This window comes from Rattus norvegicus, chromosome 19, assembly GCF_021556685.1.
Source record: "Rattus norvegicus strain SHRSP/BbbUtx chromosome 19, alternate assembly SHRSP_T2T, whole genome shotgun sequence".
NCBI lineage: Eukaryota > Metazoa > Chordata > Mammalia > Rodentia > Muridae > Rattus > Rattus norvegicus.
The window spans coordinates 35,472,455-36,049,170 of NC_141552.1; the positions used below are offsets into that span (position 1 = coordinate 35,472,455).

The following is a 576,716-nucleotide window of genomic DNA, read 5'->3' on the forward strand; positions in this document are numbered from 1 at the left end:
CTCTAGGCCCCTAAACACTAGAATTATTTGTCATATCATCAATGACTACAACATACTTCGAGCTTTTTAAAATGTGGAAACAAATCTTAGACGCCCACATGTTGTGACCTCGGCATATGCTGATGACCCCACCCCCCCCCCCCCCGCCCCGTGTGTGTGTGTGTGTGTGTGTGTGTGTGTGTGTGTGTGCTTGTTTCTCCACTGAGCAACGCGGGAGTGGACCGTTCTTTACCCGCATCTACTCAGAAATGTCAGACTTGAAGAATTAGACTCCTGAGACAAAAGAGAATTGAAGTTATTTTTGGTATCATTAACCTGATTATGTTTCAGAAGAAGACATATTTGTCTCCTTCCCCCAGCCCCCCCCCCCCCAGGATCTCTGGAGAGATTCTCCTCCACATTTTTTATGAGCCCTTTTGTAATCCCAGACAAGCTGCGGTGGTTAGAGTAATTTAATTTCTACCATTCTCTTACTATATCTGATAAATTGCTTGTTTATGAAGAGTAAGTCATTCAAAACACTGGGCCTGGAAGTCCATGCCTGGAACCTAAGCACTTAGAACTTGAGGCGGGAGGATCTTGGTGACAAGACCATCCTGTAGTTTATTGTAACCCTATTTAGTGCAATCCTGTCTCAAAGCAAAACTCTTCAAATCAAAACACAAAAACTAAACAACAAAAAATCATATTTGTTTTATAACACGGTTATAAATGCATATATTCTACGACTTTATATAGCAAAAGCAAGACTATGTATTATTATACATGGCATCATACAGAATAATTTATGCTCCATCGTATTATATTTTATAATATAATACTATATTTTATGCATAAGTATATTAAATTGAGTGCCTTGCTATTCACCAGTGTGTCCTTGCCTCCTTCTTAGTCCTTGAACTTCTTATGTCATATGCCTTGCTTTAAGGGAAAGAGAAGGAGCGTCCATTTCTGAGGAGAAATCTGGGTTTGTATGATCCAGTCCGATCCCCCACCCCGCACCTCCCTGTGGCAACAGCCGTGAAAACACCTCAGCAGGGAGATTCCGTAAACCCCAAATGGAACCTTTAGCCAGCTCAGTGATCCCATTTGCCCAGGAAGTCTCCCAGATCCTCACACTTCGCATGCCCAAGAAGTGATTTTTTTAATATTAATATTGAGACATGAGGTAGCTTATGAATAGAGTAATCTCACCCTAAGCTTCTTAAGCTCTTCTCACTTACGACCCTTTTCCGTCTGGAAAATCTTTACATGATCTCAGACACACAGGCACACATATTACTGATAACATTCCACAAAAATTGATTGTAAGACAATTATTTGATATATACATCATTTTAGCCTTTATTAGAAACAAAAACAAATTTGCCTGCTAAAAAGGTAGACCTGTTTATTTTTTATGAAAAAGCATTAAATCTCAGCTTAATCTTTGAAGCTATAGGATGCTGAGCAGATTCTGGGTTTCAGTGGTTGATCATTGTTTGGGGAAATGGCTGGGGCACCCTGCACAGAAATACACAGAAATATGTTTAGGTCGTTTCAGAAACGGCAGAAAATTCTGTCTTAACCTCAAGCCAGAATTCATCGTTTGTTTGTTTTTTTTAATAGAATAAGCAACTACATTGCAGTTTTGTTTTTCAAATATGCAAATATGTGCTAGGGGCTGCTTTGATTCGTACAGGCTGAGAAATGACATCAGGGAAATATTAAAAGCATTTTTCCATAATTAAACTATTAGATATCTGAAAGAGCGGGATCGTTGTCCATACTTTAAAGCCATTGACATTCTTAACATAATACTAGTCTGGAATCCGAGCCAAATCCAGCAAGGTTCTTCCTGCTTCCCTCGGAATGGCGACAATGCCTGCAGGGTGTTCATGGTGTGTGCTCAGCACCAAGGCTGCCACGCGCTCCCTGGAGGGAACATAGACTCATAAGCGCTTGATTTTAAGTTCATCGTGTCACACACCCACAGCTGTGTGCTGGGACCCAACTGCCTCAGTGCAATGCTTGTGTGAACAGAGACAAGCTTTTCCAATTAGAATGTTCTCGCTGCGTGGCTGGTCCGCTTGTTTGGGTCCACACGTGATCATCAACGCTGATGACGTGGCCGCCTTCAGAGAAGGGTTAAAACCTTGGTCCCAGCTTTCTGTGTTTTGCCTTCATGCTCATACTGACAGAAGATTAGAAATGTGTGCGTGTGCTTTGATTTTACTTCGTTTTATAAAAACAAATAGACTGTTTTACATCCTGACGTCGTACTCCACAATAAGTGGCAGACAAAACCACCCACTGTAGCTGTAAATCATTCACTTTACTGATGGCTCATCGGAACGTGCATGTGTGCAGAAGAATTCACTAGGTATTTGCCTGTTGATGGACACCCACGGTGATCTGGTTTTCTGCTGTTAGACACAGCACAGCAATAAACACTTTATTGTGTCAGTATGCCTATTTTGATTTCCGTTGGCATTCTCAGTAGGGACCTAGTAAGGTTAAATGATACATACTGTGTGATTTTATTTTTCATTGATGTTAGATTACTTCTGCCAAAGACCATGACATAGAACATTTCTATCAGGGTGTGTGTGTGTGTGTGTGGTTTTTCTTCTAGTCCTAGCAATAAGAAATGCTACGGGTTTTCCTAATAAGTGTAAACGGCCCTTTGAACATGTATTTTTCTGGCATCTTTTCGAATGCCTTTAGCTTTCTGAATTTGCATGAGACCTCCTTAGCTAGTTTTTAAATGGTTTGGGGTTTTGTTTTTTGTTGTTGTTGTTTGGTTGTTTGGCTGGTTGGTTTCTGTTGTTGATTTTTGTTTTTTGGTTTTTTTTTTGTTTTGTTTTGTTTTTTTGGTTTGTTTGGGTTTTTTTTTTGTTGTTGTTGTTGTTGTTTGGTTGGGGTTTTTTTGGTTTTTTTTGTTTTTTTGTTTTTCCAGTTTGGACAAGTATTTTTGAATATATGGATTACTTACCTCTCTCTGTTGTTCATTCTACATGATTTCTTTTCTTGCTGTTCTCATGTTTTAACTTTAATTGCTTTTAGTCATATACAAATCATTATCATTTCTTCCACTGTGCTCTCCCCAATTCCCCATACTGGAGGCTGAGCCTAAGGCATGTGCAGTGAGGCATTTATCCCTAAGCTATATCCTCAACCCTCCCTCTCCACTTCCTGAGACAGGTTGTCACAAAGTTGCCCCAACAGACCTTGAACTCACAAGTAGTTGGAATTAGAATAAAAACACCGTATTCTTATTTTAGCTAAGAACTTACTCCTGACTCTTAAATTGCACGATTTTCTTGAGTTTGTTTGGTTTTTCAAAACTAGAGTACTTTGGTAATATGAAGTTAAGTTTCCCCTTTAAAATTAAGGTATTAATTTTATAAAATCAACTGTCCCTATTTTACGTGTACTGTGTGATAACCTGTGATTATTTCGTAAGACCAATCAGGTAATCACAGTCACTTCGAAACAGCTCTAAATCAAATGTTTTTCCTGCCTTTGTCCCTCCAACGCTCAATCTGGGTGATCACCACTTGGCATTCTGCTGCTACTATTTCTTGATTTTCTAGAGCTTCATATAAATGGATCACTCAGCATGGATGTGCATGTTGAATTTTTCACATAACATTCTTGAGATTCAAACATAATGTAGAATGCATTCGTATTCTTTGCTTCTTGCTAAAGCCTAGAACCCCACGGAACGAATAAATAGTGCACATTTAGTGCACCCACTGGTGCACTGCTTCACTGGTGCAAACTTTTGTGTGGATATCTTTCTGCAACTAATTTTATTTCTCTTGGGTAAGTACCTAGGAATGGAATTTTCTGGATCACGAGGTAAAAGACTCTATTATAATTTCTTTTTTAGTATTATTTTAAAAATTAAAATTAATTTGTTCTTTGATGGTATCATGAACACGCTGTAAAAACAACTATAATACATCACCCCTAGTCTCTAGTTTTTCCTCGGCCATGGATCATTGAACAGATGCACACAGCATTAAACATAAGCTCCCCTCACACATAGCAGGCCTTAGATCCAACAATCGAACAGCTGGTTACCCCTATAACAAGCGTGCCACTGTTACACCAATAAGAAGGTTGGTAGCATAGTGTGCAAGATTTAAAGCAAAGTCAACTCATTACTGACTCGTCTTCCAGCTTCCAGCACAGAAAGTAACTTGGTACTATGAAAGCTAGCCATGTTCGTGTTCTGCAAACAAGTTAAATGGTACAACATAGTCTTACTCTCCAGTGGTGGTTGGTAACCCATATAAATGGCCTCAGCCTTTAAATGAGGCTTCTTGGAGCCTTCCTGGCCAACAACAACTATGGAGGTGTCCTACACCCGGCATAGAGATTTCTGAGTAATAACCCTTGGCTTCTGGAACTGGCATTATCTAAGCATATATAGTATCTTGGTTCCAAGTCTTTAGTACCTTTTATTAGCTTATAAAATAGTGGACTTCACGGAACTTCTTTACCATTCCTCCTGTACTCAGTATTTTCCAGTACTCCTGTTTAAAGCATGCCAGCTCAGTATTCCCGCCCTCTATTCTCACAGCACATGTTCTATAAGCTCTGTACTCATTAGGACCTGTGCCACCCCCATGATCCCATACTCACTTCCAGGTCTCCACAGCCATTCCAATTTAAACAAACAAACCCAAAAAGTCATAAAATATATTCCCATACGAAGGTATGACTGTTTGGCTTTCTGGGACTGAGGTAATCTCACGGGGTAATTTTTATACTTCTATCCATTCCCCTGCAAGTTTTACCAGGTCAGTTTTCTTTACAGGTGAATAAAATGCCATTGTGTAGATGGACCACATTTTCGTTATCTGGTCCTCTGTAGATGGGCGTGGTCTGTTCCCCAGCTATTGTGAGCTGTTGCTGTAAAATTATAAAAACAAAATGCTGTCTTTCATCCCCCACTGGATCCTGCACCGCAGTGCCTCAAGATATCTGCTAGATATCTTGGCAGAAACACATCCCAACTCCGTGACTGCTCAGCGTCCCAGCCGCCACGTACTTTCTTAAACTTAAATCGCCTCAAGAAAGAACATACAACACAATAACCTCTGACCCAATTAATAAGATATAATTGCCGACATAAACATACAAAGCCCTGTACACTTTCATCCCTTAGGAACATTCATAACAACCTGTGAGGGTACAGCATGAAATCTTAACATCAGCTTCCATGTTGTCTCCCGGCAGCTTCTCTGTTGTCTTCTCCTCTCTCCTCCCCTGCCCTCAAACCTCCTTCCTGCCCATCCTTCCTTCCTTGTCCAATGACAGGCCTCATTCTATCCTGTACCTGCCTTCACCTGCATGATGACATCATCCCACAGTGAGTAGGACGGCAATGAATCAGGATGTGCAAATACCTCGAGCTGATAAAGAGCTGGGCAGAGTCCTTTGAGCATGCTCAGTGCTGTCGGGTATTGCCAACTCTTCTCAATGGAATAGGATGTGGATTTATCAGCTGTTTCTGTGGTAAATAGTGAGGTAGAGAATCCTTCCATGATCCTTTAGATTATCTTTACATACCTTCATTTGTACAATATCTGTTTATGAATCTAACCCTTGTTTTACAAAGCACATTCTGGTTTTGTTATTGAATAATTATTTTATTTTTCAGTTATAGTTCTTCGTGTTTTCTAGGTTCAAGTCTGCTTTCCAAAGTTTTTCACCTACTCTACAGATTGCCTATTTATACGCCTCATCTTTTTTAAATTCAAAAGCATTTAACCCATACAAAGTCCATAGTTTTCCATTTTAATTTACATCTTACTTTTTTGTATCCTATTCATGAGATTTTCATCTATGTTTTTCTCCTCTAGTTTTACAATTAAGTCTTTACATTGTGATTCACCTGGAGTTAATTTTGTATAGTGTGGGCAAGGATGTTAGTTCATAGTTTTACATGTGATTATACAACTGCTCTACCATCGTTTGAAAAGATTATCCCTTCTCATCTGTCTTGATACTCAGCTGACCACACGAAGAAATGTGGACTGTCCTGAATTTTCCATTCTGGTCATATGACCATCTTTATCACAATCTTGATTGCCATGTTTTATAATAAGTCTTTTAATCAGATAGTATGGCTTTTCCAAGATTACTCTTGCTTGTCAAGATTATATTAGCTACTAAGTCCGTTTCAACATTAGGTTTTAACTCTGCTTAATAACTGTTTTAAAACCTATTAGTTTGCAAAAGACAGAAACTGAGCTCTCACATACAGTACCTAGATGGCAGACCTCGGAAGTAGGGGCATGTATGAGTGGAGGAGTGGCAGGGAACAGATTTGCCTCCTTGCCTGAAACAACTAACAACTGGACAAAACACCATGGAATGTCAGCCACTAGGTTAAGGATAGTGATCTCTGGAAGACAGGCTACATGCGGAGGGGTGATATGGCTGTCCTGGGTATGGTCTGGGGAGATGTTTTCACTAAACATGCAGGGGTCAGCCAGGAAGGGTACAATTTTCTCTCTCTGCTGCATAAATTGGAATGGATGGTGGGGATCGGGATTGGATTCACCAGATAAGGTGCTAAACGGGAGAGAGCTGTGTAGCAAAGGAAGTCCAGAGAATGGCCAGAGACTCAGCACTGCTAAGCACACTTAGCAAGAGCCTTCAAAGAATTGTAAATAAGACGCTTACAGAGAGTCAATTCTCTGTTCTCACTCTCTGAAGTACAAACCCTCATAACCCTAAGGATTTTTGCCGCATAGAGAAGAAACCTTTGCCCTAAACCCAGTGTTGCTGTCATGCTTCTCCTACCAAATCTACGTCAGACCTGGTAGGATCAAACTGTTTTCAAGTAACAGAACTGTATCCTCAAATGCGGCTCAAGTATATGTGAAAATATAATAATAATGTAAAGGACCCAAGAAGGAAAATTTGACAAAGCTTGGCAAATAGTTAAAAATTAAGAAGTGAGCAAAGTAGGACACGTATAACCCATAATGAGGAAAGTCAATCAAACTGACCCAGAAACGACACTGACAATAAAACCCTAGGACTGCATTCCTCCGAGTAGGCCAAGAAGATTGACCACAATGTGGTGCATGAACGGTATCTAAAAATAAAACATACAGGTCAGCTCAGCAGGTAAAGACACTTGTCCCCAAGCTTGATGGCCTGAGTTCTGTTCCTGGAACTCACATGGTGGAAACAGAGGACTGACTCTCACTCACAAGTTGTCCTCTGATTTCCAAACACGTTCTCTCTCTCTCCTCTCTCTCTTTCTCTCTCTCTCTCTCTCTCTCTCTCTCTCTCTCTCTCTCTCTCTCTCTCTCTCTCTCTCTCTCATACACACACACACACACAAAACACACACACCAAAGAAGTACAAGTGAAAAAGTGAAACATATCAGTTTGCTTTCTTCCAATCTTTTTATTCCCAAATTTTATCACTCAAGTTGATCACTCTGTCTTGTTTTATTTAATTCCCTTCTACCTTATCTGTTTAGATTTTAAACCTAACCATTGAACTCTAAATAGTTCACTTTTTTAATCCTAGAAATTTCCCAATTTTATATTTCCTTGTCTGCCTGAGACCTTCATTCATTGACACTCTTTTGTCTTATTTCATTGAAGGCAAAATTAGCATAGAATAGTCACAGTTTCTTTAGATTATGATCTGTTGTCTTACTTCTTCTGTGATTGTTTGGAGGTTGATTGATTGATTGATTGATTGATTGATGTTTTTGGGTAAAGATCTTCCTGTAGTGATGGTGGCCATGCTGGCCTTGAATTTTCTCTTAGCTAGACTGTTCTTGAGTGTGTGATCTCCTGGACTCAGACTCCAATGCAGGACTCACAGGCTTATATCACCACCAGTCATCTTCTCAGTTCTTTTCATGTTAGGTAATTTTTGGATTTAATTTTAGGTAAATTATTAAAGTTATAGTAACAATTTTAGTATGAGCATTATAGAAGCAGTTCTAGATTCTGGTTTTTTTCCCGCTTTGTTCTTGCAGATTCTTCTTTGACTGTTTTTAAAGTCCAACTTCTGGTCCTAGCGAGTCAGTCTTAGACTCACTAAATCCAGATCTCAGTCTCCACTGGAGCTACTTTGAGTCTTCTGTGTGCTCATGATTTGGAAGCCGATCACAGCTACACACCCAGATCCTCGAGTTAGCCCAGATTCAATTTTCTAGCTCCCTGGGCCAGAAGGAAGCAGATTTGGCCTCATGTACTGCCCTTGTGTCACTTTCCCTTCCTCCAAGTGAGTGGCTGCTTCCCACTAGAGTCTCACTCTCTGCTGCCTCAACCTTTAAGGCCTTACGTTTGCTTTCTTCAGTAGAGGGCCACCACTCTTGTCAGTTGTCTCCTGTAAAATCCCCAAGGCTAGATACTTTATAAAGAAAAGAGGTTTACTTAGCTCTGTTTGGGGATCATCAGTCCTACGGCTTGCACAGCCTCTCTGCTTGTATCTGATTGACCACAATGTGGTGCATGAATGGTATCTCAGCAGGTAAAGACACTTGTCCCCAAGCCTGGAAGATGGTATCATTACAGAAGGGTTTGTATATAGAGATCAGACACCAAGAATGGAAGCTGGAGCAACTTGGGGGTTAAGCTCACTCTTTATAACATCCTCCTTTGTGGGAACTTCCTGGGGAACCAGAACCATAATAATACCCTTTAAAAGTAGTGCCTCCAGTGGCTTAATCATCTTGCACCAAAGCCCATCTCTTAAAGGTCTCACAACTCGACCCAGTACAGACCAGGACATGAAGCACTCAATGACATATTAAATCATAGTAATGTGAGGTCTATCATGACTCTATCTCATTATAACTAGAAGCTTGGAAGAGCTGCGAGAAACTTATTTTTAAAGAGTATAAGAATTGATACAAATAAATGTACAAGTACTGAAGCACACTTATCAAAAAGGCCATCTTCCTTGTTTCCACAGAACTAACCATTTTTGTCCTATGTCAGGTTTTCAAACACTAAAACATACTTAGAAGTCTCATTTCCTTTTAATTGTCTACAAGCACTGATCTATAGTGATTTCACTGCATAATAATTTGTTACTTATTCGTGTGTGTGTGTGTGTGTGTGTGTGTGTGTGTGTTCATGCATATTCCACAAGGCTCATGGGAAGATCAGAGGACAACCTGCCAGAGTCAGTCTCCCACCATGTAGATTCTGGAGGTGAAACTCAAGCCACTAGGACGAGAGGCATCAGGACCTTGACCTGGTGAGCCATCTGCTCTACCCACACGAACATAATCCTGAAAGAAAAATTCTCCACCATGATTATTCTTTACAGTTTTCTAGGTTATTCCTAGAGACTTATTCTTTAACATATATTCTGAGATGCTTTTTAAGGTTTCACAAAATATCTGTATTTAGAAATTGCATAATATCCATATATTCATTTCGAGAGAGCTGACTTAAAATGAGTTCCCATTTAAGGATGAGTTTCTCTGAAAGATAGTTCTAATAACGGTACAGTTTTATACTTGTCATCAAATAGCTCCTGTAGCTTTAAATGTATACTTTATTCGAAGCATTGTATAATTTTCTTTTTTAAAATAATTTCTGCATGTTTTGATGGACTGCTTTCTAGAGTAGTCTAATTCATTTTTCTATACCTTTCCAATTTTTTGTTTTTTAAATAATAATTTTTAATTGCTTCACGGTTTACAAATAACTTTTAGCAATACAATTGTTAATTTTCCCTTCAACATTCACATGTTTTATTTCATGCTTTGTATTGTTGACTCTATTTTATTTTATTTTAAGATAGAGTCTCATGCTGCCTTCAAACATGTTATATAGCCAAAGATGGCCTTGAACTCTGTACTCCAAGTACAGGAATTCCAAGCATGTGCCTTCCAGCCCCGTTTGTAAGCTCACTCAAAATTATGCCCTGGCCATAATGCTCGTTCTTTCTCATTAGATTGACTGAAATATGTTTATTTGCTGTTTAAATTCATTTTTTAATGTTTATACCTTTGAACTATTATTTGTAGTCACAATTATTTTCTCTTGTTGCTATTTTATTTATAAGTTTAACAGCTACTAAATTGTATCAAATATTTTTATATATACTGCTCTGACTTTCTTCTTCGACTATTTGATTATTATTAATAAATTATACTGATGGGTGACAACATCAGTCTTTCTTTGAACAAATCATTGCTTTGATGTAAAATTCTAAACAAATTGTCAAAAGTCTAAAAAATGCTTCTGTATTCAATAGTAAAATTTTTAAAGCAAATTTTATGCAAAATAACCATGAACCAGTGTTAAAGTTGCACTGACTTTATAAACTGAATGTGAAAGTTTGCATGTTCCATGGCCTGAAATGTCTAACAAGCTCCATGATAATTTATTCTTGGGGCTAGAGAGATGGCTTTAATAGTTAAGATTTGGATCCCAGAAGGCAAGGAACATGATGAATGTCTTAAACATCCTTGTAACTTCTGATCCAAAGGCCGCAGAGACAAGAGACTCACTGAGACTTGTTAGCCTTAAGGCTGACTGAGAGAATGTGAGCTCCACGCTCAGGGAGAGATTCTGCCTACAAGGAATAGTGATAGAAGACCTCCTCTGGCTAGCGTGGGCACAGGCACCCTCACACATGTGCAAGCACATACTCACAGACACATACACACAAAATGAATAAATGATTTTTTAAGAGAGGAATTTATTCTCTAGGAAGTAAACTCATTTCAACCATGCTAAGCTTACCAGGATAGAATATGAAATAAAATTTTACATTCTCCTACAGTCTTTGTTCAACCAACCATTCCAACTCCTGAGTTATATTTAGTACTATTTTTCTAAAAATTCTCTGTTTCCTTGAGGCTCTAAATCTAAATGTCATGGAGTTACACACAATTCTTATTTGCAATTTTTCAAATGGATAGAGCCTCTTGCTCATGGCAAATGTTGCCCATCTTTGTTCTTTATTGCCTTAATTAGGCTCGAAAGCTACAGTGTTTTTTCAAAGGAGCCAATTGCTCCAATTACCTTTTTTTGCTTTCTGTTTCACTATTTCAATTTTCATCCCATTAATTCCCTCTTCTTAGTTACTCAGTTTATGTGGTTACTTTTCTTAATTTTAAATGCTGACTGCTTTGCTTCTGAAGTGTTTTCATCTTTTTTTTTTTACTTTAACAATTAACGATTTTCTCCATGACTAACTTCGGTTTTTATGAAAACACAGAAAAAGAAATGTCTTTTACAACTGAATGCCATAAACAGTTGATTGCAGTTACCAGATCAAGCACATGTGATTAAATTCCTTCTCACATTTCTGTGTTTTAAAAAAGGCTATAGCAGTGACCTGGACGCCTAGCTTAAAGTTTCCAGAGATCCCAGGAGCTGCAGGTGCTCTGAAGGGGGTTCTGCAAGCCAGCCAGACGCAGAGCTGAGGTTGCAATCATACACTAGAAATTACAAAGTCCATGTCATGTGTCCACTTGACACACACCTTCTGTGATAGGTATTCCTGGTTGTCAACTTTATTACATCTAGAATGAACTGCAATCCAGAAATGGAGGCCACACCTGTGATCCAGATCTTGAGGCTAGAAGACAGGTTTCTGACCTGGATCTTGACATGAAAATCTTAGACCCAGGCAAGGTTACTACCTAGCTTTAATTCCAGGAGACTGAGACAAGCAGATCTCTGAGTTCAAGGTCAGCCTGGGACAGAGCAAATTTTAGATACGGGCATGGTGGTACACACCTTTAATCTGGACTACACCTTCTTCGGAGGCCTATGTACGGACACTGAAAGAAAGAAGATTCACTCTTCTTTGACTGCTTGCATTTACTTGCCAGCACATGTGTTGGAGCCTACTTCTACAGCTTAAACAACTAACCTCGTGGTACTGAGCAACTATTAGATCCTTGGACTTCCCATTCACAGCTGCCCATTGTTGGGTTGGTTGGACTACAGATTGGTTCAGATGATGAAGAAGGACAGAAAGCTTCTCCACACCCAGAGACACCCACACCTCCAGACCAAGTCCTCCGTCCCCAGAGACACCTATACCTCCAGAAGAAGAAGTCAAAATATCATTATTTGCAGATGATCTGATAATATACTTAAGTGACCCCAAAGTTTCCACCAGAGAACTACTAAGCCTGATAAATAACTTCAGCAAAGAGGCTGGGTATAAAATTAATTCAAATCAGTAGCCCACCTCTGCTCAGAGCATAAACAGGCTGAGAAAGAAATTAGAGAAACAACACCCTTCACAAGTCACGGATAATATAAAATACTTTGGGGTAACTCTAACCAAGCAAGTGAAAGATCTGTATGACAAAAACTTCAAGTCTCTGAAGAAAGAAATTAAAGAAGATCTCAGAAGATGGAAAGACCTCCCATGCTCATGGATTGGCAGGATTAATATGGTAAAAATGGCCATTTTGCCAAAAGCAATCTACAGATTCAATGCAATCTGATCAAAATTCATACTCAATTCTTCATAGAGTTAAAAAGAACAATTTGCAAATTCATTTGGAATAACAAAATACCCAGGATAGCAAAAACTATTTTCAACAATAAAAGAACTTCTGGGGGAATCACCATCCCTGACCTCAAGCAATATTACAGAGCAATAGTGATTTTTTAAAAAAAAGTATGGTATTGGTACAAAGATAGGCAGGTAGATCAATGGACTAGAACTGAAGACCCAGATATGAGCCCACACACCTATGGTCACTTGATCTTTGACAAAGGAGCTAAAACCCTCCATTGGAAAAAAGGTAGCATTTTCAACAAATAGAGGCCAGCATGCAGATGAATGCAAATCGATCCATTCTTATCACCCTGTACAAAGATCAAGTCCAATTGGATTAAAGATCTCCACATCAAACCAGATACACTCAAACTAATAGAAAAAAAAAGTAGGGAAGATCCTCGAACACATGAGCTTTGGGGAAGATTTCCTGGCACAGGACACTGTCATTAGGACAAAATGGCAACCAAAAGATTGGGAAAAGATTTTTACCAATCCTTCATCCAATAGAGGGCTAATATCCAATATATACAAAGAACTCAAGGAGTTAGACTCCAGAAAGTCAAATAACCCTATTAAAAATGGGGTACAAAGCTAAACAAAGAATTTCCAGCTGAGGAATATCAAATGGCTGAGAAGTACCTAAAGAAATGTTCAACATCGGGGAAATGTAAATCAAAACAGCCCTAAGATTCCACCTCACACCAGTCAGCATGACTAAGATAAAATACTCAGGTGACAACAGATGCTGGTGAGGATGTGGAGAAAGAGGAACACTCCTCCATTGTTGGTGGGATTTCAAGCTGGTACAACCACTCTAAAAATCAGTATGGAGGTTCCTCAGAAAATTGAACATAGTACTACCTGAGAACCCAGCTACACCACTCCTGGGCATATACCCAAAAGATGCTCCAACCTATAACAAGGACACCAGCTCCACTATGTTCATAGCAGTCTTATTTATAATAGTCAGAAGCTTGAAAGAACCCAGATGTCCTTTAACAGAGGAATGGATACAGAAAATGTGGTACATCTACACAATGGAATATTACTCAGCTATCAGAAACAATGACTTCATGAAATTCATAGGCAAATGGATTGAACTAGAAAATATCATCCTGAGTGAGGTAACCCAATCACAAAAAAAAATCATACATGGTATGCACTCACTGATAAGTAGATATTAGCCCAATACCTTGGATTACCCAAGATACAATCCACAGACCACATGAAGCTCAAGAAGAAGGATGACCAAAGTGCGGATGCTTCACTCTGTCTTAAAAGGGGGAACAAAAATATTCATAGGAGGAGATATGGAGACAAAGTTTGGAGCATAGACTGAAGGAATGGCCATTCAGAGACTGCCCAACCTGGGGATCCAGCCCACATACATACATCCAATTAACCCAGTCACTATTGGGGATTCTAAGAGGTGCATGCTGACAGGAGCTTGATATAACTGTCTCCTGATAGGCTGTGCCAGAGCATGACAAACCCAGAGGTGAATACTAACAGCAAACCATTGAAATGAGAACAAGATTCCCATTAGAAGAATTAGAGAAAGGATTCAAGGACTCGAAGGGGTTTGCAACCCCATAAGAAAAACAATACCAACCAACCAGAGTTCCCAGGAACTAAACTACCATCGAAAGAGTACACATGGACAGACCCATGGCTTCAGCTGCATATGTAGCAGAGGATGGCCTTGTTGGGCACCAATGAAAGGAGAAGCCCTTGGTCCTGCCAAGGCACACCCTTATAGAAGGGGGATGGGCTAGGGAGTTTATGGACGGGAAACCAGGAAAGGTAATAACATTTGAAATGTAAATAAAAGGGGTTGGGGATTTAGCTCAGCGGTAGAGCACTTGCCTAGTGAGTGCAAGGCCCTGGGTTCGGTCCCCAGCTCCGAAAAAAAAGAAAAAAAAAAGAAATGTAAATAAAAAATATCCAATAAAAAATGAAAATGATTGAGTTATGAATCAAAGTCAGAGAGAGAGAGAGAATCAAATAGTGTTAGAGGTGAAAGGGTCAAAGAGTGTTGTTAGTGAAAATTATACTATCTACTAAATGCATAAATGAATTCACAGCATGCTGTATCATGAATGAGACCTCTGTGCCGTCCCTCCAAGCACCAGGAAATTTCATGGAAGAAGAGACAGAATATGAACCATAAGGTTTCTCTAGGAGAATTTTTGGGGTCATTTATTTATACTATCATATCATCTGTGAATAGTGATTCTTTGACTTCTTCCTTTCCAATTTGTATCCCCCTGATCTCGTTTAGTCGACTTGTTGCTGTAACTAGAACTTCAAATACTTGAATAGGGATGAAGAGAGTGACAAGCCTTGTCTTGTCTCTGATTTTAGTGGAAGTGCTTTAAGTTTCTCTCCATTTAATTTGATGTTGTGTATTGGCTTGCTGTGTCATGCTTACACCTCTATTGTGCATAAGTATGCACATTGTATCTCTGGTCTCTCCAAGACTTTTAACACAAAGGAGTGTTGGATTTTGTCAAAGGCTTTTTAGCTTCTAATGAGATGATTATATGTTTTTTCTTTCAGTTTGTTTATATGCTGGATTACATTGATGAATTTTTTTATATTGAACTATCCGTATATTCCTGGAATAAAGCCTACTTGATCATGGTGAATGTTGTTTTTGATGTGTTCTTGGATTTGGATTATGAATATTTTGTTATTTTTGCATCAATGTTCATAAGAGAAATTGGCCTAAAATTCTCTTTGTGGAGTTTAGGTATCAGGGTAATTGTGGCCTCATAAAACAAGTTTGGCAACATTCCTTCTGTTTCTATTTTGTGGAATAGTTTGAGGAGCATTGGTTTTGTTGTTGTTTGTTTGTTTTTGGTTGGGAAACTTTTAATGACTTTTTCTTTTTCCTTAGGGGATCTAGGACTATTTAAATTGTTTGAGTGATTTTGATTTGACTTTGGTAAGTGGTATCTATCAAGACAATTATCCGTTTCATTTAGATTTTCCAATTTTGTGGAGTACAGGCTTTTGATTCTTTGTATTTCCTCAGTGTCTGTTGTTATGTCCCCCCTTTTCATTTCTGATTTTATTGATTTGGATACTGTCTCTCACCTTTATTTAGTTTGGCTAAGGGTTTGTCTCTTGTTGATTTTCTCAAAGAACCAGCTCTTGGTTTTGTTGATTCTTTGCATTGTTCTCTTTGATTCTAACTTTTTTATTTTAACCCTGAACTTGATTACTCACTGCCATCTACTCCTCTTGGATGTGTTTGCTTCTTCTTGTTCTAGAGCTTTAAGTTGTGCTTTTAAATGACAAGAACTTCAGGTCTTGGAAGAAAGAAATTGAAGATAAAGGAACATGGAAAGATCTCCCATGCTCATGAATCAGTGGGATTAACATAGTAAAAATGGCAATATACAGATTCAGTACAATTCCCATCAAAATTCCAACACAATTCTTTACAGACCTTGAAAGAACACTAAATCCAATAGAAGAGAAAGTGGGAGAATAGCTTTAAATGCACTGGCACAGGAGACAACTTCCTGAACAGAACACCCACAGCTCAGGCACTAAGATCAACAATTAATAAATGGGACCTCATGAAACTGAAAATCTTCTGTAAGGCAAAGGGTACCATCAATAGGACAAAACAGCAGCCTACAGAATGGGAAAAGAGCTTCATCTGACAGAGGGCTAATATCCAAAATATATAAAGAACTCAAGAAATTAAACTCCAGAAACCCAAATAACCCATTTTAAAAAATGGGGTACAGAGCTCAACAGAGAAGTTTGAACAGAGGAATCTCTAATGGCTAAGATGCAGTTAAATACATATTTATCCTCCTGAGTCATGGGGAAATGCAAATTAAAACTCTGAGATCCCAACTTATACCTGTCAAAATGACTTAAGACCCAAAACTCAAGTGACAGAATATGCTGGCAAGGATGTTGAGCAAAGGGAACACCCCTCCATTGCTGATGGGAGTATAAACTTGTACAGCCACTCTGGAAATGAATCTGAGTTTCTCAGAAAACTGAGAATACTTTTACCTTAAGAACCAGCTATCCCACTCCTAGACATTTACCTAAGGTGCCCCACAAGGACATTCACTCAACTGTGTTCGTAGCAGCTTTATTTGTAGTAGCCAGAAACTGGAAGCAGCCTCAGTGGCTCTCAACTGAAACTGGATAAAGAAAATGTGGTGCATTTACACAATGGGACACTTCTCAGCTATTAAAAACCAAGACACCATGAAATTTGCAGGCAAATGGATGGAAGAACTAGAAAATATTATCTTGAGTGAGACAGACACATGATATGTACTCACTTATGAGTGGATATTAGCCATAAAGTACAGACCCAGAGAAGCCAAATAACAAGGAGGGCCCAAGGGAGGATTCTTGAATCTCACTCAGAAAGGGAAATAAAATAGATACTGGAGGTGCATTTGAAGAAGGAAAGGGAAATGGGGTGGGAGGGGAACAGGAGCAGGGATCAGATTTGGGACAACAGGGTTGGGAGAGAGCTGGGAGAGAACAGAAATTGGTGGGTGACATCTCTGGGATGGGAGAGGCTCCCAAGGATAATTTGTACATGGGAGTGACCTTAACTGAAACTCCTAGAAGCAAAGTTAAAGGTAGATTTGGAAGGTGTTTAGCCAGGAGTATGGAGGGAAGGGCACACTAGCCATGGGAGGTTTGGAAGTGCCTAGCCACTGAGCCAATAAGGCATATTAAAAATAAGCTAATGTGTATTTGTCCTTCATCCACTGATCCAAAGTGACACAGGGCAGGTGGCTGGTAGCACAGCCTACTCAGGAGCATAAAGCAGGGTGGAGATAACTATACTCAACAAGACTGGGTCCATCGATTCTGAATGATGTGGGAGGGAGAGATTATTTTTCAGTGGCGTAGCCCCTAATAAGGCACCTACACTCTTGCAAACAAGTCCTCTCTGGTGCTCCTGATGAACAACTGTAATGAGACTCATTAGGCCACCAGGGATAGAGAGAGGCGGGGATGAAGGAGCACAAGCTCACTGGGAAGAGGGAGGGGACTACAGGGAGTGGGAAAGGGACAGGATTGAGTACGGGAGGCAAATGTTATGGAGATGCACTATATACATGTGTGAGAATGTCATAATGGAATCAGTTTATATAATTAATAAATATAATAACAAAAGAAGCAAGTTTACAGCAATCTGCTATAAATTCTCTCCTTCCGAAAGAGTAGAGAACATTTTTATTACCCTGATTCAAAAGTCAAGCAAAGGTTTAATGAAATAAAATGGCAATATAGCCAAAGTCTTTAAGTGCTGAAAAGTGAATCCTATTGCATATAAAAAATAAAAATCCAAAGGGACCTTCATGGCCAGGTCAGATTAACTCAGGTATACATGGCTTGCTTAGCATTGGAAAATTAATCGATGTAATGTACTATATGCAATGTGTCATATAACATAAGCTTAGACCACGGTTGCCTCAACGGATGCAGAAAAAGGTTTTACAAAAATTTCAGAGCAAACTAGAAATAGAAGGAGTTTCCCTCAACTTAGTAAATGAAAAACCACAGCCAATACAAGACTGGAAGATTTCCCCAAAGATCAGAAGCAGGACATCAATTCTTGTTTTCACCCTAGCCACACAATTTTGTTCCAGAAGTTCTAGCTAGGGCAAACTAGTCTAGAAAAAGAAATACATCCAGACCGAGAAAGAACTAAAACTTTAAATAACTACCGTGCATTCAAAATTATTAGAGTGAGTACACCAGAGTTACAAGATATAAAGTCATGGTAATATTTGAATATGAAGTGTCCCCCAGAAGGCTTGTGTGCTAAAGGCCTGAACCTAGTATGCTACTGTGTAACCCATTGATGTGCTTATCAATGAATGGGGTATCTGAAGGTAGGGCCTAGTTGGAGGAAGTAAGTCTCTGGGGGAGGCATGACGTTGGAGAATATATGTAGTTAAATTCATGTGTAACCTTGTGTTTTTCTACCTGACCACTTTGTTCCCAGAAATAACGACTCTCAGACTTCTTATATATGAATAAGTGACTAGACTAATAGCTCTGGCTTGTTACCCAACTAGTTTATAACTTAGCTACCCATTTATTCTATTCTAAGTCATGCCATTGGCTAGCTACCCGGTTCTTATGTTTCTGCAACCAAACATCCTCCTCCATGTCTGGGGCAAATCTGCCGTGCCTTCTAATCTTGCCATTGGTCAAGGCTTTTTTATTGACAAGTGAATGTTCCCGCACTTTGCGCACAAGATTCCCTCTACAAATGTATCCTGCCCCTGGGCCACCTCCTGTCCACTGTGAAGTGAGCTACTTTGCCCCATCACATGTCATCCACATGGGTCCAGGAGCAAGTTTAGTGACAATGGACAGATGCTTCTGAAAGTGTGGTCTGAAGTAAGTCTGATAATTTTCAAGGTCATCAAAAACAGGGAAACCAGGAGAAACTGTTTCAGCTAAGAGGGACATGTTGACGAAATGTAATGTGGTATCTCAGAGGGGACTCTGAAATAGAAAAGAACACTGAGAACAAACTAATGAAAAAAGAATAAAATGTGTATTTAGTTACTATTAATTTATCAGTGTTGGTCCATTACTAATAACAAAAGTACCACACCATTGTATTATAAGATGTTAACAGGGTTCATAGGAATGATATACAACCTTTGCACTTTTTCTTTTATCTATAACTATTCTGAAATTATGGATATGAGCTAGAGAGATAGCTCAGTGGTTAAGAGCACTTGTTACTCTTATAGAAGATGTGGGTTTGCTTGGCTTACAACTATCTATAGTTCCAGTTTCAGGGAATCCAATGTTCTCTTCTGACCTCCATGCACACCAAGCACATATGTGGTGCACAGGTAAAGCACTCGTACACATAAAAGAATAAATATATCTTTTTAAAAATTAATTTAGAAACAGGGTCCAGCGCTTATCTCAGGCATTTCTTCAACTCAGGGTGGGTGCTATTGTCTCCCTCCCAAATGTCGTGGGGCATGTGTGCAGTAAAAACCCTTCATTGTCTAACTTCAGACCAGCCAACAGAATCACTATTCTCATGAGAGAAACAGGTCAAAAACGACACACTTTTGGAGACTCACAGGATTCTAGAGGTAGAAAGGTTCCAATCGTCCTTTTTAGAAATAACCAAAATGGTCACCAAGAGACATGTCACATAGCCAACCTCCCCTCTCCTCTAATCCCAAGTGGCTTTTCAATAGTGGAACAGAAACTAGAACCTGGGCTCTCTGCTTCCTAAGGTGGGCCTCTTTGCAGAAATTCTGATGATTCATGGACTCACCATGTCATGGCTACCACAAATATATCTTCTTAAAAATTAAAAATAAAATAAAATTATAGGACTATAAAAATATAGTCATGTTCTGAGTTTGGTTTCTATTGCTGTGATAAAACACCATAATCAAAAGTAGTGTAGAGAGGAAAGGAATTTATTTCAGCTCACAGTTTTAGTCCATCGTTAAGGGAAGTCAGAGCATGAACTCAAGGCAGGAATCCAGAGGCAAGAACTAAAGCAGAGGCCATGGAGGGATGCTTTGTGCTGGCTTGCTCCCCCTGGCTTGCTCAGCTTGCTTTCTTATACCATCTGGGACCACTTGCCCAGGTGTGGCACCACTCCCAGTGACCTGGCTCCTCCTGCATCAATCATTAGTCAAAAAAGTGCCTCCCACAGACTGGCCTACAGGCAATCTGATGGAGGCACTTTTCTCAATGGAAGTTCATCTTCCCAAATAACTCCAGCTTGTGCCAAGTTACAGAAAACAAACAAACAAACAAACATCAGCAGCACCAACAACTAATCCAACCAGGTCAGATTGTTTATTGATTATCTTTGTTGTTTGAGACAGGGTCTTTGTAACACAGGCTGGCCGCAAACTCATAATCCTCCTCCCCTCAGCTGGGAGTGTGGGAATTAAATGGGTACACACAACCAAGGCCATTTCTGAAGGATACTTGAGATGTCCCCTCAATTATCAATTACTGTTGATCAGTTCTCTCTGTCTCACGTGTTCAGCCTTCTGAGCTCAGTTCCACACAGATGTGATTTGTGTTACTTGCACATTGTGGTTTTTTATTGTTTCTTCTTTACCCTATTGAGTGCCTTTGTCCTAAACTCCACACTAACTCTGTTAGAGATAAACCTGAAGGGCGTTAAACTGACGAACGACCAAGGAAGAAGATCATTGAACAGCATTCCCGAAGGAAGTTGATTTATAATGTCCCATCCTACCATATGTGCAAACTATATATAGCCAATGGAAAAAAAAGTGGCATACAGAAATAACCTTATTGGCTGCGTATTTGCCTTATATGGTCATAAGGAATGTCAATTAAGAAAATTATCCTGGGCTAGGGTTCTAAAAAAAAAGAAAAAAGAAAAAAAAAAGCAGGCTGAGCAAGCCACAGGGAACCAGTAAGCAGCAACTCTCCCAGGCCTCTCTGCATCAGCTCCTGTCTCCAGGTTCCTGTCCTGTTTCATTTCCTGTCCTGAATTCATTCAATGATGAACAGTGACCTGGACATGTGAGCCAAACAAACCCTTTCCTCCCCAACTTGATTTGGTGACAGTTTCATTACAGTAATGGTCATCCATTGTGGCAGACGTGTGGCAATCGTTAGTCTGGATTGGCGGGAGGTGTGGCTGAAGTCGTGTCTACTGTGATTGGTAGAGCATCAACTACTTGGTGATTTGAGCACTCACTTAGATTAGGTTACAACTTGCCTGCAAGTCAAGGTAGGTTGCTGCTCATTATATATGGAGGCAACTTTAATCCAACATGTATTGCTTAATTCTAGAAAAAAACGAGGCCAAATTAGGCAACAATTTTAACTGCTTCTGTGGGTCGTGTCACATGGCCCATTAGCACAGCAAAAGAATCCTGGAAAACTTTGAGGGCTGTCCTCACTCCCTCATGACTTCATGGTCACGACAACTTTAATAGCTCTGCTATTAAATATTTAATAGTTCGCCTCTGTCATTCCCACTCTGCTCTAAAAACTTTGGGCATGTTCTCTTTTGTTTCACAATGTCTACTTACTTGTATATATCTATAGACATTTTGTTATTAAACTCCTTTTTTGGCTTTCCTCAGCTTGAGTGTGTGTGTGTGTGTGTGTGTGTGTGTGTGTGTGTATGTGTTTGTGTGTGTGTATGCATGTATGTATGTGCATGTCTATATGCATGTATATATGTGTGCATATATGTGTGCATATATGTGTAAGTTTATGTGCACGTGTATGTCTGTATGTGCAAGCACATGCATGTGTGTGTGTGTCTGTGTGTGTGTGTCTGTGTGTGTGTGTCTGTGTGTGTGTGTCTGTGTGTGTGTCTCTGTGTGTGTGTGTGTGTGTGTGTGTGTATGTGTGTGTGTGTTCACTATTTTCTTAGTGTTTTCTTAAAGGAGTATTCTGGGGATATCCTTGAACTTTTTCATGAAAATAAACCTGTTGAGATCCATTTTTAAAACATTAACTACTTTATGAATCAAAAGGACTCTGAGGTTCATACATTTAAGAGCTCTCTTCACTCTCTTTTCCCACAGACCCTTCAGCTCTGCAGCAGAATGCCTGTGGCCATCTTCCCTGTTCCCTTGCTCTCATCCCCTATAGGGTGGGATCTCCAGAGGTCTTCACCTGTACCTCCCTCCCCCACCTTTTCATCACTGTATCCCAGTTCCCGATTCTAGATTCTAGCAGGCACACACCAGCTAACCCACAGGCACTGTCTGGCAAAAACCCAGTAGGCTGCCTGCCTCTCTTCTTCCTCTGTTCCCTAGATCCAATCTCCCGGTCTCAGCCCTCATTCCACAACAGAACATCTGCTGTGCAGCCTTCCTCCCGCTTCTGCCCACATCTCCTGTGGATTTCACAGACCTTCCCCTCCTCATGTCCCTCTCCCCACTTGCTGCTTTATCCCAGGCCCCAACTCCAGCAGGCCCTCTTCACTGACCCACAGACCACTCCTGCCAAGAAAGCAGGTAGACTGACTGTAGATCTTCGCATCTCACTGTTCCTCTTGATCTAAACCAAGAGTCTCGTCCCAAGCTCTAGCAGACTCTCTTCGCTGACTAACCCCAATTCCACCACAGCAGGGCCTGGGTGTTTCAACATATCTGAAGTGCATGCACACACATGTACAAAGACAGACCTTAAAACTGCCTTATGACGATGACAGAGATCCTTAAAGAGAAAATTAAGAAGTCCCTAAAGAAATTCAGGAAAACACAGTGTAAAGAAATGAATAAAACTATTCAAGATCTGAAAATGGAAAGAGAATTAATAAATAAAACTCAAACTGTGGGAATCCTAGAAATGAAAAATTTAGGAACAGGAACAGCAAGCACAGAAGCAAGCTTCATGAGCAGAATACAAAAGTTGGAAGAGAGAATCTCAGGCATTCAAGATATGATAGTAGAAATATATAATCTGTCAAAGAAAAGAAAATGTTAAATCCAAAAAAAAAACCCCAAAACATAACAAAACAAAAGAACAACACAAAACATCCAGGAAATACAGGACACTTATGAAAAGAACAAACCTAAGAATTATAGGAATAGAAAAAGAACACAGCTCAAAGGCCTGGAAATGTTTTCAACAGAATGAGAGAAGAAAATTTTCTTAACTTAAAGAAGGAAATACCTGTAATGGTACAAGAAGCAAACAGAACACCAAACATTTAGGCCAGAAAAGAAATCCCCCCTCAGTTCATAACAATAAAAGCATTAAATGTACAGAACAAAGAAAAAATATTAAAAGATGCAAGGGTATGAGTGAGGCTGTGTGCCTCAGTGAGGTAGGAATACACAGGTCTGACTCTCCTCAAGACTATTCTGGCGTGAACTATGAGTTGAAAATTGCTGAATGTGGATCCCAGCCGAGGCTACACGGTGCCACATGTCAGGATGTGTATCAGGAAATAATAAAAAAGAACACCATTTCACACTAGTGCTGGCACTGGTGGGCCACATGACACCAGCAGGGTGTTCTCATCTCAGTCAGCCAAACTTCAGACGCTCTGTCCCAGAGCTCCCAAAACATCTCCACCCAACTCACTAAGTTCCCTTGGCAGGTCGCTGCCACACAGCCCCATGCAGCCATCCGCCCCTTGTGGTTATAGTCACAATTCCCAGTAACCCCACAAAATCAAAACTGTTGAGGCTTGTAATTTATCAATCAGATTTATATCAGTAAATTCTCGCCCACAAAACATTCACACAATAAACTCAGCCAATTAGTATTGAAATAAACTGCCCACCTAGATAAGGCAAATTGTCCTGTAATAATCCATCCCTTATAAGATATCCATAGCTCCCTGTAGCTAATTAAAGCCACACGGATCCAGGTCGTCCTTCTCTTCCTCCATCTTGGTTCTTCTTCCCTCTTCTCCTATCTCTCCCACCTTTCGCTCACCTTTCTTTTTCACTGCCCAACCACAGGTCTTGCTTTATCTTGTGCCTACCCTCACTTGCATATAAACATCAACCCAGAAGGGTGCTCTTGGGTCTTACTTCTGTGACCGTGCACCTTTCTCAGAGACTACTGTGAACTCAACTCTGATAAACGCACCAGTCAGCCATATCTCTATGGAGGCCTGTGTGTGGATGGAGGAAAGAACTACTACTGTGACTGCACAGGTGGTCGATTCTCAAGGAATCACTCTGAGACCTTGATGCCTCTTTGTTGCTCAAATCCTTGTCACAATGATACATGTGAAGACACTGTTGACAGTTACATTTGTCACCACTGCCCTGGATAAACGGGTGCCCTATGTGATATGGACATAAATAAATAGAATAGCAACTCCTGCCAATTTGAGGTAGGGTGGAGGAGGGGAAATGCACCAAGCTGTCCTTAGAGGATCAATAGAGACACACTGTAGGCCTGCCTTCTTCTTGACTACCTTCGAGCCTCGGGTTATGTTTGTATCTGTCAACCTGGATGGATAACCTTACAGGAGCCTAGCATAACTGTCCCCTGAAAGGCTCCACCTAGCAGCAGACCAAAACAGAAGTAAAGACCCACAGCTAAATACTAGACCCAGCTTAGAAAGCCTTATGAAAGAATTAGAGGACAGATGGAGAAACCTAGGGGGCCAACAAAGTCAACTAACCTTGGGGCTCCCAGAAACTGAACCACTGACCAAAGAACATACAAGGGCTGGACCTAGGTCCCCCTCATATATATAGCAGATGTGCAGCTTAGTCTTCATGCAGGTCCCCTCCAACAACTGGAGTGGCATTTTACTCTGTTGTCTGCCTATGACTCCTGTTCCCCTTACTGGGCTGCCTGTCTGGCCCTAGTGAAGGAAGATGCACCTAGTTCTACAGTGACTTGAGGTGCAAGGGGGGTTGATAACCAGAGGATACTACCCCCCTTTCTCAGAGGTGAAGGGAGAGTGGGAGAGGGACCATGTGAGGGGAAACTGGGAAGCAAGGAGCTGCAATCTGGATGTAAAGTGAGTAAATTCATTAATTAATAGAAAAAAAAGATACAAGGGGAAAAGACCAAATAACATATAAAGGCAGGTCAATTTTAATTATACCTGATTTCTCATCAAAGATTCTAAAAGCCAAAGGGTCATGGACAGTTGTGCTGCAGACAATAAAAGACCATGGATGACAGCCCAGGCTATTATATCCAGCAAAACTTTCACTCACTATAGATGAATAAAATAAAGTATTCCATAATAAATAAATAAATAAATAAATAAATAAATAAATAAATAAATAAAGCCAAATCTGTCTACAAATTCAGCCCTATAGAAGGTGCTGGAAGGAAAACTCCAACCTAAGGAGGTTAACTACATCTATGAAAACACAGGAAACAATCTCACACTAGCAAAATCAAAAGAAGGGAAACACACACACCACCACCACCACCATTACTACCAACAAAATAACAGGAATCAACAACCATTGGTCATTGATATCTCTCAATATCAATGGTCTCAATTCCCCAATAGAAAAGATACAAAGAGAATGGATTCAAAAACAGGATCCATTCTTCCGATGCATCCAAAAAAATGTACCTCAACATCAAAGATAGACACTACCTCAGTGTAATGGGTTGGAAAAAATATTCCAGGCAAATGGACCTAAGAAGCAAACTAATGTAGCTCGTTTAATATCTAATCAAATATGCCTTAAACAAAAACTAATCAAAAGAGACAGGGAAGGGCACTACAAACTCATCAAAGAAAAAGCTACCAAGATGACATTTTAATTATTTAACATCTATGCCCCAAACACAGGGCACCCAAATTTGTAGAAGAAACACGACTACAGCTTAAATCCCATACTGATAGTAGGAGACTTCAATACCCCACTCTTACCATTGAACAAGTCATCTACATAAAAACTAAACAGAGAAATGCTAGACCTAACATGTTATAAAACAACTTGACCTAACAGATATTTACAGAACATTTTACCCAAACACAAAAGAACATACTTTCTACTCTGCACCTCATGGAACTTTCCACAATCTTTACCACATATTCAGACACAAAGCAAATCTCAGCAGATGTAAGAAAACTGAAGTAACTCCCTGCATCTTATCAGGCCCCCACAGCTGGATATCACCAACAATACAAACAACAAAACGCCTACAAACTCTTAGACACTGAACAATGTTCTACTCAGTGAAAAATGTGTCATAACAAAAAGAAAGAAATTAATAATAAGTAATAAAGAAAGGCTCTGTACAATTCAATGAGAATGAATACACAGCACACCCACACTTGTGGGACACAATGGAAGCCGATCTAAGGGGCACTAAGTACAAGTGCCTACATTTAAAAACTGGAGAAATCTCATACTAACAACTTAACAGCACAACTGAAAGCTCTAGAGCAAAAAGAAGTAATCACATCCAAGAGGAGTAAATGTCAAGAAATAGCCAGACTCAGAGCTGAAATCAATAAAATAGAAACAATGAGAACAATGCAAAGAACCAATGAGACAAAAGGAATGGATAAAGAAAATGTGATACACTTACACAGCGGAGTATTGCTCAACTGTTTTTTAAAAAATGGCATTGTGAAATTTTACAGGTAAATGGATGGAACTAGAACAAAATCATTCTGAGTGAGGTGATCCTGGTCCATAAAGATAAATATGGTATACATTGACTTATCGGTGGCTATTAGTAATAACCGATCTCTAATCTGTAGACCCAGAGAGGTTATGTGTAGAGGAATGGACTGGGGGAGCACATCGATTTCCCTGGGAGGGGGAAATCGAGTTGATTTCGGGGTGGACTGGAATGTGAGTGAGAGGACAAGGTGGGGAGAGGAAGGGGACATATGATTGAGGAAATGCCGGGAGAGACAGCTAAAATTGAGGAGACCGTGAAGGAGGGTATAGAAACCAAGAGCAGTGTAAATTCCCTAAAATATATGAAGATGACCCTAATGAAGTCCCTCAATATGAGGGTCACTGAGTCACTCCTGGCCCTCTCTTATCACCAAGTGAGTCTTCCAGTACCAGGACTGGGTTGCATTCAAGGGGTGTCCCATGGAAATCCCCAAACAGCCTAGTCTGTTGCTAAGACAATGAGTTGCTCTCCACAAAGTTGACTGTGGGGCCCCATTGTTGAGGATAACACCCACTGTACGATTAAATTTGTCTATAGATATTGTTTAAATTTAGCTTTATTATGGAATACTTTATTTTATTCATCTATGGTGAGTGAAAGTTTTGCTGGATATAATAGCCTGAGCTGGCATCCATGCCCATGACCTTCTGGCTTTTAGAGTCTCTGGTGAGAAATAAGGTATAATTCTAATTCGTCTGCCTTTATATATTACACATAACTCATTAAATATGGAGAAGCCAGTCTGGTGCTTACATGGAGCCCTCAGCCCAACACTCTAGTGTCTTTTGTGCAGGAAGGTATTCCGCAGGATACCAAAAGAGAAACATAAACACCAACCGAGCCACAAAACCTTTGAACTACAGTAAGTGCTGCCTACAAGATGTGCTAGGACAATGGTGGCACAGAATTGATGGAAGTTGTCAACCAATGTCTGATTTGATTTAAGGTCTACTCGGCAAAATGGAACCCATAGCTGACACTGTTTGGGTGACCAAGATCCAGAGAGTAGATAGCCCAGCAACACAGGGTAAAAAACAAACACTCTTCTGTCTTTTTTTTAAGTAACAATGAAATGACCCCTAATGATATTCTGCTATACCCGTGTATCTGTGCTTCATTCAGCCATCATTAGGGAGTCTTCCTCCTGCAGCAGTTGGGAGTACAGAGACCGACAGTCATATTTTATACAGAAAGAAAGACCTTGGAACACACAGCTCTAAATGTCTGCATCAAATCTCTCCTCTCAGAGCTCAGGGAACCCCACTGAGGAAGAGATAGAAAGAGTGTAAGAGTCAAAGGGAAGGCTCCACCAGGAGAACAAGGCCTTCTGATTCAAATGAGAAAAGCTCATATGAACTCACAGAGACCAAAGCAGCAAAACCAGAGCTTATGCAAGTCCATACCAAGTCCTCTGAGTAGGTATAGCTTTCAGCTTGGTATTCTTCCGGGACTCCTAGGTGGGTGAACAAGGGGCTCTCTGATTTTTCTGTCTGCTCTTGGGGGCTCTTTTCCTACTGCGGGGTTGCCTTGTCCAGCCTTGATGTGATAGTTTTTGTTTTCTTTTATTATATCTTTTTCTCCTGTTTCATGTTATCTACCAGAAGCCTGTTCTTTTCCGATGAGAGATATAAAAGGAGTGAATCCAGAGGAGATGGGAAGTAGGGCAGGATCGAGAGGAGTAGAGGGAAGAGAAACTGTAGCCAAGATATATTGTATAAAGAGTAGAATCTGTTTTAAATAAATGAGGAAAATAAACATTGTAAGAAGTCAATAATTAAAATTCAGAGTGACTCAGCTGTCTTTACTGTCACCTTGATCTCTGCAGAAGGATATTCCTTTCTTATTCCTTACTTAATTCCTGGGGAAAGGTGGAATTGTTCTCTTCCAAGAGAGATTTTTCATGTGAAAGGAGAAACTGGAGGCTCTCATGTGTGTCTGCCTGGAGCAGTCAGGAAAAAAAATATGCAGAAAAACATAAGGAGTCTTGGAAAGTTTAGCCAAAAGATTTTACCTCAGAACAAGTAGGTTATTCCGTCCCTATGTGTGATATTCACTCTCTTGATCCCACATTCTGGCGCTGCTTGTCTGGGTCTCAAGGACTCATTATAATTTTAGTACAATCACACTTTCTCAGATCTCAAGGAAAAGCCCTAGAGGATATTTTTAATTATACAAGTAGACGCAGCATTTGGGCCTGTGTGGTATGAAACATCTTGGTCAAAGTCAGACAGATGAGTCCTGGGACCAGGTGGGAGCGTTCACACAGTCTACGGATGGCACTTCAGCTCCTCTTATCCTCAGATGCGCCCTCACCTCATCATCTGGATATGTAATGTCTGCACCACTGTCCTCAATTGCATCCTTTGATAGTAAGCTGTAGAAGGCGATCTCTTGGACAGTATAGCTGTTGCATCAGGATTATCATTTCGAACAAATAAAAGCACACGCCAGGGTACCACATATTAGACACTTTATCTCTTCTCTTTAAAACAGTAAAAGCTTTTTTTTTTTTTTTTTTTGTTTTTTTTTTTGGAGCTGGGGACCGAACCCAGGGCCTTGCGCTTCCTAGGTAAGCGCTCTACCACTGAGCTAAATCCCCAGCCCCATAAACAGTAAAAGCTAAATGTTTTTTTTTCACTATTTATTTATTTATTTATTTATTTATTTATTTATTTATTTAGTATATGAGTACACTGTAGCTGTCTTCAGACACACCAGAAGAGGGCATCGGATCCCATTACAGATGGTTGTGAGCCACCATGTGGTTGCTGGGATTTGAACTCAGGACCTCTGGAAGAGCAGTCAGTGCTCTTAACCGCTGAGCCACCTCTCCAGCCCCCTAAATGTTTTTACAGGTAATCCAAGGTCTGTGCACTGTGCATGCTCCTTCTGAGTAACCTGCTTATTAACACTTAGTTCTTCATGTGTCTCATTTACCTCATTTTCTTACTCACTGAAACACACGGAGCACTTCTGTTTGATGGAGCAGCGACTGTGTCCCCTGACCCTAAATCCAGAGAGCTATTTACTAATGCTACCCATCCAGATTCATTCACACCATGGAAGCTTCCTTTTAGGCTTGTCTTATGTAATTCCCACAAGTTGCTTTGAATTTTGAAGAGGGAAGCAATCAACATATCTAGTCTTTGCTACCCTTGCCCTAACTTGAAGTATTATTATTACTGAGATTCTGTTGAGTCTGTAATCACTTTCTTTCTTATTGTATTTATTTTTATATTTATTTAATGTATGTAATTGCCTTTTCCTGCATGTATGTTTATGTACCACGTATGTGGAAGAGTTACAGATGGCTGTTACAGATAATTGTGAGCCTTCATGTAGATGTGGGAGCAGATCCCAGGTTCTTTGTAGGAAAAACAATTGCTCTGAGCTGCTAAGTCATCTCTCTAACCCATACATTTTCTTTGGAAGATGAGTAGTCCAGGGAACTTGTCTCTTCCTTCCTACCTCTGAGGTAGCCTTGGGTTCAAGTGCCGTGCTTCTTAGAACAGACCTAGGGTTTTAGGTCATCCTTAGTGTCCTCACAACATTGCATGGTAACCATGGGACCCTCTGAAAATCATTAGCCTTTCTACCAGACTAGCGGGTGTGATTTTTGTCCTTGAGACTATGGTTGGGGAAATTAGGGCAAGACCCTTGGCATGTGTCTTAGGTGGTGTTCTATTGTTGTGAGAAGCCATCATGACGATGGCAACTGTTATAAAGGAAAACATTTAATTGGGGCTAGCTTACAGTTTCAGAGGTTTAGCCCATTTTCAGCATGGTAGTAAGCATGGTGTTATGCAAGCAGACATGGTGCTGAAGAAAGAGCCGAGATTTCTACGTCCAGATCCACAGGCAATAAGAAGAAGAGAACCACTTGGGCTTGTGAAACCTCAAAGACCAACCCCAGTGACACACTTCCCCCAACAAGGCCATACCTCCTAATCCTTTCAAATAGTGCCACTCCCTAAGCATTTAAATAAATGATCCTATAGGAGAGGAGGACATTCTTATTCAAACCACCACAGCATGGAAACCCAACTATTGCTGCTGACATGTTCTGGAGAACAGAAGGAACAAGGGATAATGTGCTCAGAGCAGCTGAGAGGAAGACAAAGACATGTCCACTTTTGCCAACATGCATCCCTGGAGTTGTCATGGGCCCATGAGCCATTCCTACACATTTATATTAACTCTCCCCTCATTTATTTTTCCCTTCAAATAGCTCAGGTGGGCTTCTTGATAACCAATAGAGTCCTTAATAAAACACAAGTCTAGGGTTTAAGTCTGTGCCTCTCCGTCTGTGGCATGTTGAATGTAGACATGGCAGAGTACACAGGAAATCAGAGAGGCCTGCATCTTATGCCTAAACAAGAGGAGAGAACGCACTTCAGAGCAGGTCTCCCCGGTGAGCGCTTTGCACCCAGCATAGGTGGAGTCACTCTCCAGCTCTAGTCTCTGTAAAATGCAGGGCTCTGATTGTTGAATCTTTTATGTTTTTCCCAAAGGAAACCAGACATAAAATTTTAAAGCACTCTTGAATTACTGACTCAAGTCATGCTTTTAAATGTTGAAGGAATTTGGATACCCTAGTGGGACATCTCTGTAACCCTTAGTATTCAGTGTGCTGAGGCAGAAGGATCAGGACTTCAAGCCAATCCTCAGCAGCATAACTAATTTGAGGCCAGCCTGGGCTACATGAAACCCTATCTAAATAACAGGGTGGAGGTAGGAATATAGGCTCATAGGGAGTGGCTGTCATAGGGAGGTGAGTCCCTGTTGGAGTAGGTATGGCCTTGTTGGAGGAAGTGTGCCACTGGGTAGAAGCGGGAGGGAGGGCTTTGAGAGAGAGGGGTTTTAAGTGCTCAAACCAGGCCCAGGATCTCTCTCTTCCTGCTGCTGCCTGCCCAGATGTAAAGTTCTCGGCATCTTCTCCAGCACCATGGCTGCCTGCCTGCTACCATGCTTCCCACCATGATGATAGCAAACTGAACCTCTGAACCTGTAAAGCAGTCCCAGTTAAATGCTTCCCTTTATAAGAGTTACTGAGGAAACGGTGTCTCTTCACAGCAATAGAAACTCTAACTAACACACCACCTGTCCTAGTCAGGGCTATTATTGCTTTGATAAAACACTATGACCAAAAGCAACTTGGAGAGGAAAGGGTTTATTTAGCTTACACTTCCACACCGTAGTCCATCATTGAAAGAAGTCAGGATAGGAACACAAAAGAGCACAGGACTTAGCGGCTATGGAGGAGCGCTGCACACTGGCTTGCTTTCATGGTTTGCTAAGCCTGCTTTCTTATAGAACCCAGGACCTCCAGCCCAGGGGTGGTGCCATCCATAATGGACAGGTTCTCCCCATCAATCACTAGTTAAGAAATGGTGTATAGCAAGATCTTACAGAGGCATTTTCTCCATCGAGGTTCCCTCCTTTCAGATGATTGTAGCTTGTGTCTAGTTGACACAAAACTAGCCAGGATATCACCCCTGCTGCCTCTTCACACCACATAAAAATCCTGTTTCTACTCTGCTACTTGGCTCCACCCCAGCCTGAAAGCCCCACCGTTACTTCTTGCTCTTTAAAAAGGAAAAGTATTCAGCTGAGAATCTCAGTCCCACACCAGACACAAGGAACCTGGATCTATATTCCAACAGTGTCCCCAGATTATTTGTTAACATACTCAAAATTTAAAGTTCTGGATTAATTTACTTGTTACAAATTTGTCTTGTACCTCGAAGTTACCTGGGGAGCTTTTAAAACCATCAATGCCCGGACCCTGCTCCCAGAGATTTTGAATATGTGTAAAATGCAGCCACAATTCATCCTTTGGTTTTTTAATTTGCCAAGTGATCTAAATATGTGTTCATGAAGAACTACTGATCTACCTGTGTTTGCATGGAGCATCAAGGACTACTGGTCTACCCCAGAATCCACTCCTTCCTATTGCCTCCCAGTCAAGACACACCCAGGAGGTCACTCAGATCTTCACTTCTGGCTAAACAAGAGCTTCATCTGAAATGATCTCAGGCATTGGACTTGCCTCTCATTTGCAAATATGGCTACATGAGAAGAAAGTAATGATAGAAAAAGCACTGGACTTGAATCCTGAGGCAAGGAACACCTAAAATCCCAGTGCAGAACAATTCTGGCGCTCTCGCACAAGTCTGGTGCACACACACGCAAATAAATTAGACACATAAAAATAATCTTAAAATGTCGATGCTTGCTCTTGTCTCTTTGATCACGAGCCCTGTTTAGTTTAGAAATTAAAACAAGCATCTTATCAGTGTGTTCTCTGGGTGAACACAATGTTCTCTGGGTGCGATAAGCCTTGTTAGGAAGAGGACTAGGGCAGCGAAGAAGACGATGGAGGGCAATGGGAGTAAACAGGGTGAGCTCACACTGCTCAGTTTGAGATCATGTCATCTTGTCAGTTGGGTTCTCCTATCAGGGCGCCTTGGCACTCCTCAGTTAAGTCACAGGGCCAAGCAAAAATGCAGAGACCTAGCTGAGAGTGGTGCATATTTAGGTAGTAGACCTAGTGACATCAGCTCTCTGCCCCTCCTCGGCATCTCCACCATTCCTTCCCTACTTCTGGCCCAGGGGCATGAGCATCTTAACCTAAGAAGAGAATTTAAATGCGAATCATGTTAAATCCCCCCACCCCCCACCCAGCTGAGGACTGATCCCAGGGCCTTGCGCTTGCTAGGTAAGCACTCTACCACTGAGCTAAATCCCCAACCCCATTAAATTCTCAATAGCACTAAGTAATACAGTTTTTCCCTAATCATCTCCTAAAGCCAATGTGTTAAAGAATTGGTCCCAGTCTACAGTACTGTTTAGAAGTGCAGGACTTTGGGGGAAGTCTAGGGGAAGGGAGTTAAATTGCTGGGAGTGTGACCTTGAAAAGACATTGGTACCCTGGTACCCTTCCCTTCTATGCTCACTTTCTGTCCACTGGGCACGTTTGCTCCACAACGGGCTGTCACCATATGTTCCGCACCACATGACCAAAGTGGCAGAGCCAATGGGAATGAGGCATTTAATTCCAGGAGTCAAAATAAACTTTCCTTCTTCTTAATTGTTCGTCTCGGTATTTTTTTGTCACTGTGATGGGAAGTGAACACACAGAACACAGGCGTTCCTCATAGAATAATTACTATCATCTCATAATTCTGTGAGAGAAAGGAATATTACATACCCCAGGATTTTCTGAAAACTTCTTGAGAATATTGAACCAATTTAGAAGAAACTCTTTTCATTAATGTTGGGATTTCTGGAAATCCAACCAGGACCTTAATATGTAGTTCAAATGACAAAAGAAAATAAAAATTATATTATCATTGAAAGCAGTGGTTCTCAACTTTCCTAATGTTGTGACCCTTTAATACAGCTCCTTATGTTGCAGTGATTCCCCAACCATAAAATTATTTTTGCTGCTACTTCATAACTGTAATTTTGCTATTGTTATGAATCATAATGTAAATATTTTTGGAGTTAGAGGCTTGCCAAGGGGGTCGAAAGCCACAGATTGAGAACCACTGACTTAAAAGCTACCACAGACATCACAGACTCAGGCCTGTTTTCTTTCTGATAAGTGGGTTCCACAGAAGGAGAGGAACTTGTCATACAGCTCCCTATCAACAAGCTGAAGGCTACACTTGGGAAAACTCCTCCTTGCCTTCATGGCTGACTTGAGTTTGCCCAAGAGAATAAAACCAACTTCATAATCCCATACCAAAGCCAGGAGGGTTGGTAACTGTACAAGACAAAAAAGCTCCCCAAAGACTAGCAAAATTGTAGAGAAATCTCCTCCCACATAGACAGAATTTTCATTTCCAGGTAAGTAAAATGGCTAATAAGGGAAGTTGCCAACCAGCTAAGTCCATGGCTCTTCTTTAAAAAAAAAAAAAAAAAAAGTATTGCAAATGTTATCCCCCTTCCCAGTTTTCCCTCTGCAAGCCCCCTATCCCACACCCCCTCCCCTGCTTCTATGAGGGTGCTCCCCACCCACCCACTCCCCACCTTACTGCCCTAGCATTCCCCTATGCTGGACCAGAGGCCTCCCCTCCCATTGATAACAGACAAGGCCGTCCTCTGCTACATATGCAGCTGGAGCTGTGGGGACTTCCCTCCATGTGTACTCTTTGGTTGGTGGCTTAGTCCCTGGGAGCTCTGGGGGATCTGGTTGGTTGATATTGCTGTTCTTCCAATGGAGTTGCAAACCCCCTTGGCTCCTTCAGTCTTTCCCCTAATTCCTCCACTGGGGTCCCGTGCTCAGCCTGATAGTTGGCACGCATGGCTCTTTGTACCATACATGATTAGGAGTAAAGAAACCATCTCCTGATGGCTAGTGCTCTTCAGGAGCTGGCCATGTAAGGCAAGCATTTCTGAGGACAACAAAGCAGGGATCAGAACTTTTGAGAGCTGGACTTTACATAGTCAGTGGTCCAGGGCCACTACAGCTGTTTTGCTATGATCTGGATAAGTTAAAGAAGGTCATGAAGAAGTCAGGGAACCAGAAGAAAGATTGAGATATCATTTACTGGATAATTAGATACACTTTTAGAAGTATGAACTGACTGGATGACTTTATATACATGCTCTGTATGTATGTAAACACACACACACACATACACATGCACGCACGTACACACGCGCACACTATTGTACTTGCCTCAGTGAACTGCCCTTGTCTTTTGGAAATCTCTGGGGAGACAGCATTGTAGCCATTGTCATTTCCTCATGTTACCTTGAGCTAGAATCCACCTGGGACACATCGACTCCTAGAGAAAGAAATGGCCCCACCTGTTACCGTTGAGACAAGAGCATCCTATGCATGGGAATGAGTCACAAAATGGGAATGGGGAAAAGTCACAAAAGCACCTTAAAGTCTTGTGACTTGTCCCTGTGAATAGAAGTTCTTAGAAAGCTCTGTATGAGATGCCATCTGGGTACATAGCCATCACAGTGATAAAATAACTTTTCCTCTGCCTCTGTGATTATATCTCGAAATTGTCTATGCTTCCAAGTAATCTGAACCACTGTTTTTAAAAATTAAAGAACTTTGCATACAGTTGGTTTGCAATCCAATTGTAATCCATTTCCCCAAATTCCAAGAAAAGTATAAGTAATTTGCATCTGAGTTAGGAATGTGTGAAGTTTTAAGGGTATTTTTCCTCTTGCTTCCTCAACTATGCTCTCACTAATCAGATAGTGAAATTAGATTAGCTCTGTGTTCAAATAGGCATGAGCTGAATGTGCAGAGAGGAGAGCTGGGAAACCTGGAAGGAAGCCACATGATTCAAAATTTATCATCAGATCTTTTAATTCCACACTCGAGTATTTCTACCCTCCTAAAGACTTGGTCGCTATCATCCAATGAGACATAAGGCTCATGCATGGAATGAGGAGTTGGTCCCTGACAATTCTCAGTGAAAGTTAAGTAAAAACGCCACACTCTCAGAATAACAGCACAGTCCAACCTAGAGATGACGCTTGCCCCTTGCATGATATTAAAATGAGCCTCTCTCTCCCCCTCCCTTTACTGAATAGACCACTGCCTGCCTAACCATGCCACAATCAACCTGAACCCTGGAGCATGTGGCATCTAGCTGCCTCCATTAAAGTATATCAATTATGCAACTACACTGCACTCTTTCTCACGGCCCTTATAAATTTATAATTTGACCGTAGAAAAACAGGAGAAAGATCAAATTGAAAGGAGGACTTGAACAGGCTTCAATTTGCTCTCAGGTAGACAATGAGCAGCAAGGCTGTCACTCCTGTGGGACTTCCCAGGCAGGGGCTACACCTCAGCTGGAATGCTGCTCCACACCACCGCAGTGCTGTGTCATAATCAGCTTCTCCACTCTTCTATTTCCTATAGGTTGGCCCAGAGCCCTGACCTTGGCTACCAAATTCTAAAATTTTGAGTGTCTACAGTGCTTATCGTTGACCAGGTCGTTCACCTGGTCATTCTTTATGCTTCATTACATGATCTTTTGCAGTTGTGCATGCAAATGTCTCTTTATTTAAAAAAAAAGTGCCTGTGAGATAGCTTATCAGATAAAGGTGTATTCTGTTTCTGACAAGCCCAACCCCCTTTATTTGATCCCAGAAACCCATATGGTATAAGGAAAGGATCAATTTCTACAGCTGACTTTACACACAAGCACCCATGTGTGCACACACATGCGTGCACACACACACACACACAGTTAGATAAATAAAATGTAATAAGTGATTTGGTGGAGGATACAGGGGCTAAAGAGACACTCATCAGTTAAGAGTATTTGCTGCTCTTCCAGAGGACAAATGTTTGGTTCCCGGAGCCTACATGGCAACTCACAACTACCTGTAACTCCATCTTCAAGGGACTTGGCACTTCCTTTCGGTCTTGGCACTTGCATGCATTTGGCATATATACACACATAAATAAAAATAGAAACAAATCTTTAGAAACAGAAATGTAAGTGAAACATTCTGATACCACTGAGATCACTCTGACAGCATCCAGATCACTCAGAAACACGATCTCATTCTGTTTTGATCTCTTCACCCTAAGACTTTGAAGTTTCAAGTCAATAATAAATGTATAAGATAATCAGAAATTCCAGGTCATCCTTGACATAGAGAGTTTGAGACCAGCCTTGGCTGAATAAAAGAAGTGTTATCTTTAAAAAAAGGGGGGGGGGAGCTGAGCAAGGTGGCTGCACTTTTCATGCTCGTACGTGAGAGAGGAAGCTGGATAGATCTCCAAGAGCTCAAAGCCAGTTTGATCTATGTAGCATGTTTTAGTCTGGCTGGGACTATACAGTAAGACTGTGTTTCAGAGAGAAAGAAAGACAAACAGATAGGAAGGAAGGAAGGAAGGAAGGAAGGAAGGAAGGAAGGAAGGAAGGAAGGAGGAATTAGGGGTATGGCTCAATGAGTAAAACATTTGTCATGGAAATATGAAGACCTGAGTTCAGATCCCCAGAATTCCATATAAAGCTAGAGCTAGTAGCACATGCCTTTTGTCCCAATATCCCTATGACAAGATGGAAGGCCAAGACAAGAGACTTCCTGAGGTTCACAAGCCAGGTAGTCTAGCATATGCAGCATCGAACAATAAGAGACCTTGCTTCAAACAAGGTTGAAGGCAAATACTACACTTGTCTTAGGATTTTTATTGCCATGAAGAGACACCATAACCATGCAGCTCTCCAAGAATAGCATTTAATTGGGGCTGGCTTACAGGTTCAGAGGCTCAATCCATTATCATCATGGTAAGAAGCAAGGCAGCATTCAGGCAGACATGGGGCTGGAGAGGGGCTGAGAGTTCTACATCTTGATCCCAAGGCAACCAGAAGACTGGCTTTTGCAGGCAGCCAGGTGGGGGCTTTCTCTTCCACACTGGGGAGAGCTTGAGCATAGGACCTCAAAGTCCACAGTGACACCCTTCCTCCAACAAGGCCACACCTACCCCAACATTGCCATGCCTACTAGTGCCACTTCCCATGGGCCAAGCGTATTGAAACCACCACAAATACATATGGTTTGTCTTTTAATTTCCACACTAGTGTGCCATGTGTATGCTGAGCATGTACACACACACACACACACACACACACACACACACACACACACCCCATACATACAAAAAAGAAAGATTGGTTAATTAAGGAAAGAAATCTAGATTCCATCCACTTCTTACCAAAAGACTGGATGAGGTATGGTTAGGTCCACAGATCAGCTGACAATGCTTTCTAGCTCTCTGACCTCAACAAAGTTATTTCAACCCTGCTGAGCCATGATTTCTTCATCTCTAGGGTACAAATTAGATGACGGAAGAATGCATAGATCGTATCAGACACAATGAAAATACCCGGCCAGTGCTTGCTCTTATTTCGTATACTGTTTCCTTAGTTTAATCTCCTTTCAGTCTCCCAAGAGCATTAGGCAAGCGGTTTAAGACTAATTCGAGATCATTTTTCCATGGCGGTGATGTAGAGTTAATTAAATTGGAATTAGCACCTAACCTCAACCAGGCAGGAGGGATCTGGTAGAAATTCTGGTCTAGCAGAAGAAGAGCTGTGTTCATGGTGAAGCTGGAGCTGGAAGCCAAGGGATGTGGAGTTAGCGGGGGGGTGGGGAACCTCGTCAGTTACAGCTTCCATTTATTTCATGGCTGCTTTTCCCACCGCACCCTTGAATAAGATGAACCTTGTAAGTGGGGTGTGTTGCAGGAGACCCTGTTTCCATCTGCTGGCTCCCAAAACCAGCCATCTGCCACATCTGACGGGAGAGTAGAGACAAAATTGAATTGCCCCAGCATAACTCCCTGCCTCACTAAGAAATCCAAAGCTGGCAGGCCAGCCTGCTAGGAACAGGACAGACAATCCTATTTATGGAGTAGAACCAGGCAGAGCCTCAGAAGTGGGAGACGTATTACCTCCCTCCCACAGCAAAGTGCACAAAAGAAACTGCTTTCCTGCTGGTCTGCTACATCTCTGTACTGACAAGGCTTTCCAGACCACACGTGTGCACAGTTTTTGGTTTGTACCTGAGGAGCATCTAGGAGTACACGAAATGACTTAAATACGAACCAGTTGCCGAGAAATTTCTAGTCTGTTGCCAGCATGACACAGCCAGGGTGGAAGGGAAGGGGTCCAGGATCTGAAAGCCTCCACAGAACATAGACAGTTAGACCAGGAGCAACAAAACTTTCCTTTCTATCTGGAGCACAATGGAACTAGTGGGGTTCAGAGAAAGACTGGGCATGTTCTGAAAAGGTGGTACTTTTGCACTCCATTCTGCACTCTGTTGACATAGAAGAAAAGGAGATTGCAAAGCAAGACCACCTGATGCTCAGAGAAAGACGTGTGCTGGCTAAAGCTCCTGCCTCAAATACAGCCAGGTCAGTGTCTGCTTAACCATCCATGGCCCTTAAGTTCATTTTCATCTGCCAGCTGTGGCATTGCTGCCATTCTGCCCCACCCTCACCCCGGAAGGGTTCTGAAGTTATCATCTGGGGCCGTTACTGGAAGAGCATTGTGGGTGTGTTGGTCATCTCCATGGAAGCATGAACAGAGGAACAAGCTCAGAAAACAAGATTGGGAGCCACTCGTTCTCTCTCCCTGTTGTTTGGTAAGAGACAGCCACGGCTCTGGAAGGTTAGCTGATTCCTATTCGATTCTCATAAAGCAGGATCCACACAGATTTAGGTGAATACGTCATTTTACCGTTAGGAAAGTTAATTGCTGGAGCGTGCCCATGTGAGGTTTTTCTTTAAACCAAGGTCATGGAAAACAGGACTGGCTTTCTCATGACTGTGGCAGCTCACACGAATCTTTCAAAGTCCTTCCAATCTGAGTCTTCAAACTTCGAAAGGAGAATGTCAACTAGTCAGGTGACTCCCGTGTCAGCAGACACAAGTGAGGTAGGAGGGCAAGTCCTTGGAGAGTCCGGTTGGGCTGAAAGTTTATTTCAGTTTGGCCTCAATCGGAGAAATAAGAGTTTCAGGTGCACAAAGAACCCTTATGGGTACTGCTGTGTAGATAGACGTAGACTTTGGAATGCCACCAGAAGGGTAAGGAGAAAGATGAGGTGGCCAGCAGAGACCAGTCTGCACAGAGCCACTGCTGTATTAGCTCATATTGAGACAGTAAACTGAGTATTGTTGTTCCTATATTACAGAGAGCTACATAGACAGCATCAAGAAAGAGAGAAAGAAAGAAAGAAAGAAAGGAAGAAAGAAAGGGAGAGAGAGAGAGAGGAAGGAAGGGAGGGAGGGAGAAAGGAAGGGAGAAAGGAAGAAAGGAAGAAAGGAAGAAAGAAAGAAAGAAAGAAGGGAAGGAAGGAAGGAAGAAAGGAAGGAAAGAAGAAAGGAAGGATGAAAAGAAAGAAGGGAAGAGCTGGTGCAGTGAGCCTGTACATTTGCTCCCTGTCCTTTCCACAAGCCAGTGAGAAGTGGTTTAATATGAAAATCTTGCTATGCGTGTTAAAGCAGGTCTTTCAATGAGTCTGAGCTGATCTATGGGAAAAGGAGGCAAATCCTCTGCATCTGCAACCTCACCAGCCCCACACGCTCCAAAGTGCTCTGCCTCTACAGCACCCTGACTCAGCCCTGGGCCAGCCGGACAGTGGGACTCCCCCACCCCACCTCTTCCTCTTCACAGCAGACAATCGGTGACACACAGAGTGCAAGTTTCCTCAAGACACGGTTGGAGGAGTCTAGACTTCATTTTTTTTTTATTTAGAGAATACTTTATTAGTTTTTGTAATCAAACCCACGTATATAAGACCTTACATATTTAATACAGTGTGTTACCCCTGTACAAATGGAAAAAACTTAAGTTCAACATTTCTAGACCAATATGGCTGTTAATTTCTGTACAGTGCCAACTCAACACAGTAAACGGGGATACTTTTTTCGAAAGTTGACAGCACAGGTAAAGTTTCAAAAAATTCAAATTATATATCTGTATATATATATTTATATTTATATAAAAAGACCAATAATAGCAGTGTGTTATGCATCAACAGCAGCAACAGCTTTTCCAGGTTCTGCAGTCATCTGAACAAAACTGTAGAGACATCCAGCACACTCCATTAAAAAAAAAAAAAGTAAAAAAACAAAACCCGAGAAAACAGCACAGTTCTGTTACTCTTGTGGTACCTGGCACCATTTTTTTTTAAATTAGCTTCTCAATCATCATCTGGAAAGAAAACATTCTGAGCAACATCATTAAAAACAGCTCTGATAAAGCACGGTCACTACTACGTATCATAAAGCAGGTACAAGCTATTTTACATCCACAGAGGTATGATACAGTACTGTCCTACATCTTTAATACTAGAGGATACAATTTAAAAGGCATTATTTGAGACTTGATTCTACTTTTCCAGCAGAGGGCCCAAAGGATGGTGTGACACAGCTTTGTAAAGAAACATACTCTAGACAGGATTTCCTTTCACTAGTGGCACACTTCTAAGGATTCATTCTCTCCATGAATGTCAGCTAAAACCGTTATTAAAAAAATGAAATATCCCTAGAACAAAACCGTATAACCACCGGATTCACATGAAGATGACCTAGTGGAGACAAGCTGGACCTCACCTTACCAACAAGCTATCAAATCTGTTATGTTTAAACAGTGAGACCTCCAAGGAAGGAGATGCCAAGTAGTGCTTCAAAGCTTCGGACCACAATCAAACACAGCATCCTTTTCAACAGAAGCAGAAGCTCATCTGAATATGCTCATGGATGCTGACATCAACATTTAATCATCTCCTCACTCATCCAGGAAGAGGGGGAGATCAGTTACTACTGTACTTTAATGTGTTCAACCAAATCACCATATTACAAAAATAGCAAGCTGCCATAATAAAAAATAAGGCTCCTCTATCCAGCACCAGATAGCATCATTTTACTTTCAAGCCTAGAAATTGCACACTTGTATATAAACCAATCGAAGATGAGGATTGAGAGTTCATCTTGGTGGATTTTTCCTTTGATGAATATGAAGTGTCCTTCCTTATCTTTTTTGATGACTTTTAATTGAAAATTGATTTTATTTGATATTAGAATGGCTACTCCAGCTTGCTTCTTCTGACCATTTGCTTGGAAAGTTGTTTTCCAGCCTTTCACTCTGAGGTAGTGTCTGTCTTTGTCTCTGAGGTGTGTTTCCTGTAGGCAGCAGAATGCAGGGTCCTCATTGCGTATCCAGTTTGTTAATCTATGTCTTTTTATTGGGGAGTTGAGGCCATTGATATTGAGAGATATTAAGGAATAGTGATTATTGCTTCCTGTTATATTCATATTTGGATGTGAGGTTATGTTTGTGTGCTTTCATTCTCCTTGTTTTGTTGCCAAGACGATTAGTTTCTTGCTTCTTCTAGGGTATAGCTTGCCTCCTTATGTTGGGCTTTACCCTTTATTATCCTTTGTAGTGCTGGATTTGTAGAAAGATATTGTGTAAATTTGGTTTTGTCATGGAATATCTTGGTTTCTCCATCTATGTTAATTGAGAGTTTTGCAGGATACAGTAACCTGGGCTGGCATTTGTGTTCTCTTAGGGTCTGTATGACATCTGTCCAGGATCTTCTGGCCTTCATAGTTTCTGGCGAAAAGTCTGGTGTGATTCTGATAGGTCTGCCTTTATATGTTACTTGACCTTTTTCCCTTACTGCTTTTAATATTCTTTCTTTATTTTGTGCGTTTGGTGTTTTGACAATTATGTGACGGGAGGTGTTTCTTTTCTGGTCCAATCTATTTGGAGTTCTGTAGGCTTCTTGTATGCCTATGGGTATCTCTTTTTTTAGGTTAGGGAAGTTTTCTTCTATGATTTTGTTGAAGATATTTACTGGTCCTTTGAGCTGGGAGTCTTCACTCTCTTCTATACCTATTATCCTTAGGTTTGATCTTCTCATTGAGTCCTGGATTTCCTGTATGTTTTGGACCAGTAGCTTTTTCCGCTTTACATTATCTTTGACAGTTGAGTCAATGATTTCTATGGAATCTTCTGCTCCCGAGATTCTCTCTTCCATCTCTTGTATTCTGTTGGTGAAGCTTGTATCTACAGCTCCTTGTCTTTTCTTTTGATTTTCTATGTCCAGGGTTGTTTCCATGTGTTCTTTCTTGATTGCTTCTATTTCCATTTTTAATTCCTTCAACTGTTTGATTGTGTTTTCCTGGAATTCTTTCAGGGATTTTTGCGATTCCTCTCTGTAGGCTTCTACTTGTTCTCTAAGGGAGTTCTTCATGTCTTTCTTGAAGTCCTCCAGCATCATGATCAAATATGATTTTGAAACTAGATCTTGCTTTTCTGGTGTGTTTGGATATTCCGTGTTTGCTTTGGTGGGAGAATTGGGCTCCGAGGATGGCATGCAGTCTTGGTTTCTGTTGCTTGGGTTCCTGCGCTTGCCTCTCGCCATCAGATTATCTCTAGTGTTACTTTGTTCTGCTATTTCTGACCGTGGCTAGACTGTCCTATAAGCCTGTGTGTCAGGAGTGCTGTAGACCTGTTTTCCTGTTTTCTTTCAGCCAGTTATGGGGACAGAGTGTTCTGCTTTCGGGCGTGTAGTTTTTCCTCTCTACAGGTCTTCAGCTGTTCCTGTGGGCCTGTGTCTTGAGTTCACCAGGCAGGTTTCTTGCAGGGGAAAAGTTGGTCCTACCTGTGGTTCCAAGGCTCAAGTTTGCTCGTGGGGTACTGCCTAAGTCCTCTCCGCGGCGGCAGCAACCGGGAAGATCTGCGCCGCTCTTTCCGGGAGCCTCCGTGCACCAGGGTTCCAGATGGCGTTTGGTGTTTTCCTCTGGCGTCTGGATGTGCACAGAGTGCAGTCTCTTCTGGTTTCCCAGGCGTGTCCGCCTCTCTGAAGGTTTAGCTCTCCCTCCCACGGGATTTGGGTGCAGAGAACTGTTTATCCGGTCTGTTTCCTTCAGGTTCTGGCGGTGTCTCAGGCGCAGGGATCCTGCCGCTCCTGGGCCCTCCCCTACGGGAACCCAGAGGCCTTATACAGTTGCCTCTTGGGCCAGGGATGTGGGCAGGGGTGGGCAGTGTTGGTGGTCTCCTCCGCTCTGCAGCCTCAGGAGTGCCCACCTGATCAGGCGGTGAGGTCTCTCTCCCGCGGGGTTTGGGAGCAGAGAGCTGCTGCGGGCCGGGATCCGCGGGTGTCTAGACTTCATTTTTATAAACTGTGGGAAACCAATAAAGTTCCTGGGCAGACGAGGAACCCAGGCTGGAGAAATGGCTCAGCAGTCAAGAGTATGTACACAAGCTTTGCAGAGGACCAACGCTCAGCTCCCAGCATCTATGTCGAGCATCTCACAATCACCCAGTGTCAGGGGGATTCAACACTTTAAGATGTCACAGGAATCACACTCATTTGCACACACCCACCCATACCTACTCATAATTAAAAATAAAATAAATGCTAAAAAAAAGGAAGAGGAGGAGTTTAGTTGGCTATAATGCTGGAGCATCAGGGGCTAGCATGGAAAGAGAAAGCTCAGGCTTGAAAAGCTGACAGGATGATGCACTTGTGAAGAGAGGTGGTAAAGAGGAAGGGAGGAAAAGGAGCGAACTACCTTCAGTCCCCCTCTGGCTAGCTGTACTGTCAACCTGATGTAACATAGGCTCATGGGGAAAGGGAATCTCAACAGAAGGATTGTCTGAATCAGACTGGCCTATGGGCATGTCTGTGAGGGATTGTTTTGAAGCCTAACGTAGAAGGGCCCAGCTCACTGTGGGCAGCACTATCCCTTAGAAAGGTGGTCTGGCCTGTATAAAACGGCAGTTGAATATAAGCCTGCCTGCCGGCAAACAGCATCCTGCCACACTTCTCTGATCCTTCGTAAGAGTGCTCTGTGGGACAACAAGCAGGTCCACTGTCAAGTTCCTGCCTTGGCTTCCCTCAGTGACTCACTGTAACCTGAAATTGTAAGCCAAATAAAACTCCCCTCCTCCTAACGTTGCTTTTGTTCATGGTATTGTTTTCCCCACAGAAACAGTAGAACAGGCCCTACCATATATGGCGCCATTAGCAATGTTCATGAATTTATCAAAAATCCAGAGGTAATGGCTTCAGAGTAAAAGGGCTGCTATTGTGTAGAACAGGCACCGGTATTGGGGGCAGAGTCTTTCTGGGTGTACTAGTTTGCTTCTCTGTTGCTGTGGTAGACACCATGGCCAAAAGCAACTTAAAGAGGTATTTAGCTTTGTTACAGTTTAGAGTCCATTGCTAAGGGAAAGCAAGGCAGGAACCTGGAAGCAGGAACTGAAGGGGGACAGGCGGGAGAACTGCCTACTGGATTGCTGTCTATGACTTGCTCTGTTTGCTTTCTTCTATAATCCATGACCATGAGCACCTGTAGGAATTTTCTAAGCCATCTATCTTTCCAGAAGACTCCAGCTTGTGTCAAGTTGACACAAAACAAAACAAAACAAAACAAAAAACAAACAAACAAAACAAAACAAAAAAACCCAAACCCTAACCAGCACACAGCACACCAGGAAAAGAGGAATTAGAAGCTCTCAAACCCTAGCCCAAGTGTTTCTTACTCTCCTTTGGTAGAAGACTCAGCACCCTTATCAATTGTATCAATCAAAGTCCCCATTTCTTTCCCCTCATGCCAATACCCTAATCCAGAGGTAGTAGTTAGCCTCCAAAGCTACCTTGCTGACTCCAGGAAAAGCTCCTGTGGGGTTATCATGAAAGCCTTTTATGATTAACACTTTATAATGTGTAGAATAGACTTTAAAGTCAGACCTATTATCTAGCCCTAGGTGTCACTCAGAGCTAACCCTGTGCCCTGCTTTCTCTATCTGCTACAAAAACACGAGCTGTTTAAAGATCTGTTTCCTCTCCCTGCCCCCATTATTATCGCTTTAACTCTTGCTGTCAAAATGCTACTGAGGAAAAACATGCTGTAATTCATTAGCAGCTTGGCAGGGCTGCTTCTGGGAGTCTGTCACGAGGCAGCAAAGAGTAGTCAGCATTGAGATTCATCCTAAAGCTGCACACCCCTTGTGCACCTTGACCCAGATGGTGACCCTTACTTATGAAGGACACGGAGGTTTGCGTCTGCACGTCACAGGGAAATAGTACGGTGGGTGCTGTTATTTTTAAGTGTTGAAATTTTCACCTCTCCTTGCAAAAAGAACGGTGCACTTTAGAAATGATCTGACTTCTTATCTATCATCAGCAGAAAACAAAACATAATTGAGTTTACTTTCAGTAAATGGTATTTGGACCGGATTCCCAAAGTGGAGGAGGTGGCTAATGGACAATTCCCTGCCTCTGAGGACTTTGACAAGTGCTGCAGAAGAGCCTTGCCTGGCGTTTGAAAACGCCTCTTGAAGCCATTAGTGTCCTGACAGGGAGGCAGGGAGGAGTGGCCTTTTAGAAGAGATTAGGTGGCTCCAGGAGCCTGGTGATCTGATGACAGTGGTTTTAAAGGCAGAAAGCTCACTCTGCAAATGTGGCCAAATAATTTTAATTAAGGCCAGAACCTCTTCATTAAAAGGAAATAGAACCTGGGTTCAGAAATCCAATATAAGTTGCCACAACAAAATCGAAAGGTCACTGGCTAAATATGGAAATGCAAGTGCGGGAGACTTAGGGTGCTTTTTCTCACAGCTTGTCTCAAATGAAAAGTCAAGGGTCGAACTGGGAGCACAGGGGGCAGCTTGCTAAGAAGCAGTGAGTCTGGAAAGTGGTTCAGATGCTGTCCTTGGTGTGGGATGGACTTGCCCCTCTGTTTGGAACCCTGGCATTAATCCCCCACACTCCTTTTGTGCTCTCAGGCATTTGGTCCTACCCCAGACTCTTAAATCCTCCAAATGCTTTCTCTTGCTTCTCCAGCTAAGAGATCACTAGCTAAGGCCTCGCCCTCTGAACACACACCTCCCAATCTCTGTCCACTCCACTGTCGCATCCACCCATTCTTTTCTGTTCATGAACACAGCTAATCTGCTCCTGCCTGAGAAGCTTTGCACTATAATCCTCTACTGCTGGATTGGTTAGCATTTTCTCAAGAGCATGGTTAGGTCCTTCCCATTGTTCAGTTCAAATATGTCCTGCTCATAGATTCCCTGGCTTCTTCTTGCCCCTCACCAAGTACCAATCAGGCCTCCACTCTGGTTTCAGTCCCTGTCATCATTCTGTTAATTTGCTCGCCTGTAACAGGGCTGCCACTACATCCTTTATACCTATAACACGGCTCGGTGGATATTTTGCAATGAATGAGTTTGTTAAGAGACTCATTGTCACAATTTTGAATTTTTTATTTATGCATACATGTCCCCACCTGACATGTGCTTCATGTCTGTCCACATGCCCACTAGGAACAGAGATTGTCTGAGCCCCTAGAAATAGTCACAGATGGTTGTGAGCTCCCTGACGTGGGTGCCGGGAACCAAACTCTGGACCCCAGTTTCACAGCCAGTGTTCTTAACTACTGAGTGGTCTCTCCAACTGTTGTCATGGATGATTTAAACTCTAGAAATAAGTCACTAATGTCTCCCAGCAATCAGTTGAGCACATTCGAGGTTATGCCGGCTGGCCATGTCATCAAGAAAACCGTACCATTTGAACCATAGCCATCCCTGAAGCCCCAGGAGCATTCTTCTCCCTGCTGGCTCTTACAGAAGTACAGTGGACTGGGTATTCACTAGCTGGTGAATGAATTCACTCCTCAGACTAGAACAGGAAAATGGCTCATTGAATACACCACAAAAGAACGACAGGCTGTCGAGGAGAGATCTAAGTGGAAAGAGCTTTCCATTTGGGAGAAGCACTTTTTGTCGTCAGTATAAGATTCTTTGTGGGGTTTTCTGCCCATGTAATTCATGCCATGTGAAGGTGCAGTCCCACTTGTTGGTGTGTAGTCCTGGGAGATTAGAGTGAGAAACTGTACACTTAGTTATGTGCCGTACGAATCAGGGTCATACAAATAAGAGCAGTTCTGATCAAAGCAGGAGTCGGAGCACAGAGGCCATGGTGGCTCTGCGGCATCAGACAATAGAATCCATAGGCTGGCACCTGGGCTGTGCCTGTGAAGGTCCCCAGTGGGAGACTGGCTCCTCTTTCTGGCCTTGCATTACTAGTTTTCCTCAACAAGGATCTCTAAGTAGTCATTTAGAGAAAACAATCAAAGGGCTTCTCATTCTCACTGCTCAGAGCTATTAGCACGAGTTCTCCAGTGTTTGTGCCCAAAGATGCATCCTGTAGCCGACTCTTTTGTTAGAAGTTGTTAGAAGGTCTCCAAATAGATCCTCTGTGAGGTTTTGTTGTTATTTGAGACTGGGTAGCCCCAGCTGGCCTGGACCTTGCTATATAGACCAGGGTGATCTCAAACTCACAGAGATCCTTCTGCCTCTGCCTCCTCTGTTGTTTTGTTTTATTTTCAACAAAGTTATTAAGCTTTACAAACAGAGTTAGCAAAAATAAATAATTAAAGAAAACTAATTTGAGAAGATTAGGTACTGGTCTAATACTTACTAATTTTCAGAAAGCTTCTATAATATCAGAGGTGTGCATGCATATAGGAGAGTCGGAGATGACTAACATCATTACACAGAATTATATAGAAGCCCTTTATGTGTTAACTTAGCCTCTAAATATAAAGTAAAATTTTAAATCTTTAATCTGTATCATTGCCAATCAGAATTTTAGAATATTTATAGACTCACGGGTCAAAGATAATTACTACAAACAAATAATGTGTGTATATCTCACACTTACAAGACACGCAAGGCAAACAGACAGCATTTTAAATAGCAAGACTGTCAGAGTGGCAGGTTTATCATTTGGATATACTGAAAACAGTACTTATTGATCACTTCTCAATAGTAAATTTTTCTACTTTAACCCTACAAACTTTCATGTTATGTAAAGTTGAGATTCACGATTACTCCTATTTCTAGTCACAGACGCATAGGACATTCAATGTACCAAAATCACTTGAAAATGGTGATTTACAAGATGTCAGGTAAAAGACACAGATATTTAAATAAACATTGACTTTAACACAGAGTCCTAAACTGCCACTCATCCTTAGTAAGTAAAAGGCACATTAATAGAGAAAAGCAGAGGGAGATTTATTCAATATGGCCACAGTGGGAAGAGTTGCAGGGAACTTCGTTGACCCTTCAAGCTTGGGTTTAAGTGGAGGGCCAGAGTTTCCCATAGCTGAGCAGTCTAGGTCTAGCCTTGGTGCCTCACTGACTCAGCTCCAGTCTCCCCTGCAAGGTCCCATGACCAGTTACAGGCCTCTTCCCAGAGACAGTCCCTCCTTCTGGCTGGCCCTTTGCTTCTCTGAGCATGGCATTCCTGGGGTAATCCCGATTTCCTGAGATCTATTGTTTCTTTAGTCTGCTGGCCAAGTGAGGGACAGGGTATCTTGTAAGATAACCTCATTTTTTAAAAGACAAGGTTAGTGATGATCTGATTCTGTCACATTGGAAGTAGGGGCATCCTCACTGAGTCTCAGTAACTGATTAGGACAGGAGGCAGAAAATGATGAGAACCATTAGGGCAGGAGCCCCAAATGGAACAGATCTAATCCTTTTCCCTGGGGAGAAGCTAGAAACATCCTTGTTCCTGTTGGTGGTTCTGTCCCTGCCAGAGGCCAGCAACGCCCAAGGGAGGTCTGGTTTGTTTTCTCTTTCCCTAAATGAGAATGCTACCTACAAACTTCATGTAGGATATCACCAAAACTGGAGGCTCTTGGACAGCTTATGGGCGGGTTACTTGGACTGACCATCACCCCACACTTCAGCCTAGTTTCTGTCAAAAGTCCTGGAAAAGAAAACCTCTAAACTAACAACTCCCCCACCACCACCATTTTCTGTGATCTACTCATGCTGTATAGGAGTTTCTCTTTCTCTCTCTTTCTCTCTCTAGTTTTTCTTTTCTTTCTCAAAAGCGCACCATAATAACATTTCTTTCTGAACAGTGTTATGAAATACTTCGAATTCATGAGACAAGAATGGAAACCACTGGCTCCGTGGATGTTGTCTGTGGCCATGAGCTCTTGGCATCTGAGATGAGAAAGTCTTCATTGCTTTCCAAGATCCTTACCTCTTCCTGCTTTGCCCTGTACCACTAGGGGTGGCTCAAAGTCCCTGTCCTGGTTCCTTCTCTGCCTGTCTGTCATGTCTATGTGTCTGCTTGTCTCATTAAACACAGATTTGGGAGAATCAGTCAGAGGCAAGCACAATCATCAGAGAGGGTGACACTATATTTCCTGCTCCTTTGTAAGTGATGTGCGTCATTATCCCACACCCCAGCAACGGACTGAAGATTTAGTTGTGCTGCCCCTAGGATTCCCTTGGTGGGAACTGCTGCTTCTCCTGGACTCCCAAGGAGTTCAGCCTTCTGTGACTAACTGCTCTCCCAAGTCTCTGGTCTTCACTCTGGGAAGAAGAACACCAACAGCAGTGTTCATGCAGTCCACACCACCGCTTTCTTTGGGACAGAGTTAAGTTGACTAAGTAGTGGCCTGACAGCAGCCCCGAATTTATGATCCTAACCAGGACTTGGCTCCTCTATCTTCTTTATCACACACACTGTGTGGAACAGGAGCACATCATGTGAAACTTCCCACCAGCCTCCCCAAACTTACAAAAGAAAATAAAAGAAAACAAAACAAAACTTTTTCTGGGGATTTCTCTCAGAAGGCTTATCAGGCAAGTCTCTGAAGACGCTTTCTTGCCCCCCTCCCACACCCTCACAATCTGTCCCAGGGCAGATCTCTCCTCTCTCTCTCTCTCTCTCTCTCTCTCTCTCTCTCTCTCTCTCTCTCTCCCCCTCTCCCCCTCCCTCTCCCTCTTCCTCTCCCTCCCCCTCCCCCCTCTCTCTCCTTCCTCTCTCTCCCCCAACCCCCATATCTCTTATTAGTTTTCACTCTTAGTGAAGTTCTTTTTCAGGTCTTAAAGGGAAGGTTTTGTTCTCCCCTTTAAGTTCCCATTCTGTTTGTTCCCCCATACATTGTACATTTCCTGTCTAAGGCTTTCTGTTCTGGTTGCTTTTGGTTGTGATAAATACCATATCCGAAAGCAACTCGTGGGGGAGAGGGCTTATTGGTTTTACTTCTAGATCATAGCCTGTCGCTGAGGGAAGTCAGGGCAGGCAGGAATTCAAGTCAGGAACCTGGAATGAGGAACTGGTTCCCAAACAGACAAGTGCTGCTCAGCTGCCTTCTTTCCAGTACAGCCCAAGACTACCAGAGACAGCACTACCCACATCAACCGTCAATCACGACGGCACTACCCACATCAACCGTCAATCACGACGGCACTACCCACATCAACCGTCAATCACGACAATTCTCACAGACATAGCCACAGGCCAATCTGATCTGGGCCCTCCCCTCCAACTGAGATTCCCCCAGCTAACTATGGACTGTACCAAGCTGACTGATGCCAACCAGAGCCCTCCCTTCCACCTTAAGGATTCTTGGCTGCTTCTCTCTGAATTTGCTTCTGAAGGGTAGTAATGTGGCTCCTTCCTCTCCTAGACTGCTGCTCCTTTGGAATTACTTTACCGTTATACATAACACCAGGGTGATTGTGATGGGGGTGTGGGGACATATAGGGGTACCCTTGAAGTCTATATTGTATGTGCATGTAATAAAGAGAGAGAATCGTCAGCATCATGGATCCAAGGCTGACCACCCGACTCAGAGGGCAGGACTGCCCCTGTTTCTATTTCCTAGATTCTGGGAATAAAAGCGATGCCAGAAGAAGCAGCTGCCTCCCTGCCCATTCTGCCCTGTAGGTCTCAGGAAGCCGCAGGCCTAGATCTATCATTCCCCTCCCACTCACCTGGGTCTGCTGTAGTGTAGGGAGCCATTCTGAGCTATGCAGTCACAGGGTGCTCAGCCCTAAGGTGGCTGCTGTAAGATTATGAGATTGTTGGACAAAAGCCTCTTCCAGGAAGATTCCGGGAGCAATCACAGGATGTTCCAGCCTGAACAAACACCAGACGTCCCTGAGCAGATTCCTGAGAAGGGTTCGACCTTTTCAAAGAACATGTCCCCGGAAGACTGTGCCTCTTTGTTTAAGGAGAATTATCTTGCAGTTTAGTGATTCACCTTATATCCTTGGGCATTTCCCACTACTCCCCCACCCTAAGCTTCAGTTCCTGCTTCAATTCCTGCCTCAGAGCTTTAAATGCTCTCAATAAACAAGACTTGACAACAGAACCTTGCTTGGTCTCCTTCTCCCTCCCCCCCACTTGACGCTCAGGTAGCGCCTCTTCGGAACACTGAATAACTGGACCTGCTGGACAGGTCACTGTAGCTCAGCCCTAACCAGTGTACAAGTACAACGTCAGTCGATCTGCATCTCCACATAGTCAGGGGAGGTGAGGACTGAGCTGGGCTGAGCTGGGCACTACACCTCCCCTTCAGCAGGAAGAGAGTTTGGGTTCTGAGGCTAACGGGATAAAGTCTGTGAAAGGGTGTCAGCGGGTAACTAATACGGGGGTGAATTGTTAGTGTAGGGAAGATGGAGCCAACCAGGAGGAACAGAGATTTCTGCTGAGAGATATGAGGTGGCTCGAACTTGAGAGGTCACATGATGGAAAAAGGCTCGTGTTGGACAGAAGTAAAGTCACCATGCTTAGCTTACATTCCAGCTACTTGGAAAAGACCAGCTTGGGCTGACTCATTTTCTGCTTCTGGAAATGTGTTTGCTGCAGAAACCCCCACAATGCCGTGCTTACTAATCTCCACCCTCCCTAGTCACACAGTCCTTTCCCTTGCTGAGGAACCTGGAGTTAAACAGATTCTCTGATAGGCAGATTATGTTTCTTTAACATTCCAAAGTACTATAGTGCTCAGATATTATATATAACCAAATGAGAAGTTATTTGAACAACTATTTCTCACTAATGGTTCTCCTCTTGAGATTATATGTGTATATGTATATGTATGTGTGTATGTATATGTGTATGTGTATGCATGTGAGTATATGTCTATGTCTATGTTAATTATATAATACTTAACATATATATTAAGTATATTTATACAAATTATACAATATTTTATTATAATATGTATATTATACATGACTATATAATATATAACATATATAAATATTATATACTTAATATGTATATATTTATAGATATAGATATATAGATCCCAGATATAGGACAAGCCTTGGATTAATTCAGAATGTAGTGTCTATCTATAGGTGAGATAAACAAACCTAGCTTCGTAAATGCTGAAGCCAAATCTAAAGACCAAAAGCCAAAACCCAAACCATATTTACCAACTGTGGAACACTCTTTCTGAAGGAATTCTTCTCACAGCTGCAATGTTTCCCTCTTCACCCTAACATCCCATGCTCCCCAACTAAAGGAGGCTGTTGTTATACTCATAGGTTTAAGGAAAATATTCAAGATATAGGAGCAGAATATGCCTGATGATCCTATATGAAAGAAAGAAAGAAAGAAAGAAAGAAAGAAAGAAAGAAAGAAAGAAAGAAAGAAAGGAAGAGAGGAAGAAAGAAAGAAAGGAAGAAAGAAAGAAAGAAATTTCTCTTTCAGATTGTCAATTAGATGCTGATGTCCGCTTGTGACCTCCACAAATAGAGTCTGGATTTTTCTCAGGTTTGGAGCATAGTTTCCACTCCCTCTGGCCATGACACCTGGTAGACACACAGGCAGAGGCATCGAATACTGGGGGAAGGCACTGCTAATGGCACAACTACGTTAACTGACTTCTCTTATAAAGTTTCTTGTCATTTTCTCCTCATGCCTGTCATATCAAACAGCTGACTGTACAGTTACACTTTGATCTGTGAAATAAAACTTACATCAGTCTAGATACAGAGAAGACTACTGCTCTGATGTTACCCTTCTACGGGGCTCTTGTACAGTCTACCCAGCTGCACGATTATGCTTTACCTTACTAAGCCTTGAGTTAATCACAATGTCAAAGCATTTTCCTCATTAACTTTGCCTTGATGTTCTCCACAAGGTTGTAATAGAGGGGACTTTCTGAGCTTGGTAAAAGATATCTCGAGTTCTCGATCCTCCTTTAGGAGTTACATCTTCTAATGGACATGTTCTCTTCCTCTAATAAAGGCAAAGCATCCATAGCTATTTCCCACCTATGCTTGTGGTAGGAATTATAGTAGTACTGATAGTTTCACACTCTGTGGGTTACAGGTGCTACCTCACACGCATAGCACGCTCAGATGCACCTAGCACCAAATGTTCGTCTCGTGCTCTGAATTCTTATGTTCATGTTCTTATAGCATGGCACATTAGATAGGCCCTCTCCTGAGACATTTCGAATGCTACCCCCCCCCACATCGCTCCTTCTCTCAAAGAAGCTAAAGTGGTCATCACCCCCAAGCTCCTAGAAACAGTTAGGGGAATATGGGGGAATAAAAGACTACGAGTTAGACAGATTTCCTGGTATGCAGACAGACAGGGAGAAGGTCCCTGAGTAGAAAATAGAGATGGTAAACCTCCAAGATGGTCAGCTTCTTCCTCACACTCCTGACCTGAGACCAAATCCTGGCAGCTTACAATTAAGGCTTGATGGGTTCTCTCTCTTACCAGTAGGGTCCTGTGTTCATGGGCTGTCTAGACAAGTTCAAGACTCCATTAGGACATGTTTACACACAGTTGTAGGCTAATAAAGCATCTTGTCTTTCTTCAAATTGACCAACCCTAAATTAGGGGACAATCCTTCAAAGACTTTAGCCAAGCCCCCAAGGAGAGGCTAGGTTCCTACTTCCTCGGTGCCCCTCTGCTTTGAAGGTTTTTTTTTTCTCTGTGTGTCTTCAGTAGGCATGATCCCTCAGCCCTAATAAAAGGGGTATTTTGTCAGCTGGTTCTCTCTGCACTTGTCTGCTGTGTTTGACATTTTCCCTGTTTGAAATTTTTCCTGCCCTCTAATTCTTTAATTCTAAATAAACCTGACCAAGAACCTTAGATGTGCTGGTTAGTTTTATGTCAAGGTGGAGTCATTTAAAAGGAGGAAACCTCAATTAAGAACAGGCCTCCATAAGATCTGATTGTAAGGCAGCTTCTCAATTAGTGATTAACTAATCACTAATTAATGGTGAGGGCCCTGTGCATTGTAGGTGGTGCCATTCCTGGGCTGGTGGTCCTGGGTTCTGTTAGAAAGTAGGCTAAGGGAGCCATGGAAAGCAAGCCAGTAAGCAGCACCCCTCCATGGCCTCTGCATCAGCTCCTGCATCCAGGTTCCTGCCCTATTTGTGTTCCTGTCCTGACTTCCTCCAATGATGGACAGTGATCTGGAAGTGTAAGCCAAGTAAACCCTTTCCTCTCCACCATGCTGTTTGTTCTTGGTCATGTTTCATCATAGCAATAGACACACCCTATCTAAGTCAGATGTTAGCATTGTTATGTAGGCTAAAACTTGAATTCACCAATGATGAAAAAAAGCAGAGATCGATGCTGTACCACTTATAAATATCCCGAGGGACTAGAGCTGGGAATCAGCTTTTAGTAGGTTGCTTCCATAAATCCGCTGGTGTGAATATGCTCTTTCAATTCTCCACTCAGACTCCAGTGCTTGTTCTGAGAGCAGTGTTTCCTGTTTCCCCATGACAGTCACTATTATTAACATAGCAGACATTCACATACTCACATTCATACCACAATGCCTGTTTGTGTGTATGTGGAAAACTTGATTTCATATACTATTTAACATCTGAGCAAACATATCTGATGCCAAGAAAAGCTCAATAATTGTATGGCAATGTGCCAATTAGTTGTTTTGTAATATAGTTCTCCATTTTCATCAGAGCAGCTTCGCCTCTTTGCAAGAGTCCATTGCCATCGGGCAACTTGACTCTGGGTAGACATTTCCACACAGAAGTGGGTAGGGAAGTTCATTAGAGTCCAGCAGCTCCTCCTAGCCATTTGTAGAAATTCTGCCTTCATTGAGCCCAATGTGACCCCAAGGAGTCTTGGGAAGGGCATGGGTGTGTAGAATGGGAAAGACTAACGAAGGGAGTTCCAATCATTGGGAAACCATCGGTCCATGCTAGGTGAAGACTTTTCAGTGAAGCTTGGTTGTGGTCATCCATAAATCCTCACCCATGCTCGGTAAGTAAGCCCACACACTCATTGATAGTCTCAAAGTACTCTTGGTTTGTTATTGGGACCCTAGGAGTAGGGGATAGTCCTTGTTTACATTTTCCCAGAGGAGGAATTCTTGAAGCATTAGCAAAATACTTTCAGTGTATTTTCTCATTTGTTTCCTACATTTTGCTGTACTCTGCTGGGGATAGCAGTTTCTCTTGAGGGAAGAGTACGTATATTCTTTCCAATTTGTAGTAAAACAAGTTGCCAACATAAATGCATACTGTGCACTGCAAGCCTGGGTTTCTTCTTAGCTAACAAGTCTAAGGAATTTATCACTGGTACAATGAGTATACATCAAATGGCTACCAGCTACCACCCTATTGAAGCTAGGGAACAAAAGATGATGAACTACATTGGTACCACCCTATACATCCCTGACAGAAAATGAATGGCCTGGTATTTGATGCAGCTAGAACTATCCTTGCTACCCCTTCTAAGGTTTAGGGGGTATTGCAAGAGAGATTGCAAGGAGCAGGGGATGGGGGTGAATGTAAGAACCAGAGGATAGGGAGTTTGAAACACAATCTTTAGGGCATAGTACAGCCACTGAAAATATTATCCCACAGTAGCTGTGGTTGCCTGCACTTGACCAGCATGCTCTAAGCCTGTTGACAGCCACTCACTGACAAAGGAGGAGCTCATGAGCCCTGCCCTCTCCTCAATAAACCTTTGGCAACTGACAAATCCTAAAAGAGTCACTGCTTTCAGCTGGGTACCAAGTGTGAGCCCATCAGGCTCCCAGGGATCATTCCACAACTATGGTCGCATGGGTCGTCTTGGATAAAATAAGATGGTCACAAAACAAACACAAAGCACAATAGTGTGGTCGTGGACACGACCCATAGTGAGGGATCTGGAATAAAATGGGTAGGAGGGAGATTAGAGTGTGGGAGTGAGCTTAAACAGAAAGCAGTATAAACATGCACGGAACTGTCAAAGAACAATTTTAAACAATGAAAAAAGAGCGACTTCCTAGCTGCTGAATCTGCTGGATCTAGTCATTTACTTCCCAGTTCAATGGAAGTTGAAAAATCACCTGTGGTATTCATTTGTGTAAAACCTCCCAACTTCAGATGTGATTCAAAAGCTATTTTTATGAAGCAAAGTTGGAATCCTCAGCTTTTTGCTTTCAAATGACTAAAGCCATTCATCAGCTGTTCTCATAAATGCCAAGTTTACATTTTTTCCCTAGATGAGATAAATAAGTACAGGTTTGCTCAATTCCTCTAACTGTGCAGTCACATATAAGACTCGGAAAACCGCCACTAGTCACTTTCCTGCTTCTAGATGTGGTTTTCAATCATATCTCCTCTTAGACAAGCCTCCATTCATTTTATTTATTGTTTTCTCACTTTAAAAAAATGCAATCAGCAAACATATATTCAGCTTCTGCTCTATGTTCAGCATGAACTGCAAGGTGCTGGATGCTGATACCCAGTTTACTTAACCTTTGTTGAGTTCTGGCCTCAGAATTCTTACATGTTCTATAAAGGGAAGTGACTTTATGGAATAAAGCCTGGAGTAGTGAATCCCTGAGGCTACAATTGTGGGAACGACTTGACATTTCAGGCATTTCAGGATAGAAAGATATACAACCTCAAGAGTCTAGAGGACAAGAGGACTTAACAATGTCTCTTCAATAAAATCAAAGACAGTAACACATTTGAGATATGGGACCACAGCTGGAAGATTGTGACTAGCCTGAGCTGAATCACAGAGACATTTGTTAAAGACCATGGTTCATTTACAGACTGAACAAAGTGTTTACAGACATTCCATTCTGCTTCAATGAGTGGAAGGAAATAGAGACTTGAGCCTAACCATGGATGGGCAGAGGGTAACATTTAGCAGTAGGATATATTTTCTCAGTGACAAAAAGTGACCAGCTCAGTCTTTGTCTCATTCTCCTGGGAGACCAAAGAATCCTAAAAGGATAGGCTATGAGAGGAAAGGGGAATGAGCATAATAATTCCCAGTAGTACCAATAGGGGAGCCACTCTACTGTTTTGATTACAATTAACATCTGGATCCCAGGTTCCCCATGAGAGCTTCATTTTCTCTCCTATAGTAGCGCAAAAAAAAAAAAAAAAAAAAAAAAAAAAAAGCCTTTACAACTTCTCTAGATCACTGTTCTTTTTTATGGTGTCTGAGAAGTGGTGTGTATCTAATTGGAAAAATAAGAAGTGACTTCCACACTGAACTTCTGGGTTGAAAGGAACCATTTAAAATAAACACTACCATTGGTCCATCTGCCTACCTTCCGTGCTGCTTCCCTCCCTCAACCCTCAGAGCTTTTGATCTATTTTCCTCCTCTCTAGAATTAGGACAAGATCATCATTTAGAAAGCCCCAGATATTGTTTGAATGAGAACATTGTTCAGAGGCTCATATGTTTGAATACTTGGTCTCCAGTTGGTGGCTGTTAGGGGATGATTAGGAGGATTAGGGGCCTTGCTGGAAAAAGTACTGGGGTTGGACTTTGCAGTTTCAAAAGATTCATGCCATTATTGTTACTTCTTTCTGCCTCCTGCTTCTGGATCCACATGCTGGTTCTTAGCTATTTCTGCTACTGTGCCTTTGCTCTGGCCATCATGGACTCTACTCCCATAAAACCATAAGCTAAATTAAATGCTTTATTTTATTAGTTGCCTTAGTTATGTTTTGACAGCAATGGAAAAGTAATTAGGACAGAAACTGGTACCAGGTTGTAGGTATTGTTATGATAAACGTGACTGTGAAAAGAGTTTGGTATTTTGAATGAGGAAAGCAATGAAATGATGACATAAACAGAACTTAATGGGTTATTCCATTAAGAGTTTGGAAGACAGGAGTGCTGAGAGCTATGCACTAGCTGGGGAGATCCAACTCAAGAGGTTTCAGAAGAAAACAACATTAGCATCTGGGCCAGAGACCAGTATTATGATATCTTGGCAAAGAATGCAACTGCTTTCTTTTTGTGTCCTAAGAGTTTGCCGGAGACTAAATTTAAAGCAATGGACTAATTTATTTTGAAGGAGGATATTTCAAGGTAGTGTAATATTGACTTTGTTGCATGGACATTGATAATCACTCTTATAAAGGAATACAAAGAAAAAGAGCAAGCTAGGAAGCCCCACTCTTCCACAGCCTCTGCTTCCAGGTTCCGCCTTCCCTTCATGATGAACTGTGACCTGAGAATTGTAAGCCGGAATAAACCCTCTCCTTCTCAGGTTGCTCGAGGTCATGGTCTTTATCACAGCAATGAAAAAAACTAAGACAATCTTTATCATATATACTCTTGATCATGGCATATGGATGAACCAAATCCAAGAATCCCCTATGCAGCCCAGGCTAGCCTTGAACTATGAACTTCCTGCCTCTAATTCCTGAGTATGATGATTACAGGTATGCACCAGCATGCCGGGTTAAGACCAGGAATAATAATGAGCTTCTAGATAGGGAATAATATCTACAAGCCCTGCTGTCCCTATCAGTCAAATGTACCAAGCACATGAAAACTGTGGCTTTGGAATCAAACCCAAGACAACACCCAAAATGCAAGACAACCAAATGTCCTGTTTCTAGGTGAGAATGTTCTTAGTTGTGCTGAGGAATGCCACTAAGGGCAAAGGAGGTCTGGAGATGCAATGGAAATGAAACTTTGGAGATATCATCCAGAACATAACTTCAGGATCACTTTCTATAGCCGTTATGTAATTTTCAAAAAGGAATGTAGATGGTACAAAAATAAACCCAAACTAGATAGCTTAAAAAGTTAAGCCAGTTAGTGAAGTTCAGAGTCCAGATACAGAATCCTACAGACTTGATTCCAACCAAGTCTGCCCCTGCCCTGTCACCACACAGTTTCTTTTGTAGAAAGGAAGCAATACCATTGTGTTCATCATAGCATTGGTGATGTCTTATTGAGATACATCGTGTAAAGAGTTTGGTGGTGGTGGTGGTGGTGGTGGTGGTGGTGGTGGTGGTGGTGGTGGTGGTAGTGGGTAGCTCAAACTCCTAGTGTTCTTGACAAGGAGTCCCAGGTCTGTGTGTAGCCAGGCTCTGATGAAATACCTGAAAGACACAAGAGGGGAAAGATGTGGTTCATGGTTTCAGTCTCTCAGCTCACAGCGGAAGTCTGTTGGTGAGGGTTGTTTACATCGGAACCGACCATAAATCAGACAGCATGGCAGCAAACAGAAAGTAGATACAACCTGCACAGGGCTGTTCCTAGTAAGTTACTGCTGCCAGCAGGACCCGCTACCTCCCTACACAGTGCCACGAGCTGGGGAAGAAGTCTTCCACGTGTGAGACGGTGGAGAACATTTTTGATTGAAACCATGACACTAGGCCTCCTTTCTCTAGGCTGGCAGCTGATTCCTACACTACCTTCTTTGCCTCATTTGTGACGGCATCGTATGTATAATTGGGTAGAAGAGATGACTCCCTACTTTCCTCAGAAGTGAAATGGGCAGTTACAGACAAACATGACAGTGTGGGTCTGGGTAGTGGGACAAGAAGGAGATGGAGAAAGTGGGAAGTTGATGGGGCTTGGCAACTCCAGAAGAGGCTAAGGCTATTAAACAGAGTTGTAGGTCACAGAACAATGTGTTGCCACTGAAAAGACCTCGAAGTCAGAAGGCAGAATGTCTGCCAGGAAGAAACAAGTGCTACAATTTAAGAAAGTTACAACAGTAATAGACAGGCAAACACGGAAGAGGGAAGAGTTTATACATTCTTATGTTTACTGTGGGCTCAGAAAGAATCAAACAAGAGTGCTGTGTGCTTCTGTGCTTATTTGGTACTATTTGGTGCTCTTTGGCATTTGAGCAAGATGGAACCATGCCTCAGTTTTCCTATCAGATAGATTTCTACTCAGCTTTTTCCAAAAAGAACTGAGTTATCCTCCAGAGCCACTGTACTTGGGTCAGATTTGCAAGATTTCCACCAGTTAGCTCCTTCAGGGAAAATGTCCACACTCACTCTGCTCTCTTCAAGGAACCTCATGTTACAATACGACAATGCTCTCATGAAGTAACTGAAGGGAGATGACAGCAGGATCTTCTAACCCTATTCCAGTTTCTAGAGCAGTGGCTCTCATCCAGTCCTAATGCTGTGACTTTTTAATATAGTTTCTCATGTTGTGGTGACCCCAACCATAAAATCATTTTCATTGCTATTTTATAACTGTAATTTTGCTAATTATGAATTATAATGTAAATATATAATATGCAGGATATCTGATGTGACCCCTGTGCAGGGGTTGTTTGACTCCTGCAGGAGTCATGACTCACAGGTTGAGATCCACTGTTCTAGAGAAACAGATAAACTTACTTCTTCAGGAAGCCTTTTTGCTCCAATCGTATTACAATTTTAAGAATTATTTAATGTTAATGCATATTACTTATATTTAAATTTGTCTCTTCCTCTGATGGCATTTTCTGAGTTATGATTTTATAATCTGGAATCTTACTGTTAAGAGATTTACTAATTGTGGGAATTTGGGAAAGATTCTTAACTCTGTCCTGATTTCCTCAAATATAAAAAGATTAGTAGTTCTTAGCTCAAAAGTAGAGCTAAGTACTGGTATGGTGGCCTATGTCAGAAATCCTAGCACTAAGTAGATGGAGGCAGGGGGATCAGGAGTTCAAGGTCATCCTTAGTTACAATAACCAGTTCAAGTCCATGAATCTCACAAGCCCTATCCTATCTCAAAGCAAACACACAATAGAGCTTCAGAGCCCAGTGTGTTGTATAAATGTAAACTTATACATTAATGTAAGCTATTATTAGTCATTTTTTTTTACCCCTCCACCCCACCGCCCACCTTATTAGTCATTTTTAATACACTGGACTATTATCATAGTTATCTCATATTTTCTTCAAGACACAGTGACTATAATTAATGATGAATTGCACATGTATTTGGAAATTGATAAGGGAAAACATCTTAAATGTTCTCACCACAAATATGGGTATTATCTCAACTTGACAACACATGCATATCAAACACCATGTTAGCCTGTGGGTGAGGGGGAGTTGGACCTTGGATTTATTTTTCTGCTTATTCCATCACATTCATTCTAGGATTTCCTCATGTTCATTATAACCGTTACCTTTAGTGAGAATAGTCCTTAATTCATTATTTTTGTTCTATTTTGTTGTTAATGTTTAAAAAGCTACTACTTTTCCTTATGAGTCTTATTTTAGTCATCTTATGTGTAATAATCTGATTATAGTTCAGATATTCTGAAAATTTGGTTTTGATTTCCATTCAGAAATGACTTTTTATGCTGTTACGGGTCAGTAATCCTGACACGCAAAAGTTAGAGACAGTAGCTGGTCGATTTAAGGCAAATTTGGGGTACACAACAAGAATGAGGACAGCTCAAAAGAAATTACAAACATTTTTAAATTCCCAAAAGTGGGCTCCTGTTTATTTTGGTCTGGTTATTAGTTGCTGGCTCTGCTCTTGTCTCAAACTATGTGGAGGACTGCCTTAGCACCTGAGTTCAGCTTCAAGAAAACAAAAATGTTTCAAGAAAATAAAAGGAATTCTGTTTATATGAGGACAAGATATTCATGATTAATGATAAGATTATCCCTACCCCTTGCCCATGGCTGTAGATTTACTCACTGTAGTTAAATTAGGAGAAGTCTGGTGGTTTGTTTTTCCACTCATTTCCAGACTTGCTTTGCTTGATACTCACAAGTGCTGGAAAACCAAAACCTTTCCTGCTTCTGTGCAAGTATAACATTTCATACCACCTTTCAGTTTCCTAACTTAAAGGCTCCTAGTTAAAATGTTCTTTAAAATTTAGAATTTAGAAGATTCCTAGACACAAGTGAAAGGATGCTTTGCTAAAGCAGACACTCAAAGGAGCATTTCACTAAAGCAAACACAAGTGAAAAGCTAAGGCAGACTTGTGAAGGAACGTTTGGCTGAAGCAGACACAGGAGAAAAGTTGTGAAAAGGCATACAATGAAGGACTCTTCACTAGCAACACTCTGCCTTACATTGTGTAGTTGAACTCATTTTGTCAAGACTCCATAAGTGAAACATACACCAAAAAATAAAAAAATAAAATACAAACAAACAAATAAAAAAAAAAAAACTTCTGCTGGTGTGCTCAAGGATTCTTGCTGTTTCCATATACTTGGACTGATTGACAGACTGATGTCAGCTGAGACAGACTCACATGCTAAGACAAGACACATGGTGAGGTGAGACCCATGGAGGACCGGTGATGTTTGGAAGGAGTATAAATAAGACTCGACCAACAGTAAAGAAGGTGGGCTTTGCTTGCAGGTACAGCTAGCTGTACAATGCTTGTTGGTCTTGTGTCTTCGCTGATCTTTGCTTTGCTGAGAGAGGCCCAGTTGAAAACTTCTACTGGCATCCCTCCTGGTCCCTCCTATTGACTAGTGCTGAAGAGGAGGTCTGGCTGTCTCTGCTTGGTCATGCCACCACTGCTCATTTGTGCTTACTATCCCGACTCTACTGAACTGGACTGCTGATATATCTGTGAAGTGTTTTTGAGAATTGAGCTGCTGCTGAACTGTTCACATTGACCTCTGAACTGAACTGTTGATTTCCCAACAAGGCAGATGGGGTCTGCTTTAAAGAAACATGTTCATGGGGTTGGGGATTTAGCTCAGTGGTAGAGCGCTTGCCTAGGAAGCGCAAGGCCCTGGGTTCGGTCCCCAGCTCCAAAAAAAAAAAAAAAAAAAAAGAAACATGTTCACTTCCCCCATATCCTTTCTTTTCCATGCCTCTGGTAGATGGTGGGATAGAAGGGAGGTTAAAGCATTTAAGAACCATCATTAAAAGTAGGGTTTGAAAAAAATTAAAGCTATAGGGCAGTTTCTGTTGACTGAACACCAGCTCATCCCCAGGGTGTGAGGCAAGGTCTAGAGCAGTTACAGACTCTCCTCCAGCTGGACAGAGATGAAAATGGTTTGGCCATCTTCAAGCTCTTCATTGTGCTGTCATTCCAGGCTGCAGGCATGGGGAAGAAAGAGCAGGGATCAAGCACTGGGGGTTTGACAGGACTAGGGAGTCACTTAGATTTCTGTTCCCATTTCACAGAATGTAGGCTAGCTGAGCAGTCAATGCCCAGCTGCAGTCCTGGTATACAGAAACAGTATATATTATGGCACTAGCAGTTTCTAAAACAGTGTTGTTCTGTATATAGATCGTCACGTCTATTCTAGTTACAGGTTACTGTATCTTTTTTTTATATATATTAACTTGAGTATTTCTTATTTACATTTCGAATGTTATTCCCTTTCCCGGTTTCCGGGCCAACATCCCCCTCCCCCCTCCCCTTCTGTATGGGTGTTCCCCTCCCCATCCTCCCCCCATTACCACCCTCCCCCCAACAATCACATTCACTGGGGGTTCAGTCTTGGCAGGACCCAGGGCTTCCCCTTACACTGGTGATCTTACTAGGCTATTCATTGCTACCTATGAGGTCAGAGTCCAGGGTCAGTCCATGTATAGTCTTTGGGTAGTGGCTTAGTCCCTGGAAGCTCTGGTTGCTTGGCATTGTTGTTCATATGGGGTCTTGAGCCCCTTCAAGCTCTTCCAGGTTACTGTATCTTTAATGCAATGTCTGCTATTGAGCTACAGACTGCATTGGGTTTGGAGACTGTCATTTTTCTTTTATGTATCTTGAGCCTCTGCCTCCATGTACATTCCTGGTAATTTAAATTTTTCGATGGTGGTTTTTCTTTTTATTGAAAACTTTACATGACCATATCTATGCCTTTCCACTTTCAATTTCTTTCAAGTTCCCCTAACAAATCTCCCTTCATAATTCATGTCCTTTGGTTATGTTAACCCAGAAAATCTAGTCAGTGCTGACCATGAGTATGGAGACCTCCACAGAAGCATGTGAACCCTACCAGTGTCCAACACATTCAAGACAAAATGATTCTCCCTTCCCAGCAACTATCACCTACTGATAGTTCCTCAGGAAGGGATGGGACCTGGAGAGCACTTGTCATTTACGCCAGAATTCTGGCTAGATCAATGGCCAGTTCTGTACAGGGGACTGTTACTATAAGTAGATGAGTACGATAGCTTTGTCAAGTCCATTAGACTGTATTTTACAGCACTCCTCTCCGCCCTTCATATGTTCTCTTTATTTCTTCTTTAAGATAGTCTCTGAGCTGTGGTGGTAGCGTTTGTGATGTGTGTGCATGTGCATGCATGTGTGTGCATATGTGTATGCATATGCATCCACACTAGTATGAGTTCTTGTGTGAGTTGTTAAGGACATCCCAATAGATGAGCACTCAGTCTCTTACCCTCAGCACTGTGAAGAGTTCTGTATCTCTGCACTAACTGCTGTCCACCACAGAAAGAAGCTGGGAGCAGTGACAACTTATGGGTGTCAATGTGAATCTTCATGAGGTATCTGATTTTGCTTTTTCTGCTGCTGTGTGTCTTTGTTACATTTCTACTGCTGTAATAAACACCATGACCAAAAGCAACTGGGGAAGAAAGGGTTAAACTCCTCTTACAGCTGGCAGTCATCACTGAAGGAGGTCAGAGCAGGATCCTGGAAGCAGAAGCTGAAGCAGAGGCTGTGGAGGGATGCTGCTCACTGACTTGTTCCCCATGGCTTGCTCAGCCTGCTTGCTTATAGAACCTAGGACTACCTGCCCAGAAGTGGAACCACCCACAATAGGCTGGGCACTTCCACATCGAGCACTAATTAAGGAAATGCATATAAGCTTGCCCACAGGCCAGTCTGGTAGGGGGCATTTCCTTAATTATGGTTTCCTCTTCCCAAATGATTCTAGCTTGTACATAAAACTAGCCAGCACATGGCGATTAACATCATGACCAAATATAACTTGGGGGAAGAAAAGGATTTGTTTTAGGTTACCGGTGACAATATATCATTAAAGGAAGTAGAGCAGGTACTTAAGACAGGAACCTGCGGGCAGGAATTGATGCACAGACATGAAGGAAAGTTTCTTCATGCCTTGCTCATCTACCTTCTTTATACAGTCCAGTCTCACCTGCCCAGGATGACAGTACCCACAGTGATGTGGCCCTCCAACATTAATCAGAAATCAAGACAATGCCCCACAGATATACATACCTACAGCTGATAGGCAGAGCTCCTTAATAGAGATTCCCTCTGTCTGTCTAGGTTTGTGTCAAATTGACCAAAACTGTGACAGAAGGCAATTTGATAACATGACCATTTAGCAAAAAGAAAAAACCATGTGCTTCTAACCAGGATTAGAGTAGCAGACATGATTCCCTTGTGTGGAGTAGGCCTCAAGTTCAACCAGAATGTTGTCAGTTAGTCCCCAACAGCCGTGCTACTATTACAGCAGCAGGTCATCTTACCCGGTGGATCAGTGTGATAATATGGAGGTCCAGAGCTGGAAGACCACTGATGTCTTCCTCAGCAGCCTGTCTAGCACCTTAAAGCACTGTGGAAGTTAGCCAGCAAGGAGGCCTGGTCAGTTCAAGATTGATTTTTCTTGGCTTTTAGCCAATGTGAGATGTTTGTAGCACTAGGGTCTTACTATGCAGCTATGGTAGATGCCCAAGAGCAATGGCAATAGCCTGTATTATTGTGGAAACTTCCAAGGCCAAAATGGAGACACACTTGTGTGGAATTTTTGCTTAATTTGAAGTAGGAAGATCCACTTCTAACCCAGGTCTTTGAGGTAAGGACGCTTTTAATCCAGATCATTTGAGCTGGGAAAACCCACCTCTAATCTGGACCACACCTTCTGCTGGGAGCTGATACAAGGATGTGGAAGAAGAATGCTTTTACTCTTTGCCTGTTTGCTCTGGTCTTGCTAACAAGTCCATTCCTTCACTGGCATTAGAGCCTACTTCTTCAGGATTCCAGGGTATACTGAAGATCAGGGAGACATTCAGCCTTGTGGACTAAGCCACTACTGGATTTGTAGACATTTTACTGATAGCTAGTCACTGTTAGATTAACTAGACCACAGCCTGTGTTACTCTAATAAATCTGTTTCTACACACAGATTCACTTTCTAAGTTCTACTCTAGAGAATCCTGACAAATACATGACCCTTAGATAAGTCTTTTTGTAATGTGTTGACTACTTACTTTCCATCACCCCAAAGGTGAAGACTGTGAACCACATAGGACCTGAGGCTTGTGAAAGAGTGGACAGTGGATGGGTTTCATGAAAGTAATTTTATTGTTATTTTGTTTCATTACTATAGAAACCAGGAAATAATTGCCACAGTGAATCATAGTATTTGGGGTAATCTGGCTTGCCATGGACACTCATGCTTGGCTCCATTATAAACTCTCTTGAAAAATCTCCAGGATACAAATGTTGTTCAGTTTTCTCTCTTTTCTAGAACATTTTGGGTTTTCTTTCTCAGACTTAGAAGGAGTATATGTATGTTTTGCCTGCATGTATGTATTTATGTTTGTATGCATGTGTATGTATACATAAATGTACCATGTGTTTGCAGTACATGGGACATGGAGAGGTTAGAAGAGGGTGTAGGATATTGTGGATCTAGAGTAATAGACAGTTGTGAGCCACCAGGTGGGTGCTGGGAACTCAATCTGGTTCTCTGCAGAGCAACAAGTGCTTTTAACTGCTGAACATTCTAGCCCATACTTGTTTATTCTTTGGAGAAAGGCTTATAGTATCCTCAACTGTGTGTGAGTGTGTGTGTGTGTGTGTGTGTGTGTGTGTGTGTGTGTGTGTGTGTGTGTGTGCGTGCGTGCGTGCATGTGTTGGTGAGTTTTCTCTATCCAGAATGTTTTTTGTTGAATCAAATATGTCCAATCTACTCTACCTTTTCCTTCCTGTGTTCATTGTGATGCACTTGCTGTTTAGACAGCCCTTACCAGAGGCTTCTCACAGACAAAAAACTTCAATGCCTTGTAAATTGGAGTCACACAAAGCATGAACTCAAAGAGAGACCCCTCAGGTGCTTGGCCACGTGAAATTCTCTCTAAGGGGAAAGGCAAGTGTGGCTCTGGGCCCTTTTAGAGAGGGGAGTATAAAGAAGGAATTATAGCTGGGGCCGAGTTCACCAGGGCTGGATGTGGAGTCAGCTCCGCTTTTTCCTCTGTGGAGTTGCCCTGGAAGACTCTGCCCTAGGTAGACGTCCCATCTTACTGGGAGGAAATAGGGCAGGGCAGTGGAAGCGCAGACAGCCATGGTCCCACTGTAATTCTAAGCACTTGGCATGCCAATGTGTCATACTTTGGGGTATGTTTTTCTGAGCCCCGATACCCTCTTCCCACCTGATTTTTCTTGGTAGAATGTATCAATCCTTACCTCGTGTCTTTAAACCCAGGTAGAGCACAAGCTCCACAGAGAACTGATGCAAGGGTCTGAAAATCACTGAAGGAAGACCCCAGACTCAGACAGTACACAAAGACAAAGAGCATTTATTCTGCAGAAACAACCAGCATGCAGGGGTCAACCATTTTTTGACAAAGGTACTCAGGTCTTCTTATAGGGAACCTGGGGAACTCTCTAGAAGGATTAGGTAATCTACAATTTCATTGGTGGGTGCTAGGGGGTCACAGATTGTCAGTGGTCAGCATTCCTATGTCATGAACTTAAGTTTAACCACAGGATGAGGTAGGGCTGCCCAGCGCAGATGGCCCATCCTGATAGATTTTTTCCCCCATTTTTGTGGTTATCCCCAGGCTGGTTTTTGGGAGGGGTTTTTATGACCTTGTTTCTGGATTTTATGGTCTGTTCCTGGAGCTGGTGCCTTACGACCACCCTTTTTGAAATCAGGCCCGGTCCTTAAATGGAGACAAATGGGGTTTATGATGTCCTTTTACTGCTCTGCCTTTTCTTTGAGTCTCTGTACAGAACAGAGTCTGGTGGATGCTCAGCAAGCTGAATTAGCTCATGCTCTATTTCAGATGAAGCTATGACCTTCTGAACCTCATCCTACCCTGTCTGAACCTGTGTTCTTTCCTAGTGGCTATCAGCCCAGTCCTGACATCTCTGCCATATGACAATTAGGAGAATGCAGCCCTCAGGAAGAAAGGTCCAGAATAGTGGTTGGTGCTGCTGGAGACCAGGTATAGATTAACTCTTACCTACTCTTTCAAAGAGGGCATCCTGTCTCTCAACGCGTGGGAGGGGAGGTCCAGGCTACTGCCTCTCTTCACTGTTGTGATGGGGGATGTGTGCACCTCTCACTGAGTGGCTGCTAAACCAATAAGGATCAGGAAGAAGCCTCCCATTCGATTTATGAGATGAAAAGGAAGTTCAGTTTCAGATGGAATAAGGGAAAATGGTGACCATAGAATGTCTTCAGAGAGACTTTCTGGATGGAAATACACCCAAGCAGCCCCATCTGTGTCGATGCACACTCGGCACTCTCATTAATGACTCAAGTTACAGGAAGCGGAAGGTAATCCTGCAGTTGCTCGAAGCACACTTCGTTGGAATATGCTCAGGACAATCAAGGGCAGTTGGGGGAGCCACTGACCTCTTAACTCTACAGCACCCACAACCAGTACCACCTCAGGTGACCCTCTGACAGCAGGGCTCTGACAAGGAGGAAAAAGACAAAAATACCAGCGTCCTAACACACAGATATGTAAGATGAAACGCGCACAAGAAGGCTTTCCCGAACGAGACCTGGGTTAGTGTCAGGAAGTTAACTGTCTCCAGAGACAGAGGAAAGCAGCTGGAGGCTGAACCAACCAAAGACTACAAAGGAAGCTGGGCTCAGCATCTTTCACTGCTGTTCTTTTCTGGTATGGAGGTAGCTTTTTATAAGATGTTTCTTCTGCGTGATTCTTAAATAAAATCGTCAGTGGAGAGCTCCCGAGGGGCTCTGGTTCGATCATGTCATTTCTACAAACTTGCCTTAAAAGTTTGTTGGTGTTGTCTAAAAACCTGTTTTTTCTAAACGGTTTAACTGTTTAGAATACTTTATGGATCTTGTTGGACTTTGTAACTGGACAAATGAGGGATAGTAATGCTTGACACGGTAGTCTTATTCTAGTGGATGTGGAGATTTGGAAGGGTGTGTGGAGTCCCTTTCAATCTGCCATCCAAACAGACAAAATACCAAGCCTGCAGTACGCCACAGTGCAGCCCATGAAGAGGCTTCTCATCCACACAGGCCTATCCCATTTTAATAACTAAGGAAGGAATCACACCAAATACACTGGCATTTCAGCTTTCTAGGGTTTCTCTTGGAGTTCCCAATGCTTTTCAACAGTGAGCTCTTTTCCTTTTGATACATCGATGCCCCCTTTGAAAAGAAAGAGCACCAGGGGAAGAAAGGGAAGGTAGCTCAGGGGTACAGTGCTTTCCCAGGATGCACAGCTTCCCTAGGTTTGGTTCCCAGCATTGCACAAAACAATACAACACAACTGAGTTGGGGGAAACTCATAGAATGCCTACCAGAAAGTCCACAGTGACACTGAGGAGCAGGGCACATTTTTTTTTTTTTTTTTTTTTTAACTAGCTGGGAGGAGAGAGGTAACTTCTGGGAAAATAGGAGTGAAGGGATAAGATATTTATCTGTAAGGGTGACCATGTGTTACTACTAAAAAGCCAGTTAGTCAGACAACATTTTAAACTGCTCCCTATTCATAGCAACAAGATCTATGCCCTTGACGAAGCAAAGCAAATGCAGAGCCAACAGTTTTCAAAGAACATTACAGGAAGGGAAGGAAGGGCAGGGAGAGTGCCATCACAGATGTAAGCACATCTGCTCGTAAGTCTCACCTGCAGGTAACAGACACGGTGGGAGGTGCCACTTCTCAGACTGTCTACTGTCTGATGTGACAACTCTGGAAGGTTCCTGGTCACCCTGCTCATCCGCCTCCTCAGACGAAATGCAAAAATGCCCACTCGCCCTAGTCTCCCCTTCTTGGGTGGAAAAACTGTGGTAGTCACTGGGCAGAAACCCAGTTTCTTCTGAGCTATATGTCCTAGTATGAGTCGTACCTGTTCAAAATGCCATGTATTTGGGGCCTATATGTTTGGGTGAGACTAGATGAGCTCTTTTCCAACCCAGAGGCTGCTGCTTGGGAATAAGTGGGTGCTAGAACACAGGCTGCGGGAAGAGCTCTCACTGTGTAACTCCTCCTCCGCTCTTCCCTCCTGCAGTGAGCTGACGCCACGTTTGCCCGACTCTCTAAATGAGTCAGGCTTTTTCGTATCTTACCCATGGACCTGTTCTCATTCCTGTTCTGCTTCTGGGAGGCCAGAACATGAGGGTCATAGACAAATTCCGGCAAGTCTCTTGCTGCTTTTCTATGTTTCTGTGAGGCCTGGCTCCTTGTGTGAAGGTTTCTGCTGCTTTGTGAGTCCAGATTCCCTTGCTTCTCATTCACACAGTAGTTTCTGACACGGGCTCTTGTTCTCCAGCTGTATGCCACCATGCTGCTTCCAGACGCCTTAGTTTAACTGGGTGCATCTCTGCTGTAAGGGCTGTCCCCACACTGTGTGGCTCTCAGACTTTTATGAGGAAAGCTGAGTTTATTCAGGTAGTCAACCAATGTTTGTTGGTACCCATAAAGCATTGCAAGCTCACTGAAGATGACAGCAAGATGATCTCACATTTTGAGTTTTAAAGGCTGAAATATGATTTTTTAAAAAATCTTAAATAAAATGAAAGGAAGTCTGGAAGACATCATGTTTCTAAGAGTACTCTGGAAAAGCAGTTGAATTTGATATTCAGTCAGGAGTTTCCGACAGACGCTGATTGTACTATAAACTTAGCACAGAGAGCCTGGCAGTGTGACGGAGGAGGCTTTAGATCAGGTTTAAGGCTTGCCTTGCCTCAGTATATGTGTTAATATTTTCAGTCAGTCTCCAGTGCAGCTGTGAAAACATGTGGGCTTTGTAGAACAAATGGGGCTTCTAAATTTCATGGGTGCTGTATCCTGATTCATAGAATTATTTTTTTCTAATTGGAAAGCAGACATTGCTTCTGAAGGAGGAACATCAAGATTTATTGATCATCCCAAAATATCTTGCAGAACAATAAATTTTGCATTTTGCAATTCAAAAAGCTGACACACAGTTGCTGATTTCAAATGCTTTCAAGCAGCAGAAGAAAGTGCCCAAACTTTGCATATGTAACAGGAAGCTAACTGCTCATTCAGAAAACAGACTTGCAAGTGATGTCTATTTTAACTAAGACAGCATTTTTCTTGCAACTTTGCTCAGCTAATCAAAAAATTTAATTCTTAAGTATACAAGTGTTTACTTTCTTCTGAATTTTAACAAGTTTTAAATATTTCAAGGGTTTTCCTCCCTCCCCCTCTTTAGTTTCTCTTCTCTGCCCATCAACCACCAGAACTTACTCTTTCTGCATGGGCTTCGTGACTATTTGTTTTCAGGCTGAAGTTTTATAGATGGCTACATCAGGACCATCTTTTCATAACTCCTCTTCATGTACTAAGACAGGTAATCGACTTCTTTCCTTTGTCTAACTTTTAAGGCTGGATTGTACCATGATTCCCAGCTCTGCTGACTGGCAGTGTCTCAGGTATGATTTAGGAGCCAGCCACACCTGGAACTGGTGAGAGACGTGTTGCTTGTGTGCCTTCGTGTTCACATGTCCATTTATCTGTATCAGTTGACTTGTAGCCTGGAAAAGCCACCTATCCCTTCTCAGGCGGCAAGCCTGATTTCTTAGGTGAGCTCAGTAAGACTGGCCAGAAAACTGATACTTTGATGAGAGCAGGGCAACTGGCCACATCTAGGAAGGAAACGCACTGATAAGACCTAAATGTCCAACCTACATTGCTTAAGTAAATTTCGCAGCAAATTCTGTGTACAAATTAGTTAAATGAAAACATTCAGGATTATTAACTTCAGTACCGTGAGCTCAAACAAAGAATGTCTCCAGATAACTTCATTAGTTCAGAAACGAATGTCTTAACTTCAACTTTGCTTTTCCAAGGTTAATGTTCTTGAATTTAACTACTTAATTTTTCATATTTATTGTTTATTATTTGTAATTATGTGTGTAGGTGTGTGTGCCTGCATGTGGCATGTGCATGTGAGTGTGCTTACTACACATCTGTAATCCTGTATTTAACAAATGCTCAGAAAATCTTTGATATGTTATAGTTTAGTCCAACCCTTATATGCAGTTCAATACAAAACCAGTCATGTTTACAAGGTAAAAACTGTCTAAGAGTTCTGTACAACATAGTATTGTTAATAATGCATCTTCTGAAGTTAAATACCAGGGGCTAATTTTGTTTTGTTTTTTGATGTGTGTTACATGGTTTTGTGGTATAACAGAGGCACAGACATCACCATCCTCTAAGCCTTATGAGTCCCAGTAAAGCGTCACCCCTTGCCAGGCTTGTTCTAATAGCAGGGAGGTGAAAATAAAGTCTAAAGAAGCAAAGACTTGGAATTTTGATGGAATATTTGATCACAAAACATGCAGTGGTTAATTTTCAATCCATAAACTACTTCTATGGTTCAGTGAAGATTATAGTTGCTGGTACAAATCATGGAAATGGGTTCCACTTGATTTCAATCACTGTTTACCTGTTCGAATGCCATCGGCATGCAAAGGTCCAATAATGACAAACGGAGTGCAGCACCCACCTCACTAACACATCTATCCATCCACTAACAGCGGCCCAGATTAACGTGAACACAAAAGGCACGGCTGGGAGACTATCTCCTATGCTCCCTACAGGGCCTCACTAGCTAACCAGGCACGAGTCCTCATTGGTGGGCTTGACTTCTCCCTCCAGCAGGGAGTTCATCACCACCTTTGTCAAGTAGCTGCAGGTTCCTCTTTGTCCCAGTGGGGGCGTGTTGTAGAAGGAAGTCATACCGTCCTACAAAGGAAGAGAGTAGACAAGTCCTTGGAACTGACAGGTGACATCAGCAGCAGGAAGATTTCCTTGTGGAAATTACGAGCTTCCTGCACTTCACTTGCATTTTCTGGAGGCACCGTCTCAGCATATAAAACAAAAGCAGACATTTTTAGCAGCCTTCTCTTTGCTAGTCAATTTTATTTATGTAGGGAGCCCTTTTACAGATGGGCATACAATATTAAGCAGAGAGCCCAGAAGGGACTACATCAGACAGTACACAGCCCCTGTGATGCCTGTTCTACACTCCCATCGTCTTCTGAATTTATTTTACAGCCTTCTGGGATCAGTGGATCCTCCCTGGCAAACACATTTTAATTGTCAACCACATTAAAAAAATATTTCATCTTAGATTTCATTTATTTTTTTTTTTGACCAGAACTTCCTAGCTCAATCGACCAGTAATTAGCTAAAAAGCAATATTAATTCCTCAGTAAGCCTGACTGCTTGTAGAGCATCCTCTTTTGTGCTCTGTCCATCTGTCTGGAAAGTGGGAAGATTAGAGAGGATTTCAACAGTGGAAACAATGAAAGCGTTCTGTGGGACACGGGCCTCTCCACTTACTTGCTTTTCGATTTCTTTTAGCCGGCTCTCATCTTTTTGAAACTCATGAAACGCTTCTTTGACCAGTTTGTCCAGATCCACTTTGTCTTGAAATTCTAGCTCAGGATTTCTTTCCAGCACAATGGATACAACCATTAGTAACTAGAAGAGATGGATATCAAAGCCACTGACGTGAATCACAACAGCAACATAGTCTGGCCGGGTTTCATCAACGAATGTGATGGGCAGTGGATTATGGATAGAATCCAAATTTGGAAAATTGGCAGCACACATTCTATTTGGAAAATGCATGTTTACCACAGTATCCCTATAGCCATAGACCATTTGGTCACTGAAATAAAACTCCTAACATAGAAAATGATTTTGGGGATAAGGAGGAAGCTCAGTTGGTCAAGTGTTTGTCTTCATCAACCTATTATTTGGCTGTACCATAATTTATCCCCAGAAGCAATGCTTGTTTTGTTTTAAGATATTATTTGGTTATGTATATGTATGTGTGTGTGTATGTATGTGGGGGGAAGTATGTGCACGTGAGTTTAGTGCCCACGGAGGCCAGAAAGGAAGATGGCACTGGATCCCCTAAAGCTGCAGTTACCAGCAATTATGAGCCACCTAATGTGAATGCTGGGGACCAAATCTGGGCCCTAGGGAAGGGCAGCAAGTGCTTTTAAACACTGAGCCATCTGCCATGTCCTTATGATGTTCATTTGTAAAAATTATTAGTTTCTTTCTTTTTTATTTTTTTGAGACAGGGTTTCTTTACATAGCCCTGGCTGTCCTAGAACTTACTATGTAAACCAGGTTGTCCTGGAACTCACAGAGCTTCATCTGTCTCTGCCTCCCAAATCCTGGGATTAAAGGCCCGAGCCACTACAAGTGGCTTATAAGGCTCATTCTAGATGACAAATGTCCATGTATAGACTATGTACATGTATGTGGTATGTGGCTCTGAATGTGGTAATTGGTAGGGGCCTTCGGGGCCTTCTGAAGAACCTTATACTTTGTACACTGACCAGGAAACAGATTTCCTGGTTCTACATTTAGAAATCTTACAGGGTGCATGTTATCTAAATACTCCAAGGCAGAACCTGAAGATACAACAGTAAAGTTCAGGGGTCACAATGTGGCAGGCCCTTGGGTAGGTCAGTCTTTAGACAGGAGAGTATGAAAGTTACAAAAGCCACCAGAAGTCAGCAAGAAGAAGCTCTAAGTCCACTATCTGTCCTGGACACTGGACACTAGGCATGAGAAGCCAAGGACAGGACACAAGGAAAGCCTCCTTCTGACAACCCTGTCCTTCCAAAGCCCTTCTCTACATCCCTCCTCACACCTGCTGAGTGACTGGACCATACTATTCCACATGTTGGGACATCAGAGATGAGACTGAATGCCACCCAGGTTTAGCCGTAGTTCCAGAAATAATGGGCTGATCAGGAGCCAAATCTAGCTTCTTTGTCAATAAGACCTAATTTACTTGCAAGAATAGAATGTCCGATAGAGAAACTGGCAGAGAAAGAGGCAGTGGGAGGACTGGCCATACACTGGATTCTCCATTGGATTCATTGTACAGCATTTTATGGGACAGAAGGGCGCACAGGTGCATGGGCCTTAGTATTCTGCACAATGTCTTCCCTTCATAGGCTGATGTTTTCAAAGATGTCATTCAAAAATCTAGCAGCAATGATCCCTTGCTCCCTGTATTTCTCTCAACTGTTGCCCCATTCTACATTCTTAGGGTATTACTTCTGTAATTAGGAGAACCTAACACTAAAAACCCCCTCTGCTATTGTGGCATTGCTGAACACCCTGGCCACCTAGGAGGAGTGCAGCTGGGTGGCTGGTCTGTTCGGTTTTGCCACCTGAAGGAGCTTAAGGTACTTGAATGGTAGGTATGCCTGACCCGGGTCAAGAATGTCTGACTTCCTGAGGACTCTGTTGGAGGGGCTGACAGGTGACGGACCAAATTCTTGGTCTCAGGAGGAAAGGGTAGTTTTCCTATGCTGTTCTTCAGTGAGCAGACAGAAAGTAAGTAAGTTAGGTGACTTACATTTTTTTTTTTTTAAATACAAACCTCTACAATGATCTGTCTATACTTTGGCTGGTCAATGTTTCCCAACATATCTTCAACAAGGAGAGAAAAATTCATCTCATACATGGTCATATCTGACAAGGTTGGTTGCTGAAAAAGAAGAAAAAGCCTCCACATTAACATGCCGAGTGTTACCCTCTGCGTCCCATTTGATAGAGGAAATTCATTTTCTAATCAATAATCTTTCCAGTTTCTATAAAACCGGAGAGAGCATTTTCACCTCTGTGATTAGGTTTTATATATGTCAAACTACTGAAGCCAGCCAGCTGACTATTGTGATAAATTAAGCCTCACTCTTTTAGTAATCTTCATTACACTAATAATTTTAGGGGAAAGGATTGTATTAAAAGTTCATTCCATATATAAAGTAACAGCCAAAAACTGAGACAATGAACCGAGTACATATTGCAGAATTAACGTAAGGTGTTATGCTTGCTGTTGACTTTAAGATCTAAGTCACTGTGATTGCATTTTTATCACTTTTCTGTTAGTCTTCTCCAAGCAGCCAACAGAAAAATGCTACAAATAAGAAAAAACTATGTGCAGAAATGGTAGGAAACAGGAAAAAAAAAGGCAAAACTAAAAGAACTTTTCTCTTTGCCTTTTGTTCACTGATGAACAGTCAATTCTATCCAAATCAAGGCATGGAGACCACGGTGGCCAACTCTAATTGTTAACTTGTTTGGGTTAAGCACACAAACATCAATGAGGTACACTTCTGCTTGTGTCTATGAGGATGTTTCTAGAAAACTGTGAGTGGGGAAGACCAACCCTAAGTAGGCAGCTTGAGCTGAGTCTGACTGAAAGGGAAAAGGCCTTTTGTGCAAGGCATTCCTCCCTTCCTGCTTCTCAGTCACCACCTTGAACCCAACTGTTCCCACTGTCATGTTTCCCGTGCCAGGATGGACTGTATTCCTCTGAACCATGAGCTACAATGTATTGTTTTGCACCAGGTATTTGGTGATAGTAATGAGAAATGTAAATGTAATATAGAGTAGCACTCAAGGACAGAAGGGGAGACTCCATATGCCAGTCTTGTGTGCCAGAAAGCAGAGACGGTCAGGAGAATTATTCTAAGAGGTGCAGAGAGAACAGGGCACACTAGCTTTTGTTTCAGTAATTCACAGTGAACTTAGCTGTAGCCTTAAAACAAAGTACATCTATTTGCTACTTAGAATAGTATTGAGGGAGTTCTCGCTTGTCTTCTTGACATAAGTGACAGAAAGGTGTTTAGTCCTATGTTCAGTACAACTATCTTATCCCACACTCAGTACCTGACTCAGGAAACCTGAAGCCTGGCTACCAAGACAGGTGCCTATTGTTAGTGTTTAGATGTTTAACAATGGGATTAATGTGGTCACAGAAGGAAAGAAAGTCTGTCTGTCTGTCTGTCTGTCTGTCTGTCTCTCTCTCTCTCTCTTTCGGGTTCATGTTAACATTTTCTTAAATATCTTATTAGAAGAGAAGCCTAGCTCCTAAGCATTGCTGATCATCACAGAGAACAGATAGAGAGTTTGAATTTTCTCCACTCTTCTGAAAGGACCTAGAGTCCTGAGAGTACAGCAGACAGGTAAATAAAGCCTTTTGTCAGGTGTCATTTACTTACTGAGAATGAACCTTGGGGAAATCATTCCATGTTTTGGTATCCTCATCCTGAATACCATGGTAATAATAAAGTACCTTTATTGAAGTAGAGGGAAGATGGAGAGCTAGACATGCCTCTGTGAGATCTGGTGAAAGGCAGTGAGAATCATGACAGCTAAATAAAGAATTGATTTGATGGAAGGAACAGATGAGCAAATAAGAGCTAGGAAAGAGACAACTGACATAACCAAGTAGAAAACACACCAACAGCACTGCAGGAGTTACACAGGAATCGCTATAATAACCTTCGCTGAAAAGAGTCTCAACTTACTAATAAGGAGACACAGCTGGATGATTGCATTTAAAAATTGGACATAATTATTTGTTGTCCCAAAGAAACACACCTCACTGGTAAAGACACCCACAAACTGAGAGTAAATGAATGGAGTCCATCTACTAGATGAGCAGCAGCTGAGGATGAGCTGATATACCTATCATTATAGTTGATAAATTAGGCTCAAATAAAAATCAGAGGAGATCAATAAGGTCATATAGCAATACTAATAAAGGGAACATTCCACTATAAGACCATACAGCTGTAAATGTGTGTGCACCAAATGTCGGGACTCCCAGCTCCACACATAAACACTAGCAGACATCAAAGGTAACACAGTGCTAATACAGTAGTGAGCATCCTTAACACCCGATGCTTATCTTCAGACAGGTCATCCATGCACTTATTTCTGATGGCTAGTTTTGCCTGTCAACTTGACATAATCTAAGAAAGAACCACTTGGAAGTCTCAATGAAGGACTTTCTAGACTAAGTCAGCCTAGGGGCATGTCTGTGGGGGATTATCTTGACTAATGGGAAGACTTGTCCACTATGGGTAACATCTTTCCCTGGACTACGAATTCTGGAATGTATATGAAACGGAGAAAGAACTGAACACTTGCATGCACACATTAGTTCACTGCTATGGATATAATATATGATTATCTGCCTCAAGTCCTGTCCCCTGACTTCCCTGCAATGATGGGCTATAGTAAACCCTTCTCTCTTGAGTTGCTTTTGTCAGGGTATTTCATCACAACAGAAGGACATGAAACCAAGACATAGTTAAACTATAACACAGATCAGTAACTTAATAGATACGTCAGAACATTCCATCCAACAGACATAGAATACATGGTTTTCTGAGCTGCTTATAGAACTTACTTTAAAATAGATCATATGTATGTATGTATGTATGTATGTATGTATGTATGTATGTATGTATGCATGCATGTTCTGTTACTCTGTAGAACCCTGAGTAATACAATATTAGCTAGTTAAAATAATTTAAATAAGTAAATGAATAAAATATTTTAAATAAACTAATAAAGGCCTTAGAAAAAAAGAACATTCTGAGTCCCCAACAATAGATGTCAGTAAGTAATAGGGAACAAGGAAGAAATTAGTGAGATGGAGAGTAAAGAACTGATGTCTGTAACAATGACACTGAAGCAGTAAAGTCCCTGCACAGGAACGGACAGACTCACTTCCCAGTTCTCCTAAGCCTTTAAGGAAGACCTAACACCAGTGCTTCCCAAACTGCTTCATAAAATATATTTGTCTATTTTCAAATTCATTCTAGGAAACTATCATTACCCTCATAGCAAAACTAGATAAAGATAAAATAAAAAAACATAAAAGGAACTGTCATAACATTTATAGCAAACTCATTAAAACTAGAAATGATTTTGTTAAGCAAGACTCAGAAGGACAAATTCTGAATAATTTCTCTAGTATATAGAAACTAGACTTAAAAGTGGAATAAAACAGAACTGAAAGGGGATCAGAAGAGGGGAGAGAGATTAAGAGGCAGGGAAGCAGAGAGGGTGACGTAACACACGTACTAAAGAGCAGAAGGAGGAAGGAGAGGGGAACAGCCTGAGGGTTGCACAGTGAGGAGAGGGACTAAGAACAAAGTTTAACAACACACGCCTGAAGATGTGAGGAAACCATTACTTGATATAGTAACCTAAAAATAAAACAAAATGAAACCATGACACGTACAGGAAAACAAATAAGAAATGAGTATGTTAAGAGGTGTAAGGCTGACTTCCACCTCGTGTGTACGTGTGCATATGTGCACTCTCACATATAATTAAACTAGACAGTGGATCACGAGAGAGGAGAAAGAAATTCTAAACATGTGGGGGAAAGAGGGAAGTGTAACAGATCATGCGTGACATAGGAGCAGAGGAGGGGACTACCTGGGAGAAGGGAGGGGATTAACCAGAGGGAACAGAGGGCATGGAAGAGGGCAGAGGAAAGGGGAGCGAATGCAAACCAAGTGTGCTGACGCATATGCATGAAAATCTAATAGTGAAACTCATGACTCCGTATCCTACCCTAAATAATTAATGCAAAACAATAAAGGTTTTCACAGAGTTGTTATCAGAACTAAATGGCACTTCAGGAGTTTTAAAATGAAACAATAAACACTGTGCCTATACATAATTTATAATATCTATCTATCTATCTATCTATCTATCTATCTATCTATCTATCTATCTATCTATCTATCTCAAAGCAAGGGGAGGTTATAAACGTAGTTGAGGCTATCATAGGATCAAATGGAGCCCGGTAGGTAGTTGGTGGGTGAGGTGGCGGTAAACTGAGACAACTGTCAACGGTGTCCACAGTGCACTGCCCAGGCTGACGGAAGAGGCCTGGGAGGAGCACGAGGGCCAACAGAAGAGCGGTCATGGTTTTCGGGCGATGGGTTGGCTGGAGTAGGGGATCTGAAGAAGGCTGAAGTACCGACACAGGCCACTGAAGCTACTCCTGTGAATACTAAGTGCTGTGAGTACTCCTGTATTGTTTTAAACTTCTGAGTCAGGTTTTGAGTAGGAAATAGACCCATCACATAATTCTAACTGAATGGCTAGGAGGGTTTCAATGAAGAGCTCACAACAGATCCTTGGACACCTCCTTCTGAGGAAAAGCACACTGCCAATTTGTGTGAGCTGCTCCACAGATGTCCTTCTGTTTACATAAGCAAAACACATATGGGTACATCTGAGCCTACTTGTTTTTTCACATAAGAGCTACGTCAACATGGATGTAAAGTTTCAATACTAGAAGCAGACATAGTATTCTATTTCTTCTTTTGTATAAGCAGCTGAATACTAGGACTAAATAAATGATCATCACATCAAAGAAGCAGGCCAATTTATATCATCAAGAAAACCATCTCACACAGGAGAGTCAACGGTTCATCTGTACCATCAACGAGTCACACCACAAGGAACCTGAAAGACAGCAGCTCTGCTTACAGTGCTTCTCCTGGTCCTCACATCACAGGCTGCTCTACATTGCTAGGCCGGATCTACACATGGTTTTCAAGGCGTTGTTCATGTTTGTGAGGCCCTAGTACCAGCCCACCATTGCTCGGTGGGAAGTTCCACTACTTGAGGCAAAGCTAATAAATCTGTGGGTTAGTTTTGGTCAATTTGGCACAGCCAGGGTAATCTGGGGAGAGGGGAACATCAACTGAGGAACTGTCTCCATCAGATTGGCCTGTAGGCAGCGCGTTCTCTCTCTCTTTCTCTGTCTCTGTCTCTGTCTCTCTCTCTCTCTCTCTCTCTCTCTCTCTCTCTGTATGTATGTATGTATGTATGTATGTATGTATGTATTTTCCTGAGTAATAATTGATGTGGCTGGGTCCAGCTCACTGCAGGCGATGCCATCTCTGGATTGGTATTCCTAAGTTATGTAAGAAAGCAGGCTGAGCAAGCTATGGGGAACAAGGCAGTAAGCATCCTTCCTCCATGTTTCTGTTTTGGTTTCTGCCTCCAGGTTCCTGCCTTGAGCTCCTGCCCTGACTTCCTTCATGATGAACCACAAACCAAAGACCTTTTGGTTATGGTGTTTATCACAGCAACAGAAGGCAAATTAGTACATGAAAGACGCCCTGAATTTGCAAATAAGTGAACGGAAGGGACAGCTTGCTCAATAAGAGGTTTCGGCACATGGGATCCAGAGAGGGCTCTGGGAGCATCAGAAATGCTCCAGTTCAAGGATGTAGATACAACTTCTCAGCAATGATACACGTGGCAAAGCCTTTTCTATCTACATGGACATGAAACCTGGAAATAAAAGACACGTACACTGGATAAAAATCAATTCTAAAACAAATGGCAACTTATTTTCTGACATTTTATCCTGTCTTGAACACACCATCTTTGAACATTCTTAGAACACAGGGAAGAAGAAACGCTGTTGGCAGTGCAGAGGGAAAAAGAATGCCTTTCCTCCCATTGGTCCCTTCTCCCAACATAAGTGTATTATACCTGTGGCAAATGCTTGCCAGCTACAACGATACCATTAGGTGTGCGCTCCAGGATCTGCCACACGCGGTCGTAGAATCCTGGGGGTGTTCTATTCAGTGACCCATCAATCTGACGTCTATTCAGCCAACATCTGTAGACCAAGGGGAAAGTCTCAGTGCCGAGGAACAGGTTTGGAGGAGGCATGAGCAGCAGGGAGACTGGCGTCAGCAGGCACAATGGCACTCTCTACGAAGTCATGAGTTGTTGACTACACCATCGGATGGCTTCCCCACATCAGAAATGGCACAACCAATTTCACAGTTATTTTATATTGTTCTCACATTAATAAAATGTAAGCATCAGAAAGGCATCAATAAACTTTGGTAAGAAATGAACAAGCTAATGTTCAGAAAATATTATATATCTAATATATATTAAAGTGACCTTATTCTAAATCTTACAAAAGCTGGTTATTTAAATAAGGCTGAAATCTTCGACCAAAAAACTAGACATAAAACTTTCACTGTCGACCATATGTAGAACCTTACTTATAAGAGTTATGGCAGAACCATAATAATAAATCAAAATTCTAGGTTTGATATTGCCCTAATATACTATCCACAATTGTCAAAGGTACAGAACTTGCTTTATTTTTAAAGATCACACAGTGACAAAATGTAATTTTGCAAAAGCTGAAAACTGCGTGTGTGTTTCTCTGTCTCTGTTTCCACTTGGTACTTAAAAAGAAGACAGATTGAAAAACACACTCATCACATGTGGGGCGTGTCAGGACCAACTGACAATATGCTAAGCAGGAACATGCTTGTTTCTGTGGTAGAAAACCAGTGCAACCTGATACATTTAGTAATTAAGAAGGGTCTTTTCTGGATGGCTGAAGTTCTGCTAACAGACCCAAACTCACACTGCCACCTTCTGTGTTTGCCAAAAGGCAACAAGGCCAACGATGTGCTGAAGTTTCTCTTTGGTCAATGAATACCCTCTGCATTTGATTTTTATCCACATCCCTTAAACGTGACAACAGCTCAAATACATTTCAGAGCACTCCGAGGTTATGGCTAAGCACTGTAAAGGGAGCCTTTGCTTAGAACATGAAAAGAATATGAAAGTACAACAGAGATGGGAAATCATTTTAGATCATCACCATCATTAATCTGTATGGCTGTCTTGTCTGACTGTCTGTCTGTATGTCTGTGAATTATGTGCATGTCTTGTGCTTGTGGAAGCCAGAAGAGGGCACTGAATCCCCTGAAACTGGAGTTACAGGTAGTTGTGAGCCACCACATGGGTGCTGGAAATTGATGTCAGGTCCTCTGTACTTAAAATTTTGTCATTCTACTTTGAAAAACTTTACACTTAGAGAAATCACAGAATAATGTAAATTTCGGGGTTGGAGATTTAGCTCAGGGGTAGAAAGTGCAAGGCCCTGGGTTCGGTCCCCAGCTCCAAAAAAAAAAAAAAAAAAAAAAAAAAAAAAAAAAAAAAAAAAAAAAGAAAGAAAGAAAGAAAGAGAGAAAGAGAGAAAGAGAGAAAGAAAAAAAAGAATAATGCAAATTTCTTATGCCCTCTTCACTCAAATCCTCTCCCACTCTTACTACCTTATATAATCACAGTTTAATTACTGATACCAACAATCAAAATAATATTAATTTATCTGCTAGGCTCCAATTCAGGATGGCATGTGTCATTTAGTTTCCATTTCCTGGAGGCTCTGAATCCGTGGTATTTCTTCACGTTTCTTCCTTCTCTTTTTCTCTTTCTTTCTCTGTCTCTTTCCTTCCTTTTCTCCTCCTCTTCCTTCTTATCTTCTGCTTCTTTTCTTCCTCCTCTGCCTTTTTCTTATTATTAGCTCTATTATTTAAGTTTTCACATTTTAGTAACATTTGCTGTTTCATAGGATTTTTCTATTTGGGTTTTATGTTTTGTTTTTTTTTTAATGCATTTGGCCAAGAAAATTCAGACGTGATAGCTGTCAGTATCAATGGTACATGAAATTAAAGTCGTATTACTGGTGAAGCTAATCTTCATCGTCTGGGTGATGGGAGTCTGAGAGGTTTGTCCACTACAGCACGGTTACTTGTTTTTCTGTTGCTATGACTAATTACGTTGAGCAGAAACACCCGGAGACTGTGCCAGCTTTCCGTCCACGCTGCTTCAAACCAGCCTCTGCTGCACTCGCTCAGTGACCCTTCTCCGCTCCCACCACTCTATCCATACTTTTTAATCACATTCTGCCTTGAGAATGAGTCCCTTCCCTCGCAGTCACTGACCTCTATCAGCGTGGACTCTCTTACTCTTATTTGTGTATTTCTTCTACACAAATGAGCAGACACACATTGGAAAAACAAAACCCCATCTCAGTTGGAGTCCCAGGGGTCTGCTCCAGTTTCTCCAGTGTCCACTCCTCTGTCATATTTAGATTTTTTTTTTCTTCCTGGCACAAAGACGCTCCTGGTTTACCTTGCATTTTTTTCCTTTTTTCTTTTCTTCTCTTTTCTTTCTTTCCTGCCTTCTTCTGAAACCAACCATTTCTTTAAGAAAAGCTGACTTTCATTTCAGTGTTTAGAATGCATCTGCTTCAGGTTTGCTCATCACTCCCACAGTTTCACTGCTTCTAGGACATCTCGGTAGACAGAAGCAGGAAACACATAGATGCATATGCACAAGCACAGATCCATGCTCATTTCTGTATCTATCAGTGTAAACCCACGACTTCATATTGGCTCAGCAGTTTCAATCAACCAACCTCTGTTCCCTTAATAGGAATGGCCTTTAACTGTGAGAAATCTGCTTTTCAGTCATAATACATTTATTAATCTCTCTGGAGACATGCAGTTCAGACTGCTGATGACTGTGTGCTGGCCAGAAGCATGCTTTCACTAGAGGCAGCATTTAGGTGTGGTTGGTGTCTGTAAAGGGGGCTTTCCCAGTCTCCCCTGTGTAGCAGTACTCATTTGTGTGAGCTGGGTTCATATGGGTTCATCCGTTGGTTTCCACTCCACTCTGGGCTGCTCCTCCATATATACACTTGCTTTAATACCTCACGTAAACCTGCAGTACCCAATACTCCCACTACTTAGGAGTTGGGTGCAGGTGACACCCACTACTTTTAAGGAAGAGGCATTCCATGCATGGTGGCCAGCTTGGGGAAGGCTTGCTCTGTGCCCAACTCTGTTATGCTGCATCTCCTTCCCCATTTCCCAGCCATTTGTATCCTCTCTGATCAGCATACATCATATTAGTTTCTGATTTATCCCTCCTGGATTTCTTCTACACAAGTGAATGCATACATTTTAAAAATATGAATTGCATCTAATAGACACTGTCTTGCTTTTTACTGTTTCATTTGACGATGTATCTTAGAAAGAATTCCTTTCTTCAAAGACACACAGTACTCTGCTGTGTGGGCATATCACATTTAGGTTATAGAAATACCCAAATTTTCAATTACAAGCAATAATTTAATCAGTGATCTTACGCATACACATTTCCATGTTGTTAGAAACATATTTTCAAAGTAGATTATTAAAAGGACCTGGCCAAAAGGAAAGGGTTCTTAGATGTCAAATCCCACCAGAAAGGGCTGTACCCCTCAGTTATAGATGCAGTCCCTTCTCCTCACAGCCTTGGCAAATCCTTAAACACAGTCTAACTTAAGCTACGAGAAAGGTAAGCAGTGTCTCGATGTCCGTGATGGCTATTCCTAGTTGTCAACTTGACTACATCTGGAATGAACTACAGTCCAGAACTGGAGGGCACATCTCTGATCCAGATCATGAGGCTGGAAGACCTGGTTCTTGGCATGGAGATCTTGAGGCATAGTGGCCATGAAAAGCTTAGGCCCAGGCAGGTAATGGATGACTTTAACCCCTCCCAGGAGACTGATCTGGGCGTGGTGGCACACACTCTTAATCTGGGCCACACCTGCAGGAGGCCTACCTAAGGACACTGGAAGCAGGAAGAGCCACTCCTCTCCACCGGCCTGCACTTACTTGGTAGCACATCTGATGGAATCTACTTCTACAGAAGCAGCTCAAACAACCGGCTTCCTGGGACCGAGCAACTACTAGGTTCATGGACTTCCCACTCGCAGCTGCCCGTTGTTGGGTTAGTTGGAGGACAGACTGTACGTTATCACAATAAACCCCCTCAGTATAGAGAGACAGTCCATAAGTTCTGTGACTCCTGAGAACCCTGACTAACACAATGCCCATGCACAGCTTTCATTATAGATTAATATGAACGTCTTTTAAAATATCCAAAGGACATTTTTAATGAGAGGCTCAGATTGTTCATGCTCCAGGTATCTCCTGGTCTTGGGCAGTTATCTCTCAGTTCTTAAGAACGCTTGGATACTAACTCTTCAGAGAATGTATGGGTCTGGGTTCCTGGTTTTCTCTTGACATCTTTGCCGTGAAAAAAGGTTATTTAAAACCTGATAGGCTTTATTAGTTGTTCCTTATCTTATCCCTGGGTTGAATCATACTAAAGGCCTTTCCCATTCCAAGGTCAAAGAGAAATTTAATCAATGTCTTCTGTGTCCCACATACTTTACATGCAGATCTATAATCTATTTGGAACTGGTTTTTATATGTCAGAATGAGTGTCTGATTTTACCTTTTGCAAATAGCAGTCAGGTTGTCAAAAGTATTTATTTTATTTTATTTTATTTTATTTTTTTTTGGTTCTTTTTTTTTTTTGGAGCTGGGGACCGAACCCAGGGCCTTGCGCTTCCTAGGCAAGCGCTTTACCACTGAGCTAAATCCCCAACCCAAAAGTATTTATTTTAAAAGTCCATTCTTGACCCACTGACTTGTGATGGTAATATTATCATGTAGCAAATTCTTTTTTTATATATATATTTTTTAATATGTTGAACATGTTTTTTTACTCTTACATCATACCATTCCTTTTCTCTCATGTTCTCCTTTCTGTTGATCTCCATTCTGACCTAGACAGTTTTAAAGTTCTGCAGGTACATGTGCTGTGATGTGTGTGTGTGTGTGTGTGTGTGTGTGTGTGTGTTAGTGTATGTAAGTGCACCAATTGACTCAATTTTCTTTTCTTTTTTTTTTTTTATTAACTTGAGTATTTCTTATTTACATTTCTTATTTACATTTCGGAAACCCTTTCCCGGTTTCCGGGCAATCATCCCCCTAATCCCTCCGCCTCCCCTTCTTTATGGGTGTTCCCCTCCCCATCAATGTGTATTTATTGAGAGTCATCTCTTGACTCTTTTCTCCAATGGGCCTCTCTGTTAATGTGCCACACTGTTTTAGTCACAGACGCCATACAGTATGCTTTAAAACCATCTGGGAAAGGTTTTCTTATGTCCGTTCTCTCATGTTAAGTTTTTCCATAAGAATCTCAGTATTAACTCGTCTGGCTCCAGAAAACATCATTTCAGATGTCACTGGGACACTGCAACTGACATGTTATAATGTTAACTGTTGTATAACAAGGAGACTTGTAAGGCACATATTTGTCATCACGGATATATGTATATAAAATATAAATATTCATCACGCTGGGGATGCTAGACACATATACACTAAATAAGCTCTTGTGTAAGTAATATACATATGTGTGTATTAAACATATACATGCATACACACATATGTACAGAGTCATGCTTTTATAGACAACCTCTCTAGAAGATTCCACTTTGTCATCACACTAAATAAGTACTTGCCTAAATAATTACACTACTGACTGCTCACCCTGGAATTAAAAAAATAAAAAACAAACTTAAAGGCGAGCAACAAACACTTGTTTTGTTGCTATTCTCTCCTAAGTTAAGTATATGGAAGGGTTTAGCTGAGGCTGACAGTCCACAGAGGCAGAGTCAGGCAGCAATCTACATGTTACCAGACCCAATTTCTTCTGCCGACGTGTTGGGAGGAAATGCCATACGCTATAAGTTTCCAGAAAGGAGGTTTAGTCAAAATTGTATGAAATGTTTCATACTGCACAGAATAATAAAAGTGGGAAAGTGTTACGAACTATACCTGGAAAGTATAAAACTCAAATCAACACAGATGCGTAAACCTGGACATTTCAACTTGCTGTGCCATCGCTGTTCCCACATGGGAAGGCGGCCCCATGCTCTGCTGGCTCTCCCTCTGGCCTGGTACTTACTCTGGAGCTCAGACAGCTTTTTGTCTCGGTCTCGGAAGTGCTGGGGTTGTAGGTATAAGCCACCATGTGGGACTCCTGAATTTTCCTGTTAATAGTGTACTAAGGTCTAATCTAGTAGTTAAGAAGAGCAGATGCTTCTGAGTGCCCTGCAGCTGACGGAAGGGTCCGCTTACCTCCCACTCTGCTGAGGCTGCAGGATGTCGAGCAGCAGCTGCTTAACCTCACTGGGCGAGAGCTGGTACAAGTCCACGGCTGGCTTATCCCCGCCACGGATCTGCAGTTCGTACTCCATGGCATGGATGATCCACCTGAACAAAGCAAGAACAAAGCTCTCTTCAGCGCAATCATCTCGTGCCTGGAGACACCCTTCACAGGACTGATGCATCCTGGGTGAAATGAAGGAAAGGTCATTAAACTTCCTGGACCACTGCTATTTCTTCCATCCAGACTGAAACCTGATCAGAATCTAAAGGCTGCTCTTGAACAGGGAGTTAGTTAGAAAACACAGTGAAAGCTAAGTATGTACGGTTCTTTCCAGGTCAGATTCACTATTCCTGCATGAGAGTACATGTATGCATATACATATACTATACTGTAATATACACAGACATACTACAGCTGCTGTAAGACACACACCAAGATCAAATGGCACATGAATGATGTGTCTTGAGAAAGGGGCTGAGACGTGCCATCACATACATGTTCTCTTCCTGGGAACGATGAGATGATGAGTCTTAAAAAACTTCTTTTTACCTTGTAAGTCACTGACTTGGCACTGGTCAGAACCATAGGTGCCCATGTTTGAAATACAAGGGCAGTTAGCTGCACGTTAGCCACAGTGCTGTGTTAGAGAAGGGTTGCTGCAGCTAGACAGAGGACTGTCTTTCTCTGGATATACTCCCTCGAAGAACAACCCACCAGGCTACTGTATGAACAGAGGTGAAAACTTAAGGCAAACACAGTCCAGAGATTCAAGCTGCTTTGCAAAACAACAGTCATGTTCCCCTCTTGGGAAAACTTTAATGTCTCAGTGCAAAAGATGGGAGAAAAACCTTAAGTCAACCAGAGGTGGGGTCAACAAGGCATAGGATCCTTTGTTCTGGGCCAGGCCACAGGCCACAGATCGAGTCTCAGTGACTTCCAATCTCTGTGATCACAGATGAAGATCTCAGTTTTCCTCTCCTACTGTTGTTATTTCTGGATGTCAGGGATTTGAGTACATGCTTTAAAATGCTCAGTTTGAGAGAAACAGAACCGGTTGCTTGGATCTAAATGCCTCCCACCCCTCATCCCTACCCCACTGACAAGCTTGGTATGACTAAAAGATAGTTGAAACATTAAGGGAGGGCCTTAGAGTGGGCTTTCTGGTCACAGGGAGATGCCCTCGATGGGGCCTTCCCCGTTCTGCCTGCTCTCTTGAGTGCCAGGATTTTGCTCTGCCAGGTGACGCAGCTATGTTGTGCTGCTCACCGCAGGCGGAACAGCAATGGAGTCAACTGACCATGGACGAAAATCTCCAACACTAAAAGGATGTTGGTTTTCGCAAGTTGATTCTATCAGATATTTTGTTACAGTGAGAGTAATGCACTAACACAAGGACAGGATGTTAACAATGTATCAAAAACTGTTACAAGGCTTGATTGAATCCACCCCAACTGTCCCTCAGCATCCCTAGCAACATCCCCATCCCCAGGGAAGTCCATTCCAGTTTTTTCTGGAACCTTGCTGCCTGTTGCAAGACCAACTGACCTGTGCTCTGGTCCAGGGCCTGTGCACAGCTGCACTGAGATCACTGACTGAGTCACACCCAGAAGAGGGAGTTTCATAGCCGCTTTCTCACCCTTCAGCTCTTGCTCCTTCCTTCTCCCTCTTCCCTGAAGTTCCCTAAGCCTTGGGCTATTTCTTCAAATCAGCTGAAAACTGAAATAGGCTTATGTTTCTGGCAAAAAGTAGATTTTTTGACATGTTCACCTTCTGTGCTAGAGACTATATTTGCCAAAATGGTATAAAAAACAGCAGCCACAAGAACTCAGTTACTTTTGGATGCTTTGATGTTAAAATTCCTTATTAGTTGTTACAAACACTTTGGTTTAAAAAAATGTACTCAATGGACCTTTTTCTTAAATAAAAATCTTGATTTTTTTTTTAATCTTACAGTCTGCATAGGTTTAACTTAAAGTTACTTATAATTCTACTTTATTTCCCTCTCGTTTTAATGCTACATTTTATATGTGTAGTAGCTTAGAGTAAGGCCCATTATTGAGCCATGCAGCGGAAAATCTGTCCTCTGGATGCTTAGAAAGCCAATGGGATGAAAAGAAGCATGGAGTGGAAGGCTCTCTCCTAGACTACAGGACTGCAGAGATGCACAACGTACGGAGGTAAGAAGCCACTTGGGGTGTTCATTTGTTATCGTGATAACAGCACCGTGATCCGGACACTGTGCTAGCTGAGCAGCGGCATATAATAGAAAGTACTTTTGGTGCTTAGACGGTGGAGGCAGGGGGATCCTAACTCAGGAACGTCTGGGCTATATAGTAAGACTATGTCTCAAACCCAACCAAAAGTCAAACCACAACTGAACAATGACAACAAAATCAGAATGCCCCCACTTTTTTATTTACATTTTTTAAAAAAATGAATATTTGGGAATTTCACATCATGTACTGCAATCATACTTCCTAGTTCTCCCAGGTCCATCCCCATCCTTGTGACCTCCCACCCAAAAGAAGAAAATGAAGAGGAAGAGCAGGAGGAAGAGGAAGAGGAGGAGGAGGAAGAGGAGGAGGAGGAAGAGGAGGAGGAGGAGGAGGAGGAGGAGGAGGAGGAGGAGGAGGAGGAGCTCACAAGTCTAATTTATTTTGTTCTTATACCCGCTGGATTATGATCCGTCTCCACCTGCACCCCAGCGAGAAGCCATCAACTGTGGAGAGCTACACTTCAGCACTCTTACCACAGTCCTTTAGAGTTCTCTTTGATGGTTTCCTGTCTAGGCTGTTACTTTTGGGGAAGGGGGTAGGTGGGAAATGGGGTGGAAGTAGGAGTTGTCACAGAAGCCTTCTAGGATCCTTTTTTTTTTTTTTAAATCAATTGTGAGTCTGCAGTCACAGATACAAATAAATAGTAACTTCCCGGATCATTAAGTTCCTCATGGTCTCCAGCATCACCACATACCACGGACCTCTGCCTGTTCTCTGGTGGAGAACATGAACATCAACACAGCCCTTGGCAGCAGCACAGGACAAGGACATCAACATGGTCTCAGGTGGCTGCACAGACCACAGGCATCCATAGAGCCTTCGGTGGCAGCACAGGACATAAACACATCCCCCAGCTGCAGTAGGACCACAGACCCAGACATGGCCCTTGGTGGGCAGCCTGGCCCATAGACATCAACATGGTCTCAGGTGGCTGCACAGGTCACGAACATCTGAGTGCCTTCAGTGGTTACAAACATCACCACAGCCCTGGCTGCAGTAGGACCATGGACCTAAACAGGGTCCTCTGTGGCAACATGGATCACAGACATCAATGTCACCAGCTGCAGCAGAACCATGGACCCCAACACAGCCTCAGTGCAGTACAGGCCACTCATATCCACACGGTCTCTGGCAATCTGGACCATGAACACTATTATGGCCTCCTGCAGTAGCACAGCTTATGGACATCGACATGGGCCTCAGACATGGCAGTCCAGACCACAGACATCCACTTCTACCTTGGGCTTCAGTGTGGCCTGGGCAGTGAACTATGGAATTCAACATGGCCTCCGGGGGCAGCATGAGGTCTTGCAGGGAGGTCTAATCTAGAAAATACTCAGACCTGCTATTGTTGCTCAGAGCCAAGGCGATTGTGCACCTGGGCAGCTTGTTTGGGGGTTGAGTCTATGAAAGCTGCTGCCCTCCACCCTGTCAGCAATGGCATTTCCCATCCACTGCACTTTCTCTCACACCTGTCACCACCTTCATATCTCTAGTTCCCGCTCTCTCCACTGCTCACTCACCACCCCATTCCTTCACCTTTCCCGCATCCACCACACATTTGTTCACCACGGCTGCACTGCAAACTGCAGTGCCTCACAGTGAGTCAGGGGATGTGTGTAGCTAGGCAGGGTGTCTGGGAGCTGCCTCCTGGCTGTCACACTTCCCCACCTAAACCACCTCTGTACTTACAGCCTGTGGGCAGTCCCAGTGCCCACGGCTTCTGTGTCCCAGCTCCATGCTGGGTGCTGGCCCATGGCCCAGGCCCAGCCCTCCTCAGTATTGACCTGATTTAACAGGAGCTCCACGCTGCTGCACATCTCCCTGTCTTTGGTATCAGCCTCCCATGGCTCATAGGCACAATCTTCATGTCTTCAGCCTGATGGCTGAGAAGTAGCAGCGAAGGGTATAGGTTTGTCATTCTCTGTCATCTTTCTAACTTTGTGAGTCATCCTTTCCATTGTCACCCTTTGGAGCCTCCATGGGTCTCCCAGACTCCTCAGAGCCCCATGGTGGGTGGGTGCTGGCAGCCACTGCAATCTTTGTGTTCTCTCTCTCTCTCTCTCTCTCTCTCTCTCTCTCTCTCTCTCTCTCTCGTGGAGATCCTTCGCATTCTTGCTTGTACCTGGATTACAGGTGTGAGCCACCATGCCCGGCTACAAACATTTTCTAAAACATTGCATCTACTCTCTTAAGATACCCAGGACTGAAAGTCCGAACACTTAGCACTTGCTCTATGCCTGGGACAAGAGACTTTCACAGGGTGGCAGATGTGATGACTGCCACATGCACATGCATACGTGGCACACTGCATTTTACTCAGGCACAAAGGAAAATGGCATCTGACATTCTGAGGAAAACAGAAAGTGCCAGCAAATATGCCAAGCACAGTAGGCTCAGGCTCAGAGAGACGAATGTCGTCCGGCCATTCTCATCTTCAGACCCTGTGTTTGAACTCCAAGACCAGCATGCTTAATTCAAATGTGTGTAGAGACCAGGAAGCTAAGAAGGGTTACTACAGAGGAAGTCTTAAGGCAGGGAACATAGGACACACAGAATATGGAAGCTGGGGAATGGAGAGAAGGGGTCTGGGGAGAGGGGAGAGGGGAGAGGGGAGGCTGACAGGAAGGGTTAACCTAAACTAAGCACATATGAAAATGCCCTTATGTGAGCCTATTTTAGAGGTAAGCTGATTAAAAGAATATAGTTTAAAATCCTGGTGCCAGGTGTGGCTTTCCTCCCTACAAGTTGTTGGTCTGGATGCCCTGGAGGCTTCCAAAATAACACAGGCTCACAGGCTATTGTCACTGTGCCTGGTTGCCCACTAGAGCTAGACGGTGGGACACTGTTGCTAAAGACGTCACACACTTCAGAGCAGAGAGAAATCAGACTGCGGCTGAGCTCCCAGGCTCCACTCTGCTGGCTGGCTTTCATGATGCCTGGAGTGCTGTGGAGGCTCTGGGGGAAGAGGCATCAACAATCCCCACACAGCTGGGGCCTCTGTGCTGTGGCATGATGACTGAGGGGATCGCAGCAGGTCACTTTTGGATTGCCTATGAGGAGAGGAGCACCATGCCTGCTACTGTGAACCTGGTCACAGCTGCGTGATCACAACCCTCAGGCAGAGCTCACTGCTGCTGCTTTGTCAATGGACATGCCGAACCCTCTGCTGAGCACTTACATTTGCCCACAGATTAGTGCTGTTCACAGCCTTTGTCAGAGAAACTCTGTAGCAGGCAGAGACTCACATGTGACCAAACTGTTGAGAAAAAATGATGATTCGGCCCTAAAACAGAAGCCAATATCACCCAGCCTACGACTTGGGGACACTGCAGTAGAGGAGTCTGACCTAACCTAGGAGCTGGAGGGTGGGGAGGAGTGCCAGGAAATGCTGTTCCAGACACAGTGGCACAGCTGTAGAGATGCAGAACTTACTGTAGGCATGGTTTCCTACGCTTCATCACAACTGGGAGAGCAGCTCTTGAGGTCCCATGTCTCCAGGGGGACCACTAACAGTTAATGGGTGCTGCTAGGTTGTACTGTTTTTTTCTTTGCTGTTTTTGTTTTGTTTTGCTTTGTTCTAAGACAGGGTCTCACTAGGTAGACTAGGCTAGCCTCAAATTCAGAGACCCGCCTGCTTCTGTGAGCTTTGCCTATGAATGTCAGTACTAAAGGTGTGTAACAGCCAGCAAGGGGGTGTCACTGTCTTAGTGTTGCTGTTGCTAAGTTGCCTGTGACTCAGCAAATCCCCCACCAATGCTTGCAGAGGCTCCCTGACTAAACTCAGCGGAGGAAAAAGAGGAGGAGGAAGACAGGAAAGTAGCACTGTGGAGAAGAAGGCGTCAGCCGGGGAGGTGGGGCTGTGGGCGGGGAAATGACCAAAATCCATTACATACATGTGTGAAATTGTCAAAGAATCAAGTAAGTTGTGAAAACACAACTGCAGTTGCACAGTGAAGAACCAAAGCCATCCTTATTGGTTGCGCCCCACTGCCAAGTTACTTTTGAAATGGGGACATGACTATTTCTAACATACTACACTGAAGAAGAAATACAGCCATATATATTGTTAAAGGTCCTTTAAAGTCTAGAGACTCACAGAATTGTTAGAAAAAGCTAATTTTCTTACATTGTGAAACATTTGCAAAGACCAAACTAAAACAAAAGCGCATCCTTATGTATGAAGTACTAAAGAAGGTGTCAGAGACTCAGAGAAGCAGACTGTCCTATGACCCAGACCCAGGTGATAATCATATGCCTACGGGAAGAGAGAAGAATAAAGGAGCTTGGTAAGGAAGAGAAAACAAGCCACTCATCCAGGACTAACCCTTCAGAAGTCCGCTGGCCAACTGTGACTTCTCACCTTCGTTCTGACTGCCAAGGCCACAGACTTGATGTGACAACTTCAACATAAAGGCATTTAATTCCCAAAATGGGGAAAGAGGGGAAAAGAAGAGAAAGGAAGAAAGGTGAGAGGACAGGAGAATGGTGACTATCTTAGACCCAAGGCTGAAGAACAAGAAGAGTGAAGAGACTCAGGCTCCCAGTAAGCAAGGGAGAAAGTGGCCAATACATGGGAGTAACTGATCAATGTGCAGAGAGCTCAGTCTGTGGCTATAGGACAATGCCCTCCCTCAGGACAGCTGGAGGATTGCCCAGAAGAGTCAGATAACACCTCTGCCCCCTGAGAACACCGTGCCGAGTGCCAGCATTTTATCTCACAACATGCCCCTGTCAAGGAGGGACAGAGAGGAAGTACAGGTCACTGACATCACTCAAGACGTACAGCTGACACTGGATGAGAACACTGTCATAAGCAGCAGTCCTGATCCTGGGCAGGAAAACAATCCTAGCGATTATTTCCACATTACTTCAAGAGAACAAACACTGAGATTTGTAGTTAAACAACTTAATAAATGACTATCTGTATAACCAGCTGTTCACTAAGCTGTAACACTACACTTTCCAAATTCCCGTCTTGAAGCCCTGGCCCCATGAGAAGCAGGGCCTTTGGAAAGTACTAGGGTAAGCTGAGGTCACAGTAACCTTAGTGAGAGAACAGCTGTCCACAGGGAAGACTTCCCCAGAGCCAAATCAGCTGATACCAGGACCTTGAACTTGCAGACTCAGAAAATAAAGTTGGATTATTTAAGTTGGCTCTCTATGAGACTTCACTACAGCAGCCCAAGACGTCTAAGCACCACATAACAGGAAGTGGGGAAGCTACAAGGGAGGACTTTTGCTCTGATAAACATTAACACAGAAAGTGTGACAGTTTGATGGGACAACTGAACTTTGAGTTATGAAACTGGAGCACTGTGCCTCACCCCCTTTCTCTCAGACCTAATCAACAGAGGTTAAGACAGATAAGGACACTTCACTTCCTCATCTCCCAGCAAACACTCTTCAAAACAATGATTTTGGAGTATGCCAAGATGATGCTAATGAACCTGGGGTTGCACTCACCAACTCTCCTGCATTGCCCTAGCCTGTACTTATAACACCAGTGACCTTCTCTGAGTACCAAATATACGTATCCATATACATATCTACACACACCTCTAAATATGATAAATCCATGGAGGCCATCTTGGGCATCAGAAGACAGGATTCATCTGAGTCATGGTTGCTCAGAGAATGCCAAAGCAACATTGAAGGCAGAGCCGAGGAAGGCCTGATAGCACACTTTCCCAAGGGTTTTCTCCTATTAAAGCCTGACTGACAGGCCTACAGAAGAAAGCAGTTGATTGCAGGTCTTTACAGTAATGGCCTGTCAGGAACTTGATCTATTTCAACATGAAAGCTGGCACACAGATCAATAATGAGACAGCAAATCAAATCATTATAAGGCTAGGATAGCACTCCTGTAGCAGGCTGACTTCGCAGTGAGGTTGAAGATGCGCACTGGCAGGCTTAGCCTTGGAGAGAAGAGAAGACACAGTGCTGCTGGTTTAGAGAAGCAGCTGGAGCAACGAGTGATGCAAATCAAGAAACCTTGAAGAAGACTCAGGAAGGTTAAAGCACAGATAAACGTGTAGGCAGCAAGTGGGAACTGAGATGCTCTGTGATTAAAGCACGTGCATTCAGCCTGCCCTACTGAATGCTGGCATTTCAAGAAGAATATGACATGAAATTCTGACCAGTTAATGTTTAATCTTGATTAGCACTAAAAGAAAACAATAATTGAAAGAATTCAGATAAGAATAACCACCTGCCATGTTGGCATCATCTAAAGAAGCAAGCAAACAAACACGTACGTTCTCTAAATCTTCCAACTTAAAAAAATGCAGTGAGTATCTTAGAAGCAGCTACAGGTTCAACAAATTATAAAGAATTTGTCCTTTAAAAACTGTATTGGATAATTAAAAATGTTCCAGGGACTAATTCAAGGCAACCTTGTTTTATAAGGAAACATAATGAGTATATGTTTGCTCCTGCCAGTAGCCAGCCATTAATAAAGGTGTGCATACATGGGGGAGGGGATCACCTAAAGGATCTTAGTGAAAACTGACTAAGCATTCGGTAAATAAGAATATGTAAAAAGAGACAAAAGTGTGGAACTGGAGTCCCAGGGAGGAAAAGCCACGCTGTGCTGAGATTCTCCCGGGCTGATTGATCAGAACTTCCTGATGTGGCACTTTGCAGTAGACTTTGCAAACCCAGAGCCACAGGATGCTGGTTCATTTATTCACTGTCCACAGCGGTCCCTGACTTAACAGCCCTCGTTAACATCCATTCTGTTTGTTGTTTTGTTTTGAGAATAGGCTTTACAGTGCAGCTCTGGCTGTCCTGGAACTCACAAAGATGGTCCTGCCTTTGCCTCCTGCATGTGGAGATTAAAGGCAAATGGCAGCACAGGGCCGCAGCATCCATTCTTGACAGACCAACAGCTTCCACCAATCCACAGGGTAAAAGCACCATCAGCTGCTGCCTGACACCCGCAGCAGAGGGTTCCAAACCTGTCTACCTTGTGCCTGCCTCAAGGTTTAGAGCCTTGTGCTTTCACTGAGGAAAATACAGGTTTTGGCTGTATTTGGAACTATATTGACTTATGACTTTGTTTTGTTCTAAAGAAAGCTAATATACTTCCTTCCATGGTGCTGTTCCGGGCAATCTGAACCCATGTTCTTGGACCACAGTCACACTTATTTTGGCTTAGAATAAACTCTTGTTTTGGGGTTGAGAGCTGTGCTGTGCCTCACCTATAGTCTTTTCCTCCTCAGAGGGGGTTTCACAAGGTCCACAGACTGAGTATTACTTATGCCTGTTCCTGCCTGCTACAGAAATAGCATTCTAAAACCTTTGTAGGAATGCCATGAACAATCACTGTGGGCACAGGCTTGGGGGAGGTTTCAGGATTTGACATATGTTTCATAAGATTCAATTAAGAGACAGGAGGTGAAATCATGCCAAATCAGATAACCACGTTGGGATTCTGAGTTTTTTCTGTATGTAGTACTTTGGGGGTCATTCCAGTGGACCCTAAAGGAGGACCAGTGTAGGCTGAAAAGGACTGCTCTTCCAGGATGTGTCTCCATCGAGAGCATAAGGCTTCTCTGAAGCTAGATCAGGAGGACCTGTGTGTACAATGTGTTTGAGGTAGAGGTGTTTGAGATGTTTTGCCTTTGAATTCTTGAGATTTTTGGTGCCTAAAAGGAATTCCTCAGAAGAACCTGTTTTCTAAATGCCACAAGGAGGGTACCTCACATAGCAAACATTAGTCATGATGCTGCAAACTAGACTCAACCTCCTTTTCCAGACTGAGCAGGCCAAGCAGTGACTGAGCGATCCTGAATCTTGAGTCCGTGACCATGGGCATATTAATTTCACCACTCTCTGCTGGCTTGTCTATAAGCTGGAGGTTTGCAAAGGATTGCTTATCTATCCCCGGGGCTCAGAGGGTGGTGAGCTCTAGTGTGCACTGTTCTGTTCTCTAAGAACAAGGAAGAGTACATACATGTCCAAGGCAGTCTCATGACACGGTTGCAGACCTAGGACTCAAGTTCAAGTCTTCCTGTGTGACACTGAGTTGCTATCTAGAGAGGTGAAGCAGAGGGTAGGAAGAGCCTCACTGCAGGGGATGCAAACTGGCAGCTTACGATGTGCACTCATAGCTTACAGTGTCGGGGCTCCTTAGGGGAGATGAACAGCAGCTCTACTCACTTATACCCCACCATTTCCCCTTGCTGACTTACTGAATGGCCCCATGCACCCAGTATGTATCCACTAATCAGGATTTGAGCATCTACCCTAGGTGTACAAAGAAAAAAAGACAAAGTGTGGTTTTCTGAAAATTACTGCTTCAAACTGCAAATAGTGACCTTGAAAGTATGGCCAGTTAATCATTTAGGCTCTTGTTATACCTTGACTAGCCAGACTGATCTATCAATGAGTAGAAAGATTTAGAGCTTCTTAATGTGTAGTTAACACGACGAAACTCTCCATGTCAGAGATAATTTCTAGTATTACAAGGAATGGACGGACAGCTTGCTCTAAGACCCTTACTCCATCTCCTGGAGTACAGAAGAGACTGAGAAATAGTTTGAACTCATACCATTTCTTGTCACATAGTAAGTAAAGGTGTGAAATCTCATTTTGTATGTTTCCATATAACCTTGGACATTCTCGGTTTATAGCTTCATGATGGTGTGAAATTAACATGAGTTTAATGGCAGCCATATTTCAAATTTTGAATTTTGATTGTTGTCTGGACTAGTGATGTACGAAATCAAACTTTCTTGTGGTTCTGGGTAGCAGGGGTGAACTATGGATCCCAGCCAGCAACATAACCACAGGCCAAAACTGATAGCTTACAGTGCACACTCACGGCTTACAGTGCACACTCACGGCTTATAGTGCACACTCAGGGCTTACAGTGTACACTCACGGCTTACAGTGCACACTCACGGCTTACAGTGCACACTCACAGCTTATAGTGCACACTCAGGGCTTACAGTGTGCACTCAGGGCTTACAGTGCACACTCATGGCTTACAGTGCACACTCATGGCTTACAGTGTACACTCAGGGCTTACAGTGCATACTCAGGACTTATAGTGTACACTCAGGGCTTATAGTGCACACTCACGGCTTACAGTGTGCATTCAGAGCTTACAGTGCACACTCAGGGCTTACAGTGTGCACTCAGGGCTTACAGTGTGCACTCATGGCTTAGAGTGTGCACTCACGACTTACAGTGCACACTCACAGTTTACAGTGTACACTCATTGCTTAGACTGTGCACTAACAACTTATAGTGTATACTCATCTCTTACAGTGTGCACTCACGGCTTACAGTGCACACTCACAGCTTACAGCGTGCACTCATAGTGCAGCAGAGAGTATGGACAAGTTACTATTATCACATTAATATCTGAAATAAAAATTAAAATGTTGGAAAGCAACAAATGACACAAAGGAACATATATTACTATATTAATAAAGGTACTTGCCCCCATGTCTGACAACCTCAGCTCAGTCCCTGAGACTCACACGGTGGAAACTAACTCCCATAGTTGTCCTTTGCCCTCCACACGTGTGCTGTAATGTAAGCCAGTGTCAGTAGTGCCTTCTGTTACCACGCCTGCTCTCCGTCTCTGAGCACTGCTTTTGCAGTGCCCTCTCACTTGGAAGTATGCAGTTACGTACACTCTCTCTCTAAGGGTAAAACAAAACAATTGCTTAAACCCAGAAGAACTGATCTGGGAAATGTAAAGTTTTTGAATCAACTGTCCAGCGGCCAGCAGAGCAGAAAGCATACTCATTCATACCTACATCCCCACTCATTCACACCCACATCCCCACTCACTCATTCACACCCACATCCCCACTCATTCACACCTACATCCCCACTCATTCACACCTACATCCCCACTCATTCACACCCACATCCCCACTCATTCACACCCACATCCCCACTCATTCACACCCACATCCCCACTCATTCACACCCACATCCCCACTCATTCACACCCACATCCCCACTCATTCACACCCACATCCCCACTCATTCACACCCACATCCCCACTCATTCACACCCACATCCCCACTCATTCACACCCACATCCCCACTCATTCACACCCACATCCCCACTCATTCACACCCACATCCCCACTCATTCACACCCACATCCCCACTCATTCACACCCACATCCCCACTCATTCACACCCACATCCCCACTCATTCACACCCACATCACCATGCACCTGCAGCCATAAACAGTAACTGTAAATTCTTCCCCCAGTTCATGACTTTATTTGCTCAGACGTCAAGCAGAGGGCTGTGGATCATGGCGTGTTTATACACCGCCTGCACATGCTTCATGGGTTGCTTTAGCCTCTGAAGTATTTCTGTCTCGCATGGAGCACTGAGGCAGCTGTGGGGCAAAGCAGGAGAGGACCAACACCCACTCAGGGCTCAGAGCTTTTCCCCCTCCTTGTGCTTCTCCCTGAAACCCAGGGTTGGGGATGTTTGGACCACGGGCGCCTTCTTTCAGTTTTTCACCAGAACTTGAAATAGTGACAATTCTATGCTAGGATTGGTACAAAACGGATGTAGAATATTCTTAAAATGTCAATTTCTAATTGAACTGTGTCTCCTGACAACAGTTTTGCTAAAAAATCATTTTTGCCATGGCTCATCCATTTTATTTTTAAGAATTTTGATTTCGCTGCTATGCCTCAAGTGGGAAGTAAATACAGGTGTGGATGCCTTTCGGCCACTGGCATTCATTTCTTCACACCAGCAGATGGTGCTTCCTTCCAGAGCATGGAAGGAAGAGGCACCCCTCCCTGAACACCCAGACACGGCTTTACCCTGAAGTAGGTGTCTGCTGAGGATCCCTTGAACACATCCCCACTCGGACTGAAGCACTTACCCAATTCTGATTTTCAGCATGCCACTGAACAGCTCGGGGTTGTTGGAGATGATCCAGCCAATATGGATGACCAGCTCTTGCTGAATGACAGCCTCCCTCTCATCATGGGTGTTACACTTATAATAGATGATGTTCTTAATCACTCTTGGAGATAGTGGATTAGAGATGACCTCCTCTTCGTGTCCAAAGGCACCTAGGGTTACCTACAAGTGCCAGAATTTGACTGTTAAAAAATCTCCTAGCTACAAAAAAAGGCTCAGGATGACTGGCAGGCTGAAATTGCTCTCTGTAAGCTAGGGAGTTAGTCAGAACTCCTGATACTTATTAAAATGGCTTTCAAAGTATGACTCCCACTGGAGTCCATGATGGGTCAGAGTCTGGTCTAAAATGTAAGGGAAGTGAAGGTGAGTAGACATAAATAACTATTATTTGGGGGCGGGGGTTAGTGCTAGAAAGTCCCTAGAGGAACCAGAATGCATTCAATGATTGTATTTTACTATACTGTTCAGCATTTGGGATCTTCTGCTCCTTAATAACATTGTAACCTTTCCAAAGTCAGGAGGAAGGCCATGTCGTTCCTGCACTGCCCTCACTTATCCTGATCACGTTAGGCGCACATGGAGGGTCGTGATCCATGATACTAGATGGTTCACCTACGGAATGAGTGGGACGGCTGGCTGCCCACAAGCCTGCGAAAGGAAAGAGCTCAAAGGGGAATGGTACAGAAAACTCAAAGCAGGAAGTGTGGATAGAGCTGGCAAGAGAATGTCTAATCTCCCCTCCCTGCCTGCAGCTGCTCCTCAGAGTCAGCTATTCTTGCGTCCTCCTCAGCACCTCCCATCTCCTCTGTACACAGCTCATAACTGTTGGAGGCAGGAAAGACAGCACCTCAAAGATGTGCTTTTCCAGAGCTGAGGGATAAGGACTCAAACAGTCTTTCCAGTGTTGTAATGGGCTCGAGTAAGAACAGGCTTGGTATAGTAGCAAACTTCTAGAACCAGTTCTATTGTGTTGGAAGCTGAGGCAAGAGGATTAGGAGTCTTGGCCAGCCTGGGTTTTAGAGAGAGAGTGTGTGTGTGTGTGTGTGTGTGTGTGTGTGTGTGTGTGTGTGTGTGTTAGATAATTACTGGTTTATTGTACATTGACACCAACCAGTAAGTATGAGCAGGATTACTTTGATTAAAATACCACTGTGAAGAAAACAGAAGGCACATAATTAGCTCCTAGAGGTAATGGCTACTAAACTACTTTATTCTAGAAAGCTTGAGACAGTTTACAAGTCTGAGCAAACCACACCACTTCAGGCTGGAGCAGATCTTCTAAAAGAGCAAATGCACACTTTGGTCTATTTCCATTTCTTGGTCTGTGAAGGGATGAGAACCAGTCAGTGAAGAAACTCCCACATCTGGTCATTAGGCTGAAATGTTGGCATTTTCCCTGGGAGATGTAGTAGCCTGGTGGACAACAGTCCAGCCAGAGCTGGAGGGCAGGCTCTGAGGCGTCTGCAATGGGGAACAGGGTGGCTACAGCCTCCTATGGATATAGTCAGGAATGGATAAGATGAACCCAAGCCCACAATTCTAGTGTCAGGCCAGTGACCCTCACGCTCTAAACCTATGACCACCAGTAGTGGAATTGGCTATACTTCAGTGCTGTGGGGACTCAAACCAAGGAGAAACACATTTTCCAAAGTCCGGCTAGCTTTCACAGTTGTAATGGCCGTGGACGACTCTAGCTACAGATAAAAGATTCTGGTAATAAAAGGTACTGGTTAAATGACTTCCTGTTCTTTGAGACAGTGGTTTAAAGCTTACCTCCCAATATGGAGCATGGGGAAACTCTATGGAAAGTAACTTTTTCTCAGTAATTTCTTATGGGTATAATTATCTTTAATTGTTAAACAACATCATAAGAGAAGGTAAATAACATTATTCTAACATCCCCATAGCTGGGTGTCTGGATGAAATTACTTTAATCTTAATTAAAATCCATGAAATATGAGCAATTAGTTGATGGTATTGAGGAAGGTTAAAAACTCCATTATTACTAAAGCATACTGTATTCCTAGATTAGCTGTCAGGAACACACAATAAACACAGACATTTCCAAAGTACAGACAGAAAGCAAACAGATTTTCACTCTAATCAAACAATAAATCAGCCACATGATTAAAGATCACAGAGAAAGAGCAGCAGCCAACACCACATGCACAGCTCAGCCCAACCCATTTCCCATCAAGGCCTGTGGAAAGGGGCACAGGACAGGAGAGAAGAGGAAGGGGGAGGGAGGGGGAAGGAAGGAGGGAGGGAGAGAGAACAGAGAAAGGGGTGGGTTGCGAGAGCTAACTGTGGATGGCCCTGCCCACAGCAGTGACAGACTGACTCTGGTGGGTAGAAGCAGCTCTGGAAAGAGAAGGCCTGATGGGTGAGGGCAGTGAGGGATGTAAATTCTGCCTTTTCTTGAACATTAATGAGTTTCTTAGGAGTGCGAAGGGAGCGATCAGGTGGAGTGGAAGCAAAATGTCTTCTGTGCTCTGCACCTAGCTTTGCCCTGCCCATTGCAAGCCTGTCTGGGTGCCCCAGGAGGCACATTTTCTACACTACAATCTGCACTGAGCTCAAGTAAACATGGGGGTTGAAGTTATAGCCCCAAGGTGCGGGACAAATGTGAGATGGCCCACTAAGCGCTCTGTGGCGTTCAGACTATGTGTGCTATCTTTTTTGCTGGAGGAAAGAGACTTGGAGAAACTCCCAAACCATTCACTGGTAATCAATCTCTTTGTGAGCAGTCTCTGACACTGACCTAAGCAGATGTGAGTGTCCTAACTAGAAACTTGTGTCTTCGAGTGTGAAAAGCAGATACTTACCTGTTTGCCCTGCACTAAAACATTAGTAATGGATGGGGCCAGGCTGTCCACTACTTTATTTAAAAGACTTGCTGCACGGCGTACAACCGACCTGAGGGCAGAGAAGAAAGCAGGCCAGATCTTCACAAACAGAAAAGAAGGTGAATAAATGGTGCCCTTGACTGGGAAACCTTAAAATGTATACAGTTGGGTCCTCACATGATAGAGAAGGAGCTGTCATTAGACATGACCCTTGAAAGAAGACCATCCAGGGAAGGCCATGTCTCACACTCACCTCAGCCACCAAACTGTGGCAAAGGGCATCACTGATGCCAAGATCAATTTCAAAAAAAAAAAAAAAATAAGGGAAAGAAAAAGCAAGAGGCCCAAACTATTCTTTTAATGAAGATGGAGAGGAAGCCATTAGGGGGTATTCTGCTTCATGTTAAAAAAAAAACTCACAAAAAGCTTCATGTGCCTGTGACTATGTTTCTCTCGGCAATATTTTTTAACTATGTATGTAAGTGACTGTGTGTGTGTGTGTGTGTGTGTGTACACATGTGAGTGCTGGCGCCTGTGCAGACTGCAGCCAGATTTACCAGCGTTGTGACTGTTAGCTGCTAGATGCGAGGAACTGAACCTGGTCCTCCGGAAGGGTGGTGTGTGCTCTTAACTGCTGGGCCATCTCTGAAGCCTTGAGTGTCTTTGGTACCTGAGTGATTGGGGACTCAGCACTGAGTTTCAGAGATGAATCCCCCTCGCTTTCTTTCTTGATAAAGACAGAATGTTGGGGGAAGGAATTCACACTTCTATTTTTACATTTCTGAAAAAGTCTTAGAATGTAGAGAGAACAGATTTATACCCCCCAAATTACACCACATGCAATATATAAGACATTTCCCCTCAAAAGTAAAAATTTATGTGAACATTTAGAGAGAATAAAATCAAAATGAAGGTTTGAAAGTACCGTTTTTTAAATTTCAGCTTAACCACAGAAATTGACCTATAACAAGCATTTATATTTCTTAATTACAACATGAAAGGGCTAGTAGAAAATCAAGCTGATAGCTGACCAAGTTAGTGAAACAAATACTTCCCATTTCTAGAGAGACACTTTTATCTAATACTTGAACACCAAAAGACGCAGATAACCCTTGGAACGCAGATAAACCCACACATATCAAGCAACTCGAGTTTCCCAAATTCTGTGCATGTTACCTGTTTCCCATGTACCAGAAAGGTGGTAATGTGCGGGGCTATAGAGGAGGAAAATTTCTGGGTAAATGCAGCCCCGTACCGCACAGCCAGCCTGGGGGCAGTGGAGAGCCATAAAAGGGAGAATAGAATGAATAAAGCTTCCAGGACTTTATTTGCTTAAATATAACAGTCAGCATTTCTAAGTTTGCTACTCAGTGGTTTATCAAAGACATAAGTATTATGCAGAAGCAAGAACTGGTTTTGCTTAGCCCGAACAATACTATAGGTACAGTGAAACACACTATAAAATTATCTACTGACTGCCCGTATCACTGCACTGAGAACTTACAGTGGAAATTTGAGATATCTAAACTGGGTGTTTACTGTTTCTCTAGTCAGCAAGAGTGATTTGCCATAGAGTAGAGATGAGGCACTATTTAGAAAATGTGTGCAGTCCCTTACTTCAGGGAATAGAATCTCGAGGTCTACCACGATGGGTTTCGTAAGAAACTGCTCGAGATGTAGCTGCATCAGAATGCAGAGCTGCACGCTTAGGCACACTCTCCTCACTGTGAGTTTAAACAACTTGATTCATGACTCCTTCAACTTAAGTGATGAGATAGTCGCCTTTCATTATTTTTGCTTAGAATTAGATGGTCTTTCAGGACCTTCTAAAGGTTTGCTAAACAAGATGAAACTTCAACGATCCGCCTTCTATTTTTGATTATGATCCTAGCCTTTAACGGCTAAGCCATCTCTTCCCCCAGTGGAGGAGTTAGAGAAAGGACTGAAGGAGCTGAAGGGGTTTGCAACCCTAGAGGAAGAACAACAATATCAACCAACCAGACACCCCAGAGCTCCCAGGGACTAAACCACCAACCAGCAGCATATGTAGCAGGGAATGGCATTGTCTGGCATCAATAGGAGAAGTCCTTGGTCCTGTAAAGGCTCATTTCCCCATGTAGGGGGATGCCAAGGTGTTGAGGTGGGAGTGGGAGGGTGGGAGGGGTGGTACTCAAATGTAGCAGGGGGAGAGGGCATAGGAGAGGGGGGAGCAGGGAAAGGGGATAACATTTGAAATGTAAATACATAAAATATTCAATTAAAAAAAAAAGATCCTCCTTGGGACAATGTGGCATATCAGAGTCATAGTTCTGTCATCCCAGTAAGGGCTTTCTAGGCTCAATCCCTGGGGAGGTTTTTATTTCCAGTTATTTTTCTTTAGTATCCTGTGACATAGGAATACTTTTTCTTCAAAAGTAAGAAGTTAGGCTGCCATAACTTTAGAGTGTAAACATAAAAATTATGATGAGTAACATCTGTAAGAATCAAATGTTATCTTTAAGCTACTGAACATAACAATACAGGAATTAAAACTAACAGGGAAATTCATACAAACCAAAGCTTTTTGCTGCCAGCTCTTCTGTACACCCTCTCAATGTGATCAGACACAGTTCCTAGACAGAGAAGAAGTCTTCACTGAAGAGAGCTCTTAACTAAATGGACAACTTTCATTTTAAAAAAAGAGAAAACATTCTTGTTTTGAACTGACTACTTTAAATCTGTAACTCAAGTAAGAAGTGTGTATTCCTAGCACCTTTACTACATGGTATGGTTTTGAAAATTCTATTTTTTTTAACTGATATGTAGCCTAAACTTTTAAACAAATACAAGTATTATTTTACTTTTCAACAGGAAACAACACATTGAAATTAGTCAACTGAGTAAAAGCCTACTTTTTAAATGGAGGCGCCTACGGCCCAGTGCCTCTGTGAGGCTACAACCATTCCAACACTCTGGTCAGCACAGCCTCTGGCTCAGTCCCACTTTGGCCATGACTCACATGGGCTCTGCACTCTTGACTGGTTTTCTCAGGAAGAAGCAATATGCCATAACTGAGCATCAAGAATAAGGATAAGGAAAAGATCTTTAAACATTTTCTCTGTTATTTCTACAGTCTTAATTCAGAATAGTTACATCCTGGTTCTATAGGTGCCTGCAGAGTATGTCCTGGTTCCACAGATGCCCGCAGAGAAGCTGGGCCTGGGGTGCGTGCTGTGTTCCGGGCTACGCAGCAGGACAGGAGTGCTACAAATGCAGGACTTGCCTGGCCCACAGACTGGGTCAGAGGCTCGTGCGGGCAACTTAAGGCGACCTCAAAACAAAGAGCACTAGCGGAGATGCAGCTCAGTGCACAGCATTTCTGCTCCGAGCAAGCACTACTGGAAGGTGCGTGGTTAGCGCATCTCCACTTCAACCAAAGCACGTACCGCTGGACAGGGTTCTCAGATAAGCCAAAAAGTCTGATGACTCGAATTAGGTTTCAACATATCCTATATTGCTCTTTACTACAAAATGCCAGAAACAGATCACGATGTAGAACTTTAGGATTCCCCGAAGCAATGACTGCATACGAATGTGGGTTTCAAGGACCACTGGCCTTCCGCAGGGCAGTGTGGACACAGACACACTTAGAGATGACTTACTTTATAGATCACTTTCAGAGCAAAAGTCTGTTCCAAATGGCTACTGCACATCATGAAGAAGCCAGCTTTGATAAATATAGCTATTCAATACTATTCTTGAGAAATCACAGGAAGTAAAGCAGGAAACAGCAATGTCAACAGCAACTATGGAGTAATTAGAAGTTCAGGTCACAGGCAGAAGCCAGGCTCTAAGAACAGCCGAGCAGAGAGAAGCAAGGTACTGCGTGAGGGAGGCAAGGCTGAGGGAGGCAAGGCTGAGGGGGGCAAGGCTGAGGGGGGCAAGGCTGAGGAGGGCAAGGCTGAGGGAGGCAAGGCTGAGGGGGGCAAGGCTGAGGGGGGCAAGGCTGAGGAGGGCAAGGCTGAGGAGGGCAAGGCTGAGGGGGGCAAGGCTGAGGGGGCAAGGCTGAGGGGGGCAAGGCTGAGGGGGGCAAGGCTGAAGGGGGCAAGGCTGAGGAGGGCAAGGCTGAGGAGGGCAAGGCTGAGGAGGGCAAGGCTGAGGGGGGCAAGGCTGAAGGGGGCAAGGCTGAGGAGGGCAAGGCTGAGGGGGGCAAGGCTGAGGGGGGCAAGGCTGAAGGGGGCAAGGCTGAGGGAGACAAGGCTGAGGAGGGCAAGGCTGAGGGAGTCTTTCCATGTGAGAGGGAGAGTTAATGGAAGAGGAAATCACTCACAACAGTGGGCGCTGTTATGTGTCTGACAGATATTCACATCACAGAGGTCCTTTTATAGATATGTCCCGCCCCTGCTCGTTTACTCGTACCTTCCATCGTGATGAAGTTAGGGCCCTCTCTTTTGAGCAGTATACCCAGCAGGATGGTTTGGCCAGCCAGACAACCGCAGTCCTGAAACAGCAATTGGCATAAGGATCTAGGATGAAATGGCCATCGATGGCCACAGGACTCAAGTGAGAGCAAAGCACAGGATGCAGAGGGGGAACAGTCTGACAGGAATGGAAGGAAGATAGGATGCCACTGAGACAGTGAATGAGATGGCTTTACAGACCTATGGGTCTGAGATGCTTGAAGGCAGAGGGTGCACAAATCAGTTTCTGGACATAGCAGGATTTAATGATCAAATGTTCCAATAAGCAAATAACTGAAGAACAGACTCCATAGTGTGTATGAGTATTAATGCATCACCATCTGAGACTTGGCCAAGTCACTCTCCTCTTGATTTTACTTATTTACAAATGAGAGACCATGCTACTATCAGTAGAGATGGAGAGACATGTGACAGGAAGGGACACATATAGAACATATTTTGGGACACTGTGTATGTGCTTTGTGACTGCTATGTGACATTATCGTTTATATGGACTAATAAGTTAGCCATGACTGCAAAGAAAGTATCTAGTTGACATGCTCAAATCTCTATGGCCAAACATGACCCAGTGTTTACAGCTCTACCAGTAAGGTTTCATTTCTTTTTATAAATCTGAATAATGAATAATCTGGACCGAGTAATACATTGCTAAAACAGTCATGTAGGTACAGTAAGAGGACTGTGTTCCTCAGTGACAGGAAAGACAGAGCAGTTAATGGAGCTAACCTCAGCTAACCTCTTTCTACATCCATACTGACTTTGGCCCACGAGGACACCTTTTCACTGCCTGCCCTGGCCATAGACCAGCCACCCATTTCTCTCAGAGGACACAAAGGCACACGGCCTGAATGAGAGGCCCTGTTCTGGCAGCCTCTCAGGGCTGGGTGTGATTATATCTTGCTTACATTAAGCTTCTGAAGGATTTCGTGGGTGGATTTGTTTTTCCACTCTGTGATGGTGATGTCTGGCTCCTGTCGCAGTTCAGGAGCATCTGCAGTACTGCTCTGTCGTTTGACTTTTGAATGCTTGGGAAATTCTAGTTCTTCAAAGCTCTTAAACTCTGGAAGCCTGGAAATCAAAATAAGACATTTCAGATTTCCCGCTTTCCTAATGTAGTTCCAAGAAATGCAAAAACGAAGTAATCCAAGGGGACTTACTTTTCTGTGTCGCTAATCCGCAGAAAGTCAAGCTGTTCTACTACAGCTCCAGATATCAATGTCTGCAATGTGATGATTCAAGATGTTTATGTCTGTCAAGCTACACCCTCTGCTCATACTTTCTGTAAGTTCACTTACATACAATTTTGAAGTAATTTCCTAAATGAGCATTCTAAAATCAGAGATCTCTAAATGTAACAAATTAAAACAGAATGCAAACACCTATTAATAGGCTGGATATAACAAGCAACAAATTCACGAGTCACATTAATCGGAAAACCACATGAGATGGTCTCTGATCTCTGAGTTACGGGCACGTATTTATTTATTACAGTGCTGGGGATTGGTCCAAAGTCTCCACTGATCGTTTAAACCTCCAACCATGTCTTTATTTTAAAGAGGGTTCTAAAATGTTTTAGTGTTTATTAAGCTTTTAGAAAATGAAATATTAAATTGTTTTTTGGGAAAGGCAATAGAAACTTAAACCTTAGATCATAATGCTGTAATATTAATGTATTTCAGAGCCATCCAGAGATGAAATAACCAACCCTCTTACAAGATCATGAGGTTAGAATTGTTGAGGTTTGGTGTTTTGTTACCAGAACTTGGTTATCCCAGAGACTGAGTACCTAGACCTTGCCCCCAAGTTATTTCAGAAGAGTAAATAAAGATGCCAACAGCCAATAGGTGGGGTTTAGGTTTCCCAGGCATGGGGTCAGAGGAGAACCATGAGGAGAAGAAGGTGCAGGAGAAGGAAGGAGAAGCCACCATGGGTTAGGTGAGCCATAAAAATATGGCCCTGAGGGCTAGCAGACTGGCGTTAAGAGCTGCCCGAATGAAACAGGAAGTAACAACACGGGTTTGTTGATAGGAAAGTAGATTCTAACAGCATGGATGGTAGGTATCTGCCCGCTCTTGTGCTATTTAAGGCTTATTGTAAATATAAGGGCTGTGTGTGTCTTTTATCCAGGAACTAAAGGGCCAAAGGCAGGGTAGAAACCCAAGGTTGGGATTAAATAATTTCTACAACAATAAATATCTAAGCTATTGCCTCTCTGCATTCTGGCATGTGGCAGCCCACATTTGGTCACCACATTCTATTACTTCTCAACGATAAGATCAGCAAACTAAATGAGTCTAAACTCAAACACCTTTTTTGCTTGTCAGTGGTTTGTGGTGAGCAGTGTGAATGGGTGAGAATAGACAACGGCTTTTACCTATCACTTCTAGTTACCCAGAGAACTGTCAGACACAAGCTGTAAGTCATTCCACATTAGGTGTTCTTATTAAAATTAGCTTATACATATCATTTTCTCTCAGTTTGTTTCAAATATGAAGACGCTGTGGGTAGGAGACACTGATTTTCGTGGCAAATGAATCCATCATTTCTCTAGTAGAGACGAGAGAGGAATAACCACAAATGTGGACACCAGATACAGGAAGGACACACAACACCAGCACACCAATCTTCCCTGTAGAGCGTGGATAGGAAAGCCAAGTGTGCAACCCCTGTGCACAGCCCAGTGAGTCTGGGCTCTTAGACTACGAACCTCCTGAGGGCAGGGTCTTTTTCTGGATTTGCTGAATGGTGTTTCTAACATATGAGTTTATATCTATACAATTTGTTGTTTGAAAAAAATAATTTAGATAAATTCAGATAAGTATTTATTGATCATTTGCTACATATAAGCATCATACTAGGTGCTAAGGGTTAGCATAAAAATATATGAAATATTTGGTCCCTTGACATTGATCTCATGGCTATGTATATGAGATGGATAATATAAAGTTAATACACGTCCTATGATGGTAAGTGCACTGTAAAAAGATAAATGCTAAGTAGAAATGGGCACAGTAGGGAAGGAGTGCTAGGGCAGAGTTACAGGAGGAGGTGCAGAACCTATGGCTCACCTCACACACCATCTCTGGGACCCTGGTCTCCACTTTTAGGTGTGTGAGAAGTCACTGGGGATTACAATCAGTGTAATGTCCAGGAACAAGTGAGTATGAGAAGGCTAAGTGTTGATAATAGAATACAGGAGACACAGAAAAATCTAGTGAGGGAACAACGGTAGCCTGCGTCATGGTGTGAGTCTCTCCACTCTGAAGGAGTGACCATCATGTAGGGTATGAGAAAGAGTCGAAAATAACTAAATTCTTAAAGCTGATAACACACTGAAAACATGCAAATAACTGTTATTTAGCATACCATATTTATATAGTCTACTCGCCCTTATTGGCTATTTCTGATCATAAAGTAAATGTTTAGCTTAAGTTCACTGGCTACTGCCAAATACTATCAGTACTCTACAGATTTCAATTTTAAAACATCACTTGGGATTAGAGAGGATTAAACTAGTTACAAATATGTGATTTTTCTGGAAGAGGTGTTAAGGGGCACCAGTGCTCTCCCTGGGGACCAATGGATGCTTCCATTTAGGAGCTGTGCTGGTAATGCTGTAGTGCTTGGATGGGACAAAGCTCTCTCCTGGTTGGACAGTACAGTTCAGTAAGCAAAACCCCATATGACCAAGAGATAACCAAAATGCCTGTAGAAACCCAAGATTATAGGCAAGTCATTAGTCTACTGATAGACCTGTTTCTACAAATACCAAAGTGAAGCTGAGCTACCAAAGTCTGAAATTCTCTTAAGAAGCAGCCACTGTTCAAGCACCTGATGGGTACAGAGGGACAAACTGAGTCGGGGACAACAGGAGTGGGACGGTAAGCACAGAATGAAACTTGTAAAACACATTGAGAAGCATAGCAGATGAATTGTCCTAAACCAGAAGTAGTGAAGTTTAGAAGGCTACCTGTAAACGGTCAACATGAACTTTGACTCCTCCAATTATCCCCTTTTTAAAGGCTGCCAGCATGTCTAATATGGGGTTGAATCTGCTACCTCTAGAATAAAGAAGATAAACAAAACAACCTTATTAACAATAGGAAGCAAAATGAACAAAGAAACATTTGCTATATATGCAAAAGAGCTCGCAGCATGCTAAGAATAGAGAAATACCAGGAGGCTCAGCTTTCTAACTTTCTGTGTTAATGGCATAAAGCAAGTGCAACTTTATGTGTGTGCGCATGTGAATGCAGTCCCCATAGGGGGCAGATGAGCATGAGATCCCTGGAGCTGGAGTTAGAGGCTGTTGTAAGTACTGGCTCGAGTACTGGCAAGTGAACTCAGGTCCCCTGCAAGAGTGAGCTCAGGTCCCCTGCAAGACCTATGTAGGCCCTTAAGCGTGGAGCCATTTCTTCAGTCCTGTGGCTGGCTTTTTCATCAACCTACCTTATGTTGTCTTCCCGGATGAGAACAAGAAAAAGTGGGCGTCCATGCATTTTCCAATACTGCTTAATGAACTGTAGTGCATTCTATCAAAAAATTAGATTGAGGTAGGATGTCATGGAATAGTGTCTGAGATTGCTGGGATCCCTAACTGAGAGGCAAAGGGCCCAGAACGGTTATAATAGTTTATAATCAAACCCGGGATACTTTAGGCTACTTAGAAGCAAAGACTCCTTCTTACTTTAAACCTGCACTCTGTTCTGAAGCTCGTGTTTATTCTTGCCTTTCTTTTCTCCCTCCCGTCATGTTTCTTTCTCACCTTAACAAAGTGCAGCTCATAAGTGAATTGAAAAACAGTCACTCCCCTGCTCCATCACTCAGAAGACTGTCACTACTCTTCACTATGGATTAGTACCAAGAAGCAGAAGAAAATGAACCACATCTGTAGAAACCATCCGTGATGTGTGGACAGTGCTTTGATTGGCTATGGAGTCCCATCACCATCACAAACTTTCCATGTACCTGACTGTTTTACAAATTAATTCATTGATCACTCAGAACGGCCCTTTGATTGTCTGGTTTTACAGATGAAAAATCAGAGTATACAGGAGCTGAATAACATCTGAGAACACACAGCTGGTAAATAGAGTCAGGAATTGACAGACACAGTCTGGCTCCAGGTATTGTGGCCACGGTTCTCTCTTCTCTCCACACAGAGTAGAGTGGAACAGATCCTAACCATACAGTTATGGGTTAGTCAAGATCCTACTGGACAGTCTTCACAAGTAAAATTACTCTAATTTTTCTCTCAAAGGGAGATGAACTACTAGTATCACACAAGCATAGTTTTAAACATTATCACTTATAGAAGAGTGGGATTTCATTTAGTGTGGCTAGAATTCCAAACTCTGCAAAGGCACTGTTTTATTTGCATGTTTTACTTGATGAAGCCCAGCGTCATGGACACCCAGGAATCCTCTGTCTGAGACACCTGTCAGAAACCAGTGTGAACAAGGTCACCTCTGCCCAGAGCTACCTTTATGTCATCTATGAGCAGGAGAACGTCCTGAGACATGTAGAAATCACTGAGGTCGAAGATGATAGGGTAACAAACCACGGTCCTTCCTAGGATGCGGTAAATCTGAAAGAGGAAACAGAAAGCACACGTGCAAAACACAAGGCACGGCGCCCCGAGTCTCAACGATAATTAACACAGATGCTTATTTCTGAAGGGGCAAATGATAGCTCACGAAGTCCATAAAGAGTTAACTTTAAAGTTTTTGCTTGAGTCACTGTGACAGTAAATAGGCTGAAACCCCTATGCCTGAGTACATATTGTTACAAATGCTTTACAAGGCTCAGCAAAGGCACAGCAGTGAGATGTTCATTTATCCCAGGAAGCTTCAATAATACGACACACAGTAAGTAAGATTGATGTGCAGAAAACTGTAACTCACATAACTGCCTCAAGTCCATAATGGAATGTGACAGGGATGGCCAGAGGCCAAGCATGACTTCCCCATGCAGAATTACTACCCAACAGCACTCCATGTGGAAAGCACTCTCTCACCTTTGAAGTACCAAGGCAGCCAATGGGCCTATCTGGCCTTCCAGACAGACCCAACTTTTCATTGATACCCAGGTGGAAATAAGCCTGCAAGACATAAGATACTTGGCTTAGCAATGGCAACTGTAGAGAAATGCTGCCAGGGAGGCCCAGCTAGGACCAACACACAGCCAAACAACTCTGGGTTGGGGGCGGGCACTGAGCTTTTCAAAGCAAAACTTTTAGATTCAATTAACAACATTCTAGACTGTAACACTGTTATAATACTTGTTGACCAGAACAACCTGCTAGGCTTTGATTCATAAAGCAATTCAAGAGACAGATGCTTCCCTTCTCTCTCTCTCTCTCTCTCTCTCTCTCTCTCTCCATATATATATATATATATATATATGTATATGTGTGTGTGTATATCCACTTAAAGTTATTAAAAATATTTTATCAAAATGAAATTATTTTACTAATTTGTTTTCTGATTACCTGAATTTCAAAGTATTCCAACCAAAAATGTTGGTCTTGCTTATTCTCATACCTTATACAACAATTATTTGACTCTGGTATATTTTGAAAGGGGTGTGTAAGTTACTGTGTAAACCTAAAGAAGCATCAAAAGATTCTTAAAGGACACAGATTAAATATACGCTCGCAATATACAGAAGGATCAATGAGTGCACATTTACATAAATGTGTATTCATAATATATAATCTTTTTGTTTCCTAGTTATCAAGTTTATTACGGAGGTGTCCAGACAAGACGTACAAACAGATACATTAGAGGGCAGGAAGGGTGCCACAGTAGAATAGCAGTAACTGGGTCTGCAAGAGCTGAAAACCTCCAACCAGGAAGCCCTTTACCTATATAGCCCCCACCTCCTGATGAAATTGTTATTAAAAAAAATTCAAGTGCTATCTTTGGATATGCAAATGGACTTGCTTGACCAAAGAGACTGCCCTTTCTTTCTGAAATGTAACACCTAGCTTTCTACCTTCTCCCTCTCCCTGCCCCTCTCTTTCTCTGTTATGTTATATATGTGTTTATCTCTCTCTATAGATACAGATGTAAAATTTACATAGGTTTTTACGTCAGTCTTTTGGGTTGAAAAGATATTTCATTTTACTTTCATCCTCATATATTCAAATATTTTTTGGCATTTTTTTTCCAGTGTAGGGTCTTGATTTTTCGTGTTTCCCTGTCTGCTGAGTATTTGTCCTTCTTTTTTGTAAGATAGAGAGCTTTACCCTTTGAAGTAAATGTGTTTATTCAGGTTTCAATGTGAGAAAATCGGAGAATTACACTGTAGAGAGAATCTCTTAGAAGCATCACCTGTTAATAAAAAAGCCTGATGGCCAATGAGCTGAGGCAAGAAATAGGAGGTGGGACACTGGCAGGAAGAGAGGATTCTGGGAAATAGCATGAGAGTAAGAAGAGCTGCAGGGAGAGACCAGGGAGAGATGGGAAAAGACAGAGCAAGGAGGCCTGATGAGACGCGGAGGTGTGCCAGGACTGAAGGAGCTGCAACTAACCAAACGGTAGACACAGAGTGGTTTGAATGGGTTAGATACGTTTACAAGCTACAGCTTGTGGCCCACGCATTTAATAATAAATGATTAGTCTTGGAGTGGTTGCTTTGGGAACTAAGTAGCAGGGAGAAAAAACGAAATTATAAAAAATACTTTTTACATTACACAGTGTTCCAATAATAACATATTTTTGACTAGAAAATGCCACAATCAGGCTTGATATCATAGGTTTATATGCTTTATTTAGTGACATTTGCCAGTCATCTTCTAAACTGCTTTTTTGGCATCGTAAGTGTGGCCTTTCTGCCCTGGTAAGCTAGGAAAGTACGCTCCTCTATCTTTTCTTCTAATTGATTTTATACTTGTCACTTTAAAAAGACTTAAATGGGATTGGCCAAACGGCTCAGTAGGTGAGGGTACCTGCCTCCAAGCCTAAGTAAGGCTTTGATTTCCTGGGTAAAAGGAGCGAACTGACAGCTACGGGTTGCTCTATGACTGGCACGTGTGTTCGGTGGAAGGTAAGTAACTGATGCTGTAATAGGTTCTCTCACACCACTGAGCTCTTGTGCTATTTCTCCTTTGGAACCGTGCGTTCTTCAGAAGTATGGTCTGACTGGCACAGTGCCTGGCACATGGCTGGTCCTCAGGAAATATTGGATGGATGGCCAGGTGAGCAAGTGATTAGGGATGACCTCCCATAGCCAAAATTGTGCAGGTATCAGGGACTCTAAAGCAAGATTACAGCACATGACAGAAGGTTTGATAGACCTTCCCACAAACACTTTTACATTTTCTTAAATAAGAGCATGACTAAATTATGTGATATTTTTTGGGGGCCAGAAGTAAAATTAACCAATAAGGATGCACAAGTTGAACTCCGCTTACTTAGGTAGGAAAGCTACTCCTTATTACGTGAAAGGATTCTCCGTTGTTCTGAACTATGACATGGGAGCTTTGACAGTCGAGTAGGTGGTGCCTGGTAAGTAAGGCGGCCTCCATGTATATAAACCCATATAACGAGGGTGCCGAAATCCGTGGGAGTGCGCGAACCACTTGGAAATACAGACATGCTTCACCCTAAGTTCCTAGTCAGATCACCGAGATGCAGTCATCAGCCACATTACAAGCTTCAAGCGTACAAGGCAGAAGCCCTGCTCCCAGCTGCCTGTCCTTATGCCTTGTTAGTGTGCTGAAATAGGATGCAGCTTCTCAGAAGGGGCAGCAACTGCCATCAAGACGTGTGCCTCAAAATAAAGTTAGTGAGAAGACTTTTTTTCTTTTAAAGGGCAGACTTAAAACAGGTGGTTTTAACAACATCTTAGGGGAGGAAGCCCACACAGCAGCTGGATTGGAAGGCAGGATGTAGCCACGATCGGTCAATCTTCCATCTTCACACCAGCATAGGGAGGCCGGCCTCTTGCTCTTAAGTCTGTCGTAAGTCATATTCCACCACCAAAGTATGCATCGTTTGCTAACATGTTTAAGACAGTGAAGTGTAGTCGGACATGCCTGATTCAGATACTGCACAACTGTGCTTTCTACTGTCTAGTGTTGAGGTTTGCCCTGGAGTTATCTGTATTTTGATGCTAATTCCACTGCCCCAGGACAGCTGCCTAGTCAAGGACTCAGAACTCAGGTGACTTCACCAGAACCACCTCCCCATTGAATTTGTAAAGTACTGGTGAGGGGCAGGTACAGGATAGAAGGAGGCCTGTCATTGCAGGAGAAGGAAGGATGGGCTGGAGAGAAGTTTGAAGGAAGAGGAGGAGACTAAGGGAGAGAGGGAGAGAGGATAGACGGAGAGGGGGGAGAAGCCATGGCAGGTGATGTTAAGATTCTGCTCTGTGTATTTACAGGTTGTTATTAATGTTCTCAAGGGATGGATAGTATCGGGCTTTGTATGTTTAAGTGGGCAATTATATCTTACCAATTGGGTCAAAGATTATTGTGTTGTGTGTTCTTTTATGTGAGGGTTTGAGTGTAGGAAAGTGTGTGGCTGGGCTGTGTTTCCACCAGATATCTAGCAGATATCTTGGAGCACCGCGGTGTGGACCTAGCAGGGTAAAAGACAATCCTTACTTTTTATTTTTATATTTTTACAACAGTCTGGGATCACACCGCAGTTGGTACGAACACCTACTGTAGCTCTTCTCAGAGGGGACTGTAATAAGTGGTTTTTGTTGTTGCTTTCTATGCCATAAGCATCACTCGACTCGGAGGTCACTTAGGTGGTCCTCGGTGCTTTGCACATGCAGCTGGTCGCTGGTGAATGAATGCCTGGCCTTTCATGTAAGAGCTGCATGTCATGTGGTAGGAGGCCGCCCACCTACCATTAGAAACGTACTCCACTTTAACCAGACCTGAGGAATGAGATTTGGTTAATTTGCTCTAAGGCCAACCTTACCAGGACTAACCTTCCTTTCTACTCTGTAGCACTTTCAGTGAGAGCCCATGACGTATCTCAGCTGAAGCAGCCTGTAGCCAGCAATGAGACACGAAGCTTTGGATTCTCGTACTCCTTTCTCCCACTTTAGGTCACCTTTTCTCCTTGCAGCAACTCAGCTCCTGGTCTTGTTTATCATAAAACAAACCAACACAAACCTCTATCCCTCATAGGGTTTTCCACTCAAAGTAATTCTAAGTGTTACCTATTTTAAGAATCCTTATCTTTCTACTGCGTGGATGGGAAGAGAAGGGATGCACATAAAATTTTAATATATTTAAACTTAATTGATTGTGTGGGTACACGTGCCGTGGCATAGCACAGCACAGCACAGCATAGCAAGGTGCAGATCAGAAGACACCTTGTCTTGCCCAGTGTGGGTCTGGGGGTGTAGGTCATGGGGTGAGTTATCCTTAGGCCCATCTCAGTGGCCCAAAGGCCGATGCATTTTAAAGAATAGTGATTCTCTAAGAGCTAGTACCCTTGGTGCCCTGAAACCTAGGTTTCCGTTCATGCTATCTTTTTGGCAAGTCCAGTCCGATGACCACGGACTATGGGCCACTGCACCTCCCTGTTTAACCCACAGCTTCATTCTTAAATCACATTCATGGCTATGAACACTGTCTTCTATATCAATTTAACCTTAATTACTTGAGATGTATTATTATAAAAACTTCCTTTCTGGACTTCTGAAACAAATTACTAATTAAAATGAGGTTATAAATAACTAGTGGGGTTGATAATTCCATTTCCAAAAATCAGGAGCGTCCACAAACATAGGGGCCTCGGCCATCTTCAGACCAGTGCACTTGAAAGGTTCCAAACAGGCATGCAACCACATCGAAGCCAGACATTCTCGTTTAATCTCTTTAGACTCAACAAACCAAACCCACATGTAAGATTGATTTCATCTTCCAAAAAGTAAAGCAGGGGAGTGGGGGCAGTGATTATCAGAAAAAAAATATTTAAAAAACTGAGGTTTTAAGGTAGCATGAGGGAAAATAAACTATAAATGATAATTTTATACATGACAACTAAAATTGAAACTGATTTGTTATTTAAAGGGCTTAGCCAAGGTCAGTAACTGACTTTAACAGGAAAAGAGATCAACAGGACCCATGAATACAATGTACAAATACACACAAGGAAGGATTTTGTTCATTTTGTTTTTAAGTTAATGTCTGATAAAGTGGACTGGTCACCTTAATTACCAACTTTAAGACTTCACGATTTAAACTTAACTACGCATTTTGCCTTTGAATTAAGGCCAACCATTTTGTTCCACGCCCAGCCAGGGGAAGTCTCAGAATCACTTACTTTCACGAGCTCCTGCTGAGGCCAGATCTGAATAGGCTCCACCTGCTGGGGCGTTTGAGTCTGAATCCCGTAAGTATTGAGGAAGACCTGAAGGCTAGAGAGGTCAGAGGTGAAGGGGACAGGGAAGAAGAGAGAGCTACTTTTAGACAATGCATTTATAGTTCAGGAACTATGAATGAAGGAGGTAAAAGGGACAGACAGGGCTGGCTTGGAACATATGATAACTCTGTCACTATCTGCAATACACCATGTATCCCAGAATCCAAAGACCTCAAGGGCTTCTTCCCCAAGTTACTGGGAGACTGAGGGGCAGTCAGAAAGGCAGGCAATGATTTTGGTAATCTCTGTAATCTATGGTCACTAATTTCTCAAGTTAATGTCCATGCTTAAACATGAAAAGTATACTTCATCACATGTAAGGTCACACTGATGATATCCTAGAAACGACCAAGGTTTATTTCTACTGCCACCCTCAATATGGTAAACATGAGGCAGCACCCCCTTCCCCTCACAGCACCCCCACCCTCACAGTACCCCCATCCTCATAGCACCCCCCTCACAACACCCATTCCCCCTCACAGCACCTCCCCCACCCTCAATATGATAAACATGAAGCAGCACCCCCCCAGTCACAGCACCCCTTACCCTCACAGCACCCCTCCCCCTCACAACACCCCCACCCTCACAGCATCCCCCCACCCTCACAGCACCCCCCCAGTCACAGCATCCCCCCACCCTCACAGCACCCCCCACCCTCACAGCACCCCCCACCCTCACAGCACCCCTCCCCCTCACAACACCCCCACCCTCACAGCATCCCCCCACCCTCATAGCACCCCCCACCCTCACAGCACCCCCACCCTCAAGCATCCCCCCACCCCCAATATGATAAACATGAAGCAGCACCCCCTCCCTTTCCCACAGAAGGACACAGCACTCATCTGCATCTCACCGTTGGCTTTCTGCTACAAGTGCCACATGAACCACCAAGTCATTTTCCAGTGGGCCCTGCAAGGCAGAAACAGGAAAGAGAAACAATGAAAAAAGATGTGGCCATGCCAGCTATAATGAGAATCAAGGACAATATTAACTATCTCTGAGGTTCATTAAAGTGACGGACAGCAGCTGGATCTAAGCATTGCCTTTCTTTTCTCGCCCACCACTGCCTACTAATCAATTTGATGGCATAGACAGAGTAACGGAAGACCGAGGAGGTAAAGTCATAAATCTCATCACCGCTGGAGAGGCCAGCCTGTCAGGGCTTTTTTGAATGATGCATAAGAGTAGTTTGGGGACCGAGAGTAATTTTCCATCATTTAACTCTGAAGGGAAGATGAGGAACTAAAAATAAAAAGTTCAATTTATGTGCTCTCCATAAAAAAATGACAGAGTAAAAACTGTTCATTTGACATCTTAACCATATATAAGATTATTCCCTTTGCTGTTAGCCAATTTTCCTTTGGTATTTGTATGTATGTATATAATATTTGATATATATCAAATAGCTTTTTTCTAATATATAGTTCCTACACATTCAGCTATATGACATGATCACTAAATATCAGCCATTGCATTTGTAGTTATAACTAAAGATCGTACTGGGAATTTGTTACTCGTGTGGGAAGAGTCGCTATAATACATATTACACACATATGATTAAATATATGCTAAGATGAACCCAGTTTCAAGCCTGTGTGAATTAATAGTGTTAGGGAGCTCTGGACGTACTGATCAAATACAACCACTTCCCAGTTGCAAGTCCAGCATCCCGACAGTATGCTGTTAGACGGTATGCTGAAACTCAAGCACACCTAACTAAGGTTACCTTAGTAACCTTACCTAAGGTTACTAAGACCTTAGTAAGACCTTGTAAATGACTGTTTCTCAAAACAGAGAGAAAAGTAAAGTATTCCAAGTGAAGATTTCCAACAACAAATGCAGGCCTTAAGCTGATGAGAACTGGGAGTCACTGTCTCTGGGATGAAGATGCTTGGGTCTCAGCAAACAGCAAGTCAAAACATACAGCTCACCAAACAATGAAGCAGCCACAGACTGAGGGGTCAGCTGCCATCTTCCTTCTGAATCACACGTGTTTGTGTTAACACTGTTGCCACTGGGATGGCTGAGTGTTGAGAGCTAAAACAGCCTTTGTACCTTAAATCACAGTGAGGACTTGGTTAGGACTGAAGAGATCGTAACAGTACTGAAAGCCAGCATATGAGGAGTTGGAATTCATGTCATCATGAATTCCAGAAAGCATTCGGCAGGGGTAGCACCACTACAAGTCCATTCCTTTCACTATCCAAGTCAGAACCATTTTCTTTAAAAACCAATTGCTATTTAAAGATTGCAATTTTGCTGTGTCAATTGCTTTAATTAGAAGAGAAGGTAATTAGTCCCTTCTGAGTGATAGTTTCTCTAATGTAATATTTTCAACTTCTAAAAGTCTCTTTCTCTCCCTCTCCTTCCAGCAGCACTATGGTACCATTATTTTCTGTTTCCCTCATTTATTCACAAACTCACTTGACCAGCACATTACAGTGATTCTCATACTGATGAGAAAGCTGAGGCAGAGACTGTTAAAAAAACAAAAACAAAAACATATCAGGGGCTGGGAGCATAGCTTTGGGCAGAGCACACGCCTTGAATGAGTGAGGCCCCTGTGTTTGATCCCAGCAGCACAAAACCAATATTTATACAGCCAAATCAAAGTCAGTAAGTGGCAAGGTGGGGATTCAACCCCGTCTAGCCTACTTCTTATACCACTACAGTGTGGTGCATGGCTTCTTAACGCTTGTTCACCCCACACGCCCTAAACACATTCCATCTCTCCATCCCGCCTCTAAGGCTCCATGGTCCTCCACTTAGTAGTCAACTAACTCTTCTATCTGCTCCAACCTCAACTCTGTCTGCTCATAACCGCCATCCTACAGACAGGTCTGTAAAAACCAGAGAAGATCCCTGAAAGTCTAGTCTTCAGACAGTATTCAAAAAGTGTAAGCCCATCATTTGTCACTGATTCCCCACCTCACCCCACATGCGTACCGCACAGACGCCCCAGTGCTCTCCTGTCACCGGTGGGACAAGAACTAAACTGCTTTCCATGGCTTTACGGTCCTGCTCTAGCTCCTGCCCACCTCATCTTCCTCTTATTCCCTACCATGTTCTCGTGACACTGAGCTCTCTCTGCCCTTTCACAGCTGAGCTCCCATCACAGGGCTTTGGCAATGGCTGTACTTACTTAGTATGCTTTCTTTACAGATGACTGAATGAACGTCTTCTCATCACATGGGTCTCAACCCTGATCCCTTCCTCTGGGGTCTTCTCTTTCCTACTATGGAATTGCTTTCCCTGGGTCTCTCCTGCTCCATTGTTGCATTTTACCTCGAGGTTTACCTTATAGATCATGCCAGCTCCAGAAATTTTGTTATTTTATTTATTGTTATTCAATCAATAGAAAGTAACTCATAAAAATGTTAAATCCATTTTTCTTTCCAGCCCCTGCTCCCAGAATGACAATTCTAAGATTATTTATTAATGAATGCCAAGTCCAAAGGCTTTGGCTCATTTCCTCATTAGTTTTAAATTTATTTAAAAGATTTTCTCTACATTTCTCCCTTTTAGTCCATTAAAAGGCTCTGTCTCCTTCTATCACTAAATTACATACAATGCAAACACTATGAAAACCATGAGGTCAGAATGACACTCACAGTGTCCAGTCCATTTGTATCTGGCAACTTGGAGAAAGCACTCCACCATCTATCTTGTCTTAGTGACTTAGTTTTATACATAAATCACTTTCCATCATAATTTGTATTTTTAAACATAAGAATATTTTCTTAGACCTTAAAATGTTTTCTTAAATCCTGATTTGGATTGTAACAGGTAGCATGATTTGCTGGTTTCTCCACATAGGAACAGGCCTGTAACTGGCTTAGACGTAAAAATACCTTAAGCTAAATCTTCAGCTAAAATCAGACAATAAATCTTATTGGTTATGGGATTTTTAAGATTCATCATGTCATCCTTCACATGGAATGCTTGAAGAATAATTATAATTGATTATTGATCAAATTAACTCATAAAAAGAGTTGTCTTTTATCTGCTCGAACAAGGAGCAAAAATTCATCCTTAACTGATCTGTGTGCCTTGCACAATCCATGAGTATCTTAATACTAAAATTCTGGTTAAAAGACTCATATATTACAGAATGTGCAACTCTGACAAGAATCATCCTCAGGAATGCTAAAATGATCTACTGTTCTAGCTTCCAGCCTCCTGAAGCTGTTTCCAGATACTTGCTCCCAGAACAGCTTCAGGAATAGCTGGTGGTTCCTGGTGACCTTGGTTCATCCATATCCAGTTCAGACATATCCAGTCAGAGAGCTTCAGTCAAGCCCTGATCCTTTCAAATATATAGAGACTGGATAACAGATTCAAAATCAAGCTTTCTTAAGTCTAACCAATTTATCCAATTTTCCTACCTCTCCCTACCCCTTTAAACACACACACACACACACACACACACACACACACACACACACACACACACACACATTCATTGCACCTATTTAACAGGAAGAAGTCACATAAAATCGTCATCCCTATTCCTTAGGTTTGACTGTCTGGTTATGGTTATTCTATAAATTATAGATATGTTGTCATTTTAAGGGGTGATTTGGAAATGGTCATAATTTTGAAAATGGAGGAAACTAAATAGAGAGCTTAGACTTGGAGATATCTGCCTTTCTTTTGCTCTTCTCTATCCTTTCTTTCCTAGGTAAAAAGAAGGAGGTTAAGGGAAAAAGGGGGGATAGAGTAAACATTATAAAAAATTAGATATATGGAATAGATTACTAAATTTATTCTTAAGTAAAACATTGTATAACCATAAACTTACATTGGTAGAAATCTTTATAATTGATGCAAAATTGAAATTATAATCTTACATTGGTACAAAATTTATATATTGATACAGGATTGAGGTTTTCATTGGTTTAAATCTTTATATATTGATACAAAATTTAAAATTAATTTTGTTAGTCTTGGACAGGCATTGTGCCTATGCAACTCATTTAAAAATGCAAGGCTTAGAAGGAGTCCTTCTAATAGCTGCCATTACAAACTGCTTAGGATGATTAAGTAATGCAAGTTAGGGGCCAAGTAGTAAACTCGTGGTTATATTAGATTCTGATTTAATTATAATAAAGTGCTTTCAATATTATTCAAATAGAAATAGCTAGGAGTAGTCAAGGTTTAACAGTTCACATATACTATAAGTACATAGTCTTCAGAAGCATCGGAAATCTGTAGAATATAACATTTAAATTCACTTCATTATTAATATATTTTTTTGACTAGAAGACATGTCTACTCCTGACAGTACCCCTTCACAGTTCAAAAAGATATTGAGCATCATAACATCTATTTTACTCAGAATTTCTATTCCTGCACATCATGACCAAGAAGCAAGTTGGGGAGGAACTTACACTTCCACATTGCTGATTTTCACCAAAGGAAGTCAGGACTGGAACTCAAGCAGGTCAGGAAGCAGGAGCTGACACACAGCCATGGAGGGATGTTATTTATTTATTGGTTTCACCTGGCTTGCTCAGCTTGCTCTCTTATAGAACCCAAGACTACCAGTCCAGAGATGGCACCACCCACAGTGGGCTGTGTCCTCCCCCTTGATCACTAGTTGAAAAAATGCCTTACAGCTGGGTCTCATGGAGGCATTTCCTTAACTGAGGCTCCTTTCTCTGTGATAACTTTAGCTTGTGTCAAGTTGACACATAAAAACAGCTAGTACAAACCTCCATATAGAGTTGCTCCAATTGTGGCAAAGTAGGTAGCCCCTGGACAAGAATTGCCCTAATTCAGGGTGGAGAAATGGCTCAGTGGTTAAGAGCACTGACTGCTCTTCCGGCGGCCCTGAGTTCAATTCCCAGTAACCATACGGTGGTTCGCAACCATCTGTAGTGAGATCTGATGCCCTCTTCTGGTGTGTCTGAAGACAGCTACAGTGTACTTATATATAATAAATAAGTAAATCTTAAAAAAATTGCCCTAATTCATCTACAGGAAAAAAAAAAACTGTCCAAAAAAGGACACATAATACGAGATAGTCAAAAGCTCAGCTCTGCCAAGAATGGGTGAGACAGTCCTTCATAATTCCTGCTTCACTTAAGGTCTGTCAGATGGTTCTGGGCCAGAAGGCTGAAGACTGATGCTTCAACGTTTTGAGGAATAGGGGAACTGTCTAGATAGTCAGCTGTCGCTTCAATAGTTTAAGTTTTAGAAGTTATGTTTTTGTGCTTCCTATACATTTAGGTAATTAATTCATTCTTGGATCTCTGATGGGGTTGAAGACTAGTTATAGTCTAATGAATCAAACTTAAATTGTTTAACATTAATAAAGATAACCTAGATTTGATGGGATGGTTTTCAAGTGGACATATAAGTTAAAATCAAAACATAATTCAGACATAGAATTGTAAACTCTTTAAGTTAAAATAGATATTAGAGTAATGTGCCTAATTTGACAAAATTGATGGACTTGATGTTGTAAGTGTATGTCATACCTTATAGTTTACATAAGCGCTATAACTATGGTCAATGTATATTTGAGATAAAAGGCCTTTTTAATGGATGAGAAGGGGTAAATGTTGCAGAGTTGATCTAATACTATTTATTTTATGTTAATTTAGTCCCCAATATTACATGAAAATCCACAATGTCCACACATAAGATGCTGAGGGACCCTGCCGCCAACTGGGTTTGATTGGTAAAAAAAAAAAAAAAAAAAAAAGTTGCTGGTAGCCAAGGGCTGGGCAGGGAGACATAGGCGGCACTTTTAGGAGCTCCACACTGAGGACAGAGGAAGGTGGGGAAATATAGATTTAGCTGCCATGATGAGAAAGAAGTTGCTGTCACAGCTGAGAAGTAAAGGGCAGAGAGACAGCCAACATATAAAGCTGGGGAAGAGGCCCCAGCCCTCTCCACCCCTGACTGGGTCTAAGGCAACAACAATAGAAAATAGACTTTAGTAAGCAATAACTCAGGAATATTGCAGGAGAGGTGTTATCCATGTGGAGGTTTAGCAGTAGCCCAGCCATTGAGCTGTTTAAGACATATTAAAATATAAAGCTATATGTGTGTATCTTTCATTCAGGAACCCAGAACATTGAGGCAGAGAGTGAGGAACTCACACCACTGCCACTGGGGCGATTTGAGAGGATTAATTGATAACTGCAACATGTTTCCTCAAGCCACCTTTATCTCAGGCAACCTTTGCTTACCAATCTAAACACTGGAAATAATGAAAGTCTACGATCGGGGATATAGCCCATTAGTACAGCACCTGCTTGTCCAGTATACACATGACCATAGACTCAATCTCCAGTGCTAGGAAGGAAAAAAAAAGAAAAAGAAAAAAACCTAAAGCAAAATATCTACTGTATTAATTATGATGGCCACACACATTTAACACTAGAATTAAAGACCACCAATTCCACCACACTTCTGGCATTGCTCCAACAGCTTCCTTGGTTTTCTTCTTCACACTGGCCTCTGACAGTCTTCTGTGTTTATAGCCAAGTTAATCTTCTTATGTCACTGACTTGCATGAAGGTGGTTACCAAAAATCTTTGTTGAATAAATGAAAAGAAGAATAATGGATAGGAGAATGGACATTCCTATGAAGTGTTTAGGATGTCTGCCCTCTTCTCCAAATTAGTGTCTTCCAAATAAAGCCAAAACTTCGAAAGGACTTTTACAAACTAGGTGTAACCTTCTCCTCCCTGTTTATGTTAGAACTCTTCACTACAAAATGCTGTCACTCTCATCCAGCTCAAGTTTCTGCCTGCTGTCCATCACGTTAAGACTGCAATCCTTCTGTTTATTCACATCTGACTCTTTTGAGTTGATCTCTTCTAAATATAGCTCCAAACACCAGAATGTTTGAATATCTTTCAATTCTTCCAGCAAGAGCAGGTTCCTCTCAGTCACTGGGTGTTGGGGGTTAGATTTGTGCTTACCTGGGAGTGTACACACCTGCAGCAGGAGCCTGCCTGGCTGGGCAGGGGGGAGGGCAGGACTTTTAGGATTCACAGGTAAGAAACACAGACAGGAGGAGGGAGTAAGGAGATGGGTGGAGGATGGGCCACACCATCAAGGAGCAGGAGGCTGATATGGCTGAAATGTAGGTTCAAAGAGAAAGCAGCCCCATGGGAGGGCTGCCCAGAAGGAAACAAGCAGCAAAGATAAGATACAGATTTAGAAAATGTTAACCCAAGAACAGCAGAGGGGAATGTGTGCTAGCTGCGGGGAGGTTTAGAAGTGCCCAGCCACTGAGCTAGTTATGGCAGCTTAGATAGGATGGTTCCATGTGCACACCTTCTATTTGTGGAAGCTCCAGAGCTCTTGGGTGGGGCATGGGGGATGCAGAGCTATGTGTGTGTCAGCCGGGAGCATAGAGCGGAGTCTGAAACACTTACAGCGACAATGGCCACTCATACATTACTTTACGACATTTTGGGGGGAAATGTTTATGAATGATCTATATACTGACAGACTGGAAGGACCGTTTTTACACTAGGAATGGACATGGTACCTTGGTAATCATTCAATAGTTTGTAAGGAAAACACGTTTTAGTATTCCAGGTTACAATATATAAATCCTAAACATACACAGAAAATGTTTGCAAATATGGTTGTTTTTAACAATAGGACATAATCATACTAAATTTCTATAAACAATGTAACACATGTTAATCATGATTAATGTTAAACCATGGTTGAAAATATTTTCATTAAAATTTTTCATGCCTATAAATAAAATCAGGCTGCTTTTTTTATATTTCCCACTATGATAACAAACACATTTAACATTAATTTACAATATTAACCATTTCTAAGTAGATAGAAGAACATTTACAGGATGCCTTTTCTATCAGCTGGGTAGTACCTAGATTAAAATTGCAATTCATCTTACTCAGAATGTGAGACGATAATTAAGGCATTGCATGCACATCTGTCTAGATTTAAGTTTTTAAATTACTCAAATCAGGCCAAAGTAGTAGCAGGAGAAGATCTGCACCTGGGAACTATAAATAAGCAGTGTAATAAAGTTTCAAGGGTGTTCAGAAAAACCTTAATGCGGGTGTTTCCTTAGAGTTTTCTCTTTCTTGTTCTTTCATTTAATCTAATGCCTTTCAATAGGCAATTCACCATAAGACACAAGTTTTAATTACATAACATTTTCAGTAGATGTCTCCCAATCACAACTTCATTCACCCAGTTTTCCATCATCTCACAAACTGAAAATTGCAAAGATTATTCAGTCCTCTTTCTAGAGTTGCCCCATGCATCCATGCATGCATGCATGCATGCATGCATCCATCCATCCATCCATCCATCCTCATCTCTCACATAGCTATGGAAAGCACAGCATACTCCTGGCGCTGTCTTCCTCTTAATGACTATAATTCATGGTGTTCTTTTCACATGTAGTACATAGAATATAGGCTATATCTTCATATTTATTTCATAGCTGTCTCATGATGATTAACACTTTCTCACACTTTTAAGCATTTAAGAAAAGCCAACTTACTGAACCAAAATCAATGAAAGAATTGTGCTTACACAGGGACACTATTAAATATCAGGTGTTTAATTTTATTTTTGAGAGCTAAACGTCCCACTAGTCATTCAAGGCATTACTACCACTGGATTACGAATCCTGAGAAAACTATTGTGAAAAGAGATCAATAGGCCAGACTTTGAGGCACAGGCAAAGGGAGAGGTGTGGCTCTTATTTCAAGACGATGGTATGGAAAGATACACAGATGTTCTGCAATGAATGCAGAGGAAGTAATGCTTCCTGGAAGATTCGTCTCCTTGTTTTATGGCTTATATTTGTCATCTACTCTGGTGTTAGTATGTCTTGGGAGCCTGCTACATGCCATGTGTTATTCAGCACTCTTATACATGTGTTACTAAAATATTAGTATGTGTTGTACATGTATTATTAGACTGTTAGTATGTCTCAAGAGCCTGCTACATGCTGTGTGTTATTCAGCACTCTGGTGTACATTCTCATGACGATCGTTGCTTTAAAAATGAGGAAAATAGCATTGAGAGAGACAGATTATGGAATTTCTCCAAGGTCACACATCACAGCAGCAGAACAGCACTTGGCCGAATTTGTAAAAGGGCTGAGGTCAAAACAGTGTTGGTTATAGTGTATGCTTCACAAGTTACATGCTGGTGTTGCTGCTGCTGTATTTTATCCTAAGCAGAGTTCTCCAGAGATTCAGAACTCACATGCATTCATATGGAGAGGAGCACGACAAAGAACACAGGTGGGGAGAGTGTTCATTATAAGGAAGTAGATTACGTATTATGAAATGGGATGAATTCCAAGATGTAAGGAGTTGGTGGTAAGCTGGATGGCTTTTCATCAACGACACAAGCTACAGTGATTTGGGAAGAAACTTTCTCAGTTGTGAAAATGCATCTGTAAGATTGGCCTATGGGCAAATGTGTCAGGCACTTTATTGATTAATGACTGATGTGGGCCAGGCTCACTATAAAAGTAACCACTGTAAAAAAAAGTGCCACTGTAAAAGTAACTTTTATTCTGTGGGTGCAACTGTCATCTGGGAGGTTTACTCCTTCCTAGCCCTAGTCTTGGAAGCTTCTAGCCTCCATAAAATCTAATCTAAGCCAAGAATGTTTTGAGCCCCTGAGACTTTCGCTGAATAAACTCACCCTTTCTAGTTCTTTCTGATCTCTGGCTGACTGATTCAACTCAGTTTTTCTGGCTCAAACTGTTCTCCCAGCTGACTTATTAAATCTGGCTTTTCTCTTGGCCTCTGAATTGCTGTGCTTGGCCTCAAACGTTAGCAATCTCTTCTAATCTTCTGGCTCATTCTCATCCTCTTGCTCATTCTGTCTTTACCTGTGTTTTGTTCTCTCTTCAGTCTGTCTCTGTGAAACTCTTCTGGTAAAACCGGTTCCTTCTCCCTCTCTGCTGCTCTGCTCTCCCTCTCGACTCTACTGTGCTGCTCTTCATGAACTCTATGGGACTCTGCACTGTACCCTCTCTGCTTCCTGTGCTGTCTGTCCCTCCCTTAAGTAGCTTCCCTTTCCTCTCTCTTGTGAGCGTTGGGCATATCCTATTCTGTCAAACTTTTCTCTGATTTATCACTTTTTTGCTACTCAATTAGATATCACTTTCAAACATGGGCGCTTCCTTCTACAAACTAACTTTACCTTCATTTGGGATTAAAGCTACGTGCTAAGGACATGTCTGTGTCCCAACAGGAGGGATTAAAAGTGTGTGCTAAGGGGTGAGTCACACCCTATCTGGAAACAGATTCGAATATCCTGTAACAGGCCATTCCTGGGAAGGTAGTCCTGAGTTGTATGAGAAGCAGGCTGAGCGAGTCAGCAGGAGCAATCCAGTAAGCAGTGTGCCTCCATCTCTGCATCAGTTTCCTGATCTAGGTTCTTGCTCTGATTCCCCTCCGTGTTTACCACAGCAAAGAAAACCTAATGAGACAGCAGGAGCAGGAGACCGTATCTGCAGTTCTAATCTGAATCTGATGACAAAATTATTTCCAACCCAAAAGGAAGAAGACCCAGTAATCAGAAAGAGCCCAGGGGCAAGAAAAAAGCCTGTCCAGGTAGCTCTACTAGGAGAGCCCTCCTCTTACTCAGGTTAGCTTCTTCTTTGAGGTCTTCAACAGATTGGATGTGGTCTAGCCACCACAGGAGAAACAATCAAGTTTACTTAGTGTTTGGGCTTAAATATTAATATCACTCAGAAACACCTCACAAAATCACTCAGAATAATTATCCAAATATCTGAGCAGTGTGTTCTAGTCACACTGACACACAGATAACCATCACATGGTTATAGGGAAACCAACGTTGGTGGAGAGAGATGGACTGCTGTCAAGTCCCACCAACAGCTACGTGGGACAACTTCAAGTACTGCCTGTAAAACACACTCTTAAAAAATCTGCTTTTGAGAGAAAATAATTTAGAAATTGAATTAAAGATCAGTTCTACTAAATAATCTATATAGTACGGAAAACTCGATTCAGATTTCTGCAACACTGCCCTGAGCTGTGCTCTAATTTGCTTCATTTTTTGTTTCATTTTACTATGTAAAATGATCTGGGGCTGGCCTTTTACTAAAAGACAAGGTGGGAGAGAGGTGGAAAAAAATCCAACAAGTAAGTCCAAGCCAGTTTTGTCTCAAGGGCAGTGTGTGTAAAGCTGCCCTGTTCCTCTGGGGCTGCGGACGCCCATCCGTGCTTGTTGGCCTTCATCAGCAGAGTTTGCCAGCCTTCAGCACAGACTCATTAGCCTTAGAAACCAAGTGGATGCTTTGTCCATGTCACCTCCACAGGAGACACTGAACCACAGTGTTTACCCTCAGGAGGTAAGGAGCTAAGGACCACAGCAAAGCGGCACACCCAGCCTGCGATGATGGGCAGCTTGCTCTGCCATTTCCAGGTAGGCCAGGAAACAACATGGAACAACCCATAGAAAGAAAAACCCTCCAGCATGCTTGAAAGGCTAGAACTGGCTCGGGAGTAGAGTTAGACAGGTAGAAATAGCCCAAAGGGTGCATATATTAATATATTAGATTAGTGGTTCTGTATTTCATTTAAAAGCATTGGTGAGTCTCAGCTGCAGTTTCCAATGTCCACATGAACGGAGCAGGCAAAGCTTTTCTGACACTTCCTCCAGTGACTGCAATTAACTTACAGAAGAATGCCAGGAACCTTGACACACAAAAAAAATGATTTTTAAACAGGTTTTACCTCTTTCACAAGCACTTACTGTCACTTGTTGCTTCCATACACTTATCTTAGAGAAATGACAGAGCTAAAGGTCTTGCTTCCCTCCCAGAAACAATAAAGCAGCTACAAGGGCCCAGCCATGGTCCTCAGAGCTTTGATTAAACCTAAGGGAAGGGCAAATATTGTGAAACCAGTAGATAACAATGGGAAGGGCCATCCTCAGGAGACATCCATAGATGGGAGATGGGCAGGGGCAGTGGACAGGGGAGGTGCCAGCTCCTAAAGCTCATCCTTTCACTCGTGGGTTTCTGTGTCATTGAAAAGGACTTCATGTTGTGGGTCACACCAAAGAAAGATCTGTAACGGTAGGCAGGGAACCAGAGGTTGGGCACATGAGGTAGAAAAGCAGCAAATACAACAGGCAGGCTTCTTGTGAGGGTTTCTCCTTTGGGTGCTTGTACTGACTAGATTAGTTCTCTGGTGCCTATTTTAAAAATGATGAGTCCTCTAGTAGCAGAAGGGGAAGAGGTGAGAGAAGTCTTTGTGACATACAGGATGGCAGGCCTCCATCTCAGCCAAAATCCCACCTTTAACATGTTGAAATCCTACGTCAGTGTTATCTGAAATAGGTATTTCCATGATAAATCATCAGTCAACCTGATGGAGGAAGAAACTGAGTCCTAGAAATGAGAAATGGCTCAGCATCCATTAACACTGAAGGTAGAAAGACCCAGAGGCAGAAGAGCTCAGGGCTCTGTCCTGACCTGTCCTGGAGTTTTTACTGAGTCAGATTACTGTTTGGTCAGAAGTAAACTCATGTGCTTATGTGCATGCATGTGCATGTGTGCATGTATGTGGGTGCATGTATGCATGCTATAATGTGACACAGGCAAGGACTGAACACTAACATGCTATAATGTGACACAGGAAACATGCTATAATGTGATAAGGCAATGAGCCTAAGGACACTGCATGACCTGAATTTTCCGAATGAAGGAAGAATAACTGCACATCTATCTGTTAGAGAAATGAGTGGTTTAAAGGCTTACACAGGCATCAAAAGAGAGAACCAAACCAAACCACATCTCCAGCCGTAGATCTGAGACAGTACATTCTAGGAACGTTTCCCAAGAGTGACTTTCATTTTACACTTTTTATATAATTATACCTTTTAATTGTTTTATAATCTCTTGCCTTGTTTTCATTAGCTATATATTATAAAATATTTTATTTAGGGATAGCAAAGTATTAGGTAAATAGAAATCATCTAATGAAAAGCAAGTCAACTTAGCAGATTCAAATGTGATAGTAGCGTTCTTTTTTTTTTTTTTGGTTCTTTTTTTCCGGAGCTGGGGACCGAACCCAGGGCCTTGCGCTTCCTAGGCAAGCACTCTACCACTGAGCTAAATCCCCAGCCCCGATAGTAGCGTTCTTATAGCAACAAACATCAGAGTGTGGTTGGCTGCTATCAGGACCAACTTTAGAGTGAAAAGGATTAGCGGTGTCTGGTAGAGTAAACCTTATGCTGACCACGTGTGTCCAGGGAGGTTTAGGTAAGGAGGGAAGATCCAGCCTGGCTGTGGGCAGCACCATCGATGGGCTGGAGGAAAATGGCAATTGGCTTCCATCTGTCTCCCCCACACGAGTATGAATGGGATAGGCCGGGTCTGACAGGATGCCCCCACAGCTAGAGAGGTCGCTCTGCCACACTCCCTCTCTGGATGGACAGTCCTCTCACTCTGTGAGCTAAGATAAACTTTCTTTCCTTAAGCTTCTTTTTCTGCTAAAGATCAAGTGAAGAGGTATTACACAGACACTTTAAGAATTTTATAAAAATAATGTGATAAGCAATTGAGTATTAAGAATGCATCACTGAATATAAAACTTGACTACCAATAAGGCTATCACACAGGACAAGAAGGCTTACATATGTCGACATACTTGTAAAGTGTTGCAGGACATGTGATCTCACTGTGAATCCTGACATTGTGCTGTTTACCGGAAAAACCTGTCTGAGTTGTGCTGTGGCTCAGTCCTGGCACACACCTTTAATCCAAGAGCTTTTGCTTATTGTAAACAGGATTAAATAAAGTCACCCATAGGTAGAGGCAGAGTAAGCAACCAACTAACAGGGAAGAGACATAAGGAAACATCAGAGAGAGTAAGAGGAAGTCAGGAGGGTGGACAGAGAGACGCACAGGAAGTAGAAGGGAGGGACATTTAGTTTGAGGGCCTTCTGAGATGCTATAAAGAGCTTCTTCGTGGGACATCAGCTATGGAGGACGTTCAGCTGGGCGCTTTCTCTACCACGGTGAGTTAGCAGACTTCCACCTCAGAATCTGGCTCCCTAATATTCTTTGGTAAAATCAAACTATTACAATTTTGTTAAAAACAACGGTAACTGTATCATTTACTTCTAGACTGATCAAGATTTTTCTCATCTTCTAAATATGCAATTTAAAATAAAATTAAAATTAATACTTATTTAGCTCTTACAATGTATGACACATTTTCTTAAATTTACCTATTACCGTCATTTATGACACTGTACTCAGAAGTTGCCATTTCTTTATAACAGATAAGGAAAGGCTTAAACTGATTAAATTGTGCAAGGCCATAGTTGAAGTAAAAGAGGTAGGCTAGGCTTTTATGATGCAAAGACCATGCACTGTATCACTCACACGCACGCACTCACATGCACGTGCACACACAGACACACACAGACACACACAGCCAGACTTAATCTTCAGGAAGGAAATTCATAAAAAATGGATTTTTATTTTTTGAAACAAGATTATAGTCAGTTTGCGCATATCAGGGGCTAACTCCAGAAGTAATAGAAAACGACAGACAGACAGACAGATAAAGAGAAAGAACAGACAGAAAAAAAGAAAGCCAGCCAGCCTGCCTGCCCTTCCCTTTGGTTTCACTTAACAAAGAGCAAGTCCAGATGTGAGTTCTCCACTTCATGCTCCCCATGTCTTCTGTCCTCTGTATGTGTAGGGTATGAGTCTGTGCCTGCCTGGGGCTGCCTTGTGAATCCCTGGCTTGTGTGTGTGTGTGTGTGTGTGTGTGTGTGTGTGTGTGTGTGTGTGTGTGTGTGTGTGTCCCTAACAAAGGGCTTTATCCTGTCTTTATGAACGGCACAGAATCATATGAGGAAGGATTAAGAGACTTTACAGAAGCCTTTAACAGAGTTTTATGAGGTATTAAGTCACTGACTCCCAAGGACCCAGATAACAAATAGTATTACAAGAATCATTGTTTATCAAACTATTCAATGTGTTCAACATTATCCATTTATGGTAGATATTCAGTCATTTGGGAAAGTTGCTTTGAATTTCTGTTCTTTCTGCTTTTGACAAACGATACCCATTCATTTGAACGTGTCAGGGGCATGGGAGAGTGGGTGGTTTAAGGTTACAGCTGTGCGTTAGCTTAGGCTGATGAAGGGGAAAACCAAGGCAAGTAAGGTTGATTGTTGCACTGCCCCCTAGAGGCAGGATAAGGAATAGGGTGAGGCTGGGCATGCTGGGCGCACTCCTTTAATCCCAGCAATCTGGAGGCAGAGGGAGGCAGCGCTCGAGTTAGAAGCCCGCCTGGTCTACAGAGTAAGTTTCAGGACAGCCAGGGATATTTAGATCCTATCTCAAAAACCTAACAAAACCAAAGAAAAAAAAACTGGTTGAACACACAGTAGGACAGTAATCTTAAATCATGACTCCACGTTCTGTTATTAACTCTGGCTGTGACATCCAGTGAAAGTTTTAGTCTGTTCTAAAGTAGGAGATAGTTTTTTAATATTGAATCACCACATAAGGTCTCACTATGTAGTCCTGGCTGGCCAGAACTTGACAGGTAGACCAGGGTCATCTTGAACTACTGAGCTCTGCCTACCTCTCTGCCTCTGCCTTTACTGGGATTAAAGGCATGTGCCACCATGTCTGTCCTCATACAGAATTTTATATATTTATATTTTAAGGAAACAAAACAGGAATCGCCCTTCCCCCTGTAAATATGAAAAAATGAACGAGTATATATTTTGCACGCAGACTATGGAAATATGTGTGTGGTCTAGTTAAGTAGGTCTGACCCTCCTCCCTCAAACATGAATTTAGAGCCTGAAAATTAGCTCACATGACTGAAATGTACGTTTTGAGTGCTGGTCTTCTTCACAAGATCATCAGAGCAGATTGGCTCCCCTTACCAGTCACACAAACTGTGCTAACTCGCCTCTCAGATTGAGAGCTGAGGTGACAGGGCACTAGAAATTGAATTCTCTTGAGGATCTCTCAGCATTTGAGGTCTGCTCCACCATAACTATGCCACAGTGATGAAATAATGCCTCAAAGAACTCATCACAAATACATTTTATTAATCAAAATAGTGGCGGCCCAAAACACCTTGAAGCAGAAGACTGCATAAAAGAGAAATTACTGCCTGGGGGAGCAGAGGTTCCCCACTCCCGGGTACTGCAGTGGACAATGCCACACTCAATGTATGCAGTAAACTAAGGTGCGTACAAAGTGTGGTTTGCTGGGTTTGCTGGGTTTGCTGGTGCACACCAAGAGTGGCAGCGTTTGGGACTCTGGGAGAGAGAGGCAAGCTGGTCAGACCTTCTGTTACAGATACAGTATAAGGCAACCCAGATACCTGAGACCCTATCTCTTAATAAAGAAAAAGAGAAAATGAAAAGAAAAGAAAGGGAAGGGAAGAAAGAAAGAAAGACAGACAGACAGACAGACAAGACAAGACAAAAATAAAGGGGATCTGGGGGAGGAAGCTTCCACATAAAGCTAATACAGTTACAAGGAAATTCACTGGTTTCCTTCCACAGAGTTAGATGTCAGGAATGACTATTAACACAGTAGCAGGCCCCACTATTCACTGAATACCTTTATTTTAGACCATAAATTTTACTGCCTAGTTGGATCTATTTAACCTCTTTTATATTTCATCTATGAGTAACAAATCTCCATCTTACAGATGAAAATATTTTATTATATATCATGCTTATTACTGAGACTTAATCCTAATAAGTTCAGCAGGTTAATCAGAATGATGTTATTAAAAGCTCTTTTTAAACAGGCAATTCAACTTTCTTAGTTCTGAAGTTTTTGATCAAGGTATTTAATTTTTTAATAGTCTCTGGTACAATCGGTGTTGGTAAGAGATTCACATGTCCTTTGAGACTACAGAGAGAATTACCTGAGACCAACGTCTGCATAAGTTTGACACAGTTAGCCGAGGTTTTCAGAAACACTCTGGATGCCTTAACTACTTCAATCTGTTTTATTATAATAATCATGAGAATTAATGTGCTTGATTAAACTTTACAACCCCACACACAGGTAAATAAATTTAGCTTCTTCATCCCATATGAACAACTTAGCTTTTGTCAAACTGAGTTAGTTTTTCTTTGAAGTAGAAATTATATCTAAAACTGGTTAGCTGTTGAGGCCCATGTTGATAAACCAACCCCCAAAAAAGTGAGCCACGTGCAAATGTCCTTAAAGCATTCAAGATTAATAAGCCTTTAATACTGACTAGACTTTATAGAGGACTTCAGAGGAGGGAAGGGGTTATAAATCTAGTTGGAGAAGTGCTATTTAATTTACACAGTAAACTATGAGGCCCCATAACCCTTTTTGCAGTAAACTCAACTTCCTGCACAGAAGGTCTTCAGCCTCGAGGCTGCTCCATGACACCCCACTTTGCAAATTTACTCCATTCACCGAGGACCCAGACCATAGAGGGCAGCACAGAAGTGCTAGAAGGGGAATTCTCATGTCAAATCTTGCAAACTATCTGGATCTGAGGGTGACACTCCTGTGATGCTGGCCCGAGAGCTGACCCCCACCTAAGTGGCCTAGAGAGGCACTTTGCAGGTACAACAGGGTGCAGGTGGAAGGAGGTGAGACTGGCCCAGAAGGACGAGAAGAGGGTGGGGTAGCAGCTCTACAGGGAACAACAGCTGTTCAGCAGGGTTTGGCTACACTGCCCACTGCAGACAGAAGCCCCATCATGGTGCCCTTCACGTTCTAGCACTTGTCAAGAGCAGAGTGATGTGCATTGGAATTGCTGCTTACTAGAGACTTGGCTCGTGACTGAGGCTTGCCAGGAAAAAAAATCTCCCAATCATATTTTCTGCTTCTTACTGGGGAGGAGACTACTTAATGCTCTGAGAATAATAAACACATTTATTATCCATTTATTATATTATAAACAATCAGATAATGAATCACTTGAGGCACACGGCAAAATAACTGCCAGGAAGAAATGGGACCAGCACATTAATACAAAATTTCAGAATTATTCTGGAAATTAAGCTTAGTGAAATGATCAAGATGCAGAGGGATGACTATGTGATTCTGCCTACATTATCTGCAAACTCTGAGACAGGAGGTGTAACAGTGTTTATCAGGGGTGGAGGGAGGAGTAAGCAGTCATTAAATGAGTTTGGTTTTTGTTGGAGATTATTATTTTAGTATGGACTACGGTGATGGCTAGAAAATATTGTCAACATATTTAAAACCAACAATTTGCTTTGTGAATGGCTAAAATAATAAATATTGTATCTAATTACTCTATTTAGCAACATGTTAGAAATCCCTGTTCAGACTCAGCAGTGATGACAACAGCAGACAAACATGTAAGGAGTTGGGTTCCCACCGCACACCTGGTGTGAAGACTGAGGAAACACGGACCCCACACCTAGACTCCAGGACAAATGGTGCAGAACTCTTGGTTCAAACAGTAGGCGTAAGTCACAAGCTTACAATACTGGTCTAGGCAATGGCTTTTAGACATGACTAAAAGCAAAAGTAGTTGAAGAAAAATCAGGCCTCCTCAAAACTTAAAACCTCTGTGCTTCGAACATCACAAAGGAAGTGGGATGACGCTGGAAAGTTCCCCAAATGGGAGAAAGTGTCTGTGTCACACAAGGGAGCCATCCAGTACACATGCAGGATTTCTGGAACTCACCTGCCAGCAATCTGTGTTTGTAACTAAGGAATGAGAACCAAACCCAGTTAGACACGACTTCACCACAACAACACCCTAGAGTCCAGGAAAGAGGTGCCAGTAGGAAAGCAGAAAAATGGAAAGTGGAAACCCTAGTGCACTGGAGGAAATGCAAAACAGTGTCGTCACGGGGAAGAAAGTCTGGCAGCTCCTCAGAGTTCACCTAGAGCTTAGTGCATGATCCAGCAATTTCACTCTGAGATAGAGATCCTAGGAAAATAGAAACACATGTAGCATGATGACTGCAATTGGAGGCTGGCAGCAGCAGCACTCATAATGGCCAAAGCTTTGAGACAACCCACGTGATCGCAAGCAAAATAAGCCACAGACCTAAAATGACATGCTGCTCTACCATAAAATGAATGAGTGCTGTACTAAGTGATGTCACAGGATGACCCTTGAAAACCTAACGCTGACTGAGAGGGAGGGTACACATGAGACACTACAGTTATACAAGCAGGCAAAGCCATACAGACAAAGTTGTTAAGAGCAAATAGAGGACAGCACTGAGAAAGAAGAGTAACTGAAATAGAGTTTCTTTTTCTGAGAGATAAAAAAAGTAGAATTGACTTTAGAAAACAGTGTAAAAACTGTTGAATTGTGCCATTTAAATTAGGGAATTGTATAACGTACAAATTATAAATAAGCTATTGCAAAAATGCTTAAATCCTAATTAAGTCAAGAGACACAAAACCCATTTTACTCATTAAAAGACATAAATTATTCATTTAAAAAAATCCTGGAAGTAGGAACAAGAGGGTCCTAGACAGGTACTTCTAAAGGGCTCTGAAATGAGCAGGTAGCAGGCTGGACAGCCTAGGCGTCTCTGTGACTTATACTTAACACCTGGGTTTCCTCGGAGGGACCAGCTCATATCTACAAGATTGACACTCAGTAAGAATCACGGATGACCATGCTGTACACTGCTGTGTTACTAAGCACATCTCTGTGTCTCCACAGAAATAGGTGCCCAGCTTGCATTCCACAGAACTTGCTCAAGGTGCGACTCCATTTAATGGTCATACTCAGCATGTTTTCCCACACTGAACTCTACCTGTGTGTTGTAATGACAGTTTCAGAGTTTTGGTTTCTTTAAAAAACACAAATAAAATGGGAATATGTTTTCATTTTGATCCCAGATGTGGGATATGGGACTGCTTCAGACTGTCCACAACAGCTGACTCTGATTTGCCTCATGCTCTAGTCGGAGCGTGATTTTGCCAGGTGTAGACAGTTTTCTGTGGCTGTGTGGTGTTTGGAATTCTGTGTGCTTCTCAGAGGGTCTATAAATGCCAGGGCCCCGAGAGGCAGGGTGGGATGTTGGTTGGCTGTTGGTGATTGTTACAGTCCCAGTTAGCCGTAAGCAAAGAAGAAAGAAGAAGAAATTACATGTCCTGATGGCAAAAATCAAACTTGCCCCAAGGAATTTGAAACCTGTAGTCAGCAGGAAGTAATCTAACCATAATTTTGTCCCCTTTCTGACCCCTGATTTTATTCAGAGATTTCTTTCACTTCACCTCTATCCTTTTCTATCCTTTTTTCTCTCTTATCTAGGATTAGGGGGTTGAACTGGTGGAAGAAAAAGAATCGACAAAGTAGCCAAAAAGATTGGCTACAGTTTGTCTAGCAAGTTTCCAAGTTTTGTGGCCTCTAGTGACCTTGAAGGCCAGAAGTGGACCTGAGGCCTCCTGAGACAACTTCCTTTGAAGGTAAATTTCTCCTTTCATGCATCATTAACATTTAAGTACTCTGTTTGCTTTTGCAACACCTGGCAGACTCTAGAGCACTTGGACTGCCCCAAGAGACCCTTTATGTACAAAGTTCAACATGGCCAGTCACAGCCCGGCCGCAAAGCCAACACTGCAGCCAGAGAATGGGCTGCATACTTGGTGTTATTTCTCACTTATATTTCACCAGCTTGCTGTGCTCAGCAATGGCTTTAGGGATGTCAAGCACGTTTAATAAGGCTGAGAACGTATCAAGAGGACCTTATTTACAGCCAGGCTGCGGGGAATCCCAGTTCCCAGCAGTTTTCTGTTGGGATCCTCATCCTCCCTCTCGGCTCTCTGTTTAGGACATACCCTGTTCACACTGCTGGAGAGGAACAGTCTTCTGCCTACAGCACTTCTCTTAGCTGAGAAGGGATGCTTCTATAGAAGGCTTGCCATCCATAGCCCTCTAGCAACATCAGAAGATAATTCTGAGGGGAACAGTTAGCAGTAGGCTCTCTCTATAGTTTACTCTTACTGTTCCAAAGAAACTTTCTTTTGAGTAGGAGAGAAAGAGCTGTGAGTCCGATGAATCACAGATAACCTACAACTTGACTCGCGTATGTCAAGCAGGAAAAAAAATGAGAAATTTTGCTAGCCATGCGGCTATGGCGTACTTTGTAGCTCTTTCTTCTGCTCCTATACCTCGGCCTAAGAAAAGGCTTCATATGTCCTCTAGGACCCTAGAGAACAAGGTGAAGCACATAAACTACCATGTAAATGACAGGCTGAACGTACATAGAGTCAGAACACAGCTGAGTCCTGGCGCGGGGTAATAGAGTTGATAGACTCTGCATTTTACACTGCTCACTAAACCCGATCACTGCACGTTGGTACAGGTACACATTGGCATAATACACTGCCCTAAGAAAAAGGCCATGTCCTTATCTCATGGAGGCTGATAGGCCAGCAAAAATTTCTTATCTCAGATTAACACGTTTTTGTCCTTTTTAAAAATTTAATATTCATTCATTCATTCATTATGTGTGTGCAAGCCTGCGGGTGCTTGTGTGCATTTTTTAAGATGAAGGAAATGTTTAGCTCTGCAAGCGCATCAACTGCAAGTGCTGATGCCACTTGTATTAAATGCAGTCTAACTGCTTGGAAACCCAGGCACACGCAGGCTCATTTCCTTTCTCCTCAGGCAGGTTCCACAATTGACAACATTTTCATTTTAACAGTCCTCATTACTGGTATCATTTAATAGTTGAGGGTTTGCTCACGTCAACATCAATCTTGCTGATACTGCAAACACTTCAGAGTGTGTTGACACAACACAGTCTAAATCCATAGCTAGTAAACATAAGAATCTAAAAGCCATTCCCTACCACAACATGTCCAAATGTGCTAAGAACAACTCTTTCCAGTTATACAGTTCTGTGAGGGAGACTCAGGAGGAGACGGGCATGTCGAGCACAGGGTTCTTAACCATGACCTCCTATTCCCTCCCACAACATGGCATCTGTCCTCCTGCAAATCATATGCATGGCATCCATGACATCTGAACTCACCTAAATCTGGAAGTGTTGACCCTGAAGATGCTTTTCTACTTCCTTATCAACAAATAGCCCTTTATCACAACCTAATCGTAAGTAAAAAGTCTTTTCCACAGAAGGAGCAAGAAAAACACATTGTGAATAAAAATTCTCCTCTAATGAACTTTTAAATGTCTTTGGTTAAATCTAAATTAATAATGAAAGCATCTCTTTACCTGATTAGAGAATCTCATGCTCACGTTACGTTGATTCTGAAGTGGGACAAAGCGATGGACGGGGTCAATGTCTTTAGGACTGATTAACTCATCAGCTGAAAAGAAAGAAATCAAGTGATGTTTCAGCAAACATACACACCGCTGTGCGCCAGAAGAGAGAACTGTAGGGCATTTCACTCAACAAGAGAAAAATACCCATTTTTCTCCCAGCACATTCTCTGAGAAACAAGCTAAGCTAGGACATAAGATGAATGCAAGAACTGAAACAGCAGGAACTGTACCTTTCACTACAATGCAATGAAACAAGAAGCTCCTGACAAAGGAATTTCAAAAATTCACAAATATAAGGAAATTCAGTGACATCCTCATAAATAACCAATGGTCAAATGGAAAAATCAAAGGAAAACCAGAAAGTTCTTGTAGGCCAGGTGACAGAGCTTCTGCTAGTACCTGGTTCCCGTCCCAGTACCACCCAGGCCCAGAGAGGAGGAGAAGACGTAGAGCAAGCACTGCTCCTGGGGAAATATTGCCATTTGTGTACTTATTAAATAGAGTCAAATATGAAAGCAGTACCCTAGCTTCCCATCTTCAGATAGTGAGAGAAAATTAAATAAAAAGAAGCAGAACGGAAATGATAAAGCTTGAAATTAATGAACTAAAAGCAAAAAAGAAAAAAAAGAGAGAGAGAGAGAGAGAGAATATTGAATCAAAACCAGACTTATAAAAAGCTAAAAAGGGGCTGGAGAGATGGCTCAGTGGTTAAGAGCACTGACTGTTCTTCCGGAGGTCCTGAGTTCAAATCCCAGCAACCACATGGTGGCTCACAACCATCTGTAATGAGACCTGATGCCCTCTTCTGGTGTGTCTGACGACAGCTACAGTGTACTTATATATAATAATTTAAAAAAAAAAAAGCTAAAAAAAATACCGAGGAATGGCTAAACTGATCTGAAGATGCAAAAAAGAGGAACCAAGAGAAAACATGGAAAGATCGAGGTGGGAACACTATGTCCACCCTACGTATGATCAATACAGAGTGTACAACCACAAGCCAGGCAGCCTGGGTGACACAGCAAATCCTGGAAAGACCCACACTCTGGAAAGTAGCTCGAGAGGCACACGCAGAGAACTGATGCATTTGTAAAAAGTAAAATGATTGAGACTTTAAACACTCACATACCTTCATACACATCCTCCTTCATACACACACACACACACACACACACACACACGTGTACATATACACACACACTCACATATTCAAAGATGACCGGTTTAAGGTTTCATTGGTGATGTGAACCAACAGGTAAAGAGAAATTAAAATCAGTCTTTCACGAACTTTTGCACAGATAAAAGGGTAAGCATTTTCTAGTTCACAATTGCCAAGGAAACTATAAACCCAAAATCCCTATGAATATACACACACAAATTCCTTTTTTTTTTTTTATTTTAGCAACAAAGGTTTTTCTGTGTAGGCTTGGCTAACCTGGAACTCACTCTGGACACTAGGCTGGAATAGAGAGAGATCCACCTGCCTCTGCCTCCAAGAGCTACATACAAATACTTAACAAAACGTTAGCAAACTAATTAACACACAAAAGGAATTCTATACCAAGGTCACATCGGATTTACCAAACAAATGCAAAGACAGTTTAATAATAAAATATCAATTATTATAATATATCAATATAAAAAGGCACACATGAGCACTAAACTATAGGTGCTAGACTGTAAGTCTGGTAGAAGCTTTTTTGACTTATATTTCATAAATGTTATATCCTTTTGTTCTTCAAAGGACACTATCAATAAAGTGAAATGATAGTCCGGAAAATGGCAGAAAGTAATTATGTTCCTGAAGTGACTTATATCAAGAATATATAATGAGTTCTTATAAGTCAGCAATGATAAAAACTCAATTTAAAAGTAGCCACATAACTGGGTTCCTCCAAAGAAATTACCAATAAACATATGAAAACTTGCTTAGAAACATTGATAGTTTGGGAATGTTAAGAAATACCCACGTGAGGAACTAACTCACACTTGTGAGGATAGCCGTAATACTGATAACAGCACTTAAAACCGTTAAGAACAGAACTGGGTGAGGATGCAGAGCATGTAGGACCTCGGCCGCTGTTGCAGGGAAGCAGAAGCCACCATGTTGGAAGGAATCTAGAAAAGTTGCTCAAAATGTGAAGGCATCAAAGCAAGCATATGACTAAAAATAATCCTTTACTACATACCCATCTCATAGAAATGAGAATGTCAATTTACATGTGAAAGTTGAGAGCAGCATTATTTATGATAGTTTCCAAATGGAAACACCCCACATGTTGAAGCAGGGCAGATGTGACTGGTGGCCATGCCTTTAATCCAGCAGGGAAGTCTCTGTTGAGTTTAAGGCCCACCTGACCTGGTCTACACAGCAAGTTCCAGGCTAGCCAGGGTTAATATAATGAGAACCCATCTCCCCAACAAACAGCAGAGAGGTTGGTGGGGACATGATGGCTTATCCTCGGGTCAGACCATAGCACTGTGTGAGTAACATCATGAAAATGTTGCTGTGTGTAAAATGTCAGCATTAGTCATAATTCAAGACGGTTTTAAAAATCCAAATTATTATCCAATCAATTAAATGAGGTTGTATTTATAGGAAGAGATATTCTCTGCCATAAAAAATAAAGTGCTGATACAGGTTTCAAAATCTTAATAACAATATGCTAAGCGGGGGAAGTCAGACATAAAAGGACACAAATGTGACTGAGCTTACGGGATGTTCCGAATAGGCAACAGCAAGATTAGTGATGGCCAAGCACAGGCAGGTCTGCCTAACAGGTCAGTGGTCAGAGGAAATTGTGTGATGACAATGTTCTGAAACAGAACATAATGACAGCCACACAACGGTGGGAATAGAGTAACTAAGTTCCCGGTAGGTAACGCACAGCACAAGAATTACACTGTAGTAATGGCATTCTAGAATGTGCTCAGGCTACCACAGGAGAAGCACCTTTGAACCACACGGTCACACAGACATTACCCAGATACAGAACTGTAGAGGCAGGTCAGGAAATGGCATTTGCAAGGAGCACTGGTGAGCAGGTGTCCCCAACCTCAATCACAGTGCACCTGGAAGCCTGCCATTCCATCTGTCTGTCAGTCCCTGTGGGTACTTGTGCTAAAGTCTAAAGCCAGGCAGGCAGTGTCTAGATGGAAGGGCTACGGCCAGGAGTGTGGGGAAGAAGGCCGGTGTCAGTATTCCTCTGGTGTTTTGTAGACCACACCTGGATGATGGCCACCTGCACTGAGGCACACTGGAGCTGGGCTTCTGCATGAGCTTGGAAGGCACTGTGTTGAGGTCACACTAGGTAAACACCTCTGAAATAAGATTCTGCTTAAGTTCTGGAATTGAAGCTGCAAGATACTATGCAAACTTGTAGTGAGCACAACGTCCCAACTAGACATGCTTACATTTCACAGTATCTTACATGTGTGCATTTGTGTATCATACATGTTTATATTTGTGCGTTATCTTACATGTTTACATGTGCACATTATCTCACTTATGTCCACACACCTAGACAGGATTAGTTAACTGTAAAAGTGAAATTAACTTCTACTGAAACGCACTGGTACACCTGTGCTACACTCGGCCTACAGAGCATGCTCACTTCACTGTCCTGAATGCTACCATGATCATATACAACACCTGCCGAGTTTGCTATCGGTGTGTTTATAGCCACAGATCCTTTCTTATTTCTTCATTTTCCACAATGCTTTAGGTACTATGCTTTTAGGTAACGGATACTTCTGAAAAACAGACCAGGGAGGGAATGACTGTAAAATCCTCTGCAGCTTTGGAAATATTCTTCCATTACAGTTTATTTTGTGATGACTCTCAAGCAACTGTAAAGTTGTCCAAGAAACAAAATCACCAAAGGATATTTTAGTAACTCCTGGAAGTTCTTGATAATAATATGAAAATATTCCTAACAGCAGAAAAACCAGCAAGGGTGAGAACCCTAAAAGGCAAGTACTAAGGTCTAAGTATTAGCTAAACACTAAGGTTCTATTAATTCCAAAAACCTGTTCATCTTACGGAACACAAGTACTTACGCAAATTGTTCACAGCTAACATAACAGATGCACTTTTATTTAGAAGGAAAAAAATTTGTTTTCAAAATCAAAAGCAAACAAACCCAGGCTTCACTGCAGCAGACATTCACATGTTAAGAATTTATTGATTTCAGTTTGGCTTATGATGCAGGGGTGATTTGTATACTGATCGTCTAAAAGAGCGGGCCATCCACTTATTAATATCATCACCAGGTGAAAACCTTCCCACAACTGACAAGTACTTTATAATGTCTCACTGCTATCCTATAGAAATGAAGTGCTTTTACTTTTTTATTTGTAAATGGTGATAGATCAGTTAAGAAAAGCTATCTCCTTAGGAAACTTGGATGCTAACCCACTAAAATAGGAACTAAATCATCTGGTTAGCTAAGTCCCTAAGAGACTTATCTGCATTTCTTCAGGCACTACTTCTGTGTGTATCTGTACATTCCAGTTCATTCCATGTGCATCCCGAACACCACAGGCTGTGTACTTTCTCCTTCATGCCTATGTCCCCAGTACTGGGCACAGTGCCTTAACCCCCAAAGTGCAACCTCCCTCGAATGACTCACTAAACAAAACAAACTGGTCGCATGAGCCTGCATTGAAACACTAATGGTTGTCATTGCATTAATTTCCATAGTGGTAAAAGTGACAAATATCCTTAGAGGATCAATACATGCACACATGCACAATAGTGATTTTTGTCACTCGGGAGACAAAGGTACAGGTCCTTATGGTACCAGTTCAATGGCATACATTTTCTCAAGAACAAAGATGAGCAAAAAGAAAATATAAATGGTCAATGACTGAATAATTAGCATTACAGTGATCAACGGACAAGAGAGGAATGGCTTTCTACAGTAACAACCTCAAAGGTCCTACAGTGTCCAACCTCAGGTGGACACCTACAGTGTCCAACCTCAAAGGTCACAGAAATTAGCAAAATGATCAATAGATGGAAAATCATAATTTTAATGAAAAATTTCTAGCCCTAGTAGCAATTAAACAAAATGTTTTAGTTTTAAGAAAACCACTAATCAGTACAACAATCTGCCTGCTGTGCACTTCAGGTAACTGCAGCCTCGCAGATACCCCTTAGAATGACTACCATTAAGAAAACAGAAACCAGCAAGGACGTGGGAAGAGTGACCTGTTCATGGGAAGGTAAACTGGTGCGACCACTGTAGACATCAGTGCGCGTCCTGGAGAGAGAAAGACCATGTGGCATCTGTGCCACTCCTGGGCGTACATGCAAAGGACCCTACACACTGCATAGACACCTGCTCACCCACACTCCATGCTGCTCTGTCACAGTAGCTCTGAAACAATCACCCACGATGCCCAATAACTGATGGACACACGGTGAAAATGGTGTGTGTGTGTGTATGTGTGTCTCTGTGTGTGTGTGTATGTATGTATGTTCGAATATATATATATATATATATGTGTGTGTGTGTGTGTGTGTGTGTATGTATATGAAATTTTATTCAACTATAGAAAATGAAACTTGCAAGGGAGTAGATGGAACTGGAGATTCCGCTGAGTAACCCAGGCCCAGAAAGACAAACACTGACGTCCTCTCACAGGCAAACCCTAGCTGTGAGTCTTCAGGTTCGTATGCTCAACCTGCAGTGTCTGTAGAGGCTAGGAAGTCAGAAGGGTGCAAGGGAGGGTGATGGGGAAGAAACCACAGAAGGGCAAGTAATAGAGCATATGTGATAAGAATGTATGGAGGAACACGGCATAGAGAGGTCTACGCCCAGATGGCGGTAAGAGGGAAGCTTAATCCAAACTAAGAATATATGAAAAAGCTTTATGGAAACAATCTATTGTATGAGCTATGTTTAAAAATATAATTAAAAATTAAGACTGGGTGTGGCACATGCCTTTAATACCAGCATTTGAGAAGCAGAGGCAGGCAGATCTCAATGAGTTCAAGGGTAGCAATGGCCTCCATAGCAAGTTCCAATCCAGCCAGAGCTACAAAGTGACATCCTGCCTCAAAAAACTAAGCCAAACCAAACCAGCGAATAAAAACCAATTAAGTCTTTACACAGATGGGTAATGAGCCTGGGTAACCCTGCTACCATAAGCCACAAATCATTAAACAGAACTCCTGTTCTATGAATTGGTCAGTGTAGTCCCAGAGGCTCCCAGAGGCCATTGCCATTGCTATCAGCTGCCCCCAGAGCCAGGAATTACTAAAGACACCTACTACTGTCACTAAAGACCCTGCTTATTATAAATGGCACCACACATATCGTTTAACAGAGAAAACAAGCTGGAACTGACCTGAAAACCTCTCCCTTCTGACAAATTTGGTAGTACTTGGAGGTGCTATCCAGATTGGTTGGGGAAAAAAAATCGTCACCAAGTTTACCCAATGTTACCTGTGTTCTACACTACCAACCTGCCAGGTAAGCTGTATCTAGGGAAACAGGGGCATGGCTATCCTGGGGGTAACAAATAGCTTGCTGACTTAATCTGAGGCTTGATCTTGAAGACAGAATTCATGCCTAGTGTGATAAATCTGGTCAAGAGCCCATGACTGGGGACTTCCTTCAAGCACCTGTGTGGTGGAGGAACGGTAGACATGAAACTGTGAGCAGCATTAGAGCAGAGGTTGAGGTCATGAGGCCCCAAGGTATTTACATTTGAAGAAATGATACCACATAGAAAACACTTGAAAGGAGCACACAGTAAACTTACTTCTTAAAGATAAAAGAGGAAAAGCTATTGGGCGAGGATAGTTCCTCATTAACAGTTAATTAATAGTTCCTCAATGCAGCTTGACAAGGAGGTTTGGGGGTAGAAATGTGCAGTTTGTGGAGGAAACAGCCATGATAGAAACACAAAAACTGGTCAAGGCTGTGTCACAATTTCAGCCATCTTAAACACGTTGGATTCAGCTTTTCTAGGGGTTAGACATGAGAATGTGGAAATGTACTTGTATCCAATAGCAATGAATATTGTAACCTTCTTCTATTTGTGATGGTGACTGGGTATGACCCCATAAGACTAAACTTTGATTACAAACTAACTTTGGAGCTGGACATGTTGGCACACGCCCTCAACCTAGCACCAGAGGCAGAGGCAGGCAGAATCTTGGAGTTCCAGGCTAGCCTAGTCTATATAGTGAACTCTAGGCTGGCCATGGCTACACAGAGAAACTCTATCTAAAGAGCAACAAACCCTTACTTGGACTAATGCTCATAATGCAATAACTCTGACCGCTGGTGTTTTGTCTGTGTTATTATTTAAAGAGACCGTGACTGGAGAGGACCTACTACTATGGTTGTCTTGGTAACTGGACACGCTGCCAGTGCCTCCTCCTTAGTGTTTATACGTATACCCATAGATTACTGTTGCTTCCAACCTCAATCAGCAAAGCTGCTGTCTGTAGTGGGCAGTGGTTAAAACAGTGACCTATAACCAGTCACAATCAGTGACTCAGTCAGAAAAAGGGGGCCTCTCTACCATTCTCCTACCTGCCACCTCAGTGCTCAAGGGGGTATGTAAAGAGGGGACAGAAAGAGCTGGAGGAAGTGAGGAGTATTATAAATGTCATCTGGGTATGTCAGGGCCATTACACTCAGGACACCCAGGATTCCTGCCCAAGCTGAGTATGAGGTTAGAGCTGTCAGCACTTCCATGAGGACAGGAGTGAGGGATCACACGGGGTTATTGGCGATTAATAATCACAGGGAGGGGCAGGCGTTTTTCATGAGTCGTATAACCTCTGTAAAGTTGTCTATGCATCAGGAAATGAACCCTGGCCCATGCCAACCACTGGGAAGACGAGAAAGTAACGGGAGTAAATATAATCAAAATAAATTATATATTGTATGGAATTATCAAAGAATAAATAAAATATCAGGAGAAGGCTTGACTAAAACTAAGGAAGTATGAAAAAGCCTCACAGAAACCCATTACTTCATTAGCTGTCTAATAAAAGTACTCTCTATTCTATAGCAATCTTAGCCAATTAGTGCCAAAGTTTCCAATTGAAACAAGAACTGAAACTATTACAGATGCCAAGTCAAATAGACCTTAAAACGTGTCGTGTGATTTAAAATACACGTTTATAATTTACTTATTAAATAGAAACTCTCACTTTCTAAAAGTTCATTTTCTAAGAAAAAGGATATATTGTAAAAAATGAATCAATTTCAGAAAACTGAATTCGGAAAACAGCAAACATATTATCTTGCTTGATCACTATAAAAGGCACATAGTTCTGTTGCATAAAACTCACTTAGGGACACACACAGCCTAGTGTCTTCAGTAGACTTCAGTAGGATAAAAACTGACCTGAATTAGCGAAAGTCAGCACCTTTCTAAAGATTTACTTTGTTATTATTCTCATGTAAAAACACTAACTCCAGTTAACTGCCTATAAAATGTCATTGTGAGGATATGAAACCGAGGTCCCTTTAATGAATAAATACAACTTTATTAGTAAATATGATATCTAGAATCTTATGGCCATCCATGAACATTGGGAGGGTTATAAAGAATTCAGGGCGGCAGCTAAATAGCCCAGCCTGTAAATGCTTGCCCTGCACATGCAGCAGGGTGATACAGCTAGGCCAACATGGTGGGGTACAACACAGCTTTTCCTCTTCCCAGAGGAAAATGAGCATATGGCTTCATGAAGTGTGCCCCCTGCGTGCTCTCTAATACATTTCAGAACGTAGGCAGAAAAGAAAGAGTTGTCTTCTAAGGCAGTGCAGAGCATGTTCCGGCCACTGAATAGAGACGAAAGCATGGTTGTCACATTCCTGCCCACAGGAAAACGCTTCCCGTGCTAACGACCTGCAAACACCCAGCACGTTGATTTGGAGTGAGAGTGAACAGGATTTTTCTGCTGAGGGAGAGCTGGAGAGCGTTCTTAACTTCCTCTTTTCTAAAGGTCAGTTTGGGATGACCATGGGGAATGCAGCCAATACTGCTTCCTGGTTCAACAGCTTCCCCAGGGCCTTTGTGAGGTCACCGCTCTTTCCAATGGCAGCAACTTCAACCTGGATATTTACTCAACACCAGGCAGAAAAGGTTTATGGCTTCAAGTCTCAGGTTTGAGGACTCTGTTTTCAGACCAGAATCACAGAAACGATTTCCCACATCCTTTATGGTCTCCAGGTACAAAGAAGCTTACAGCTGCAAAGCAGTTCTTGGTCTACCTCAGGTAACTGCTCCTAGACTAAAACGTGTGTAATTAGCACACAGTCTCAAAAACCTTCCTATTCACACCAATTAGACAGACATAAGCATTCCAGTCACTAACAGTCTGTCTTTTCTACAAACCTGGAAGGAACAACTGTATAAATAATATTTACCGAGACAAAACAAAGCAAAAACCCCTTCCCTTTAATGAAAGCAAACTTTCCTAATGCTGTTAATTAGGGTCAATGCACACGACTTGGAAAACCACTGGAAAGAAGAGAACTGGAGAGAGTATCGGTTTGAGTTCTTTCCCTCGTTTTCTTGTCTGCTCTTGTGTCATGTATACGAAAGCCTCAAGCTGAACTCTGGGAGTCTGGCCTCTGAAGTCTTCTCCCCTCACAGATAATGAAAACAAGCCAACGATGATCCCTCTTCTAGCACAAACACACGTTTAAATGTAAATTCTCAAAACCACAAGGACAATAGTATTTTATACAGTGAGACGTTTTGTTTTTTTAGTTAGTTCAGTTCATACTCTGTCATACATGGATTGTGATTCTACAATGACAGCCTTTTTGATTAAAATGTTATTAATATTAGACATCTTGTAGAAGTATGGGATAGGAAGCTGCAAAGTAAGTCTTTTGTCTTTGTTAAATTTGCTCATGCGTATTCTGATTCAGTTGTAGAAATAGCTAAAAAAAATTCAAGTAATTGTAAATAAAGTTTTATTAAGCCACTAGGAGAGAAAGCAACATATATTTACTGGAGAGAAAGAGACCTTTCAGAGACGACCATATGGCTGACGAGGCAAAGTTCACACGTGCCTGCTGGAGTGAGGGAGTCAGAAACGGCCTCATCCCAGAGAAAGCAACTGCAGTTTTCCCAGCCTCCTGCTAGAAGCTCCGAGCTCAAGGTGGACACAGTCACACACGGTCACAATGTGCTTTACTTTATGGAACTGTTGGACACCACTGTTACCTTTCCGATCCAGAAACTCACCAAAGAACTAATGGTGTGAAGTTCCGCCCAAATCCAATTCCACCCAAAGGGAAAACATCACCCGAGATACATTTATTCCTAACAACTTGATAACAGAGAAAGGAAATAGGTTCCCTGTCTTCTCCACTTACCTAGGAGTTTTGCAATGATATAAAGAGCTTGTCCCCAAAGAAACAATTTCCCATCACGGCCACAGTTACTAGGAAACCGCTTCTGACTACCAGGGTTTCTTTTTTCATATTCTACAAAGTCAGCTGGCACATAATAGTACTTTGGTACAACAGGATATCCTAGAGGTAAAAACAAAACAAAAAAAAAACCAAAATTACAACAAAGCAGTGCTCTCCCCAAATTTCTCCTTGAAGAATCCCTGAGGACAGGACAGCAGGGACAGAGGTGGCTTGTAAAGGAGCATATCCAGTGAGCTACAAAAGTATGACACTCTGATCCTCTAAGATACTGTTAGGAAAACTATATGGAGAAGACTTTCTTGACTTTAGAATGAATCCAATAGTATGTTAGGCTTTAGTCAGTTATGTATGTGTGTCTCCTCTAACAGCAAACAACTTTAGTGTCTCTCTCTCTCTCTCTCTCTCTCTCTCTCTCTCTCTCTCTCTCCCCAAATATATATATCCAAAAATTTCAAGTATTTCATTATTGCAAAATTTCTCCATAAGACATATTGAAAACGTAACTCTTTAAAATTTAGTACTGATTTTTAATTTAAAATTCTTTATCAATAAAGATACCAGAACTTTTAACATTTACAAGCATTGAAAGGGTAAAACAAAATATGAAAGTATTTAATTGAGGTATCTGGAACCAGGTGTGCGTGTGTGCGTGTGTGTGTGTGTGCACAAAGTTCATGTGCAACAGGAATGGGGCCCAGTGCTGTGAATGACAGTTCATACATTATGTCCATAAGACTTTGTATATGTTTTGACAAGCACATCAATATTTAACTTACATACAATTTTCAAAGCTCACAAGACTATAATTCTATTAATATTTCCAAATCCCAAAGATATCTACACTACTATCCTTGAATTCCTTTGGGTATTATACAATTTTGCCTTTTTATGGGCCTTGCTGTGCCTTGCATTTTGACTATTTCTAAAACATTAAAGCCATCTTCTAAGAGTGCCATCTCAGTACAAGGGCAAACATCAAAACATAATGCTAAAAGCCCCAGACTCGTCTCTGAAGAGGAGTCTAGATGCCCAGTTCCTGCCTTAGCTAAGAAAGGTCTGTTCAGGAAGCCCTCTCCATAGCTTCAGTTGCTGTGTGGCTAGTCCTCTGTCAACGAGACTCCCAAACTAGAGTCATGGAAAGAAGGCAATCTCGCTTTAGAAACTGCCTCCTCCATAAGATATGACTGTAAGGCACTTTCTTGGTTAGATGGGAAAGGACCCAGTCCACTGTTCTGTCCCTGGGCTGGCTGCCCTATATTCCATTAGAGAGCTGAGCATGCGAGGGAGGTGAGACACCCCTCTGAGGCCTCAGCTTAAGCTCCTGCCCGGACAGCAATACGGAAGTGTAAGTCAAATAAACCTTTTCCTCCCCAACTTGCTTTTTTGGTCATGATGTTTCGCTACAGTAATAGAAACTAAAACACAAACATAGCCATGCAATTTTGATGACCTGGCTAAAACCTAGGAGCTTTACAGGACTGTAACACTACAGAGAGTAATGGAACCATACTGTAAACATCACAGTTGTCTGTGTGCAAGCCACCTCACTCTCACTACAGTCAGGGCCACCCACAGTCATGACCATCCCTGTCGTGCCTAAGGAACTGCTTTTGTAAAACACACTTGTTAAACTAAACAGGGATTATTCTAATTTCAATTGAGGTCTCATATATTTCAATCTAATTTAGATGAATCTTATGAAGGGCTCATGCACACATTTCAAATGAGCAAGGAAACACTGGTGGGAAGAATTCTTTTTTTTTTTTTTCCTATTTTTTTCGGAGCTGGGGACCGAACCCAGGGCCTTGCGCTTGCTAGGCAAGCGCTCTACCACTGAGCCAAATCCCCAACCCCAGAAGAATTCTTGATAAAAGAACTGTACCTTCTGTGGTCTGGTGAAGCAAAGGTGTCAACAGGTCCTGATATTCCTTGACTTGTTCAAGATTGCCTCTAAAAACACCTAAAACATAAAATATAAACCCCAACACCAGCTGCACTTAATAATCAGACAAAGATTTCCCCTTATTAAAAACTCCTAAGCCCTTTAAAAATCATTGTGCCAAAGTACATGTAAATGAAAACAGAAGACTAAAGAGAAATGCAAACATCTATGACGTTTATATAGCAACTGATTTTCGAAAGTCATGCTAGCACTTAGAATTAAATCTTGAATTAATTGAAATTTCACTATACTTAAGCATAAGTGGCACAGATATTCAATATCATAGCACAGAATCATGACTTCTAAGACAAGCTTTTCTTTGTGTATGAGCAAGATACCGGCATCAAGATGGATGACTTCCTAGGTGGTTTCAAACATTCTTTAAGCATGCGGAAGGTAAGGACAGACGTCTAAGGCTGTCCTCTGACTCCCCATCCTGGGCTGTGGCATGCGTGCCCCCGTTCTTACAAGAATTCATGCGTGTCATAAACACATACACATACATCATACGCACATACACACAGTTTTAAGAATGCTATAAAGATCTGACATTCGCTCAAAAAGCAAAACAACATAAAAAGAGTTTGTTGCCATCACTGAAGTTCTAATTTGTTGCTAGATGAGTGGAACCGTTCATTTCAGTTGTCTTCATTGTTTTTATTTAGTGTGTTTGTGTGTGCCTGTGTTCATGGGAACATTCAGATGAATATGTATGTGTGTGCATGTGTGTGGAAGCTAGAGATTGACCCTGGGCGTCTTCCTTAATCCCTGTCCGACACTGTGAGGTAGGCTCTCTGAACTGAGCCTGACGCTCACTCATGGTTGACTCGTGGCTTTCAAGGATCCACCTATTTCTGCCCCAGCACTGAAATTACAGCCGCGTGCTTTCCAGGCAGGTGCTGGCAATAGACACAGGTTCCCGTGCTTGCGTGACAAGCGCTTTACCCGCGGGGCCATCTGCCCAACCCTCGGCTATTCTTCAAGCCACTCGTATTCTGCATCTTAAATTTTAGGAAGACGTTCACTTACCATCGATCATCAGGTAAAGGAAGAATATGGGAAATTCACATTCGATGCCATCAAACAGCTAAAAGAGAAAGTGAAACATTAAGATGTCTTTTAACGAAGCACAGCAACTACATTTTAGGTTACATGCAAGGGACTTATTCACAGTAGTGAGTTCAGTTTGAGACCAGTTGTTCTCTGTGTACTTTTCAGAACTTTTATTCGGAAGCGCATTCATTCACCTCAGTAACTATCGGTCACTAAATGAGTATGTGCTAACTCCTCACTAACACCCAGTACTAACTACAGCAGTGGTTCTCCACCTTCCTAACGCTGCAGCCCTTCAGCACAGTTCCTCATGGCGTGGTGACCTCCAACCATAAAATTATTTCACTGTTCATAACTGTAACTTTGAGACTGTTCTGAATTGTAATGTAAATATTCAGAATATTTGATAATGTGGATCCCAAAGGGATCATGACCCACAAGTTGAGAAACACTGAGCCAGACAGAATACTGGAGACAAATGTTAGACATTTTGCCCCAAGAGGCTCACAGCTCAGTGGGGAGGCTGGGAAATTTATAAATAACCACTGCACAGTCTACACTGTCCATACACAGCACACCGGGAACACAGATTAAGAAAAAATATCTGATTCTGTCTTGAGCATCAGGGAAGGGTCATATGCCGAGAAAGCAGCTACAGTGACACATGGGACAAAGAGTGGATATGACAGTCTCACGGGAGATGCAGCACGTTAGAGAAGCCACCACAATTCACTAACTCTACAGTGCACACACGGGAGCAGGAGGCCAGCGAACCAGAGGACACTGAGAAGGGTCAGCGTCTTTCTTATGCTGATTCCCAGGCTGGGCAGTTGGCAGAACTTAGGAGACATGGAGCAAGAAATAAGGAAATCAACTCAAAGCCAAAAGAACAATTCAAAGAGAAAAAATGACAGCCAAACCTCGGTGTCTCAATTTGGGCAAAGTAACTCATATACAACATAGGCTATGTTGTACCATACCCAGCTAACCTGATGGCAACTCAAAGAGATAATCCTGTCCAGTGTCAAGTTGGGTGACAAGATTGTCCCATGTTATCAACTTCTAGGTTAAGCCAAGGAATAATGCAGAAGAGTGGGGGGAAAAAGGGATTTCTAAAGGGGATAAGTCAGTCACGTTTTGTGAATGATAAGTGGTTAAGTGGTTGGGGCTAGCAAGATGGTTCTATGAGAGAGATTGACACTTGCTGTTAAGCGTGAGGACCTTAATTCCACCCCTGGGATCCACATGGTGGAAGGAGAGAACTAATTCACAGGAGACTGTCCTCTGATCTCCATATGCTCACCATGGCACATGGGCATGTGTGTGCACATGCATACCACACACACACTCACACACACACACTCACATACACACACTCACACACACACACTCACATACACACACTCACACACACATACATACACTCACACATACACTCACACACTCACACACACATGCACACACACTCACACACACATACACACACTCACATACACACACATTCACACACACTCACATACACACACTCACACACTCACACACATTCACACTCACACACATTCACACTCACACACACATTCACACTCACACATACACACACACATACACACACACTCACACATACACTCTCACACACATACACTCACATAGACACACATTCACACACACACACACACACCCTCACACACACGTAACATGTTTAATTTCAAGAAGAGGTGTTAGGTGGTAAGGAGATGGGCAGAGGAGGAGCTAGATGCTGGCAGACTGAACTGACGACACGCGTCTAGCAGCAGGGGCACACACACTGTGCATCTGGGAGAGAGTTCATTACTAGCTGCAATAGCTGTCAGAGCTTGGTAGGAAGCAGCACAGTGAGGATGGATCACAGAAGTAGAAGGAGATGGAGGCTGACAGAGAGTAGAGATGGAGGGGAAAATGTGGCCACCAGAAACAGAACACTCCAAAAAGAGAACATAGTTAATAGATACAGACACCAAGAGATTCAATAAAATATAGTGAGCAAAGCATCCACTCTAACTCAGCCACTGAAACTGCCTGAAACCAGCCCAGAGCCTGCAGGAGGTGAATAAGGTGTTCCCTGTCAGTGCTGCTATTTTGAAAGCCTGTGAGAACTTTTTGAAGTGAGGCTGGGCTGGCAGCTGACAGAGCAAGGCACTCAAGGTCGGCTATGGCTTCCAGCTGACTGCCCACAAGATACACAGTTCATGCTGTGAGAGATGTCAGCCCCCCATAAAGACACTCTCCCTGCCTTGGTGGACTGCATCCCTGGGCTACGAGCCAGACACGAAAAGTAAGCACTACGCTCAGTTTACACACAAACACAGACATGCTGTTCAGGGTCACGGCTGCAGACAGAAGACAGGCGCTGAACAGGACCAAAGAGTGAGGAGGGTTTTATTAGCTCTTTAGTAATGGGCACTAATGTGTTTATGACAAAGGGAAAAAATAGGTTGGGGGAAGCAAAAGGGAGGCAGGGAGGGTAGAAGAACAGAGACTCGTGTCCTATCAGAGAAGCAAATGCTTAGTGGGATTCCCAAAAGAATGAGTAAAAACAGAGGATCTACATACACACAGAGATATATATGTGCATATTTACATCCTTAGATTTCTCCATGCGGAATACCTCGAGAAAGAGAGGCAGCATGTTCCATGAGCTAAGACACTGGGGTAAGTATCACTAAAAGGGAAAGGTGCAGTGGAGGCCATCACACAGAAACGAAAGGTTCCTAGCAGGAACAGAGCTGAGAAGCTATGTCCAAGGTTGTTTGTAAGGGAAGTTCCCACAGGATCACACAGCAGAAATGACAAGAAGGGAGAACAGTGACAGTCACTGACCGACAAGGGCATACAAGAGTTTAGATGGCATGAGTTCAGTCTGTGGCTTTCTCTAGCATTCCTCGGCAGGTGAAGGAGTGGGGGAAGGACCACCAGGTATTTTTGCTTTGTGGTAGAGTCTCCCTGTTACAGCTCTAGCTGGCCTGGAACTCACTATAGACCAGGTTGACTTCAAACTCACAGAGTTCGGCGTGTCTCTGCCCCGGCGCCTAAGTGCTGACCTTAAATGCAGGAACCACTACCTCCAGCTCAGGATATTGGTTTTCATGGAGTCATTTGCTTAAAACCATAAACACATACGACAAATAGAAACAGAGCAATGTCAGAGAAACAGGCAAAAGGCTAAAAATGCTAAAAATACTGTTTAACCAATAAATCTACGTGGCAACTGTGGTAAGAAGAGTTAATACTTATTGATCAGTTACTGTCTATCAAGCACAGTCCTAAACATTGATACATAATAGCAGTCAATCTCCAGAAAAAGCTTATGGTACAGGAACTATATTAACGCGGGCACGTGGGGCAGGATGTGAAGTCAGGTCAGCCTCCTCTCCTGGGCCAACGCCTGCACGTGCTCTCTGCGCAGATGGACGCTCAGTACCTTAATCTCCGCTGGTTTGTAGTAGCGTCTGTTGGGGTCTTCCAGGGGCGTTCTGTACCCATCTCGCAAGAAACGCTTAAATCCATATTTCCCTTTTAATTTTCTTATCACTTTATCGAGTGTCTGGCTGAACAGAGCTTCATCGTCCAGGGCAAAGGCGGGGTAGGTGATGCACGGGAGCAGGGCAGCATCTGTGTTCTGGGATCGTCATAACAACAAGACTGAATGTCTGCAGTGACACAACCACCACAGCCCAAACAGTTCATGTCACATTAGAGACAGGAAGCTTATCAGCAGACAAGGATCACAAGACAGATGGTCCTACGGTGTGGTGTGTAAACTTGATAAAACAGGCAACGCTTTACTCATTAAAATTAATGGAATTTTCAAACTTTAATATCAGGCTAGAACTTAAAATTATAGCTAAACAGAATGTAAAAAATTAATACTTGCTGCCACGACTTAGTTAACAGAGCAATTTGCCCACAATAATGAAAAGGAGAAAACAAAAGGCCCCATAGCTAACTGAGTAATTAGTACCCATTGGAATTTGTATTGTAGAAGCAATTAGAATTTATACTATAGAAATCTGTTTATTGATTGGAAACAAGCTTGTTCATAGAAAAACACTATTCTAGTTCTTAAAACAAAAAGTCATGTTCACTAAAATACGTGGAAACCTATGTCAGGATATGGCCAAACATTTAAGTAGTAGACCAAATGGATGGAACATCACTTAAGACAAACAGAGAATGCTTTCCCATTGGTTTGCAGTTACCACAATCTGGGATTACTCATGCAGAAGAGCTAAGCATTCTATTTGGGGGAGTTTCTGGAGGATAAAACCATAAACAGTTCCTGGGAAAAGTGCAGTGAGGAATAGTAAATCTACAGAAGGAAATCAGACAAAGTAAAGGAGTCAGGTGTGCTCCACTTCTGTGCCAAGAGGAAATGGATTTTTCTAAGCACTCATTTTAAAAACAGTATTCCCTTTGTTTAGGCTACTTTCGCTAATTTCTCCAAAAGAGAAATAATATCTATTTTTCTGTTGTCTGACAAAAGGCTTAAAGGACTGGACAGCTTTGCCTACGGCTGTTTACTTCCTGCTTCAACCTCAGAGGCTAGAGGACAAAGACACGTCTATATCACGTCTTCATATTCTGCAAGAACTCCACACTGCAGTGTGCTGTCTGGAAGAGTGGGTCACTGAGAAACTGTTTCAGGTTGCTGGAACATCATCTCACATGAGAGCGTGATTCTCTGGGTAACAGTGAACACAACGTCTGCCTGTTGCGGTTGTGAGCATCGAGATCCACGAATATAACTGACCAAGAACAGCCCTGGAAACAGGAAGAGAAACACGTTTCAGAGAATTTTAAACCATGTGGCACTCTTTCTGTGAGACAGGGCAATCCACAAACTCTACCACTGAACGCAATGTGTAAGAGATTAATTTTTTTATATATTTTTAAAGATTTATTTGTTTACTATATATAAGTACACTCTAGCTGTCTTCAGACACACCAGAAATGGGCATCAGGTTCCATTACAGATGGTTGTGAGCCACCATGTGGTTGCTGGGATTTGAACTCAGGACCTCTGGAAAAGCAGTCAATGCTCTTGACCACTGAGCCATCTCTCCAGCCCAAGAGATTATTAAAGATCTTAATTTTCACTATTTATTTTATACATAAATGGATTCATGTTTGTGCACCACACGCATACCTGGTGTTCATAGAGGCCAGAAGAGGCCATCCAATTCCCTGGAACTGGAGGTAGAGACAGTTGAGGACCTCTATGGCTGCTGAGAACTGGACTTGAGTTCCCTGGAAGAGCAGCCAGTGCTCTTGAGCGCTGAGCCCTCTCCAAGCACCTTACTTTCCTTTCTTTATGCTCTCAGTATTTCCTGAATTTCTTGAGACAATCTTATAATCATTAGATAATATTTTTATATTTTCCTCTTTTCTTATAAAATCATGTTTTGATTTTATTAGATGTCTAATAAATTACATCCATTTTAATGAAGAAATAGTTTAGCTGTATAAGATAAAGCAAGAAAAACAGTATCAACCAACCAGACCCCCCAGAGCTCCCAGGGTCTAAACCACCAATCAAAGAGAACACGTGGATGGACCTATGGCTCCAGCCACATATGAAGCAGAGGATGGCCTTGTTGGGCATCAATGGGAGGAGAGGCCCTCGGCCCTGGGAAGGCTCGATGCCCTAGTATAGAGAAATGCCAGGGCTGGGAGGCAGGAGTGCGTGGGTGGGTGGGGGAGCACCTTCACAGAAGCAGGGGGAGGGAGAATGGGATGGGGGCTTCAGAGGGGAAACCAGGAAAGGGGATAACATTTAAAATGTAAATAAATAAAATATCCAATAAAGGAGAAAAGATTTTGATTCATAAACCTTGAGTTGTAAACCCTTCTAAATAATTTTAATTACATGATAAAACTAAACAAATTTAGGTGGCCATCTAGAATTGGGTTGAATAATTATCTAGAATAATTCTTCATTAATATTACCTAGTAAAACAGAACGATTCCTCATTCAAAACACCATCCTTAACAAATCTTTTTTTTTTCTTTTTCTTTTTTTCTGAGCTGGGGACCGAACCCAGGGCCTTGTGCTTGCTAGGCAAGCGCTCTACCACTGAGCTAAATCCCCAACCCCAACAAATCTTGAGCAAGTAACTTGGTAACAGGGAATGAGTGAGGCTCTCTCGGAAGCTATCCTGGTGTGAAACAGAGAATTCTGGGATCCCTACATTAGAGTATCTCTCCCATCAGAGTACAACATACTTCGCTGTGAGGAAAGACAAGAATGAATTTGAACACTGCTCTGGAACACATTGCTGACCCAGATGTGAGGTGTGTAGCAATGTCCGAGAGCCTCACGGCTGGCTCAGATGGACAGTGGCACTAAGTCCAGGGCAGCTGGGAAGGAGAAGATGAAAGTCAGAGCCCGGACTCTGGTGGAAGCAGCAGCAAGCAGACTGTTAGAAAAAAGTGGCAGGAAAGTAAGTGGGTCAGGAGCCTGTGAATACACAAGGGGACAAGAGCTATAATATATCTGTAGGCCAATAACTGTCTGAATTTGCACCTTCAAAATATATAATACATAAAAAGATAATTTGTAACTAAAAAGGCAAATTTGGCAACTCTCTACATCATGTGATGAAAAATAGTAAAACTACTATTTTCTAGCCAGAAATAAATAACTTAGTTACTTAAACTCCTCAAGCATTTGTTGAGCTGCCAGCCTTTAAGATGTATGCCTAACAGAAAATGATTCCTTCTTTTTTTTTTTTAAATTCATCTTTATTAACTTGAGTATTTCTTATTTATATTTCGATTGTTATTCCCCTTCCTGGTTTCCGGGCCAACATCCTCCTAACCCCTTCCCCCCTTCTCCATGGGTGTTCCCCTCCCCATCCTCCCCCCATTACCGCCCTCCCCTCAACAATCACGTTCACTGGGGGTTCAGTCTTGGCAGGACGAAGGGCTTCCCCTTCCACTGGTGATCTTACTAGGATATTCATTGCTATCTATGAGGTTGGAGCCCAGGGTCAGTCCATGTATAGTCTTTAGGTAGTGGCTTAGTCCCTGGAAGCTCTGGTTGGTTGGCATTGCTGTACATATGGGGTCTCGAGCCCCTTCAAGCTCTTCCAGTCCCTTCTCTGATTCCTTCAATGGGGGTCCCGTTCTCAGTTCAGTGGTTTGCTGCTGGCATTCGCCTCAGTATTTGCTGTATTCTGGCTGTGTCTCTCAGGAGAGATCTACATCCAGTTCCTGTCGGCCTGCACTTCTTTGCTTCATCCATCTTATCTAGTTTGGTGGCTGTATATGTATGGGCCACATGTGAGGCAGGCTCTGAATAGGTGTTCCTTCTGCCTCTGTTCTAAACTTTGCCTCCCTATTTCCTCCCAAGGGTATTCTTGTTCCCCTTTTAAAGAAGGAGTGAAGCATTCGCATTTTGGTCATCCTTCTTGAGTTTCATGTGAGAAAATAACTTCTTAAGGTGACTTCCTCCTATCCCTGAGGTAGAACACTTTCCTCTGTATAAAAACATATGCTATGCTATGGTCATTATAACTCAGGCTTCCAGAGGGGAAAAAACAAAAACTCAAAGCCATACAAGGACACAAACAGCCATTGCCCATTAAGAAGCAAGTCTGTAATATCACTGAGGAAGGCCCGCACAGAATTAACACCTGCTTGAAATCTTTTTGGAACCTGCTTGAATGCACTTTTCAGCCTGCAGATTTCAAAGGACGGCAGCTGTCTGCTCTGTTCTGATCACTTTGCAGAACACAAGCAGTGTGTCATCACCAATTACAGACTCTGACCTCACTGAGTTTGTCAGTCCCTTGCCTTCCTCATTAAAGGTAAAGAAAGGAAAGGTGTTATAGGAATTACTTGAGAGAGCCTAACTTTGGCTGTTTGATATTTATTGTATAATTGTTTTATATATGTATGTATGTATGTGCCTCACGTGGGTGCCTGGTACCCATGGAACCCAGAATAGGACGTCCAATCTCTTTTGACTGGAGTAGTAGATGGCTGGGAGCTGCCATGTGGGTGCTGGGAACCCAGGACCTCTGGAAGGGCTCTTACCCAGCAGCCAGCTTTCCATCCCCACATTGATTTTTATCTTCCACTCTAAAACCACACCCCTGTATAATATGCTGACTATACCCAGAGCCACCTTACAGCTAAGAGCTCAAACTGTCCCGCCCAACTTAGTATCTGTCATTGCTTGTTCTAATGGATGCACAAAATGACTCTCCTTGACCTTCACCATAAGGACAGGAGTTTTACTAGTACAGAAGGGCTGTCCTCTCCCCTTTAGTCTCATGACCAGAACAAATACTTCTGACACAGTCTCAAAGGCCAAAGGAATATCTTTGACCCTTATATACTGCTAATTTCAACAGTCTGTATCAGCGAGATGAGGCCGGGCGGGGCCAGTGTCAGCACGTGTGTTGGTACACATGTCACTGATGCTATTATTATCTCATGGGCATCCTCCATGCCTCTGGAGAGTGGGTAGACACTGCACAGTGTCTTCTGACCTTCTGAATGCCACTGGGAGCTCTCACATGCTATGAACAGCTTTGACAGATGTTCTTAGAAAGGTGGTTCCCCTGGCCAGTCCTGGGCTAGTTGAATTTGGAGAGAAACAAGTGCTTCTTCTAAAGATGGCAGATTAGAAGCTACATCAGTCATCAAGCCATCAAGGAAAAGAATGGGGTAAAGTTGGATAGACTCATTCCTGGGAGAGAAACAGTTGAAGAGAAGCAGAACATAAAAAACAATGAAAAGGATAGCAGAAAGGTATGAAAAGTGAACAAACCCAGGGGAGATCTATGAGGACTCCTAGACAGAAGCTCACAGGGTCACCAGCTGGTGCTCCCCTGCCACGCACACCAGAACAGCAAAAGCAGGAGGTGCAGGAGCTGCTAGGGAGGAGCGGCCTCCTCTTGAACACGTGGTGAACTGAAAAGAGGCTGACCTGGATACACTGAAGGTGGAGTGATGGGCAGGGCAGGGCTAGCCACAGAAACTGTGACAGAAGTGTACAGTAGAACCCAAAGCTGTGATTCTCCAGGAAAACGTGACTAGTCAGAGGACTGTAGGAAGCATTAGTGCAGCCTTGTTTTGACTGAGCACAGCATGCAAATAAGACATTTGTGAGGAACCCTGTACAAAAGTTAGAGTATTCCTGACAAGATGTGTGGGAAATAACCACAAACCAAACAAAACCCAACCAAGATGGAGACAGGTGGGACTACCCAATGATCCGTAACGGCTGAGGGAAACAGGCACTCAGGTGCCTTCCACCATCCCTGGGCCTGTGCTCCAGAAGGCTAGCACAGACATGTGTACAGGACAGTAAATTGAGGAATTCTTACACAGTGGAATCCCACCCAGATGTCTCACCCAGGAGAGCACAACAATCAGTGTGCCTAAATTTATGATATTGGACTCCTCCATTTACCATGCAACTGCTAAAAAAACAACCCTGAGTAAGAGATCACACTGCCCTAACCAGTAAGAAATATTGTTGATATTGTTGACCTGGTAGTGTGTCTGTTTGCCTGTCTGTCTGTCTGTCTGTATCTCTCTCTCTCTCTCTCTCTCTCTCTCTCTCTCTCTCTCTCTCTCTCTCTCTCCCTCTGTCTGTCTGTCTCTCTCTCCCTCCCTCCCTCCCTCCCTTCCTTTCTTTTTCTTTCTTTTTTACTTTTCCATGTACACTTTGGTATATCAACTGGTTGGTTGGTTGGCTGGCTATTGTAGGTTGTGTCTCATATGAATTGGCATTTGTGAATATCCTTTTTCCATAGCTATTCCTATTACTACTATGTGGCTAAAGGAAAAAACAAATTTCTTTCATTTCTACCTGAACTAATAAATCAATTGCCCATTTAGTAATATTTAGAAAACAGTTATGTTAAAAACAGCTATGTTGCTGGCTGCACTTCAGAATTTCTGAGCATTAAACTCTAAGGGTTCTAAACAGCATCCTTTATACTGGGTCAGGAAGGCACTCAAGTGCCATGAATGATGGAGTTCAGAATTCCTGAATCTAATGAACATGTAAGATTGAAAGGCATGCTAAGAAATAATATTGGCAGAACATTTATACCTAAGATTCAAATGCCTGGTTGGGCAGTCAGATTGCAGAAAAGTAAAGTGTGGACAACCAGCAGGGACAGCAGCCATGGTGGACGGTGAGTGTGCTCTATGGAGTGTGCCTGGAGAGAAGGCTTAGGTGTTAAGCAGCAACCATGGCTTCAGGTACTTCAAGGAGGTAACAGCATGACAAAAGCCAAGCCAATCACTACCAGAGCCACAGCAGACCTGGATGGTCAGCCCCACACAGCTTTCTCCTTTGCAGTCTAGCTAGATCTAACCTTTCCAAACTGTTGCTATATTAAACCTAGGAAGACCTAACTGTTCCCAACGGCTGCAGTATTAAACCTTCTGCTTTAATCCAAGATGCCTGGCAGTCTTCTTGAGGAAAGCTAGAAGACTTACAATCACCCCAATTTGTTAGCTTCCTTATTGGGCCTCCTTTGTTGTGTTCTTACATTCTGGCAGAGCCTACTGTCCCTGCACCATACCTCTGTGACTAAGTACACTAGTAACCAGCTGTCAACACAATCACATACAATGTCACATTGCTCTGCCATTTCGAGAACCTTCAAACTTTCCTGAAGAAAACAAGTCCAGTGCTTGGCCCAGAATACTGAGCTTTCTCTTACTCATTCTCTCAACAACTGAATCCACTGTCAGCTGCTAGACTCTCTGTAAAAAGTGCTTAATGATCTCATGAAAATCTAAGATGATTTTTCTGGGCTCCAATTTATCTAGGGGAGTGGGGAGGGAGGAAGAGAGAAGGAGAGAGAGAGAGAGAGAGAGAGAGAGAGAGAGAGAGAGAGAGAGAACAAACTTTACTAGGCCCACAACTTCCCATCCTTACTATAGACATTACAAAACTTCTCTCTCTGCATGGAATGAATAAACTGAAAGCAGCATGAACCCTGACATGGAACTGTATGGTGCACAATGCCAGGAACACATCAAAAATGTGAAACTCCTCAGAAACGGCTTGGAGAGTAGAGAGTTTACCCAACAACTGTGATGTTGAGAGCTTTTGGTGGCACTCTTAGGAATTTGGCATTTGTCCCTGGGCTCGGACACAGACGTAGGCTCAGATAAGAATGTCAGGAACAGTGACCACGGGGCTTTGTTTACTGCTTTACTTAATCACTATCTGATGTGCTCTTGTTTATTACTTCACTTGATGACTTTGTCTTTGATCTAAGAACTGACCGTGGTTTTTGGATGTACTTAGAATGATATAAAAGCAGACTAGGGAAGAATAAAGCTGCTTCAGCCTCGGTACGGGCTGGAGTCCTGTTATAATTTTGGCTAGCTGTTACTCTTTTTCAACCCTCACTCCCTTGCTTGAGACCCTGCTGACTGATGGAGCTGGCTTGGTCACCTATCAGGACCCCGCCACCAAACGAAAGGTGAACTTCAGGGTTAATCATTTGCAAGCAAAGTGACTCAAGCATGGGCTGCAACAAACAGTTCAGGTGTCACAGGCTTTAAGGAAAGTACTTTCATAACAATAATAAAATTACTTAGATATGCAAATAATTAGCTGATTCTTTTAATTACCTGGTTTCCAAAGAGGTTAAATCCATTAATCGCTTCTAAGGCTGCTTTTGCCAAACCAACAGAGCTAGAGAGAACGGAAGACATTAGTAATGATGTCCAATGGGCAAATTTCTTTCTTTCTTTCTTTTTTTTTCTTTTCTCTTTTTCAGAGCTGGGGACCGGGCAAATTTCTTAATGAACATTGATATCGATCTACACAGGAGAAAGGCAACACCCCGCATTCCATTATTTTACTTTCATACTAATCACCCACAAAACTATTTCTAGGTTCACCTTGGCCTGGATTCTACCAGTGACTGGAGCAGTTTTATTTCTGTTCATGAACTCAAGAAAGAACAAGCTTGGGGGTGAGCCCTATGCAGTTACTGCCTGCTTGGGCATCATTACTTAGATCAATGAAACAGGCTTTTCTGGTGTCAATTTGGAGCCTTAAAGAAGACTGTGTGTCATGTACTTGGTACGGAATGTAATTTCGTGTAGCCACTCAATTCTGGTCTTCCTAGGATCCAATAAAATTGGCATTACTCTATGCTCACAGCACTCCTGATCACCACATCTCTCAATGCGGGTTACGTTCTCTGTAATAAGATGACTGTTATTTCTGTCAGTGTCCCACTCTTTGGCCTCTTAGATGCCAAATAGAACAGTGCTGAAAATGACTTATTTCAGTAAAAATGCAACGTTCTGCACAAGTGCTCCGAGCAGAGTGACCTTTTGTCTTGGGTAAACCATGCTTGTTTCTGCTCTAACTGAAGCTCTCCCATCCAGCTTGTTTCACTCACTGCACATCAGTACTTTTTACTCATTCCGACTGCGCACATCGCTCATGTATATCACTGAAACTCAACAAACTGTCATCATGTCAGTCTGTCTCTAGTGCAGTCAAAGCAGCACTAGGAACATGGTAAGAATTCCAGTTCTCACTCTTCTCTGGGAGGAGGACCCAATAAACAAGTGTGCATGAACGCTAAATTTCAGAACAATGGACGGGATGTGTAGCTCTGTTGTAGGATCCGTCCTCAGGGTATAGCATGACAGTTATTGTCTTAACCACAGCAGGTTCGAGGTGGGTCCTGATACTCCCTCAGAAAAGGAGGGATGAGGAGGGCCATTGTACCCTCATTTGAAATTCCAGCTACTCTCCCAGATCTTGTTCTAATCGACTGCATATGGTTTGTGGAGGTGCTCAAGTATGAGGTGAGATGCTTCTGACCACGAATAATGCCCTGGATGCCGTGAGGACCCATCAGAAACTGAACAAATGAAGGAATGAATCAGAACCACCACACGAAGCTATTAATTACTGCCTCACAAACACTTTTAGAGGTTCATACAAACTGTTCTCAGTAATTTACCATAGGATAGTAAGGTAAGACACTTTAAAATCTATGTGGCTGGGACAGTGAAATGGGGATGGTATTCCTTGTTTTCATTACATACAACTAAAAACCTCAGATGTTACATATGAAGCACATGTATTCAGGCCCACAAAGAAAAAGAGAAGGCAGACAGGCCATCATCTTCAGAACACTAGGAGCAATACTGTAGTGACCTCCGTCTGTCCTTCTTTGCCATACAGATTGACAGCTACTGAAAAGGCAAGCATCATGTGCCAAGGTAGCACTGACAAATGTCTGCTGCGTCTGTCCATCCGGAAGACCTGCCGAAAGCTCATGGCTGCCCATTCAGTACAGTAGCAATGCATACGGTATGGTGGCAGAGGCAAGGACAAGGTAGACAAGGGACTGTAGCCTAAAAAGCTATACTGTGACCCACACCACTTCCCAATTCCTACTTTCTCTCTCTCTCTCTCTCTCTCTCTCTCTCTCTCTCTCTCTCTCTCTCTCTCAGAAACACACACACACACACACTCTGTCTCTGTCTGTCTCTGTCTCTTTCTCTATCTGTCTCTCTCTCTCAAAATGGACTGCTCTCTCCAATTCTAAGGATCAGGAAATAGCAATCACTTAGACAATAGCCACTCAGATAAAACTGTGCTGGTTCCATCCACTCCAGTTCATGGTCAGTTTTAACATCCTCAGCTTCTGTGATGCCAAGGAAGTAAACAGAGAAAGCCAAGGCTGCTACTCTAGAAGGACACCGAGAGACACACCCCTCCCAGTCCACCTTGCTATCAACAGAGACTCTGGACTCTCATACCACCCTATAATTGAATTAAAGAAGTGACTGTTTCTTTCCTATTAAGATGGTGTCAGAGGTTACCTAGGAGGGAGTCATGATTTTTTGCCAATCACACAATCATAAACACAAGTCAAATGCAACACTGGTATTCTCTGGGGGAGGGGATATCAATGTAGGCAGCATAGGAAATGCATATCTCAGAGACAATGAATCCTCCATCATTGGTGTACGACCTTGACCGTGTTTACTCATGCAGCATGAGATTATGCATCTTCTGTCCCTTGCAAATTCTGTGTCAAAAGCACTGTTAAAAAGGTTTATGAGCATATTATGACATAAATGAAAATATAACTTAAAAAAGTTGAGTGGGCAGGGTTCAATGGCAGGAAGAACAGAAAGACTTACTAGAGAAAAAATACTCAGTAACCAATATTTCCCAATACTAACAGAAGAGAAAAATAGCTACAACAAAAACAACAACAAAAACGGAGCTTAAGAAATCTGTGAAAATAATGAGGCCAGCAAGTTGCCGCAGTGGGTAAAGGTGAGGCTACTCAAGCCGAGTAACCTGAGGTCGAGCCCCGGAACCCAGGGAAAGGGAGAAGGAGAGAACCAACTACACCGAGTGTCCCCTGCCTTCACGTGTCCTGTGGTGCATATGCACCTGTCCCTCCCCTCCATGCCAGTACAAATGACACACTTTACAAAACAAAGACATGCCACTGGCTTAATGCCATTAACAATGGGAGATGGCTTTTAGAATGATCTATACAATAAGGCAAAACACAAATATTTTATACTACTTATTGGGATGCGTGTGTGTGTGTGTGTGTGTGTGTGTGTGTGTGTGTGTGTGTTGCATGTGTGTGCGTGTGCTATTGCCTGAACCATCATGGTTCATGCGTGGAGGCAGAAGTCAACTTTCTGAGTTGTTTTCCTATGTGCCCTTATGTGGGTTCGGGGATCAAATTCAGATTGCCATGCTTTCAAGGCAAGCCTTTTTTTACCCACTGAAGTCATCACATTGGCCCAAAATATAAATCTTCTAAAAGTGCATGCTAAGACAGACCAAACCCTGATCATAAATGGAACCCTCGAAGGTGTAAAATAATTTAGGTCACAGCGTTTTCTGTGTCAAAAATGTAATAAAAGAGAAACCGGCAGCAGGAAAACAACCATACTTGTCTGTTTTCTCACAATACACACAGGCATGCCTTCCCTGTCACTTCAGGGGTCACAGGGGACTCCTCCAGTGACATAAGTAAGAAAATGGTGGACAGAGTTAATGTGGGACATGTCAAAATGTGTCTGGGGAAACTAAAGCAAAATTAGGAGAGAAACTTTATAGCATATATTTAGAAAAGAATAAAATCAATTATCTAAGCCTTCACCTTAATTAAGCCTTCACCAGAAAAAAAATTAAACAGAAGAACAGAAATCAATGAAATTCAAGGAAGGGGAGAACCCAGAAAATTTATAAAATAATAAGATGATTTTTTTAAAAAAGAATTATCACTAAATAAAAGTGACATGTGTGTGTGTGTGTAAACAAAAAGACATTGCCCTGTATCAAACTCACTATCAAATGGATACACATACATAAATTTGACAACTTAGAAACTCCCCAGTTCCCAGAAAAGCAAGAAAACACAAACTACCACTGTTTTCTCCATCAATAATAGGTTGGGAGAGGGACAATATGAAGGAGAAAGAAGAAATAAATAACATTAAGAATGTTTGAAATAGTCATAGGAAATTATTTAATGTTAACCTAAAATTACATGTAATGTGTGTGTGTGTGTGTGTGTGTGTGTGTGTGTGTGTGTATACATATATATATATATGTATATATGTGTGTGTGGTCACAGAAATCACTGTGTGCCACACATGTGTACATATGTACTGTGCACCACAGCGCTGTGTGGAGGGAGAACAACGTTTATTAGTGAGTTCTTTCTTTGTACTGTAGGCTCCAGAAATAGACCGGAGGCCATCAGGTGACATGGCTAGCACATTTAGTTGCTGGGCCATCCTGCTAGGCCAATGCCCATGCTGTCAAGCAAGTAATTATGGGAGCTCAATGTTTAGACAAGCAAATAAAGAAAAACAAAGTCTCTCAATCACAACCCAAGCTTCACACTTTATATCAAATTACCTGAAAGTGGACCATGAATGCAAACCTATGAAACTGTGTACGTGTGTGGTGGGGTGGAGGAAATCTTCAGTAGAGAATAGACAGTGAGCTATCAAACATGAATAAATCATAAAATAAAGAATGGCAGAACTGCACTTCACTGGAGTTAAAGATGTCGCCTTTAGAAATGCCTGTTAGTGTAGGAGAAACAGGGTGGAAAGAGGACTCAGCAGCACTGACTGCTCTTCCAGAACCTCTGGTTCCTAGAACACACACACGGCAACCCCAATAATCCGTAACTCCAGTTCCATGGGACCCAAAGCCTTGTGTGACCTCCACAGGCTCTCATATGCAGGTGGTGCACAAACACATACATACAAAATACAACATTATTAAAGGCTAGGATTTGGAGCTGTGAGTATGACTCCGTGCAGAGCACTTGCCTAATATGCATGAGGTGCTAGGTTCCATCCCAATTGCCTCGATAAATAAACAAATAAATAAGGGTTGGCATATAGACTATATACAAAAGACTCAAAAATCAGCAAATTTTTTTTAAAAATCCAACTAGAACATTGACAACAATATATAAATATTTTTACCAAAAAGGATATATAGACCACAAATAAACACATAAAGGATGTCAAAGCCAATGAACCCCCCCCAAAAAAATTAGGCATCGTTATAAGCCAGCCAGAGAAGCTAAAATAAAAATTATTGATGACACCAAGACAGAGACACACTACACCATTCCACTGGTGGAAATGCAAGTTCATATTGGCATTCTAGGAAAATTTGGAGTTTTCTGTACAAAACCCAACCATGTAACTATGATATGCATGCATTATATATAATGCATAAAGTAACTATGCAAACAATGCCCAGTACTATGCATTAAGCCCAGAAAAATTTCACTACACACAAAAACCTATATGAAACATTGCCTCCTCCTGTGATGCTTGTGTCTCAGGCCCCAGATCTAAGAACTGCCATGTAATCCTAGATCACAGTGCTGCACCTAGCTTCTTCTTAACCATCTATAGTAGCTCCTATTCAATAAAGTCCCTGGGCTACATGGAGTTTATTTCTGTACATGGTGTGAGGTAAGATCCAGATCTATAAGTTTAAATGTGGATATTCATTGGTCCCATGACTCCACACTGAAAAGACTTTGTAATGGGGTCACTGTACTATCAAAATAAACTGACCCCCATATGAATGGATTTGTTTCTGGACTGTTAATTCTATTGATCTCTATGTTTATTTGAATGGGCAAATCATAAATCTTAAATCACTGTGGCTTTGTAATTAGTCTTGTTTTAGTGTGGAGTAGGGGAGATATTTTATCTTTTTATTTTTTGACTTAGGGTCTAATTTGGCCCAAGCTGGCCTTAAATTGACTATGCAGCTATGAACTTGAACTTCTAATCATTCTGCCTTTGCCTCCACCTTCCAAATGCTGATTCTGTATCAGTGACCAGGCCTGCCTTTCTACTCAGTACTAAAATTGGAAACTGGGAATCTTCTAACTTTTCTTTGTTTCACAGTTGTTTTGCTTAGCATGGGTTTCAAATACGCAGGAGGCTAAGTCAGAAGCATAATTTAAGTCTAAAAGCTGGGACTTGTACAGCTCTATCAGTAAACATAGAAAAGGTAACCTCTAAAAGGCAGTGAGGCTGGGGAGGAGGGCGAATGAATGGCTGTACAACAAATTTACAAAAGAAGCAAACACTGCACCTTGATTAAAATACACATTCACTGATTATTTATATTTTAACCTCCTTCCCAAATATATTAAGTAATTAGAAATGCTATAAATTGACAAATACACTAATTTTTTATTCACTTTTTATTCAAATCTCTGGCAATAGCAACTTATTTCTATTGTGAGCTTACATTGTTCTAGCAAATAGTATGTGCTGTTAAAAGAATTAAGAAGTCCTTCAATGGCACAAGGAATTAATTAATGATTCTATTATTAGTTGTTGACTAAATTAAGTGATTGTTCAATAGAACATATGCTGATAAGATACTTGCAAACTAATACCACATTTTTTTGTTCTAGCATTCATTTAAGAGAGGTAAGATGTTTGTGATAAAGTAATTTATTATCAAAAGCAAATAATTTTTAGAGAAGATGACAGAATTGGAGCTAGGTAATTTAAAATACACCAGAAAACCTACATACTGTCAGGCGTAACACCAGGCTCACAAGCTCCGATTCAGACCACTTGGCCTTAACGCCTCACGCTCCTCCATCATATTTATGGGACAAGGCCTTTACAGTACTGCAAATGTGCTGATGGCCATGCACAGTTCAGTATGGAAAATGTAGCAGAATGGATGGAGAGAGCGTCCATAACCAAATTCTAAAACAAAAGACTACATACCAATTACTAACCAGGCCAGGCACAGTGGTATACCCATTAGCACTTAGCAGGCAGATGCCAGCCTCCAGAAGACAGATCTGTTGTGAGTTGTCAACCAGACATACCTGTGAGATACTGTCTCAAAAGACAGCAGCAGCAGCAGCAGCAGCAGCAGCAGCAGCAACAACAACAACAACAACAACAACAAATCATCCTGAGGGAGGAAACCTGGACCCAGAAAAGAGACGAACAACAACAACAACAACAACAACAACAACAACAACAACAACAACAACAAATCATCCTGAGGGAGGAAACCTGGACCCAGAAAAGAGACGAACAACAACAACAACAACAACAACAACAACAACAACAACAAATCATCCTGAGGGAGGAAACCTGGACCCAGAAAAGAGACGAACAACAACAACAACAACAACAACAACAACAACAACAACAACAAATCATCCTGAGGGAGGAAACCTGGACCCAGAAAAGAGACGCGGTGTAGCATGTTCTCCACTCTAAGTGGACAGCAGCTGTAAAGGACGATCATGCTACAACCCATAGACCCAGAGACTACAGAACAAGGAGGGCTCAATGGGGGATGTGAATCTCCCTAGAGAAGAGGAAAGAGAATAGATATCACAGGTAGACTGGGGTGGGTAGAGACAGGAACAGAAGGGATCAAGTCTGGGGAGAATGGAGAAAAAGTTATACTGGGAGAGACTACTGGAATTGGTGATCTCAAGAACAAGCTAGAAGCCTAGTGTAATGAAAACTCCCAGGAATCTCTAAAGGTAACTTCAGCTAAGACTCCTAGCCATAGGTGGAAACCTTCAAGCACAAAACCTTCAACCTACAATTTGTCCTGCCTATAAGATGTGCTGGGGAAAAGGTGGTGCAGACATTGTGGAAGTGGCCAACAATGACTGGTCTAGCTTGAGATCCATGCCGTGAGAGGGAGCTCACCCCAGACATTGCCTGGAGGATCAGAACCCAGAGGTGGGATAGCTCAATTGTTATCAAGGAGGCTCCACCCAGCAACAGATGGAAACAGAGGCAAAGACTTACAGTCAAACATTAGGCAGAGCACAGGGAGTCCTGCGGAAGAGGGGAAAGAAGGGCTGTAGGAGTCAAAGAGATCAAGGACACCACAGGAAACCCACAGAATCAACCAACCTCGAATCTTATGGGCTGAGACTGAACTAACAACCAGGAAGCCTCGTGAGTCTGTCTAGACTTTCTGAACATTCATCACAGTTGTGCAGCTTGTCTTCTTGTGGGACTCCTAACATGGGAGCAAGGACTGTTTCTGACACTTTTCCTCCTACCGGGGAGGAGCCAACTCTTCCTGCAATTCCACATGCCATGTTTGGTTGATCTCCATGGGAGGCCTGCCCTTACTGAAGAGAAATGCAGGAAGAGTGGATGGGGGAAGGAAGTGGGATGGAGGAACTGGGAGGAGAGGAAGAAGGGGAAACTGCAGTCAGGGTATAACACCTGAGAGAAGAATTAAAAAACAATAATAAAAAGAGGGAAAAAATATCAAGCAATTGCCTTAAACAATGAATAACATAGAAATAAAGTGGTCACTAAAGGAATATTAAACTGCTACATATCTAATATTTTAGTTTTTTACTTTACTAAAAAATAAGAACACAATATAAAACTTAAAAAAAAATACCAATTTTAATTGTTTAACTTTTAAGGTTATCTTTAATCTTAAAAACCAGAGTAACTGACGAAGCAAGATGATGTGGTTGAACATAAGAGTCTATTTATGAGTTAATGCTTAGAAAACTTTTCCCCGAGGTTAGGCCTTAGAATTCAATGGATACTTTATAAGTAAACCTTGAATCTTCACCAAAATGAAGAAGTTAAAGGTTTAAATGCAGCCCCAGAGGCAATGTGAGATTGGCTGGCTATGCAACTGGGAGTTGAGAACTGCAGCTGCTATAAATAGATCCCCAAAGTGCTCTTTGAGCATTTAATACAGGCCTTGGAGAATGGTCACGAGAGAGAGAGAGAGAGAGAGAGAGAGAGAGAGAGAGAGAGAGAGAGAGAGAGAGAGGAAGAACACGGTCTGGCATCATCCCAGTTGTCCCAGGAGACGCTGAAGGATGCTCAGGCCTAGAAAAAGCCCAATCAGTGAAGAAGCAGGGGAATAGCATGGGTCCAGGCAACGGTTACTTAGGAAACACTTGAAGAGACGTGGTGAATTGGAGTGATTAATAGAGCCTTCTGCAGCAGCCCTGGAAGGGCAAGACCGTGCTTAGACTAAGTTCAAATAAATGGATGACAAATCCCATTTAAAGAAAACGACAATCTGGGCTTTATCTACAGAATATGAAGTGCGTTTAGCCTACAGAGGAGGTGAAGGCCGAGACAGAAGTGAAGATAACAGCAGAGCCAGGCCAGTGGGGTTTACTTGTCACCCTGATGTCCTTAATTGGAACCTAGTTCTGCTTCTGCCACTTAGGTTAAAGGGGAAAAAAAAATCACACACCCCTCCAAATTTTATTGTTTCCCTTTGTAAAGGAACTGATGCTTCTGGGTGATTCAAATATATATTCTAGAGCTCTTCAGTACCACAGACTGCAACTATTAAAGCACTAATTAAGTGTAGATGTCAAATGTAGGTTCTGACCATCAGAAACGTGTGTTTTAGTGGTTCAGGGACAGCAACCTTACTGCATACAAAGTATAGCTCACAGGAATGTCACCCAGGGTGCCCAAAGAAAGGAGAGCCAGAGCCAAGGCAAAGGTCATGCTCCCCATTCCCACTCCTCCTTCTGCTACAGACAACTAATGGCAGAATCAAAAAATATGCAAAGTATGAATACCACATGTCCTAAAGAGAGACCCCTGACAAGAGAATCACAGTGACCAGGAATTGAGAGCAATGGTTTTTGGTTTTGTTCGTTGGTTGGTTGGTTGGTGGGTGGGTGGGTTGGTTGGTTGGTTGGTGGATGGGTGGGTTGGTTGGTTGGTTGGTTGGTTGGTGGGTGGGTGGGTTGGTTGGTTGGTTGTTGGGTGGGTGGGTGGGTTGGGTGGCTGGTGGGTTGGTTGGTGGGTGGGTTGGTGGGTTGGTGGGTGGCTGGTGGGTTGGTTGGTGGGTGGGTTGGTGGGTTGGTTGGGTGGCTGGTGGGTTGGTTGGTGGGTGGGTTGGTTGGTGGGTGGGTTGGTTGGGTGGCTGGTGGGTTGGTTGGTGGGTGGGTTGGTTGGTGGGTGGGTTGGTTGGTTGGGTGGCTGGTGGGTGGGTGGGTGGGTTGGTTGGTTGGTGGGTTGGTCGGTTGGTCTCAGAGACAGACCCTCTCACTGGCCTGAGCCTTGCCAAGTCTGCAGGCTATTGAACAGCAAGCCCCAAGGACACACACACCTCTGCCTCACCGGTGTACTACCACATCCTAGATTTTAATATGAGATGTAGTTATAAAAACAGGTTCAAATAATTCTAAGGCAAAGGGGCAATCTCCCAAAGCCCAGCAATAGATCTTTTTACTGAAGCCCTACCTAGGAAAGCTAAGGATGCTATTTCAATGGGATTTGGGTAAATCGCTAAAGCTTCCTGTAGAACCTGAGCAGTTGTGGCGGTTTGAATGAGAATATTTCCCTGGGCTCCTTGGTTTAAATGCTCAGTCAGATGTTTGGGAAGGCTTATGAGGTGTGGCCTCCTTGGAGGACTTCTGTCATTCTGGTGGGCTTTGAAGTTTCAAAAGCTAAGCCAGGACCCTCACTCTCCCTTCCTGACCACCCTGCTGCCCAAGTAGCAGGAGGTAAAGGTCTCAGCTACTGCTCCAGAGCAAGCTTCCCACCAAACGGACAGGATTAAAGCTCCGACACTGTAGGCAAGCCCCAATTAAATGCTTTCCTTTAGACTTTCCTCGGTCACAGTGTCTCTTCACAGCAATAGAACAGTGACTAACACAACAGTATGATTTTTTACAATGATATAAAAGGAATAGCAATTCAGTAGAAAACATACTTAAAATTTTTATCCTTTCTCAAGCTAGAAATATGTGGTGCAATTATATTCTTGTGGCGCTAAACAGCTCCCAGTCAGCAATGTCATTTTATGAGGATAAACAGCTGATAATCCACCAAGTACTATAATGCAAAACTATGACATTCAGTAGGGAAAGTATACTAAACACATTTTCTCCTTATGGTCTGTTTAATCTATGATATTTTTATCCAGAAGTGTCCCCGGAATCCAGAAACAGAAGAGTGCATGCATTGAGGAAGGCAAAGCAATCTAACATCATGAGGAAAGCTGAGGATGCAGAGAGGCCGGTGAGTTTGGAGGTACTGAACAGATCTAAGCAGGCTCACATCATCTGGAGGTGTCCCATTACAGAAATCACTGAGGGGTCAGGTTGTGACCCCTAGCTGGAATCAGCTCTGTATTTTACAACACAGGACAGAAGATTCTGGTGGCCTCCACTAATACCATCACTGTGTCCAGGAACACCACGGGATACAGTTGCCTTATATTTCAAAATGTATTCTTTCAGCATGAGAGATGGCACACCAAACACAGGCACACGTGGATAATAGTTCTGAACCACCGTAAAGTTGGAGGGTGTGCAAGAAAACATAAAATTCTCCGGGCAGATTATAAATTAGTATACAACAGTAAGGTTAATGTTAAATGTATAAAACCTAACATACAACATCAAATGGCAAACTTCATTACTTATCTGGTTGAATAAAACTGGCTGACTGCAGTTTAATTTTTCATGGCAAGAATAGCAGAGAGTATTGTGTGATAATTTTCTAATCTTGAATTAAAGTCTGGCATTTGAGCTACAAGAAAACCAGTTGAAGTCACTATGTGTTCATTAGTGACATCTTAAAATGTCCAATTTTAATAGAGATTTTCACCTGGAGTTCTTTCAGAGTTTAAGATAGATTTGCATATAGAAAAGAAGTTTAGTTCTAATATTTCGGGATGAAAATAATACAGAAAAATCAGACTGGCATGTTCTTACGTAGTTACTGAAAAGCACGGAAGAGACAAATACACTGAAAGAAAAATGATAACTAACACACTATCAAGCAGATCCATCCTCTCCCATGGGATTTAACTGCTCTCTGGATGCTGGAGATTTAATGTAGAGGATGGCCGAAATAAAACACATTACTACGTGTAGTATTTGCCAGGTTTGATATCTAGATGGGGCTTTCCCACAAAATTTCTCTCCTTCACTAAGTTCAATGCCTGCCACTCTTCTGGTCTACAGTTAATAACATTTCATGAGCATAAAAGTCTACAGAGAATGCTCAGTGCATCAGCTTTCCAGGACTCGTCTGACAGCGCTGATTATCTCAGTCTTTTGTACCGAAATGTTCTTAAATAAGAGACACACCAGCATTCCAGTTCACACTTCCGCCAGGCAATCACGGTGCAATCACGGTGCGTGGAAGCTGAAATTACTGTGGTGACTCTGTAAAGTCACTGCTGTCCGCTTCATATCAAGATGAAACAGAGGCACACAAAGATGACATCACTTATTCAAGTTTACACAGCTAGGATCCAGAGGGAGTTTTAAAATAAGTATGTTACATTAGATTATCAGTCATTGATCAAAACATACAAAGTTGCAGATACTTTATGTTTATTTTACTATTTTAATTATATCTATGTGCCTAATTGGGTTCATGTGTACATGAGTGCAGGCACCATGAGGGTATCAGATCCTGGAGCTGGAAATAGAAGATGCTGTGAGCCCCAGGCAATGGACGCTGGGAAGGGGTCTCAAGTGCTTTCTGCAGACTAGTGTGCATGCTCTTAACTGCTGGGCCATATCTCCAGGCCCAGAGATGCAGATTCCTTTACCAGTATTTTCTAAACTTGTTTCTTCTTCATCTAAGCCTCAGCAATTCAAACTGACCTCCAGTGGAAATTTTTGCTTAGATTCTTTCAATGTACCACCTACCTTTCAGAAACAGAGCAGAGCCCTGGGACTCAGACTCTTTTTTAATCAGTTAAAGGATAACCTCCAGGGCATTATGTTAGGAAAAATGTCATCAGTTAAAGCTATTTCCTCAACAACAACAAATACAGAGACTTTATAAATTACCAACCTCAGGCATTAGCTACCATTGCTAATTCAAACACACGTTACAGCTCAACATGGCGATGACAGACCAACCAAAGAATGCTAACCTTTACTGATAAGTGTAATGAAAGAATAAAAAATGCAGCCAAGAAGTCAGAAGTTTAAAAATGCCCTAAATACCTGAAATTCCAGACCCTGCCCTCTCCCTGTAAGTAAGTAAAAGGTCACATTTCCTGAGCCTGCTCTCCCAGGAACTAGATAAAAGGACTTAAGATAAGGCCTTTAGATATGCGATTCCCAACCTAGTAAAGATAGCAGAAAGCTTCACCCAGGAACTAGCTGACCATAAAGTTAACCATAAAGTTGAGAGACAGGAAGCTTCTCCTTGTGATTTCCCAAGGACGCCATCCCTGCCCCCTGGGGTTGTGGCTTCTTCCTTTAAATACCCCTTCTCCCAGCTACTGGTCGTCGAACTCCTGTGCCCCTGCGTGGGATATGAGTCTCAACCCCAGTGCACTGGTTCCTATCGATAAATCTCATGTGATTACAGCAAGGATGGTCTGTGTGAGTTCTTGGGGGGGTCGTGTCATCCCGAGACTTGAGTGAGGGTCTCCCCATACTGGGTGTCTTTCAGTGAGAGCCTGTGGATCAGGTAGAGATGATTTCTGTAACACGGAAAGGAATCTCACAGGCATGCGTGTATAGCTGATGTTTGGACATTCTGACATACTTGACATTTTAAATAATGCAATTACAGAGGAAAAGACAGAACATGGTTGACTAGAAAAGCCAAGCTATGACTAAAAGAGAACTGAAATGTGTGAGAAAGACCTTGCTCCTTTCAGACATTAGTTTATGTTCCCAAGAACACTGCTTTTGTTTTAAGTGAATCCTACTTGGACTACAAACAGGAAAACAAGCTGTACTGGAATCAACACAGAGACAATGATCCAATCTAATGCTTTGGATTTTCAGTTTCCTATTTAAATCTCCACCTGTAAACAACACTAGGACCATCCTCAAAGCTGGGCAGATACCTCGAGTGCAGTTCTGTGCTGCCGTTGTTATATTTGCTTCCTCTTTCCCAGACACCGAAGTCGGGAACACGGTAAACTCTCTCTACACAAAACACAAGGTTTTGAATAAAAGAGACCTAGAAAGAAAGAAATAGGATGTAAGAAATCATGCAACAGTGAGAAAAATAATTGCAGACCACTTGAAATCACAATATGAACTTATTGACCAGAGAATACTACCTTCCTTTCTTTTTCCTAAGACTCAGACTTTTACTCCAGGCTGACCTCTAACTTTATACAACAAAGGATGACCTTGAACTTTTGTTTTTCCTTCCTAAGTGCTGAGATTACAGGCATGTGCCACACCTAGTCTAGTTAGAGATAGAAATCAGGGCTCTGTGCATTTTAAGGATCCCAACTAAGCTATACTCCAGACGCCAAATACTTTATCAACATGTTGAATTCTCGTCATTATTACATTACTGTGGGTCCTCTGTCATACTTAATTTTCCAAATATAATTCTTACTTTTGGTGAGAATCTAATTAGTATTATACACTACAGAAATAAAATTTAAATCCTTTCAATGTTCCAACTATAACTCTTCAATGAGGTAATATTGTTTATGAGGGTTATGCATCATAAGAACTGAGTAAAACATAGGACATACTTTATACTGGGTAATATATAGAAAGTAAATGACTACATAAAATACAGGCACATATTAACTATAAAGATTTAAAGAGTAAAAGAAAATAACCTTTTAAAAAGTAAAAAGGCTCTTCCTTTTCTGCAAAATTCTGGTCCTATGTTCATTAACCTGGGAAGTTTTGAGTCCACCCTTCTGGAAAGTTAATTTTCCTTCCTGTCATTTCTGTAACTATAGATCCTGATTATGAACACAGCCTATAGTTGGAAGCTGTGCAGGGCAAGGGAGACTAAAGAGAGCTGCACCAAGATGAAGGAAGCCATCTGGGCATGCAATGATCTCTCCACTACATTCTCACAAAGACAGTGACCTGGGGACAGTCAGTCTCACTTTTGTTCCCTTTCTCTTTTCTTCAATCCTTTTCTGACAATAAAGCCAAATTCTTCTTCTGCACAGGTCCGAAGTGGTACTTTCAAAACAGTTGGAGGTGATATTATCTCATTCTCCACCCACTAATGACAGCAGTCAGATGTTAGCCACATCTGGTATATGTTAATAGTGCTCTGCCTTCTTTCTCTTCTTGTCCTTCTTCTAAAACCATGGTCATCCATTTTTCATATCATTTAGTCAAAACTGTTTTGTGAATCCTGACAGTGTCATGATTTCACGGTAGACATTCAAGCCCTTCTTTATCTACCAATGCTCCTCACCGTGCTCTGTGTATTAAACTAACCTCTGATTGGTACCTTGGGTCCCAAGTGGTTCAATCATGTTAGCTTTGCTCATTTCCAACTGAAATGCTTTTTTAAAAAATGAATGTTCCATCAACCTCAATTCAAAAGGATGCAGTAGCTAATAGTTCTAATTGTTCTTAAAGCCATAACCACAGCAATTATCTTTTTGTTTCTTACGTTGCCCTCCTACCACTGCTAATTAATATACATGTCTGTCTTCTCTTGTCTGCAGTTCTAAAGTACTACCAGCTCTCAAAACGGGTTATTTCTTAACTCATTCTTCAGCAAAACCAGAAACTGAGATGAAATTTCTGGCTTTATGTTCCATTTTATGTGAATATCCATGTTATTAGAAAAATACTGTGATCATTATGAAGCTGTCTTAAGCCCTGCTAGAGTTATTATACATCTGAACAGTATTGCTTTTAAAATTACATTGATTTATTTTGTGTATATGTATGTGTGGATGTATGAGTACATACGTATTATGAGTATGTGTACACGTGTATGAGTGTTTATGTATGTATGTGTGTGACAAAAAGAAGCAAATATTTCTCTTCTGCTTTCAATTAACCTTTCAGCTTATCATCTTTTTTTGTAAAATAAGCTTGGGATAAAAAAGCAAAAAAAAAAAAAAAAAAATACCAACTCTCCTCAGTCACCTTATTATATGGCAAAAGTAAATAGCTGTTTATTTAAGATATGGAAGTCATATGAAAAACATGAGTTAATCCAGGACATCAAGCTTCAGCATAATTCACAAGCTGGGATGAAATGCAAATTACTAGCAGGCTTCTAAAAATATGATAAAACTAACATATCCACCAAAAATTACAAAAGTAATGTTTTAAAGTCTGAACTCAGCTTTTTAAAAAAAATCAAAGATATTGATTTGAATTAATCATAAATTCATTGTCTGATCATAAAATTAACAAAATGACAGCAATGTCAAGATAAGAGTTTAACTTTAAAAACTCAAGTACCCCACTAAAAACAGGAATAAATATTCATCAGAAGACCATTCATAGCAGCATTAATATATACACACATACATGCATACATATATATGTATATATATGCAGTCACAGAAAGCTGAAAAGTTACACAATCAGGCTGTCACGTCCAGAGTCCCTGACTCTTGAGGATTACTACCCAGTAGACATTCGTGTGCAGAGTTCCGACAGGTGGTACAGTCTCAGCCATTCATGCATGTAGTGAAAACGCAGCCATGTGCTCCCTATGAGAGCTTCCAAATTATGCCCCCCCACCCCCCCCCAAAAAAAGACAGAGGACTTCTGCAAAGGTGAGGAGACGGACAGACAGGAAGACGGGAACATTATGGTGACGGAGGAAAGAGCTCATGAATTCTGGCACACTGAGCATTGAGGGCCAGCGAGATGACTAAGCAAATAAAGGTGCTCACTGCCAAACCTGAAAACCTGAGTCTATCCCTGTACGCAAATGGTGGAGCTCAATTCCCACTTGTTGTCCTTTGACCTCTAAAGGGGTATCATGGCACTCACATGCTGCCCATGAATGCAAAACAATTGTACTCAGAGTTACCATTTCTTTCCTGGCTAGATTTTTTATGTCGAAGTAGCAATGACCCAGGTTTAAAGTCTGAATGCATATGACCTTCAGTAGAGACTCATTCCTTTCCCAAGACATTGCCTAAGAATTCTAACAGAACTGTGGATATTGAAGACACCCTAACTTCCAGGGTCCCTGTGGTACGGATGTTAACCTGATCTATTCCAAACCTCCAAAGTATGCCTCAGGAATCACCCAGAGATCAAAGAGTAATGTCAAACTCCACCATGGTTCCACATCTGGCTGCTGTAAAAACACTAAGCCACAGACCTCCCGTGAGGACCGTTCCCCATGTTTAGCTATGCTTCACGTTCTTCTGAGTGCCCACTTCTCTGCTGATTCTCGTGCCCAGTAAAATCTGCAAACCTGCTTCATAAACTGGCTATTCCTGAATTTGGCCTGACCCTAAATAACTGGACTTTAGGTGTCCTCAGGCTGCTGAGAACAGCATCAGGGAGGGTGGGCTTGGACCTGGAACAACCCACAAGTTCAGTCACTAATTAATATCAATTAACACAGTGACACCATCAAGGGCATAGATTACAAACAACACAGACTGCAGAGAAAGAAGGAAAGGGACAAACAAACTGCACCACAGATGTCAGCACCAGCACTTGTGTGAGGAGAGACCTGATACCTGGATGACTGAATACACTAGGTAAATCGTCCACTTCCTCTATCTTTGTCTCAATGAAAACCAAAAATGAAACCAAAATACAAAAACAAAACAAAACCTTGAAACAAGACCAGGCATTAAAAAAATCATAGATGCCACAAATGATCAGGTTCAAGAAACAAAAAAGGAAAGCCATTAGAGAACATGTGAGTGTGAAATGACGAGGACTATTTTGGAGAAGTTTATGCTAAATAGTTAAGGCTTGCGAGTGGAAGACAGCATTCCTTGTAAAAGGTGAACTCCTAAATCTATCAAAGAACACGGTCAGCACAGTCAGGAGGGCTTGCAATAAGGAAAATGGACCTTTGCTTCCATTCGGAAGTCTGTATTTTGCATATTAACCATAAGATGTGACTTAATATTTGGAACAGGACAGAAAAGAGCAGTCACACGGTAGATGAATTTATATTTTTAAAGATTTTTTTCTATTATATGTGCTTAAGTGTTTTGCCTGCTCAGACACCATCACAGGTGTGAAGATCAAGAGAAGGGCCAGATCCCCTCACCTGTCCTGACAGGCAGTTGTGGTTGCCATGTGGTGGGGAGAGAACATAACCACTGAGCCATCCGTCTAGTCACAATTATTTATTTTTAGATGTATAAAATTATGCAAGATTGTAACTCTGAAACTGAATAAAACATTTGAAGACCCTAAGATGCCAAGATGACTTAGATGTATTAATTTTCTTTAAAAAATGCAAAAACAAAAAAACCCTCAGGAAAACTTCATCGTCTCACAGTAAAGTGACATCATTTTTATTGCCTATTGAGATACAAGAACGTTGCTGTAGTCCCAAATTCCTGGAGCTTCTCATACATTAGGAGTTAACATATAATATTCCCTTTGAGGTTAGAAGAAACAAAATGTGCTAGCACTTTCTCTTATTAGGGACTCTTATGTTTTCTGATTAGCCTATTTCAAAAGCTCAAAGAATGATGCTAAAATATTTTATCATGTATGTACATAAGCTATAAAAACCCTGTAATTAAGATGACTAATACACGATATTCTTTCACTCAGAGGACTATGGCATAATTTACTAGGCCGCACTGGTGTCTAACATCCCTAAACTGCTTATGCAAACAATGTGATGGCATAAATAGGTGTTAGAATGACCAACTTCCTTCCTTCAGGGATGTTGAAATTAGAACGTAACTAAGCCGAGGACAGTGTATGGTCAGCCTCAAAGAAACTCCAGCAATGGGGCTTCAGACAACTGGGCAGATAACTTCCCCACGCTTTCAGGTCGATGCTAGAGGAAGCAAGCGGGTTTCTGATGACCTCTGCGTGCTGATTCTGTAGTTCCTATCTACACAAAACCTTGTGTCTTCTTGTTGCACTCCTCTGCCTGGTCTCTTGTTGTCGTCTCTGCCTTCACAGTGAAGCATAGCCGTGACTCAACATGTTGACTCCTCTAAGTTCTCCCAGACAAGCACTGAGACGCTGCACACAGTGCTACTCATTTATTTGATGGTCCAGGAAAGTAAAAAATAATGTATGGACCTGACTGAAAGAAGGTGTGAAAATTGCTTTTAACTAAATTTAAGAGGAATATAGTAAATGATGGATTCCTTCTAGAGCAGAAGCCATTCACTTGAGACAAATGATTTTTGTTTTGGTTTGTGACTTAAATTCCAAATTATTAATTAAATCCAAACAATGAATAATGTAATTACATGATGAAAATTAGTTATTGAAAATGGCCCTTGGAATTCGTTCTCAAGAGAATCATAACTGTGACTTAGTCATCCCTTCTGCAATGTCTTGTGGCCCAGAGGGTTTCCTGCCCAACGGACATCTCTGTTTGCTATTTTATAAACAAAATAAGGTCAGACAAGGCTCAATCTTTGAATTTACAACTTTACAGTTTGAACCATTAGATTTACAAATGAAAAATGATCTCTCCATCTATGCAGTGTACCTCATCTGACCCAAGCTAATCAAAAACTTGTTCATTCAGTTCCAAATGAACACAGTTTTATATCTGCAGGGGATCTTTCCTGTTACATCATCTCCTGTTTCTTTCAGGTATGTCAGCAAGGAGTGTCTTAGGCCCCCAAGAGAGGGAGGCAAGCACTGGCCATCAAGACCTGCATCCCCAACCCACACTGTCACACTGCTATGGTCCTTGTCAGGAATTCTTCTGAAAGAATTCTTCATTTCTGTCTTGTCCCCGAGTCTTCTTCCTGCCCCAAAAAACATTGGTCCCACTGAAATCCCTCCCACCAATCTGAAGGATGTCTTCAGTCATACACAATCTTGATTTGTCTATTATCCTCAAATAAATAAATAGTGCCCCCCTTCACTCTTAGAAGTATTCTGACAGGCAGATGAAGTACACGATTATCACTCTGGACAATGTGCAGAACCCTCATCTCGTGCTCGGACTGCAGAGGTGACTGCTCCTTCTTTTACAATTACTTTCTTCCTTAGCTTATGCTTTGTTCCCCTTCACTAACTCGTCCTCTTTACCATTCTATGAGAGGATGAGGACTCAGCTCTTTCCCAGTTACATTCATGCTTCAGGTGACATGCAGTCCCATGATTTCAATGTCCTATGTAATGAACAGCAGAACTCTCATCACCAGTCCAGCCATCTCTCCTAAACTTCCAACAAGCACCTGTGTGGCCCAATCTCAGCTTAAAATGTGCAGAGCTGACCTCTTCTCTTAACGTTATCAACATGCCAGTTAACAATCCTGGACAGCTATGCCTGATTACAAAGGTGGTGTTATCCACTACTCATCCATCCATAAATTAAATGTACTGACTCTTATCTGTTATTATATCTTAAATAAAAAATCTTCTGCTAAAACACGAATCTGAGCTACAGTTTTTCTCCCTTGGTGATTAAAACAACTGGTTTCTCCAATTCCAAATCCAACCTGTTGCAATTGAGTCTTTACTCAATGACTTAAGACATGTGGTTCCTCAAACTTCCCTGGCTACTCACCACACTAAGAATAAAACTGCAGATCCTTGGCATGGCTTCTGACCTTCAGAAGTGATGTACCAGGCTCTGACCATCTACCACAATCCAGGTGTGAATGCATAGCAGGAGCACACAGTGCAGCAAACTTTATACTTTCTGTCACTCTGTCTGGAGCCTTCTCCAGAAGTTTGGGTAATTTGTTTAGTTCATCTAGGATTTTGAATAAGTCCTTCTTCAACAACTGGCTGTTCTAATGGACTCCACTTATAGTCGTTATCTATTTAATCTCTTTACCCAGTTCTCCAATATCACAACAAATTCTCCACAATATTTATTAAATAATTATATATAACCATTCATATATAAATAAACCTGAACATATTGGGTCTCATTGGCAGAGTTCAAGGCTCAAACAGTGCATTCTCATATGAAATATGTATCTCATATCTGTGCAAATGAAATAAGGACATAACACTAAAATATAAATATAAAATATATTCTCTATAAAATATAGAGAATAAAACCTTTAGCCAGACCATTCAGTTCCAGTTTTAGCATCACCACTACATGTGCAACTTTGAGCCACCTAGTAACACTGTACATAACTTTCATCATTTAGAATGTAAATAATTCTGTCTGAGGATTCTAAATATTGAATAAGTCGAGAATATGAAAACCATTTGAACAGTGATAGCTGCAAGAGGAAAGGACTCAGACATGTGTAAAGGCAAGGCCCATCTTCTGATGCCAGTCTGATTTAGAGAATGGATTTCAGCTTCTGAAAGACCAGATTAGCTGACCTTGATTATTCTACCTAGCAAAACTGTCCATGAAAAAAACAGACCAAAGCAACTCTTAAATAAAAACCAACTCTACAAAGGATATTGGGAACTAAGGAAACACACACACTCACACACACACACACACACACACACACACACACACAAAAAACTACAAGGGAAAAATAAATAACAAAACATCTAATCAAAGCAGTCTAGGGAAACATAAAATGAAGAAAAGAGAACAGACACATCTGTTAAAACAACTCTTCAGTATTAATGTCTCAGGTACATTCTAAAAGGAAAGATTAACAAATAGGACACACTTTTGCTGCCTCTCAGACACCACCTTACCATCATGTATGGCACCACCTTAGGGTATAAGTTATTACAGACAAATGAAAATAGGAAAGACCTAACTTTTTTTTTAACTTAAAAAAATATTTTAGAAACATATATTTATGTTAAAAACCCTATTTATTTAGCGTGAGTATGTGATATGGGATGGCCAGAGTGCACATGTGAAGGACATAAGACAGCCTATGGAAGTCACTTGTCTCCTTCTGCCACCTGGGCCCTGGGGATCAAACCCAGGTCACAGCAGGAGGTGTTTTTACCCACAGAAGCATTCCCTGAGCCTTGACGAGCTACTCTGGTATTTGACATTTGAAAGCACATCATAACTAAGGCAGCAATCAATCAAAAGCATATTGCTAAATACATATTTACCAAGTGTAGGTGCACTCAATTTCATAAAGCAAGCACAAGAAGATCTAAAGCTACCGAGGATCTCTAATATAATTATGTCAGAAAACTTCAACATCACACACTTACCAATAGAAAGGTTATCCCAACAAAAACCAAAGAGAAATATTGGAGTTAAATGATGCTGTATGTCAAACAGATATCTCTAAGAGACATCTACAGAATATTCCCGTCAGTGCTAGAGAATACACATCTTTACTTAGCAGGAACATGGAACTTTCTCCAAAGCAGGTCATATACTAACAGGCAAACCAAGCCTTAACTAATATGAGAGCTGAATTCCATCCTGTCTTCTGACTGAACACAATGAAATAAAGCTAGGCAACCAGAAACACTTCGGAAACTAGACAGACCCAGGAAGACTGACCCATACATATGCTGCTGACTGTTAAAAATGAAGTCACCAAAAAGGTCCAGAGGGAAATGGAAAACACTGCTATAAATGAAGGACAATGAAAACACACGTGCCCAGTCTATGGGACACAGGAAGGCACCCAGAGGAAGTTCAACAGCACTCAACATCACATGCAAACTCAGAAACAACTAAAACAAAAAAACAGTTATGGATCAAAGATCTCAACCTGAGACCTGATGATCTAAAGCTGCCAGGGGAAAGAAACACAGAAAACAGCATTTGAATGGAGTCCAGTACCAAAGATAAAAGGAGTGACAACTGATAGACTGAGTCTCATGAAACCACAAGCCTCACAGCACAGGAAACCACAAATAAAGAGGCGGCCTACGGAATGGGAGTGCACACCTTTAATCCCAGCAGAGGCAGAAGCAGACCCACATGGCAGGAGAGAACTGATTTCCACAGGCTATGTCTGTGAGTTTGAGGCCAGCCTGGTCTACAGCGTGAGTTCAGGGATTGCCAGGGCTACATAAAGAAACCATGCCTCAAAAAGACAAAAAAGGAAAAAAAAAGGAAGAAAAAAGAAAAAAGGAGACAGAGAATAAGTAAGAGAGAGTGAGAAAAATCTATTTTATTTCTGAAAGAGGATTAGCATTTAGAATATAGAAGAAACTAAAGCTATGAAATATCAACAAAATAACTCAACTTAAAGTTAGACTATGGAACTAAACATAGTTCTTTAAAAAAAAAATACAAATAGCTAGAAAATACGTTAAAATGTGCTCACTACGCTTAGCTTTCAGGGAACTGCAGATTAAAGCTGCCCCAGCACTCTAGCTCACCATCTAATGGATATCATCAAGACTACAACATCAACAAATGCTCATGCAGAAGTGAGGAAAGGGTTCCCTTTCAGACTGTTGTGAGGGGGTGTTGGGGATTTAGCTCAGCGGTAGAGAGCTTGCCTAGCGAGCGCGAGGCCCTGAGTTCGGTCCCCTGCTCCGAGAAAAAAAAAAAGAAAAGAAAAGAAAAAAAAACAAAACAGACTGTTGTGAGGGTGTAAGCTACTAGACTCAAGTTTTCTTAAATAAAAAAAAAAAAAAATCAGATATAAAAAGACAGTCTGACCCAGCTCTCTCAGTCCAGGCTAACCCAATCCACACCCCATTTCCACACGTGCACATGCACACTCAGTGCTGCCACAGTCGTAATAGCCAGGACGTGAAAATGACAGGTGCCAGGGAAGACAAATGCTGCAATGTTCTCTCATACGCCAGGCTTAGCTCTTTAGTTCTACATGTCTGACATTGAGTGCCTGTGGAGGGGGGTAATTAGCATGAGTCTGTGGGGTCAGGATAATATAGGTGAAAGAAGAGGGTGGTGATATTGGGAGTGGAAAGGGTTAAATAGGGAATGGTATTAAGAGGGTAAGGGGACATAAAGGTATGGGAGGAGGACAGTTAACAAAATTAAAGGGATATGGGGGAAAAAACACATAGAAACCTACTATTTTCTAAGTAAATTAAAAAATATGAAAATACTTCATAGAGGGGTGTGATGGTTTGCATATGCTCGGCCCAGGGAGTAGCACTATTAGAAGGTGTGGCCTTGTTGGAGGAAGTGTGTCACTGTGGGGGTGGGTTTGGAGACCCTCCTCCTAGCTGCCTCCTAGATGCTCAGTCTGTTCCTGGCTTCCTTCAGATGAAGATGTAGAACTCTCAGCTCCTCCTGCACCATGCCTGCCTGGATGCTGCCATGTTCCCGCCTTGATGATAATGGACTGACCCTCTGAACCTGTAAGCCAGCCCCAATTAAATGTCGTCCTTTATAAAACTTGCATTGGTCATGGAGTCTGTTCACAGCATTAAGAACCTAAGACAGAAGTTGCTATGATAGGCCTGACCATGCTTTTGTTTAGAAGAATGTAGGTTTTGGGACTTTGGATTTGTAAAGCAGTGGAATGCTTTAAATGGGGCTTAATGAGCTATCTTAGTAAATGGGGAAGACTTAATTACTAAGAGTAATTTGATGGCCCAAGATGGTCCAGAGGAGAATTTCAGTATGTGGCCTAGAGACTGTTTTTTGTTTGTTTGTTTGTTTGTTTGTTTGTTTGTTTTGTTTTGTTGGGTTTTTTGTTTTTGTTTTTTTTGGGGGGGGGTATGTGGCTGATTTTTGCCATTGTATGAAGAGTCTGCCTGAGGTTAAGGTGAAGAGATTTAGATTAATTTCTTTGAAAAAGGAAGTCTCAAAACAGCCTGGTGTAAATTCTGTTGTGTGGTTGCTGAAGTTCACACTTATGAAGAATATTTTAATTAAAAAAAGGAAGTTGAGAAAGAAAAAATACAAAATATATGGTTCGAGTATTAAAGGGACACCAGGAAGTGAAATGGAGCTGAGTCCTGTGTTCAAGGATATTAAGTTGAATTAAGGGAATAATGATCTTGGGGCAAGATCCCACCCAGCTAAGTTAGCTCCAAGCAACTTAGTACAAACCTTTAATCCCAGGAGGAAAAGTCAAGCAGATCTGAGTTAAAGGCCAGGCTATAACAGAGCAAGTTCTAGGTGAAGAAAAGCTTAAGTCCAGGTGTGGTGGTACACACCTTTAATTCCAGGAGACATACAGATCTCTAAATTCAAGGTCAATCTACAGAGCAAGACCTAGGACAGACAAGCTTAGTCAGTGAAGGAGTTAGAAAAGAGGAAGCTACAGATAATAGAACAAGGGGGCCATGTTCCAGCTCCTGCAAGCTGCAGAATTCAGCAGCTTTGGCCATGTGTCTCTGGCTTTATATTCAAGAGGAGGAGACTACTGGGACAGTTGATGCTGGTCAGCTGGAGCTAAGAAGTCAGCAGTAAGAAGAGACCAGCATCACTGAGGTGAAATCTTCAGGGAGGTGTTTTCTGAGAGCACAGAGAAGCTGTGTTCCAGAGACAGCCCAGGTTGTACCTCATGCTGCAGCTGAACTTGGCAATGGGTAAGAGTCACCCAGGTGGTACTGGTTTTGAACATGAAGGTGTCATGAAGAACACCTGAGGCTTGGGACTGTGAGAGGTCATGGAAGGCCATTGGTGAAAATAGTTGTAGTTGACAAACCAGGCTAAAGGGGTCATGCAAAGGAGTTGTGGCTTGGCACCATGAAGAGAGCCTATGAAAGACTTTTGGTGAAGCCTGGTTGCAGCATAAAACCCCAGTGTATTGTAGATGGAATCCACCATGGGATGATCATCAAGAACAGCAGTGGCAATGGAGTGGATTAACCTAAGCTTAGAGTGCTACAGAAGGCAGATCTGGAGAAGTCTCCTTTGGAGGAGCCCAGAAGATCATGTGTGGATCACAGACATTGAAACAAGCTGTAACACTGAAGCTGCCTTGGAGACCAAAGATATTAAAGATGCCAGAGCCACCGGCTACCTGCTGAGAAAAGCTGCTAACAGGGAATAGTTCAGAGAAAGAAGTTTGTGCAGCCAACAAAGATAAAAAAAGGAGTCTTCAAATCAAGATCTGAAGACCTCGATGACATCAGACATGGAGATGGCAGTTTGAAGTTTGCCCAGCTGGTGGCCTGTCTTAATTCGGGAATCATAGTTAAGTGATTGGATGAATCTCAGAAGAGACTTTGAACTTTGGACTTTTAAAACTGTTGATACTCCTATAGACTATGGGGACTTTGGAAGTTAGACTAAATATGCCTTTTTATTATGCTATGTTTAAGTATGGCCTCCGTAGATTCATGTGTTTTAACAAGCCAATGGAGGCCAGGGAGTGGAATGTGATGGTTTGCATATGCTTGGCCCAGGGAGTGGCACCATTAGAAGATGTGGCCTTGTTGAAGGAAGTGTGTCACTGTGGCTTGGAGACCCTCCTCCTAGCTGTTTGAGGATGTTCATTCTGTTCCTGGCTTCCTTCAGATGAAGATGTAGAACTCTCACCCTCCTGCACCATGCCTGCCTGGACACTGCCATGCTCTGGCCTTGATGACAATGGACTGAACCTCTGGACCTATAAGCCAGCCTCAAGTAAATGGTGTCCTTTATAAAACTTGCACTGGTCATGGTATTTGTTCATAGCAATAAAACCCTAACTAAGACAGGGGTGTCTTGCATTACCAGATAATCTGTTCCCAGAAGCAATGAGACAATACACAAACACCCCAGAGGCCTCTGTAGGCACTCTTGATCAGGGAGACACCAGAGGTTCCCAATGCAACACAAGCTCTTGCCTTTCTTGGTTGCTCTCCAGAACTATATGATAAGGCCCTATTGCTGAAGACACCATTCATCATGCATGTAACATACAGAGAAGTCAAAGTGGATCTGAGGTGAAAACCGCCTTCCTGGTAGCTAGCTATCAAAGTATTGAAAGGCACTTTACTTCCTCACAGGTGAGCCAGTGTGCTTCCTCACATGTGTGCCTGTGTGCTTCCTCACATGTGTACCTGTGTGCTTCCTCACATGTGTGCCTGTGTGCTTCCTCACATGTGTGCCTGTGTGATTCCTCACATGTGTGCCTGTGTGCTTCCTACCATGTGAGCCTGTGTGCTTCCTCACATGTGTGCCTGTGTGCTTCCTCACATGTGTGCCTGTGTGCTTCCTCACATGTGTGCCTGTGTGATTCCTCACAGGTGAGCCTGTGTGATTCCTCACATGTGAGCCTGTGTGATTCCTCACATGTGTGCCTGTGTGCTTCCTCACATGTGTGCCTGTGTGCTTCCTCACATGTGTGCCTGTGTGATTCCTCACATGTGTGCCTGTGTGCTTCCTACCATGTGAGCCTGTGTGCTTCCTCACATGTGTGCCTGTGTGCTTCCTCACATGTGTGCCTGTGTGCTTCCTACCATGTGAGCCTGTGTGCTTCCTCACATGTGTGCCTGTGTGCTTCCTACCATGTGAGCCTGTGTGCTTCCTCACATGTGTGCCTGTGTGCTTCCTCACATGTGTGCCTGTGTGCTTCCTCACATGTGTGCCTGTGTGCTTCCTCACATGTGTGCCTGTGTGCTTCCTCACAGGTGAGCCTGTGTGATTCCTCACATGTGAGCCTGTGTGATTCCTCACATGTGAGCCTGTGTGATTCCTCACATGTGTCCCTGTGTGCTTCCTCACATGTGTGCCTGTGTGCTTCCTCACATGTGTGCCTGTGTGCTTCCTCACATGTGAGCCTGTGTGCTTCCTCACATGTGTGCCTGTGTGCTTCCTCACATGTGAGCCTGTGTGCTTCCTCACATGTGAGCCTGTGTGCTTCCTACCATGTGTGCCTGTGTGATTCCTCACATGTGAGCCTGTGTGCTTCCTCACATGTGAGCCTGTGTGCTTCCTCACATGTGTGCCTGTGTGCTTCCTCACATGTGTGCCTGTGTGCTTCCTACCATGTGAGCCTGTGTACTTCCTATCACATGAGCCTGTGTACTTCCTATCACATGAGCCTGTGTGCTTCCTCACATGTGTGCCTGTGTGCTTCCTCACATGTGTGCCTGTGTGCTTCCTACCATGTGAGCCTGTGATTCCTCACATGTGTGCCTGTGTGCTTCCTACCATGTGAGCCTGTGTGCTTCCTCACGTGTGTGCCTGTGTGCTTCCTACCATGTGAGCCTGTGTGCTTCCTCACATGTGTGCCTGTGTGATTCCTCACAGGTGAGCCTGTGTGCTTCCTCACAGGGGTCTGTGTTGTTCCTCTCACATTGACGCCTGTCAAAGGAAAAGTTTCATAACACTGAAATATAAATCCCTTACAGTTTTCCCTATGAGAATAAGAACAAAATTTTCTTTTGGTGAAGAAAAAGAAAACACTAAGGTCCTCCAAATAAAAGTAGTAAAATATGATGAAAGGTTGTTTGTTTGACATTTTAATGGATGAATTATGAAAAGCAATTGTGTGAAAAATAATAAGAAAGCCTTGAAAAGCTCATTCATTTTCACTGTTACTAAAACTTTGTGAAAGTTACATTCTTCCATTCAGATGATCTGAGACAGAGCATTCAGTCAAGGTCTGTCACCTGCTTTATACTATGCTTGCTTTTAAAGTGAGGTGTCTTTTGTAGATAATAGATGGTACTGGAGATCATTATATTACGGCGAGTACACCACCAAACTCATGAAGATAAACGTCAGGTGAGTTCTTTCATGTGATGCTGGCTGGTCATATGTCAGCTTGACACACAGACTAGAGTTATATGGAAGGAGGACTCTTACTTGAGAAAATGCCTCACAAGATCTAGTTGTAAGATTTTCTTACTTATTGATGGAGTAGGTTCCACCCCGTTGCTGGTGGAGTCAACCCTGGGCTGGTGGTCCTGGGTTCTATAAGAAAGCAGGCTGAGAAGCCATGATGACCAAGCCAGTAAGCGGCACCGTCCCTAGTCTCTGCATCAGCTCCTGCCTCCAGATTCCTGCCCTGTTTGAGTTCCTGTCCTGACTTCTTTCAAAGTCAAACAAAACCCTTTCCTCCCAACTTGATTTTCGGTCCTGGTGTTGTTGTCACAGCAATAGCAAGCATAACTAAGAAACATGTGGAAACTCTGTGTGTGTGTGTGTGTGTGTGTGTGTGTGTGTGTGTGTGTGTGTGCTCATTCCTGCATATACATATATGACACATAAAAGTAACAGATAGACTATGAACAGAGGAGAAGTCTAAAGAAAGAGAGGGGACTAAGAGACTAATAGGTAGAAAGACGAGGGAAAAAGTTGAGGCAATATGAGGGAAGTAAAATAATATCTAAATGTGTGAATATATGTACACAAACACACACACACACACGCACACACACGCACACACATATATATACAAATTTATGTTATAATGAAACCCATCATTTGATACACCAAAAAATTTACACAAAGGTAATTTAAGAAAGATAATTTTATAAATAATCCAAAATCTATTATCTAATTATATGAATTTAAAACATGCATCTTTTATCAAACAAAAATTACATTTTTAAGAAAGGGAAAATCAGACATGCTCTACATGAAGTCCAGTAACAAAAAATTTTGGAACAATCATACCTCATCCGTGTTATAGATTATCTGGAGACCTGAGGAAATCATTTCCACCAGGTAAAGGAGAAAGAGTGAGACTGCATTTATCTGAAAACAAACAACAACATTTAAAGGTTAAAGGAAAGAATGAAAATATTATACTATGAAATTGAGTATACATGCTATCATTTTTTCCAATAGTGTCAAATAAAAATTTCTTCCCATCAATAAAAAAAGAAATGAACTTAATCTAGAACATGAAAGCCAGTATTTTATAGGAAATGCTAAAATTCCATTTTCACTGTGCTGGTTAACACATGACTGGGTCTGAGAAGGCCCTAAGGAGAATTCTTAGCATGGTTTCTGTAACATTTCTTTCCTTCAATTTTCAAATTTGGAGTCTAAAGTACTTCTTTTTGGAATACCTTCACCCCCAAGGAACTAATATAATGACATCTATTTAAAATATATGTGAATGAAAAAGCTATTTAAGAAGCAAGACATCGCACCTCACCAACACACTGTAATCAGTAAGGAACACATCTCGGAAACAGTCGAAATCACACAAACAGATTTATGGAAACAAAGGAACGTGCTACCTATAATCATTGATATGCTCCATAATTTATAACTACTTATGAAAGTGTTATGAACACATGGAAATATTGGTCTATTAAATATATGCTTTATATGATCCAAACAAAAGCAATGCTTCCCAACATCATCATAAAAGATGATGATAGCATAAGTATCTCACAGAAAGAACTGGGAAAGTAGTCTCCAATATGGACACATTTTCAGTGAGGATTAACTTTCAATGTCAGCTTGACTAGGGCACCTGGAGAGCTTGTAAAACGCTGTCTCCTGACGTCGAACAAAAAGGCAGAGACATGCAAATTCTTGCTTTCTCTGCCAGAGCTAGACACTCATCTTCTGGCTTCACTGTTTCGCTCTATGTTCTCAATCTGGGAGTTGGAGACTCACACGTCATGCATTGTTTCCCAGCAGTTGGACCCTTAGCCTCTGACTGAGAACCACACTGTCAGACTCAGAATGGGCTTCACCACTGGAATCCGTGCCAATCCCTGTCACTAGTCTGCTGTGGGACTCAACATCAGTAAGCATGTGACCTGTGACCAGCCGGCGGGGGGGCGATGGTACATGACCGTGACTCCACCATATGAAGGCTACAGTTACACAGTGAGTTCTATCTAGTGGGGCCACATTTCTCAGGGAAATTTAAACAGTTACATGAGCCATTCCCCAAATACTACCTATGGACACTCAAGTCTGACCATGCCTGGTCTCAAGTACATGTGCACATCTATACTTCTTGCCATCCCTCCCCAGTGGTGCCTTAACTCTGAAACTATTTGTAATGTATCTTTGGTAATCAAGGAAGCCAGCAACAAAAGATTCTCAAACATCCTATCTTATAAGATTGCATTTAAACGTGAAACGTGAAGAACTGCTTAGAGTTTGAGGATGAATTGTTCTAAACTTCTATGTGGTAATTGTTGCATAAATCAGAATACACTAAAAACACAGAATAGTACATCTCAAATAGATAAACTACATGGTATTTGAAGTATATAAAACTACAATTAAATACATAAATTTTAAGAAAAATTATGTCAGGACACTGCAAACCTGAGTAAAAAAGTAAAAATAAGCAAGGTAAGGTTTGCATGTACATGGGAAGGTTCGTAATCCCTAACAGCAATGGGGAAAGTGTTCTCTAACTTACCTCTAGTTTTCACTGAGTAACAATAGGACACTGGGGCAGAAAATTACTAGGTGCCTTTCAAATTCTTGCACAGAGAAGTGCTATGCTAGTGGGGCTCTCTGCTGTTAAAATGGGGGTAAAGGGCTAGCTGGCACAAGGTGTAATTGAACAGGAGGAATAACTTTAAATGCTCTTAACATAGCAGGTTAGTGATTCTTGACAAAAACTGAGTATCTGAAAACAACTATTAAGAAAGACTTTGACTAGCTGCCACACCAAGAAATTTTAAATGTCAAAGATGATTAATATACCAATTATCTTGATCTAATCATTGTATCTATTTATTGATATTACATACTCCATGAATATATAGAATACCTATCAATTAATATTCTTTTCATTAAACATATTCCCACCCAAGAATTAAAGTGGTAAATGTGAACAGAAAGAAAGAACCTATAATTCTATTCTTTAGAGAGACTACTCTTTTGATGTTGGCTCTTTGAGACTTTTAGCGCCTTCTTATAATTTTAGAAATGCTAAGGATTTAAACTTTATTCCATTCAGCTCTTGTCCATATGCACACACATACAGCACAGTACATGACCAGAGGTCAGAGGCCAGGTTTCTGGAGCTGGTTGTCTCCTTCCCAGGTCCTCAGGGTAGAGCAAGTACTTTATGCACGAAGCCATCTCTCTCACTAGCCCAATGTTTACTTGTTTAAAGGAAAATTAAAGTTGTACACCTTGTATTTTGATTTTAATAATCTGTAATAAAGTTTTTAGAAAAATGCATTTAATTATCATTAAAAACAAAAAACAATCATGTCTCTGCTATATAGAAATAGGGCAAAACGCTTTCTGTGTTTGGAGACAACATACTAAAGTTTGGATTTATAAACAAGCTTTTTTTCTGGAGGGATGTTTCTACCTTCTAGGTAGAACTGATTCATTAATTCAGTAAGATACTTGCCAGATGGTGGAGAACTATAAAAAGGAGAAACTCCAACTGGAAAGATAGCTCAATGGGTAAAGTGCTGGTCATGTGTGAGGATATGATGGTCTCCAGAACCCAAGCTGGGTGTGGTGGTGCCTTCTTGTAATTCCAGTGCTGGGAGGCACAAGATAGACACGATTCCTGGGACAGCTCTCTAGCCAACCTCATCTCATTAGCAGTAAACCACTGCCTCAAAGTAAGTTGGACAGTGTCCATAACTACACTGGAGGTTGTCCTCTGTTCTCTATATGCACTCGTGTACATGTAAACAAACAGATACACACACTGACACACACCACATATATGTGTATGTGTATATATATACACACGCATACATATGCTCTTCGTTCATATGCACACTCATAAAGCATGGTACATGAGTGGAGGTCAGAGGCCATATTTCTGGAGTATAAATATAAAAATTTTATATACATATACATATATATACATATATGCGTGCATACATATAAGTGTGCATACACATTAAGTGTACCTGCACACATACAGAAAATATTCTTGTATTTGGTAAGAAATATATGATTAGTGAGTATCTTATTTCAAAATAGCAGAACATACAGGTAACTAAAAAGAAAATCTGTTAAGAACAGTGTATATAATATTTACAATTTACAAACAAGTCATAGGATATCCAGCTTAAAATACACAAATGTAGAGATGATAGTAAAATCAAAGAAAAACTCTATGGCACGCTCTTACACGTATAGAACTTAACAAAACACATGATTGTTGTGTCTCAAAACTGCTTGTGATATTCCCACAGAAGTGTTGGCCTGATTGAAGGTTGATATATTTAAAAAAGTAAAATGACCCACCAAACCTTCTAAATAATTGTTACACCCTATTGACTGCCTTTTGTTTCCAAGTGTAGAAACTCTTTTAAATATATAAACAAGCTTTAATTACTGAAGGGAGAATAACCATTGCTCCATGTGCAGGGTCCATTTTATATCCCGTGACAGCAAGCCCTTCAGCTTCATCAGTTACTAAAGAACTTTCTTTTCCACTTCAGGATCCATTTACACTGTTTTGACGTAAATATTGAAATTTACTTTTAAAAAGGTATAAGTTCTGGGAGGGGGGACAAGAAAGGGACAACATTTGGAATGCAAATAAACAAAATAATTTTAGAAATAAGTGTAAGCGCCCTCAGATATGCCAGGGTACGGAATGTAAACAGTAGAGGAGTAAACCTTTAACTTTTCTGTTACCTGAAGATGGCCATATTCTTCATAGGAGAGCACTTCATCCCCAGTGTGCACATTGAAAACAGAGTGTAGACACGTCGTGGGCCGGGGATCCTGCTTGAACTGCTGGACCTAGAATGAGAGACACAGTGTGAATGAGGGCCAGGCGTACACGCACTCCGCTAACATGGATACCGTTCCTTTTCAAGCAATCTTCTCAGAAGGAAGCTCAAGCTCATGATGCCCAACTCACTGGACTGAACACAGCTGTCAAGTGGCTCCCAGCATTGAGCTCTAATGGAGGAGGGAGTGCAAGGATGGCGGCAACAATCTGTGCAGAGTACTGAATGTTACCTGATTGAGGAGTTTATAATGCTTCTTTTATTTACAGTGTGTGTGCATATGTATATGTATATGTATACATCATGTGTACCACACATAATATTGAAGGTTAGAAGATAACTTGTGAGAGGCAGTTCTCTCCGTCCATCATGTGGGGGGCCCAGGGCTGACAGTAGGTCATCAAGCTTGGTGGCAGGCCCTTTGACCTGCTGAGCCACCTTGCCAGCCTGTCTTACTTAATTCTGGGTGAAATATATGTTTTGAATGTATAAAAGGATTCCAGTGACTATATAGTTAACTGGAAATGCTTAGCATGACAGTGGAATTGAAAAGTATTTTGGACTATATTCTAATGCAGTTCGGCATCTAAAATTCAAATTCTCTTCTCTTCCCCGAGAATAACACATTTTACCTACATGACTACAGCTATGTTTTCATTTCTCCTACATACATATTATTGAATTAACCATTCTGTGAAGATATATGGCACACTTTTATTTACTAATTACATATAATTTCTTTTTCTCAGCTTTTTTTTTTCCAGTTGGCTGTCTCTTGCTATGTTGGCCAATCTGGTGTCAAAAAGCTGAAAGGATTTACTTTTCCAGAGTAGCCAGGACTATGGGCAAATGTTCCTGCCTTAACTATTGTAGACTACCAAGCATGGACTCTAAAATATCCAACAGCTAACTCCAAAGACAGAAACACCCATTCTCTTTCAGAGCCTGCTCAGCTGGACTTGAGTAGCACTTACTGATGCCAACGCTGTGCCAAATATAAGAAAAGAATAGTAAGAACAAGCTGAATGACATACAGCAAGCATTCTCTTCTCTTTCCAAAGAGTGATGTTAACACAGATAAGTTTGTGCTCCCACCTTAGCCAATTCAGTTGCGGACACATGATCACAGTCTTATCTCTTTCAAATTTTCATTCTAAAAACTCATCTGAACTAAACGTGTTGGCACACACCTCTGATCCCAGATCTTGGGAAGTAGAGGTTAGTAGATTATGAGTTCAATGCTAGCCTGGTCTACATAATGAGTTCCAGGACAGTCAAGGTTAGATAGTAAGACTCATTGCCAAAACAAATAGCCAACCAAAGAACTAATCAACTATGAACAGACAGACAGTCAAAACCCCCGTCTGCTAGAGCAGAACTGTCCCTGTCCCTCATCTACTGCAACGCTCTAGAGAGCACCTTGCCTGGGCAGCACAGTAGTTCTAGCCCTGTGAGAGTCGCAGGTGAGCCAGTCCTAAGAGGGTGAGCATGGAAGAACTGGCCCCACAAATTGTTTGTCATGTTGCTGTGTGGGCAAGGGAGATATTCCCTCCACCACACTCACCACTTTCCACTTACTGCAGGTAAAGAGGTTGCCCTAGGATCACGAGAGCAGGAGGGCCTTCCCTGCCCCTCACAGGGGAGCATAAGAGCTGGCCTTGAGTTTAGGAGCTGCAGGTGAGTCAGCCCTGAGGGTGTGAGAGCAGAAGGGCCAGTGTGACCTGACCAGCTCAGCTACCTCTCAGGCCCAGATCCAGGGCTTTGAGTTGGTCCACACCAACATCTACCCCACTGATGAACTACTGGAGTGCATGAAGGGGCTGGTCCTACAGATCCAAAACTACAGGATCTCCATGAAACAAGGCAACAACAGGATATCTGAGAGGAGGCCTAGTGAGGTTCTAGTACAGAAGCCAGAAGGCTCCGATCAAACCAAAGTGTCATTGCAATGAACATTTGCAAAAAAGTGCAGACAAAACAGTATCCTATGCCACATACTATGCCACACTACAGCATCTAGAATGAGGGGTTTGTTTGTTTGTTTTTTCTATCTTTTGGGGGAGGTTGACGGTAGGTACAAGGAGAGAGGGAGATTAGTAGGACTGGAGTGCAAGATTCAAAACTGACAAACAATAAAAAGTTATAAACAAAACAAAATAAAATACAAAACAACAACAACAACAAAAATCCTATCTGCTAACCCTATCTACAGAAAGGGAGGAAAACAGTCTTCCTCTGGGAAAAGAACACTAATTCATGCCATGCCAAATGGCCAGTCTGAAAACATACATACAAGTAACATAATACAGTCTGAACAGGTAGTGTTTATGTATTCATAAATATATATGTTAGGTCTCAGGCTGCCCAAATATCCAGAAATGAGCTCAAACTCATTTTGGAAAATTTTGGGCAGTTAGATAAAAGTTAGCATTCCTCAGGAAGTTATAAAACTGGCTCTCATCTGCCAAAAGGAGTCACTTCCCTAGCCTCTGTCAGCAGGGACACAGGGTCAGTTCTACTGGTTTATACCTGTGCTTGCACATCAAAGACCATCCGGGCCTCTGGACACACTCAGTCCCCATACATGTCAAAGCCTGCACACTAGCATGGTGGCTTCTGACAGCCCCAGGTGTCCTCTCAGACGCCCATTCATTCTCTTTATAAGGGCATGTTCATTCTCACTATTTTCTCTCCCTCCTTTTCTCCCCGTCTTGTCTGTCCCTTCCTCCCCCTCCTTCCCCTCTCTCTCCACCACCCCCCAGCTCCATCTTTTACTCCCACTTACTCTGTCTCATTATCTTACTCTTTCTGTTCTCTATCTCTTGCTATCTCACTGTGTCCACTAGTCTCCTGCTTCCCTAGTCTTGGCCTTGTCCAGTCTGTCAACCACATACAGTCTATTCTCGCTCCTCTGCACTGAATGTTTCCAGATGCCTCTGGATCTTTTCTCTCTTCTACCCACAGTAAAAACCTTCCCCTTATAGAGTGATCAGGTTGGTGGTTTCTTTACTACACCATTTGCCCTTTGCAGACACATAGGTCTATATGTATATGAGCTCGCAACAGCAATTAATGAAAAACCAAGGCCATGGACCTGAAAGACAGCAAGGAGAGGGAGATGGGAGACTTGGAAGGGGGAGTGGGAAAGGGGAGATGATGCAATCGTAGGAGGTCGTCAAGAACATAAAAGAAACTGAGAAGGCAAGGCTGGCTCCATGACAGGGTTGCCTGGGCAAGTCCAGGCCTCAGAAGCTGCCCCATCACCTGGCCTGAGGCAAGGACACTGGGTCAGCAGCAGTTTCCAGCCCCCACCCCCCACTAATGGAATGTCTCTAGAGATGAACCAAGATAAGGGGCACCTGCCCCAGAATCCCCTAGTGTGGCTTAATTTAAATAAGCCTTCAGGCTCTCTTGATTGTCTCTCTATCTTGGTAATGGGAGACTCCAACATGCTGGACTTCTGAAGAACAAAACACTCTTCGTGTCTACACACTATTTGAGTCCAGGTGTCATTCTTTGGTGAATCATGGACCCTTACAAAATAATCTTTAAAATAAACTATCTGAAAAGGGCAATTTTGAAATCCCAGGCAATCCCCCACCCTGTATTTCTGTACAGTGTGGTTACTTGCACTTACTTCTGTCTTATACTCTTTACTTGTCTGACTCTTCCTGTGAAACTAAGACAGACATTCTCTTTCTTTAAAACGCCTGGATCCTCAGGTACTCCCAGTGACACGAGGGAGAGGAGCCCTTTGCTCATGATAAGTCCCTTTCAAAGACATCAGAGATGGCTAACCGGGTGCTTCCTGAGATACCCCACGGTAGCTTCAGGATGCAGAGGTGGCTGTCAGAGGAAACAAAAGGAATGACGTCTGGACATCTTTTCAGTGCCACAAGGCCTCCCCTGGGGAAGGCAGAGAGCAGCTGGAGATGAAGTTAACACCATGGCCAGTGATTTCCTATTCTCGAGCCCCTACTCCCCAGCAAACCCCTTGTATTAGATCTGTTGCCTGGTGTGATCTCTGAGTGGCACACCTCGGCCCAGACCTCCCAAGGCACCTTCGGCCATTTAATCTTAACACTAGTGTTCTCCGAAGTCACAGGCAGTTTCAAAGTACTGAGCCTTCAGCCTTTGCAATCTACAGTCAGTCCAGGTAGGTGCTGGTAGAACTGCTTTAAACAGCAGAATGCTGGCTATCTCAAAATGCAGGTGAATAAAGAAAGGTTCTCCTTTGTTCACAATAGAAGCTATGTTGTCCAAAATGGTAGCCACTTTTTCCAATGAACTAAGATGACATAAGCTTATGGATTCGGTTAAGGGCCCCACTTTCTGGTCCTATTTCAATCACTCCACAGCCACATGACGTAACCGGATGTGCTCAATGCACACAGAGCATTTCTGTCATGACAGAGCGTTCCATCCTAGGACGGACCTGGTGCCATGCCTCTGCACAAAGACGACTAAAGTCAACAAACGTAAATAAGGATCGACCAGCAAGATGTCAGGACTGAATCATGAGGGTATGCCACGTGATGCAGTCTCTAGGTTACGGCATGGTCACCGCTCTCTCAGCAGCTACCATTACCTGTGTAAGAACAAAGCAGCCAAAATCCCACTCACTGGACTGAGGGGGGAAAAGAATACACAAGAAATAGGGACAGGGAAGTGGGTGGGCCTGAAAATATGGCTGAGTGGCTTCAATCCCCAGCACACACTGTAGGAGTAGGGGTGAGCATGTTGGAGTCAATATGATCAGAACAAAGAGTAAGAGAGAGTCTGTTAAAAATGACAATGAAGGGGGCTGGGGATTTAGCTCAGTGGTAGAGCGCTTACCTAGGAAGCGCAAGGCCCTGGGTTCGGTCCCCAGCTCCAAAAAAAAAAAAAAAAAAAAAAAAAAAATGACAATGAAGGAAGGAAGCGATTGGGGATTCTAATTTCCCTTTAGGAAGTAGCTCTGAGGAACTTGGAAAGAGCAGACATTCTGTTCTCACACAACAGAACCAATGGCCTAGACCTGTACCAGCAAAAGTCAAGCCTTCTTACTGCCATGATTATTATCTCACAAAAATGAACATTACTCTAGAGGCCTAACCAAAAATATGGCTGAACTGAAACAAAATTCATGTTCCCTACTGTCCTCGTTTTTTCTGTTCCTGAACCCAAGGAAACACTTCTCGGAAGACTTCCCTCAGTGCTTCTAGTCTTCTCTCACTCACAACTGAGTTTTCAGTCCCTGCACTCAGTATCTACCACCCTCGTAACGCACACCAAGTGTCAGGTCCACAATCTCTTATTTGACAGAAATCCCAGGAACAGCCCCTCGAGCGTCTCCAAGGAACTCTCTAACTTCCCTATGGGATGCACAGCCAGACTTCCATGATCTACATTTCTCTCAATACTTTTGTCTTCCAGTCCCTCAAAGAACGGCCCATTAAACTGAGCATTCAGTGGATTTGCCAGCCAAAAGCTCCAAATGCTTCCACGGTTCTTTCTTAATCATGGTCAGGTCTAATACATCAATAACCCCACTCTCTGGCAACTATTTCACACCTTGTTTGTTCTTGTGGTACTCTAGTAGAACATGACATAAACCAACTTGGGAAGATAGGTTTATTCACCTTACAGGTTGTAGTCCAACATCGAGAGAAGTCAGGACAGGAAACGAGAAGCAAATATTGTAGCAGAGAAGGAATTACTGTTCACCCCTGGCTTTCCATAGCTGCTCAGCTTGCTTCCTTATACAGCCAAAGACAACATCCCCAGGAGTGACGACGCCCACAGTGGGCTAGGCCCTACCACATTAATCACTAAACACTGACCAGACTGATGGAGGCAATTCGATTCCCCAATTAGAGGCTCTTCATGCCAAGTGATTCAGTTTGTGTCAAGCTGACAACTAACCAGTACACCCATTTCCTAGGGATCTAACAGGACGAGGTTTGTCAGGTTAATGAAGTCACTGCTGCGACTGACAAGACAATGCTTGTCATTTGTCTTCAAGACAGGCAAGAGCACAGCAGGAGAGTGTATTTCTAACCACTGTGTCAGGGGGAAACTAACCGCTAAATGATTAAAGATGTTCTCATGGGGAGTTATATAATGGCTTTGAATTTCAAAGCTGTTAAAAGACAAGCAATTTAAGATTTCAGAAAAAATATTCAAATTCGAAAGCTTTGAAAATTAATGAGGTATGTTGTATGTCAACTTCAAACAAAATGTAGTCTTGAAAACAGTCAAGAAACAAACTGCATTAATTAGTATTTTATAGGCTACTTAGCATTTGCCAAGTAAAGATCAAGAAAATGATTAGAGCAAATTTTTCTAAACTATATCTATCAGAATTTTATTTTCCTTGTATTGTGAGTAAATTGCTTATTTGGAATAGTTAGTTTGTCATCCATTCTTAATTTATAGCCTTACAACATGGATCTAGAGGAAAATAATCATCCCATCCTTATAACCATGCTGGAAGAACAAATGTTTCGAAGTTGCGGTGTATTTCTACTAAGCAGCATTCTAACTGAAATGAAGCACAAGGCATGACCACCACGAAGACCTCCAAGCGAACTAACTGCACGTCAGCCGGGAAGCTCTGTGTGTGTTCTCCACGAGAATGGTCAACAGAGCTGTTTGCAGGGTTTCTACTGCTGTGACGGAGCACCATGACCAAAAGCATGGGGATGGAGGGTCATCTCATTTATACTTCACATCACGGTCAACCGCAAGTCCAGACACGAACTGGGACCCAGGACGCAGACACCATGGAGGAGTGCTGCTTATCACGTACTCCTGTGGCTTGCTCAGCCTGCTTTCTCATAGAACCCAGGCCCATCAGCCCGGGGTGGTGCCAACCTGGGTGGGCTAAAGTCTCCCACATCAGTCACTAAGAAAATGCATGGCAGACTTGCCACCAGGCTTATCTGATGGGGAACTTTCTTACTTGTGGTTCCTTTTCCTAAATGATTCCAGCTTGTGTCAAACTGACACAAAACTAGTCAGGACAAGAGCAAACAGAATATTAGGAAGATATTAATAACCAATAGCCCAGACAAGATAATAAAACACAAAATGATACTGTTTTGTATCCTACAAATCAAGGACAATTCCATGTAATCGTGTCAACTCTCTAACAAATGTAAAATGTCTTTTGGCTAGGGTTTTTACAAGAACACCAAGAAGCACGGTCCATTGAAAGAAGAAAAGCTTAGACTTTCAGGATTATAAATTTATTTCAGAAGATGAATAACCTAAAGCTTTAGGCCAAACAGCAAATTCATACTACAAATATCCTTTGCTTTAGTGGTTAAAAATGAAGGTGAAAAGATAATTACATCCCAGTTTAAAGACCTAGAAATGAGCTTGCCACCAAGCCAGACCCTGAAGTATGGTGAGAGATGAGAGCTGATTCTGGCCAGGTGTCTTCTGCCCTCTACACATGCACCAGGGTACATTCATGCCACACACACGCCACGCACACATAATAAACATATGGTCATAGCAGAAGAGATAACTCAGCAGGTAAAGGTGCTTTGGCTAAGCAACTCGAGTTCCTTTCCTGTGCTCCATTTGATGGAAAATAAGGACTTCTGAAAACTGTGCTCTGACTTTCACACATGTGTACTGGCACACATATGCAATAAATAATATATATCTGCACTTCCGTAGAGTTCCATAGATTCCTGAAGAAATGGCTCACCCAACAGGAAAGGAAATAAGGAGCATGATGGTCTAGATTACTTTTCTCTGACTCTTACCACTGTGCTGGTTTCAAACTGAAAAGAAAACCTAGGATCTTTTGTCAAGAGCCTTAATGAAGAATTACCTACACAAGGCTGGCCTGTGGGTGTTGAAGCCTGCCCCGCCAGCATACTGTAGACATTTTGTTCCATGGCCACCAGCTATTTCATACTGTTGCTATAATATGCCTATTAGAGACATTGATGCAGGAAAATAACCTGACTCAAGGCAGGGTCCTGCTGACCACATCCCCCATTATGTTCTGTGTGTTACGAAGTTTGTTAATCTTAAGGAATTCCATAACCACAAGCTTCACTTAGGACCCATCAAGTTAAAGATCCATATGAATGTTTGTCTACAATGGCTTGTGTCGGGGCTGACCGACCACTCAGCAGGGTTTCCTGTGCTTGCATATGGGCTCAGTGTGGTTTGGCAGTTTCAGCTTTTATAAGCTGGCAGGAGAAACGTCTGGCACACAGCTTTCAGCTCCCAAGTCTAAAGACTGCTCGATCTGTCTTCAGGTGTGTGTTCAATAAACCATGCCTGTCTGACCGACATCAGCGTTTGTGTGGTTTGTGGGGAGGCTCCTGAACCCCAGCAGTGGGAATATTTGTAGGGGACAGCCTTGATTTCTAATTGTAGTAAGAAGACTCAGAACACTGGGGGCAGCACCATCCTGTAGACAGGGATCTCAACCACCACATGCAACTTCTCTTTTGGCATCTAAACAATCTTTGCAATGAGCATCTAGAAAACCGGAACTCAGTAGACAAGCGATGCCTTTGGGAGGTGCCCCCTTTCAGCTAGTACCAAGTGCACCTTTTCTTTCAGCTAATAATGATACTATCACACTCTGCTGGGAACACATAATACATTTTAAAGTTATGACTTCAAAGATAGATATCACAAAGACCTGCTGCCACATTTGAAAACTATTTCCAAGTACAAGTTAAAACCATCCATCACTGCTGTGTCTTTGCGCATGTGAAGAAGCTGGAGACACATCTGAATGACATGGAGAGGGAAAGCCTGATGCCTGCAGGACCAGGATCCCGAGTACTCTTCCTACTCCATTTCATTCTCCTCACACGAACTGAATGAAGCAGGTATCACTGGGATTCATTTTACAGATAGAAAACCAGAAGCATGTGGAAAGTCACCTTACCTAAAACAACACATCTGGTGGGTGAGCAGTCACTTGATGGAATTGTCTTGAAAAGGAAGTACAGTGGGGCTGAGGCGACAACTCAGAAAAACGTTTACAAGTGTAAGGCCCATGTGCTACCCTGCACTTTGGAAGGGCTTCCACTCTTCTCTCATGAGAACAGCTTGCTTGCCTAAAAATGCCATGGTTTAGCCTACACCCAGCTTTCTCTTGGGAGTCTGGAACTTGGGTTTTACGCAGAGTGCACTTACACCATAAATAAATAAATAAATAAATAAATAAATAAATAAATAAATAAACAAACAAACAATCATGAGTTTAAAAAAATGGGCCACCTTGGCAATGACATGTCACATGTGCTGCTCTGAGGAGCTGGTGCCTATCTCCTACACGTGGCCAGGTACCTCTGCTCAATCATGCTCCGTCTCTTCTTGCTGTAATGAACCACAGACTAAGACCTTCTGAGTCCCATTACAGCCATTATACCTGATGTCATCTTAGGAACCCAGGACACACGGCGTGAGGAGTTAGGGACTCCACACAGAAGGCTGTCTAGGACCTTACAGTTTGGACAAACCATGCTGGGTGTATTGGTTCTGTCATCTCCACAGAACATTACAAGCTTTCCTAACGCTGTGATCCTGGCTTCTCTGCATGCCAATGAGACGCTATACCCCTTGGTTTTTAAGAGACAAGGTTTCTTTGTGTAGCCCTTGTAGCCCTGGAAATAGCTCTGTAGACCAGACTGAACTAGAATGTAGAGATCCACCTGCCTCTACTCCCAAGTGCTAGAATTAAAGGTGTGTGCCACCACACCCAACTGAAACGTTACACTTTAAAAATTCCCTTTTGCCATAGGGATTCACACATCCAAAATTAAGGTTGACAGGGGTTTCTTTAAAAAGTAGGTTGTTTAGAACTGTGAACATTTGTTAGCTTTCCAGGACTATGGATGTTTACCAGAGGGACAACAAATCCAGAAAACAAACTCCAGTCTAAATAACGATTTTCAGTCATCTCACACCGAAGGTGTTACATCAGCATCAGGACTTCAAAGGCTTGGCTTGGGAAGGGAGAGGCTGGTTTGAACTAGAGACTGTCCTAGGACATGGCTTTACCTTTTCAAAGTACATTCTTCAGAGATGGCGCTGCAGTAGTGCTAAATTAATCCTTCAGAGGGATATGAGCAGTTCGGCCCTCGAGCCTTACCTTATCAGCCTGCCGCATGTAGCAGTAGAGAACTCCTCTCATACACTTTATGGCCGAGTGCTCCAGCTCATGGGTCCTTCCCTTGTCATCATCAATGCGCCTGGGCGAGAGAGATAACTCAGGAAACAAATTGGAATTGCATTTGAAAAGGGAGTAGAGCCTTTGATAATTAAGTATTTGACTAACTGGCTAATCCTCTGTTCTGGTGACATCTACCAATTCTGTCAGGGAAATTTCCTCTTCCTGGCAGAGGTACAAATGCTGCAATTAAAAAACTTGTGGCAAAACTAGTGCGGCTTTCTCCCTGCTTTGCCGGAGTGAGTCAATTTTTGAGGGAGGGAATTTTCTAAAATGATCTGGCTAAAATTTAAAGCTTATTTCTATATTAGAAAAACACCCACAATCATTTTAAATTTACTGTTATAAAATGCAGACAATCTATCTCTTTATGATCTGTAACTCCCAGTTGGTCTCAAAGAAGCAAATATTCAAGAAGGCACACACTTTCTTTGCTGTGTCCCACACGTTAGTCTGTAAAGATTCCTCAAGTAGATGCACACCCATCCAATGACACCCGGCATATTCTGCCACGAAGTGTCATAGGCTCGGGTTTTCATTTAAAAATCAATTGGTCATGTTTTACCTCTCCTGCTTTAAAAAAATAACAGCTAAAAATCTAACCATTAAACTAGATTAAGATGTCTTTTCTGAGCCAAAAAATTCTTTGTAATTATGAATGACTTTAAAAAGTAGATGAGAGCTCTCTGCTCCCAAACCCCATGGGAGAGAGACCTCACCGCCTGGTCAGGTGGGCACTTCTGAGGCTGCAGAGCGGAAGAGACCACCAACACTGCCCACCCCTGCCCACATCCCCGGCCGAAGAGGAAACTGTATACGGCCTCTGAGTTCCCATAGAGGAGGGCCCAAGAGCAGCAGGACCGCTGCGCCTGGGACACCGCCATAACCTGAAGAGAGCTACTGGATAAACAGTTCTCTGCACCCAAATCCCGTGGGAGGGAGAGCTAAACCTTCAGAGAGGCAGACACGCCCGGGAAACCAGGAGAGACGGCACTCTGAACACATCTCTGACGCCAGAGGAAAACACCCCACGAGCAAACTTGAGCCTCGGGACCACAGGTAAGGCCAACTTTTCTGCTGCAGGTGAGCTGCCTGGTGAACTCCAGACACAGGCCCACAGGAACAGCTGAAGACCTGTAGATAGGAAAAACTACATGCCCGAAAGCAGAACACTCTGTCCCCATAACGGGCTGAAAGAAAACAGGAAAACAGGTCTACAGCACTCCTGACACACAGGCTTATAGGACAGTCTAGCCACTGTCAGAAATAGCAGAACAAAGTAACACTAGAGATAATCTGATGGCGAGAGGCAAGCGCAGGAACCCAAGCAACAGAAACCAAGACTACAAGGCATCATCGGAGCCCAATTCTCCCACCAAAGCAAACACGGAATATCCAAACACACCAGAAAAGCAAGATCTAGTTTCAAAATCATATTTGATCATGATGCTGGAGGACTTCAAGAAAGACATGAAGAACTCCCTTAGAGAACAAGTAGAAGCCTACAGAGAGGAATTGCAAAAATCCCTGAAAGAATTCCAGGAAAACACAATCAAACAGTTGAAGCAATTAAAAATGGAAATAGAAGCAATCAAGAAAGAACACATGGAAACAACCCTGGATATAGAAAACCAAAAGAAGAGACAAGGAGCTGTAGATACGAGCTTCACCAACAGAATACAAGAGATGGGAGAGAGAATCTCAGGAGCAGAAGATTCCATAGAAATCATTGACTCAACTGTCAAAGATAATGTAAAGCAGAAAAAGCTACTGGTCCATACAGGAAATCCAGGACTCAATGAGAAGATCAAACCTAAGGATAATAGGTATAGAAGAGAGTGAAGACTCCCAGCTCAAAGGACCAGTAAATATCTTCAACAAAATCATAGGAGAAAACTTCCCTAACCTAAAAAAAGAGATACCCATAGGCATACAAGAAGCCTACAGAACTCCAAATAGATTGGACCAGAAAAGAAACACCTCCCGTCACATAATAGTCAAAACACCAAACGCACAAAATGAAGAAAGAATATTAAAAGCAGTAAGGGAAAAAGGTCAAGTAACATATAAAGGCAGACCTATCAGAATCACACCAGACTTCTCGCCAGAGACTATGAAAGCCAGAAGATCCTGGACAGATGTCATACAGACCCTAAGAGAACACAAATGCCAGCCCAGGTTACTGTATCCTGCAAAACTCTCAATTAACATAGATGGAGAAACCAAGATATTCCATGACAAAACCAAATTTACACAATATCTTTCTACAAATCCAGCACTACAAAGGATAATAAATGGTAAAGCCCAACATAAGGAGGCTAGCTATACCCTAGAAGAAGCAAGAAACTAATCGTCTTGGCAACAAAACAAAGAGAAGAAAAGCACAAACATAACCCCATATCCAAATATGAATATAACAGGAAGCAATAATCACTATTCCTTAATATCTCTCAACATCAATGGCCTCAACTCCCCAATAAAAAGACATAGATTAACAAACTGGATCTGCATTCTGCTGCCTACAGGAAACACACCTCAGAGACAAAGACAGACACTACCTCAGAGTGAAAGGCTGGAAAACAACTTTCCAAGCAAATGGGCAGAAGAAGCAAGCTGGAGTAGCCATTCTAATATCAAATAAAATCAATTTTCAACTAAAACTCATCAAAAAAGATAAGGAAGGACACTTCATATTCATCAAAGGAAAAATCCACCAAGATGAACTCTCAATCCTAAATATCTATGCCCCAAATACAAGGGCACCTACATACGTAAAAGAAACCTTACTAAAGCTCAAAACACACATTGCACCTCACACAATAATAGTAGGAGATTTCAACACCCCACTCTCATCAATGGACAGATCATGGAAACAGAAATTAAACAGAGACGTAGACAGACTAAGAGAAGTCATGAGCCAAATGGACTTAACAGATATTTAAAGCCCTGGGTCCTGCTAAGACTGAACCCCCAGTGAACTAGATTGTTGGGGGGAGGGCGGCAATGGGGGGAGGATGGGGAGGGGAGCACCCATAAAGAAGGGGAGGGGGGAGGGGGATGTTTGCCCGGAAACCGGGAAAGGGAATAACACTCGAAATGTATACAAGAAATACTCATGTTAATAAAAAAAAAATAAAAAAAAATAAAAAAGAAAGGAATTGGGCAAGAAAAAAAAAAAGTAGATGAGATAACAAGAAATAATCATGACTAAAAATGTAAGCATGTTACACACTCATTGTTTCATTTACGTGAGATATCTGCAGATCACCTCCACTTGATAAAAATCATCCCCTGCCTCCTTAAATAAAGTATGCTAAATTTTACTTCTGCAGATCTCATATATATAGGGTGATGAATATCAAAAAAAGTAAATTATTCAAGACTGTCACTCACTGAGCCTATTCAATGTAGGCATGAAAGTAAGCACATCATGCATGTGTTGTGATTTTGTTCCCTGAGCTCTGCATGGATAACGTACGAAAGACTCAAGTCTCTTCTGAAATGGTTGGGGACGCTTGGTGCCTGACTTTAGACCCTCTGTTCCATATACTTTTTTAAAGCAATTTTCTGCCCCTCTGCTATTTTAAAACGTTCAAATGTGTAGAAAGTTAAAGTAATACTGCAATGAACAATCATTTATTCTTTACCTAGATTCATCAGGTATTAATATTATCTTGTTTTATATTCCAGAGTTAAGTATAATTTTTCTTCATTATTTGAAAGCTACAAACGTCATCCGGATTTTCCCGTACACCCATTGGAAATATCTCTAGAGGGAAAACACTCCCTTATATAACCATACACAACATTAATTGCATTCAGGACACTTAAGAGTTGATGGTATATTAGGTAATATACAGTCTATACCCAAATTTATAAAATGATCTCCAAAATAAACTTCATAGTATTCTTTTAAAGCATTGGTTCTATAAAACCAGTCCATTTGGAGTTACTAAGGGGCCAGACGCCAGCTCACCTGTACGCCAGAGCCAAGGCCCAAGCACCCGCAGCACAGTACAGGCTCTCATGCACTTTGGACTTCTGATCTCCACCACAAGTTTTAGTAGGAAAGAGACCTGTAGTTGGGCTTTGATATGTCAGCATCGTTGACTTGACTACAAAGACAAAGAATGAACACACAGTCAGTCCTTTCTCTTGGTTTCTTCATCCTAGTCTTGAACGTTTTATTGTTTCTGAACTTAGCATAAAACTTTTGAAGATGTTAGACCGCTTCATGTCACTCTGGCCAAGTACAAATCCATACGGTATAAAGCTGCCTTTATGCTGTGCAGAAAGCCTTCAACCACTGAGAGCATTAAAGGTTTGGGTTTATGATGGCTAATGCTAACATATGATACAGATCTTATGAAGATAATATCAGATGAGGAAGAGAAGAAAAGCTTAACCAAAAAATAGGAGTATAATCTATTTGCTAAACTAAGCAAATGTACAATAAGTAACTTTCTAAGTTATAAGGCCGGTCCTACTGCATGCTGCAAACTAACTGATCCACAAGTCAGGAGGCAGAAAGAAGACCCTGTATCTCACTGGTGACTGCTGTTTGCCAAAGGGAGTTACTTCTCTCACTTACTGACCTGCAGGGTGAGGAATAAGCTTACATTTCAACAGTAAAATTCCATTGCATAGGAAGGACGGCAACGAGTAAGTGAGTGTGGGCACAGCAAAGGTCTGAAATCAGTGCTTTCCCCTCTTTGACAGGATCACACACCGGGAAAATAAATACACTATACTATACTACATTTCTGTATTTCCTGAAGTATATTTTATTTCTGTCAAATTTTAAGCAAACACTTTTCCTAAAATATTTTCAATCAATATAATCTAGATTAAGATATAACAACCTTCCTCTCTTATCTTTTGATTTAAGCAATGTAAAGGCATAAGTTATATATAATGGGTTCATTATGATATTTTGATGAATACACACACCGTATTTTGATCATGTTCAATATTCTCTTCTCCCAACTAGGCTCCTTCTACTTTATGCCTCCCTCACATATCCATTTAAGTTGCTTACAAGAATGAAGGTGAGGGTTTGTTTACAGGAGCTGTGGCAGCTGACCAGTGGACATATGACTGAAATGTCTCTCCCTCCCCTATCAACCAAGTACAAATCCTCAGGTAGGGGTGGGGTCCCACAAGGCCCACTGCATTGCATGACAGACTGTTAAATGTCCAATCTCACACAGTTCTTTTAAGATCAAGAGTGGAACAGCTTTGCTGTGCCTGGAAGAAAGTGTTCCATTCTGCTCCCCACAGCTCCTTTTCTCCAGCTCTGATATCCTTAACACTTTATTGTTTTGTTCTTTGTCTACTTCCGAAGACAAAGCCTTACTCTGCAGCTACTCTGCAATTCACAATCTTCCTATCTCCACCTCCTGATGCTGAGATCAGGTCTGGAACATTGCACTCAGTATTCTCAGACTAAACAAATCTTTTCCAGAACATCTTTCTCATGGTAAAGAATTGGTACCCGACAGGGCAAAAGTAAATACTGGCCATTTCTTTTAAAACTACAATTAGTCCTGTTTAGATTGTTATTGCTATAAAGATAACAGAAAGTACAATAGAAGAATGGAGACCAAAATCCTGGTGAAAAATAAGCTGAAATGAAGTTTACATGAGATTGAATGAAAAGGCAAAAAAAGAAAAACATGTTTTGGGAGATGAATGAAATTTTATGTTCTTTACCATAATAGGAGAAGAAGAAGCAAGATTACAAAAAAAAAAAAAAAAAAAAAAAAAAAAAAAAACAAAAAAAAAACAAAAAAAAACAACAACAACAACAAAAAACAAAACAAAAAAAAAACTCAATAGACTCCAATTCATGGTCTGATAAGAAAAGGATTCCATTCATATATTCTTCCAAGTTGCTTGTTTATACTTGTCATGTTGATCTTGGATGAACAAAACTTAAAACCAAATAAACCAACAACCAAACCGCTGGAGGAACTGATCCTGTTAATGGGGACAGTAACCTGAGATTGTGTCTTTTTGCTTCAGTGAGTTAGAAACTAACCATATGTAAACAATCAAGTGTTACTCATATGAAGCATTGGTTCCAAAACAAACACAAGTTCTAGAGCCTATTAAAGTTGGTGTGGTGGCCGCACCGTTACGCCCAATACTCAGGAGGTGGAGACAGGAAGACTTAAGTCAGTCTGAATCAGTCTGATCTACATAGAGAGTTCCTGGACAGTCAGGACTACACAGAGAGATGCTGTCTGAAAATACCAAAATAAATAAATAAATACAATACGGTAATACTTAGGAAAGTTAAAATACTAAAAGATATTGGTCACATAAAGTTATTCTTGGGCCAACCTGTGGATTCCCTTTTACAGTCCAGTACAGATACACAGCTAGAATATACAGCTACTTATACAGAGAAACGACCCCATCTTCAAATTACAGAATAACTAAACAAAACATATGAAATATGACCAGGGAACAGGGAATAACAGTCATCAGTGCTTACCAATTCTGTAATAATGATCCAACTTATCCCATAGAGTTTCATTATCAGGTCTTGGAAGATTAATGCTTTTAAGAGGTTCATAAACTGAGCCTAAAAGAGAAAGGAAAACTGATCAAATTACATCATTCCCACCCAGATCAATGATGAAAATTTCTAAATAAATGAAAATGCAATAGCCAACAATGTAATTTTCAGTTTCATTTAACCCTATTGAATCCTGGGAAATTTTTTCAGTAAGAGAAGAACAGAAAAGATGTTTAACAAGCGTAGAAGAACCCTGCATGCTGTCCTAGCATCAAAACCAGCATTCCTGGCCATCGATGTGCTGTATGGCATAACAGCCCAGTACTCCCAGTACTCTAGAGTGATCAGAGGCTCAATTTCTCATCACAGACCTAAGTACGGCTCTTCCATCTCGTCCATTGGCTTATGCTAACACTTAGGAGGCAATTACCAGTGAAATGATCACACTTCAAATGTCTCAAACAAGATGAGGCTCACACACCCCAGAGCCATAGGAGATAAAGAAACTCATCGATGTTTCAGGAGCTCACACACCCCAGGCCATTCACTCGATATTCAGTTATGTTTCATACTGAAATTTTTAAACTTCCAAGTTCTCTTGCATTAATACCTTGACAACAAGCAAAACTCACTTTTTCTATTTCTCAGTCATAGAAACCATTCTAAGGCATTAGCAGAGCATATTGCTCAAAAGCTACAAAATACACAAGAATCACAAAATGAGCACAGAAGATTGAACACTGGACTATGCACATTCTCGGCGGCTGTCCGAAAGGGAGACATCGGAACTGAATACTAAGTACGAGCTCCATTCTTGCTGAAAGCACTCAGAAATGCTAACATCTCAAGGACATAATTAACCCATCCCTAAATTCAGATAATATGAGCCAGATAGTTTTAAAAAAAGTCAGTATTAATTTTACTCATGTTGGATAAATGATATTGACATACATTGAGTCTATTTTTAAATTAAATAAAAATCACTTAAGCTCATAAAATTACTATGTCTGATACGTTGATTGAAAGCCAGACTGGAGCTGAGAGATCTCTCAGCAGGTAAAGATGTTTGCCCTTCAAAATCGAGCCTGGTCTATGGACTCACATAGTATAAGGAGAAAACTGACAATTACTTGTCCTCCGTCCTCCACTTGAGGCAGCATGGTGTGACTGCCACTCCCCTCAAACATTGAAGCAATATGCTCTAAGTTAAGACATTTTCTAAATGTTATTAGTAACGGTACCAACTGGAATGGCTCCACAGTAAGTACTGGAGCCCTTTGGAAACCTACACTGATCATCAGAACATCTTCCCTCCAGCTACACAGGGAACAAGAGCCTCATTCTGACCTCTGCCATGGCTAAGATATAAATGTAAGCACACCTTGTCAGCTGGGATAGAATGGGGCCACTGCTAATTAGTAAAGTATTAGAGTCTTGAGAAACTCTATGTTCCCGGTGACGCTCAGGCACTAAGAGAGAAACACTGGATGCCAATGATCACAACTTGGAAGCGTGAATGCATAACCTGAGGACAGTGTGGCTTAGGGGGAAACTATGAGCAAACAATATCTTTGTTTTTACTTATATGTTCTCTATGGTAAAGGTAATCCCTATACATTTCCCCTATACATGAAAAGGAAAATTATCATAATTTGAATATATAGGCATCTGAAGAGAAGACGCAGATGGTAAAGTAGTTGACACACAAATATAACAGGCATGAGATCCTCAAAAACCCAGATAAAAAAAGGGGTGTGGCACTGCATTTATGTAACCGCAGGGCTGGTAAGGTGGTGACAAGCCGATCTTTAGACTTCTCTGGCCAGCCAATCCAGCTAAGTCTGTGAGCTCCAAGTTCAATGTAAAATTAACAACTACCAAGATTCTGAAGTCAAAGTAGCATTTTATTTCATTTGGAAACAGGATTTCACCCAGTATCCACAATGTTTAGTTCACAACTCCCTGTAACTCCAGTACCAAGGGTATCTGAAATTTCTGCAGATACCTGTATTCAAATGTGCACACATATACACACAATTATAACAAAAATAAACACATGAAAGAGGCCAGTTGGTAACGAACTAAAAGCCCTTCATCCCTGGACTCTATGCAAGAGCAGGACAGGATATACAAAGACAGGGTGGGTAAGCAGGTGCTACATAGATGGCTTTAGCTTCTGAACCTTTGGCCCAGTGCTTTCAGCATTTGCATTCCCTCAGCTTCTTCCTGTCTATGTCCATCTACTATGTTAGCATGTATCCCTGCATTACTCCTTGTCCTGGAACACAAAGAAACTCCAAGCTTCAATGACTACCATCCAAATTCTGAAACTTCTTATAGAAGCAGAGTACAACATAAAAGAGGTGGGCACAAAATCCTCTTCAGGGTTTCCCCTCCTGAAACAGAGGCATGCAGTGTACATCGATTTCCTCCTTCCCCAGCACTTGGAAACTGGGGACAGGCTCCTGCAGAGAATGGGGGTACAGCACAGGGAACCTCTCCCCTTCTGACTGTTCTGTCTGAGGCTTCTGTGGCTAGGACTGGGACTGTGAACAGAACCTCTCCACTGATCTACATGGTGTCAGTCAAATATGTTGGGGCAAAAATCTGCATGCAGCGGTAATGGATGCCAACTCTAGACTTAGGTTTGGGAGACAGTTGCCACCTAGGATCTACATTTAGTCTGTGAAAAGCACGTTTCGCTTGACCTTTTATGCCCTGCTGTAAATATGTCAATGTTCTCATAGAACTGTCCATTGAACACAGGTGAAGAAAAGATGGCAATGTCCCAGTGATTGCCCAATCTGTGGGTGCTCAAAGCACTACCATAATCCTGGCATTTCCCACATGACTGGCATTGGTTTAAGTCCAATCTTCCTTCCAGTTTCCCAGACATCTGCCAGGATGGAATGGAATAGAAGCAACAGAAACCAAGGCCACTTGGCATCATCAGAACCCAGGTCTCCCACCACAGCAAGTCCTGGACACCCCAACACACTAGAAAAGCCAGGTTCTGATTTAAAATCACATCTCGTGATGATGATAGAAGACTTTGAGAAGGACATAAATAACTCCCTTAAAGAAATACAGGGCAACACAAGTAAACAGGTAGAAGCCCTTAAAGAGGAAACACAAAAATTCCTTAAAGAATTACAGGAAAAGACGACCAAACAGGTGAAGGAATTGAACAAAACCATCCAGGATCTAAAAACGGAAACAGAAACAATAAAGAAATCACAAAGGGAGACAACCCTGGAGATAGAAAACCTAGGAAAGAGATCAGGAGTCATAGATGCAAGCGTCACCAACAGAATAAAAGAGATAGAAGAGAGAATCTCAGGGGCAGAAGATACCACAGAGAACATCAAAACAAAGAAAACGCAAAACACAAAAAGATCCTAACCCAAAACATCCAGGACACAATGAGAAGACCAAACCTAAGGATCATAGGTGTAGAAGAGAGCAAACATTGCCAACTTGAAGGGCCAGTAAATATCTTCAACAAAATTATAGAAACCTATAGAAAGAGATGTCCATGAACATACAAGAAGCCTAGAGAACTTCAAATATATTGGACCAGAAAAAAAAATTCCTGATATGGATGTCTCCTGAGAGGCTCTGCCAGAGCCTTACTGATACAGATGAGGATGCTTGCAGCTAACAGTCGGACTGAGCACTGGAACCCCAAAGAAAGAATTAGAGAAAAGACTGAAGGAGCTGAAGGGGTTTACAACCCCATAGGAAGAACAACAATATAAACTAACCGGATTCCCCAGAACTCCCAGGCACTAAACCACCAAACAACGAGTACACATGTGGCGATCCATGGCTCCAGCCACATATGTAGCAGAGGTTGGCCTTGCCTGACATCAATGGGAAGAGAGACCCTTGGTCCTGTGAAGGCTCAATGCCCCAGTGTAGGGGAACGCCAGAGTGGGTAGGCAGGAGTAGGTAGGTGGGTAGGGGAACACCCTCATAGAAGTAGGGGGAGGAGGGATAGGATAGGAGTTTCCGGAGGGGAAACTAAATAAATAAAATATCCAATAAAAAAATCCTAAGGCAACTTTATGTAAAGCATCTTGCATTCTTTTGCCAACACTGACTTAGTTGTTTGCTGATCTTGGCCCGTTTCCCTACTGCAAACCACATTTAAGATGCTGTGCTTCTTAATAAACTTGCTTGGCATAAGCCATCAGACATGGAAGGCCTGGTACCAACTTTCCTTATGCCCATCCTCCCCCTCAGGAATCGCTGGCTGGTCCAGGGCACTAACCCATCTTCCCTTCTTGAGGACAACTGAAAACTGAAGGAACGGTCACCTTACATTAAAGGATGGAGAGTACCTAATGAAACAGACTGGCAGAAAGTCAAAAGGCAATCTTAAAGATCACCCAAGAGTTCCCTCCTGAGATAGACGTACACCTTACATGCTGTTGATGCAACTGTGCTCTGTGAGTTCGCAACTGTGTCCATGCAGCTGGTTGTATGCCATTCTGTGTTAAGACAGAATAGAATAAAAGGAAATCTGTTCCTAGAATTCCCCCAAATGACAAACAAAATTTTTGGCTGCTCTGACTCTTCATAAATAATCTTATTTTATGCTACTGTTATCTTTAATCTTTTTTATTTTTTGGCATGCCTAATTTGACAATGCATGGATTCTAGTTACAGGGAGATAGAGCAAAGGTCTGGTACACATTTATAACCTTAAATACTATTATTTTCTTAAAAATCTTTTGAAATGTTATTTGAGGCTCTATTAAATGTTTCAAGAACCCTTAAAATGCTACTTGTTTATATAGAATAACATTCAAAGGAGTCATTAAAGCATTGTTAAACTAACAAATTTTACACTAGGTACATAGGCTTTGGTAATGATTTCCTTCTAAATGAGGTTCTGAAAGAAGTAATCTGTTTTTTAATCAAAGGTAACAGGAAAATTATATAAAATGCTTTATATTAATCAGAATATTTTCAGTTCGCCTGGAGACCTGAGTGGGTAATGTACTTGTCATCCAAGGATGATGACTCTGGGCCTTCAGGACTCAAATAAGTACACAGTAGCATCTGTGGTCCACACTCTTACAGAGAGACCTGAGTCAGGAACTGGAGAATCCCTCCCAGCCCAATGGCAGGCTAGGCTAGCAAGTGCAGCTTTGAATAACAAGAGACCCAATTCAAAAATGGTAGAAGGCTAGGAACAATGCCCAAGAGTGTCCTCTAACACCACTAATAGCACATACTCACATATGCATGCATGTGTGCAAACACACCTATGTACTCACATGTGCATGCATGTATATGCACAAAACACCAACATACTCATGTGTACAGGTGTATATGTACACAAACACACCCACATACTCTCATGTGCATGCATATGTACAAACACACCCCCATACTTACAAGTAAATGCATGTATGCGAGCAAACACACCTACATACTCACATGTGCATGCATGTATATACACAAAAACACTCCCACATGTGCATGATAAATATCCCTAAGTACTATACATTTAAATTCTCGTATTAGACTAATTATTATAAATTTCTTCTTCAGGACTTTAATATTTCTTAATATGTAATATACTACATGTATTTAATAAATATATTACACATGTTAAATTATGAATGAATATGTCTATAAAAGTCAAAATTTTCAGGTTCATAATGAAAATTAAAAGAGATAAAATTCCCGGTTTAGCTCTGACTGGGTTGTTTGGTTTTTAGTGGTTAGCTTCTTGAGTTCTTTATATATTTTAGATATTAGCCCTTTATTGGATGTGGGGTTAGTGAGGATTTTTTTCCCCATCTATAGGTTGCCAATTTGTCTTTTTTTTTTTTTTTTCCCCCCCGGAGCTGGGGACTGAACCCAGGGCCTTGCGCTTCCTAGGCAAGCGCTCTTACCACTGAGCTAAATCCCCAACCCCCGCCAATTTGTCTTATTGACTACGTCCTTTGCCTTACAGAAGCTTTCCAGTTTCATGAGGTCCCACTTATCAATTCTTGATCTTAGAGTGTGAGCCATTGGAGTTCTATTTAGGAAACTTCCCCCTGAGCCAATGAGTAATGAAAATCAAAAAGAGATAAAATTCTAATAAATAGTAAAATTTTAAATCTATGTTTTCACTCTCAACATAACAAAAATAGCTATGTTACTAAGTTTTGAAAGTTAATATATCGTATGCTTGCATTTACACATTAATAGAATCAAATGTTTGAAGTAAAAAAAATCTGAAAAGTTATAATGATAATTATGATAAGATATTCCACATGTAGCTTGACCCTAAATATACCAAAACAGGATTAAAAACTAAATGCATAATGTCTCCAACTGCACACGCACATAAAGATAATCAAATACTTCTAAATGCCTAGAAAGATCTAACAAATGGTTAAGTAACTACCCCTAGGGATATGGGTATACTTTTATACCATAAAGCTCCTAATATCTGAATAACATGGAAGAAGGTATTTATTTAGCACTTTTATAATTTCTTAAAATGGAAAAAGAAAACTGGAATGCCTAACCAAAATGCATCATCCAGTCTCAAACTCCTGGCAAAGCTGTGAGGATACTAAACCGAGATTAAATGGTGTAAATTTGAACACAGGACTCTTTCAAGATGAACCAGGTTATGCTGTCTTGCCCTCACAGTCTCCTGAAACAACATTTTACCAAGAAGTCTAACCCTTAATCATTGCGTCCACTGCCTGCTTTCCCTGACAGTCTGCTCGGAACTACTTCATGTGCATGTGTATGCTCTGTGGTATCACTGGAGAGCAACTGAACTTCCACATTCATGTGTGTCACCATAGGAAAGCTCAAACCGGGTAAGAAACATTTGAAAAAGTAAAAAATATGGAACGCACAATATGACTGTAAGGAGGACTATGTGAGAAGGAACTGTGTTGCCGATATTCACGACAACTGTAATGCTTCTTCACCTGACACAAAGAGATGAGAGGCAGGATGCCACTCGTATCTTGTCTTTAATAAAAAGATAGTAAGTTCTTCCAGTGCCCTTCAGATAAGAAGCAGGGCACATAAAATAAACTTAAGGACATTACTCCTGATGTCTTATATACTGACCTGAAGAATAGCAAGCATTCAGTTAGTGGTTCCATTTACAGTCTAGTAGTAGAGTGCATTGCCAAAAAGAATTAGGATGTTACATAATTTCTGCAACATCTGAGCTGATTCAAACAAGTGTAGTGTTCCTGATTTTTTTTTTAAATATTCTTTACTTTTTTTTAGTATACAAGTATTTTTGCCACATTTATGTATGTGTTTGACTTCCAGGCATGGTGACTCAAAAGGTCAGAAATGGGTGTAGGATCCCCTGGAACTGGAATGACAGGTGGTTGTGAGTTCCCATGTAGGTGCTTGGGGTCAAAACTGGCTCCTCTGAGAGCGCAACAACTATTCTGACCTACTGAGCCATTTTGCCTGCCCCATTCCTTTTAAACTACAATCATTAAGATGGGGAGGGGGACTCACAAGTCTAACATACTAAATGTCCTCTTTATTGTCCATCACTGCAGTGATGTGAGTACCAATACCGTCTGGAATACAATGGTTCTTATAAATACTTACTAGGGAATGAAGTCATATTCCTCTGATGTCTTTACTTTGCCAAGTTATTTAGGACAGCTGCAAAAAATGGAGCAATTTGGGACAGAACTCAAGTGCGACTCACATGTGTGTGACCATAGAGTACCTCAATGGCTCAATTTGGTCTATAATGTTTTCATGTTCTTATAGATTATGGCTGTAACCTTTTTCATGCCAGTTGGTTTTTAGTGTTATTTGTAGGACATGGTCTGAAGTTGCTATTTTCTAATAAAAATCAATATTTTCAAAACTCATTAGTATATACAACACAGTCCATGGGCAGGGTGACAAAGCCATTAGGAATGAGGTCCCTTTCATGTCATTATTCACAATAAATTATATCAATAAATCCATGCACAATAATAAATCAATATATTTTATTTTTAATTTATTCGCTTCACATCCCAATATCGGGCCCCCTATCAGTAGAAGTGGAGGAGAACAGGTGAGGATATTGGATGTAGCCTTTTTAAGTGAATTGTTTGATAGAGGATAGCACTAAACCTGAACGTAGATGATTCTTAAGAAAAATGCCAGACCGTTATTTCACACATGAAATTTAAATTTCAAATTTATAAAATTTAAATTATGCTTATCCCAGCATTAGCTGAATTATATATGAGAAAACCATTCTATAACATTCTGTCTTTATAATTAAGATTTATTATTTCTCCTGTTATCATATTAGTCTTACCAACATTACACAGTATGTTTAACACAAAAATTATTAGCACTAATTAAACATTTTCCCAGTTTATTTTATATAACAGGAATGAATAGAAGTCTTGAACATTAAATAAAATTACAATAAGCAATGAATTATTAAAAGAGCTTCATTTGCAACATTATTTACTGACCATAAATAAAAATATTTATAATCAAAATGAGACTAGACCTACTTCTAAGTGAGAGCTTAGAGTTTGCATGTGTATTGTAAAAACGTTGCTGTGACATAAATTTATCTTTTTCAGAACTAATGCATTAAATGGAGGAACAGTTTATTTCTGTTCGAGGCTGGAGTCCACATTCACTTGGGCGTGTTACACCGGAGCACAGAAGAACACACGACAGAGGAGATTGGCCATAAAGCATTACAAGGATGCAGAGAGGAAGATACCAGCATCCCAATGTCCGCGTCCCAGAGAGTCCACAAACCCCCAATAGCACCGGGGACTAGTGACTGCTTAAGCCTTTAACATATGGGCCCTGGGAGGGCATTAAAGATCCCAGCTGCATCACCAGGTGATGAATGCTAGTCAATTTCCCCTGTCCAGTGACTCTACGTTTAGGTGATTAGCTATATAAAGGGAAGGACGGTACGATCCACACTGTTGTGCACCACCCTTACCCCAGCCATGTGCTGCAGACCTATGAAGAGTAACTGATTTCTGCAATGAACAAAATCCTGAAGAAGGATTGTCTAAACACCTCAGATAAGGAAGTGGGTTTTAAAGCGGGGACCTGAGCTACAGTCACTACTAAACCATCATACAACTTCCAGGACCTACAGCATCTCTGAACTAGACCTTCTCATCAGAAATGTAGAGAAAATTATGCAATGGCCAGGAAAATGAAATGAAATATTTTATGGATATTATATGAAAAGCTAATTTTTTTCATTTGCCCATTTTGCTATGAGCTTGGGCAGTGAGGGAGGAAATGAGCACTAAACAGGAAATCGTTTACCAAGTGAACACAAAATTTCCTCGGCAATATTAGGATGGGTGCTCCACATATTGATTTGTATATTTGCAATTTAAATTATCAGTGATTTTTTTTTAAGAAAGAAAAAGGGATAGTTAGGTGAAACAAATCAGGCCGTAAAACAACACTCTTGCTTTGATATAGGCAATGTAGGACCTGTATGCATGATTGTGGGAAACCAAAATAACCACTCTAATTGCACCTAGGATAGAAAAGGAAACCAGATGCACTAAAGTACGGCCCCAGTATACACAGAGATGCTAAGAGGTCTTCAAGCAAGAGTCATGACTAAAATAAACCACTTCTATAGCACAACCCCTAAGAGCTAAACTTAATGCCATTAACATATCACTAATTTCCTACTGTGCTTAGCTATAGCCCATTGTCAAGCATTCCAGAAAGAAATTATTGTCAAGAATTTTGGGACAGAAACCAAAGTGTAGAACAAAGTCAACATGATACTTAACGATCAAGGGCAAATGATACGAGTTCACTCCCACAGACCTATATGGGCAGGAGGGAAAAAGTGATTCCTATAAGTAGTCCTCTGATCTCCAAGTTTGTGTGTATGTGTGTGTGTGTGTGTGTGTGTGTGTGTGTAGGTGTGTGTGTGGTGGGGGGGTGTTGCCGGTGTGTGCACATCCACTTGTGTGTATGTGTTTGTGTGTGTGAGCGTGCACATGCAAGTGCACATGCACATATGCGCTCTCTCTCTCTCTCTCTCACACACACACACACACACACACACACACACAAATGCACGTGCACAAAGGGGGAGAAAGACAGAGAGAATGAGTAATGTAATTTAAAAAAAATTAAATATAGAATGGCATAATGAATTCAAGGTCAGGCTGGACTACAAATGAGAGGCTATCTCAGAAAGCCAAAACCTCACCTAACCTAACCAAATGAATCAAAATGTGTAAAATGATCAAAGCACCACAGAGCACTCCCCAAACACATCATTCTTATGCTTCTGTGGAACAGTTAAAAATAATTTCCTGGAGAAAAAAATCAGAGTAACAGTCGAGTGGCATTGTTGAATAAATGAACAACATTTTCAATATTATTCAACCACTGATTAAAGAAAAGGCTCTTCCCATTTCCTAGCTCTTACGAACAAAGGAGTTAAGAGCATGGCTGGATAGGGTTGCTACAGAGGGAGGGATAGCCCTTGGGTATGCCCAGCAGTATAGCTGGATCTTGAGGTAGATCTATCCCCAGCTTCCCGAGGAACGACCACACTGCTCCCCACAGTCACTCGTTTCGTTGATCTTAGCCGCTCTGACTAGTGTAGTATGCATCCCCCTGATGACCAAGGGTGTCGAGCACTGTTTAAGTGTTTCTCGGGCGTTTGTTTCATCTTTAGAGAACTGTGTTTCTATACAACCGTTTTAAAGTTGTGCTTTGCTCTGCATGCCTTTTTGTTTTGTAGTTCCTTACATACTTTAGATACGAGGCCCTACATCACATGTGCAATTGATAGAGACATTTCCCCTTCTATAGGCTTCTCCGTATGTGGTCCTTCTTCGCCATACTGAAGGTTTTCAGTCCCATGGGGTCCTGTTTATTAATTGCTGGTCTCAGTGCCTGTGCTATAGGTGTTCTGATCAGAAAGTCTTCCTGTGCCGCTGAGATCAAACTTATTTATCTTCTACTTTCTCTTCTTTCAGATTAAGAATACATGGTCTCATGCTGGGCTCCTGGATCCATGTGAAGCTGAGTTTTGCAAAGGGTGATGAACAGGGCCTATGCAACCTTTGTTGAGGACGCTGTGTCTTCTCCACGGAGCATTTTTGTCTTATCGAAAGACAGGTGTCTACAGGAATGTGGACTTAGATCTGGATCTATTCTATTGGATATGTATTTGTTTCTATGCCAATATTATGCTATTTTTATTATTATAGGTCAGTAGCAAAACTTGAAATCATGTGATGGGTGATACAAATAGTTTCTTTTTAATTTTTCAGGAGTATTTTAGCTATTCTAAATTTTTCTTTTCCATATGAAGCTGGAAAATGTCCCTTCAACTTCTGTTAAGACTAGTGTTCAAATTGTGTGAGCATTGCATTGAGTCAGTAGATTGCTTTGGAAGGCTCGTTTTCACTATATTAATCCTACTGATACGTGAGCATAGCGAGCTTTCCATGTTCTGATGCCCTCTTCAATTTTTTTCAATATCTTAAAAGTTTTTAATCATAGAAGTCTTTCGTTTGATTAATTAGCATTATTCCAAGAAATATTTTTGAAGCTATTCCAAAAGGTGTTGTTTCCGTAAGTTCTTTCTCAATCTGTTTGTTATTTGTTTATAGGAAGGGTACTGATCTTATGTGTCCAGAATCTTCCCAGAACTTTTATCATGAGAAGGTACTAGATTTTTGTCAGAAGCCTTTTCTTTATCTAATGATCATGTAGCTTTTTTGTCTTTGGGTGGTGAATTACATTTATTGTTTTAACCTATGTTGAGAAATAACAGGGATGAATCCTCCTGGAAAATAGTGGACAATATATTTTTGATGTGTCCTTGGACTCAATGTGCAAGTATTTTATTGAGAATTTTTGTATCTATGTTTGTAACATAATTCTCTTTCTTTCTTGGTTCTCTGTGTAGACTAAGTATTAATTAGGGGATCTCATAAAAAACAGGAATTACTGTAGTTTTTATTTTATGGAATAATGAGAGGGATGTCGCTGCTAATTCTTCTGTGACTGCTAGTAGAAATCTATTTGCATCAATCTGGCCCTCAGCTTTCTTTGATTGAAAGACATTTAACTAATGCATCTATTTCACCAGGGGGTATTGGTTTGTTTAAAGCTCTTCTGACCTTGATTTAACTTTGGTAGGTGAAATATATGAAGAATTTTATCCATTTCTTTTAGGTGTTCCAATTTGGTGGAATGCAGATATTTAAGGTATGGCCCTTTGATTTTTCTGTATTTTTTTAGAGTCTTATGTGATGCCCCCTTTTCATCCTTAATTTCATTAGTTAATTTCTCTAAGTGATTTCCCAAAAATGAAAAAAAAAAAACCCTCTTTTGGATCAATTTCTGTTGTTTCTATTGTTGATGATGCCCACCTTTATTCCATGGTGGCCAGGCAGAATAGAGGGGATTATTATGTTAATTTTCTTATATTTGGTGAGACTTATTTTATGTAAAAGTATATAATTCATTCCGGAAAATTTTCCATGAGCTACTGAGAAGTTATATTCTTTTGTGTTTGGGTGAAAACTTGTCAATATCCACTAGGTCCATTTGATTTATAACATTAATTAATTTCTCCATTTTTCTCCTTAGTTTTTTTCTGGATGACCCATATATGGGTGAGAGTGGAGTACTGAGGTCATCTACTATCCCCATGTGAGTGTCAATATGTGCTGTTAGTTGTAGTAGTGATTCTTATGTGAACTTACGGGCCGTTTTGTTTGGTATATAAATGTTTGAGCATATCATATCCATTCCTATCTGTCTGATTAGTTTTGTCAAATACAAAATACCTATAACCTGCTTACTTCTTGGGTCCATTTGCTTGGAATACATTTTTTCATCCTCTCAATCTGAGGCAATTTCTATCCTTGGCAGTCAATTGTTTCTTAAACACAGCAAAGGATATATACTGTTTTGTAATCCAATTTGTTAGTATTTGGTTTTTAATAGGGAATTGAGACCACTAACAATGATAATGCACTATCAATAAGCAGTACTTAATGATTCCCATTATTTTCCTGTGGTAAGGATTTTGCTCCAGCCTCTTTTAATTTGTGGCTCTGAGATTACTTGTTCCTTGTTTATTCTGAGGTGCAGTTGACCTTTTCAGACTGAAGTTTTCCTTCTAATGTGTTCTGTATAACTGGACTGGTAGGTAGATATCGCTTACATTGATTTTATTGTGGAATGTTTTCCTTTCTTTCTCTATTGTGATTGATAGTTTCACAGGATACAGTAGTGTGGTCTAGCACCTGTAGACTTTGATTTGAAGAACATCCATCCAGGTCCTGTTGACTTTCAGGGTCTCCATTGAGAAATCAGGTGTTACTCCAATGAGTCTGCCGTTATATGTTATTTGGTCTTTTCTCTTCAGTTTTCAGGATTCTTTCTTTAATCTGTATGTTCGGTGTTTTTATTATGATGTATCAAGTATCTTTTTGGATCTCTTTATTCAGTGTTCTCCATACTTCTTGTGCCTTCATAGGTGAATACCCTGCTTTGGGTCAGGAATTTTTTTCTATGAGTTTCTTGAAAATATTTTCTTTGCCTTTGATCTGGGTTTCTACTCCTTCCTCTATTCTTATTATTTATATATTTGATCTTTTCTTAGGATCCCAAGTTTCTTAGATGTTTTGGGCCTGGATGTGTTTAGATTTCACATCTTCTTTGACTGAAATATCCATTTCTACCATCTTGTCTTCAACGTCGGAGACTCTCTTGTCCAGATCTTGAACTCCACTGAGGGGACTTATCACCAAAGTTTGCATTTGGCTTACTAAACTTTTCATCCCTGTCTTATTTTCATTATTTCATCCTATTTTTATCATATCTATTTTCATTATTTCATTCAACTGTTTATATTTTCGCAGATATCATTAAGGAATTTCTTTCATAGCCTAAGGTCCTTGAAATACTCATAATTGATGTTTTAAAGTTCTTGTCTTATGTAGGTTGATGTCATTATGCAGGTGGAGGCAGACAAGTTAAAACAAGGCCTGTCATTGGACGAGAAGGAAGGGGGGGGGCAAGTTTTAGGACAAAGAGAAGCAGAGGAGAAGGGCTAAGGGAATCATAATGGAGACAGAGAAGGATGACCCAGATCCGGGTGGTCTTGAGTCTAGGTAGGAAGTTTATATCCTTATCAATTGGTTGTGAGTTTATTATGTGGATGTATTGTGGATTGAGAATTTAAATATAAATCTGATTGATAAATTACAGTTTATTCTTGGTTCTTTTTTTTTTTTTTCGGAGCTGGGGACCAAACCCAGGCGCTTGCGCTTCCTAGGCAAGCGCTCTACCACTGAGCTAAATCCCCAACCCCGATAAATTACAGTTTATTAAGCCATGATTTCGCTGGATTGTTGGGAGTCAGAGCAGAGTCGGTAGCAGGAAGCTGTGATAGGCCAGCCGGTGCTGGACTTCTAGAGCCCTGATTTTACTGGGTAGCTGGAACCAGAGAGTTCATGGCTAGCCGAGACCCGTGGGGGAGATACTAATTAGAGATAAATTATAGTTAATTCCATTTGGCCTCATGGGTGCCAGAACTAACAGTAGAGAGCAGAGTGACACGGTGCCATGCTGGAATAGCCCGCGGACCGCCTGGGTCAGAGAGTACTTGCGGGCAGCATGGAGCCACTGAGGTAAATTAGCGCTAGTTCCTATGGTGCAATGAGCTGAAGCTAGCGAGAGACAGACCACTGGACACACACGGGAACTGGTCGCTCGGTTTCCTTTATTTATTACCACAACAGTCTTGTGCTTCAGCCATATTACATTTGTCAGGGCCTGCTGTAGGACAGTTACTGGGTTCTGTGGGAGGCATTGTCTTGGCTCTTAATGTTTACGGTTTTGCCCTAGTGTTTAGGCATCTGGGGTTGGGAAAATTGAGGTGATTCTAGGTGTTGTATCTGGTCTTGTTCTGTTGGGTTGGTTTCTGTTGCCCTCTCTGGATTTAGGAAAGTGTGATCCCTCTGGTTTTCCTAGTGAGCACTTCAGCAGATCAGTAGGTAGCAGAGTGTGGAGAAGGGCTAGGAGAAATGGCTGAGAGGGGATATGGAAAGAGCTAAGAGGATCCTGTCTACACGAAGAGGCAAGGTCCCCAGGGAGTCAGGCGTGTAGTGGGAGAAGTAAGTTAAGAAAAGACAATAACGTGGAGAGATGGGAATAAAGGGGGGAACTGGGACCGTACCGAGAGTTCAAGTCTCCAGTGAATGGAGTTGAGGTGGGAGGAGGGACACCTGCAAGCAAGTTGTTACCAGACTGAAGATGAGAATGGAAAGATTTCAAGAGAGGACGGGAAGATAGTGAGAAATGCCTACTGTGTGCCACCAAAGTAGAAAGTGTTTATAGGTATTAAGGACCGAGACACAAAGGAATGGGGGTGGACATAAAAGGAGACTGAAAGTGTCCACAAGAGGAAGCAAAGCGGGGACCACACCAAGGTTCTCCTGATAAAGATTAAAGATTAAAAAATTAGGGAATCATAAAATCTCTCAGCCAATGAAAACACTTGTCCCCAAGCCTGAGATAACCTGAATTTAATCTGTGGAACTGTGTAAGAAGGAAAGGACAGTGTCCTGCAAGGGGTCCTCTGATCTCCATTCTCCTGCCACTGCAGACACACGCGTGTTCAGACACATACATGTGCATGCACACACAATAACTACATTACTAAAGTTTAAGATGTTAGAAATACCAGTACTCTGATTTAAAAACTATCTAATATACACATATCAAATTATACTATACTCCATTAAATATATAAATTAAGAATATTTTATAGGAATGTATTAAAATGTAAATTAGCGTATACATCTAAAATTACAGAACTAGAATACTAAACTGGGGGCTTGTCAAGTTCTAATCCATTATACTTACTCAAAACTACATTCTGACTTAAGTTTTTTTCATGTCCATTCTAAACTTATCATATAGTCTTGCTATGTATATTTTAAACTATGAGTGTTTTGTTTTTACTTTTATATAATATAAAACAGAAAGAATGTGATTTTGTCAGAGAAAATATATACAGCAGCAAGCTCAAGGTCTGCATAAATCTGTAACAGACCCTCTGCGTATATGAATACATTGTGTACACATACATTATATGTGGCTGTTTTATTAGCTTAGTCTTCTTATGGGGCTCCTGACTGGGAAAACGAGTGAGGCTCTGCCTCTTGCCTGCCTGCACTTGGGGTTCTCTTCCTCCTGTTGGGCTCTCACAGACAACTTCAATATACAAGTTTTTGCTTCATCTTACTATATTTTATTTTGTTATATTTGGTTGCTATCTCTCAGAAGCCTGTTCTTTTCTAAGAGAAAGATCTGGAGGGGATGTTAGGTGAGAAGGGACTGGAAGGAGTAGAGGGAGGGGAAACTATAATTAGGACATATTGTATGAGAAAAGCATCTATTTTTAATAAAAGGATAAAAAGAGAATGTGATTCTGATGAACAATAAGCTTATTAAGATATGCATTAAAATTCAATTATAGGAGTTTCATGGGGCCAAAAATTGAAATAAAAACAGAAGTCTAGACAATGGATATTTTAAGTATGTAGTGCAAGGCATTGTAAATGAAACTGGGCTATTTCTGTACTTCAAATTTGAATAGAAATCAGCCTTTAACTTGTTGGTTGTCCATGCTCCTGTAAGTAACCCTAGAACCAGACCTTGGTAAGTAAAATAAACTCCCTAGTTCATTAAGCTGGAGGCTGCTGGAACTGTTTCTTTGCCTCAGTATTGCTTCTGCCTAGGGTAGTGTATTGTATTATTGTTGTCATTGTTTTATTTATTATGTTGCTCCAAAAAAGGTCAAACAACAGTAAGCCAATGTGAAGCAGACCTGGAGACTGTGAAGAGACATTCTGAGTCTAGATCTTAAGCACAGAGTTATGGGGAAGTTAGGACACTCATGCAAAAAACAAGAAATACTCAAGCGTGAGTGCTGTGTGTTCAGAGACATTTATTTACAGGGTTAAAAACTTCAGCTTTAACTTTTAAACAATGTCAAATTAAGTTGTAAGGAGGGCTTATGGGGGGCATTATTTAGACTTAAGACTGAGAGAGGAGAGCTAGCAACTCGCCACAGACCATTTAGGCCATGAGGAAGCATCATTTATTTGCTTTGACAAGATGCCTTTGGGTAAATCTATATTGTCTCCATGGGCAATTTGGGCTTAATCACTGGTAGATAAGGTTTTTGGCTTTATTAACCAAAAAGGCAGATCACACCCAGGATGAAAGGCCTTGTCTCTTCAAGTTTTCCTTCTCATGCCACTAAAATTTCCCAGTTTATCTTGCCCCAGACCCAGATCAGGTAAATTGAGACCAGAAATTGTGGTCAATGACAGACTGAGAAACCAACAGAAGCAATGAGAAGTGGCCAGAGAAAGAGCCCGTCCTTCCAACAGTGTAGGGCTGTGCCCAGTGGAGAAGGAGAACGCAGGTGATGACATTCGTCCCAGACTAAGTTTGAAATTAGGAACATGAGGATGCTTCTTTGAAGCATCAAAATCAACACTCCAAATTATAAGACACAGAAGAAATGAAGCTATCAGGAAAGACTTCTCAACAAATATGGATCACAGGCAGACACTTGCTTCTCTAAGTGCAGGCCATGCTGCTATATTCTAAAAAGAACAGCCACCCTTTTGCTAAGAGACAATTGTGCCCCAAGAAACTGGAAGTTCCCAGGGAAACAAGCTTGGAAAGGGAAAAAGCTGAAGCCCTGTGCCAGACAGAGGGGAATTTGTGTCCTAGAAAGACAGTCACATGGTGCTGGCAACTGGTCTCGGGGTCTTGTAGTGACTGGAACCAGCGGTGACAGGCTTAAGTAGACCCACGTGTATGCACACCCCTAGCCATCTACTTACACTTAAACCTCAGTCAGGACCCAGAGCGTGGGGCGGGTGGCATGAGATCTCTTTGCCTCTCTTCCCAATGTGGCCACATTCAATAAATGCTTTCTTGCTTTTCACAATTAATCTGGCTGTCTAACGTTCAGGACAGGTGGCCAAGCCTGGTGTTTTAGAACACCCAGAACAGAAGCTCTGCTCTAATGATTCTGGTAACATCAACAAAGGCTTTGCCTGGGGATTCCTAGTACTGCAGAATCCTGGGTCTCTCCCAAGACCTGCTCAATCATAATCTGTATTTTAAGAATACTCAGTCCTCTACAGGCTTAGTATTTCTACCTTATAAAAAAATCAGGGAAGAACGAAGGAGAGAGAATGTAATCAGGGGCCCAACAGCAAAATTAAAGAGGACTTGTTTTTCTCAGGAAAATGCAGCTGTGAGCCAAGTCTTACAGAAACCGATGCACCTCGGTGCCAGTGTGCTAAGGCTTAAGAGAGCACTGCACGTTCATGCTGAGAGACCAGCCCTGTGGCCTCACCAAACCAACTCTGCACACCGCAGCCTTTTCTGTCCTGTAAGCCTTAAAAGTAACCCCACCAAGGCTCTAAAACCCTAGTCAGTATTCTTCCCTGACTCCCGGAAAGTCTTGCAAAAGTGTCATATTTTAAGGCAGAAAGGGTCTAAGCCCTTTGTCTTATGGAATAAATTCACACGTTACTCAAGAATGTAGAGCCAGTGAAGGGAAACACCAATGCCAACAACAAGATCTCCAGGTTCCCTATGCATGAGTTTCATGTAGTTTTTTGTAAATTTATGTTTATTATTTTAGACTTTATCGTGGGGGTTGGGGATTTAGCTCAGTGGTAGAGCGCTTGCCTAGGAAGTGCAAGGCCCTGGGTTCGGTCCCCAGCTCCAAAAAAACAAACAAACAAACAAACAAACAAACAAACACAAAGTAGACTTTATCGTGAACAAAAACATTACTCTAGCCATCGATATACTCAGAGCATCATGCTAATCAATATTAAACTCTCTAGACAGAATACAAAAACAATTTAAATTAAAGTGAAAAGGCAAAGACTAATATAAAGATAGCATTATTGTCAGTTGCTTCAGGGACAAAGAAAAGACATGGCTACTGTGGCCAGAGGTAGCCTGAGGAGTTCACTCCCTCTTCAGCGGCCTTTACTAAGGCAAAGCTGATTGTTCACTATAGGAAAGAATTTCAGGACCAGCCAACAGGAAGCAGGGTTGGAACTAATTAATGATCTTTACATAGATCTTAAGCATGGAAGTTAATTGAAAGAGGAAAAGGTGAGGACACAGTCAAGAGTGGACATGGACTTAAAGGCAGGTTGTTCACACACGATTGTACAGTGAACCACATGGAGTACTGGCAGCCCCCAAATAACATCTCCAAAAGCTAAGAATTCCTTTTTCCTGCTTTTTTTTTTTTTTAACATTGCTCCAAGAGTATATTTTAACAGTAAAATTTAAAGATTAAAAGGTCATGATGGTGTTGTCAGCCCTGATGGAGAGAGCAGGGTCAAGGTCCATCAGTCTGGGCAGAGGGTGGCACATATGGCTTTAGGAATCTGAGAAGAGTGCTACAGCTAAAAGGTCACAAGTCATTCTGGCTCTAAGTGCACACAGATGGCTTTCAAAATCTGAGATCGCTGCTAAACCTTAAAGGTCATAAGTCACTCTGGCCCTGCGCAAACGTGGAGAGCTCCAGGAGAGAGTCTGTGGGCAGCTTTCCTCTCCGAGGTGTGACTCCATCAACAGAACACTCACGCTGAACTCCAGTGCTCCTTTCTCATCCCATGACCCTTAATTTTCTACCATTTTTATCCAGCCTCATTACTACCAGTCTCATTCTGAAAGTAAATGACATTACTTGAGCAGTTACCATAAGGAAAATATTATTTAATCTTCTTGTAATCCTAACAAGTGGATACCATTATTGCCATTTTAAAGACTGACAGTGATGGTTTTGGGGATTTTTCACAGTCATACTGCCAGCAGGCAGAACAGCTACGACTTACACATTGGAACATGGCTTATTTCTGTTTCCAGGAAAAGATAAACAAAGACGAAGAAAGCCATCATCTCTGTCTTCTGAAAGTGTCCTATGTGTAATTATAAAAATAATAGAATCACAGTGTGAGAAACTCTTTTTTTCTGTTAAAGATGGCTAGCCTTCCAATCATTCATAATTCTCATAAACTTTTCCACCTTACACAATCCTCGCATGTGTGCCTGCTATGCAGTCCTGCGCACTTCTGACACATCACTCTCAGACCCTTCCCCATCATGCCAGTATACATGAATGGCATACAGTGACAGCTGCATCAGATTTAAAACTGAGGGCACTTTCCACCCCAGTGCCTGCCCCTCAGGTTTGAATGAAAGAGCTTCTTACACACACACACACACACACACACACACACACACACACACACACAAAACAAACAAACAAAAAAAAAACAGGCCTGCTAGGTTACTTTTGGTCTGTGCCTGTGTTTCTTTCAACACTGGAAACTTCTTTTCCAACAGCAGTAATATATATATCCTGCTTCCAGGGCAGCACTGCTCTTACCACAGTCATCCTTGGAATAGTAACGAATTTCCTCAGCCAGTTCTGGTCTTTACTATTTCTGCTACCATTTTACTTGAGAAGCCTCACCGTTACTGAGATTTTAGTCCATGTTATTTCCATTTCAGAAAAATTAAGGGACAACACACAGTAAGAGCTGCCTTTCAGAAGTTAAGTATAAAAGGTTTCTAAAGTCAGATCTGAAGAAGTCTAACATGAACACACAGTTCTTTTCCACTTAGCATTTATTTAGCATTGTGACGAAGGCTTTTCCAGAACCAGATTTCACATAATAGCATATTTCAGGATGAGGTAAGATGAAGCTGTCTAGACCACAAGATTTAGGGTGCTAATTTTCCCCACCTCACTGAAGAGTATCATTATACTAAAATGTCATGTCCAAATTCCTTGTTATTTTAGGGGAAGTCTGCCCTATGCCAGACAAGACCTATCAAATAGTTCTGACCACTTTATGAAACGAAAAAGCTACTAGTGACAAGTTTGGATAACCATGTTAATAACTAGTCTAAGGTTTCTTCCACTTTCCCTTTGAGGGAAAAAAAACAGACAGATTGTTTAACATTTTAAGCAAGAGGGAAGAGTCATGACAGCCATACAGTTTGGCCTAGGACACAATGACTTTTATTTTCCATCAATGGAAGGGCATGTGCATGTGTGACATATGTGCTCATGTGGGTTGGTAGGTGAGTTTGAATGAGTGCACATGCGTATGTGCCAGCACCTGTGTGGGAGGCCAGAGATGGATACTGGAGATGTCTCTCTCCATCAACTGCTCTCTGTCTTAGGTTTTCAAACAGGGTTTCGGAATGAACGTGGCCTTCAGGGATTCAGCCAGAATGGCTGGCAGTGAGCTCCAGGGTTCCAGGTGTCTCCTCGTGATCAGCACTGGTATTACAGGGACACAGCACTGACTTCAGCTTTTATGTGGGTACTGGGGATCCACACTTAGGACTGTTTCTTGGTAAATCACGCACTTTATCCACTGAAACACCCCATAATCATTACATATCTTTTTTAAACCTGACCTTGGAAATTTTTGGTCATGACTAGTGGGAAAAATATACTTTTACTTAGGATATATTTTCTTACTCAAACTTAAAAAAACAAACAAACAAAAACCCAACTAAAAGTAAACTCAACAAATAAAAAAGTTAAATGATTATTTATACATTATTGATGCAAAACATGTAATAGATCTGTGCCCTAATCCTGAAGGATTTCACAGCCTAATAAAGAAACCACGTAAGTGGTTGCCTAAAAGCAATGCAATGACAAGACAGCAGGATCGTGTACAAACTGTCATGGCAACAGGTCAAAACTGAAAGCCAGGGTGTAGAGAATGTGCTACAAGAAACACGGGAGAAAAACCACTGGAGCAGAAGGAAGATTATGGTGTGTATTGAACTTTCAGGGAACCTCACAATAAAGGTGCAGAAGCCGGAGGAGAAAGTCTGGAAGGCACTAAGCATCGGGTTACATGTTTACATCTCCCCTTGACTAACGGGGAGCCAGGCTGCTGAATGAGCCACGCTGAAAGAGAAACCGATCGGTAGTAAAGAATGACAAGAAAAACTGAGTCCTGAAAATAAAGGTCCATTTCTGGTCAAAATAATCTTGAACTAAGACAGTGACATCAAAGATGCAAAGAAAAGGAAAAACTTAAATACAAACAAAGAAAAGAAAACAGGGGGTTGTAAATTATGTGAGGCTGGTAGGAACGACATTCATTAACGTGTTACAGTAAACGTGTTACAGTAAACTAAGAACAGGACAGTTGAGGTTTGGTCTCTTGCTATGTGTTGTAATGCTAAAACCTGGCCCCAAGGCCTGGTCCCCCAGGCATGAGAGAATCAGCACTTACCCAAGTGATGCTATGTCACCTTGGCCCCCAAGTTATTCCTGATTGGTGAATAAAGATGCCAACAGCTGGGCAGAAGAGAAGATAGGCAGGGTTTGAGTTCCCCGGCTTGGGATCTGAGATCACAAGGAAGGAGAGAGAGGTGGAGAGGAAAGGCACCATGGGGTGGGCGAGTTATGAAAACATGGCCATGGGGGCTGACCAGTTGGAGTTAACAGCCGCCCGGATGGAGCACAAGTTATACTTCGGGTTGTTGACAGGGATGTAGATTCTAACGCCAATGGCTTACAGGGTAGATCTCTGCCCAGCTCTAGTGCTGACTGAGGCTTATTGTAACAAAGGTTGCCTCTTTGGGAACTGAATGATAAAAGGTGGGGTAGAAACCACCAACTGAGATTAAATAATTAAATAATACTAATTAAATACAGGATGATGTGCTGAAAAATTCTAAGCCTTAAATCGCTTTTTATTCTTTCAAATTATAGTGATTAACCTCACGCTCGGCTATGATTTTTTACAATTCTCTAGCCATCAACACACAACTATAATGGAAGCTGAATGTCTATTAAAAATTAGAATCAAGACAGTAATTAATTGGGCTTCACTGTATATTTGCACGAAAATGAAATTATATAACCAAAGAATAATACCTGAAGAGTTAGAGAAAATTATCAACAAAAAAATTTTTAAATTCCCATAAAAAAGTCCACAAAGCATAGATACTTATCATCACAAGTATTTAAATGAGAAAATAAGTTCAAACTTTAAATATCCCTTTATTAATAATGTTTAGCATGAAACATCTTTGTTATCACTGAACCTCTTAAAAGCAACTTAAAAGAAATAAAAAGTAAAAGCCTTAACATTTAAAAAGTAATGCACTTAAACAAGCTATGTTTAAGAGGGATCAGATTTGAAAAAGCACAAACAATTGGTGATCTCGATCAATACTTAACCAGGATACCAATGAAATTATGTTTAAATAAGACTTTAAAAATTCAAAGGAAGGGTTGGGGATTTGGCTCAGTGGTAGAGCGCTTGCCTAGCAAGCGCAAGGCCCTGGGTTCGGTCCCCAGCTCCGAAAAAAAAAAAAAATTCAAAGGAAGATATAGTTTAAAGTCCTGGAAGATAAAGCACCAGTGTGCAGATCTGAAAGGAAGTCAGCCCACAGGCATGCATGTATCTCCTATCGTCACTGAGACTTGAGATTCTCAGCAGATTTTCTCTAGATCCTGAGCTGTCTTACAATGCTTGTCCAGATGAAGCCTAACAGAAACTATAGCCCTGAACTGCTAAGTCCAGCAGGGTGCTCCTAGAGTCATAGAGCAACAGTATGCTCACCTGCTCACACGATACTTTTTGTTTAAGAAGGAAGGAAACAGGATTGGAGGTGACTCACCATAAGAGGCTAGGCTCACAGTCAACAAAGCAAGAAGGAAGCAGACGGGAAAGTCACCAACATTAAGACGACAAGACTTGTTATATATTTGTCACGCAAAGGCTAATACTTGAAATATGGCAATATATCTATCCTTAAAATATATCAATAAACATATTAAAACATTTGAAATTAACAAATATATTACATTTAGAAGTATAATTCTTCTCTTAAAAAATATTCTTGTGAATATTTTGCATGTGTGTGCAGACATTAAGTGCCACAGCAAATGTGTGGAGGTCAGAAGCCAGATCCACAGAATCAGGTCTCTCCTTCCACTCTTAAACGGTTCCAAAGATGGAGGGCAGGTCTCTCCTGTGCAGCAAGACCCACTGAGCTACTCTGGAGACTCCTTAACTACTGATGTCATAATTGCCATTTAGTTATTCAGATGAACACAACAGTCACACGACAGAGAAATTAGACTAAAATCACTCTAAATCAGCATTAAAACTTCCGATGTTAATTACAAAAACCAGTAAATTGGCCTAAAAGCTGAAACCCTAATTTTAAAACACCCTGTAGAAGGAAATTAGATCATCAAGCTGGATTCATGCCTTTCGGTGGGCTTATGAGCTACACTACAACCATCAGTGTTCTCGCCTACTAAGACATCTGCGCTTTCAGTTCTGAATGACTGAGTGTCTAAGCAGAAGGCACAGGGCAGATGAAAGCAGGAAAGAGCAGAACATCCTCAGAGGAGGAGTACCCAGGCACGGCTCGGGTAACCCAATGGCTGGCTTAGTTACTGCTCTATTGTTGTGAAGGAACATCAGGACCAAGCCAACTTTTATAAAAGGAAACATTTGATTGGGGCTGGCTTGCAGTTTCAGAGATTTAATTCATTATTATCACACCAAGGAGCAAGGCTGCACGCAGGCACAAACAGTGCTACAGAGTATCTTAGAGTTCTACATCCAGATCAGCAGGTAACAGGGAAGAGAGCACACCCAGGGCACACTTGCTTCAGGGCACACCTCCTAACCCTTCTAATCTTTTTAAACAGAGCCACTCCCTAGTGACTAGGCACACATCTATGGGGGCCATTGTTATACAAAATGCCACAGAGAAAGGTAGAATATCAAATGAGGACCTTAACAAGCCTACAGCACACATCAACCATGGAAGGAGAGACAGTAAGCCCGAGTTTCCCGGGGAGCTTTTTCCCCTCGGATGAGCTTCACATTCCTTTTCCACCACAGGCATTTTCATTCTGTGAGACAAAACCAACTATAACTTCTTGGAAATTGTTTACATTCTTGTTATTCTCAATACACAGTGTTTTTAATCTTGGGCTGTCAATAAGACCTTCTTTTTCCCTACTAAGGAGCCAGGCGCTCGTCAGTTCCCTGGCAAAGGGGTCTTGGGGACGCTTAGAGACAAACATGCTTGTATCTGAGATGGGGAAAGTAGAGGGGCAACAGCATTTGCTGAGCCGGATTCTTAACCAACACAAAGAAACCACGACAATTTATCAATACAATGTACAATCTTTTAGAACCGATGAAACCGATATTATGACTGCCAGAAAAATTGTACCAAAGTTCTTCAATGATTCAACCGCTAGAAGAAAACATAAAGAAATATAATAAGAACAGTAACCACTAGGGAGGAATGTTTTTGATATATACCAAGAAGCTAAAATATTTATGATAAAGGTCAGCCGTCTGGTATAGTGTCTACTCTAACTTGAGTGATAAATCTTTATATAGAATTCAGATAACAGTATGTTTACCTCTGCAACAAGCTCTGTATGCTTAAAAAATTCATTCCTGAGCTAAAACTTGAATTGTTAAAGGCAGACTAGAAGTACTGTGTGAAAAAAAAAAAAAAAAAGAGGCCTACAAATACTGTATAGAGTTACTAATGACAGGAAAATTTTACTAAAAAACGATGGTGCATATTTTTGAATGGTTAAAAATGGGATTATAATATATCAAAATGATGAAAGTTTTAATTATATTCTTAGACATTGTAGTTTTTAGAAGTGACAAGATTTAGTTGCCACAGTAATTCATCTGAAAAAGCACATAAAGACACCCACATTCCTGCAGTCCCTACTTGCCTGCCTTGCGTGCTGGATCTTGTTATTTGTAGAAGTAGGTATTCAGCCTCCAAAGTCTGCCAGACTGCCCACAAACTCTAATGTGGCCTTGAGAAGCATCTAGACCACTCGTAAGGAGCACATTAGCCTCTTAAGTCTCCAAGAAGTAACTAGGTGCCTCCCCTGCCCTCACCCCTATACCCAAAGGACCAGATCAACTGGTCAGTCTTTCCTGAGAAGCTTGACTATAAGATACACAATCTCACACAGCCCTTCCATAATAATAGGATGTAGACTGGGGTCCAGGAGTACAGTGTAGTCTCCAACTGTCCCTCAAATGTCAAGAACACTTGTCATTGCTACTGGCCTGCATCGTATTGCTATTGTGGCCTGGCCACTACACAGTCCTCAGAAACTGATAGAAATCCTGCCCCTACTACCACAACAGATGCCTTGCTTACCTGGTCCTTCTCAGTATCTGACATGACGTGTTTGAAACTGATGAATATGCACTGAAAGACTCCAAGGAATCCCCTTCACCCAAAAGCGCTACATCTTAGCAAGCAGGGCAATCCCACAAACCTATGCAGTGGAGACCAACAAAGCAAACATCTAGAGGCATTGCCAACTTGGATTATAGCTGAAGAGTCCACATACACAACTAGGATCTAAACCTAATGTAACTGATACCTAAGATACTCTATTGAATCCTAAGGGATTTCAAAGAGAAATGTCTCTTTCACTGTTTAAGTCACTCGTAAAATTGCAAGGAGGCCCTGGGAGGCCACTGCAAAACCCCACGAATGGGAAACCAGAGTTGCCATGAGGGCCCTTGACTGTTGCGATCAGAAAGTCAGAAAGTCAGAAAAATGTGGGTATATGCAGAAAGGTCTGGTTGAAGACTCACCAGCAGGAAACGGGAACTGACCCAGCATGATTAACAACTGCATAAGCTTTTACCTTCCTAGCCAGTCAATCTGTGCTTTTCCTGTAATCCCACTGCAGCATCTATACACGGGGAGGACATATAATAAACCCTTTGAACATCTTTAGTAGTTTCTTGCTTCCCCCACCAGATTATAAATCCGTGTGGCTAGTTTCTTTCAACACAATACAAGACAGTCACCTATGGAGCAGGAACGTCAGTTGAGAATATGCTTCCTGATTCTTTTTTTTTTTTTTTTTTTTTTTTTGGTTCTTTTTTTCGGAGCTGGGGACCGAACCCAGGGCCTTGCGCTTCCTAGGTAAGCGCTCTACCACTGAGCTAAATCCCCAGCCCCTTCCTGATTCTTATTGGTCAGTTTGTCAGGTACTTTCTCAATAATGATTGGTGTAGGAGGCCCAGCCCATGGTGGTTTGGTGACACTCTTGGGCAGGTGATCCTGGGTACTATAAGAAAGCAGGTGGAGCAAGCCACGGGAAGCAAACCAGTAAGCACCATTCTTCTGTGACTTCTGCTTCAGTTCCTGTGTCCAGACTTCTGCCCTGCTTGAGTTCCTGTCCTGACTTCTCGCAATGACATATACTATGAAATAAACCCTTTGCTCCCCACATTGTATTCACCACTCATGACAGAAGGAGGAGGGAAACTAAAATACTGTCTAAGACATTTTGAGCTGTCTTAGTCTCACTCCTCAGGAGAGAAAAGAAGAAAAATGTTTCTCAGAAACTTTTGGACACATAACTTGAAACCTGGCAAAATTGAATCTAAGGTCAAATGTCAAGGTAATAACTCCAGCCCCTACCTCTGGACATACTTCATTTCCTGTGACTTTCTCAGGATAAACCCCTACCCACGTCTTTCTCTCTGCAACATTCCTGTGAGGAGCCCACACCTACAATTGAGTTGTGAATCTTTGTGACCCTCCCTAGAAAAGCCCACCCCCACATCCAGCTATGTCTTAGTTTCTGCCTCTGCACCAGCCACACCCCAAAGCCCATGCCCACTCCCTTGGGTGTGTCTTCTTGCTTTCCTTGATCCAACCACCCCTCCTCCTCACTGCCATGCTTAAACTCTATATTAAATTACCTTTAATAAAATCTTCAGCTATCGCTTTAAACTGCCAAGGCCTGAAGTTCTTTCCTTTATCAATGCCATGAATTTAGTCTGACTTGCTCTAAGTCCCTAAGTTTCTGAGGTTGACAGCATGGAACTGTGATTATGTCCCCAAGCCAGGACTGTAAGACATCCCCAGAGGGAAGCTTCGGGAATGGACAGGAGCCTGCCCAGGAGAGGGGCTATGAGTGTTATATCCAAAACAACAGGAGGGTGAGGCTACCAAACCACTCAGAGGACAGAAGACTCCAACACAAAACACAGCTATTAGACACGAGGCCGCAGGACTCGGGTGATTCCCTCACTGGGGTACGCTTCACTCAGATTATTGATATAAACACATAACAAAGAATTCTATTGCACAGACAATGTCCACGGAAACAGAATAACGCAAAGCACACACTTTCCAGCACATGTAGGTTCCAAATGAGCACGTTATAGACAAAAATTAACTGAGATATCATTTTAACAAACAAAATGCCATGCACTTCTTTATAACCCAGTAGATTTTGGTGAAATAATTCTAACAGAATGCAAATATTCAAAGTATTAGTGACGGAATTAGTCTGTAAAATGGGTAGTACTTAAGTTCGGTATTTTTTTACTTTGCTTCTTGAAGCATTTGATTTAATAAGAGTTTCTGGTCTGCTATCTTCAAATACTTTGAGTGATGTTAAAGTATAATGCTACTTCCTTTAGCATTCTATGTGCCCTGAAATAATGAGTAAATATAGCCATTAAAAATTTCACCCTTTAGTAGGAAAGCCAAGATAAACAACAGGAACTATTGCTTAAAAATTAAGACAAACCAAAAAACCCAACAACCAACGGACTAAAGAGCAGGCATCAGCGAGATGGCTCAGAGGATGAAGGCGCTTGTGTACATGCCTGTCAGCCTGTGCTCATTCCAGAAACCCACAGGAAGGAGAAAGGAGAAAGCAGACTCCACGTACTTGCTGTGACCTCCATAGGAACATGGGGGCAAGCCCAACCCCGCATCCAACACATCACACACACACACACACAAACACACACACACACACACACACCCTGGGCTGAAGAGGGTGGTTCAATAGTTAGTGCCTACTGCTCTTGCAGATAACCCAAATTTGGTTCCTAATTCCCACACGCAAGGACTCGAACTGCCCGTACGTCCAGCGCTAGCCTAATAGAACACCTATGGCTGGCCAGCAGGTTACATACGTGGAGAGGAGGGGCACATAGTTAAAAATAATAAAAATAAATGTATAAAAACATTGACACAGACAGACAGTCCTTCCACTCCCACCAAATGCTATCCATCTCTGAGCTGGAAGCCAGCTCCAGACAAACCACCATGCATGGTCCAGGCTAGGGAAGACCTAGACAAGAAGGCCTACACCCTGACTGCCTATGACCTCTGCTCTCCCCTGGGGTCCGCTCTAGAAAACCACCACAATGAGAGCTGGCTGAGCACAGAGCAGGTAAGGTAGTCCCTATACTTGTGACACCCCCACCTTATGGCCCCAGGAGCCTGTTGAATTATCAACTGTGGCGCTAGACCTAGTGAAGACCTAAGCAGGCAACATTTTCCACTGACCTCTGTGACCTCTCATGTGCCCCACAGTCCCTTCCTACCCAACCACTGCACGTGGCCTTTTGGATGCTGTAAACCATTCCCTCGACTCTAACTGGTTCTTCCATCTCGACAGCCTTTTCAGCTGCTGCTGTATAAGCAGTCCAGGCGACACCCATGAGGCAGCCTTCCTACCAGGTCCTGCCTCCCTGCCCCCCCTTCAGCCTCCTCCCATTTGTAGGCTCTGACTCAGTGGGCTAAATACAAAAGCAAATGACACAACCATGTTACACCAGAGGCAAATCTCATCAGAAAAACAAAAGCAATACACATGTGCGTTCACACACACATACACACTAGACAGTATGCTTCTCACAAAAAGTACCAATATCATAGTAATGGTCCCCAAAGAGGACAAGTAAAACAAAAGCAAACACTGAGAGTTCAAAAGAACAAGTGTAAGCAGTCCAAAGAATTTAAAGAGGTTACTATCATCTGAACAAATTAAGAGAGAATAAGAGAAAACTGATTGAAGTCCAAGAAAATACAAATAGGTAAAATGAAATAAGAAAGACAATTAAGGAGGTGAAAACTGAATTCAGCAGATAACAGAACTGCTGAAGAAAACAGGAAGTAAAATGAAAAATTTCAAACTGTCAAAATGTTCAGTGGAAACCATTACTGACAGAATGAACCAAGACAGAAGACAAGGACTACAGGATGAGGAAGAAGGCTCGGTGTTTCACTCATGGGAAATGATCAAAGCTGTTAAATGTATAAGTGGAGGAGAATGCTTTGGGAAACCATAAAACAACTGACTCTACAAATGTGGACACAGAAGGAGAAATTGAAAGGCAAAGACATAGAAAATATTTTCAATCAAATCAAAAAGGAGTGCTTCCTAACTTTTGAAAAAGAGATGATGCCTTACAAAGACAAGAGGCTCACAGAGAAATAACAGGTAGGAACATAAAAGAGATTCCCTGTGACATACAATAGTTAAGATGCCAAAAACACAAAATGAAGAAAGGATACTGAAAGCTACAAGACAGGAGAGCCGAGAGACATGAAAAGGCAAGCCTACTAGAGGACAGCTGATTTGTTAGAACCTGGGCCTAGAAAGGTATACTCCAAGTTCTGAAAGACCACACCTGCCAACCTAGAACGTTATACTCAGCAAGGCTATCGTTTATGAGTGAAATAGCAATAAAACCTTTCCATGATAAAAGCAAACTGAAAGGATGCATGACCACTAAGGCAGCTCTGCAGAGTGGAAAGTAGAAGGTATAAGGAGACAGGAGAAGAATAAACGCCCCCAGAGACCACAAGGACAAATAAATATCAAAGCAGATAAACAGAGGCCTAGGGAAAAACAACAAAAACATAAGCATGACAGGAACACACATCTTTCAAAAACAACTGAATATTAACAGTGGTCTCAATTCCTCCCTGAGAAGACACAGACTAACACACTGGATTAAGAGACAAGATCCACCATTTTTATGGATCTAAGAAAACATCTTACTTGCAATGATAGAGACTGCCTCCGGGTAAAATGACAGAAAAAAGGTATTCTATGCAAGTGAAATTCAAGATACAAAGTAAGCCTTCACAAATATAGGAAAAGTGAATAACATCCTATTTAACATGATCACAAGGAATTAAGTTAATAATCCAAAGCTAGGGAAAATGTACAAAGTCTACAAACACAGAGGTAGTAAGCCACACAGTACTGAATGCTAAATCAGTCACTGAAGAAATATAAGTACAGTTCTAATACCTACATCAAAACATGAGAGTTCTCAATTAAATAACTTAATGATGCACTGTAGGGCCTTAGTGGGAAAACTAGGAACAAGTCAAACCCAAAAGCAGTAGACAGGAAGTGGTGGTGTAAGCCTCTAACCCCACCAGCTGAAGGGTAGAGGCAGGCAGATCTTTGGGAATTCAAGGTCAGTATGGTCTACATGGTGTGCTGTAGGACAGCCAGGAATACACAGTAAGACCCTTGCTGGAGGACAGGGCAGGGATCAATGAAAAGCTGACTCTTTCAAAAGATGACAAGACTGACAAACCCTTGCTTAACAGGAAGACAGAAAACAATCCAAATTAAGAAAATTATAGAAACATGGAGACATCACAACAAACGACAATGAAACTCATAAAACCATAAGGAAATGCCTTAAATCTCTATATTCCAAGAAATCTAAAGAAATGAATAAATTTCTGTATACACACAAATCACTAAAATTAGACCCAATAAATTGAAATAAATAATGTAAACACATCTATAGCCAATGAGTTTAAAGCAATAAGGTAGCTCCCGAAGGGAAGGGGGGAACAAAACAGAATCTGATTAATTCACTGCAGAGTTCGCTCAGACTTTCAAAGAAAACCAATACTATTCAAACTATTTCACAAAATAAAAAAGGTAAGAATGCCTCCAAACTCTTTCTAGGAAGTCACTAATACCCTGATATCAAGCCAGAATATTACAAACCAATCTCCCAGATGAACAAAGATGCAAAGAGGCAATCGAAGCCCTAGAAGTCCCCTCAACTAAAGCTACCTGATTTTTCACTAAAAGCCAAAAATCTACATTAGACAAAAGACTGCGTCTTGAACAAATGATGGTTAGGAAACCTGGACATTACCATGTAGATCAAAGAAGCTAGATTCCTATATCTCACCCAGCACAAAACTAGATTCCCAATCTATTAAAGACTTCAACAGAAGACCCAATATCACAGAACTGCTAGACAAAAAAAGCACCAAGTCCATTGCAACATATGGATAGGAGTTTCCAGAATAAAAGAGGAAATAATACCAACAGTGGTCCAATAGGCTCTCATCAAATTAAAAGGCTTTCTGTACAACCAAAGAAACAGTTATGTGAAGAAAATACTAACTAGAATGTACAAAAACTTAAAACACTAAACTCAAAAAAAAAATTAAAACATAGGCTAAGGAACTAAAACAAGAATAGAGCTCTTAAAAGAAGAACTACAAATGACTAAGAAACACTTTAAGGAGGCATCAACAACCTTGGAAATCAGAGAGATGTGGACTAAAACCACTCTGAGATTCCATTACACCCCAGTTAGAACGAACATCATCAAGATTACAAATGACAAAAAAAAAGGGGGGGGGGAACTGTTATAAATTACTAATGGGGGTGTAAACTAATAAAAGCACTTTGGAAATAGGGCTTAAGGACTGTCGAAAACCTAAGAATAAGCATACCATCTGGGCGAGTACCCGGAGGAATTTATACCATATTACAGACATTTGCATATTCATGTATACTACAGCTCAATTTACAATACCTAGCAAATGAACAAAAATCATTTAAAAATCAACCAGTCAGGTCCATTTGACACTTGCAGTTCCCAAGCACTAAGGACAGCTTCTGGTCAAATATCTTGCCACTGTCAGGACTGGGCCTCCACCCTTTGCTTTCCTTGGGTACCGCAAGACATATCCAAAACACAATGGAAACAAGCTAACAGTAACTGAAATGGTGCACACAGTTGAGTCCACCAAAGGGGAAATAAAACAAACCAAAAATACCATATAATAGTGACATTACTCTTGGAAAACAACAAATATAAAATTATCAGTTGACCCTTTGGGGGTCTTATACACTTACCAGACCTTAACAAAGCAGGTGAAGAGAAGGATGCATCAGGTGAGTTGGCCATTTCAAACTGGTGATTCTTATCAAAAGCCTTGCAGGCTAAGCTACACCAATTTTAGAACTGTTTAGTGAAGGTTAGAAGCAATCAGCATTAGATTAATGTTTGAGCAGTTATTAGCATGATGCAATGTGCAAAAGACAATTAAAGACCATTATATCATTTTAGCTTGTCTTTTATGACTCGAGAATTTGATTTCCTTTATTTGGCAAATTAAGTTTGCATACATGAATAGACAGAAACATAACATCCACTTACTAAGAAACATTTAATTAATAGCATCCTTTATTGTTCGGTAAAGTTGTTATGCTACTATGTAACAATGCTTAGAAACCCAAAGAGCAGTCTGTCCCAGAAGCAGATTAATTCATGTTTCAAACAAGACTGTTTCTATATTCTTCTAAAAGTTGTAAACAGAATCCAATTAATTCTCTGTGACAAGCAGGAAGTTAATGATATGGCTCAAGGTTTACCATCTGTATTTTTCAGAGTCAAAAAAACTAGAAACTGCAAGCATAACTACTAATTTTAAAGATTTGCCTCAACTACTATCCTTTTGGTTTTTTTTTTTTTTAATCTATCTAAATTTTACTCTTATCATGTAACCATACGGCAACATTTGGATAGTATCTTGGAACCACTGCGGCTGACACTGCATTCAAAAATAGTAAAATAAGACAGAATTTACCCTATTAAGAAATGTAAGGTTTTCAAAGCTTGCTGCTGTAACATGTATTTGAGGAAAACAAAGACTTGAAGGGAAAAACAGACTCTATAGGATTACTAAAAGAACTGCATTGCATGGGGTTGGGGATTTAGCTCAGTGGTAGAGCGCTTGCCTAGGAAGCGCAAGGCCCTGGGTTCGGTCCCCAGCTCCGAAAAAAAAAAAGAACCAAAAAAAAAAAAAAAAAAAGAACTGCATTGCAAAAATACATGCTGGGGGGGGGGGGTTGTTTAAGTCCCTGGCAGAACCTACTTATTCTCTTTGCCCAGAACAACCTAATAACACTTTCTATAGTCCCACAGAAACATAGTAACCAACTCAATATTTCTATATGACAAAAAAAAAAAAAATACAAGCAACAAATAACTCCAAAACTGTTTCAAAAAAATTGTACTGACTCTAAACTTGAGTCAACTGCTTTTTGAAAATTTCTCTTACTTTTCATGTGATTGTTCCACTACAACCCTAAGTATTAAGTAAATAAACACACACACAAAAATTAAGATTTAGAGCGGAATGAAAATGGTAATACTTTAACAAATACAGTACTTCCTACGATCCTTCCTCAATCTTTGACAAGAGAAAGGTCTTGTTAGAAGATTTCTCATTCCACCACCTCTTGTGTTTAAGGACAAACTTTTTGCTCAAGATTATGTCCAGTTTCAAAAGTGGCCGTTTCAATGCTGGCTATCCGGGGAGTAGTTAACCAGGAGTACTAACTTTTAAAACGCCAGTGTGACTTTGCAATTTGAACAAGTCAGTTCAGGACACTCGGACTGTTGGCATCTCTGACCTCCGTGGTTGGGAACCACAACTGGGAACTAGAGGTGCTGGGACCACTTGGCTGGAGAAGAGGCCAATTTCCTTCTGAACAGTAACTGTGCACTAACTTAACTTGTGGCATAAACAGTCTTCCTCAATTTCTCACACAGAACTAGCTGCAGCTAAAAATTACTGAGGAAAAGTGAAGGGGACATATAAAACATGAGTAGTCGCCAGCTCCTCAGGACCTCGCTAAAAATAAAGGTCTACGTTTTTCAGAGTAAGAGAGTTCAGGTTCCAAAGAACTTGTCACTAGATGACTTACTGGGGTAAGTTTATGGAGAAGTCAGCTTGCCACTAACTTTGGAGAGAAAATAACTTAGGAGAGAAACACAGAAGTCTTCTAAACAAGGGAAGTGCAGGGGGTGGGGAACGGGGACCAAGAGGGACAAGACCAGGGCAGCAAGGGACACCTGCTTTATGAAGACAACTTAAGGACACAAGTTGATCCCCAGGATAGATCCCACCTGCCTCCCTCCAGGGGACTTGCAGAAGAGCACCACCCCCTGTACCCAGCAGGAGGAAAGTTGTTGTCACAGGCAGTCAAACCTGAGCGCTTGGCCCGGGCTCGTCGTTCCAAGAGCTTCCAGCTTACTTCAGACATGAGTCCCTCTTCCCCCGCCATTGCACAGTGCCCACCACCCCGGCTGCCAGTCAGCACGGCCGGCCCGGCCCCGCCCCCTCGCGCGACACTGTCGGGAGGCAAGCCAGCCGGAAGTGAGCTCTCTCAGGCAGACGTCGCCCTAACTCCTTGGTCTCTGGGTCGTCGGAGAAACAGCCCCAGGGCAGCGTGAGAATACAACGAGGGGCTGCCCGTAAGCTCGCACCCCGAGTCTTTTCTCGGTCGGCCGGTTGCACGGTGCTTTGCGGCTGCCGTCAAGCGCGGCGGAGGCCGGCCGGGCCGAAGGCGCCATGGCGGCAGGCCTGCTGCCTAGCGCCAGGGCGGTGCTGGCGCTGCTGTTCTTGGGACTCGCGCTGCTGAGCGTTGGGCCTGCTCCGGCACAGGCTCTACACAATGTCACGGCCGAGCTCTTTGGGGGTGAGGCCTGGGGCACCCTGGCGGCCTTCGGTGACCTCAACTCCGACAAACAGACGGACCTCTTCGTGCTGCGGGAAAGTCAGTGCTTGCCGCCCCTCCTTTCTGTTTGCCCCTCCCGGTGTCCCCACGCCCCCTTCTTCCTGTTACCCTCCCTCTAGCATTTCCCACTCTTCTGGCTTTCCCTTTATCTTCAGTACCATGACAGCGTTCCCCTGTGTTTAATCAACCCTGGGTCTTGACCCAGTAACCCCGCGGTTTGACCATCAGCCCAACTCTTAAAAACACATCAACTTCTCTTCTAGAAACCTCTATAAACACCTGCCTGCCAAAATTCTTCCAGATTCCTAAGAACCTTGGTTTCTGGCATCTGTGTTTGCTTTCCCGTCTTTCTTCCAATGTTCCGGCCCCTTGATCAGGAACGATGCAACTTGACAGTTTCTTATGAGAGATGCACTGCCTCTCTCCCATTTACTCAACTCCTCTGCCCTTCCTTTTCTCAGTCTTTAAAGGTACTGTGCCCTCCTAAGGCCCCAAATTCTCCACAACTCACACAAGCACCTGTTGTTAACGACTGATAAATGCAATGCCTCCTTGCCCATACATTCTCGAACTACTGACCTCTCCAGTGTGAGGTGTCTGGACTTTAGTGTACATCTGGCCCTTCCTCATTGCTCCTGTCGTCCCCATCATTTTATCACTGCAGTCTTGCACATCTCTTTTTGACGACTTGCCATTGAAGTTCATTAACCACGTTAAACCTTTTTAAAAAAAAAAAATCTGATGCTGACAAAGTCTTCAGTAGGTGTCTATGGACCAAGGCCATGAGCTGAGTGACAACATCCTGACGAGGTCTTCTGAGGGCCCTGTCTGGTTCCTGGGAACCCCTCTAAAGACCTGTATGGTTTTCCCTCTGTTTGAATGAATACCCTTATTGCAAGACTACTCTAAGCCTATAGCTAATTATCCAAACTGGATACAGAGACTCTCCTTAACTTTGAAGATATCCTGTGTTTGGTTAAGCATTTTTGAAAATCTGTCCCAGTGAGCATTAGTTGAATTCCACGGACCCATCCACGTGGAAAACAGAGCTACAGCAAGCAAAGGGGGAAAGTTTGGAGGGCTCTGCTTCTGCTTATCTGTTGATTATATCCTTGTCACTTGTGAGTAGACATTGTAGTAGGAATTCCTGCATCATTGGTGTGACGATCTGTATAATGAAATATATAGCTTCATATATGGGAGACCTGATTGGTTGTGGAGAACACAAGACTTAAAAGTAGCACAGTATAAATAAGGGAGTGTGTGTGTGTGTGTACGTGTGTCTTCTGTATTGCTGCAGATCAAACCTGGGTTTTGTACTCACAATAGAATAGTATAGTTTAGAGTGTATTCATTATATGGATGGTTGTTTTAAATTATGCTCTCTGCCCCTTAATGGAATCCCATGGGGTTACACTGCCTCGTACAAGTGTGCTTTCCCATACTTTTCTTTTCCCATGTTCCATTTGATTTGGATGAGTGTTCTTGGCAATGCTGTCTGACTAAATTCAAATAAAAACTTTCTTATAGAAACAGTACCTAGGAAGTTTTTAAGCACTGACTATTTTTTTTAAAATCATTTATTTGTTTCTTTTAGGAAATGACTTAATCGTCTTTTTGGCAGATCAGAGTGCACCCTATTTTAAACCCAAGGTAAAGGTGTCCTTGAAGTAAGTATAATATCCTTATTATGTTATGAATGTGCAGTAGCATGGGTTGTATTTGAAGTCAGTCATGTTCAGCTGTGGTTTGTGACACAAAATTCCTAGTTCTGAGGTCTGAGTAATAAACAATTTTTTAAGCCTAAATAAATTAGTTAAACATGGTGAGGATTGGTAAGATGGCACTTACCTCCACGTGTGATCACTAAGCTGGACTCCCAGAAATCTCATGGTGGAAGAAGAAAACTGACTCCAATAAACTGTCCTCTTACCTCCATTTATACACAATGGCGTCATCAGCATGTACTCGCATACATACACATACACACACACACAATACTAACATACAAATAAATAAAATATAATTTTATAAAGGGAAACATTGAAAATGAAATTTAAAAATACCCCCCTTACAAACATAAATTTTGGTGGTCCAGGTCTGTTCTATGTGAACACCCTACAGCCCCTTGCAATCTTATATGCTCTCTTGAATATGCTACGTCTCGTCCTGACTGTTCCTGTGGAAGCAGATCACTCATAGAAATCTCATCGTCTTGAAGGTGTTTTACATGTGAAGGATAGGTCAATGGCCTCTGTCCTCTTTGTTTTCTCTTTGGATCAAATGATGAGTTTTAAATACTGATCTTGACAGAATTGAAATCAAGCTGCTTTATTTAGGCTTTCACTGCTGTGAAGAGACACTGTGACCATGGCCTCTCTTATAAAGGACACACGTAGTTGTGGCTGGCTTACAGTTTTGAAGTTAAGTCCATTATCATCATAGCTGGGAGCATGGCAGCATGCAGGCAGACATGGTGCTGGAGGAGCTGAGAGTTCTACATCTTGATCCCCAGGCATCACACTGGACATAGCTTTTGCATCAGAGACCTCAAAGCCTGGCCTCACAATGACACACTTCCTCCAACAAGGCCATACCTCCTAATAGTGCCTCTCCCTGTGGGCCAAGCATTCAAACACATGAGTTTATGGGGGGCCATATCTATTTAAACCACTACACAAGCTTTTCAGATTAATTTTTAAAATGTTATTTAAATAGTAGTTCTTATTGTTTTCTTTTTTATGATTGGCAATACATGAAACATTGACCCTAATGATATAAACTATTTTTAATCACTGTTGAGGAGAGGACTCAGCAAAGTATTGTTAAAATGTAGAAATTGCTATTTTAATTTTTTAAGGATTTAAGTCTGTCTATCTGCCTGTCTGTCTGTCTGTTTGCTCTGGAATAACATGTGTTTGTTAGTTGCCTTCTTTTCATGGTGCTGGGAAGCAAACTCCTGTTCTTTGCAAAAGCAGTACATTCTCTTAATCAATGAACCATTTCTTCAATTCTCTGTGTTTTAAAAATAAAAATAATTGTCTTTTTACTTCTGCAGTCTAGTGTTTTCTTTTGGATCCAACCATTTTTAACCCTTGGTATTTATTTCAGTGTTTTAAAATAAATTTTTATACTGTGGTTTTGTATTTATTTTCTTAAATATTTATTTTTCATATGTATGTGTATGTACCTGATTATCTGTATATGTACCACATGCACACAGCTCTCAGAGGTTAGAACAATATTGGCTCCCCCTGAAACTAAAGTTACGGCTGTGAGCCACCTTGTAGGTGCTGGAAAAGGACTCATGTCTTCTGGAAGAGCAGCATGTGCTCCTAATTACTAAACCATCTCTCCAGCCCCACGTTCTTTTTGCTTATGTTTGAGTGATACTGGAGGTCAAACCCAAAGCCTCACCAAAGCTCCCACCGAGCCAGTTCGCGAACATAAACAGATTTTTCTATTGATATAGTTCAGATTTATGGTACTATATAAAGCTACTCTATGTTCTATTCATTATGAATTCTTCTGTAGATCAGAAGGCTCTATATACACAAAAGGTCATTAAATGCAAAAGACATATTACATTAATTCTATTAAATCTTGAGTTTTGAGTTGAAATTATTTTGCATGTTCAAGATGTAATTTTTCTGATATTTTTAAAATTCTTATTTCCGTTAGGAATTTCAGTGCATTGGTAACAAGTGTAGTCCCTGGTGATTATGATGGGGACTCACAAATGGATGTCCTGCTCACATATTTTCCCCAAAATCATAGCAACAATGAATTAGGAGCTGTTATCTTCTGGGGACAAAATCAAACATTAGGTGAGTTTTAAAATCACTACTATTTATTATTAGCTGATATTCTTAATAAAAATGTAATAGTTATTTTTCTTAAAACAATTAAATATTCTGTTCTTGCATACTAGGAAAAACTTCTTGACAGTTCATTTTTATTTTGCAACATAAACTAGTCCTTTCCAGAAAACAAATTCCATTCTTGATCACTTGAAAAAGAAATACTTTAAGCTTTTAGACTTGTTGGAGTGACTAAAGAATTAACTTCAAGCCTTGTCTGATGGCACTTGGGCGGCAGACAGGTGGATCTCTCTGAGTCTTCCAGGGTTAAATGTGGGACTTTTATCTCAGAACAAAAAGAGCAAACAAAAGAGCTTTGCGGGGACAGTCCTCAGTGACCTTAAGAAGGCACTGTGTCCTTAGCTATGAGAAGTGGCCACATGCACAGCAGCTGCTCCATAGGATGCTACTTCTGCTAAGTGTCATCAGCAAATGGATGGTGCACTTGGCCTCTTAAAACTGCCAAATTTAGTGTGAAACACAAAGACAGACAGATGCAGTAGACATAAAGACATTGCCTCACCTCACGTGCTTGTGAAAACTAGTCTGCCTAGTTATCATGGCTTACATTTAGCTCCAATTGCAAATGCCAGTGGACCTGGCAAGCCCTCCTCCTTTCTGCTTTCTAGTTTTCCCATTCCAGAAAAATACACAAAGCATAGGTTGTGAGTCAATCTGCTGTATCTCCCATTCCTGGATTTGACCTCCTATCTGAAAAGGCAAATGACAACCTGAGGTAGACAGAAAATGCCAGTATGCTTTCTGACAACATTTGGGGACTCAGACAACAATCTTACTAATCCACTTACCCTTTAAATATTTACAAGAATACCACGTGAAGGTGCACTTATAAATAAAACATGCATATGGCAGAGTTGGGGTAATCTTGGACATACTTGCTTTGTCTGCACTGAAAGATTGTTGATTACCAAATTGTACAGAAAAAAAATCAGCCGAACGTTCTTTAGATGGCAAACTCAAATGAAACTATGAACTGAATGTTCAGTATAAAGTGAATTCTCTCATTGTTTTATCATTAAATGAAGCTTTTGATGTCTCCTTGGTGATAACTATTGCAGGATATTAGAGGTGAGCCTTGTAAAGAATAAGAGAGTACTTTGAATATAAGAACAAAAATATGAAATGCCCAGCTTTTCATATTGGTGTGTCTCTGTGTGTACGTTTGTGTACATACACACACATACATACGGATATCCTTTTCTTACAGATCCTAAAAACATGACCATACTCAATAGGACTTTTCATGACCAGCCACTGATTATGGAGTAAGTATGTGCTTGCTTTACTTAAAACAGTTTAACCCCTACAAATGTAAAATAAAATCTTTTATGTAGAAAGCTTCTTTGCTAAGTAGGATTGACACTAAATTCATTTCTTAAGATTATAGGAACCTATATACAAGGTTACATGGCTAAGAGGCCGTGAGACACAAATGAGAGAAAATCGATTGTCCTAAAGAAAAGATGATATGGATTTTTTTTGTTTTGATAACTTGTTTGTTCCTTGTAGATCTATAGTGATGTGTCATTGTGCATCATTCTTTAATTCAAATAGGAATTTTTGAGTTAAAAATGTTGATTGTCAGATATAAAGAATATCAGATTTCCTCCAGAAATGGGGAAAGATTACACATTAAAAATAAAATGTCGGGGGGTTGGGGATTTAGCTCAGCGGTAGAGCGCTTGCCTAGCAAACGCAAGGCCCTGGGTTCGGTCCCCAGCTCCAAAAGAAAAAAAAAAATAGAAAATGTCCGGGGGTTGGGGATTTAGCTCAGTGGTAGAGCACTTGCCTAGCAAGCGCAAGGCCCTGGGTTTGGTCCTCACCTCCGGGGGAAAAAAAAAAAATAAGAAAAGAAAATGTCCTTTAATAAAATCTTTTTTATGTTATTTATTTCCTCAAAAATACACAACAATGATTAAATCTAAATTTGGAGACAAGATAATACTGGGAATGAGGTAAGAGGTTGTTCTTGGGACATGAAGTAGGCTCACACTCCTGTTTCCACTGCTCCCACGTATACTTGATGAAACCATTCCCACAACCGAGGCAGCAGTGACTACAGAGTCTCTGTTTCCTGAGTACTTGGTTTGATTTCTTTCAGATCTCTGGGGTATTTTTTTCATTGTTATTATAAAAGTCAACCACACGTATGAATAGCAGCTAGGGATTATTTTATGGATTATTTTTGAGTCTAAAAGTTCCTGGAATTAACACTGTCTCCTTCACTCTTGGGAGAGACAAGACCAGAGCATCTTACTGTTTTTCTTCTTCTAACCCTCTCCACCCTTTCTCTATGACTCTCCTACGTAAGTGTATAATAGAGCTATGTCAGTCAAACATGTGCTGATTGTGATTCATTCAAAAGTTCACTTAAAAATACTTTGTTATGCATATAATTGCAATGTTAATTTAAGATTAGTCAACTTGACCTACAGAGAAGAGGGGGTTCTTTTCCCGTTACATAAAGAACTAAGTCTTGTTGAAAACTTCATAGTGATGATGTGGAGCATCTTTACTGTTTTTAAACATGATCAATATTTTAATTTTTTGAACATCACTGACGAGAGTGCCACTTCATATGAATATATAACTTTAATGGCAAAGGTTTGTTTAGAATTTCAAAGATTATTGTAAAGTCTGCCTAACCACACGAGCCATTCTTAAATGAATTTTTTAATGAAATTTAAGTGAACAGCATAAAAATGTATTTTAAAAATCAAACATGCTAATAATACAATTGAAATAGTTGTTATTTTTTTACTTTCCTGCTTAGAAATGACAATAGGAAAATACCTCTTTTCTCTCCATAATTAAACCAGTGTTCCATAACAGCAAAACCCATACCATATATATTCAGACCCTGGAATAGTGCTGACCTGAGCCGGGGTTTCAGGCAGCAGTGCACTGATTGCCATTGGGTGGTGCACAGTGGGTGTTCCGTACTCATATCCAAAGCTGCAGTGTGGTTACGTAATGTAACACTGATGAGAATTACCAAAAATACCTCAGATTCATCATGTTTTTTGCTTTAAATTAATTTTTGGAAATTCAAAAACATTTTACTGTTGCTAAATAAATATGTTGCAACTCTTAATTTAGTTACTAAATCCCATTTGATGTCACAACCAGTCCTTTAAGAAGCCACGCCCTATATTATGTAGAACCCGAAAGGTTGTAAAGGTGTTTAGGAGACACAATCTCACAGCAGGTAAGAACCCATTTCTCTGGCTTTCCCAATCTTCCTGTCTACTGTTCTACAATGATTCCTGAGCCTTGGGCTCAAGAAATACGTTTTAAGTATATCAATTGGGAATGAATGGTATCCATTGTTGCAATGAGAATAAAAAGGAGTACTCTTGCCCAGAATACTCTCTGTGTATGTATGTATTCAGGACAAGTACTGAGAACGCAGTAGAGCATGTGCTGGGTTAGTACTGGAAGTGGTTAGTTTCCCTTCCAAGACCCATGACTTCATTGCCTAGAGTGCTTGGCTAGGCTTTCCCCATTCGTGAGAGGGTCTTAGGTTCCATTACAGTGTCCCTGTTTACTCCCAACGTATGGACCACTGCTGTACCCTTGCAGTGCTCGATGCTCTTGTGGCTCAGAGCAGACATGGCCGGCCAGGTAAGACAGTTGATTGCTTTCCTCCTTTGGAAGTTTTCATTGTAACCTGTGTTACCATGAAAGCTGGTCCTTGGGAAGAAGATTCCACTGAGTCCCAGCTCAGGGACCTGTGTGCTCTATTTCTGAAGCACATGGTGTCTTCAGCTGTAGGGACCTTCCTTCCACCTCGGGGGGGCAGACAAGGGAAACAGCAATAGCACAAATGTTTGGAGAGTATCGTGGACAGCTCTGACCAACAGCTCAAAAGAAAGCTTGTGTGCCTGGTATTGGGGTTTTCTAACATGGTCTTTGACCCTGACAGAAAGCACTGTCATGCAGGAGAGAAGTTTTCAGTAAGTTATATATCTCTATTTATTCACCAGCTTAACTTTTATTATATGAATTTTTAGGTAGGTCGCTGATGATACGATTCCTGTTAATGCAAATTTAGTTCTAACTGTTGCCGCAGCAGGCTTCCTGCAGTCAGTACATGCGTTAGTTAGCAAAACTAAGAGCCTTTGGTCTGGAAGGGGCGACTGTCTCTTCTGCTTCGTTGGCCACAAATCGGCATTGTTGCTTATGGTGATGCACCACACTTCTGGGAGCTAAGCTGAAAGTGGCGTTTTAATAAATCAGCTGCCTAATCTTAAAATACTTTGTTTTCAGCTTCAACGGTGATCTAATTCCTGATGTGTTTGCTATCACAAATGAATCCAGCCAGCCGCAGATACTGTTAGGAGGGTGAGTGGACAGGACTTTACCTGTAACTAATCATATGTATTCTTGCTGCTGCCAGGCTGGGGGTGAACATTTGCTTTAATCTTTGAAGAAAAGTCAACTTACTGGAAATGCTTGTTTAAAAAACATTTTTTTGAAAGTATTTGGTGAACTTGAAAGCCTTCTAAAGGAGTTTAAATTGGATTTGTAACCATTTTGCATGTAGAGCTACCTTCATTCATTCTAGAAGTAGGTATGCGGTCTTCACTGATCTCCACGTAAATCGTAGTGTGTTGCGAGCTGACAAACTTTAAGTAGGAAGAGTAGCTGGCCTTCCAGGGCCATCACTGTCTTGTTCGCCCCCATACTTTGCTTCTCGCTAGGGGGATGGAGATATAGAATTCTTCGTACTGTTTGAGCAAACGCTCCAAGGCTCTACACCTCCGTTCTCTACACTTCACTACAACTTTCCATCTAAGTCGGGACAGGCGATGCTGTGGTGCCTTTCATGGGGCCCTTCAACCAGTGTTTTTCTGTAGCTAGTAAGGCAAACTTTTGTTGCCGTATAGAGGGGCATGTTTGTTTTCTTTGTTTGTTGTTTGCCCTTTGAGGAACTGCAGAGGACCACCTTATAAGCTTGTGTACAGATAGTTATCTTGGCGCTCCACAAACTTGTCTGTTTTGAGACATAATACGCTTTTATGATTGTTTCCTCAGGTGACTCATAGTTACGCATGAGTGAATTGTACTTAAAGTGTCTTGTGGAGAAATGCTTAGATTCTCTGTCATCTCTCATAAAAATGCTTCATATAAATGTTTGGGCATTTATCTTAATAAACTTTTAAAGAATTGCTGGGAATCTAGATTCAGAACCCTGTTTCCCTCGTCCATCTTTACACAATGTCTGAAAGCACTCCTGCTGTAGCGAGAGCCTGGAAGCAGATGCTCGTTTATATGGGGGAGGACAGCGACGTGACCCCTGTCCCTCAGGGGGATGTGTGATGGAGTGTGCCCAGTGACCCTGGCGGTTATTTCATGGCATCTCCATCTTGGCGCACATCACTGGAACAGCACCACTGTGTTTTTTAATTTGACAGATGCTTTTATTTGCAACATTTCTGTGTGATCCTTTTCTAGATTCTCAGTTTTCTTGTCAAACTTTCCCACTATGCTTTTGAAGGGGTTCAGGGTATTTACATCTTCGTTCCCTGCGTTATTTTCTTATCCAGTTCTGAATTGATTTTCTTAATTTATCTTCTGACACTTGAGTCCTCTGATCGCTGCTACTTTTGGAAAGTAGGACTGTAATATCTTTCAGCTGTTTTCTTCTTTGCTAGTTCCCAAGACTGAGGAGTTGGGAAATTGTGGTAGTGTCATATCTCTTGCCTCCTTATATCTTTCACTTTTTGTTGTGTTTTATACATTTATTTAAATGTATGTGTCTTTTTGTTAGACATTGAAGATTGTTATTTACCCACTTGTTTATTTATTTGTCTTCCTGGTCAAGTGTCTGGGGACTGGTTTCCTACTGCTAAGTAAGGGGAAGCCAACTGTAGGGATGGAAGCAGTGATTTAACTCCACTCCCAGTGTAAACATGCAGTAAAAATACTGCCCACTGCCTGCAGTCAGGAAGAGGCAGAAGCACTAGGACTGCTGGGAGATGTAGTCTATTTGTTTTTAGATCTAAGGGTGCTAATATTAAAAGGCAAATGGGAGAGAAAGAAGAAAAGGGGGTTAATTTTATGAGTGGGTGAGAAAATATATGGTCTAGAACTATGAGAGATTATAGAGAAGGTTCGTGAAAAGAAAGGAGGGCCAGCACATGTAAGTGCTTGCCACCAACCTGACAGCATGACTTTGATCCATCCCCAGGACACATACTGATAGAGGGAGAGAATCAACTCCCCCAAGTTGTCCTCTGACCTCCCAAAATAATATATGTAAAACTTGAAAAAGAACAGTTATAAGATATCTATTCAGATAATATAAAAGCTATAACAAAATAAAAAATAAATATAAAACTATAAGCTTAAAGATAAGAAATGAAATAGGAACTATTATGGTATTGGTCAATATTTTTCCTAGTTAGGGTGGTTTTCCCTGGCTCTTTGATTTGTTTTTTGTAGCTGGCTCTGTAGATCAAGAATACGTAACTCAGTGAAATTGGATGTGTATTTCAGTGCTGGAAGGAGTCTCTGTGTCAGCCATTCTGGCCGTCTCTATAGATGGATTTCTCCCTTCTCGTAGTGGACTGGGGATTACACTGACCTTCTGGGATTTTACATAACCCAGGCTCTGTGCTACAAGCCCATGCTTGATTTTACCTGGATGTTTTCTGCTTGCCAGGATCCTTCCCACAGTTTGTGTCTGACAATGCATCTGCCTATTGCTGAGAACTTCTGATTCCACCGGCCCCTCAGGTTCTGTGTTCGGTCTCACCTAGGCTGCAGTTGGGTGCAGCCTTCCATGTATTCTTCAGAGCAGTTATTACAGGGGATTGTGTACAATCCCAGCTTCAGGACTACACACTACACTCCTGCAACAGTCAGCACTTTCTACCATCTCTCAACCCACTACTGCCCAACCTGTGATTTGGCTTCTGCAGGACCAGTCCATCTTCATTGAAATGGCCATCATCTTACTTGACATTGAAAATTAAAATTTATATTTTAAAATTTACACATTTTAAATTTTTTTAATTTATAAAATCAAATTAAAATAATAGTTCAAAAAGTAAAATGCCAAAATCTCTATGGACTTTGTATTAAGTCAATCAGAAAAAGACTTGAGAATCATACAAATGTGCCATGGCTTATTTATTTTGATTTCCATGTTTGGTTTTTGTACTGGCTGGTTTTGTTTGTCAACTTAACACAAGCTGGAGTTATCAGAGAGAAAGGAGCCTCGGTTGAGGAAATGCCTCCATGAGACCCATCTGTAAAGCATTTTCTCAACTAGTGATCAGGGGGGAGGGCCCAGCCCATTGCGGGTGGTACCATCCCTGGGCTGGTAGTCTTGGGTTCTACAAGAGAGCAAGCTGAGCAAGCCAGGGGAAGCAAGGTAGTAAGTAACATCCCTCCATGGCCTCTGCATCAGCTCCTACTTCATGAATGACCTGCTTGAGTTCCAGTCCTGACTTCCTTTGGTGATGAACAGCAATGTGGAAGTGAAAGCTGAATAAACCCTTTCCTCCCCAGCTTGCTTCTTGGTCGTGATATTTGTACAGGAATAGAAAACCCTGACTAAGACAGTTTTCTCTAGTATTTCTTTAAGTAGTGTAGGCTTTTCAAGGTTATTCTGCCTAAAAATGTGTTCCTTTGTGTTTCTTATACACTATATTTTTATATTCAACACATTAGACTAACAGTCTGTTATATTACATCTCTCATTCAAATGTCAGTCACAGATTAAAAAGTAGTAACCAACTCTTCTCTAAGTGATTTATGCTGGAAGTAGCCTAATGGATTTTTAGACCTATTCTATTTTTAATTTGTGTGTGTGTCTGTGTGTGTGCGAGAGAGAAAGAGTCTGATGCCCATGATGCCCAGTGTTGTTGAATTACCTGGAGTTGGAGTTAGAGGCAGTTGTGAACTGTCCAGCATGGATGTTAGGACTCAAACTTGCTGTAAGAGCAATACACATCCAGACCTTCTCTTGTAGTTGGAAAATGTGTGGTTAGCATGCAGAAAACCCTAGGTCAGTCCTCCGCTGCAGAGATGCATGTGTATACATACACATATACATACATGGTTTTTGTTAGTTCCATTGTGGCATACCTTTATGGTGTTTGAATATTTGGCCAAGGAAGTGCCACTGCTAGGAGGTGTGGCCTTGTTGAGATAGGCGTGGCTTTGTTGAAGTATGTCACTGTTGGGTGGTTTTTAAGACACTCATCCAAGCTGCCTGGAAGTCAACATTCTGCTAGCAGCCTTCAGGTGAAGATGTAGAACTCTGAGCTTTCTCCAGTGCCATGCCTGCCTGCATGCTGCCATGCTTCCCGCCTGACTAATGAACTGAACCTCTGAACCCATAAGTCAGCCCTAATTAGACGTCCTCATAACAGTTGCCTTCATCATAGTGTCTTTTCACAGAGTGGAAACCCTAAGACACTGTGGATAAGAAAAGCTGAGTGTATACCTGGGAGAGTGCGCATTAGTGGGTTACCAGTGTTCTATTGGGTTTCCTTCAGCAAGGGTCCACATCCAAGGTTTTATAACCTCCCCATACATTGCTGCAGATGTGGGATGGAGCATTACATATGTGAACTTTAGGAGACGCTCCTCATTCACACCCATATATGTGTGTGTGTGTGTGTGTGTGTGTGTGTGTGTGTGTGTGTATCGGTGTCTAAGTGAGAAAAGCGCCAACAAAGGAGCCCTGCACTTCAGGACTTAGCTTAGCAGCCCAGTCTTACTCGTCAGAGGTCAGCCTGACTTTGCGACTCAAGTGTCATGCAGTGTGGACACCCCACCTCCTGGGTTTCTTTCATTTACATTTGACTAGCAGCATAGTTGTACAGACAACTTACATCATGCTGTGCTGAGAATCCCAGGGCTATGACCTGGCCTGGTGCATTCTTGGATCTAGGACAATGCCCACAGTAAAAGTAACAAAGTCACTTTGGCTGTTATTGCAGTGAATGTGGAGAGTTTAAAGAGGGCGTGAACCCTATGGTTTTGCTCTAGTGGGGTCATCTGACTGTGGAGAAGCTGGTACGACAGGAGGTGCTTGCCTCACGTCCAGTGGGCAAACATGAAGCTTCAGTTATGCCTCAAGTTCCCTTTATCCTAGCTCGAAACCACGGAATAATGAATCAGTGTTAGAAGTAGCACCTAGCCATGAAGTGTTAGCGTACCTTCCACACTTACGTGAGATTACTATTAATAGGCATTTTTTCTAAAAGGATAATTGAAATTGATATTGTATAAGTGTTCAGAATAGCATTAGTACTAAAATAAACAAATTGGGGTCTGTAATGGTAATCAAGGGTAAAAATAAATTGTTATATTCAGGATTTCTCTGAATCACAGACTGGGCTCAGAAACTTTTTGATTCAAGCCCAAGTTTCATACTTCATAATATTAATTTAGCTATGTAATAGATATATACTTCACCCTGCTCTGTTTACTTCACAGTGTAGTATTAAAGACACAAATCGTAGCCTATGTGTATAAACTTGTAAGAGTTATATAAGATTTTAATTGGTGTATAATGATTGTGCATATTAATGGTAGCAATGTGACATTTCAGTGTTTTCATGTAATATGTAAAATACATGAGAATATTTGTTATACCCATTCCTCAAACATTGACATTTTTATTATTTTATTTTTGAGATTACAATTATATCATTTTCTCCTTCATTTCCCCCATTCAAACCCTCCCATATACCTCCTTGATTGCTTCCTTTTATTCATTAATTATGGTTACATACATACATGGATATGCCTATCCCTGATTGCAAAATATAACCAGTTCAGTTGGTATAATGTTACTTGGAAGTGTGTTTCCAGGCTGACCATTTGATATTGGATAAAAAAATTGGTTTGCTCTTCCCTGGGAAGCATTTATCCCACCCTCAGCCTTAGTTGTCTATTGTTGTTGTCCTCATTCTCCTCAGGTTTAGACGGTCATGTTGATGAGGCTTTATAGGCCTGTGACATTTGTAGGAGATGCAGTCTCACAGCAAATGGTGAGAGCCCATTTCTCTGGCTTTCCCAATCTTCTGTCCGCTGCTCTACCATGATCCCTGAGCCCATTTCTCTGGCTTTCCCAGTCTTCCTGTCTGCTGCTCTACCATGATCCCTGAGCCCATTGTTTAGTTGTTTCAAAGGCCTTTGAGTCTTGTTTGTCTTCTTAAAGAACCAGGTCTTAGATGCTTTATGTACTGATCTTGTTGTTGTTTCTGTTTCATTCATTTCTGCTGATTATTTGATTTGGATTTGGCTGGCTCTATTTTTTTTTTCAGTTGTTTGTTTTCATTCATTACATCATTTATCTGTGTTCATTCTGATTTTTTAATCTAGGCACTTGGAACTATAAATTTCTCTGGAGACTGCTTTCAATATATCCCAGAGTTTTTATTGTGTTTTCATTTTCATTTACTTAGGATTTTTTTCATTTCTGAAACAGTAACGAGCTGTTCAGTCCACATGAATTTGTACATTTAGTGTAGATTTGTTTCGTGTCAAGTTTAGGTTTTATCCGATAGGATACTCGGAGTCACCTCAGTCTCTCTGAGTATATAAAGATTTGTTTGTGTCCAAGTTGGGCTCTATTTTAGTGTAGCTTCCATGTCCTCATTAGCCAAGTGTATATACTCTTTGGTTTTTGTTAGAATATTCTGTTGAGAGCTCCCAGGGACTAAGCCACTACCTAAAGACTATACATGGACTGACCCTGGACTCCAACCTCATAGGTAGCAATGAATATCCTAGTAAGAGCACCAGTGGAAGGGGAAGCCCTTGGTCCTGCTAAGACTGAACCCCCAGTGAATGTGATTGTTGGGGGAGGGCGGCAATGGGGGGAGGATGGGAAGGGGAACACCCATAAAGAAGAGGAGGGGGAGGAGTAGGGGGATGTTGGCCCAGAAACCGGGAAAGGGAATAACACTCGAAATGTAAATAAGAAATACTCAAGTTAATAAAAAAAAAAAGAATATTCTGTTGATAATCTGCTAAGTCCATGTGGTGTATGGTGTCATTTAGTTCTTATATTTTTCTGGGTTTTTTTTTAATATACAACCTATCTATTAGATAAAGTGAGGTAATGAAATTACCTACTGTTATTGGATTGATGTTAATCTCTGTCTTTAATTACATTTTTTATGATACTGATTGCACTAGATTCTGGTACACATTTGCTTACATTAGTAATGTCTTCTTGATAAACTGCTCCCTTGATGAGAATGAAGTGTACCACTTTTCTCTTCTGATTGCTTCTGGTTTGAAGTCTATTTTATTAGGTATTATGATAGCGCCTGCCTGCCCACTTGATTGAAGTAGCTTTCTCCATCTTTCACTCTAAAGCAGTGCCTTCTTTAAAGCTACGATGTGTTTCTGGATCAACTCAGCTAGCCTGTTTCCTGTGATTGGAGAAGTGAGGCCAAGAATATGTAAAGTTATTGAAACGTGTGTGGTGATTGGAGCCATTATGTTATCGATTTGCCATGGTGTAGGTTTTCTTTGTTAGTTTGTGTTTTAGTAATAATAACTTGGTATTTCTTTCCAATTTCTCTTGACTGCCATCTTTCTCTCTTCCGCTGTCTGTATTTGCCTTAGGTTTGTTTGCTCGAACATAGTTTTTTAAAACTCGTTGTCTACCAAGCATAGTTTTATATGTTTTGTCCAGTGGAATTTGGTAACATTTCACCATTAAATTAGTAATTGATGACCCTGGAAAGTGTCCTATCCTAGGCATGATCTCTCGTGCCATTAATACTAGCTAGCACTTGAGCTGCTAAAGAAGTGGGCCTCAGAGTGAGTCCCCAGCCAGCCTGGCCCTCAAAGTGAGGCTGTCTCAAAACAGCAGGAAGGAGCCTGCAGTGTGGCAGGCAACTCTAAAAACTGTCCATTGCCAGGCCAGGTGGCTCATACCTGTAACTCGGGGCCTGGAAGCAAAGGTAAGAAGATCACAGGAAGATACTGTCTCAAAAACAGATACTATAAGAAGGGTTTGAACATGAAAAGGAGCATTCTGATTACTCCTGCAGGATTATGTTCTCTGTCACCTTTTCCCATTGCGACAGACCACAGCACTGGCAAGACATGAAAGGGGTTTTATTTGCTGTATGTAAACATTATTAAGAAATTAATTTTTCAAATTTTAAACAACAGTATATTTCTTTTATTAAAGTTTTATGTTTAAAGAAATGAAAAGAATGCTATTATTGTTATTCTCATTTGATTGTTGTATTCTGAAAGCAAAACCACTGTGTCTTCTATTATACTTGTTAGGTAAATCGTTACATTGTGCTTCAAAAAAGAAAGGAAGACAGACAGACAGACAGACAGGGAAATATCTGATATCTGGAAAAATATCTGGATAATTGTTTTTATACCAAACACTACTTCTTACTCTCTGCTTTGCCCTGAATTTCTTAAATAGTTGCCATTGGGTGATGAGGTGATCCTTGATAAGTGGGGAGTTAGAGTCATTTCCAATAGCTGTTACCATAGGCAACCAAAAGCTACCTTGGCACTAATTACATATAAATCTATCCTTTGATAAATGCTATTCTTTGAGATAAAAGGTGATGATGCCCACAAATTAGAACACTTTGACATGATTATGTTTTCTGTGGGGGAAGTTAATTGAAATCTGCAAAGGTCAAGAAGTGTTAGTGAGTAAACCTAATACCAGCTTGAACTATCCATTTCATGTTCCTCTCTACCCTGCCTTCCCCTTTAATCAGCAGTATGTGACATTAACCTTCAGGAACAGCTGAATACTTACATGAGATTATGGTTTATATCTGTTCGCTTGCCTGCAAAATATGCAACCCGATTCTTATTTCTGAAAGCAATTTCTGTGATAGCAATTTCAAAGATGAGAGAAGTAAATTTTACTGTCCCTATAGATTTAAGTAATTTAATTATGATTGAACCATCCTAAAATGCACTACCAAAATAAACAGCATCTCGTCCCTGACTCCTTCATCAGCTGTCAAAATTGTAAGTGGCCATTGCATATAAATTACATGCTAAGAGTTAACTACTGCCTTTTAAATGATGCTGGCGTAAAAGCAGCAGGACATACTCAAGTAAAAACTGTAAAGCGCTATGAGAAATTGAATGTTGATTTGAAGTATTAAGAAAGCAAGAGTAGATTGGTGCTTTTTAAGAGTTTTCCATTTAGACATCAAGAAGGATGCAGAAAGAAGGGGAGGAAGTGGTTGGTTTGTTAGGATTTGGGCTCTCTCTGTCAGCAGCAACCCCATCTGACAAAAGCTACTGGCTGCCTGGTTCCTTATGCTTCAAAAGAAGGCAGAAAGCTAGACTTTGTGCAGAATCTTGTGCAGATAGGTTTTGGATTTGGGTGGTTTTGTTATTTATTACCACAGTGAGCTTAGGACAGGTTAGGAGCTGTGGAATGTGAAAGATTATAAAGAGGAGACTGTTTCTTGCTTTAGGGAGGGAAAGTTTTGACAAATACTGTTTTACCACGTCACCCTCCTAAGAATGAGTTCCTTTGCTTTCCAAAAGTATCAGAAACAGCCACAGATAAAACCTTGGTGCCTAGTGGACTCACCAGTTGATACAGATCTGAAAACAGCAACCCCCCCTCTCCTAGAATACCATCAGCAGGACGGCGTTGGACCTCAAGGGGAGTCCCTCTCCCATATATGACTGGCTGTAGGCAAGCTCTGTCTTGTGTGAACAGCATTATCTTTTCACCTTGAGCAGCCAAGTCTCTGTGCGCACTCACTGCCACCCATTGTAAAAAGAACTTTCCTGAACTGACACCCAAAGCAGTGTACTGTCACCATTCCGGTACAATGTGTCTTTTTACTCATGGTGTCTCTAATTTGCATTTTCCTAGTGGCCAATGATGCTGTGCGCTATCAGGAGTAGCTAATGTTTTGTTTAAGACTTATTGTTTTTATTATTTTAAATTAAATGCATGTGTTTGTGTTATGCCTGTGATTGCCAGTGTTCACAGAGGCAAAGGGCATAGGGTTTCTAGGAGCTGGAATTATGAGCAGTTGTGAGTTTACTGATGTGGGTGCAGAGAACCAGACTAGGGTCCTCTGCAGGAGCAGTGCCCTTTGTAATCACTGATCCCTGGCTCCAGCCCTTTGGCTCGGTTTCTGTGTTTTTGTTGGTGGGCTTGGGCTCTTGGTGGGGAGTTTTTCTTGGGATTTTGAAGCAAGGCCTAGGCTGACCAGGGCGTCATAATGTTTCACAGGCTGACCTCAAGTTCATTACCCTACAGCCTAAGTCTCCTGAGTGCTCAAATTAGAGGTATTTATCCCCATGCCCAGCACTTGGAAGTCTTTGGAAAAGTTTCTAGTCCTTTGCCCAATTTAAAAATAGATTGTAGGGTAGGTAGATGGTCAGATTTCATGTGAGCCTGAGGATAGTAGATCTCTAGATCTCACACAAAAACCAAGAGGGCGTAGTAGCCACCTATAATAACCCCAGAAAGTAGGAGATAGAAAAAGAATTTCCGGGGTTGGGGATTTAGCTCAGTGGTAGAGTGCTTGCCTAGTAAGTGCAAGGCCCTGGGTTCGGTTCTCAGCTCCGGAAAAAAAAAAAAAGAAAGAAAGAATTTCCTGGCTAGCCAGACTGGACAAGTTAATTCTGGTTCATTTATAGACAATGCCTCAATATGTAAGTGGAAAGTTATAGAAGACCACTTCCACTGTTAACCTTGTGCCTCTACACACACCCAATACTTGTAGGCAGTAGCTTGTGTCAGATTAACATGAACACCAGCCAGGACAAATTGACTCGTTGTCAACTTGACATACAAACACATCACTATTCAACCTTTCCTTTATTGTCTATGCCGAGATCTCATATTAATAGCAACATTATAATCTAAAACACAGAAATAACTTCCAAACTCCCAGTCTTTACAAAACAAGTACTTTAAAAGTTCAGTCTCTTTACAACATCCCAAGTCTGTGTGCTCTTGTAAAATCAAAGCTTAAATACTATTGCACTCAGCAGTAGAAGAGCCGAGCACAGTTACATTCACATCAGAGCCTTACATGACTATGGAAAGCTCCGTGTCAGACTTCTGCGGCTCACAGTACTTGTTCTAGGCTCCCACAGCATGGCCACAGTGCCATAGTTCATGTCAAAGGCTCAGGCTAGCTCTGCTCCACAGCTGCCGCTGTGCTTGCTAGTCGTGCTGTGGCGCTGGCGTCTCTAAAATGCTGAGGTCTTCAATGTAGCTAGGGTGCACCTTCACCAGCAGCCTCTCCTGGTTTCTTCTCAGACTTTGTTCTGAGACTATGGGTCTACCATATAATCCTCACCTGCTTCCCATAATCTCTTCAATCCTAGGCCTTCTGGGTCAGCTAAGGCTGTCTCTTCACCAAGGCCCCTCCTAGTCTCTCTCAGTGCAAACCTCTAGGCGCTGCTTGACCCCTTCATTCCTTCAAAAGCAGTGCCACCTGAGGACTTGCATATTGCCAAGCTTGGCTGTCAGCACCAGGTTTAATGTTGGCCCTTATGAATCATACTTTCTTTGTGCTAACCATGCAGCAACACTTCCCAGAAGATTCTGCCTCAGTGGTGCTAGTGTCTTCTTAAGTTACAACTGATTTTTCACCCCAACTGGCCACTGTCATTTACCCCAGAAAAGCAAATGTTTTGTGTTAGCAGTTCTTAATTCAGAGTATCACATGACAGAGCAGTGGAGGGCCTCTGAAGCGTCCCTCGGGAGGGCACAGGCCGGCCCTGTCACCTGTGCTTCCCTCGCTCCACTTCCTTACACTCAGTGGTTTTTCTGGCTCAAGGGCCCAGAGTCCTTCTATAAACTTTCCCAAAACATGTCACACAGTAATACCCCAACTCCTAGTAATAATCTTAGTTACTGTTAGTTACTTTTAGTAGTCTTAGTTACTTTCATATTGTTCTGAATTAAAAAAAAAAAAAAACCAAAACAAAACAAAAACAAAAACCAGCATGACCAAAAGCCTCTCGGGCAGGAATGGGTTTCTTGTAAGTCATCATTCCAGAAAGTCAGGGCAGAAACTGAAGCAGAAACCACGAAAGAACATGCTTACTAGCTTGACCCTACATGATTTGTTCTGTGTTCTCTCATAGCACCCAGGACTACCAGCCCAGGGGTGGTACCAGCCACTGAGAACCGGGCTCCTCCACATCCATCATAAATCAAGAAAGTGCCCCACAGCGATGTGATGGGCGTTTTTAGTTGTGGTTCTTTTCTTCTGGTATAATTCTAGCCTGTGTCAAGTTGACATAAAAACTTGCCAGCACAGTCTTTCACCATCTTTGATACACAAAGTTGGTTAGTGTCTAATAGTGTATCTAGCTTTTTAATAAGATTTATTAACTGATTTTGAGTGTATATGAGTGTACCTCATGCATGCCTAGTGCTAGAGGCCAGAGAGGTCATTGAATCCCCTATAGTTATAGATGGTTTGAGCTGCCAGGTGAGTGCTGGGAATCACACCCCAGCCCTCTGCAAGAGCAACTGTTCTCAAACCGTGAGCCACGCTCCAGCCCCATTCATTTGCTTTGTCGTGTGGTAATATGGGCACAGGGAGACAAGATTTATGAATTCCTTGCCTAGGGCATGATGCCACATATTTTTAATCCTTCAACTGAGGAGGCAAAGACAGGTCGGTCTCTGTGGTTTCTGTGCCGGCCTTGGATACATATTGAGACTCTGTCTCAGAAAAAAGAGAAACAAAAGCATTTTTTAATTACCATACCCAAAGACATTAGTATTTACCTTGTATTTACTTCTAGGAATATTATAGTTTTAGCTTTGGGTATATTTTGACTTAATATTATGCGTATATTGTGAAACACACTCCAAATCCATTCTCTCTTGTGTTCCAAGTAATCATCACTCTTTAAACCACTTTTGTAGAAAAAACATTGTTTGCTAGGCCACTATAAGCTAAAACCATAAATCTTTTGGACGAAAGCAGGTAAATCTTTATGACCTTACATAGATCCAAAAGAATATGTACTAAAAAGAAAAATAGATGGAGTGGGCTGCATCAACACTAAAAACTGGGTTTCTGAGATCACCATGAGGAAAATGAATGACAGCCCTGAGACTGGAGACGTCTAATATCCAATACCTCATATGAGTCAATAATAAAGCAATAAAAGCACAATTTAAGTCTCAGCAGATGATCGGGAAAGTTCCTTCCCTAGTGAAGAACTACAAATGGTCAAGAAGTGTATGTGAACATGCTTGAAATCACCAGCCATGAGTCAAGAAGTGTACATGCCAGCTCCGAAAAAAAAAAAAGAAGTGTACGTGAACATGCTTGAAATCACCAGCCATGCGTAAAGCCCAAAGCAAGGCTTCCGGGACGGCGGGCAAATTGTCAGTGATCCCTGCTAGTAGGACTACGAGATAGTAGAGCCGCTCTGGAAACCATTTCCATCCTTCCCCAAGCGTGAACAGTCCCCAGCAGTTCCACTCCAGTTGAAACATTTGCCACCCAAAAAAACCTTATAAATGAATATTCATAACAACCGTAGGAACAACCCAGTGTTCAAGAGGTGACTGAGTAGACAGGAGGTTCGACCATGCAGTAGAATGCTGAGTCTACCATAAAGCAGAATGCAGACTGCCGCTGCTGTCTTGGGTTTAGACAGGCTCCAACTGAGCAGCACTGATTGGCCTGGTACTCACTGTGTAGACCAGGCTGGCCTTCAATCCAGAGAGCTGCCTATCTCTGCTCCCCAAATGCAGCCACGCGCAGTCTAAGCATGTGGTTCTGATGCATGCATGGTTCATTTTGAATGAACTTGAAAATGTAATGAGAGAGGCCTCGTGCAAAGAGCCAAGTGCTGTGCGGACATTTGTGTGACCTGAGTTAGGAAACACTGAGGTGCCAGACGTGTGGTTGCCATAGGAAGGAAATGAGGAGTGACTAGTACATTTGGAAATTTATTTTTCAAAAGAAGATGTTTAGGATTTTGAGAGAAGCAATGACTTTTCACGGTGAACACACTAAAACCCATTAGATTATAGACACTAAAAATATGGATTTTATAGTATGTGAAATATATCCCAATAAAAATATTTTTAAATTATTATATAACCAATATTGTTATACTTTAAGACAATATCTATATGATATTCACCCTAAGAAAATTATGGTTTTTTTCATTTTAGAGATTTGTCATGGCATCCTGCCTTGACCACTAAGAGTAAAATGCGGGACCCACATTCTCATGCATTTATTGATCTGACTGAAGATTTTACAGCAGGTGAGTTGCACAGAAATGAAATATTTGCTTTGATCTGCCTAAAAAGTATGGAATTTTATATCCTCTTAAGAATCATTTCTTAATTCTTAATTCTTCTATGCTGTGAACAAGCCTTTAAAAGTTATGATATACAGTAGGTAGCAGAAGGTTACATACTGGAATAGGAGGAAGTATTTAGTGTGATAAATATGACCTTAGAGCTTACAACTTGTTACATGTTAAGCACCTTGCAATTAAGTCTCCATTGTTTAGAAATTTTTTGATAGCTTGAATATATGTTGCTCAGTATTTCTTTTCCTTTAAATTTAAATATTTTTACTAGTAAAATTAATGATTGAAAAAACATTTAACCTATAGTCTGAAAAAATGGCATTTTTATAAATACCATATTTATACTGCATTTTTACATACTATGCATTTTATACTATTATTGAACGTAATATGCTCACTGGCCAGTACTCTACCACTGAGCTGCTTCTTCGGGTCTGAAAATGTTTTATTGCAGAAATATTTAGAATATAAAATACTATAATATGCACAATTTAACCATCACCTGTTTTCAATAATTGTAAATGCTGCGTGTATACCACCCATATGTCCTTTCACCCCAGAAAACTTTAAAGAGAATTACAGACTTACCATTTCGTTCGAGAGTACTTGAATGTGTGTTTCTAAGTGATACGATACGGATTTTTAAGGGTTATTTACCTTATTCTGTATTTATGAGAGTTTTGCCTACATGTATGCCATCCCCTCATGCATGCCAACTGAGGCCAGAAGGGAGCACAGGAACCTAACGTTCAGTTGATTTTAAGCCCCCATCTGGACCTGACCCCTGGTCCTCTGAAAGAGCAAGTGCTGCCAACCAGTTGAGCTATGTCGTCAGTCCCAAGAATATTTTTTCTGTATTTCCATTATAAAACCAAACTGTTTTATAATGATTTAGTATCAAGTATGTGTCATCATGTACAATATCCCTATATACTCCTAAATTTTTTTCGTTACCAAATCAGGAACTTAACAGAATACCACACAGACAAAGAAGGAATGCTGTCAGTCTGCAGATATACCTCTATTCTTTCCCGTGGTGTTTCTATGTTACTCTGTTCTTGTGTTTCAGTAGTTAAAATTGGAGTCCTAAGCATAATCTGTGTTTTAGCTCATTAAGAAGGTGGATGCGCTTTTTCTCTGTTCTGATGTTAAAATTGAACACTGTTATCAACTCTCCTGAGCTCAGATCATTATAATCCTGTCACGGCTCTAAGAAATCATGACGGCCATTGTCAAACCATTGTTTTCGTGGGCGTATTGGTCAGGGTTCTCTAGAGTCACAGAACTTATGAAGTGGCTTTCTATTAAAGGAGTTTATTGTGATGACTTACAGTCTGTAGTCCAGCTAACCCAACAGTGGGCAGCTGTGGAGGGAAGGCTCCAGTGGTTGCTCAGCCCCATGAGGTAGCTGTCTTTCAAACTCCATTCTATCTTTCCTCCTAAGCCTGATGGCCTCAAACCTTCGCATCTCATTAACAGCAGCTCTGCAGAACACTGAATCACGTTAGCTGTCTCTGTCTATAAACATAATGCTAATGGTGTTAGGAAATTCTGTTCATAGGGCCTTTAAGTCTGCATAACCTAGTCCCTTCTCACTGCCTCCACAGTACTCATCCAGGCCCAAGGCTCCATCTTTCTCCTCTCACTTATCCCATTAACAGGTACCTTCCCATCTACGACCGTTTTCCACAGACTGCTGTGATCCACTTCAGAGTGTAAATCAGTTCATGGCATTCTTCTCAAAATCTTCCAGGGACCCTACATCACTCACAGAATTAGAAAAGGTCACACAAATTATCTCCTAGGCCTCTATTGCCTCTCTAATTCTTCTGTTTGATCTTTTCCCACCTCATGACGGCACTGTTCGCAGTCCCTCTCCCTTTTCCCTGCCCTCCGTTCCCCCAATGCCTTTGCCTGGACTTGAGACCGAAGGTAGTGCCCCAGGCAAGCAAACTGTCACCTGAGCTGTACCCTGCCCCAGCACAGACACGCACGCACACGCACACACACACATACACACAAACACACACACACATACACACACATACACATGCACACACATACACACACACATGCACACACACATGCACACACACATACACCCACACATGCACACACACATACACACACACACAAGTACACACACACACACACACACACACACACACTTTTTAAAACATGTTGTTGCTGCCATTGGAACAAGTTCTCAATGAGTTTTCCAAATCCTCTTCATCTCCCTAATATTTTATTGATACTGTTTTTAACTCCAGTGAGACCTGCTGTATTCAGGGGTCGGGGGCCTCCACCCAGGTCCTGTTCCGCTTACTTCTTAACCCCAAAGTCCCATCACCTGCTAAAATGTCACCTATTAATTACCTTTACTCTGTCAGTCCATAGAGCACATAAAGTTAATAAGGGCAGAGACTTTGGGTTTCCTGTTCTCTGTCATTTTTCAAGTGTTAGTGCACATCGTAGACCAAATGGGGACTCGATGGGTGTCTGTAGACTTAGTGATCACACTTGGGTAGCAGGATGGTACCTAGCCAGGCTAACACATTACATATTCAACTGCTCACTATCCCTGAGAAGTGTATCTTTCACCTGCAGATTTAGCAGATAACAAAGGGAACTCTTGGTAAAATGGCTGCATATCTGCAGAAGTTTAAGCATTGTATTTTGTTTTTCTTTGTTTTGGTTTTCTTTGTTTTTGTATGGCTTTGGTGTGTAGTGTGGTGTAGGATTTTGATATAGCGTGTCAGTGTGCCCTGGCCTTCAAGTTGCAAAGATGATCCTACCTTTCTTTCTTTATGCTGGATTATAGATGGTATCATTCTGCCTGGTTAAGCATTCAGAAAGAATTTCTCAGAAATATATAAAAAGCTTAGAAAGTTTGGCTGTGTTAGACCTATCTAAGCATATATTAAAAATGGTGAGAATATCTTTGATTATTGTTATTTTTTTTTTACAAATTAAGCTTCTCTGACCTTATGATACCATGAGGTGACGATCTGATTCACTGTGAAATACATTCTCTTTGAAATGACTCCAATTTTGTTGAAAATAGAAGGTGATTTTTATCAGCGAAGATGAAGAGACCTGTTTACTAAAAGCTGCACTTCGGTCTATTATTATCGTTTCTGCTCTTTGATAAGGATGGGACACCAGGAAAACAAAGTAATGGAGAATGTCTTACTACAAGTATGTTATCACTTTCCTAATGCCAACAGACAGTTTTCACTAAACATTTTAAAGAGAAATTATATAAAGATGTTATTCTTTTGTGACAATATTTTTATTCAAAATAGATTTTTTCATACACTATATTCTGACTGCAGTTCTCATTCCCCAGATCCTCCCAGATCCTCCATGACCCTCCACCCACCCAAAACCACATCCTTTCATTCTTTCTCTCATTAGAGCACTAACAGGCATCTAAATATAATGGTAAAATAAGATAAAATAAAACCAAATAGACCAAAATAAGATGAAGCAAACAAACTACCAAGAGAAAAAGAGACAAAGAAAACCATGAGAAACACCCCACCCAGACAGCTCATGCACATGCAGGGGCTGTGCACACTGCCTCTGAGTTCACATGTACGTCAGTCCTTCTGGGTTTGGAAGGCCTTTTTTCCTTGGTGTCCTTCATCCCCCTGGCTCTTACACTCTTTCCTCCTCTTCTGAATAGCCCTGAGGGAAGAAGAATTTGATGGCAACATCCCATCAGGACTGAATGAGATTCTGAGGTATCTCAGTCTCTGTACTTTGTTCCCTTGTGGGTGTCTGCATCTCTTTCCATTTACTGCAGGAAAAAGCTTCTCTGATGATGGCTCAGTGAGACACTGATCCATAGGAATAGCAGATTACCCTCAGGAGTCATGTTATTGCTATGTTCCCCAAACAGAACAGGAAGTAGTATTTGCATTTCCTTGAGGTTATAGGCCTGTCTAGTCTCAGGTTCTTAGCCCCTCAAGCAGTGTCAGGCATGGCTTCTCTTTCATGGACGAGGCCTTAACTCTAATATATAGATCTATATATTAAATATGAATCAAATCTAGAAATTTATAAATCTGACCGGTATTGGCTGGTCACTCCCACACTGCACTGGGCCGCTATTGCACCAGTGGACCATGCAGGCCCGGTCTCCACTGTGGAACAAAAGGGTTGTAGCTGGGTTGGTGTTTACCTTTCTCCTCTGTCATGTGCAAAGTGCCTTCCAGTACCGTGAACACAAGTCAGTAAGGTGAAAATTCTAGGAAAGCACCGAGTCACCTTCTCCATGTTCACTGAATTAAATAGGGTTGTCTACAACAATAGGGACTTTCCATTACGTTGTTGAGAGCAATCCATGGATTTGGAAATACCTTGATTCTTTAGGGTTGCCCCTGGAGTCTTTTGGCTAACAGCTCCATTAGATATAACCTATTCCTGGAACTGGGGGATTCATTTAGTGAGGAGAGATGTCTAGTTAAGGCTTTGTCTCACCCATTATTTGGTTATTCCATTTAGATTTCTTCAAGAAGCTTCTACTGTGTTTGATTTCCATACAACCCCTCAAATGGCTCTTAGTGCTGTCCCTCCCCATATTCTCTCCTTCACTTCCTCTTCCCTCCCCATTCCTGAATTCCCTTCCTTACCACTCCCCCTCCCTCTTTGATCCTCTTGTTCTAGTGCCTCCTCCCCAGGCCACATCTATCCATAACCATTCTAGTTCTGCCTTCCTAGGGAAATCCATCTCTGCCCACTAGTCCCTTACTCTGTACTAATCTGATTGGAGCCTGCTTTGATTGTAGACTGCTTATCAAAGACTTAACAACTAACATTGTGGCAGTATTATGATGACTATGTTATCTAGCAAGTAAAGGTCTACTAAAGCATTTAATTTATTACTGTCCTTTTAGTCTTTCCCTTAAATATTTTCGTGGTTTGAAAAAGAATGGCCCCCATAGACTCATATATTTGAATTCTTAGTCACTAGGGAGCTCCACTATTTGAGAATGTGTCACTAGGGATGGGCTTTGAAGCTTTAAAAACCCATGCCAGGCCCAGTCATAACTGAGATAGGCATATCTTGGCTTTCTACTTCAATGTTCGCTTACAATACTTCTCTTTAAATATTTACCTGTTTAATTGTTTCCCTTAAATGTAAGTGTATATATGTCATCACATGCATGCCTGGAGACCAAGCAGGTCAGAAGAGGGCTAATAATATATTCTTGGACAAATTATTTAGCTTAAATGTGAAGCACTTCATCTCTTAAAGTAGAGGTGTTGAAGTGTTTACCTTGCAGGATAAGGAACCAAATGAGAGAATATACCCAGTGTCCTGCACACTGCCAGATGTATCAGAAGTATATGGGCAGATAGAACCAAAACATCATGCCATTTTTACTGTTTATTTGCTAGTAAAAGCTCGCACACTTAGATAAGTATGTACCCGTCTACTGAAAGAGACTGCCTGACTACTGTTGAGTAATGGTAAAGCACTGGGCCCTCATATGAGTTCCCAGTTGGACAAAAATGTAATTATCATATAACATGAAGCAGTCTTTACTCACTGTAGGGAACCACCTATATAATACTTAAAAGCACCTTATAAATATGCTTCATGATATGGAGAGTGTATTGTAGTCAATAACAGACAGAAATAATAGTAGATTTCTCAGTTTTCTCTCATGGGAACTACTTCCTCTGAGAGTATGCCTCACTTCTTCATTATTATTTCTTTTCTTTCTTTTTTTTTTCAAGAGTATAAGACCTTGTTTGGGACAAGGTCTTGCTGTATATGTCAAGGTACCCTTGAATCAATGATTCTCCTGCCTCAGGTATCTGAGGACTGATATTTCCAGTTTGGGCTACACACTTGGCCTCCTTCCTTTAGTTGTTGTTTTGTTTTCTTTTGTTTTAATGTTGGCATAGACTCAGGGCCTCATACATGCAAGGCAAGAACTGTGCCTTTGAGCTATAACCTAGCACTTTAAGTGTTCTTTTTTATTATTCTGTTCTTATGTTTTATTTATGTGTTTGGCCCCTGTGGAAGACAGAAGAAAGTGGTGATCCCCTGACTTTGAACATACAGTGGGTGTGACCCACCCCATGTGGGCACTGGAAGTTGAACATAGGTCCTTTGGAAGAGCAGCAAGCACTCCTAACCACTGACCCATTTCTCCAGCACCCTTGTTTTTTATTTTGTATACATGAGTGTTGTTTCTGCATGTATGTGTTTACCATGTGTGTACAGTGCTTATAGAGGCCAGATGAGGGCACTTGAGTTCAAGTTTTGAGCTGCCATGTGGGTGCAGGGAACTGAACTTGGGTTTTCTACAGGAGTAGGGTGACCTTTAAATCACTGAGTCATCTGTCCTGTTCCTCATTAAGCTAAGAAAGAAAATAAAATATTGCTGTTTGTGACTCTTGTGTGTGTGTGTGTGTGTGTGTGTGTGTGTGTGTGTGTGTGTACATATTTTTTAAGTAGGGAATTTTTTATATTTTTTTTTACACTTCAGATTTTATCCCCATCCCAGTCCACCCTATGACTGACTGTTCCACATCCCATACCTCCTTCCCGCCACCTCCATGAGGATGCCTCATGCCCCCCCCCCCCCCCGCTCCACCAGCCCTCCCCACTTCCTGGGGCCTCCAGTCTCTTGAGGGTTAGGTACATCTACTCTGACTGAACCCAGACCCAGCAATCCTCTGCTGTACATGTGTTGGGGGCCTCTTCTCAGCTGGTGTATGCTGTCTGGCTGGTGAGCCAGCGTCTGAGAGATCTCAGGTGTCCAGGTTAGTTGAGACTGCTGGTCCTCCTACAGGGTTGCCCTCCTCCTCAGCTTCTTCCAGCTTTTCCCTAATTCAACCACAGGGGTCAGCAGCTTCTGTCCATTGGTTGGGTGCACATATCTGCATCTGACTCTGTCAGCTGCTTGTTGGGTCTTTTGAGGGCAGTCATGATAGGTCCCTTTTTAGTGAGCACTCCATAGCCTCAGTAATAATATCAGGCCTTGGGACTTTACCCTGAGTCAGATCCCACCTTGGACCTGTTACTGGACCTCCTTTTCCTCAGTCTCCTCTCCATTTCTGTCCCTGCAGTTCCCTCCGACAGGAACAATTGTGGGTCAGAATTTTCAACTGTGGGATGGCAGTTCCATCCCTTACTCAATGCCCCATCCCTCCGCTGGAGGTGGGCTCCACTCGTTCCCTCTGCCCACTGTAGGGCCTCATCCAAGGTCCCTAGCACCTACCTGAGAGTCTCACATCCCAGGTCCCTGGTACACTCTGGAGGGTTCCCCACCTCTCACCTCCTGAGGTTACCTGCCTCCATTTTCTCTGCTGGCCTTCAGGGCTTCAGTCCTTTTCCCCTACCTAATACCTGATCATGTTTTTCTCCTCACCTCCCTATTCCCCCTGCAACCCAGGACACTCACTCGCTCCCTCCCTCCCCCATCCTGTGATGGCTTTCCTTTCCCTCCCAAGTGGCACTAAAGCATCCTCACTAGTGCCCTTTGGCCCATCAACCTTTTTGAGTTCTGTAGACTGTACCCTGGGTATAATGTACTTTGGGGGGAGGAAGGACTAATATCCACTTATTAGTGAGTACATACCATGCACGAGTTACCTCACTCAGGATGATATTTTCTAGTTTGGGGCTCTTTAAATTTTTTTGTTTGTTGAAGCAGTATTTCATACTAGCTTAAACTGCCCCTACACTCATACCTGTCCTCCTGCCTCAGTGTTTTAGGTGATGGGCTTATAGCATGAGCCGTCACACCTGCTTAAACTTCAACTAAGGTATTTCTTCATTTATCCTTTACCTCATTTTCACTGAATGTATTTTCCTCCGTTGGTTTATTTGTATCTTGGTAGCAGTTCTTTGACTCTGCAGTCTCTCTGAAGGTCTCTTCCTCCCTGTCGTGGACCTGCAACAAGAGTTCTACCTAGCTCTTTGGTAGAAACTGTTTCACATTTTGGGTTGTATTGAGCCTAATCCATGGGCGTGATGTGGAGAGCGAGGCTTGTCTCTGATAAATGTTCACTGAAGCATTATCTGATGCATGAGCTTCTCCTAGCGTAACAGGAATGTTGAATCTGTGTCAGCTCACTGACACAATGTCACCAGGGCTTCATTCAGTACACTGAAGAAGAATAAATGACACTTGGGGATTGCGGTTATCATTCCAAATGGGACACCTGCCAGCAGATCAAATTCTTCGTTGTCAGAAAGGATCCGACTCATTTGAGGGTGTTACTGTGTTACTGCCTTTGTGGCCTTGTCTGCTAGCCTCATTTATTCTCAGGAAGCAGAACAGAAAAGGCAACCTACCATTCTCTTCTTAGGAGCAGACTGACTCAATTATATGCAGGTTTCTATAAGTCTCCATCATGACAGAAAGTAAGTGCCAACTGAAGCAAGCCAAGCCAGCTTACAGAACAGCTAAGCACTGGGGCTGTAGAGACTGACAAAGGGCAGGGCCTCAGGCTGGGGCCTGTGTGACCGACCATTCCCAACAGCCAGTGCAGTTTGTGCTCTATTCCTGGAGCAGCTTGGAATCTCTCACCTCAACTCAAACCTTTCTCTTCCTTCTCTTTTTCTGTCTTCTGCTTCTCAACATATCGCTGTTCCTGGTCACTTCTCAGTCCACGCTGAAAACAAAGAAAGGGGAAATTACACTTTTCCATATGTGCTGGTTTCAGGAGTTGAATGGGGCACATGATAGTCATTTAAATGAAAACCAGCTTGTGGGTTGGAAGAATATTTGCAAGTCCTATCTCTGATAAAAGATTAATATGAAAAGTAGAACAAACTTATGTAACTTAGTAAGTATAATTGGTCATTGTATCTATACATGTAATAATACATTGTAATCTATAGACAGCAAGAAGAGACTGCCTTGAGCATCTCTGACCTCAACCCCCACCCCCTAATGACCCACTTACTCCAACAAAGTTCCATTTATTCCAACTCCTGCACCTATGGAGCCCATTTTTATTGAAATCACCACAATACCAATATTGTTAATTCTGTTGTAATATCAGTACAACAGACAGGATACAGAACTGTCTGGAGGCATTCAGCAACGTATGAGTAGAAAATGATGCTGTGAGGGAGGGAAGTTGTGTGCAGAAGGTGTGTGCACACATACAGTGGAATGTTTTTAAGACTTAAAAAAGAGATCTTATCTTTTGTCATTACATAAATGGGCCCAAAAACATCATACTAAATTAAAATGTCTTTTTTTTCTTTTTTTCGGAGCTGGGGACCGAACCCAGGGCCTTGTGCTTGCTAGGCAAGTGCTCTACCACTGAGCTAAATCCCCAACCCCGCAACATCATACTAAATTAAACAAGTAAGCCAGATACAGAATATAATTTTTAATCTGACATGTGAGACATAGTTTTAAAGTAAGGTATTAATCTGATAGGTATATGTGTGCATGTGTCCATCACGTGTGTGTTCTGCTTTCATATCTATTGCTATCAGGAAATATTCTTGACAAAAAGAAACTTAGGAGAAAAAGGTTTACAGTTCTAGGTGACAGTCCGTCATTAAAGGGAAGTCAAGGCAGGAACTCAAGCAGCTGGTCACATCACATCCTCCAGAAGCTTCCCTGCCTGCAATGGGTGAAAAAGGGACACAGAGTGGGACTCTGGTGTGGCTTTAAAGACTAAGGTTCTCTGGAAGTTTAACTCCCTAACTATACTGAATGCTGATAACTTCTAAAAAGTCCTCAAACCTTTCTTGCTAATTCTGAGGGTTAAAAGTGCTGGCTTAGGTGATTGACACCTGTAGCCTAACAGCAGGGGATGAAGTGATGAGGCCTTTGTTCTATCTCAGCAGGAACTGTGCAGCTCTAACTTTCAGCCTGCTCCTTGAAGTCACAGGAAGAAAAAGGGACACTTTGAAAAGTGATTTAAGCATTTGTTTCTAAGTTGTAAAAAGTTTCCTATGAAAGCTGTCTACAGAAAAGGAGGAAAACAGAATGAATGAAAAAGGAGGATAAGGGAAAAAACTTCAAACCTCCTCTCTCTTTGTTCTCAGCACTTATACATCTTTCAGAATACATGATCACATGGTAAAAAGTTCATCACAAGTTCACACATAAAATCAGATCGTACATTGGATAGAAGTTTACAACAGAAAATGTTTACGTGCATATGCATTAGGAGTAAATATCCTGCTAAACATTCATCACCCATCACAGCTCCACAGGTTCACTGAGAGTTAAAAAAGAAAAAAGAAAAAACATAATTAAGTTATTAGTGAAGTTTTGTATAAACAAGCCCAGTCAATATTTTATCTTCTGTCCTCGCACCTATAATAAATCCTTAGTTCCCTTTTTATGACCTTTGGTTAATGGTTTTACACTCTCTTGGAATGTGCTCTGGGTAGTAGAAAGTCTGGTTCCTATCTAGAGGCAATTATCTGGTGACACAATGGGAGACTGGCAGACTTGCAGTTTTGACTAGCAGAAAAGGGCTTATTAGCAGCCCCACTATAAAAGAGCTTAAGAAATACTGATATAATTTTAAGAATTCCTATAGGGCCATCATTAATAATTAAGAAGTCATCGATTTGTCTATGTAGCATCTCTGTAGAGATCTGGACTAATATCTAGTGACTGTCGTGTATTTTAAATAATAACAGGAAAAGCATATTAATAGCGTGGATCTTTCCTAAATGATTTCCTCCTGGACCTCGCCTATGGGAGCAAATCTGTCATGGATTATTGTAAACCTAGATAAACTGTCCCACAAGATCACCTGCGAGTTATTATTTTATTGGCTCCTGACACACATCACAGTCAAGGGCAGAGATCCTAATAGATCCTTTACCTGTTCGTGTTGTTTATGCTTAGCTCCATTCTTCACTTCCGGAGCCCAGGGCCCAGCCCATGAAAGAATGCTCACATTCAGGGTGGGTCTTTTCACATTGTTAACACCAAGATAATCACCCAAAGACACGTCATGCGCCAGTCTGATCTGTTATCCCAGCTGGGACTTCCTTCTCTGGTGATTCTAAGCCGTGCCAAGTTGACAACAAAAACTAACCAGTACAGTGCAAAACCATTTTCTATACACACATACAAAGCAGAGAGAAAAAGATTAAAATGGTTGCCATCGACAAAGGAAGAAGGAAGGAACATGGAGGCACAAGTGAAAGGGTACAGAGGAGTTGTGTGGAAGTTGAATGATTAACACATGACATGAACCACAGCTAGCAATGAGGCCATCATAGATGAGTTTGCCACAAAGGAGTGGGGACTGTGCTTGAGATGGAGACATCAGCTTGTCTCTCCACAACCATTTTCTCACTGCTTGTGATTATGCATCTCATGGTATGTGGTGTTCTTAAGTGTGCACAATAGTTATGTTTAAACTGATCTGTCTTGAAATCTAGATTTTTTTTTTTTTTTTGGTTCTTTTTTTCGGAGCTGGGGACCGAACCCAGGGCCTTGCGCTTCCTAGGTAAGCGCTTCTACCACTGAGCTAAATCCCCAGCCCCGAAATCTAGATTTTTTTTTTCGGCCTGATTACTGTGTATGCCTGGTACTTTGTCTAGCCCATGGAGCTTTACAATTCAGTAAAGAAAATGAGACTTCAATTGAGCATCAAAGAGTGATTAATGTTTAAGAGTATTTATAAACAGATTACCAACTTTCAAGTCATCTGTAAAGCCTTTCCACTCAGTGGTTTTATAATATTCATTTGCTCTAAGACATGTGACTCCTTTTAATCTCCTACATGAGGCTCTAGTTCCTTTACCAGCATCTATGATAATTCTCTGGCCATCTTCCAAGTTTGTCTCTTACTCTCTGATAGTAACAAATGCTTCCACCAAAACAGCCTGAACTTTTTCTTAAATGTCCTCTGATTTTTCTCATTGTCTCTGTCTTCTTGTCCCTTGAAGTCTCCTCATGTGGCACTATTGCCAATTTGGGTTGGATCATTAATGTATGACGCTCTCTGCACATAGTAAGATGTTTGGCAACACCCTTAATTTTTACTCCTTTTTTCAAATTTTTTGATGTCTGTATTTACTTTGTATGGGGCGAGGTGTGGAAGTCAGAGGACAGCTTAAAGAGGTCATCGCTTTCCTTCTGCCATGTGGATCCCAGGCTTCGAACTCAGGTCACTGTGTTTGGCAGCAGTTGCCAAGCCTGACTTCTACTTTTTGAGTACCAGTAGCAACCATAAATGTCTGTAGACCTTTCCCAGCATACTGTAGAAGGCAAAATAAGCCTGCAGAGAAGCAGCACTGTTCCAGGGCAACTGTCAAGCCTCATCTGAGATGCCGTTAGTGTCTGACTTGTACCTGTTTCCTCTCTGCTTCCGCGTCTCCTGTTTTGTTTCCATTGCCTGTGGAGGAGAACCAGGCACTTGAACTCTGTAGATTTCCTCATCTTAGCCTTGCTGACACCGGGGCTGTCATCCTCTATTCTTCTATTCTCTCTTATTATTGGGAGATCAGTGATCAACATTCTCAGGTACTCTTTCTGCTTTCTACAGTGTCCTTAAAAATTAAATGAAGCATCCCTTCTAACTGTCTCAAATAGGATATGGCACAATTCATGTTCTGGTTTTAGGAAAACATCTTTAATCCTCAGAACTAATTGTATATACATTTCCCTGGAAGCTTCTGCCTTCTAGTTATCCCAGTGGTCTTCCACTTTCCTTTCTCACATCAACAAATTTGCTAGTTTATTAGAGACATAGTTTCCTACACACAGTGTTGTAACTGTTATATTACTTCAGAATCCACAGAGACAGCGCAGCACAGCACTATTACCTCCTGTTCAGCCATCTCTGCTCACTCCCTGTGCCTTGTGGATACTGGAAAACCTACTGTCCTCCAAACCACTACTCTGTTGACTGCTAATGTGTCTTGCTTCCTACACCTTTTGAATTTCTTTGGGCTCTCCTTTAGGCTTAGATATTTCAAAAGCTACTTTATTTAGAGTTCTAGAACACTTCAAACTCCTTTCTAGCTCATTGACCAGAGGTAATGGAGAAAGGAGGATAATAGGAAAAGAGGGTTGTGGACCTGTTTTGAAGTAGTTCTTTGGGGCCATTCCAGTCTTCATTGTCAGGATATCACAGTCCCGTCCAATAGCAAACACCAAACATGAATCAGTTGCAGTGGTTCCATCCAACAGAAACTGCAAGGTTCCCTGAATTGGCACGAGTCAGCAGAAGGAGCAAGAATCAGGCAGAACACCAAGAGAAGGTGTTTGGCATGTTTCTCGCTATGAAGTGATGACCAGCAAAGAGCGATGAACTGTTGCATGGCTTAGCAATTCAAGATCATCCTTTCACTCTCTATGTGGTTCTACTTATACTATTTCTAAACATCTGCGCCCTATTTTAGCTAGGGTTTTGCTGCTGTGAACAGACACCACGTCCAAAGCAATTCTTATAAGGACAACATTTTTTTTAAGGACAACATTTAATTGGGGCTTACAGGTTCAGAGGTTCAGTCCATTATCATCAAGCGGGGAGCAGGGCAATATCCAGGCAGGCACGGTTCAGGAGGAGCTGAGAATTCAACATCTTCATCTGAAGGCTGCTAGCAGAAAACTCGATTCCAGGCACCTAGGATGAGGGTCTTAAAGCCCTCACCCACAGTGACACGCCTACTCCAGACAGGCGACACCTACTCAATCAGGGCCACACCTAACAGTGCGATTCCCTGGGCCCGAGCGTATATATACAAACCATCACACCCTCTCGGCTGTCTGCTTCAGAAAAACATCCTCTCACAAAACAGCTTTCAGAAAAACATCACGTGACCCAACTGAGTTTCCAAAGAAACCAGAAATTTCCACCTCACTCTGTAGTTCACCAACTGGTCTTACTGCTTTATTCTCACCACCAGCCCCAGTCTGCATTTCTTCTGTCCATCCTAGTAGCCTTCTTACAAAAATACCTGTCTTACCTGATGTTCCTAGATGCAGAGCCTCTAATCCTGGGAATATCGAGCCAACTATAGTCTGTCCCCAAGAAAAACACATTATAATCTGTGTGGAGAAGCTATCCATGATTAGACTTACAAAGCCCTTTCTTCATTCTCTCTTATAGTCACTGAACTCTTCCTGCACAGCTTGAATTTGATTCATCATTCTCAACCAGATATGTGACAGGCTTTTAATCTGGCCACCTTTGCCTGCCTCCCCCCACCTCCCCTGGCTCCTTCCACTTTGATAGCAGCACACTTTTTTGGGCATTTAGCAATGCCTGTATTCTGGGTAGCTGCAGAAGCAAATATGGCATTTCCTCCTGTGTGCTTCTCCAACCCCTAGATACTTAGTTTTGCTGCTGAATAAACTTAAATATTCTTTGGATAACTGAGTCGTTGGATGCTGAAACATTAGGCAGCCTCTCTTTACCGAGAGTCTGATACATTTAATAGCATATTGTACTACATGATTTGATGTTTCTTCACGTCTGCTTTCTCTGTCTTTATCTGTAACGGTGGGGAGGGGTGGAAGCCCTGTACGTACTACTGTGAAAAAGACACATGGAAACCAGCTGCAGGGAGGCCAGTCAACTTTATTGGGGTGACCTAAGGCCTATATAATTTGGGGGACCATGGATAGGAACATCCAGGATAGTCAAAAGTCACTATATGAAGACTTAGGGAATCGGAATGCCTCATGAACATGGGGAAGCATTTCAGGAATCGTAGGTGCTAGCTGATCGAGCTTTTAATGGAAGAAAGGAAGTTGAACCTGTAATCTAACTAAGGCTGTGTGACATTCTGCAATTAGAGGCTTGTATGGGGGCTTTTGAATTCCCCAGAGGAGCTCAGAGAGGGGAAGGCCCTGCGAATGAGGAAAGTCCCTCATTACACGCTGAGCTTATTAACTTTCTATATGTATGTGGTCGTCTACCTTTTCAGAGTTGGGTCTCACATGACTCTAATTAAATTTATTGTTATCGAGACAATCTCACTAAATAGCCAAGGTTGGCCATCAACTCCTGATCCTTCTGCTCCAGTCTCCCAAGCACTGTATGAACTACCACATCTGGCAGAGGTAGTAACATTTGCCCCTTCATTTTACGCATAAAGAGGTAAAACGTGCCGTGCTGCATAATCCAGGCTGGTTAGCCCAGGTCCCTTCCTTGTTCAGGTGCTGATACTTTGTGATCGAGTTAGGTGCTGTACCTCACGGAGGCAAAGGCTTGCTCAACACCTTAGTGTAGAGCTCTATCATCACTGTATAAATTGCCCATGTCTACCTTTGCCATTAGACTAGAAATCAATTTAGTAGAAACAAATTAACCACGTATAGAGCAGAGGCCCATAGATCATCCAGCTAATAACTGGCAGAGCTGACTTTTACATCTCAAAACGTATGTGCTCTTTGCACTTCCAACTACATTATGTGAGGCTAAGGCCTTAGTGTGGCCAACAGGGTGACCCCTGATCTCGCATTCTATTTTTCCTTGCTCCAACCACACACATGTAGGTAGCATCATTCCTGCAGACGTGCCTTCACCTGACCCTGCTGAAGGTTTTGCAGTCCGTTGTCCAGGTGGAATCCATTCCCTCATCTTTAGGTCTTCATTCGCTGGCATTTCTAAGTGGTTTCCCCAGTCTACCCACACCCACTGCTGCTCGGTAGCCATGCTCCTGTCTTGCTCCTCTCCTTCCATGGGGCGCTTTACCTCTCTAGACGTAAAAATGCAAGAGCAAATGTTTGATAAATTACATACACTGCTCCAGAGACTGGGGCAGGAGGATCATGAGTTGATGACCAATCTGGGCTACTTAGTCAGACTGTCTCAAAAATGATAAATTTAATTAAAAATGTAAGAATTCAGAGAATATTCCGTGAAAAAATTCTTGAAATTGCTTGGAAATGAAAAAGTGGGCAAATAGATACACATGCACATGCTTGTACTAAAACAGTTCCAAGAGTGTCAGCGGTCAGTCCTGACCCGAGGGAGACTGCCAGAACAGACAGAAGACAGTTCCACGAGCAAATCCTTCAGCAGCCTAGCAGCCCCCCCACACACACACACACACACATGTATTCCTTATGTTTTCAAAAGAAGTATCACAGTGGTTCCACATAGACAAGGTTTTAGGTGAGTGTACTAGTGGATAGACACAGTTGAGGGCATGATCTTCAAGTTTGGTGTAGGCATGAGTAAGGCGTGTCTCTGAGCAGCCTGGCCTGAGGACTTGGTTCTGTGTGCTCTCCACTGTTGTCCTTTGCACCTCTGACCCACAGTCCAGCCAGGGGAACATTCCTGAAAGGCCTGGGTTACCAAGGGTCTCTGCAGGGCTCTGACGTACTTTAGTGAACGTCTCTCCAGGTGGGGCGCTCATGCACTTTATTTGTTGCTTCTTTAATGATACCTTTTAAAAGTTTTCTATTTCATTAGTGTGTGTGTGTGTGTGTCCATGTGAATACATGCCACAGCACACATGAGAAGGTCAGAGGACAACTTTCAGGAGTCGGTTCTCTTCCCCCTCTCATAAGTTCAGGGATCAGCTCAAGTCCTCAGGTTTTCAGACAAGTGCATTTATCTGCTAAGTGAACTCACCTTTTGTCCTTCATTTCACATTATTTTTTATGTACATGTCTGATCTCTTATGAACTTTGGTTGTTGGTAAGTATGGTGTATTATATGTAGTTATAGTTATTAAATAACTGTTAAAACCAAACAAATATACTTCAGCGCTCAATTCTTGAGGTAATACCTATAAATTTTAGGCATATTTTTATAATAATAAGCACAATGATACCTTGTTTTAGTCTGAAATTATTTCAGGTGATTTAATCTATGATAGCATTCATCTGTCTTCTGCCTTTTATTTCAATTGCAAACCCATTTGCAAATAAAGCTTACAGACTTAAAAAACCTCACAACAAGCTTTCACCTGCCACTCTTCGTTAGTACGCTATGTCAGTATCCTTGCTGATCCTCAGTAGTGACCTCCATCCGAAATTGTATTCACTATCCATTCAGTCAGTGGAATAGATGTGCTGGCAGTGCGCGTCTGTGTACAGACCTCACTCTTCTTCTGTCTTCACTGCAGGTATCTATTCTCACTATACCTGAGAACTGCTTACTTGAAGGAAAGTTGCAGTTGACTGCTTTTGCCAAGTGACAGTTTTCCACATTGGCTCTCTCAGTGTGTACTTCAGATGTGCACTAACATAATTAATTCCAGTCAGCCATAGAAGTCTTACTCTGACATAGCAGCACTAGCTCCTTTATTATACAGAGTACATCCATTACATAGTCATCTATAATCGTTACAATCATTATTGTGTCTCTTAACCATAAAGAATTATAAGTTTGTATATACTAGTAACATTTTAACCTTAGTTCCTAATTTTTTCTTCCTATGGATGTAAGTTATTGTCCTGTGTGACTTTCATTTAACCCCTCCTCTCCAACTCACCTTCTTAGTGTTGTGCTGTGCTGATTTATCTCTGTATGTTATAGGAACAGGTGAATATAAAATATATAAAATTACCTCCACAGGTCTCTGTTTGACCATCTGGTTCCCAGAGGTTGAGAGACTGTAACATTTAAGAAGCAGTTCTTGACCAGATAGTGTAGCACAGGCCTTTATTCCCAACACTTGGGAGACAGAGGCAGGAGGAACTCTGAGTTCAAAGCCACCCTCGTCTACAGGGTGAATTCCAGGACAGCCAAGGCTACACAGGGAAATTTTGTCTCAGAACTCCATCCAAAATGCCAAAAAGAAAAGAACAAGTAGTACGACTTGACTAGAAAATCTGAATGCTAAGAACTGTGTTGTGTTCTGACCCCAATTCCAGCCAGAGCCTTCCCTGCTCTCTGCTTCCTAGGTATTACCTCATACCAAGCGCTCACCAGTCTCCCACCATTAGGGTCCAGATCTGCCCTCGTCATGCCATATTTTCTCAACTGTAAGCCAAACGAAATCTTCCTTGAGTTGCTGGTAGTAGGTAGTAGGTCACAGCCACTAGAAAAGTAACTGGTGCAGTTCTAAACATGTTTTACACAACTATATCTCTTGAAAAGGACAAGGGATATGTACTTTTGGAGCTAGACTCACAGTGGTAGGACAAATATCCCTAGCTTGTATGAGGCTCTGGGTTTGATCCACAAAACCACCAAAACGGGAAAGAAAAAGCCCTGCATGCACTCATGTGCGTGCGTGCGTACGTGTGTGTGTGTGTGTGTGTGTGTGTGTGTGTGTGTGTGTGTGTGCACGCGCGCGCCCGCTCGCACCATGACACATACATGCTATGATGCATTTGTGGAGATCAGACAACAGCCTCAGATACCCATCCTTTTTTTTTTTTTAACCTTGTTTGAACCATGAGCTTCAGGGATTCTCCCACCTCTGCCTCCCAGGCATATTAAACACTGCCTGGTTTAATGTGGAATCTGAATATTTGAACTCAGATCCTCACACATACCTGGCAAATGCTTTACTCACTGCACTATCTTCTTGCCTCTTTGCTATTGTTTCTAATTACATAGCTACCTTACTGTGTTTTCAAGTGGGTTTGAATCCAAAGTCATTTATTTTGTTCTGAACAAACTTCATTAGTGTTGGTGTTTGTTCTGAGGCTGCAATGTAGCCCAGGCTGGCTTGAAACTTACAACAAACTTTCTGCCTCAGACTCCCAAGTTTTAGGTTTTCATATGTAAGCTACTGCATTGAAATTCATTGGTAATTTCATATAAGGTAAGTTAGCTTTCGATAAACTCACTCAGGTTTTGGTTTCCTAGGAGTGTATGTTTTCTTTGTCTTAACTTTTAACAGTGGTTATCCTGACAGAGGACCTTTGGTAGGCAGAGAAACAGTTACTCTGACCCAGGGTCTTGGTCAACAGTCTTGTGACCAGTCTTCTGCTTTTCTGATGGGAAATCTGGTGTTACACTTTTTTAATCTCTTTATAATTTCATTTCACTATGGCCTGTTCATATGTGAGGAGACAGAAACACAGCCATGGCCATGAGTGGAGGTCAGAGGACAATTCTCATGAGTCTGTCCTTTCCTTCTGCCATGTGGGTCCCAGGTATCAAACTCAGGTCATTAATCAGGCTTGACAGCAAGCGCCTTCTGTACTGCACCATCCCACCTACCCACCTTTTTAATTAGGACAGTATTTCTCTTGATTTTTTAAAGACTTTTCTCCCTCTCTTTACTTTTTGATGTTTTTGCTGCAATCTGTCTTGATATGGACATATTTGTGTTTATTCTGCCAAGAATTTACTGAGCTTCTGAGGTGTTGATTTCCAACTAATTTAGGAAGTTGTCAGCAATCATTTCTTGAATTACATGTTTTTCTTTTTCTTCTTTCCCTTCATGCCTGTAGACACTAACATCTTATTTCTGAACTCTGAATCATGTCACCTTACTCCGAGGCTCTGTTGATTCCCTTCATATTTCTTCCCTCTCTGGTTTTTTTGATGAATTCTGTCAGTCTGCCATGACGGTTGCTGGTAATTCTGCCTGCCCCGTGGGCTCCTGACACAGCTTAGCCCAGCCCAGCAGGTACGCTTTGCTCTCACTGGAGCGCGTGGGTAGCAGCTCCTTCTCTTGCAACACAGTTTTTACTTCCTGCTTCTGGACTGCGTTTTCCTCTTCTCTACGCCTCACAGTGTCTTTTAGTCATTGCGACCATCCTGCAAAAGAATCGTTGACACATGCCTCTCAAACCCTGGTCCCGAATTTGAAAGTAATGATGCCGCACCTATTATAAGGCCTGAAACCATTCGGAGCTCAGGCAAAGAAACCCTTTGGTTGGCACGGTGGGTCTTACTATCTCATCGGAAAGTTTGAAAGGCCATGGAGATGAGGCTGCCATGGAGGGCTTGTCTGTGTTTTGGAAGTGGGGCCAAGGTAACGTTTTGTGAACTTCCTCCTGACCTTTGACCAGTGGCACCTACATTTTTTTGTATCAGCTTGCACAGATAAGAGACACCAGAGGAAGGGTATAGTAAGCATTCTGGAATTTTGGGTTCTTTTTTTTTTTTTTCTTAAAAAAAAAAATATAAGAATGTGTTTTCATCATAATCCCAGGTGTAGGATGTGGGGCTGCTTCAGACTGTCTGCAGCAGCTGACTAGGATTTGCCTCGTGCTCTCAGAGGCATGGTTTTACCAGCTGCAGATAATTTCTGCAATTGTGTGATGTTTGGAATTCTTGGAACTTTTCAGAGGGTACATAAATGCTAGCGCTCCGAGAAGTGGTATGAGTGGTGGTTGATCATTCAGGGGGATTGATTGCAGTTTGTTAGTTAATAGCTGTGGTCAAAGAGGAATCAAGAAAGAAATTAGTTTCAGGGATCGCTCTGTTTCTATCTCTCAGTCTGTCTCTTTCTCTCTTCTCCTCTATCCTTCCTTCTCTCCTTTCTAGTGATAGGGGTGAAACCAGGGAGATAAAGGATGGACAAAATAGAGCCCACAAAGTCACAAAGGCCAGCTACAGAAGCGGGATGAAGTTTAAAACATATCAGCAATTAAACATGGGAGCAGTGGTGTCAGTTCTGATTTGCAGTAAAACAGCTCTGAGTCCAGCCTATTCCTAAAGCTTGTTACTGTTGTTTACTTGTGCCACACGTTGCGCTGCCTTTGGCATAAAATGTTTTCCCATAATGCAAAGACTGCTCCTCAGAGGCTGTAGCTTTGGAAGTCTACCAGCATTCTGCATGCCCATGCGTTTAACAGGCCGCTGTCTCTCCTGGCACACTCAGCTCTGAGGCTCCGTTAGTTGCCCACTGTTGTGTAGTTTCTGACAGTGCATTAGGTATATGTGAACATTGCTCCTAGGTTTAATAATTGTGTGTGTACTCCTTTGCAAATTATCTCAGGTCAGTTTTATAGGCTCATTCACGCTCTGCGAATATTCTTAATAGTTATTTCAAAGGTTCTTTCTTGGTAAAGCAGCAGCTTCTCTGTGGTGTAGGTGAACTGATACTGTTTCTGATCCCACCAAATCTCTGTTGCTGCGAGCAGCACTTGAGTGTGAACTTCCCCACATGCTCTTCGGGATCAAGTGAGCTTTTTTAAAGCACAGCTTTGTGGTTGTCTGTGCTGCAGCCTGCCTTTCCTCCATGGCGTAATCTTGAGCCATGAAGATGTCCTTCTGAATGGCACCACTGTTTTACAGAAAAGTGATCATGTTCCTTATTCTGGAGAGAAATGAATAAACATCTATTCATCCCAAATCAGGCACCAGTGAACAAGGATATGATTCTATCCGAGTCCAGCTCAGGGAATAATGGATTTATTGGACTTACGAGAACATGAGGGAGGAAGTACTTACAGGAGCGTGTTAACCCCCAAACATCTATGTCACTGATAAGTCGCACCCCAGCAGAGGTGACAACCTTCCCAGAGGCTGCAGAGGAATTCCCTTTTTAGAATGCCACATGTTGTATATGCCATACCAGCCCCAGAAGTCATATGCAGGACTGCATATAGCTAGGGGAAGGGGTTCAGAATGAAGTGAGGAGGGCTGAAATCTCAGGTGAGGTCACACAACTCTGTCTTCGTCGGAATGTTAAAACAGTCTACACCTTGTGCTGGTTGTTGGTAAACACAGCTGGTCAAGTTTCAAGATGGCCGTGTCTTCTTGACAGGTAAATACTTCATTCCTAGGAGGTGGTCTGGGAGTGTCCATCAGCATTTTCTTAGGTGTATCTCCTTTCGTTCTGTCGTGTGACTTGTTCTTAGCCATCGGAGAGTGAGACCTTGTGGTCTTGTTAACTAACTTTTTTCTTGTTATTACATGTCCTTATTATATGTGTGTTGAGGTGGCATGGGAAGCACATCCCTGTGGAAGTCAGAGGACAGTTTACTAGAGCTTCTTCTTCACCACAGCTGCTGCTGCCACGTATGATCTTCAGATCAAACTCAGGTTGTCAGGTTTGGTGGCCAGCATCTTTAGCCACTGAGCCATCTTGTAGGTCTCTAAAGTTTCATTTTTTATTTATTTTTTAGAGTTTTGTATATGAGAACTATTAACATCATTCCCACCCTTCTTTTCCCTTTCCAACTCTTCTCATGTCTCCTCAACTATCTTCAAGTTCATGACCTATGTATTTATTCATCTATTTTATGTGTGTATTACGTGCATACACATTACATGTGTACATACATGCACACACATTACATGTGATACACCATTCTAAGGCCTAGTGATTTTCATATGTATGTTTGTTCAAGGCTAACCACATGGTTGATCTATGACCTATCAGAGTTCTCAGACTTGTCCCTGGTACTTAAATACACACATGCACATAAGTACAGGCATACAACCATCTGCATCCACGTGTTTAAGACTGACTACAGAATTGACTGACTGTTGGGGTTATCAGGTTTGTCCCTGGAAAGGACTGGTTCTTCCTCTGAGCAGATATCAGCTGCCTTAATTCTTCATTTAGGGGTATGGCCTTGTAAGAGTTCTGTCCACCACAGCATGTCAGCTGGTGTTGTCATTGCATGGGTCATTGTTGCGATTTTATGTCATGCAGCTTCCCTGTGGTACGCAAAAGGCACCATCTTGTAGCTGACATCCTAAAGTTTTTTCCTAGGAGTTATTTCATTCACTCTGAAATATGATTTTTATATTGAGTTATTAATAATTAATCATCTCTATTTTTATTTCTCCAAGTAAACATTTTTCTATAACCTCTTTACATAATTCAACCTGAATTTTTTGTTTGTTTGTTTTTTGAGCTGGGGACCGAACCCAGGGCCTTACGTACCACTGAGCTAAATCCCCAACCCCTCAACCTGAATTTTTTACTCTATCTACAAGGCACTTTAAGTTCCATGTGTGACTTTAGTGCTCTCCACAGATGTAACAAGCAGCAGTGAAAACTGTAAAAATATTAGCTCTGTACACTTCTTATAGCTATAATTATACTTACAGTTCTTAAGTTTACCAAATATGCACAAAGTAAGCTCATAATTCATCACATTTTATGTGATCACTATTCTTAGACTCTTCAGTACCAGCAGGGAAAATGGAATTGTCTTCTAGCTGTAACAGTAAATTGCTGGCTGACCTTTACTCTGTGTATTAACAGAGTGGCTCCAGGTCCCTGAAGAACTTCTACACTAAGCTTTTGAATCCTTGTCAGGAAGATGCCATCTCATTTACCACCAAGCAGGCCCAGCGTTTTAACAGCATCTGCCATTCAGTGTGAACAACTCTGCTCTGTGTCCAGTTGTCCTGTAGTAAAGGCACAAGTGTCTCCTTTCTTGGTTTCCTTTTTTTTTTTTTAAGATGTATTTATTTATTTTAAGTATGTAAGTCCACTGTAGCTGTCTTCAGACACACCAGAAGAGGGCATCGGATCCCATTACAGATGGTTGTGAGCCTCCATGTGGCTGCTGGGAATTGAACTCAGGACCTCTGGAAGAGCAGTCAGTGCTCTTAACCTCTGAGCCATCTCTCCAGCCTGGTTTCCGTCTTTCAAGTAGCTCAGAATGTATATCAAATGCTTCTTAGTGTCTGAAATCTCTGCGTGTAATGATCTTTATTAATCCCAAATTGCTTTCATATGCTGATTACTTCTTTTTCAAATCACTTAAAACCATAGTCATGTGTATATATGTGTATTTAAAATGGGATCTATTCGTATCATTTATACACCATGCATGGTCCAACTAGTCCAACAATGGCTGCCTGTAAATAGAATTTCCAGGAATCTAGTAGTCGCTTATTCCATGAGGAGGGATGTCTCACTGGTCTTCAGTATGTGCCCGAATCCCAAAGAAGTAGGCTCTAATGCCAGTGAAGGAGTTTTTGCTAGTGAGGTCAAGAACAAGCAGGCAAAAACTGAGAAGCTGCCCTCTTCCATGTCCTTTTATATTGGCTTCCATCAGAAAGTGTGGACCTTCCTACCTCAAAGATCTGAATTCAAAATGAATCTTTCACTTGAAATTATTAAGCAAAATTACTTCATAGGTGTGCCAAGCCATTTGGCGATGGCATTCAGAATGTCACCATGGGGTAACAATGAAGAAAATGCTGAGAGGAAAGGGAGACATTTGAGCCTATTTTGGTTCTGAAGTAGAAGTGTATCTTAGCTGGGGCTATTGCTGTGATAAAACATCACAACCACAAGCAACTTGGGGAGGAAAGGGTTTGTTTGGCTTACGTGTCCTGAGACGCAGTCACTGAGGAAAGCCAAGGCAGGAATTATTCTGGGCAGGAAGCCAGAGGCAGGAGCTGATGCAGAGGCCATGGAGCAGGGCTCGTTAGGGGGTCTGTTCTTCATGACGGGCTCAGCCTGCCTTCTTACAGCACAGACCACGGCCCAGGAAGGGCTGGCTGTCCACAATGGGCTGGGCGCTCGCACATCATCATTACCCAAGAAAATGTTCTACAGGCTGGCCTACAGCCCAGTCTTGTGAAAGCATCTTCTCAGTTGAGGTTCCTCCTCAGGTGACTATAAACTGTGTCCAGATGAGGTAAAACTAGCAGCACAAAGGCAAGTACAGATGGAATGCAGGTGCAGGTAGCTGGGGGAGCATGAGACCTGAGAGCAGTCGCTCTGTTAGAACACTGTGTGAGTAGTAGGGAAGGGGTGGGCAAACGTGTAATAAGGCTTTCCATGGAGGTGAGGTGTGTTCTATAGTCTGAATAAAAACTAAGAAATAAATAAAGGAGGTCAGTTTGCACGTTTGTTAATTGTCCTGAGTGCAATGTGAAGGACGCATAGCTGAATGACAGGAGGTCGCTGGTACGTATGTCATCACCCAAATCTCAGACATTGCCAGATAAACGTGAAAGGGAATACATCACCCAGAGTAAGCTTGTGACAGTGAAGCTATCAGTCACCTTCATCAAACACGAATTCTCTGTCCAGAAGCAGTGTGTCTTCAGTCTGACAGGAGGAATCCGAGGTACTTGCTATGTGGACATAAAATTAGTCTACCTGGAGCCAAGGGTCTGAATGCAACTAATTGTAAGAGTGAAGAAATCCCCAGCATGTTTAACACAGCTCTAGTAATTACAGATTTTACCTTTATACCCTTGTATATAAGAGATACACAAACTAATCAAACGTGAATGTTAGTGTTCTAGGCATCATGTTGGGAAAAGGCATTTCTTTAAAATAGTCATTATTTCATGTCCCACTACATAATCACCATTTTAGAGCATATGAGACTGGAACTACTTTACTATTCCAGGAGTCACCTCCGAAGCATCAGCCCTCTAACACTCACCAAGTAAAAATTGGTATCACACAAATAATAAATTCTGCTGTTTTTTTTTTTCTTTTTTCTTTTTTTCGGAGCTGGGGACCGAACCCAGGGCCTTGCGCCTACCACTGAGCTAAATCCCCAACCCCCATAAATTCTGTTCTTTAAATAGGTGCCCATTCACCTGGCCTTTGCATTAATATGAAGTTTGATTTCACTTTCCAAAGACATTTTATTCATACACTTTGCAATCACTTTCTGTAATATGGATTTATAAAGACAAGTCTTCCATTACTCAGAATCGTAAACCTGATTTGATTCCAAGGTTTCAGGTGTTGAGATGCTGTGGTTACATGGTGCCAGACCTTCCTGTGATAGACAGGTGTGGCTTCAAGGGCGGAAATGTAAAATGTGACTGGGGTCAAAATGTTACCTTGAATCATGAAATACAAGATTTAAGAGGCAGGCAGTGAGGGGAACACCCATAAGGAAGGGGAGGGGGGAGGGGGATGTTTGCCCGGAAACCGGGAAAGGGAATAACACTCGAAATGTATATAAGAAATACTCAAGTTAATAAAAAAAAAAAAAAAAAAAAAAAAAAAAAAGAGGCAGGCAGTGGTAGCAGATGCCTTTAACACAGCACACAGGAGACAGAGGCAGACAGCTCTCTGTGAGTTTGAGGTCAGCCTGGTGTACATGAGTGCCAGGACAGCCAGGACTACTTAGAGAGACTCTGTCTCAAAAAAACAAAATAACAACAATAGTAATAATAATAAATTTAACTATATAGTTTTTACTTCTTTTTTATTTACTATCTCCCTTTTTGTTGTTGTTCAATAGTTCTTTGTGAATTTCTCATCATGTGCCCCAATCTCACTCATCTCTCCCTCCCCTCATACCCACCCTCCACCCTTGCAACCTCCCCCCAACAAGGAAAAAAATCTTAATGTGGACACTGTAGTATGTCACAGTGTGTCCCAGTCTTTACTTGCAAATTTCATCTCAATAACTCATTGGTCTGGTCTGAGGTCCCTGGCTTCTGCTACTGTGTTAATATGGTAACCTCACTGGGACTCCTCTCAGATATCCTGCTGTTGCCCTGTGTCATAGTGATCCTGTAGTTTTGCTACAGTAAGACAGGCTCCTTCATGCACTCCAGCAGTTCATCAATGGGGTAGATATTAAAGTGGACCAACTCAAAGCCATGCATCTGGGCCTTGGAGGTTTCTGAGATGGTCAGCCCTCCAGTTCTCTCAATCTCATGCCCTCAGGACTAGCTCATGGGCAATCCCTGCAACCAGGGGCCAGCTCTACCCTGCTGCAGGCAAGGTGCAGGGCCCACTGTCATGAGTGTTACAGTTGGTGAGGGACATGGCCAGTTCTCTCACTTTAATGACCCTGAGGCCAACTCTCCTGCCTGCTGTAGGTGGCAACGGGCAAGACCTAGGGTCATCTCTCCCTCCTCCAACTCACCGCATGGCAGACAAATTGCAGGGCCAGTTTACCTGTGCCCCCACGCTCAGGACCAGTTCTACTGTGCTGCCCAGGTGAGGTACCAGGTCTGCTCTCCCAAGTGCTACAGCAGGTGAGAGAGAGGGGGCCAACACTCTTGCTCTCATAACCCTGTCAGGGCCAACACTCTGGCCAGCTGCTAGTGTCAAAGGCAAAAGGAATGGAGAGGATCTCCCTCTCACCACCTAGGGCTGGCTGGCTCTCCCACACTCCCGCCTTCAGGACCCACTCACCTGCCTCCCCCACATCCAGGGCTGTGCTGCTCATGTGAAAGGCAGGGCCAGCTCTCCCACTCTGATGACCTCAGAGGTCAGCTTTCTCGGAGTTATCGAGGGCAAGAGAGAGAACCAAGTGGTAGGGTCTGCTTTCCCAAGTATTCCTGCTCTCGTGCCCTCAGGGCCAGCTTTCCCAAGATGACCAAGTGAGGGGTAGGACTGGTTCTGCTAAACCCTCAGACATCAACATGTCATGGGACTGCAGCCCAGATCAAAGACATCCACCTGACCTTTGGTAGTAACAAGGTAGGCTACTTGTTGCTGCTGCTGGGCCACAGACCAACATATGTTCCAGTGACAGCAAAGGCCTGAACCCCACCATGGCCCTAGGTGGCATCACTGACCATTCACATCAGGCTGTTCCTTACTAGCCTCAAGTGTACAGTTCCGCTTCTCTTCACTGTGCCCATATCCTTCTGTTTTGTTCTTTCCATTTCTCCACTACTTATTCCTCTTAGTGGCACCTGGGTCCCTGAGTGTCTGGGTCATCTCAGGAGTGGTCTCTGGAGGGTTATGCCCCACTTGTGGCCCTGAATTAGGCTACGAATCATTCAGATGTCCATAGATCAGAGCACCGAGTGTAGACGTAGCCTCTCCTCTGTTCTCTGCTGATGCACGTGTGACACAGCAATGCCTCTGGGGCAGGTGTGATTTAAAGAGTAAGGGCGAGGCTTCTAGGTCAGACATAGTGTTTGACTGACATGTAAGGACCTGAGTTCCATCCTCACCGTTACAGAAAAGGAGCATAAAAGAAAATGCTAGGAACAATTGCTTCTGACAAGAGAAGGTCTCGTCACAAACACACTCTTAACAATGAGAAGTATGTTTTCCTTAATTGTTCTAATTCAGGGCCATCTGCTTTTTAGAAATTCAGTCAAACTTGTTAAAATGTGATCAGACATAATAGGTAGAGTTATTTTAATAATCATTCTGTGTATTGTACTCCTTTCTGCTTTTAAGTGTATATGTCAGTGTGACTGCACAGTGTTACATCACCTTTTGTTTTCCTTGTAGATTTATTCCTTACAACATTGTCTGCCTCTAATACCTTCCAGTTTGAGATATGGGAAAATTTGGTAAGAAATCATTTCTCTGAAGAATTTTTAAATTCCCCATAAGTGCGCACAGCTTATAAGATGAGATTACGCGATCAGTTAGCTGGTTTCAGTAGTGAACAGAACAATAGTAAGAGACATTGGTTGCATTGCTGCCCGACACTGCTGAGTGCTGAAGAAAGTGTGTGTTAAGCACCAGGTCCTCTGCAGGATTTTAGGCGTGGCTGCCAATTAAAACAATAAGCCTGCACTAATGGAGATGTTAAGAGGACCCTGTTCGGCTGTCAGTCATTGAAAGAGGATACTGAAGTTTAATTTTTCAGCTTGGTGATTCATGAACTTTTTTTTTTTTTTTATTAACTTGATGAACTTTTTTTAAAAGGTAATTTTTTTCTTCACCTTTGGGTCTACATAATTACCCCCACACAAAAAAAAATAGTTGGGAGAGGAAAGAGAAATTGTGTGCATAATCAAAATACATTATATGCACTTATGAATGTATTGAAAAACAAAATTAACTAATTTTAAGGGAATAATTAATAACTGATACTGATCAGTAGCCGAGTGACTGATGAAGGGGCTCTCCCCACAGGTGTTTCCCCTTTTTTTTAATAGTTAGTAAAAGAATCTCAAGGTAGATCATGATTTGGTTTTTAGCTTGGTATATGTGACATGAAAGATAAATTAAGGAAGCGCAAACCACCAGAAACATCAAAGCTCAGTTCCAGGCTTCGTAATGGAAAGCAGAATTCTAGACCAGTAGAAGTGGCCAACTCAGTGACGTTTGTCACATGTTAGTCAAGTATGAAAGTATCTGTCCTCACGGAAAATGGGCCAGTAGTCTGCTTGGTAAAATGTGTGCGAAGGAAGCAGATTGGTGCACGGTTGGTAGCACAGTTTATTTTTAGATCTTTTGATTTCCCACCTGAGTACTCCTGATTATCTGATTATCTTTTATATACTCCAAATTAAAGCCAGACCCCTGTAGATTTTATAAAAGTTGTAGTAAGTAATTGGTTCTCACAAATGTCCAGCACAAAGCAGTGGGGCGAGATTGCTGCAGTCATCTCTTATCACGGGGCCAGTGATGTCAACAACTCAGGAAACAGGATCTGCTGAGAGGAGAGCAGCACCTCTGAACGCTTCCAAATAACAGCAGTTGGCTTTGATGTCCAAGGGAAGGACGAAGATACTGAATACAAAAAGTAATCTTGTTCATCGTCCTGTTTTTAAAACCATAGCTGCATTTTTGTTTCTTACGATAACAAATCTTGTTAATACATTTTTTGTAGTTGACACAGAGTCCCACTGCTATCGAGCACTTGTTTGGAGATTGACTTTCATGCCTATCTTAAGTAAATCTTGAGCTTAGACCAGCCCAAACTAACTATTTAATTAGTTTATGCTGGGGGTGGGAGGGGCAAGCCTCAGGGCACGTGAGTGGAATGTAAATGAGATTCTGAAGTTCTGTTACATGATAGGATCCCTCTCAGCCTCCTTTGCCTCATTTGCAGGTAATCAGGCATGGCAGTGCCACACAGCATACAGAGTCTTGATTGAGATCTTTTCACTTTAACAGTTTTTTTCCTTCGAAAGAAAACAGTTTTTTTCTTTTGAAGAAAACAAATCTTTTTTATAACTGAAACCAAGTTGTTACAATGAACTGGCAGGGTCAGTGAAGTTATTCAAACACTTGGATAAAATGCTTAGGCATGGGACACATGTCTTTAACCCTAGCACTTGAGAAGTTGAGGCCCACAGATGTCAGTGAGTTGAGGCCAGCCTGCTCTACATGGTACATTCCAGACCAGCCAATGCCATATAATGAGACATAAAGAGACCCTGCCTCAAGCAAAAATCAAAACTAACACAAACAAAATAACCAGGAGGCTAGAGAGATCATTCCGTAGTTACCAGCACTAGCTGCTCTTCCAAGGACCTTGGGTTCAAGTTCAAGTCTCAGCACCCACATGGCGGCTCACAAGTCCAGTCCTAAGGGATCCAGTGCTGCCTTCTGGCCTCCAAAAGCACTGCATGCATGTGATACACAGACATACATGCAGGCAGAACAAACAGACACACAGGATAAGAGTAAAATTTAAAATGTTGTTCAAAAAAATATTTCTTTAATTAAGCACTAAAGATGATAAAACGGGTTTGATGTAGAGAGACTGCTTACAGTAAGGCTTTGTTATAGGGATGAGACTTAGGGCTCAACTACAGATACGACAACAACAAAGTGAAATTTTTATTCTCAAGAAACAAAAGAAGTTACTAAGAGGAAAAATGATCTTTGTTTGAACTCACCTAACAGGATCCTAGCTCAGGACAGGCCTGAGCTTGTGATTAATGGAAGTTCTGACCACTGCCATTTAGCTACAAATTTGTAATTCTATAAGGAAGGAAATGAAAGGCCGAGTTTGGGATAAGCAGAATTCTTAAAAGTGCAGAAGTTATATCAAAGAGAGACTTTGTGTCATTTCTCACAGTAACATTGGGATATCATTAATATAAATGAAGGGAAATATATATATATTGAAAATTAACTCAATCAGATAACCGTATTCTCACAATAGCTGACCATTCTCAGTGAAAGACTGGTCAAATACTTTGAAGCAATATATGAGTTGACCAAGTAGAATCTTAAATGTATAAAAAACCACAATTAACTAGTAGAACATCAAAACTCTAACAAATCTTTTCTCTGGTATTATGCATGCTCAGCTCAGTGATCAAGCTCTGGGAAATCCAGATGTATGGGCCCAGAGCACAGCCAAGACTGATGTGCCCTGACTGCTCACCAGGAAATGTGATGGGAGATATGAACCTTACATCAGAGACCAAAAGATGGACAGTTGTTGCTCTCTGGCCCACCCAGAACTGTCAGTGAGGAGTCTAGAAAGACTTGACATTTGAAATAGCTAGTAGGGTTTTGATAATGGGAAGTCAGAGAGGAAGAGAAGTGAAATATAGAAAAATCACCAAATGCACTCAGATTAGAAGAGAGCCAGTTTGATCCAGATGATGAAAAAAACATTGGAAAGTAAGAAACTACTGTAGACAAGATTAGTATGGTCTGACTTCTAAACTAAATAATTTGATTTCTAATAGTCTATTAAGAAGCTGTCGAATGATTTCAGACTGAGAGGCTTCGTTACCCTAGTTACTGATACCCCATATCAGAGAGTTTGATTAAAGAAAACCGGAAGTGGCATAGTAGTATGAGTAGGATTTACAGCAGCCTAGGGAAAAGATGAATTACTTAAAGTAGCTGTTGGCAGTGGATGAAGAGTGGTAGCTGTGAGACGGAAGAATTAATGTAATTAATATGAGAGTAACTTGTACCTACCACAGAAATAGAAAGGGTAAAGAAAATAATTAATATGGGGGGGAGGGGTCGCATAATTGAGAAGAGTGGTTATAGACACAGAGCTGGAATGCAAGGGTGACAAGCATCATGGGACATCTGGAGAACAAACGTCACACCGTGTTGTCTTGAACTTGGTTTCTTTGGTAATAGAAGTGGGATGGAGGTTGGGATGCTCTTAGAGTTAATAACAAAGGGTTAAATTATTTCTCTTAAGTTTGTCACTTGACAGATGACTTTATGTTCCTGTGGCCTAATTCAGACTATTTTGGCTTTAACAGGGTGGAAACTTCTCTATCCGTAGTGTCTTTAAAAAACCTAAAAATCTGGTGGTGGTTGGACAGTCAGCATTCGCAGACTTTGGTAAGATTGGATTTGTCTCTTACTGCTCTCACATTCACAGACTCACAACACAACGACAATGGCTAGATGTTAGCATGTGATGGGTTATCTCATTCCTGTTTGCCTGTGTTCTCCTATGTGGCTGTGTAGCTAAATTAGTAGTGAACCAGATGAAGAATGATAAAGAAGAAGCCTTTAGGATTTATTACTTAGTAAAGCTATTTTAACAACTAAATTTCTTAGTTTGTATAAAATTAACTCTTATCTTCAGTTACATGGACAAATCCATTAGAAAAGGTCATATAACTTTATAATTTTAGAAAAATTCCACTGTAAGATAATCTTATGAAATTCTTATAATGCTTAATAAAAATGTTGTTGTAATTTCAGGTTAACCATGGTTGACCATAAATTATTATATCAAAACAACACTTAGAGCACTCAAATTCCCCTTGATTACAGATAGATTATTTAGTAACAATCTAACAAATTGGAATGTTTTGTTGTTTCTTGATTAGGAATAAATAAGACGTGAGACAAGCCATGCGTAGAGATTTCAATTTTGTATTTAATCTGTATTATTATCATCTGAATATTTTTATTCTCTCATGAAAGAATTTTAAAAATCAGGTACTGATTGCAGCAGATAAGAAACGACTATATCATAAATGAGACTGTTTAGGGGTGTGCTATGTACAGTTGTGTGACTCATTAAGGATACCTTTAATTTGAAATTTTCTAGTCAAAAGATGTTCTTTGTTTAATTCTTAAACAATTATTTTTTTAATTTATTCATTTATTATATATAAGTACACTGTAGCTGTCTTCAAACACCAGAAGAGGGCATCTTTACAGACGGTTGTTAGCCACCTTGTGGTTGCTGGGATTCGAACTCAGCACCTCTGGAAGAGTAGTCGGGTGCTCTTAACCACTGAGCCATCTCTCCAGCCCTATTTGTTTAATTCTTATAGTTGAAAGATGTTACATAGTTTCGTTATTTTTGTCACTATTATAAAGAGTAATGAACTCCAGTGAAAATCTTGAATATCTTAGCTCTTAACTTTTAAATGTATTAAAAGTTTATCATTTTATCACTTTTTCCACTAGTTGTAATTTTTCAAGGAAATACAGGACATTGTAATAAGGATAATATGGACAAACTTATCAAGTAATGAGTCCAGCGAATCTGGTGAGCTTTTACGTTCTCTGAGTGAACTGTATGGGATAGTCATTGGTTCAGTCAAACAGTTCAAAGTTAGGGACTTATCCAAAGGCACTCAATTGTCTTAAAACAGGTCTAGGAGAACAGTCAAGGTAGAACAGCTACAGTAAGGGCTCACCTTGTTTTCGTGTCCCCAGTACACAAAGAGGAACCGGAACCTCCCATGTTTCCATTTTTCCCCACTTAGCTTCCATCTTGTTTTAGTTTATTCTGTGTACAAGATGTTAATTAATATATTCAAATTTTTATCTTTGAGTGCCTGCCATATGGATTAAGTTGGTTTCAGATATTTGACATTTAGCCATGAATGAAACATATTCCAGTGAAATTTAAATTCTATTGAAGAAGAGAACTAAACAAAACTATTTAGAAAGAGGGAATAGGAAAGTGCACAGAAAGTTGCTGTAACTGGTTAGAGCTTACCTTTGACCAAGACTTGGCATCTGAACCCAAAACAGAAGAATGTTTCTTGGCAAGAACATATGTGAGTTTGTGGACTAAAATAAGGAATTTGGAAATTTACAAATTAGTTAAAAGAACATGTTGTAAACCAGGCAGAGACTGCAGGTGAAATGAACCCAGCCTGATTACCAGGGAATGGGAAGGAATGCTCACATATAGGTATATCGGAGACAGAGTTGGTAGCACATACTGATGGACTAGATGTGAAGTCAGGGGTTAAAAGAAGATCTAAAGTGACTTATGTTATTTAGCCAAAGCAGCTATCTCGATTGCAGTGCCACTCATGGAAGGAAAAGTCAGTGTGCTTTTAGTGAATAGTTGCTAAACACTCAAACGAAATACAAGCTCCAGAGACCCCAGGGTAAGCACCACCAGGGTAACCACCACCAGGGTAAGCACCACCAGGGTAACCACCACCAGGGTAACTACCAGCAAGGCCTTGTTTCATTGCCTTTTAGAAGGTAGACAGTAGATAATGGATCATTGAAGGAACCTCTCTCTGTAGCATCATGCCTCTCCAAAACTATCCTTGTAACTTTCTCCAGCTAACTGACCTTCTATTTTTCAAGTACTCCCTGCTTCCCTTCTATACCCACGTACCCTGCCTCATCCCTCTATAAAATGTTCTTCCTTTAAATGTTCCTCTTTGTCCACTATGTCACCACCTTCTGATTTCACTGAACAGTCACCAACTCCTGGAGATCTTCCTTGTCCACTGTATTGAGAATTGTACGCCAGACCCCCAACACTATGGGCCCTCTTTTCCTTACCCAGTTTCTCCATCTAACATGCTAGACATCTACCTATGAAACCCACAAAAATATTTTCTTACTATTTCTGTCAAGCCTGGACCAATGTTACTTATAAATACTAATTTTTGAGATTGTAATTACATCATATTCTCCTTCCCTTCCTTCCTTCTAAGCCCTCCCATTTACCCCTCTGCTCTCTTTCAAATTCATGTCCTCATTTATTTTATTTTTTACTTACTCACTTTACATCCCACTCACTGCCCCACTCCTAGCCTCCTCAACCCCTTCTCCTCAGAGCAGGTAGGGGCTCCTCAGCATCCTCCCACCCTGGCACTTCAAGTCTCTGCAAGGATAGGGACTTGCTCTCCCACTGAGGCCCGACAAGGCAGCCCAGCTAGAAGAACACATCCCACAGACAGGCAACAGCTTTTGGGACAGCCCCTGCTCCAGTTGTTCATAACCCACATGAAGACCAAGCTGCACATCTGCTACATATGTGCTAGAGGCCTAGGTCCAGCCCATATATGTTCTTTGGTTAGTGGTTCAGACTGAGAGCCCCAAGAGTCCAAAGCTGTTGGTCTTCTCTGGAGTTCCTCCCTCCTATTCTTCCACAAGAGAGCATCATTAATAGTGCCAGGGATTGGTATTTGTTCATGTTACGCGCACACACGTGTACACGAGAGAGAGAGAGAGAGAGAGAGAGAGACAGAGAGACAGAGAGACAGAGAGACAGAGACAGACAGAGAGACAGAGAGAGAGAGAGAGAGAGAGACAGAGAGACAGAGAGAGAGAGAGAGACTAAATACATAAGTATAATCTGCTCAGTCTGTTTACTGCTACTTGTATGCACGTTTTCAGGACTGACTGCTTAGTATCAGAGAGACAATTGGCGCTCCTCCCTGGAAGACTCTCTCACTCTCCACTCTCCTTATCTGCTTGGAGTTCTTTGTGTTGAGATTAGGTTTCAGAGACTTCCCCATCCACGCTGTCTATTGCTCTTGTTCCTTGGTGAGACTTTGTATGAGTCGGGGTTCTCTACAGTAGCAGAACATATAGAATGAACATATAGAATGTATCTGAATGACTTACAGGCTGCAGTCCAGCTAATGCAGCAGTGGCTGGCTGTGAACAGGAAGTCCAAGAATCCAGTAGTTACTCAGTCCACAAGAGTTAGTATTGTTGATAGATAGTTAACAATACGATTCCTTATGACTTATCAAATATCCTTAATGTTATTTTACCCTCCTCACTCCTCCTGTATTTATCTCTTCTCCTCCCTAGTTAGAGACCCTGGTTTTTCCAACTCTCTTCAGATCACTTGAACCCTGCTCTTCCCTTCTCCATTGCTCTCCTCCCAACCCCCAAGCATGCTCCTGTTTTACTTTCCTGGTTTATCCAGTTACTCCTGGTTGTGTACTCACATCTGAAGACTTAGAGCTAGGAAGCTCAGATGAGAGAAAACTTGTCTGCTTGTCTTTCTGGGTCTGGGTTTTCTCAACTAATGGATTGACCTGACAACACCCTGGAGAAGAGTGTGTCTTAAGTAATTTTCATGAATTATTCTAAGTAAGTGAAAAGTCCATTGATTAGCTTTTGACTTTAAATATCATCCATCGAGAAAGAGTAATGTATAAGTACTTGTGGTTGTTTTTATTAAAGTTAACTGACAGACTGAACTACTCAGAATCTCTTAAGTCGGTGATGATTTCAATAGGAAACAACCTAGAACTAAAAGAACTAAACTCATACTCTGTACATCATCGTTTTCCTTATATCTGGTAGAAAACAATGCTCACAGCTTCCCAATGTCCTTTCACATCCTTACACTGACAAGTTTGTTTTGACGAGATTCTGGTGAAAACAACCAGTTTAAACATGTCTCCCTCCATCACTCCAAAGGAAGATTAATACTATTACAATGTTTTACTAAAGCAAACATTTCATTTTTACACATGGCCGGTGACATGTGCAGTGCTGAGATATTCTTAGTCTGCCAATACTGAAGAACTATTTGTGATGTTTAGCATTAATCGTTGACTTGACCAAAATCTCAAAACATCTAGGAGCTGGGTCTCTGAGCTTGCATATGGAGGAGGATTGCCTTGATTTTGTTAGTTGATGTGGGACAACTTGTATTACTTGTAGGTGGATATCCTGAACTATATAAAAGTGGTGAGGCTAGCTGAGCAAAGGCATGCATGCCATCATTCCTCCCTGTTCTGAATATGACGTGATGTGACCAGCTTCCTCTGGCTCCTGCTGTTGTGACATCCCTACTCTGATGACTGGAACCTGAAATTATGAGCTGAAATGAACCCTTTCTCTCCTGAGTCGCTTTTGTCTCGGTGTTTAATCATAGCAACAGGAAGAGACACTAAGAAATTTATATAAAAATTGTAAAATTGCTACTTTAGATTCTTCCCTTTTTGTATGCATACTCAGCATTTAAATTGGTTAAATACTTTTAAGGAAAAACTGGAAGCCAGTGTGGTCTGAAGCCCATATGTATAGGTTTTTATATGATAAATTCTTAACTTCTGCATGAGGTTTTAATAAAGCTATAACTCACACTGAATACAGTCTCAAAACTACTGCATATTTAGCCTGATTAACAATGTCTGTAAGTGTGAAAACAAAATTACCCCTTTGAATGTAGAATTTCTGTAGAATAATGGTATCTTTTACACTGTTGTACATGTTATTTCGTAGCTTAATAGATATCTTCACTATTTAGTAATATAACACCACTTAATTGTGAATATGTCACTATAGTTCTGCTCTGATTAGTAAAGCAACCCATTTCATTCCCTGTGAAGTTTACAGTCTCTCCATTCTTTGATTTCTACAGCACATAATGACAACTGAAGACACCTTGTCTATCCTCAGGTCTAATACATTCACATCTAATAGATTTACATCTAAAAAAATGGTAAATGTATTTCTGTCTGGCAAATTATACTTGGAAAGAATCCTCTGGTGTCAGACAGAGCAATGCAGAAGGCTGTGAATGTTATGAAGGAAGTGAATGTCCTGTGCTATTTTCAAACAAGCCTGGCTGTTTGTTCATACGCCTTTTCTTCAGTCTAAACTCTGCTGTTTTCGTTCTGAATAAATGCCACACCCAATGCTTAGGAAAACCAGAGTTGTGTTGTGTCTTGGATGTAGATGAGTCCATAAGTCCTCTGTGCTTCACCCACTGAAGCACTGAACGGAGGATTACATAGGTAGGTAAGTTGGGTTAATACTGAGAGAATATAGACATTATATGTATTTTTCTGCTCTGGCCTACCATCACATTACCCCAGAGTTCTAGTAGTCTCAACTTAATTGGTAGGAATTTTTTAAGATTTTTTTATATCAGTAACATGGAAAGGATCTAGAAATTAGAGTATACAAATGTTTACTTTTCCTTCATATTAATAACTTTTATATCAAGAATTATTTTTCATTCCTTTCTCTAATTGCTCCAATGGGGACCCCGTTCTCAGTTCAGTGGTTTGCTGCTGGCATTCACCTCTGTATTTGACATGTTCTGGCTGTGTCTCTCAGGAGAGATCTCTCCGGTTCCTGTCAGCCTGCACTTTTTAGCTTCATCCATCTTGTCTAGTTTTGGTGACTGTATATATATGGGCCACATATGGGGCAGGCTATGAATGGCCGTTCCTTCAGTCTCTGCTCTAAACTTTGCCTCCCTATCCTCTCCTATGGATATTTTTGTTCCCCTTTTAAAGAAGGAGTGAACCATCCGCATTTTGGTCATTCTTGAGTTTCATGTGGTCTGTGCATCTTGGGTAATTCAAGCATTTGTGCTAATATCTACTTATCAATGAGTGCATACCATGTGTGTTTTTCTGTGATTGGGTTACCTCACTCAGGATGATATTTTCCAGTTCCATCCATTTGCCTATGAATTTCATGAAGTCATTGTACTCCATTGTGTAGATGTACCACGTTTTTTGAATACATTCCTCTGTTGAAGGGCATCTGGGTTCTTTCCAGCTTCTGGCTATTATAAATAAGGCTGCTATGAACATAGTGGAGCATGTGTCTTTGTTATATGTTGGAGCATCTTTTGGGTATATGCCGAAGAGAGGTATAGCTGGGTCCTCAGTTAATGCAATGTCCAATTTTCTGAGGAACCTCCGGACTGATTTCCAGAGTGGTTGTACCAGTCTGCAATCCCACTAACAATGCAGGAATGTTCCTCTTTCTCCACATCCTAACCAGCATCTGCTGTTACCTCAATTTTTGATCTTAGCCCTTCTGATTGGTGTGAGGTGGAATCTCAGGGTTGTTTTGATTTGCATTTCCCTGATGACTGAGGATGTTGAACTTTTCTTTAGGTTCTTCTCAGCCATTCCTCAGTTGAGAATTATTTGTTTAGCTCTGTACCCCATTTTTAATAGGGTTATTTGATTCTCTGGAGTCTAACTTGTATAGTTCTTTGTATATATTGGATATTACCCCTCTATCGAATGTAGGATTGGTAAAGATCTTTTCCCAATCTGTTGGTTGCCATTTTGTCCTAATGACAGTATCCTTTGCCTTACAGAAGATTTGCAGTTTTATGTGGTCAGATTTGTTGATTCTTGATCTTAGAACATAAGCCATTGGTGCTCTGTTCAGGAAACTTTCCCCAGAGCCCATGTGTTCCAGACTCCCCCCCCCCTTTTTTTCTTCTATTAGTTTGAGTGTATCTGGTTTTATGTGGAGGTTCTTGATCCACTTGGACTTGAGCTTTGTACAGGGTGATAAGAATGGATTAATTTGCATTCTTCTGCATGCTGACCTCCAGTTGAACCATCACCATTTGCTGAAAATGCTATCTTTTTTCCACTGGATGGTTTTAGCTCCTTTGTCAGAGATCAAGTGACCATAGGTGTGTGGGTTCATTTCTAGGTCTTCAATTCTATTCCATTGATCTACCTCCCTGTCTCCCTACCAGTGCCATGCAGTTTTTATCACTATTGCTCCGTAATATTGCTTGAGGTCAGGGATGGTGATTCCCCCAGAAGTTCTTTTATTGTTGAGGATAGCTTTTGCTATCCTGCATTTTTTTGTTATTCAAATGAATTTGCAAATTGCTCTTTCTAACTCTATGAAGAATCGAGTTGAAATTTTGATGGGGATTGCATTGAACCTGTAGATTACTTTTGGCAAGATGACCGTTTTTACTATTTTAATCCTGCCAATCCATGAGCATGGGAGGTCTTTCCATCTTCTGAGATCTTCTTTTATTTCTTTCTTCAGAGACTTGAAGTTCTTATCATACAGATCTTTCACTTGCTTGGTTAGAGTCACACCGAGGTATTTTATGTTATTTGTGACTATTGTGAATGGTGTCCTTTCCCTAATTTCTTTCTCAGCCTGTTTTTCCTTTGAGTAGAGGAAGGCTACAGATTTGTTTGAGTTAATTTTATACCCAGCCACTTTGCTGAAGTTGTTTATCAGGCTTAGTAGTTCTCTGGTGGAACTTTTGGGGTCACATAAACGTACTATCACATCATCTGCAAATAGTGATATTTTGACTTCTTCCTTTCCAATTTGTATCCCTTTGTCCTCCTTTTGTTGTCTGATTGCTCTGGCTAGGACTTTGAGTACTATGTTGAATAAGTAGGGAGAGAGTGGGCAGCCTTGTCTAGTGCCTGATTTTAGTGGGATTACTTCAAAGTTCTCTCCGTTTAGTTTGATGTTAGCTACTGGTTTGTTGTATATTGCTTTTACTGTGTTTAGGTATGGGCCTTGAATTCCTGATCTTCCCAAGACTTTTAACATGAAGGGGTGTTGAATTCTGTCAAATGTTTTCTCACCATCTAATGAGATGATCATGTGAGTTTTTTTCTTTGAGTTAGTTTACATAGTGGATTACGTTGATAGATTTCCGTATATTGAACCATTTCTGGAATGAAACCTACTTGATCATGGCAGATGATTGTTTTGATATGTTCTTGGATTCGTTTTGCAAGAATTTTATTGAGTATTTTTGCATCAATACTTATAAGGGAAAGAATTGGTCTGAAGTTCTCTTTCTTTGTTGGGTCTTTGTGTGGTTTAGGTATAAGTGTGATTGTGGCTTCATAGAAGGAATTGGGTAGAGCTCCTTCTGTTCCTATTTTGTGGAATAGTTTGTACAGTATTGGTAATTCTATGAAGGTCTGATAGAATTCTGTACTAAAACCCATCTGGTTCTGGGCTCTTTTTGGTTGGGAGACTTTTAATAACTGCTTCTATTTCTTTAGGAGTCATAGGGCTGTTTAGATGGTTTATTTGTTCCTGATTTAACTTTCGTACCTGATATCTGTCTAAAAAATTGTCCATTTCATCCAGATTTTCCAGTTTTGTTGAGCATAGGATCTGATGATTTTTTTTTTATTTCCTCTTAGTGATGTTTTAAATGATTCACCTTCATTATACCACAGCCATGTGTCAAGTTGTTTGGTGTCACCCAGACTGATGGATTCATTTATCAAATAGGGAGTTTACCTATCACACTTTATCCTGCACTCTCAATGGACTCCTGCTGTTTCTCTTGGCAGATGGAGATGGACACATGGATCACTTGCTGCCAGGCTGTGAAGATAAGGACTGTCAGAAAAGTGCCATTTATTTAATGAGATCAGGAACAGGACAGGTATTGTCTGCTTTGGAGATGCTGTGAATGATGCTATATGCCTGAAAAATCTTGAAAGTTAAAAGATATGTTTAAGAAGCAGAACAGAAGGGTTGGGGATTTAGCTCAGTGGTAGAGCGCTTGCCTAGCAAGCACAAGGCCCTGGGTTCGGTCCCCAGCTCCGAAAATAAAAAAAAAAAAAAAAAAAAGAAGCAGAACAGAGTAAAATTCAAAATTACATTTTAGTTATTGTGTATATAACAATATGGTAAAATACATTTAACTCTTCTTCAACTGAGGTTGAAAATGCTGCTGTGTTGATTTTTGGCAAAGAGAACCATTTTAGATCCCATAGTTAAATAGAATGTAGGATTTTAGATGCCAGGGCTATAGAAAGCATACTGTGTGAAATAAAACTTATGTGGAAGATACTTCCTTCTCACAGCTAAGTCTGCTCTTGTTTCTGTATGCAGACGCATATTAGTTCTCATGCCGACTTTTTGCCTGGTGCTTAATAACTTAGAATTGTTGAGAGTCCTGGAGGATTAACATGGAAATAGTAGGTCATAACTCGTTGAGTTTATCAGCTTCATTTTCTTGTGGAGTGGGGAGTTAATAAATGATAAGATATCGTGCTGACTTTATAACCCTTAGGAGCCGTATGATTCATTTAATAAAACAAATCTTTATACATTTAGCATTTTTAAAATAACTGAATTATCCTAAGTTTTATTATTTTTGTATACTTGTATTTTTGTGAATCATTTAAAACATTAGGTCAAGAAACTCCCCATCATTGGTTCATAGGTATAAAATTTTATCTATATTTCAACTTGTTAAGTGACCGACCACAATGGGAACACTTAAAAGTTGAGAGAGAGAGAGAGAGAGAGAGAGAGAGAGAGAGAGAGAGAGAGAATGTGTTTCCTATCTCTAGGAAGACCGATGTGGTGTTCTTTGATGAGTGTTACATAATATAGTTATATTAATGGAAACACTTGCACTTAGGGGTTTTGTTTTTGAGATAGGGTCTCTCTGCATCTCTCTGACTGTTCTGGAACTCACAATGTAGACCAGGTTGGCCTTGAACTCATGGAGCTCCACCTCCCTCTGCCTCCTGAGCACAAAGATTTAAAGGCATGGACTACACTGGACCATGTTTCAGAATATTGTGCCAACTTAGCATTTTGTGAAATTTCTAGTATTTTTGCAAAGTGTAACAGTTTTGTTTCTTTTTTTTCCAAAATCAAGTGAAATTATTTAAATGCCTAGTTAGGTTTTTTAGTTTGTTTGTCCCTCTTACCCTATGTGTAGCCTTGGCTATCATGGAACTTGCTCTGTAGAACAGGCTACCCTCAAAGGCAGAGGTCCACCTGCTCCTGCCTCCTGAGTATTAGGATTAAAAGTGTGCGCTACCACTGCCCAGTGTAAATGTTGTTTTTTTAATGTTCACAGAAGAGTAATACTTTCTCCTTAAGTGAATTTACTCAATGTTTTATCATCAAGGTCCCCCACCCCTGCAATGGCAAATTAAACTTTCTTAGGAAAACTTACAAAATTTTAGAGATACTGGTTTTATTTTCTCTAGACCTTTTATAAAGAGATCATTTTTAATAAACTTCAGTTTGTGGCGATCAAACTTAATCATTTGCTTGTGAGGGAAAATGCATGTGCAGGCATGTACTTTCCAATTGCAGTACACCTGTGTCCGCTTAGGACCTGTGCAGGATCAGTGCTGACGTGATTCTTACGGGAGAGTGGCACAGCTATAATGCTAATGCGCTGTCTCCACTCTTCAGAGTCTAGTTGTGTATTAATTTATCTAATCGTGAAAAGACCTGTGCAATCAGAAGAAGAGGGAAGAAGCTCGCTTTACAGTCAAGCGAATCTTTTCTGTTCTCTTCGTTGAAATCATTATAGGCTATGAAGATTTACTAAGACTTTTGCTTCCAGCTATTTCAGTGTCACAGTTGATTCCTTTGTGCCATGCCTGTCAGGTGAGGACAGAGTTTGTTTTCCCTAAGGTTGAATGTATGTTGTGAGGACCCTGTGGCTTGTGTACTGTCCAAGCAAAGATGCTCATGACCAAGCCTATGGAAGACCAACCGGTCCTTCCAGTGTCTAACACATACATCAAGTAAATGATGATGCCTACCATTTTGTGAAAAGAAGTAACGTGGTGACTGCCTTCAGCACTTTTAATGACTCGTTCCTTTTGCAAACGATAACTGTTTTTCTAAAGTGATTATGGGTGATCTTTTTTTTTTCTTGTCTTTAGTGGGCTCCTGTGCTTCAGGATTTTAGCAATAAGGGCACACTCTGGGGCTTTGTCCCATTCGTGCATGAAGAGCGGCCAACTGCAATTCCAGTTCCACTCACACTTCACATTGGAGACTACAACATGGACGGCTACCCTGATGCTCTGGCCATATTAAAGAATACATCTGGAAGGTAGGGGAGTAAACTTCATGACAGACACTTGCAAAATGTCTTTTTTTTATTTTTAGTTTTTTACTTTTATTTAATTTTTTTTTATACTCTAGATTTTATCCCCCTCCCAGTCCACCCACTGACTGTTTCATATCCCATACCTCCTCCTCCACCCCCCAGCTCCACCAGGATGTCCCACTGCACCAGACCTCCCCACTCCCTGGGACCTCCAGTCTATTGAGGGTTAGGTGCATCTTCTCTGACTGAACTCAGACCCAGCAGTCCTCTGCTGTGTATGTGCTGGGGGCATCATGTCAGCTGGTGTATGCTGCCCGGTTGGTGATCCAGTATCTGAGAGATCTCGGAATCCAGTTTCATTGAGACTGCTGGTCCTCCTATAGGCTCACCCTCCTCCTCAACTTCTTCCAACTTTTCCCTAACTCAACCACAGGGGCCAGCAGCTTCTGTCCGTTGTTGGGTGTGAATATCTGCATCTGACTCTTTCAGCTGCTTGTTGGGCCTCTCAGAGGGAAGCCATGTTAGGTCCCTACTCATGAGCACTCCATAGCCTCAGTAATGGCGTCAGGCCTTGGGACCTCCCTGTGAGCTGAATCCCACTTTGGGCCTGTTGCTGGACCTCCTTTTCCAAGAGCAAATGTCTTTTCATAGATTCTGACTGATCGTACTTAATCTGGTACAGTCTTTCTCCCAGGAGGAGTCAATGGGTTCGGCTTATGGTTTCTTGTGTGATCTGTGAACTCATCCCATGGCTTAGAAAACATTCATTTTTATAGATTCATTTTCTGTAGAGAAAAAAAAATGAATATTCACTATAAAGTTATTTTTCATTCATCAAAAGTTGATCTTTAAAAGGTCATTTTTCCTGAAGATGAATGACAGGACATTTTGAGACTAAAGATTGGTGGTTAAGATATGATCCTAAAAAAAAAAAAAAAAAAAGATATGATCCTAGACTTCAGGTTCAGCCCAGCACTGTCTGTGTGACCTGGGACAAATCGTCTAAACTCACGATGTATGCAGAGAGTAATGAGTGCACCCCTGCATGAGCGCAGTACAGCAAATGAAGGAGAGATGCTCTGCACAGATTAATTTATTCTAAATAAATATCTCTTTATGATTACTTACTTTCTAAAAGCATCAGAATTCCCAACATGATTATTGATATAATTTATGCATATATGAGGTATGTAAGTATATTCATAAAATAACCAGAGATTTTGACACTGTGGCAACTTTTAAAAAAAAAATCTAAAGATGAGCAGAAATTCATAATTAGCCCAGTGCTACCAGAATCCACAAATGTGGCTAATCCAAGTTTCTCTTGTTTTGTTCATCTTACATCTGTTGTGTTCTTTGAGAGATCATCTTTCCTCTTCTACTTACCCACAATATGTTCTGAATATTATTTTATTGCTTACTTGGAAACACCATGAATGAGTACCTCTAAAATAGTTTTAGAAAATTAAGAGTAATCTGAACTTAAATTAACCTAAAAACTTTATGTTTGGCCAAATAAACAGACAAATGAACCATGAGTAATCAGTCACTCTTTTCCACAGTCCTGTCAGAGTAGTGTGGACTATGTAACAAGGCCACTCCTTTTAAAGGGAACAACAAAAAATATAAAGTCTTACAAGAATAAAGAAACATAAACTTGCTTTATTATGGGCATAAGCTTTAGTCTCAAAAATAATATTCCTTAAACGTATTAAGCCTGATTTCTCAAGCTTAGAAGAGCATCCAAGTAATTTTTATTTTTCCATTAGAAGTTCTTTGTCAATTTTTTTTAAACTTTCAGATATTTAACTTGTATTCTTTAACCTTTGGGTTGTAATGAAGGTCTTTACAGCTGACCAGCAGACTCACATTGAATTACAGCAGGAAATCCTAATTTCTAAGGCAGTTATAGCAATTGATTTTTGTTTGTTTTGTCCTGGTTTTATGTCTAGTCCAGGCATTTCGATGCACACTGTAAACCCAAAAGGCTGAGGAGGTAGTCTTTGAGTCAAAGTTAATGGAGCTATATAGGGAGATCCTGTCTCTAAAATCAAGCAAACAAAAAGTTAGATCATTTCATAAGTGCAGCTATTAGATTTAGATTCTCATCTGTTCCTTTAGCATAGATGAGACTTGACAGGTAAAGGTTACTGTACCTCAGTGTCAGTTGAGCTTTTATAGGAAAACAAAACCTGAAAATAGAACAGAGAACAAAATCTAAGATTCAGCCATGAAAACATGTACAATCTGTTCAATTCCAGTAAACAAGTGGCCAGATAGAACATGTTGCCTTAGAGCCAGCCAGGCAGCTATGAGAAGGGCACTGCGGCCAAGGCTGGTGACCCTCGTGAGTCCTGGGAAATGAAAAATGGCAGCATAGCAAGTAGAAGCTGGGACTTTGTCAGGGGTGCTGCTGGCTAATCCGCCATCCAGTGGGAACCTGCATTTTCTTCAGCCTCCTCGGCCTTACTAATTAACTCAGCTCTATGCTGACAACCCTATGTGGGCAGGAAAAGCTTGCCTTCGATTCCAGATGCCTTCAGTTCCAGATGTTCTATTTTGATGAGCAAGGAGGTTCATATCACAGGGTCCTACAGCTCTATGAAGGAAATGTTTCTCATTTTCACTATGAAAAATATCAGCCTTCTTTTTCTTCATCTAAGATAAGATCACATTTCTAATTTTAAATTTAGTAATGCAAATAACTCATTATACTTTCTGTTTGAAGTAATATTTTTCTGTTTTCCGATGAATGTGAGAAGTGTACAAGCTTCCTAACCTGCAGTAAAAGATTGCCCAAGAAAATTAGCATTTCATGAATATTCTCCCTGGAGTGTTTGCTGGCTGTGTGGCAAAATTACCATGATGGTAAACTATGTCACACACCATTGTAGTGTTCATGCCTGCTCAAGTCGTATTAAAGTATAGCCTGTTTTTAATATTATGCCCTACATTATTAACTCTCTGGTACAGTAATCATACAACAAAACATTATTTTTAAGGAACTATTGAAATCACCATCAGAGTCAAGAATTTTAGTGCTGTCTTAGTTCTTTATCCATGAGTCACTCCTAATCATGGCAGTTCACTTAGTGACTGGTTTCCCTACTCTGTTACTACAGTTATTTGTGTGTCTTTCATTATAAAATATGCCTTTCACTCTCATTACATTTATGTTAGTTTTCTAAGGAAGGAAGGCTGGAGATGTGGCTGAGCAGCTAAGAGCACTTGCTGTCCTCCCCGAGGACCTGGGTTTGGTTCCAGAGACCCCCATGGTAGCTCATAACTGCCTGTAACTAACTCTGGGACCATTGCTTTCTTCTAGCCTCCATGGGCACTAGGCATGTAATATATAGACATGTATGCAAACAGAATACATAAAATAAAACAAATAAATCTCTAAATAGTTTTTGCGTTATTTTTCCGGGTAGATTCTCAAGTAGTTTCCTAAAAAAGTCTCCATTCTCTGAGATCTTCCCAGTCTTAAAAGTGGTTTTATTTTTCCTAAAGTTAATTCACTGTGGAATCTTAGCACACATCTTCTCTTAGAAAATCTTGTGCTGATCCATAACTCTGGTCTGAGATCCAGGATGGGTGCTTCACCATGTTGTCAAGGTCACCGTGTCGGGTCCAATTATGTCTCATAGTAATGTCCTCTTTTAGAAGGGCTCCTGTTCATTTCCCTCTAAGCTCTCATTAGAAAGAGCTTCTGGATCCAGGCGGCTTTTTTCTGACCTCCCCTTGGACATTGTTTGCCATTTCTCTTTGTTTGCTATTGTCTTAGTTTGGGTTTTACTGCTGTGAAGAGACACCATGGGGGCAGCAACTCTTCTAAGGACAACACTAAATTGGGGCTGGCTTACAGGTTCAGAGAGAGGTTCAGTCCATTATCATCAAGGCAGGAGCATGGCAACATCCAGGCAGTCAAGATGCTAGAGGAACCGAGAGCTCTACTTCTTGATCCAAAAGCAGCCAGGAGACACTCCTTTCTGCAGGCACTCATGAGAAGACTCCCTTCCACACGAGGCAGAGCCTGAGCATAGGAGACCTCCAAGCCCACCCCAACCGTGAAACACTTCCTCCCACAAGCCCACACCTCTTGACAGTGCCACTCCCCATGGGCCAAGTATATTCAAACACATGAGTCCATGGAAGCCAAACCTATTCAAACCACCACAACTGTGTTCTAGAAATTAGCTTTGCCCAACTGAGTAACAATTTTGATTACAAAAGTGAGTAAGCCAAAACTGGGATTTATTCTCTTGTGTACAGTGAATAAAACCTTTGGATTCATACCCCTCCTCCACTTTCCTGATCTCCCGCTTCTCAGCCCTCTTTTCTTTCACCTTCCCTTTCCCCCTTCTTGCCTCTTCTTTTTTGGACATCGCTGAAGATCAAACCTGCAAACCCCTAAACTGTTAAATCCCACCCCGTTCACAGCCGCACATCCTAAAGTGCCCTTGCAGGTGCTCTGTCATAGCAGACCTGAGCTTCATAAAACAGGCAGCGGCTGCTGTGCTTGTGCCTCAGTGGACCTTCGATGGTTGATCATTTGAGAAGGGGCTCTGAGCTGAGGAATTATCTGGGTCAGGCTGGCAAATCTGTGAGGGGTGGATTAGGAAGGGGGCTGGGCTGCACCAGTCCTAGGCAGAGGGTCTGAGCCTGTGTAAGTAAGGATAGGTCCTAACAGCAAACAGGCAGCATGGACCCCTGTTTCTTTGCTCTGGACTATGATGTATGTTGACAATGGCTTGAGCTCCTGCTTAACCTCTCCGTAATGATGGACATGGGACTGTAAGCCAGCTAAACCCTTTGCTTACCTAAGGTGTCTTTTGCTATGGAATTTTATCTCAGCAACAGAAATCTAAATAGATAGGGCCAAACAATTTTTAATAGATTTTTTTCATGCAATATATTGATCACACATTCCCCTCTCTCGAATCCTCCAGATCCAATCCACTTCCCCATTCACCTAAATTTTTTTTCTTTCTCTGTCTCAGTAGGATATACATAGGTATCTAAAATAACAATAATAATAAGATAAATATAAAGAAACTAGACTAGGACAAAACAAACAAACCAGGGAGTCAGGGGGAACTGAAGAAAAAACACAAGAAACACAGATGCTGAGAGACACACAGTCACACACATATACAACAGAAAAACAAAGTTATAAACCATAAATATAAGCAAAAGATACATAAGACTAAAAGGGAAAGGAATTGAGGGGGAGAGGGGAAGCGAGCGAGCAAGCGCGCACAAGAGTGCCCAGACAATGCATTGTGAGACAACAACAAAAATGGGACTTGCCTTTAAGTCTCCTTTGCATACTTAGTGAGACTCCATTGGAGAAAACTCACTTTTACCTTGTGAGGGGTTATCACAAGGAGATAATGTCTAGGCTGGGGATGGCAGCTCTGTCCACTTCCTCTCTCAACACTGGAGCTCATCTTAGATCTCTGTGAGCTGCCTCAGTCTCTGTCATCAGATGTGTGTCTGTCCTGTTTTGTCTAGAAGGCCTTGTTTCCTCAGTGTCTTCCATACCACTTGCTCTTAGAATGTTTCTGGCCCAAACTTTTGAAAACTGTGTGTGCTTGATAAACATCCACTAAAGGCAAACCCTATGAAGGTTAAAATAACAGAAAATAGATGTTGAAAGCCAATCACATTGTTTTTGAAAAATTTTAACGCCTCTCAGCCATAGTAGACTCATAACAGGGGTGATATTCTGTACCTCCTAAGTTGGTAAGAATCAAACTAAACAGGTGTCCTTGTTCTTTCTATACCTCACAGAGAGGACACAAGCAGTCCAGTGAGTGGTGGGCTACACAACACAGTGTCTCAAAACCTATGGGAAAGTGCCCATCCACCAGCATGTATGCCAACATTGTCTGGAACATCTCCCCTGCACCTAGTCAGTGCAGAGTCTTGCCTTGCACCCTGCTGGGGTTCTTAAGAGCCACCCAAATCCAGAGCCCCTGCAGAATAGCTGGAGCCATTAAGACTGAATCACAGGCAGAGTGTTCCCTCTACCAACCCTGCTTCCTTGTCTTCCTCAGAGACAGTGGTCCTGAGAGTCCAACTTAAAAACTGTCCTGTCTCCATAATCGTCATGTTATTCTCCTTGCTTGGAAGGCAGACATGCAGAAATCATTCTTCCTGAACACCATGGGACTCGCGGTCATTCAGCTCACTGTTGATTCCTTTCCTCCTCTGACCAACAGTGTGGGGCCCACGGTCTAGAAGACTTGGGATGATCTGATACGTTAATAGAATCTGAGAAGAGTCAGAAATACTTGGGTTTGGTGGCATAGTTCATTACTCTTACTAGTATTTTGGAGACAAAGGGTCAGGAGTTCAAGGTCATTCTCAGCTACCTAACATGTTTGAGACCCAGTCTCAAAATAAAAAAGAAACAAAGAAAGGAAATAACTTATCTTTGAATGAAACATATGGTTGTACTACAGCAGAAGAACATTACCAAGGTCCAGACAGATGTCTCTGGCAGAAGGTGCACGAAGACAATTGTAAGAAGTGGATTGAATGACACATCTGAAATTCGGCAAAGTAGTTGCCATTGTTTTTCTGATTTTTTTTTTTTTTTTGGTTCTTTTTTTCGGAGCTGGGGACCGAACCCAGGGCCTTGCGCTTCCTAGGCAAGCGCTCTACCACTGAGCTAAATCCCCAACCCCTTTCTGATTCTTTTTAATGCAACAGCAATACTACTTGACCTTCTAGGTCACTTTTAACTTTGGTTCTAAGTAAGCTCCTGTCACATACAGTAGTTTTTACAATTTTCCATAGTTTTACTTCTTCAGGATAATTATTTCACTGATTTTTTTAAATATATATATGATTAAAGAAAGTTGTAGAATCTTGTGTGTCCATATCTGGATTTAAGAACACATTAGTGAAATCACCTTTCCCAACAAGTGAGAAATACTTCCCTGGGGATTTTATGGGTGAGATGTTATAATTACTGTGTAGTTTAAGAAACGAAATTATCCTTCCATGCATTACAGCAAGCACATGGTGTTTTTCAAAGATGTGTATTAAAAATAGCACACTCATTACTTCCTTGACTCTCCAGGGGGCTCAGAGTTGTCCTGAGGTTGACTCTGGGGAAGGTAAGCACAGTGACTTAGGGCTTAACCGACAGATAGTTGAAGAATGCACTGACATACTTATTAGGAGGTTCGCTAGTTTATGACAGTATTGTTATGATCAAGTGTGAGGAAAGTATCTTCTCAGGTTACTATGTAATAACACATTTTCTGCTTAGGTAAACTACATATATTCATAACTAGAAAAATATATAGTATTCTCTATACTATAATTTTTAATGATTTTCTTCTACTTTATTGTTTTATAATATATAATTGTTAACACTTTTATTGATGTAGATACACATACCGTAAAATATATGCATTTAAAATATGAAATGTATAATTTAATGGTCTTTGTCACAATTATAAATTTGCATCCATCCCTTAGTTTTAAGACTTATCCATTACCCACAAAAGAAAATCCTATTCCCTAAGCCCTTACTTTTTAAATAGCAGTAGCCAGTCCCCCAACTATCTGCCTCTACATATTTCTCTATTTGAAGTAAATGGAATCATAAAAAATGTGACCTTTTATTGTAGTTCACTACATAGAATGACATCCAATTATGTATTTGTTTACTAACGCATTGTCATACACTGCTAATAATAGAGTATCTGTTTTAAAATGTGTATGTATTCTTTTACAATTCAGGAAATCAGAGGTCTAGAATGGCTTTCACTGAAACAAAGACAATAATGGTTTTCCAGGAAGTTATCAGCCCCTCAAATCCCCTGAGGCTTCCATTTCTGATTTGCAGCTTTCTTTCTATGTTCAAAACATAACATCTTGGTAAGAGTCAGGGTTTCCAAAAACAAAAACTACAGGAAGAGTAGATAGAGTACATAACATTGTAAGGACTAACACAAAACTGTGAACAGTCCACACCTCTAAGACCTAGAGTCAGCAAGGCAGAGATTCAAGAGAGCCAGGTCCAGAGGTCAGCATCATCGTGAGTTCTAGTTCAAGGCCCCATCAGCTCTAAAACCCTAAAGAATCAAGTGTGGCTTTTTGTCCTGTTTGGCTTTTTTCTTCAGTGCTCTATGGCAGGTGTTAGCCTTATCCAGGAACATTCAGAGATAAACCCAGAGCCAAGTTCACTGAGCAAATGTCTGGGTACACTATGGCTCTGTCAGACCAATACATAAAGTAACCATTTGTCTTTCTAACCTCTGCTTACACCCGCTCCCCACTCCACCCTCTGTGCTCAGTCTCCTTCTGTCTTCCCTTTCTCCCCTATCAACCTATTTTACTTCGTAAGGATTCCTATGGTTATCTATGGGAGAATATTTTTTAGAACCCACCCTCTGGCTTCCCAAAGATAGGTACTTGTCCGTACTTGTTCTGTCTGTAAAATATATCTACTTTCTCAGTAGAACAACATATATCTCAAATCTGAGCTTTTGGGATGGTGAGGTAAGAGAATTATGAGTTCAAGAACAACCTGGGCTATAGAGTGAGACCCTGTCTCAAAAAAAGAATTTTTTTTCTTAATATCCCACTACAATTTCTATAGCATGACCTTGACAACCCTTATAATGAAGAACATTTCATTTGGACTGGCTTACAGGTTCAAAAGGTCAGTCTATTATCATCATGGTGGGAAGCATGGCACCAGACAGACACGGTGCTGGAGAAGGAGCCAAGGGTGCTACATGTGGATTAGCAGGCAGGAGGAAGAGAGACAGCTGGGATTGGCTTGAACTTCTAAAACCTCATAGCCCACCCACAGTGACACACTTCCTCCAACAAGGCCACACCTCCTAATAGCACCACTCTCTGTGAGCCTATGGGAGCCATTTTCATTAAAACCACCACATCCCCTGAACTGTCGATTCATTTTCTTAGCTGAAATCACATCATCCAAATATCACCAGCTGAAAAAGCCGAGTTTCATCTACAGTATATGAATAGGGCTCAGATTATAACAAAAACTTCAACAGTTACATTAGGAAATAAGTATTCCATCTTGTCTTACACTGTAATAAGACAAATTGGTGTTGTTTCAGACTGAACTTATTTACCAGTGTCCCAGGCCCACAAATGGAGGCTTAGGCTATCCTTGGAAGTGGGCTGTGGTGGTGGCCCCCATTTTACCGCTTCTAGTTCTCTCTCTCTCTCTCTCTCTCTCTCTCTCTCTCTCTCTCTCTCCCCCTCCCCCTCCCTCCTCCTCCTTCCTTTCTCCCTGCTGAGAACATGAGCTTAAGTTCCTATTCCTCCAGCCATGCCCCCTACCATGATTTGCTGTTAACCCTCTAAAACCATATGCCAAAACCAACTCTTTTTCCCTTAAGTTGCCTTTTGTCATGGTGATTTACCATAGCAACAGAATAGTAACAGAAGGATGCCCTCGGATGCATTTCGAATTCATTTTAGAAGGATCTTTGCAGCTTACACTTTTGCAGAACCGGGTGATATTGTCTAACATTAGTTTATGCATGTGGAGTGGTTATTAGTATCTCCTGTTTATTATTTAAAGGTTTGTGAGATGTATAGTTATAATCCTGTTTTTCACTTGTTACTAGAATTCCTATGTCCCCCCTGTTTTGTGGATATGCTCAAAATAATAAGCTTTATATTAAATTTCTGTAGTTTCATTTTACTGTTTTAAGTTTATTAAATTATTTACCTGTACTGTAGTATCTTCTGCTTGCATTGGGTAGTGTCTTAGTCCCTGTTCTGTTGCTGCGAAGAGACAGTCTGAGAAACTAAAACATTCAGTTAGGGTTTGCTTACAGTTTCAGAGGTTTAGTCCGTTATTGTCATGGCAGGGACCATGGCAGCACATAGGCAGACATGGTACTAGGGAAGCATCTGAGATCTATGTCTGGATCTGCTAGCAGCAGGAAGAGGAAGCCACTGGGCCTGGCTTGGGCTCTTGAAATCTCAACTGTGTGGCACTCTTCCTCCAACAAGGACACATCTACCAATACTTCTAAGTAGTCTTACTTCCTGATGACTCAGTATTCAAATGTATGAGCCTATAGGGGCCATTTTTATTCAAACTACCACATTCTACTCCCTGGCATCCATAGGCTTGTAGCCATATCATAGTGGGAAAAAATGTATTCAGTCCAACTTTAAAAATCTTCACAGTCTTTCAATCTCAAGACTGCTTCAAAGTCTACAGTCTCTTCTGAGACTCAAGGGAGTCTCTTAACAGTAACACCTTATAAAATTGAACTCAAAAAGCAGATCCCATACTTCAAACATATAATAACACAAAGTATACATTACCAATCTAAAAGGGAAGAAAGGGATCATAGTAGGAAACACTGGATCAGAACAAGGTCAAAAAATGTGCAAGGCAAATTCCAAACTTTGCATCTCATGAGTGATGTCAAAGCACTTCTCAGATATCCACTTCCTTTCAGCTTTGTTGACTCCAACACACTTCTCTCTCAGGCTAGTTCCACACTTAACCCACAACTTTCCTCACCAGGTATCCCATGACTCTCTGGCATCACCAACATCTTGGAGTCTCCAATACCATCCAAGCTTTACCTTCACAGCTTCACACAGTGACCTCTTTGGGCTTCCATCCAGACACACCCCTGGCATGTACCTGGCCTCAACAGTTTTCCTCAGCTTCGAAGGAAGATTCCACAACCCCTTCCTTGTGTCCTTGATGCTAAATCCAGAACAAAGCTGCCTCGTTTTTGTGCTTGGTACAGCGGGCGCTTGACCCCTTCTCACAAGTACATTTTCAACTTCCTATCAAGGTTTCCATTGAAAAATCCACTGGATCTAATGGATTTCCCTTTACAAAGGACTTGGTTTTTCTCTTGAAGCTTTTAACATACTTTCTTTGTTATGTATGTTTACTGTTTTAACTGTGATATGCTGTGGGGATGTTCTGTTCTTATCTATTCTCTGCTCTGTGTGCACATACAGAAGTGTGTCTGGTTGTGTCTTTCCTTAGTTTGGGGAAGTTGTTTTCTGTGACCTTGTTGAAGATCCAGTCTAGCCTTTAATAGTATCTCCCTTACCAGCCACCCCTGTAAGTCAAAGGTTTGGTCTTTTCGTGGTGTACCATATTTCCTGTATGTTTTTCTTTCCTGTGTGTTTAAAATGTTTTCATATTCCTAGTTTATTGTGTCTGCTTTTCTTCAAACCATGGTATTGTGTCTTCTGCTTGGTTTACTTTACTTGAAAGGCTTTCCTTCGAGTTGTCTCATTGGGCCTTGGATCTTTCAATGCCATCTTCATTTCAGATGACTCCTCTTCTATGCTTCTCTTTATTGAATTCTGTTCCTAAGTCCTACCTTCAACATTGCCATCAACTCTGTGTTTGTGTTTCCTTGGGCATCACTCAGGCATTCATTCTCCCTATGCTCTCTCTTTAACTTCATTGAGCTGTTTCTTTGTGTCTTCTTTAAACTCCTTGAATTTTTTGATGACATTCATGATTGTCCTTTTAAACTCTATGTCATGGGACTCATCCAGGTAATTCTCACCAGCAGATATTTCTACAGGACTGATGGATTTGGGGGAGGAGATACTGTCTTTATCCTTCCTATTGTTTATATTTTTGCAGTGGGATCTGGGCATATGGGCTTCTTTTGTTAGTTCTGCGTCCGATTTTGACAGAGTACTTTGAGGCAGAATAGAGGATATGTGTGTCAAGATGGGCCTAGAGGTTGGATTTGACTTGGATAAAATAAAGTCGGATGGATGCGTAGAACTGGAGTGGCATACAGAATGTATGTCTGGGTCCAAGTCTGCACTTTGGGATATAGATCTTGCTAATTCTAGATGTTGGACTTGGCATTGGAGGGGCCTGTGGGTTGAGGATAGGAATGGAGGGTCCTGGAGGAAGCCTGGAGATCAATAGAGACACTTGCAGGATACTAGAGAGCACTGGGGTACTGCGTGTGAGGCCTAGTCTAGGTCTTGGAGGTTGAGAAAGGTTCTTGGAAGAAAGGTCCATACAGGCTCTCTGAGCGAATCCCTGTAGCAGGACAGGAAGGATCTGCTAGGCACCATGGAAAAATAAAGTCTCAATCTTTCCAGGGAGTCCATTAAATATTGGACCTCCATTTGGTTTCTATTTTTTGTCTGTTTCTGAAGTCTGGATCGAAGGTGTGATATCCAGTCTTTCTTAGTTCCTTCCCTGCTCCTAGCAAACTGGTCTACTTCAGAGGGAAGGGATGTCCTTGAATTCCAAGTTTCCACAAAGGGCTGTAATGAGGCATGAGTATTAATTACAAGTGTATTCAGTTAACCTTCCCTAGATACCTTATAATGCCCCCCCCAAAAAAAAACCTCAGTTGGAATCATTTTATAACCAGAGAGAAACAAAAGGTCAATTTCTTATTTCTTTGTTGAACGGAGATGCAAAATTGCCTGACATAGTATTAGCAAGTTGCATTGATCTGATTCTCGACCTGTTTTCTTTCTAACGGTTCCGACTACTTCAAGACTAACCACCAATAGTGTCAGACTCTGCATTTGTCGTGATTCAGTTCTCCAAGACTACCCTCACTTCATATCATATGACTATCATGTGTCCTAGCTGTCTAGCAGCCCCAATTTCTGTAAACCCAGTAACAAGGGACATTAAAGCAGATGGAGGTATCCCAGAGGGACTTTGTCTAATGAGTTCCCCTCTTCACAGGTCCACATGTAACAACCAGAAGTTCATGAACCTAGTCATGGAATTTTTAGGGAGGCTTCACTACATGAGTATAATTGATTAAATGGTATCTGTTGGTAACTGGACTCCACCTCCTGCAGATAACAGGCCATTTCCCGAAGGTGCCCCCTCTAATGTAATCGTGGATGCCCTAATAACCAGCCGCCACACTAAAGCTATGTAAGGGCTAGCCTCCCTAGAGTTACTCTTCTTACCTCATTATTCGTGTGTGTGTGTGTGTGTGTGTGTGTCTCCATGTGTCTGGGCTCTGTGTGTGTACATGTGCACCCATGCCAGTGGAGAACAAAAGAGGTTGTCAGATCCCCTGGGACTGTAATTCACATTTTCACAATTTAGTGTATTTCAGAACTATTAGATATAAAATATTATAATGGCCTATAGTGCACAGACTGAACCTGGGGCCTTGAGCATGGTAAGCATGAACACTGCTACTGAAGCATCTCTGTCCTCTATGGTGCTTATTAAATGCTTTTTCTAATACAATTATGGAAGTTTTGTTCATATAAATAAAAAATACATGAAAATCCCCCATAGTCTCATCACTCAGAGTTGATCAGTGTTTCCATTTGGTACATAGGAAAATTACAAATCAGAGTTTTGAATTAAAGTACCAAAATCATTTTTGTAAAATCTATTCATCCCTTAACAAATTGAAATGTACATGTCTGTGTAATCATCTGTCTTTTGTGACATGCAGTAAAGAACAATTATACAAAGCAAAATTACCTGTCCTTTTGATGTTAATAATTACAAATTACATATTGATTCCTTACAGGCTACCAAGCGTTAAATATTAGACAGATTCAGACGTGAAGTAACTCCGATATTTGCATGATTTTCAGTGCACTGATTTGAAAACCTTTGCTTGCATTAGATGTAACTTCTAATATACTCTATTCTATATAACTATACTTTATACATACCTACTATTATGTGCTATGTAGTATCATTTTGGTTTGGACCATAATTGACATTTTAAAATCAAAACAGAAATGCTTTGTACTACAAAAATAGCAGGTGAAAAAGTTATAAGAAAAGGGCAGGCCAGGAACCCCACATTCTGAGAGGATGTGTTAGTGACCTGCATCCTTTCAGGACTCTGTAAGTGTCAACTAAAGATATGAGAAGGAAGGAAGGAAGGAAGGAAGGAAGGAAGGAAGGAAGGAAGGAAGGAAGGAAGGAAGGAGGGAAGGAGGGAGGGAGGGAGGGAGGGAGGGAGGGAGGGAGGGAGGGAGGGAGGGAGGGAGGGTTGTAAAAAGTGTGGTACACTCAGAAATTTTGAGCACATGCAGATCCTAGCTTGGAGAGAAGGGGCGGGGAAATAGAAGCATTAATATGTAACAATCTATAAGTTATGAAACTGCAAAGGTCTATACAAAAGAGTGCTGAGGACAGTGGTGAGCGTGTGTGTGTGTGTGTGTGTGTGTGTGTGTGTGTGTGTGTGTGTGTGTGTGTTGCTGTGCTGTGTCTTGTTTGTGTAGAAGTGAGTGTGTGTATATGGGTACAGGATATGACCTAGCAAGGTGCCCACAAAGAAGAGTGTGCAGAGGGTAAAGGAGCACACGAGACATGAAAGTGGGAAGGTAGCTCTGGGCAGGAGATGGGAGAAAATGAGGGAGCAGGACAAATGTTGTTTGAAAATATCATAATAAAACCTAACACTTGGTATGCTAATTTCCAGTCTTTAAAAAGACCAAAACAAAAAGACTAAGAGAGGAATCATAGTACTCCCTGGAACGCCACAGCATTGAAAAGTACTGCTTTTCTGTACGTGCCACTCACTGACCGATTGTGCCACTGGGGCATCCTAAGGGGTTTGCACCCCACAAAGAACAATAATATCAACCAACCAGACCCCCCAAAGCTCACAGGGACTAAACCACCATCCAAAGAGTACACATGGAGGGACCCATGGCTCCAGCCCCATATGTAGCAGAGGATGGCATTATCTGGCATCAATGGGAGAAGAAGCCCTTGGTCCTGTGAAGGCTGGTTCTGCCAGCATAGGGGAATGCTAGAGCAGTGAGGTGAGGAGTGGGAGGGGAGCATCCTCATAGAAGCAGGGGGAGGGGACATGGGATAGGGAGTTTGTGGAGGGGAAACTGGGAAGGGAGATAACATTTGGAATGCAAAAAAGTAAAATACCCAATAAAAAATAGAAAAATACTGCTTTTCCACAGAACGTGAACTCAACATACAGCCTTCTTCACACCATAACTGTATATCTCTGCATTTCAACAACTTTGTTAGCATAAATTTACTGATACAGAGGTCACATTTCTGTTGTGTGTTACTACGTGACAGCTTGTTTTCTTCAGTGGTTTCTGAGCGGTGGTGAAATGTAACTTGTCTGTGGGTCAGCCAGTGAGACTGGGTGAAGGGAACTCTTCATTATTTCAGAGGAACGAATTCTGTTGCACTTGCTTTTCTCTCAACCCAAGTTTTACTCTGTTATCTAAATGTTTTGTCTTATGCTTAATAAAGGGTTTTAAAGGTGATTCTATACATTCTTGGTTTAATCTTACTATAATACATTTCCATGGATATGCTAATCCCCTTAAGAGATATATAATTAACTTAACTCTGCATGCTTTGAGGCTTTTTCCAAGAACATAATATTGAATCCTAAATTTGGGTAGGTTTTTATATTCTTTTATTAATTTTTAAACATACCATATGAAGTAATGGGCTTCTTTGTGGCGTTTTTATACAAATCTTGTTCTTACTGTTTTCTTAACTTCCCTTTGCCAGCCTCATGTGCCCCCCTCTTAATTAATGGTCCATTTCCTTTCCCTAATAGCCCCGTTAAGGGATGGCAGCAAGAGACTTGTCTCAGGCAGTTAGTATAGTTGTATGAAAGTCAGCCGTGTTGGTTCCAGAGACCAAACATTAAAGAGAATAACTGGCGTTGGACACACCCACGCCTTATGTTGTTGGTTGGATGAACCTTTGGAACCACTATGAGGCTCCCTGCTGTAGAGTAGAAGCTCAGAAGCTCCATCAGCTGACACTCAGCGCTGCCTCTCTCCTGCAGGGTAACTGACAGTGACCTTTCAAAGTAGAAAGATAGATATAGACCTGTATAGGTCTCACTGTTCTGGTTGCCTCCTCCTGTCCAAAGCCATTTGAGAGGCACTCCTTTAGGTAGAACATTGGCCACCTCAGAATGGACAAAGTTAAGAGATTTGGGGAGATGGGTGCATCTGGCCAGCCCACAGTCTGAAAAGTATGACGTTATAAATTCAAATCTCTAATAATTAATAATTGACCAGAATATTCTTTCATTTTATTTGTTGCTAGGGTTTTTGTTCATGGACCTTTTATCATGACTTTTAATTTTTAACTGATTTTTTCTTTATATTTCAGATTTCTTATAATCAAGTTATTTAAGTCTTTCTTTAAACCAATCTAACACTCCATATAAGCGTTTTATATTTCATACCAGTGTTGATTGGCTTAAAGTCTACCATCTTACTTTTTTCTCTATTTTTTTCTACTGTGATTTTAATTTTAATATTGTTTTCATGATTTAATTTTGTATTTTTTGTTTCCCTACTATAAATATTACTTTAGTGTATGTCGTAGATATTTTTAGAATACCTTTCAATTTTGTCTTCAACACTACACTTCACAGATAGTTCTAGAACTTTCCAATAGTGTATGTCTGGCCTCTTCCAGCTTTGTACTGTTTCATCATGCATTTTTTTCATCTGCTGACATTACTGGTACTATACTTGAGTTTTTTTAATTAATCCTCCTTGAAGAGATGTGATTTGCATAGACATTTCATATTTCCCTGCATACCTGGCCTTGTATGAACTCATTGCTCTTCACTGCCTTGTGTAGACTAGTTAGTTACCTGGTACTGTCTTTAGTCTGCCTGATGGACTCCCTTTAATATTTCTTAGATGTTCTTTAGTACTAATTAAGATGCCGTAAAAATACTGATGTCACTATATAAATATTTATAAAACTCTTGGTGAAAGAAACTGGACACAAATTTTTTTAAAATATGGGAAGAAGTGATAACAAATATCTAAGTCACAACAATAAATATTGGGAAAAGAACTCTAGTAGCACAATAAATAAACCCAAGAATTAACAAGTGGAATTAGATGAACTTACAAAGCTGCTTTGCATCAAAGGAAATAATTGCCGGAATGAAAAAACAGCCTGTAGTATGGGAATAAATCTTTGCCAATTACTCATCACACAGGGATTAATATCTAGACTATATAAGGATCAATAAAAACTGACCCTCCAAATTCATGATTATTCAATCAATAAATAGGCTGATGGCTGGGGAGATTGCTCAGTGGTTATGGGCACTCGCTCCTCTCCCATGGGACCAGTCTAGTTCCCAGCACCCACCTCAGGGGGCTCATAACAGCCTCTAGTCCCACCCCAACAGATCGGATACCCTCTCCTGGCCTCTGCTCTAGTAAAGTGAGGGGAGTAGGTGTTCCTCTAAGATCCATGACCTTGCTGTAGCAGACCTAGGTAGTTAGATGGTAAAATGAACGACAGATTTCTGGTATACTGAAGTTGCTATTAAAAGTGACCAGCCAGAAGAATGAGAGATAAATACAATGCAGAGTCTATAGAGGGAGTTTTTAATGAGTGTCCGAACCCTGTCGCCCATGAAATCATATACATTTTCTCTACAATATCCGATGTCATAAAGGAGGGGTTGGGATACATGTAACAGAACCCAGGTAGGTTTGGCAGTTTGATGGTGGGGAAACCGATACTTGCACATCCAGGTTTGGTACAGTCTTGTTCTCACTGTGCTTTCATACTTGTGTGCCTGGAAGCCTTAGAAAGATGCACGCCAGTGTTTACAGTGGTTATCTGTGAGGATAGTGCTTTAACTTTTTTTTTCTTAACTTGAGTATTTCTTATTTACATTTCGAATGTTATTCCCCTTCCCCTCCCCCTCTATATGGGTGTTCCCCTCCCCATCCTTCCCCCATTACCGCCCTCCCCCCAACAATCCCGTTCACTGGGGGTTCAGTCTTGGCAGGACCAAGGGCTTCCCCTTCCACTGGTGCTCTTACTAGGCTATTCATTGCTACCTATGAGGTTGGAGCCCAGGGTCAGTCCATGTATAGTCTTTGGGTAGTGGCTTAGTCCCTGGAATCTCTGGTTGCTTGGCATTGTTGTTCATATGGGGTCTCGAGCCCCTTCAAGCTCTTCCAGTCCTTTCTCTGATTCCTTCAACGGGGGTCCCGTTCTCAGTTCAGTGGTTTGCTGCTGGCATTCGCCTATGTATTTGCTGTATTCTGGCTGTGTCTCTCAGGAGAGATCTACATGCGGTTCCTGTCGGCCTGCACTTTTTTGCTTCATCCATCTTGTCTAATTGGGTGGCTGTATATGTAAGGGCCACATGTGGGGCAGGCTCTGAATGGGTGTTCCTTCTGCCTCTGTTTTAATCTTTGCCTCCCTATTCCCTGCCAAGGGTATTCTTGTTTCCCTTTTAAAGAAGGAGTAATCCCTCTTGGTCATCCCTCTTGAGTTTCATGTGTTCTGTGCATCTAGGGTAGTTCAAGCATTTGGGCTAATAGCCACTTATCAATGAGTGCATACCATGTGTGTTTTTCTGTGATTGGGTTACCTCACTCAGGATGATATTTTCCAGTTCCCTCCATTTGCCTATGAATTTCATAAAGTCATTGTTTTTTGATAGCTGAGTAATATTCCATTGTGTAAACATACTACATTTTCTGTATCCATTCCTCTGTTGAAGGGCATCTGGGTTCTTTCCAGCTTCTGGCTATTATAAATCAGGCTGCTATGAACGTAGTGGAACATGTGTCTTTGTTATATGTTGGGGCATCTTTTGGGTATATGCCCAAGAGAGGTATACCTGGGTCCGCAGGTAGTTCAATGTCCAGTTTTCTGAAGAACCTGCAGATTTATTTCCAGAATGGTTGTACCAGTCTGTAATCCCACCAACAATGGAGGAGTGTTCCTTTCTCCACATCCTCCCCACCATTTGCTGTCACCTGAGTTTTTGATCTTAGCCATTCTCACTGGTGTGAGGTGAAATCTCAGGGTTGTTTTGATTTGCATTTCCCTTATGACTAAAGATGTTTAACATTTCTTTAGGTGTTTCTCAGCCATTTGGCATTCCTCAGCTGTAAATTCTTTGTTTAGCTCTGAACCCCATTTTTAATAGGGTTATTTGTCTCCCTGCGGTCTAACTTCTTGAGTTCTTTGTATATTTTGGATATTAGCCCTCTATCTGTTGTAGGATTGGTAAAGTTCTTTTCCCAATCTGTTGGTTGCCGTTTTGTCCTAACCACAGTGTCCTTTGCCTTACAGAAGCTTTCCCGTTTTATGAGATCCCCTTTGTCCATTCTTGCTCTTAGAGCATAAGCCATTGGTGTTTTGTTTAGGAAATTTTCTCCAGTGCCCATGTGTTCGAGATGCTTCTCCACTTTTTCTTCTGTTAGTTTGAGTGTGTCTGGTTTGATGTGGAGGTCCTTGATCCACTTGGACTTAAGCTTTGTACAGGGTGATAAGCATGGATCGATCTGCATTCTTCTACATGCTGACCTCCAGTTGAACCAGCACCGTTTGCTGAAAATGCTATCTTTTTTCCTTTGGATGGTTTTGGCTCCTTTGTCAAAAATCAAGTGCCCATAGGTATGTGGGTTGATTTCTGGGTCTTCAATTCTATTCCATTGGTCTGTCTGTCTCTGTACCAATACCATGCAGTTTTTATCACTATTGCTCTGTAATACTGCTTGAGTTCAGGGATAGTGATTCCCCCTGAAGTCCTTTTATTGTTGAGGATAGTTTTAGCTATCCTGGGTTTTTTGTTATTCCAGATGAATTTGCAAATTGTTCTGTCTAACTCTTTGAAGAATTGGATTGGTATTTTGATGGGGGTTGCATTGAACCTGGCAGATTGCTTTTGGTAAAATGGCCATTTTTACTATATTAATCCTGCCAATCCATGAGCATGGGAGATCTTTCCATCTTCTGAGGTCTTCTTCAATTTCTTTCTTCACAGGCTTGAAGGTCTTTTACTTGCTTGGTTAAAGTCACACCGAGGTACTTTATATTATTTGGGACTATTATGAAGGGTGTCGTTTCCCTAATTTCTTTCTCGGCTTGTTTCTCTTTTGTGTAGAGGAAGGCTACTGATTTGTTTGAGTTAATTTTATACCCAGCCACTTTGCTGAAGTTGTTTATCAGCTTTAGTAGTTCTCTGGTGGAACTTTTGGGATCACTTAAATATATTATCATATCATCTGCAAATAGTGATATTTTGACTTCTTTTTTTCCAATCTGTATCCCCTTGATCTCCTTTTGTTGTCTGATTGCTCTAGCTAGAACTTCAAGAACTATATTGAATAAGTAGGGAGAGAGTGGGCAGCCTTGTCTAGTCCCTGATTTTAGTGGGATTGCTTCAAGTTTCTCTCCATTTACTTTAATGGTAGCGACTGGTTTGTTGTATATGGCTTTTACTATGTTTAGGTATGGGCCTTGAATTCCTTTTCTTTCCAGGACTTTTATCATGAAGGGGTGTTGAATTTTGTCAAATGCTTTCTCAGCGTCTAATGAAATGATCATGTGGTTTTGTTCTTTCAGTTTGTTTATATAATGGATCACGTTGATGGTTTTCCGTATATTAAACCATCGCTGCATGCCTGAAATGAAGCCTACTTGATCATGGTGGATGATTGTTTTGTTCTGCTCTTGGATTCGGTTTGCCAGAATTTTATTGAGTATTTTTGCGTCGATATTCATAAGGGAAATTGGTCTGAAGTTTTCTTTCTTTGTTGGGTCTTTGTGTGGTTTAGGTATAAGAGTAATTGTGGCTTCATAGAAGGAATTTGGTAGTGATCCATCTGTTTCAATTTTGTGGAATAGTTTGGATAGTATTGGTATGAGGTCTTCTATGAAGGTTTGATAGAATTCTGCACTAAACCCGTCTGGACCTGGGCTCTTTTTGGTTGGGAGACCTTTAATGACTGCTTCTATTTCCTTAGGAGTTATGGGGTTGTTTAACTGGTTTATCTGTTCCTGATTTAACTTCGGTACCTGGTATCTGTCTAGGAAATTGTTCATTTCCTGCAGATTTTCAAGTTTTGTTGAATATAGGCTTTTGTAATATTTTGATCTGATGATTTTTTTAATTTCCTCTGATTCTGTAGTTATGTCTCCCTTTTCATTTCTGATTTTGTTAATTTGGACACACTCTCTGTGTCCTCTCGTTAGTATGGCTAAGGGTTTATCTATCTTGTTGATTTTCTCAAAGAACCAACTTTTGGTTCTGTTGATTCTTTCTATGGTCCTTTTTGTTTCTACTTGGTTGATTTCAGCTCTGAGTTTGATTATTTCCTGCCTTCCACTCCTCCTGGGTGTATTTACTTCTTTTTGTTCTAGAGCTTTTAGGTGTGCTGTCAAGCTGGTGACATATGCTCTCTCCTGTTCCTTTCTGCAGGCACTCAGCACTATGAGTTTTCCTCTTAGCACAGCTTTCATTGTGTCCCATAAGTTTGGGTATGTTGTACCTTCATTTTCATTAAATTCTAAAAAGTGTTTAATTGCTTTCTTTATTTCTTCCTTGACCAGGCTATCATTGAGTAGAGCATTGTTCAACTCCGTGTATATGTGGGCATTCTTCCCTTATTGATATTGAAGACCAGCTTTAGGCCATGGTGGTCTGATAGGACACATGGGATTATTTCTATCTTTCTTTATCTGTTGAGGCCTGGTTTTTGACCAATTATATGGTCAATTTTGGAGAAAGTACCATGAGGTGTTGAGAAGAATGTATATCCTTTTGCTTTAGGATAGAATGTTCTATAAATATCTGTTAAGTCCATTTGGTTCATGACTTCTCTCAGTCTGTCTATGTCTCTGTTTAATTTCTGTTTCCATGACCTGTCCATTGATGAGAGTGGGGTGTTGAAATCTCCTACTATTATTGTGTGATGTGCAATGTGTGTTTTGAGCTTTCTTAAGGTTTCTTTTACGTATGTAGGTGCCCTTGTATTTGGAGCATAGATATTTAGGATTGAGAGTTCATCTTGGTGGATTTTTCCTTTGATGAATATGAAGTGTCCTTCCTTATCTTTTTTGATGACTTTTAGTTGAAAATTGATTTTATTTGATATTAGAATGGCTACTCCAGCTTGCTTCTTCCATCCATTTGCTTGGAAAGTTGTTTTCCAGCCTTTCACTCTGAGGTAGTGTCTGTCTTTGTCTCTGAGGTGTGTTTCCTGTAGGCAGCAGAATGCAGGGTCCTCATTGCGTATCCAGTTTGTTAATCTGTGTCTTTTTATTGGGGAGTTGAGACCATTGATGTTGAGATATATTAAGGAATAGTGATTATTGCTTCCTGTTATATTCATATTTGGATGTGAGGTTATGTTTGTGTGCTTTTCTTCTCTTTGTTTTGTTGCCAAGATGATTAGTTTCTTGCTTTTTCCTGGGTGTAGCTTGCCTCCTTATGTTGGGCTTTACCATTTATTATCCTTTGTAGTGCTGGATTTGTAGAAAGATATTGTGTAAATTTAGTTTTGTCATGGTATATCTTGGTTTCTCCATCTATGTTAATTGAGAGTTTTGCAGGATACAGTAACCTGGGCTGGCATTTGTGTTCTCTTAGGGTCTGTATGACATCTGTCCAGGATCTTCTGGCTTTCATAGACTCTGGCGAGAAGTCTGGTGTGATTCTGATAGGCCTTTATATGTTACTTGACCTTTTTCCCTTACTTCTTTTAATATTCTTTCTTTATTTTGTGCATTTGGTGTTTTGACTATTATGTGACTGGAGGTGTTTCTTTTCTGGTCCAATCTATTTGGAGTTCTGTAGACTTCTTGTATGCTTATGGGCATCTCCTTTTTTAGGTTAGGGAAGTTTTCTTCTATGATTTTGTTGAAGGTATTTACTGGTCCTTTGAGCTGGGAGTCTTCACTCTCTTCTATACCTATTATCCTTAGATTTGATCTTCTCATTGAATCCTGGATTTCCTGTATGTTTTGGACCAGTAGCTTTTTCTCTTTTACATTATCTTTGACAGTTGTGTCGATGATTTCTTTGGAATCTTCTGCTCCTGAGATTCTCTCTTCTATCTCTTGTATTCTGTTGGTGATGCTTGTATCTACGGCTCCTAGTCACTTCCTTTGGTTTTCTATATCCAGGGTTGTTTCCATGTGTTCTTTCTTGATTGCTTCTATTTCCATTTTTAATTCCTTCAACTGTTTGATTGTGTTTTCCTGCAATTCTTTCAGGGATTTTTGTGATTCCTCTCTATAGGCTTCTACTTGTTTATTTATGTTTTCCTGCGTTTCTCTAAGGAAGTTCTTCATGTCTTTTTTGAAGTCCTCCAGCATCATGATCACATATGATTTTAAATCTAGATCTTGCTTTTCTGGTGTGTTTGGATATTCAGTGTTTGCTTTGATGGGAGAATTGGGCTCCTGTGATGCCATGTAGTCTTGGTTTCTGTTGCTTAGGTTCCTGCGCTTGCCTCTCGCCATCAGATTATCTCTGGTGTTACTTTGTTCTATTTCTGACAGTGGCTAGTCTGTCCTATAAGCCTGTGTGTCAGGAGTGCTGTAGACCTGTTTTCCTGTTTTCTTTTAGCCAGTTATGGGAACAGAGTGTTCTGCTTTCGGGCGTGTAGTTTTTCCTATCTACAGGTCTTCAGCTGTTCCTGTGGGCCTGAATCCTGAGTTCACCAGGCAGGTCACTTGGAGCAGAAAAGTTGGTCTTACCTGCGGTCCCAAGGCTCAAGTTTGCTCGTGGGTTGCTGCTTATGAGCTCTCTGTGAGGGCAGCAACCAGGAGGACCTGCGCCTCCCTTTCTGGGAGCCCCATGCACCACGGTCCCAGATGGCGTTTGGTGTTTTCCTCTGGAGTCAGAAATGTGGGCAGAGTGTAGTCTCTTCTGGCTTCCCAGGCATGTCTGCCTCTCTGAAGGTTTAGCTCTCATTTGGGTGCAGAGAACTGTTGATTCGGTCCCTTCAGGTTCCAGCGGTGTCTCGGGCGCAGGGGACCTGCAGCTCCAGTGCCCCTATCTACCGGATCCCAGAGGCCGTATCGTGCTTTAACTTTTTAAATGTTTCTGTTGCCTGAATTTTACAGTAATTCCATAATCACTTGGAAAACAACATTTTCTAAATGTTGCATTATATATAATTGCCAAAAAATACAGAGAAACTGAATCAAGACCAAGGATTCAGTAGCAAATGTATCACAGGGTTGTTTTTTTTTTTTTTCTTTTTTTCGGAGTTGGGGACCGAACCCAGGGCCTTGCGCTTGCTAGGCAAGCGCTCTACCACTGAGCTAAATCCCCAACCCCACACAGGGGTTTTTTTAAGATTTACTTATTTATTTTATGTATGAGTGCTCTAAATGCATGTACACCTGCAGACTAGAAGAGGGCATCAGATCCCATTACAAATGGTTGTGAGCTACCATGTGGTTGCCGAGACTTGAACTCATGACTTCTGGAAGAGCAGTCTGTGCTCTTAACCACTGAGCCATCTCTCCAACCTGTATCACAGTTTTTTTCTATGAGGCTTAAATAAAGTTTTACTTTTAAAAGTAAAATGCTGGCTCTACCTATACAAAATATATATTAAAGTAATATGTATTACTTTAATTTTAGGTTGTATAAATTTACTAAAAATTCCTGTAGTAAACTATTAGTTTACATTGGAAATTGTGAATCGCATGATTTACAGAACTTTGTAAAATCAAGAGTCTCCATTCAAATTCACATATTCATTGATCATTAATACACATTGTATGGGACTTAAAAAGATGACAGCAGAGATCTATGCATTCTACAAAGAGCACTGATCAGACCAAGGAAACACGTCTGTCTGGGTGAAACAGTGACTCTACTGGGGTCACTTAGAGGGCCATAGGTGAGGGGTTGACTAACTGGAGCATGTGTGACACAGTTCTACTCCAGCACCAAATAGCCCACCCACGATAGGGAATGCTTCAGCTAAGCTGCACCACTGAAGCCCCTGCACACAGCTCTGATCGCTCTAGGGTCCCTCTCCCTGGCAGTTTTTCCCCTTTTGTAACTTTCAACATCCTCCTGACCTTTGTTAGTTGCATTCACTTCCTGAGTCTTATGAGTCTCCTCCAAGGAAGAGTGCTTGGGTTCTGAGAGGATAGCTGCACACCTCAGGTGTTGCTCCAGTAACTTAAACTGCAAGGCAGGGTGGGTAACAGTGGAAAGAGGGAGGAGGGACGGACATGAAACACCACACAAAAGAGCACAGGGCATTTCTCCTCTCAACCCGGTGATCCCAGAAATCTCCATCTACTGTCATTTCTCCTAGTGCTGATTTTAACTGAGTGTGTTGTCTGTCACAGCAATCAGCAAGCCTTCTTACTGGAGAATGTCCCGTGCAATAATGCGAGCTGTGAGGAAGTGCACCGGATGTTCAAAGTCTACTGGGACCTAGCAGGCCTGAATCTAATCAAAGACGCCATGGTTGCCACCTTTTTTGACATTTATGAAGATGTGAGTCCAGAGCTGTCCTGTGTTTAACTACCATGTTAAACTCTCGTGTACTCTCACTGTAGCTTCATGTTTTTCTTACCAGAACATGGAGTTAGAATGAGAGTAGATGAATCATTGACAAAAATCTCTTAATGTTAAGTATGGGTGTGGTCTGGCTAATGGTGTACTAGTTATCTCTGTAGTTGAATATGGAAATGTTATCGCTTTTTATGCTTATTTGCAATAAACAGCCACACAAGTGTGCTTTAAGAGTAGCAAGTCTACATGTTCAGCAGCTGACCAAGAGCAGAGTCAACAGGTAACTGCACAGAGACTGGTTCGCCTACACTCGTGAACTAGAACAAGGCATCTCGGCTGCCCTTTATTTCTAGGGCTCCATCTCTGGCTGCCAGATAACCTGGTGGAAGGCTCTGTCAGTAGCTGGCATCCACCTTAATAGAGAAAACTTGAGCTCTGTGTAGAAGAAGGAAGAGATGCTCCAGTGCATAAAGTCAGTTTATCTGCAGCCCTGCTGCAGGACAGGCAGGCAGTTCACTGTGGAAGGAGCCCATTAGGACGCTCTGCCCTCAGCGGCCTTGCCCTGCTCTTGTTCTTGGGGTAAGAGGCTTGACTCAATGGCGACTCATGGATATCTCATTCCCTCTGCTCTGCCTAGGCCAGATTTCGTTGCCTTTCATTTTTCATTAGCATTCTCAATCATAAAAGTAATTGGTAGAAATGTCACAAGGGGAAAACCAACAAAATTGCCTACAAATCAATTTTTTAATTTCTGTACATCAAAAAATATAACAAATGAAATTTTACATTATTTTTAAATGTGGGAAATAGAATGCTTCAAGTAAGTGAAATACTCCATATCCTTAATGTTAAAGTCTTCATGGAAACTGCTGCACCAGCTTCTGTGGCTAATAGAAAATAGAGTATAGTCAATGTTGCTAGGGTTCACACGTGACAAACAAGTAGCGTGGTGAGTGCAGAAGATCAGCCGGAAGAGAATGTGCGGGAGGGGGAAGGGTGGAACCAGGACTGCAAGGGCTGCAGCAGGTAACTTGGCTGTATTTGCAGAGGGTCTGAAAATTCCTGCGCAGACGCAGCCTGTAAAAAGCATGCACTGTACAAGCCTGGGAACCTGAGGTGGAGCCCAAGCCTGCTGTGGGAAGAGCGCATCAGTTCCTCAACTTCACATTGCCCACCCCACCCCACCCCACCCCACACACAGTAATGAATGAAAGTCGAAGGCTGGGCGTGCAGAGGCTGGTGGATCTTTGTCAGGTCAGGGCTAACCTGATCTATAAACTTGGCTATATATAGTTTCAGGTCAGCCAAGGCTACATAGTGAGCCCTTGTCTCAAAAAGAATGAAGAGTCGCAGTTGATGGACATTCGAGCAGAAGGGAGTGTACCAGATGCTAACAAGTATTTCCCAGGACTGATTTCCTTTTCATTACTGTTTAAGTTGTGTGTACACGTTTCAATACGCTTATTTCAAACAGCAGCCTGCAAAGACACGTCCTTAAACAGTAAACGTGTTAATCAACTGTGCGAGTGGCAAGCTAGCTGAGAGCATTGACTTAAAACTTCGGAGGGTTTCAGCCAGAGTCACTAGATCTGCTTCTTTTGGCCAGTGTAGCACAGTGCATCATGGGAGGAGCACATGGTGGAGGAGGCAGACTATAATTAGAGAGACAGGAAGATGCTAAAGTCACAATATCTCTTCAGGAGCACCAGCAACACAGCACAAGTAAGCCCTGCCTCCAGAAGTACTGCCACCTCCCACATGCTGCCAGCCAAGTCTTTAACACGGAAACCTTTGGATAGCAATGACTCACACCACAGCACAAGTCACATGGTGCTCTTTTCCCTTCCCCAAAGCTTTTCTTACAATGTCTGCTTTTGCAGGGGATCTTGGACATTATAGTCCTCAGTAAAGGATACACCAAGAGTGATGTTGCCATCCACACACTCAAAAATAACTTTGAAGCAGATGCGTATTTTGTTAAAGTCATTGGTGAGTATTTTAGATGTCCACATTCCTCGTGTTTCCCTCCCTTCTCCCTCTTTCTCTCTCCTTCTACTCATTCCATGGTCACCCATACACACACACACACACACACACACACACACACACACACACACACACACACACACACACACACACACACACACACACACCAGCTGTCCCAACAGCGTTAGTACTCTGCCCAGGATGCAGAGAAGCATGTATACCACATCCATGCCCGGTGCTATAGGAGGTCAGGAGAGAGGGTTGGACTGTCCTGAACTAGGGTTACAGAGTGTTGTGAGCCACTATATTGGTGTTGGGAACAGAACCCTGGTCCTTTGTAAGAACAAGTGCTTGTAACCACTGAGCTGTCTCTCCAACCCTGAGATGACCAGTTTCTTGTTCTTTTTTTTTTTTTTTCTTTCTTCTCTCTTCCCTGCGTGCATTGGTATTTTGCCTGCATCCATGTATGTGTGAAATGTCAGGTCCTCTGGAAATAAAGTTTCAGACATGTGGGTGCTGGGAAGTGAACCTGGGGCATCTAAAAGAACAATCTGTACTCTGAAAACTACAAAGCCATTTCTCCAGCCCTGAGATGACCAGTTGTATCTCTCCTGAATTCACTGTTTCCTCTTCCTTATCCCTCCTTGCACACATTTTTATATTACTTATATACTTTTTGTATCAAATTTTTACCTGTGACCATTAGAGTCCATTGGTAACTTTTGTCAAATGACCCTTGCTTTGCCATCATTCCTTCTACATTTCTCACATTTGTTTATTATATTGTGTGTGTGGCTACCTGATGTATGTATGTGTGCTTGATGCACACAGGAACCTTAGAGGTCAAAAGAGGGATTAGATCCTCTGAAACTGGACTTACAGACAACCCCAGGCCCTCTTCAGAAGCATCCAGTAGTCTCAAGTGCTGAGCTGTGTGCGCACAGTCCTGCATTCATAAGCTGGCACTCAGATACATGCATGCACATCTAGTCATGTATATGATAAAGCTGTGGACTCCTGCCACTACATCTATTCCTCACACAACACAGGACCTCCAAGCTTTTCTAGTCTCTCCATGTGCATCTTCTGTAGCAATGAGAATTTGGGCTCTCATTTCCCTGTTGTTTCTTTACTGTCACCAGTTGCCTGCAGGTGCCTGTCCCACTGGCAGCTGTGCTCATAAAAGCCTGTGTGCTTTATTATGTGTATGCCTGCATTCTCTGGAAAGACTTCAAATACTGCCTGTGTTTAATCGTATTTCTACATGATTGTTTTTATGTGGAAATGAATGTTGCACTGAAGCCTCATTGGACTTACTGATTCTCGGAAGATTTTTTTTTTTAATAGTTTTTGGGGGGAATTTTTCTTTACTGACAACCATTCCCAAGGAGGAACAGTTTTATTTCTTTCTGTTTCTCTTATGCCCATGCCTTTTGTGTCCATTTTGTGCCAGCTACATGAAGTAAGTGTGGTTATCTGTGCCTTCTTTCTGTCACAAGGATCATGTTCTCACCAGTGGGCATGTGAGCTGTATAAGACCTTCTCCTCGTGTCATATTTAAAACGTTCACTTTCATCCTCTTCCCTGAGGATTTTGTTAGTTAGTTGAAAGATCCCTGTTTTGTTTTTGCTACTTATAGTTGATCTCTGACCTCTACACATGCACCATTGTCACAAATGCATCCACAACCACACACATCAACATACACAGATTTTAAATTTTTAAAAATAATTTTTAAAGATACATAGGCACGTGGTGAACAGAAATTTGGTTTGCTCAGAAATCGAGCTGGTTCCTGTTTGAGATCCTGAGTCAGTGGATGCAACAATAGACTTGGGGGCCGGGAAGAGGGGTTAGATCTTGTTTTTAATGTCAGCAGTAACGGTAATAATAGGCTGTTCTTTGTCTTTCCAGTTCTTAGTGGTCTATGTTCTAGTGACTGTCCTCGTAAGATAACCGTAAGTAAATTTAATTCATCACAAGTACCTCTGGGAAAGTTTTTTTCCGTGGTTAAGAGCATTTACTACTCTTTCAGAGGACCCATGCTTAGTTCTCAGTGCCTATACGGAAGTTAGCAACCATCTGTACTCCATTTCTAGGGATCTGGCTCGTGGATTGCTCAGGAATGGTACACATATGGTGCGCATACATACATGCAGGCAAGCACTCATATGTATAAAATTGATAAGCTTAGCAACATTCTCTCCAGGATAAATAAATGCACACAAAATAGTCATAATAGGTTACATAATAGTTACAACTCAGTTGTTATTAGTGTCTCTAGTCATTAAATTACCCATACACTCAAGTAAATTGCTAGAATTTGGTACATAAAAAGTTATCACTATACAACTAAGAATGTAGCTTAATTAGCAGAAGGCTTTCTAACTAGCACAGGCCTTGAGTTTGACCTTCATCATCATAAAGCCAGGCCTGGCTATATGTGTCTATAATCCCAGTACATAGTAGGTAAAGACAGGGGGCTCAGAAATTCAAGATCATCTTCAGGTGGATAGCAAGTTTGAGGCCAGCCTATGGTAAGGAAGACTGGATCTTAAAACAAGACAAAACAGCAAACAGACTTTTGTATGAGGATCACTACCTGTATGATACACTGCATTGCTTCACACTTGGTTTTTTTTTTTTATTAGATGAGTCCAATAGAGCACAGCCCTAAAGAGCAGTGCTGCTCGACTGTGTATACGTGATAGAGAGCACAGAAGCAAGCACACGCACATGTCTGCAGAGAGTACAGAAGCAAGCACACGCACATGTGCAGAGAGAGCACAGAAGCAAGCACACACACGTGTGTGCAGAGAGAGCACAGAAGCAAGCACACACACATGTGTGCAGAGAGAGCACAGAAGCAAGCACACACACATGTGTGCAGAGAGAGCACAGAAGCAAGCACACGCACATGTGCAGAGAGAGCACAGAAGCAAGCACACACACGTGTGTGCAGAGAGAGCACAGAAGCAAGCACACACACGTGTGCAGAGAGAGCACAGAAGCAAGCACACGCACATGTGCAGAGAGAGGGGCAGCACACAGGGAAGTCTGAGGACAACCTCCACAGTTTGCCCTCACCTTCCTGTCTGATTGGAAAGCTGGTCTCTTGTGTTTGCCCCTCTGCCACACACTCCAGGCTACCTGGCCCCCATGCGTCTGGGGATTCTCCTGCCTCTCACTGTATCGGCTATTACAGGAGTCTGAACTCAGGTCTTAAGGCTTGCTTTCACAGTCTCCCCAGCCGCCCCCCCCCCAAAACCATTACCCACCATTTTACTCTTTAACAGAAAACAGAGCCTAAGCATCAGGGACGTTACATTTTCCCAAGTCTTGGGGTCAGTGGGAAATTTTAACACAAAACTAGATGTTTTGATTACAGTCTCAAATCCTTTTAAGCCATTTAAAGCTCTACAATGCCAATTCTTTGATGTGTAGCTGAGAAACTTCCTATAGTTGAGACATCCTGACTGTACTTGGGAGCAATGACTTTGAAGTAGTGAGACAGCAGGGTTGGCAAGAAGAGAGAGGCTGGCTTTCAATGAAAGGAGAACTCTAAAGCTGAGGGATTCTTCACACAGCCTCAACTGAGGCAGAGAGGCCAGGGCTTCTCTGTGCCTACTCACTCAGATACTGTACTCAGACATGGGACACGACTCCCTTTAGCTGAGAAGAGCTGCCAGTTAGGATCCAGTGTGAACTAGCAGTGGCCAACACTTGGGACAGTCTAGGAAGTACGCATTTAGTCCTGCAATGCAGACATAAATGACGCATCACTACATCCTCTGACAATACCACAGCATCTCTGGAAGCTAAGGGACGGACACACAGATTCAACAGAACGTTTAAACTTTAAAAATAAGTTAATAAGGAAGCTGCATCTCTTGGAGTAGAGGCTGCTGCCGGATTCCCAGCAAGTCTGTAATTAACAAGTGCTTGAGAAATTCTTGACTTGTCATCAGTAGAGCCTACATTCATAAGAATGCAAAGGATATATCAGGGATTAGAGCACAGGAGAGACTCCTCCTCCTCCTCCTCCTCCTCCTCCTCCTCCTCCTCTCTCCTCTTCTCTCCTCCTCCTCCCCCTTCTTCCTTCTTCTCTCCCTATGCCTTTCCCTCTCTCCCTCTCCTCCCTCTTCCTTCCCCCTCCCTCTTCCTTCTCCATTGTTCTCTCCTCTTTCTCTCTCATCACTCCTCCATTACCATCTCCTCCACCTCCTCCTTCCCCTGTTTTTCTTCCTCTTTCTTTCCTTCCCTCACCTCTCCTCTCAATAATGTCTCATATACTTAGGCTGGCCTTGAACCTCTGATCTTCCAGTCTCCAGTGTCTGTGTGGTGAGATTACAGGTACGTACCACCATGCTGTTTGTGTGGTGCCAGGAATCAAATCCAAGACTGTCTGCATAGTGGGCAAACATTCACCAACTAACTACAGCCCCAGCTCAAGCTTTCTCCTTCATTTTTGAAAGACAGCTTTTCTAAGATCACTACAATTTTATTTTGTAGTATTATTCAAACAAAATTTTCTCCAGCACTCATCTTTTAACAGGATGTTCATTACAATCTACCGGTTATGTCCCTTTTCATTAGAGTTGATTTCGTAGAGAGGAACTACGCCATCTGATTTAAAATTGAAAGACTGTTGTACAGATAAACTGTAGTCTGATTAGGCTCTGTAAGTTTCTCAGGAAAAGCTGAAAAGTCATTCCTCTAAAGTATAAGATAGAGTGAAGACTCACTTGATTGATTATTATAGACAAATTGTCATTTATATTACTAAGAAACTGTAGCATTTATCCAGTTTAGTACATATAACATGGTGGGTGTGGTGGTGTATACCTTTAGTCCTAGCACTTGGAAGGTGAGGGCAGGCAGATCTGAGTACAAGGCCAGCCTGGTCTACATAATGAGTTCCAGGACAGCCAGGGCTATGTAGAGAGACCCTGTCTCAAAAATCCAAAAAAGGGGGGAGAGAGAGAGAGAGAGAGAGAGAGAGAGAGAGAGAGAGAGAGAGAGAGAGAGAGAGAAGACGACAAGGAAGGAGGGCAAAGATAAAACTGTCATGCTTGAGGCGAGGTCTGAGACTTTCTTGGCACAGATAGTCAAACCGGGAGTAGTTCAGTGACTTTTCTAGCACAACCTGCATCCCTCTCTGAAACTCATGTCATTTAGTTCTAGGCACAACCAGAATAGTAAAGACAAGTTTGTTTAAAATATTCACCTTTATAAAGTAGAGACATTCGATCCTTAAAATACTTCGTTAAAATTCTGAACTTTATAAATGCAACCATCAAGTAATATAAGGTATTAGGAATTTTGCACTGGAGCCAGTGAGATAGCCTAGCATGGAAAGCCTGGTGGCATTAGCTAGATCACATGGTAGGAAGCAGAGCCAGCTCCTGAAGGTTGTCCTCTGATCTCCACACATACTCTGTTGCACCCAAATACACACACACACACATCATTTTAATAATTTTCTACTAAGGAGGTTTAATTTGAGCTAGTATTGTGGAAATGTTCTCTTAAGTAGAGAACAATTATTTAAGCTATATAGTTGCGTACATAATTGTACGTGGCTACTGGTAGACTCCTGCGTTCTGGCAGATCTGCATGTATAAGTTTACAGCACTAAAGTTGGACTTATTGAGCTATTTTTAAAAGACATGAAAGCGGTGTGAAGTTTCGGAGCTGGGAGGGAAGAACCAAGTTGGATATGATCAAAATACTGTATATAAATTATGAAATTCTCAAATAATAAATAAATATTCTTTGGGTTTTTTTTAACTATATAATAAATTTCCCTGAAATGAAATAATTCAGTAACTTCCCAAGACCAACTATTCCCTTTCTTCCTGCAGCCCTTTGGAGTGAATCAGCCTGGACCTTATATCATGTACACAACAGTAGATGCAAATGGGTATCTGAAAAATGGCTCAGGTAAGACCACAGCATCTCAGTCATCTTCCTTCAATATACTGAACAGGCAAGCTGCCTCATACGTCACAATATGAGTACAATTTTCTTTTATTTCACTTTTCTGAAGATATATATATATATATATATGTATATATATATATATATAAACAAATTTCAAGAGATTTCAGGACAAAAATGTTAACATTTATTTCTTCATGTATTACTATTATGATGAACCAAACCCAGTTTCCTTATTTTTCAACTGAAATAGCAGAAATTGAGAGGTAATTTGAGTTATCTTAAATATTGAAATGATAAGTCATATAAATTAAGTTCAGTTTAGGAGAAGTAAAGGTTAGTAATCCAATGGACAGTACCGTCTAAACCAATCCTACATTTTCAAATGTGGAACAGGAAGTCTAAGATTTAGAAAAAGGTTTTGATGCATGTTTATAGAAGTACAAGTTACTTGTACCTTGTGATGAAATTCCGTTAGGACAAAAAGGAAACTGAGTAAAGGTTGTGTCCATGTGACCAGTGCCCGGTTACAGTAGCTCCCAACTGCCTGCATGCAGAGTACGTCCTGACATAGTGTTCTTTCCTAAATCCTAGGTTCTCGCCCATGAGGTAGTATAAGCAGGCTGGCTGTAATAACAGTATAGTGGACAGTCTTGTAGAATATAATGGTCTTACATGAATTAAATGTACTACGGTGAGTTTATTTCTTAGTTTACTATAAGCAGTTAAGAATTCATTGTACTGGGTACAGTAGCACATGCCTTTCATCTCAGTATTCGGGGGTAAAGGCAGGCAGGGGGGTCCATATCATCCAGGGCCCTGCGAAGAAATGCCGTCTCTACAAAAGGAAAGGAAAGGAAAAAAAAGAATTCAACATATAAGCATTCTGTAAACAAAAATATCCCAAAACTTTTACGGAAAATTCTGACAAGAATATTATACTTAAATATTTTGATATATCACTACAATAAAATCATTTTATTCTTAATTTGTACATATACTATATTTTTATTGTCTGTCAATTCTTTCTTAAGTTCTTAAGATATAAATAGTTAAGTAAAATGTTCAAACGCATTTATTTGACAGTGCTGGTAAATTCAGTCATGCTAACTATGCTCAAACCCAAAACTTATCTCCTCTGGTAAATTATCAGTGAGACTCAGATGTACACTTTAGCAGCTTAAGTGCACTTCCACTTCAAAAAATATTCATTTCACACCAGCAAAAGGTTATTTTCTCAGGATTGTGTTATTTTAAAATGTGAAATCTACTTATCACAGCTGTACACCAATATCTTAAGGTCCTGTATTATCCCACATTTTTCTTTAACTCATATGCTATATATAATTTATATACCTGTTCACAAAGCGGCTCTGATTTCTTTGGGCTGTCTGTCTGTTATGGAACTACCATAGCTGTGCTGTCCGGCCTGTGCTGTGCTGTGTCTTCAGTGCACTGAACCAGTGCAACAATAACCACTGAGGGGAGCAGAGAGGAAGCACATATGATAATGACCCAGACATGGCAAGAAAGCTGAGGGCAGGAATGCAGCATCAGTCGGCAGAAATGCACTAGCAAGCTGGCACTGGCACAAGTGCAGTGCACGAGCACAGTTTGGGGCGGCCACCCAGCTTCACAATGCGATATTTAACTACCAACAGCACAAGCAGAGCCATGAGAACGTGCTTGGTGTGCTGCCTAGAAAGTACCATGTGTACTGCAACGCAGGCTGCAAATCACTGTCCATAACCCTGTGGTACCCGAGGCTGTCCCCACAAATACAAATGACACTGAGCTCCTTCCTGTTGTCCTCCCCATCACATCGGGGTGGCTTCTGCTTCTGCCTAGTGTAAAGTAAGAGGAAATGTGGGATATTTGTCTTTCAAAGACAGGCTTACTTCCTGTGATAAGATTATCTTCACTTATTTCTACTTGACTGCAAGTTAACTCCATGGCTGGAAGATACTCTGCTGTGTGTCAATAGCATATTTTCTTTGTCCATTCCCTCTGTTGTCGGACATTTTGGTTGGTTTAGCTCTTGTGAAAAGATCTGTAGTAAACATTTATACTCAGTAAGCATCTCTGTGATGTATTGACTTAGAGTTCTTTGTATAAATAAATGCCCAGGAGTGCTAGACCCAGACTATATATACTGTAGCTTTAGTTATTGAGGGACCTCCATACTGATTGCCATAGTGGCTTGACGAGTTACATTTCCACCAACAGTCTAAGGGTTCTCTTTGTCCACATTGTCAGCAGAGCACCGGCTGTTTTCTCTTGTGTCATGACATGATTTGCTGGTGTAGTGGTCTTGAGTTTGCAGTCGTCTTTTAGAGCTTGGAATACAGAATTCCAAGCCCTCGTGACTTTTAAAGTTTATTCTGTTAAATCTGGTGTACACCACTGAGATTGTCTTTATATTATTAATTTACCTCCTTTATTGATTTCTCCTGCAGCTTTCAGTACATGTCCTTTGTTTTGTATACTTAGTACTTTAGCTATGATGTGGGTAGGTTTTACTCTGGTGTTGTTTGGTATTCTATGAGGGTGCTCCCCCACCCAACCCTTCCCACCTCCCCACACCCCTGATGTTCGCCTACACTGGGGGTTCAGCCTTGACAGGACCAAGGGCTTCTCCTCCCATTGGTGCCCAACAAGGCCATCCTCTGCTATATATGCAGCTGGAGCCATGGGTCTGTCCATGTATATATAGTCTTTGGATGGTGCTTTAGTCCCTGGGAGCTCGGGTTGGTTGGTATTGTTGTTCTTATGGGGTTGCAAACCCCTTCAACTCCTTCAATCCTTTCTCTAACTCCTCCTATAGGGACCCCATTCTCAGTTCATTGATTGGCTGTTAGCATCTGCCTCTGTGTTTGTCATGCTCTGGCAGAGCTTCTCAGGAGACAGCTATATCAGGCTCCTGTCAGCATGCACTACTTGGCATCAGCAATATTGTCTGGGTTAGGTGGCTGTATGTATAAGGGCTGGACCCCCAGGTGGGGCAGTCTCTGAATGGCCTTTCCTTCATTCTCTGCTCCAAACTTTGTCTCTGTATTTCCTCCTATGAATATTTTTGTTCCCTCTTCTAAGAAGGTCTGAAGCATCCACACTTTGATCATCCTTCTTCTTAAGTTTCACGTGGTCTATGGATTGTATCTTGGGAATATTTGATCTTTTAAGGCCCAGTTAAATGCCTTCCTTTACAGTTTGCCATAGATCTTTAATGTTCTACTCATAGTTTCGTATCTTTGCTATTGTATAAATGGTCATCCCTTCTACCATGAAGTTCTTGCCTGCTTTACGGTTCAAATCTTGACTGAGAATTCCTTTTCTATCTCCATAATGCCTGTCACACTCCTAAGCAGTCCTTTCTAAAGACAGGTGTTTACTTGACAAGTGGGAAGTTTTTATAGGCCAGTCATGCCTCCGGCCTGGCCATGGATACTGTACCAGCCCTGGGGAGTCCTTCAGACTCTAACTCCAACCAGGTCTCCACCACCTTGTGAGTGTTGGTGGCAGTGCTCATTCAGAGTCCTCCTGCATGGCTAGAGGTAGGGCGGCTCCCCAGGGGCATCGGCTCCTCCAGGTGGGCACTGAGTTTTCCCTTGTTCTGCTCAGTAAAGTTTCCTGTTTTACTTTGCTGTTAAAGTAGAGGTTTGGAGACGCTCACGGTTCTATGGCTGTTGCCCAACTCTCCCCAGTGCCTTCCTGAAGACTCAAGCAAAACCATGCCTGCTTGGTGTGTGCCATCTTCCAACACAGCCTCCAGACTCACTTAGGGACACAACACAGCCTCCAGACTCACTTCTAGGGAAACAAAACAGCCCTCCAGACTTACGTGTAGGAAATGTTTACAGTCAATGTAGAGTCTAAGGCTGAAAGAACAGCCATTGTGTAACAGTTGGGAATGGGAGGTGAGGAGAGGGTTGTTACCTGTTCTGGAGTCTGTGCTAGCAGTGTATTATTACCTATCTCTGTAGTGATAATGTCTCTACTAGGTAGCGATGTTTCGAGTGAAAACATCTGGTTACCTGTCACACTGCTCAGTAGCACTGCTGCTCACTCTCTGCTGTAGTGGCTCAGGATTTGCCTGTTGCTGACAGACCATGCAGAGCAACTGTGTGCTACAGGACAGGTTGGAACTCACACACATAATCAAATAAATTTAACAACATGTGGAATAGGGGGAGTTACTCAGTGAATTGTGTTACTCGTTGTCTGCCTCCTGGGATCTGTGTTCTCCCCTGAAGCAGTTTTTGTATTTTACTGAGTTGTTTACTCATTGTGCATTATAAACTTCACAATAAACATACAGAATCAGAGGCAAAACAAAACACCACAGTACAGACTTGTTCACTGCGCCTACACAGCATAGTGCCCATGGCTCCCTTCCTAACCCATATACTGACCAAATCATGGTTCTTGTATTGTCTCATGTCCCTACAACCTCTGGCCTACTCGACTATAAAAGTTCCCATTTAACCTCTAATATCAGAGATCACCATTCAGGTCATTAAAATATTCTAGAAACTTTGTTGTAGAAATAAGTCTTTCCGTGAAAGCTCAGTTCATATCCAAGTGCCTTCCTCCTCACTGAGAATTGAACCCTGGTTTCCTTACCCTCCATATTCATTTCTGTTCCCTTTATGCGTGTCACATATGTCCAGCTTGATGTCTGACACATCTGTCCATCTCCACATCCCAGGCCCTTTTCATCTTTCTAGTCTCAGTCATTTTTCCATCCCTGAACACTTTTCAGTCTGAAAATAATAGCTAGACTCACTCCCCAAGCTGGAAATAAACTCCACCAATCAAACTTTACCTTGAACTTTCCTGATATCTGCCATACAGTAGAGAGACCTCTGTCAATTGGTAATTCTCTCTCTTACCTCCCGTGGGGCTATAGGCTCACTGAGGACTGGCTCTAAATTCTAATTTGTCTTTATGGTTCTTATCTATTCAAAAACACCTAAGTATTTGTTGAATGCATTTTTAATGACTTTTCAGTAGTATGCTATCCTGTCAGTGTTGGAAATGTGTGTGTGGTAGTTTGAACAAGAATGGCCCCACAGGCTCATAATTTGATGCTTAGTAATTAGGAAGTGGCACTATTTGAAAGGATTAGGAGGTGTAGGGTAGGTGTAGCCTTGTTGAAGGAAGTGTTTCGTTTGGATTGGGCTTTGAGGTTTCAAAGAGGCTGTGAGCAATGCCCAGTTAGATGCCTTCCTTTGTAAGAGCTCTTGTTGATGTGGTCATGTGTCTGTTGACTGCTGTAGAACACAGACTAAGATACTGTGTTAGCACAGGATGGACTCTAGGACTACAGTTCTACTGCTTGCTGTTGCCTCAGCTGTGCTTGTATGTTCCCTAAGTGATCAGCACAGTTGCATAGTCACCACACATTTTATAATTTTAGTTATATCCTTATTTGTCTTTCACCAAAGTGGACAGTTGGAGAAGCAAGACAGTAGTGGTCTGTTAACTTGTTACTATTGAAATGAAATTATGCCTCAGCACTAGCAAGTTAAGCTTTGGTTTCACTTTAGAAAACTAGATATTAGAAAGTGATTGGATAAAAATTTTAACTTGTAATTGATCCTAAAATGTCTGCCACGCCTCATGCACTGTTTACTTTCATCCTCACTCACTCGGAGTCATAGGCTCCATGCCATCATACCTGCTCTCAAATTAGGCATAATAGAGCACACAGGTATTACCTCAAGAAATGCTAAAACATACAGAGGTATTCAACTCTAACAATGAAATATTTAAATGTACATAGGTCCTAACTGGTCATTTCCCCAGAGAAAACATCCAGATGGCTAAAAATCACAGGAGAAGCTGCTCGACCTCATTAGTTATTAAGAACGTGCAAATAAAATCGTAAGATTTGAACTCCTATCCAACAGAATAATTATGTTAATCAGAAATCAGGCAGGGGAAATAGTTCTGTAGGTAGAACTGATTGTTTTACAAGCATGAGGACCTGAGGTCAAATCCCCAGCACCCATATACACCACAATGTAATGTGATGTAATCCCAGCGTTGGGGGTTGGAGACAAGCAGATCCCAAGAGCTAAATGGCTAGCTAGCTAAGCCAGAATGACAACTTTCTGGTTCAGTGAGAGAGCTCATCTCTAGACAATGATAGAACAATGGTAGACCCAGTGTCCCCCTCTGGCTTCTTCCTATGCATGTATAGGCACATGTGCGCGCATGCACACACACACACACACACACACATGAAGTTAACAGTTGTAAGAGTGAAAAAATTTACTGTGGAATTTGTGTGGAAACAGTGTGTTGGTTAAAGAGTATCTTCATGTCTTGAAGCAAATCCATTGCTGGAGATACCATGGTAAGGAGCTAAAAGTGATTTTGCTGAGATTTGTATAACCATGGTTTCTTTGTTGTTATTCTTACTTCAGTTTATTAAAACCAGGTCAAATGCATCTGTACATAGATGAATAACCAAACAAAACGTAGGATCTGTACATGAAGAAATATTCTTCAGATTAACAGGGGTGTTGACATATGCTCCAACACAGATGAATTTACCAGACATTACAGTAAGTGAAATAAGCCAGCCACAAAAAACAAATCCATACACAGAAAGTACAGTTGTAGGTGCAAGGGGACAGAACTGAAGTGCAATAATGAGTTTTTAATTAAGACCTCTGGAGACAAGTAGTGATGTAGAACTGTGTGAGGATACTTTGTGCTCTGTTGCTGCGCTGGTAAAGATAGCTCAGATGATAAACTTCATAAGCACGTGTGTTACTACAATTTAAGTTAAAACTTAAGCTCCTCTAAAACATGGTAGTGTTTCCAAGGAAATTCTCTATGGTCCCATTAAAAAAAAAAAAACATTTTATTCAACTTACATCATTATCCTTCTTTATCCCAAGTCTTATCGTGTTCCTTTTTATTTGAAGTAATGAATTTACTAGAATGACAGAGGTTGATAAGGATAACCCAATTACAACTGGACACTCAGAGTCACTGTACCGGGCACTTTGACAGCTGTGAATCATGTGATAATCTATGAGTATAAACATTAATATTTAGAAGGCAATTTGACAGCATGACCAGTTATCAAATCAAATATAGTAGATTCCCCCCAGGGGCTGTGACTTCCTAGTCACAGACTTTTGACCATGTTTATATACCAGACATGAATTCCATCTCGTAGGTCTCATACCCAATCAGAAAGCCTTGGCTCCTCCTATAGCTGTCATGCTATTGTTGCACCAGAGGGTACATCATGCCAGGTAGATCAATATTATTATATACATGGTCCAGCATAAGATATAACCACGAATTTCTTGTTTCCCTAGCAGCCTACAGAATACCTCTCATACTATTTACCTATTAGTGAGTTTCTTGGTTGGTTTAAAACTAGTTTCTCTATATCCTGCATCCAAAGTGAGTAGTGTCTTGGTAGTGGGTTCTTACCATCTAGTTAAAGTGGGCAACCAAGAGCAATAGCTTGTGTCGCTTTGGTGCCACTAGCACCTCCCTGACCATTAACTTGGAGGGAAGTGTCCTATGCCTGACTGGGATTTTCATTTAATAACCCATACCTTCTAGAAGCACCATTGTTCATCCACATGGGATATACCTGCTACTTATTCATTTTTAATTAGTTTGCAAGCTAGTGGATGTCTTTAAGACTTCTTCATATATCTTGAGTTTTAAGTAACACCCTACCCTCTCCTCTTCCCAATCCACCTATCCCCTTTAAGTTTGTGAGTTTTGCGAGTGGGAGTGGTTGGTTTACTTTTGTTTTGTTTTCTTTTGAGACACAGTCTTACTATGTAGACCAGTCTGACCTCAAACTCAAAAAACTGTACTTGCCTCTGGTTCCTGAGTGATGGAGTAGACATTACCACTCCTGGCACTACACCCCACCCATTAAATATCAACCTCAAGCCCTTTCATGTCACCTGTGTTCTACTATCCACTCTATAAATAAATCTTTTTCTTGGGTTGGAAGATCATAAGTTCCATCCCGCTTTTCATGGATGCTTTATCCTGGATAAGCCACCCCATCATTTCCCCATTCCCCAAACTAATTGGAAGAATCCAAAATTTTGAACAATATATAATGAATACACATAAAGCATGCAATGTCAGATATCCATAGTAGATCTCATCCTTCCTAATGCTGTGATCTTTTAATACACTTCCTCATGTTGCAGTGACCCCCCAAGCATAAAGTTATTTTCATTGCCACTCCATAACTGTAATTTTGTTACTGTTATGAGTCATAATATAAATATTTTATATGCAGGATATGTGATATGAGAGCCTTGTTAAAGGGTCCTTGACCCCCAAATGGGTCACGACTCACAGGTTGCAAACTGCTGATCCACCAGCTCTCCCTCTCTCCCTCTCTCCCTCTCTCCCTCTCTCTCCTCCTTCCTCTCTTCTCTCTCCTATTATGTGTAGTTTTAATAAAAATAAAATAATATGACTCCCTGTGGCTATTTCAAACTTGTCTAGTATAGTTCACCCTCTCCTCATCCATTTTTCTACTTTCCTCCTTTCTTCATCATGAGTGCTTTTCCTTTAGGTAGACTGTATATACTTCTGATTATGTGATATAAATTGATATTGTATATGTCCTACATACGTATTTTATTTGGAAGGTATTGCAGTTCTCAATCCTAATACATTAAAAGGATTAGATTTTTCTCTCACATATATTTACTTGACAGCTACATGTTCATAAGTGTCAGGACCAGGCCTGCTCTAAGCTATTAGAATATCAAACTCAGTAAAAGAAAGTAAGATGCTCTTGTAGAAGCTGTGAGAGTGGGGTGTAAGCAGTAAGCATAAGATGTCGTTGACTAATGATGTGCAGGTGCTGGGAGAAAGGAACAGAAAGTGAGGGCTCAAGATCGCTGGTGTGAGTCAGTTCATGTAGGACAGTCAGTCTGGGCCTTCCTTAGAAGCATCATTCAAACAAAGACTTGAAGAAGGCAAAGGAGTTTGACACCTAACTATATTTAGAAGACATTTCAGGCAAAGAAAAATCCTCTTAAGTAAAGGCATTCCTTGAATCCCCAAGGAACTGTACTGGGACTGCTGTGTTGGAGCAGTGAGTAGGGAAAGTATAAATGTCAGTCAAAGGCAAATGTGGGCGGGGCATGTAACCTAGGTGGTGCAGCTTATGCTCTGTGTAAAGTAATACAAAACAGTACACTGTGAGGGAAAGAACACGTACAGCAGGAAATGCACAGTAAAATTATTTCAGCCAAAGAGTGGTGGTTTGAACAATGTAACAGCAATGGAAACTGAAATAAGCTTTTGGATTTGAGTACACTGTAAATTATAGATTCCTATAGTTGCTGAGTCAGCTGAGTATAGAGTATGAGGTAAAGAGAGCAGTGAACCTGTAGGCTCAGTGGCCTGACTAAAAACAAAGAGGAAGCTGCAGTAATCGAGATGGAACAGGTATGCAGTGTAAACTCAGGGCTTCTAGTTTGCATGTAGCCTATATTCTCACGTCTCTTAGATACTGGAACCATGATGACAGTGTCAACTTCAATGGTGAGTTACAATCTGAGGTGGTCAGGGCTGGCCTATCTCATTGGGACCACACACAACTCATATATTAATGTCACTCTAGTCAACAATGATTACCAGCTGTTCTTACTACCTGTGAAAATGGGGAATAAATCTTGAACTAAATTTTGTGGAAATAAGCACATTTTTAATATCATTATTAAGCCAACACAGAAGTGTTCACCGAATGAATTTCGGATGCCCTTGCTAGGGGTCAGGGCTCTGACTACCACACTGCATGAGCAGTTCATGGAAAAGTAAAGAGTCATGAGAACTGAAAAGTTCCATAAATCTGACCGTTTTTTTAACTAGACTGGAAAAGCAAAATTCAGAGAATAAAGCCAAGCCCGGGGGTGTCATCTGTAGCGTCTGCTACTCAAGAAAACAGCTGGAGCTCAGGAATTTGAGGCCAACCTGGACAATTCAATCAGACCTTGTCTCACAAAAAAAAAAAAAAAAACAAAACAAAACAAAAAACAGGAGGGAAAAGGAGAGAGAGGAAGAATAAAGAAAAGTAGCAAAGAAATAAGATCAGAAATGAGCACGGAGCTTCCCATGAGTTCATAGGAACTAATTACAGCTAGGGAACACTATTAAAAACTGCCACAGGCGAGAATGGACAGTTCCTAGAAATACACAATACCCAAAGTGACAGCCTTGGTTTGGATCTGGATATCTTCCAGAGGCTCATATGTTAAAGACTTGATTCTCACCCCATGGGGATATTTGGAAATGTTAGAGTTTTTTTAGAAGTGAGACTTGGTGGGAAATTCTAGAATTCTCTGGGGTAAGTCCTCAAAGAGAAACAAATGTGGATCTCCCTCTCAATAAATACATATACTAATAAGCAATAAAGATATAAGTACCAAATTACTATTCATTTATCAATTCAACTATTTAATAAAAATGAGTGCCACTCCTACTCAAGCATCCTAACATATTCTGTAAGGCCCAGCACAAGATACCACAAGGAAAATAGCAGAGACCAAGGTTTCGTTGACACTTCCAAAAAAAAAAAAAAATGCTAGCAAGTCTACTCCAGCAGTTTAGGACGACTTTGCAGAACGACCATGTGAAGAATGCAGACACTGGGCTGGAGAGATGGCTCAGAGGTTCAGAGCACCGGCTGCTCCTCCAAAGGTCCTGAGTTCAATTCCCAGCAACCACATGGTGGCTCACAACCATCTGTAATGATGCCTCTTCTGGTGTGTCTGAAGACAGCAACAGTGTACCATAAATAAAATAAATCTTTAAAAATAATGCAAACATGTTCAATATAAGAAAATAAATGTCAATGTAGTAAACAGAAGAGAATAAAACATCTCAGATAAGAGAATGAGGGCTTCACCTTCATGTAGTCCCAGTCTGTGAATGGAAAAGCCTGCATTCCTCACTGATGTGACAAAATACCAGACAAGAAGCAACTCAGGGAAAGGCTGATCCTGGCACTAGGTTGGAGGACACAGTGCATCCTGACAAGAAAGGCTTCTCTCAGCTGTGAGGGTGAGAGCATGGGAGCATTGTGCCCAGGCAGGAAGCAGAGAGAAATGACCACTGATGTGCTGCCTGCGTCGTCTTTTTTCTTTTATTTGGGCTAGGACTCCAGCCAGAGGATATTGCTGCTCACATCTTGGTTGGGTCTTCTGTCATTAAAGCTCTGGAGAAACACCATCCCAGACCCACCCAGAGATGTACAGGAGGCTCTTCTGGGTTTATCCCTGAGGGCATTTCCAAAGATGTGACTGAAAGAAAAGCACACCCTGCCTATGGAGTGCTATCCCCATGAACTGAGTAAGGGGAGGGAGAAAGCCAGCTGAGCAGGAGTGTCTCCTCTCTGCTGACTGACAGGGGTAACCAACCGCACCACCATGGCCTGTCCTGCAGCTGTGGCCACCATGCACTCTCCTTTCCTTAGATGGTTCTCCCTGTGTGTCAGGTCACAGTAAATGCAATACCAAGCACAGTCAGCAGACAAACAGCAGGAACAGCAAAAACAACTGATCCCGAGGTGGAGAACATGCGAAATGATTCACAGTTCTCATGTTACCTAAAACGTCCGTTTTCAACCAAATGTACAGGTCTGTTTGTCTAACAGAAATGTACCTTTTATACATACCAAAAAGGAGACTGCCAAAGGTCAGATAGAGACTGTAAATCAGTCGTCTCTGTATTCAGAGTCTGAAAGGAAACTAAGGCTGAGGACACCTACTAGGTTTAAACATATAAATAAGTAAGATCGGCTTTAAATAAGGTAGAGGTAGGAGTGTAACCTGTAGACAGGATAACTTTTGGTTTGAAAGTTTTGTGGGTGGGCTGTGTTCCTATCACTCCCCTGAGAATCCTGCCTGGCTACAGGAGGTGGCCTCTTCAGGTTCCACATTCCTAATGCTCTGAGTCAGAGCTAAGGTCAACCCCACTGACTCTTATCCTGGAGATGTACCCTACCTCTCCATCCCCATCAGCTGAAAATTTCCATTCATTCTCATGGCCATCTGGCCATCTCTCCTATCCTTCCCCACACCTGATCCCAACCCTCCCCCATTCCCTTCCTCATCCCCTCTCCCACACAGTTCCCTCCCGCCTTCTGCCTCTTATGCTATTTTATTCCCGCTTCTAAGTGAGATTCAAGCATTAATTTTTGTTTATTTTTGTTTATTTTGTTTATTTTGTTTATTTTCTTTGGGTCTGTACTGGTCTAACTGGACATCTACATGTAGAAAAATGCAAATAGATCCATATCTATCACCCTGCACAAAACTCAAGTCCAGTGGACCAAGAACCTCAACATAAAATCAGATACACTAAATCTCACGGAAGAGACAGTGGGAAATACTTTGAATACACTGGTACAGTAGACAATTTCCTGAACAGAACATCAATGGCCCAGGCTCTAAGACCATTGACAAATGGTACCTCATGAAACTGCAAAGCATCTGTAAGGCAAAGGACACTGTCAATAGGACAAGACAGATTGAACTCTAAGAGATGCTGCTCCCAGCCAGCAATACTGACTGCAGGTGTTCCCTGGGATGTGGGACTGTGACCTTCATATAATGCCTTGCATGATTATGAAATGGGATAGGTATATACTGCATTGAATTCATACATCAATATTTAACTGTACAAATTGATGGGTATGATAGGACATTTCAGTACATATATAATGTGTAATGATACTGGAGTAACTGGCATATCTAACACTCAAACATCTTCATGTTGGTGATGGGATAGGCAGGTTGGTAGAAGGACAGAAGGCATATCAGACATACTGCTGTCAGCTGCAAGTGTGGCATTGCTGACAAGAGGACCAGCCTTGGGTATTGAGTTTTTCAAGTGGGTAAAATGTCCTGAAATTCCATTGTACTCACTGAGGTGACCTCTTAGGATATTCTCAAAACCTTTTCCACTATACATTATAAGTGAATATGGGAATTATATCTAAAAACCATTTTTTGTAAATCATTAATCATTAGTATTAATTAACGGAATGTTCATCTCATATTTTATACCTGGATTTAACATTTTAGGACTTTAAGACTTGATGAATGCAGTGTTTCCAAAGGTGTTTTTGTTTGTTTGTTTGTCTTCATGAATCTAGCTGGGCAGCTTAGCCAGTCAGCACACTTAGCTCTCCAGCTGCCTTACAATGTGCTTGGTTTAGGCCGAAGTGCCAATTTCCTGGACCATCTTTTTGTTGGCATTCCCCGTCCATCTGGAGAGAAGGCAAGTAAACATTTAGTTTGTTTACAATCTGTTTTTAACACCACTTAAACACTTTAATCTAATATCTTGAATATAATTGAATTTGAATTCATATATTTAATAAAGTAGCCTTTAAATAATTTAAAAATTGATTCATGGTGACCTGCCTAAGCTTATTTTAGAATATACCATGATTTGATATTATATAGTTTTTACATGTCTCCATGACTTCTTAGCCTTTTTAACCTACTCTCTCCTCATACTTTTCTCACTTACAGCATGAGTAGTGTCTGTTAACATGAAAAGTAGTGTTTTCATACTTACACAAATTCCTGACTTGAATTTTAGCTCCAGTCACCATTTACCCCTATCACCTTGAATAATGCCTGCTGACACTATCCCATAAGTGTTTGTCGAGTGACTGGATTATCACAAATATAATATTCCTGTCCTCAGATTTCAAAGTCTCAAATGCTCGAGGGTTTGTTATTTTCCATATTTAAACTAATAATTGGAGGTTTATGTGTTGTCTCTTAAGGGTTCTTGACTTCTCTTTTCAGTCTATAAGGAAACAAGAGTGGACAGCAATCATTCCAAATTCGCAGCTGATTGTCATCCCATACCCTCACAGTGTCCCGAGAAGGTAATGTGCTTCCTCGTTGCGCTCAGTCTGATAGATAGCAGTGGTATGTTTTGATAAAGTTTCATATTTATTGCCTACCCTGAGTGCCCAACATTTAATTTGCCTAGTCAATTTCAAATTATTAAACACCTACCTGATGTTTTATAAGGAATAAATTCATTCCTATCAGGATAAAAGGCAGCTTAATTTGTACATATTGTATATGTTTAATTTTCATTACTCACAATAAAATTGTTATGCAGTGCTGGGTGAACCCATTGCCTTGTGCATATCAAGCAAGTATTCCAGCACTGAGCTCCTCTCTCAGCTCCAGCCTTTTTATGAGAACCTTACATGGGCTGCAATCAGTAGTTCTCTAGAACCAAGGCACACCATCTCATGAGCTGACTGTGTCCACAATTTCTATCTGATTCCATGAGGTCATATTAAAATCTGTTATCGTGAGAGGATCTATCCCATGAGAACTAATAAGTATCATAAACCAGGCTTACCTGCCCTGCCTGACAGCTAGCACAGCGCAGCACTGTAGGGAATGGTGCATTACTAGACAGTCACTTCCCTGATAGAGGGTCGGACTGCACTGAGGCTTTGCTTCGTTTCTCTGACAGTCTCACCAAGCTGTTGGCTCCAGCAAATCTCCCTTCAGCCTCCTGAGGGCCTGGAACCACTATTGCCTGGCCCTGATTTGGTTGGTTGGTTGGTTGGTTGGTTGGTTGGTTGGTTGGTTGGTTGATTTAGTTTGGTTTGGTTTGGTTTGGTTTTTAATGATGCAGTATTATATATTTGTGGTAGCTTTTTCCAAATTAAGTTGACAACAAACTGTAGAATGTGAATGAGGGGCAGAGAAACTCCAGAACAGAGAGTGTAGCACTGACAGCGTGAATTGTACTGACCCGTTTATGTTTACTACCATGGACATAGAGCAGTACGTAATAGGGGGGAAGAGAAAGGAAACAAGCAGAATGGAGAGTCTACATATATAATATATATTAACCACATATATTAACTTACTTAAAAGAAGGTATCTGCATGTATATGTTTATATATGTCTATTTCTGGACAGATGCACATGAAATCTCTTGAGTGGACAACAGAAGATTGATGTTGTATTTTCTTTTAACCAAAATGACAAATATCTTGAGCTTTGAAAAAAATTATTTACAAAATACAACTAAAAAACCTCAAGAGAAAAAAATAAAAAGTTTTATGGGCTAAAAAGATGGATCGATGCTAAAGAGCGTTGCTGCTCTTTCAGGGGACCTAAGTTCATTTCCCAGCGCCTACATCCACAGCAGGTGGCTCACAATCACCTGTTACTCCAGCTCCAAGGAATCTCACACACACACACACACACACACACACATACACACACACACACACACACACACACAGACATATACACACACAGATACACACACGTACATATACACACACAAACACAGACACACACACATACACAGACACACACAGACACACACATATATACACACACATACACACACATATATACACACACACATACACACGTACATAGACACACACAGACACATGCAAACACACACACATTTACACACACACAGACACACACACGCACACAGAGAGAGAGAATGAATGAATGAATGAATGAATGAATGAATGAATGAATGAATGAATAGACAGAAATGGTTTTATTCTAAGCAGAGTGGCTCACACCTGAAACCTCAGTACCCGGGAGGCTGAGGCAGGAGATGGCAACCTCAAGGATACATCAGGCTGTATAGGAAGACCCTGTCTCAAAATAAAAAAAAAAAAAGTTTTGTTTTCTATTGTAAAATACCTAACAATACTCATTTTCTTAAGCTTCTGAATTTCTGAAAAGTTCTGCTATAGCTTTCTTCCATAATCAGAATATTTTTCATGTTTCTTTTACTCTTTACAAAGAAATGTCCTTTCCAAATTTATGTACATAATAAAACTCTAATTGATTTTTGTTTGAGGTGTATTCTGAGATTTAGTGACTAACAACTAACTTACGGATCAATAAATTTTAATTATGTCAAAATAAATCAATAGCTACTTGCTGTTCATTAAATGCTCTTACCGGTATTAATCTTTTAAAATGAGAACACTGTCATTCCTGTCTCCGGGTAGAACACAAAGCTCCGTGTGCCCACAGAGTTAGTTAAAACCCACATTTAGGCTTCGCAGTGTTTGCAGGTGTGGTGTTTTAAGAGAGAAGACCTAATTATGTTAGCGGCATTGTCTGTACGTTGACATTGACAGAGAGCCTACACGACTTTATAAGTCTCATCATAAAAGTTATAGTAGTGATTTAAAACTTTCACCATGACACACAAATGGTGCAAGTTTACACACCTATCAACAACACCCACTCAGACATATGACTGCTTTACTTGGACTACATGTACTGGTACATGTAGTCCACATAGCTTTAGTGAAATCATGTGACTTACAGAGCCTTTCGAATTGAAAGTTTAAAATTCAACAGATCATTGTTTTTCAAAAGACATCTTTGATTGTCTAAAGTACTTTAGTAAGTTTTCTTAAGTCCAAAGATCAAACTCAAATATAAATGCATATGAAATATCAACACTTCTACTTCAGAGAGGTATCCTTTGCTTGTAAAGTGCTAGCCCTGCACACATGAGGCCTTGGTTTTAATTCCCAAAACCATACATAGAGAAGAAAATTCTAGTTCCTCTTTAAGAAAACCGTAACACTTTAGGATCATCAATATTCTAAATTAATTGCTTTTGTTAGATGAAAGAATGTTTTAACAAATGAACTTTTTAAGCTGCTTTGCTCTCTGATCTCAATTTAATCTCATTATTATGTCAAAATTTACTATTTTAATTTTCTTTTTTTAATCTACAGCTGGAGTGCCAAGTTGTACCTGACACCAAGTAACATTGTCCTGCTGACTGCGGTAGCCCTCACCGGCGTCTGCGTCTTCATCCTGGCAATAATCGCCATTTTACACTGGCAGGAAAAGGTTTGGGTTTTTTTTGTTTTGTTTTGTTTTGTTTTGTTTTAGTCTGTTTATTATGGTAGTGTTTTGCCCTACAAAACTGAAAAGCTGGAATAAAGCTCATTGGTCGAGGGCATAGGTTCATTCCCTAGCTCCATACTTAGCCAGTAGGCTCCAACAATGCCCTCCAAATGCTTCTCTGTTCCAAAGGAGAGGTTTTTTTCTCTTTTCTTTGGCCTGTCATGCCTGCCAGAATCACCTTTTGCTAACTAAAATTATTATTCTATCTTGGCTGTTCTTTTGACTTATGAGAAGGAGAACATGTTGATTATTCTGATAAATATTCGTAGACTTGTCACTCAGAAGAAAGATTACTCTACCAAAAATAATAACCAAAGATATCTATTGAGTTAACTTTGAGATTGTTGGGTGGCTGTAAACTCCTCTAAAAGCAGCATATTCTAAATACTCTGTACCCGCTGACCTGTGAAGGAGAACAGTTCCCGTTTATCACCAGGTCTGCTCTGGCGTAGGCGTGGGTTGCACAGCTGCGACGCCGTGGCCTGGCCTGGCTGCTGAGCTGTGTGCACTGCCACTCCTGGCTCTGGTTCCTCCATTTCTTCCGCCAATCTCACCTCTGCTGGCTGCTGCTGACTTCCATTCTCATTGTGCAGACTTCATACAACATCTTCCAAAGAGCCTCTCCTTCTACACTTCCCTGCAAGTTTCATCTAAAATCAACTATTACTGTTTCAAAATGTTTTCTCTTCACCTCTCTCAATGATTCTTTCTCCATTTCCAGTTGCTACAGTGATCTCTGCCAATATTGCTTAGCTCAAAGCCAGTATTGTAAAGCTCCTTCTCCCCTTTTGTATTCACTCACCTTCAGTGTTCTTCAGCCACCTTACTGGTTCTTACCTTCCTGAGAATCTTTGGAGCCTCTCTACTGCTGCTGCTTTACCTCAGTCCTTAGGCCGTGGGTGGTCTTCTCACTTCAGCTTCTCCCCTTTCTGCAGCACTAGACCCACTACAGTGTGGAGTGTAGCCTTGTCTCACACTCACTCCCTGGCTCACTTTAGGTGACGATCCACTGTCTAAATATGCACATGTTCCTTACCCAGGCCCTCATACCCCGTCCCTATCATATCACTCCACAATAGGCCTGCTGCCTTTGTGAGACATTTCCTCTTATCTGTTCCACCTCCTTCCACACTCACCAGGCTTCCTTGCCAGGGACTAGCCCTAGCAGTTGCCGGGGTTGCCAAGAGGAGACAAGGAGTCAGCAAAGAGAGTGGAGTTGGGTGTGGTAGTCAGGGGACTCTTGTAGCTCTAATTGACTAGCAATCTGGTTGCTTCTTTCTTTATACGGTATTCATAGAACAAAGACAGACCAATGATGATCAAAGACAACAGACTACATCATTTATCTCTGGACATTTGTGTTTGACTTTTCATTACATGTCCAGGTTTACAAGTAGAGTCACAATTAGAACAAATACAAATAGAACAGATTTCACTTTTATTATCAGCTCTGTAACTCCAGGTCAGAGAGAACGTCTCCACCAATGCAGATATGACAGCCTACTTTTAGGCTAGCAGTATTTGCATTTTAAAGTGCTCCAGACAAACAGAAAATATCTGAACTGGTCTGTCTGTGAATCACAAATGCCTAGCTCCTTTTATTTATATCCTTTTATCATCTGCACTACTTAGTAGGGAGGTTGTTTTAGTACATTTATCTTAGGTACTGAGTTCTGTTTCCTTAGGGGTGTGCCCTGTGTGATCCCCTATCTTTAAATTACATTTTCACAGAGCTCGAAGCCTATTGAGAGAAAAAGAGTTTGAATCTGTTACCAATTCTCTTGGCCAGTTGGAGTTGTCAACCATCTCTAATTTTAGTCTGTTCTAATTATACTGTTTGACATCACTGAGGGGCAGAGGGTACCCCAAGAAGATCCCTGGAGTCAGAGCCTCACAAAGAGATGTCTAGTGTCTTTGTGCTCATCTCTGCTAGTCACAATCTCCAGGACATGGGGAGACTTCCAGTAAGGCCAGACAAAGTTGTTTCCCTAGAAGCAGAAGAGATAGCAAGTCTAGGACATTCCTAAAAAGACTCAGTTGTCTCAGAAAAGACATAAAATGAATCATAATGCAGAAACTCCCCAAGAATGCAACACGCAGAAACCAAAACCTAAAGTGAGAGGCAGGCGGAGAGTGAGTGTGGGGACAGGGTGACGGTGAGGGTGAGAGACAGAAGGACAGCAATTACAGCGCCCGGCTCAGCTCTGCTGGAACTGCGCTAGCTGTGCTGGCTCATGACTTCCATGTTTTCAGTGGATGTGACCGGGCCATGTCCTCAAGCTAAACCCCCAGCTTGAAATAAATACCTTTTCCTACTTTCATAAATACTGTTTTTGAAGTTTACCCTTTTCTCACTCAAACCCAAAAACAATCTCTCAAAAGTAGCTTAGTTAGGGCCATCCTGGTGTATGTTTTGTTGTTTTAATTCTTTCTAGGTTTTAAAGTTCTTAAAGAACAAGATACAAAACTAATTGCTTTAAATCCCTCTATTTTACTAAGAGAAGCAGTCAGTAAATACATCCTAAATCAAAAGGTTAACTAAAAATACTCACCTTAATATAATTAGTTTGACTGGCTTGGTTACATCAGTGTTAATGGAGACTCTGCTCTTCTAGCATCTAGTCAGTTAGATTATAAATGATAACGTAAGTGTGTACAAAACGGTTCTTCTCCATTTTAAGCTCAACTATTATATCCTTAATTTTAAAATAGCTACTAGGTCTACAAAAATATTTCATAATACTATTACAGTATAAATATCATGCCTGTTAAATACTAAACTGGTTTCAGAAATGAACCTTATCATTTTCTTAGCCCTTTAACCACTCTAAAATTCTCTTTCAGAAAGCTGACGACAGGGAAAAGCGGCAAGAAGCACATCGCTTCCACTTTGACGCTATGTGATTCTGCTTTCAGTGGTACATCCTGGAAGTCACTTGATTAGCGAAACACTAAACTTTGACTCCTAGTAAAAAAAATAATGGATCTGAGATATTTATAAATTATGCCTTCCTTGTCAATTATTGGAAAATACTGAAATAAATATGGCCTGCATATCTCATAAGGTCTGCTTTAAGCACTCTGTATATAATAACCTAGCTTCTTTATTCAGTGGTACTGAGCATTCTGTTCCTCTGTGGAATGTGTTGCATGTGCTCTGGTATTTGTGTTTACAATGTTGTTAGAATTACGATGGTGGAAGGACATGTAAATAAAAACTATTTAAACAACCTGGGGCCAGGACATTGTTCCACCTAAATTGATCTTGCTTTTTATCTTAAAAATGCACACTTTCTCAACTATGTGGCAGATAAAGTTATTCAACTAACATTCTTCACTGCAGGGCAGAGCTCTGAGTGGCATGGAATGAGACTAATTAGCCAGGCTTTGGAATCTCAGTAGGACAGACTGCCTTAGATGCCTGGTTCTACAGCTTACAACTCTCTGAATCTGGCTACTGCTTAGCCTCTCTGTAAGCCACAGTCTTGTTTATATGATGTGGCTTATATGCCTGTTCACGTGAGTTATCGTGGATGTATACTGACTGATGCACACAGTGATCACTTGAGTTATCATGAATGTACATTGTTATATGATGCACATGTGTTCACTTGAGTTATCATGGATGTACATTGTCTGATGCACATGGTGTACTTAGCTCAGTGCCTGAGCAAACAGGAAGTGTTCACCAAGCGGAGGCTGTCCTTGCTCTTGCCGGTGATTTAATCTACTACTGTATAGAATGGATCATTATTATAGACATAAGGACATACTCTTTGGAAAGCTTAAATTATTGGTGGTACATATCTCATATAATTAATTTGTTTGACTAGCTATATAATACTACCCAAGAGTAAATGTATCCTAAAACCTGGTACTTGAATACTGATCCTTGTACAGTGATGTAAATCATTTGGTCTCTTGAAAGAAAGCTGACAGAGGCAAACTCTGGGGGTGCAAACTGCCGTCACAGCTCTGCTCGCAGGACGGGAAAGTCAGTCTCAGTTCTCTTCAGACCACAGGGTTCATACTATGAACTTTACATTGCCAAAATTCACTTTAAAATTATTTAAATTAGAGTTGAGGAGAGAGGTGATATTCAGATTACTAAGACATGCTGTGGCTGTAAACTATAAAAATTCCTCTAGAACAGTTTTGTCTGTGTTATTTTCCCCACTGCAGTTCACTGAAGGGCATGTGCTCCTTTTTATTTCTATTTAAGCATGTTAATGTATCGTCTTAATAAATACTCCTTACTGATTGAAAAAACTGTGGCAAACAACTGAATAATTATTTTGGAGTTTTAGAGGATGACAAGACCAAGGCTCATAGAAACACCCAGAGGAGCCCTCCCCCACTCTCAGGGCCACTATCTCTGCAACAGCACCCCCAACACACACACACACAGAGACACACACACAGAGAGAGAGAGAGAGAGAGAGAGAGAGAGAGAGAGAGAAAGTTACCATTGGCCAGTAACAGTCCATGAAGCCATCTATGAGGCCAAAGGGAGCTGAGACAACAGACAAGCCCTGTGAAGGAGACACATGACTCAGCACACAAGCCCACTGTAGCTTCCCACCCAGATGCTAATTGGGCACTTGGCTGTGACCAGCCAGCCCTCTCCACCCATATCTCCTAGAGCCCTTATACACCCTACCCCTGAATGAAGTAGAGCTGCCTCACTGGAACTCTTCAGAAGTCACATTCACAGCCATCTGAACCCTGCTTACTGCCTCTACGTCCTTAACCCTCATGTCCCCTGGGAAGAATGAGACCCACGATCTGCTATGGAGAATATTTTCTGGAGCCCAAGATTAGCAGTGTGTATACAGAAAGCACTGGAAACATGTAGCTTCTCCCTTCTGGCTTCTGCTATAGTAACCAGGCATCACTTCCTGCTGTCCTTTGTACTGATTGTATTTCAGTGGTTCTCTGCCTTTAAGGAATGCAACTGATTAAGATTTATAATCAGGCTGGGTAGATGACGGAGTAGTTAAAGAGTACCAGCTGCTCTTCCAAAAACCCAGGTTCAATTCCCACATGGTGGCTCACAACCATCAGTAACTCCAGTGACAGAGGATTCTACCTCCTATTCTGACTTCCATAGACCCCAGGTACAAATGTGCATAGACATACATGAAAGCAAGACACTCATACACATAAGAGACTTGACAATCACGTGGAAATACTGTAACCACATGGCCAAACACTGTTGCTTTCAATTAGCCCCTCACATTTCCTCTCATTCTTGCAAATACCAAAATATTACTTCAATGGGAATTCAAAAATTAAATTATGTTCCAGAGGCCTTGCTAGTAAAACAGGCTTTGTAAATGGCTTGCACCCTGGCTATCCACCTCCCTGGTTAAAAGAAGATACGCTGTGCTCTGCACAAGCTCTCCAGGATAAGATGGCCTCCTCTTGACCTGTCCACAACAGGGAGAGACTGGACTTTATACCCAAAAGTAATCCATTAGATCAAAAGCCTCTATTGAGCAAAAAAAGAGGAGCAAAGAAACAATATGGAACATTGTGAATTGAAAAAGATAGCACAATAAAAAGTATATGTTTTTTTAAAAAATGTTTTAAAGGGATAATTTTATACCAGTGAATTTAGAAAGTTATACAAAATTGATTCTTAGGAAAATATCACCAAAATGGACTCCCAAAGAAAAATAAGAAATTCTAGTTAATTCTGTGATATCTAGCAGGAGTAACAAATCTATAGGAAGTATGAAGTAAGTAAAAAAGAATAATGAAATGTACAAGACAGGAGACTAGAAGAGGAAGACCAGCAAGAACCAGGCAAATGGATTGAGGGAGGACACACACACACACACAGAGATGCCATAATGAAATCCAGTACTTTGGTCACTTCCTATATTACAGAGTGGGGCTCAGGAGGCTCAGAAAGAGGCTACTGGCAGTAAAATGTAGCTATAGGAGGGATGACATTATTTAAGGATTTAACCACTATTAACTTGCTGTTCTTCTGTAAATAATCTTCACCATGCTGATATATTGGACCCTAATTTAAAAGGACAACGGTATGAAAATGGAAGAGACCCTAATGGAAGGAGGAGAACTATGTGGCATTGGGAGGGGAATCAGATCAGAATATGTTATGTTCAAGTATAAAACTGTCAAAATCCTAAGTGTGCATAAACTATATGGAGTAAAAACTGGCAGACCTAGAAGGAAAAATGGATGAATATACCATACATTTAAATCAGTAACATCAACATTTCTCTGTAGTTACTGATAACAAAAGGAAAAAAAATATTTTTTAAATTGTGAACTGTGAAAACTGTTTGATGGGGCTTCCCACTCAAGCTTGGAAACCAAAGAGCAACCCAAGAGAGCTGACTCCACACAGCTGTCCTCTGGTTCCCACATGTACACCGTGGCACATGCACACATCATACACACATACCACACACACACAATATAGTTGTTTTTAAAAAGTCAACCTAACTAATAGGTATTTATATAATATTCTACACACAAAAAAAATTTTTTAAAAAACAGAAAATGTGATTAAAACACAAATCAATGAAATACAAAGTCGACTCATTCTTTAAAAGTCAATATACTGGAAAATACTGTGGTCAAGCTAGTCAGGACAAAACAGTTAAGTGACCATAATAATGACGAAAAAGAAGGTATCACTGATAGTCCTACAAACAGTGAAGAGACAAGGAAGGAGTCCTAGAAACAAATCTATGCCCAGGCATCAGGAGCTTAACATAGCTGACTTGTTCTTTGAAAGGTAAGTTATTAAGTCATACAAAAGAAGTCAATAATTTCTAATTGTGGTCTTAGGTTTAAAAGAAAGAAAACTTTACAAAGCAAACTAAGGGAGAATTATCTCACTGGTAAACACTTAAGGAAGAAACACTATTTTATACATTCCTTTGGGAGCAATAGGAAAGAAAGGAATATTGAAAACTCCTTATATGAGGCCAGTAAATCTCAATATGAAAACTACTTACAGGTATTATAAGAAAATAAAATTTCAGGTTATTATCCCTCATCACACAGACATACAAACGAAAAAAAATCATTAAATAATAGAGAACAGTATCCAGAAATGGATTAAAAGTTGGGTCACAGCTAAGGTCTCATCCTACAAATGCAAGAGTGATTCAGTATTTGAAAAACAAAAGCAATTGATTCACCACATAAACAAAAATTTTAAAAAATCCTTTCAATGAATAAAACCATTCCTAATTTTTATAATAATCTAAAATTCTTCCTTTGAATAAAGGCATGCATTTAAAATCTCCAGCAAAAACTGTAAGAAGCAGTGATCTCCTCCCACTAAGATTAGAAACAAAGTAAGGATGCCTCATTATTTTTAAAATAATGCTACAAGTCTTGACCAGTGTTAGTAAGCTAAGGGGGAGAGCGCACACAAGTTGTGATGTAATTATATTCCATTGTAAAAATGTCATGGTTGGTATGTAATTTAGTAGTAGGGCATCTGCCTAGCATGTGTGAGACCTACAGTTTGATCTTAGATGTGCACAAATACATACGCATCATATATATATATATGGACGGGGGAAAGGAGGAGGCAGAGTTCCTAGAAACTGTACTGGTTTTACATGTAAACTTGACACAAGCTAGAGTAATCAAAGAGGAAGAAGCCTCCATTGAGGAAATGCCTCAACTGAAATCCAGCTATCAGGCATTTTCTCAATTACTGATCAATAGGGGAGGGCCCAGACCGTGATGAGTGGTACTATCCCTGGGTTGGTAGTCATGGGTTCTGTTAGAAAGCAGGCTGAGAAAGTTACAAGGAGAAAGCCAGTGAGCAGCACTCCTCCATGATCTCTGCATCAGCTCCTGCCTCCAAGTTCCTGCCTTGTTTCAGTTCCTGTCCTGACTTGATGAACAATGATGAACAGTCTGGTGGGAGTGTGAGCTGAGTGAGCCCTTTCTTCCCAACCTGCTTTTTGGTCATGGTGTTTCATCATAGCAATAATAACCCTAACTATGACAAAAATATTATAAAAAATATAAACCACAAAAGAAAAAAATGATAAATTCTATTTCATCAAAATTAAAAATGTTTATTTTGCCAAAGATCCTTTCAAGAGAATAATAGATAAGATAAATAGGCAAATAAAACATTCATGAATCACAATCCTAACAGTTGACTAGTATCCAAAATGTAGAATAGTCAAATCTCAAAAAAATATAATCAAATCTCAACAAAAGTATTTCATTTAAGAATAAGTAAGCATGACCACCTTAAGAAGCCCATACCCACCATTCTTCATGTGTGCAGCTCTTTCCTGACCACCTACATGAAATCCTATATAATTCATGTCAATACCCTTTCTTGGAGGCTTAAGAGATCACTCAACAACTCACAGTGCTTGCTTCACAAACATTAGGTTTGGATCCCAGCCTGCATGCAAAACTGAGCTCCAGACACTAAAGCTTTGGGTTCAGAGAGAAGACCTGCCTCAAAGGAACAGGCAGAGTGACAGAGGAAGATGGTTCACAATCTCCTGTGACCAACACGCACACAAACACATACATACACACCACACACATACACACACACACACACACACACACACACACACACACACACCACATACAACATTGACCAAAAAATAAATAAATAAAAGTTTTTGAAATACAAACTTTTCAAAGACTAGAGGGCTAGGGACATGGCAATGACTTCCAATCCCATGCACCCACATAAAAAGGCACAAACAGGACCAGCAGGATGGCTGAGCAGGCAGAGGTAACCACTAAGGCTGACAACCTCAGTGTGATCTCCAGAACCCTCATAAAAAAAGGAGACTAGCCCTTCATACAAGTTGTTCTCTGATCTCCACATGTGTATTGTGACATCCTCACACATGTGGAGTGGAGGGCTGGAGAGACAGCTAGAGTTAAGAGTACTGGCTTTTCTTCCAGAAGACCAGCATTTAGTCTCCAGAGCCCACAGAGTGGAGTCCAGTCCAGGGGATCCTGTGCCCTTTTCTGGCCATGGGCTCTGAATACATATGATGCCCAGGCATACATGCAGGCAAAATACTGATAAAATAATAAGGAATTTTTTAAAGAATTTTTTTGTAATGTTGGCACATGCCCGTAACCCCAGAAGTGAAGGGCAGAGACAGATCCCAGAAGCTCCCAGGCTTGACAGGATTACTGTATGCAGCAGTGATATGCAGTTAGGATCAACTGGGGAGAGGTAACATCAACTGAAAAAAATACCTCCTTCAGATTGGCCTGTAGGCAAGTCTATGGGACATTTTCTTCAGAAAAGACGCGGGAGGGCCCAGCCCACAGTGATGGCGTGCCACCTCTGGGCAGGTAGTCCAAACTAAGAAGACAGGGGAACTAGCAAGTAAGTTGGACTGCTTCTTGGCCTCTGCATCCGCCATGGTCTCCGTATCAGCTACTGCCACCAGCACCAGATTCCTACCTTGCCTTCCTGAATGATGGACTTGCAAGCTGTAAGAATAAGGAAACCCTTCCCTTCTCACGTTGCTTTTGGTCATTGGTGTTCAGGACACCAGGCTGGCCTTTAGCTTTTCAATCCCCTCTACCTAGGCCTCTCAAATGCTAAGATAACAGGCATGTTAGAAAAAAAAATCAAGCACATACAAAATAATACTAATCAAGGATCTTGGAATAAATATAACACTATGCACCCTATCTCTGTGGAGAAACTTATAAAACTTTATGGATAGATAGTAATAAAAACATTAAACAAATCCACACCCGTCTTTTAAGAATCAAAATTACAGTTACCAATTGCTTCCCAACTCTGTTCCGTATTCCAAGTGGGGTTGTAGCTGCTGTCATCATTGTTGTTACTCCTGGAACTTTCTGTGGTTTGTTTTGTTTTGTTTTGTTTTGTTTTGTTTTGTTTTGTTTTGTTTTAGAGATAGGGTCTCCCTATGTAGAACAGGTTGGTCTCAAACTCCAATATTCACTACCTGACTCTGCCTCCCAAGTGCTGGGATTAAAGGTGTGTGCCACTATGCTGGGACCTGCTATTTCTAAACTGTATTCAGAAATACAAAGGACCAAAATATAACGAAAATAACACTGAAAAGGAGCAAGGACCTGTCCTACCATATATCAAATGATAGTGACTGCTGACATGTGGATCTGGTGTTGCGTCTGGGCTCACTATGCTCTTGTGGAGGATCGTAAACTACACTTAAGAGCACTCCAAGATACAGACTCTAGCCTGAGACGTACAAAGGCAAAAAACACAAGACTACGTGCAGACAGGATCTAATTTTAACATGTCTCACAGTTGTCCGGGTCATCTTTTAAACAAAGTAAACAAGTTTGATTATGAAAGTAAAAATGACAATCTTATGATCTACTACCTTGCTTAAACAACAAATTTCACAAGATTGATCGATTTCAAAATAGTCTTCAACACCTAAAAGAAAAAATGGGCGACTAGGGTACACCCTATACAAGTTAGGGACTTACACATTAGACATGGTTGGATTTTGTTGTTGTTGCTGTTATTGTTGTTGTTGTTGTTGTTGTTGTTGTTGTTGTTGTTGTTGTTTTGGTTTTGGTTTTTTGTTTTGTTTTGTTGGGTTTTTTTGTTTTTGTTTTTTTGCTTTTTCATCTCTCAAGCACACCAAGTCTAAACTTTAAATGCAATGTTAGCCATCACATGGCTAAACAAAATAAGTTTTAACAGTAAATAAGGCTAAGGCAAGTTACATGAAGACTAAAGATAAGTAATACCCCTAACTCTCAGAAATATAAACCACAAGAGTGCTGAAAGTAAGTGTGATGTGTAAATTCATAAGCATTTAGATCTTTGGGGGTTAGAGGTATGGGGGCTGATGGTGTTGAATTGGCTTGTTTCTTTTTTTAAACAGCCGCCAGTCTATCTTTGAACTCTTGATCTTCTTGTTGGCATTACCACACTCAGTTAAGCATTTTCTGCTTAATATAAGTAACTTAATAATCCTGGAGAATCTGGATTCCAAGTTGAAAAAGGCAATAATCAGCCAGATACAGTGGGAGGCTGCAGCAGAAGGAGTCAAAGCTCAAGGCCTGTCTGAGCTATACAGCAAGACCAGTAGCTCAAATCAGCAGCCACCAAAACAAGAAGAGCACCCATCAGTGCCTTAGGGTGTTATTGTTGTGAAAGGATACCATGATCAAGACAACTCTTACAAAAGAAAACATTTAATTGAAGCTGGCTTACAGTTTCAGAGGTTCAGTCCATTATCATCGTGGTGGGAAGCATAGTGGCCTGCAGGCAGACAGACATGGTGCTGGAGAAAGAGCTGAGAATTCTACATCTTGATGTGTAGGCGGCCAGGAGGAGGGTCTCTTTCCACACTGGGCAGAACTTGAGTACCTCAAAGCCCAGCCCCACAGTGACACACTTCTTCTAACAAGGCCACACCTCCTAATAGTACCACTTGTTATGGGCCAAGCACATTCAAACCACCACAGTATTGTTTAATATATTGGAATACACAAACGTTAATAACCTCTGTTCATCACAAGCCCTTTACAAAAAAGATGAAGACACAAAATGAAGAAAACTATCTTCAGCCCATCAGCTGGCTTGTGACCAAGATATAGAAATTAAACTAGGATTTTTTTTAAAAAGTATATAACAATAAAAAAACAAACTTGAGTGAATGATTGACAGTCTTCTAGCTGACAACAGTCAAATGCTTGTGCAGCTGTAGAGCACAGGGTCTTACACTCTCAGAGGGCGTGGTCACTCACACAACCACTTCGTAAACAAGGGATGCCTTTACCTTTGTTAAGCGTGTCCTGTAAATTCACATCTCTGTTTGCTTCTAGAGAGATGAACCCTAAGGCACACAACATGCTTCATTCCCCTGGTCCCTACAGTTTGGGACATTGAACCCAAATATTCCAGCAAATGGAATATCAGTGGAGCTACAGTCAAAGTCCTAAATATGTCGTAATACTTTCTCAAAGTTCTTCTTTTAGATAAATATATCTAGAAATGAGCTTTACTATATAAATCCTAAGTTATATTTTACAGCACAAGATAGTTTCAGACATTTGGGTTAATAACTTTATATACCTTCCATGTGTATAGTGAGCTATAGAATTCACTAGTAGGCACTCATTATACATTAAATAGTATATGCATTTCCACAAGTAGTACTCATTCACAGTTCATCAAGCCCTTAAACTGAATTTCCAAAAAATTACTATTGCCTAACAAATATCTGGAGCTGGAGAGAGAGCGAGAAGTACTTCCTGTTCTTTCAGAGTACCCAGCTTTGTTTACAAAAATCCCCTTGTTGGCTCATAAGTTTCCATAATTCCAGTTCCAGAGGGTCCAATGCCCTCTTCTGGCTCTCCAGGGTACAGGCACCTATGTGGTGCGTGTACTTACATGCACACAAAACACTATTATCCATGAATATAAATATCTTTTCCTAAGCTATGTTTTAAAGCTTGAGTGAACAGAGTGCAGTGATACAGTGCTTTCCTGGCATATATGGGCCCCTGGGTTAGATCCTCATTATAGAAACTGGCAGGAGCCAAAGGAGAAGAGAGAAGAAGAAAAGGAAATGCTTAAAGCCAGGTGTGGTGGTGTACGCCTGTAAGCCCAGCACACAGGAGGGAAGCTGAGCCAGAAGGAATACTTCGAGTTTGAGGCTAGCCTGGACTACACACTGAGTTCTAGAAACAATCCAAGATAACATAAGACTCTGTCTCAATTTTTTTTTGTTTTATTTTAATGCTATAGTTAGATATGGTGGTAGATAGAAACCTTGCCTGGCATGCTCAGAGCCCTGGATTCAATTCCCAGAACCACAAAAGAAAGAGAAGGAAAGAGAAGGGAGAGGAGAAGAGAGGAGAGGGGAAAGGAGAGGAGAGGGGAAAGGAGAGGAGAGGAGAGGGGAGGGGAGGGGAGGGGAGGGGAGGGGAGGGGAGGAGAGGGGAGGAGGGCAGAAAACAGAAAAAGAAAAAAAGAAGAAAGAACACGGTTTCGTATTACCCAGATAAGCAAGTATTTGCATCAGCTAACGACTGTTAGCTTTAAATGGGAAGTAAACAGAGATTTCAAGATGGGATTTTAGCTTTGAAGAGAAGGATACCATGGAGTCAGCAATTTAATTCTAATGAATATAACTGAAGTCTTTCTTAGTCTTTCATAAAGTGAAAATGGTGACCAGAAATCTTTCTGACAATTTGAAGTTTTCCTGATAAAGTAACAAAAAAAAAATTACTATTGTAGGAGGAAATAGTTCTTAAAAGCTTTTCCAGGGGGTTGGGGATTTAGCTCAGTGGTAGAGCGCTTGCCTAGGAAGCGCAAGGCCCTGGGTTCAGTCCCCAGCTCCGGAAAAAAAAAAAAAAAGCTTTTCCTAATTTGCAATTTGATTAAGCAAAGATTTGGAAGCAAGTTTTACTGGTAGTTTTACCAAAAGAACTAGTTTTGTTCCCCTAGCTGTTCTTCAGTGCCGTTAACAGATTCGTGTAGCTTATGATCTGAAGTGTATGCCACCAAGCTGTAAATTTGTATGTTAGAACCATAACATCTCCTATGGCTGTATTTGAGGACAGGGACTCTAAAGAACTATTTATTATTAAATAAGATCATACGGTTATCCCTTAACTAATTAACTGGTGTCCTTATAAGCAGAGACAGAGACAGGAGGAATATAGAATAAAAGCCCACCTGGAGGATGAGTCTTGGAGGCAGGAGCATGCCCATGATAAAAGCCAAGCTTTCTAGCCTTTCTCGAAGCCTACCAGCCACCTTGACACCCATGGCGTGGGATCTTAGCTACCCAAAGCGTTTTAAAGCATATGTGATTCTCCCCTTCTTTCCCTAAACCTCTTTGTACCATAGCTGTGAAATCTTCTCTGTGAGATCCTACATCATTTTAGTTTTTCACCAAATTACATCATTTCAACAGCAGGGCCGTTTGAGACACATGTATTATTAATACAAATAGACTTTCTGTACCTCAGAGTTTGGTAAGTTATGAATCTCTTTGTCTTCCCTAATTGTGTCTCTGTGTCAGTCGGCTTGGTCTGCCACAAAATACTGTAGACTAAGTCGTGGCTTAAACAGTGGCCTGCATTCTCTCACAGAGCTGGAAGCAGGAGTCCCAGATCAAAGCACTGGCCAATTCGGCTTATGAGGATTCTCTTTCTGCCTTGTCCTCACATGGCCTTTCCTTGGTGACAGTGTGATGAGAAAAAGTGTCCCTCCTCTTTCAGGGATCCCCATTTCACCCATTCAGAGTCCTGCCTTTACCACCGCAATCAACCCTCACTATTTATCGAGTTCCCCATCATGAAACACATCCACACTTCAGGTTAGGGTTTTAACTTTTGAGTTTTAGGAAGCGTAATCATTCCTTCACTAACTGTCTCTACCATAGCAACCTCCGTTGGCAGACAGTTAATAAGCTGTGAGAACTCCCAAACTACACACAAAGAAACAACAAAATCCACCAAGTACACGAACGTTCAGAGAAAATGCAACCTCCTGAGGGCTGGGTTTATAAGCATTTTCCAACATGACTATTAATTTTTAATGATTCATTAGTAAGTCAGTCATAACATTAGTGAGTTAATGGTATATCCCTCTTTTGTTTGGTTGGGTTTTTGTTTTGTTTTGTTTTGTTTTGTTTTGTTTTGTGGTTGCTGTTGGTAGTTTTTTGCTGTTTGTGTGTGTGTGTGTGTGTGTTTGTTTGTTTGTTTGTTTGTTTTGCAAGGTCTTTATAGCCTTGGCTGGCCTGAAACTCACTATGTAGACCAGGCTGACCTGAAATCACAGAAATCCACCTGCCTCTGCTGGGATTAAAGGTGTGTTCCACCAAGCACAGCCTTAGACAACACTATTAAAATGTTACATGTGACTCGGTAAAAGGATAGCAAATTCTGACCATCAGAATAATCCTGTGAGAATCTAGATAGACTGTGTATATGTCTAAGACTGGCAGTGATACTGCCAAACCAAGAGTACTCGGGTAATGTGGGAGCAGACTGGCTGCTACTGGATGTTCTTCCCAGGAAATAATAACTCAGTATAGAGAAGACAAATGCTCTCCTTTTGATTTAGCTAACACAGGGCAACAAGGTAGTCTCCCCATCACCTATGTTACTCCGTTCCTTGAAAAATTTACTCCAATTCATCTAAAAGACAGGTGTCTTTTTTTTTTCTTTTTTTTGGAGCTGGGGACCAAACCCAGGGCCTTGTGCTCCATAAGCAAGCGCTCTACAGCTGAGTTAAATCCCCAACCCCAAAAACAGGTGTCTTAAGGCAGAGAGAGGAGAGTCCCAAATTAGTATTCTCAACTGAAGTGTACTCCCAAGCCACCAGACAGAAGTCTTTCGAGATTCTATCAATGATCCTATCAGCATAAACTACAAACCTAAGTGGGTACTAGGCATCTACTTTTTGAATTACCATGGTTTCTCTAATCTATCCCTTTCTACCCCTTCAACTCAACCACCAGATTAATCCTCACAGAACTCCACATTCAAGCAAGTCCAGTCAACCCTCTGAATCGGGACAATTCAGCATCCAAGGGTTCAACCAATGTTGGGACGAGCAAACTTCTCTAAGTATCTGTATTGAATATGTGCAGAGTTTCCCCCACCGTATTCCCTGACCGATACTGTATAGTTGCTATTTACATATTCTTTACCTTGTAGTTAGTCTAGAGGAGGCTGAAAGCCCACAGGAGGATCTCCCCTGGGGAGAAGGCTCAGCGGTTAAGAGCACTGACTGCTCTTCCTATAGGTCCTGAGTTCAATTCCCAGCAACCACATGGTGGCTCACAACCATCTGTAATGGGATCTGATGTCCTCTTCAGGTGTGTCTGAAGACAGCAACAGTATACTCATATATATATGAGTACATATATATATATATATATATATATATATATATATATGGAGAGATGAGTGCATGCCCCCATTATCTTTAATAATTACTGATAATAACAGTTGTCCCAAATTCAGTGTCCAATCGTATCTACATCCCTCCATTGCCTTCCAAACCTTTCCCATCCTCTTTCTCCCCCTTCTCACGGAGCATTCTCTGATGACATCATACAGGCTGATTTTGTTTTCCTCGGTCAACAACTATGGATTGTTGATCTAGAACCTCAAAGGGCTTACCAATTTCTTTATCCACTATTGGTCAGGACTTAGCCTGAATTATTACTTGCCTCATTCTAAAATGCCTCATTCATTAGTTCTTGTGTGCAATTTTAATTTAACTGCAGGTGATCGTCTTGGAAACCCCAAATCACATATCTTTCATAACCACTGAAAGCACACAGCAAATGGCTAAACAACTTTATGCTAATTGATGTTAATTCTTTTATTTATAAACCTGTGAATTACTTATATTTCTGTGCCTTTCTTGGCGCGATCCAAGCAAAGAAAGAACGTGACACCCTTGAAATATTTTGTTCAGTTGTTGGACATTCTAACTTAGCTATAATTTGCTAGATAAACATTTATATATCAGATCTATGACGGTAGGGTCTTAATATGGCTAGTCCCCCCCAACACCAGTCATTGTTATATGTACATAACTCAAACCAATAAATATACGATGTGTGAAATACTGACTGTAGCCCGGCTGCATTCAAGTCCTTTCTATTTTAACAGGATGGAGCTTAGGAAGCTCTGGCAGCAAGGCGATTTCAAAGCACAAGTGCTGAAGGAAAACGGATGATGCACAAACTATACAGTTGTTAAGACTCGTGGAATTCCTTTGCACTGTTGTTCAGCAGTCCATCTGTAGGGCTGTGCTTAGGGGTGGCCTTGGGGAGACCCACGCTTTGGATTCAGTCGCGCCTCTCGCCTTTGCAGCTAGGACAAAGTTTCACTTCTCTGGCTGGCGTGGAGCTCCCAGCCCACTGTGGTGGGGACTAGAAGAGATGATTCCTCAAGCAGCGCTGTGCCTGGCAACTGTTGGGGAAGATTCAGTAAGCGCAGCCCTTACTGCTGGCCCGGTGGGGATCTCCCCTCCACCGAGATCAGCGAGGCTGAGCAGACGTTTTCAAGCAACTGAGCTCGAGGTGCTCCGAGCGGGGAGCTGGAAAGACAGAAGCGGGGGCCCCCGAGGCTTCGAGAAGACCCCGACAGGGAGGGGTCGGCTGCGCGCGAGGTCCGCCGGGCGAGTGGCGGGCGGGGCACGCGGGCGGGCGGGGCTGCGCGTGCGCAGTGGCCCCGCGGCCGGCACGCGGCGCTGCGCTCGCTGCTTAAATGAGCCGGGGCTCCCGGCGCGCGCCACTTCAAGGGAGCCCGCCGCAGGAGCGGCCACCGCTGGCTTTCCTCAGCGCGCCGGGAGGCGGCGGCCGTCGGGGACCGGACGCGGCGAGCTGAGGCGCTGCGCTCGCTGCAGGGGAGCGGCGGCGGCCGGCGATGGGGACCGAACGGAGCTACCGTGCCGGGCCGTGACCGCCGCGCCGCCGCCGCCTCGGGCGCTCTCGGAGCGCCGACGCTGAGGAACATGGCCCTGGAGCAGCTCTGCGCGGTCCTCAAAGGTAAGCGCGGGTGCGGATAGCGCCCCCTTGCGGGCCAGGCCACGCTCCGCTCCGCCGCCGCCTTCGCGCCCTTTGTCTGGTCCAGGCCGCCGGTCGCCGCCGCCGCGAGCCCGCTCTAAGGAGAGCGGAGACCGGGGGACGCCGGCGACCCCGCGCCTTGCAAAGTGTGCGAGGCGAAGGCCCGTGGCCCCCGGTTGCCGCCTCGGAAAGTGATTGCACACCGACCACAAAAGCCCCAACTCCGACGCGCCGCAGCGGCTTCCGTGAAGCCCCGCGACGCCCGTGGGTCCCACCTGCTGCGGCCGGGAGGCTGCGGCACCACTGCGGGCTCCGGGCTGCGCGGCGGCCCGCACGCGCCCCAGGCGCCCCGCACCGCCTTCCCGGGATCGCCGAATCCTGCTGCCTTGTAGGTCCTGTGCGGAGGATGCACCGGTCGGTAGCGGCCGGCGAACCGACAGCACCGAGCTCCTAAAGCTACTCAGAGGCCAAGTCTCCGCGGAGGTCCAGTTCCAGATAAATATTTCTAGATGGTTTACATAGAGAGGCAAAGTTTATTCCAGAACTCGTCCTGGATTGATCCTTTCATAGATCTCAGGGAAAAAAGCACCGCCATTCAGTAAATGACTTCCTTTTCCCCTAATGATTTAATTGCAAATGAATAGTATCTGAATGGTTTTTTTTAAACCTCTTATATTGAGAATGACCGTTAGACAGTGTTAATGCTGGCACTAGCTCTGAATCAATATTTGCACAATTACAAATGTTGATGTTTTCCTAGTCTGTGTTAATAGCTTATTTTCAAATTTGTTTTATTACAAAGTTCAGTGGAACTTTTCGTTGTTCTTGAGCTAATGACGTTTTAGACAAACTTCATAATTGGACAGATATTCATAAATTACTAATTGACGTTACAGCCATTTAATTTAAATATTTACCAATCCAACTATATGTATATCAATACTTGTATGTTCAAATTGTGCCAAGATAGCCAATAACCTTCTAGCCAGTGAAGATTTCAGTTAATCCCTAAATTCTTAATAATTCTTTTATTATATAAAAACAAATCCAAAATTCTGTAGTTACTTGTAACTCCTGATTTATATAGTTATTTCCTTGGAAATTAATATCTCGTTTCACTCTTTAATAATAAGTGAACCACATCCACAAATGGATTTCTGCTGCTTAGAGGAATTTTCTTTATTCTGGTTATGAACGCACCTTAGCGGGGTTGCCATCCTCATAATGACACGTCCATATGAGAGTAGTGTCCCGCAACAATCAGTTGGATCCGTTACACAGCTTTACCAGCAGAACTCAAGGGAAACTGAACTGGGGAAGGCAATCTTCTTAGGTACTCAAGGAATTGCAGCTCGGTGCCTTTTCAGTGGGTACACACTGCCCTCTCTGGCCAAGGTGGGTTATTGCGCCTCTCCAGAAAAGATTCCGTGATGACGACTAACTCCAGTGAAAACAGTGTAGTATCTGGCTTTTATTATTTTACTTCAAATATTATTCAACCTGAACTATTTTTACATGCTGAAGTATTTCTACGGCTCGAGATAAATCGTGAAGTTATGGGCTTGCTAGGAAGAGAACAATCTTAATTCTTCTATACTGTGCTTTGTACGCATCAGAATTTGGTATAGTGAGACTAAAAGAAAAAAAAAAAGATTGAACCTGAGAAGGCATTCTGGAGGTTGAAAGAAAAAAGGATAGCCTTGGTTTTACTGCACATATTGAATCATTTGCTTTTCAAATCAAATGCATATATTTCCTATATAAAACAATATTATTAAAAATGTTCCTTAAGGGGTTGGGGATTTAGCTCAGTGGTAGAGCGCTTGCCTAGCAACGGCAAGGCCCTGGGTTCGGTCCCCAGCTCCGAAAAAAAAAAAATGTTCCTTAAGACAACTACGCTTTTTCAGTGCTTCTATTTATTTGTGTTCCAAGGCTTGAGAAAACATCCTTCAAGTGTCTTATAAGGGAATTTTTCCACATCAAGAGGTTCTTCTCTTGAGTAGCCATTTAATACTTGTATAATTACAGATGCTACTTACTCAAATCCTTGTTTTAAAATATAATGGTCAGTTTCCAGTTAAATACCAGAAATGACTGTGAGGTTTTGAGTGGAAAGTAATGTTTTAAATGATGGTTTTGTGTGTGTGTGTGCGTGTGTGTGTGTGTGTGTGTGTGTGTGAGAGAGAGAGAGAGAGAGAGAGAGAGAGAGAGAGAGAGAGCGCACACATGCAACAGCATACATGTGGAGGTCAAAACATGGAAGGTTGGTCTTGGGGATTGAACTCAGATTGTCAGATTTGACAGCAAATGTATTTATCAACTAAGACATCTTGCCAGCCCCTAATTTTACTTTTTAAAGATGCCACTGTTCTTTGTCGACTTTGCAGCAAGTAGGACAAGTGCGTCATTCTGTTAGGTTATTCAAGTCTTTCTAATAGTAGTGAACATGTATACCTCACTCCTGCTATCACCACTCCAGGTATACAGAATGTGAGCCAAGCTTCTGTCTATGGTAGCATTATAATCCTATGAAAATCTTGCATTGGAATTGTGAACCAACTGTTTTTTTTTTCTCAAATAACTGTGCATTAGCTCCCAAAATCCTATTAAACCCATTGATATTCAAAGCTGTATAATCTGAGGTTAAGTTTATGACATAAAATAGCTTAACTCTTCCTTAGCCATATATATTTAAAAATCTTGTCTGAACTGAGTATTAACTTCTGTTCTTTAGTCTTAACCCTCATCCAGGAAACATCCAGGGGGAAGCTGTCCTTTAACAGTAAAGCTTCTTTTTAACACAGCCCTCTTAATACTTCACCACCACCACCAACACACACACACACACACACACACGGGGGGGGGGGGTCGTATAATTATCCATTGAAAATTCATGATTTTATTTTAATGAATCTTCAACTAGAAGCCAATCTAGATTTTTACACAGCGTTCCATAGGGGGAAGAATATGTACTTTACAAAGCCAGTTTAAATCAAAACCACTTTCAGTCCTTTGGGAATAAGATAGGAAAATAATAATAGGCTATAAATGTCACGTCTATTTTTCAAACAATATTTCAAATTTTAGAGGCTATACCTGATCAGCATAATATCATCTTTTTATTTGTTCTCCTTTAAAATAAGTATCGATGGTTTAAATGTGTTTCTGGAGCACTTTAAAGTCGAGTTAGAAAAGAGGCTCTTAGGGGGTGGTTTACCCAGGAATTCCTGAAGTTTCCTTAATAGCAGAAACCTGGCAGAGGCAAGAACGATTAAGAAGAGGGCTGCTGTCATTGTGATGGGAAGCCACCCACTTTTTCAACATGTGCAGTACGTTTCTTCTGACAAAGTACCATATATTAACTGAAAATTTAATTTTGTTCTGCTTAAATTAGGTTGAGTTATATATTAGAAATTACAACACTAGATGATGGTGATTATTCTTTCAAATGTTGTTTGATCGCGTGAAAATTTGATGACAGTGTCTGTAGATGTGGAGAGTTGACTCCTTTGATCAAGATGAAGCAAACAAACTACCCTCGGAGCATTAACAGCATCGTGTCCCATTGTGCAAGAAAGAGGAAGCACTTCTGCCGCAGTCACTTTCTTACTAATGTGCCTGGCAGGATGATCACCACGTATAGGCTGCAGTGATCTAATGTTTTCCAACTATCTTCATTCTCCACTAATAATACAGGAGGTTTAAGTTCAGGAATGTTTTTGTGCTTTGGAATATAGTTGGTTTAAAAAAAAAAGATTGTCGTCTTGTGTTAGATTTAACAAACCTTACATTTACTGCTTAGATGCTTAAAACAGGAAGACTTAGAAAGAGACATGTTTAGTTACTAGCAAAGGTAAGTTGATCTAAGTTGATAAACAAGAGTGGTACCTGGTATCTGGACAAAATGAAGGAAAAACATAGTTCGTTCTTTTCATATCCTCCCTGATTTATGCATAAACTAAAAAGCTGGACCATGCATATGCTCCGTTTTACAGAAGTGTGAATTTGTCAATTGGTACACCTCTTTCAGTACTGTGCAGTCAGATTCATGCTTAGTCACTTCATGCATTCATCTAATTTGTATGGAGTGCTATTATGGGCCAGACTAGTCTTCTAGGCAGTGAAGATATGTCAGTGAGCCAGACAAACATGGCTCATCTTTTTAGTAAGAAGAGACTAAATAAGCACACATACCCACATGAAAAAATCAGATACATACAGTATAGACATATAGTATGACAAATAATAGTGGCGATTGAGTAAGATGCTAAAGAATACACAGCTTATTCGGAAGTTGGAGAAGCCTCACAAACTCAGTAAGAAAGGAATCAACCATGCAGAGACATACATATTGTAGACATACAATGTGGGCTTGACGTTGAAATAATGGGAAGAAGCTCTGTGGATCCATAGATCGCAATCTCTGTGGATCCATAGATCGCAATCAGGAGATTGGAGACGTCGTCAGGTGCCAGATTGCACTGTACCTCAAAAAAGTATGACTGATGGATTCATTTTACATAAAATGGGGGACTTAAAAGATCTTATGAGAAGCTATGGTATAATCTAAATTACCCTTTTAAAAGATAACTGATTTATGCACAGTAGTCCACAGAGTACTATAGTATAAAACTTCTGATTGTCACCACACAGAGATTTTACTCTTAAGTAATTCTCTGAAGTTTAGTTTAAAACACAACTACTCAAAATAAATATTGTTCCCAAAGTCTCTTAGGGTTAGGTGATCATGTGATTCTGTCTAGCTGGTAGACATAAATATACAATGATGTGTGCATCTTAAGGAAACTCTTTGTTACTTATAATATACTTTTTGTTTTAATATAATTTTAGATTCTTGGCAAGTGTTTTGTTTTTAAAGGAAAGGGGAATATTCTACGCCATGACTTCCTGCATGATGAGTATGATGCAGTTGTGGTAAATATGGCTGGCAACCTAATACCCACACGAGTCATGAGTGACCTTGGAAATAGAAAGTATAACTGAATAAGCTAGAATGGTTTGGGGTCTCTGATAACAGCCTTAATTTTGCTTTGACTGTTTATCTCTACTTTGTTTACATAATCAGTATATGATAGTAGACTATTTAAATTATATTTTATTATTTCTGTTACATAGTACAATCCTAATGCTAATATACAAACGTATAAAATCAATGAAAGTAACAAACTCAGATTGTTAGAAAGCTAGTAAAGAGTCACAGAAGTAAAAATGAGGATTCTGTCAGGTAAACCTAATCTGGAAGAGGTTCTTAGAAGGAGGTTTTAGACATTGTAGAGGCGATTTTTCTAAATGCAAAGATTCATAGCAAGTGTAGTCAGTCAGAAACAATGAGAAATGTTTGTAGGGGCTTAAGAAAGCAGTAAAACAATTCACCTGATCAACATTACAAGAACCAATTCAGGCTCCCTCCTGCCCCATGTATTATTGTCTTGTCTTATGTACAGACTTGTCTCTGTCAGTATCAAAGAAGAAAAAAAGCAAGCTATTTGTTTCTTTCAGAATATTATTATCATCCAGTTGCAGTGGTCCTCACAGTATGGCCCCAGGTCCAGCAGCACCAACATCAATAGGGTAACTAGTTAAGATCAGATTCCTGATGTTTAAATATTGGCCCGCACCCACCGGGATAAAGCACCCCAAACCAACAGGGTTCCACGTGGAGAGATTTAATGGGAGAACAAGACAAGGGGAAGGGGCGAGAGAAAGAAGAAAAAAGAGAGAAGAGAGAAAGGGAGGGTAGAAGTCTGCCTTTTATTTGTAATGTGATGTGACTACTCCCAGGTGGAGTTGGGAATTGAACCAAAAGGTTTCATGGGAATGTATGGCTATTGCCATGGCAACAGTGACCAAATGGTGCTGCTGTTGGAGGTAAAGGCAATTCCTGACACCAACATACCTCCCTTTTTCTTATCATAAAAAGATAAGGTGGAAGGGGAAAAGGGGCACCTTGTCTCTTAGGCTACTTCCTGCTGTCTTGGGGCGTCGTCAATGTTAGGGTACAGCTGACTTTCACCATCAGGGCCCACTTGGTAAATGTTCGCATCAGGCTCCTCAGTGGACAGTGGCTGGTAATCCTGTAACAGGAACTGATTAATAGTTTGATTAGAAATTTTTCGTATCTGTCATTGAAGGAATGTAGAGACAAGATTACTGAGGCAGGGAACAAATAGTAACACCAGAAAGATGACTGACTAGAAAGGGTGTTATGAAAGGGAATATCCACTTCCATATTGGGTTTTCAAAAGTCCAGGAACTGGAGGCCTCACGTTCCTCGAAATTCTGCATGTCTGATTGAAGCTCCTGGATTTTATTTTTCACTATTCCAGATTAGTTGATGTAGAAACAGGAATCTTCTTGGAGGAATAGGCAAAGACCACCTTCTTAGCTGTCAGGACATCCAGCCCCCAAAGGTTCTGAAGCACCACAGCTGCTAAAGAATCTATCTGTTTCTGGATGGTAAGCATGGTTTCAGACACTTTCGAAAACCATTGTCAAGCTGGTAATTGAACTTATTATATCGGGTCATGGAAGTAGTTATCCCTGCAACCCCATTGCCAGCACCTATGACTATCCCTGCAGCGACCAAGAGTGGCACCACCTGAACTGCCCTCTTATGTTGGGCAGCTATCATATCTACAGCTGGGATTGTCTGGGGCTCGTTTCCCTGGATTACCCCTAGTTCAGGGAAAATGAGCACCAACGTACAAACTCCTGACCACCTGGCAGGCAGACAGTGATATACCTGGGTGCCACAGAGGATTGATGTGCTTTGGACTGCATGGCATTGTGGCAGAGAATAAGAATAAGTGCATTTGGGAGAAAAGAAAATTTTTTCCTTAGATGTACATTTGAAACCCAGAGGAATCCCACCCTTTGGAATAGGTAGTAAGCGGGAACTTTAGGCAGATGTACTTATCTGGGTGGAGTCTATTTGGTCTGTAAGAGGTAGGTCTGAGTGGGTTTCCCGTAGCTTATAAGAGATAATAACATGAGTTAACAACCTGAATATTCTTTAAGATAAGTTTTTTTGTGGAGCAGAAGGAACAAGAATTTATGATTATAGTTGGATCATAGAGTGGGAAGTTTCATTAGTGAGACAAATTTATAAGAACTCATAAGACAGTGGAATAGCAAGAAGAGGAAATTTGAAGCATTTAGTCAGTGGAAACAGAGTTTAGGTAAGGAAGTAACAGATTACATCTTTGAAAGCTTAAATCTGAACTAGTTGCTAGAAACTGAGTTCAGTGGTCTGTTTCTTAGTTGCTACGTTACAGTTACCTTAGCTGTCAGTGTAGTCAGAATCTGGGGAAGAATAAACCATAATCTAGCAGTCGTGTATTATTAAAAATGACGGAGTCCATCAGCCACCAGTTCCCCGTGGGCTCTGTGGTCTTCATGGCAACCTGGGCAAGAGTCAGTCTGGCTTTCGAGCCCAGAAGCCACGGAGTTTTTTTTCCTGTGGAATGGATAGGTATGACATGAGAAATGACTTACCTTGATTTAGATAAATCATCTGACTCTGAAGTATCCAGTTTTGTCCACTGTGTTTCTCTGTGGTTATCATAGCACAATCCATGCAGACTGTTAAAGCTGTGTTCACATCTTCTGAGACCTTGTGGGGCAAACTGTTAAAGGCCTTGGGAAATTCTGCCTGTCATAAACTTAAACATACTAATAATTACCAGGCTTCTGACAAGATGAGGGTTATATTGATGTAACCACATCAGAGTTACATAACTTGTGCCTGTTTCATAGCTAAGAGAAGTTGGGTGGAGTTACAAGAGGAACACAAAGAGGGGTTACAGCAAAGATAGATGAATGCTTGGACATAAAGAATCTCTTTCCATTTACCAGATTGCTGGCAGTAATTGTGAAGATCCCATAAAATTGAGGAATTCAGAATGCCATTATGCGGCCGTTTTGAACCATTATCTAATGAATATTGTCCAGACATTATTGCATAGGTGTATCAATTTGGATGTCCTCAGGTGAAGCGTTAATTTTAAATTTTTGAAATTCTTCAAAGATATCCTACTGGTGTATGTGGGGTTACAGTCTAAGACTTCGAATTTCCCATTGGGGGAAGTCACCAATTAATTTCCACCAGCTTTCCAGGGAAAATTAATGGCAACAGAAGAATTCTACCAAGGCCAAGCATTTGAGTCATCACTTAGATTCCTGGAGTCTGCAGGCTTGGACCTGCCAGAAAGCAATCCCACCCAGGCCTGAAATTTCCTGCCGGCTTTGAGAGCCCCGAACCAGAAGGTGATAGACGAGGGACCGCTTTCGAGGGAAGCTCCGCCCAATGATCGAGGTCCTATCGCACATGTGTTAGCTCAGGAGATTCCCGGAACCTCAGGAAAATACTGGCCGGGTTTCATCCAGGGAAAGCGGGTCCTCCCTGCCAACTGGAAAAAAACCTAACAATATGTTGGTGTGTGTGCAGAAATTATGCCTGAAATCTGGTAGCCGGAATGAAGAACCGTGGGGTAAGGCCTGTCTAGGCAGCGAAAACTAGCAAAAAGTGTCATGGAAGGCAGCAGGTCATGGAGAAGTCTGCTTGCGAGCTAGTGAAGCAGTAACTCACATGGTCAAAGTCTTGAGTCTCACAATGGAGGCCTAGAAGACCCGGTGATCAAATTCCAAGCAGTGTGTGCCAGACGGTGGATATATTGGTAGATTGAATGGTGAGACAAGTGCAGGAGGAGCAGTAGCAACCCCCGGCGGTCTGCTGCAGGGTGGGGGGATGGGGGGAAGCAGTAGTCACTGAGTGGGAGCCACCAATGTTGTTTAAATATCGGCCCGCACCCATCTGGATAAAGCACACCAAACCAACATGGTTCCACGTGGAGAGACTTAATGGGAGAATGAGACAAGGGTAGGTCTTCATGAACCTTTCCCCCCATGCATGATGAAATAGTGATAGGCCCAGTCTTGTGCAGGTTACCACAGCTCTGGTGAGTTCATGAGTACAGTGGCCATGTCCAGAAGACACTTTTTCATGGTACTTCCTAACCTCAGCTCTTCTGTTCTTCGAGCCTCTTTTTCCATGATGTTCCCTAAGCATTGGAGGGGGGCATACAGATGTTCTGATTAGACACAAACATTCCACAATTGCTTATTTTCCACAGTTTAGCCAGTTGTGAGTCACTGCATTAATTATTTAGAAGGGAGTTTAACATAACCCCCTACTCATGCTTTTACAAACAAAGATATGGATCAGAAGAAAAAAAAAAGGAAAAGGAAGGAAGAGATCACAGTAGAAGGAGGCTAATTAAGAGAACCAGGGTTTCAGCAAGGTGTTGCATGAGTGTGTGAGAGTAATGGGAGATGTAAAAATGACCCAAAATTTAGTTTATACATATTTGAAGTTATCAAATGCACACACAGACAGACACACACACACACACACACACACACACACACACACACACACATGAATATGACATCAACCTCTGTCTTACACATGAACTTAAATGAAAATAAAGTATACTCCTATACACACAAAAAACGTATGGCACTCTTGAGAGGTACTTGAATAATAAAGTGTCTTAGGGTTTTATCGCTGTGAAGATACATGATGACCATGGCAAGGAAATGTTTTTCCATATAAAGGAAAACATTTAATTGAGGCTGGCTTACAGTTTCAGAAGTTTTGTTTATTATCATCATGAAAGGAAACTTGGCCTTAGGAAGGCAGATGTGGTGCTGGAGAAGGAACTAAGAGCTTACATCTTTATATGAAGGCAGCCAGGAGAGACTGTATCCACACTGGTTGTATCTTGAACATATATGACCTCAAAGCCTGCCTCTACTGTGGCATACTCCCTCTAACAAGGCCTAATAGTGCCACTCCTTATGGACAAACATCCAAACACATGAATCTCTGTAGGGAATTTCTCCTAAATCACCACATAAAGACATTAATTTTACTAATGAGTTACTTATTTACTACGCTTATTCTGAATGAGCTATCAAGAAAATAGTGCCCAAGTAGTACCTGGATGAAGGATGGAGGCCACTGGAGTTTGACATTGAGGAATTTATCTTGTCTTAGCCCCTTCTTCTGCTCTTCTTGCTTCCTGATTGCTATGAGGTGAGCAACTCTACTCTACCACACCCTCTCTACCATTGTATGCACCCTCAGTCCAAAAGCAATGGAGCAGTCTACCCATGGACTAAAATCATGGAAACCATGAACCAGAATAAATCTTCCTTTTTTTTCCCTCAGGTATTTGTCATAGTGACAAAAAAAAAAAAGAGAAAGGGGAAAAAACCGACTGTCACAGCTAACCAGATTGATGTTTGACATGGTGTCTTAGTTACTGTTCTACTACTTACAAGAGGCACCATGACCAAGGCAGCTCACAGAAGGAAGCATTTAATTAGGACTTCCACGAGTCAGCCTGTGATCCTCATGGTGGGAATATGGCAGCAGACAGGTAGGCATGGTGCTAGAGCAGTAGCTGAGGGATGACAATCTGACCCAAAAGCTCCATGCTTGGAGAAAGCCAGACTGAGCCCGGTGTGGGTTTTGAAACCTTACAGCCCATTTTCTGTGACACAACTCCTCCAACAAGGCCATACTTCCTAATTCTTCCTAACCAGACTACCAACTGGAAATCAAACATGCAAATGTATGAGCCTGTGGGAACCGTTCTCATTCAAACCACAACACATGGTATATTCTATTCCTTGACACTTTCATTTCTCTTCCTAAGAGTTCCAAGTTTCTTCAAATGGTTAAAATTGTTACCCAACCTGTGATAGTTTCCAAATCTCAACATTTTTCTTTGTAATACTGCTCCTTTCTGGAAGGAATGCTGCTTACTGATTGCTACAGCCTCCATGTGTCTTTAGGGGAGAATTTTATAGATAAATAATCAAACTCCTTCTTCCCAAAGGGAGAAACAGTAATATAATTAATCACATCAGAAAGCCGTGTTCCTATCGTACCCTACTCATCTACATTCCAATAGTTGACCAAAAACCTCTGGACTCATTCCAGTACTAATAATGTTGGTCATAACCATTCAGCAACCTCTGGTTAAAATTCAGGTGGATCCCAAAACCTTAGGCCCACAATTGGACCTGTCTACAAGATGTGCAGGGGTAAAGATGTAGCAGAAATTAAGGAAATAGCCAAACAAGGACTAGACCAGCTTTAGACCCATGCCATGAGAGAGAACACACCCCTAACACTATTGATATTGTCTGCTATACTTGCAAACAGGTGCCTAGCATAACTGTTATCTGAAAAGCTTCACCCAGCAACTGATGGGAACAGATGCAGCAAACCACAGCCAAACATTAGGCAGAGCTTAGGGAATCCTGTGGAAGAATAAGGATGGAAGGAGCCAGAGAGATCAAGGACACCATAAGAAAACATACAGAATTAACTTACCTGGGCCCATAGGTAAGTTATGGCTTCTCAGGGGAAACATTGGACAACAAAGTATGAAAGCCAGCAACCACTGGTTGTTGAGGAATAACTAGTTAGTAGCTATCAGAGCTTGACAAAATCTCCCTTTTCCATTAGGTTAATGGACAGGTAGGATAAAAATACTCCACCAGAACTGCCAACCAGAGAGCATGCATGGGATGGACCTAGGCCCTCTGCACATGTGTAACACTTGTGCAGCTCAGTCTTCATGTGGGACTCCTAAAGCAGGAGCAGGGACTGTCTCACTCTGTTGCCTGCCTTTTATCTCTTTCCCCTAACTAGGCTACCTTGCCTAGCCATAACAGAAGATTCACCTAGTCCTACTGCAGTTTGATATGCCACAGCAAGTTGATGTACATGGAAGGCCTCACCTTTTCATAGGAGAAAGGAAAGAAAGGAAAGGGAGGGATTGGGAGAAGAAGGAGGGGGAGCTACAATCTGGATATAAATTTTTAAAAATTCAGGTGGATCCTAACAAATTTATTCTGTGCTGAGCAATAGTCATAAAGTCTTTTAGTGGCATAGAACTCACAGTAAATGACTTCACACATGAAAAATGTGTTCTATCTACCTGCATTTGGTGCTTTTTGTCAAGATCTAATAGCTATTAACTAGTTATTTCTCAACAACTAGTGGTTGCTAGCTTTCATACTTTGTTATCCGATGTTTCCCCTGAGAAGCCATTGGCTTCTATGGTGCTTTTTTTTTTTAAATCTCTCCTCATTAACATGAAAATCAGCAGTTTGCCTGGGAAGATATACTGAAAATACCACTATTTCATGACTTTCTGAGGACCCACCAGCAGTATAACATGAAGGCTTCTATTATAGTTTAAAGCTAGGCCTTTTGCTTATGCAGTCTACCAGCTGGCTCCTCTAACTTAACCCTAACTATCTAGCCTGTGACCTGCATATAGCTTGCTCTTTACCTTATTGTTCCACTGTGGTTTGTGTTTGTTCTTTGTCCACTCTTGATTCCCCACTTTTCCTATCTTCTCCTTATGTCACTCTTCCACCTGCCCAAGCTGTTGGCCATCAGATCCTTATTATCAGTAGCAAGACAATCTCTGATTCATTTCTACATTGCCTTTAGGAGGGATGAATATTTACAAAATAGAAAACCCAGTTGTGATGTTTTGTATATGCTTGGCACAGAGAGTGGCACTGTTGGGAGATGTGCCCTTGTTGGAGTGGGTATGTCACTGTGGGTGTGGGCTTTAAAACTCTCATCCTAGCTGCCTGGAAGCAAGTCTTCTGTCTTTGGAACAAAATGTAGAACTCACAGCTCCTCCTACACCATGCCTGACTGGACACTGCCATGCTCCCAGGTTGATGATGATGACTGAACCTCTGAATCTGTAAGCCAGCCCCATTAAATGTTGGCCTTATAAGAGTTACCTTGGTCAGGGTTGGGGATTTGGCTCAGTGGTAGAGCGCTTGCCTAGCAAGCGCAAGGCCCTGGGTTCAGTCCCCAGCTCTGAAAAAAAGAAAAGGAAAAAAAAAAAGTTACTTTGGTCATGGTGTCTGTTCACAGCAGTAAAATCCTAACTAAGATAAAAGCTAATACCAGAGACTGGGGTATTGCTGTGATAGGCCTGACCATGCTTTTGCTTGAAAGAATTTGGATTTTGGGACTTTGGATTTGGAATGCAGTAAAATCCTTTAAGTGGGGCTTAATGGGCCATCCTAGTAAGACTTTGGAAGACTTTGTTACTGAGGGTGATTTGAACTGTGCAGACCTAGCCCAATGGAGAAGAATTTCAGTATGTGGCATAGAGACTGATTTTGCTATATTTTGGTGAAGAATGTGGCTGTTTTTTGCCAATGTCAGAAGAATCTGCCTGAGGCAAAGGTAAGAGATTAAGATTAGTTGTACTGGCAAAGGAAGTCTCACAAAAGGTCAGCATACTCCTGAACAGCGTTTTGAACAAGCATAGCAAACTTAGAAAGAAAAATATAAAATACGTGGTTAAAATATTGAAGGTAAACCAGGAAGTGAAATAATGCTGAATCCTGTGTTCAAGGATATTAAATTAAATTAAGGGTGACTTTGGAGCAAGATCTCATCCAACTAAATTTAGATCCTTTCGTGGTAGTACAAGCCTTTAATACCAGGAGGTAAAGGCAAGCAGATCTCTGAGGTGAGCCTGGTACGGAGCAAGTTCCCAGTAGAGAAAAACTTAAATCTAGGCATGGTGGACCACACCTTATTCCCAGCACTTAGGAGACAGATATGCAGATCTCTGAGTTCAAAGTCAGTCTACAGAGCAAGTTCCAGAACAGTCAAGCTTAAACAGTGAAGGAATTGGAAAATATAAAACTGATAAAAATGTGTTCTAGCCCCAGCAAACAGCAAAACTCAGCAGCTTTGGCCATTTGGCTCTGACTTTATAGTCAAGAGGAGAAGGAGACTACTGGGACAATTGATGCTGGTTAGCTAGAGCTAAGAGTTAGCAGTAAGAAGAGACCAGCATCACTGAGGTGAAATCTTCTGGGAAGTGTTTTCTGACAGCACAAAGAAGCTGTGTTCCAGAGATAGACAGGGTTGTACCTCGGGCTGCAGTTGTATTTAGTAATGTGTAAGAGTCACTGGTTTTGAAGTCATGAAGGGCCCCTGAATTACAGCTGAGGCTTGCCATTGTGAAAGGCCATGGAAGGCCATTGGTGAAGGTACAGCCTCAGTTGCAGTTGATGGCCCAGAACTGAAGGAATCATGGAAAGAATTTGAGGCATGGCACCATGAAGAGAGCCTATGAGAGGCTATTGGTGAAGCCTAGTTGCAGTAGAAGACTCCAGCATACTGGAGATGATAGTACGATGGAATAGCCCCAGGAACAGAAGCAGCAGCAGCAGAGTGGAGGCAGAGTTGGGGGAGTAATGCAAGCCCTTTGGAGGAGCCCAGAAGATCATGTGTGGATCTCAGACACTGGAACAAGAAGCTGTAATGTTGAAGTTGCCTTGGAGCTTAAGATGCTAAAGAGGCTAGAGCCGGGGTTGGGGATTTAGCTCAGTGGTAGAGCGCTTGCCTAGGAAGCGCAAGGCCCTGGGTTCGGTCCCCAGCTCCGAGAAAAAAAAAAAAAAGAGGCTAGAGCCATGGGATATCTGCAGAGTAAAGCTGCTAATAGAGTAGAGCTGACCAAGGAGAAAGAAGTTTATTGGAGTCTATAAAGATAAAAAGAAGTTGGAGATTTGAAGTCTGCTTTGACCTCAGACATGGCGATGAAGAGTTTGGAGTTTGCCCAGTTGGTTTCCTGTCTTGCTTTGGGGATTGCAATTAAGTGATTGGATGAATCTCAGAAGACACTTTGAACTTTTAACATTGTTGAGACTGCTGTAGACTCTGGGGACTTTGGGAGTTGAACTGAATGTATTTTTATTATGCTATGATTAGGTATGGCCCCCATAGACTCATGTTTGAATAAGCCTATGGGGGCCAGGGAATGGAATGTGATGGTTTGCATATGCTCAGTCCAGGGAGTGGCATGATTAGATGTAGCCTTGTTGGAGTAGGTCTGTCATTTTAAGTGTGGGCTTTAAGACCCTTGTCCTAGCTTCCTGGAAGCCAGTCTTCTGTTTGCCTTCAGAAAAATCCTGCCAGCACTTAATTCTCTGCTGGTACAAATGAATAATTGAAAATACAGAGACAATTTGAAGATTACCCCAATACTCTACCAAATTCTTTTAAATACTTTAAGCTGACTTGGCGAATATACCCTTCTAATATGGTTCAGATTTCTTCACTATTAGGATAATCTGGTTTTGTTAAGGCCTGGGTGGAATGTTAAGGCCTAGGTAACTATTACCTGTCTAGCCTGCCATTTTTGTGCTGTTTCTAATGTCATAAGAAAACTTCCTACAGGGATCTAGGAGCAGTAGGGACAGGACCCTTCCTTTCAGCTGCAGCCCTCACTAAGAGCTGAAAGCCAGCTGATAGGAGCGACTCCAGGCCTGAGAGCAGAAGTAAGGTAAACTTTTCTGCTCCAAGTGACCTGCCTAGTGGACTCAGGACACACAAAGGTAGAAGTCCTCTGGGACCAGGCACTTCTGGTTTCTTGCTGTGGCTCGAACTGCTCTGATCCCGGCCCTCAGATCCCTGCTCCCAAATCCCATGGGAGAGAGAGCTGATCACCCAGAAGTGCAGGCAATCCTAAGACTGCAGGGCAGGACAGACTGCCACTTCTGCCCACCTTTGCTCACATCCCTGGCCCAAGAGGAAACTGCATAGTGCCTCTGGACACAGGAATATAGGAGCAGTCAGCTGCAGGAGCTCCGTAGTCCAAATCTGCGCCCAGTTCTGAACTGAACCGGTTAAACAGCTCCCTGCATCCATAGACCCTGAGAGGTGCAGGCACCCCTGAGAACCCAGAGGAGACTACTCTCTGCTCACATGACCAGCTCAGGAGGAAAACGCCTAGCGCCACCACCTGTGTCCCCTACACAAAGGGACCTAGGAGCAGTAGGGGCAGGACCCTTCCTTCTGGTTGCTGCCCTCACAGAGAGCTGAAAGCCAGCCGCCAGGAGCAACTACACCCCTGAGAGCAGAACACTATGTTCCCATAACTGGCTGAAAGAAAACAGGAAAACAGGTCTACAGGAGTGCTGGCACACAGGCCCACAGGAAGGTCAAGCCACCATTAGAAACAGCAAGAACGGCTAACACCAGAAACAACCTGGTGGTGAAAAGTAAGCACAGGAACCCAAGCAACAGAAACCAAGACTATTTGGCATCATCAGAACCCAGTTCTCCCACCAAAGCAAACACTGGATATCCAAACACACCTGAAAAGCAAGATCTAGATTTAAAATCACATTTTCACATGATGGAGGATTTTAAGAAGGTCATAAATAACTCCCTTAAGGAATTACAGGGCAACACAAGTAAACAAGTAGAAGCCCTTAAAGAGGAAACACAAAAATTCCTTAAAGAACTACTGGAAAAAATAACCAAACAGAAGAAGGAAGTGAACAAAACCATCAACAAATTAAAAATGGAAATAGAAACAATAAAGAAAGCACAAAGGGAGAAAACCCTAGAGATAGAAAACCTAGGGAAGACATTAGGAGTCATAGACGCAAGCATCACCAACAGAATACAAGAGATAGAAGAGAGAATCTCAGGAGCAGAAGATACCATAGAAAACATCAATACAACTATCAAAGATAATGTAAAACGGAAAAAGCTCCTACGATGAGATCAAATCAAAGGATAATAGGTAAAGATGACCAAGCATTTTGCTGCCTACAGGAGACACACCTCAGAGACAAAGACAGACACTACCTCAGACTAAAAGGCTGGAAACCACTTTCAAATCAAATGGTCTGAAGAAGCAAACTGGAGTAGCCATTCTAATATCAAATAAAATAGACTTTCAACCAAAAGTCATCAAAAAAAGGTAAGAAAGAACACTTCGTATTCATCAAAGGAAAAATCCACCAAGATGAACTCTCAATCCTAAATATCTGTGCTCCAAAGCAAGGGCACCTACGTACATAAAAGAAACCTTACTAAAGCTCAAAGCACACATTGCACCTCACACAATAATAGTAGGAGATTTCAACACCCCACTCTCATCAATGGATGGATCATGGAAACAGAAATTAAACAGAGACATAGACAGACTAACAGAAGTTATGCACCAAATGGACTTAACAGATATTTATAAAACATTCTATCCTAAAACAAAAGGATATACCTTCTTCTCACCACCTCATGGTACTTTCTCCAAAATTGACCATATAATTGGTCACAAAATAGTTCTCAGCAGATACAGAAAGATAGAAATAATCCCATGCATCCTATCAGACCACCACAGACTAACGCTGGTCTTCAATAACAATAAGGGAAGAATGCCCACATATTCATGGAAGTTGAACAATGCTCTACTCAATGATAACCTGATCAAGGAAGAAATAAAGAAAGAAATTAAAGACGTCTTAGAATTTAATGAAAATGACAGGTACAACGTACCCAAATTTATAGGACACAATGAAAGCTGTGCTAAGAGGAAAAGTCATAGCTATGAGTGCCTGCAGAAAGAAACAGGAGGGAGTATATATCAGCAGCTTGACAGCACACCTAAAAGCTCTAGAACAAAAAGAAACATATATGCCCAAAAGGAGTAGAAGGCAGGAAATAATCAAACTCAGGGCCGAAATAAACCAAGTAGAAACAAAAAGGAATATAGAAAGAATCAACAGAACCAAAAGCTGGTTCTTTGAGAAAATCAACAAGATAGATAAACCCTTAGCCACACTAACCAGAGAGCACAGAGAGTATGTCCAAATTAACAAAATCAGAAATGAAAAGGGAGACATAACAACAGAATCTGAGGAAACTCAAAAAATCCTCAGATCATACTACAAAAGCTTATATTCAACAAAACTGGAAAATCTGGAGGAAATGGACTGTTTTCTAGACAAATACCAGGTATCAAAGTTAAATCAGGAACAGATAAACCATACAAACAACCCTATAACTCCTAAAGAAATAGAAGCAGTCATTAAAAGTCTCCCAACCAAAAAGAGTCCAGGACCAGATGGGTTTAGTACAGAATTCTATCAGACCTTCATAGAAGACCTCATACCAATACTGTTCAAACTATTCCACAAAATTGAAACATACAGAGCACTTCCAAATTGCTTCTATGAAGCCACAATTACTCTTACACCTAAACCACACAAAGACCCAACAAAGAAAGAAAACTTCAGGCCAATTTCCCTTACTCAATAAAATTCTTGCAAACCAAATCCAAGAACACATCAAAACAATCATCCATCATGATCAAGTAGGCTTCATCCCAGGAATGCAGGGATGGTTCAATATATGGAAATCCATCAATATAATCCACTATGTAAACCAACTCAAAGATAAAAACCACATGATCATTTCATTAGATGCTGAGAAAGCATTTGACAAAATTCAACACTCCTTCATGATAAAAGTCCTGGAAAGATCAGGAATTCAAGGCCCATATATCTAAACATAGTGAAAGCAATATACAGCAAACCAGTAGCTAACATCAAACTAAATGAAGAGAAACTTGAAGCAATCCCACTAAAATCAGGGACTAGACAAGGCTGCTACTCTCTCCCTACATATTCAATATAGTACTTGAAGTCCTAGCCAGAGCAATCAGACAGCGAAAGGAGGTCAAGGGATACAAGTTGGAAGGGAAGAAATCAAAATATCACTATTTGCAGATGAAATGATAGTGTACTTAAGTGACCCCAAAAGTTGCACTAGAGAACTACTTAACCTGATAAACAACTTCAGCAAAGTGGCTGGGTATAAAATTAACTCAAACAAATTAGTAGCCTTCCTCTACTCAAAGGATAAACAGGCTGAGAAAAAAATTAGGGAAATTACACCCTTCACAATAGTCCCAAATAATATAGAATATCTCGGTATGACTTTAACCAAGCAAGTGAAAGATCTGTATGACAAGAACTTCAAGTCTCTGAAGAAAGAAATTGAGGAACATCTCAGAAGATGGAAAGATCTTCCATGCTTATGGATTGGCAGGATTAATATTGTAAAGATGGCCATTTTGCCAAAAGCAATCTACAGATTCAATGCAATCCCCATCAAAATTCCTACTCAATTCTTTATAGAGATACAGAGGGCAATTTGGAAATTCATTTGGAATAGCAAAAAACCCAGGATAGTGAAAACTGTATTCAACAATGAAAGAACTTTTAGGAAAATCACCATCCCTGACTTTAAGCAGTATTACAGAGCAATAGTCATAAAAACTGTATAGTATTGGTACAGAGACAGGCAGATAGATCAGTGGAACAGAATTGAAGACCCAGAAATGAACCCACACACCTATGGTCACTTGTTCTTTGACAAAGGATCTAAAACCATCCAATGGAAGAAAGTTAGCATTTTCAACAAATGGTGCTGGTTCAACTGGAGGTCAGCATGTAGAAGAATGCAAATCGATCCATTCTTATCACCATGTACAAAGCTTGAGTCCAAGTGGAGCAAGGACCTCCACATAAAACTAGATACACTCAAACTAATAGAAGAAAAAGTGGGGAAGAGTCTCGAATACCTGGCCACTGGGGAAATTTTCCTGAAAAAAAATACCAATGGCTTATGCTCTAAGATCAAGAATCGACAAATGGGACCTCATAAAACTACAAAGCTTCTGTAAGGCAAAAGACACTGTCATTAAGGACAAAACCTCACCCAACAGATTGGGAAAAGATCTTTACCAATCCTACATCTGATAGAGGGCTAATATCCAAAACATACAAAGAACTCAAGAAGTTAGATTCCAGAAAACCAAATGACCCTATTAAAAAAAATGGGATATGGAGCTAAACAAAACATTCTCAGCTGAGGATTATCCAGTGACCAAAAAGCACCTAAAGAAATGTTCAACATCCTTAGTTATCAAGGAAATACAAATCAAAACAACCCTGAGATTTCACCTCACTCCAGTCACAATGGCTGAGATCAAAAACTCAGACGACAGCAAATGCTGTCGAGGATGTGGAGAAAGAGGAACACTCCTCCATTGTTGGTGGGATTGCAAACTGGTATAACCAACCACTCTGGAAATCAGTCTGGAGGTTCTTCAGAATATTGGACATAGTACTACCTGACAACCCATCTGTACCTCTCCTGGGCATATACCCAAAAGATGCTCCAACATACAACAAAGACACATGTTCCACCAAGCTCGTAGCAACCCTATTTATAATATCCAGAAGCTGGAAGGAACCCAGATGCCCTTCAACAGAGGAATGGATGCAGAAAATATGGTACACAATGGGGTACTACTCAGCTATCAAAAACAATGACTTCGTGAAATTCATAGGCAAATGGATGGAACTAGAAAATACCCTGAGTGAGGTAACCCAATCACAGAAAAGCACACTTGATATGCACTCATTGATAAGTGGATATTAGCACAAATGCTCAAATTACCCAAGATGCACAGACCACATGAAACTCAAGAAGGATGACCAAAATGCAGATGCTTCACTCCTTCTTTAAAAGGGAACAAAAATATCCATAGGGAGGGAATAGGGAGGCAAAGTTTGGAGCAGAGACTGAAGGAATGGCCATTCAGAGCCTGCCCCACATTTGCCATGCATACACACACACACACACACACACACACACACACACACACACACACACACACACGGAGAGCCACAATATCAGTATTTTGTAATAACCAATTTAACTGTTGTTTGGAATAAGATATGTTTTAACAGGTTTCTTTTTAAAATACTTCTATGACTCTAGCCTACAATTCTGTATTAACACAACTGAAGCTTTATCTCTAATGTGGATAACAAAGACCTAAGTCCTCTGGTAAGGTGAGGTACTTAGCCAATTAACATATCCTTAGTAGCTTAAAATTAGTTTCAAATATTCTTTTCTGGAGTAGTGTAACAGCTACTCCCCAAATATTAAAGCTCATTTTGAGAGCAAAGATTTGTAGTAAAAATTTTCATATACACTGAAAAGACTTAAGTTCTAACTTCTTATATTGAAGAAGCGACAAAATTACATAATATAAGGCTGTTAGCCATTCTTTTGTAAAATTTTTAATGATATCACTTTATGGGCTCTCTAAAATTATAAGCAAGCTCATGAAATGAAAACTCACAATCACCAGGACGTAATTAAATTGTATAAAACAATCCTCTAAATCTATCTTGAAATGGCAGTTGGAGTAAACAAACTGGCTGTAGTGTTCTCACAAGTTCTAAAACCTCATCAATCCTTTGTAAATCCTGTAACAATCTCTACCTGTTTGATTTTTTTCTTAATTATAAATAAGTTTGAGTTAGTCAATGTAACACTGGCAATCCTTAACCACAATCTTTAAGTTCTCCTTGTAACACCAGAGCACAGCCACAACTTTGGAAAGTCACCTGAGTTCTGAGTACTGTCTTTGGGGCAGTAGAATTAGCATTAAAATACAGTAACTTTAGGGAAAACCACAACTTTAGAAAGCAAAATCAGCCTCCAACAAATGATCCAGTCTCCAAAATCCAGTCTCTAAAACACCAAGTCTATCCTTCATGTTACAGTTTGACTGTTAATTCCTACATATGAACGCACGATGGTGTAGTCTCCAGTACCTCAACAAAGAGACATTGTCCTAAATTCTTTTAGAAGCCTGGTTTCTAGAGTAAGAATTCCATAAAAATATTATCTCAATTTAGACCTGTTTCCCTAGGTTGGCTCATGCCACATGTTGTCTAGAATGACTTTATCTAAATTACCAGTTTTATGTCAACTTTCTGTTACCAATATTATACCTTTTTAACCATATCCAATAACTTAAAAGCCAATAGTCCATAACCAAGGCATGTAGAGCATATTTATACATTTAAAACCAATCAGAAACAAAATTGAAGTGGCTATACAGGTCTTTAATATTTAGACCAAGCACCTTTTTACCTTTTTAGCTATGATTTTAAGAGAAGCGCCTTGTCACCTGTTGAGTCTAATAATCAGCTCATGTAGACGCTCACCCCTGGGCAGCTTCTCCAGCTGACCTAGACTCTTGGCTATAGGTGTAGGGCTCTAAAGGCCAACTGAAACTGTTTTTTATTCATTTGTTCTTTTTTGAAACGAGTTAAAACCAAATCAAGGTGTGAACGACCGGCAGATAAAGTTTTTACCATTTTCTCTTTTGAACATGAAACATAAAACATTTAAGCAACAAGAAACAAAAACCACAGACATAAACTGACATACATGGACAGCTTGGTGCACCAAGGACAGACAATAGACAAAAGGGGAAAAACTAGATGGTGTCCCAGAAAAGGAACCCAGGTTCCAATAGGAGTCAGCAGAGAGGTAGGATTTCCCCTTTCCCACCACTTCTACGGTGACTATCCACTCGAGTGGAGTTGATATGGACGATGGATTGTCTCAATTCCTGGACTAGTCCATCAACGTGTTGAAACCAAATTCCTGTAAGATACTGAGATATATTACGGGATATCTGAGCAGCACAACTGACATTCACAAATGGTGTGGAAGTGAAACACAGTCCTGAATATTTCCACTCACAACCCAATTACATCAACTCCATCAAGCTGTGTATGGGCATTGAGATGTCCTTTTGTTTGATTCTCCTGAATAAATTTTTAGGCAGTCTACCTCTATCAAATCTGATCAGTATGACTCAGTGAAGTTTAAACAAAATTACCAGCCTTGTCCACAAAGGATCCATAACTTTCGGTTTCTTCACAGTGGCTCTCCACCTAGGCCCATATCTTTCTTCTTCATAGCGAGCTGCCTCATTTTCTAAATCCTCTTCCTCAGAGGAGCCAAGCTCGTCTGTTTCTGAGCTATCAAGCTCTAAAGCCTCTAACTCCTTTACCGGATAAAGGCTTCTCCTTTTCAAAACTTTTTTCTCCTTTCTCTGTTTCTCTCCCAGGGTGTTCTTTCCCCAACCTCTCGCTCCCTCAGATCTGAAGTCTTTGGGAGGGGCTTTTTTCTTATATTTATCTTTTCTCTTTGAGCTCTTTAATCTTTTATTCCGCTCTGTTTCTGACATGCTGCCTTGTAACTCCCCTAGCACTCTCTGTCCTGCTATTACATTTGGGCGGCTCCCATCTTCTAGGCACGACCTCTGACGTTGCCTAGCAGCAGCCACAAAATCAAAAACCAAAAGAGAAAGCATGAAGGCTGCTAAAACGATAACAAAAACTTCCACCGCATCTTCTAGCGGGGGAGAGAAGTGAAACAGATCAAGACCAAACATATCTTTCAGAGCTTACCCTAAAACACTGCAGTTCTGGATTCTCTCCACGGACGGAGGACCCCTCCTCGGCGCCTGGCGATGGTGTGGCGTTTTTATCCCGGGTTTCGGTACCAGATGTCCTGCGCTATCTCGCCAGCAAGAACACACGGGGGGACACGAATCCTTCTGTAGCTAAACGTTTATTGAATCTTAAAGAGAGGGCCCGGGGCGCCAGCATGGCGTGGCTTATATACACCCTAGCGCGGCGCATCCAAACCTGATTGGTCACTTACCCATGATTTCATAGGCACGCCCCGGAGTGGGCAAAGACCTGGCACGAAGGCACTCTCGCACATGCGCACACAGTTAACTTCCTGAAAGGAAGTCGGCTGGCGTGGCGGAGGCCAGCGCCATCTTGTAATGGCAAAAGCTATCCCGGCTTTCCACGTGGGGCGCATTAGAAGCCAGCACCATCTTGTGGTGGCGAATGTCATGGTTGCTCTACACACACACACACACACACACACACACACACACACACACACACCAAACCAGAGCCTCCAGGGACTAAACTACTACCCAAAGACTCTACATGGACATACCCTGGACTCCAACTTCATATGTAGCAGTGAATAGCCTTGTTGGGGCACCAGTGGAAGGGGAAGCCCTTGGTCCTACCAAGGTTGGACCCCCAGTGTAGGGGATTGTTTGGGGGTTTGGTAATTGCGGGGAGGATGGGGAGGGGAACACCCATGTACAAGGGGAGACGGAAGGATTACAGGGCTGATGGACAGGAAATCGAGAAAGGGAATAACATTTGAAATGTAAATAAGAAATACCCAATTTAATAAAAATGGAAGGAAAATAAAGAGAAAACTTTCTCAAATGTTGTTACTGGGATATTCTATGCTTTGGTGTTCTTGGAAACCAATCACAACAGCAGTCAGTTAGCCAAAATAAGCTTGGACCTGAACCAACCTCCCAGCAGCACTTCCTACACCTGTATATGAGCTTTTATGGTATTTGCTTTTTTTTTTAAGATTTATTCATTTATTATATATGAGTACACTGTAGCTGTGTACTTAAGACACACCAGAAGAGGGCATCAGATCCCATTACAGATGGTTGTGAGCCACCATGTGGTTGCTGGGATTTGAACTTAAGACTTACAGAAGAGCAGTCAGTGCTCTTAACCACTGAGCCATCTCTCCAGCCTCAGTATTAGCTTTTTTTTTTTTTTAAAGATTTATTTATTTCATGTATGTGGGTACATTGTCACTGTCTTCAGACACCAGAAGAGGGCATCGGATCCCATGACAGATGGTTGTGAGCCACCATGTAGTTGATGAGAATTGAACTCAGGACCTCTGGAAGAGCAGTCAGTGCTCTTAACCACTGAGCCATCTCCAGCCCCCCAGTATTAGCTTTTATAAGCTATCCCCTGGGATGGACCCCGACATAAGAGAAACACCTGCACCAATATAAGAAACTATTTGGAATAAGACTTCTATTTTGAGTAGGAGTCAAATAAAATTTAATTCCTAAGACTTCTCTGGAAATTGATGTCCTGCATGGCAGAAAGAGAAATGTTGGTGGGTAACTGACATCCTAGTTGGCAAGTTAAGACATTAATATTAGGAAAGGCAAGTCCCCTGCTACAGTTGAATACCCTAACCAATGGGAACAGGATAAATATACAACAAAGACATGTACTTAAGGAAATACCTTATCCCTAAATCCTGATTGGTGGAATAACTTGGCACAGATGTTCATAGATCTCAGGCATAAAAAGCTCTATAGGATCTTGATTCAGTGTCACAGTCAGCTCCTGAGTCTGATGTGAGGTTCTGATTGATCAGTCCTGGGGCATATGCTCAATAAATTATCCATCTGACTGAGATCGGTGTTTGTGCGGTTTGTGAGGCAACTCCTAGAACCACAACAGTTTTTACATGGCTCATACCAAGAAGTCTGTACTGGAAGCCTCCATTTCTGCCATAAGCCTGTCCTCTAGAAGATATAACTAACTTTGATCTGCCTGAAGCAATTGTCTCCGAGACTTACAGCCTTGTCTGATAACCTAGGCCTAGTTCTGGAAGCTTCTATCTTCTGTAAAACTTTATCTAAACCTAGAATGTTTTCCACCTGTAAGACTTACTACTGAATAAGCTCACCCTTTCCAGTTCTTTCTGATCTCTGGCTGGCTGGTTCAATTCATCTATTTTGGCTCAAAACTCCTCTTCACAATGACTGATTCAATCTGGCTTCTTAAAGCTTCTGACTGAATTGTTCTGCTTGGTCTCATACTAACTTTGGCAATATGTTCTAATCTTCTGGCTTCTTTTGTTTTCACCTGTGTCTAGCTTGTTCTCTCTACAACCTGGCTCTTTAAAATTGTTCTGGTACAACAGTGTCCTTTTTCTCTTGCACTGCTCTTTTTCTTCCCTCTCTTTCCTTTTCTATTCTCATGAGAGTTGGGCATATCCTATTCTGTGAAATTGTTCTCTGATTCATCACTTTACCATTCATTTAGATACACTTTTAAGTATATGTGCTTCCTTCTACAAACTAAATTTACCTTCATTATTTAGGATTGAAGGTATGTACTAAGGATGTGTCTGCTTTCCAGCCAGATCATTGAGACCTAGAATGTGGTTGTGATCACAGCACCCATGTTGCTACATTAAAATTCTTCTACATATTTGGGAGTTATCTCTGATACATAAGGAGCTGAATCTTACCCTTAATATCCTTAAGACATTTAACTTCTCTTCTTCCCTGCACTAAAGGAAATTTCTGGGGATTTTTAGAACTTTCAAGTTACTTCCACAACTAGCCACTAAATTTATCTTTGGTGTTCTAATCTCTGCAGTTTACTGAAAAATTCCTGTCCCAATCTGATTCAGTGGTTCTACAATGGAAAACAGTTCCTCAAGGATGTCAGGGAACAATGATACTAACCCTCACTTTTTAGCATCCCAGTTACATCCCTCCTTTTCACATATTTACATATGGAAAAGGCACTAAGAATCCTGCCTAAGTTCTAAGAAGGTGAAATAGACCATTCAGTTAGAACAGACAGCAGCTAGACCTACTGGCCCAAAGTTTGCTCAGTCTGTGTGAGGTTTCTTTCTCACTGAATAGTTATCATGGGGTCTTCTTTCATCTGTGTCCCTCTCTCTATTTAAGCTATTTTCAATTCTCACTATACCAATACTTCTGCTAGCAGTCCACATATGAAATTCTTTTCCTCCTCCACTCATCTCATTATCACTTGTTACAGTATGTTCGTATGTGTCCATTTCTGAAATTCTGCTTCCTCTTTCAGACTGTGGTGTCCCTTCTGACCTTTTTGCCTTAACTGATCATTTTCTCCTCCCTGACTAGATGTACAAGAAACTCCTTTGTGGATCACATATTACATATGTGTACATATATTACAACAATTAGTTTTCAAAATATTTTAATCTCTGGTGATCCAGTAGTAATTATTAAATCAGATTAGCTATAGTTTCCCTTCGTAAGATACTAGGATCCAATTCTTTTTCTTTCTAAGACTTGAGCACTAGTGGGTTGGTTTGAGTCTGCTGTATATTCAAATGCTACTGTATCTCAAGACCTGATTGCCCCCAAGAAGGGCAGATCCTCACATATACCAACTTTTGTGTGTAAACTTTGCCTCCAAATTATCCCTGATTGGTTAATAAAGATGCCTACAGCCTGGCTGGACAGAAGAGAGTGGTGGTTATGAAGGTTCCTTGGGGTCTCAGTCAGGGACCACAAGAGAGAATGACAGGATGAGAAGGAAGAAGTCACCATCGGGTAGTTAGAACATTAGTGCATGACTGTGAGGGCCAGCCTGATAGAATAGGAGCAGGCCTGGAAGAACACGGTAAGTGACATCTCAGGGTTACTGACAGGGAATTAGCATTGAAGATAGATATCTCTCATCTCTAATGCTTTAAGGCTTTTTATAAATGTAAAGGTTTGTGTTCTTTATTTGGGAACTAAATGATCTAAGGTGAGGTAAAAAGCCCCAAACAATATTTACAACATAGAGCTCCATTCACTGATTATAGCAACTTTATACAGTCAGTAGATACAGGTAACCTGAGTACACTCTGTAAGGACAGAATTTTTACTTCCTTAGGACAACCAGTGAAAGTAAGGACCATATCCTTGGGTGTCATTAAGACTCCAAAAGTTAAAACAAAAGTACATGAACTTTAGATGGCAATCTTTCAAGAAACAAGCATATCAATGTCATAGTGACTGTAAGCTGCCTGGTGTCCTCCCCGACCTTAGGTTTGTGCCACCAACTAATAAAGGATCAAGCTATTTTCTTCATGACCAAGAGTGAGAAATGGGGGTGAGGGTAAAGAAACATCATTTAAGTGACATCTTTGGGTAAATCTTAATTGGCATCCTATCCTGCATGATTAATTTATATCTTTTGTTTCTTGACTTCCTAGGATATTGACAAAATGGTCAAATAGGAAAAAGCAATATTACTGAAAGGCCTTGCTCATTACTCTCATTAAGTGTATTGTTTTTGTAAATATATCCCTAGTTCAACCCTGGAAAGCCAAATCATGCTTCCAGGGTCATCTCCCACTGTAGGGGTCCATGTGAAGTCTGAGGAAGTTTATTCACCTTACCACCTCACAGGATTTATTGGTTACGTCTGGCATGTTTTCACATTGAGTTGAAGCTTTCCCTTAGCACTAGTCTAGAACCATGGAAAATGTTATTCAGTAGAAGGATCCCCTAGGAACTTTGTAGTGATGAAAGGACTCATTACTAGACGATTTATTCAAATTGTAAAATCAGCCTGCTGGTATTTCCTAACATCCTACTTCATCTAAGTAAGTTGCACAGACCAATGGAAGGACATAGTTGGTAAGAATTCATGAGATATTTAGTATGCCATTGCCCAGTGTCCTTCCCTCAGTTCCCTTCAACCCTCTACTCCTACAAGAAGACATTTTTATCTCCTTTTGGAATCATTACTGTCTGCTCAATGCACTTAACATCTAAGTGTCAGACAAATTACCTCACCAGCCTGTGCTCATTAGAGGATATGTGCACTACTGCAGAGGGTTGCAAAGTGTACTGCTACCTTTGTTAAATAGTACTTCAGCTGCTCTTATTCCAAAGCCTGTAATAGAGAGTGTATTAGAAAAGATGTTAGGTTTCCTCTAGTCTTTCCCACTATGGCGACTTTTTCAATCTGTGTACAACGAAGCTAAAGAGGACAGGTGCAGGGTTCATTTTCTAGGGTTGTACCATTTACAACAGTCTCCTAACCTTTCAATCTCAGTTAATGGACCTCATCTCCTGCCACTGGTACCAAAATCAAGTTTAAAAAAAAAAAAAAAAAAAAGCCTACATCCCACAAGAAATAAGATGGCAATCTGAGAGAACAGCTTCTCCCAAGAACCCACACCAAAACAGTACAACTTCAAAATGAATTTGCATCTAGCTGGAAATTTGTGGATTTTCTTTACACTATTTTCCTGTGATATATTATTTTCTTTCTTCATAGTCCTGTAACACCAATGTCTCTTTCTTCATCATATAAAGTGACATCCATACCAATTCTTTAATCCTCTTGAAACAGACTTCTCTAAAAGTCTTCTCTACCTCAGCTCGTTTGACCCACCGTGCGGGAATCATAACCTCTAACAACTTTCTGATTCTTATGTCTTCCCTACTCAACTTCTCTGCCATTGAAATCTAATAGTGATTTTCATTATTGCTCTGGCTAGTCTAGACATCCCTACTGCCCTGAACAAATTACCATCATCTAACTCCCAGGCCTTGGCCATGAACAGAAACTTAATGGAATATTGGATATACTAGTATACTCCTACCTGAAGCCTTTGGTATGAGTAGCCTAATAATTTTCTGTTGTCTACAACTTCACCAAGGCCTGTTCTACAGTATCCTGTTCTGAAGCCCTATTTCTTTCTTAACTTTTTTTCTGCCTTTAAATTTGTATCTTGAGCAATTCTTTAAATAAAAAGAAAAAGGTTAAACTCCATTGTTACCAACATGAACCTTCCAACTTGTACTGGTCAGCTAGAAAACCTACCCTCACCCATCACAAGCCTCATAAATTACTGCCAAGTTTTCTTCCTCACTGACTTGGTGTTCTTTTCTTCTTACCTCCCTTTCTGAAAGTCATCTTAACCTTGAAAAGGTCAGGGCTCCTTTGTGTCTCTATTGGTATTGTTTTCATTTGTGCTACCCAAACAGGTCTTAGCGATTAGAAATTAGAGGTACCTCCTCTTGGATATCTGGCCATGTAAGTCCATCTTACAAATAGACTACTATACCCAACCCAAATAACACAGAGTGAAGACAGCATTTTAAAATTATTTCAGAGTAATTACCCTGATGCCAACCCTTCATTATAATAACAGCTGAGGGCATTCCTAAGGGTATGATTTACCAAGAGGAAACCATCCTGGTGGTTGAGCTAGACATGGAAGAATACTAGGATCTTTGCTAGAAATTGATACTACCTAGAGTGAAAACCTAGAGTGAATACATAATTGGAAACTTTTCCTTTTCTAAGCTTTTAATTGTTTTTATTGTGTGTGAATGAGCGCATACATGTGCAACAACATACATCTGGAGATCAGAGGACACCTCTAAGGAGGAGTCTGTTCTAGGAATTGAACTCAGCCTTATTCAGAAAGTGCTTTTGCCCCGGTCATCACACTGGTCCCTTCTGTGCTGTTAACACAGTCACCAGTTCCACTGTCAAAGACCATGAGCCCCCACCAGAGTTCCTTAAACCTCTGTGCTCATACACTCCTAAATAACAGTCCTTGTCGCATAGGGTGCTGTTTGTGTTATTGCAAGCTCATGAGATTGTACCTGAATGCTTTGGGCCAGATTGAATTGGAAACTTCCAAACTCCTATAAAGTTGGCTAAATCTCTAAGAGTATCTTATCTGACACTAGTCTCCTCTTGGATTTTCCCTTACCACTCCCAACGATTCTCTTTATACTAGGAATGTCATTTGACATTCTCTTTAAGAGCACTATAACCTGTTTTAACAGATGCTGCAAAAATCTCTCTAACCAAACTCAGTATAATGTTAAAACCTTTAAAACTCTGAATTCATTTCAACAAGAAGCCAAAATGCACTTAACCCAAGAGTTCTTGGAGATCCCATAAATATCTAGATGCTCTCACTGACATTTGGTTCCAAAAAGAGTACCATGTGACTGGCTCCATTAAAAATGAAGTCTGTGGCTCAGAGGTTAAGAGCACTCACTCCTCTTCCAGAGGTCCTGAGTTCAATTCCCAGCAACCACATTGTACTGGCTAGTTTTGTGTGTCATCTTGACACAAGCTGGCGTTACCACAGAGAAAGAAGCCTCAGTTGAGGAAATGCCTCCATGAGACCCAGCTATAAGGCATTTTCTCAACTAATGATCAAGGGTGGAGGACCCAGCCCATTGTGGGTGGTGCTATCCCTGGGCTGGTAGTCTTGGGTTCTATAAGAGAACAAGCTGAGCAAGCCAGGGGAGGCAAGCCAGTAAGTAACATCCCTCCATGGCCTCTGCATCAGCTCCTGCTTCCTGACTTGCTTGAGTTACAGTTCTGACTTCCTTTGATGGTGAACAGCAATGTGGAAGTGTAAGCTGAATAAACCCTTTCCTCCCCATGATGTTTGTGCAGGCATAGGAACTCTGACTAAGAAACACATGGTGACTCACAACCATCTGTAATGGAATCTGATGCCCTCTTCTGTTGTGTCTGAAAACAGCGACAGTGTACTCACATACATAAAATAAATCTTTTTTTAAAAAATCAAGTCTGATAACAATTTGTTTACAGAAGGGTTGGTTGGTGACACATATGTACTTTTTTATGGGAAAGCACAAGCTGAACTTCGGGGGTCCTCTACTTACTCACATTCCTACTTCAGCTGCCAAGATAAACAAACCTAACTAATGATCTATTTGACTGTGTTGTGTTTGATGGTTTGATTTGATTCGGAGACAGGGTTTTACTATGCAGTCCTAGATGCCCTGTAATTCACTGTGTAGCCCTAAATGACCTGGAACTCACTGTGTAAACCAGGCTGGCATGGAACTCACAGAAACCCACCTGTCTCTATCTCCTGAGTACTGGGGTTATGGGTGTACACCATCACACCCAGCCTTAAACTTTAGCTATCAACCAGTCAGTATTGAACACTTGGGCCAGCCAGCTTGAGAACTTAGGCAGTAACCTTATATAAGCCAGGCCTTTGGATTCTTCATTCCTTTGGATCACACTAACAATTTTTACCAATGGCCCTGTCTCCCCAGTTTGCATATTACTTGATGGAAGTTTGTCTTTTAGCCTTCAGTTTTTTTTCTAATGATATCTTTTGTTTTTATTAAATCTACTTTTTATTTAAATATTTATTAGTGTATGAGTGTATACGAGATGGAAAGAGAGACAGAATATGTATGTCACGTGTGTGCAGATGTCTGAAGACGCTGTAAGAAAGTGTGAGATCCCCTGTAGTTGCAGGCAGTTTTGAGTCACTGTAGCTGAATGCTGCAAACGCTGGTCTTCTGAAAGAACAGCAACTGCTCTCAGCCTCTGTGCCTTCACTGTAGCCCCAAATCTACATTGTTTAGACTGATGAAACAGAATTCCTTTTTCCCTTTTGATACATATTGCTGATGAGCTAACCGCTTTTTCCATTTGTATATTTTATATTTTAACAAAATGTGTAGATATTGTCTCTATTTTATTAAAATTATTCACTCACACACACAGGGACACATACATACAAATCTGGGACTTATTTCTATGATTAATATGCTATCCCTGATCCATTTGTTTTTAAATGTATGTATATGAGGGTTTATTGCCTATTACATTGTTAATTTTCTGACAGTTTTTTCTTTTTATCGTAATTGTTCCATTGATTTTCTGTCTTGTGTTATTAATGTCTTTTTTAAAGATTAATTGCTGGGGCTGGAGAGATGGCTCAGTGGTTAAGAGCACCAACTGCTCTTCCAGAGGTCCTGAGTTCAAAGCCCAGCAACCACATGGTGGCTCACAACCATCTGTAATGGGATCCGATGCCCTCTTCTGGTGTGTCTGAAGGCAGCTACAGTGTACTCATGCAAAATGAATAAATAAATCTTAAAAAAAATAAAAAAAAGATTAATTGCTTTTATGTCATAAGTATGAATGTTTTACCCGCATGTATGTATGTATGTGCACTACGTGTGTGCCTGGGATCCTTGGAAGCCAGAAGAAGGCATTGGATCCACTGGAGCTGGAGTTACAGGTGTTTGTGAGCACAATGTGGCTGCTGGCAGCAGAACCCCAGCCCTCTACAAGAGCATTATGTGCTTTTTAATCCCTCAACCGCCTTTCCAGTCCGTATTTGTTGATTTCTTACCCTGTCTACTGGCTTTGTGGCACTAGCTTTAAAACTATGAGTTATGAATTTGAAAACATGAAAATTTTATACATATCATTTTGTAAGGAAAAGAACAGGAACAAAAATTCTTGACCAGTTATGTCTATCTGAATGATGCGTTTTAGGATACGGCTACCTCTGACAGGATAATTGACATAAGTAGCTGTTTTGCTTCAATTCCTAATGTTTTGAGGTTGGAAGTTTGTTTTGTTTTTGTCTTTATCATAGATCTTCTCATTTTGTTGTTGTTTTTAAGGTCAGGGTCTGTTCCTCTGACTTAGTTCCAGTATAAAGATGGGAAGTGTTTTGGGTTTAGCTTGGTTTGTTTTGTTTTAAAATAGAATCTCATCATGTAACTCTGATTTATATAAACAAGTACAAAATCAGTTATATCTTTTCTTTGGTTGTATTAGGGGTCAAATAGTAAATAGAATATAGCATTTATGTATGTATGTATGTATTTATTTATTTATTTATTTATTTATTTGCATTGTGAATATGTGAGTGTGTGCATATGTGTGCATATGTGTTCATATGTTCACACACTCCCACCATGGTAGTTATGGGAGGTCAAAGGACAACTTTCAGGAGTCCTTCTACCATACAGATTTCAGAGATCAAACTCAGGGTATCAGGCTAGTGACAAGCACCTTTACCCAATGAGCCAACTATTTCACCAACCCAAGGATATAGCATTTAGTATTTTAAAGACTCAGTAGTGAATGTGGATAAGGAGTGGTGATTTTAAGCCAGGTGTGGTGGCACATTTTTATAATCTAGCACTTGGAAGATAAGGAAGACTTTGAGGTCAAAGCTAGCTTGGCCTCCATAGCACTACCCATCTAAAAAAAATGATTTTACCTATTATTAATCTTATTGTAATCAGATCTTCATTATCATTATAGACTTAGTAAAATATAATATCAACTCAACTTTTTAACTCTTCTTTCCTGTTCTTTCTTTAGTGTTGCTAATAACGGTACTCGTAGTGGAAGGGATTGCTGTGGCCCAAAAGACCCAAGGTAAAGTGTGGACGGTGTGCATGGCGTGTGCAGGACAGTCTGAACAGTGCTGTGTCATAGTCCTCTTAGTTTGTCTGTTACTGTGACAAATACCATGACCACAGACAGCTCGGAAGAAGAAAGGATTTATTTGGCCTACAGTCTCACAATGTAGTCTTTCATCAAAAGAAGTCAGAACAGGAACCAGGTGGAGCAGGAACCTAAAAACAAGAACTGAAGCAGAGACTTATGGAGGAACACTTTTTACTGACTTACTACGCCTCATGACTTCCTCAGCCTGCTTTCTTACAGCACCCAGAATTAACTGCCCAGGATGAACCTACCCACAGTGGGCTAGGACCTCCCACATCAGTCATCAGTCAAGAAATAGTAAATAGGATATAGCATATTCTGGCCATAGACCGGCCTACAGGTCACATTCGGAAAGCATTGCTTCTTTTCAGGCGAGGTGCCCTCTCACGTGACTCTAGCTTAGTTGACAAAAAATACTAACCAACACATTGTTCTTGAGTATTGCAGTGACCTAAAGCTTTCTGTCAACCTATGGACCTCAGTTTAGCCAAATCAGCTACAGTTAACTAAATCGTCTACAAAAAGCTTGCCCTGATAAACTTTTTTAAAGCCAACATCACTGGTAACTTTTAGTACACTGATAGTTACATCTAAAAATTAAATGAAATTCATAGTTCTATCACTAAGAAAAATAAAAGAATCTTCAAGTGTGAAAAGTAAAGTCAGTACAGTCTTCAAAGCCAGTTGGTCCATTGCATTGATAGTGTGATGATTTTTGAAGCAAATTTGATGTCAGAGTTTAGTGCATTTTCTGTACAACTTTATTTTTTATATTCATCAAAGTTATGTTTAAATGATAAAAATTGAAGTATATTAAACAGTTAGAAAAAATCAGCTTTTCATTCTATTCTTCCTATTTCCTGCTTTATGAAAATAAGTATTTTAAACTTTGTCTTTATTTTGTGTGGAAAAAGATGAACACACTTGTGCCACAGTAGGAGCGACCAGCTTTGGAGAGCGAATTCTCTCCTACTGCTTCCTGAGTTATGGTGACAGAAGCCATGTCGTCATCTTGCAAAGCATGAGTTTTTACCCTCTAAACCAGTGGTTTTCAACTTGTGTTCCATGACCGAGCCTTTTAGCAACCTCTATCTCCCAAAATATTTACCTTATGATTCATAACAGTAGCAAAATTATAGTTATGAAGTAGCAATCAAAATAATTTTATGATTGGGGGTCACCAAAACATGAGGAACTGTACTAAAGTGTCACAGAATTAGGAAAGTTGAGACCCACTGCTCTAAACCATCTTAACCCACAAATAGCTACTTTTATTTAATTTTCAGAATCTTTTTATAACATTCTTTAAATTGCTGCTGCTTTTTTGCCATTTCAGTTTTAAAGATGAGCTACTGGTTCCTCACCATGAACCATGAGATATTGGCGCATTTACTACACTGTGCACCCCTTTACACATTCAAGTGTTCCCTTTCTTTCTGTTGGACTATATACTGCATCATGATTCGGGCCAAATCAGCATTCAAAACTAGGCCTTGTAGTGCATGCCTTTAATCCATGCCAGATGTAAGGTTGAGGCAGGAGGTTAACAGATTCAAAGCTGGCCTGATTTGCCTGGACAACATTTCAAAACCCATCTTACCAATAAATAAATAAACAAACGTAAAACTCTGCACTCAGGATTTAAGACACTCATTAAAATTTTTCAGTATGAATTTTGTCTTTTGGTTTAGGAATATTTTGGTTTTGTTCGATTTTTAAATTTCCTCTACTTTCTCTATTATGTCTTTTAAGAGTCCATATTATTGGGCTGGAGAGATGGCTCAGTGGTTAAGAGCACTGACTGCTCTTCCAAAGGACCTGAGTTCAATTCCCAGCAACCACATGGTGGCTCACAACCATCTGTAATGGGATCCGATGCCCTCTTCTGGTCTGTCCAAAGACAGTGACAGTGTACTCACACACATGGAATAAATAAATAAAAGCTTTAAAAAAAAAAAAAAGAGTCCATATTATTTACTCACAGCCTTCTTGGGTTTTATTACTTACCTTAGGGTTTTACCGCTGTGAACAGACACCATGACCAAGGCAACTCTTATGAGGACAACATTTAATTAGGACTGGCCTACGGGTTCAGAGGTTCAGAACATCATCAACATGGCAGCATCCAGGCAGGCGTAGCACAGGTGGAGCTGAGAGTTCAACATCTTGTTCCAAAAACACACAGACTGGCTTCCAGGTGGTTAGGATGAAAGTCTTTTTTTTTTTTTTTTTTTCTTTTTTGGTTCTTTTTTTCGGAGCTGGGGACCGAACCCAGGGACTTGTGCTTCCTAGGCAAGGGCTCTACCACTGAGCTAAATCCCCAACCCCTAGGATGAAAGTCTTAAAACCCACGCCCACAGTGACACACCTACTCCAACAAGGCCACACCTCCTAATAGTGCCATTCCATGGGCCAAGCATAATCAAACCATCACATTACTGTTGTACAAAGTGGTGGGTTTATTATGAAATTTCATAATGAATTAAATATGAAATTAATTTCTATATAGCTTCACACATATTTTTGTCCAATCTAATGAGACTTTCTCAATTTTTATTACATAAACTAAGAATTTCAGAACTTTTTTTGGAAAGAGCCAAAATTATTTAAGTCTCTATGAGCCAGTCTCTGAAACAGTGAACACGGCTCTTTTGATGTGTGAAAGCAACCAAATGAGCAATTGAAGGGCACTGATACATTTTAGTAAAGCTTAACACATACCCACAGGCATCCTGTCTCTGCCCTAAACTTGCTAAGTTTTTCCATTTTCTCTATTTGGTGAAGCCTGGTTCTATTAATTTTATTTTTAAGAATGTGCTTCTTAGCCAGGTGGTGGTGGCACACTTTAATCTCAGCACTTGGGGCAGGGGCAGGGGCAGGGGCAGGGGCAGGGGCAGGGGCAGGGGCAGGGGCAGGGGCAGGGGCAGGGAGATCTCTGTGAGTTTGAGGCTAGCCTGGTTTACAAAGCAAGTTCCAAGATAACCAGGATATATAGAGAAACCCTGTCTTTAAAAAAAAGTACTTTTTGTTTTATGAATATATTTGCTTTCCTGTCTCTGGGGAAGTTACATGAAACCCTGTTATTACTGGTTGATTGGTTGGTTGATAACTTGATGGATGGTTTGCATGTTTATTGTTTATTTTAATTTCATTGCATGGGCTCTCTTTACCTGGGGTTGCTTTATTCTATGTTTTCCAATCTATTTTTCATACTAGAAGCTTTCTCCAAATTCCTAGTTATCCTTTTATGTACTTACATTTTAACTTGTATGTATGCACTTATATATGTGTTTACATTATATTTTAACAGGAGCACTGCAACTGATCTTGAGTTCTGTAGGTATAGGTAGGATGTGTTTACCATGGTTCTCACCTTGGATTTGAACTGATGTTTGGGACTCTCTGATCTATATGATTAACCCTTTCTTAGATAAATATTGGGATCCTCAAAAATAAATCTGTTCCCTATCAAGTCTCTGTTACTTCAAGAGACCAAGTTGGAGAAGCCTAGGACTGTGACTGTCCTTGAGTTTGTTACATTTTCCAACCTCCAGCTTTTCAAGTTGCATTTTCACCATCAGCTGCACCTGGTTGTCCTCAGTCCACTAACCCTGCTTTACCTTCACCAAAGAAATGTGCTACTGCACGTGTGGGAGGAGGCCAGCGAGCGGCTCGCAGGTCCTCCCCTTCCACCATTTGGCTTCTGAGGATGTAAACTCGGTGGCACACTCATCCTCTACTATCAAGCTTTCAAGATAAGTGTAGTGCACAAAGCTTCCTTGTCCTTCTGCTGCACTCAGTTTGGCCGTGGTTCTTAGGAAGTTATAAGTGCAGCAAAGGAGGCAGTTGTCTTAGAGTGTGGGGGAAGAAGAGAAGGCTGTGATGTTTTGCTATAATGATATTTGAAATTTTGTTCAAGATGGACAAAATATTGGAATCAAGCATGTTCCTGCAACCCAGTGTGGCATTTGGGTTCGAACCAGCAACGGAGGTCATTTTGCTTCCCCAAATTATCCTGACTCCTATCCGCCAAACAAGGAGTGTATCTATATTTTGGAAGGTATTTGACAAATCTTTTTCTTTTGTGAGATGAAGTTTTACCTCTCTGTAAAGCAGAAGGCGTTAGCTAAATACCCTGTTTAAACAAATTGGAACAAAAATTGAATGTTGTGTTTGATTATAAAGATTTATAAATATTGAATACATTAACAAAATGATAGTTAAATATTAATGGGTGTTTTTAATTGTTTTCAACCAAGTGCGTAACAATCTATGGGAAGCTTCTCCGATAAGGAAGTAGGTTCACTGGTGTATCTTACTGGGCCTCTGTTCATGTTGATGAGCTCTTTCGTTTTTCTCTATCATATATGATACACCACGTATGCTACATTATTTTTGTGAAGTAAGCAGTCATTAGCCTTTCACCTCTTCTAAATTTCAGCCAGCCAAATATTTTAGCTAATTTAATAAAGGTCATATACCACAGGAAAATGCTACTCTACTTCTACAACATGGCATGATTATTCCTGTGACAGGGTCTTATTGTGGCTTTTACATGCATAGTTTCCAGTGTAATTCCCTGATGAGGAGCACTAAAGGATTGACTTGTTTGTCTTGTCTGCCCACACGTGTATCTCCTTCATCCTGCCTGTTTGCTTACTCTTTTTTACAGCTGCTCCTCGTCAACGGATAGAGCTGACCTTTGATGAACGATATTATATAGAGCCATCATTTGAATGCCGGTTTGATCACTTGGAAGTTCGAGACGGGCCATTTGGCTTCTCTCCTCTTATAGATCGTTACTGTGGCATGAAAAGCCCTGCATTAATTAGGTCAACAGGAAGATTCATGTGGATTAAATTTAGTTCTGATGAAGAACTTGAAGGACTAGGATTTCGAGCAAAATACTCATTCATCCCAGGTAACAAATTAAGTATCCTTAAAAAATAAGTTATCTTCCAGTATATCACCGTTTTAGAATCCAAAGGTTAGAAAAGGATAATTTGTACTGGAGAGATTGCTCAGCGGTTAAGGGCACTGGCTGCTCTTCTAGTGGTCCTGAGTTCAATTCCTAGTAACTGCATCATGCCTTACAGCCATCTGTAATGGAATCTGATGTCCCCGTCTATCATGCAGGCACACATACGAATAGAACACTTATATACATAAATAAATATTTTTAAAAGAGCAATGGGTAATTTGAACAAGGTAATTAGAGTAAGGCTAAAGAAATTGTCACAGTCAAAAAAATCAAAGAACAAGAAAAGAAAATTTTTAATAGGGAACAATAGGCCATATACCGTTCTAATTTTGTGGTTTATCAGATAAAGTTGCATTTTCTTCTTAAATATCCTTTAGGGCACAATTAAGACCAACAACATCAAAATAAATATTTTTAAAAAATTCATTTTTTTCACAATTCCAATTTTATTTAGTAGATTATTTAATTGTACTTATTAACTATCCATAAATACTCTAGAAACTATTTAACAACAGAATTAATACTGTACCTGCATGTAGAAGGCTGGATCTAGGATTGAGTCTTCTCTATAACCTAGCAGCTATACACTTAAGCACAAAGTTGTGCCTGAGACTTGATAATAATAAAATATACCTTCTGTGTTTTTTTCCTGGAGCTGACATAACTAATTAATATAAATCTGGCAACTTAAAGAGAAAACAATTTGTTTTAGTTATAGAGACCAAAAATTCCAAAATCCAATAAAGCCTCACTCCCTCTAAGAAATGAATATGTTTAATTTTTTGGGAAGGAATGGGATTGAGACAGTTTCTCTATGTAACCCTAAATTGTCCTAGAAATCTCTGTGTAGATGGTGCTAGCTGTGAACACTGCCTGACTCTGCTGAGATTAAAGGCGTGTGCCACCACAACCAGCTAGAATCTGTTCTTTATCTCTTCCGCTATTCTAAAGACTACCTTAGCATTTCTGTATTTGTGACCATATTGCTCTAACTTTTGACTTCACATTTTTGTCTTAAAATGCTTTTTCTTATTTACTTACTTCTGTGTCTGTATCTGCATGCACGTATGCACATGGTGCCCAGGCCAGAAGAGGGCATCATGTCACCTGAATCGAGTCACAGGTGTTGTGAGCTGCCCTGTGGGTGCTAGGAAAGGAAATCCTGCTCTCCCTGGATAGACCAGCAAGTGTTCTTAGTTGCTGGTCCATTTCTTCAAACCCAGTCTTCTTAAAATTCTTGTTGATGTATTTCGTGTTGTTATACTGTATCCACTCTTTTTTTATAATCATATAAAGTAAAAATCACAGGGATTTTGGATGTAGATATATCTGACCACTATTACACTGTAGGCCTACTATATGTAGGTCTTCCCCACATCTGATAAGCACCCTGATCAAATGCTGTGAGAATTCCAAAGCTCCATCCAATGGAAAGTACCCACAGTCTGATGTAGAAACTCAGAAATCAGTATACTGTTACTGTGCCCAAGGAACTTACAAACTTAACAGAAGGAAAAAATAACCTTGTGCAGCAAGTGTATAATTGTTTTTCTTTCATTTTTTTTCTGAGAGAAATTCATTAATTGAAAAATACACAAATGAAACTAATTGTCTTGTCACTTTATGCATAAAATCATGAAAATTTGGTAGTTATCTCTTAAGATGGATTTCTTTATTCAGTAGACTTTTTACAAAACTAGTCATGCTATGCCTGAAGCTCCATTACTAGCTTTTTTTTCCTTAAAAAAATAAAGCCACTTTGTATCTGAATCAATAAGCATTATGTAATTATTTGCATCACTGTTATTTATCTAGTACTGAAAGGACAACATTTTCAAACAGGAAAACTTACTTAACGGACTTCAATAACAATTTTAGGATCACGGCACAATTGAGCAGGAAGTGGTTATCAGATACCTCCCTCCACTCCTCTATAGCCACATCTTGCCAAAAGTGGTATCAGGAGGTCACCATAAGTTCATCATAATTACCCAAAGTCATTAGCTTACAATTTAATACACTTCACCCTTGGTATTCTATGTCTGATGATAAGTATATATGATAGATATCACATATCAACTGTTATTATGCAGAGCAGTTTCACTGCCTAAAAACTCCATATGTTCTGCTGCACATCTCTCCTTCACTCTAAATTTCTGGCAACCACTGGGCCATGTTTCCCATTTCTGAGTCTTATACAGTTAGGGTCATATAGTATGTTGACTCCTCAGGTTGACTTCCTCCACTTAACTATAAAGCTTACCATGGTTTGATAGGAGATAGAGGGTGAGTGTGTGTGTGTGTGTGTGTGTGTGTGTGTGTGTGTGTGTGTGTGTCATATTTACTGTGTATACGTTTGCCACTGTGCATGGACAGAGCTTAGTAGATAACTTGTAGGAATCAGTTCTCTCTACCATGTGGACTCCAAGGTGAATCGAGACATGTGCTAAGGATAATTAGAAACAAAAGGCAAAGGTTGTATCAGTCCAGTTGTATAAGTTATTCAAAGTTGTTCACCAATCCAGTTGGCAACATGAACCTAGGAGAATGGGGCCTAAAAATGATATGGCTTAAAGTCTCATGCAATAGTCAGCTTTATTCAGAGCATCAGGCAGTTTATACTTTGAGTACTAAGAAGAATCACATGAGCAAAATGTTCAATTACAAGGACAATCCACATGTGAGCAAACATGTTTTTCCATAGAGGCATCTGAATAACAACACTCCTTCCTCTCAGCTACACCTGGGATGAGCATAAAAACACATCACAAGAACAATCATGTGTTTCAAAGAAACCAAGGTCACAAGTCTCTTTCCTTGTTTCCTTGTTTTCTCACAAGTGCTCAGACTTCTCATATGACTCATTCTTGGACTGTGCTCCAACATCAAGTAATAAAATGTATGGAAAGTAGAAAGTTAGTACGTTAATGTGTATAGACTTTTCTTTTTTGATGATGAAACCTAGCTTTGAAAATAAAAAACAATGATTATTAAACAACCATGTCAATGTACTAAAACTGACCTCTACACTAGAAAATGGTTAGCATAGCTAGAAAGGTGCCAAACACTTATAACCCTAGCCTCTAGGAGATTGAGATGGGAAAATAGCACATTTGAGACCAGACCATGCTATATGCACGATTTTGTCTCAAAAGACAACATAGTTCATATGTTATGCTTTATTTAGAATGTATTACAACTAAAATAGGGTCACTCATTTTCTCAAAGTGACTGATGTAAGGAAGATGACTCACCTCTGTAAACGCGTTCACAGACACTTGAGACCAGTTATTTGTAACAAAATAAGCAATCTGTTTGATTGGTCAGGTATTTGATGTTTACTGCCTACATTAACTGAAGTAATTGGTGTTTTACTGTCTTAAAATGATATTACAAAATGTATATGTGAGTCACATTTTCACAAATTTAGAGTTCTTGAAACATAAGAAATAGACGATAAAAACCTGTTTTTTCAGGGCCTGGGAAGATGGTCCAGTGGTTAAACTGCTTGCTGTACACATGAAAGCCTATACTCCCATTTAAAGAAACCATGTAAAAAATGAAAACCTGTGTGTGGCAGCACACACCTGTGACCCCAGCACTGGGAGGCAGAAAGCAAGAGGACCCTAGAGGCTCTGACCCACTCAAAATCTTCAGACTCTAGGTTCAGTGAGAGATTAAGTTCAAGTAGAGATCCTGTTTCTAATTTTGTAAAAAAAAAAAAAAAAAAAAAAAAATGGAGCATGATATGGGAAGATACACAAGTAAACCTCTGACCTCTTTAAAACATTTTGAATATTTTCTAAAAATATGCTTAAAATAACTAACCAAATTTAGGTCCAACAAAATGGTTTAGCAGGTAGAAAGAAGCATTTGCACATAGGCCAGGCAACCTGAATTTAATCCCCAGATTCCCACAAGGTGGCAGGAGAGAACTAACTTCCACAACACACACAACTAAAAATTAACTAGCTTATTATGTGTAAGCACTCACTTTGACCAGAAGTAGTTTTGCTTTTTTGTTTTTTTAACTTAACCAATCATGAGAAATTTCTATATTCTTTATAGGTAAAGTACAGATACATTGTAAAAATGCTTAGAATTTCTGGGATATTTTATTTTTGTACCTTACAGGAATACATTGAAGGTATTACCTTCAATGCCTTTGGTATTACACTTATGGAAATATCATGAATATTAAATAATATCTATTTTTATATATGAAGAAGCTTAGGAATCAAGTACTTTTCTTATATAGTAGCAAATCTAGTACTATATTGAATTGCCTGGGTTATTTTTCTATTGTATCATATTTCTTTTTTACTGTTAGACAGGAATTCCCCAGTTTTTTAATCTCTAAGAGAACCAACACATTTCAATAAATATGTGATATATAATGGACTAAAATACAACTGTTTCTGCTGTTACTTAAAGGCATAGTTACAGTTATACACCATACAGTACGTTTAAGGCCAGCCTATATGCACTTATAATAGCAAAGTGGATCTCTTCTAAGTCCAAAGCCAGTCTGGTCTACATAGTAAGTTCCAAGACAGACAGCTATGAATAAAGACCCTGTCCGAAAATAATAATAATAAAAACAAATTTTTAAAAAAGAAAGATAAGTAAATTTGATTAATTTTCCAAAAAGTTCCCATAGCTTTTCCCAGTGCAGTTTAAGATTTTTAATTCTGCTTTGATTGGGTTTTTTTTTGTTGTTGTTTTGTTTTGTTTTGTTTTGCAAAAGAGCTGGTGTCTGCTAGTTGACTCATTAAACAAGAATACATTTACTTATAGTTTAAAAGGAATAATCACTGAAATGTGTTTGAAATTAAGATAATAATTTACTTCACTTTCCATTCTGTAATTTGGAGACTCTCTAAAGTATCTACAATTATTGTCTGTATTAATAGGAATTAAGTGTCCTCTTACTTGGAGTAAACTTAATTATTACATAGTTACTTATGTGAAATGGGTTTTCCAGATTGAGTGTGTGAGTGTGTGTGTGTGTGTGCATGCTTATATTTGTGGATCCTATTTTAACTGAGAAATAATAGTTGAGGCAGCGGTATGATATTTAAAATTTTTTGACTGATTAAATATGAAGTATTTATAAGCCAGTAGCATTGAGTATTTTTATATTTGGAAATTATCACCACTAGTCATTGAAGCAGACATTTTAGAAAATACTTAATACAGCTCAATACAAAGGAAATATATTCCTTTTAAGGCTGAACAGTATTCCATTGTATTAAATATACCCTATTTTATTTCTGCCCATGTGTTACTGCATTGGACAGTTAATGTTTTCAGTAGCAATAAAGCATTCATGATGAAATAAAAAAATGTACAAATTTCCATTAAATGTTAATCCCATAAAGACCGTCTTAAATGACTGGTGATATGCAGTCTCTGCCAATGAATATGTCCGTTATGTTGATATGCAATAAAGCTTTAAATGTAAGTTCAAGTTAGGGCTGAAAGGCTCAGTACCAATGACTTTCTTCTCTTTTCTATTTCAGATCCAGACTTTACTTACCTTGGAGGTATTTTAAATCCCATTCCAGGTTTAGTATATTACCTCTTTCTTCCTGTGACATTTTTTATTAGTTTTATTTTTCTTTGAATACCTTTTTTTTCCCCCTAGATTGCCAGTTTGAGCTCTCGGGAGCTGATGGAATAGTGCGGTCTAGCCAAGTAGAACAGGAGGAAAAAACAAAGCCCGGCCAAGCGGTTGACTGCATATGGACAATTAAAGCTACCCCGAAAGCTAAGGTACTGTTTCCTGTACACTGACTCACTCCAGAGGAGAGCAGTAGAGGACGGGAGTTCTAGAGTGGACTGTCTGGTCCAACAAGTGTTTGTAACTCTTCACGGTTTGGAGGTTTTTGTTTCATTTGCTATATTTGCACCTGTGAAGATCATAGTGTTCTGTAGTTAAATAAACTGAGATAGAAAGAATTTAAAGTATTTTTATTTATGTATATATACATGTGTGTATATATACATATATGTATATGTATGTATATATGTGTGTATATATATATATATATGGGGTTTTTTTGTGGGATTTTTTAAGTGTGTGCATACACAAAGGCACACAGCACACCCGTGTAAGTCAGAGGACAACTTCGTGGAGTTGATTTTCTCCTTCCGAGGGGTAAATTCAGGTCGTTGGGATGGCAGGATCGAACAGCATTGGGATGGCAGGATCGAACAGCATTGGGATGGCAGGACTGAACAGCATTGGGATGGCAGGATTGAACAGCATTGGGATGGCAGGATTGAACAGCATTGGGATGGCAGGACTGAACAGCATTGGGATGGCAGGATTGAACAGCATTGGGATGGCAGGATTGAACAGCATTGGGATGGCAGGATTGAACAGCATTGGGATGGCAGGATTGAACAGCATTGGGATGGCAGGATTGAACAGCATTGGGATGGCAGGACTGAACAGCATTGGGATGGCAGGACTGAACAGCATTGGGATGGCAGGATTGAACAGCATTGGGATGGCAGGATTGAACAGCATTGGGATGGCAGGACTGAACAGCATTGGGATGGCAGGACTGAACAGCATTGGGATGGCAGGACTGAACAGCATTGGGATGGCAGGATTGAACAGCATTGGGATGGCAGGATTGAACAGCATTGGGATGGCAGGATTGAATAGCATTGGGATGGCAGGATTGAACAGCATTGGGATGGCAGGACTGAACAGCATTGGGATGGCAGGACTGAACAGCATTGGGATGGCAGGACTGAACAGCATTGGGATGGCAGGATTGAACAGCATTGGGATGGCAGGATTGAACAGCATTGGGATGGCAGGATTGAACAGCATTGGGATGGCAGGACTGAACAGCATTGGGATGGCAGGACTGAACAGCATTGGGATGGCAGGATTGAACAGCATTGGGATGGCAGGATTGAACAGCATTGGGATGGCAGGATTGAACAGCATTGGGATGGCAGGACTGAACAGCATTGGGATGGCAGGACTGAACAGCATTGGGATGGCAGGATTGAACAGCATTGGGATGGCAGGATTGAACAGCATTGGGATGGCAGGATTGAATAGCATTGGGATGGCAGGATTGAACAGCATTGGGATGGCAGGATTGAACAGCATTGGGATGGCAGGACTGAACAGCATTGGGATGGCAGGACTGAACAGCATTGGGATGGCAGGATTGAACAGCATTGGGATGGCAGGATTGAACAGCATTGGGATGGCAGGATTGAATAGCATTGGGATGGCAGGATTGAACAGCATTGGGATGGCAGGATTGAATAGCATTGGGATGGCAGGACTGAACAGCATTGGGATGGCAGGATTGAACAGCACGTTTTTATTACTTGCTGAGCCATCTGCTCAACCCCATATTATGACTCTTAATCTCGAGAGATTACGGTTTTTTTTAAATTATAGAGTCCCAACTGGTAAATGCAAGTATTGATCTAACACTTGTTGGTTTTTTGTTTCTGTTTTTGTTTTTTGTTTTTCGTTTCTTTGTTTGCTTGGTTGGTTGGTTTGGTTTGGGATATGTTTTGTTTTGTTGTTTTATTTACGAGCTTTAGGGCCTGGGAAGATGGTGTGGTGAGTTCAGTGCTCACTGTGCAGGTGTGAAGCCCTGAGTTCAGATTCCTGGCATCCACTTAAAGCCCAGGCACCTTTGTGATAGTCAATTTCTGTAACACCAGCACAGGAGTGGGGGAGGCAGGTGGATCCGAGAGGTTTGCTGCTTAGCCAGTCCAGCTGAAATGGGAGCTCAAGGTTCAGTGAGAAACCCTGTCTCAAAAACTAATTAGGTGGGGGGCTGGGGATTTAGCTCAGTGGTAGAGCGCTTACCTAGGAAGCGCAAGGCCCTGGGTTCGGTCCCCAGCTCCGAAAAAAAAAAAAAAAAGAACAAAAAAAACTAATTAGGTGGCTAGCAAGACTACACATGTACACAGACACACACTCACACTCTCTCTCTCTGTCTCTCTCTGATGAGGAACATTGGCCTGTAAGAAGTTAGTATGTTTTAGAGGGTTGGTCGTATCCGTGAGAAATAAACATTGACTTGCAGTTCATCGTGATCGCTGTGCTGCCCCTGCTGATCACGTGAATCTTATGGACAGTGCTGCACAAAAGAATGCTTTTAAATAACTCTGAGATTGACTGTTGACTACTTTTGCTTTTTATTTATAATTTATACTTCTAGAAATATCAACAGAGATAAAACTAGACTTACTTTATGTATTTGTTTAAAAAGGAACAGAATGAAAGAAGAGCTGGAACAACATATAATTTGGGAGCCAACCTGGGCTACATAACTGAGACCCTGACCCTCCCACACAAAAAAAAAAAAATGAAAATGAGATTTATATTTGTGGAAAACATTTTAATTATTTATTTTTATTTTATGTTCATTGGTGTTTTGCCTACATGTATGATTGTGTGAGGATGTTCGATATTGGAGTTACAGACAGTTGTGAGCTGCCATGTGGGTGCTGGGAATTGAACCTGGGTTACCTAGAAGAACAGTCAGTGCTTTTAACCACTGAACCCTCTCTCCACGTCCCTAGCCCCTGAAAACAGGTCAAAAACACTTGTAAATGTTGGATAAAACTTGCCAGGTATGCCTCAAAGAGCAAATATAAGTTCAAAATAAATCCAATAATTCTTATGAAGATAAAGAACTGTATATTACAACAGTAAAATAAAACTGGTGTTATAAATGCCTCTGGTGATTTCAGTTAATTATTCCTGCTCAGAGGTGGATATACCAGGATTTGGTTTTAACACTGACTGAAAATAAATAAATCAAGCCTAGGGCATGTGTGGTTATCGTGAGGCCCTTACAAGTCCTGAGAGGGTGATGACTAACATGAAAGGGTAAACAAGGAAACATGCTGTAGGTGCTTGTTCTCTGGTGAGATGGGGCTAGGATCTCTCTTGTGGTTTCAAACCTAGAAAATTACCACTATGTTTGGGATGAATTGATATTCCCTGGTCAATCCAGGAAGCAAAAAAATCACAAAAATTAAAAGGGGTCATGTCCTGAGCTCACAAAAAGTTTAAGGAACTTGTCAAAAATTAATTCAGAGTAGCCCCACTGAATGCTCCCTCCCAGTCCCACATTAGATGAGCGCTCATGTTCATCTCGAGGTGAGGACAGACAAGACAGCTTAGTCTTCAAGAACCATGGTCTACAAGAAGGAACAAAACGGTGAGAAAGAAAGACGATCAGGTAGATTATCTCTAACATTTTCAATATATAACTTCAATAATAAAAGGATTTGTTTCTCAAAGAGCTGAGGAAATTTATTAAGAGGCACACATCGCAGTATTTTAAGGAATTTTTTCAAAAATTGATGAAAGACATCACAGCAGTGGCTTTCCCCCTCGCAAAAAAAATATACAGCTTAAATGAAATATAGATTGAGCCCACAGACAGAAAAAAATTAAACAACTTGAAAATAGGAAGATTGTCCTCGAAGGGATATTTATTCATTTACTTGTGACCTGTATTTATTATGTACTCGAGGCCATATACCCGGTTTATATAGTACATGTATGCCATTACATACATGTGGAGGACAGAAGACAACATGCTAGAGTCAATTCTCTCATTTCTTGGGATTCAGGAATCAAATTTGGGATATCAAGCTTCACATTAGGTGTCTGTACCTACTGAGCCATTTGGCTGGCCTGATGCTATTTAGATTGACTGTAGAAACCTTCCATAGTGAAATAGAATCTCAAAGACATAGGTATCTTGAAAGTAAGAAAAATAATAGCTGATTGCCTATATTTCTATATCTGAACTGATTTAAGAAGGCAAAGCTAAGGGATTTCCTGGTTAAAAATAATAAATGAACTGAGTGCTACATTTAAAAACCAAGTAAGTCCTATTTTAAGGATAACTATATATAAACATTTGAAAGGAAAGTAAGAAATACAACTAGGGAGTTGGCTCATAGGTAAAGTGCTTTCTGTATAGGCATTCGGAACCCGGGTCTGGATTCCTTACCCAATGTAGGGCAGCTGGTTCAGACTGGGCATGTCTATAACCCAAGAACTGACAGAGAGAAATGGGTCTGGAGGTAGGGACAGGTAGATCCATGTAGCCAGTCACTCTAGATGAAGTGATGGGCCCCAGACTATTGAGAAAGCCTGTATCAAAAAATGCCTCGAAATATCAAATACCAGGCAAGCATACCTCTATACATATGATGTATGCATCCACATGAATGAATGAATGGATGAATGAGTAGTAAGAAATGCCAGCAGTTACTCAAAAATGCATATTATCTATTAAATGGGAATTCAGACTCACTGACAGAAAACTATAATTTAAAATTTTGTAGATTAGAGCCTCAAAGTACACAAAGCATAAACTAAAAAATAAAAAATTCTATTTATATTAATCTTCACCTCAATAAACAGAAGGTAAAAAAATTATTAAGGCTATTAATATTTAAACAATGTGTGGTAGCTTGATCATCTAGTGAGTAAGTATTTTTCATCAGCATAGACTTTTTCAAACTTGATGTAGATATTAGACCAGTGTTTCTCAGCCCATGGGTCATGGCCCCTTAAAGCATTGAATGACCCTTTCACAGGGGTGCCTAAAATCATTAGTAAACACAGCTTTTTGTACCAAGATTTATAGCAGTAGCAAAATTTAAAGTATGTAGGAGCAACAAAAATAATTTTATGATTGGGAATCAGTAACAGTAGGTGGCAATCTCCCTGCCAGCCACTCAAATGTTAGAGATTCTCAAATGAAACACACACATACATAGCCTTATATTTAATATGCCCTAATCAGCACAATGGCTTGGGCACTTCCAACCCTCCCCACATCTAACACACTTTCCCCTCTGATATTGCTGAATTATCTCTTACTAAAACCTGTATTTCATCCCAATCACCCCGGACCCAAACCTGTGGCCCTCCAGGGCCATGGTCCCTGACTCTTCCATGTTGGCAGTCTCTGTCCTGCACTCTCTGGCCTGATCTTTCTGCTTGTCCCACCTCTGTCCCCCTGTCCTGCCATTGGCCACTGACAACTTTATCAATTAGAACCAACTAGGGTCAGGGACCCATAGCATCTTACATGCAGGAATTTTGTATAATTCTTTTGGGAACCCAATTAACATAATACAAACAATAAGCAAAATCCACAACATTTCCCATTTTCATCCATTAGAAAGACCTTTTCTCTCAGGTATACATTGAACATAGTAGTTATAACAGTTTGTAAACTATAAAGTATATTACACGTTAATAATGTCTAATATATCAATTTTGTCAATTTAGGTATATTACTCTAACATCTAACCTAACTTAGAGTTTATAATTTTGTACCTGAATCATGTTTTGATTTTAACTTGTAACACCATCTGAAAATCAACCTTTCAAATCTGCATCATCTTCCTCAATGCTAAACAGCTTAAGTTGATTATGAGACTATAAGTCATCTTGAGCCTCATCAAAGATCCAAGAGTGAATTACCTGAACATATAGGAAACACAGAAACATAGCTTTTAAATCTTACCCAATTTGTAGAAACATCTGACTATTTGGAGAGTTCCCCATTCCTCAAAATGTTGGAGTATCTGTTTTCGGCCTTCTGACACAGAACCATCTGACAGACTTTAAGTGATGTGGGAAATATGAAGGACTAGCTTGCCCTATCTTGGCAGAGCTAAGCTGCCAACTATCTTTCATTGTGTGTCTCTTCTTGGACAATATTTTTGTCTGCAGATGAATTAGGGCAATTTGTGCCCAGTGGCTACCTTGTCACAACTGGAACAACTCTATATGAAGGTTATATACAATATCTTCTTTGAACCTTGAAGGGGGTACTATCAGGAGCAGACATGTTTCCTAGTGAAATTTTTCATTAATAATGAAATGACTTTAAATGTCATATTTAATGGACTTTTGGTGTTTTTGAAGACTATATACTTTATATCTGAACTGTTACTGTGTGACTGACTACTCGTAGGTATTTCTATTTGAATAATATGGAAAGTACCATATTATAATTAATTTAGACTCTAGTGTAACAATGAGATTACAATCTATCCTTTAACTTGTATTACTTAACCGTTCTCAATGGTTTGTAATAGTAACTATTAGAAGGACCGCGTCTAAGCCTTGTATTCTTAAGTGAGTTGTATAGGCACAACATCTAAGAGTAACTATTAATTTCAAATTTTTATCAATATAAAAAATTTATACCAATGAAAACCTTAAATCTATATTGATATATAAATTCTGTACCAATGTAAGAAATTATAACTTCAATTTTGTATCAATTATAAAGATTTTACCAATGTAAGATTATGACTATACAATACCTTATTCAAGAATAAATTTAGTTATCCATCTCATATATTTCTTCCCTGTTTAAAATTATAGCTGTTTTGAGAACCTATGTATAATTTGTACAAGAACTATAATCAGACACCCAAACCCAAGGGACCGGGTTGACAACTCTCCACAGCTTCTTCCTGCTGAACTGGGTGCTCAATTTTTTTAAAGGGATGGGGATGGGTAGGAAAATTAGAAAATTTGGTCAGATTTAAGGAAGCTAGCACTAGCATCTGTTATCTAGTCTCTGTATGCTTAGAAGGCTCAGGGCTTGACTGAAGCTTTGACCGGATCCATCTGAAAGGCTGGATGACCCATCTGTGAGGAATCGTAGCTACTCCTGAAGCTGTTCTGGAAGCAGCTGTTCTGGAAGCAAGTCTCTGTAAACAGCATCAAGAAGCAGGGAGCCGAAACACCAGATCATTTAGCACCCCTGCAGAAAAACCCTGTCAGAGCTGTACATTCTGTAGTATATGAATCTTATAACCAAAATGTTAGTGCTATTAGATATTCATATGGATTGTCCTAAGTGCACGGATCAGTTAAGGTGAATTTTTGCTCCTTGTTTGAGCACGTGAAAGACAACTATCCTTTTATGGGTTAATCTGATCAATAACCAGTGGTAATAGATCCTCATGGCATGTGAAGGGTGGCGTGACGAATCTTAGGATTCTGTAACCAACAAGACACATTGTCTACTTTTAGCTGAAGTATTGTCTAGAAATGCTTATACGTCTGAGCCAGGTACAGGGCTGTTCCCGTGTGGAGGAATCAGTAAATTATGTTACCTGTCCTGCTGGATCTCCTCGAATTTTCCTTTTTTGTCTTTAGCCAATATCTTTAGGGGGTCTCCCCCTATCATATCTGATCTATATCACCTTGGAAGGGATCCAGCACCTTCTTTCCTATTAATACAAATACAGAGCCTTTCTCCCAGAATAGCAAGTCCTTGGCCGAGTAAACTGAAATCATCAAAGGTATAGATTGGTTCGCATTACCAGCCTCTTCCTCTTTAGACATATTCTGTTTTCACCTCTCAGGACATTTCATATTTTAACCACCAGATTTATAACCACACACATTTTAATAATTAAAATCATTTAAAGTAATCTAAACAAATATTATCTTTTGAGACAGTGCTCTTTCACTATCCCCTGCCTTGTTCTACACGATTATTTTTTAATAGTGAAATCAAGGCCTAAGTTTATTTACGTATACTTAAATTCTCCCTTCTATGAAGATTAAATCTTTGTTCAGACACACACATACAGATACAGATAGATAGATAGATAGATAGATAGATAGATAGATAGATAGATAGATAGATATGTATGTATGTTACTTGTCCTGTTTGATCTCGAATTTTTCTTTCCTGTCTTTAGCCAGAATATATATATGAATGGATATTCATCTCTTTGTATAAATTGAATTAGCATCCTTTCCTATATATTTAGCTTTAATTAAATTCTATTCTGCGTACTGTATAAGCCCATTCTCAGGCTATCAATTCGTCACACCAGGCTAAGCAGTCTTAGGATTTTCATGGAGCCCATGTTCACAGAACCCCAGTGCCTGCCTGGCATAGACTTATTTAAATTTCATTTGAATCATTTTTCTCATTCATTCTTCATTCTATGGAGATTGATGCCTTCTTATTATTTGTTGAAATAGGGTTTCTCTCTATCTCCTTGTCTTTGTTTTTTTTATTTCTGAGCTCATTGGCCTAGATTTCTATATTCCATGCATACTTTAAACAATTACTGCTGTATCTCTCTTTTATTTATCTGATGTCAAGTAACCTCTTCTCTCTCTCTCTCTCTCTCTCTCTCTCTCTCTCTCTCTCTCTCTCTCTCTCTCTCTCTCTCTCTCTCTGTATTCTAAGTACCCAGTCTTTTTGTACAGCAGGTAGCAGGTACTCCCAGCACCTCTGAGTTTAAACTCTCTGAAGCAGCTAGAAGCCTTTGAGAAGGGCCCAGGGTAAATACCTGCCACCCAGCTATGTCTGGGTCAACTTTGGGGACTGTGTCCCAGCTCACACCATGAACCCCAGAATTATGTATGCCAATTTAGTACATCTTTTGTCCTAGCCTCAAGCCACTACAGCTTGGAGAGGAACCACGTGGCTCAGGCAAAACCCACAACTCTACTAAGAAACAAATTTTCCCTGCCTCCTAATCTCACATTACGGTGTGTATTTTCCATTTGAGAATCTCCAACTAATTTTAATAGTGAGTTTGGGGGCTGGGGATTTAGCTCAGTGGTAGAGCGCTTACCTAGGAAGCACAAGGCCCTGGGTTCGGTCCCCAGCTCCGAAAAAAAGAATCCAAAAAAAAAAAAAAAATAGTGAGTTTGAGCCCAACATTGGGCACCATGTATGTCCTGAGCTTTAGTAAAGTTTCTTTTATGAATGTGGGTATCCTTGCACTTGTAACATAGATGTTCAGAATTAATCATCTGAATAGATTTTTTCCTTTGATGAGTATGAAGTGTCCTTCCCTGTTTCTTTTGATTACTTTTGGTTCAAAGTCTGTTTTATTAGATATTAGAATGGCTACTCCAGCTGTTTCTTGAGACTGTTTGCTTGGAAAACCTTTTTCCAGGTTTTACTGTGAGTTGTGTCTATCTGTGTTGCTGGGGTGTGTTTCTTGTATACAGCAGAATGATGGATCCTGCTTATGTATCCAGTCTACTACCCTGTGTTGATTTATTGGTGAATTGAGTCCATTGATGTTGAGAGATATTAATGACCAATTATTGTTGCTCCCTATATTTTGTTATTGGAGGTGGTACTATGTGTGTGTATGAATCTTTTCTTTCAGGTCTGTTGTGAGATGATTAATTTCTTGTGTTTTTTGGGTGTAGTTACCCTCCTGTTGGAGTTTTCCTTCTGGTATCCTCTGTGAGACTGTATTAGTAAAAAGATGCTGTTTAAATTTGGCTTTGTCGTGGAATATCTTGGTTTCTCCATCTATGGTAATTTGGAGTTTTGCTAGGTATAGTAGCCTCGGCTGGCGTCTGAGGTCTCTTAGAGTCTGTAAGACATCTATTCAGGATCTTCTGGCTTTTAGAGTCTCTGTTGAGAAGTCAGGTGCAATTCTGATAGGTCTGCCTTTATATATTACTTGGCCCTTACAACTTTTAATATTCTTTCTTTGTTCTGTACATTTAGTGTTTTGATTATTATGTGACAGAAGGATATTCTTTTCTGGTCCAATCTATTTGGAGTTCTGTAGGCTTCTTGTACATTTATGGCCATTTCTTTCTTTAGGTTAGGGAAGTTTTCTTCTATGATTTTGTTAAAGGTATTTTCTGGCCCTTTGTACTGGGAATTTTCACTCTCGTCTATTTCTGTCTTTCTTAGATTTGATCTTTTCATTGTGTCCCAAATTTCCTACATGTTTTGAGTGAGGAACTTTTTACATTAGGCATTTTCTTTGATCAATGTATCCATTTCTTATATGGTATCTCTGAGAGTCTCTCTTCTATCTCTTATATTCTGCTGGTGATGTTTGTGTCTGTAGTTCCTGTTTCCTTCCCTAGGTTTTCCATCTCCAATGTTGCCTCCATTTGTGTTGGGTTTGTGTGTGTGTGTGTGTGTGTGTGTGTGTGTGTGTGTGTGTGTGTGTGTGTGCTTCTATTTCCATTTTTAGGTCTTGAACCATTTTGTTTATTTCCTTCTCCTGTTTGATTGTTTTCCTGTATTTCTTTAAGGGATTTGTTTGTATCCTCTTTAAGTGCGTCTACCTGTTTGCCTGTGTTCTCCTGTATTTCTTCAAGGGAATTATTTATATCCTCTTTAAAGGCCTCTGTCACCTTCATGGGTGGGATTTAAGGTCAGAATCTTGCTTTCCAGGTGTTAAGATATCTAGGGCTTGCTCTGTAGCAGGAGAGCTGGGCTCCAATGGTGCCAGGCTGCATTGGTTTCCATTGATTATGTTCTTGCTTGCCTTTTGCGATCTGGTTATCTCTGGTGTTGACTGACCTGGTTGTCCCAGATTGGAGCAGGACTCCCAGGAGGCAGGTGAAGCTGTGTGTCCCAGATTACAGCAGTCTTAGAAAGCTATGGTGTGTGGGGGTGCGGGGACACACAAACCTGCCATAAGTACAGGTGGAGGTGCGGACCAGAAGGGAGGGCAGGACAGAGCCTATGTCTTCTGGTCTCCATGAGGTCCCAGCTAGCATAGGGCTTGGGGAAGGGGTCTCACCTATGTCCCTGGTTAGAGCAGTCTTCCTGGGAGACAGGCAGGTCCATGGGGTTGGAGGGAAGAACACTGATCTGTCTCAAGTGCCATGAACAATTTTGAAAGTAGAAATAAATTAAAAATCTAGTGTCTTGGTTAGCCATAATTATCAACTTGGCTGGTCTATAGGCATGTCTGTAAAAGAATGTCTTGATTTTTTTTATTGAATTAGAAAGGTTCATCCCACTGTGAATGACAACATTGCTCAAGGAGGTGACACTGGACTGTATTTAAAGTTAAAAAAAAAAAAAAGATAGCCAAGAGAGATGGTGCACATGATTAGTACTCACTGCTCTTTCAGAGGATCCAGGTTCAATTCCCAGCCACACATTGGGCTCCAATCCCAGGGCCTCTGGACTCCCTGAGTGCCAGCACACATATGGTACATAGACATACATTCAGGCAAAATGCTCATACACAGAAAATAATACAAAGAAGTCTTACGGGTGCCAGGGGGAAGAGTAGCTAAGCATGAGCAATGGCAGCCAGGCAGAGAATGAACCTGGAAGCAACATTTCTCCATGGGTTCAGTTCCTGCCTTGCTTTCCCTCAGCGCTGGGTTATGAACTACAAACGTAAGCCAAAACCTTTCCCCAAGTTGATTTTGGTCAGTGTTGGACTACAGCAACAGACTAATGCTAAAACAACCCAGGGACAGCCATGGGTGACAGACACCTGTAATTCCAGCTTATTTAAGAATCAGAAGCAGAATAAGTTTGAGTCTCAGGGCAGCCTAGGAGGCCTTAAAAATTTTTTTCTCCCTTTTGGAGAAATCAAGTACAGCAATTTTTAAAATTGCTGGAGGGCTGGAGAGATGGCTCAGTGGTTAAGAGCACTGACTGGGGACTGGGGATTTAACTCCGGGAAAAAAAAAAAAAAAAAAAAAAAAGCACTGACTGTCTGACTGTTCTTCCAGAGGTCCTGAGTTCAAATCCCAGCAACCACATGGTGGCTCACAACCATCTGTAATGGGATCTGATGCCCTCTTCTGGTGTGTCTGCAGACAGCTACAGTGTACTTACATATAGTAAATAAATAAATCTTTTAAAAAAATTCTTTTAGAAAGAACTAAATTAATGGAAGTAAGCACACAATATCTTTTTAAAAGGTGAACAAGTTTCTGGGGAGATAGTTCAGTCATTCCCACAAGACCTTAGGACCTAGGTACAATCCCTGGAACCCACATGAGAAGATTGGTGTGTTATGGGCTTGTAATCTCAGCACTTGGAAAACAAAAACGCACCTTGGGGCTCACCAGCCTAATCTACTCTGCAAATTCCAGAGCCCAGTGAGAAATGTTATCTCAAAACCTAAGCAGATGAATCTTATGTAATGAACCCAGGGTAACCTCTAACCTGTTCATCTACATTGTGACTGCCCCCACCACAGGGGATGGGGTGTTGTCTAGGGAAATGGTTTAGTCACTAAAATGCTTGCTACCCAAGGAGGAAAAAGTGAGTGTAATTGCCCTCACCCACAAAGACTAGATACTCCAGTATACTCAGTCATTCCAGCACCAGAGAGCCAGGTAACCTGGTGCTTGCTAACCAGCCAGTCTAACTAAATTGGCAAGATTCAGTGGCAAACCCTGTCTCAAAAATAATGTGGAGAGTGATTAGAAGATAGCCAATGCCAGCATCTAGCAGGGACACGCATACATGCTGCTTTTTTATTACCTTTTCTTCTTGTGCTTTCTTTTTTTTTTTTTTTTTTTCTTCAGAGCTGGGGACCGAACCCAGGGCCTTGCGCTTCCTAGGCAAGCGCTCTACCACTGAGCTAAATCCCCAACCCCCTTCTTGTGCTTTCTAAATGTCGCACTATACTCACTACATATTTGTTTACTTATAGACATGTACACATTGTAGGTTAGTGGCTTTAATGGGGATTTCTCAAAAGAAACAATATGAATGCCTGTCAACCAAAATTAAAACCAAAAGGTAAAAATAACTTATACAGAGCCATTATATAAGCAATGAAACTGGAAGCTGTAATCAAAATTTTCCCCTCAATAGCCCAGGACTAGACAGATTCACCACTGAATTCTGTCAAACTTTCAAGAAAAATTTCATACCAATTCTTCTGACCTTGTTCCACAGAATAAAGGGAGATTACCACATTCATTCTATGATGCCAGTATTATTTTGATACAAAAACAAGGTAAAGACAACAAGAAAACTATAAACAAATGTCTTTGGTAAATATAGATTCTGAACTTCTCAACAAAATTCTTGGAAACAGAATTCAGGAACATACTGTGTTAGTCATACCTAGTATACTGTATGTAACAGTCATACCTATTGACTGGGTGAGTGAGCTTCCTCTCCAAAAGGCAGAGTTGGTTCAACATATGAGAATCAGTCAGTGCGATGCACCATGTAGACAGATCATCTTCATTGAGCGCACAGAAGCATTCAGAGGGCTCAGCATACTTCCATGATAAAAATTATGGAGACATTAGAATAGGTGGAACATACTTCAAGATAATAAAGACTGTACCAAAGCATATAGTCCATTTTCTATTAAATGGAGATAAACAGTTTTTCCTCTAAAATCAAGAATGAGACAAGGATGCCCGTTCTGTACTCTCTTATCTGATGTAGTGCTTGCGGTGCGAGCAATAGCAAGAGAAAGGATCAAGGGAAGGAAGATAGGATGAAGTCAGACGGTCCCTAATTGCAGGTGGTGTGATTACGCACTTAGAACATCCTATCGAGTCTACTAGAAATCTAGACTTAAAAGGGAAAGTTGGAGTATACAAAATAAATATGTTTTAAACAATAGCTTTCATGTATACCAACAAAGAACTTAGGAAAAATACACAATTCAAAATAGTTCCAAGAAATGTAAGAAAAAGAAAAATCACTACAGTGAAATTTTCCAAGAAAATTTCCACTGAAAAGGGAAATCAAAAAAGACAAGACTATACTTCCAGAATCCAATATGGACGCACAAAAGACCTCAACAGACACAGCTGTAGGTATTGCAGTACTCAGTATCGACTTATACGACAGAGCTACAGTGATAGAGACGGCCTTCTCACTACAGCAGGGCACTAGAACCAACCTAGTTGCCCAGCAAGGATGAAGAGAAAAGGAAAGGATGGTATGCATTTCATTACGTAGAATGGAGTATTCAGTGAAAAATGAAATCACAAAATTTGAAGAAAAATGGTTAGACTTCAAACATGTAATGTTAATCACATGAAATAATCTCAGAAAAAGTCCTCATGATCTCTCTCATTTGCAGACCCTAGCTAGTAATGTACACGTGTAATCAAGTAAACAAATTACATGCTATGGAAAAGAAAAATGCTTACAGATGAGCTTATATAGTATACTTTGTCTAAGTCTTTTTAATGCTATCTCGAGGTATAACACAGTTTCAGTGCAAAATAAGTCCTTGAATGAACACTGTCCAGATGTGATTATTCTGAGACCTAAAATTTGTTTTTCTTTGCATATTCCTCTAAAATGTAGTTCCTTTTAGGCACTGTGTTTAGTTTAGTTGTGTGTTTTATTCTTAACTAGTTTTTTTTTTAAGATTTATTCATTTATTATATATAAGTACACTGTAGCTGTCTTCAGACACACCAGAAGAGGGCATCAGATCTCTTTACAGATGGCTGTTAGCCACCATGTGGTTGCTGGGAATTGAACTCAGGACCTCTGGAAGAGTAGTCGGGTGCTCTTAACCGCTGAGCCATCTCTCCAGCCCCGTGTGTTTTATTCTTTAAACAAAAATTTTAGCTATTCAAATTATAAAGGTCGTTAGGCATATGTTTACAGTAATTATTTTGGAAGTGCCTGGGAATGCTGAGTGTCCCTGATGTCAAAGAGTAATAGGCCAGGTATTTGTCCTTCTCGCTGTGCGTTATAGTTCTAAATCGTGTCCATAGTGATCACTTATATACTTTGAGGGTTTTTATTAAAAAGAAAGCATATAAATGACCAATAGATTTTAAAAACAGCTACGCATCACTATTAATCACAAAAACATAAATCAAAATTTGACCAATTAGAATGGCTGTTTCGTAAAAGTCAGTAGCAAATACTGAGGAGGCTGAAGAAAGGGGACTCCTACACCTTCCTTATGGAATTGTGTATTAGCTGTAGTCCCCCTGGTAGAACCTCCATGAACACTAGAAATAGCACTGCCCTGGGATTTAGCTGCCAGATACCTCCCAAGGAAAGTAAATCAGTGGTCAAGTAGATGCTTGTACTGCCACATTTATTCCAGTGCTGTTCAAACAGCCAAACAATGAAGTCAACAGATGTATGAATGGTCAGAAAGGCTATATATGCACAGTAGAACATTACTCAATTGTGGAATGAAGTCCTGTCTTCCTAAGCCTAGAGGAGATTGTGTCAAGTAAGTCAGATATAGACAAGTGTGACATGTTCTCACTTAAAATACGGAAGCAAAAAGCAGCTGATCTCCTTAGAAAGTAGAAAAGTGATCAGTGCAGGCTGGAAAGCAGGGGAAGAGGAAGGGAAGGAAGAGTAACAAGTACAGGGGTTCCTTGTTGTACTTAGCTGACAGTTATCTGTGTATTGCAGCAAACGTGGTACAAGGGATTTTTTAATATTTCTAACACAATGGCACATGTTTAAAGTAATAGCCATATGCTTATCAGCTTTATCTAATTATTACAGTATGTATTGAACTTTTACTATGTGCCAATTAAAAATAGACATAAGCGGGGCTGGGGATTTAGCTCAGTGGTAGAGCGCTTACCTAGGAAGCGCAAGGCCCTGGGTTCGGTCCCCAACTCCGAAAAAAAGAACCAAAAAAAAAAAAAAATAGACATAAGCTAGCTGGATTGTGGTGGTATCACATGTTTGTAATTGCAAAATGCAGGAGACAGTGACAAGAAGATGACAAGTTCAAGGCCACCTTTAGAAATTTAAGCCACACAGGGCTACATAGTAAAATCCTTTTAAATTTTCAATAAAAATTAATATAGGTAAAGTCTTTAATTTTATGTATACTTGCCTACATTTATGTAAGTGAACTACATGCATGTTTGGTGCCCTCAGAGGTCAGAAGAGGGCATCAGATCCCCTGAAGTTAGAATTACAAACAGTTGTAGGCCGCCATGTGGCTACTGCGAACCAAACCTTCTAGAAGAGCAGCCAATGCACTTAACCACTGAGCCATCTCTCCAGCCCCTAAATAAAGACACATCTTTAACTATTGTAAGATAAACCAACCATGCTGGGCGCTGTGGTGCACGCCTTTAGTCCCAGCTACTCGGGAGGCTGAGACAGGAGGATCGCTTGAGTCCAGGAGTTCTGGGCTGTAGTGCGCTATGCCGATCGGGTGTCCGCACTAAGTTCGGCATCAATATGGTGACCTCCCGGGAGCGGGGGACCACCAGGTTGCCTAAGGAGGAGTGAACCGGCCCAGGTCGGAAACGGAGCAGGTCAAAACTCCCGTGCTGATCAGTAGTGGGATCGCGCCTGTGAATAGCCACTGCACTCCAGCCTGGGCAACATAGCGAGACCCTGTCTCTTTAAAAAAAAAAAAAAAAAAAAAAAAGATAAACCAACCATGAAGTATAACAGATAAGCAAAACTGGGAGAACCACTGGACTCATAGGATTAAACCAAACATAAAAGAAAATGATTCCCAAATAAAAGATGATTGGAAATTTGAACACCGAGGTATCTGATAATAGCAATTGCTTATTTGTTTTGACTGTGGTGGGGGATAGGATTTGTGTGTGTACACATGTGTGCACCTGCATGTGGGGGCTAGAGGTCAGCCTCAAGTGTGTTTCTTCAGTAGCCCTCCCTCCGCTTTTGCTTTTGAAGGCAGGGTCTCTCACCAACTAGGCTGGTTAGACTGGCCCCAACAATTCTGGAGAGCTCCCTAATCCGCCTCCCCGTGCTGGGGCTACAAGCCCACTGTGCTCAGCTCTTTCACTGTGGTGGAGAGTAAAGCAGGTATTTTATTGACTGAGCCATCTTTCCACCCTTTTTTTCCCAAAACGGGAGGAGGGGTGCAGAAGTAATGAAAGACAAAAGTAAAACAGGATTAGCTGAATTGATTATTAGTAAATTTTTAAGAGATGGCTTTGTGTGTATATTTTATATTTTGCATTTTACATGTTTAAGGTTTTCCAGTTGAGAGCTCTTAGATTATCATGAGAATATCAGGGGAATAAAAATCTTTATTAATAGGTTGGTAAATAGTCCATCGTGCTGTCTGGAGTATAGAAATCTTCTCATTTCCTCTGTATGCCTCTTTCTGTCCTTCTATATCTTGCCCCTCATAACATCGTAGGATACTAAAGCTGAGGAGTTTTTTGTTGTTGTTGTTGTTGTTTTGCCAATAAAACTGGGAAAAGGAAAAACAGGAAAAATACTGTCAAGTCATCTAGAGAGGAAATACTAAAAAGAAGTAGAGGGAGACATCAGTGATTCTCAGCTCCTTGCTGCCTGCCCTGCTGGAAGATGGGGAGTGCAGGGCAGTGGTACTACCCACAGGCTGCAGGCACAAGTGAGCCTCAGGGCAGAAGACGTCAAGGGTAGGGAGGTATGGAGCAGCCCGGACCTCACATGGAACCTGCCCCCAGACGCCCTGACTCTAGGCAACAGCAGGATAACCAAAAAAATCTCAGCCACAGTTCACTGTTTTTGGTGCTTCAAAAACCCTGAACCAGGCCAACAACTCCTTGACACACTGCAGTTTCCGGTGCCACTACCACAAACAGCCATGCAGTGGAGAGGACAGAACAGTAAGTGTGAGGTGGAAAGAGGCAGTGCAAAGGCAGAGACCACGTGGACATCCATATTTCATGCTCTCGCTGACGGTAAAGGGCAAGGAAGCCACTTTTGCAGACTCAGTCTAGAGGCTTGACAAAGAGGGGCATAGACAGCTTCTGTGACAACCCCTACCTCCACCTTACTTCCTCCATAAAAAAATAAAATAAAAATAATAAAAACGTAACAGGATAGAAAGAAAGCCTTCAAAGAAAACTCTTAAAAGTTGTGATAAAGGTGCTGTCCACAGTTGATGGCTTCTGGCAGGGGTGCAAGTGGAGAAGAGGCTGGCCATTGGGTTTGACCATACTCCAGCGAGTATATGGGCAACACAATTTGGACTGCTTTTGTCTTTTTCCTTTTGGGGGGGGTTGGGAGGTCTTAAGGTTAGGGTGGGCCTAGGAAGACTGGGAAGTGAGTATGATAGGGGCACATGATGTGAAATTCCCAAATAATCAATAAAATATGTAATAAAATTATACTTTGTATCGTACTCTGACTTTTTCACTCAGAGGAAGTACCATGTGGCTGGTGCCTGCATGTCTAAAGCGTCAGACCATGGTGCTCACAGTTTGTAAGCTATGTTTGTGCTATGAAGTGAGGAGCGTGAACAAGTGCTGTGGTACAGTGACAGTTGGTAACTGAGAAGACATTGAGTAACTGTGATTAACATAGAAAGTGCTTGGGTACACACGTGAGACAGGTGACTCATTCTAGGCATGATGCAGTGGCCTAGTGTGAAGTGTCACACACTACATGGCCTGTGATGTGAAATTGATGATGCTTTATTTCTTTTCCATCACTTTAAGATTATAGGAAATTACACCGATTAAATCTTTGGAAAATTAAATGCACATTATGGGACTGTGGTTTTGACCATTTTTGTATCTTCTGTATAGATCCTTTTTATGTTTCGGGAGGCATCCATGCTATACATACAATGAGGAATTGAGCAATTGAGCAGATTAATAAGAAAAAACAAGACAAACCAACCAGACAACAGATGTCTGTGTAACTGTTTATTTCTCTCTCGACTTTTGTCAATTATTACATTTTCCTAATGGTTGAGCACCTTAATTATGATAAATGTGTTTATGATGAGTAAAACGTGAGGGAGGGGACGCAGGTTAGCTGCCAAGGCCTTCTATGCATACAGCTAAGTGGTGGAAAGAGGAGAGTCGGAAGCCCAAGGTCAGCTTTAGTGAGCTGGTGAGTTCAACTCCAAAGCAACCTGAGCTCCATAAAATGCTGCCTTGAAGACAGCTAAGGCTAGAATGTAGGAAAACTGAAAACACAGCTAATAACATTGACTGTTAGGATAATACAGTCGTGAGCAGTTTTCTTATTTCCTTTACCCGTTAATTCCATGGGATTGTTATTATAATGAGGAGACTATATTATGTAGGAATATAAACACTTCTCTGTAAATAAAGTAGGAAGTTTAGACTTCTTAATGTTTGGTTTCGTGATTGAGACAACCGAAAGACGAGACCATCATTCTTCGATCTGTGACTACTGAAGCACCATCCTCCTGCCCTTCTGGTTTTCAGTCAGCTATTACGGTTCAGTCTAATGGATTGATTGTGGATCTTAAATTGGGAAACTCTCTAAAACTCCTGTGTTCTGAAATTACAGATTTACTTGAGGTTCTTAGATTATCAAATGGAACACTCAAATGAATGCAAAAGAAATTTTGTGGCAGTCTATGATGGGAGCAGCGCTATCGAAAATCTGAAGGCCAAGTTCTGCAGCACCGTGGCTAACGACGTAATGTTGAAAACGGGAGTGGGGGTGATCCGGATGTGGGCAGACGAAGGCAGTCGGCTGAGCAGGTTCAGGATGCTCTTCACTTCCTTTGTGGAGCGTAAGTACATAGTTCAAATCCACCACATCATGCTCACTCGTTACTGTGCGCTTACTGCACACCTTCTGACAGAGAAGGCTTTGTTTTATACCATCATTTTGTAGACCTTCACACTGCACTTTTTAACTGAACAGGCACAGCCTTTCTCCCCCTGACTTGCAGCAAACCCTACACCAAGTCTGAGTTAATGCAAGGGTGAAGATGGCCAGGGAAGAATCTGGGAGTCAAATTACAGCACATGATCTGTAACAGAGACTGACATGCCATGAAGACACTAATCTGTGCTTTTAAACATGTAGCGAAACAGGTTTATTTAAAATGCATCAACATTAATTTTATTACAAACCAGAGAGTTATCCAGAGAAATCAATATTTAACTTTTTTAGCTGTTAGTGCTTTGTTCACATGAATGTGCCTCCAGAGGTAAGAAGAGGATGCCGAAACTGGAGTTAGGGGTGCATGTGAGCTACCACAGGGGTGCTGCGAATTGAGCTTGACTCCTCAAGAACAAGCGTTCCTAACCACCCAGCCATCTCTATCCCCAAAGTAATACCCATCAGCATGAATAACCATGTGTCCAAAAGCATGTTGAGAGGAGTAAGTAAGTAATGTGCACACCTTTAAAGCCAGCACTCCAGAGGCAGAGACAGACAAACTCATAGGTTTGTGAGTTCAAGGTCAGTCTAGTCAAGATGCTATCACAAAAAAGAGAGGTGGAGTTGGGGGGGAAGGAGGGGCGGTGAGTTACCAGCTTGGCTGTTACTGACTTCTGCAAACCATGGACACATACCATGTTGAAGATTTTGTCGGGTTTTTTTTTTTTGTTTGTTTGGTTTTTTTTACTTTTATTCTTAAATAGTTTTGAATTTACAGAGATTTACAAAAATAGTAAAAATGTTATACTTCTATTCAGATTTTCTTATTGTTAACATCTTTAAAAAACAAGATGAAAATTAACATTGATGTACTATTAGCCAGTCTATAGACCTTCACATATCATTAATTTTACCCTTAATGGCTGTTTTCCCTTTTCTTTAATGTCTTTTTAATGATCTAATTTGCTACAGTGCTTTCAGTTGCCAAGGATCCTTGGTCTTCTCCATCTCAGCTACCCAGTCTTTACACGGGAAGCGTTCTAGTTAGTGTTTTAATAAACTGTCCACACATTTGGGCTTTTGTAATGTTTTCCAAATAATCACCAAGAGCACGCATTTCATCTAGAGTACTAACGCGCTTCCCAGTGCGTCGTGTCAGTGGAATGTGGGTATGGAGTGCTGTCAGTAATGCTACAGTAGTGACTCCATTTCCTCACAGGCACGCCAGCCTTCCCCGTGACAGAATACTCTCTTGCTTTATTAGTCTTTGGGGACTGTGGAAACATTTTGCACAGCTTACTTCAGCATCCACTGAAGAATTCAGTCTGTAACATGCAGTAGTTGTCTGTTCAGTGTTTGCCTGATGATGACTTTCAATTTCCATCATTCCTTCGGCATATTCTAATGGGATTTTTGCTGTGAGGAGAAACTAGTCTAGGCTTTCCCTCAAGTATATATTCAGTTATTGAGTGCACTATTCCTAGAAAGACATGAACAAATGTCTGTTCACACCAAGTAAAAAAATCAGTGACAAACCAAAGTCAAAATGCTACCAAACCCCAACTTTATGAACCAATGAGTTGTACCATGGTTACTCACAAGAGCAGAAATGACTGAAAGACAGCTGAATCACCACAGTCCACTCCAGCATGTGACAGCTCACAGAGCTGGAAACCTGGAGCTCATCACACAACTTGCAGGCAGCTCAACTGGTTGGAAAGCAGCTCAGCTGGTCTGAGAGTCTCTTAGCCGTCCTCACTACCTACATAACCGGGGAGGGAAAGGACTAGTGTGTGTGTTTAGTTTCAAGGACTTACTCAAGTCTTTGTTTACTTTTCCTAACTTTAAGAGCTTCCCTATGGGGGCTGGGGATTTAGCTCAGTGGTAGAGCGCTTGCCTAGGAAGCGCAAGGCCCTGGGTTCGGTTCCCAGCTCCGAAAAAAAAAGAACCAAAAAAAAAAAAAAAAAAAAAAAGCTTCCCTATGGATAGAGGTTGCTGTGCAGCAATTGTATATGTACCAGTGAGCTTCTAGGTATTTATTCTGTGATTACATTATGATATATTCCTATTATTATTATTATCATCATCATCATCATCATCGTCATCATTATTATTATTATTATTATTATTATTATTATTATTATTATATAGAATCCTGGGATTTTGTTGTATAAAGTCCCAGCTTCAATCCCACGAGTCTCTTAGTTTGCCTCCTCTCTCCCTCAGTGTCCAGTAATTACTTTTTTTTTTTTTTTTTGGTTCTTTTTTTCAGAGCTGGGGACCGAACCCAGGGCCTTGCTCTTCCTAGGCAACCGCTCTACCACTGAGCTAAATCCCCAACCCCAGTAATTACTTTTAATACTACACTTAATGACATTACTTGGTGAAAAAGGTGCACTGTATTTTCCCAACCCTAGAACTAACAATTTCTAGGGACTCGCTTCCTTTTAGTACTAGGAAAAACATGTCTAGATTTCCAAATACATTGATTTCTCTAACCCCATTATACACATAATTTCAAAACTACTTTACATATATTATCTGTGAGGAATGTCCTAATAGAGTATTTTATTTGTGTGCAGTTTTTTTTACATGTTATGGTAAAATACACATCAAACCCATTCTGCATGTTTGTGCAAATTAGTGGTGCTTAACATTCAAGTACACAGTTATGGCCATTGTCTTAGTCACTGTTTTATTCCTGTGAAGAAACATCAACACTCAGGCAACTCTTATAGAAGAAGCCATTTAATCTGGGGCTTGCTTTCAATTTCAAGGGGTTAGGTCATTATAATCATGGTGGCGAGCATAACAGCACATATGATGCTGGAGCAGTAGCTTAGAGGAGACATCCTGATCCACAGATTAAGAGAGAAAACCTGGGCCTGACATGGGCTTTCGAAACCTCAAAGCCTAGCCCTGGAGACGCATCTCCTCGAACAAGTCCACACTTCTAGTCCTTCCCAAATAGTGCCGCTTCCTGGTAACTAAATCTGTGAGCCTGAGGGCTTGTTCTTACTCAGACTGCCACACCACACCATTGCGGGTGTCTCTAAATGCCCGACAGTTGTCATATTTGCTCCTTGAGACCGACTATAGTTCATGGTAATTAACCCGGGTTTCCTAAGAGCCCAATAATTTCCTGTTTCCCCAACCCATACTGAGAGTCAGTAGAGGCAATGAGATACCAGTTACATTGTGATACTGTGCATGAGGTGACCATAGCCTGGCGTTCTAAAATCACCTAAAACTAACCCTTATAGGAAAATATATTACAGTCCTGCCTACATTTTAATGAGGTTTATTGCATACTTATTGTGACAAAGATATTGATTGGAGAGAAATATATTAATCCAATACATTTTTTAGATCTTTCACCTTAAAAAGAAACTTTTGGGATTTTGGGTTGGGTTGGGTTGGGTTTTTCGAGATAGGGCTTCTCTGTGTATCCCTCTAGTCCTGGAACTCACTGTAGACCCACGCTAGCCTCAAACTCAGACTTCCTCTTGCCTCTGCCTCCTGAATGCTGGGATTAAAGACATGCACCACCAAAGACCAGCTGAAAAAAACTCTTTGTGTGTGTGTGTGTGTGTGTGTGTGCTTACTCTGGATTTCATGGTACTGTGTGCTCAGTTTTGTCTGCACTATAGAATATTACCTTACCAGAAGCAAGCATACTGTATGATGATCCAGCATAATAAATGTTCACCTGTACATAGGAAATAGAGACATAAAACATTGTAGAAACACTGAAGAAATTAAACTTTTGAGAGAATTAAGGGTATTTTCATAGATGAGAAAGCATTTTCTTGAACTAGGCACCTGTAATGTCAACACCTGGGAGGTTGAGGCAGGAGGATCGCAAGTTTGAGAGGTCAACCTAGGCTATAGGATGAGACTCCGTCTCAGAAATCCAATATAAAAATAAGATTATCTTGAAAAGCAGATGGCATTTACAAACAATAGACATTCCCGTCTGAAAGAGCTACTCCCACCCGGCTAAAGGCAGATTCCAAAGTACAGAGCGAATGAAGATGGGTTTGCGGTCAGCATGCCACTGTTCTCGCAACATTTCTTTGTTGTTGCTTTTCCCACAGCTCCCTGTACAAGCAGCACTTTCTTTTGCCATAGCAACATGTGCATCAACAATTCATTAGTCTGTAATGGCGTTCAAAACTGTGCATACCCTTGGGATGAGAACCACTGTAAAGGTAAGTCCAGTTCGAAGGCATCTCTTCTGGGAGGACTGTGTCCTTTCATAAGGGCCTAAAGCTCCCTTTCTACAGGGGTGCTTACTGTAGTTGTTACAGCAAAGCTGCACACAGTAGCACTTTTATAAAATAATTTATTTCATCATTTTAGTGATGTTATAGAAGAAATATTTAACAAAAACATTTCTTGGTAGAGTACATTTTCAAGTATTCAGAAGTGTGCCTCCATATTTTATGCCATGTTTTATACATTATTGTTGAACTCAGTATTATAAATACCCTTTATGTAGTTACCAGATAGTTTAGAGGATTGCATCAAGAACAGGACTAATATGACCAACTGAAAGGTTCCTGCAGTGAGAATGTAGGCACTGTCTAATAACACCAGCTAATAGATTATTACAGTGATGTAAAAGTTGTGCATCAGAAAACGCTTTTTCTTTTTTCTCTACATCAAGCTATTTCTTTTTTTTTTAAGATTTATTTATTTTATTTATGTGAGTACACTGTCACTTGTCTTCAGACACACCAGAAGAGGGCATCAGACCCGATTACAGATGGTTGTGAGCCACCATGTGGTTGCTGGGAATTGAACTCAGGAGCTCTGGAAGAGCAGTCAGTGCTCTTAACCGCTGAGCCATCTCTGCAGCCCAAGTTATTTCTATTTCTCACATAAACTCTGAAAGGTAAATGTGACGATGATAGGCGTCGGATACCTATAACTTGGTTGTCACTTGAATTGGAAAAATAAAATCTATCCGTCTTTCGTCTTTCTAAGAGTTGAATAAACAAGTTCAAACAAGCACCTTACTGTGGGAAGCTGATATATAATCTGATGGCCTTGAAGTATTTCATCACTCCAAACAGTAGATCATGGTGGTGCATCTGGATGGTTAGTCTGATCCCACAGATATGAATCAGCACAGCAGTTTGTTGACTCTGCCTTATAGCAGAAACTTGATAAATCAAGAGTGTTTTTTTTATATTTTCCATATTAATGTAATTTGCAAATTGTAGGCCCTTGTTAACCCTTTGAGTAAGGGAACCAAGCACTTCAGTTTTTCTTTGTCCTAGCTAACTGTATCGCTATTTGTTACTTGACTCAGAAAGCATGGAAATACTATTTCCTATTTGTTTAAAAACCAGTTTTTCAGTGTCTGATATATTTGACCCAGATTTCCTGTTTTGCCTTGAAATGACTAACCAGAATGCATTCATCCTATAAATGAATTTTGAGAAACCTCAACATTTCTTTCTTACAGAAAAGAAAAAAGCCGGACTGTTTGAACAAATCACGAAGACTCATGGGACGATCATTGGTGTCACATCAGGGATCGTCCTGGTCCTTCTCATTATTTCTATTTTAGTACAAGTGAAACAGCCCCGGAAAAAGGTCATGGCTTGCAAAACTGCATTTAATAAAACTGGGTTCCAGGAAGTATTTGATCCTCCTCATTATGAACTATTTTCACTAAGAGAGAAAGAGATTTCTGCAGATCTGGCAGATTTGTCAGAAGAACTTGACAACTACCAGAAGCTGCGACGCTCCTCCACGGCCTCTCGGTGCATCCATGACCACCACTGTGGGTCTCAAGCATCCAGTGTCAAACAAAGCAGGACCAACCTCAGTTCCATGGAACTTCCCTTCCGAAATGATTTTGCACAACCACAGCCAATGAAAACATTTAATAGCACCTTCAAAAAAAGCAGTTACACTTTCAAACAAACCCATGACTGCCCTGAACAGGCTCTAGAGGACAGAGTGATGGAGGAGATTCCCTGTGAAATCTATGTCAGAGGGCGAGATGACTCTGCACAAGCGTCCATATCCATCGACTTTTAGTTGTTGACTAAAGGCACTGTTAGGACGTGTGTGCAGCCCACGCCAACACCCGTTCTGTCTCCGCCCGCGTCCCATCTTGTCCTATCAAAGTTAGAAAGCCCTTCATCATTTATCATAATGCTGACGATTTGATCTCAGGCAATCTATATATGTGGAACCAACTAAGAAACAATGTATTCGGTGGAAAGAAGTCATCTGTTGCTGGTATCTTACCAACAGACACCACCAGCCCAATAGCAGTTGAGGAGCAAGTGGTCACGTTGAGTCAGGTGGAGCAGCATGGTGGTGTTAACATCGGGTACTGTCTGTGTTCACACAGCCCCATCAACTTGATCTCACAGTAAATTCAAACATTTTCTTTATATTCCTTTGTCCTCCTTTTTTCTGTTCTGCTTTATTTGCCTGTAGTTTTACCATTCCAGTGTCCTGTGAAAGGGGATAATATGTCACTTAACTCAGCATGGGCATGGTTTGCTCTAAATGTGTAAAATATGGCTAGGACTGTCATGCGTGGCAGTTTAACACACAGTCATATTTTATTTCTTCCTGACTGATTTCTACACTGTTGTCTTTAATAACTGCACCTTTAGTTCTGCTTTTCTGTGGGAAGTAGTCTATTACATGATTTAGCACCTTTAAATCATGTTTCAAGTTAGTTATGCTACAAAAGTAATAATCCTGGGGTACATTGTTACCAGATACACATGAGTGGAAATTTGAGAAGGATTAAAAACTTGTAGCAACCTCTGAAGTTTTCCCCATTGGGTCTCTTCAGTGACAGAAATTCACCCCAGTAATCAGGGTCCTGGAATTCACTGGTGTGCAGACCTTTAACTGTGGCTCCATGCAGAGCCTCTCTGATCCTGTTCCCTCTCATCTTTCAAAGATTTCTTTGTTCTCTTGGAATTGGTTTGTCTTTGACACATAGCCATGGTTGGTGGAAGCTTAAAGAAATTCTCCGAGAAACTGTGTGAGCCTTTACATAGCTTCCGCTTGAGACAGTGCATTTTTCTACCCATTGTCAAGAAGAGCAACTTCAACTTTTTTTAAGCTGCACTTTTCACCTTATGTTTTGTAAAGTATATAAAACAATAATTTATAAACATATCAAAACTCATTGTGTTTTTTAGACTTTTGATATTATTTGATATTGTATAAACTTTATTAGATCCAGATTTAAGACATAAAAGACAAATTTCTTTAAGTGCTCACAGTAGTGACTTTGTGTAGAAGTATACTGTGTTGGGACTGTACTATAATTTATTATGAAGACCTTGCCCATGGTGATGTGTACATGCATTTTTCTTTCTTTTGCTGCTGTGTTAGTTGATAATAAGTTTTTCACTGTGTGGTATTTATTGTTCTAAATCACAACAGAAATCTTATATTAAAGAATACATTAATTCATGATCCTTCAATTACATTATTTGTATCAGGAATCCTTTGAATAAGATGTGGATGGGGAAGAAGTCATATTTAATGATAACCCATACAGGTAATGCCATTTTAAAGAGGCAAACTCTCAGATTCTATATTGAACTTTAGATTTCTTTAATCTTTTTAATTAAGTATTATATCTGATTTCTCAGATTACTTAAGACTTCAACCTTCAGTGTGATACACTTTCTGACAAAAGTGTATTTTCTGTATGACTTTTTTTATTTGTTTTATTTATATGAGTACACTGCAGCTGTCTTCAGACACACCAGAAGAGGGTACTAGATCTCATTACAGATGGTTGTGAGCCACCATGTGGTTGCTGGAATTGAACTCAGGACCTCTGGAAAAGCAGTCAGTGCTCTTAACCACTAAGCCATCTCTCCAGCCCAATATTTCTTTATTTTTAAAAAGATTATATCAAGAATATGGGAAAACCTACCCTTGGCATAAGCATTTTTTTTTTGGTTCTTTTTTTTCGGAGCTGGGGATCGAACCCAGGGCCTTGCGCTTCCTAGGTAAGCGCTCTACCACTGAGCTAAATCCCCAGCCCCGGCATAAGCATTTTTTAAGGCAGTAGACAGTCCTGCTTTGTAAAACAGAACATAGAAAAGTAAAAAGAATCTCAAAACATAGTAATCATTGAATTATCAGGAGAAAAATTAGATAACTTTGTTCTTTCAGTAACTATAAGCATTTTATTAGATGACTTGGGCCAGCCACCATTCCAACAGCATAGTAAATACTTAAATTGAGAGCTATGATAGTTTTTAACACTATACCCTATTTTAAAGTAATTTGAAGGGGTTCCCAAAACAGGTATTTATAGAAAATACTGAACATTGCAACCATGTAAATTTGCATGATATCATGCAACTCGGCAAGAGAAACTTGGATGATCATTTGGTTCTAAATTCTCTGACTACAAAGTTGTTCCTTTTCACAGTAGAAAGCACTTACATTCGGAGGCTGAAGTGGAAATTACTAACTTAGTAATGACAAACATGAAATTTAGCTGTCTTACATGAATTATTACACCTCACAGAGTACCCATGTTAAACACGCTTCTGATGGGGACTGCAAAGCTGGTGGATGGTAAACCTCTCCAGTGCGAGAAAGTACTGAGTACCAACTATAGGATATCAGAACACTGCTGTCTCTCATCCCAAGTTTACTACAAGCTGTCCGCTCCCAAGTGGCCACAGACTGCAGCCTACACATCCCCTGTCTCAAAGATACAGGAATAAACTGTCACTGCCCTGTACAAGAGGGTTGTTCGGTATCAGTATTTAAAAACCAAAGGATACTCGTACTTCACATCACAGACCTGAAGAGCTCCCTTAGCTGTGGTCCAGGAGGGCCTTTGTCACCATCCTACGTGGTTTGTATAATTGCTGAGCACTAAGGAACTGCAGTCTGCCCTGAACGTTTCCATAGTTCAGATACTACCTAAAGAGACCACTTGCTTGTGTCAGGAACATGTCAGCTCAGATGAGAAAAGGCTGCCTGTACTTCCAGGAGTAATTAGCATTCAGAAATTACACAGACGTTAGAAGAAACACGCCTGAATCGCGTTGATTGTGGACAGAAGGAACTTTCTCCAAGAGAGATGAACTAGTCTAGTTTTGTTAATGAGAAGGTAAATCTCTGAAGGTGAAGTAGCTCCCCGTGGCCCCCAATTCCTAGACCAGTGACCTTCCTTGGCTTCTCTCCCTGCTTAGCTTTTGAAGGTCACGCAGTTCCAAACATCAGCCTAGATGTTCCACGCAAAGCTCGTTAGTTATGCTTCCTTAAAATGCAATGCTGTAATTGTGTATACATTGGGGGTTTCACCCTCCCTTTTTTAATCTATATAACACTCTTATCCTACCATTTTTGTTATCAGGCTTCCTTGGCACCTACAAAATATGTAATTACTGTGAATTCTTCGTCAACAGCGCTGGTTAACAGCACATGGGTGGATGCCACAAAGAAAGCCTCTGTGCTTTCACTTCTGTAAGTTTTTTTAATTTAAAAGAAACAATGTACACTATAGAAATTAGATGTTGGGGTAGTGTATCCTGAGTTTTGAGAATGATTTTAGTCTGAACCACTGTAAGAGAACAAGCTGACGTGGGCTATCATTTTAGCTTCCTACATCACCTGTTACCTGTTATACCTCTCCTGGTAATCCGCTCTTCTTTACCCGGCTCTTTAAAAGACTTTGATTATACTTCTGAGATTGTTTACCGGCTCACAAAGCCTCCGGGCTAATGACGAGGGTGCACGGATAGCGAGTACTACCTAAACCCGTTTTTTTAAAGCAGTAGATTTTTATTAGAGATAAACTTCCAGATCATGTAAGAATTCTCGTATGCTTAATCCATCTGGCACTTTAAAGTACTTAACCCTTGAAATGCAAATAAAACTTCCTTTTTTATTTTCTTCCTTGCCTCAATTTCTGAAGTGTATGAAAGGAGAACATTTAGGCCTCTTTGGACATTCGCAGGCCTTTTCTACAGTCAGAACTTCCCGTTTGCTACTTTCCAAATAAAATAGTCGTAGTTGACATTTACCTGATGAAGCAGCTGCAGGTGGTTATTATCCCTAGGAAGTATTGTTTACTTTTAAGTGAACAGAAGATGGGCTTTTTAAAAACTTATAGTGAGCTAAAGAGATACCTCAGGAATGAAGAGCGCTTACCCAGCTTCCAAAGGATCGCGCTCCCTCTGGTGGCCAAGGTGGGTTCCAGGTATACATGCTCTACATAGAGACATCCAGACAAACAACCATATGTATAAAATAAAATTTCTTATTCATACCTCCCGAATTGGACTTAAAGCCCACTCAGCAAGAGGGATTGTGCCTAGCTCTGGAAACCTAGTCAGCTACCCAGGGCTACTGAAGTCCTCGATCTTGGAGGAGACCCTACTAACTGCATTTGACTAAACCAGCACGATCCCCAACTACATCCTAAACGCTTCTCCTTACACCCACAGGTAAGTGTATTCCTCACCCCTCAGCAAGGAAACTTCTCTTTGCAATGGAAGGAGACCATTACAGAAAAACCATAACTGATCAAATTAGAGAGTTGTAAGGCCAATCAATCCCAACTGATAACTTCTACAACACAACTCCTGCTCCTAGCACTTGGGCTCTGTATGGGGATGATTATGAGGGCCACGTGAACAGAGAGTTTGCTGAGAGTCTGTCTCCTTGAAATGTCAGAAAAACTATATCCACCAAGTCTCACCAACCTGCCTACTTAAACATTACCTGACAGGGATGACATCAGTAGACGTGCATGGAAGGGGAAATTGAAAAGGCTTTGACCCAAGACAAAGAACTATGCACAACTAAGGAATGCTGAACGCTGGGGAAATAGTCTTCCCCGGGGAAGAGCAGAGCAATTTGTACCACTACATGGTCAGCTCTAACAGCAAACATACACATAACATTACCCAGATTGAGCAGACTGTATTTATATATTTAGGGAGCTAGGTAGGTAAGTAGAATAATTGAGGGAATGGCATACAGACATGCACACATAACAAGGAAAAGGAGGCCATGGATTTTAATGAGAGCAAGAGGTGGGTACATGTGAGAGGTGGAAGTAAGGAGAATGATAAAATCTCAAAAAATATAAAATAAAAAAATTGAAAGATATTCTCAGTCTTTAAAATGAAAGTTATAGACTGGAGAGATAGCCCAGCAGTGCCAGTGAGAGTTCTTGCTACTCTTCCAAAGGACTTAAGTTGGTTTCCTAGCAACCTGTAACTCCAGCTTTGGGAGATCTGATGCCCTCTTCTGGCCTTAAAGGTACCCACACATGTACTGTATCTTCAAACATATATAAAAGTGGACCTTTTAGAAAATACATTGATCTTGATTTTTATTTTATATGTATGGGTATTCCAGTTGCATGTATGTCTATACAGTACCCATGGAGGCCAGAAGGAAACATTAAATCTCCTAGGACAGTGGTTCCTGACCTTCCTAATACTGTAGCCCTTTGATACGGTTCCTCCTGTTGTGGTCCCAGCCATTGTCCCCGCCAGCGGGGACCCAGTTATTCAGGGTCCCGAAGAGGCTTTCTACCTGTGGGCCAAAATGGGGGTGAAGAGAAGGAGACCAAGCAAAAGTTCTGTTGTCAAGGTCTCGTTTATTGGGATGAACATTGCAGCTTTTAAGGCTTTCAGGTAGGGGGAGTGACCTTTGTGAAATATGAAGGAGGGGGAGATGAGGGTATAGGCAGTGATAGCTGGAGGCAAAGAAGTCAGGCGATGAGGTCAGGTGGTGGAGACACTGGGTGTTGACTGAGGAGATAACTGGTATCTGCTGAGGGAAGGTATCTGCTGAAGGGAGCTGAGGCATCCCTTGAATGTTATACTCCTGTGCCGTAAATTCATGGGAGAGGCTTTATCCAACAATCTTAAGATTTATGGCAGTCATCTTCGGGGTGAGTCTCTGTGGCCAAACAGCCCAGAGTCACTTTGAACCATGCAGTCAAAAAGCGGCTAGGCCCAAATCCAATATGGCTCCGTGCATCTCCCCCATTTTTCTTTAAAAAAAAAAAAAAATTAGGTGGAAGTAGTGGTCTGAGAGAGATCAGACATGCCTCACTCACAGAGTGCCCAGCTCGGCCATGGCAAGCCACTCTTGCAGTTAGGACTGCACCCCAATGGCTAGGAATGAACTTATGCTGTAACACACCGTTCTGGGCTATACGTGTGTGTTATTGGGGGAGAAACTGGGCAGAGGAGCATTTGACCGGCCCGCATGTTTAAACGGGGTGTAGCCACCTCTGTCTTAGGATCGACCTCTCAAACCCCAGCCTCTCTGTCATAGGACCACCTTGTCGCCCTCAAGGCTCCATGTCTAGATTGGTCAAGGGTCAGAGGAAGTTGCCCGTCACTGAGGAAAGCTACATTGGATCATCTTCTCATTCCTCTTACTTGAGCCCAGGGGCGAAAGAGTAGGAGCCAGATGGCATTAATATAAGAGATTGTGGAAATTGAGCCTCTCCCGATGATAAGTAGTGGGCACCTCATCTGGTTCTCCTCAGCTGCTATGGCCATACCACCAAGGACCTAGTCAAGCCTCTCCTGTAATAAAATTTAGAATTCCCAATTGTTAGCAACTACTCCAGAAAGTTCACCCACTGTGCTTGCCTAACAATAGATTGGGGGAGGGTAGCTCCAGACACTGCAGACACAATGGCTGCAGCAGTAATGGCTGCTACAATAGCAGCGAAAATGCCAAGGTCTTTCCCAGGACAGTTCAGGATCGGTCATTCTTCTCTGGAACAACCAGCAGGCAATGGAACCGTGTCTGAGATCTGCAAAACCAGGGCAGAGTTCCCCAGTCCACAGCAGCTTCCACCAAGCAACAGTGCACAGAGGGTCGGAGCGCAGGCTGTGGTGGGACGGGACACAATGACTGCAGCAACGCCAGAATTTCTGTGATGACAAAAGATGAGTGGGAATCCTCCATATTCCTCCAAGGACACAGGAATGACTCCAGGGACCCGAACCAGGAGAGCTGAATCTTCATGCTCACAGGATCAGCAAGTCTCACCAGCCACTCGGGCAGCTGGCACACTCCTGTAGCATCCTGTAGAAAAAACACAAAGATTCCCTCTTCCCCATATAAAATATCTGAACAGGATCATGCCAATATGTGGATCTTTCTATTTCACCTAGGCAGAAGTATGCCTAGCTGTAGGGTGCCATAAACTCAGAGTGTTCCTTGGCATCCAAATTTTAAAATTGAAATAAAAGGAGCATATTTTAGCATACAGGGATAACTCCCCTTTTTATTTATTAAAATATTGTTAAAATATTATTTATTAAGATAAGTCCTTAAGGATTAAATTGAGGACACTGAGCACTTGTATTTATAAATTGACTTTTATACCAAATTATTGTCTCCAGCATTACTGTTTTGGATATATAAAGAATGAGATTTTTTGACTAATTGTTCCTATGTAAGGCCTATAATCTGTCTGGTATCATTGTCCTCCCTTGTTAAGGGGTCTAGGCAATCCAGTTTGAGTTCTTAAATGGCCTATAAAGGAACAGTACTTAGTGCTCTTAACCACTGAGCCATCTCTCCAGCCCCTCACCAGCTTTATTTACCTAAACATAAGCATTAATTAGAGATGCCAAATCCTATAAATATTGTCCAGATTTAGTCGCACTAGAAATCCCTGAGCCGGTAGGGTGAGGCTGGGAGTTGAAAGTAAGCAAATGGAGTCTTCCTCTTTTCAAGAGGGTGTGTTATCAACTCCATTACCATTTTCAAAGAGCTGGGTCTATGGTTTTGTTTAGTTGTCTGAGCCAGAGCACTGAAAGGACAGTGAGTTGTCAGACAATTTACACTGAAATCACTCACTGATTTCATGTAGAAAACTTGTCTCTAATAAAGCATTAAGTAATTGAAATCAATCGTAAACCACAAGCCACACATTGGCTATCAGTATGTGAATTGAAAGCTTGATTTTTTTAACATTATAAAAACAGTGGCTAAAGCCAGGAATTTAATAATCTGTGCTGAAGCAGCAGAAACTCAAGAGAATAAACAAGTGATCCAATCATACATGTAGTCTTTTCATTAGATGAACCACCTATAAATACAGTAAGCTCATTTCCTATGGGTTGTATGCACAAATATACAGGAAATACAAAAACATGTAAAGAGTAAAATTATCAATTTTGCCTGAAAAATTTGTATATGTAATAGGCCAAATATCAGTATTTTGTAATAACCAATTAACTGTTGTTTGGCTTTTTAAAATACTTCCATGACTCTAGCCTACAATTCTGTATTAACACAACTGAAGCTTTATCTCCAATGAGGATAACAAACAAAGACCTAAGTCCTCTGGTAAGGTGAGGTACTTAGCCAACTAACATATCCTTAGTAGCTTAAAATTAGTTTTAAATACTCTTTTCTGGAGTAGTCTAACAGCTACTCCCCAAATATTAAAGCTCATTTAGAGAGCAAAAGTTTGTAGTAAAAATTTCTATATACACTTAAAGATTTAAAGTTCTAACTTCTTACATTGAAGAAGCGACAAAATTACATAATATAAGGCTATTAGCCATTCTTTAGTAAAAATTTTAATGATATCAACTTTATGGGCTCTCTAAAATTATAAGCAAGCTCACGAAATGAAAACTCACAATCGCCAGGACGTAAACAAATTGTATAAAAATAATCCTCTAAATCTATCTTGAAATGGCAGTTGGATAAGCAAACAAGCTGTAATGCTCTCACAAGTTCTAAAACCTCATCAATCCTTTTTAAATCCTGTAACAATCTCTACCTGTTTGATTTTTTTCTTAATTATAAATAAGTTTGAGTTAGTCAATGTAACACTGACAATCTTTAATCACAATCTTTAAGATCTCTTTGTAACACCAGAGCACAGCCACAACTTTGGAAAGTCACCTGAATTCTGAGTATGTGACTAGGCAGCTGTTCTTGGGGCAGTGGAATTAGCATCAAAATACAGTAACTTTAGGGCAAACCACAACTTTGGCTATGACTGCCAATTCCTACATACGAATGCACGATGGTGCGGTCTCCAATACCTCAACAAAGAGACATTGCCCTAAAATCTTTTAGAAGCCTGGTTTTTAGAATAAGAATTCCATAAAAATATTACCTCAATTTGGACCTGTTTCCCTAGGTTGGCTCATATCCAAATTACAGTTTTAAGCCAACTTTCTGTTACCAATGTTACACCTTTTAAGCTGTGAAGCTCCTGGTGTCTTTAGGATCAGCTAGTATAAACATTTAGCCAGCCCCTGGGGAGATTGTCCAGCAGACTTAGGCTTCTAGCTACAGATGTAGGCTCCAAAAGCCAATTGAAACTGTTTTTTATGCATTGTTCCCTTCTTGAAACGAGTTAAAACCAAGTCAAGGTGTGAACGACTGGCAGATAAAGTTTTTATCATTTTTTCTTTTAAACACGAAACATAAAACATTTAAACAACGAGAAACAAAGACCACAGACATAAACTGACAGACATGGATAGCTTGGTGCACCAAGGACACACAATAGACATAGAGGGAAAAAACTAGATGGTGTCCCACGATAGGGACCCACATATCCTACCTATGGAACCCAGAACTAGAAATAAGCATTTCTCCAATAGGAGCCAGCAGAGAGGCAGGACGTCTCCTGCTTTCCCTCTGTTCCTAAGAGAGCTCTGAAAAGGTTTTTCTCTTTCTCCAAAGCATCTGCGGAGAGTCCGGGAGGACTGTTTTTCCCAAACCCATTCTCTCTCATGTCTAGGGTGTAAACTATCTCTAGTCAGGGTCCAAAGACTAAAATATAACTCTAAAAGAACGCATATGCAAAAACACTTTACCATTACCTTGTCCCTTTTTTATTACAAGTTTTACTTAAGCTAGCCCCACACTGCTTAAAATTAACCAGGGACACCTTTCATCAATAAAACAAAAAAAACTTGATTAAATCCTTTTTCTTAACTCTTAATCCTCTCTCCCTGAGTGAGCGCTTGATCTCTCCTATGAAACAAGCCTCCTAAATCCATACCTTCCCCATGGCAATTAGACGACAATTATTCGACCGGTCCTTACCTCCCTCTCCAGCGACGCACGAGCGATGCGGCCTGAAGAGTCCTTGATTCCCGCTGCAGCTCTCTTATCTCCATCGTCCTGTAGTCGGCCTTGCTTCGGGGTCCCTGTGTTCGGGCGCCACTTGTCCCCGCCAGCAGGGACCCAGTTATTCAGGGTCCCGAAGAGGCTTTCTACCTGTGGGCCAAAATGGGGGTGAAGAGAAGAAGGAGACCAAGCAAAAGTTCTGTTGTCAAGGTCTCGTTTATTGGGATGAACATTGCAGCTTTTAAGGCTTTCAGGTAGGGGGAGTGACCTTTGTGAAATATGAAGGAGGGGGAGATGAGGGTATAGGCAGTGATAGCTGGAGGCAAAGAAGTCAGGCGATGAGGTCAGGTGGTGGAGACACTGGGTGTTGACTGAGGAGATAACTGGTATCTGCTGAGGGAAGGTATCTGCTGAAGGGAGCTGAGGCATCCCTTGAATGTTATACTCCTGTGCCGTAAATTCATGGGAGAGGCTTTATCCAACAATCTTAAGATTTATGGCAGTCATCTTCGGGGTGAGTCTCTGTGGCCAAACAGCCCAGAGTCACTTTGAACCATGCAGTCAAAAAGCGGCTAGGCCCAAATCCAATATGGCTCCGTGCAAGCCATAAAGTTATTTCATTGCTACTTCATAACTACACTTTTGATACTGTTATGGGTCATAATGTAAGTATCTGATATGCAGGATATCTGAAATGGGACCCCCCGTGAGAGTCGAGACCCACGGGTTGAGAACTGCTGCTCTAGGACTAGGGTCAGACACTTGTTTCTGGGTGTTTGCTGGGAATCAAACTGAAGTCCTTTGGAAGAGTAATTAGTGCTCTTAACTGCTGAGCAGTCTGTCTTTTAAGTTATATATTTGTTGTAAATTTCAAGAATGGTTTAGTATTTCCCATGCTAGTCTAACTCCTTATGTTCCTAAGGACACCTTGAACCCAAATTGACTTTATGTCTTGCTAGAGATGGAGCCCAGGGCATTACACTCCCCCCACTGAGGTGCATCCCCAGCCCAAGCTGCTGTTTTGAGATGCAGCGTGCACTTCTTGCACCATCGCTTTGTGAAGGTGACCGGATTTTAAGGACATACTTGTACACTTGAGTGGAGGCCAAGGAAAGTAGTAATACCCTTCTTCCAACTGTTAGAGTCATCACACATACCCAGCAACAAAGGAAGGAACAGGGGGACGGTTAAAGCTGGCTGTTCTTCACTAGTAGTTACTGGGTAGTTGAACTTCCTGTTTTGTCATTTGTAAGAGGAGATCTTCCAGTCTTTACTGTCCTCTGTCTTCAATGCTGTCATCGATGCCGTCAGTCTTCTGAGCTAGCTAGTGTATTATTGAAACATTTTTTCATTTGTGAGACTAGATGCTGATTGCCGGAAGGAGTTTTCATCAGAAACCTAGGTATTGAACCATGCTTTCTGTTCATATCTTCTGTTCTCCATCGGTAACAGTGTGGTGATATATTAAGTGGTATTTCAGAAAATTACTATCAGATTTTGAAAGCACATACACACAAACACACACACAGGAGAAGGAGGGAGTTGTCTGTTATTTGCACACCTCATAAGATAATTTAGCTCTGAACACAAGATCATCAACTGGCTTAGCTTGAAACCCAAACCTTTTAAATTCAGCTAAGGAATTCCTTAGTCATTAGCCTTTACTGTACAAAAGTACTTACAGTTGGAAACGTCTAAGATGAGACAATCTTCTTTGATGGTGGTGACCTGTGCAGGAATTCAACTCCTCTGTCATCTTCTGTCCTTCAGTAAGACCTAGCCATAGAGTCCTTTCAGAGATAATAAGACAGAACAACCTCTAGCTGCCTTGAGCAGTCTTAACTGTTGGGCTTCTGCTCAAGGAAGCCAATTGCAATGTTATGAGAGAGGCCTGTATAATAAATAGAGATTACTGTCTAGCACCTAAAGTGGAACTGAGACCCTCACTGCCATACTCTGTAAAGAATGGAATTTGTGTCCTGGTGTGGTGGCACACAAGTCTAGCCCCAGCCCTCAGGGAGGCAAAGGCGGGCAGATCTCTTTGAGTTCAAAGCCAGCCTGGTCTGTAATGTTGAGTTCCAGACTAGCCAAGGTTGCATAGTGAGACCTGTCCCAAAAAAAAACAATGAGAAGAGAAAGAGAGAAGGAAGAAAGATGGAGGAGGAAGGAAAGGAGGAGGAAGAAAGAATTATCATTGAATCTGGAGCCATGGAGTGGCTGTAGCCAATGCCTTACTTGCAGGTTTGTGAGAGATTAACTCGCCCTGGAGGAGGGCCACTTACTGGCTTGGTCCTCATGGTATTCTCAGCCTGCTTTCTTACAGAACCCAGGACCACAGCCCAAGGGTGACACTAGACACAATGGGCTGGGCCCTCCCCCTTCAATCTCTAATTAAGAAAATACTGTAGGGTCTTATCGAGGCATTTTCTCAATTAGGGTTCCCTCCTTTCAGATGACTCTAGCTTGTGTCAAGTTGACATAAAGCTAGCTGCCACACCGTGGTTGTTTCTGTGGCTTTGTTGTTTTCTAGGGAGCTGGCCTCAAACTCAGAGCAATACAACCTGGACCTCCAGCACACCCAGCAGTGGCTGTGCTCCTGGTGCACTTGAGTTCGTTTTATACAGAGTTGGAAGAATGCCCTTCTAGTCAGAACCTCTGGAGTGCCCTGTCACTTTTAAAAATCTGGTTTGGTTTCTTTTTCTCTCACTACTCAGACTCCACATAAACCAGGTTTTCTCAAGAGACAGGCCTGTCGTGTGAAAAGAAAGGAACCAACTGGGGCTGGGCAGCAGTAGGTGGGGCCCATATAGAGTAATCAGCCTTACCAAAGCCATGTCTTAAAAAGTTAGGCCAAAGGATGCTTCATCCTTCCCTCACCATCCTTAGAAAAAGAAACAAGCTCTCGGCTCTCCACTTACCCCATAGGTAGAGGCTTTAATTGGAGGTTTACATAAACTAAAATTTGAGAGCACTGACTTAGTGAACCGTAATCACAGTCCAAGGTGGAAAGTTAATCGTAATATCACAGTGACAGCTGCAGAATTGAGTCCACTGTAGAACAGCAGTGTACTGCAGCCAGAAAACACAAGCTGCCTCTCTCCCTCTCTCTTTGATCCTTTCTCCAGAGAGAGACTGGAGGCAGCTGGTTGTCCATGGGGCTTTACTCACGAGAGATTCCAACCAGAAGCAACTCGGCAACTGGCTTTTGCATACGTTTCTTGGCAAAATACCGAGATTTTCGTTGTTTAGTGCAAGGCCAATGGACTGGTGTCCATCCTTACATAGGCTAGGCAAGTGCTTAGCACTGAGCTGTTAGAGATGTGCAGCTCTCTGCTGATGCAAAGGTTAATTTAAAATGCTTTAAAATGCTTCCTGTTCAGGATTGGGGATTTAGCTCAGTGGTAGAGCGTTTGCCTAGCAAGCGCAAGGCCCTGGGTTCGGTCCCCAGCTCCAAAAAAAAGAAAAAAGAAAATGCTTCCGTTCACCATAGTATGTTTCCCGATTTGGTCAGGCATGTTCACTTTCTGAAGAAGTGAATTTTCCTATTCTATGTACACCATTACGTACCAAATTATGGACACAGAAACATTGTGAACAAAGTTGCCAAGTTATAACAGCTCTGTTCTCTACCTTTCTAAATAAGGAAAGAAGACAATCTAAGTTTTGAAAAGGCTTACCTTTTCTTTCACTACAGAACACTTCTCCAGCTCATGACCATGCTGGAGCTCAGGGAAGAGACCACTGTGTGCATTGTAGGTGGGACTGGGTTGCTTCCCTGACCAGGCGCCAGCAGCACCTGACTCACCCCACCCCCATCCTCTTCCTTCCCCAGGGTCATCACTGAAGCAGGGCAGTGCCGCCTACTACAGGATAGAAGATAAAGCAGAGCTTACTTGAGAAACACTACTACTCCAAATGATGGCGGGTTGTTTAATGAGTTCAGGCATGGTCAAATAGAGCGGTGAGCACCTCATTACAGAATTTGCTTTAAAAGCGATTACAGGGCTAGTGAGATGATTCGGCGGGTCTGGGAACTGGGTACCATGCTGGCTGACCCAAGTTTGATCCAACATGTTGGAGTCCAACTCCCTCAGGTTGCCTACCGATCGCATGTTGTGAAGTGTATGCACGCACACACGCACACACACACACACACAATGTGTGCACAAAAACAAACACTTCTAAAAGAGAGTCTTTCCCTTCCCCTCTCTCCCTCTGCCCCACCCTCTCTTTCCACAAAACACGACACACTCATGAGTACTTAGGGGACTGAGGCAGGTCATGAATTCAAGTCTGCTCTAGACCTCAGAGCAAGATACTGTCTTAAAGGAAGACGAGTATGGGTATATCCTCAGGTGTGACTTCCGTGTCATTTCTAATCTTCCCAATCCATTTCTGAGAAATCTCATCATTTATAACTGCCGTACATAGACTGCTTAGACATATAAATATTTTGCTTACTTTTTTTTTTCTTTTCTTTTTTTCGGAGCTGGGGACCGAACCCAGGGCCTTGCGCTTACTAGGCAAGCGCTCTTCCACTGTGCCAAATCCCCAACCCTGCTTACTTTCTTAGAAGTAGTTAGTCAAGCCTAAATTAATGTTTCTACCCTCTTTCTTTTTTTTTTTTTAATTTATTTATTATATATCAGTACACTGCAGCTGTCTTCAGACATACCAGAAGAGGGCATCAGATCCCGTTACAGATGGTTGTGAGCCACCATGTGGTTGCTGGGATTTGAACTCAGGACCTCTGGAAGAGCAGTCAGTGCTCTTAACCTCTGAGCCATCTCTGCAACCCTCTACCCTCTTTCCAATAAAGATTCATGTAAAGCCTTCCCTCCAGTAATCTCACCAGAGACAGCGAGACAGAGACAGAAAGACAGAGGTATATGCATATATTGTTTTGAGTCCATCTTGCTTAGCTCTTGGAATGGTGAATGTTTTGTGTGTGGTAACGATTCCAGATTTCCCTTGCCTATCGGTTTCCTTCCTCTGCCCTGCTTGCATCTCACCCTTTGTCTGGATCATTCATGGGACCCTCTGGACATCAGTGATCATTCATGGGACCCTCTGGACATCAGTGATCATTCATGGGACCCTCTGGACATCAGTGATCATTCATGGGGCCCTCTGGGCATCAGTTTTTCTGAGAATCGCCTCACAGTCATTAGCAGTGCACCCTGCTTGTGAACGCCTCCCCCCAACCCCCGCAGTTCTGCTGTCCCCAGGCTCAGGATCAGCTGACTGTGTTTGTAAAGCTGAATCCGGGAGCCTGTGGCCTGCTTCTCCCTCTTTATTGACTTATAGTATTCTTTTTTACAACGTGGACCAAATCTAGGATGTGTTATTCACATGACTTCCTAGTTCTCATTTCTAAAAGTATGTATCTTTTATCAATTCTGGAGCATTCTTATCTCAGTCTTTCAGCTTTTCCATCTATTTTAATTTCCATTGTGATACCCATTTTCTTACCCACAGCTCAGCTTGTGTTTAACTATACAATTAGTAAGTAATTTGGATGGTTATATTGATTATTTTTAGAATTTCTGTTTAGGGGGCTGGAGAGAGGACTCAATGGTTAAGAGTGGTTAGAGGTTGGGGTTGGGGATTTAGCTCAGTGGTAGAGCGCTTGCCTAGCAAGCGCAAGGCCCTGGGTTCAGTCCCCAGCTCCGAAAAAAAAAGAAAAAAAAAAAAAAAAGAGTGGTTAGAGACTCCCAGAATCCAAATCAGGAGCCTGAAACTCCAGCTCCAGATTATCTGCTGTCCTCCTGGCCTCTGTGGGCACCTTGCACTCACACATGCACAAAATTTAAAAGACTTTAAGAAGTTCAGCTTTTGGACTGGAGAGATGGCTCAGTGGTTAAGAGCACTGACTGCTCTTCCAGAGGTCCTGAGTTCAATTCCCAGCAACCACATGGTGGCTCACAACCATCTGTAATGGGACCTGATGCCCTCTTCTGGTGTGTCTGTGGTGTGTGGTGTGACAGTGTACTCACATACATGAAATAAGTCTTTTTAACAAAAACAAAGCCAGCTTTTAGTGACAGAGGCCAAGAAGATCTGCCCTGATGAAAACATTGAATCACGAGGTTTTATGGTTTTTGTTTTGTTTTGGGGGGTTCTTTCTTTTGTGTGTTGTTTCTGTTTTGACACAGGCTCTTACCCTGAAGCCGAGACTGGCCTAGAGCTAGCTCAGAGGTCCTAGGCTGGACTTTGCTCTGACCCCCCAGCCTCTTCCTCTCGAGTGCTGGGCTTGCTGTGTGCCCACCACACGCTGCCCACACCTCGTGTTTGCACCTTCTGTTCTGTCACTCTGCCTTTGAAACTCAGCCCTTCATCATTATTGACTCACCCACATGCCTAGCCCTGCTCTTCTCACTCTGAGATTTAATTTTCCTAATCAGTGTATTCATATTCAGTCCAGCTTCGTGAAATTACTGTTTCATCATAAAGTTTCAGCTTTATGCTCTCAGCCTTCCAACGTGGAGAGCTGGCTTACTTCTCACGTGTGAAGAAACCGTCAGTCGTTTTTTTTTGTTGTTTGTTTGGGGTGTGTGTGTGTGTGTGTGTGTGTGTGATTAAGCCTGGCCTCTCATTTCACCCTCTTTCATAGCTAAAACTGTAGACAAATGCCGCCACGCCCAGCTGAAAGAGCGTACCCCAAAACGGGGAGCCGCGTCTCTCGCTCCGATCGCGGGGTGGGGTGCCCCCAGGAATCACAAGTAGCCGGTCTTGATGTAACAGCAAGAGGTAGCTTTTATTAACGAGATCCCGGGTCTTAGCGGGATCCCGGGTCGACACGTATCTCACACAGGAGACAGAGGAATCGACCCCGAGCCTCCAGACTCGGGGGTTTACATAGGGGAAGTTAGGGGCATTCGCGCGGTTATACATGATTGGTCAATTCAAATGGTGCACAGTTACTTTCGGCGCGAAATGACATCAGCAGGAGTACGTGCTCTCCAGCATCTCGGCAGGCAGGTAGGGTGGCTCATCTCACTCAGGGGGTGAAGGAAGGGGAGGGGGTGGCTACGGATGGTCAATTTCCTCGGGGCTGATAGCTGGTTTGGCAAGTCCTGTCTCTGGCTCTCCCTCAGGCACGTCCGGCCCTGCACATCCGGCCTCTGACAATGAGCAACCTTTATGAAACTCTAGTTCTACATTACATCCAGACTCTGACAACGAGTAACCTTTTTAAAACTCTAGTTCTACACAGCCATTTTTTTTTACCTATCTTCATTTTGTAAACTCTGTTTTGAATAATGTCTAGACGCATAAAGTAGTTCAAAATAGTTTACAGAAGTGCACTTTGCCCTCCTTCTAGCACACACTTTCAAGCATAGGATATAGTGCTGGCAACTGTAGTCACAGTGTACAGTGAGTATTTATAACTTTATGCTACCTCAGTGTCCATTTTTAAATAGAAGTTTAACTTTTATACTAGACGCTGTCACCCTCTACACATTTCCAGTATTGTCTGTACCTCACCCTGACAGTTCCAGCTGATGACCAGAGACAGAAACCTAGTCACTTCTGTCCTGCCTGACTAGGCATCCAGCTTCTCTGCCACTTCCTGTTAATGGACATGCACAGGTTTGCCTGAGAACGTCAAATGGCCTCCTGGAACTAGTGTTCTCTACTTTAAACCAGCCACCGGTAGCTCCCCGTACACAATGAAACTAATGAGCACCTTGGCCCAGGGCCCTCTGTCCTTGCACCAGTGACTCCCAGGAACGGAAGCACCACATGCATGCCCAGGTCTGTACATATTGAAATATGCATATCATGGCTGTTAAAATCATGCCCGAAATTGGAGGGCAGAACTCTGAACCCTGAAAATGAGGCCAGTTAAGAAGACTATGCAGAAAGATTAGGCTTCTGGTGAGTACTGGAAAGAACTCAGTTGTTCAACTTCAACAATATATGATAGTGAAAGTCTTTAATCCCAACCCTGGTCTACATAGCAAATTCCAGGACAGCCAGAGATACATAATAAAACACTGTATCAAATGAGTATGAAAATAGATACTTAACTTTGTTTTGTGGGTTAAGTTCTGATGTTTTGAAACAAGTCCTAAATGCCTTTCATTTGGCTGTCTCTTTCTCTAAGCCTAAGGAATTTTGTTTTTCATTTCATAATTAATTTCACTAAATTTTTCTATTCCTTTTAAACTTATCTTACCTCTTTCTATCCCATAACATTATGGTTTGAATCTCGTGAGTGTATGTCATACTCCCAAAACATATCAGCTATATTCTTTATTTTTTTCCTTACAAATATAATTTGTGGTAGTTTGTATATATGATTTGCCCAGGGAGTGGCACTATTTGGAAGTGTGACCTTGTTGGAGGAATACCCTTGTCCTAGCTGCCTGGAAGCCAGTCTTCTCCTGTTTGGAACAAGAGGTAGAACTCTAAACTCCTCCAGCCTCATGTCTGCCTGAGTGCTGCCATGCTCCCACCTTGATGATAATGGATGGAACCTCTGAACCTGTAAGCCAGCCCCAATTAGATTTTGCCTTTAAAGGTGTTGCCATGGTCATGGTATCCGTTCATAGCAGAAAACCCCTAAGACGTAGTTGTATTACTTGTTTAGCTTTGTCCCACACACACTGAAAAAAAACAATGATGACATCCAACTGTTGAGTGAAATAATAAAAAATGTACCATCCCACACTAGTACCCAGCTACTCTCTGGCCCCAGCGGTCCCACCACTTCCATGGCTAGCCCCATGTAGTGATCACCCATCTTGAAGTTCTCTTGCATGGATCCTGATCACATTCCCTGTCGGCGCCTGCACCGACACGGTACCGAGAATCGGGTGAAAGCCTGTGGGATGAAAGAAACACACACACACAGGTTATTCCTGTCAAGCCAGAAGAGGAAGAACCCCTGGTTTCTTTATTGACCAAACTATATATCCAAAGAACACCACTTAGCAGGTATCTGCCAAGCACAGTGGGGAACCCTGGCTGAGACTTCGGTAACAAAGGACCTACTACGTGACCTGAATAAATTAGGAAAATAACCAGGAAGTCCAGTCTAATTCTGACTCTGGTGAGAAGTACCTGGCCAGACTGCCAGTTGGGAACAAAAGGCTTCCACATGCAAGGGCAGGGCTCAGCAGGGGTCAAACCTTGCTGGAGACCCAGAAGGGTCTTGTTCAGGCTGAAAACATTCCATGAATGCTCCCTAGGCAAGCGCTCTACCGCTGAGCTAAATCCCCAACCCCAGGGAGAGGCTTTTGATCCTACAATCTAAGACTAAGGCCAATACGGCTCCCACAATTCCCAGCCATCTGCTCTCCCTGTAACCCAGTAAAACCAAAGCTCTAAAGGCTTGCAATTTATCAAGCAGATTTATATCAGTAAATTCTCATTCCACAAAACGTCTGCACAATAAACTCAGAGCCAATTGTTATTGATATAAACTGCTCACCGAGATAAGACAAATTGTCCTGTAATTATGCATCCCTTGTAAGATACTCATAGCTACCTGTGGCTAATTAAAGCCACATGGATCTGGGTCATCTTTCTCTTCCTCCATCTTCCTTCCTTCCTCCCCCTCCCTCCTATCTCTCCCGCCTCTCAAAAACTCTCAGCCTGCCCTCCTTTTCCACTGTCCAATCACAGGCTCCAGCCTTGTCTCTCACCTACCCTCACCTGCTTACAGACAGCAATCTACATCCAACTATATGGATTTCTTGAGAGAAAAGTAGCTACTAATGAAAGGAAAATTATACAGATTTGAGGTTTAAAAATATGAAGTTAAAAGAATAAGTTTTAAATTCAGACTCAGGACTAAACACTGTGAAAAGCAAGCCCAGGCAGCCCCGCCCTGCCGCTAGAACTAACAGACCATAAAAGGAAAGGAATGCAGAACAGACCAGGAGTACCAGATCTGACTCACAGGCCACCTGGCAGGAAGAGATAAGCCCCCAGCCCCCGACATCCAGGACGCCCCAAACCTGCCAATGTGTGTAGCTATACCTTATTACCTCATCATGTGAAATAGCCAATCATATGTGAACATGTCTATGTGCCTCGTTTGAATCCACCAATCCCCGTAACTATGCATCTGCTTCTGTACGCCCGCTTCTGCTTCCCCAATCCCTATAAAAGCCCCATGCTGGAGCTGCTGGGCGCGCAAGTCCTCCGAAGAGACTGTGTGCCCGCAGGTACCTGTGTTTTCCAATAAACCCTCTTGCTGATTGCATCCGAGTGGACTCGGCTCGGTCATTGGGCGCTTGGGACTCCTCCTGAGGGAAAGGTCCTCTCTGGGGGTCTTTCACTACTAAAATATTATATGTACCAACAACAGTGAAACTAAAAAAATTGCAACTCTACAACACATAAGAATAAATATATAATAGGATTATGCATGCACACATAAACTAGCCAGTCAACCAGCCAATGAACAACCAGGACTGAAAGAGCGTGCCCCTAAACGGAGAGTCGAGTCTCTTGCTCCGATCGCGGGGTGAGGTGCCCCCAGGAATCACGAGTAGCCGGTCTTGATGTAACAGCAAGAGGTAGCTTTTATTAACGAGATCCCGGGTCTTAGCGGGATCCCGGGTCAATACGTATCCCACACAGGAGACAGAGGAATCAACCCTGAGCTTCCAAACTCGGGGGTTTATATAGGGGAGGTTAGGGGCATTCTCGAGGTTACACATGATTGGTCAATTCAAATGGTGCACAGTTACTTTCGGCGCGAAATTACATCAGCAAGGAGTACGTGCTCTCTAGCAGCTCGGCAGGCAGGTAGGGTGGCTCATCTCACTCAGGGGGGTGAAGGAAGGGGAGGGGGTGGCTACAGATGGTCAATGTCCTTGGGGCTGATAACTGGTCCGGCAAGTCCTATCTCTGGCTCTCCCTCAGGCACCTCCGGCCCTGCACATCTGGACTCTGACAATGAGTAACCTTTTTAAAACTCTAGTTCTACAGGACAACAAGGAAGAGAACAAGAGAGAAGAAAACTGTGTAGCGATAACTTTACTCCCATCTGCACTCTTTTTCAATAGTTCATGAAGAAATTCTCAGCTGCACCAGTGTGTACTTCAGCCCTGGTGACTACGCCTGATGCTGATTCTCTGAGAAGAGCCTTGTCCTGTGGTTGCCAGACCCTCCCTGGGACGGGAAAGGGCTGAGGACTGTGTTCAGACACTGAGTGAGCTGAGAGAAGGAGACCCTGAACTGACTTGGGATGATTCCTTCACAGGAGATGCCCAGACGTGCTTTGCTACCAACAATCACAGAACACATTTTCCTCCAGTGCACAAAGTACATACATCAGGTTAGACCACATTAGGCTTAGAAACAAATTATAATTCAAAGACTGAAACATGAAGTATCCTTTCCAGCTGCAACAGAGTAAAAATGTAGACAGTGATACAGGAGTAGAAACACAGCACCCCATCATCTGCAAGGGGATCTCCCCCAGATTCCCAGTGGGGTCCTGGAGTCAGAGTGCCAACCCCTGCACACACGGTTTCCCTGTGTGCCCTACACTGCCACACAGTACTCCTGCCACGATGCCCATGCCTCCTTGTTTTTGGTCACTGTACCTCCCTTTTATGATTGCTTTTGCACTTTAGAGAGATCTCAAAGTAAAGTGGAGGTTTCCCAAACACAAGTACTTTTACATGTGGTCATCAGTTGGGTAACTTATTAATAAGAGGTGTTTTAGGGTCTCGATTGCTGTGACAAAACACCATGACAAAAAAGCAAGTTGGGGAGAAAGTGTTTACTTTGCTTACACTTCCGCTTTGCCATTCATTATTAAAGGAGGTCAGGACAGGAACCCAAACAGGGCAGAATCCTGAAGGCAGGAGCTGATGCAGTGGCTGTGGAGGGGTGCTGCTTACTGGCTTGCTCCCCCTGACTTGCTCAGCCTGCTTTCTCATAGAACCCAGGACCATGAGCCCAGGATGGCACAGCCCACATGTGCTGGGTCCTCCATAATCATTAATTGAGAAATGCCTCACAATCTCCTGGCATCATTTCCTCAACTGTATCTCTTTCCTCCTTGATGACTCTAGCTTGTGTCACATTGACACAAACAAGACAGTTGCTAGAAGGTAGCTTATAGGGTCTGATGGTTTACATATGCTTGGCCCAGGGAGTGGCACTATTAGAAGGTGTGGCCTTGTTGGAGGAAGTGTGTCATTGTGGAGGTTGGGCTTGGAGACCCCCCACTCCTAGCTGCCTGAGGATGTGCACTCTGTTCCTGGCTTCCTTTGGGTGAAGATGTAGAACTCAGCTCTTCCTGCACCATGCCTGCCTGGATGCTGCCATGTTCCCACCTTGATGACAATGGACTGAACCTCTGAACCTGTAAGCCAGTCCCAATTAAATGTTGTCCTTTATAAAACTTGCATTGGTCATGGTGTCTGTTCACAGCAATAAGACCCTAAGTGAGACATAGGGGTACACTGCACAGTTGAACAAAATATGTTCTAATTAGGGCTACTACTCTGACTGCAGACGGGTGTTCATAAATTAAACCATAGAAATGGGATACTACTATATGTAGAAGTTGAACACACTTTCTAGAAAAGATTTCACATGTGTGTCTGTGTGCACATTCATAGAAGTGCCCATAGAGGCCAGAAGTGTCAGATGCCCTGGAGTGGTTTCCAGGCTGCCCAATGTGAGTTCGAGAAGACCAGCTTTGGCCCTTTGGAAGAACAGCAAGTGCTCTTAAGGGCTGTATCATCTCTCTAGCCCTAATGCACACTGTTTTTGTTTTTGTTTTGTTTTGTTTTTTTCTGGAGCTGGGGACCGAACCCAGGGCCTTGCGCTTGCTAGGCAAGCGCTCTACCACTGAGCTAAATCACCAACACTGTAAGGCACACTCTTGACCAATGAATTAAGAAGTCAGGAGGTGGGGCTGGGGATTTAGCTCAGTGGTAGAGCGCTTACCTAGGAAGCGCAAGGCCCTGGGTTCGGTCCCCAGCTCCGAAAAAAAAAAAAAAAAAGAACCAAAAAAAAAAAAAAAGAAGTCAGGAGGGAAATTAAAAAGATCTTGAGACATTTGAAGTTGAAAACACAACAAACCAAAACTTTCAGTAAAGAGCAAAATCAGGCCATGGGAGGTCTGTCGTGGTCAACATCTCCATTCAAAAGAGAGCAAAGATTTCAAGTCAACTGCCTAACTTAAGTCAACTAGAAAGAATCTTAGCCCTCAGCAAGCTAAGTCCTAGCTCAACTGAGGGAAGCAAACATTTGGACAGAAATAATTGCAGAATCCAGAAGACATTCTTTATGAGCTTTACGAAATGAAAACCCTAAAAGGATCACAATTTCTAAGCCTTAGCTCTCCTCCAGCTTCCTCTCCCCTTCCCTTCCTTTAAAAGAAAACTGAGGCCTGCACCGTTATTCCCTCCTGTGCTGGAGGGTAAGTACACTGGCAGTTGGAATAAGTAGAAGGACATGTGAGAGGTGATGACCAGGCACCGTGGGGCGTGCCTGGAAGCCCAGCTACTCAGAAAGCTGTGGCGCCAAGATCGTGAGTGTTGGGCCAGCTTGAGTGATACACTGAAAAGCTTTGCTACAAAACCAAAGTCAGTAAAGAACTGAGGAGCTCTAGCCAGAAAGGGAGAGCCGACATGACCAGTTACATCCCAACATAATGGCTTCTCCGCTTTTGTAAAAGTCACGTTTACTGCTTTGTTTGCATGTGTATGTGCACGGGCAGCCACTGGGCATACCTGTAGAGGTCAGAGGGGCACATTTGGGAGTCAGCTCTCTCCTGTCACCATGTATGTCCAAGCTTGGTTGCCACTGTTTTACTGCTTTGAGCCACTAAGCCATCTTGCTGCACCTCATCTGCTTTGAAAGTCTTTAATTCTTCTTACTTCTACCCAACTTGCTCTGCACAACCTCCTCTATTTGAGCTCTGCTTTTAGGAATGGACTGAGTAAAAATTACCTCTGGCAGATGTTGTAGCACAAGTCTTTAATCTCAGCACTTAGGAGACAGAGGCAGATAGAGCTCTGTGAGTCTGAGGCCAGCCTGGTCTACTTGTGAGTTGCAGGCCAGCCAGGGCTACATATTGAGACTCCGTGTGATGGTTGGTTTATGCTTGACCCAGGGAATGGCCCTGTTATGAGGTGTGACCTTGTTGGAGGAACTGTGTCACTGTGAAGATGGACTTTGATACTCTCCACCTAGCTTCCTGGAAGTCAGTCTTCTCCTGTCTGCCTTTGGATGAAAACATAGAATTCTCAGTTCCACCAGCCCCACCTCTGTGTGGATGATACCATGCTCCCTCCTCGGTAATGGACTGAACCTCTGACCCTGTAAGCCAGCTCTAATCATGGTTGTCCTTATAAGAGGTGTCTTGGTCATGGTGGTTGTTCATAGCAGTAAAACCCTAAGACACTCTGTCTCAAAAACAACAACAACAACAACAACAAAGGGGGCTGGAGAGATGGCTCAGCAGTTAAGAGAACCCAAGTTCAATTCCCAGCACCCACAGGGCAGCTCACAACTGTCTATACCTCCAGTTCCAGGGAATCTGACATTCCTATACAGACATACACTCAGACAAAACATCAATCACATGAAATAAACTGTTAAAAAAAATTCTTTAAGGGCTAGAGAGATGGCTCAGTGGTTAAGAGCATTGACCGCTCTTCCAGAGGTCCTGAGTTCAAATCCCAGCAACCACATGGTGGCTCACAACCATCTGTAATGGGATCTGATGCCCTCTTCTGGTGTGTCTGAAGACAGCTACAGTGTACTTATATATAATTAATAAATAAATAAATCCTTTTTAAAAATTCTTTAAAAAATAAAGTTACCACTGAAAACAATGGATGATGCTCCCAAAATCCAAGCCTGTGGATCTCTCTAAGGAATTCAGAAAAAGAATTAGGACTAACAGCAAGCTTCACAGAGATGGCAGACGGTGGAATGAGACACTGAGTGTTTCCCATCACCGGGTAAGAGCATACACGGTGCACATCCTGTTTACAGATGAATGTTAGGACCAAGATTGGGGTTTAAATCTCAGCTCGCAGCCAGACAAAGCACACCAAGTCAACATGGTTCCATGTGGAGAGGTTTAATGAGAGAAGAAGAGGAGAGGAGAGGAAAGGTCAACCATGAGCATGTGGAGGGAAAGGGGGGAAATGGAGAGAGAAGGAGCAAGGACAAAGAGGGCACAAGAGCAGAGAAGAAGAACGAAGAGAAATCAAGAGGGAGAGGAGGGGGCAAGCAACCCCCTTTATAGTCAGGCACAGCTGGCTGTTGCCAGGCAACTATGGGGCGGAGCACACCTGGCTGTTCCCAGGTACAGGTGGGGGTGGAGCTTAGACAGAATACCAACATACCCCCATTTTGGTTTGATTAAAAAAGAAAAATTAGGGGCTGGGGATTTAGCTCAGTGGTAGAGCGCTTGCCTAGGAAGCGCAAGGCCCTGGGTTCGGTCCCCAGCTCCGAAAAAAAGAACCAAAAAAAAAAAAAATTAGAGACGAGGGTGGAACAGGAATAGGGTCGTCATGATCTCTGACTACTTTCTGCTTGCTTTGAGGTGACATGTCTCTAGGGAACCTAGAAAAATGGGTATAGGATGTTTTCTTGTTGTCCAGGGTCTGTGAAACCATCTGAAGATAGGTCAGAAGGAATAGGTCCAATAGAAGTGTCTGTGTCTGTGAGAGGAGATTAGAACATCTGGAGGTTGCGTCTCTGGAGCTGTCCCGGGTGTAGCACCTGGACTTGACAAGATGCTGAAACACAGAGAGAGAGAGAGAGAGAGAGAGAGAGAGAGAGAGAGAGAGAGAGAGGTTGATTATAGGAAGAGAATAAGATTAAGTGCATTTGAGAGAAAGGAAAACATTTTTCTTAGATGTACATTTGAAACACAGAGGAATCCCACCCCTTGGAATAGGTTGTAAGTGGGAAACTTAGGCAGATGTATTTATCTGGGTAGAGCCTATTTGGTCCATGAGAGGTAAGTCTGAGTGGGTTTCCTGTAGCTTATAAGTTTACAAAAGAGATAACAACATGAGTTAACAACATGAACACTCTTATTTTTAATATTTATTTATTATGTATACATCATACAGCTTTCTGCCTGCATGTATGCCTGTAGGCCAGAAGAGGGCATCGGATCTCAATACGGATGGTTGTGAGCCACCATGTGGTTGCTGGGAATTGAACTCAGGACCTCCGGAAGAGCAGACAGTGCTCTTAACCTCTGAGCCATCTCTCCAGCCCCAACATGAACATTCTTTAAGATAAGTTTTTTGTGGAGCAGAAGGAAAATTTGTCCTACAGAACGTGTCCTGGATGTCTTAAAACAGTTTGCCATGACAAAAAGGCAGACAGAGAAAGCAGTTTCCAGATCCTATTTGGAAAGACTGTTTGTTTAGCAACAGAGGGGTTCTGGACCTCCCAGACTCTGGGGTCTACCTGAGAAACTGGTAAAGGAAACAATATGTCCATGTTAGTAGGTTGGCTGACTAGAAGAAGCAGAAGGGCTGTAGGTGAGCTCCAGTTTGGGCAAACGGGTGGAGCAAAATAGAGGCTCCCAACTTAGCTAGAAGATCCCTTCCCAATAAGGGGACAGGGCATGTTAGCACTACCAAAAAGGAATGGGTGAGAGGCACACCCCTAAAAATATAACTAAGCAGTAGGGTTCGGTGAGAAAGGTAAGGTTACTTTCTACCCCAACAATGGGGAAACGGGAGAAGGAAATGGGTCCCCAAAACTCCATTAAGACTGAGTAAGTGGCCCCAGTGTCCAAGAGGAAGGAGATGGGTTGCCCACATACCATGATGGTTACCCAAGGCTGGCAGTAATTGTGAAGATCCCATAAAGTTGAGGAATCCAGAATGCCGTTATGTGGCCATTTTGAACATTTTCTAATGAATACTGGGTCCAGACATTATGGCATAGGTGTATCAATTCTGATGTCCTCAGGTGGGATGTTAATTTTAAAGTTTTTGAAATTCTCTAAAAGACATCCTAATGGTGTATTTGGGGGTACAGTCAAAGACCTCCAATTTCCCATTGGGGGAAGTCACCAATTAATTATCACCGGCGTCCCAGGGAAAATTAATGGTAATAGTAGTACTCTGCCAGGCCAGGTGTCTGAGTCATCACAGACTCCGGAGGCCATAAACAATGGGTCCCCGACCCACCAGAAAGTGTTCCTGCCCTGGGCTGGGATTTCGTGTTGCGTGCGAGAGCCGGGAGTAAGAGGGGATTGAGGACCAACTTTCGAGGCAAACTCTACCCAATGATCGAGGTCCTATCGTGTATGTTAGCTAAGGAAATTCCCATAAACTCAGAAAAGCTGGCCAGGCTTTATCTGGGAAATTGGGGTCTTCCTTGCCAACCGGAATAGACCTACCAATCTGCCAGTGCTTCTGTGGAAATTGTCGCTGCAATATGGTATCAGGGGAAGTGGAACCGTGTGATTGAGGAGGGCCTGTCTAAGCGGCAAAAACTAGCACAACGTGGTGAACCACGAAGGGCAGCGGCTCACGGGGAAGTCGGCTTGCCACAGCAGCCAGCAGATGGTGGTGTCCAATGGCGCAGAGGACACGGTGGATGAAACGGTGGGACACTGGGCTTAGCTCGGGGCAGCAATGGCACACAGCTCCATCCCTCCCCACCACAGCTCCGCACAAGCTCGAGACCGCAACTATGCCCCAGGCCCCAGGCCCAGGGCGGGCTGGAGGCTGGGCTGTCGGCAGAGCCACACTGTGGGAAAGACCTATCTTCCGCCCCACGGTCAGCGGTGGAGGGGCGCCAGGCCATGTAGACACGGGGAGACCAAAAACCGTGTACAAGACACCAATATTAGGACCAAGGTTGGGGTTTAAATCTCGGCTCGCACCGGAACAAAGCACAACAAGCCAACATGGCTCCAAGTGGAGAGGTTTAATGAGAGAAGAAGAGGAGAGGGAAAAGGTCGGCCATGAGAATGTGGAGAGAAGGGGGAAATGGGGAGAGAAGGAACAAAGACAAAGAGCGCACAAGAGCAGAGAAGAACAAAGAGAAAGTAAGAGGGAGAGGAGTAAGAGGGAGAAGAGGGGCAAGCAACCCCCTTTATAGTCAGGCACAGCTGGCTGTTGCCAGGCAACCGTGGGGCGGAGCCTACCTGGCTGTTCCAGGTAGCTGTGGGGGTGGAGCTTAGACAGAATACCAACAATGACAACCCACAGGTTGAGAATCGCTCCAAACAATTCCACCTTACTTGTTACACAGTTCATGACCGGACCTTAGGTCAAAAGCCCTTTGCATGCTGGGAAAGGCGTTGGAACACTGAGGGCAGGTGAACAGATTGGGAGGAGGGGGGCACTGAGGGGGTTATGCGCTGCAAATCCTTGCAGTCTCGGTGCCTAAATTCTGTGAACCGGTTTGTTCCAGCCCCCAGCAAAACTTCTTCCTTTGTGCTTCTAGTTAAGTTCTTAATTACACCAGCCCAAGGCAGTTCTGCCGCAACCAGAGAACCTTAGTAACCACTGTGCTCTTTCTCTGGTTGAATAATGTCTCTTTGTTCTTTAAATTTTAAGCTCAATAATCATTTGTGGAGTCCTGCTGAGGCCCATTATCTGTGCTGAGCACTGCGGGGAGAGTTAATAAAGAAAATCCCAGGTGCAGAGTCCTGACTCTGCACACAGCAGACCCTTCCTGGTGTTACTTCAAAGGGCCTGGCTAACAGGGAGGCTAGTGTCAGAACGGAGTCTTCTCAGTAACCAGCCGGTGTCGCAGGATTCAGTGTGGTCTGTGAACACTGCCTCCACACCTAAACAGGACTGCCTCTGCCCCTCATTCATCCTCTGGCTTGTGGCCTAGGGCCTGTGCTTTAGGTTGCTGCTCTCTGATGCAGACTTCATTCGTGACCCAAATTCTCATCCCTTCATTCATTCCACAAGTGTGTGGGGCTTTGCTTTGTTTTGTTGCTGGGGGTTGGGGATTTAGCTCAGTGGTAGAGTGTTTGCCTAGCAAGCAAAAGGCCCTGGGTTCAGTCCCCAGCTCCGAAAAAAAGAAAAGGAAAAAAAAAAAAACTGTTTTGTTGCTGGGGTTGAGCCCAGAGCCTTGTGAGTGCTCCACCTGAGCTGCATCCTGAACTGTGTGCGTGAGTGTGTGTGCGTGTGTATGTGTGTGTGCGTGTGCGCATGTGTGCGCGCGTGTATGTGAGTGTGTGTGTGCGTGTGTGCGTGCGTGCGTGTGCGTGTGTGTGCATGTGTGCGCCTGTGTGTACTGTGTTTAGGTGTTTTGTCTGGCTATCTGTCTTTGCCCCATGAGCATGCCTGACATACTTGAAGCCCAGAAGATGGCACTGAATCCCCCTGGAACTCTAGTTCCTGGTGGCTGTGAGCTGTCACGTGGATTCTGGGGACTAAAACATGGCCCTCTGGAGGAATAGCCAGTGCTCTTTACTGCTGAGCCATCTCTCCAGTCTGTGTCTTTATTTTGTGTCTCAATAGATGGCCCAGAATGTGCTTGAGCTCACTTTGTAGCTTTGGCAGAACTTGAACTTGTACCCATCCTGCCTCATCCTCCCCAGTAGCTGGGATTACGGATTAGAGCCCTGGGTCACAAGACCAATTTACTGGGTATCAGGACTGCCGGACATCAAAGAACCCATACAGTACAAGAAGAACTGATCCCTATCCACGTCCATTTAGAAACTGTAGTGGTCTGTTTTCATTAATGTTAAAAAAAAATCGCATGAGGTAGGCTAAAAGAAAATAAAAAGATTTGAGACCATTGTATATCCTGGACTGGTCTCAAACTCCAGGACTCCTGATCCTCCTGCTCCCGATTCCTGTGTGCTGGGAATACAAGTGTGTGCCTCCACACCCAGTTTTAACCTTTTTAGAGACAGAGGTTTTTGTAGCTCACAGCTCCAGAGATTGGAGGCATAATCCAGTGTCTTGCAGGACCTTGTGGCAAATGGCAGAAGCACACGGGAGGAAGAGGTCACAGTTTGAAACAAGCCAGAGAGAACCAAGGCCAGTTCGGCCCTTGCAAGGGTACACCCCATTTAATCAATTCAACACCCACCACACACAACAATTAAGCAGTTAGGGCGAGGTGTGGCAGCACTCAGCTTTAATCCCAACACTCAGGAGCGTGAGGCAGGCGGATCTCTGAGTTGGAGGCCTTCCTGGTCTGCAAAGCCAGTTCCAGCCTAACCAGGACAACATACCTCGTCTTAAAAATAGTAATGAGGGGTTGGGGATTTAGCTCAGTGGTAGAGCACTTGCCTAGCAAGCGCAAGGCCCTGGGTTCGGTCCCCAGCTCCGAAAAAAAAGAAAAGAAAAAAAATAGTAATGAAATAAATACGAAGCCATACAGTAGCAAGCACTTCTAGTCCAGCCCTTGGAAGGTGGGGGAACCTAGGTCTTGCATAAAGGGAGTTAAAGAGAAAGACAAATCAGGGCTGCAGAGACAGTTCAGTCAGTATTGTAACCACGAGGGCCTCCGTTCAGATGCCCAGAACCCAATAAAAAGTCAGGTGTAATAGCACGTACCTGTGATAGTAGCAGTGGCTGAGAGGAGAGGTTTGTTGACCATATCCTAGCCTGTATGACAAAGTTCCAGGTCATCTTGAAACCCACGTAAATAGGTAGAAAATGCCACAGCTGTCCTCTGAGACACACACACACACACACACACACACACACACACACACACACACCATCACATTACCATGCACATAAAAAATGACAATAAAATAGTGTTGTGATGGAATTGGAACCTCTGAGGCTTGCAATTAGACCCTTCCTTCAGTGTGGTACTAGGAGTCTTCTCAAGCAGGTTGGTTTGGAGAACACATGTCTGGTTCCATGGAGCACTCAGTGCTTAGACATACACAGGTAGCTATCCTGGGCTTTGAATTGCACGGGCTTTTGCTCTGGGTCCAACCTAGTTCCAGAGACCCCAGCAGAGTTAATAGATCCCACCCTCACTATGGTAAACCTGGCTGTGAAGCAGACACACCGAAGTTTGCCATCGAGAATGTCCCAAGTCCGCTAAAGCCATGAGAGGGGCCCCTAAGCCCCTAGAAAGCAGCATGTAGTGTGAATTTTTAATAAATCCCAGTCTCTGACCATTTATGTTCCTGAATTAAAGACACCAACACAGTCTTTATATTTAACATGACTTAAGCAGGTCAGTAGCTGGTCAGCTGCCTACCCTCCATGCTGTTAGAATCTAACTTCCTATTGATAACTCTGAATTACTACTTATTAATTTCCATTGTGTCTATAAAAAGATAAAGGAGAGAAGGAATATGTTTGGTGGATGTGTAGTCAGGTGTCGGGGAAAGGGAGTGCCTCCACAGGCCCATGTTGCATCACATGACAGGATAGTATAGAATAGAGTTCATTCCGAGCATGGGGAGGGAGTTGAGAGGGCAGTAGGGACAAAGAAAGGCAGAGAGAGCAGAGAAGTAGAAGAGTAGAGAACTCGAGGCCAGCCATGAGCACGTTGGGGGAGGGGTGGGAAGAGATGGGTAGAGGACAAGAGGACAGAGAGGGAGCAAGAGAGAGCAGAGGGGGCAAGCAGCCCCTTTATAGTGAGTCAGGTACGCCAGGCTGTTGCCAGGTAACTGTGGGGCGGAGCCTAGAAAAAATGCTAACAATTTCTATGTTCTGTCTTGGCTGCTCTTAACTTCAATTAGTCAGCCTTCTGGGCCACGTTCTCTTGGCCCAGAGCGCAGAGCACTCTCCTTGATTCTCTATCCCATAGTGGCTCTTGTTTCTTTCCTGCACACTCTTCTAAGGCATGATGGTTCTCCCCCTTTCTCCTTCCCAGTGGTCCCAAGCCCAGAAAACCTAACTCTTCCCCCCAACCCCAACCCCAACCCCATGTGTCTTCTCCCTAGTTTTTGGTTGCTGGGATCTTTATTTAGAAATCAGGATTAAATGGGGAGGGGTTTCCTCAGTGTCTTAAGTGTGGCCTCTCTTATGCGAACAGCTTTGAGGACCCAAATTAACATTAGAATACAAACAGCATTAGGCCGGACCCACTACAACTGCACCTAGCATAAGGATACAAGTGATTGTTTGCCGGGCTGGGCTATAACCGGTGTTCTTTTTTTTTTTTTTTTTTTTTTTTTTTTTTTTTTTTTTTGGTTCTTTTTTTCGGAGCTGGGGACCGGACCATAACCGGTGTTCTTAACTGAGTGGACTACACCAGAGACGGCTACACCAGAGATGTGCCAGCCTCAAACAGCTCTGGGTCAAAGAAAATGGCAAGAAAAGAAGAGAGATGTAAGGCAGCATGGGAAGGCCTCCTGACCTCAGGCACTTCCCTCCCTACCCTGGCCTGGGGTAGCTTTTTGGCCTTCAGTATCTCTGTTTACCACCCCTGTTTTGTTCAGTCTTTGCTCTTCTTAATGAAGTCTGACTCTCCATTCTCTTGGTTCCTTTTCTTGTGATGGTTGGAGACAAGGAAACAGTCTTACTGCGTAGAGGGGGCTGGCCTCAAACTCAGAGACCTGCCAGCCTCTGCCTCCCAAATGCTGCTCCTGGTTCTTTAATGGTTCTTCTGCGTGGTCCTGCCCTGGGCCTCCATGGAGGCTTCTCTTTAGGTGAGTGCTGTGCAGACTGGTTGAGACACCGGCTTCACATGGTCTTCTCTCCAAAGGGTCTGCGTCTCCTGCTCTTCTGGGCACTCACGGGACTGTGTTCAGGCATGTTGAACCTGCAGCCTACAGGCTGAATGTGTACCAAGATAGCTGTGATTACAATCCAACACATTTGTACATCACAGTGTCATAATAATATCAAAAGACTGGACACCCTGGAAATGCTGTCTTCCCCTCAGACTGAGTATTACTGAGAAAGCGTCTGCAGACTCAACAGTGTAATAAAAGGGAACAGACTTTTATTTGGTTTCTGTTTTAAGCTTACAAAGGTGAAAGGTCCTGGGCTGGAGAGATGGCTCAGCGGTTACTGGCTGCTCTTCTAGAGGTCCTGAGTTCAAATCCCAGCAACCACATGGCAGCTTACAACTGTTTCTAAATCCACTTCCAGAGGATCCAACACCTTCACACAGACGTACATGTAGGAAAACACCAATGCACGTAAAGGTAAATGATTTTTTTTTTTAAGTAAACGGTCTCAGGTGTGGGGCTTAAGGGGGTCACTGAGGCGACTACTCTTTTGGGTAAGTTTATTAGAAGAGTCACTACGGCCAAGGACAGACAGAGTATGGGAGGGGCTCTAGGGACAGTTTGGGACCTTGAGGCAAAGTGAGGTCTCAAAGGAAGTTTTCACAGTATGACTCTGAGCCAGGCTATAGAAGAGAGTTCAAGGGGAACTTCCAGAAGAGCTGTGAAGGTGGGTATATTTGCCACTGTAGGTTTTTTTTTCCCAAGACATGGTTTCTCTGTGTACCTCTGGCTGCCCTGTAGATCGGTGTGGCGTTGACCTGAGCAAGTGCTCTGATTACAGGATTGGGGCACTGAGGCAGGCAGTTCGTGAAGCCGTCCTAACAACGGGACTTAGACCTGCACTGAGCTATGCACATAACCTCTCCAAACAAGGCACCTAGTCACGGCCCCTAAACCCCTAGTTGACTAAATCCCTGTGCATTCTTACTTTGTGCTCAAACACATCTGGAGCATATCCTAGAACAAGAGGCAGTGAGTTGATCCACCCTGGACTAGTTTGAGGGAAATGTGTAGTAAGGCAAACTGTGTCCTCAGGTTCAACTTCTAGGGCGGGGCTGGAGAGGTAGCTCAGGGGTTAAGAGCATGCAGAGGACTCTTGCAGAGGACACACAGCAGACAGCTCACAACTGGCTGTGACTGCCAGCTTCAAGGGGATCCATCACCTCTGTCCTCTGAGGGCCCTGAATTCAAATTCACATACTACACATGTTAGCCTTCTGTCTATGCTCCACCCCAGTTACCTGGCAACAGCCAGGTCGGCCTGACACTATGAAAGGGGCTGCTTGCCCCCTCCCCCCTCTGCCCCCCCCCAATGCCTTGCTCTCTTACTCCTGCCTTCCTGCCCCCACTCTCTTCCCATTGCCCTCCCCTCTCTCCCCATGTGCTCATTGCTGGCCTCTACTTTTCTCTCTCTCTCTCTCTCTCTCTCTCTCTCTCTCTCTCTCTCTCTCTCTTCCTTTCTCTGCCCCTACTATCCTCTTAACTCACCTCCCCATGTGCCCTGAATAAACTGTATTCTATACTATCCCCATCATGTGGCTGGTCCCTCAGTGGGCAGGGATACCTCAGCATGGGCCCGCCAAGGCACTCCCTTCCCCCAATCCTTACCACACCTCCATAGAACATATCCCCCCTCTCTTTATCTTTTTATAAACACCTCACAACAACACATACACCAAAAAATAATAATTATTTAATTTTTTTTGCAATAGACAGTGGTTAATGCAAAAGCTCACAGCTATTCATAATATAGAAATTAAAATGTTAATGGAGCCCCCGGCCACAAATAGAACATTGGTAACACACACACAAGGGGAAGCAGAAAGATTGTTAAGGTTGACAAGTACCAGAGCAAAATCATGACATGACAGTAGCTTTGCACTCATGAGCTTAAGAGACCAAATCTTTTGGGTTCAGGCTCCATCTTGGAGAACCTGACCTAACTTTGAACTCAAGTAAACTAACAGGCCAGTACCTAGCACCAGTTTCCAGGCCGCCCCCAACAAGGCCTGCGTCTAGCACCAGTTTCCAGTTTATTCCCCAAACAAATTTTCACACTCAGGTTACAAGCCTGCCCCTGCCTATAAACCACCAATTAGGAGGAAAGCAGAAGTTAAGTTTCTGGTTTGACTCCCAGCACCAGCCAATCATGTTAAAGGCCACAGTAGCACCACCCACCACCTACCCCGATCCCCGCCCCCAATTAGATGCTTGCCAAGTTAGAAACACTCGCCTCTAGTTTGCCATTTCCTATAAAACCTTGTCCTGATGAGTTCGAGGCTTCTCCACCAAAACTGTCCTGTGGGTCAGCAGTGAGTAAACCCAAGCTCGAACATGTGAATAAAGACCCTTGTATGATTGCATCCAGTTGGCTCCTGAGCAGTTTTTCGGGGTTTACGAACACTTCCTGGCACTACAAGCTCACAATAGCTGTGGGTGGCCTGCAAAAGGTCAAATTAGTCTGGAGTGGGGAAAGCCTGAGTAGCTGTGGCCACTTGATGGCTCGCAGAGGAAGAAGAGGCAATTTTAAGTGTGTAGCTTCTGGTAGATAAACCATACTTCAGTGCATGGCCTCATGACCACGAGTAAATGGGCCACGCTAATTAGAGTCCGTGGATTATTAAAAAGGAGAGAGAGCACAAAGTTGAGGGAAAGGGGTGGGGTAGATCTTGGAAGAGTTAGAAGAGAGGGGTAAGTATGATGAAAATACTGTAGAGAGAATCTCTTATAAGCAACACCTGTCAATAGAAAAGCCTATGGCCAATGAGCTGAGGCAGGAAATTGGAGGCGGGACATTGGCAGGAAGAGAGGATTCTGGGAAATAGAGGCTTGGTAAGGCTCACCTGGGAACACAGAGGAGGTCAGAAGCAAGGAAGCTGAGAAGAGGTAGCCATCTACGTAGAGGAACTCGGGATAGACTCGGAATAGAACACTGAGGAGACAAACATAAACCAGCAGGTAGCTGATCTCAGAATAAAGAGGAGATTCACCTGGGACTTGGGTGCATTAAACTGAGGAGAGGTAACTAACCATGTAGAAGATAGAGAATAGTTTGAATGAGTTAAATAAGTTATGAGCTAGTCAGGGAATGGGCCGAAGCTTATAGCCAAGGCATACATTAATAAGTAATTAATCTCACAGTCATTGTTGTTGGGAACTAAGGGCCAAGGGAGAAAAAATGGATTTTTTTTTTTTGCAAAATACGGTGTATGAAGTTCTCAAATTAATAAAACGGTATATACTGAACAAAGCCTTAGATAACCCAAGCCTGTCAATCAAAATAGGAAACCATGCAGCTCTTGAGGAAACCTTACTCAGGCCTACCGTTCTTGGGCAGAATATATATTTTGTACCTTGCTTTGCCTTTGAAAGAGACTGCTCGCTGCTCTGTTATTTATGTGGGCTTCTCCAAATCTCTGAGCAAAGTTCCGAGCCCCTGGAATACCCAGTGCCGACGTCTACGGCACAGGCAGCAGACTCTGCACACGAGCTCCGCCCTCCACACCGACATCCTAGGACCTGGGAAGAAGTGGCTGGGGCATCATGTAGAGATTTGAGAGACCTAGAAAGGTCTATACCCCACTGGCTACTTTGGCCTGGCCACTTAAGCACACTCTAGAGAGAAGAAGACTTCAGGAAATGGCATGAAAGGGAGACTGCCATGCCATCTGAAAGGAGCCGTGAGAAGCTCTCAAATCAGTCCATGCCTGGGGTTTGGTCCTGTTGAGACAGTTCTGAGACACAAGCTGCAACCCTCCGGGGGCAGGGGGCGGGACGTCCAGTCCTCAGCGGGCGGGATGTCCAGTCCTCAGCGGAGCACTCCTGGGCTACATCTCCATCCCCTCCCTGCTGTGTGCTTGTTCATCCTCTACCTCCCACACCTTCTCTTTCTCGTTTTATTTCCTCTCTTCATTGATTCTCCCTTCCTTTATATAGGCTGTGGACAAACTCAAAAGACAAATTAGGTGTATCAGCACACACCTGTAATCCTAGTATTTAAGTACTTGGGTAGTGAAGTTAAGAGGGTCTGCTTTGGGGGCTAGCCTGGACTAAATGGCCTTACTTCACAGACATTCACCTGCCTCCACCTCCCGGGACTAAAGGTGTGTCCCACCACAGCCTGGCTAAGTTGTTTTTTTTTAAAAAAAAAAAAAATTAATACGAAATTGAAGCTTCACTTCGGTCTAATGTGTGTATATATGTCACCATGGTTACCGTCTACAGGATCCCATAACAACACTCATGTGTCCTGGTGACTCCAGAAAAGGTTGGGGGAGAGGGAGCTATAGAAACCAGCTTTCCCTACCATCCTCTGGGGAGTGAGACGAAAGAACCTGGAATCAAGACTCGCTGTCTAAACAGGTCAGCCAGGACAGACAACAAAGCTGACTCTCTTCCTAGCCTGTTTGTTCCCTTCAAGGGGTCCAGTTAGGGATAAAACCCGTCCTCGGGATGGGAGCTGTAGGGGAAACATTTCTGCTCTCCCCAACCCTAAGCAGACTTCCTTCTAGAAGACAGCAGGTAGAAACCAGGTGGGAGGTGTCTTTGAGTTCCCATACCCCAACACTGACTCAGACCCCAGGGCAGGGTGGGGAAGACAAGCTTGCTGTATCCACAGCCAACCACCCTCTGCCTTGATTGGGAGCAATTCCCTTTCTCAGATGTTATCTGAAACCTCCCATACCTCCACCATAATTGAACTGGGAGGCATTTTGGCCCCATGGACCAGGAAGGACCTCTGGGGTTAGCTGGGGACATCAGTGACTTATAATCTTCACTGTAATAAACTGCACAACCCCAAGGTCTCTAAAATATCAAGCTTGTTACAGGATAGTCAGACAAAGACTTGTAGATTTTTATGCTACCCACAACCTGAAGGTCAGAAGGTCCCCACAGAGGTAGTCGCTGAAAATTAGTTACCATCTTAAGAGTTGTTTTTACAGATAAAATATAAATGAAATTTGTGTTTCACACATACAGGAACAACTTCCTCTCATGCCCAAGCCTTTCTCTCTAAGCAAAGACTTGCAGCAGAAGTGACCCACACTGAAGCAGTGAGTCAGTGCAGACAACATGGCTTCGGGAGAGTGCTCAGCCTTCCCACAAGCTGTCTCCTGGGTTCTGCCGCAGCCAGAGCCCTGGCTCAGACAGTCCCCATCCACCTTCTCCAGCTACGTGACCTTAACAAGGTCACCACCCTCCCTGAGTACCCGCCTCATTTATAGACGTCTTGACAGTGACCACCTGGTACTTGGAAGACACAAAATAATTAAAGTCGTGATTATTATTTCAAAAGGTAGCCATTAAACACACTTTGCAACTGTGGTGGCCGTACATAGCAAGAAGGGCGCTGGCCCTGATGGAACTGCCCCTCCCAGGGTAGCGGAAATGGAGGGTCCACAAATGCGTATTGAATTATAAATGAATTGTCTCATCTGAAGAAATTAAAAGTAAAAAGCCTAGGTTTTCTAGATTGTTTAACAAGAGGAGAGAGAAGAGGTCAGATCCCTCCAGAGAGAGTGCTCCTGTCATCACTACCCCTCCCTTTCTGCAGTCTTCCCAGTCTTTGACTGAACCCCTAATTGTTTAAGAGGAGCAGAGTGCCAGTCATGCTGATTGAGCGCCTCATCGACACAGCATTGTCACACATTTCCCCGTTTGACCAACTCCAGAGACGTGGAAATGGGGCTCGAGCACGGTGATGGAATCTCCAAGTTCACACAGGAAGGACAACTTGGAGCCTGTCCTGCAGCACCTTCTCGTCCTACTCTCTTGCCATCTGCCAGGACTCTGAACCCTCCACCTGCCTCCCCCACACACCTAGAAATCAGCGTCCCAAACGTTTGGGGGAAAGTACCTCTGAGAGCTCTCTTCCTAGACCAACTGTGCACTTTCTTTTCAGACACCTGTGTAAATTGTGACCTCCATTCAGGTTCCTCCTCCCTCTCCTTCCTACATGACCTCAAAGCAGGGGGCCTCGAGGTAAATATTGGGAAATATTTCTGGCCCGCAAGGGTGTAGTGTTTTGTGAAGATTTATCCAGTGAGTTTCCCTTCATCTTGATTCTAATGGACCAATCAATCTCTCTCGAACAAACTCTAGTGGTAGGGGTGTGGATCATTTCACAAGCCAGACTGCCCTCTGCTGATCAGAGTTGGAAACTATGGCAATTCATCTGGGAAATAGTCCACCCCCTGCAGCTGAGGGACACAGCTCACCTGAGGGACACTTGCTCTCCTTGGCTATAGGAGGCCCCTCCTATAAAGTTCCCACCAAGAACAGGATTTCTGGAACCTTCTCCCTCTGCTTCCATCAATCAGGGTGATGGTACAATGTCAGGGTCCATGATTCTCAGAACGATACCCCGATCAAATAGTATGTAAACTCAGAGTGTTTTATTCTGTAGAAGTCCCGCATGCTGGGGTCTCCCATTATAAGGTTAGAGAGACAGCCATGTGAGCTTGCAGGCCTGATTTAAAGCATATTAGGGGACTCCAGGGCAGATAAGCTTTATCTTACTCCATCTCTAAGCATTCCAGAACCCTTACCGGGGCATGGAGGCTGGAGCCTGGGGTCTTTGAGCTCCAGAGCTCCTGAGCTCCTGAGCACCCTGATCTACAGGGTGTGGGGTGACCTTCTATTGTTGTTGTGGCTGTTCGCCTGGAAGTCTCCTCCTCTGGGATCTTAACTGCTGGATCATCTCTCTCCTGGCAGGCTTAGTGTGGGAGTGGCGGGTCCACATCCTGATCCCATCCGCCTTAACAGCCACAGGCATGGTCAGGATCACAATGTGAGGTCCTTCTCAGCTGTGTTCCAGAGTCATGTCTCTCTTTTTTTTTTTTAAGATTTATTTATTTATTATATAGAGGGCATCAGATCCCATTACAGATGGTTGTGAGCCACCATGTGGTTGCTGGGATTTGAACTCAGGACCTTGGGAAGAGCAGTCAGTGCTCTTAACCACTGAGCCATCTCTCCAGCCCCAGAGTCATGTCTCTTAATCCAGATTTTTTTTCATTCAGCAGTCAATAACCATCTCTCGGTACATGGACCCATGCACGTGAGTGGAAGCATATCTGCTGTCAGTGGAAATGTTAGCTGTGTCCCCTTTTGCCAATTTTAAAGCCTGGGTTAGAGCCTTTATTTCAGCTTCCTGGGCTGAAGTTCCCAGCAGCAAAGCCGTTGCCCAAATAACAGAGCCCAAGTCCATTACGACCGCCTCTACATATCTGTTTCCACTCTGGATGAAGCTGCTCCCATCCATGAAGTAGATACACGCCATGTCTGGCCAGGGGACCTCAGTCAAGTCCGGCCTGACATTCTGGATGTGCCCCAGAGCTGTTGAGCAATCATGCAGCACGTCTGAGGACAAGTCATACCCAGGGTAGCTGGGTATAGTGAGGATGATGGGTTAATCTTATGTGAGGGGAATTCACAAGTAGAGCCTGAAAGTGCGCCAGTCTGGCGTTGGACAGCCACCGGCTAAGTACATACCTGGGAGTTCCCTCAGTAGCATGGGGGTGGTGCCCTGCTCCGAGGCTATTTTGTCAGCATCCTTGGCCAGCAGAGCAGTGGTAGCTGTGATCAGAAGGAGACTGACAATTTGTGGGCCACTGGGTCCAACTTCTTAGATAAATAAGCCACAGGTCTTTTCCATGGTGAGCACCCCCTTTGTTATCCCTTTTCTTGATCCATGTATAGGGAGAAAGGTTTGTGGATATCTGGGAGAGCCAAGGCCAGCACCTCCAATGAGATTCTTCCTAGAGTCTTAAAATCCATGTCCATCTCAGGGGTCTGTTCTATTTTGTCTTCTTGGCCCCTGGTGGCCTCATCCAACAGTTTGGCCTCTCAGTGAATCCTGACACCCAAAGTCTACAGAACCCAGCAGTTCCCAGAAATGCCCGTACTTGCCTTTGGGTTAGTGGGACTGGGTTGCTAAAGAAGGTTTCTTTCTGGGACATCTGACACTATGTGTTGCCCCCTGAATATGTACCCCAGATAGGTGACCTCAAGTTGACAAAGCTGGGCCTTCTTAGCAGACACTCGGTGGCCAAGTTGACTCAGCTCCTATTGCAGGTCTCGTGTGGTCTCCTGGTGTGTCCCCAAGTTGGGGGCCTACAGTAAATACTGGAGCACAGTGATTTGGGGGTAGGCCTGCCAGTACTCACCCAAGCAAGTCCTCATGAGTGCCTTCTCAGAGGTGGTGGGCGAGTCCTTGAATCCTTGAGACAAGCATGTGTCCAAGTCAGTTATCCCTTGAAGCCTCTCTCCAAGTCTTGCCACTCAAAGGCAAATAGAGGCTGGCTTTTGGGTGCCAGAGACAGACTGCGAAGCCATTCGGTGGCTGAAGCTTCCAATGGATGTCAGGGGCAGCTTGATTAACAGAAGCCATGTTCACAGCTGACTGGTGCTCTCTGGCTTCTGGATCAAAAGCAGTGTAGGTCTTATAGACCTAAAAAGTCTTTCTAGATATTCCCTGAGACTCTCGTTCTTTCCCTATATCACCTGGCTTGCCTTAGATAAATCCGTGGGCCTTCTGGTGGCCTCTCAGAGGCCCCCGTCAGAGTCTGGTGGGGAACAGGGAGACTTTTCTTACAGTGGTAGAGTCCCAGTCGGGTTGAGTCAGAGGAAAGGCTGTATCTGTATCAGCCTGGACTTTGGTGGGCAGCCCATTTGTTCCTGGAACGAGTTTCTGGGTGGCTCCCACAATCCTCTCTCCCTCGGTCGTGAAGAGGACCTGGAGCAGTTTCAGTCAGTCATCCAGGTGGGCAGGTGAGCCAGCACAATTGCATCTAGAAGACCGAGAGAGCTGACGGTCTTTCTAAAAATGGGGGCTTCTGCAGCTTCCAATGGGAAGGATCATTGCTAGCAAGTGACACACTCTGGGCAGCACGGGCTCAGTGTGAGGCAGACTCCATCCAAGTAGAATCAGGAGACGAGGGGGAGTCAGGGGTTGCTCCTCCCTCCACCTGTGCTAGCTGGGCAGGGACAGCAGTGATGGTTGCAGGAGTAGGAATATAAGGAGGGGGACAGAGATCCTCTTCAGGAGCAGAAGGGGGAGCAAGCCAGGGCACCCAGGCTGACCCTCCTTTAGAGGAAGAAGGGTGGGGAGTGGCAATGCCCATAACAAAAAAAGTCTCATCCAAACGGGGCTTCTCCACCAGGTGTTGCCATGTGGTGACATATGGCACTTGGTCCAGGTGGCCCCAAGCCTCACACACTAAACCTTCACCCTGTAAATGATGGGGAGATGGAAAGTGCCCCCACCCCAGGCTGTTCTACTCTATAGCTGGGCCATTCATTCCTGCAAAAGATGGTGTTTGCAGAAACAAACAACCAGACCTCAGTCTTCTGTGACTAGGCGAAAGTCTTTAAAATGGTTCAAGACCAGGCCCAGTGGAGTGCTTTGTGCCTTCCCCATCCTAGGAATCAAAGAAAAAAATTGTACAAGAGGTCAGAAAGTACAAATACGCACAGACAGACACAGAAGGACATTCCTGAAAAAACAAAACCAAATGAAATGGCTGCCTCGACCTATCTTCCTCCCTGAGCATGGGAGGACATTAGACCCACAGCTGGTTCAGTATCCAGATGAGAACCAGCAAATTCTCCTGCTTTTGGTAGGGGGTTGGGAGTGTCCTCTGTTGCTCCTGGCCAGGTGACAAAATACAAGTGTGCTTTGTCCCTCTCGGCCTCCAGATTAAACCCGAAACAGAAACACAGATATAGACAAGACCAAACACAACAGGGTGCTTAGACTTACCTCATGGAAAAACACTGCACTATCAGGGGGTCTCCAGCAAATCCTGGACGAGCCCCAAATGTAAGGGTCGATGATTCGCCAAAGAATGATACCCTGGACTCAAATCATGTGTAAATGCAAAGAGCGTTTTATTGTGCAGGCGTCCAGCACGCTGGGGAGCTCCCCACATCCACCCGACCCCAGCTTTCCTGTATGCGTGTGTCTATGACTCTGTCCTTTCTTTCATTCCTCACCACCCCCAGTCAGGTTTCCAGTACCCAGGGATGCGGGATGTGGGATGTGGGATGTGGCACTTCCACAGCACAGACTCTCCTCCTTGCCCTCTGTTGCCCAAGGACAAAGGCCAGCCTGGCTGCAGGCTTGGGAGCTTCTGAGACTGTGAGAGGGCATGAGGTCATCTAGGGTTACAGGAATAGATTCCTTTTACTGGTGGATTTCAAGAATGAAAAGAAGGGAAAGCAAGAGCTCAGTGCTCAGCAGGTTTTGTTGAAGGCAGAAGCACCACGGGGTTGGGATGGGAGGGAGAGGGAGACACAGAGCAAAACACACAAAGAAAAGACTCCTCAGAATTGGCAGGGAACCAAAGGTGGTATTGGAGTTGGGGTTGTTTATGTTTGGGACTGACTGGTTTAAACTAGTGCAGAGACGAGGTAATCCAGAAAGGAAAAGGGAAGTTGATTGTTTCTCCCCCATCCCCAAGTCTGAAAGTCCTGCTCGTTAGGTTTCGAACCTAGGACAAATGGCTGAGATGCCCATTTAACATGTCTAACCTGGTTTCCAGCTTCTCCCTGCATTCCCAGCACCTACCTGTTACAGGACTGTCCTGCCTGTCATCCCCACCCCTACTCCGAACTCTCCAGCCCAAGGGCCTGGAATGTTCTTCCCTTTAGAATCCAAGTATTTTGGTCCCCCTGACCCCTGCTCCTTTTGTACCTTTGACCTCCTGGCTGCTGTACCTGATTCCCCTCTCCCTCCTCTTCTTTTCCCTCCCCCTCTTCCTACATGGCCAGCTTAGGCCTTGTTCACTCCAGTCTCTCCCAGATGCCCCTGCCTCTAGCTACACACTCCTTTTTACCTTCGGGAAATTTTCCCCTCCGTCATACCCAGGAGTAGCCATTGCTGTCCTTCCTTTCCCTTTATGTTTCCTTTGTTCGTTCATTGTCCAACAGCTCCCTGGAGGAAGAGCAGCAATGTTTGTCTTGGTGAGGAAGAAGAATCATGAAGTCAGCCATATTACGTGGTTACGTGAAATGGGCATCAATTCTTCTTCCTAAGTAGTGGTTCCCAACCTTCTAACACTGCACTCTTTAACAGTTCCTCATGCTGTGGTGTCCCCCAACTGTACGATTATTTCCTTGCTTCTTCATACGTGTAGTTATACTAGTGTTATGAGTCATAATGTAAATATATGATGTGCCGGCCCCAAAAGGGTTGAGATCCCCAGGTTGAGAAAGACTGCCCTAGAGCCTTTTCCCATCTGTCACCTGCTGGGGATCTGCCCAACTCTTCCTCCCTCCAAGGAACCCAGATGGCTCATTGTTCCTGGAAGTGTCATTCCTGCTCCTGCTCCTTTCCTTGTTCCTAACGTGATGCCTGGGGCTACTTTGCTCTGTCTGGATAGAAACCATGGATGAGCGAGAGGCTCTTCAGACACCGGTTTCATTTTCATCAGTTGCTGACAGAACGCAACAACTGGCAGCTTCTACTCCGACAGTCTCTGTGCCAAGCATCCGTATCAGGACCCTAGAGCCCTTATAGTAGCCAGGGCTACTAGTCGGTCAGTAGTCTGAGACCTTTGGGGCAGCAGAGAGGCAGGGATACCAGGGAGATAAGAGGAGAAAGCATGTCCGGAACCAGCCTATAATCTAACTTACCGGAAAACCAGAGAGGGGGAAATAGGGAAAAGAAGTTTCTAGCAACCCTTAAAGGTGTAGCCCCTGGGATGGTATATATAGCTACAGATAAAACAAGATCTTAAGAGGTTCTCCCTCAACATGGTCAGGTGTTGGGGTGGGGGGAAACAGGACTGAAGCCCCGAGGGCCAGCAGAAAGAATCGAAACAGGCAGCCTCAGGAGGTAGGAGGTGGGGGGACCCTCTAGAATGTACAGGAGACCTGGGAGGTGAGAGACTCTCAGGAGGAGACCTTAGATGAAAGGCCCTACAGTGGGGAGAGGGAACTTATTGAATCCACCTCCAGCAGAAAGACAGGGCATCAAGTGAGGTGTGGGGTTGTCATTCCACAGTCAAATACTCTGACCCAGAATTGTTCCTGTCTGAAAGAACTACAGGGACAAAAATGGAGAAGAGCCTGAGGGATAGGAGGTCCAGTGACAGGCCTAAAGTGGGATCCAGCTCAGGGGAAGGCCCCAAGGCCTAGCACTATTATTGATACTATGGTGTGCTTACAGACAGGGATCTATCGTGACTGCCCTCTGAGATGTCCAACAAGCAACTGAAAGAGTCAGATGCAGATATTTGTACCCAACCAATGAACAGAAGCTGCTGACCCCTGTGGTTGAATTAGGGAAAAGCTGGAAGAAGCTGAGGAGGAGGGCGACCCTGTAGGAGGACCAGCAGTCTCAACTAACCTGGACACCTGATATCTCTCAGACGCTGGGACACCAGCCAGACAGCGTACACCAGCTGAGAAGAGGCCCCCAACACATGTACAGCAGAGGACTGCAGGGTCTGGACTCAGTCAGAGAAAATGCACCTAACCCTTGAGAAACAGAGGTGGGGGGTGGGCAGGGAGTGGGGAGGTCTGATGGGGTGGGAGGTGGGGTGGGGACATCCTCTTGGAGATGAGGGGGGGGGTGAGGAGATGTTGGATGTGGAACAGTCTAAGGATGGACTGGGATGGGGATAAAGTCTGGACTGTAAAAAGAGATTTTAAAAAAAAGTCATCCACAACCATGGTTGGGTATGTGCTGTCCTTTCTGGGTCCCTCTTTATTCGCTCCTATGCTTAAACCTAAGTTTAAAATCTCTTCCTAATAAACTCTAGCAGCTCCATACTGACTCATCCTGAAAGCCTTGTGGCAGTTGAGTCAGGAGTCCTGGTTTTAGCTGAGTGGAGATCTGATAAAGACTCCTCAGTGGGCTAGAGATGAAGATCTGGAACTGCGTCTCCCTACTCCTCTGCTCACAGCTTGGCCCTGTGACCTGGGAAACCGGGATCTCCTTTTGGTTTCTGAGTTTCATTAATTAAAAAAAAATTGTAATGGGATTGGAAGGAGGCTCGAGGGCCGTTTTATTGATGGTAGGAGGCAAAACAACAGGTCTGACTGGCTGAAAACCTCGACAGCAACCAGAAGGAGAGAGATGGAGAAAAGGTTTGTGCTCAAAGGTGAGAGAAGCAGTGAGATAGTCCAGATGTCAAGGAAAACAAGGCTTTTTAGCGGGCTTCCAAAACAGAGGTAAGGAAAGGGGAAAAAACCCTGCTTGGTCAGGCTGCAGATCTGACTCCAATGTGTCCCAGGATAAAAGACCACAACAGGGACACATGGTTAAAAACTGAAAGAGTTTATTGAGAAAGCTGAACACCTCCAAAGCTGGCAAGAGGACTAGAGTGAGCTGAGGCCTAAAAAAAACGTACTGGGCCATGAGGTGCACAGTCCTCAACACCTCCACAGGGTACCCGGCTCTCACCTGCTTTTCTCACCCAAACTTACTAGATGAAAACCATGAAACCCGGGATAGGTGAGACTTTTGGTCTTCCTGGGCAAACTGACTTCTTTCATATGTTAATTTTGATATTTCAGCCCCAAGTGCCTGTTCCTGTCTCAGTCAAAAGACTTGAGAGCTCTCTCTACCCCTCCGGGCCACCAAGACCCGCAGTTTTCTCCTTTAGCTCCAAAAAACCTTTTATGAACTTTTATGAACTCTCTGATCACCTGCTGTCTCAGATGAATGACACAGGGAATCTGCCCAGTAGGGAGCTCGCTTGGGAGCCCGCAATCCAGGAACTGCGCATACCGATAGTGAAGGAGAACGGTCTTAAGGGTGGGCGGAAGACAGGTGCTGGTGCCGCTGGCAGTCAGCGCTGCTGGGAAGCTCCATTAAGTAGCAGACAATCATTTTCACAATCAGTTTCATAGGCCCAGCACAGAGGTTTCCTGAGGTCACACTTACTCACTGCCAGCTGCCCCAGGGCATCTGGCCTTAAAGCCTTAAGCCTTCCAGACTGGCCCATGCCTCATTTCCAACTCAGCCTTAATTAAGAAATTGGACCGGAAGTTGAAGTGGTACAGCATAGCAGAGCGAGGCCGCGTTTCCTCGCTTGTGGTCCTTTCTGGTTTGTGATTCGGAACGGTCTGGTTCATGGGTCAGCAACGTGGCACGGTGGGCAAAGGCGCTTAGCACCAAGCCTGACTCCTGAGCATGCAGACAGGTTTGAAGAGAATCCCTTGACAACACTTTAAGAGTCTGTGTTACCACTGATACGCGGATATTAGCCCAAAAGCTCGGATTACCCAAGATACAATCCACAGACCACATGAAGCTCAGGAAGAAGGACGACCAAAGTGTGGATACTTCAGTCCTTCTTAGAAGGGGGAACAAAAATATTCATAGGAGGAGATACAGAGACAAAGTTTGGAACAGTGACTGAAGGAATGGCCATTCAGAGCCTACCATACTTGGGGATCCAGCCCATATGTATACAGCCTCCAAAAGTAGACAGTATTGATGAAGCCAAGAAGTGCATGTTGACAGGAGCCTGATACAGCTGTCTCCTGAGAGGCTCTGCCAAGATACAGAGGCGGACTCTTGCAGACAACCATTGATCTGAGAATGGGGTCCCCATTGAAGGAGTTAGAGTAAGGACTGAAGGAGCTGAAGGGTTTGCAACCCCATAAGAAAATACCAACCAACCAGAACTCCCAGGGACTAAATCACCATCGAAGACACATGGACAGACCCATGGCTCCAGCTGCATATATAGCAGAGGATGGCCTTGTTGGGCACCAATGGGAGGAGAAGGCCTTGGTCCTGCCAAGGCTGGACCCCCCAGTGTAGGGAAATATCAGGGTAGGGAGGTGGGAAGGGGTGCATGGATGAGTGGGGGAACAACCTCATAGAAGAAGGGAGAGGGAGGCTGGGAGACGGGGTTTATGGACGGGAAACCAGGAAAGGGGATAACATTTGAAATGTAAATAAATTTTAAACATTTAACAAAAAAAGATATTTAAAAAAAGAGTGTGTGTTAAAGACTTTTATTCAAAGGCTTCGTACTGTTTATGGTTTACTCCAGCGGCACCAAAATAGACTGGAACAAGAGATTGGCAAAGAAATGCAGAATGCTTCAAGGCTGACTAGAGGGACTTTCGGTATGTGGAGAGAAAGGTATCCATGTGCTGTGGTTGCAGGGTAATGATTTATAAAGACTACGTAGAATGATGGTTTGCTCGTTAATGAAATGCAGATCCAGTGAGCCTGTGGCCTGCTCTTGACAGTTTCCTGCCTTGTGGTTTTCTGTCAGTGCTATATGTACTTGTAAGTAAAAAAAAAAAAAAAAAGACTTTGCTACATTTAGTGTGGGAGACATCTCAGTTGAAATTATTTTCCCCCAGCTGTAAAATTAGGAGGTCACTGAATTTTACAGACGATCAGACCCCCAGTGCACCTACCACTGACTGCCCACGGGCTAACAGCAGAGCTGGGCGGTTATGTTCATCCTGTCAATCTGACTGCCTGGATGGCTTAGCATTTCCCATCGGGAGTTTTCAAACACTGGGATGCGGCTTTTCAACTCTATTTTGAGAGAGGCGGAAATTTCCTGGAAATTCCATGACAGCATCTATGATGGTTTACATATGCTTGGCCCAGGGAGTAGCACTATTAGAAGGTGTGGCCTTGTTGGGGGTGTCACTTGTTGTGTGTCACCATGGGGGTGGGCTTCGAGACCCTCCTCCTAGCTGCCTGAGGATGCTGAATCTGTTTCCGGCTTCCTTCAGATGAAGATGGAGAACTCTCAGCTCCTCCTGCACCATCCCTGCCTGGATGCTGCCATGCTCTCACCTTGATGATAATGGACTGAACCTCTGAACCTGTAAGCCAGCCCCAATTAAATGTTGTCCTTTATAAAACTTACATTGGTCATGGTGTCTGTTCACAGCAATAAGACCCCCTAACCAAGACAGCATCTTCTCTGGGGAACTTGTTTTTAAATCCCAAGACTTGAACCACATTCCCTGCACACGAACATTTGGCAGGTACGTATGTGATCCCAGAATGCACCAATAAGAGCACAACTAGGAAAGGCGGCTCATCCGTGATTTAAACTTCATGACTAGGCCTAAGAGGAAGTCTGCTTTTGTTGTTGTTGTTGTTGTTCTTTTTTTCGGAGTTGAGAACCAAACCCAGGGCCTTGCACTTGCTAGGCAAGCGCTCTACCACTGAGCTAAATCCCCAACCCCGGGAGTCTGCTTTTTAACACACCAAATGCTATCTTCCTACCTGTCTCCAAATACAATTTGAAACAAAGGGGGCGTTGTTTGAGCAATATTTTTACTCAGTGTAAGTGTTTTGCCTGTATTACAGATGTGTCCCATGAGCATGCCTGGTACACATGGAGGTCAGAAGAGGGCATCAGATCCTCTGGAACTGGAGTTACAAATAGCAGTGAACCACTGCATGGGTACATGGAACCAAGCCCAGGTCTTCTACAGGCACAGACAGTGCTCTTAACCTCAGAGCTGTCCTAGACTACAAAATATACTTGCTTTGTTCTTAAAAAAAAAAAAAAAGAAAAGTTGCATCACCCATGTCTTTGTTTATGTACAAGAAGTTGAATATTAAAGTGATTTCAGGGGCTGGAGAGATGGCTCAGTGGTTAAGAGCACTGACTGCTCTTCCAGAGGTCCTGAGTTCAAATCCCAGCAACCACATTGTGGCTCACAACCATCTGTAATGAGATCTGATGCCCTCTTCTGGTGTGAACAAAGACAGCTACAGTGTACTTATATACATAAAATGAATAAATAATTTTTTTAAAAATGGTTTCAGTGTACACCTAGAGAATGCCTGCCTTGAACAGATCCCAGTGCTTTAGTGCTTTAACAGTGTTAGAGCTGCCCCGAGTTACCCAGTGTCCTAGGAATGGCGGATGCTCCAGCTGGCTCATTATGGCTGTTGCCACACCCACAATTAACATTCCCGACCTGTTCTCAAGATGGCTGGAATGGCTTACTAACATTGACAATGCCAACTTTTTTCCATGATAAAAATTAATTTGGTAGACTGTTTTTGAGGGTTTTATTTGATGTTTTAAAAACTTACTTAGAGAACTTCAGTTCATTTGAGATATGAGGTGTTTATGTTTTGTCCTCTGTGTCACCTTGTGTCTTAGCTTCTCGGTTTCTGAGATAAACACCATGGCCTGAAGCAAAAGGGTGGAGGGAAGGGTGTTTTATCTTACTGGTTACAGTTCTCATGGCGGGGAGTCAGGGCAGAAACCCGGGGGTGGAAACTGAGGCTCAACCAAGGAGGAGGACTGCTTCCTGGCTTGCTCAGTTTGCTTTCTGATGCCTTCCAGGACCACCTGCCCAGGGGTGGCGTCCCCACAGTGAGCTGGGCCCTCTCACATCAATCATTAATCAACAAAATGCCCCACACACTTGTCTATAGGCCAATCTGCTGGGGCATTTTCTCACTTAGGGGAACAATCCCTCTTCTTAAATGACTCTACCTTCCGTCAAGCTGACAAACACTAACAGTACATCTGGTAAAATGAATTATGCTGACTTATTGGCCAACCAACTTACACAGAGCAGTATGGCCACCTAGCTGGCAGAAAAGGTTTGACAGTTTGGTTTTCCATGTTTGCCAGGAGATGGAAACAGGAGAAAATGCTGCTCTTGTTTCTTTCCAGGGAGTATGTGGTTAGAAGAGCAAGCACGTTGAAGCCTGGAGAACTTCAGGGAGCATGCGTTTAATTATGTTTACATTTAATACATTCAATTATGTCAGAAAACAAGCGGCTTTACGATTTCTTGACAAATGGGTCATACAGCGTTTTGTGCTCAGTCTTATCACTTGAGTCCCACATAGGCTTGGTAATGTGTACACTTAGAAGTAAGAACAGGAAGGGTAGCCTATCACTTGCCTATATGTCAGTGAGGGGCCGAAAATGGCCTAGGAGTTAGGAGAGCAAACGGCTCCTGCCGAGAACCTAAGTTTAGTTCCCAGCACCTATCAGATGGTTCCCAACCACCTCTAACTCCGGATTCAGGGGATCTTCTGGCCTTCACAGGCACTGCACACAGATGCATACACCCCTAGTCACACACACACACACACACACACACACACACACACACACACACACACACAGGAACACACAAACACATTAAAAAAAAAAAAAACTACAACAGATTCACTAAACAGGCCTGAAAACGTCAGTAAGTAAGAGGTTCCTTCCAAACTCTCACTCCGACACTCTTTGCTGACCTATTTTTAAATATATACTATTTTATTATTCTTTGAGAATTCATACATGGATAAAATATTGGACGTATGTAATTTGCCTTTTCCTTTTATAGGGGATTACAGTTAAGCTACTGCATGAGTCTCGATGAGACTTTGGACTTTTAAACAGGGCTGACCCTGTGATAGAAACTGGACTATAAACAGGAAGGATTAGAAAGTGTTGCCTTGTTGGAGGTGTGTCGCTGGGGTTGGGCTTTGAGTTTTCAGAAACCTACACCAGGCCCAGGCTCTGTTCCCCTGCTGCCTGTGCAGACCAGGACGTAGGCTCTTAGCTTCTGCTCCAGCACCATGCCTGTCTACTGACATGCTCTCCACTACGATAACCATAAACCAAACCCTCTGAAACTGTATGCGAGCCCCCAGTTAGATGCCTTCTGCTCTGAGTTGCTGGAGTTGTAGTGTCTTTCCACTACTGTGTGTTCTGTATCTGTGTGTCGCACTTTGGTATTGTTATTATGACAGCTCTCCTGACTCAGTATTTTATAAAACTCTGTACTCTACCACCTTCTGATTGGTTAAAATAAAGGACTGAACAGCAGGAGAGGCAAGGGCGGGACTTCTGTTTCCAGAGATAAGAGGGTCTCAGGTGGGAATGAAGGGGGTGTCAGATCAAGACTAAGATGGCAGGTTGTTGCAGAAAAAATAAAATGGGGTGGAACCGGTTCCCACGCATGCACCTGGCAGATGCTCTCTCAGTAGCTCTGGCTCTGGAGGGCCACGTTGGAACTGGTGCTAATTTATCTAAGGGGCTCCACACTGTCCCCCACCCCCACCCCCATCTACTTTCTGTCCTGCTGTCTGGCTAGCCATTCCAATGTAGCACCCTGTCAGGCTGTCCCACCCTCACCCACAGCTCTCTTAGCTGGTTTCCACCAAGCCAGGCACAACATCCCAATTCCATGGTGGGACTGGTGCATCCCACCACCACATACTCTCTTGAACTCAATTAAGTTGCCACATGAAAGAACATACCACACAATATCTTCTGATCCAATTGATAAGATAGAATTTGCCCATCTAGACAACACAAAATCCCTTAAGAATAGTCATAACAACTTGTAATATGTGCAGAGAGGAATCTTAACATCTGCTGCCATGTTCTGTCAACTCCCTCCTCCTCCTCACTCTGGCCTCCTCTGCCTCTCTAAAACTTTTCTCCCGCCCATCCTTCCTTCTCTAGACAGGCCTCGTTCTATCCTGTACCTGCCTTTACCTGCGTAATGACATCAACTTATACTTCACCCTTTCTGTCTAATTAAAAAATTTTTTTCTCTCTCAAATATAAGCTGAGCACAACTATTATCATTTTGTAATTAAAAGTATAAAATGTACCTAATATCCAGTCCAACATTTATCAGTTAAACAGAACACTGAGTTATCTATTTTAGCTTAAGAAAGGCTTAAAATCTATGCTATGTCCTGACTGGCTTGTATACTATCTGATAACTATCCAATTAAATCTGTATTCTCAAAGTTAAACACACTGAGTAAGCTATGAGATTATAATCAGTCTTCAATCCCATCAGAAATCTGAGAATGACCAATATACCTGTAAATATAGGAGGACTAACACAGCTTCTAGAATTGAGACAGGTTATAGAGACAATTTTCTACTTGTACGGTCTCCTGTCAGCAACACATGAGAGCAAGTCTTCAGCCTTCTGGTCTGGGATCATCTGACAGACTTTTGAAACAGAATTTCAAAGGGCTGATCACTCTGGCTTGGCAGAGATTATCAGTTAACTTATTCTGTAATGCATCCTTTCCTGGACAGTATTGAGTCTGTAGATGAATTGAGTTAATTCTTGCCTAGTAGCTGTCTCGCCACAAAACATCACGGATGTTCAATTTCTTCTTTGGATCCACCAAAGGGGAGCTGTTAGGAGCAGACATGTCTCAACAAAAGATAAATAACATTAAATCTCAGATTTTGTGGATTTCTGACGTTTTTATATATTTGGTTGTGAACCTAGCCTTTAACGGCTGAGCCATCTCTCCAGCCCGATTTCTGACGTTTTTGAAAACCATCTAACTGGGGTTGGGGATTTAGCTCAGTGGTAGAGTGCTTGCCTAGGAAGCGCAAGGCCCTGGGTTCGGTCCCCAGCTCCGGAAAAAAAGAACCAAAAAAAAAAAAAAAAAAAAAAGAAAGTCTTTGGGGTTGGGGATTTGGCTCAGTGGTAGAGCGCTTGCCTAGCAAGCGCAAGGCCCTGGGTTCGGTCCCCAGCTCTGAAAAAAAAACAAAAAAAAAAACAAAAAAAAAAAACCCATTTAACTATGTAAGTAATCTGGACTGTTGTCTGTAAATTATCTTGAAAGCACTCTAACAGTAAACTTAGAGCCATGAGTTTGCTATCTGGTCTTTAACTCACATGTTTAATCATCACAGTTTAGTTTTTTTAATAGCAGTAAAGGACTGGGTATAAGCTGTGTATACTCAAATGTGTTGGTAGGCGCACTGCCTATACATGAGAGTAACAATATTAACTTTAAATTGATAAGAAATTTATATCAAAAAATCTAAACTTGTATCAAATAAATTCTGTACCGATGTAAAAGATTATAACTTTAGCTAGTAACAAATTTAAGGATTTCTACCAAATGAGATTATGGCTGTAAAATCAATTTGAGCTAATTGCTCCCTGTTAATTTATAACCATTTCTAAATTCCTCAGAAAAACGAGCCTAGAATAACCACCGTTAGCTCCCCCAATGTCCAGGGAATTGGGGTGACGACTCTTCAATGGCTTCTTCAAGCCGTACATGAGCATTGAGATATCTGGGGGCGGGTGGGTTATGGGGAAGTTGGCCACACCAACAATTGTTGTTGTCGCTGATGTCCGTCTTGGACTGCATCCTGAGGATCAGGAGGTCAAGCAGGTCTGACAGTGACACTCACCAAAGCTGTACATCCGGTAATAATAAATCTCAAACCAAACTTTTGTAGCTTTAAGTTACCTGTATGGATTGAATCAGTAAGATGTATAGACTGGTTAGGATGAAATTTTGTTCATTGTTTGTTTGTTTGTTTTACTCTCTATTTCTTCGGGTGGTCTCCCTTTATCAAATCTAATCCATATGACTCTGGAAGGTGTCCAGAGCCTAATCATCTTTTTTAAAAACACAAAGACAAAACCTTTCTCCCAAAATACAGTGTTCTTTAGTCTGTAACCAGAAAAGCTTATATCTTGAACTCTCTTCCACAGAAATAAAATAACAAGATACAAAGTCACACCCATTATGAAGATTAAACAATTTTTAAAAAGGAAGTAATCTAATCAATAGTGTACGAGCCTGGGCTAGTTTGTCACCTCAGGAAATTAACCCAAAGTTCCCGTGGAGACCACGTTAAGAGAACATGGCTTCCTGTTGGAGTAAATATCAAAATTAACCACAAACCCTCACTAGCCGGCGTCGTCAAGTCATGTGGCCTTAGCAGGGTAATTCATAAGACAATTCGATCACCTTTTATTAATACCAATACCAATACCAATAAGTAAGCAAATTGTCAAACTAAGATTTTAGCCCAAAATCCATCTGCTAGGCTCTCTACCTGGAGCGTCAGACTTAGATCACCACTCTCTGCTTGGAGTCAGTGACAAATTTCCCCTATCTAAGTTCCGAACCTGGGTGAAAATCTCCACGTGATTCGGATAAACTCTGCACTCTCTCCTTCTAACTATGAAAACAAATTTCTTCACATTTCCACTAATACCTGTCATTAAGAAGCAGGCAACTTGTCAAACCAGGATTTTAACCCAAAATTCCCACGGAGCCCACTTCAGAAGGCATAGGAGTGTCCTGAAAGTCTTATTAGAGCATTAGATCTTCACACCATCCACCTGCTAAGGAGGCAGGCAGCTTCCACTTCAGTTCTTTGTGGCCTTGGAGCTTCCTATACTTTTCACAGGGGACCTAGAGTCTGTGAGCACACTCCCTCCTCTGTTCCCTTGTTTAAGGCTCCTGCACTTGGGCCATCACGTGACTCAACATGGCACAGCCCTTTTACACCTAGAAAATAATGCTTTCTCAGGCTGAAAAACTTCAATTTTTAGTGGATTCTTGCCTTACACGTCAGTTCGCCCCTTGTTCTTTTTTTTTTTTAAAGATTTTATTTATTCATTTATTATATATAAGTACACGGTAGCTGTCTTCAGACACACCAGAAGAGGGCATCGGATCTCTTTACAGATGGTTGTGAGCCACCATGTGGTTGCTGGGAATTGAACTCAGGACCTCTGGAAGAGCAGTCAGTGCTCTTAACCACTGAGCCATCTCTCCAGCCCTCGCCCCTTGTTCTTATGACAGTTCTTACTGGAAAGGTGCCAGGGTGCACCTGGCCCCCATGGATGTTGTGCCTGGCATGGTGGAAACCAGCTGAGAGAGCTGTGAGGGAGGGAGGGCAGCCTGACAGGGTGCCACATTGGGATGGCTCAAGGACAGCAGGTCAGAAAGTAGATGGGGGCAGTGTGGAGCCCCTGAGATAAATTAGCTGAGATAAATTGGTGCTAGTTCCAATGGCCCACCAGAGCCAGAACTAGCGAGAGAGCAAGACCACTAGGATACATGCACAGGAACCAGTTCCGCCCCGTTTTTATTTTTACCGCAACAGCAGGTAGTGGGCCACATGGCTGGGAAGGGGCTGGGGCATAGTCTAAGGCCAGCATTGTCTGCTTAGACTGGCTCAATCTGCCCAGCTATAGTGCCAGAAGCTTATTAATAAATATAAAGTCTCTGTGTCATTATTCAAAACATGGGCTGGCACAGAAAAAGCTTACTTTTCCAAATGGCAGTGACTTTAAGGGTTCAGTCAGTAATGGCTGAAGAGCACTAGCCATTGTGCAAACCCTTGAAGCCCCTGGCTATGTGCTGTCTTGTCAGTTCACCCCATGTCCCTCTTCTTTAAGATTTTGAAGCTCCAAAGAGTGAAGAAATTGGCTCAAGGGACACAGACAAAGCTGAGAAATAGATCTGAAAGATCGATCTGGTAGCACCTGAATTCACGATTCCTTGGTCCTTTCCTCCACCTCAGCAAATCTGGTGGTGAGCCTGAGAATTTGAGGTAAAAATTCTTGGACAACTCTGAAGACCAGACCTTTGCATGTGCGTGCGTGCGTGCGTGCGTGCGTGCGTGCGTGCATGCGTGCGTGTGTGTGTTGGTTTTTTGAGACAGGGTCTCACATTATAGTTCAGGGCTTGGATTCACTATAATAGTACACAGGTGGGCCTTAATCTCACAGAGGCCTCATGCCTCAGCCTCCTAAGGACTTCAAGGTCTGCACTGCCACACCTGGTAAGAGTAGCTAAATTTAAGGTCCATTTATAGGAAGTCACCTTCCCTGTAGAGCCAACCAAAATGATGACAGGAATGGCTTCCAATGAGCTTCAAACAATTCTACATAGGTCTAGAGTACATCAGTCATCTTATGCCTCCCCCACCCTTTTTCACACAGGCTGAGTCCCTTACCTTTTTAAAGACTTATTTATTTATACATATGAGTGCTCTATTTGCATATATGCCTACATGACAGAAAAGGGCATCCGATCCCATCTTAGAAGGTTGTGAGCCACCATGTGGTTGCTGGGAATTGAACTCCAGACCTCTGGGAGAGCAGCCAGTGCTCTTAACCACTGAGCCATCCTCCAACCCCCAGAGCCTCTTATTCTTAACCCTTGTTTCTTCCTCCCTTATTTTCACATGGTTTCGTTTGTTTTCCTGTGACTCCGTGAGTTTACAATTGGTCACTTGAGCATGGTCAGAGGATATTTACTGAATCATGAAAAAAACGGTCCTCTCTCCTCCAGTAACTGCTAAACACTGCATTTTCATTATCCCTTCATCTGCTGATGGCCCACTATGCCGGTTCCATTGCCTTACTATTTCAAATAAAGCAGCAATGAGCGCGGATGTCTCTGTGGTCAAATGAGTCTTTTGGGTATATCTGGGAGCTATAGTTAGGTAACATCTTAGTTCTTTCTTTCTTTCCTCTTTTTTTTTAAAAATTTTTTTAGCTTTCTGAGAAACTTGCACTCAGATATTCATAATATTTGCACACTTACTTACACTCCCATCAGTAGTGGGTAAAGGCCCCTCTTTGACCACATCCTGTGCGGCAGTGGACTGTGCCACCAGACAGAAAACCTGGTACGGTCTAGTGGATTCAGAAACCCTGGCAACTCTCAAAATTTCGAAAGGTAGGCATTTAAATCAACTCCGGACCAGGTTCCTGTCCTGGAACACATGACCATGACACCCCCCATAAAGAGGACTGTGATAATCAGTCACGTGGAGGCAACACTGGAAGCCCCTCCGCGTGCAGATGAGGCATCCCTAACATCTCAAACCAAACCAGAAACATCTGCCTTTAGGTCCCACCCCACCTCACAATGTTTATAAAGTCCTATCCACAAGGAGCAATGCTCTTTCACCAAGGATCGCCTGACAGTGCCTCTCTTATGAGCAGTAACACTCCAGGGAAGAGGATTCTCTCCTGAAGCTCCTGTGGCTGGAAGCTGCGGAAGTCTACCGCAGCCATTTCCTCTCAGGGGCCCCGACCTTGGCTCCTACCTGCCTGCTGCATCCGTCAGCCTTGCTCTGGCTCCCCCTCATCCCCTCAGAGGAGTTGCAGCCGGACCAGAGTTCTACAGATCCCTGCACACAGCGCCCAGCACACAGCCCCACAACGTCCTACTCAGCATTTGTTTTCTTTTTCTTTTTTTTTTTTTTTCGGAGCTGGGGAGGGAACCCAGGGCCTTGCGCTTGCTAGGCAAGCGCTTTACCACTGAGCTAAATCCCCAACCCCCAGCATTTGTTTTCTTAACGATACTCACTCCCACTGGGGGACACTGAACCTCGATTAGTTTAATTTTACACTTTTATGATGGCTAAGAATGTTGTATGCTTTAAAAAGTATTTATTAGTTGGGGATTTAGCTCAGTGGTAGAGCCCTGGGTTCAGTCCTCAGCTATGGGGAAAAAAAAAGTATTTATTAATCATTGGTGCTTCTCGTGAGAACTCTGTTCAGTTCCATATTTCAGATTTTTATTTGGCTGTTAATATTTAATTTTAAAAATGTTCTATTTTTTTATTCTTGTTTCTGTGCACATGGGTAATTTGTCTCCATATATATCTAGGTACCACATTTACGCAGTGTGCACAGAGGTCAGAAGAGCTCCCTTTAGATGCTTGTGAGTCTCCATGTGAGTGCTAGGAGTTGATCCCAGGTCCCTTGCCAGAGCAGCCAGTGCTCTTAACCGTGAGCCATCTCTCCAGCCCCGATACTTCATTTCTGGGTTCTTTGTATACTCTAGATATTAACGTCTGTCAGATATGCAGTTGGTAAAGATTTTCTCTTTCTGTTGGCTGCGTCTTCACTCAGCTAACAGTTTCCTCTGCTGAACAGAAGTCTTTAGGTGTTGATGTGACATTTGTTGATTACTGATTTTGGTGCTTGCTTGAGTAACCAAAGTCCCAGAGTTTTGCCTGTTCATATATCTTTTTTTTTTTTTTTCCTGGAGCTGGGGACCGAACCCAGGGCCTTGCGCTTGCTAGGCAAGCATTCTACCACTGAGCTAAATCTCCAACCCCCTGTTCATATATCTTTAAGTGTTTCCATTCTTCTTTGACCTCTAGCACAGTTTTTTTTTCTTTTTTTTTTTTTTTTCGGAGCTGGGGACCGAACCCAGGGCCTTGCGCTTCCTAGGCAAGCGCTCTACCACTGAGCTAAATCCCCAACCCCGTCTAGCACAGTTTTACCAGTTTTACTACTGATGTTAATAAAGAAAGGCCTTTGATCCACTTGGAGTTGAGTTGCGTATAGGATGAGAGAAAAAGCTCAGGTTTCATTCTTTAATCTTGTTTTCCCAGGACCAATGGTTGAAGATTTGGCCTTTTCTGTGTTTTTGACATTTTTTTGTTAAAAATCTGCTGTGTACACTTATTTTTGGGTGCTCCTATTCTATTCTGTTCTGTTCTACTCTATTCTACTGATTTACACATTGTCTTACTTAAGCTAGGCTGTTCAGATCTTATTCAAAATTTCTTTAATAAGAGAAAAATGTGTGGGGTGTGTGTGTGTGTGTGTGTGTGTGTGTGTGTGTGTGTTCCCACACACATGCACAAGCACCATGGTACACATGTGGAGGTCAGAGAACACCCCATAAGAGTCAGTTCTCTCCTTCTATCCTATGAGTATTGAACACTGGGTTGAAATCATCTTGGAAGTTTCCAGAGAACTATCTTTGCAGGAGGAGCTATGGGTCTCAAACAATCTAGGCCAGAAGTTGCTGCTCAAAAGTTTTCAGACAATAAAAATAATCTTTTGCTCTGTATTGTGAGAATGTTTCCCAGTATAGGTGTGTGGCAGAGAGTGGGGCAGGTGTCAGGCAACACCCACCTTTCCTCCTCATAAGGTCCTAATGACCAAGCAAAGTACAAATCTACCAAAGTTCATTCTGAGGGACTAATGTGTTTATTAAGCTTAATTACAGAGCAAGGGGTGAGGGATGCAGTGGCCTTAAAGCAGCCACACGGAAGGTCTGTAACCAGCATGAACGACGACTTCCCTATGGCTGCATAAATGGAGCCCATTTCCCAGTCTTTTCTGCCCTATGGACCTCTAGTCCCTCCCTGAGGCATACACCTGGCTGGGGTGAGTGGCTAGATGCTGGAAGAAGGTCCGGTGCCCCGCCCCCCCTCTGATGGGAGAAGGTCCCATGCCCCACCCCTCCTCTGATGGGAGAGTGTCAACAGTCAACAAGCCCATCTGGGATGACTGTTTGAAGCACATGCAACTGAATTCACGAGAATGGTGTTTGGTGAGGAGGACAGTTCTGTATGGCATTCTGCTTCTGGTTTCAGTACCAAAAGCAGGCTGGTATTTAGCAAATGTCTTTCCAAATTCAAAAGCTGGGTTCTTTATAAGAAGAACATGGGCTCCGTGCTGGGACCCATCTTTAGACCGTGATTCTCCTTTATGGTCTCATAACCCTTCTGGGTTCTATCACCACCCACAGGCGGCCTGGAGGGTAATAACTAACTTAATAGCTAAAATAAATGTTTAAAGCCTTTGTGGAAAAAGGGTAATTATATCATCTACTTAAGTATTTAACTCTAGCTGGATGGATGGCTTTTCCACCGAGACTCTTTCCTACAGAGCTGGCCAGAAGAGATAACTAAAATCACGTACATATAGATTTTTTTAATCCAGCAAAAGAGGATTGGGTAGAAGCCAGGGAGGTACAGCACTCTCCTAGCATGTACAAGGCCCTCAGCTTAATACTCAGGACTGAAAAACTCCTAAGAAAATGGAGAAAACGACAATGCTCCAACATGGGAATGAAGATCAGTTCCAGACAGTTCTTACGAATCCTTTCATCTCTACTGAACTGTGTTTTTTCTTAAGAAATCCATCTGATTTGCCCTGTTGATTCCAAGATCATATAAGTACATCAGTTTTTAACTGTGCCACTCACCTTTCTCCTGAACATATGGAACTGCAGGGCAGTATATAAGGTATGCTGCAATGTCTGTCTGATATTACTGTCGTGTACCTCGGTTCTGGGTCCTGTCCTCTGCTGGCCCCAAGGGGCAAAGACACAAAGAATCACTGTTCAAATCTGATCTCTGTGACTATGCAGACATCATAAGGTTATATAAAAACACGCCGAGGAAGGGGTACCCTCAGTCCTGGATGGGGGGCACAGAAAGGCTTCACTGCCACTTTGCTACACAAGCTGTCAGTGCTGAGCGATATCCCACCTCCTTTGAGAAAAGTGCTTTTAGAAGGTAGATGTCCTCAGGCAGGCACCACAACCTTCCATTCCTCAGTGTCATCAGCTGCTTCTGTTAACCCCTGTGGTGGTGAGCTACCGTTGTCAGCTATGATACTGTGAAAGACCCTGTCTTTTCACCTTAGATGCATCATTCCTCCAGACCTGCTTTCCATCTCCACAACCTTTTCTCCTGTGTCAGCCCAGGAGTTCCTGTCCAGACATTTGGAAAACAGTTTCCTCTTTTGTCAAACTGCTTAAAGCATTCTCAGGTCCTTTCAGACAACACTCTATACACAGAGAATTCCCCACTAAGAACCCTCACCCCCGTTTGAGGTAACTGTGGAAAACACTGAGGCACAGTCTGTCAGTCTCCAGAGAACCAGCTCTCAGAACAGTAACAGACACCCTAAGTTGTATTTTACCTCCCCCTCACTCTTGATTTGGATCAGAAGACATCAGAAGTCAAGTCTCTTCTACTGTGGACTCCAGGGATCAAACTCACGTGATCAGGTTTGTGTGGTAAGCATTTTACCCATTGATCTATCTCACTGGTCCAAAGTAAATACATTTTTAAATGCAAAAAAAAAAAAAAAAGATATAACCAGGGCAGCATCAGCATTAAGTGGAGATAGCAGGAACGCCCTCTGTCACGGTAGGTCCTCAGCACTGGGGAATGGACGGAATGAAATTAAGATGCCAGGTCATAGACAACCCCACTGCTTTAGGTAGCTCAAGAATGTCTGTGATCCACAGTCTCATGAGAGTCAGAGCGAGTGTCTGTGGTTATACACTGGAACTTGGCCAATCCATGCTGCTAGGCAGTGGAGAAGGAACTTGGTGCCAGATTCATGAAACATTCAGTGAGCTAAAAACTAGAGGGCAAAGTCTGCACTGTAGTCGTTCATGCAGGCTCTATCTACATAGAGACTCTAAAAGGACAAGGTAGAGGGACTACACCATTCCGTCCAGGACAAAGACAAATTAACAAATATACATTGGCAGAGATGTACAATTTTTGAAACACTATAAAAAGACTAAATTATGAATTGTGGGCCGAGAAGAACTCCATGACAAAGGCCTACAAAATACTTTCAATATAATCATAGCAGAAAATTTCCCAAATCTAGGGGAAAAAGAAGCTCATCTAAAAATCAGAGACAAACATGGCATCGAAAAGACAGGACCAGAAAAGAAACTGCCCATGCTACACTATTGTGAAAAGACAAAATACATTAACAGATGCATTGAGGCACTGAGGAAGTCAGGAGAAAAAATCCTAGAGTCAAATAAAAATGAAAACACAACATACCCAAATTCTTGGAATATAATAAAAGCAATATTATTAGGAAAGTTAGTAGCTATAAGTGCTTATATTTAAAAATTAAGGCTGGGGGACTAGAGAGACAGCTTATCAGTGGAGAGTGCCACCAGCTCTTTCAGAGGACGTGGGTTCAATTCCCTACACCCATATGGCAGCTCACGACTGTCTATAACTCCAGCTCTCCAGGTTCAGAGGATCTAACACTGTCACCCAGACATATATATATGCAGGCAAAATACCAATGCACATGAAATTAAATAAATAAATAAATAAATAAAATTAAAAATAAATTAAGGTTGGTGATATGCCTTAGCAGTTAAGAACACTGGCTGCTCTTCCAGAAGACCAGTTTGACTCCCAGCACCCACATGGTGGCTCACAACTGTTAACTCCAGTTCAAGGGATTCAGTGCCTTCTTTTTTTTTTTTTTTTTTTATTAACTTGAGTATTTCTTATATACATTTCGAGTGTTATTCCCTTTCCCGGTATCCGGGCAAACATCCCCCTCCCCCCTCCCCTTCCTTATGGGTGTTCCCCTCCCAACCCTCCCCCCATTGCCGCCCTCCCCCCACCAGTCTAGTTCACTGGGGGTTCAGTCTTAGCAGGACCCAGGGCTTCCCCTTCCACTGGTGCTCTTACTAGGATATTCATTGCTACCTATGAGGTCAGAGTCCAGGGTCAGTCCATGTATAGTCTTTAGGTAGTGGCTTAGTCCCTGGAAGCTCTGGTTGCTTGGCATTGTTGTACATATGGGGTCTCGAGCCCCTTCAAGCTCTTCCAGTTCTTTCTCTGATTCCTTCAACGGGGGTCCTATTCTCAGTTCAGTGGTTTGCTGCTGGCATTCGCCTCTGTATTTGCTGTATTCTGGCTGTGTCTCTCAGGAGCGATCTACATCGGCTCCTGTCGGTCTGCACTTCTTTGCTTCGTCCATCTTGTCTAATTGGGTGGCTGTATATGTATGGGCCACATGTGGGGCAGGCTCTGAATGGGTGTTCCTTCAGTCTCTGTTTTAATCTTTGCCTCTCTCTTCCCTGCCAAGGGTATTCTTGTTCCCCTTTTAAAGAAGGAGTGAAGCATTCACATTTTGATCATCCGTCTTGAGTTTCATTTGTTCTAGGCATCTAGGGTAATTCAAGCATTTGGGCTAATAGCCACTTATCAATGAGTGCATACCATGTATGTCTTTCTGTGATTGGGTTAGCTCACTCAGGATGATATTTTCCAGTTCCAACCATTTGCCTACAAATTTCATAAAGTCGTTGTTTTTGATAGCTGAATAATATTCCATTGTGTAGATGTACCACATTTTCTGTATCCATTCCTCTGTTGAAGGGCACCTGGGTTCTTTCCAGCTTCTGGCTATTATAAATAAGGCTGCAATGAACATAGTGGAGCACGTGTCTTTTTTATATGTTGGGGCATCTTTTGGGTATATGCCCAAGAGAGGTATAGCTGGATCCTCAGGCAGTTCAATGTCCAATTTTCGATTCAGTGCCTTCTTTTGGCCGTGGGTTGTCCATACATATGGTACAAAATACCTATACACATGAAATAACATTCTTTTAAAAAGAAGGTATAGAGCTGGAGAGATGACTCAGTGGCTAAGGACACTCTTTTTCCTTCCAGAGCCCCCGTGTTGGCTCACAGCCATCCCTAACTCTAGTTCCAGGGGATCTGACACCTTGAATACACAAGCAGAACCTGCAGCACATAAAAGAAAATAAATTGTCTTAGTTAGGGTTTTATTGCTGTAAAGAGACACCATGGCAACTCTTATTAAAAAAAATAAAAACATTTAATTGGGGCTGGTTTACAGTTTCAGAGGTTTATTGGGGTATATTGTGTGAAAGGTGTCTCTGTATACTCAATTGTTAATTCTGTACTTACAGCGAGCTAATGGCCTGTCATTGGTCTCGTATCTTATAAATATTAATTCTTTCTTACCTGCCTACGGTATTCTAGAATTGTATCTGGTTGGCTATTGTTGCAGTAAAAATAAAAATACTATGCAGGCATAGTATCCCAGGCTCCCTCTGACCCAGGCGCACTTCCTTCTTGTCCAATGACAGGCCTCGTTTTCTCTTGTCTGCCTTCACCTGCATAATGACATCACCCTAGAGGCTATAATAAGGATCTGATGGCCAATAGGTAGGCAGGAAGAGAAGGCAGATTTTCTGGGCTGAGAGAGGTTCTCTGGGAGGAGAATCAGATGGATATTCACCAGCAGATAAGGAGGTGGGTGGATGAACCAGAGCTGAGCAGGCCATGTGGGGACGTAGTGCCAAGACTAGACAGGTGAGAGTGGCTGGGAGGGAGCCCCGGGTAAAGACCTACGCTTTAGTTATTAATAGACCTATGTGTCATTATTCACATCCGTTGCTGGCAGGTCTGAGGAAGTCCCCACCCCAGAGGTCCAGTATCACCATGACAGGAAACACGACAGTGAGAAGCTGACATGACAGTACTATATCTTGATCCACAGACAGCAGTAGAAGACTGTACCACACTGGGCATAGCTTGAGCATAGGAGAGCTCAAAACTGGTCCCCACAGCGACATACTTCCTCCAAGAAAGCCACACCTATCCCAAGAAGGTCATACCTAATACCTTTGTTCCAAAGGTTTAATCTATTGTCACAAGATGCTGGTGCTGACTGGAGTGGGGGTGTGGTGGGGAGAGGGCAGGGACAGGAATAGCTGGCTGTTCTCTCTGACCGTGAGTGGGTGGGGGTTGGAGGTCGGGGGAGGTGGGGATAGGGGTGGCTGGCTTTTGTGCAAAGCTAGCCTGATTAGCTGTGAGCCTCTGGACCTGCACCATTAAGCCTTTCCACAGTGCTGCAAGCAGCAGTCTCTGCAGGCACAGCTTCTCTTCATAAGTTTTCTTTCATACATGTGTCATATACAGTACATGAGGGTAAGAAACAAACAGGGCTGGGGAGATGGCTCAGTGGTTAAGAGAGTTAGGGTTAGGCTGGAGAAATGGCTCAGCAGTTAAGAGCACTGACTGTTCTCCCAGAGGTTCTGAGTTCAATTCCCAGTAACCACATGGTGGCTCACAACCATCTGTAATGAGATCTGATGCCCTCTTCTGGTGTCCGAAGACAGGGACAGTATACTCATATACATAAAAAATAAGTAATTTTTAAAAGTAACAAACAAAACAACAATTTGTCTTACAGAAAGGGGCTGGGCTTAGTGGTGACACCTTGTCAGGGCACCTTAGAGGATGACACAGGAGCCCAGACAGTGATGGGTCATTGGAGGGCAGGACTACACCGTGACCCCAACAGCTTAAATGCTCATATTCCTGGCCATCTTTTTTTTGTTTGTTTTTAAGGCAGGGTTTCTCTGTGTAGCCCTGGCTATCCTGGAACTCATTCTGTAGACTAGGTTGGCCTTTAACTCAGAGATCCTCCCGCCTCTGCCTCTCGAGTGCTGGGATTAAAGGCATATATACCCAGAAAAAGTTAAGCCTAGTGGGTTGGCCTCAATTGTGTGATCCTCTCACCTCTGCATCCTTCAGGAACTCCTCCTGGTTTGTGTTGGCCCTCTGTTTAATTTTAATCTCACTTCAAGACCCCGAAGATGGACTTGAGAGGATCCTTGGGTTTCTTTGTCCTGCTTCCCAATGTGGCCACACTGAAAGACATCTCCTCCTTATGCTTTCTACAATCCATCTGACTTACTTTTTACTATTCATCGGTTTCTTAACCATGTGCGGATTCCTGGGATATAACATAAACCAAGTCTGGTAAAAACAGCATCCATGTTTCAATACAGTATAAGCAAGATACCAAAGTATAAGGAACTGGATATGGTGACAATTGTAAGTTTCAAACCCTAGATCAGGGGTCAAGATGCCTATTTAACATATCAAAGCAGACCAGGCCTTCAGGTTCCCCCAGCACCCCTCACTCCTTCTTGTTACAGGGTATGACTGGCAGACCCCACCCTACCCTGATCTCTCCAGCCCAGGGGCTGGGCTGCCCTTCCCTCGAGGCTCTTCTCTATACAATCCAGTCATTTTGGTTGCCTGCCCCTTTTGTACCCTTTCTTTTGTACTTTTGGTCTCCAGGATGCTGTGCTTGGTCCCCCTCACTCCCTTCCCTGACCCCTCTCCCAACATGGTTCAGGGTCATGATCACTCTGGGCTCTCCCACACATCAGAATAAACGTTCGTCTCCACTATACCCAGGAGCAGTCGTTTCGTTTTTATTTTCAGTCCAGTGACACAGGCCTACAACACAGCACTTGGAAGGCTGCTGAGACAGGAAGGCTGATGTGAGTCTGCGGTGGGCCTGGACCACACATCAAACTCGTGCCTCCAACAAAATGTGCTAATGGGAACGACGGGCGTGAGGGAGGGGCCCTGCCAGACTGAAACCGAGTGCAAGCTTGATTGCGGACAGACACTGAGAGCAGAGACGTGGGAGGTAAATTCAAAGGGGATGGGGATATACCCCACTGAGGAATAGGGCCTTTTCACATCAGTGAGGAGTTACCTGGGCTTTAGCTTTGGCCATTTGTTGAGGCTCCCATTTGAACTGAGCTCAAGACAGCAGTGCACTGTTTTGTATAGTATAATGATACTTGTCCTCCCTGGGATTGACCATCTAAGGCCACATTGCAAACTTAGGGTCACAGTCTATATTTCAAAAAGTTAAAACTGTCAAATTCACAGTAAAAAGCAAAAACAAAACAAAATACAACATTGGCTTTTTTCAATGTGGTCATACTGGAAAGAGAGACAAAGAGGTTCAGTGACCCCTAACCAAGTCCACCTTCAGAATATTGAACTGAGAGTAAAGTTTAGATGGACAGCCGGGTTGTGTATGCTGTCTTAGGTTTTACTACTCTGAACAGACTACTGTGAACATTTAATTGGGGCTGGCTTACAGGTCCAGAGGAGCATGGCAGCATCCAGGCAGGCATGGTGCAGGAGGAGCTGAGAGGTCTACATCTTCATCTAAAGGCTGCTAGGAGAAGACTGGCTTCCAGGCAGCTAAGAGGGTGGGTAAGAGGGTGAATTGGAGTGTAAGGAATGAGGGGGGTTTTAAACAAAAAAAAGTATTTTAGAGAGAGAGAGAGAGAGAGAGAGAGAGAGAGAGAGAGAGAGAGAGAGAATGGGACAGTGAAAGACCCTGGTTTCCGGTTAAGGAGGTTTGAAACCCTGGTCACCCTGCCTGACTCCCAGGAAACCAGGCTGGTCACTGGCCCAGCAGCCCTCCATAGATTTGGTGACCATCAGTCAGGTAAGGGCAATGCCTCAAGCCCCATCACAGGTCACCTAGGCTCAAGACAGATCTCCAGTATAATGAGGTACCTAAAGGCCTGGAGGCTTAGCCAATCACCTTTCCTTCCCAGACACTCCTCCCTGCAAAAGGTATTTAATCTCAGGCCCACTCTGAGAAGGGCGGGATGGTTTTACTCATTCACTTTCTGCCATGACAATAAACGTCTTGAAACCATGCACTGCCTCTTTTCACGAGATCCACTGTGGGGAGCTTTAGAGAAGCCTTTCACCTACAGAGCCTCTGTCTAATCTCCGCCTCCCTGTGCTCCCAGCAGCGGCAGCCACCAAGCCTGCAGCCCGCCACAGTCAAGCCAAGGACACTCCCAGTGGGACCAGCCGGATCGGATCGTACCCACCTTTTACCCCTCAGCCCCGGGATAGATCCAGCCCCACGGGTCCCCATTCCATTCTCAGCGAAGGCATCCCAGCAGCACCTGGATGCCTAAGAGCCTGAGAACCAGACAGCCCTGGTCCCCTTGCAGGTCCGGGGACCCACCAGTCAGCTCCTCCTGTCCCCGTGCTCAGAATACACTTCCCCACCCGCGGAGTGGAGTTCTACTGCTTCTCATAGCCAGGTAGCAGCATGGGGTAAACTGCGTCCTGCCTCCCAGAGCGCCCCCTCCACCCGCGGCCCTGTGGTCCAGCGGACGCAGGCCCCCACCTACTCTTACAAGAGAGGGATTGGAGAGATGGCCTCATAGGCTTATGTATTTGAACGCTTGGTCTCTAATTAAATGTTTTCCTTGATAAGAGATGCCATAGTCATGGTGTCTCTTCACAGCAATAGAACCCTAATGAGGACAATGAATGGAGCAGATTTTTAGGCACTGTCTTAAGTAACCTTTTTGGGAAGAGGGGGAATAACCATTGACAGGTGGAGGACCATAGTGGCCAGTGTTTCTCTGTTTTTCCTAACGTCCACCCTTGTGCTGGTAGACTGTATGCAGCCTTGGCCTTGATTAAGTCAGATAGCCAGAAATGGTGGGTGAGGTTTGAAAGATAATTTGATTGGATGGTTATTAAAAGTAGGTTAACATGGAAGGAAAAAAAAAAGAGGCAAAAGGAAATTTTTTAGGGTATTTATGACATCAAAAAAGAAGAGAAGGCTTAACTGAGTTGACCACTGGAAGGCAAAAGAATGATTTCACTCTGGAGAGAGTAACCAAGTTCTCATACTTATGTCTAACATAAAAAAGTGTGCCTAGAATTACAATCCAAAAACTGGTATGTCTCAGAGCAGCCTGATTCATCATCAATTATCTGTTTGGTTGGGGAGACTTCTAGAAAGGAATTTCAGGCCTTTGGCTGGTTCACATGAAGCAAGCTGTTGAGCTGACTGCTTACCCAGGAGTATAGCCATTAGGGATGTTAGGCCCTACACAGAGGTAGATGTTAAGTCGGCTATGGGGACTAGAGATGGCTCAGTGGTTAAGAGCACTGGCTGCGGGGTTGGGGATTTAGCTCAGTGGTAGAGCGCTTGCCTAGGAAGCGCAAGGCCCTGGGTTCGGTCCCCAGCTCTGAAAAAAAGAACCAAAAAAAAAAAAAAAAAAGAAAAAAAAGCACTGGTTGCTCTTCCAGAGGCCCTGGGTTGGATTCCCAGCACCCACATGGTGGCTCACAACCATCTGTAACTCCAGTTCTAGGAAAATTGAATGCCCACTTCTGGCTTTGGCAGCCACACACATGGTGATTCACAGACATACGAACAGGCAAAATACCCCTACATATAATTTTTTAATTATAAAAATAATTAATTGCCTTAAGAGACTAAAATAGCCCAAAATAATGTTCACTTTTGTTTAAGTTATGTTTCTATTGTTGTGATAAATACTATGACCAAAAGAAACTTGGGGGAAAAAGGTTTATTCAGCTTACAGTGGTAGTCCATCATGAAAGAAAGTCAGAGCAGGAACTCAAGGAAGGAAGGTGGAAGCAGGAACTGAAGCAGAGACCATGGAATAGCATTGTTGATAGGTTTGCTCCCTGTGCCTTACTCAGTTTTCTTTTTTATATGCCTCAGGACCGCTTGCCCAGGTACGGGACAGCCTACAGTGGCCTGGGTACTTCCACATCAGTGACTAATCAGGAACACGCCCACAGAGTTATCTACAGACCAATCTGATGTCCTCAACTGACTTTCCCTCTTCCTAGATGCCTCATGCTTGTAACAAGTTGATGAAATCTATCCAATACAATTCTGGGCCTGGAGTATTTTAATTTTCTACAATGCTGAAGTTGCTGAAATTCTAATAACCAAAGTGTGCATTTGGTTCTGGGAACTCTATTTTATATTTTCTCTGTTGGTCAAACATACCATTTAGTGTATTTAGAACATATTGTCTTATGTCCCTTGGTACTGGAAAGGTTTATTCCTTGAGTATGCTATGAGCAGGAAGTTGGTCTTGAGTACAGAGAAGTAGTTGGAAAAGTCACTAAAAAAATCTGTGGACCATATTAAATATACTAGCTATCATGGTCTATTTTTTCTTTTGTCCTATGTATCTGTTACAACATTTACCACTAACAAATACGAGTATTATATCTAAAATTATAAGAATGCATTGTGACCCCAAAAAAGTAAAGGTAGCAGATAAGTGAAACGTGTTGCTGTAATATTAAAATACGCTTTCTTTTATCCTGCACTAGGTGCCATCACCATAGTGCCACATGACATCTATTAGATATTTACATCTCAGGAAAGTGTCTCACCCGCTTAATTCCATCCCACATCACACTGCCGATGGCCATTCTCTGAGCACAACAACAATCTCTCTACCCATTTAGTTCCCAAGGCAGGTTGCCTCCATGCCAGACATACACGTCCCAATTCTGTGGTGGCCCAGTGTGTCCAGCCACCACACACTCTCTCGAACTCAATTAAATCGCCACATGAAAGAACACACAGCACAAAATCCTCTGATCCAATTGATAAGATATAATTGCCTACCCAGACACACACATCCATCCCTTAAGAACATTCATAACAACCTGTAAATGTGCAGAGAGGAACATCAGTCTCCATGTTCTCTTGGCTGCTTCCTCTCCTTCACCCAAGTCTCTTCCTCCTCTCTAAAACTTTTCTCCCACCCATCCTTCCTTCTCGTCCAATGACAGGCCTCGTTCTACCTTGTACCTGCCTTCACCTGCGCAATGACATCATCCTACAGAAACACATTTTACAGGTTTTTTGTTTTTGTTTTTGTTTTTGTTTTTTCAGAGCTGGGGACCGAATCCAGGGCCTTGTGCTTGCTAGGCAAGTGCTCTACCACTGAACTAAATCCCCAACCCCAGAAACACATTTTAATTTGGATAAAAAGAGCTAACCCAAATCATTGGCTATCTCCAATGATAACAATGAGGTTCTTTTAAGGTTGTCAGATGTCTGAGTATGTAATGGGACTTCAAAGAGCATTTAATTTGCTGTACATTGGCATTTTTATTACTGGGGGAGGGGGTCTTCCTAGCAGCCTGAAACTTGCTGTGTAGACCAACGGGGCTGGTTTTTTTTTAAAGTTTTTTTTTAATTTATTTTATGTATGTGAGTACACTGTAGCTATTTTCAGACACACCAGAAGAGGGCATCAGATTCCATTACAGATGGTCTGTGAGCCACCATGTGGTTGCTGGGAATTGAACGCAGGACCTCTGGAAGAGCAGTCAGTGCTCTTAACCACTGAGCCGTCTCTGCAGCCCCAGCCTGGTTTTAATATATAAGATCTACCTGCACTACCATAGTGATAGACAGTAAGGTATTGTTACAAAAAGAAACATGTAGGCCACTGGGACAGAATAAGAGGACCCAGACATCAACTCACACAGCTATGCACATTTACTTTTTAGCAAAGATGCCAAAAATATTGACTGGAAAAAAGACTATCTACTCAATAAACAGTGCTGGCAAAACCTGTAGAGGAATGAACTCAGAGCCCTATTTTTCATGGGAGTGGTGGTTGGGGCACTAAAACCTGAAATGCAGAAAGTGATAGAGAAAGCATAGAGAAAACAATTCCAGATGTAAGTATAGGCAGAGACTTTCTAAAAAGAACCCCCACAGCACAGGAAAGTAGCCCTAAGAACTAACAAATGGGGTCAGGGAGCTAGCCTTGTTGGTAAAGACCCACTGTCCCACCCGAAGGTAGGAGGAAGTGCCAACAAAGCTGTCCTCTGACGCAGGGCAAGTGTGTACACACATAACACCTGCATAGCTTCTACAGGCCAAAGGAGAGTACAAGCAGCAGTGTGAACAGTCTATAGAAAAGATTCCCGGGGCTGGGGATTTAGCTCAGTGGTTAGAGTACTTACCTAGGAAGCGCAAGGCCCTGGGTTCGGTCCCCAGCTCCGAAAAAAAAGAACCAAAAAAAAAAAAAAAAAAAAAAAAAGAAAAGATTCCCAATAACCACATGGTGGCTGTAGCCATCTGTAATAGGATCTGATGCCCTCTTCTGGTGTGTATGAAGACAGCAACAGTGTACTCACATACATAAAATAAATAAATCGTCTTTTAAAAAAAGAATCTGCCAACTATACTTCGAACAAAAGGTCAATATATAGAAAGTATAAAGATTTGTGAAAATTGGCCACCCAAAAAGACGATAAATGGGTCAATAAACTGAACACAGGGCTGGAGAGATGGCTCAGTGGGTAAGAGCACTGACTGCTCTTCCAGAGGTCCTGAGTTCAAATCCCAGCAACCACATGGTGGCTGACAACCATCTGTATTGGGATCCGATGCCCTCTTCTGGTGTCTCTGAAGACAGCTATGGTATACTCATATAAATAAAATAAATTAATCTTTAACAACAACAACAACAACAAAAAAGCAAAAAAACAAAAAAACAAAAACAAAAACAAAAAACAAAAAACAAAAAAAAAACAAAACCAACCAACCAAACAAAAAACACCCGGACACAGAGTAAGTAAAATATAAATGAGAAATATCCTAGTCTTTAGCCATTAGGGAAATGCAAATTAAAATGACTCAGAGATGGTTATGATGGCCATGCTGGTCAGAATGTTTATAACAAAGAAAACAAATGACAGCCAGTGCTTATGTGGGAGAAAGAAGCCTTATGGGCTGTTAGTATGAGGGTGAGTTAAATAAAGAAAATCTCCTACACAAAAGCCTGGCCATGAAGCAGGTCCATAGTTGTAGGAATGTGCTATTCACTGAATTCCAGGACGTAGCTACGCTCTGCTGAGCCACCCCACAGACGTCCTGGACCCAGCAGTGTGTCTGTGAAGCCACGCCCTCCTCTGGCCCCTCCCATCTACTGTGGCAGTACTCCCGCATCCTCCTGTTGCTGTGTCACTGGCTCTTCCCACGGATGTGGGGTATAGGTTAAAGGTCTTTTGAACAGGGCCCTAGGATTTGACTTCCTCTCAGATCCTGGAGGGAGTCTTTTGTTCTTCCCAATATTTCCTCGGGGACCGCTGAGAAACTCTCAGAAACTTCATGGTGATGAAACTTCTAAGTGTGGGGTATTCCTCAATGTAGGAAACTAGTCTAACACATTTTGACCTACAACATGTGCAACAACCGTCTCTATTCCTAAAGATAGACCTTTGGTCTGCCCCCACCCCCCAAAAAAATCACTCGTGCCTTAAGTTGGACTTGGTCTACCCCCAATATGCCTTCTACAACTAAAACTGCTGTACTAAGTTGGGCATGTTCAAACCTGCAACTTCACAGGTATTAAATAAGGTTTCTAGAGTGAGTTGGCAAAAGGTTAGAGGTTCCCCATCCTCGGGCCTCCTTTCACTTCTACTCCTATTCTCCCCTTTGTCTTGCCATTCTGCATATCAGCTTTTACTAAGCTTAAACTTCTAAATGTAATTCCTGGGAGTCTCTCTCAGATCCTGATCTGATGAGTCCCCTTATCAAACTTCAACAGAACTTCCTCCCACTCTGCCTCCTTACACACCTCTCCACCCCCCATCTCCATAATCTATCCACTGTTGCATGTAGCTTTTGCTACCCCGCCTAAGCTCCAGGAATGGGTCATGATACCAGCCCCCACACAGTTTCCCTTGAGTCCATGCATCCAAAACACAGACATAGTTGTTCATTGTCAGCTTGCATTTGGACACAATTGCTGGGCGGGGCTACTATCTCTCCCCTGGAAAATCGGGCCCTCATTAATATTCTCATCGCCACTCCTCCCACCTGCCCTAAACTGAGATGTTCAGTTACATTTCTAACCACCCGCCTGTAGGAGCGGAGGCTGGCTGCTCCTCCTGAGACCTCACAATGCTGTCTGGCCCTTCTCTCGCCAAATCATAGTGAACTCTATCTGTCCTCTCTTTTCATCATTCCCTTTTCCTCCAGGGACCCGGAAGTCCCGCCCATTCCTTCTGCCCAGCAATTGGTCCATGACTTCTTTACTGACAGATCAAGAACCAATTGGGGAACAGAACCTTAATATTAAAAAAAAAAGTGGCTCCTACACTTCACCTTTACTGTTCAATAAAAATAAAAAATAAAAAAATCTCTTCTCCCAGACATAAATTGAACAAAACCATAAAACAATTATGTAAATTACATAGTATGATATATAAATGTTATCTAGTCTATCATATTTGGTCCCTGGCTTCTTTACTGACAGATCATGAACCAATTGCAAAACAAGACCTTAACATCAAAACCACACCTACAATCCACCACTGCCCTCTAACTTCCTCAGCCTTCTTAAGTTCACACTCTTTATGTCTTAGGACAGAACTGCTACTCCCTAGATTTCTTCCATCACGGAGGACTTACTAGTTCCTGCCCACAACTAGAAGACACAGTTCTGGTCCATGTGGTTGCGGGTGACTTTAATTAGCCCAGGTGTGACACAAGAAAACCTTATCTGTGCTAAGGCGCCAAACAGGAGCTGCTGGAGCAAACGTTACAGCAGCAGGAGTACAACAGCCATGTCTTCTCGCAGACCACAGGCTCTTCCCGCCCCATGAGCGATCCAAGGAATCTGAGCAGCTTCCCTATCTGCCAGGTCAGGAGCTCCACTGCACAGTGGCCCTGCCAGTTTTCCATTCAAGGCCAGCCCCTCAGCAGGCCAGACTGTATAAAGCTATGCTGGGTCCTAAAACTTGCTCTTTCTCCTTGGCCTCCACATTAGTTCCTGGGTTCTTTAGAATGTCTGCCTTTTAAACCATTGAGTTCACTTTTACATAATAACAAATGCCTTTTCTATATATATTATATTAGCAAATTATCAATCACTGTTTAAGATTACTGAAAAGCTGGTTCTGCATATGGATTTGGCCCACTCAAACATGTTTATTTCAAAGTGTCCACTAAAATCCTTCTCTTGGGTCAAGCTGGTTTCAAGGGAAAAGAATAAAACAACCCAGGAGTAAAGGCATCGTGCCCTCAGGTCAGCATAGGTTAACTGTTTCCAGCACTATGTACTATATACCTCATGAGATATAAATGTCTATCATAAAAGCAGCTAACCGTATGCTCATTCACAGAGAAAACAAAAAGGACTTTCTGCCTAGAAGTTTCTTGACCAACAATTCCAAATGTAATAGTTTTGACAGGGTTTCCTTGGTGGATTTTTACAAGAGGTTGTAAATGTTTTGCTGTATACCTGCTACATACACTCATTCAAAGCCAAAGGCATAGTAGAAGAGAAGACACCGTGTAGAAACACTGTGTCTTCTGTCAGATTTACCTGAGAATTTACAAGGCCTCACAGTTTAACAGTGTGTACATGGTAAATGTAAATTTACTGCATTATCCTATTGTCTTACTCCTTTTCTATTGCCAAGACACAGCACCATGACCTTCTGAGTTCTTTTACGTTTTTTTCTATTTAGTATTCTCTAGATTAAAGAAACTTAAACCCAGTTTACGTGGGATGAATTTTGAGGATTTCCCAGTGAAGATTGCTCTCTATAAATAAAAACCAGAATAAAAGCACAATCACCAGAGTGCTAATTATGCTTGCTTCCTATTTGAACTTTTAAAACTGAAAATGGACCGACAGCAGGTGGAAGAGGAAAGGCACATGTTGCTCTATGTGAAATAGGAGAGGAAGTCCTCTGCCTCATGCTCCCTGACCTCACAACCTTCTCTCTCTCTCTCTCTCTCATAATTTATATCTTATGTCCATCGGTGTTTTGCCTATACGTATGTCTGTGTGAGATCTTGGAATTATAGATAGTTGTAAGCTGCCATGTGGGTGCTGGGAATTAAACCTGGGTCCTCTGAATGAGGTGCTCTTGTCTGCTGAGCCATCTCTCCAGCTCATGATCATTTCTTTTTTTTTTTTTTTTTTCTTGGTTCTTTTTTTTTTTTTTTTCGGAGCTGGGGACCGAACCCAGGGCCTTGCGCTTCCTAGGCAAGTGCTCTACCACTGAGCTAAATCCCCAACCCCTCATGATCATTTCTTAATCTTTAATACCCAAGGCAAGCTATATAAAGAGACTCTGTCTCAAAAATAAAAAACAAACAAAAACCAAAAAAAGAAAAGAAATGATCATCAGTTAGACTTCTTTGGTATCAAATGATTTTTTTAAAATTAATTTGTTCTAGGCACTGGAGAGATGGCTCAGTGGTTAAAAGTGTGTGCTACACCAGGCCGGTATTAAAGATTTTAAAGTCAGAAATCAACCATTATAAGAACTAGCTAAAATATGTGTCTCTTTAAACGATTTAAAAATGTGTGGTTTTGAAAATATTAGGCAATAGTTAACGCATCAGACTGGTGTAACTTACCTTCTAGGTGTTCTGTTCAATAACCATACCTGGAAGCCTATACTGATGTGGCAAAAGAGATTAAAAGGAAGAACATTTCCCCCCTCCAAGGTCTAAATGGATCACGGCAGAATGTGCGGTGTAGACTGATATCAAGGCAATACATGATTGGACAGCAGCGAGTGGGGTGGGGACAAAGCTTTTGTAAGGCAGGAGAGAGGAGGAAGGAGGACGATCAAAATGGAGTCTGTGGAGGAGGATGGCTCAGATTTAGGTGAACTAGATTGATTGTCTTGGTGGATGGTTTATATCTCTATCAATTGGCAGTGAATTTATTGTGTGGATGAACTGTGTATTGAGAATTTAACATATAAATCTAATTGCTAAATTTTAAGTTTCTGGAACTTTGATTTTACTGGGCCATAAAGGACAGTGTGTGAAAGAGATGGCTGAGAGGCATTTGGAGGGTGCGGATCTGGCTCTGTTACCCAAGCAGAGTGAGAACATGCAGGGCCCACAGAACGAGGTGTGTGTGTGTGTGTGTGTGTGTGTGTGTGTGTGTGTGTGTGTGTGTGTGTGTTACCTACCGCCTAGGGGACCTCGTGGGGAGGACAGCTAAAAGGGAGGTAGCCAGGAGAGGGCAGCTTGGGGACCGTGTGGTAGAGTGAGCAGGTCTGGCTCTCGGGAACTGATAGAAAACATTCCTTTTTAATTTTTACCGCAACAGTGGGGCATATGTTGAAATAGTCTGTAACAATGGGCATCATCTGTTCCCCATCTGGGAAGGGCATGGAGACACAATCTGGTGACTTCTAACCAGTGTCCAATCTATAAAGAAGGTCAAAAGAGGAAAACTTTATTCCATACTTCCTTCCAAGTGAAACAATGGTCAAGGCCTCTAATCATCCTCACGTGGATGGAACAACTGGCAAAGAAAGGCTAGACAAGCCAGAGGATTCTTCCAAACCCAAGAGACTCTGAGGACCAGATCTTCTACTGGCCTTCTCCTAAAAGAAAATAGTTAACTTTGGTCACCTACATGGCCTAAAACACCCAGCAGCAAAGTATAAGCAGGAATAAAATTATCAGCACAGTTTTTTAGTAGACTGCACTCCTCAGATATTACTGTATTTTTTATTGATGATTCTCTTCTTGGGAAAAAATAGTGCTCATTATAAGACATGATCTTGGCTCAATTTAGCAGCATAGTGTCTAACTGCAGCAGTGAAAAGCAGGCCTAACTTTTTAAATGCCAAGGCCAAAATCAAAGAAGACTAGACACCCTGACTGCTGCCAACAGAGGAATTTGTGCCCTTCTCCAGGAACAATGCTACTTCTACATCAACAGGTCTAAAGAGACCCAACAAGGCCCAAAGACCAGACACACAATTCAACAAGCCACCTCCCGTGGGTGGGCTCTTGGTTCCCTCTCATCCTGGCTCCTTCCCCTACTCTTAGTTCTCCACACTTACTTTTTTTTTTTTTTAAAGATTTATTTATTTATTATATATAAGTACACTGTAGCTGTCTTCAGATACACCAGAAGAGGGCATCGGATCTCTTTACAGATGGTTGTGAGCCACCATGTGGTTGCTGGGAATTGAACTCATGACCTCTGAAAGAGCAGTCGGGTGCTCTTAACCACTGAGCCATCTCTCCAGCCCCACACTTACTTTTTATCCAGCCTTTTAAACTTTTTAGAGAAGTTCCTTTTGGACTGAATTACCAACATCACTTGGTCCACTGTACAGGATGACGTAAAGACAATGCTTCTCTTAGAGTCATCCCAGAGTAAATAGGCTAAATGTCTCAAGAGGTGAGAAACACCAAAAGCCTGAGCTACATAGAAAGTTTCAGACCATCCAAGGCTACACAGCAGATCCTATCTCAAAATTCTAACAAAGAAGTAAAATATTATCCTGCTGGCTAGTTGTAAGTCAACTTTACACAAGCTAGAGTTATCTGAAAAGAGGGAATGTCAATTGAGAAAATGCCCCATAAGATTCAGCCCTGGGCAAGCCTGTATGTCATTTTCTTAATTAGTAATCAATGGGGAGGGCCCAGCCCACTGGGGGTGGTGCCATCCCTGGGCTGGTAGTCCTGGGTTCTATAGGAAAGCAGACTAAGTAAATCATGGAAAAGGAGCCAGTTAATCAGCACTCCACCATGGTCTCTGCATCAGCTCCTGCCTCCTGGTTCCTGCCCTGCTTTAGTTCCTGTCCTGACATCCTTTGATGATAACCTGTGATGTGAAAGATTAAGCCAAAGTTTCTTTTGGTCATAGTGTTTCATCACAGTAACAGTAACCCAAGGACAATTATTTATTTCAAAATTTCTTTTTTTTTTTTCTTTTTCTTTTTTTTTTTTTCGGAGCTGGGGACCGAACCCAGGGCCTTGCGCATGCTAGGCAAGTGCTCTACCACTGAGCCAAATCCCCAACCCCTATTTCAAAATTTCTAAACCTGTTAGGTTTTATACTGGACAGTGATGGCACGCATCTTTAATTCCAGCACGTTTGAGGCAGGAAGATCTCTGTGAGTTTGAAGCCAGCCTGGTCTTCAGAGAGTTCTAGATCAGCTAAGGCTACAAGTTCTTTTTTAAAAAGCAAGACAAAAGGATTTAATTTTGTTTACTTACTTTGGGTACTTAAATACATCCAAGATAGGTTTTAAGTGTTTATACTACAAAACAATGTATATGAGGCAATGGATATGCTAATTAGCTTGGCATAATCACTTGGAAAAATAGTCACATATAAAAACAACATATTGTACCTCATAAACATACACAATTTTTCTGCTAGTAGATTTTTTAAACTTTAGAAGTACCTCTTCTTAAGCATATTCTGAATGTTAATAACTGATTTCTATGGTAGGTAGTGTTACTCTGCGTCAGAACCTGCACCATCACAGTACCGAGAACCAAGCGTAGGCCTGAGCGGTTTAAAAACAACACACAGACTCAGGTCATTCTTGTTAAAAGAAGAATGCCAAAGCTTTTACTGAGGTTCACAGAATATATGCCCCAAGTTCACTGGGTGGAGAAACCTAGGAAGCACAGTGATAAAACGGGCTTACGCCCTCAGTAACAACAACAACAACAACAACAAGGAACAAAAAACAGGAACCAACTTAACAACTTAACAGTGTTACCACAGGGGTTGGGGATTTAGCTCAGTGGGAGAGCGCTTGCCTAGGAAGCGCAAGGCCCTGGGTTCGGTCCCCAGCTGGGGGGGGGGGGAGAAAAAAAAAAAAAACAGTGTTACCACCTAGGTGTACCACCTGGGTGTACAGCCCAGGGGAAACAGGTCAGGATGTTCCTTTGTCAGAAACAAAAGGCTTCCATACGCATCATCAAGGCTCAGCAGGGGTCAAACAATGAGGGGGGCGGGCAGAAGGAGGGTCTGACATATCTGGAAGTTAGAGGTGGGTTTCTGAGCATTAGGTTAATTGAACAGAGAAGATCTGCCCACTGTTGGTGGCATTATTTCCTGGCTAGGGCCCTGGACTGTATAGAATGAAGAAAAATGTGAGATGACTGAGCAGGGTAAGGTGCTTGCTACCAAGTCTTACAACCTAAGTTCAAACTCAAGGACCCATATGGTGGAAGAAAACATCCTCCTATAAGATGTCCTCCACACTCCAAATATGGGCTATGGCATGCATACAAATACACACACCCACACATATATAGACCAGGCTAGCCTCAATTTAGAGATCTAAAATGCTGGAATTAAAGGCATAGCACTGTGGAACTGAAGGAAAATTCCACAAGCTACACCCCTCCCCTAAGAAAAATTCCCCTGCTGAGAAATCCCACCAGTTATACTTCCCCTACCCATTTGTGGTTTTATGACCTAGTTACACCCTGTCCTCGTGGTCCTATGACCAGCAGGTGGTAGTCTCATGACCAGCAGGACTGGCAGGGACTTCCGACCACCCAAAACCACAGCATTGCTCCAGGCACCAAGGACAATGTGACCACAATGTGGACCAATGAAATTAAAGGGCAAATGGTTCCAACCAATCCTTTTGTGCCTCAATGTACCCATCCCCATTCCTGTGGCATCTGTGCTTAAAAGTAGCTTGTATCTGTAGGACTGGGTTCTTCTCCTTCTTCTCCCACTTTGAAGGCTGAGAAACCCCAGCGCACCAGAATAAAAACCTCTTGCTGATTGCATCGAATCTCGGCTCCAGTGGTCTTTGGGGACAAGCGGATCTTTGGTAGTGGTCCTTCGTGTCCAACAGCACCACCACCTGGAGATCTCTGCTTTCAGATATCCAATGTTATCAACTCAAGCCCCTGTTGTATTAACTTCTCTGTCACAATGAAATGTTGTCTCAAAATATGAACCAATAGAGCGCTTACCTAGGAAGCGCAAGGCCCTGGGTTCGGTCCCCAGCTCCGAAAAAAAGAACCAAAAAAAAAAAAAAAAAAGAACCAAAATAGACCCAGTCTCCCTTATGGTGCTTTCGTGATGTTACTAAATCACAGAAACAAGAGAAGTAATTAACACAATTTCTATTTGGTGGTAGTAGAATGGGTTTTGTTCTTTGAGGTGGGCTCTTTCTTTGTAGCTCAGGCTAATAGAATCCTCCTACCTATCATCTCGTTAGTGGAATTAAAGGCCTGAGCCACACGACATGGCTAGAGTTGTAAGCTAAGTGAATGTTTATTTCTGCCCCACCTTCATTTCCACCTGAAGTTCAAAATATACCCAGAATACTCTACCATTTCTTCATTAATCCAAATAATTTCTAAACTGGATCTTTTTATTATTTTGGGTTTTTTAAAAAGAAGTTTATTGGGGTTGGGGATTTAGCTCAGTGGTAGAGCGCTTGCCTAGCAAGCGCAAGGCCCTGGGTTCGATCCCCAGCTCCGGAAAAAAAATAAGTTTATTACATTTACACGCGCACACACATATTAATATATATACTTTTATTTTCTAAATGATGTGTATATATGTGTGTCTGCATATAGGTATATGCATATGAGTGCTGGGGCCCACAGAGGCCAAAGGTGTTGGATTTCCTGAAGCTGGAATTACAGAAGTTGTGAGTCATTTGATATGGGTGCTAGGAACTGAGCTTAGGTCCTCTGGAAGAACATCAAGTCCTTAGTTATCTCTTGTCTTAGTCAAGAGTTTCTGTCCCTTCACAAACATCATGACCAAGAAGCAAGGTGGGAGCTTACACTTCCACAATGCTGTTCATCACCAAAGGAAGTCAAGACTGGAACTCACACAGGGCAGAAACTTGGAGGCAGGAGCTGATGCAGAGGCCATAGAGGGGTACTGCTTACTGGCTTGCTTCCCGTGGCTTGCTCAGCTTGCTCTCTTATAGAAAACACTACCAGCCAAGGGATGGCACCACTCACAATGGACTGGACCCTCCTGCCTTGATCAGTAATTTACTAAATATCTTACAGCTGGATCTCATGGAGGAATTTCCTCAAGCGAGGCTCCTTTCTCTGTCATAACTCCAGTTTGCGACAAGTCGACACACAAAACCAGTCAGTACATCTCTTTATTTTTTAAGATTTATTTATTTAATGTATATGAGTACACTGTAGCTGTCTTCAGATACACCAGAAGAGGGCATCGGATCCCATTACACATGGATGTGAGCCACCATGTGGTTTCTGGGAATTGAACTCAGGACCTGGGGAAGAGCAGTCAGTGCTCTTAACCACTGAGCCATCCCTCCAACCCACATCTCTTAAACTCTATTTTGTTTAGGTTTTTCTTTTGTCTATTTTTTTTAAAGATTTATTTATTTAATGTATGTGAGTACACTGTCACCAGAACACACCAGAAGAGGATATCATATCCTATTGCAGATGGTTGTAAGCCATAATTGAAGGACCCTAGTTCTTACTGAAGCATAAGAGCTATTAGATGGCTTTGGCCTGGTAGAAAGTAGGTAGGTTATGAGGATCCTAAAGGCTTTTGCCAGCTTTACACCCACTGCCTCAGGTCAAGATTAGGCCAAGTTCCATTCTCCACCCACAGTTCTTGGGAGGAGCAGGGACATTCTTGAAAACCTGAAGAATGTACTGAGAGTCACCTGACCCTCTTGTCCCAGACAAAGCTCGAAGGCATGTCATGTAAGTTTGAACTGTAACCTTGCTGATGTAACCTGTACCTCTGAAGATATAAAAACTGCTTATCAGCCATTCAGGGTCGCCTTCCAGTCACTTGCCACAAGGGGCTGATTGAAGATCAACGCTGATGCGTCAGAAAATAAACCTCTTGCATTTGCATCAAACTCCATTCTCGTGCCTCACTTGGGGGTCTTCCGGTAGTTAAGACTCACTTCTAGTCTTTCACCATGTGGATGCTAGGAATTGAACTCAGGACCTCTGCAAGAGCAGTCTGTGCTCTTAACTGCTGTCCCATCTCTCCAGCCCCTATTTTGGTTTTTAAGACAGGGTTTGGCTGTATAGTTCAGTGTGGTCTGGAACGGGATCTTGCTGCCTCAACTTCTTGAGTGTTAGGATTCAGGTCTGTGGTACCATTCTGGCTCATCAGACTGGGTTTCATTACAACAGCTTTTTATAAAGCTCAGTGTTGATTTCAAAATGCTACTTGTGGGTTTTGGATTTTAGCTCATTAGCATTATAGTTGCCTAGCATGGGCAAAGGTCTCCAGAACAGAAAAAGAAAACCCTGTGACTTTCCTCTCTAATCAGAACCTTTAAATGACCTTCCCATCTTACACAGGTTTAGTCATATTTAAATGGATCCCAGTCCCCACAACTGTCTTGACATTAGCTTTTCCAAGACCTTCCTAAACTGGTTCCCAGCCACACTGCCCTCCTTCCTGTAATAAGATGGTCAGGCATGTCACAGCTAACTGCCTCACTTTGTTCAGATCAGTTTAAATCTCATGTTATCATCATTCTTTTTCTCTAGAAGGCACATCACCATTAGGCACTTTTTGTGGTTACTTCAGCCTTTCCCACTAGGATGTATCAACAGTGGATGAGTTTCTTTTACAGTGGTATCTCTAGCACTGAACAGTTCCTGACACACACACACACACACACACACACACACACACACACACACACATTGAATGAATATAGACACACTTTGGGAACTGACCACCTTCTGTTGGTTGTTGCTTGTTGACAAGATCTCACTACGTAGCTTTGGCTGGCCTGGAACTCCCTATAAAGACCAGGCTTCTTGTTTTGTTTTATTTTCCCTAGGATCTTATCCACTCTCCACTACCTCCCCAACGCATGGGATCCTTCATTAGCCAGATTAGGCTAAGCAGGCTAACTAACCAGCAAGCCCCAGGAATCTGCCTTTCCCTGACTCCTTAGCACTCCGTGGAACAGTGTACACCACTGTTCAGCTTTACTGAGTGAGTCCTGGGAATCAAACTTAGGTCCTCTCATTTTAGTCTATCATTTTCCCAACTCAAATGTTTAGATAGCTAAACTTACCAATCAACTTCTCTGATACCTATACCACCTCAGTAACATAAGACATCTAAGAGCCAGCAAGATGGCATAGTGGGCAAAGTGTATGCTATGTCAGCCTGACTTAAAAATTCAGACTGGAGAACTGACCTCACTAAGTTGTTCTCTGACCACATGTGTGAGCATGCTCGTATCACACACAAAATAAATAAATTAATCTAATTAAAATAATCTAGCCAAGTGTGATATTGTGGGGTTGATGTAGGAGATCATGTGTTACAGGCCAACCTGAGATCCTGTCTTGAAAGGAAAACTGAAGGATTTAAAAAAAAAAAGACTAACAGAATAGGTGTGTACTGGAGCTTCATTGGAATCTGAAGCTCAAAGCCATCTGTAGCAAGGTTTGAAAGCCTACTGATAGGGCTAGAATAAATATAATACCTTGCTATCCCCTTGATAAATAATCTTATTTAATACTGTAAGGTATTTAGAGATTATGTAAAGTTCTAAATCTCATGTGTATTTCTTCATAGTACCCAGCACCTCATAACAAGAATCATCAATGCCTCTTCTATATTCCTGAAAAGTAGTTTAACTTCACCACCTTTTATACATTAAAACTATTTAATTTACAGAATTAAATCCTAGTATGCAGGAAGTCCTGGGTTCAATCCCCAGCACCAAATACATCAGACATGGTTGCACATGCTGGTAATTCCAGTGAACGCAGAAGGATCAGGGTCATCCTTAGCAACACAGCAATATTAAGACCATCCTGGACTACATAAGACCCCATCTTCATGGGAAAACAAGGCTGCTACCAGCCTAGAAGCTTGATCTATACTGGCTACCCTTCATAATGCTGGAAGTAGAGGAGAGGGTAATCAATAATCTTACTCAGTTGTGAGCCACTTAAAGTATGACAAAAATTCTCCTGGGAAGATATGCCCTCTGATGTAACAGTGACATGAATGTTATGTGAATAACCGACAATTTTCTGACTGGGTTTAAGACCTGTTCCACAAAATGGAACTCATGCCTGGTACCTTTATTTTTATTTTTTATTTTTTTTTGGTTCTTTTTTTTGGAGCTGGGGACTGAACCCAGGGCCTTGCGCTTCCTAGGCAAGCGCTCTACCACTGAGCTAAATCCCCAACCCCAATTTTTTTTTTTAAGATTTTCTATTTATTTGTAAGTACATTGTAGCTGTCTTCAGACCAGAAGAGGGCATCAGATCTCACTACAGATGGTTGTGAGCCACCATGTGGTTGCTGGGATTTGAACTCAGGACCTCTGGAAGAGCAGTCAGTGCTCTTAACCACTGAGCCATCTCTCCAGCCTGCCTGATACCTTTAACTGAGCCTAAAACTTGTGACTGGCTAGGCCATATATAGGGTCATAGGTCCTAAAGAAGAACCTAGCACTACTATTCTGCTAAGTGGACATAAAACCCTGACCCATAATTCTTCCTGTCTAAAAGAACTGTAGGGATGGAAATGGAGAAGAGCCTGAGGAAAAGAAGGTCCAGCAACAGGCCCAAAGTGGGATCCAGCTCACGGGGAGGTCCCAAGACCTGACACCATTACTGAAGCTATGGAGCACTCACAAAGGGATCTTATCATGACTGCCCTCTGAAAGGTCCAACAAGCAGCTGAAAGAGTCAGATGCAGATATTTGTACCCAACCAATGAACAGAAGCTGCTGACCCCTGTGGTTGAATTAGGGAAAAGCTGGAGGAAGCTGAGGAGGAGGGCGACCCTGTAAGAGGACCAGCAGTCTCAACTAACCTGGACACCTGAGATCTCTCAGACGCTGGATCAGTAACAGGCAGCATACACCAGCTGATATGAGGCCCCGACACATGTACAGCAGAGGACTGCCCGGTCTGGGTTCAGTCAGAGAAGATGCACCCAACTCTCAAGACCCTGGAGGCCCCAGGGAGTTTAGAGGTCTGGTGGGGTGGGGTGGGGACATCCTTGTGGAGACAGGGAGCTCGGGGAGGAGCTATGGGATGGGAAAGGGAGTGAAATCTGGAGTGTAAATAAGCTGCCGACTAGGTTCTTACCCCATGAACTATTACATCTCTCAATCTGAATCAGAGAGGCTCTTCTCCAGCAGATGGCAAGTAACAGAAAGACTTACAACTGGTCGGCATGCAGACAAGAGACCAAGCTCACCTGAAGTAAAGCATCTCTGTAGTACTCACCCCCACCAAGGCTCAGGGATCATCACAGAAGAGAGAATGAAGAAAGATTCTAAGTCTGTATGACAGGGCCATTGAACACATAAAGTCAAGCAACTGGGACTGCATGCACAAGATCAAACCAGCCGCAATTCCAGCACAGATGGGAGAGGGGATCCAAAAACCCTACTCCTAACTGAGGAAATGGCAACTGAAGACAGTTTTCTTCAGGGATGTAGGTTACCCATGCAGCAGATGGCCATACACCCGTGCACATACAGGCAGTACCAAAAGAACACACTGGGTTTTTAAAAAGAACACACAGAGACTGGAAAGACCGAGCAGTGATTGAGAACGCTGGCTGCGCGTGCACAGGATTCTACTGCCAACACCTACGGCAGCTCACTACCACTTGTGATTTCTACTCTACAGGACCCAAAACCTTTTTCAGACCATCATGGCACAAGACATAAAAGTGGCAACACAGACATTCATGCAGGCAAAGCACCCATATGCACATAAAATATATTTCTTTTTAAAAAAGTACATAAGGTTAAGGGAAAAGAGTGGTAGGGGGATAAGGGAGAAAGTGGGAAGGAAGGAATGGGGAATGGATTTGATCAAAACATATGCACATATGAAATTCTCAAACAACTAAAAAAAACCCTGCCCCCATCTTTAAAAAGAAAGCAAGTCTCCCTGAGGACTAGCTTTCATGGTACCAGAAGATTGACACACAAACTTCTAAAGGGAGGAAGCAACCAAAGAGGCCTCCCCACATATGATGCCTATGAACCACAGCAACAACCAGCTTGGCATAGCAGCTGGAAGGGTACAGTAGCAGCACCCACACTTGGCACTAGCCACCAGCTCTCTAATTAGAATCAGTATCTGCTCGGCAACAGAGGAATCCTGCCTGGTCCTGAAACCTGGCCTCCTTAGCGTTACGGATCTTGGAGAAGTGTCATGGATGGAGGAGAACTATCACTTTACTCAACCAGCACAATCCCTAACGACATTCTAAAAACATTTATCCTTACTCCCAGAGACAAGTGTAGTCTTCACTCACCAAGGAAAACTCCCTTCGACACACACAGAGACCATTAAGAAAACCGAGTCAACCAAAACCCAGAGTTGTGGAGCCCAGTCCCTACGGTCCCTCTACAACATTAGAACCTAAGACTCAGGGAACACTGGGGAAGAGAGTATGAGAGAGGCTCGAGCAATTTCTGTGAGACTGTGTCTCCTATTAAAGGTCAGAGTCTCACCACTATGTTTGCCTAAACATGAGCTGAGCAAGGACAACAGCAGACATGGTGAAGTGGACGGGGAAGTCCTTAAGGCCCCAACCCTACGGAAAACTACAGGCAACTGACGAACGGTGAGAGGGGAGACACAGTCTTCCTTAGGGAAGAGAAAACTAACTTGTTACCCAACACCAAATGGTTAACCTTGAAAAACTGTTTTTTAAAGTTTAGGAAGGAAGGAAGGAAGGAAAGAAGGGAGGGAGGGAGGAAGGGAGGGAGGAAGGGAGGAAAAAAGGAAGGAGTGTAAAGCAAGTGCTAGTTAAAGGCAGAAAGCAAACTACTTTCTGAGTAGTAGCCTGAATGACGCATAAAGGATTGTCCAAAGTAACCAGCCGCTTATGTCTCCACTTAATTTCCTGTGACTAGGAACAGCCTGCAGAATATAATGATGTAATTCATACACCCCTTCTCGTCCCTATCCATCTCCTGTATCCCACAGCACCCAATCACAAGCAGACTGAATCAAAACTAAAGGACGTGAACAACAGTATGAGCCTGAAAGAAATCTGAAACCACTTTAGCGTCAAACTAAATTACTTGCCCAATGAGAATCGCCCTCTGACCACCATGATTCAGCATTTTATCATCCTTAGCTGTGAAATGAGATGCAGGTGTTTCCTCCCTCCTGGCACCAGCTACATAATAGAGCTAAATTAAATGGAGTATCTCAAAAGCTCAGAGAATGTCTCTGGTGCTATAAGGCTCACACAGACACAGCTTTAACTCAGCTTCCAGATGACAACACATGTCAGATGACGCGCAGAACTGTTCTGAACTAACTTGTGGCCCTACAAAATTAGCAGTCAAGGGCTGACTCCAATTACAACTCAGAAATGAACAAAATATTATAAATACCAAAATTAAAAGTAAGTTAAAGGCAAGTTATAAAATAACAGAGCTGGGGGAATTTCAGAATATCACAAGCTAAAACTTGATCGAGTGGAGATCCCCCCCCCCCCCAAGAAGACAAAAAGGAAAAAAAAAAGTGAGACCAAGGGGAAATCCTGCTCTTTTCAACTGTTCACGGACAGAAATGAGATAGAAAAGTAACTACACACAGGTACTTCCTTTCCTCTCTAGCAGAAACTGACTGAGAAGGGGAAAGAGAAGTGGAATTAATTAGCAAGCATGTGAGACCATGAGAAGGGACTGGGGAACATTAATCTCAGAAGAGAGGAACTGATGAAGCTAAGGGAAGCCAGATATTCCAATGAATAGACAGTACAAACTGCCTGTACATAAGTTGGCCAAAAATAAAGCTAACAGTCATTGCTTTTACTCCTGCTTTGTCTCCACAGCCCGAGCACTGGGACTACAGGTGTGAGCCACCACATTTCATTTATGTGGTTGTAAGGATAGAGATCAGGGCCTCAAAAAGCCACTTTATTCACTGATTTATTACAAAGCCAAAGGGCAGCCTAAATAAAGAATCAGAGTATTTGAATCAAAAGCTCCCTTTTGTCTGTCTGTCTCTCTCTCTCTCTCTCTCTCTCTCTCTCTCTGAGGCTGAACCCAGGGTCTTGCTGTACTCTACACAAGCATCCCACCAACTAAGCTACGTCCCCAGACCATAAATACTATTAAAAAATATCATCTTGCACTGAGAAAATAACCTCCAGAAAGTACACTGCACAGCTCACTGTTAAAAGAAGGCTCACTCAGGCTACCAGCTTATACGATCTAACTTTACAGCCTTATACTGTCTCATGGGAACATCTCAAATTGGCGTTTCATAGTAGTACACGAGAGAGAAATCCCTTTCAATGGTAGTAGGACTTACACTCTTGGTTTATTGGGGGGAGGGGGTCTTCGTAAAATTCAAGGCCAGAGTGAGGATGATCTGACTTGAGCATCTGTTACCAGGGTTGTTTTGGCTGATCTGGGTGTGTAGGTGAAAGTTCCCTCTCCTCTTCATTGCTCCATGTATGTCTCTTCCTGAAACTGGATATTTGGTCAAAAAGGATGAGCTTCCCCAATAGAGAGAGGCTAATCTTTGGCCAAGGGTATAGAATAGCTGTGGTTCCCCTGCTAGGACCTTCTAATAAGTTCTTGATACCAGATACATAATCTGTATCCTATTAAAGAATTTTGACTCACATGTGAGAACAGCATTCATGTCATAAATCATACTTATCAGGAAAACGAGCATAGTGGGGCCTCAAATAAGACAGGAAGGTTTACTAGGTTATGAATCAAGGAGAACGTTACAGGTGAAGGGGCATTTTGAATGGTAGAAGGAGCATCTAACTTCTCTTAAGACTCCTCAGAGCTCTCAGGTTAAATTTCCTTAGCCCTTAACATGGCAGGGAAGGACCTCCACAACTTGGCCAGGAAGAATGACAAGAAAGGCATACCACCTCCATTGACAGACTTATGGTCAATGAGAAATTGTTTCCCAGTTCAGGTTTCAACTGACTAGAAGTGTTTTACTATCAGAAAACCAGTTAGAAGGCAAGCTGTGCATATTGGCACGTGGTAGAAGCACGGAAATCTTTTGAGCTAAAGCAAACGAAATCGACTGACAGCCACCAAGTGCCGGCCCGCAGCCATACTGCCTTATGCCAACCAAACCTTCGGCGTTAGCTAATTTTAAAGCTGTCAAGTGAGACACTTGAACACATGATCCCGGCGGAACAGGGTGACTTTGGTTTATCTGGATGCCCCCAAACCAACCGGGAATGTGTAAAAAGATTTTGTCCTCTCCTTCAATGTGACAGGATGGCTATGCCTTTAAAACCTCTTCTGCTAGGTGTAAATCTGAGTATTTATGAATGAAATTGTTTTCCCTACGCAGAGGTGCTGAGGGGGAAGTTAGGAGATGATATGAATTAGTGAAGGTGTTGATAAAATCACATTAGGGGTGTAATTCGCTATGTGGGAACCTCACACACTCACACCCACGTGCTGCTTTTCACCGCGGCCCCGGGGGTACCACCCTAGGAGGATTCCACGCCGGCTTCTTTCCCCTAGGCCTCAGCCGCAGCGAGAGTTCCTTACGAACGCCGTCATCCGCTTCCCTCCACTCCGCGGTCGCTCGCGCGTCGCCTACGGGCGTCAGGAAAGGACCCCACCTGCCGCACACCGTCGCCCACCGCCCAACCGCCCCGCCCCGTCCGGCCCCGGGGGAGGGGCCTTGTGGCAACGTCATGGCGCTGCGCCGGGTCAAAGTTCAGCCCCGCCCGCCTCCCCGCGCCGTCTCCTCGGCCTGCGCTGCCGCCGCTCGTGGTCCGGGTCGCGCTCCTTCCGCTCCGCCGCCTGCTTGCGAGTGCTGCCGGGCAGGCCGCCATGGCGAACGTGGCCGACACGAAGCTGTACGACATCCTGGGCGTCCCTCCCGGCGCCAGCGAGAACGAGCTGAAGAAGGTACTGGAGCGAGCCGGCCGGCGGGCGGGGCGAGGGCGCGGGGCCTGCGCGGTCGGGGCGGCCTGAACCGGGCTGAGGCGCGGTGGCGGCGGGGGCGCAGTCGGCTCTGGCTGACCTTGGGCCTCCGCCCGCCGGCCCTGCGCAGAAGCGGCCCGCCACCTCGGCGCCCCGGGCCACCCGGAAAAACAGGTCGAACCGCGGTGCTCGCGCCGCCGGGCCGGGGAGGAGCTGACCGCCGGCGCCGGTGTGGGGCTGAGGGCCGCAGCCTCCGGCGCTGAACAGGCTCCTCCCTCTGCCTTCCTCGCCGGGCAGCCGGAATAGCTTGGGTCTGTTTAGAAGCATTGTTCTTGGGCTGGAGCTCTAAATACCCCGTGGCCGCTTCAGGGATAAGTCGTCGTGTGTCCCAGCCAAACACCTGCGTGTGCACTCACTAAAAATAAGACAGGTCTCATTGTTGTCCTTTGTACAAAATCATCTCGGGACTTAAGCTATTAGTAAAGTCCGCATCTACTATGGCTGTCGGCATCAAATCTGTAAACTGAGAAAAATAAGAATGTCCCGTAAGTATTGGGACTGGTGAAGTCCAAAGAAAAAGACTTCCTGTTGCCCTACCGGAAATGGTAGGCTGTGTTATATAATTCATGAGTCTGTGTAAAGACTTACATGGTGCTTACCTACATCACTTAATTGAGAGTATGTAGCTTCACCACCAGGTAGGACCCCAGTTAGCCGGCCAAGTGCTAATAAAACATCACTTAGGACCGCCTGCTGTTTTCCTGTTGGAGGGCAGGCCGAGGAGCCAGCCAGCATGGGGAGAGATACTTAGTAGAAGTATCATTTGCTTAATTTGTAGGAGTGCTAGGGTTTCTGTAAAATGTAGCGCTCAATCTACAATCTGTTTATTGTGGTCTTTTTGGTCTGGTTACTGGTCATCAAAGATATTTGATAATATTTAAAAAAAAAAAACAAGAAATAATGTTTCAGTCTCTTTTTCTTTGTTTTGTTTTGTTTGTATTTTTCCTCAGTAACTTGGGTTACATTATTAGCAAGGAAGCAGTACTGAAGTGGAAAACGTCAAATAGTGAGTGACAGTTTTGGAAGGCCATAACTTTAGAACATTGCTTCTCAGAAAAGTGAATTTCTTAAATTGTTCGCTGTGTATAACTCTCTTCCAAAATCTTTTTTTGAAGGCATACCGAAAGTTAGCCAAAGAATACCATCCTGATAAGAATCCAAATGCTGGAGATAAAGTAAGTTATTTGGAGTTTTATTGTTGGGGTTTTAGTTTTTTTTTTTTTTTTTTTCCGGAGCTGGGGACCGAACCCAGGGCCTTGCGCTTCCTAGGTAAGCGCTCTACCACTGAGCTAAATCCCCAGCCCCGGGGTTTTAGTTTTAAACTGAAGTTGGAAATGTGTCCCTTAAAGAAATAAGGAGTGATGTAGGGAAAAGTTCATTTATGCCTACAGAGTGAAACTCTCAGTGTTATTTTAACTTACTTGAAAATGACCAGAGTAAAGCCTAATGCTTGTAATCTTCTTCAGAAATAAAAATTATATCTACTGAGATAGCTCAATTGTTACAAGTCTTTGCCACATGTAAGCCTGACCACCTGAGCTTGATCCACAGTGGAAGGAGAGAAAGTTGTCTTTTGATCTCCATACTCCCACACTCATGCATATACAATAATGATAATTACCTTCAGAGGACAATTTTAGTTTTACAATGAGAATTCTAAGATTTTTAGCAATAGGTAATAAAGAGGACCAAAAGGAAACCAACTCAGAGCTTTTTATTGGAGTTAGGTGGCTTCTCGTTTTTTGAAGTCTTTCTCACATTCTTGCACTTAAAAATCCAATTGTTTTCATTTTTTCTTTTACTTTATAGTTTAAAGAAATAAGTTTTGCCTATGAAGTATTGTCAAATCCAGAGAAGCGGGAGCTATATGACAGATATGGAGAACAAGGTCTACGGGAAGGCAGCGGCGGGGGTGGCGGCATGGATGATATTTTCTCACATATTTTTGGTGGAGGATTGTTTGGCTTCATGGGCAATCAAAGTAGAAGTCGAAATGGCAGAAGAAGAGGCGAGGACATGATGCATCCGCTGAAGTGAGTCTCTTAAAAATGCTTCCCCAGGTGGGGATGCTTACTACAGAGTATTTTGTTCTTTATTCTAACATTTGTGTTTTAAAATGTGTTCCTATTAAGTAACAAAGTGAATTACTTAATTGTATATATTTTGCTTCAGACCTTAAAGGGTGGAAGGGTGCTCTAGAAATGTAGGTCAGTTGGTAAAGTGCTTACCTCAGAGACACAAAGTTCTTCATTTAAGCAGGTTGGGTGGTCTTTACCTATAATTACAGCACTGGAGAGGCAGGGGCAAGAGGATCAGACTTGAAGGTCATATATTCTCAGCTGAGTAACTAGTTTGAGGCCAACCTGGGATACATAGACGCCTGTCTCAAAAACAAAACAACCAAGATCTTAAAGAATAGGTTTTTTTTTTAACTGATTTTTTTTTTCCTGTATGCTGTTGAGGTTGCCTGTTTATATGATTGAACATTTCAAGTGTGAATATTTTAAGGCAAAAGAATGGTTGGTTTCGATTATTTACAAGGAAAGGTCCCTCATTACTTGATCCTCAATGCTACCTCTCCTAAATTGGTTTCCATGGAGTTTACTGGCTTCCAGCCTGGCATAACTAACTGTCAGCATTATAAGCAGTATGGACTTTGATTTTAAACTAAGACTCCACAGTTCCTCTACAGTCTGAAAATGGCCATTTCACTATATTTTAAAAATTACTTCACTGACCATGTTTTTTAATAACAAATGCTAGAAACTGAATTGAGGTGGGGGAGAGTGAACACTGGCGTTTTAAGACAAGGGCTCACGAAGCCAAGGCTGATTATGAATTCCTGGTATCCTGCCTCCACCTCAAAAATACTGGGATTACCCAGGTGTATGATCATGCCTGACTCTTAGTTGTTTATTTAAAATATTTCAATTATGGTTTTTGTTGTTGGTGGGGGTGGAGGATGGGGGGCACGAGCCTTTCCTACACTGCACACACGAAGGTCAGGACAAATTGTCGAACTGACTGAGTTGGTTCTAGTCATTTACTATGTGGGTTCCAGGGTTTGAACTCAGGGAGGCAGGTTTGTTGGTAATCCACAGCCATCCTTCTGGTCTAGTTTTTGTTTATTTAGATCTGTCTCTTTGGTTTTATTTAAGTAAGTGTATGTCTGTGCACTACATAAGTTCCCAAGGAGGTAAGAGGAGAATGCCAGCTTCCCTGAGACAGGACTTCCTGATGGCTGTGAGCTGCCATGTGGATCCACTGCAAGAATGGGTTCTCCGGCCCCACCATAGCTGAAAGCTGGCCTTTTATACACGTGCTAAGGAGTGAACCCAGATGCTTGTGCTGCAGACATAATCTGTCTTCAGAGACAGCCCCCCCCCCCCTTATTTTAAACTGGAGCTTGTCCAATGTTCTTCCCTCTCCTCCTGAATACTAGGATTAGGGATGTGCCCATCACACCTGCCTACTAACTAACTTTCTTTCTTTTTTTTTTTTTTAATATTTTATTTATTTATTATCTATGAGTACACTGTAGCTGTCTTCAGATACACCAGAAGAGGGCATCAGATTTCATTACAGATGGTTGTAAGCCACCATGTGGTTGCTGGGATTTGAACTCAGGACCTCGGGAAGAGCAGTCGGTGCTCTTAACCACTGAGCCATCTCTCCAGCCCCTCTAACTAACTTTCTTGAGTGGCTTTATGATTCCATTTCATGGTGATTAACCGCTGGTTTTTAGTGATGTGCAGGGGGCATAGAACAGATGCTGTTGCTGTGCATTCCTTTGTATGCTGTTTTATCTCTGACAGACTCCCAGCCAAGTATTTGGCTTTATTTCTTTTTGAGGTAGTGTCACACTGTAGCTAAGGCTGACCTTGACTTATAACCACCATCCTGCATTGCAGGCATTGGGCTCTCAAGTGTTGGAATTATAGGTGTGAGGTACTATCCCTGGCTTGACATCTATGTTTTGAAGCTGATAAAACCTAACTGCTTTAGAGAAATTTTGCTGGTTTTAAGCCTCTCTGGAGAGTGTCAATATAGTCAGATTATTACTTAACAGTCTTCCTTTCCTGGTCCTGTAAAACTTCTATGTCGATCAATAGATTATTATTTAGATGTGATAGTGTGTTGTTGGTAATTTTTCATCTGTAAGTGGTTTTTAAAATTTTTTATTTTGTGTGCACATGCAAATCAGAGGACAATATGTAGGGAGTTGGTTCTCTTCGACCTTTTAGGTCTGTAACAAGTACCTTTATCTGCTGGGCCATCTTGCCTACCTATAAGTACTACTTCATACTGTCTACAGTATGAAGGGTTAAGCTTAAAGTAACAATTTGGTGAAAGGCTGAATACCATAAAATAGTATAGGTGCTTTGGAAATAACTTCAGATTATTTCTTTGTTCCTTTACCTGGATTCAAGGGTTTTAAATTAGGCTGGGTGTGAATAGATCAGTGGCAAAGCCCACTTAGCATGTGTGAAGCCTGGTTTACCCTCCTTTCTATAGGGGGAAAAGTCTGGTGGCTCACACCCTTAATCTCATCTTTTGGGACAAAGGGACCCAGAGACTAGCAGATCTCTTGAATTTGAAGCCAGCCTGCTCCACAAAACCAGAGCTACATAGTGTAACCCTGTCTAAAAAAAAAAAAAAAAAAAAAAAAAAAAACCAAACAAATGAATATTATTAAATCTATGATGTAAGTGGATGGTATTGGTGAATAATTTTTAGAATTTTATTCTTTTACAGTTTGATACACACAGGAATATAAAGTGTAGTTTAGCAGCAATCTTCATATTACCTTTTCTTATGCTTCCCCTTCAAATGAACCTCTTTCTAACAAGTCCCTGCTACTTTTTTGCCCTTCCTCCCTTGGCCCTTTATACTTAATTATAGTTTCCTTCACGAATAGGGATGGTGGGGTTACTTATTTGAGCAAGGGCAACGTACCATTGGCCACATCACTGAGAATGAATCCCTTCTTTCCACAACCATTAGCTACAGCTCCTTAGGGAAGGATGAGACTGTTTCGTTTTTTTGAGATTAGTTTAGGAATTGATCTTGGAATTGAAGTATGCTATACATGAATAAAATTGTTCTGTTTTATTAGTTATGTGTACACACACACACACAGGCATGTGTAGGTGTAGTTAGTATGCTTGCTTGAGACTGGGTCTTTCTATTTAACTTTGTCTGGCCTAGAGCTTTGGACCTTAGCCAGTCTTCCTGTCTTAGTATTAAGATTATAAGTGTGCACTGCCACACTTAGCAAATACAATTTTTAAATTGTTTTGTTTTAAAGGAACATTTATTTTAAAAATGTGTGTGGATGTTTTGCCTGCATGTATGTACAGTGAATGCCCAGAAGAAGGTGTTGAATCCTCTGGAATTGGAGTTACAGACAGTTAGTCCCTGTGTTCATACTTAGAACTGAACCCAGGTCTTTTTTTCTTATGGATATGTAAAATATTGTATAGTTTCACATACAAATAATTTTGATACTTTTTTGTTCAGCCTTTTGAGTTAGATACTTTGAAGATCTGTTAAAAGTTATTCAGGGCCACCCATTCAGGGCCACCATGCCAACGTTCATCATGAGCACCCAAGGTGCCTCATACCTCCATGTAGAGGGCTTCTCCTCCAAGCTCACCCAGAAGCTGGTACAAGTCACCAGCAAGCTAACCCAGTAGATCACAGTGCTTTTGGCTGATCCTGTAGAAAGCTGCTATACGACCTACTGGTTGATTTCCTATGCACCAGACCAGACCAGGTCTGTACAGCTATTACAACATGACTTGTCCAACCAGGTCTGGAATGCTACCATCTTCACTTGAGTGCTGGCCGACCTGACTTACCTGTACTGCCATTCTCAGACAGATCCTTGCTGAGCACACACAGTATTCTGTGCTCATCCACCCTTAGTGATGCCCACTTCCTGATAGGAAAAATAAATGGTTTAGAGGAGGGGGAAAGAGTTGTTCAGACATGCAGTATCATGTTTTGACAGGGTCTTCAGAAACTGAAAAGGTTGAAAGTTTCTCTGTTGAAATTATTCTTCCCTTCTTTCCTGCTACAGTATGTGACATTTTTCAAACATACACAACTAAGTGCCTCTCTTTTAATTTTTAAAAACTTTTATATGTATGACTATATTCGTACATACATATGTATACCTTATTTCTGAAGAGGTAAGCAGAAAGTTTGATCTCCTAGAACTGGATTTACAGACAGTTGTAAGCCTCCAGTGTGGTTGTTGGGAATCGAACCCAGATCCTCTGGAAGAGCTCTTTCTTCAGGCCCCTAAGCTATAATATATATTTGTAGTTTAAACATCCATAGAGTACCCTCTCCTCCAGTAAAGCTCTGACTCTAGAATCAGTGCTTATATGACCTTGGTTAAGCTAATTAGCTTTTCTGTGCTTTAGGGTCTTTGTTTGTTTGTTTGTTTGTTTGTTTGTTTTTTCATATAAAATTGGGTGATAATTGCAATTAGAAGCTAGGAATATATAGCTTAGTCGCTAGAATGCTTGTCTGTCACAAAGGAGTCCCTGGGTTTTTCTGTACCACATAACACTGTGCAAGATGATGTATGCTGTAATCGTAGCTCGCTTGGAAAGTAGAGGCAGAGGGGATCCATGTTAGTTCAGGGTCATTTTTGGCAATATTTTGAGTTTGAAGCCAGTGTGAATCACAAGATTCTGTCAAGAGTATTGCTGATGAATTGGAGTTATAAGTGTATAAATTACAGAAAGTTGTTGGTTCAAGAATTTATTATCTTTGCTGGGTGGTAGTGGCAGTGGATGTCTCGGGTGTCTTTCATTCCTAGCACTCAGGAGGTAGGGACAGGAAGATCTCTGAGTTCTTAAGATAGTTGGGGCTACAGAGAGAAACCCTGTCTCAAAAAAATATACTATTTTTGTAATTTTGAGTGAGAGAGGGTGTGTGAGTAGCAGAGGTGTTGCATCCCCTAGCGCTGTAGTCACGTGTGGTTTCAGTGTAGGGGCTGGGAACCAAACTTTTGTGGTCTGAGGGGAGTATTAACACCATATATAGTGTCTCTAGTCATAGTTACTCTTGAATTCTTTGTTACAAAAGTCAAGGTGAGGTTTGCTCTAAGCTCTTCTGTCTTCTAATACTGTTGGCGAACTTTGGTTGAGCCTGCCTCTTTCTCTCTTGCAGAGTGTCTTTAGAAGACCTGTACAATGGCAAGACCACCAAGCTGCAGCTCAGCAAGAATGTGCTCTGTAGCGCGTGCAGTGGGTGAGTGGCTGTTGTCTGTCACCTATGTCTGTGTAAGTGGCATGCTCAGTCTGCACTAGGTAAAACCCTTTCTTGATCTAAAGCTTAATAAGCAGCTGGGCGTTTTCTGATGCCTCTAAAGGTCACTGCAATAATATCTCTGGGGAGTTAAAAGCACAGTTTGTATATTTTAATGACCGTAATGTTTGTAGACAAAAGTGTGATTCATACTTTTGCTTTAGCCAAGGTGGAAAGTCTGGAGCTGTTCAGAAATGCAGTGCTTGCCGGGGTCGAGGTGTGCGCATTATGATAAGACAGCTGGCTCCAGGGATGGTACAGCAGATGCAGTCTGTGTGCTCTGACTGTAATGGAGAAGGTGAGTGCCTGGGATTTTCTTTGCTTTTATATTTGGATATTTTGGAAATATAGAAGTCGGAAACATTTACAATTTGTTTTAAAAGATTTATCTTTTTTTTTTTTTTTAAAAAAACATTTATTATGTATGTGTACATTGTAGCTGTCTTCAGACACAGCAGAAGAGGGCATCAGATCCCATTACAGATGGCTGTGAGCCACCATGTGGTTGCTGGGAATTGAACTCATGATCTCTGGAAGAGCAGTCAGCGTTCTTAACCACTGAGCCATCTCTCCAGTCCCCTACAAATTTTTAAAAATAAACTTATATATTTATTTTATTTACAAAATGAGCTAATAGAAGATTGAAATTTATTATGCCATTACTGTTTCAGCATAGTGTCTCTAACCTCGGCTGACCTTGAACTGTATTCAAGGATGATCTTGAATTCCTAATCTGCCTCTATCTCTGAGATACCATGCAAACTCAGAAATTAATCTTTATCACCTAACTAGTAGGGTTGGGAGGAACATTCTGAAAAACCTAATCAAATTCTGAGTCTATTTTTAATAGTTTGGTTTTTAAATTAAGTTGACTTCAATCAAGGGAAGGAGAGATGTGGCTAGTGTAACTGAGAAATGTAGGTTTTGAATTTGATTCATTTATGTGGAGAATTTTGCTTCACCAACACTGGAGAGTAAACCCAAATCCCTGAGTGTGCTTAGCAAGTATTGAACTATACCCGCTAGCCCTTATTCTGATTAATTAACACTACCTACCCCTACCCTAGCCCTGATGGTAGGGATTAAACCTAGGATCCTTACCACTGAGCCACGTCCCCCATTCTTTTCTTTGCCTGGTGGTTGGTTATTAGTATAGTTGTAGAATTTCCCTTTTCCACATTGTTCTTGGAAGTGGTGAGTTCATTTTAAGAAGGTGTGTACTGGGTTGAGGTGATAGCGTAGTTGCTGCAATGACTGCCTTCTAGCATGAGGGCCTTGCCCTGGGTACAGCCCCAGAAACCTGTGTTGAGACCAGTGGTATACGTTGAAAATGAAAAATCACTGTGCTAAAGAGAGAAGCTGATCCCAGGTGCTGAGCCAGTCTAACCCACTAACCTCCATGTCAGTAAAGGATTCTGTGGTAAAAAGCTGGGTGGAGGAAGACAGCTAAGGAATGGTATCTGTGGTTGTCTCCTCCATAGCTTCATGTTATTTTCTCATGAGGTGTCTCTGCATTCTACATTGCTAAAATTGCTTAACTTCCCTACCAAGAAACCAAAGTTAGCCCCATTGAGTTGAGCATGGTGCAGTCTTTTATGCAGGAAGCAGAGGCAGGAGGATAGTGAGTTTTAAGCCTGCCCTAGCAACATAACACCATTTTAAAAAAAAAAAAAAAAATCCAGGGGCTGGGGATTTAGCTCAGTGGTAGAGCGCTTACCTAGGAAGCGCAAGGCCCTGGGTTCGGTCCCCAGCTCCGAAAAAAAGAACCAAAAAAAAAAAAAAAAAAAATCCAAACAAGGCTTAGTCTTTGAAGTAAACTGCACAGTACCAGTACAGTTTAGTAATTCACCATGGAGAATATTTAAGGATCGAGTATAGATCATTAGTGAGTTCTTAGATTCAGTAACCCCTACTGGAAAGAAAAAGTAAAATTTTGCTTGGACTGTGTCTGTCTGCTGGTAACCTACTTGAAGTAAGAACTGAAAAGGTTTGCAGAAGCACTCCTAGAAGCTCCAGCACCTGACTGCCCAAGGAGCTAAGGAAGTGTCAAGATAGGTTTTACTCTGTAATCTTGGGTAGCTGGGACCCTTTGGGTGACCTTTATTTAGTAAGAGTTTTGTCACTCATGGTAGCTTTAACTAGTAGCACCCAAAGTGTATCTTTTTTAATTAAGTGCACTGTCTAGACAGCTTAATGTTGGGGTGTTCTTTCTTTTTTTTTTTTTTTTCCGGAGCTGGGAACCGAACCCAGGGCCTTGCGCTTTCTAGGCAAGCGCTCTACCACTGAGCTAAATCCCCAACCCAGGGTGTTCTTTCTTACTAGAAGTTTGAATACCTCTCTTTGCAGGAGAGGTCATCAATGAAAAAGACCGCTGTAAAAAATGTGAAGGAAAGAAGGTGATTAAAGAAGTCAAGATTCTGGAAGTTCATGTAGACAAAGGCATGAAACATGGACAGAGAATTACGTTCACTGGGGAAGCAGACCAGGCTCCAGGAGTGGAACCTGGAGATATTGTTCTTTTGCTACAGGAAAAAGAACATGAGGTAATTTCCTTTTGATTTATTCACTTTTTCCCCCTTCTTTTATTCAGAATTGATCTTGCTTGTAAGAAGTAGGATAGATCTGTTAGATGCTTTGGAGTAAAACTGAACACAGATGACTTAAGGGAGTGTGGCTGAGTTAATTTTTAGCTCACAGTGAGTGTGGCTTACTTACAGAAACTGACTAACATAGATAAACCCACTAAGGTGTAGTCAGAAGCACCATCAGTGTTAGTCTTTGCCCTGTCCTTACTGTAGATTAGTACTGTGCCTTTAAATGATCTTCTTGTCTCTGCACCTCCTTTTCCTTTATGTAAAATAAGAGCCATTGGACTAGATGGTATTGGGCAACATAATTTCGCTTTAGAACTCCTTGTATACATGGTGGGTGGGTACAGTCTTCACTGTCTCAGCCCTACTATGTTGATGAATTTTATGCTACATACTGGGTAGCCAGCTAAGTTTTCTGAGGTCAGGGGTTTATTTTCTAAAGTAGTCTGTTTTATTGGTGTGGTGGGAGCAAAGGGCTTATTCATGTCATGGTATGTATCAGAGGACATACTTTGTGGTGTCAGTTCTTCTACAGTGGGTTCTGGGGTCAAACTTGGTTGTCAGTCTTTTGTGGCAAGTGCTTTTATCCTCTGAGCTATCTATTCCACTAGCCCAAGTTCTAGATATTGGTTATATCTGTTCAAAGCAAACTGTACTATCTATCGATAAGGTTCGTTGTATGGAATATTGATCATGCCACTGAACATGTTTTTATATTACTCCATTACCCCTTTTCTTTTCCTATTTTACACCATAGGCAGACCTGGAACTTGCCATCCTCCTTTCTCTGCCCTATACCATCATGCTTAGCTCACCTGGAGTTTTTAATAACCTTAGTGGCACATCTATAATACCAATCCTTAGGAAGCTAAGACAGGAGGATAAATTTGAGATCATTTAGAGTTAGATAGGTAACTCTAGCTCTTAGAGTTAGCACCAGAGGTAGCCTTGGCAGTGTAGCCCTAGTACCATCTGTCAGCAGCAGCTTCTTGGACACAGGAGCAGAGATGATGCCACTGCTTCTGTAGGCAAGGATAAGGCCCACCAGCACAGAGCTATGGCCCCTATACATTGCATAAGGTAGTGTGGGGCTTTCTAATCTTGACCTTCCTCTAGTAGCTTTGATTCTGGTCTGCAGGTCAAACCAAGTCTGCTTCTTCTGCACTAGAATGATCTTTAAAACCTCATTCTTAAAGAGATGCTTTCCAGGGACTAGAGAGATGTAATTGCTGCTCCTGTAAAGGACCCGGTTCAGTTCCCAGCAACTACACAGTGGCTCGCAACCTCCTATAGCTCCCATTTCAGGAGGATCAGGTGCTCTCTTCTGACTAACTCACTCTCACTCTCTCTCTCTCTCTCTCTCTCTCTCTCTCTCTCTCTCTCTCTGTGTGGGGGGGGTGTTCATAGTTTACTATAAAGATTTATTACAATGGCGTGTATGTATGCTGTGGTCCTACTAGTCAGCAATGGCTGTCTACCAATGGAAGGTCCAAGAATCCAGTAATGGCTCAGTCTCTGAGGCTGGACATCTCACTGGTCTTCAGCATACATCAGAATCCTGAAGAAGTAGGCTCTAAAGCCAGTGAAGGAATGGACTTGACAGTGAGTGAGAGCAAGCAGGCAGATCTCTCTTCTTCTTCCATGTCCTTATATAGGCAGCTTTCTTCTTCCATGTCCTTATATAGGCTTCTAGAAGAAGGTATGGTCCAGAGTAAAGATCTGAATTAAGGTATAATTTCCTGTCTAAAAGATCCAGAGAAGTGGGTCTTCCCATTTCAGATGATTTAGTTTAAAAGAAAAATCCCTTACAATAAGGACTGCAATTTGAGTTTTAGTTAGTTCTAGATGTAGTCAAATTAATAACCAAGAATAGTCATCACAATTAACATAAAAGATAATTGCTAGGTAAAATTAATAATCTCCAATTCATTGATGGGCAAAGAGAACACATAATGCTCTGCGGTTTGATCCTTGTGGCCATGCAGGGATCCACTCCTTGCCTTAGGCATTGCCTCCGTGTGTTCCACAACCTCAGTGCTGCATGCCAACGTGGGGCTGAATGGCTGAATTCTTTTTTTTTTCCTTTTTTAAATTTTATTTATTTACTTTGTATGTGAGTACATTGTAGCTGTCTTCAGACACACCAGAAAGGGCATTAGATCCCATTACAGATGGTTGTGAGCCACCATGTGGTTGCTGAGAATTGAACTCAGGACCTCTGGAAGAGCAGTCAGTGCTCTTAACCTCTGAGCCATCTCTCCAGCCCCCGTGGCTGAATTCTCTGGTAGCCACTGTGGTCTCCCAAGCCTTGTCCATTCACTATTTGGTGTTTTCCCAAGAAAGAAGCTGTATTTTTTAAAAGTAAAATCATTTCAAAATTACAACAAGGTCATGTTGAAAAGCAAATTTGAGAATTTGAGTTATGCTCACAAAATTGTGACTTGATTCCTAGACCACCCTTTCTTATGTATGAGTCAGATCTTAAGAAGAGGGGGGATGTGTGCTACAGGTATTTCGACTTTCGCTCAGTTTTGCATATTTGGATGACTAGAAAATAAGAATAGTGTCTAGAATTCTGCTTTAAGATCTTTTTTTTTCTTTGTGGTTTTCAAGACAGTTTCTCTGTGTAACCTGGCTGTCCTGAAACGTGAACTCAAGAGCTCTGCCTGCCTCTACCTCTGCCTCCCAAGTGCTGTGTTTACCCATTTGTTAGGTATCACTGAGCATGACACCTACAAGACACACGAAGGAGAAGGCTGGCAGTTTGACATAGCCACATCATTGAGAGTTAGTAAAGTGTAAACAGTGGGTTATGGTTTAGATATCACTAGGCCATTCTGAGTGTTGGTGCACATACCATAATGTAACACTTAGGGTTAAGATTATTGACAGCAGTAGTAGTGCACAGAATTGCCAACCAACAGGTGAGAGTGCCTAGGCTAGAAAGTAGTAAAGGGTAGAAGTTAAAAGTTCTAGTTTTGGTTTTAGTTCTGGGCAGTAAATGTGTGAGCCAAGGATGAGGTTTATCCAGCTCGGTTAATTCACTTGTAAGAATAAAACCAACCACAAACATACTTATAATATACTTTGAACTAGAACATAGGGAGGGCTTCTCGTATGTTAGATGTCAAGAAAGGCATTGTCACTTTGTGGCTTTGGGCCTTTTCCCCTTCCACATAGTGTCTGAAAAAATTGAGATCGGATGGGTGCAGTGGCTGAAGTTGTAAAAATGGGATAAAAGCTAACAAGCTTTGGGAGTGTATGTCATACGCATTCATCTTCCTGTCTCTTCTGTGTGTGTCAGTGTGTCTGTCTATACAGCACAAGCATAGGATTTTGGTTATGTTGGTTTCCTTCTCAATAACTGCTTCAGAAACTACTGAAACCTCTGAGTGTTTCATCTGTGCTCTTCATTAATCTTTTCACAAATTCTCTGACAACAGAAACAGAAGGGAAAAATTTGACATTTATTTGTTTAAATCAGATTATCAGGTCACTCCCCCACCCCCATGACAGCAATCACCCTGGTAATTTTTTAATTATAAGTACTTTAAATTAGGTGCTTCTATACGAGAACATAGTATTACTTTTTGCTCCTTTTGTAGCATTAACATTGAAACATTGGCATTTTGTTATACAGCATTGTTTAAACATTGAAATATTCTGCTTTTTTAAAATGTGAGGATCCTGTTACAAGAGACCCTGAGTAGATGTGCATAACTAATCTACATTCTTTGGTTCTCAAACTTGCAAACTTGAGCATCATATTAGAATTCCTTGGGTTGCTGGACCAAAAATGTTTCAACATTCTTCCTGGTACAGTTGAACCTATGTTCTAAAGCCACCTTTAGGAGAATTTATTTCAAGGGTAAATTTGGAAGAATCATTTAGGAAAAGAACAAACTTTTCACTGTCTTTTTTTTTTTTTTTTCCTTTTTTTTTTCTTTTTTTTCAGAGCTGGGGACCGAACCCAGGGCCCTGCTCTTGCTAGGCAAGTGCTCTACCACTGAGCTAAATCCCCAACCCAAGAACAAACTTTTGAGGTGTCCTATGAGCTAAACCAAAATTGTTCTTCAGATTTTGCATCTCAGATTTGTGGAACCAGTAAGAAAGAATACCAATTGAGTAATAGAGAACTCTTTGCCAAAATGAAAGTGTGAAGTGAACTTTCAAATGCACTTCTTAAACCTTCTGAGAATTAGAGGTTAACAGAGTAAAGGAATGGGAGAGAGCTGGAGGTCTGGGTCAGGGGATAGCAGCACTGGCCGAGTTAACATGAAGACCTTAGCTCAGATTCCAGAACCCACATGGAATGTTGGCATGGCCACATGTGGATGACATGGAGGATTGCTGGGTCTTAATAGCACCAACCTAGTCTAGGTTTAGGGAGAATAATAGAGCAGAACTCCAGAAGTCTTCTGGCTTCTACATGCCCCTCCCTCTCTGCATACACATCTGCATACATCACACTCACAGAAGAGAGAGAACTCCTCTGAAGAGATGGGAAGCTAATAAATGGAGAGACTTTCATGTCTTCTGGGCAGAGATTTCCCAGAAATTTAGGTGTTAATTCTTTTTGTGCTTCTGGCATTGTAGGGTCAGTTAGCATACAAATAGGACTTAATGGTCGGGGAGTCACTTTGTTGACTGTCTTTGGTCCAGCCAGTTTCTATTAGCCTATTTGTGGCCTGTAGACATTAAAGATTGGCTTAGGATAGAAATTAAGCTGACTCACTTAGTACTCAGGGTTTTTATTTTTGTTTTTGTTTTTGAGACAATAAAACAAAAGGGTCTGTAGACCAGACTGGCTTTGAGCTCAGATCCTGTCTCCTGAGCTCTGTAACTAAAGGTATGAGCCACCACTCTGGCTCCAAGAACACTTTCTTTTGAACAAATTTTGGTGACCTTTTCACTACAGTTAATTTTATTTCAATTTAAGTTTCAAAATTTAAGTATAAGTTTAGCAAATTCTAAGTAAAAATTACAAGTTAAATTATTTTGAAATTGATCTTTTTTTCCTCCCAGACATTGAAGTCCAGTACATTCTTTGCACTTACTTGACCTTTGCAATGCTGATGCAAAAAACACAGCTCTCACCTTCAAGGGGACAAGAGAATTTATTCTGTAGTTAAGTGTGAATGGAATGGCCATAATCTGTAACTCAAATTCATGTTACAGCAGAATCAATGTCATAGTACTAGAAGCAGTAACCAAAATCACAAATCAAGACACTTTCCAAATACATCAGTAGAAAATAGGCCGTTATAGGAAAGTACAGACATCTCAGCTGTCAGCCTCAGATGTTTGTCAGGTGACTCGTAGCCTTGGGTTAAGTCACAGGATGTTCAGGCTGACAGAGTGGGCAGAGTGGCTAATTTGAGGGACTGAAGATAGCCCAAGGTAAATTACCAGGCTCTGGACCTGCAGTGTTCTGGTTTTATTATCCTCATAAAAGACTTCAGATTGAAATATGTAGCTTTTCTCTGGAAACTTTGATTTCACAGCAATATGTAATCTGTAAGTTTATACTGTATAAGATTAAGCCAACTGTGCATTTGCTGTGTAATTTGCATTAAGCAAGTTGGATGCTTTAAGAGGTGTTGTTTTATTTTGGTTTTTGTTTGGCTTTTGGTGCTTGCTTTGTTTTGAGACAGGTTTCTCTCTGTAAGAGCCCTCCTTGGCGTCCTGGAACTCACTCTGTAGACCAGAATAGCCTCTGTTTCCTTAGTGCATACTACTGTGCCTGGACCAATTTTTGTTTTTTAATGTATATGCATGTTTTCTTTCACTGTTCATTTATGTACCATATGTGTGCCTGGTGCCCACTGGAGGTCAGAAGAGGATTCTTTGGAACTGTAATTGTGGATGGTAGTGACCCACCATGTAGGTGCTAGGAACCAAACTGCAACAGCAGCAAGTGCTCTAACACTGATTCTCTCTCCACCCCGAGTTTGGATTTTAAATGAGATAAAACTTCTTTGTACCTATATGAATGGTGCAAAATTGAGTCCTTAACTTTTCCTGACTGCACCTTATTGGTTGAACTCTTTTTTTTTTTTTTTTTTTTTTTAAAAAAAAACACTGATCTTAGACTCCTTTCTTGCCGGTTGGGATCATGTAACAGAAGTTTCTGACATACTCCTCAAGAGTAACTAGCTCTGCTAATAAAAGGCTTTGAAATTAGGGACAGTGTCATTTTGCCTCTGGTGGAGTTAAGATTCTGAAATTGACTTAAGGAATGTTCAGCAGGGTGGTATGGGTTCATGGTTTTGTTTTTGTTTTTAAAAATGTTTTGTGTGCACTTTGTAGGTGTTCCAGAGGGATGGGAATGATCTGCATATGACATATAAGATAGGACTTGTTGAAGCTTTGTGTGGATTTCAGTTCACATTTAAACATCTTGATGCTCGTCAGATTGTAGTGAAATACCCCCCTGGCAAAGTAATTGAACCAGGTAAATGGTTTCCTCTTACCTGGTTATCTGTGTTTTGTTACAATTCGTGTTTATAGTATGTAACAAAGGAATATTAATTGAATATCTTTCTTGGGTAAAATTCTTATCTAATTTCCTTTTTTTAAATAATAGGATGTGTTCGTGTTGTTCGAGGCGAAGGAATGCCACAGTATCGTAATCCCTTTGAAAAGGGTGATCTTTACATAAAGTTTGATGTGCAGTTTCCTGAAAACAACTGGATCAACCCAGACAAACTTTCTGTAAGCTGGTTTAATATTCCTTAAGCAGCTGATTTGTGGCTCTCCCTTTGGCTTCCTCTCATTTTCTTCTTCCTTCCCTTTGTGTTTCTTCTCTCTTCATTTTGTTTTATTGCAGGGTCTCTCACTGCCTGAGCCCCAGGCTGGCCTAGAACCCTCAGTTCTATGTATTTGCCATCTCAGTCCTTTGGTTGCTGAGATTATAGATGTGCCCAACCACTCCCAGCTCTTGGGACAGAGTCTCTATGGGAGCTTTTATTTTAATGTTTGCATGGTTGATGTTTTTTTTTTTTTTTTTTCTGGTCATTTTGAAAATGATGTTGCTGATGTAAATGTTTGTGGAACAACCAAGCAATGCCTAAAGCAGACTGGATATGAGGTACTAGGAAGAGTCTTTGAACTCTCTGGGGAGCACATCCCTCAGCCAGCACTGTTTAGAAATACAGTGGGGCATGTTTAAAAGTACAGTGGAACATGTCTGCAGTGAAGTTTCTAGTGTTTAAATATTTATTTTGTGTGAACGTTGGCTTCGTAGTAAGGTCTTGTCTCAAAGTGTGTGTGCATGCACATACCTACTGTTTTTGTTTCATGAAGGAATTAGAAGATCTCCTGCCATCTAGACCAGAAGTTCCTAATGTAATTGGGGAGACAGAAGAAGTAGAGCTTCAGGAATTCGATAGCACTCGAGGCTCTGGAGGTGGTCAGAGGCGTGAAGCCTACAACGACAGCTCTGATGAGGAAAGCAGCAGCCATCATGGACCTGGAGTGCAGTGTGCCCATCAGTAAACTGCAGGCAACTGCACGGTGGATTTTCTCCACATTTGCCGGATTTGCCAGCTGCTGGAGTACCTGATGAGTCCAGATGAACTGATGGACATCTGCTGATCTATGTGTAACTTCTAAACTTGGTATAGTATCCACAGAGTGTATAATTTAAACTAACCACGGAGCTTTACGTCTTCATTTCGACTGTTCTATAGCAGAGTAAAGCACTTGAAATAAGACTCCCTTTCACATGTGGGTTATAAGTTTCAGTCCTGGTATCTGCTTGATTTTTATCAGTTTTGTGTAGAGTTTATGTTTCCTATTTTAAACTCAGATCCAGCATTGTAAAGTTTGTACAATTCGTCCTGAAGCTGTGTGTTTGGCTGCACCTGCATAAGCTGCTACAAATAGAATAAAGAATTCATAGCCTGTATCTATCATTAGATGCATGGAAAACTGGGCTTTGCACACAATGGGTTTGAAGCTGACTGGGAACAATGGAAAAAATTACATTAGCCATGGTTGTAAAGTTTTTTGGCTTTTTTTTAAAACCATTTTGTGAAAGGTTTCTGAAACTTGATAATAAAAAGCAGTTGGTGTAAATTATTCTGTGTCACATTTTTAGAAAGAACATATTTTGAACTGTAAAAGTATCACTGAGGAGTGAATCTTTAAACAGCCTTTAAAAACCCGTCAGCCTGAGGCTCTTGCCTTGGGTACCTACTCATTTTGTAGTCAAGTTACACTAATGTCGGTTGAAACAGGCTTCATTCACTTCAGTTGATGCTCTGTGGCGTCAAGAACATCCAAGTTACCTACTCTTAGATTGCCTGAATATTGGGACAAACCCAGGCCTCTTAGCCGCTTGCATCCCACTTTTTGAAAATAAAGCAATAGGTCAGTAGTAAAACCATGCTTACACAGACCTGATAAAATGCCGCTTTAATTAAATGTTATGAAAAGTTGCTGTCTCATTAAGTTGACTATCTGAATTTGGGGGAGCACTGACTGTTTGATTTTCTATGTAGAAAACTAAGATTCTTAGGCTTGCAGAGGTCGATGCAGAGTGGCTAAGCCAGCAGTGCATGTGGGTTGTTTGACCCACTCCCTGCTCGGTGCCTCACTTGGATTACATCTGTCCTAAGGCGGTGGTGAAAGGACAGTATAGGATGGAAACACCTGATGGTGACTTTAAAACATGTCCACTGAGATCCAAGTCATACCAGGTCCACACCGTTTACATTTGTCAAAGGAACAACAGGACAGAAATGGGAATTCAGATTTTTCAATGTATTTTACCATCTCTGAGCCTAATAGCACTTGAGTGCATTTCTAGAGCTATTAGAACGTGGACGTAAAATGTCCCAAAACTAATCAAGACCTGTGAGGGTTAAATTACTGCCCTATCCACTCTACCTCCATTGTACAAAAAATATTTTGCAACAAGCCTGGCAAAATTCAACCACATAGTAGTTTTGTATTTGAGGTTACTTCCCCATAACACTTTAAGGTAAGCAATGCAGTGATAATAGAAACTTTGTAGCCTTTCCAATAAAGGTTTATAAAATCAGTTGCTCAGCGGTCTTCAGTTCTTCTGCCCAGGCTGTGTGTGTGTGTGAGTGTGTGCGCACGTGTGGTGCTAGGGACTAAACTTAGACCCTTGTGTACGCCAAGCGCTGCTTCCTCGGTTTTGCGATCTCCAGCTGTTCCTGGTTTTTTTTTTTTGTTTGTTTTGTTTTACTGGAACAAATTAAATTTGCAAGCAGGAAGTCTCTGACCTGCAAGTGCTTCTAACTGAGTCACTTTCCAGTTTCTCCACACCATAATCTTCAAGGACATGCCTACTTCAGTGATTTCCTGTATATTAACAACCTGAGTACCAATCACTAGTGCCTTAATTCTAGAATTTTTCATCATGCCAAAAAATAATGTCCTAATTAGTCTCATTTCATTCTCTCTCCAACCATTTATGCAGTCTCTAATTCTGTTTAGATACACTGCACTGAAATGTGTTTCTGAGTTTTATTCTTACCTATCTAGCTTAGAATTACTTTTCTTTTTTAACCAAGCATTCAGTATATGAGTATACCACAGGTTTTATTCACTTCCTAGTGGACATTTGGAATACACTATTCAAACTGTAACTATGAACACAAGCAAGTTTGTGTGGGGTAAATTCATTTGGATACATAGCCAAGAGTAGAATTGGGTTGTTACAACATCTAAGAAACTGCCAAACTGGCTGTACCTTTTTTTGTTTTTTGTTTTTTTTTTTTTTTAAAAACGTTGATGTTCTGCCTCCACATATGAGGAGTGAGGGTGTCCTATCTGCTGGAACTGGAATTACAGTGTGAACTGCCATGTGGGTACAGGGATTTGAACCCTGGTCCTTTGGAAGAGTAGCTAGCTCTCTTAACCACTGAACCATCTTTCCAGCCCCCATCACTGTACCTCCTTACCTTTCTTCCAGTAGTGCAGGGACAGTTTTCATTTGACCCACATCTTTGGCAGCACATAACTTTGGTTACAGCCTCCCCAGTGGATAGAAAGCAGTTTTAATTTGTATTTCCCTGATGACTAATGTTCATGCATCCTTTCATGTGTGTAATTGGCTGTCTATGTGTCTGAATTACTTTATCCTTCATGTTCTAGAAACCTGCAGAGTCATCTCATAGTCATCTGCGTTAGGCGCCTGTTGGCTCTGATGATGGCTGTACCTTGTTTTTCAGGCTTTAGACACTTGAGAAATAGTCGTTTTGAGACTGGGTTTTGCTGATGTATCCTAGACTGTCTTTGAAGAAGTCAGGGCGGTCCTGTCTCAGCCTCCCAAGTGCTGGGATTAAAAAATGCACCACCCACTCCTGGCCCTGGTTCCAGTTCTTACCCTTCATTTCAACAATTCCTCTTGAAGTGTATACTTGGACTCCTACTCTTCTCAGTTAGACTGTTCTATATGTGTGTCCTATAGTTAGGTCCATAGGTTGCTTCAGTTCTGGAGTGTGGGCCTTGTGCATAGCTGCTCCTTAGATGTCCACTCTCCCTCCCCTGCAGACTGGGTAGCTCATGTCTCAATAGACTTGTTGAAAACAAACCAACCAACCAAAAATACACCAAAGAAAATCTAATAATGCACAGTATGGTATCAGTTATGTTCCTGGTGAGAAATGACCAATTTGTGAAGGTAAGTACCTTTCTTACAGCTAAGGTAGATCAGCCCCAGAACTGAGGAACAGATTGTGCTTGGTAAAATCTTCACCCTAACTTTCTGATTATCCTTGCACTGCCTGTACCTGTGTGTTTCTCTGTGTGAAAGAGCTCACCTCCCTGTCTTGGTTTCTACAGCCCCTTCATGAAGTAGGAGTCAATGTATCTAGGGATGTGTGAAGGTGGTGGATCCCGCCGGACGCATTCTACAAAGAGGAACTTGGTTGGAGAATGAAGTTCATGCCCCAGTAGCAAGCCACTTTTCATCTGCCTCAGAAAAACTCTTGCTTCTGTGGTGGCCTCAGGATGATGCTGTAACCCGTCTGGCAGAACTGACATCTTGTATCTCCATCTGAGGAAACAATGGATCCCCCAAGAAATGGGAATTACCCCCAGGAATGTCATGCTGGGGTAAGGACAGGGTGCCAGGTGGAGCTTGTTTCCTGGAAAGAGATTTCACACAGTTCTACAACCTGTTAGTCTCCTGACAGGTATGATAAGACTGAAGCCCAGACAACAAATGGGTCTGGAGTGGGCAGAACCACACCTTGACTGGAACTGCTTAAATGTGCAGATCCTTGGCCCTCTGTTTAAACTTTGATTTTACCTGAGGACCCTGAAGATGAGTGTCTTGAAGATGGACCTGGGGGTCTTGCTGAATCTCTTCATCCCATTCACAGTGTGGACACACTGAGTAAGTCTTTGTCTGTTTTCTACTTATTTTGGCTCTCTTTATTGGTTTATTGAGGATAAGTGGCCAGACTTGACTTGGGGCACAAGGGACAACCAAATCAATGATGCCAGGGTGTAGCTTCCTCGCTGGTTAAAAGGATTTCTGCTGCCACCCTCAGCAGCTTCCTTTCTTGACACATCTTTAGGCAGGAGACTATTTTGCAAGACTTAGCCATGGCTACCACCACCGTCGTCACCAACTGGTTTGGGGACGGACAGTAGCAAGAACAAGTTTCTCTTTAACTTTAAAATTAGCTGAGTATGTCCTGTGCAGGGCCTCTGAAATGCATGGCAGAGAGGGGCACCTATCAGCGTTCCACCTGACCAAAACAGTGATTTTGCCCATTGTGACTGTCCTCTTGATGGGATCTTAAGTAACTAAGAAACATACCTCATAGCCAGCATGTCTGTGGGCAATTCTGGAAGGGATTAAGGGAGAAGCTGTTTCTCCAGAGAAGGCAGCACGCTCTGGCAGTTGGCCTAGCTTTAAAGAGGCCGGAAAACCAGTGTTGCTTGTCTACCTGCCTTTACTTCTTGCTAAGTAGGTGTATCAATCCCACTGCTGACCCGACTGCCACCACCCTTAAGTGACATTGGAATCCAGCTTCAGAGTGAATTTAGAGCTGCAGGAATTAATCCTGCGTCCGATTGGACTGCTGAAGTACCCAGCTGTCTGGACTGAGGAGCTGGTGTGCTCTTGGCTTTCTTCAGCATGCAGCTGGCCGCTGTCGGCCTATTCAGTTCTAATCACACAAGCCAATCTAACACAGCTACACTCACACCATCAGCTCTCCTGTATGCACCCCAGTGGCACACAGGTCTTGGGCTTCCCAGCTCAGCTGTAGGTTATTAACCACGCCAGGTGTGGCTCCACGTTTCCAGTGTTGAGCTTCCTCGATTTTTTCACTTGCCATCCTACAAGACGGGAAAGAGAACTAGCTCTTATGTTCGTAAATTATTGTTTTATTTTGTGTTATATGGGTGTTTATTCTGAATATCTGCCTGTGTTAGAGAACATGCCTGGTGCCTATGTAGAAGTCAAAAGAGGGTGTTGGTTCCCCTGAAACTGGAGTTAGAGAGTGTTGTAAGACAGACTACAAATTTTCTAGACTGGTCATGGAACTCAGTGGCGGGGCACTTCCCTTGTATGAGTAAGACACTGGATTTGATCTGTAGCACCAAACACACAAGTAATCCTAGTGTCTAGAACATTGGCACAAAGTGAAATCCAAATGCTGACTGAAGTGTTTCATGCTCTTGGAATTAAATCTTAGATATGGCGGATCTGAAATAATGACCCAAAAACAAATTCTGAAAGAATATAGCCCTTTAATACAGGATTGGGAGAAAAGAAATTCTTTCTCCTTTCTGTGGCCTTGAACTTGCAAAGATTCTCTAGCCTTTGTTTCCTCCAGATTATAATTAGCTGCGATTATAGATTATAGGCAAGACAAGGGTTTTGTTTTTTCCAGATGGGTTTTTGCTGTGTTGCCCAAGCTGATCTCCAATGCCTGGAATCAAGTGATTGTCTCACTTCATCCCGGGCCTTGTCCCTTGTGCCATCCTGCCTGGCTCTCAAATATGGTTAAAATGGATAAAGTCCTGCAGTGCTGGGCACCAGCAGTTTTTTGTAACCTTTTTCTTCTAAACCATCAAGGCTCTCATGACATATTTGGCTTCTCAAACAAGTAATGGGTTGTACTTAAGTATAATTTTTAAATATGGAAAGCGGTGATATAACTCAGAACCAAACCCATAAAATGGGAATCTGTAGTTAATGGCATCTACTTAGGATAAATGAGGATACTGGCTGCAGAATTTGTAACTCGGACAAAGATTGAAGTAAGTCATGGAGGTCCAGAAGCTAATGGCCAATTCCAGATCACTGGTATTCAAAAACATCTCGACTCTTAGACCGTCTCACAGGTGGAGTGGATTGTGTAACAACCAAACACAAAGACACCACTTTGTTGGCCTGAGACTTCAACCTGAGGCCTAAAACTCTCCAGCTGTGAAAGCCACATAAACAGATGCTAAGATCTCAGCCCTGGTCAGTTAAGTCGCACACCTGAAGACGCTGACGTCAACCCATTATGTGATATCCAATTTGTACGAGAAATTATGAGCATGGGTCAGGGGTACAGGATGCATTCAGTCAAGGACAATGCTGTGTAGACAGCTGAGAAAATGTCAGCATTTATTAGTGAGATAGCCAAGTAAAAGCCCAGCACCAACCTTATGTGCCAAACCTGATATCACCAGGAGCTGAGTTCCTCTGTGGGCCACTGGCTGTAGCTGGATTGGAATCTTTAAATTTTGGCCTTTTCATGGTCACCTAAAGATTAATTCTAGGGTACATCAAGAAAACTGAGCCATTCCTTCTAAAGGTAGAACTTGCCCTGGCCCCTGGGGTCTCCAAACAACTCTTTGAGAAGAACATGGTAGGACAAAATGGCTGACTCCCATTCTTTTCGCACCCCTTAGTCCAGAGAGATACATCTTATAGCTGGAACTTCAAGTCTAGGTCCGCCCTGTGTGGTTCAACTGCACTTACGACATCCCTTCCCATAAGTCTTGGGCATTTGACTGCTTGGCTGCCAAGTTGGCAGTTAGCTGGGGAAGATTAGGAGTTGTGGCTTTGTGGAGGAAATAGATCACTGGGGGTCTTTCGAAGGACTCCTCCCCTTTTGAGTTAGCCCTCTCTGCTTCCTGTCTGTGGTTAGAGATGTGCATTCCCAGCTACCGCTACAGCCAATATGCCTGCTACTTGCTACCATGTTGCCCAGCCATCATAGAACTGCATTCCTATGGAACCATAAACCCTACATAACCCTCCCTTCTACAAGCTGCCTTGGTTGTATATCACAGCAACAGGAAAGTAAAGACAGCCGGCTTAATCCTGGACACCAGACACAATCTGGATCTTCAGTCCATGAATGACTATGTCTAAGCCAATTCACTGCAAAAGCCCTAATGCAGAAACAAGCTTTAGGGACTTCACTTCTTCCCATAGAAGAAAGGAAATTCAACTAAAGTTCAGATATTCATGATCATCAGGCAACACCAAGACTTCAGGGACAGAAAAGCAAACTCAACCGGCCACACTCCCGTCACTTCTTCAGAGACCCACACCTGTCTCAAATGCATTCCTTCACAGCTTCCTTCCCTTCCCTTAATTAACAGAATACCACAAATGACAGTTTGCTCAATACAAAAGCCCTCTAATGAGTCAGAATGCCTTTGCCAATGTTACGTTTCTCTTTATTCTTATACATTTTTAACAATATATTTTATGTATTCGTGTTTTGCCAGCATGTATGTGTGCCACATGCCTGCATGGTGCGCTAAGAGATCAAAAGAGGGTATCAGGTAGAACGGAACTAGAATTATGGATGGCTGTGAGCTGGCAACCAAATCCGGTCCTGTGCAAGCGTAGCAAGTCTTACCTGTTGAGCCATCTCTATTGTACTGTGCTTCCCTAAGTTTTTGTTTTGTTTTGAGACAGGGTTTCTCTGTGTAGCCTGTCTGTCCCAGCACTCGCTTTGTAGACTACGCTGGCCTTTGTCTCCCAGGGACTGTGGTTAAAGGTATGAGCCACCACTCCCTGGCTATTGTAATTTCTTTTTTTTTTTTATTAACTTGAGTATTTCTTATATACATTTCGAGTGTTATTCCCTTTCCCGATTTCCGGGCAAACATCCCCCTAATCCCTCCCCCTCCCCTTCTTTATAGGTGTTCCCCTCCCCATCCTCCCCCCATTGCCGCCCTCCCCCCAACAATCTAGTTCACTGGGGGTTCAGTCTTAGCAGGACCCAGGGCTTCCCCTTCCACTGGTGCTCTTACTAGGATATTCATTGCTACCTATGAGGTCAGAGTCCAGGGTCAGTCCATGTATAGTCTTTAGGTAGTGGCTTAGTCCCTGGAAGCTCTGGTTGCTTGGCATTGTTGTACATATGGGGTCTCGAGCCCCTTCAAGCTCTTCCAGTTCTTTCTCTGATTCCTTCAACGGGGGTCCTATTCTCAGTTCAGTGGTTTGCTGCTGGCATTCGCCTCTGTATTTGCTGTATTCTGGCTGTGTCTCTCAGGAGCAATCTACATCCTCAGCTGTGAATTCTTGAGACAGAGTTTCACTACATAGCATTCACTGGCCTGGAACTCACTATGTAGACCAGGCTGGCTTCAAATTCAGAGATTTGCCTGCCTCTGTCTCCTGAGTGCTGGGATTAAAGGTGTGCACCACCACATGGCCCTACGCTTGCTCCAGGGTAGGCACGTGGAACCAGGAATCAGATGACAACCTGTAGCAGTCAGCTCTCTTCCTATCATAGAGGTTCCAGGAAGCAAACCCACACTTTCAGACTTCATGACCATGAGCTTCACTGACGAAGCCACCTGGTCAGCCCCCAGGGTTACTTTCTGTTAACTGACAAGGACATTCTAAAACACAAGTATATCATGCACCAGTGATTAATATTTTGTTAGTACTAATCCATATACATTCTAAGACATAAGCCCAGTGACTAAAGCATGGAACCCATCTGAAGACATAATCTTGAATCATTGGAAATCCAAAGGTCTGGAGCTGGGTATGGTGCACACCCTCGAAACCCCAGTACCAGAGGGGAAGAGGCGAAGAACAGGACAAGTTCACACTCCTCATGTTCAGTGCCGTGGTTAATCCTGATTGGCGGTTGGTAGGGTTTGGAATCACTATGGCAATAAGCATTCGGTCATGCATGTGTTTGATCTTTGTTAGGTCATTTGAGAGAGGAAGACACACCCTTCTATGAGAAATCCCATTCTGTGGGCTGCGGTCCCGTGATGAATAAAAAGAGAAAGTGAGCACTCATCAGGGTGAACAGTTCCTCAAGATCTTGCCGCCCCGACTCCCTGCTACCTTGGACCGCGTGTACCCTCAAACTGTGAGCCCAATAAACTCTTCCTTCCTTAAGATGCCTTTTTCAAGGTGCTTTATGATGGCAAGTAGGAAAATACTACAACAAAAATAGTCATGAAGTAGGGCTGTTGCCATGATAAACCCAACCATGTAGTTCTTAACCTCTTTGGAAGTGGTTTGTTAGAGGAACTGGAAAAGTTTGAAGCTTTGGGCTACAAAAGCCTTTGAGTCCTTACTATAGGCAGAATTTAGTGGGTCTGGAGAATAACTCCAAGAGGAATGGGAGGACAGCAGAGGCCTGGTTCCTGCGGTTTCAGAGGGGAGCAGGATCCAGTGGGATCATTCATGGGATATTCTGGTATATAATCTGCCTGTCTTGAGAGTCTGGATCTGGTGGGATTTAAAGGCTTGCTGCCTCTGTCCCAGCCTCGGCTAATGACGCATGTCGTGGTGGGGAGTGCATGTCAGGGAAGAGAGGAGGGACCGGGGAGCAGGCAGATCTGAGTTCAAAGCCAGCCAGGACTACACAGACTGTCTTGATATTATCCCCCTCCTCGCATTTAGAATAGTATGTGCAGTTTCTCTTGTGTATTTAATACACTCAACTGTACGATGAAGTATAATTTACCCCCTAGACAGCTGGTGTGTGTTCCTATGTGGGTCCCTGTGAGAGAAGAGAACATTTCTCTGTCCACTTAGCTACCAACTAGCTCTCGCTCCAACAAGCAGCTCCCTGTTCAAGTCCAGCTCCAGGGGATGTGATGTCTCTGGCCTCCGTGAGCTCCCATACTCATGTGTGCACGCACGCACGCGCGCGCGCGCACACACACACACACACACACACACACACACATTCCTCCATCCCCAAGGTTTGTTGGCATATCATGGTCCCAACCCCTCTTCTATGGGGAGTATCTTCTGATTCAGTGTTTTCCTAACACCCATCCTCACTTCTGGACACAGCCCCTTCTTCCCCCGCAAAGCACCCTATCCTCACAAGCCATAAATGCTGACTCGGGAAAGGACACGTGGGACATGGCATTTTATATGTGCAGTGGGGCAAGGTAGCCTCTGCCAGAGAAAACACTAGAAAGGAGCCAGTTCCCCACAACTCACACAGGATAGTCAGTTTGTTTAAACTGTGTAGAGTGGGTTCTCAATGACTCCTTTGTATACTTCCTAGATTTTAATAAAGATAAAGGAAGCATAGTTTTAAAGAATTTTAAATTTGAAAGCATATTTCAAAAAGAATGTGGAATGGGAAACCTGGGTAAAACCAATACAGTGCCTTTATTGACACAACTTGACCCATGGCTACTCCAGGACCTATCTATCCCCGCCCCACCAGCCTCATGAAGACTCGGTCTCTTCTTTTTCACTGCCAGGAGAGAGCAGAAGTCCACATTAGTTTTAACATCCGTTAGAGTGGGGAATGGCAGCACACGCTCGTAATCCTGGTGTAGAATGTAAAGACAGGAGCCTCAGGAGTCCAAGCTCATCCTTAGCCTACACAGTGAGTTTAAAGTCAGCCTGGGGTACGTATGTTCTGTTACACCAGGCAGCCAGATAGTAAGATACCGTGTCAAAGAAAAACAGAAACAAAAGACCCACGGAGCTTCTCCAACTCAGCAACTCCCTTTCTTTGGGGTCAAACCCTAAGAAGAAGCCGTTGGTTGGAGTTTGTGATATTTAGGCACATTTACTGTTCAGGAACACATGTATTTATATATGTTCCTGTAAAACATTTATGCAAATATAAACTATTAAATATATGAGATATTAAAATATACGCACATATATGCACACACACACATTTAATTAGTGACATCCACTCAACTATTTATTGCTTCTGTAGTTGTTTTCAATTTTGTTGTGACAGGGTCTTACTATGTAAATCAGACAGGACTCAAACTCACAGACACCACTCAAACTC

General features: G+C 42.0%; 5 protein-coding genes, 1 long non-coding RNA gene, 1 other non-coding gene and 1 pseudogene across 21 annotated transcripts in view; 4 read left to right on the top strand and 4 right to left on the bottom strand.

Annotated features, from left to right (window-relative positions):
- Window positions 1–58,879: 58,879 nt before the first annotated feature.
- Phkb (phosphorylase kinase regulatory subunit beta) lies at window positions 58,880–254,548 on the bottom strand. 9 transcript variants are annotated; one of them, XM_087594802.1, is made up of 32 exons: window positions 254,433–254,516; window positions 252,292–252,400; window positions 219,165–219,254; window positions 216,642–216,780; window positions 212,588–212,687; window positions 202,376–202,483; window positions 198,452–198,532; window positions 182,994–183,109; window positions 169,247–169,310; window positions 162,302–162,397; window positions 161,058–161,255; window positions 157,577–157,634; window positions 156,488–156,565; window positions 154,546–154,704; window positions 144,137–144,231; window positions 121,771–121,826; window positions 120,819–120,912; window positions 115,544–115,627; window positions 115,010–115,114; window positions 113,977–114,059; window positions 113,498–113,588; window positions 110,685–110,746; window positions 110,433–110,595; window positions 109,466–109,547; window positions 107,622–107,679; window positions 105,047–105,137; window positions 102,181–102,383; window positions 88,996–89,130; window positions 82,688–82,817; window positions 76,746–76,853; window positions 74,675–74,815; window positions 58,880–60,321 (listed from the first exon to the last, which is right to left on the bottom strand). In XM_087594802.1, exons 2-32 carry the CDS (start codon window positions 252,341–252,343, stop codon window positions 60,265–60,267), a joined length of 3,177 nt encoding a protein of 1,058 aa, XP_087450928.1. In that variant the 5' UTR covers window positions 252,344–252,400; window positions 254,433–254,516; the 3' UTR covers window positions 58,880–60,264.
- Window positions 254,549–254,652: 104 nt separating this feature from the next.
- Window positions 254,653–374,804, top strand: Itfg1 (integrin alpha FG-GAP repeat containing 1). The gene is given in 18 exon segments (NM_133557.2): window positions 254,653–255,000; window positions 256,559–256,631; window positions 258,643–258,788; window positions 260,050–260,107; window positions 263,112–263,186; window positions 277,000–277,094; window positions 305,119–305,180; window positions 308,808–308,889; window positions 317,841–317,935; window positions 320,193–320,365; window positions 345,477–345,627; window positions 347,526–347,634; window positions 349,546–349,589; window positions 353,496–353,574; window positions 366,740–366,864; window positions 367,404–367,486; window positions 370,361–370,478; window positions 373,380–374,804. Coding segments are annotated over 18 exon segments (1,833 nt in total). The 5' UTR covers window positions 254,653–254,795; the 3' UTR covers window positions 373,440–374,804.
- LOC120098702 (small nucleolar RNA SNORA17) lies at window positions 304,636–304,750 on the bottom strand (annotated as a pseudogene).
- Window positions 374,805–387,776: 12,972 nt separating the features above from the next.
- Neto2 (neuropilin and tolloid like 2) lies at window positions 387,777–459,589 on the top strand. Of its 2 annotated transcripts, none has more exon segments than NM_001107417.3 (9): window positions 387,777–388,063; window positions 421,679–421,735; window positions 425,727–425,867; window positions 426,480–426,728; window positions 432,311–432,355; window positions 432,436–432,563; window positions 451,802–452,030; window positions 456,223–456,336; window positions 457,599–459,383. In NM_001107417.3, coding segments are annotated over 9 exon segments (1,578 nt in total). In that variant the 5' UTR covers window positions 387,777–388,029; the 3' UTR covers window positions 458,180–459,383.
- LOC147999371 (signal recognition particle RNA) lies at window positions 448,616–448,915 on the top strand. The gene has a single exon (XR_015644467.1).
- Window positions 459,590–477,097: 17,508 nt separating the features above from the next.
- LOC147999372 (uncharacterized) overlaps window positions 477,098–576,716 on the bottom strand; it is a 267,261-nt gene continuing 167,642 nt past the window's right edge. For all 3 annotated transcript variants that reach the window (XR_015643980.1, XR_015643982.1, XR_015643981.1), the window contains exon 4: window positions 477,098–477,422. This is a non-coding gene — a long non-coding RNA (uncharacterized LOC147999372). The remainder of the gene's footprint in view (window positions 477,423–576,716) is intronic.
- On the top strand, window positions 548,388–566,556 carry Dnaja2 (DnaJ heat shock protein family (Hsp40) member A2). Its single transcript, NM_032079.2, is given in 9 exon segments — window positions 548,388–548,485; window positions 549,676–549,735; window positions 550,370–550,593; window positions 555,746–555,826; window positions 556,048–556,181; window positions 558,230–558,426; window positions 564,784–564,928; window positions 565,061–565,188; window positions 565,780–566,556. Coding segments are annotated over 9 exon segments (1,239 nt in total). The 5' UTR covers window positions 548,388–548,407; the 3' UTR covers window positions 565,972–566,556.
- Gpt2 (glutamic--pyruvic transaminase 2) overlaps window positions 576,597–576,716 on the bottom strand; it is a 33,127-nt gene continuing 33,007 nt past the window's right edge. For 3 of the 4 annotated variants that reach the window (XM_087594523.1, XM_087594522.1, XM_087594524.1), the window contains exon 12: window positions 576,602–576,716. This exon is cut by the window's right edge and continues 2,043 nt beyond it. The gene's annotated coding sequence lies outside the window, so the exon portion shown is untranslated. 4 annotated transcript variants of the gene reach the window in all.

Coding starts and splice junctions, on each gene's coding strand:
- Phkb (XM_087594798.1), bottom strand. CDS start 252,343: ATGGCCAACTCACCTGATGCATCCTTCTCTTCACCTGCTTTGTTAAGG. Junction 121,827..144,136: donor GCATGAGATTCTCTAATCAG/GTAAAGAGATGC, acceptor TCTGCCTTGCAG/GGCCCACTGGAAAATGACTT. Junction 107,680..109,465: donor TAACTTCATCACGATGGAAG/GTACGAGTAAAC, acceptor TTCTCTGTCTAG/GAACTGTGTCTGATCACATT.
- Neto2 (XM_087594520.1), top strand. CDS start 388,030: ATGGCCCTGGAGCAGCTCTGCGCGGTCCTCAAAG. Junction 421,736..425,726: donor TGTGGCCCAAAAGACCCAAG/GTAAAGTGTGGA, acceptor ATTTTGTTCAAG/ATGGACAAAATATTGGAATC. Junction 456,337..457,598: donor GGATGAGAACCACTGTAAAG/GTAAGTCCAGTT, acceptor TCTTTCTTACAG/AAAAGAAAAAAGCCGGACTG.